Raw genomic sequence first — 568,084 nt, 5'->3', positions numbered from 1 at the left:
AAGCCTCATGCCCATCCATCCGTTAAACGCTCTAGAAGCGCGGGGCAGAGGACATCAGCCCTCTAGGGTTACGTCTACACTGGCATGATTTTCCGGAAATGCTTTTAACGGAAAACTTTTCCGTTAAAAGCATTTTCGGAAAAGCGCGTCTAGATTGGCAGGACGCTTTTCCGGAAAAGCACTTTTGACGGAAAAGCGTGCATGGCCGATCTAGACGCACTTTTCCCCAAAAAGCCCCGATCGTCATTTTCGCGATCGGGGCTTTTTTGTGGAAAACAGTACCGTGCTGTCTACACTGGCCCTTTTCCGGAACAGTTTTCCAGAAAAAGACTTTTGCCCGAACGGGAGCAGCATAGTATTTCTGGAAAAGCACTGATGATTTTACATGAGAGCGTCAGTGCTTTTCCGGAAATTCAAGTGGCCAGTGTAGACAGCTGGCAAGTTTTTCCAGAAAAGCGGCTGATTTTCTGGAATAACTTGCCAGTGTAAACACAGCCTAGGGGTGCACGATGGGGCCTGATCCATGATTCAGCAGCACTCACAGCAGCGAGATCAGGTGTTTTCATCCATCCTAGGAAGCCTGATGAAAGGCCTAATTATTCCCATATTCAGCACGGCCGCTGTCCCTAGTACTGCCAAGGGGAAAACACCCACAGCTTATCTGCACAATCACAGGCAAAGTCGCCCTGACCGGGGCTGGCTGCCTCCTCCCTCGGTTTTCAGTGAGAGTGGAGCCAGGCTGCAGTTCAGGGGCCTGGCCAGGACACGGGGCGTGTGAGCAGCAGCAGAGATGCTGTGGAAGAGGGATGAGGGGGAGCAGGAGGCAGATTTCGAGGCTGCAGGGGGCCGTGGCGGGAGGAGGAAAGAGGCTGGAGGCTGCGAGATGAAGGAGGCTGACAGGTGCCGCAGGAGGAGGCAGAGGGGGTGCCGGGGACAGTGGTGGGGTGGGAGAGGAGGGGACGGCTTGGCAGCTTCTCCAGCCTGGGAGATGTGGTGGGGAAGGGCAGACCCGTCCGAGCAGCCGGGACAGGCAGCAGCAACAATTCTCCTGAACTAACGGCCGGTCACGGCATTTCGGCACCTACAGGAGGAGCTGGCGGGATGACACCAGAGGGGCTGGACCCATGGGCAGAGACCTGCAAGGCAGCTCGGGGCTGGGACCCTGCCCTGCCACTGAGCCCTGCTTTCAGCTGTGTCCCTAGAGCCCAGGAAGAGCTCTGGGGCAGGGGGCTAGGGGGGAGCTGGGGGATTGGTGCTACGGGACAAGCGAGAGGTGCTGAGGGGAGGGCTAGGAGCAAGTGCAGGAAGAGGCGGGGGTGGATGGGGACTTGGGGAATGGGGTGAAGGGGGGGGTGGAGCAAGGGGAATGGGACAGTTAGTGCCTGTGGATGGTACTTTCAGTCCCACTTACAATTAAATCTGTGGGCGTCATGTTAGACTTTCCTGCTTTCCCACATCTTGCGTTGAACCCTTTAAGTTTCACCTGCCCGTGCTTCCTGGCTTTCCAATGTTTCTAATTCCCTCCCCCACCCAATTTAGTTATTGATACGTATCGATAGCCCCTCACTCTTCGCTTAATGTTTTGTCGCCACGGTGTAACAATAATCCGCCCCCCTTTTATAGCACCTTCCCCAGACAAAACTCTCTGAGGGCCTTGAGAATATTAAACGTATGAGCCAGTCCAACCTGGCAGCACCTCAGTGAGACAGACGTCATCCTCTGCGGGGTAAGCCAAGGCATGGAGACATGCCCAAGGCTACCAAGGCAATCAGTGGCAGAGTGGCCATTTCTGACGCCTGCTGTAGCCTGCAGACCAAGCGCTTCCCATTGTTCATTGGGAGGAAATGTTCTGCTGTCAGTCGGTGCCAGACACAAAGCTGACCTCTGCCACGAGCAAAGGGACCGGATTTCACACAGACAAGCCACCTGCACTGTAACGGCCAGGGCTCACCTGGCGCTGTGTGACAGCCTAGGAGAGAACAGGCTATGGAGAATCACACCTCTCTTTTCCCGTGGACCTAATCCCTGAAAGTCAGGTCTTAGGGGCAGTAAGAGCCCGATCCAAAGCCTGCTGCAGTCAGTGAAAATCTTTGCATTGGCCTCAGTGGGTTTTGGATCAAGATGTAACTAGGCAGAAAGCAGACATAAGAGCGGCCAGACTGGGTCAGACCAAAGATCCATCCAGCCCAGTATCCTGTCTGCCCACAGTGCCCAATGCCAGATGCCACGGAGGGAGTGAACAGAAGAGGGAATCATCAAGGCATCCCTCCCTTGTCACCCATTCCCAACCTCTGACATTCCCAGCTTCTGACAAAGACTAGGGACATTCACAGCCATTGATGGCTCTAACCTCCATGAATTTATCTAGCTCTTTTTTGAACCGTTAAATTCCTGGCCTTCATAACATCCTCTGGCAAGGAGTTCCACAGGTTGACTGTGTTGTAAAACAACATTTCCTTTGGTTTTAAACCTGCTATTTACCAGCATGGCACCTTAGCCTCTCAGGATAGGCCAAGAAGCAATGGGCTTAAGCTGCAGCAAGGGAGCTTTAGGTTGGACATTAGGGAAAATCTTTCTATCAGGATGGTTGAACACTGGAATAAGTTGCCTGGGGAGGTTGTGGAATCTCCATCTCTGGAGCTATTTAAGGGCAGGTTAGACAGACATCTGTCAGGGATAGTCTAGACAGTTCTTGGTCCTGCCATGAGACCAGGGAACTGGACAACCGCTCAAGGTCCCTTCTAGTTCTAGTGTTTGATGATTTATTAGAAACGATTCATCCGAGGGCTTTGGACCTACAAGCAGGGACTAAATCCCGGCTCTCCTAAGCAACAGGCTAGTACACGATCCACTGAGCCACACTGCTTATCTTTGGGCTTTTCTTGCTACTGCCCCCCTGGTACCTGATCTCTGGCTACCTCATGGATGGTTCTTCCCGGGCCCGTAAATGGAGAACGTCTCACCTGCAGGAAAATCACAGGGAGACTGTAAAAGACGTGGGTTGTTTTAAGATCCTCATGCAGGAGGAGCTGCATGAAAACCGATTTCAGGGCCAGACGTGAAGAAGGGACGGTTTGCCAAGCTGTTGTCTAGGGGGCCGAGCAATCCCCGGACGAGCGCCCCCAACTGGGCAGCACGGCCCGTCAGAATCTGCCATCCCCATCTCGGTTTGGGCTCAGGCATTGTTTTAACCAGCCACCCCTCCGGCTGCCTGGGCTCCTAGGGGAGAAGCAGCCAGAAATGGCCCACGTGAGCCGGTTTCCTTCCTGAGCGCAGAACTCTTCTGATGTTTCGTCGGCTCCCGGGGCCGGCGTGGGGGCTCCGGAGCACAAAAGCAAAGTCCAACATGCCAGGGCGGTGCTGGGCCCAGAGGCGGTGGCTTGGCACGCTGGAGTCTTCTTAATCCCGGAGTCTTCACCGTCGCACTGCAGCTCGCCGGCCGTTCCGCGGCACCTGGCCCCACAAGCTGCCCACATCCTGGCCCCACGGATCCCCACATGCATCCCTGGGACGGTGGTGGAGATAGGCCCTAAAAGAGGCTGGAGACTGCTGTGGGGCTGCCCTCTATTCCCTGCCCCTTATTTCAAGGCTGTGTCATGGCTCCTCTCTGTGCCCCACTGGGAGGGGGGTGGGCCTCTGGCCCCCCAAGGTCAAGCTGTGTTGAAATGTTCCACCTCTCCACCGGAGATGGGCTGTTTGGATCAGCTCCCTGGCACAACACTCAGCCCTGGTCTACACTAGGGGGCTTCGTCTAGACTGGCAGGATTTTCCGGAAATGCTTTTATCGGAAAATTTTTCCGTTAAAAGCATTTGCGGAAAAGAGCGTCTAGATTGGCACGGACGCTTTTCCGCAAAAGCACATTTTGCAGAAAAGCGTCCGTGGCCAATCTAGACGCGCTTTTCCGCAAAAAAGCCCCAATCGCCATTTTCATGATCGGGGCTTTTTTGCGCAAAACTAATCCGAGCTGTCTACACTGGCCTTTTTGCGCAAAAGCTTTGCGCAAAAGGACTTTTGCCCGAACGGGAGCAGCATAGTATTTCCGCAAGAAGCACTGATTTCAGACAGTAGGAAGCCAGAGTTCTTGCAGAAATTCAAGCGGCCAGTGTAGACAGCTGGCAAGTTTTTCTGCAAAAGCAGCTGCTTTTGCAGAAAAACTTGCCAGTCTAGACACAGCCGTTGAGATTGGGTGGAATTGATAAAGGGGATGTCCTTGCGACCAAGCCCATTACATTGAAATATGGGGCAGGTTAGTTCGAAATTGGTGCTCCCGCTTTCCTTGGGGTCTAACGCTGGTTTCAAAATCGTTATTTCGAACTTGCAGCAGGGCGGACACGCCAGGGCCGCGAGTTCGAAATAACGACTCCCCAGAGTCATTCAAATGAATTGCTCCTCAATGCTTCCTGGGGCTCTGAATTTGAGGGAGCGGGTCTGCGTAAGCGGAGCCTGCCTCGGACTCATTTCGAGGCTTCCCTTTAGTGGGGACCCGCTAGGTCGATTTTGTTATTTCAGGAGTTCTGAAATCGATGTTAGTTATTTCGAAATCGTTTCCTAGTGTCGACGTGGCCTCAGGGTGAAATCCAGGCCCCGCCGAATGCCATGGCAACAGCCTCACTCACCCAGTGGGACCACAATTTCCCCCTTGCTGTGCAGGCCACCTGGGCCACTCGGGCGGCTGCACGCTGCGAGCCAGATTAGACGCCCCAAAGGACCCTCCTCCGAAGGGCTTGGCCACGCGGGCTGCTGTCTCCAGGCCCTGGCGGGTGTGCTGAGGAAGAAAGTCATTTCACACCCCTCTGGGAAGGAGAGACGCTCGGTTCTGCGTCTCACAGCTCTGTCTCGCTGTGGAGCCCAGCCCAGGTGTAACAGAGACACACACAAGGCGAGATGGCAAATAAAAACGAGATCTCAGCCTGAGCTGGCGTTGACCGATTTCTAGAGGAAACTATGGCACTGGTGACTGAGTTGGGTACAAGTTTGAGCCATTTTCTCTCCACCCCCCTGCTGAAGCTTAACACCCCCCTGAAAAGCGTTCCCCACTCCCCATTCCTCCCCAGTGTTTCCGCCACCTGCCCGCCTCTGGCTCAGTCATTCCCGATGTTCTTTGTCTCAGAGACAGCCGGGAGCCCTGGGTCGGGAGCTGCATTCGCAGCCGAAACCTCACTCTGCCACAGGATCTTGAATTCCCAGGCTGAACCCTCCGATAGCCGACATGGTCTCACCTCCTTGTGTTCCGGAGTGATCAGACTGGGGTGTTTGTTCCATCCCGTTAGAACATGAGAGCAGCCACACTGGGTCAAAACAAAGGTCCGTCTAGCCCAGCATCCGTCTGTCCACAGTGGCCAATGCCAGGTGCCCCAGAGGGAATGAACAGAACAGGGAATCCATCACATGATTCCTCTCCTGTCACTCATCCCCAACCTCTGACAAACAGAGACTAGGAACATCCTTCCTACTCCTCTTCGCTAATAGCCATTGATGGACCTAACCTCTATGAATGTATCCAGTTCTTTTTGAACCCTGTTAAAGTCTTGGTCTTCACCACATCCTCTGGCAAGGAGTTCCACAGGTTGACTGTGCGCTGGGTGAAGAAAAATTTCCTTTTGTTTGTTTTAAACCTGCTACCTGTTCGTTTCATCCGGTGACCCATCGTTCTTAGGGACAAGTCAATAACGTTTCCTTATTCGCTTTCTCTGAAAGGGGGGAGGGCAGATCATGTTCCCCGTTACCCCGGGGGTCAAACCAGAGTCACTCAAGGGATGTCAGTGACATTACTCCCCTTTTATACAGCACGGAGTCTGGCCCATTGCATTGAGATCCAGGCTCCTGCTTTGCCCCCTCTCTGCTTCATAGCAAGCGCCTTTAGCCGGTCTCCACCCCCAGACACGAGGGAGGGGACCCGCCATCTGCTTGTGTCCAGGCCTGCGTCTCTCCTGGGCCTTTTCCCTGGGGAACGTGGGGGGTGGTCTTTGGGCCTGTTTTCATGTTCCCAGCCTCTCACACAGCCCGGCGGGGAGAGGGGGGCGAGAGGGAAGGAGAGAGGGGGAGCCTGGGAGCTGCAGAAGGGGATGGAGGGAGAAGTTATTTTTTTCTTGCCATAAACAGCCAGGTTTTTCCCCGGCCCTGGGCTTGAATCGTGAAGGTAGGACCCGGACTCATAACATCCGGCAGGAGGGGCCGGTGTTATCAGGCAGGAAACACTCAGCTTTGGAGACATCCTGCCAGCGCTCCCTGCAGCAAAGGCAGCTCCTATTGGCAGCACTTGGCAGGAAAAGACTCAGCAGCTTGTCTCATTCTCTCCTCTTAATCAAGGGAGGGCCGGGGCCTGCTGGTTTACCTCGGGGGAAAGCTCTCCCCAGCCTGAACACAAGAGCTCCTGCTGGGCTGTCTGGGACAGGTAGCCGTGGGCCCGCAAACAGGAGCCTCATACAAGTTTTCTTCCACCGCCAAGACTGCTGCAGCATTCCCCCAGTCCAGGAAAGCAGGGCTGTTGGCTGGGAATCAGAAGATCGGTGGATCTCTGCTACTGATTCACAGGACAGCCTTGGGCAAATCCCTTCATCTCTCTATCAACCTGGCCGTGTCGCCACAGAGGGGTTGTTAGTACAGTTGTGTCAGCCAACCCCGGTCCACACCAGGGCATTATTTCAAAATAACCCCCCTTATTTCAAAATAACAAGAGGTGTCCACACGACCGCGCCTGTTCTTTCGCAACAACGGGCTGGTTATTTTGAAATCTGTACTCCTGCGTTCCTGGCGGAATAACACTTCTTTCAAAATAGTTTTTTCGGGAGTTATTTCAAATGAAGTTATTTCGAAATAATTGCCTAGTGTAGACATGCCCTCGGCAAGTGGGGGTTTTCACTCCCCTGAGCAAGGTAGCCATGGCAATGTACTTTTTCAGTGTTGACCAGGCGTCCATAGACTACACAAAGGTATCATTCTTATTCCCATTGTATAGATGGGGAAACTGAGGCACTGAGAGGTTAAGTAACTTGCCCAGGGTCAGCCAGGGAGTCGGTGGCAGCACTGGGAAATGAAGCCAGTTTTCCTGCCCACCTTCCCTTTCCGAATGGTCTGACTGCCAGCTGGCTCCAATGAGAGAGCATCTTCCACCCCTGGGGACATTGTCTGTGCTAGCCATGCTGCAGACGCCTCTTGGGAATCTCTCACTGCCACCCTGCTCCAGTCAAGCCAGCTGGGGTTCCACTGAAAATATCCACACCCCGTTTTGGGATTCGGCTAGCAACAGGCAACCCCGCATAGGGCTCTTCCAAGCTGTGGTCCCCGAGACGCCTTGGGAAGGGACTGGGCCACTTCCAGCAGCAACCACACGGGATGCAAGCGAGCTCGGCCATTTGCACCAGCTGGGCCTAGGGACGGTTCTCAACACCCGCCACGAACATGGCGAGGTTAAATCTCCCGCCAGTCTCCCCCAACGAGTGGGGCAGAACACGTTTGGGACAGACGCCCGGCCCAGAGGCACAGACCTGGCCTGGCCAGGCCCCCTTGTCAGAACCGCTGACTGGGGACGGATCCCGCTTCCTCCACGCCGGCCTGCAGGACCGAGAAGACTCACCACCTGTTCTCTGGACAGAAAGGAAATCGGTCCTCCGGGGGCCGGGGCATGACACACAGCAGCTCCCAGACCGGCTGAATTCCAGGGCTCTCCGGGAAGGGCGAGGTCCCGCTGGCTCACTGTTGAGACTGGCACAGCACAGATATTGGCTGTGGGCTGACGGGAGCGTGGGGAGCTGGTTCCGACGTCCGGCGTTGAGCCCCAAGGCCTCAGACTAAGGCTCTAGGTGACGTTTTCAATTCTCCCTCTTCCTCCCATCCCTGCCCAGGATCTGGGCAGAAAACAACTGCAGAGACGGGGTTGGAATTACCCTGGGCTCATTTCCAGTTCCGCTGCCCGCCCCGTACAACCTGGAGGAGACCCCGACGCTTCTTAGGAGCAGGAGTTAAGAACATCAGAACGGCCAGAGGGGTCAGACCAAAGGTCCATCTAGCCCAGTGTCCTGTCTGCCCATGGGGGCCAACGCCAGGTGCCCCAGAGGGAGTGAACAGACCAGGGAATCCGCACATGATCCCTCCCCTGTCATCTACTTCCAGCCCCTGAAAAACAGCAGCCAGAGACACCATCCCTACCCAGCCTGGCTACTAGCCAATGATGGACCTACCCTCCATTGAAGAGCGGGAGAGCCGTCGCCAGTGATCTTTGTAAGCTGTGTGCTTGGCAGCCACCCAGGAGAGACCCGGATGCTGCCCAGCTGATTAGCAGCGCGCCCACCGCTGGTTCTCCCGGTGGTGCACATCCGCACAGGCCTGGGTGCACATAACAAAATGTATTGCGCACATGGATGGAAGAAACGGGAGGGAACACCGGTCATCGCCAGCCTGGTGCAAAGACGAGGTGGGGTCATTCTGGGGAGAGTGGCCAGCTGCCGCAGGGGACGAAAGGGAATACCCACTTTGGAGATCGATGCGGAACAAGCTGCTTATGCCACAAAAGCTCTCACCCCAAGCAGCTGACGCTAGGCCCTCAGTGGTATCTGCAGCAGAACCCCCAGGGGCCGAACAGACCTAGCGACAGCAGTTCTGTGCTTTACTCTTTGCCGTGGCTAGATCTGCATTTTACAGTAGCTCCCATCAGCAGCTGAAGCCCTCCTCTGCTAGGGGCTGTACAGGCACCTCGCGAGCGGCCGAGACCGTCCCTGCCCGAAGAGGCTCCTTGCAGTGCTGATTTAAGGAACGGTGTTGGAGGACTGAGGGGGAGGCTGCCACTCGCTCGCACCCTGCGTGGTGAGGAAGTAAGGCCCTGAGTCCTCCGCGTGGCCGTTCTAGCGCTGGATCGCAAAACAGACGCCCAAGAGAGCTGATTCTGCAGGGTCAGGGTGAAAACAGAGAGCTCAGTTTCCCTGTGGTTATTAAGACTTGATCCCAGTGGCGGGCAGGCCAGATCCGGTTCCCCAGGGTTAGCCCATAGCGGGCCGCTGCCACTGCGTTCACCTGTGCTTCCACCAGTACGGGTGATTGACGCTCCCATTGGCCAATAGGAGCCGTGGGAAGTGGTGTCCCAGTCTGCGTCGGTTCCCGCAGCTCCCATTGGCCAGCAACGGCGATCTGTGGCCAATGGGAGCTGCAAGCACCTGTACTTGTGGAAGTGTAGGTAAACCTAGCAATGGTGGCCCACCAAGGGCTAACCCCGATGAACTGCCACCATTGCCCCCTACTCACTCAGGGAATAGGTGAATGGCACGGGTCACAAATGTCTCCGCTATTGAAACCACCCCTGTGACCAGAAGCAAACATCCCCCACGTATGGCTGGGCCTAACGTGCTTCTTTTCTCTGTTAAAGAGCCAGCCCCATTGCTTGGCTCCAGATCCAAATCCCCCCCCCCCCCAGGTTTTCGATTTAGGCCCAGCTCTGCTACTGCCGGGTAGAGGTTGTGGGTGACCCACCCTGGTTTTGCTCAGGTGAGTCTGTGTTAAACACGGGGGACAAAGCCCTCCCAGAACCACCCCCAGAGCTCAGCGGAGTTAAATCAGGCCTTAAGCTAGCCCCTGCCCTAGAAAGTGGCTTGAAAAACGCTCGTCCCCACGTAAGAGCAATAGGTCGGATGCAGGGCGGGGGTAGTTTTTTAGAGTGATTGTGGAGCGCCGGGTGAGTTCTCAGGAGCTTCTAAGAATTAGCCCCAACATCTGTATTAAATACGAACATTTGGCATCAGGCAATAAACAGTGATGAGTTACCCGGCTGTGCTGCTTAGCCAGAGCCATCAGAGTCTTTGGCTTATTACAAGCCCCGAGCTTTTATTTCCTTGCCAGGCTTCGGTGCCAGTTTGTCTAGTTACTGGGCTGTGACAGACCGATTTGGTTTGATAAACGCGCCGTTTGCCTCCCCCACTACGGGTCTGGGTGGCGCTGAGAGCCGGACCTCCTTAGACGAAACCTATTCCTACGGCAACATGCTCCTGGATGCTCATGACCCCAGCTCTGTTCAGCGACCAAGGCTCTGTCTATGGCTGTGTCCAGACTCAGGGGTTTTTTCGAAAAAAGTAGCCTTTTTTCGAAAAAACATCACCTGCGTCTAGACTGCAGCTGCGTTCTTTCGAAATTAAATCGAAAGAATGCGGCTTTTCTTTCGACGGCGGTAAACCTCATTTCACGAGGAAGAACGCCTTTTTGCGAAAGTGCTCTTTCGAAAAAAGGCGTTCTTGAATGCCAACAGGGCTTTTTAGAAAGAGAGCATCCAGACTCACTCGCTGCTTTCTTTCGAAAAAGCGGCTTGCTTTTTCGAAAGTACTGCTTGCAGTCTAGACGCTCTTTTTCGAAAGAGGCTTTTTCGAAAGAGGCTTGCAGTCTAGACATAGCCTATGAGACAGGAGGAGAAATCAGGCGGCTGCTTTGCTCTTTAACCAGATGGCAAGCTGTTCGGGGGCTGGTATCAGGACCGAACAACTAGCTGCATGTGGCCCAATAGGATGAGGGTACGGGCCCGGGTGCTACCGTAACCAGCCCTGCTAGATCGGAAAGCAAAGATGAAACCCTCAATCTTCAGTCCCAAATGCATGACTCCTTCTACTGGAGGACCTCAGGGAAACTTTCCAAAAGCAGTGAGGCCACCCTGCTGCCTTTCACTGGGACTCAGCCCATGAGTTTTGCAGCTGCACCCATCTGAGGAACAGACGTCACTTTGCAAATCAGTGGAACTTGCGCATTTGAAAGTCCCACCTACATTTTGAATGTCTCCTCTCATCTGTTCAGGAAGCGGAATAGAACGCCGGGATCAAACTGGGGGATTTAAAAGCCAACGCCAGATTGGACTGTGCTGTTTGAGTTCATTTCCCAGCTACTCTATGAATTTGGAATCGATCCACATTTATTAAATAGAAACTTCCTTTTATGGCTCGGGCGCTCTCGTGCTTTGAAGTCATCCCCTATCAGCCTGGTAGGGAGGGTGGGGCATGGAAATAGGAGTCCGAAGACATGGGACTGAGTCAGAGACATGGGACTCTGCTCCTGACTCACCATGTGACCTTGGGCCAGTCACTTAACTCCTCCGTGCCTCAGTTTCCTGACTTGTAAAATGGGATGAGTACGTTCAGCTCTGCGGGTGTGTTGTGAGGGTTAATTCACACGTGGTTGCAAACCCCCTTGCATGCACAAAATGTGGCCCAGGCCAGAGTTTCCTTGAGTCCTTGAAAGACTCTGAGTGAAGAATCTTAATTCCCGAATGCCCATCAAAACTCATGCGAGCAACCCACATGCATCAGAGACATAGACGTGTGTGTGTGCCGAGGTACAGAAACAAAAGAGGAGGCTAAGCCAGTGAGCGATGTATTTCTGTGTGTTAAAAAGGCTCACAAGGCTGACCCTGTTTGTTCATCTGTAACTGGAAAAAAACAAACTAAGTCTTGCAGCACTTCAGAGGCTAACAAAAAATGCAGATGGCATCATGAGCTTTTGTGGACTCACGAAGTGGGTTGTGGCCATGAAAGCTCATGATACCATCTTCATTTTTTGTTAGCCTCTAAGGTGCTGCAAGACTATTAGTTTTTTTAAGTATTTCTATGTCGTTTTACATAGTGCTGGTCCTCCTTCTGGCCTGAGGGTCTAGATAGTACAGCATCACAAAAAAAGAATGCATGGTTGAGAGCAGTGTTTCTCAACCAGTGGTACAAGTAGCCTTAGGGGGGTAATTGAGGGAAGTCCGGGGGGGGGGGGGGGAGGAGGGGAGATACATCAACACCACTGAAACTTGGAGAAAACTGAATTTGTGTTAAATTTTACAGCACTTTATTATTTTTGTACCTTTTACACCCAAAAATGTCATTGCCCGCCCGGCTACGATTAAGTTGTTTAAACAAATGTGTTGCAATGGTAGAAAAAAACATTGTGTGTCTGAAAACTGAAGGTACTGGGGGTACTTTTTTTTTTTAAAGGGGTACTTTATCAAAAAACAGTTTGACACACACTGGTCCAGAGCACGTAGAGCTGGTGAGAAATTGACACGTTTGGGTCCCCCCCAAGACTTGCTCCTCCCTAAATACAGACTCACCCTTCACAAGATATGGCAGGGAAGGGGCTTGCCATAGATCAGTGGGGAACAAAAAGAGGCCGTTCAGGTGTGTATGAGGCCTCGGATCCAAACTTAAAATCTTTCCAAGGGCACCAGTTACACAGTGGAATCCGTCTCTCTCTGTATAACTCTGCACCCTAAATGTGTCGGGGTGATACTTTGAAACCCATCCACCAGGCAGCACTGGGGTATTTAAAGCCCCCTCTTTCACACCTGGTTAACAGACCACTTTAAGGATTTTTGTCCCAATTCCCATTTACACCCTTGCCCCTCTACATCACTCTGGCAATGTAAAGAGGGTTGATAAGGAGTGTAAATATTTAGTGTAAAGGGTCCTTAGTGTAGGTAAGAATCATGCCCTATTAACTCATTATACTCAGCAAAACAGTCCACATTTTGAGGACAACACCGAGTCCCAAGTCAATAGTAAACCCACAATTCACATCAGTGGGCCCTAAAATCATGCCTAGATTGGATCCTGCAATCCTTGCCTATACAAAACTCTTCCTGCTATTGAAGGGTACGTTGGATAAGCAAGAAATGCACATTCAGGTGTCTCAGGCTACACCTACACTACAGTGTTACTTCTTTTGAGCACCCCCGTTATCTCGAAATATGAGGAGCTCGCTATTCCGACATCCCTGTAAACTTCATTGCACGAGGAGTCAGGGACGTTTCAGAACAGCGCTTTATTTCAAAATAAGTGCTGCATAGACGGTGCCAAATTTCGAAATAAGCTATTTTGAAATAAGATCGAAGTAAGATCTGCAACTTGCGTAGCTCATACTGCGTATCTTATTTCGACCTACGATGCGGTGTAGGCACACCCTAAAAGAGACTTCTATACATCGGGAAGAGTAAAGATATTTTAAACTGTGACTTTAATTAATCTCAGATAAAGTATTCCACAATTTTTAAAGATAGCCATAGGCTTTTTTATTTAAAAAAAAAAAACCACTCCTGTAGAAAAGTTTGGCTGGAAATTAAAACAAACAAAACAAAACGTAACATCGAGCACAATAAATGTTTCCCCTTTGAACAGAACTACAGCCATCTAAATGATAAAAACAGTCATTGTATAAAAACATATTTATTTAAATTAAATATTTTATGCAAACGCATATCTACACGCATTCAAAATGCAGAAGAGCCGCACATGGGAAAAAAAGGATGGAAAGTATTAGCTTAAAACCTGGTCGTTTTAAAAATGATTTGCAATTATATTATTATTTGCAATTAATTAGGTGCTCAGGGTTGAAACCAGAAAATCATAACCGCTCTACTAACTAATCATAACCAAGTGTCATACAGTAATGCTAAGATTAATCGTGTTATATAACGGATGTAAAATAAAATGTCATCTTTATGAAAAAAAGAGCAAAAACTCTAGCAATACAAAATAGGAAGGGGAAATAATGGAACATACAAATTGATGCACAGATTTAGTACAAGCAATAATATATTGAAGTAACGAGGAACGGGCATTTCATTTCTAAACGTTAAGTATTTGCCTTCAAATGGTGCTTGATACAAACGGGTCTGCTACATATCACCTCTCTTCCAAAGTGCTCATCAGAATAAATTCTTTCCAGCTGTGGGGGCAGGTAGAGGGACCAAGAAGGGATATTAAGTTCACCAGCATGATCACCCAGGGTCTTGGCCTTCAGAGTAGATGCTCCAAAGGCCACCAGCCTGTCTCCGTACATGGGAAGTTACTTGTAGTGACTCAGGAAGGGATTTATCCTGCTCCTATTGTAAGCAGGGTCAGAGCCCAGTGAAACTCTGTAGAGGAGTCAAACTAAATGGTACAGACTGTGCAAAATTCAGTGTCAGACAGAAACTCGGCTGACACCTGAATGATGGAGCAGCCAGTCAGTCCATTATCACAAGACCACGTCACCGCCCCACAGTTCAAACCTCCCCTCTTGATCAAGTTGTCTGGGGCAGGAAGGATACCAGGGTGGCACCCTCGACCAGATCTTTCCCTCTGAAATCCTTCCGTACACTCTCAGAATTCCCACAAAAAGTTCCGGGAGCCAAAGGAATGCAGAGCAGGGCCGGACATTCAACCGGCCCGATCCAAGACCTGTGTGTACACAGGATGGAACACGCTGCCGGCGTTAGGGACTGCAAGTCGAGTGACTTCACCGGCCTCGCATTCCCTATGCTAGCGCACTCAAAATCTCCCAGCCACGTCAGTGAAACTTTTGAGCACATAGGGAATGCAAGACCCGGCCAACAGAAAACACACGGCGATGACGAAGGCCACACAGCTGTCTTTGGTTAAAGCTGTAGGGTAATTATGTGAGAACAGGACACGTCTGATCACCTGAGCTTACTCGCTCTGTACAGCTGTAGCTGCTGGTGACAGCCACCCTCAATTTCCGGGAACGAGGCTGGACACTTGAACTACTAAACACGCGTTACGAGCAGCCAAGCCCTGTTCTGCCAGCAAGCGCAGGTGACGGCGCACACTGACCAGAGAGTTACATACGTATTTGCCACATCTATGCTTTTCCCCTTCCCTACCACAACAGGTCAGTGCCACACAGAACCAGGCATGGAGACTGATTTTTCAGAGGGGCTGCGAATCAGTCCCCACAGGTTACAGCTGGAGTTGAGGAAGCTCTAGCCCCATCCAAGAAGTTGGCTGGGCCTCAGCATCACTGAAAAATCAGACCCATCTTTCAAAGAACTTGCCGTGCTTATACAATAACTTGGTTGTAAGCCGTGACCAGCTGGCTTGGAAGAGGGACACGGTCACAGACCTTTACGGACGCGGGATATCAAATACCTTTCGAAGCAGGATACTCAATAGTTAGGCCAGTGGATGGCTGATAAGCAAAAATCCACAGAAAGGAGGCTCCAAAAGTCGTTTCAGTTCTGACCGAGCAACCCCAAGGAGCGTGGGGTCCCTCGGTTGGCGTGGACACGGAATCATGCCACTAATACTGTCAGGTCTGTCCCCAGCCTCCGGCTGGCCTAGGAGACACTGTAGTTGTTGTAGTAGGTAGCAGTGGCATCTGCTAGGACGGAGATGAGGCTAGTTTCTGCAGAGGGCGAACCCCCCGCGACCGGAGGCACCTGCCCGTGTCTGTTCAGTATGGCCCCACCGTGGTCTGCGTGGCTGGGCGCATTGAGATACTGGTCAAACTCATTGCGATCCATCTCCCCCAGAAGTTCCGCTTGGCTCAGCTGGTCCAGGCTGTCAAAGCTGGGGTGCTCGGGGGGTGGGGAGAGCGGGCCGAGGTGGGCATGGAGGCTGGGCGGGTGGACGGGGTGGAAGGCTGGTGGGTAGTAGGTGGGAGGCGGAGGCGGGCAGCTGGAGGCAGGGGAGATCATGGGGGTGCCGGGCTGAGGGATAGACATGGGGCCCAGGGGGTGGTGGTTACACAGGAGGGGACTGGTTGAGTACTCTGATGAGAAAGGGGCCCCCGTCATACGGGGGTGGTGATGCTCCTCCGGGCAGGGGGAGGCGAAGAAGCTCTGCTCCGGGTCGATCACATCCAGAGGGGACATCTCAGGCGGGGTGGGCAGCCCGTAGGGGTAGGTGTCCATGCTGGCATTGCTGCTGGTCCGGGCCTCCCTGTAGCTGCCGACGCTCTGCACTACCGGGCCGGGCGAGTACTCACCCTGCCCCTCCTTCTCCCCCACGGTCCGGCTGCAGGGCCGCTTCTCCGGCAGCGAGCTCCGATCCCGCGAGAGGCTCCCCAGCAGAAAGCCGGGATCCACCCGCTTGCAGATTCGCTTGACCTGCTTCTTCCTCCGTGGCCGGTATTTGTAGTTGGGGTAATCTTGCATGTGCTGCACCCGCAGCCTTTCCGCTTCTTCCACATACGGCCTCTTCTGGGAAGGAGTGAGGGATTTCCAGGACTTGCCTGCCACAAGGGAAGAACAAAAATCCCCTTAGCACCATCCAGGCCGGGCGTGGAAGGCCTGTTTCCCTGCACACCCAGCAACCAAGGGCAGCCCTGCATCTGGTGGAGAACAGGGGCCAGATACCCACTGAATCCTGACTAGAGAGAGATGACCCTATACAAAATATTGTGTCGCAGGCCGGGGATGCGTCCTACAGCCCTACAGAGCGGGACAGCCCCTGCAGAGCAGAAGTTCACGAGAAACAACAAGGAGTCCAGGGGCGCCTGAAAGACTAACCCACTTTATTGTGGCAGAAGCTGCCGTGAATTGCAGCTCACCAAAGCACGCGCCAGAATAAAAGTGTTCAGCGGTCAGACCCCCCTCCTCCCCCGCCTCCTGGGGGTTTCAGTCTCAGTGGGGGAGCCTGTAACTTTCACAACAAGATGAGCATCCCCGTGGCACCTTAGCGCCTAACAAAACGAGATAGGATCTGGCGCTTTCGTGGGGAAAACCCACTTCCTTCGGTGAGCTGGAGGGACCCGAGAGATCGGCTCGCCCGAAGAGGTGGGTTTTGCCCACAAAAGCTCGTCCTGCTAGAGATGTGTTTGTGAGGCTCTAAGGTGCCCTGGGACGGCTGGTGTTGAAACAGACGAGCCTGGCCACTTTTGAAACCTGACAAAAAGTGAAGTGGCCGGATTAGGAGGGCTACAGGCTCGTGGTGGCTTGTCTCCTGCCTCTTTACACAAACCCTTTAAACCAGACGCCCGCTCCCTGGGCATCTGCAGAAAGCCCCTAGCTTTTGTGAAACCACGCCGCCTTTGGAGGTTTCTCTCTGCCACCGCACACTGCTAGGAAGTCTGAGCCCAGTGGAGAGAGGAGGTTAAGAGACTTTCCTGGAGCCCAGCAAATACACACAGTGCCAGGCCCCGATCCTGCAGACTCCCAGCGACCGAGGAGCCCTGCGGACAGGGCGGATCGCTCGGCGGCTTCTCAACTCACATGGTGACACGGGGGTGCGTCTACCCAGCACCCTCCACGCGAAATAAGAGGCGCAATGCCCACTGCGGTTCTTATTTCAAATCCACTGCAAAACGATGCGCGATTTCGAGCTTATCCCTCATGCAACGAGATTTACCAGGACGGCAGAATCGTGCACCCGTTATTTCGAAAAATAGTTCGGAATAACGGGCGGCTTGTGTAGAGGTGGGGTAACTATTTCAGGATGCCAGAGCCCTGCAGTGTAGCCCCCCGCTTCCTCTCTAGGGCGCCCCCGGCTCCCTGCCACCTGCCCCCCCTACCCCGCTTCCCCCTAGGGCTGCCCCCTGGCCTGCCAGCCCCCCCCCCCGACTTCCACCGTAGGGCACCCTAGGACAATATTTCAGGCTAACTACACCTGAAATAATTCCCGACATAAAATCAGCGTTTTTCCCCGAGGGAAGCAGGGGCACCGATCTGGACAGAAGCAGCCGCTTCCCAGGCGTGGTGGCTGGACACTCCACTTCTTCCCATGCAAGAGGGGGTTTTGAAATAACTCTCTGGTGTAGACCAGGGCAGAGCCCGAAGGGGAATCAAGTCAGAGCCCCCGACGTGGCGGGGATCGCTCGCCAGGGGAAGAGTCCCACGAAGCGAGCTGCGGGCCGGTCCCAATTAGAGACGCGACCCTTGGGAAGCCAAACGCACCCGGGAGAAAGGAGTCGTCGGGGAGAACAGGGGACGAGGAAGCCCCCTCGCCCCCAGGCTGCCCTTCCCGGGGTCTCTGGCCGGCCCCGGGCGTCGAACCCCGCGGGACGCGCCCAGGCGCTGCCGTGTGAACCCGAACGCTCCCGACTCCGGAGCGAGCCCGGGCGGACAACGCGCCGCGCCCGGCTGGGGCTGGCCCGGGCGGACCCCTGGGGGCCGGGGGTGCCCCGCTTACCCAGCATCTTGCTGAGCTCCGCGTTGTGCAGGTCCGGGTTCTGCACCGCCAGCCGCTTCCTCTCGTCCTTGGCCCACACCATGAAGGCGTTCATGGGCCGGCGGATGCGGGGCTCCGCGCCCTTCTCCCCCGGGGGGCGCTCCGCGGCCAGCCCCGGCGCCTCGGGCCAGGCGTAGGAGCCCAGCAGCGAGGCCATGGCCCGCGGCTCCCGGCGTCCCCCCTCCCCGCCTCGCCCCGGCATCCGGGGGCCTGGCCCGCCGGCCGCCCGGGCCGCCTATTTATCGGCCCCTCCGAGCCGCCTCCTCCAATGACACCCCCGGGGCCGGCCGGCGGCTCCTCCTTGCTGGCGAACTCCAGCGCCGCTTCGCCTGCCACCTGCCCCCCGCCCCCTTCCCCCGAGGGCTGCCCCCCGGCCTGACAGCCCCCCGCCCCCCTTCCCCCCGAGGGCTGCCCCCCGGCCTGACAGCCCCCCCGCCCGCTTCCCTCTAGGGCTGCCCCCCGGCCTGACAGCCCCCCGCCCGCTTCCCTCTAGGGCTGCCCCCCGGCCTGACAGCCCCCCGCCCCCTTCCCCCCGAGGGCTGCCCCCCGGCCTGACAGCCCCCCGCCCCCCTTCGTCCCGAGGGCTGCCCCACGGCCTGACAGCCCCCCCGCCCCCCCTCTCCCCCCCTGCCCCCCCCTTCCCCCCGAGGGCTGCCCCCCGGCCTGACAGCCCCCGCCCCCCCCCCCGCCCGGCTTCCCTCTAGGGCTGCCCCCCGGCCTGACAGCCCCCCCCCCCCCTTCCCCCCGAGGGCTGCCCCCCGGCCTGACAGCCCCCCGCCCCTCTTCCCCCCGAGGGCTGCCCCCCGGCCTGACAGCCCCCCGCCCCCCTTCCCCCCGAGGGCTGCCCCACGGCCTGACAGCCCCCCCGCCCTCTCCTGCCCCCCCCCGCCCCCCGCTCCCCTCCCCTAGGGCTGCCCCCCGGCCTGACAGCCCCCTTCCCCCCCCCTAGGGCTGCCCCCCGGCCTGACAGCCCCCCGCCCCCCTTCCCCCCTAGGGCTGCCCCCCGGCCTGACAGCCCCCCCCCCCTTCCTCTCTAGGGCTGCCCCCCGGCCTGACAGCCCCCCGTCCCCCTTCCCTCCGAGGGCTGCCCCCCGGCCTGACAGCCCCCCCCCCCGCTTCCTCTCTAGGGCTGCACCCCGCCCCGCTTCCCCCTAGGGCTGCACCCCCTGGCCTGCCAGCCCCCCCGCCCCGCTTCCTCTCCAGGGCTGCGGGGCGCCCCCGGCTCCCTCCTGCCCCCAGGACTGGTGGGGGACGCAAGGAAGTAACGGGGGGGGGGGCTGATCAAGGATATTTGTGCCCCGCGGGGCCTCTGGAGTTCTCCGAGGGAGGCGGGAGGGCTCTGAGGCATCTCACAAAGCTGGAGTCTCTCCCCCTCCCCCAGTCTGATTGCAAATTCAAAAAGCTAAAGGGCCTGGTTTTATTTTTACTTGGTTTTTGCACCCTCGCCCCGCACACTCACCCCCCCCCTCGCATTCCAGCAGCTCTCGGCCCCCTCTGCCAAGCGGAGAACTCCCAGGACTCTCGACTTTCCGGAGAGGGAAACTGAGGCAGGAAGCACAACCACTCCCCGAGCCACTCGCCCCTGCGGCGGCTTGGCTGCTCAGAGGAAGGCAGGGAACCCCACCAAGCCTAGAAGAAACGAAGCCCCCCCCCAAACCGATCGATCCCCCTTCCCTCCCCTGGGCTTGAATTTACCCTTGTCTGGTTCTGTCTGTAGCTACAGTCCCGCCCCTAGGACAGGGGTGGGGTCCGGACATCGGAGCCACAGAAACATCAGTCGGGGCTGCAGGGACGGGGACGGGGAGGGGGAGAGCCTGGGGGCTGGAACGCCAGCCCGGGCTCCCTAATGCTGGGGCAAGCCCTAAGCCTCGGGCCGGATCCAGGCAACCCGGGGGCCGCATCTGGCCCGCGGGCCGCACATTCCCCACCTCTGCCCTGAGAGAAGCTGCGAGTGGCGGAGTTTTGTCTCTAGGAAGGAGCCTCTGCTATCGGCCCTTCTGCGCCCCCCTGCCCCCCGCCCACGCTGGAAAATCGCCCCCACGGGGTAGAAAGACAAACGGCCGCTCAGAAGATGCTGCTGAGGAACAACCCGGCGCCAACAGCAGGTGCTGCGGGTCAGAGAGACCGAGGGGGGAAGTTTGAAAAAAGTTTGGAAAGTTTCAGCCAGAATCAGGGGGGGCCTAACCCCCCCCCCCCCATGCGCTAGAGAGAGCGAGGTGCAAACGCCACGGGCCGGCCAGCCTCAGCCTGCCCAGGGCCCCGACATCGTCGGTGTCACCCGAAATCCTCTGACCCCCCCCCCATAGGAGCGCAGCGGCTCCCGGGCGCTGGGCGGGGGGTCCGATCGGTGCTGCCCAGCAGACCCAGCGGGAGGCATCTCCTGGGGGTGGGGGGTGAGAGTCGTTTCCCAGGGCCCGGAACCTAGCGGGGGAAGGGGGGGGCGCTGCCCGGCCCGGCCGCACCGGGAGCCCCAGCGGGGCGGCAGGACAGGGGCCAGCCCCGGCTCTCTGGGAACGCACCTTGGAGTTCCAGCTGGAGTCGGTTCGCGTCCTGAGGACGCCTTGGGGGGGGGGGGGACGCCGGAGAAACCTCGCCCGAGGATGCTCCCCGGCCTCAGCCGGAGCGGCCCCTCCGCATTCAGCCTCCCTCCCCGCGGAAGCGTTCACACGGGCCAGGGAAGCGGATTCCACCTGGGGGTGTCCAAGGGGTCGCTCTAGAGGGTGACCGGACCACGCAGCAGGCGGGCAGCGCGAAGGCGCAAGGCGCTTTCCTGAGGGCCAGGCCGCTGTTTAAATCCCCGTAACTAACCCCCTGGAGGAAAGGGATAGTCCCAGCACCCGCGGGTGGGCCAAGCGGAGCAGCGGGGACCTCCGGGAGGATCCCAGGTGTGCAACTCCGGGTCCCAGTCGGATGCCAGGTCCACTGTGCCCCGGTCTCATTTACCCCAACAGGGCAAGCGTGTCGCTTCTCAGGCGGCAGCAAACAGGGCACCACGGCGGCCGTTTGCACACTGCAGCTGCTACAGAGGTCGATACATGCACGGAGGTTAGCTCCAGCAATACTTCCCAGCCAGGCTGGGCACGGTGTCCCTGTCTGTGAGGGTTCCCTTGTTCTGTTCACTCCCTCTGGGGCACCTGGCCCCGGCCACTGTGGGCAGACCCGACCCTGGGCTAGAGGGACCTTTGGTCTGACCCAGTCTGGCCGTTTTTACATCTTGATACAAGACGCTTCACTTTGAATAGGCAGTGATCAGGGAGCCTTAGGAAAGGGATGGGATGAGACAAAATATCTGGATGCTGCTATGTCAAACCACTGGTTCATAGAACACTAGAACTGGGAGGGACCTCGAGGGGTCATCGAGTCCAGTCCCCTGCCCTCATGGTGGGACCAAGCACCGTCTGACCATCCCTGACAGGTGTCTGTCCCACCTGCTCTGAAATATCTCCGGAGATGGAGATTCCACAAACCCCCTAGACAACTTATTCCAGTTTTTAACCACCCTGACACGTAGGAAGTTTTTCCTAATGTCCAACCTAAACCTCCCTTGCTGCAGTTTAAGCCCATTGCTTCCTGTCCTGTCCTCAGGCCAAGATGAACCATTTTTCTCCGTCCTCCTATAACACTCTTTTAGATACTTGAAAAACTGTTTACACAGCTTGAGTACCACTCCTGGCCACCTCACCTTAACAAGAGATGTTAGAACTGCTACCAGTCATGATGGGCATCAACCATAGTTCGGGGGATGCCATTGCCACGAGGGGAGATTTAGAAGACTGGGACTAGTCAGTTTAGAAAAGTGAGCACTGGGAGGGATAGGACAGGGATGCAGGCAATCAGAGATAGTGCAGAGAAAAGCTTATTTGTCCTGTCAGGTAACACGAGAACCAGGGAGGTCACTCAAAAAGTTATTTATTAGTTCCCTAAATAGAAGAACTAGAGGACACCAAATGAAATTAATGGGGAGCAGGTTTAAAACGAATAAAAGAAAGTTCTTCTTCACACAGCATGTAGTCAACCTGTGGAACTCCTTGCCAGAGGAGGCTGTGAAGGCTAGGACTATAATAGAGTTTAAAGAGAAGCTAGATAATTTCATGGAGGTTAGGTCCATAAAAGGCTTAGCCAGGGGATAAAATGGTGTCCTTGGCCTCTGTCTGTCAGAGGCTGGAGAGGGATGGCAGGAGAAAAATTGTTTGATCATTGTCTTCGGTCCACCCTCTCTGGGGCACCTGGTGCTGGCCACTGTCGGCAGACAGGATACTGGGCTAGATGGACCTTTGGTCTGACCCAGTACGGCCGTTCTTATGTAATTCAATGTGTGGGGTTGAAAGTGAACATAAGGACATTCTCCATCACGCTATGTGGTCAGCCTGCAGGGCTCCTGGCACTAGCGGATGGGGCGAAGGCCAAAATTATAACAGGATTCAAAACAGAGCCGGATAAGTTCCTGGGGGATAGGTCCATCATAGGTTATTAGCTGAGATGGCCAGGGATGCAAACTCTTCTCTGCTAACGTCCCACTGCCAGATGCAGGGACAGGCCAACGGAGGATGGGCCCAGGTGATACATTTCCCTGTTGTGCATTCCCTCTGAAGCCGCCTGCATTGGCCACTCCCACAAGACAGGACAGGGGGCTAGATGGAGCATCGATGGGATACAATATTCGATGCTGACGTTCTACCGTTAAGCCCGCAGCTTCCAGGAGAGGAAAGCGAATTGTAGCAAAAGGGATCCAAGTCAAGTCAACCCGGCTGGATAAAGCCCTGGCTGGGATGAGTGAGTTGGGCTGGTCCTGCTTCGGGCAGGGGGCTGGACTCGATGACTCCTGAGGTCTCTTCTAGCCCTGGGATTCTGTGATTCTAATGTCGAAGACAACTCAGTACTTGCCTTTCAAACCGACAACCCTCCGGCCCTGCAGTCTAGAGCTGGGCGTGTTACAGAGGTGGGGTGCGGCTGGCCAGGGTTCTTTTGAGATGCCATCTCACTCCTCCATGCACAAGAAGGTAGGAGGGTGCAGCCAAAATACGTCTGTTTTTATCTGCAGGGACTCACCTCTCAGGAGTGGCTTGCTCGACGGATCCCTCTCTGGCTGAAATCAAGTGCAGGGCCTGGGACACGTGCCTGCTTTCTGCACCCCAACACTGCAAAAAAGGCAGGAGCGTTCTCGCTAAGTCCAAAGATAAGCCAGAGAAACCACCACAAACATATTTTTATTATTAGAGCCCTACCAAAGCCACAGCCATTCTGGTCAATTTCACGTCCACAGGATTTGAAAATTAGTCAGTTTCACCTAGCCACCTGTAATTTCAGGGGGTTGTAACTATGGGGCCCAACCCACAAGGGGCTGGTGGGACTGCCACCTAACTTCTGTGCTGCCTTCCTGAGGCTGCAGGCTGCTGGAGGTGGGTCCGATCTCCCCCTTGCTGCTGGGAGCCCCCCCTTTGCCCCAGCCAGCGGACTCCTTGCTGCTAGCCCTGCTTAGTGACAGGTTAACTGTGACCAGGAACCTCAGCCAATTTGGGCACCTCAGAAAAATGGGCACCCTGGGACCAGGCAGGAACTATGGGGGGGCAGAAGCCCCAAACCTTGGCAGCAGCCACGGGAAGTGTTAGCTCTGAGCCCCTCAGAGGAGCCACAGGGGTTGAAGCCCTGAGCTAAGGAGCCCTAAGTCCTGACAGCAGCTGCAAGGAGCAGGCGCCCAGAGCTCCAGCAGAAGCCACCGGGGGCTGAAGCTGCAAGGCCAGCTCTGAGCAGTTGTGGGGGGAGAGGGCACAGCCCAGCTCTGGGGCTGCTGCAAAGCAGAAGGGATGGTCTAATCCCCCTCACTTCTGTGCTGTGTAGGGTGGTGGGGCTGATATCCCCGCACAGCCCGAGAGTGGCTGTGCAGGGGAAGGTCAGCACAGACTAGTAGCTAGGAGCCCCCGCCTGGGAATAACAGATTTCACAGGCTAGGGCTTATTTCATGGCCAGTGACACCACCTACACAGCCATGCAACTGGTAGGGCCGTAGTCATATAAGCAGATAGATCTAGGTTTGCACAGTGGGGTTCTGGCCTACAACAGCAACTCCTAAGGGCTACGCTAATGCACAAGAATAAATACCGCCAAGCCTGGGAATTTCTTCCACAAACAGGGACTGGAAGTTCCTCTGTGTGTCTACCACCATTCAGAGGCCTCTCCAGTGTACATAATAAAGGAAAACACGAGATCTCTGATTGTTGTGGGACATGGATCACCTTTGTAAGATCAATTCCATCCCGCACTCTGATTAAACAGCAGTTAAGCCGGCCCTGCACTGATTAGGACTCAGTTGGAGTATTCTGTCCAGTTCTGGGCACTACATTTCAAGAAAGAGGTGGAGAAATTGGGAGAGGGTCCAAAAAGGAGCAACAAAAATGATTAAAGGTCTAGAGAACGAGCTATGAGGGAAGATTGAAAAAATCGGGCTTGTTTAGTTTGGAAAGGAGAAGACTGAGAGGGGACATGATAGAGGTTTTCAAGAATCTAAAAGGATGTTATGAGGAGGGAGAAAAATTGTTCTCCTTGGCCTCTGACAGGACAAGAAGCAATGGGCTTAAACTGCAGCAAGGGAGGTTTAGGTTGGACCTCCCTTGCCTGTCAGGGTGGTCAAACACTGGAATAAATTGCCGAGGGAGGTTGTGGAATCTCCATTACTGGAGATATTTAAGAGCAGGTTGGACAAATATCTATCAGGGATGTTCTAGACCAATGTTTATTAAACTACGTTCCGCAGTACACTGGTGTTTGGTGAACAACTCGCAGGTGTGCCACGACCTCCTGTTTGTTTTTGTCTTTTTGTGTGAGAATTTTTTTTGTGAAGAAAATTTTCATAGGTGTTCTGTATAAAAAAATATGATTGTTTGGTGTTCTGTGGTCTGAAAAAGTTTAACACTGATCTAGACAGTGCTTGGTTCTGCCGTGTGGGCAGGGGGCTGGACTTGATGACCTCTCGAGGTCCCTTCCACTTCTAGTGTTCTCTGATTCTATGACATAATTTTCTGAACACACATGAAAAGGACAAATCAAATTTCCGCATCCCCCTTCTGTTCTGAAATTTGATTTGTCCTTTTCATGTGTTCATTTTTTAAAATTGTATCCTTTGGTATATATGGTTGTGACTATTTTCTTCTACTATTTGATCTGAGGAAGTGGGTCTGGCCCACGAAAGCTCATCATCTAATAAACCATCTTGTTAGTCTTTAAAGTGCTACATAGTCCTGTATTTTGTTTCAGCTACACCGGACTATCACTCCTTTTCTTAGATTTTCTATGTTTCTTTTGGACCCCCCCCCCCAAACACACACACAATTTTGGGCAAAATCAGCCCCAGCTGTGTCCCTTTAAATACAAAATGTGAACATAAGCTTGTCCTTGTTTGTTCAAGCATCCCTTTCTCTAGACAATATACGCTAGGACGGGATTTTTGAAAAAGCTCAAAAAGTTGAGTGCCTGAAATACAAAGAGAACCATGACAAAAGGAACGGCTTTCTCCAGTTTCTTCATTTGGAAATAAATAGTCCCCTTTATGACAACCCAGTATTGAAGGACTTTCGACAGGTTCAACCTCTCTAGTCCAGCAGTCTCGGAACCTGATCAATTCCGAACGTGAGAATTTTCCAGATCACGAAGGTCAATATTGTCTAACAGCATTGCCAAGACTTCCACTGCTTACTAGGCTGTTAGAAGACAGTTAGGGATGAATTAGAGCTAAATAACAGCACAGAACACTGAGAGTCAGGACTGGTGGTTGTAAAACTTCATGGGATGGCAGGTAACTTGGCCACACCCATAAAAAGTGGACATCGGGCTAACAAATCATTCCAGATGACGGTTTTCAGATGAGAGTTCTGGATTAGAGAGGTTCAATTTGTAGAATGTAAAATTGCACACTCTTCCTGGGTTAGTGTGAAATTTACACTTCTTCCTGCTCAAGTAAAGAATCTTTTGGCCAGATTTTAATCTCAGTTACATTATATTTAACTGCAATAAATCCATTGCCTTAAAAGAAATTACTCCTGATTTTACAGTTGTTTTGACGAAGATTGGAAACTGGCCTTTTGGGTCTCCCTAAGAGTTAGCATTTAGAAACTCAGTGACGTCCAATAAAGAGGACAAACAAAAGATCAAAGTTTTACTGGGGGGAACGTCTAATCATTTACAGACAGTCTCCGATTTACGAACGCGTTACGTACCAAGTACTCAGTCGTAACTCGATCTGTTCGTAAGTCAGACCTTTCATTTAAATGGGACCGCGCTGTTCATAAGCGTGGATTGCTGTTCATAAATTGGGGACCGGCTGTATGGGAGGTTGGTCGTAAGCGCGGATGATCGTACGTCAATGCGTTCGTAAGTCGATGCGTTCGTAAGTCGGGGACTACCTATACTAGCATCTTTGAGTTCTAATTCATCCCTGATGAAGGCCGGAACTAACACTCAGCCAATGCAGAGTGAACCATTAAGGCCAAAGTTCAGATTTTGGCCCTCAATAAACAGCGCTTCACCACCTCGCTGTGAGCAGTACGCTGCCTGCACCACTCTGCTTGGCGACTCAAAAGCAGCTCACACCACTTAGAACACCCACGCGGCAAATCACAGCCTGTTTAGCTCGGACCTTCCATTGGGAAAATGACAGTTTTTGACTTCAGGCTGCAGGTTACTTGGAGTTCTCTGGCAGTCACACGGTGTGAGTGACACGCTGCTTAAGAACGCCACGTAGCAGCACCGGCCACAGCAGCATCCCTGTGGCCCCTTTCGGCGTGGCCATGGGGTGGACACGTGACAGGGATGAAAAGCCAAACCGTACAGTGTGGCATACAGAGAAGGCCCAAATCTGCTCTTGCACTGGTGTCGATCTGGAGCAGTAGTTCCCAACCTTTTGGGGCTGCTGGCGCCTGGGGGCGGGGCCACTCACACGCTGGGCGCCTGGGGGCGGGGCTGTGCCCAGGCCAGGGGGCAAGGCCACCCATATGCTGCACTCCCGGGGCTGGCGCTGGCACCGCTCCTGTGCCACACGCCCAGGGGTGGGGCTGCCCATACGCCACGCGCCCGGAACAGCCCATGCGCTGCATGCCTGGCACTGGCGCCGCTCCTGTGCCGCACGCCCAGGAGCTGGCAGCGCCCACGCGCTGCACGCCCAGGGGCCGGCGCCACTCCTGTGCCACGTGCCCAGGGGCAGGGATGCCCATATGCCGCATGCCGGGGGCTGGCAAAGCCCATGCACACCGCGCACCTGGCCCCAATCACTCGGCGAGCGCACAGAAATGGCCCGGTGGGCACCATGGGGACCACTGATCTGGAGTAATTCCACCGTAGGAAATAGCTATGTCCCGATGGGCAAAGAGGATGCAGTTGTGTTCGCTTGACAACTGCACAGACCAGGGGTCTCAAACAATGCTCTTAGCAGGCCAGCAGGCACCCGTTCTTGGAGGGCTCCAGACGAGGGGCTCCACGTGTCCCCTCCCTTCTTCCCCCTGCGCATCTCCTGGCCCTGGGGAATTTAAAACACCCCGCCACCACCAATGGAGTGGAACTAGAGTGGTTTCGGGCTGCTAGCTCTGTGCCACTGCCGGCACATCCCTGTGGCCTGGGATCGGTGCGTAGAGGTGTCCTGTACAGGGTGGGCCTGGCAGCAGGGGTCAGGACCCCCCACTGACCACAGCAGCAGGAGCTGCGGGGAGGGGGGAAGTGGAACGTTGCAGCAGCCTGCTCCGCCCTGCCACTGCGGAGAAGGCAGGGAAGGTGGGGGGCTGACCCTTGCTACCACCCTGTGTTAGGCCCACCAGCAATCCATGAGGTCACGCCCCTCGGTGGAGGGAGATGAGGGGAAGGGAGGGCGTTGAGCTGGGGTCGGCTTGGGGGAAGGGTATGGACACTCCCTGCCCCCGCTGCAGGGACTCAGTGCTGGCAGCTGTGAGAGCTGTTTGGGCCATAGATGGCCTGCGGGCTGGAGTTGGAGACTCTGAGATGAAGGCTAGCTGGTCTGAAGCGACGCTCGTGGGCCAGGCTGCAGCACAGCCAGAGCCTGCAGGTTCCTACCCGTTAGCCTGCATCTTCGTGGGGCTTTCAATCACATTCCACTAGCACAGGAAGCCCCCCACGGCCTCCCCAGTTTTTATCCGTCAGACCCAGCAGATTTAGAGGGGTGAAACAAAGAGATCTGGGCCCAGTGTCAAACTCTGTAATACACCAGAGTTAAAAGCCAAGCTCCGCTCGGCTACCCTGGCTCAAATCCAGAGCAACTTCCCTGACTTCAGTGCAGTTCCTCCCCCTTTGCCCTGAGATAAATGAAACCAGAACCAGGTGCTGTGTAAAAGGGTCCAAGGGAAAATGCTTCTTAGGGCCCCGCTAGTGCTCAGCCTTACTCAGAGAATCCCTTGCGACCCCTCCGAGTAAGCGTGCTACGATCCGCTCCTCGGCATCTACGCCTGTGTACGCAACTGCCCCTCAGAGGAGTCATGTGTCCCACATTCGCTGTCTCCCATTTTGGAGGTACAGCTGATTATTTAAAATACATTTCAACAGCTAACCCAGACTATTCAATTAGGTTTCCCTTGTACAAATGGCAACGCCTCCCCACAGCGCATGCCAGGAGCTACGCTTGTGTAACCTTTTCGTCTATCACGTGTGCCTCTTACAAGGCTCACTCGGTGGGACATTTTGAACATGGACCGGGTCACTAGAAATACCCAAACTGTGGCCTGAAAGTCAAAGTTAAGCGACCCAGACAAGGCCACTGAAAAGAATTCTCGTGTCGCGCTGTAACAACATAATGCCAACCTGGCAACAGTTAGCGACTGGCTAGGGAACAAAAGGAATGATTGTGTTCCATTCTCCGGCACTGACACATGGGCACAATCCTTTAATAAGAGCAGGGATTTTAAGAGGAAGCAACATTCGTTTTAGCTACAGAAGGAAATCAATGAAAAGGTGAGGCACAGCGATGTGGCACATGCTCAGACTCACAGAAGGCAACTGGGCTGGCCGAAAAACTATGGAGGACACAAAACGCAACTGCATTACATTTCTTTGAGGCCGGAGAGTGGGGCGTCGGGAACGATCTATAGGTATTTTCTATTATAACGCACAGTCCTGCTACACCACAGCTTAGGCCAGGTTCTTTCCTCACATTAGCAAGTGGTGACAGACTCCAGGGAAAGGATACCAGTGTGAGTGAGCCTGGAATCACATATCCCTTTGGATCTTGCTGGCAGGGGACTGACCACTGACTATCCAAGCACAGATGTATGCACGGCTGTCACAGAGCCCATGCTGTGTGGTCTTGGGATAAACCTCGCCCACCGCACTGGTTTGTAGAACAGTCAATACGTGCTTCAGGCCCACCTACGATGGACAAGGACGATGTACTCCCACCCTACCAACTAGAACTGTGTTTAAAGAACCTGAGGTTTCGGTATTAGAGACAGCGTACCACTTGCAGGATGAACTGTGATGTCTGGCTAGTGCAGGGATGGACATTTTTGAGCATTTCAAAAATTTGGACAAAAGAGGCGGAGCCTGGCATAGAAGGCGCAAGCCCTTTAAATAGAAGCCGTTGAAAGGGCTCACATGTCCCTGGCTCCCAGGCAACGGGCTAGTGTGGGGACGGAGCTGCGAGCTCTCTCAGTTGCTTCGATTTAAAGGGCTTGTGGCTGCCAGACAACACAGCCACCCGGGAGGCACTAGCTCTTTGTATAGAAATAGTTAAAAGGGCTCGCTAGCGTTGCCTGGGAGCTGGAGACATGCAAGCCCGTCTATTTAACTGCTTCTATTTAAAGGGCTCGCGCCTTCCCCACATCTGCCAGGCAATAGAGAAGGAATGAGCCCTTTAAATAGCAGTTGAAAGGGCTCATGAGGCTCCACCTCCCAGGCAACGCGCTAGGGGGTGGGGCCTAGAACAGTTGCACAGGCTGGATCTGGCCCATTGAGTGGCTTCTGCCTGCCCCTGGGCTAGTATTTCCATAAGGTTTCATAGTCAACATCTCACTCATCCCAAAGTCCAAGACACTGCTGAGTTAAGGCGAATGTTTCTTCTTTTTTCTCTGCACTCCATGCACAGACTCCGCGGCCTCTTTTTTCTGCTTTTTGTGTTTTTTCTTATATGGTTTCTTTTGCTTTGCCTCAGAGTTTTCTTCAAGATTTTCCCTGTCGGAAGTTGTGGGGAAAACCTTTCCATTCCTTCCGAAAACACAAGCGTTTCCATCACAACTGTTGTCTTCCCCTCTGCGTCGATCTTTGGCTTTCTTTTTCTTTTTCCCTGGTTGGTACTCCGTGTCTGGCGTCTCCAGTTCTCCCCTCGAGCCATCTGTTATGGAGGGTTTCACCTTGGGTTTTTCAGAGCCCTCCATGGTCTCTGCCTCAACATTTTTGTGGCTTTTCTTTTTCTTTTTGGATTTGCTTTTTGGGCCTTGCGAAGACTCCGAGTCTTGAGCTGTGGCCACGTGAGGATCTGCTAACTCACTCTCTGGTTCATTTGGGAATTTCTTCCGTTTTGCCATGCGCTTGGCAAAATACTCTTGCACAGTCATGGTGCTGGTCACGGTATTGCTCTGGTCCACTGGTGTGGGCATGTCGTGGGGGTCATTTCTGTCCTCTTCTGGAGAATCCGCACGGGTGTTGTCCTCCTGAGGGAAATAATTTAAAGGTGATCAGGGAAAGGATTTTCAACACATGGAATTTAAAGATTTTTTTTCTTTTCAACATCTAAAGAGAGAAAACAAGGAACCAACCAACCAACCCACCCTCTTAAATTGGGAAGCAGAAAGGAGAGCGCATACAACAATTTCTGTGAACATTCCTGATATTGTGGCATGATATAACCAGCATTCCCTCTAAGCTGGGAGCCTGTGCGGCTGCTTGGGAGAAATTCAAATGCCGCCAAGTTGATTAGCAGAGCGCCCACGGTTAAGACTTTTTTATTTCTACTGGTGGTGCACATTCGCACATGCCTCATGGCGCATGCAATTATTCTGCACATGGGTGGAAAAAATCCGCACATGGAAAGAAAAGAGTAGAGGGAACATTGCATAAAAGGTATACTGAGGACTAAGGAGATAAAAGTAAGGCAAAGAACATTTAGATTTAAAGGGATGTGATTCTTTATTGGTTTGTACCATCTGCAGTCAACCACACCTGTCCGATGCAAGTGCAAAGGATGTTTAAAATGTTCCCAAATCATAAGAGTGTATTATACCCATTTTGTTTGCACAGATGTAAGTGTCTCCGCAAGATGCAAAGATGCAAGATGCTCTATCAATCTGTGGCAAAGTCTGCCCCAGGAAGTGGTGGAAACCTCATCTCTGGAAGATACTTAAAGCACTGTAGCACATATGTTCTGGGGAACACACCAGCACTGGCAGGAGGAAATGGGGGTAACAAATTTCTTCCAACGATCACAGGTGTTAGTTATTTCATAGCTGTTTCATATAATTTCACCCTACATGATCCCATTTGATAACAGTACGATACTACTTTTAAAAATATATTTAAGTTGCCTAACACGTCTCATTATAAGCCCATCTCCTGTTTTTTTCTAACTGTGCCAGGATAACTATTTGGGTCGACATTTTCCCATGTCATGTGTCCCCTCTTTTTGGAAGATTTCAGCAAAAATGGCTCAACTGTTTCTGAGAACGAGGCTGGGGGGCGGAAAATAATACATGTTTCAATGATGTACAAGCAACCTCAACGCTGGCATTTCCTGACTTTTGAGTGCTTCTTGCAACCTTAATGTTCTCTTAATCTAACATATTTTACACACACACAAACTATCAGAAAGATCAAACTCCATTACAGGCCAGAGTTAGCAAATCTATCACACCAAGAACCACTGCTGAACTCAACAGCAGTTCTGCATGTGCATGGGTTGAGAACAAATCCTGCATCTAGACAACAAATATAAAACAAGAAGTAAGGGGTCACTGGGTTGTGTAATGGACATACGGTATTAAGAAAAAGATTAACTTTTTAATAAAGCGACAGAAATAAACTGGACTGCAAATGTAAAGCTTGTTAATTTGTCCATTATTTACACATAAAGCTCTGTGCAAACTATGAAGTGTTGTTACAGATATGTAGTTCTCAAAATTAAACCTGTTCATTTTGGGCTGTCTTTTAGACACAAATACTTATATTTCACAATGATAAACTACCCAGAAATGCTTAATATTTACACAGATCTTTTCAAATCAAACGATGTATTTTTAAATAACTGCTAGATCTAAGAGCCTGAATCCCACTCTAATAGCAACTCACAACTCAGAGAAGGAAGAGATCAGAAAAAAAAATTCTATACCAATACTCATGGATCCAAGTCCATTACCATCAATTACATTGAAAGATGGTATGCATGGTGGTGTTGGGAACTGGTGGCCTCTTTTCAGAAATACTTGTATATAAATGGAGCAGTGGATACAGTTCACCTGGATTTTTCAAAAGCCTCTGACAAGGTCCCTCTGACAAAGGCTCTTAACCAAAGTAAGCCGGGATCAGAGGGAAAGTCCTTCCATGGTTTGATAGGAAACAAAGGGGTAGGAATAAATGGTCAGTTTTCAAAATGCAGAGAGGTAACTAGTGGTGCTCCCCAGAGATCTGTACGGGAACCAATCCTATCAACATATTCATAAATGCTCTTAAGAAAGAGGTAATCTGTAAAGTGCCAACATTTGCAGATGATACAAAACTACTCAAAAAAAGTTAAGTTCAAAGCAGATGGTGAATAGCTTCAAAAGCATCTCACAAAACTAGGTGACTGAGCAACAAAATGAATTGGACAACATGATCTCAACTATACCTATAAAATTATGAGGACTATTAAAAAAGGGATAGAGAGTAAGACCGAGAATATATTCTTGCCTCTACAGAAAACCAGGGTACACCCACATCTTGAATACTGTATACAGATGTGGTTGCATCTCAAAAAATAATTGGAAAAGTTACAGAAAAGGGCAACGAAAATGATTTGAGGTATGGAATAGCTTTCATTTGAGGAGAGATTACAAAGATAGGGAATTTGCAGCTTCAAAGATAGGCAACACAGGGGAAATCGGATAGAGATCTGTAAAATCATGAACTGTGTGGCAAAAGCAAATAAGGAAGTGTTACTTACTCCCTCACAACACAAGAACCAGGGGTCACCCAAAGAAATTAATAGGCAGCAGGTTTAAAAACAAACAAAAGGAAATATTTCTTCACACATGACACAATCAAACTGTGGAACTCACTGCCAGGGGATATTGTGAAGGCCAAAATGGTAACAGGCTTAAAAAAAGAATTTGATCATTTCATGGATGATGGTGTATCAATGGCTATTAGCCAAGATGGTCAGGGATGCAACCCCATTTTCTGGGTGTCCATAATCTCTGACTGACAGAAGCTGCGAGTGGACAACAGGGGATGTTGATTGTCTGTTCTTTTCATTCCTTTTGAAGCACTTGGCTTTGGACAGGATACTAGGCTAGCTGGACCTTTGGTCTGACCCAGTTTTGTAATTCTTATGTTGCACCAGCGCAAAGTGGGTATAAAATGCAACCAAATCAGAATGGCAGCATTTTATACTCACATCGATTTAAACTGCTACACAGGATGAAGGATAGCAATGAATGAGAATATCACATTATAGCTCTCAAATACTGTAATTATTGTTCGGTGGCATACATAAAAGATCTCAGTTCTCTTTAGGTTCCGATATTTAACTGGCTAGCTGAGTGGGCTTTATAAGTGAATTCCAGGTACAGGGCTTTACACATATCAGTCATCTTTACTCGTGAGAACAAGAATTTGCAGGTTTGTCATTAGCAATGTATCAGGAGTGGCTAGTTCCTCAAATCTGCTCTCAAGAGAGCTATTCTAGTGGAACAAAAATAACGTTACACTTGAGATTCCAGTAATGTTTGTGTGGGCACTTAAGGAAATTAGGTTCTTTTCCCTCTAGGAATACACCTTGTTTAAAAGGGGGAGTTTAAACACAGTTAATACAACAGAAGAACTCTGTTGTTCAGGAATTTCCCCTTCCCCCAAATCTTTCTATATCTGATGGGGGAAGATGCAGGAAAAGTCTGACAAGACAGAACCCGCAGAATAAATAGTTGGATATCTGAAGCACAGTTCAGTCTTTTGAACAAGGCACCTTCCAATTTGAGTACTACCAAACAACGTTGGTGCAGATCAAAAATAGCTGCCCCGCTAAGGCAAATTTAAACGGGTCACTTTTTTTTTCTGTTCCATCTACCTGCTAGATGATGTTGACACCTTGCTTTACAAAATGACAAATGCTTTCCCACTTTTCTCAGCAATGGCCACTCGCCAAAACTGCCCTTTGCTGATTTACAAAACGTCCTCAAGGACGCCGCGCCAAAACCCCCGGGGGCAAACCAGGAAAGGGTTTGTTCATTCCCTTGGCCAGTTCTAATTCTGACAATGTAATTACTGTAATTTAATGTGACTATTAATTGAATCCTATACGTTTATTTTTTTAAATATGGCTAAGTACAGAAACTGGTTCTTTGGCTAAGCCGCTCACTTCAGGAGGCATTTGTGATTCCAGAAAACAAGCTCACACCACAGAAATTCCGGTATTGATAAGAATTTTAATAACCATGGGCCACTGAACACAGAACTAGCAGGGCATGGAGACAGGGAAGGAGGTGCCAACCCTAAAATCCCCTTCAGTTAGGGAAAGCTTGTGTGCAATCATAAATCATCTAGAAGGGCTATTTAGTGCCAGAAATGTTCCACCTCCCCTTCCATGTTGTAACTGATGAAGCAGCCATGGAAACATCCTAGAACTAAACACACGTCTCACTCTCCAACTCTAGAAAGGTGAGATGCAGAATTACTTCAGTTTTTGCACCTTAAAAAACATGTTTCGAAGCGCTAAGCATTTACCAATATTGGAATTTTTACTTAAAAACAAACACAAAACTGATGTCTGTAATAGCCTTCTAGTATGAAATTCTGGATCCATGGAAGACAACAGCAAATTCTTCTGTACTCTGTCCTAACCAGTGTTCCTTGTTAGCTGTGCACTTGTGTGGCTACTCAGGAGAGATTCAAATGCTGCTGAGCTGATTAGTAGAGTGCCCGCAGCTAAGATTTTTGTTTCTATTGGTGGTGCACATCCGCACATACCTGGGTGGACATTAATTTTTCCATCCATGTGCAGGATAATTTTGAGGGAACACTGGTCCTAATACCTTTCAATCCAAAGTGAGTTACACCGATTATGTACAGGCAATATTACTCCCCCCACTGAAATGCAGCCTCCTTTGGTAAGGAAAGTGGCAGTTGCTAGAAGATACATAGAAACTTGATAACAGAAGAGGACAGTACATAAGAACATAAGAACGGCCGTACTGGGTCAGACCAACGGTCCTTCTAGCCCAGTATCCTGTCTACCGACAGTGGCCAGCACCAGGTGCCCCAGAGAGGGTGGACCGAAGACAGTGATCAAGCGATTTGTCTCCTGCCATCTCTCTCCGGCCTCTGACAAACAGAGGCCAAGGACACCATTTTATCCCCTGGCTAATAGCCTTTTATGGACCTAATCTCCATGAAATTATCTAGCTTCTCTTTAAAAGCTTAGTTAGTAGCACGGAAGTCCAGACAGAAAAACTGGGTTTCACCTGTTTCTAGGAGGGAAAGGAAGGCAGCAACAAATCAATCAGCAACAAAATAACTGGTGGTTGCTATGTACGCAAGAGTGGCTCTTGTGTTAGTTCAGTCAGGTTCGTGAACTCTGAAGAGGAGAAAAACCGGTTTTAATGCTTCAGGTACAAGATTGAGAGTCAGACAATCTGGATTTGAGTCCAGGCATGGCCACTGGCTCACTATGACACTTTGGTCAAGTCACTTCATCTCTTCACATCTCAGCTTCCCTGTCATGTGACTTAACAGTTGTCGTCACAGGACTATTACAATGGCATGGAATAAAAAGTACAGTGGGGCTGAGAACGGCACAGTCTGAGAAGGGTGAACATATTTTTAATAGATGTGCTCCTAAATAACAGAAATTGGGAACGATGTTGAAATTACTGAGTATATCTCTGGTACATGTTACAGGACATGACCATAATGATCCTGGCTGACCATAAAAACCTGTGAATCCTGCACCTTTGCTTTGTTAGGGTATGTCTAGACTACAGGCTTACGTCGACATAAGTTATGTCGGCAAAACTTATGTCGACGGAGAGCGTCTAGACTACATCCAGTTCTGTCAACAAAGCAAGCCGTTTTGTTGACATAACAGTGTGGACGCAAAGGACAGTGTAGATGCAATAATGCCTTGTATCGACAGAACTCTGTCGACAAAAGGCGTTATTCCTTGTAGAATGAGGTTTACATACGTTGACAAAACTGCTGAGTTTTGTCAACGTTATGTCGACATAACTCAAAGGCAGTGTGGACGCAGGTATAGTTTTGTCGACAAAAGTCCACTTTTGTCGACAAAACCCTGTAGTCTAGACACACCCTCAGAGTGGAGGAATCGTACCGATGAGATTTAGAAACGATCTGGTTTCAAGACTCCTACTCTAAGTCCTCAATGCAGAGTTGAGCTTGTACCTCTCCCCTAGAAGGAGTAAAACTTGGCAGGCCAACCCTCCCCTCTCAAAAACCATAGCTGCCCAGTGTCTTTTGACCGTAGAGCCAATGTTAATGTAAAGAAGCAGAGCAAAGAAAATGACGTGCATGGCACTTTATAGCCATTAAAGATGACAAGAGCTCTTCTCTGAGGAGCTTCTCAGATCAGGGGCATAGGCTGTAAACGCTTGAGTTAAGCATGTGCGCAGTTGTTTCCAGGACTGGGACCAACCAGCCAGCCGAGTGAGTAATGGATGTAATGGTGTTTTTAGTGGAAGCATAATCATTTTAAAAATAGGTTCACATAATTCTTCATTCAATTTTCCCACGTCAGAACATGAGCCAGCATCTAGCAGGCAGATAAAATGGAATATTAGTAACATGGTGCATAACAAGGATTTTTGCTCTGGCAATTTCAAAACTTACATCCATCCATGACCAAGGATGGGTTTTGCAAATGCTTTGGAGATAGCATCTATGAAAAAGATAACAGATCAACTTAGCCACAAGACAAAGCTGCAGGAGATACAAGGCAACTTCCTGGAAATTAAGGATAGATTTGGAGAAGGAAAATATTAAGATAGTGGGCTGCTATGGACTACATGTTTACAGTAATTGTAAGTTCAACTAAAAGTTCATAAAACACCACAATAATTTATAACAACGGATGCTAAGAGGGAAGAACGAAAAGGGGGCAGATTAGGCCAAACAAAAAGGGCTGCTAATGGAACGTGTGGTTAGCAAACAAAACAAGTGTAAGACCAACAATAAACCAAAATTGGTATGTCAAAAACTAAGCCCTATCAGTGGACAAAATAATGAGGGGACGGGGTATTCTGCCCACGGCTCCTTTTTGCTGACCTTGAAGAAACACAATTTAGGAATTAAAATTGGCTCTGGGAGTGAAGTTAACCAGCATGGTTGTCACCCCGAACGTCACCTGGACCTGCTTCATCCTAATCCTTAGAGATGTCCCAATGAAATGGCTGAGGAAGAGTGGACCGAAAATGGTATTGCCATCTTGTCAGCTGCAGCTGACTCCCAAACACCACCTGTGAACTGTGATTGGACTCGGCAGAAGCGCCTCTCAAGTAACTTTTCTTTTCCCTAAAGGAACACTTATTAATACCTCTGACAGCATCTAAAAGACTGTTAAACAAAAGGTTGGTTTTTTCTCCCTTCTGAAAGCTCTCTCCAACTAAAAGGGGAAAAAAGTTGTTTCAATGAAAGCCTCATTTACTACTTTAGTTTCAAATGCTTTCACTGTTCTTTAATAAAAGGTTAACAATTAATCATATTTGTCCTATTGCTAAGCAGGCTAGGATCTCGGTATACTAACTCCAAGCCTTGCTTAACGCTATTTAATGTTTATGCCAATGTCTCTGGCCCATATATTCTATACACATTATTCCAACAGGCCCTCTCATCCAGAAGGAAGAGATCTCAAACATTCAGTGCTTTCTCTCCCTCATCTCTCTTGTTCCTTTTCTGTTATTCACTGTTCTCCTTCATTTCCTCTTGGACACTCGTGTTACATGACAAGGATGTGATGGCATATGTACATTCATCCTACACTAGGACCCACGAATAAGTAAACTTCAAGAGAGAAAACGCCATTCAACGGGAAGCAGAATTAGAGTTCTGAATGGTGACCGCATGTTTCATAAGGACAAAAGGGAAAAGGAGGACTCTGTGGCTTACAGCCTTGATGCAGCTGTTTCCTGAGAGGAGTGAAGAGGAACCCGTTTTGCTACAAATGCTTCCCTCTGTAAATATCGAGGATGAAAGAGAGGTGCTGATACTACTGTTACAGTATAGAAGGTGAGGGATCCTTCTCCAGATAGAGCTTTGCCTATTATACGGCTTCCCTGCTTAAAATGAAGTTTTTGGACCAAAAAACCAAAAGAACACTCCACTATAGAAGTCCAACTGCAGACATCTAACATTACTTTAAGTATCAGTGGGAAAATGTGGATTCCAAGACATTATTTTGACATGCTCCTGCATATTTACTGTATATATGCTGGTGTGTTTATTAAGTCCTTTTTGAATTAAAAAATGAAGGACTTCAGGTTCAAAGGGTGCTAAACATCACAGGTTGTTTTGTAAACTTTCTGCCAAGAGCTTGTGCCAAAGATCTCGGCACGTGGTCAATTTCAGTTCTTATTTCTTTTCAAATTCAAATGTGGTTTCAGTTAAAATTCCACAGATGTGAACCCTTATGTATCCAGAATTCTACTTTCCTTATTTTAGAAACAACACATTTTTATTGCTAATCACGCAGGTAAGTCCTACAGAGGTGTGTGCTCTGGGAGACGGAGCTGGAATCTAATCTGGCTCATGCATCATAACAGATGTATACATAAACTCCCAAGTGCAGAGCCAGATTTTGCCTTCAGATTTTGCCTTCAACGCCACTGAAGATGGATGTAACTCATGGCAGAAGTTGAAGATTACAGAGTTGCACAGGTGCACCAGATAAAAATTTGGCCCCCTCCCAAAAATTAATTACCAGTGACCTCACACCTACAAAGGACACAACGGACTTTCACATCCCAGGCTGAGCAGTTGGAACAAACTTTTTTTTTCCTATTATTTTCTTCGCAAATGTGATATGACGTCACAGAACAGACATACAGACCCTGCCCCTCCAGAGCCACTTTTCCAAGTAGAATGGCAAGTATTTTAGGGTAAGCAAACAACTGCGGCAGGAAAATCCACACAGCGCGAGATAGCATGCAAGATGTGACGGGGAAGACATGTGGGGGATAAGGAAAGAGGCGAACGTGGGTAAACTGATGCACCACATACACTAATAAGCTGTGCAAAGGAAAGAGAGACACCTACATACTCTGGCGACATCCAAACCACTCTACCTACGCAGCTGAGGTCACAAAGCGCCTCTTCCTAGTCATTTCCTTGTAAATTACAGCTGTGTGTTAGATTTAATAAACAAGGCTAAGGAAGGTATTTCCCTTTGGATTCCTCTACTCACACAATACAGAGATCCAAACAGTGACCTCATCTTCCCTCTTCCAAGGGACTTATTTAGAAGTCCTAATCAGTGTGTTCTCACTTGGTTTAATAATAGAGGAAATATGGTCTAGTAATCAGAGCACCGGACTGGGAGAACCATACCCTACTCCCAGCTCTGTTCTCGACTCTCAATTCAGTCCTCAATGAGAAGTCACTTACTCTCCGTGCTTCTTGCTTCCCACCTTATGTAAAACTGGTCTCACTATCCTTAAACTGACTCTCAAGGGAGCTGCAAGTTTTCCATTAATTAAATGTTTGCCAAGTGCTTTGAGATCCTCCAAGGGAAGAAGCAGAAGGTACTATGTAAATACAAGCCCTAGGTGGCAAGGTGGACTGTTCCAAAGATACAATTAAGAATGAGCATGCGGAGTTAGCTCAGTCAAGTCCCTTTGTGTAATAACATGACCACGTGCCCTTTTCAAATACAATTACAGCCCGAGATATACACAGACCGTCTCAGAGTAGCCTTTGCATCCGACACTTGCACTCCAGGTACAGCCTTCCAGACAGGGCTAGACAGCCCTGTAGAGGAGGTTACTCACCCTTGCGCAGCAACTGAGGTTCTTCAAGATGGTTGTTACTGGGGATGCCCGACCGGAGGTCTCTTGCGTTTCTCGCCAGAGACTTTAGGTAGCCCTGCCTTGGTTGGCTGCACCTGTGCAGGAGGCCACCTTGTGGGACTTCGAGGGGCTCTCCCCGTGTGCATAAGCAATCATCGCTCGGCGCTAGACAGAAAAAGATGAGGGGGAGGGAACTTTGACTGTTTTTGTTCTGTCCAGGCAGAAGGAGAGAGCTCTATGGAGAGAGGATTCCCTGGCGTCTGTGTGCAGTTTGGGAAACAACACAGGTAAGTGTAAGGGTTACGGTGAAACAGGCAGGCCGCTTTTGGTATGAATTTGGGGCTAGGGCAGAGGATGACTTTGTCCTTCTGAAATATGATATAAGGGGGGTGGGCCATTAGGGCTCCTAATTCCCCCACCCTCCAGGCTGATGTGGTAGCTATGAGAAAGGCAACCTTCATGGACAGGTACAGGAAAGAGCATGTGGCAAGGGGTTCAAATGGTTTGCCCAAAAGGGTATGAAGCACAAGGCTGAGGTTCCATATTGGGGCAGAGTCCTTGAGGGGCGGGATGGCATTGGTTAAGCCTTTGAAAAAGCGCTCTGTAGTGGGGTGGGTGCAATTGCAGGCGTCATCTACCTTGTGGTGCAGTAAGGTAATTGCAGATAAGTGCACCTGCATGGAGCTGTTGGAAAGGCCCAGTTTGTTGAGGCATAAGAGATAGGCCAGGGCCTTTGGCAAGGGAATGGAGTGAGGAGACATGCTGTGAGACTCGCACCTAGAGAAGAATCGGAGCCATTTCTGGGTGTACGTTCTGCATGGTTAATGGTTACTCACAAGGATGTCTTTCACCTCCTGAGAGTAGCCAGCATCTCCATGCAGCAGCTAGGCCGTGAGGTGGAGAACTCATAGGCTGGGATGAACGATACGACCCGCGTCCTGAATGAGGAAGTGGGGTAGGAGCAGCAGTGTTTCCGCCATCTTTGCCGGAGAAGGGAAACCATGTTTTTCGTGGCCAAGTGGACACGGTTAGAATAGTTCTGACCCTGTTCTGCAGGAGGATGGAGGGAAATGTGACATTGGTGGCACCTTCCATTTTATGAGTAGCGCATCGCCCAGTGACGGGTGACCGCGTCCTGCCCGGGAACAGAGCATGGGCATTTGGCATTGTGCGCTGTCGCGAAGAGGTCTATCGCATTTTCCAAACGTGGGTATGTGAGCAGTGCCTGCTCAGCTGGTGTTGTGAAGGATAGCTAGGTAGGTAGGAAGCAAGAACTGTCCACATTGTTGGAAATGCACCAGATCCAGAGAGCCAAGGCCTTGGCACACAGCGGACATGATCGGGTTCCACTCTGGTGGCTTACGTAGGACATGCAGGGTGTGTCGTCCACAAGGACTCTGACGGTGGTGTCGTGGAGGTGTGGCAGAAAGTGCTGGCTAGTCTTTCCGACTGTCCTGGCGTTTGAAAATGTTCACGTGTGAAGTGCTCTCTGGTAGCAACCAAAGTCCCTGGACAGTGTTGTTGCCCAGATGAGGAGGCAGCCGTGATAACAGTGATGGCGGGTACTCATCTTTGGAATGGGACGTTGGAACGTGCGTCGTGGGACTGTAGCCACCATGAGAGGGAGGCCTCGACAGTGGGGCATTTGAGAAGGGAGTGCTGGGGGGGGGGTGCGTAGCTGGTGTGGAGCCAGGACTGTAGGTACCTCCTATGGCCCGGCACGTTTGACCACATACAGCCATGCGGCCTAGGACCTGCTGACATTTTTTTTTTTTTTTTTTTTAATAGAACTGGAAGGGACCTTGAGAGGTCATCTAGTCCAGTCCCCTGCCCTTGTGGCAGGACCAAGCACCATCCCTAACAGATTTGCACCAGATCCCTAAATTGCCCCCTCAAGGACTGAACTCACAACCCTGGGTTTAGCTGCCAATATGCTCAAGCCACTGAGCTATCCCTCCCCCATGTCTTGGTGGACATGCGGGAGCTCTCCAGGATGGTAGGGATTAACGTGGTGAGTCTGAGGAATGGTTGTTGGGGCAGACTGGCCTCACCGGAAGGCAGTTGAGATACACCGCTGTGAACCCCAGCTGCTAGCCCGGGACTATCTGGGACTTTTTGGAAGTTTATTTAGAACCCCAAGCAGATAAAGAGGTTCAGTGTGTGCCACACGGCCTGAAATGCTGCTGGCTGGGTTGGTGCACACGAGGCAGTCGTACAGTTAAAGTGGGGGTGGGGGGAAAAAACGCCAAGCCTGTGAAGATGAGCTGCGGCGACAGATAGTACCTTGAAAAAATAGTACCTTGGGGCAGCCGATAGCACTACCAGTACAGAGTCCTCCCGTTTGGCCTAATGCCACAGTGTAAAACACAGAAATCTTCTGTGTAAGGGATGGATCGTTATACTGTAGGAAAATCAGCATCCCGCAGGTAAACACACAAGAGCCAAACTCCTTTCTCCAGTGGCTGCAATGTTGAAATTTGCCATTTTGAAACATTGGGATTGTACAAACGTGTTCCGCTTGCATGGATTCAGAATAAGTCCCCCGCCCCATTCTTTTTCTGCACAGAAAGTAATGGGAATAGAGCCCTTTTCCTATGTGTTGAGGTGCTACTGGTTCTGTGGCTCCTTGTTCCAGAAGAAGGTTTATTTCCGGTTGTAGGAGGAGCTTGTGAGAGGGGTCTCTGAAAAGGGAAGGGGGAGAGAGAGAAATAAAAGGGCGAGACTAACGCTGCTTGATGATGACCGGCATTGCACTAGAAAGCAGCGACCCCAACCAGGATGAAAGACCTCATGGTTATACGTGTTGTACAAAGGCACAGAAAGACATGGCTCCTGCCTTGGGGAGTCTACAGTCTTTTTCTTACACATCCAAAGCAGACATTTTCACTATGCTGTAATATTTCACCTGTAGAATTTTCTTCAAGGCTGCATCCTTATCACGTAAATGACTTCCAGGAACAGTTTAACTGGTATAGTGCTGCAGGTTGTATAAATGTATGTGGCAAATCAACTGGAGGGTATAATTCATTGGAAAATATGTGACCATGCAATTAAAAATTACCATACTACAGCCTCAGAATTACAAGGTAGCTTCAACTTTTTATTTCCTGCTGTTTAAGTTTGCAGTACTGTCGCTTGATTCTGCCCTGGAATTACAGATGATTAAGATGCACTCATAACAGACCTTCTTGTCGGGGTGTCTGTGTTGCTGGCATGTGATTCGGCAGGTATGTTTCAACGAACGTGTTTTAGCGATAACTGTTACTTCTTTTTGTGAGTCTCTAAATCAGGTGGTTTCAAACGATGGGGCATGACCCAGGACTGGTGGTGGAATGTCAGGCACTAGGTCTCATTGCTGCAGGGGGATCAGATGAGCAGTGGGGGGGGGGACGGGGGGACTAAGGCAGCTCCCTGCCTGTCCTGGCACCGCAGACTGCGCCACGCCCCAGAAGCAGCTGGTGGCAGGGTCGGCTCCTAGGTGGGGGGAGGGAAGAAGAGCACACAGGGCTCTGCCCACTGCCTCTAGCACTTGCTCCGCACTCCCATTGGCTAGGAGCTTGCTGCTTTTGGGCGCAGCATGGTCTGTGGTGCCAGGAGGCAGAAAGCTGCCTTAGCCCCCCACTGCACCGCTGACCGGGAGCCGCTCAAAATGAGCCGCTCCTGCCTCAGCTCTGACCCCCCCACAAGCCAGAGCCCTCTCCTATCCCCCAAAGGATATCTCCTGATCAGCCCAGACTCTAGTCACACGATGTTGGGTCATGGGCCTCAATTTTCTTCAAGTGCGCCCTGAGAAAAATAAGTTTGAAAACCGCCGCTCTAGAATGCCAAACGAGTGAAGGATTTCGGTCTTCTCCCGGCCATCAGATACAGCACCAGCTGTGTGGACTGCTTGGGACACACAAAGCATACTCGGCTAGCCACAGCACAAGTATAAGCAAGGATATTCGCGGGAGGGGCGGAGGGAGATTCTATTGAGATAAGCAGTTGGAGGAACGGTGCCGTAATGCACTTGAAAATACCCAAAAGGCGGAAAGGATTTCTGGCCAAGATTATCAGAGGAAGCCGTGTCAGCAGCAGGGCTTGGTTTCTGAAGGATGAGGAAAACACATGTATTTTGAAATCTGAAAATAATATGGACCTCTGGGAACTTTTACTCGTACCTCTCTGGTCACGTAAAATCAGGAATTAAGGTTCCTCGGAGGATTAGAAAAACAGTATTGCCCAATCCTGGAGGGGGTTTTCCTTAAAAAAAAGTTTTTCTGTGAAGGAAAATACATAATTGAAATTATTCCATAAGGGGGCAATTAGCTTCAGAGCTGATCTATTTAACCAGAATCAAGTCAGGGCCCTTGCACTGGGGATACAGGTATTTCCTGTTTTTCAGTGAGTGGTAGCAGAGGAGCCGTTAAGAAAGTTTTTTTTTGTCATCTTTTAGTCACATATCTGCTTAACAAGCCATCATCACTAACTAGTTCCTTTTCTTAGCATGGTGCCAAGAAAGCTCTCCTCATGTTTACAGCACAGGACTGTGAATCAGACCAACACAATTCTCAGACAGGGCAAGCAGCAGAAACTCAAAGTATTCGCCACCCAGGAGAGCTTGCAGTCTGGGAGGTAGATACAGAAAGACAAGATGCACTGGGAGTGGGGAGAACCGAGTGCATGTACACAGTAAAACCACACACTTTTTGTGGGTGCAGCTGGGGGCCGGATGGAACAAGTGGGCCCTCATAAAGGGTAGAGGGTTCCGGGCCCAACTCGGACCCAGGCATGCTGTGTGGCTTGGGAAATTCACTTATGAGGTGTGGTTCATTTTGTGTATGAGCTTGTTCAAGGACTTAGATCACATACCCCCTGCCTACGTTCCTGACCAGATCTCCTAGTGACCATCCCAACCACGGTGTCAGAGATCAGCTGGGACACTTCTTGACTTCTTTCCATATGTTTCTATGTCTTCTGCAAGCTTCCCCGAGCTATTCTTCCAAAAGAGTCCTTCCTTCCACAAGACGCACGTCCATCTCAGCCCCTACTAAACCCGACCGCTTCACTTTTTTAAAATGTCTTATAGGTGCCCATCGGAACAGCCACTTAACCAGCGTTCTTCCCTACCTTCTGTATGACACACCTGTGCGTCGTCATGTCCACACTTTGGACTGTAAATTCTCTGGGAGATGGACGTGTTTTCACCGGTGCAATCAGCACACATGTGGGCACTGTACATTAACAAATAACACACCCCACCGGATGGGCAGAAACATACGGGATTCTCTCACCATCTTTTCTGTAGACACCGCATATTACTTAGGGTGGAATAACTCTCCTTGGCCAGATGTAAAATCCTGCTGAATTGGTTAACCAGTTCAACATAGTTTTTAACCAGTTAAAGGGGAGGTGTGAAGGACGGGAGGCGTCCCTCCTGCTGCAGGCAAGGATGGCTCCGGCCCCGCAGTGGGATGTGTGTGTTCTGCCGGCCCCGTGCAGGGCTGATGGCTCCTAGCATGGTGTGACCCGGCAGGGCTGGAACAGCCCTCTGCCCACAGCTGGCCGTGGGCAAGGGGCTGCTCTGGGGTACCAATTAATCATTCACCTCCCTAGCCAGAAGCTCTGTACAAAAGGATCTAGATCCTGCTTCTGCTGAACACCCGGCATTAGCGAACGGCAGCCCAATTTACTGCTGCTGGCCCTGAAAGAAAGGCCTCCAAGGCTCCATCTCTGGGGGAGGGGAAAAGCTCTCCCCAGCCCTCTTGCTGTTGGACATCTGCTCCTACTTCTTCTACCTGCCAGTGATGAAGTGATGCCTCCTCACTGGCTCTGCCCAATCTCTCTGTGCTGCCTCCCTCCGTGGTACTGAGAAGGAGCGAAGTTGGGAGTCCTGCTCCGAATCAGCTGTGCGGGGAGTTCCGCTTACTCCCAGATAGGCTGAGAAAGTTGAGTCTAGAACGGCCCTGGGGGGAAGTGAGGTGTGAAGCTGGGAAAAGGGAGAAGAGTACAGAGAGTGGAGGATGGGAGGGGAAGCCCGTGCCTAGGGCAAGCAGTGGGAGGAAGTGGCAGGGATTACGCTAGGAGGAAGGATGTTTCAGGAGATGGGGTGTTTCAGAGAAAGCGGGACAGGGCACGGAATGGAATCATAGAATCATAGAATAATAGGACTGGAAGGGACCTCAAGAGTCATCGAGTCCAGCCCCCGCCCTCAAGGCAGGACCAAGCTCCGTCTACACCATCCCTGACAGATGTCTATCAACCTGTTCTTAAATATCTCCAGAGACGGAGATTCCACCACCTCCCTTGGCAATTTATTCCAATATTTGACCACCCTGACAGTTAGGAATTTTTTCCTAATGTCCAATCTAAACTGCACTTTAAGCCCATTACTCCTTGTCCTGTCCTCAGAAACCAAGAGGAACAAATTTTCTCCTTCCTCCTTGTGACACCCTTTTAGATATTTGAAAACCGCTATCATGTCCCCCCTTAATCTTCTTTTTTCCAAACTAAACAAGCCCAGTTCATGAAGCCTGGCTTCATAGGTCATGTTCTCTAGACCTTTAATCATTCTTGTCGCTCTTCTCTGTACCCTTTCCAATTTCTCCACATCTTTCTTGAAATGTGGCGCCCAGAACTGGACACAGTACTCCAGCTGAGGCCTAACTAGTGCAGAGTAGAGCGGCAGAATGACTTCACGAGTTTTGCTTACAACACACCTGTTGATACAACCTAGAATCATATTTGCTTTTTTTGCAACAGCGTCACACTGTTGACTCATATTCAACTTGTGGTCCACTATGACCCCTAGATCCCTTTCCGCCATGCTCCTTCCTAGACAGTCGCTTCCCATCTTGTATGTATGGAACGGATTGTTCCTTCCTAAGTGGAGCACTTTGCATTTCTCTTTATTAAACCTCATCCTGTTTACCTCTGACCATTTCTCTAACTTGCTAAGGTCATTTTGAATTATGTCCCTATCCTCCAAAGAAGTCGCAACCCCACCCAGTTTGGTATCATCTGCAAACTTAATAAGCGTACTCTCTATCCCAATATCTACATCATTGATGAAGATATGGCTAACCTTGTGAGGAGGGCTTTAAACTGGCTAACCTTGTGAGGAGGGCTTTAAACTAGGTTTGTCGGGGGCAGGTGAGCAAAGCCCACAGGTAAGTGCTGAATGTGCGGGACTGGGAGATGGGTTGGAAATGGGGGGGGACTACGGCCTATAATGGCAAGGAGAAAGGAGGGTCAGGGCACAACAGGGAGGCAAGATCAAATCAGTATCTTAGATGCCTATATACAAATGCGAGAAGTATGGGTAATAAGCAGGAAGAACTGGAATTGCTAACCAATAAATACAACTATGATATCATTGGTATTACAGAAACCTGGTGGGATGGGACGCATGATTGGAATGTTGGTATGGAAGGGTATGGCTTGCTCAGGAAGGACAGACAGGGAAAAAAGGGAGGAGGGGTTGCCTTGTATATTAAAAATGTACACACTTGGACTGAAGTGGAGATGAATGTAGGAGATAGCTGTGTAGAGAGTCTCTGGATTAAGCTAAAAGGGGTAAAAAACGAGGGTGATATCATGCTAGGAGTCTACTACAGGCCACCTAGCCAGGTGGAAGAGGTGGATGAGGCCTTTTTTAAACAATTAACAAAACTATCCAAAGCCCAAGATTTGGTGGTGATGGGGGACTTCAACTATCCAGACATATGTTGGGAAACTAACACAGCGAGGCACAGGCTATCCAATAAGTTTCTGGACTGCATTGGAGACAACTTTCTGTTTCAGAAGGTTGAAAAAGCTACCAGAGGAGAAGCTGTTCTGGATTTGGTTTTAACAAATAGGGAGGAACTAGTTGAGAACTTGAAAGTGGAAGACAGTATAGGGGACAGTGATCACGAAATAATAGAGTTCATGATCTTAAGGAAAGGTAGAAGGGAGACCAGCACAATTGAGGTAATGGATTTCAGGAAGGCAGATTTTGATAAGCTCAGAGAACTTGTAGGTAAGGTCCCATGGGAAGCAAGACTGAAGGGAAAAACAACTGAGGAGAGTTGGAAGTATTTCAAAGGGACGTTGTTAAGGGCCCAAAAGCAAACAATTCCGCTGTGTAGGAAAGATAGAAAATATGGCAAAAGACCAGCTTGACTTAACAAGGAGATCTTGCACAATCTCAAAATAAAAAAGGAGTCTCATAAAAAATGGAAACTAGGACAAATAACAAAGGATGAATATAGGCAAGCAACACGGGAATGCAGGGGCAAGATTAGAAAGGCAAAGGCACAAAATGAGATCAAATTAGCTACAGGCATAAAGGGAAACAAGAAGACCTTTTATAAATACATTAAAAGCAAGAGGAAGACCAAGGACAGGGTAGGCCCACTGCTTAGTGAGGAGGGAGAAGCAGTAACAGGAAACTTGGAAATGGCGGAGATGCTCAATGACTTCTTTGTTTCGGTCTTCACCGAGAAGTCTGGAGGTGTGCCTAACGTAGTGAATACAAGCAGAGAGAGGGTAAGTTTAGAAGATAGGATACACAAAGAACAAGTTAAAAATCACTTAGGAAAGTTAGATGTCAGCAAGTCACCAGGTCCTGATGAAATGCATCCCAGGATACTCAAGGAGCTGATAGAGGAGGTATCTGAGCCTTTAGCTATGATCTTTGAAAAATCATGGCAGACAGGGGAGATTCCAGAAGACTGGAAAAGGGCAAATATTGTGCCCATCTATAAAAAGGGGAATAAGAACAACCCAGGAAACTATAGACCGGTCAGTTTAACGTCTGTCCCAGGGAAGATAATGGAGCAGGTAATTAAGGAAATCATATGCAAACACTTGGAAGGTAATAAAGTGATAGGAAATAGCCAGCATGGGTTTGTGAAGAACAAGTCATGCCAAACTAATCTGATAGCTTTCTTTGATAAGATAACGAGCCTTGTGGATAAGGGAGAAGCGGTGGATGTCATATACCTAGACTTTAGTAAGGCATTTGATACGGTCTCGCATGATATTCTTATTGATAAACTAGACAAATATAACTTAGATAGGGCCACGATAAGGTGGGTGCACAATTGGCTGGATAACCGTAGTCAGAGAGTGGTTGTTAACGGTTCTAAATCCTGCTGGAAAGGGATAACAAGTGGAGTTCCTCAAGGGTCTGTTTTGGGACCCATACTGTTCAATATCTTCATCAATGATGTAGATATTGGGATAGAGAGTACGCTTATTAAGTTTGCAGATGATACCAAACTGGGTGGGGTTGCGACTTCTTTGGAGGATAGGGACATAATTCAGAATGACCTTAGCAAGTTAGAGAAATGGTCGGAGGTAAACAGGATGAGGTTTAATAAAGAGAAATGCAAAGTGCTCCACTTAGGAAGGAACAATCAGTTCCATACATACAAGATGGGAAGCGACTGTCTAGGAAGGAGCGTGGCAGAAAGGGATCTAGGGGTCATAGTGGACCACAAGTTGAATATGAGTCAACAGTGTGATGCTGTTGCAAAAAAAGCAAATATGATTCTAGGTTGTATTAACAGGTGTGTTGTAAGCAAAACTCGTGAAGTCATTCTGCCGCTCTACTCTGCACTAGTTAGGCCTCAGCTGGAGTACTGTGTCCAGTTCTGGGCGCCACATTTCAAGAAAGATGTGGAGAAATTGGAAAGGGTACAGAGAAGAGCGACAAGAATGATTAAAGGTTTAGAGAACATGACCTATGAAGCCAGGCTTCATGAACTGGGCTTGTTTAGTTTGGAAAAAAGAAGATTAAGGGGGGACATGATAGCGGCTTTCAAATATCTAAAAGGGTGTCACAAGGAGGAAGGAGAAAATTTGTTCCTCTTGGTTTCTGAGGACAGGACAAGGAGTAATGGGCTTAAAGTGCAGCAGGGGAGGTTTAGATTGGACATTAGGAAAAAATTCCTAACTGTCAGGGTGGTCAAATATTGGAATAAATTGCCAAGGGAGGTGGTGGAATCTCCCTCTCTGGAGATATTTAAGAACAGGTTAGATAGACATCTGTCAGGGATGGTGTAGATGGAGCTTGATCCTGCCTTGAGGGCGGGGGGCTGGACTCGATGACCTCTCGAGGTCCCTTCCAGTCCTATGATTCTATGATATTGAACAATACGGGTCCCAAAACAGACCCTTGAGGAACTCCACTTGTTATCCCTTTCCAGCAGGATTTAGAACCGTTAACAACAACTCTCTGACTACGGTTATCCAGCCAATTATGCACCCACCTTATCGTGGCCCTATCTAAGTTATATTTGCCTAGTTTATCAATAAGAATATCATGCGAGACCGTATCAAATGCCTTACTAAAGTCTAGGTATAGGACATCCACCGCTTCTCCCTTATCCACAAGGCTCGTTATCTTATCAAAGAAAGCTATCAGATTAGTTTGGCATGACTTGTTCTTCACAAACCCATGCTGGCTATTCCCTATCACTTTATTACCTTCCAAGTGTTTGCATATGATTTCCTTAATTACCTGCTCCATTATCTTCCCTGGGACAGACGTTAAACTGACCGGTCTGTAGTTTCCTGGATTGTTTTTATTCCCCTTTTTATAGATGGGCACAACATTTGCCCTTTTCCAGTCTTCTGGAATCTCTCCTGTCTGCCATGATTTTTCAAAGATCATAGCTAAAGGCTCAGATACCTCCTCTATCAGCTCCTTGAGTATCCTGGGATGCATTTCATCAGGACCTGGTGACTTGCTGACATCTAACTTTCCTAAGTGGTTTTTAACTTGTTCTTTGTGTATCCTATCTTCTAAACTTACCCTCTCTCTGCTTGTATTCACTACGTTAGGCACACCTCCAGACTTCTCGGTGAAGACCGAAACAAAGAAGTCATTGAGCATCTCCGCCATTTCCAAGTTCCCTGTTACTGCTTCTCCCTCCTCGCTAAGCAGTGGGCCTACCCTGTCCTTGGTCTTCCTCTTGCTTTTAATGTATTTATAAAAGGTCTTCTTGTTTCCCTTTATGCCTGTAGCTAATTTGATCTCATTTTGTGCCTTTGCCTTTCTAATCTTGCCCCTGCATTCCCGTGTTGCTTGCCTATATTCATCCTTTGTTAGTTGTCCTAGTTTCCATTTTTTATAGGACTCCTTTTTTATTTTGAGATCGTGCAAGATCTCACTTTCGTGGAAGACACACTTTAGTACTGATCACAGATCTGGTGCCCAGCTCTTGCCTGGAAATAACTTTCTAGTGCTCTCTAGTGACAGCCTGAACCGAGGTCGGTGGTCAGACTTCTCCCAGCCCCAAACGGCATGGACAACCTGCCCAGGGAAGGCTGCAGCTACCTTTAGCGAAGGTGGGGATGAGTCCCCTGAGATCACAGCTCCAGTTTGATCTGAGCAGCCCACCCTCCAGTTTGATCTGAGCAAGATGGAACTGGGCATTCTCGGACCTACAATGTCCATGGGTCATTCCCCTGCCGTTAAGATGATGGATAAGTGTTAACAGGGATGCTGACAACTGCACACACTTCAGCCCTACATGGATAAGGGCTGTTCCGTCTGCCTGTACATTAGGGCTGTGTCTACACTGGCACCCTTTTCCGTAAAAGGGATGCTAATGAGCCCTTCCGGAAAAGGGCTTATTTTCCGCAAGATCACGTCTAGACTGGCGCTTATCTCCAGCAAAACCCCGAGCCGGAAAAAAAGCGTCAGCCATGTTCATGCAAATGCCGCGGGGGATATTTAAATCCCCCGCGGAATTTGCAATTCCGAAGTGTCTCATTAGGATCCCTTTTACGGAAAAGGGTGCCAGTGTAGACACAGTCATGGGATGTTGAATATTGGTTAATTGAATAGTCCAGTAACCTCATGAATTCTTAACGGTTAGTCGACTATTCTATAGTCACCGGGGTAGGTCTGGCAGCCAGCGTGCTCTGGCTTCACTCCCAAGGAACCCCCTGCCACTCCACAAAGCTGGATGGGGGAAAGGGGAGGGAAGGGGGAAAGGTGGGAGCTGGCCCGCGAGGGGAGCCAGTTTAAAAACCAGCTCCTCTCATGGACCGGCTGCCTATCACCCTGTGCTGCTGCCTCTGATAAAGAGGCAGCAGCATGGGGTGGCAGCAGCCCCTGACTAGAGTGGGGTCTGAGCACCTGGACCTGGCGTGAGCCTGCCTGCCTGACTCCTAATACACTTTAAATGCAGAGCCGGAGCAGGGGTAGGTCCCGGACCCATCACAAACCAGGACTGAGCCAGGCTCCTGACCAGCCTGCTAAAAAAATTCACTGGCACGGGGTGGGGAGGGAAATGCATGTAGTCTATAGCAGTGTTTCCCAACCAGTGGTATGAGTACCCTTAGGAGTACTTGAGAAGTCAACAACTGAAACCTGGAGAAAACTGACTTTTTGTTTTATGTTTTACGGCGCTTTATTATTTTTGTACTTTTTACACCCAAAAATGGCATCTCCTGCCTGGCTATGATTAAGTTGTTTAAACAAATGTGTTGCAACAGTAGAAAAAAATATTGTGTGTCTGAAAACTGTAGGTACTGGGGGTACTTACAATTTTTTTTTGGAAAAGGGGTATTTTATAAAAAAAAAGAAGATTGAGAAACATTGGTCTCTAGCATTAACCTATAAGCTTTTGCTTATCGGTTAATCAACTACACTATTACATCCCTGTATGTATCCGCTCCCTTGGTCTGTTTCATTACTTGTCAAAAAAACCTCATAGCATCTATAGACTGTACGAGGCTTGGCTTCTTCATTTTGGCTAGTAAGGCTTCACATAGCGATGTACTGCTAAGCTGGGGTGGGAAGAGTCTGGCCAAAACAGAGGACACACCAGGTTCAGTTAGTATCTTCTGTGCAGTCTCCAGGCTCTCACTTTCCTTTGGTACTATCATTCCCACGGTTCACCTAATTCAAAATGATAAACTCTTTGCCTTTTTAAACAATTCTGTAAAGAGGCCAAAGGTGCAGCACTGCATACGTATTTCGTAACAGAGACCAGAAGAGGCTGAGGAAATGCCCATGCCTGTAAATCCAACTAAAATCCAACTAAATCAATTCATCTATGACTATCATTTACATAGTGCAATAAGAGTGTAATCACAAGCTACAGCCATGAGTGGAGCCAGTACAACATAAGTTATGTGGATACACACCAGTGTCCTGTAAGCACCACAGGGCGTGAGATCCAATGTCATGGTAAGGTGCTTCTTCAAAGTAGTGGGAATCGGGGCTCATCCCATGTTGGTTGCAAGGTGTTTCAGGGACAAGCGGCAGTAAGAAGGAAGATGGGAAGATCTGAAGGGAGATGTCAGGAGCGAGGACATGGTGAAACAAGAGGAAGAACCAATCTTACCTGTCACTAGTGCTTCATCACCTGTGGTTAAGAAATGGAGATGCAGCCAAGAACGGATAGAACTTTGTTTTCAAGTTAGAGCAAAAACTCAGGAGCTAGGATCGGCCATAGTGCTAACTCTCCAAAGAGGGACCTTGGGAAATTCCCCTGACTACTTGTAGTTCCCGCTAGTCAGCTAGTGCCGTGAGAAACAGGCTCTTAGGCTATGTCTAAACTATATCCCTCTGTCGAAAGAGGGAGGTAAATTAGGCAAATCAAAAGTGCAAATGAAGCAGGGATTTAAATATCCCGTGCTTCATTTGAATAATCTCATCATTGCGGTCTTTCGAAAAAGGGTATTTTGAAAGTGAAACCGTCGTCTAGACGCGGTTCTTTCGGAACCCCACCGACCCAAGGAGTACAGATTCTTTCGAAAAAGGTGTTTTTTTTTATTGAAAGAACCACGTCTAGACGGTGATTTCACTTTCAAAATATCCTTTTACGAAAGACCGCTGTGACACGATTGCAAATGGAAGCGTGGGATATTTAACTCCCCGCTTCATTTGCACTTTCGATTTGCCTAATTTACATCCCTCTTTCAACAGAGGGATGTAGTTGAGACATACCCTAACTGAAGAGCAGATATTAGTTAGACACAGCTGCTATTTTTATTATACGTTGAGCACTGGCAGCATGTTTAGCGATGCAGTGTTGCCAGCTCTCATGGTCTGGTCATGAGTCTCTATCATTGTTTCTAGCCTTCACGGTTGTGGCGAAGGCTTCAAAATGTGGCCCCAAAGACTCAAAAAGCAAAAGACCAAGAAAAATCTATGATTATTTTTGCATCATCTCATGATTTTTGAACCTTTGGAGTTGGCAATACTGCAAAAGGAAACAGCTCCTGCCCTGAAGAACCTACTAGTTTAAACATTAAAAGATTTTTTTACCATAGATTCAGAGGCCAGAAGGGAACAGTGCCATCAAATAATCTGATCTCCTGGGCTGTGTCCAGACTCAGGGGTTTTTTCGAAAAAAGTAGCCTTTTTTCGAAAAAACCTCACCTGCGTCTAGACTGCAGCTGCGTTCTTTTGAAATTAAATCGAAAGAACGCGGCTTTTCTTTCGATGGCGGTAAACCTCATTTCACGAGGAAGAACGCCTTCTTTCGAAAGAAGGCGTTCTTCAATGTAAATAGGGTTTCTTCGAAAGAGAGCATCCAGACTCACTGGATGCTTTCTTTCGAAAAAGCAAGCCGCTTTTTCGAAAGTTCAACGTGCAGTCTAGACGCTTTCTTTCGAAAGAGGCTTGCAGTCTAGACATAGCCCTGGCTACCACCAGGCCAAAATAACTCCTAGAGCAGATCTTTCAAAAAAACACCCAACCCTGATTTTAAAAATGGTCAGGGACAGAAAATCCACCAAAACCCTTGGTAAATTGTTCTAATGGTTACTTACTTTCACCATGAAATGTATACCTTCTTTCCAGGCTGAATTTGACTAGCTTCACCTTCCAGTCATTGGATACCTTTCTTAGCTAGACTGAAGAGTCCATTATGAAATTGTTCCCTGTGTTGATTCTGTAATTAAATCACTTCTTAGCCTTCCCTTGTTCAACTCAATAGACATGTTTTCTAATCTTTCAATCATTCTTGAGACTCTTCCCTCTCCAATATATCAACATCCTTCCCTGTCAAGATTCAGCCGCCAGACCACCACTAAAAAAAAGTATTTTTACTTTCACTTTACTGTCCTTTCAGTTAACTTTCCTACCATCCCTCCTCCTTTATAGTTGAAGATCTCTCAGACCATCTCTGCCCCAGTCAGCTATAACCGTGTACATCTCCTGACCTGTGCTTTGCCCACATGCCTGACAATTCATTTAGATTTACATCTCTGCAGTGATTCAGTAGCGCTAGCTCATTTTTGTTTCCTCACTCCATTTCCCTATACTTAATGCCACAAGAAAAGCTGTAGGGCAGGGCTCCCGACCTTTCAAAGAAATCATTTTGCATGGACTTTAAGGTCCTGGATATTTGCAAGCCCAGCTGTGACCAAGAAAAGAAAAAGATGCCCTGCTTCATGCAACAGAAGCGCTCCGCCAGGAAACATAAGCTCCCACAAGCTGCGTGACCTTGGCCAAGTCATATCGCTTTTCTGCATCTCAGACTGTCTTATCTGCAAAATGAGAATGGGGACAGTAACCCACTTTTCTTAAAGCGCTTTTGGAGACGTACAGAAAACACAATATTACAATTAGAACGGTAAGGTCTCGGAAGATAATCAGGCATTGTATGGCCTGGAGCAGGGGTGGTCACGCCTAATAGTTAGAGTCCTGAACCAGGGTCCAGTGCCAAGTCAGAGCTGGAGAAAGTCAAGAGTCAAGCCAGAAGTTGAAGCCGGAGTCAAGTGTCTGGAGTAGGGCATAGGAGCAGCGACATGAAGTGAGGCAGGAAAACCAGGAACAAAGAGGGGCCTGGGATAAGGAGGAACAGGCTAGGAGGAAGGAACCAAGAACAGGTGGAAAAATAGGGCTCATGAGTCAAATAGGCAGGGTCTGTAGCAGCAGTCACCCAGAGATTTACCTAGATGCTTAGACAACTTCCTGAGTTTCAGTCTGCCTTAAGTAGTGTGCCTCTGCCAATCAGGGAAGCTGAACTCCTCCTCCAATCAGGAGCTTTGTGGGTGGGGCCCTCTGTGAGCTATAATTTGGCTAAGTCCCCTTCTCCACAGTCTGAGCTCTGCCAGGTGAGGTGAGGGTCTGGGTTTAAGGCCATCACCCCTCACAGCTAAGTTCACCCGGCTCTGAAATGACAGAGCTGTCTTTGCATCTAAAAAGGGATACAGAGTATTAACAGGACTATTAACAGTATTAGGGTCCCTTACCCACATGGACACAGATACAAAATAAACTTATTTGTGTAGCTTAGCTAAAAGGAGTCTGAATTTAACAGCTGCTAAAATTAGTCACACCGTCCGTGCTTACTAGCAATGAAGATTTGTATTACACTGCACTGGCTTCCCAGCGAACACGGTCTTTGCTGAAAGGCAGGTATGGGTTTGGTGTTAAAGTGAAGTTTACAGCACTGAACTGCAAGCAAAAGATTTACAAATACCATAAATGTGTAATATTAGCCAGTGCAAGGTGAATGATTCACCGTAAGTCAAGGCAATTGTTTGGTTTTATTCTGAATACAAACGCTGTTATCAGAGATGCTTCTATCACTATTACAAATGCAGCAAATATGGTCACATTCACCCTGAAGTTACTGCTAAAATACATTCTCAAAATGTCTTTCCAAAACAAAGTCTTTCCATTTCACAGCATCTCCCATACAGCGATGCTGCTACTGCAACACCAAAGCAACCTTCGATATTTCCAGCATGAGAAGGAATTCAATCCCTTTCAAAAGATTACACTAATACATTCTAGGCAGAATACATATTTGCTCTGGAATTTAACACTGTGGGATAAGGGGCAAAAACGTAAGGCATAAGAAGATGGGAGCTAATGGGGAAGCCGTAAGTAAAGGACTGACTAGATAGTAGAGACCATTACAGGTTAAATCTCTCTAACCCCACACTCTGGTCCGACAAAATCTGTGGTCCTAGATGAGTGTTTCTCACCCAGTGGTCCAAGTACCCTTAGGGACACTAGAGAGAAGTTGGGGGAAGGGGGGGGAGGTTACATCAACAACTGAAATTAGGAGAAAACTGAATTTTTGCTTTAAGTTTTACAGCGTTTTATTATTTTTGTACTTTTTACACCCAAAAGTGTCATCGCCCACCCAGCTACAATTAAATTGTTTAAACAAATGTGTTGCAAGAGGAGAAAAAAATTGTGTGTGTCTGAAAACTGTAGGTATTGGGGGTACTTATAATTTTTTTAAAGGGGTACTTTATATATAAAAAAAAAAAAGGTTGAGAAACACTGTCCTAGACAATATTGAGCTCCCATGATTCGGCAAATTCTCTGATTCGGCAGTGGTCACATCCCGAGAGTGCCGGACTGGAGAGGTTCAAAGTGTATTTAAAAACACTTTTATCGTTTCAATTTCAGTTAGTAGGAACTCAGTACCATGATGCCCATCAATAGCTCTGGGAGTCCCTGACACATTTAGAACCACAGTCATGTGGAGGAGAGCTAAGTACCCAAAGCAGCAGGATTCCTCTTCCCACCCAAACGCATCACTTAATCATCAATTATGGAACCAAGACAGCTTAAACCCCTCATCATGCTCCCCTAACAGCCAGAAATCCGGCTCTCATGTGCCTCCGCCCTTTATTACTCTGGGCTTTGCAGCATGCCCAGTTTTTAAAACACTATTTTAGGTGTTGAGCTACCCCAGCGTTAAAAGCTACACTAACTGACTGAAGACATGAACCCATGTAATGGTGCTTTTAAATAACCGTTCTATGCCACCTGGCAGCTTTTTACTCCGATGCCGTGGTGAGTGGCATCTTGGAAATGGAGAGGAAGGATTTCAAAATCCAATCCAAGGGTAAAATAGTCCCAGTTGGTATGCCTGCACTTTTGCAGAACTCCTCCAACAGAGCTAATTTTACTGCAATAGTGACAAGAAAAAGCTGCCAATGTTAACATCAGATGGTAGATACTGTTTGTTTTGATTTGGGGGATTTTTGGTTTTTTTTTTTTTTTTGCCTAGTCAGATGCTTGTATTGCGACCCAATTAGAAAAGCCAATACAAACACCTTCAAACGCCACTTACTTCAGGGGTTGTTGCTACAGAAACTAAGGAATTTCCTGAAAACAGCCTCTAGGAGAGGGGTGGGAGACAGAGGGGTTGACTTCCCGCCTTTCTACAACATCCCAAGGTATGGAAAAGCTACTGTGACTCACCTAACAACGGTTCTTAATACACTGCTGAGACCCAAGTTGTTTGAAAGAGAAAGGACAGCCTCCCCAGGCTGCTCATACCTCAGAAATGATCGATACTGAGGCACTATGTCCTTTGGGATGGCCGCCAAATCAAACGGTCTATAAATTATAATTCTGGGTCAAGCAGTCTCCTCGTGCGGGGACAGATGTACTTTGGATTGCTGAATAATGGCCACGGGATTCTGAGCTAAGACTAGAAAGGGAACGCCAAGTTTCCTTTAACAGCTTATGCACAAACAAATTATGAACATTTACATACAACTCAGAAGCAAGGAACTAATTTGCTTCTTATGTATCATCTTTTCTAGGAGGCTCACAAAACACCTTACAAGCAGTAATAAGGCTCGCACAACCCACCTTGTACAGTAGGAAAACGTGATCGCCTTTTACAGGCAAAGAAACTGAGGAATGCACCCCAGATCGGCCACACCAGGTATGCCCATGCTGCAAATAAAAACGCATGGCTGGCTGTGCTAGCTATCTCGGACTCTGGGGGCTCGGCCGAAAGGGTTGTTTAACTGCAGTGTAGATATTCAAGCTCAGGTTGAAACCTGGCTCCAACACCCCATAAGATGGGAGGGTCCATAGCTCAGGTTGTAGTCTGAATGTTGACACAGCAAATAAACAGCCCCTTAGTCCCAGCAAACAGGCATGGATCAGCCACAGGTATCTAACTGCAGTGTCGACATAGCCTCAATGACAGGAACGGAGTCTAGAACCCACAATTTCTGATTCCCACTCTTGTGCGCTAATCACGCATTGTACGTCATGGCTGCCTCTGTGTCTACATCAAATTGAGTGATGTTAAAACTATCCTCCCTTAAACAACCCATTTTGGCCTGAATCCAATCTTCACCTGCCCATCATCAACAAACCCATTTGTGCCCCCGCTCCAAGACATCTCATTTCACCTGTTTTGATGGGCGTTGTTCCTAGAGTTGCCAGATGGTTGAAACAAAAATACGGAACACCTGCCCCCCCCCCAAAAAAAACCAACACCCCTCCCCCCCACACACCAGGAAAACATTCTGTTAGAAGGAAAAAAAAAAAGGGGGGGGGGGGAGAACCAAAGTTGTTGAGGAAACAAAACAAAAGGACTCCAAGACTTATTTAAGCAAATAAAAATGAAATAAAACAAACAGCATATCCCCTTTAAGAGTGAGTGCAGGGATAGAAACACGGGAAAGGTTGAGCACTAAGACCCAGGGGAGTCATTGCTTCCCCTTGGTCTTTTTTGCTGGCAGCCATTTTGTGGAACCAGGAAAGCATGAGGTCTGGGATCAGGAGCCTGGGGGTGGAGAGAGGGGGAGAGCGGGAAGTCTGGGTGCCAAGTGTTTGTTGGCTTGCCAGGTGCCTGGTATTTTCGCCTCCTGGCTGGGGGAGGGCGGAAAAATCAGAAAATACTGGACATCTTAAGTGTCCAGTATTTTCTGAATTTTTTTACCGGACAGGAGGTGAAAATACTGGACTGTCCGGATGAATACTGGACACCTGGCAACCCTAGTAGTACCTCATGGAGACACCAGTCACATTTCACAGACTGTAAGAAATGGAGCAGTATTTGGCTGATAAAGCCTCCTCTGTACAACACTCTGCAACTTGTATCACTCACACATTCATAGAAACCAGCGCCCTTTATATAAGGGGCTTTGTATTCCTCAGCGTAATTTTAATACATGTGAAAACTAGAGACCAAATGTAAGTAGAGATGGGTCAGAACTAACATACCGGATCCAGATCTGAGTCTGGATCTGAATTTACGACTCAAAGCTCTCGATGGGGATGAATATGAACATTGTTACGTCTGGATGTGTTGACACTCAGACCACAATTATGAACTTTTGCCTTTGGAATTTTCAGATGCTGGGTTTTGATGTGGGCCCAACTCGTGGGGTACGTCTAGACTACATGCCTCTGTCGCCAGAGGCATGTAGATTAGGCTACCAGACATAGGAAAATGAAGCGGCGATTTAAATAATCGCCGCTTCATTTAAATTTACATGGCTACCGCGCTGAGCCGACAAACAGCTGATCAGCTGTTTGTCGGCTCAGCGCGATAGTCTGGACGCGCGGGTGTCGACATCAAAGGTATTTGTCGACCACCCAGGTAAACCTCATCCCAGGAGGCATATCTGGGTGGTCGACAAATACCTTTGATGTCGACACCCGCGTGTCCAGACTATCGCGCTGAGCCGACAAACAGCTGATCAGCTGTTTGTCGGCTCAGCGCGGCAGCCATGTAAATTTAAATGAAGCGGCGATTATTTAAATCGCCGCTTCATTTTCCTATGTCTGGTCGCCTAATCTACATGCCTCTGGCGACAGAGGCATGTAGTCTAGACATACACTAAGTTGGACAGAGAAGCGAGAGAAGATGGGAGGAAGACAGAAGGAAAGGGGGGTCTTCGCAGGAAGTTTAGTCTAGCCTCAGGTCCACCACCTCTTTAGTAGCAGCCAACGCTTTATTTTCAGCTGCTATCAGTCCTGCGTCTTAAATCAGAGCTACCGCGGATTCAGCGATATTTGGAATCCCTGAGCTTCAACAGAATAGTGGGAAAGGAAAGCGTTCCATAAGACGATTGTTTCAACTCAAGAATGAAAGGCTCTGCATTGCTAATGACCTTGAATAAGTGGATGACACAATTTGCTATTCTCCAGAAGCAGGAGCAGCAGGAATTAGAAGAGTCAAACTACAATTTGATTTAAATTCAAAGGGGTGCTCATCTCTACTCATTATTTAAAGGCAGTGGTCTCCAAGCAGTAGATCGGGATCGACTGGTAGATCTTAGAGCCTTTGACAGGTGATCCTGACTGGTTTGGCCAAGAGGCTATCAAGTGCTGGCACCTCAGCTGCCCTACCTCCCACGGCTGTGCATTTCCTGCCCTTTGTCTTGGAGCTGCTCCTCCCCCTGGGGAGCCTCCTGCTGTCTGTGCAGGGCAGAGGGTGCTAATGTCAGGGTTGCCTCCTCCCACTCTGTATCCTAGCTCCACAAAGCAGAAAGGGGGCCCAACAGAACTTGGGATGGAGTTTGCCGGCTGCTTTTGAGAGTGGTGCAGGGCCAGGGCAGAGGTGAGCCTGCCTTAGCCCCATGTACCACCACCCAGGAGCCACCTGAGGTGAGCACGGCCCAGCTGAAGCCCACATCCCTAACTCCTACCCCAGTCATGAACCCCCTCCTGCACCCCAAGCCCTGAGCATCCAAACGCCATCCCCAAGCCTGCTCCTAGAACCCCTCCTACATCCCAACAGCCTGCCCCAAGAGCAGCTCAGAGCCCCTCTCACACTCCAGATCCCTTAAATCCAAGACCAGATCCTGAACCCCAACCCTCTGCCCCAGCCTGGTGAAAATGGGTGAGGATAGGCAAGAGAGGGAGGATGGAGTGAGCAGGGGCGGGGCCTCGGAGAAGGGGCGTGAAGGAAGCAGGGCCAGGGTATTTATATTTGAGGCAGATCTTGGATTGCACTTAAATTCAGAAAGCAATCCATTGATTAAAAAGGTTGGAGACCCCTAACTTAAAGGCCTTGGGAATGCTCTTTAACTTAGATACACTGAGGAGAGCATTTCAGGGTTTCCTGGGAACAAGGGGGTAGCTGACAAAGTGGGGAACAACCTTGACTGGCTTTCCCATCAAAGCCAGCGTCCGGAAAACTTTTTAAGCCTGGGCGATTCAGGAATGCAGCAAACTGCAAACGCCAGACTGAGTCTGAGTGGCTTAGAGATTCTGCTAATAATTCATACAGCTCTCACACACATGATTAGGAGTCACAGTTTTATATTAAAAAAAAGAAGGAAATCAGAGGGAACCGTTCTGCATCGGGTCCCGAAACAAAGGGGCAGGACGAGAGCACATGCTGCTACTTCGGCGCTGATGAGAGCTCACAGCCAGTGTGCGAAACACAATATGCGTCTCACTTTCCTGCAAGGTGTGCCAACCAACAACATAGCAATAAATTAAAGTTCAAATAATACTATAAATAAGGCTGCACCCATGGCTGAGGGGGCAACACGCTGCACAGCTGTCAGACACGGGTAGCCTGCACAGCAACCATTAGACTCGAGATCCTTGGGTAATTGGAAACCAGGTGCCATGCTCACCTGACATGCTTGATCTACTTGGTAGACTTCAGACTGCAGCCACTGTATGGGTGCCCACCTGCCAGCCAGTTAATTAGAACAGAAATTCTTTGATCTCATGCATTAAAAGCCCCAGGCTACTATGCAGAAGCTGATATTAAGGCTACTTTACAGACGGGAAAATTGGGGCACAAAGCAAAGAAGGATTTGCTCCAAATCCCTTGGAATCAGTGGTAGAGTTGGGAGCAGAACTCAGACGTTCTGATTTCCAGTCCAGGGCTTCGAGCATTCGGCTGCCCTCTCTCCAGGAAAGCTGTGTCCCAGGATGCATGTGTTGCAGTGATGGTTTGTGGGGTGGGGAGGATGAGAAAGGGGAATAAAAGTATACCTAAAATGTACAGGAAATACCCAGGGTGAGCTTTGCTCATAGCATTACGGGTTCTCTACTCTTCATAACCACATACGCATCAATCCATGAGTCAACCGGTGTGCAACCACCTAAAAGATCTTGGTGACAGCCTGGCTAACAGTTAAGTCCCATCTGCTTCGTATCCAAGTCCCTGTAACCCGGTTAAAACCTGGGACAGTTCTGGTTTCACGGTCAGTGTCCTATCTAGGGATGTAAAGCGTTAACCAGTTAACTGGGGACCTAGCAAGCATTCAACTTACTGGCATGCTTACTGGGGTAACCAGTTAATTGGCACCCAATCCTCCGCTGGTGGCATGGTAGGCCCTCCTGCCCGCAGTGTGGGGAAGAGGACTTGGGCAGCTGGAGCAGCCCACAGGACGGGCGGAGGGAGGGGGAGTTGCTCCAGAGGTGACCCACCTGTGGGGCAGTGTACCTGTTAACTGGTTAAACATATAATCCTTTATCTATTCATCCATCCACCCTCACTATCTATCTATCTATAAGTGTGTCCATCTGTCCGGGCGCCTGTTTGTCCATCTGTTCAAGAACTCCTCGTAACCATAAGAGCTAAGTCCCCCAAATTTGGTATGTAGCTTCCTCTTACCCTAACTTAAACCAAGGTCCGGGTTTGGTTGTGCCTGGAAAATGGGAAGTGCCGGGAAGGGAGCTGTTTCCCATAACATGAAAAGGGAGGGGGACAGAGAGAGGGAGGGGGACAGAGAATGGAGGGATGTGATACTGAGAGTGGCCACTGTGGGCAGCTGCAGCACAAAAGCAAGTGGCCAGCCAGGCTGGGGCTCTGCCACCTTGCCTGTCTCCAGACTGGGTAAGGAGACCCCCTGCTCCAAACTCAGAGCCTGACACCTCATTTGAACATGGGGGAGGGAGCTGCTGGAGGAGGAGGAAGCTCCCAGCGCCTGGCCCCTCCTCAGACAGCCTGCAGGCTGGGAGGGCGGGGAGGTTGCTTGAGGAGGGTTGCTCCCGGAGCCTGGTCCTCCCAGACAGCCTGCAAGACATGTGGGTGGGGGAACCCACTGGAGCAGTGGGCAGCCCCCCGCACCTTGCCCCCCATGCAGCCTGCAGGCCACAGAAGGGCCATTGGAGGCTGGGGGCAGCACCCCCTCCCATGCTACAGGCAGGGGCAGCTGGAGGCCAGGGATGGCCCGCAGAGCCCAACCCCCACCCGCCAAGAGCCCAACCCCAGAACCCGCCCCTCCCGGGAGGAGCTGCCCTCCAGGACGTGCAGACTGCTGGCCGGAGAGCACTGCCATGGCCCCGTGTGGGACCACTGCTGGAGCAGCACCACCCTCCCTGCCACGGGTGGCTTTGCTAAGCCCCCCTACCTCCCAGCCTCCTGTTCCAAGCCTCGAGTCCTGCACCTCCCACCCCCCCACCCCCCCCCCCCCACACCCCTCCCAACCCTCTACCCATAGCCTCTCCTTACTCCCAAACCCTCACTCCAGCCTTTGTTTTCAAAAAAAGACAATCCCTGAAATAAAGCATGCACAGTTTTCATTTATTTTCCAACAAAACAAAAACAAAAATCCTTCAGTTCAAGACCCGAGCAACGCCGGGTACATCGGCTAGTTAAAGGCCTAGTTTAACACGTTAACATTTTAAACAGGATTCTCCATTACAACTTTTAACTGGACTCTTCACTTCATTTGTAGTTCTAGCAAGAACAGTAGTTAAATCAGCCAGATGGTCTTTAATTCACGCATGGGGACAAACTAAAACTCCCTGTCCCAATAGTCCTCCTAGCTCGGGGAAAGTTCTCCTCTGAACCTGCATCCGAACTGTTTAGCTCTATTGTAATTTTAGTAGAATTGTCTGACTGAAAAAAAAACTCCTTTCTATTTAATCCATCTCCCGGTAAAAAGCTAAACAAACAATCAAGAGTTGTGCTGGATTTGTGTGTTTCAGAAAATATCTACAAAGTCGTTTATTGACCCAGTGGTTATCAGAACTTTTCGCTGGCACGAAAACCGCTTTCTAAACAAGCGGCAACCCACTTTCACCTCGTTGGCCTGTGAAGCTGAGAGAAGATTCATACCCTGTAGTCGTTACAGAACCCGTTTGAAGTCGCTGCTGTCAGGAGATGGTCAGTTTACGTCTCCTGTCCTAGGACAGGAAAAGGATGCACTCTCAGCTCCATGTGCTGCAGCAAGATAAGCGCAAAGATTTCTGTCCTATGGCCTTATCAGCTTTTCCTGCTACTCTCCAGCACAGACACCACCAAAAACTGAACTAGCTCAAGACAGACAAGAAAAGAAAAATAAAGAGACTTGAACCTTTCTCATAACAGTTTGTACAAAGCCAGGCTGAACCTAGTGCAGGTCGAAGTTTTGAGAATGTCTCAAAATATGTTTTGAGGTTCGTAAAAACTAGCTGGAGTGTGAACTTTCCCTTCCCCAATTTAAACCTCTCTCGAGCTCTCCCACTATAAGGATGAGTGAGCATTTGAAACAACAGTTCTTAATAGGTATAAGGCTGCCTGCACTTTATTAAGAAAGAAGCGCCCACACAGCTCGCTCGGCACACGAGTATGCCCTTTATATGGTATTGATGGTTTTCTCTTGAACTTCTGATTCCTTCTCCTTATTGTTTGCTGCTACATCTCTCACAATATTTTACTGCCTCTCCTTCTCTGTGTTTCCTGAGTGTTTCACAGTGTGGTCCACAGACTAGGGCAGTGGACTGTGATTCAGGGATTCTACTCCAATTCTCCCACTGATGTGTTGGGTGAAGGGGGAGGGGGAGCAAATCATTTAGTCTCATGTACCTCAGGTCCTCCATCTGGAAAACTGAGCTCCACTTGAAGAGCCTGAGATCTACAGATGAAACATGAAAGACCACCACCACACATGGCTCTTATGAAGTAGAATGAGACCACGGTAATATCTGAGTTTTGAGCTCCTGCTTAAAATGGGTTCAAAGTCTGGCAAAACGAGTTCACCCCATACCGAATGGGTAAAAAAAGAAACTAAATCTAAAATGAAATCTCTGCTGAAGAACACCACACTTGCTGTCTACCCCCGTGCTGACCCAATGTGCCATGTTTAACCAGAGTACCAGCCCCGAAGGATGGATTATGGCTCTCATCCTTCGGAGGTAACTTTTAGCTATGAGAAAATTTAGATTGTCAATGCCTCAAGCAAACATTACGTGCAAAAGCTATATACAAAAAACACTTCCCTACTAATAATTAACACTAGCCTGGCTCCCCTCCCTGTGTGGTATCTATGCAGGTATTCCTCATCACCACATAACGTATTTTGGAAAGGCATCCATTGCGCCTGCATCACACCCTCAGATACATCGCTATGACAGCTGCCAACAGTTTAGAAAGCACATCTGGCGAACACCCAACGCCAGCCCTATTTAGTCAAAAGGGAGGATTACAAGTTCATAACAATTTGGTGGGTATATAGTGCTTTACGTGTTTAAAGTGCTGTACAAACATTAGACAGTTCATCATAACAGCTGTCAAATGGAAACAATACAACCCAAGGGATATCACTAGAAGCTGTGGATGATCTCAATTCTGTAAGGGTTGCCAAACCATGCAAGTGACCACAACAACAAAGTAAGTTTGAACCTGAGGAGGAGGATGGATGGATTTATGATACAGGAGACTTGGATTTGAGCTCAGCTCTGCCACAGACTTTCTGTGTGACCATGGCCAAGTCACGTCGCTACTTTTGCCTCTTTTATCCAAAGTACCTGTGAGTTTGTCTACATGGTGACACTTGGGAAAATTAATCCAAACTAACTAAAGGTGTGAAATAAAAGAGGATTAGTTAAAATGCATGAAAGTACTATACAGACACTCTCATTCAGAATTAAAGTTGCCATACTTGAGTTTAGTTGTCACAATAAACAGATATGAGACCACTTTAATTCAGAATGACTGTCCACACAAGAATTTAAATGAGTTTCAACTAACCCACTTTCAAATCACACCTTTAGTTAATTCAGATTAACTTTCCTGAGCATCCACATGTAGACATGCCCTTATTTATTTCTAAAAATGGGATTTAGGAAACTAAGGGCTTACTGACATGTGGACAGCCAGTATAGTTAACCTGAATTAATGTAAGGGGTAAATATGAAGTGGATTAAATCAATCTCATAAATCTTTATATGGACATGAGAATTAAAGAGCTTTAATTCAGTTTAGTTTAATTTGTTTTGGAACTTAATTGAGCTAAACAAAATTAAGGCCACTTTAACTCTGAATGAAGATGCCCACACAAGGGTTTAATGCAGTTTAATAATCCGCTTTTATTTCACACTTTTGTTTCAAGGGTGTGAAAAATCCACATTCCTGACGGATGCCCCTAAAATGACCTCAGTGTAGACTGATTTTCATTGACCTAGCTACTGCCTCGCTGAATTAATTAGGACAACAGAAGAATTCTTCTCATCACTGCAGTGAGAGTTTACACTGAAGTGTTACAGCAATATAGCTGCAGCTGTGTCACAACAGCATTTTGAGTGTAGATAAGCCCGTGCTGATACTAAGGAGACAAACTTGTTTCAGCACAAGTGTCTTGTTTTGGCTGTGTTTATGTGGCTTTGGAAGGAGATTACTTCTATAATTATAAATGGCAAAACTTCTACGTAAATTAGCCTGTAGCCTCCTAAATCACTTTAGAAAAGTGGATTTAGGCATTTTTGAGAATGTTACCCTTACTCTTGGTTTCCTCATTTAGAACATGGGGAAAAAAAACAACCCGTTCCCTAGCTCCATGGATGTGGAGGCTTAATGCACAGCTATTCGTAAGCAATATTATGATTTTAGAAAAATGATAATTTACTATTAAAACATTCTGCCATGTCCAACAGGTAAATTTTCGGTGTTGTCAAATTTTAACACAACAAATCCAGACCCTTCCAACAGTTGGAAAATTTCAGAAGGCTTGTTTAGAAAAGTACTGAAGGGTAAAAAAGTGTCACAAAAATCAGTCCTATTGGCAGATTTTCACCAGTGTTTCATACATTTTTTTTTAATTCACTTCAGGAAGAAGGCATTCAGATTCTTTAGAGGCAGAAACACATGTCTAAGAAATCACACTTTCCAAGCAGCACATGGTCTAAAGATAAGCTGCCTGAGGCAAGATAAACATCCTTCTCCATCTCACGATCTTGTCAATTATTAAGATTTAAGGTGTCTTTCTGCATAATGCTCAGCTACTAAGGTGAAGGGCACCAATATCAGAACACGGAAGACAAAGTCTTCACTGTTCTCCACCAAACAAAAATCTGAATTAACTAAAATTGGATTTTTTTTTAAAGTTACTGATTTTACAGAACAGAGGATGGAATTGCATGCAATACACGGGAGAAAAGACTGCATGTGTCTCTGTGTGTTTATCCCTAGATATCAGACAGAACAGGAAAGAAAGGAAGATTTGACTAGCTCAGGAAGTCCTCAGAAAATACAGCCAGGCCAAATTTAGTACCTCCACATAGCTGCAATATCAAAGGCAGGATTGGTTGTAAAAGCATTTGCCTCTCAAGAGCAGCAAAATAAACTCATGAAATCTCAGGAGGCAAAAAATTCATCAGAGACTGGATATTGTTACAGAGGCTGTTTTGGTTAAGCAAGCTCTCATTTGACAACTGAGAGATAGTCTTGTCAAAGAACAACAACAATGAAAAATGAAAAGAAGTACCATTTCAGGGGGGTTCTGTTTGGCAAAGCCCCATTTTCTGTGGTGGTTTTCTGAAGAAACAAGACTCAAACTTCCCAAAAGATTTTGCCTACTTCAGATAAGGACTATCGGTTCTCTGGAAAACTACCTAGTCTGAGTGGCAATGTGATTTCTTAATTATGGTGAAAGCTTTAGAAAAAAAAAAAAAAAAAAAAAAAACCCAGCTCTCATTGGTTCTATGACCAGAAAAATGTCCATATAAAGAGATATGCAAAATCAATAGTCTAAATATCTAAAAGAAGTTTTAACTAGGATTATCAAAGTGAGGTTAAGGCCAGGTCCACACGACAGCCAAAGGTTGGCTTAAAATACACAATTCCATCTATGTAAAAAACATACCTGGAGACAACGAACCTTAAGCTGAGCTTCGGTGCTGTCCTCACAGCAGGAGGTTGATGGGAAAAAAGCTCCCATCAACTTCACTTATACCTTGCAAGGAGTAGGCATTTTGGTATTGCTGGGAGCGCCCTCAGCATTCGATTTAGTGGGTCTTTACTAGACCCACTAAATTGAACTCTGGAAGATCAACCACCACAGCATCCATCTTCCAGGATGTGAAGATATGGCCTAAGTCTCTCAGGAAACAATGAACACTTAGTGGAGGTAAAATATACTTGCCACCAAAATGAAATCAGAGACTGTATTTTCTACTAAGCTCTCGAAAGCTACGACAACCATAAACAAGCTTTCTCGACTTACTGACCATTGCAGGCTACACAGGCAGCTGGGTGTTATGTGGGCCACACCCACACAATACATAATACCTCTAAAGCTGTGAAGATGTCACATTGTCGCAGCTATTTGCTGATTGGGCCGCCAGCAACCTCCCCCCCATCCCCCAGCTGAGAACCACTCCCGTAAAGCACACTTTGAAAGAAGTGTGCCTTACACAAAGCATGTGGATTTATCTGGACACCAATGTGCAAAAGCCTCCACTTAAAAAGGTATGACCATCTGTAATTCTCTTCTGTGGCAAGGATTTAAGCAACAAAATAACGGCCTCTAAACCCCAAGATCTCTTTTCTCACAGAAGCCATACCAGAAGTGACTGGCCTTTATAACCAGATATAGCATTCTCTGCCTTCAGATAGGACTGGCAGCTGCCAATTTCTACTGGAAAAGAACAGGTGTTTAACTTGGTCAGTAACATTTAGGGATGTAAAATTCCAATTAATCAGTAACTGGTCAAACATTAGGTAAATTGAACATTTAACCGGTTAGCCAAATGAGCAGGATCTCGGATGGGGGACCGCTTCAGCCCAGCTGGAGCAGCCCCCAGCCCATGGGACTACCACCAGCTTCCAGCCCTGCACTGGGACTGTCGCTGGCTGGTAGCCATGCTGCCACCAGCTGCTAGCCCCAGTACGGGGGCAGGCTGCAGGTGGGGGGGAGGGGGGGCTGCTCCATTATGAAGAGAGATTAAAAGACTTGGACTTTTCAGTTTAGAAAAGAGGAGATTAAGGGGGGGATATGATCGAGAGCTATAAAATCATGTCTGGGGTGGAAAAAATGAATAAGGAAAAGTTATTAACCTATTCCCACAATATAAGAACTAGGGGTCATCAAATGAAATGAAGAGGCAGCAGGTTTAAAACAAACAAAAGGAAGTTTTTCTTCACTCAGCGTACAGTCAACTTGTGGAACTCCTTGCCGGAAGATATGGTGAAGGCTAGGACTTTATCAGGGTTCAAAAAAGAGCTGGATAGTTTAATGGAGGTTAGGTTCATCAATGGCTATTTGCTAGGATGGCTAGGAATGACGTCCCTAGCCTCTGTTTCTCTAGCGGTGGGTAACAGGGGACGGATCACATGAAGATTACCTGTTGTGTTCCCTCCCTCTGGGTCATCTGGTATTGGCCACTGTTGGCAGACAGGATACTGGGCTGGATGGATCATTGGTCTGACCCAGTCTGGCCGTTCTTATGACCAGTAAGCATCACCTGGTTACCCATTCACATTCCTAATAGCATTTTAGAATGCTCTTTGCTTCATCTGTAGAAATACATTTCAGGGATGTACTAAATCATGTTAGCATCCATCATGTTTGTTACAGCAGGACCTAGGAATCAACTAGGCATGAAGCTCCACTGTGCGAGATGCTGGTCTGTGTGTGAACAATCTATATGCATTTCCTAATGACAGGACAAAACAAAATTGCGCATGGAAGTAGTTACAGGTGTAAAGCAGTGTACGTCTACATAGAGGCCAGACTGAGGCCTTGCTGAAAATGTAGCCCCTAGCCCTGTCATTTTACAGGAAATGAAGTCTTTATTGGAAGCTTTATTCTCAGCTCTCTCACCGGTAGCGTTCACGAGGCGATATGTACAAGAAGCTTCCCTGATGGCAGGGATTAATAGGGTGGCTTCCCAGGATGAAATTGTGCCTAGGTATTGATATCATCTGTCACTGTGACAGAGCCTCCTACTGAGCTGACCGTGCTCGCTGAGGAAACTGTAACCCAAGAAAGGCAAGAATGTGATGGCATCACAGAGTGAGTCAAACAGGGATAGAAAAATTCCTGTGATGCTGCACTTCCTCCGCAAGGCTGCACGCTAATTACCTTAGTAAACATTAGGAGAAATGACAAATACTTCCCTGCAGGAATCACAATTCCCCTCGGAGGGGGCAAGGGCTATACACACACGGCCCACCAGGAATAATATGTACAACATGGACAATCCTTTCACCTAATAGCTAAGGCCGACACTTTCAAACCCGAGGGCCTAAATCCAAATTTAGGCATTTGATTAGAAGTATTTTGGTTTTCAGAAGAGCTGAGCATTAAAGTCAAGGGGAGCTACAGGGGCTCAGAGTCTCTGCAAAATCAGGACACTTAATTCGGTACCTACCGAGTGATGAGTTTGGCTTTAATTCTCTGCAGTTATAATATTGCTCTTTATAGAGAGACTTACATGTTACAAAGTAGATATTGGTACTAATGTAACACTTGGCCCGTGTGCTTTACCTTCGTATAGTTATTACTTGCATGACGAACACTTTGGTCAGAACTGGAAATAGGGAAGAGCTGGGTCAGTCCTCTGTCCTATGCACTGGACTCAATAAGAATTCAGGAATTTCGAATGCCTAGCCCATAGCTCAAAGCTCTAGAAAATGGTGCCTCTCATAAAAGCAGAGCTGGTAGCATGACCTGTTATTCAATTTGCCTGACACTTCCCATTATAAAAACCCTGTTTTCAGTTGCTTATAATGTTGCCAAACTTTAACCATTTAAAGTTTCCCGTGCTTGGTATGTGCCTGAGGCTGAATACTTTTGGAAAACGTCAGCCACAATGAATGGTTCAACCATTTTCAAGAAGCGGGCTAGGAGAAAATACATGGTTTTATCAAGTCAATGAATACTCATGACCCCTTTCTTTAAGCAGCTCCAGGGTTTGCATGAGTTGGACTGGGGACCTGAAATTTGGCAAGGAGTAGCCTTTGTGGCAGTATGTGATTTCTCTCATCTCTGTGGAAGTCTGTCCAAATTTGGCCAAGTGGTAAACCTCTGGGAAAAAAACCTGCCATCTGCACATGCTCAGTAGAGACTTGCTAGAGCCTCCCAGCTAAATTCCCTGAAGGTTCAATATGCACTGGTCATGCTCTGTACTAGGCCTGAGTAGAACCTTCTGTGCAACTGGAGCACTCAGCTGCCGCAGGGGCCAGGCAGTGGAACGGAGAGCCAGGTAGGTCCCCTCTCCTCTCTTCTCAGTAGCCCTCTGAGCTGCCTGAGTTAGATACGGGAAGGGACTGGAGCCGGACTGGAGAAGTGGACGGAGAAGGGAGACTTAGATGGGAGGCTAGCAGGTTAGATGGAAAGGGACAGAAGGAATTTGACAGTGTAGGGGAACTGGGATAAAAGATCCGCGAGGAGTCCTGTGGCACCTTAGAGACTAACTGAAGTGTAGGAGCATAAGCTTTCGTGGGCAAAGACCCACTTCGTCAGATGCATGTCATAAAAGATATTTCTCAGTATATAAACAGCACCAAACTAACTAAAAGTGTCCCCAGGAGTGTGCTATAAAGACATCTAATGCCCCATCAAATCACAACAGCCTCAGAAAGACAAGTTCTCCTCTATGCTACACGCTCTTTGACAGTGTCTGGAGAATGGACATCCTCAATAGACGCTGCTCCGCTTAAGCCCGCATGGTTTAAGTACATAGCACACACGGTTGGGATCACGTACTCCAGCAAGTAAAGACTGGGATTTCTATTTTAAAATGTCCATGTACAATGAGATTACACGCAACCCCTCTCCCAGGAGAGTTGTGAGGCTTAGTGAGGTCTTGTCTACACACACATTGTACCATTTAACTAGAGAGGTAAAAGTGTAACTGTTTGAAGTTCACCAACGAGCCTCAGCTTATCAGTTTCCATAACGGTCAGATGCCGGCTCCCAGCAGTCACCACACACTGCGGGCTGTGCAATATAAAGTTATACTGCAAAACTTTAAAGTTTTGTAAGCAAAACTCGTGAAGTCATTCTGCCGCTCTACTCTGCACTAGTTAGGCCTCAGTTGGAGTACTGTGTCCAGTTCTGGGCGCCACATTTCAAGAAAGATGTGGAGAAATTGGAAAGGGTACAGAGAAGAGCGACAAGAATGATTAAAGGTCTAGAGAACATGACCTATGAAGCCAGGCTTCATGAACTGGGCTTGTTTAGTTTGGAAAAAAGAAGATTAAGGGGGGACATGATAGCGGTTTTCAAATATCTAAAAGGGTGTCACAAGGAGGAAGGAGAAAATTTGTTCCTCTTGGTTTCTGAGGACAGGACAAGGAGTAATGGGCTTAAAGTGCAGCAAGGGAGGTATAGATTGGACATTAGGAAAAAATTCCTAACTGTCAGGGTGGTCAAATATTGGAATAAATTGCCAAGGGAGGTGGTGGAATCTCCCTCTCTGGAGATATTTAAGAACAGGTTAGATAGACATCTGTCAGGGATGGTGTAGACGGAGCTTGGTCCTGCCTTGAGGGCGGGGGGCTGGACTCGATGACCTCTCGAGGTCCCTTCCAGTCCTATTATTCTATGATTCTATGATAACCCACAGTGAAGCCGGCTCCCTGAAAGCGGAGCCAGCAGCCGGGAGCCAGCTTATAAACCAGCTCCAGGCACGAGCCTGCTCCCGGCCCCATGCATGAGGAGCCAGCTTATATATAAAGCTTTATACTGCAGAGCCCGCAGCGCATGTGGCCACTAGGATTTTCAACAATGACATGGTTGGTGTTTAACCGATTTTTTAAATCCCTGCATTTAACTACACTGGTTCACTCATGTCAGGGGTGGGCAAAAGGACCTCCGTGGGCTGGATTCCGCCCGTGAGGGCCCTGCCGCTCCCCCGCCCCAAAGCCAACTGGGGGCAGGGGAGCACACAAAACTTCTTCCTGCCCTGCGAGGAGCCTGCGGCACTTCAAAGTGCTACGTGCGCCTCGCAGGGCGGGAGGAGCACATGAAGTTTCCTCGGCCCCCTTCCCACCTCCCCACAAGGAGCACATGGCAGGGGTCCAGCATGGGTGCCTAGTGGGATGGGGGGCCCAATCAAGGTCTGTGGGTGGGGTAGCCCAGAAGTGTACTGGCCCAGCCCCTTCTGATTTAGGTCCCACTCCTTCTAGGCAGCCCAGGGGCACTTCAAAACTTTTTGAAGTGGCCCTCAGCCAAAAATTATTGCCCACCCCTGACTTATGTGGTACAATGGCCAACTACAGATGCAGCTGAACCAGTATAAAGGTGGGTTTATACCATAAAGTGTACTGCCATATGGGAAAGGAATAAACCAGAAGTGGGCAAGACAGCCTCTGTGGGCTGGATCCAGCCTGCCAAGCTGGTTGATCTGGCCCGAGGCCAATCCAGACCTAAGGATGGGGGAATGCAGAGTCTCCCCCCGCTGCCCGCCACAGACACGTGGCACCAGCAGGAACTGCCACTTGTTCAAAACAGCTGGTGGTTCCCTCTAGGCGCTGCTCACCCGGCAAGGCGGGGGCAGAGGGTGAGAGATTTCACGTGCTCCCACGCCTCCAGGCCCCGATTGGCTTGGGAGTAGGAGGACTGTGTGAAGTCTCCTCCGGCCACCAGCTGGCAGTTCTCTTTAGCCACCTGGGGAAGTGGGAGCAAAGACTTCACGTGCTCCCTACCCCAGGCTAATCAGGGTCCGTGAGAGAATAGGCTGTCTCCTGGCCTCCCCCCTTCCACCTGAAGCCCCGCCCCTTCCACCTGAAGCCCCGCCCCTTCATAAATTTGTGAAGAGGCCCCCCCTTCAAAAATTATTGCCCATCCCTGAAATAAATTATGTTGATTTAAAGCACTTGTGTCAGTATAACTGTCCACAGAAGGGGAAAGGGTTGTACCAGGACAATTATTTTGGTTTAAAATCTCCCCAACCCTTCAACTGAAATGGCTAGCCCAGTACAGAAAATGGGGGGAAACCAGGCCTGAGAATCTGAACGCGTCTGGAATGTGATGAATGTACCACATATAGGTCAAGCGTTATTGTAGGCCCAGATATTTTACGCAAGACTAAATATCTCCTTTTCATTAACAATGAGTTCCTAAGTATCGAACGACTGAATTATTGCTTTGCCGTCCTATTTTCAGAATGCCTCACGCTATCGGTACTGCACCCGTGTGCCCGTGCACAATCTGCTGCCCTCTGCTGGATGGAGCCAGAACTGCTCCACTGCCTATCAGAAGCAAAATGCAGGACAATGTAGCACTTTAAAGACTAACAAGATGGTTTATTAGATGAAGAGCTTTCGTGGGCCAGACCCACTTCCTATCAGAGGCACTGTCCTCGAGAGACTCCTTTAATTTATATGGCAGGGCTTCGAGCTCCTGGAACATGAGGATCGATACCCTGCTGTCTTGTGACTTCGGAGTACCATCGTGTGCAGCACAGGGCCTGCTGTGAAGACTTAGGTAACCACAGATTGTTTAAACACCACAAACAAGTACACCATGCACTTTTGGCCCGTGAGTTTTAAGTCTCTTAAAAAAAATGCTTCAAACATTTACTGACTAATCTGTGGCGCTTAGGGCACCAAGCAAGCAGCAGCAAACTACATCAAAGCCTCCCTATTATCGCTCCCTACTGAACTGTGAAAATATAAATTCAAAGCTGACAAGGCAGTTAGACTTAACTAAAAAGTTAGTGCAATTAACTTTAGGTATGCCACTCTGCTACTGTACTCCTGGCACCAGCTTTGAGAAGTGGCCCAGTTCTTCTGAGGAACAGAAAGACCATTTATCTACTGTATTTATTCAGGGCAAGCCTCCTCCTTCATGTCAAACCAGGGAATGTAGTGCTCCTGAAGATGACTGGCAGTGATAAAGGAGCTGGTACAATTCTCAAATGAGCGAGTCACACTTTCCCAAGTCTTTAGACAAAAGTGAATAATATGCCCTCCTCCACAGCAACTGGGCACCAATTCTGAGATGCACACCAGGATACAATGCTCAATTTACTGGACGTTATAAAACCACCATCCTAAGCAAGGCTACTACCTGGATCTCCTATACACAGGCAATTTTAATAGATACAAGCGTGGAAACAATCAGCATTAAAATTGGATGGGAAAGGGTCATCTTGCGCCCGTCCAAAAGTGAAGCAGTTACAGAACAATTTCTTTCCAGAGGGACCTTTTCAAAAAGAGTCACGTTGGTCTATGTCCATTCTCAACACCTGTCCATTTTAAGTTGGGTGAACATTTATGGATTTCCCATTATGCAACAAACCTCTCATCATAATGGAACATTCCTAAGCATCAGTATAGAAAGGGAAATGATCACAAGGCAAAACTAGGCCACACCCACCAATAATCCTCATTCAATTAACAAAGCAACCAGCTTCACTCAACCATCAGCATCAGAGCAAGGAATTCTCCTGGAAGGATAAAACGGGAAGTTGAATGGATGGTGCTAGCACAACGCACACCCTGAGGGTGGCCAAGTTCTGGCATGAGTGGATTTTTAACAGGGATCGAAATCCAAAGGGGAAGGCTGCTGTAGAAGAACACCTCAATGCCTTCCCTCAGTGACTTCAACCCTAGGGGAGACAGAAGTAGCATTCTTCCACTCTTCCGGCTACTAGCAAATTTCACTAGAACGGATATGAATTGGCAACAAGTGTTTTTCTAGCTCACAAAGTCTAAGCATTAAGAGAGCTCCAATTGTATGACTTTTGGGACGCCAGATGAAGCACACACTAGGGATGTAAGATGTCGATTATTTCACTAATCAAATAGCCGATGCAATTTGCATCAACTATTCGATTAGTCGATAAGGTCGCTTCCGCCTTTGCAGTGTAGCTACAGCCCCAGGGCTGTTGCTACATATCAAAGGTGAAAGCGTTGTGGAGAGCACAGAGTCAGTGGGGGACTCAAGCAGTCCCCCGCTGCCCCTATGCTCCTGCAGTGTTTCAAAGTGGCAGCGCTGCATGGAGCCTAGGCTCTCCAGCTGACTCGGGCTCCATGCAGCGCTGCCGCTTTGAAATGCCACGGGGAGCCTAGTGTCAGGTTCCACGTGGCATTTCAAAGAAGCAGTGCCACGTGGAGCCAGGGGTCAGTGGGGGAGTCCCCAGCAAGGCTACTACCTGGATCCACTTGAGCATGCAACCCAGGCTCCCTGGTGGCACCAGATGGTATGTGGGGTTTCAAAGTGGCAGTGCCACGTGGAACCCAGGCTCTGGCCCCAGGCTCCACGCAGAGCTGCTGCTTTGAAGCACCCTCTCCTCTTTCCCCACCCTTGTTGCATCTTTCTGATAGAGGCAGTAGGGGGGGGGGGGAAGAGAGAGAGAAGTGACTAGTCGACTAACTAATAAGTATTTGCTTATCAGATAGTCGACTAGTCATTCCCATCTCTAGCACCCACCATTTAAAAGGTTGTTTTTCTTAACTGCCAGCCCAGCAAATCCATCCTGGGATCTGACAGTCAGTCTGGGTTCTTTCCCCCCCAAGAGACCTACCTGGGGAGGGAAAGAAAAAATGCATCCTTCAGATGTAGTGAAGCGAACCTACTGTCCAGGCCAGACAGAGCTAGGATGATAAGAGAATTCTAGCACTACCTGCGCAGGGCCACCCTCTCCAAGCCAGCAGTCTGACTCAAACCAACACCCAAGATACTAGTGGATCCCACTTTATCGTACTGTGTTACCAGCGCCTACTCACTCTCATGGAAGAGGGTGTTCACAGAGATTCAAGGGAAACAGGTTTTTAGATAGATGAGCTAGCGAGAGGGGAGATATAAGACCGTAGTTCTATTCAGTGGCTTGAGCAATGTCTGTCAAAACTCGGCAGCGCGTCTATAGTAGGTTTGGGGCTTTATAGCCTACTAGAAGATTTCCCCAGCATTGCTCAGGTCCTCAACTCAATTAATTTTTGTTTTTTGGAAAATAAAATGGAAATGTCCCTGCTTCATTTCAATCATTGCTCTGTGGTGGAGTGGGGGTGGGGGTGAGGGATGAGTACAGGCAGCCTTGGTGAGAGAGGATAGCCCCAGCAGCTTGGGGCCAGATGAGAAGCGCCTCTCCATGGCCGCCGCAGCGCCAGTGGGCACAGCCGGAGGAAGGGTGCATGCCCCCCTGCCGGGGCAGGACCAGGTCCATCTGCCTCCTGCACTTCCCAGCCAGAGTGAGGAATGCAGCAAACTGCGCGCTTTCCCCTTGCCCCGACAAAGGGGAACTGCCAACAATGTTTCTGTGAGACTCGGGGGGAGGGGCTTCACTTTCCATCTCCCCCTCCCACTCGGCATCCCTAAAGGGCATGTTACAGGGGTGACAGGCTCAGGTCAGGGGTGGTCCCAGCCCCTTTCACCTGCCTGATGATTCTGTCTCTTTTCTGCATAGTTTTATGAAAAAAAATCGAATTCCAGGCACATCCCATTTTCCTGGCACAACCAAAACCTGACCTTGCATTAGGTTAGGGTAAGAGGAAGTTGTACACCAAATTTGGTGGTCCAAACTCTTACCGTTTAGAAAACAAGACAGACAAGCTCTCTCAAACATACAGCCAATTAAAAGCCAGAGCCCAGATAACGGGACGGCGCACTGCTGGAGACGTAATGGGAAGCAACGTACCTGAAACCGGCGTCCTGCATCTGAGTACAGAGGGGGACCACTCCTGCAGGGTCACCTTTTCACAGAACGTCTCAAGAGCTCCCCACCTTCAAGGGCCAGCTCTGTAAGTTACTGGAAAAGGGGAGCAGGGCCATCCACAGAACGGGAGTATCACCACCGTCCTGGAGCAATCCCAGACAGCAAGCACAGGCCAAGGTTCGGCTAAAACCCTTTACCGTATGAATGTTTTTGCAAGGCAAGTTGCCAAGTGCAAGAAACCTGCATGTTTCTTAGTAGCAAACGTGAAAGTCAGAACCACTTGGTTTTTGGGGGAAAAATAAGCTAAACCAAACAGATGGACCATATTCTAATTCTTTGGATTAGGAATGTAATAGCATAGTCAATCATCAATAAGCAAAAGCTTATAGATTAATGCTATAGACTACATGCATTCTCTCTCCCCCCCCCCCCCACCGCAATCACCTTGCCAGTAATTTTTTTAGGAGGCTGGCCATCAGCCCAGCTCGCGCTGGTCCAGGATCTACCCCCACTGTGGCTTTCCATTTAAAGTGTATTAGGAGCTAGGTGGGCAGGCAACCTGGCTCAGTTCCAGTTCACACCAGGTCTGGGAACTCAGACACCCACCCCCCAAACAAGGGCTGCTGTCAACCCCTTGCTGCTGCCTCTGTATCCGAGGCAACAGTGTGGAGCAACAGGCAGCTAATCCGCAAGGGGAGCTGGTTTTTAAAACAGGATGAAGTTTAATAAAGACAAATGCAAAGTGCTCTACTTAGGGAGGAACAATCAGTTTCACGCATACAGAATGGGAAGCGACTGCCTAGGAAGGAGTACGGCAGAAAGGGATCTAGGGGTCATAGTGGACCAACAAGCTAAATGAGTCAATAGTGTGATGCTGTTGCAAAAAAAAGCAAAAATGATTCTGGGATGCATTAACAGGTGTGTTGTGAGCAAGACAGGAGAAGTCATTCTTCCGCTCTACTCTGCGCTGGTTAGGCCTCAATTGGAGTATTGTGTCCAGTTCTGGGCACCACATTTCGAGAAAGATGTAGAAAAATTGGAGAGGGTCCAGAGAAGAGCAACAAGAATGATTAAAGGTCTAGAGAACATGAGCTATGAAGGAAGGCTGAAAGAATTGGGTTTGTTTAGTTTAGAAAAGAGAAGATTGAGGGCGGACATGATAGCCGTTTTCAGGTATCTCAAAGGGTGTCATAAGGAGGAGGGAGAAAACTTGTTCATCTTGGCCTCTGAGGACAGGACAAGAAGCAAGGGGCTTAAACTGCAGCAAGGGAGGTTTAGGTTGGACATTAGGAAAAAATTCCTGTCAGGGTAGTCAAACACTGGAATAAATTGCCTAGGGAGGTTGTGGAATCTCCATCTCTGGAGATATTTAAGAGTAGGTTAGATAAATGTCTATCAGGGATGGTCTAGACAGTACTTGGTCCTGCCATGAGGGCAGGGGACTGGACTTGATGACCTCTCGAGGTCCCTTCCAGTCCTAGTATTCTATGATTCTATGGACCATCTCCCACCTGGCAGCCAGCCGGACAGCAGAGAAGAAAACACCAGATCACGTACCTGATCCACCAGGCGAAGGAGCGAGAACTGGAACTGAAAAACACATGGTCTGAAAACAAACTCAGCCTGAGTCAGACCCAAGTCAAATACGGACTTTAGCGCCTTTCCTGTTCTGTGGGCATTAGCCCAGGTGACCTATTACAATCAGCTATCTCCTGGTCTACCAGAAATTGAGGAGGCCCCTGGGTCTAACTGGTACAGAGACAGCAGAGCAGAGGGCTCCTCAGGAGCGGGGCCAGAGCGCACCAGCTGCCAGCCTCACCCCTGGGGACTACAGAATAGTTGACAAAGAATTCATGAAGTTAATCAACTTTTCAATTAACTGATATTTAACATCCCTACTTTGGAGAAGATCCACTACAATGATCACATCTAACATTCTTTCACCATCTGGTCACTCAGAAACACTAGGCTTATTAGAGGAGAAAAAAAAAGAGAGGTGCTCCAAGGCCTGTTTAGAGGAGGTCTGCTGTAACGAATAGATGTCAGGGAATCAGCTGCCCAAAGGATGCATGAAGAAAAACTTCTTTTTTTTTTGTTTTAAACCTGCTGCCTATTAATTTCATTTGATGACCCTTAGTTCTTATGTTATGGGAACATGTAAAAAAACGTTTCCTTATTCACTTTCTCCAAACCAGCCATGATTTTATAGATCCCTATCATATCTCACTTAGTCTCCTCTGTTCTAAGCTGAAAAGCCCCATTCTTTTTAATCTTTTTTTATATATCATCTCATTCATTATCAAGCTAGCTGTGCTCTCCAATCAACCCATTATGTCAGCCTCCATTGCCCGCTCGTTAAATTACTAACTGTCAAAACAAGGGCTACTACCCACTTAGCCAGAAGCAACTGGTTATACAAACCCTCTAGCAGGGAGATACCCCTTCATTCATTATGAAGTCATTCTGCCGCTCTATTCTGCACTAGTTAGGCCTCAGCTGGAGTACTGTGTCCAGTTCTGGGCGCCACATTTCAAGAAAGATGTGGAGAAATTGGAAAGGGTACAGAGAAGAGCGACAAGAATGATTAAAGGTTTAGAGAACATGACCTATGAAGCCAGGCTTCATGAACTGGGCTTGTTTAGTTTGGAAAAAAGAAGATTAAGGGGGGACATGATAGCGGTTTTCAAATATCTAAAAGGGTGTCACAAGGAGGAAGGCGAAAATTTGTTCCTCTTGGTTTCTGAGGACAGGACAAGGAGTAATGGGCTTAAAGTGCAGCAGGGGAGGTTTAGATTGGACATTAGGAAAAAATTCCTAACTGTCAGGGTGGTCAAATATTGGAATAAATTGCCAAGGGAGGTGGTGGAATCTCCCTCTCTGGAGATATTTAAGAACAGGTTAGATAGACATCTGTCAGGGATGGTGTAGACGGAGCTTGATCCTGCCTTGAGGGCGGGGGGCTGGACTCGATGACCTCTCGAGGTCCCTTCCAGTCCTATTATTCTATGATTCTATGATTATCTGACAGCTTTCTGAGACTCACAGATCCAATGAGAGTAACAGCCCTTTCCCTGCCCGACCCCCGTATGTGTGTAATTCAGTGCTGTGGGGCGCATTCCCTCCTCCTGTCCCTCCCTATCCAAATATTGTGCAAACCGCTTTGCTTCTGCAAGTATTTCAGGCAAGCTGGAGACGGTCATGCATCAGGAATTTCAGAAAGTCTAATTAAGTCAGGCTAGCCTAAGCCTGCTGCATAGAATTGACATGCACCCTGGCTGTGGGGTTCAAAAGATAAATATGCACATACATAAAGCACATTTCAGACAGCTTTTTAGTTCTCCTGTAGCAATCATTATTAGTAAATAAACACACAGACTTGGAGACCTAATCTTGGCCCACAATTCCGTTGTGCTAGGCGCTGTACAAACAGAGAAAGACAACGGTCCTTGCTCCACGGAGCTTACAAACTAAGTATAAGACTTGAAACAACAGGTGGTTGCAGATGGGAGAGGACAAGGGGATGGCTTGGTCTGCATTGGTCTCAGCAGCCCGGTAGACTGACATAGGCATCATGGCAAAAAGTTGTAGAGAGGCCTCTGAACCTGGAAAATAAGGTAGGTTGCAGATGTCTGCAGGAAGTGTCTTGGGAAGCTGGAGAGGTACAACATGAAGGTGCAAGGATGCGCTTGCGAAAATTTAACGAGCGGGCAATGGAGGCTGACATAATGGGTTGATTGGAGAGCACAGCTAGCTTGATAATGAATGAGATGATATATAAAAAAAGATTAAAAAGAATGGGACTTTTCAGCTTAGAACAGAGGAGACTAAGTGAGATATGATAGGGATCTATAAAATCATGGCTGGTTTGGAGAAAGTGAATAAGGAAACGTTTTTTTACATGTTCCCATAACATAAGAACTAAGGGTCATCAAATGAAATTAATAGGCAGCAGGTTTAAAACAAAAAAAAAAAAAGGAAGTTTTTCTTCATGCAGTGCACAGTCAACCTGTGCAACTCCTCGCCAGAGGATGTTGTGCAGACCAGGACTTTATCAGGGCTCACTCTGGAAACAGTCCCACTGGGAAATCAATGAGATGGTTTGTGAAAGAAGATCCCATTTAGCGTATGAGTGGCAAAGTCAAGTCTTAATTCTACTGGGCACTTTACTTCATGGGATCTTCCACTGTAGTAAAGCACTGTTCATTCAAGGACAACATGGCTTATTAAACGCTTGAAACGAACATACAACAAGAAAGCCACAGACCTTTCCAATCTGATACGCTACCCAACTTCGCCAGGAACCCATGGCAAGGACTTATATTCTTGAGGTCGCTTTGACAGAAGGGGACCTTTTGCACTTTGAAAAGCAGATATGAGTGATAAATGCAGCAGGTGTAAAATGTTTCACCCCCTCAACCTAAAAACCACTCTTCAAAAAGCAGCAGCAGCAGCAGCAAAAAACTTACCTCCCAAAAATGCAGTGTAGTTTTCACACACTGTAGTTAAAAAATGACTAAGTTTTCTTGATATATGAATTTGTGGGCGAACCATTTATCAACGGGCCTGTTTACCTCCGCAGCAGAGTCCCTCAAGCCAAGAGCCATGTCATTCCCCTTTGACTGATTAATTAGCCAATCAGAGGACATTTTTCACTGTGAGGCATGATGGTTTATTCCTGCTAATGCTTGGTCTCTAACAGCGACACATTAAAGCCAACTCGGCTCTTTTAGCCTATCGAAGTGACCAAAAGGGAAGGCGAGAAGATAAATCAAAAGAGCTCCCCCCAGTTTCATTTCAGTCCCTAACTAAACCCCCAAGGAATGAACAGATAGAAACAGGACTCTTCACCAATGAAGAAAAAGAGGAAAAAAACCCACTGGTTTCTTGAGACTGGGAGATGTCTCTCGATCTGCTCCTTTCTGAACAACAATAATTTATCCTCAGCTGATTAGCAGGGTGCTTATAGAATAGGCAACAAAACGTCAATACTGAGCAGTTCTCTTGATAAAAGCAAAGAAGAGCCAAGAACCCATGCCATATAAAGGAGCTGTGACTATTGCTGTTGGAATGAAGGCCCCAGTATCGAGAAGCACGAAACAAAACCCCGATTAATACCACAGGCCTGATTCACTGCTGCTCTGCAGTCGGACACACCAGCACAAAAGGGGTACGAAAAGCTATCCGTCGTGCGTGGCACGGGTGTAACAGGAGCACATGGCGCTAGGCTGTGATGAAGGGGGCACCTCTATTTATATTTTACTAGAAGATTTTCCTGGCATTGCTCGGGTCCTTAATCCAAATAAGTTTTGGGTTTTTTTTTTCCATTTCAATCGTTGCTCTGCGGTGGGGTTGGGTAGGAAGGGTTCAGCAGGCAGGCGGCCCAGGGAGGGAGGCCTACCCCAGCCCTCTCTCACTAGAACAGCTTGGGGCCAGATGTGAAGCACTTCTCCATGGCCACAGCTGGGGGTGGGGTGCATGTCCCCTGGCTGGAGCAGGTCCAATTTCATCTGCCCCCGTGTATCCCCCAGCCAGAGTGAGGAATGCAGCAAACCGTGCACTTTCCCTTTGCTCCCTGATGAAGGGGAACAGCCAGCAATGTCCCTGTACGAATTGGGGGAGAGAGGGAGGAGCTTCAGCCCCATATCCTTTTAGGGGTGCCTGGGGGGGTGGGAGGCTCGGGATTGGGGTACCCCAGCCAGCCCCTTCCATCTGCCCAGTGATTCTGTCTCTTTTCTGTACGGTTCTATGAGAAGCAAATCCATTCCAGGCACATGGCATTGTCCTGGCACAACCAAACCCCCACCGTGCTTTAAGTTATAAGAGGAAGCTGTCTACTGAATTTGATGCTCCTATCTCTTACTGTTTAGGAGGAGTTCTTGAACAGACAGACGGACAAGCTCTTTCAAATATATAGTCGATGAGTCAGCTAGTATTTGTATGTACCACTGCCCCCTGCTGGGTAGAAACAGAGTTGCTCAAGTAGCAAAGTTTTCAATTGTGGGTCAAAAGCTCTACCCGGCTAACAGCTGACGAAGGGGCTTTTGTCTCTGAAGTTTCACAGGTTGTGGTTTGCAGCGTAGCTGCAACTGAGAGGCCACCGATTTAATACAACACATTCACAGAGACTTCTCTCTCTGAGGAGTAACAAATTCATTCAAACGGTCAAAAGGCAGGAAATGCAGAACCGAAGACTGAACGCGCAATATTAACTCTTTCCCTTTTGTGCACATGCCTCAGGATGCGTGGCCAGCTCCCACCGAAGCCAAAAAGAGTTCTCATGGAGAGTTCTCAACGAGTGTTATCAGAGCTGCCCTTTGGGCTAATGACACAACATTCGATTTCTCAAATTATATAGACAGGCTGTCATACCAATCCTCTGTAGTGAGCAAACCGTGGCAGTAAAAGCAGACAAATCAAGAGCGCCCAGGAAGGATTCCTACAAATCGCAGTTTTCAAAGTTTGGATCTCCAATATAACAGCCTACAACAATCTCCCACAACTACTGATGGAGTGCATTTAAATCACTTACCAAGGTTTACTGTAAGTGATCAAGCATCTTCTCCCCCTCTCTCGCACAAACTATTGATTTTTGAAGATACAAAGGAAAAAAACCATCACAGATGCACAAACTGCAAGAAGCCATCACAAAGAAACAGAAGCAGTGAGCGGAGGCTGAGTGGTGACTAGGTTGTTACTGGAGTGTTTGGTCAGGGTTTAGAAGAGAAACAGTTCAGTACTGAACCATCCATTCCAATATCTGACACTTCACTGTAGGATTATTTATTCTCATTTACTTCCCTTACTGATAAGGCTCATTACATTTAATGCCATGTTTACTCATATTTATCCCTCGACAACGTAGAATGCATTAAACACTCTTTAGCTGCAAACGGGAACTGCGGACTGAAATATACGAGATAGAAATAAACGGAACACAGGACCGAGAGCCATCAAGTCTGAAATTTCAATCCCATCTCTGACAAACTCCCTCAGAGAGCCAAGTCACAACTGCCTCACCATTTAAAATGGGGATACGATGCATTTAATATCCAATACATACAGCAGGGGGGAATAAATGCCATACATATTAAAGATCACTCAAGAGTTAAGGAGGGAGGAAGACAATGCTATGGGAGCCACCAGATTTTTGTGACATCCACTGTGGACATGTTAAACCCAATTTTTCTTCACTTGATTTCCCTCAAGAGATTGTTCTACTGACTGACTGACATTGCCACTAGGAAGCTTATAGAGAAGCTAGCTTGTATTTCCTTTTCCTAACTTTAAATTCCTGCTCCCTGTCCTATTCCCAGCTTTTGACCCTCTCCGCTCCCATAGAAGGAACTCTTTCCTTTTCCTTTATTACCCCCCAAGCCCAGATATATATAGACATGGTGGTCGTCTTTCAGCTTCTTTTCTAGGATGAGCATATCCAATTCCTCCACTCCCTCTTTCGAGGACATGGCCTCTAACCCTGTCGCCATTTTACTCAGCTCATTTTGGACTCGCTCCAGTTTTTCAATGTCCTTTTTGTATTGTGTGTTCCCATTCTGAACACCGAGTGCAAGCTGTGATCTTGCCAAGCTCTCCTCGCATTCTCTGTAATTCTTAGTGGATAAGTAACTTTGCTCTTACGCAGCACTTAATTCTGTCCACAGCCTCAGCTTTGAAAAGCAGAGCCAAGGACTCCTCACACACACACATATTAGTTCCATTTTGCAGAAGGGGAAACTGATGCAGAGAAGCTGTGACTAACCTAGGAACACATCAGGGTTCGTGAGGCTTAACTCTGTCAGGTAAGTATTATTAGCATTCACATTTCGCAAAAGGGAAAACCAAGGTATGGAGGGATTAAGTGATTTGCTTACAGCAGGTGTGGCCAACCTGAGCCTGAGAAGGAGCCACAGTTGACCACTGTACATTGCCAAAGAGCGACAGTAATTTGTCAGCAGTCCCCATCAGGTGCCTCCTCTCCAGCATCTTTCGCCCACCAGCAGCCCCACCGATCAGCACCTCCCTCTTCCTTCCCCGTGCCTCCTGCCCGCTGCAATCAGCTGTTTCATAGCACTCAGGAAGCTCTGTGGGGGAGGGAAGGAAAAAGGACGCAATACGCTTAGAAGAGGAGGTGGAGCCAGGAGCTGAGCACTGGAAAGTTGGCACCTGTAGCTGCAGCCCTGGAGTCGGTGCCTGAGCAAAGAGCCGCATATTAATGTCAGAAGACGTTGGCCACCCCTGGCCTATAGCCTCACAATGAGCCAATGGTCTAGCCAAGATTAGGCAAGTGTTCAAGTTTTGGATTCGAATCACTAGCCGACAAGGTCTGTGATAACTGCTGGGAAATGCAAATCGTTGAGGAAACTCTGGAAAATGTGTCAGAAACCAATTTCCTGATAAAAAGTAAAACAGCAACAGGGAGGAAGGCTAAAATTCCAGATGATTAACAGGAAAGCGATCACACCAAACCTGGAGATAAATGGGCAACTGGGCTTTGGTCATTTAGGGGAACTCATGCATGACAGCATGCACATTACTGTAACTCGAGGATGCTATTTACTGATCTGATGGCCTGAGATGCGGAAGTGAGAGGTGTTTATAATGCTTAAGTTTTCTGTGCAGGAATCCATATTCTTAGAACTGTCCCAGCAAATCAGGGCTTCTCTCCCAAACCCCAAAAACTAGTTAGTGCCAAAACATGTTGTTCCTCTTGTGAACTGGGACCGTCTAGCTTATTCCCAAATCCTCAGTCTCACTCAGGAGTATTTTCTCCTGTGATAAGGCTCCATCAGGAAACACAGCTGGATGGAGGAAGGAAATTCTGAGAAAAAAAAAAAAACAGTGGGGGTTCCAGGAAGTTCAACCAGATAGGAACTAATGGAATTTGTTTTTCTGTCTCCCCAGCTCCAAAGCGAGTGAGAAAACTAAAAGGTTGTGGGGGCAAAGCCTGGCAGGCCCTGCCCTGCAAGCAGGTCCCCACCACGGGTCTCGGGAGAGCACCATAATTACAATTCAATATTTTCGATCACTCATTGTCTCCCTGAGAAAACTGCAGACGTTTCCAATTTAGGTGAACTCCAAAGCTGAGCCATTGTTTTCACTTTACGGGGGACGGATCCAGAGGTCCCTCTGTAGTTTATTAAAAAGGCTTTGTTTGGCCACACGATTTATCTTGAAGGAAACATTTATTTTAGATTTAAAATAATTTTAAAGAGACGCCTATGAAAGGCTCTAGGTGCCCTCACATCATCAGTACGAAATCCTAGCAGCATTAACATAATCACTTCAACAAGATCTCAGCCAGCCCGACACCTCCCCAAACCCCTTCACAGTTATGGGGAGCAAACCCAAACCCCACAACCCCTCCTAAAAATCCTATCATGTGATTTGTTTTTCAGCCTGCCTGAAAGGTGTCTAAATTCAGGTAGGTAGCTGCGGACCATTCAGCGCTTTAAAGAGCATAACGCAGTGCTTCTTTTGTGACAGTACGCCCCGGGACAGCGTACTGGCACCTATTTTCCCTGCATAACTTAAATGAATTGCATTCCCCTTGGGCGTACTGGCACCTCTTTTCCCGGGGCAGCTGGGCTCCCGACGGAAGCCTGCTCGGGACACGTGGCTCTTAAAGGGGCCACGATGGCATTTTGGCCCCCGGCATGGCTTTTTTTTTTTTCCTCCTTTGCTCAACAACTTTCCCCTGGCACCTTTTTTCTTACAAAAAAAAGCACTGGCATAACCAATACCCTAAACTCCACTCTCAGCCTAATGGGCAGCCAATACAGATCCCAGAGCTTTGCTGTCACGTTTCCCGTTCTATGAACCACTCAGGAAGCGAGCCAGGGCAGTGTGTGTCACTTTGGTCTCCCAAAGGCTTTAAGATGCAGCCCTAAGCAGAATGTGCTACAGCAGTCCAATCTTGAGATAACAAAAGCTGGGGTAACAGGGACATGGTCGACATCTGAAAGGAAAGGATGCAGGTGGGAAAAAGCTGACTGGTTTAGTGCTGTAAGATGGTCATCCAACTGCAGCCAGGAACCTAGAACCTCTCCGAAATTGCAAACACCAGTGACTAACGGTGGAGGTTCTCCCTCAGAGGGACGGCTATTAACTCCTCCGGGTTCTCCAGCTGCTTGCCTCAGCCCGCTATCTCGTCTACGCGGAGCTGCAGCCAGGTCACTCTCTCCCATTACTCAGTCGCACTGCCTGAAGGACGGAACTGCATCATGGGAATGGGACGAGAAAGATACAGTCGGGTGTCATCAACGCTGCCTTAGTCACCTAATCCTCCTAACGGCCCAGACGCAGGCAGAGTCCAAGAGGGGCCGGACCGGTACCCCGTAGCATCCACAGCTGAGAACTTTTCAGGAAAAAGAACCATTTGCCCACAGCTATCCAGAGAGAGAAAGACTGAAATTGTATCTCGAGCACAGGTACATAACAGGTAGCTGCAATGTACGCTTCTCGGAGCTTCCTCATGCTGAGCGGGTGGGATGATTTCTAGCAATAAAAGAGGGAATTTATTCTCTACATTAACTCAGTCGTAGTTCTTTCTTTATAAGGTTTCAGCACAGAGGCTAATAGTGAGGACGGTTTCCTGATGTGAAGACTCATCCAGACTGAAATCACCTCACACGGACCACCAAACAGCTACTACATGTAAAAAAGGCGTTTTGGTTACTATGGACCTGAGTTGGATTCTATCGAAATAGTAAACATTCCATTACCGGTTCCTTGAAGAGGGGCTGTCTCAAAAAACATGGTGAGAATGCAGGAGCAATGCAAGATCTGTTACCATTATACAGAGTGTGGTTACAATAAGGCTTCAGAAACCAGTAAGATTCCTTGGTTGCCCTAGCCCCTAAATCCATCTCTCGTAACTTGTCTCACGCAGGCACAACAGCGTGCCACAGCTGACGGCTCTAATGGGACCACAGCAAAAAGCGAGGGACCAGAGACTACTAGAGAATGAAAGCACATCCCAGGGTTCTGATGGACATCAAGATTCTTCCTACATTGTCTGAATAGGAACGGATATAAACTAGTATCCAGGAGAACTGCAAGAGAATTCCAGCATATGCAGCATTCTCTCTCTGCCGCACCAGGGAAGCATCCAGGAATTTCCCCAGAGATCACAAATAAACCTGATAAATACCATTTAAAGTGATCAACTGATCACTTCATTTAGAACCACGCTGGATTCCCCCCGCCTATGGCATGTCCGGCAAAGGAGACAAAGAGGAGTATGAAAGAGCTGAAGTTCCATGTCACAAATCCCCCTTCCTGTGAGGAGTCGAGCAGTGAAGTTTTTATGTTGTCCTCCCACTAACGTCACAGGTCTTCGGGATCCCGAGAGAAGGAAAAGGTGACGGCTCTGTGGCTAGAATGACGTAAGAAGGAGCGATGCTGCCCCTGTCTGGCTCTTCCAGCAGCTTCACAGAGGATACAGGGGGCGGTAATACCATTCCAAGTTGCCCTACCTCCTCTGCCAATACGTCAGCATGGAAATCTAGCCAGGACACAGGGAACAGTGCCAGGCCTCTCTTGCGCCCCCAAAGTTCAGTGCCGCATCAAAGCCATTAGCCATCACATTTTTGTGAGAATTAATAAAAACATGCCAATATATGGACACATTTCTAGAGTGCTTCCCCTCCTAGGGTTGCCGCCTTCCTAGGTGGTGGTAACAAGACCTCTGACGCGTTGCACAGACGCCATCTCTTCCCCTAATGCCTGGCCCCCAGTGCTTGCTCCTCTCTCCCTGTATTCCCATCACTCAACTGGCTCATCTTGAGGGGCCATCCTGGAGGTAGGAGGCAGCTCCAGGTTAATGACCCAGGCCCTCTCCGCCCTCCATAATAACCAGGCTTTTGATTTGGGTGCCATTTAAGGCTGCCAGGTCATTGGTAGTTTATCAAGGAGACAACATTAAAGGCTTCACTGCAAACTACTGTGACGTGAAGGAAAGAGAAATATTGAAAAAAGCCAATACAGCCTCTTCCCGACTTACGAACCGGTTATGGACCAAGCAATTGGTCGCAACTCAGTTTGTGCGTATGTTGGACCCCATAGAGTTACCTGCGACTGCGCTGTTCGTAAGCGCAGATAGCGTTTGTAACCCCGGGTCCGCCATTTATGACAGCTTCGGTCGTAAATGCGAATGGTCGTAAGTCGACCGTTCGCAACTCGGGGACCGGCTGCATGGCGTCGCCTGGAGTGCTATGACGACCTGAAAGAAGGCAAAAAAAGTGGAAATATGGATGAAGTGCTAAGGAGGAGTCCAAAAGAATAGCACAAGCATGTAGGGACAAAATCAGAAAGGCTAAGGCACAAAAGGAGTTACATTTAGCAAAGTGGATACAGGCAATAAGAGGAGGTTTTAAAAATACATTAGAAGAAAGAGAAACATGGAAAGGAAAGTGTAGTCTTCTACTTAATGGCAGCTAATAAGTGGTGACATCAAGAAAGCTGAGGTATTCAATAGTGCCTATTTTGCTTCAGTTTTCACTCAAAAAGGTTAACGGCGACCAAATACTCAACAAAATATTAACAAGGAGGAAAGAATACAAGCTAAAACATGGAAAGAATAGGTTAAAGAATATTTAGATAAGCTAGAGGTATTCAAGTTGGCAAGGCCTGACAAAATTCATCCTAGGCTAACAAAGGACTAGCTGAAGGAGTCTCAGAACCATTAGCAATTAGCGCTGAGAACTCCTGGAGCATTGGTGATGTCCCAGAAGACTGGAAAAGGGCAAGCACAGTACCTACCTTTAAAAAGGAGAACAAAGAGGACCCAGGGAATTGTAGACCTCTCAGCCTAACTTCAATACTTGGAAAGATACTGGAACAAATTACGAAATCAATCCGTAGGCACGTAGCGGACAATAGCGTTATAAGGAATAGCCAGCATGGGTTTGTCAAGAACAAATCATGCCAAAGCAACCTAATTTCCTTCTTTGACAGGGTTACTCGCCTAATGGAGATGGGGGGAGCAACAGATGTGATATCTTGATGTTAGTAGGGCTTTTGACACAGTCTCACATGATAGACTCATAAGTAAACTAGGGAAATGAAATTACTATAAGGTGGCTATGCAATTGGTTGAAAGACCATACTCAAAGAATAGTTATCAATGGTTCATTGTCAAACAGGGAGGGTGTATCTAGCGGGTCCCGCAAGTTCTGTCTTAGATTTGGCACTACAATATTTTAATTAATGACCTGGGTAATGGAAGCGGAAAATATGCTTATAAAATGTGCAGATAACACAAAGCTGGAACGGGCTGCAAATATTTTGGAGGACAGGATTAGAATTCAAAACAACTTTGATAAAGTGGAGAGGTGGTCTAAATGCAACAAGATGAAATTCAGACAAATGCAAAATATTTCATTGAGGCAAGAAAAAAAAAAATCAAATGTCTAACTACAAAATGGGGAATAACTGGCTAGAGGGTAGAATAGATTAAAAGGAATTGGAGGTTGTAGCAGACCACAAACTGAATATGAGTGAATCTGAGGCAACTGTGAAAAAGACTAATATAATTGTGGGATGCAGGAACAGGAGTGCTGTGTATAGGACATGGGAGGTAATTGTACCATTCTTATCAGCTCTGGAGAGGCCTCAGATGGAGTACTCCAATTCTGGGCATTGCACTGTAAGAAAGATGTGGAGAAACTGGAGAGAGCCCAGAGAAGAGTAACAAAAATAATAAAAGGTTTAGAAAACCTGATCAATGAGGAAAGGTTAAAAAACTAGGCGCGTGAAGACTTGAGAAAAGGGGGCGGGACCTGATAAAAGTCTTCAAATGTGTTACAAAAAGGACTGTGATCAATAGTTTTCCACATCTCCTGAATGTAGAACAAGTAGTACAGGCAGTCCCCGACTTACGCGGATCCGACTTATGTCAGATCCGCACTTATGAATGGGGCTTTTCTCACCCCGGAGCTCACGGGCGGCAGGTCGCCACCCGTGTCCTCCGGGGCGAGAAAAGCTTCTCCCGGTCTCCCTAGTCTGCTGGGGGGGTCCAGCAAAGCCGCTGGACCCCCCCAGCAGACCAGGGATACCCGAGCAAAGCGCCGCCTGGGCGGCTTTGCTCCTGTCCCCCTGGTCTGCTGGGGGTTCAATCTAGAGGGTCTAGTAAAGACCTGCTAAATCAAATGCTAAGAGTGCCCATCAGCACCGGTACCTTTTGCTGTCACGAGGAGTAAGGGAAGTCAACAGGAGTGTTTCTCCTGTTGACCTCCCACTTTGGAGACTGCACCAAACTCGGCTTAAGGTACATTGATTCCGACTGTTATTTACATAGCTGGAGTTGCGTGCCTTAAACTGACCTTCTGCGTGTAGTATAGATCTGGCCTTGATCCAGCCACGGCACAAGAGGCTCAACATGATGCCTTCCCAAAATCCCTTCCATCCAAACGATTTAAAATGACATCACATTTGGATACCTTTGGGCTAGCTGTGATCCATGACTTCCTTACATTGACTGTGGAGATGAAGACTAGAACGGGAGACTACAAGTCCCATCAGATTTTGCCATATCTTGGGCTACCACATGGCAGCACTTCAGCCAGAGAGATGAAAAGTAGGCCCTTGGCTATACAGCTAATAGGCGAAGTTAATCTACGGGGCTCCACTACTGAAAGCATACACTAGTTTAGGCCGCTAGTCCAAAAGCTAATTTCAAAACTGCACTAAATTAAGATTAGCGGTCTTGTGACTGATGGAGTCTCCCCAAACTGTTATCCATCAAGTCCGAACTGAGTGGCTTGCAAAATAAAGGTTTGGATTATTACTCATAGTTGCTGACAAGACAGGGTGGTTCTAGCTTCGGTTATTTCAATTATTTGTTGCTCTGTTCTTGCAGCTTGGGGAGTTTTTATCATGGGAAACAGATCTGATGCCCCCTTTCTCTCCCCACCAAGATCACCAAGATTTTATTTAAAGGGGGGGGGGGGGAGTTGTATTTGTTTAAAATTGTAAAGCTACCGAACAGAACACCAAGGCTGTGTACTGTAGCTTGGGTTAGGGATATTAAAATGTGTTAAGTAATTGTGTAACCATTGAACATTGCCACGATTATATGGTTACATGCAGGGGGCAGGCAGCTCCCGCCTGCTGCTCCATGCTGCTGCCTATGTAACAGAGGCTTCTCACGTGTACCGGCTCCTGCATGCCCTCCCCCACTGCTGCTGCCTCTGATACAGAGGCAGTAGAGGGGGTTGGGGGATAGCTATATATAACTGTGTACCTAGGGACACTTTCACATCCCTAGCTTGGGGTACACGCTGCAATCTCATGGAAGTGCTCTAGGTTTGGACAGCTGACAGATCTTTGCCGTTATAACACGCAGAGACTGGCTCTCCGGACACACGATTCCCAAGCTCCATGATCTTGTGAAGCTGTAGAACAGCTTTTAAACGTTTTTGATTGGAGCGGACACAAGGCTCTGCAGTGTCTTGCTCCCATTCCTATGGTACCCACGAAATGAAACACAGGCTGCACCCCTCCCTCTAACCACCACAGACTTCACAGCGCCCACAGGGTTAGCACTAGAATACCTGTGGCACATTCTTTTGCACCTTCTCTGGGCGCACACCAGTGAATCTCAGTACTGCCAAAACACTTGCCCGCACTAGTCACATTCCCGCATAAGGGAATCTCTCTGCAGAGTCACAAGACAGACATTCGCCTCATAGCACAAACTGCTACCAAAGTGTTAAGTGCAAACCTGTCTGTGAACCCCCCAGAACTTGCACCAGTGAGTCTATAAGTGTCAATTTGGACCTGACATTTTACCCACCTCAAGTACTGAAGAGTCCCTGGTGATATTTAATAACAGGACTGAGGGTACTGCATGCCGAACAGTGAATGTGAAAAATCAAGCCACCATATTTAAGGTGACATTAAAACAGCTCCTAGGGTTTAGAATTTATAAATGTACAGTGATCTTATGGAAATTAAAGAACAATTTGCTGTTTTGCTGATCTTGGTCACTTTTTGCTAAGTACTGTACTTTATATTTCCAACGTAATCTACAACTCCAACAACAAAAGACAGCTACCGTGTTTTCTATACTGCCAATCAGAGTGTAAAAGAAAAATAAAATTCTTAGGTAGACTTAATATTGACTGATGATTTCACTTGTCATAACAATCTCGCTTTCCCATCTTTAAAGGGAAAAACATAGAAGGAAGAATAAATTGTTTACACTATTGAACCCAGGATCAAGAAAGATGAATTCCAGTCGGAACAAGCATCGAGAAAGGCAACTCGACAGATCAGGGAATGGAGAGCTGGTCTTAGGAGAAAAGACTAAAGCACTTGGTTTGTTTAACCGAGTGAAACGAAGGCTCAGTGGGGACAGGTCCCTGGAAACACTTCAAGAGTTAAAACACTGAGGAGAAAGAAGAGCTATTTAAGCTAACAGACATTGTTGGCACAAGCACAAATGCGTATAACCTGGCCAGGAGTAAATGTAGGCTGGAAATTAGAAGAAGGCTTCTAACCATCAAAGAGGTGAAGTTCCAGCGCAGCCTTTTTGTAGGAGCAGCGGGAGGGAAACACCTAAACTAGTTTTCAAGTGGAGCGCGATAAGTTTATTGACGGTACTGCACAGCAGGGGTGTCTGAGAGCGCAGGGCACTGGACTAGTTGACCCTTCCAGTCCTAAATTCATAAGATTTACCTCAGTTTTCGCAGTCTGTCGTTTCCCAAAAATGCAGGACAGGTCATCTTCGCTGCGGGAAGAGAGATCCTTTCCTGGGAGGAAGCAAAGGAGTGCAACTATTATTCATTTGGGCAACATCCAAATGTTTTCAAGGGCAGGGCAGTGATGCTGTAGGCCTTACAAGAAGCTTTTTCCCCCTGTGAATATGACACTGTCCGAAAACAGGAATGGGGCACACAGAGCAGAGGAAAGGAGTGATGTGACAACTTGAGATGCCACCAAAAGTTCGCTGCAGCCTTTGGTGGAACCCCAGGACAAGAATTTGGCTCCCATTCAGAAGTCATCTGCCACTGTTTTATGTGATCTATTCATAACTTTGGCCTGGGGGAGACGGGGAGGGGGAGGGGGAGTGTGTGTTATATTTTAACAAAGTAACCATTAGTGGAAAATCACACGTATGGCAAAAATCAGTTCCAATGACATTTTACACACACAAAAAAAGAAACAGAATTACTATTAAAGAAAAGCCGGAAACAGAGGGCATCCGGATGGCTGGCATTTAGTTACTCCTCTGAAAGAAGAGGGAAAATCTCAATACTTCAGGAGTTAAGTTTAATTATTTGGGTGACTTAGGCCAATGGTCAAGGATAGAGAGAAGACCTGATAACAGGGCTTTCCTCTTACTGCAGTCAAGTTTAAGCTTATCCCTGATCTTATCCACATGACCATTAAGTGGGCCTATCAAGACTGTACAGGATATAGCTGTACAGATGTCCAAGCAACCACTGTTTAGTAAGTTGTTTCATCACATGGACCATTGTGTTTTTTCTTTTATACCATTCAAAACAGTCACCCTTCCTTATGAAATAGCAGCTTCCTACAGACAATGACTGAATGATTCCAGAATACCAGCCTGAAGCCAACAAAAACTGCCAACTAAAGCAGGAAGGCTGTATTATAATTTAAAGCCGGTTGCCACATGGCTGTTTTAGTGCCAAATGTAAGTCAGATGTAGATATTTATAGCCCTGAAGTTTGTGAAAGAAAAACAAAGTGCCCCTTACCTTTGGCAAACTTCATGTAATGAACTCGTTTCCTGGAGGATCTGGATTTCTCTTCCAGACTGAATGTCGTCTTCTGTTCGCCAGCAGGCTCTAACACACAAAGATTACATGTCCATTGGATAAATGCTAACTGCTAACCTCAGACATCAATACACTGGGAAACAGGGTATGTGGGATTCAAGAATTTTCTGGGTGCTGAAAGGTCTGGGCGTGAAGTGCTTACCTGGCACCTTGCTCCTGGGGGTACACATGGCTCTATGCTCCCACTGTTCCCAGATGCTGCCTCCCCACCGCGATAGGAGCAGCAAGAAAAAGCCTGAGGGGAAGCCCGCTGCTGCTCTGTCGTTCCCCCAGCTCAAGAGAGGGAGAAACAGCAGTGTGCAGAGCTGCTTTCTCCTCCTCCTGCTAGGATCCATACTATGGGTATGCCCAGATTAGGGACACCCAGAGTACAGAGGATCATGTGTATACTTAACGCCTCGATTTAAGTCCCAGCAAGTAACATCACATCAAAGGAGCAGAGAAAGGGCTGTTCAGGAAGCGTTATTGTACCGTCTTGCTATCTATAATGTTACACCTCCTTGGTATAAATGTAATTTGAAAAAAGAGGCAAGTTCTTCGAGCAGAGACAGTGCCTTGTTAGTAGGTATCTATACTGTGACAGTGCCTCGAAGCAATCGGGTTGGCGGGCCACCCTTCTACATGCCGCGCTGCATCTTTCTATAGAACCCCTGGGTAGGGTCTGTTACTACCGTCTGCTGCCCACCACCGCAATTAACCTAGGAGTTCTTGAAGACACACACACAAGATACAGGAGCGACTCCGTCAGGGCGCTACCCTGACGACTGGAAAGGGCAACGTGAGGTTCTGTGGGCATCTCTCAGGGACTTTCACTTCCCCACAGTAGCTACACACAGGCGGCTTCTCTTCCCTTCCAAGGCTCTTTCTTCACAGACAGTTCCCATCCTACTATCATCACACATTCAGCATTGTCATCTGAGGCTCACCTATGACCAGCCCATGGTGCCAGCCTGCATCGTCCACCTACTTGCTTTTTAAACAAGCACCTTGCCTTTTCCCATGCTGCCCCACACTCCCCGCCAACATCCACAAAGCTGCCGCATTGTCCACCTCCAATTCCTTTGCTGTGATGCTTAAACTCCCCCGGGAACAGTTTGGCTGCAGATGTGGTGAGACCACTGCCTACCATGCTGGTTAATATCACCTCCTTACTTCCTTGTGCTAACCCATCTGTCTGTACACAACTGCTGTCTCATCTTGTGCTTCAATTGGAAACGCTACACAGGGCTTTGTTTTGGGCTTGCGTGGCATCTAACAGTTTGGTCCTGGTCCTCAATTAGGGCTTCTAACTGCTACCACAATAAAAAATAATATAATCAATTTACAAGTTAAGATGTGTTTTCTAACTGCCAGCCTTGCAGGCTCAGCCTGGGCACCAAAAGTCAAGCTGGCTTCCCTCATCCTCACCTGCAATCAAGGGCTTACAGACTAAGTTTCTTGGTGAACCAGTGAAAACCCATTTCCCTCCCTGAACTTGAACAGATGGCGGCACTGTTTGGAACTCAGAATGACTGAGCTGGAGTTTAACTGGAAGCCTGGAGGAGAAAAGTGAAGAGCCCATGATCGGGCTCTGATCCATCCAGTCCCTCCTGAATTTAGACTGAAAATCTATTACAGGGGGAACTAGCAAATCTGGGATTAGAAGGCATTTGCTGCAGAAAGAGTTTGCTTTCAGCCCTCAATGGACAGGTTCTGAGAGACAATTGAGCATCACCATAGTAAGAATTCTCAGTGGAGCATCAATCGCAAACTCATAGGTCCAGCGAGAGTGACGCCAGCCCCCTCTTGTGGCGGCAAAGTGGAATTTCAGTATCCAACATCAGGAATTTTATCTACGGAGAGACGCATTATCACCTGTCTGCTGAGAACTGAGACTCAGTATTAGGCCTGGCTGAACGCTGCATAAATATCCACCCACATTTTAAAAACACTTTGCTTTGGTTGTATTTTTGTCCACAGCCTAGTCCCTGCTTATAATTACCCAGCAATGAAATGGGTGCTCAGAAACCATGGACAACAATAACTACCTGTCTAGACCATATAATTTATGCCATCATGTGCCAACAGTGTCCGTTTGCTATGTATATTAGACAAACTTCTCAGACACTTCGCCAAAGAATTAATGCCCACAAATCAGACGACAGAAAGTTTCACAAATAAAAAACAGTTTCTTGTCATTTCAACCAGACTGGGCATTGTCCCAACGACCTCACTACATATATATTACTTCAAAGAGACTAACACCAGACTACAAAGGGAAACCTCAGAACTGTCATTCATGCTTAAATTTGACACTTTACGAATGGGCCTTAACTAAGATGCTAATTACCTTACCCATTACAAAGATAGTTTCCCCAATTATTACCCCCTAATATCATTATCTCATAGACACTAACCTCCCCCTCCCCACCCACCTTCCCTCTGATCTAAAAATCTGATTTGTCAATTTTATATGCATTCACTTTTTAAAAAAAAATTGTATCCCTTTGGTATATATGATCGTGTCAATTTTCTTCCACAATTTGATCTGAGGAAGTGGGTCTGGCCCACGAAAGCTCATCACTTAATAAACCATCTTGTTAGTCTTTAAAGTGCTGCATAGTCCTGTCTTTTGTCTAGACCAAAGGTCTTCAAAACTTAGCAACAGGACTTTGGAGAAGTGACAATGATCTACGTAGGCGACACAGCATAGGACTGGGAACCAAAACAGCTTCCTTCAATGAACCTGGCTATTCCAGTCATGCTCTGTGCATCCATAGAGAAGTCATTTAAGACTCTCTGTTTCCATATTTGTACAAATGGAGTTCATAACACTCGCCCACCTTTCAAAGCACTTAGTGGATGCCATCCACTTACAAACACCAGCAGGGTCTTCCCACGGGTTACAGCTAACTGATCTTCGTTTAGCTCAGTAGGATATTAGGATCAAATTTGTAAATGTATTTAGATTCTTAAAGATGTACACAAGTGCCCAGTGGGATCTTCAAAGGCACCTAAATCCAAGGGGAGTTAGGAACTAGGTACAGTAAAACTCCATTAGTCCAGCATCCAATCAGGAACCCGGAAGTGCTCGGGCAGCCGGACAAATGGAGCTGCTCTGTGCCTGGCTTCCCCGATTCAGCCGCTGCTGAAACTGACCAGCAGCTGAATCGGAGAAGTCAGGGGAAGAGCAGCTGGGGTGCTGCCAGGTTGGTCCCGTAGCGCTGCCCCTCGGGGCTGGAGGGCCAATCAGGCAGCACCCCAGCTGCTCTGCTCCAGGCGTCCCTATTCAGCCGCTGCTGAAACTGACCAGCGGCTGATTCCAGGAAGCCTGGGGCAGAGCAGCCGGGGTGCTGCCCGGTTGGTCTCGCAGTGCCGAGGGGCAGTGCTACTGGACCAACCTGGCAGCACCCCAGCTGCTCTGCCGCAGGCGTCCCCGATTCAGCTGCTGCTGAAACTGACCAGCAGCTGTTGAATCGGGGACGCCTTGGGCAGAGCCAGACTATCGGAAGGGGGGGCTATGAGGGGTCTTTCTGATAGTCCGGCATATCTGATAATCCGGCACCCCCTGGGTCCTAAAGGTGCCAGATTATCAGAAGTTTACTGTACTTAGAAAATGACCAGAGCAGTTCTCTATATCTTTAGACACCTACATACCTTTACAAATCTGGCCCATAGCACTTGAGGACCAGGATCGGAGACCCAGCCCTGCAGGTGTGTGGCTTGTTTCTCCATCATAAAAACGGATTTTGATTTCTCTCCGAACTTTCAATAAAGCCCCACACTCTTGGTGTCATTTTTAGGATTAATACATTGGCAACTACACTTTGCTCTGAATAGTTTGAATAAACTCCCTCATGCCAACGTGCTGCAATTGATTATACGTGGACAGACACTGCACCCAGGCAGAAAACCGCTGACTTTAACAGGGCTCCACCAGGGAACTACCCGTTGCAGACCTTGAGCCCAAGGGCTTGTCGGCACATAAAAAACGCCCGAGTCTAAGCAAAGGCAAGACGTTAGAATGAGTTAGTTAAACCTACGCGGTGCTATGTGGATGCCTGTCCTGTTTTAAACCTCACATCAGTGTAGTTTGTCCGTTATTTAAACCAGCATGCGCCTAGATCAGGCCCAAGTACTTTTTTTGCTCTTTTTGGAAATTTTTGACAAGTCTCCTGCTTCTGCCCAACTAAATCCCATTACCCTGCCTTATGTAATGAGTCGGTAGGTTTTGACTCCAGCTCATGCAAAAGAAACTGCCAACAGGTAAAAGCCAGCCATAATTCTTCAACACTAACAATGGTAAATGTGGCAATCGAGAATGTGTGTCACGTGCCTTGGAGCGGCCTCAGGTTGCTTTTTAAGGGCTGCTGTTTCTGCATATCCCACCGCAAGGCTCTCCTCTTGGCTACAGGGAACACACCTGTCTGCCTTTTCTCCTGAAGAGCTCTACCAAGGGCCTGATCCAAAGCCCGTTAAAGACTATGGAGTTTAAATGCAATTCATACACATCCTCATCAAAATTAAGAGCCTGGTTCTGTGCGAAACCGAGCTCTCTCCTCCCATTTATTTTAACGAGAGCTGAAGGAGGATCAACATCATGCAAGAAGTGTTACCAGCCCACAGGACCAGGCCTGAATTTGCCTTTTCAGAAATGAAAACCAAAGGAAATGCTCCGTGAAGCTTCCAGCACCCAAAATAGCGACACGTTAACGTACCTGATTCAGCTTGTCCATGGCAGTTATTCAGTTCAGCCAGAAGTTGGTTGAAGTCATCTTGGTGGGCAAGCCAGCTGTCCTGAAAAGAGCACTCAAGTGATTAAGAGGCAAACCACCCTACCAAAAGGTCTACAAGAGTCTCATTGTACGTCCTCTGGGTCTAAATACCAAAGAGTAACTAGAAATCCCCTAAAGTTTCCTGGGTAGAAGCACTCGCTACAACTCGTTACGTTCGCTTCAAAGTGCCTACGAGACGTGCTTGAAAGTCTTCAAACAATACTGAGTTGTTGTTGGCTCTATTATGGCCCAGCCTGGGCAAGTTGTTTTCAGCTACAGGCAGGAAATGCTAACAGAATTTTCCCGGCAGCACAAAAGATGAGAACACACAAAGTCAGTTCTGATGTTGACTCAGACAGCGCCTTTAGGGCTCGATCCCAGGTTCTGTGCACACCCAGGGCTGCCAACGGGAAGCGGGGACTGTTCCAGGCACAGGGAGCAGAATGACAGGAAGGCACAAAACCAGGTCTAGTAAAAGGAGACAAAGGGCTATCTACCAGCAAGAAAACATTTCAGTGGCCTGTGGGAAGTGGCATCTCTGAGCATTCACCACCCCCAACATCCTCCCCAAAAAACCTGGCAGGACACAACTGTCCCAATCCGGCATTTGAGCGGATCTCTCTCTTCTGCGAGATGTTCATCATTACCCATGACGTTCCATTGCACCCACTGCCCATTACATAAAGGGGCGGTGAACAATCCACACAGTCTTACCTGGGTTGGCAAGAATGCTAACGAGTGCTCACCTCATAATTTACGGCTGCTCCTAAACCAAGGGTGTTGTTTTTCACTCGAACCTTGATGTGCTCTGTGTTCCCTTGTTCCTGAACCCCAAGACCCTAATGAGAAGTGAAGGCAACTGGTAAGCATTTTTCAGGAGCGATATTAAAGGTAAGTATAAGTATCCTACAGAAACCCATTTGGTTTGGAATTACAGACGAGACACAACTTAAATAACTATTGATTCAGTCAAATGCTTTAAGCCAGGGTGGGGAACCTTAGGCCCGGGGGCCGTATGCAGCCATCTTGCCTGGATCTGGCCCCCGAGGCTTGGGGCTCCCCCTAGGCCTGGGGAGCCCACACTGGTGCTCCAGTCCCTTGCTGCTTCCCCAGGGGGCTGGAGCACAGAATCTACTAGCCTGGGGCTCCAAAGGCTCTGGACCGCGACTGGAACACGGGGAGCGTCTTCCTCCTCCTCAATCAAGGGCCATGTCAGTGGGATTTGGTTTGGGGTTTTTTTGCTTCTCCTTTGTGTGTGGCCCCCAACTGACTCTTCTGTGGGGCAGCTGCCCCGACCCAAAAAAGATTCCCCCCGCCCCTGAAAGCACTGCATCAAGAATTTTTAACCCACTGCTTTTGTGTCACTCAGAAAATTACACACACCAAAGGAGTAATATCACTGAGTGGTTAATGACCAATCAGGTCACCCCCTTGCATTTTGAGGTCAGTCTCAAGTGCTTTGCAACCTGAAACACGGAGAGAGAGAGCAGGCACTGGGAATGCTTCTCTCACCACTGAAATGCACCCACCTCTGGGGTGGAGAATGGCTGTTTAACAAAGTACATTAACAAACAATAACACACTCAACTGCAATTGCACAGGGAGGTTAGAGCGAGGCAAATAATGGAATTGACCCAAACTGGAACTCCGCAGGACACACTTCCTTAATTTCTCCTTCCTCCACTGCATTCTCACGCATAATCATGTTACTGTTTGCTTCATGAAGAGTGTTGGGGCAAATCGGGACTTCAGGTCTTGCCTTGTAGTCCGAACAAAGCTAACGGCTTTTCAGTCCACAAAGGAAATATGTTTGGAGCTCATGATGTATTTTTCTTGCCCAGCTGGCAGGAAATTTGAAATACTGAGAGAGAGCTAGATACAGAAACGATAAGTAGCTCTTGGGCGTACAATGTACAGGCCTATTCCTTTGTAGTATAGGTTGGACCTCACTGCTCCGGCATCCTGAGGACTTAACATGCTGGAGCATGGAAGATCCCTCCCGTCGAGGCTGGGCTATAGAGAACTTTCTGGGTGTCTGGCTGGTGAGTCTTGCCCACATGCTCAGGGTTCAGCTGATCGCCGTATTTGGAGTTGGGAAGGAATTTTCCTCCAGGGTAGATTGGAAGAGGCTCTGGAGGTTTTTCGCCTTCCTCTGTAGCATGGGGCACAGATCACAGCTGGAGGAGACTCTGCAACTTGGGGCCTTCAAAGTATTTGAAGGCTTCAATATCTGAGATATAGGTGAGAGGATTATTCTAAGAGGCGTGGGTGAGATTCTATGGCCTGCACAGTGCAGGGGGTCAGACTAGATGATCATAATGGTCCCTTCTGACCTTAAAGTCTATGAGTCTAGGGCTCCGAGCTCCAGCATCCTCCTTCCGCCCCGCCCCGCTGTTGCTGCCTCAACCCCCCCAGGGCTCTTGCCGGCCCTGCTACTAGTGACGCCAGAGAGCCATGGCCAGAGCTGCGCTGGCTACTGCTGGGGCTGGAGTTCCCCGGCTGCTGGAGCCAGAATGTGACCGGAGCGCCGCAGGTCGGGAACGGGGCCACAGTTCCATGGCTGCAGCCAGGCTAGAGTTCCACACACACACATACCAGTGTCCCTTATGGTCCTGTCCTGCTGCCAGACCTCCCTCCTCCTGGGCTGTGGTCCATGCCAGCCTAGGGAGTCCCGCTTAAGGGAGGTACAACCTGTAGGTATTTTCCTCCCTACTTGCTGACTTCTGGATCTCTCCTGCTGTCTTATTTCCTCTTTTCCTTCTCTGCTCTCCCTGGGAGAAGGAGCTGCCCCCCCCCCCCAATTCAGAAATGCAGGCAGGGTCGCTGTGCGTCCCCAATTCTGACAGCTGTAAGAGCAGCCCCCAGGGCGGCTTAAATTTTTGGCAACTTTTAATGGCCCCTTATGATCTGTTCCCGAGTAGCCAGAGCATGGCATCAAGCCACATCTCCTCCCGCCGCAGCACGCTCCTATGTGGGAGAGCCGCGAGCAGAGATCAGTTCTCTCACAATGCCAGAAATATTCCCCGCTGGCCTGTAAAGACGTCGCTGCCAAGAACTGCCCGTAGTTTGTGTATCCAGGTGTCTCTGCATTTCAAAGTCTGTAAGGCCCGAGAGCTTGCTTTTCTGCAAGACCACGCCCCTAGTCCATACCTTTCCTTTGGACCAGCCCATTCTTTCCAACATCTTCTGGCCAAACTTGGATTCATCTTTACTCCAGGCGCTGTTTCTAGGATCCATAGACCACTTCTGCTTTTTACGGGCTACAGCAGAAAAAGAATGATATGCGCCATTTAATGCGACAGAAGCCGACAATGCAATTAAGAAAGAGTCAAGACATTATTCCCCTCCAAGCAGAATCTCAAACCGACTTTTTATGGTACTTCTCTAGTCCCTGTGACCACAGCATCTGAGCATCTCAGCCTTCAATGGACAGGTTGGACCTCCTTGGTCCAGCATAGGGATGTTAAATTTCGATTAATCGACTAGTCCCAAATGTCAGACTGTAGTGGCTCTAAGCACTGCTTTAATAAAACGTTAACCAAACCAAGTTACACGGGTCTGCGTATTCAGCGAGTATAGAAAAAGCACCGATGTGAGGAAAGCTTCCCACAGCTTCCTGCTGTTCTACCTGAGAACTCAGACGACATTATTTGTATTACCGCTGCATCCGTCTAGAGCAGGGGTTCTCAAACGTTTTGGCCTGTGGACCATCTGGGTCAACGCAAAACTTTCTGCAGACCACCAATTGCTAATGGAAACTCATAGTTAATTACGTAATGACACCCGAGCCATTTTGCTAGTGCTGCAGCTAGGGAGAACGGTTTCCTTTAAATTATTGAACACATTAAGCGTTAACTCTCTCATGTTAGTTTATCAAACTTCATTTTAAATAAAGTAAAATATGAATTTATGTCCAACACAAAAGGTTTCAGTGTTCTTTTTATTTATGGCAGGGGTTGGGAACTTTTTTGGGTCTGGTGCCACTGAGCACAGAAAAATCAGTTGGGGACCACACAAGTGAGAAGCACACAAAAAACCCTCCTCTAAACTCCCCTCCCCCTAACCCTCACTGATGTGGCCCCCAACTGAGACATTTCACTCCTCTGGTGCTCCAGTCTCATGGGATGAGGGGAAGGGACAGGGAGGACTGAGGTTCAGGGCTTCCCATAGGCCAGATTTATTTTTCTGGGGTTCGGAGGTGGGGACAAAAGTGAGGGGTTCAGTGTGCGGGACATGGCTGCCAACGAGTGGGATAGGGATGAGGGTGCAGGATGTGGGAAGGAGATGGAGCGCGGGGGAGGAGGGTGAAGGTGCGAGGTCTGGGTGGGTGGTAGGGTGCAGAAGCAGGATGGGAGTAGGATGTCTGGCAAGGGGGCAGGCACAGAAGCAAGGGAGGGTGCAGGAGCAACGGCGGATGCAGGCGCAGGATCGGGGTAGGTGTTTGGCCGGGGGGAGGGTGCAGAAGCAGGCTGGGGGCAAGGTGTCTGGCCAGAAGAGAGGGTGCAGGAGCAAGGGAGGGTACAGGAGGGGCTTGGGTAGAGAGTGTCTGGCTGGGGGAAGGGTGCAGGAGCAGGCTGGGGGCAAGGTGTCTGGCCAGGGGGCAGGGTGTTGGGCCAGGAGGGAGGGTGTCGGAGCAAGCTGGGATGTGGGGGTCTCGGTGGGGGGAGAGGAGTGAGTGAGAGGGGTTGGGGTGTCGGGGATTGGGCATAAGGGAAGATGCTTTCCTGGCTTCACGCCCCTCCAGCCCCTGCCCTGCAGCAGGGAAAACCTCCGGAGAGTGCATCACTGCACTGCCATTTCCCCAGTGGGGTGAGAAGGGGAGGGAGCTCAGCCACCCTCTCCCCCACGCAGCAGGGAGCTGGCACAGCTGCGAGGCTGCAGCACTATTTTCAGCTTCCAGCTCAGAGGCTGCACGGGGCGGGGGGAGATGAAGAAATCCCCGACCCGGCTCCGCCTCTCTCCAAGAGCCAGGTCTGGAGGGGAAGGTCGGAGCTTTCTTCACCCCTGCCCCCTCGCATACTCCCCCGAGCCAGAAGCTGGATCTAGTGCTGCAGCCTCACAGCTGAGTGGCAACTGCAACGCTCAAGCGGCAGCACGGGCGCCCCGCTGCGTGGGGGAAAAGGGGCGGCTGAGTTCAAGCTGTGGACCACCTGGGAGGCGGTCGTGGCCCACACGTTGAGGATAACTGAGCTAGTCTCCAAATAAGGATCAAGGCCACATCGTGCTCAGACACAGGAGGAGAGATCCTCTGCTTTGAAGAGCTTAAAATCTGACAAACACTTATGCACACGTTTAACTTTACTACCATGAGTCGTTCCATGGAAATCAATCAAGGAAAGTTAGCAGAGCAAAGTTAGGCATGCACAGAAAAAGGGCTGTTACCCCCATTTTACAAAGGGAGGCACAGGAAGATAAATGACTTGCTCAAAAGCATAAAACTCAGCAGTCAAGCCAACTCTTGGACCCAGTTCCCCGAGTCACAATTCCATGCTCTAACCACTAGACAATCTTTCCTCTAAAACAGTGGTGGGGAAGCTAAGGCCCAGGGTCTGGATGAGGCCCCTGTCTTGCCTGAATCCGGTCCCTGATGCTCAGGGCTCTCCTTCAGCATTGGGGAGCTTGCGCTGGCATTGCATCCCCTCCCCCGCCCCCTTTATGGTCCTCCCGTGGGGCTGAAGCGCACACAATCTACTAGACTGGACCCGCCCCAAGCTCTGGTGTGCAAGGGGAATATGGAGAGTGTCTTTCTCCTTCTCAGTGGGTGGGCCACATCAGCGAGGGTTTCTTTTGTGTTTTGTTTCTCACTTGCGTGCAGCCCCTTTTCTGTGGGTCACTGGCCCCCAGCCCAAAAAAGGTTCCCCACTTCTTCTCGAAAAGCACCTTTGGGAACTAAGAACAAGATACAGGAACACAGTTGGGTTTTGGCCCCAATTCTGGTTCTTCTAAAAAGCATTCCCACTTAAAAAAAATAATAATCACAAAGCATAATGCTAAGTAGGGACGTTAAATCTCGGTTTAGTGAGTAGTTGAGTAACCTCATGAATTTTTCTCAGTTAGTCGACTACTATATCGTCCCTGGGGGCAGGGCCAGCAGCCAGTGCACACTGGCCTCACTCCTGAGGAGCCCCCTGCCATGCTGGATACATTTATAAAGCGGCTCTTAATACACTTAAAAAGCACAAGTGCAGAGGGGGACTGAGTGTGAGCTGGCTCACGCCCCGTCCCCAATTACGCCTCTGCCTCCCCTGTGAAGATGGTGCTGAGGGGGAACCGGCTTTTAAGATAGAGGCAACAAGGGGGAAAAGCAGCTAGTTGAGTTCCTCTACTCCTTTATCTTGAAACAAAATACAGGACAATGTAGCACTTTAAAGACTAACAAGATGGTTTATTAGGGGATGAGCTTTCGTGGGCCAGACCCACTTCCTCAGATCAAATAGTGGAAGAAAATTGTCACAACCATATATACCAAAGGATACAATTAAAAAAATGCACACACATGAAAAGGACAAATCACATTTCAGAACAGGAGGGGGATGCGGGGGGTGGGAGGGAAGGTAAATGTTTGTGAGCTAATGGTATTAGAGGTATTTCTATCACTATCCTTTATCTTGAACTCTCTTATTGCTCTTCCTTCACCTTCCTCAGAGCGCTGCTATCCCACCTGTTCAGCTCTTCCTACCAGTGACAACATCTGCAGTACCTGCATCTTCCATTATGTCTGTTGTAACTATTACCAAGGACAGTGGCAAGGAATTCAATCTGGTACATCTTACACAGCTGAAAAGCTGCCACATACATCTAAGACGCTTTACACTTAAAACTCCCAGAGAACCCTGCTTGCAAGACCTAGAAGAGTAGCTTCAAGCTGAAACGTGCAATGCTTTCCCCTTTCTGGCACCTTCAATCCCAGGATTTCCAATCACCTTACAAACAGTGGTATTCATCAGCACACTTCCCTGAGGCAGACGTGTGTTAGTCCTATTGTACAGATAAAGAAATTCAAGCAATGAGAAGTGACAATTAACATTCAGAAGAAATCTCTGGGAGAGCCAGAACTCCAGCCCCTGTGCTGCAGCCATCCCTCCTTCTCCAAATGAGTTTTGGAAAGAATTAGTTCACTCTTGTCAGTTGCTCATGCAATGTAATCTTTCCAAAATGAGTAAACTATCTATCGCCCTGCAAGCTAAAAGTGATTCAGTGCCAATGCTAGCACTCTGTTGTATGAAACTGCTGCTGGGGAATTATACCATGGAGGCGCTACTGATATCCTGGACAAGCAGCACCATCCAGTGGAGAAAAACGTCCTTCACTCTGACACCTTCCTTTGCTATTGCCGTAACTCCAGCTCTGTGCTGTTTGCAACGGGCCAGTCCCTGCACACTTCTTGCCCAAATGCAGCCCTGGAGATGATATTCAACTAGCAGGTCTGAAATTGGTCCATGGAGCACTCCATAATTATGGGCAGAGAGCTGGTTGGTGATGTGCTACTGGCTCTCTTCATTTCCAGCTGCCCAACTGCACCAAGAGATGGCTCAACACGTTCCTGTTCTACGTCTCCTTTCCTTGCCCATCTAGTGTCTCTTGTTTTAAATTAGTCATTTTGTATTGCCACAACACGTAGGAGCTCGTCACGGACCAGACCATTGCGCTAGGTGTTGTACAAACAGAACCTGACAAAGCTTACTATCTAAGTACAAGACAGGAGACAGCAGATGGATACAGACTGACGAGAGTACTGGGAAACGATAGGACAGTATTAGTCAGCGTGATAGCAACAGACTGCACACAAGCACCCTGATCATTGTCAATTTTGTCGGCAACGTAGGACAGGCGAGTTTTGAGAGGGGTTTTGAAATAGGACAATGAGGTTGCTTTACAACGATTACGGGAAGCTAGGGATGTTAGATACCGTGTAATTGAATTATCGTATAGCCACATCAAATTTTAGTGGTTACATGACTATTTGATAGTCTCCAGGGGCAGGGCTGGCAGCCAGTGTGCTCCCGTCCCCACTTCCAGGGAGCCCCCTGCCACCCTGCAAGAGCAGCCGGTTTAAAAATTGGCTGTCTGTACAGACTGGCTCCCACCCTGCACTGTTGCCTCTGATAAAGAGGCAGCAGCCCGAGACAGCCACAGCCCCCGTCCATGGGGGAATCCGAGCTCCCTGCGGACAGAGGCTGCACTGGTATCCCATGGAGCAGCCTCTGTCCATGGTGAGCCTGGGCCTGCTACAGACAGAGGCTGCAGCAACCTCCTCCAACCCCCTGCCCTGCGCTGCTGCCTCTGATAGAGGCAACAGCACAGAGGGCAGGAAGGCAGAGCTGACTTTTGAGCTGACTCTCTCTAGCTGTGGGAGACAGAAAGGGGGGGGCGACAGCTCCATGGGAACCAATACGCATGGGAAGTCGGTTTCAGCTCTCGCCTGCCCCCCACCCTCTACACTGCTGTCTCTCTATCAGGATGGGTGGGAAGGCAGTTCTTCTGCCTTGCAGAGGCAGTTCCCGCCTCTCCCCCCTTGCTGCCTCTGCAAAGGGGACGGGGGAAGAATGCGTGTAGTCAACAGGATTGATAGATAAGCCCAGGTTTATCGGTTAATGGTGTAGTTGTCTACATGTGATTGTTGACATCCCTATGAGAAGCATCTCCCAAGTGTGAGGGGCAGCACGGGAGAAAGCAGAAGATCTTAGTTTGAAAAGTTAGTAAGTGGGTGATGGAGACTGGCATCATGAGCTGACCGTATGCAAGAGCTGAGATCTTCATATAAAAGATGACAGATAGGGCTGGGGGATAGGTCACGAAGGGCCTTGAAAGTAACAACTAGCTTCTTATAGTTGATACTTTAGAGAAGTTGGAGCCAGCGGAACAATGCAAAGAAAGGAGCAACACGCTTAAAACAATAGGTTAGGAAAATTATCTTTATAGCAGCATTTTGAATGGATAAAAACAGGGCAAAATTGCTTTTGTCAAGACCGGAGAGAAGGATGTTGCCATAATCGAGAACCAAGAAAATGAGAGCTGGGACGAGTGCTTTAGCTGTGGGAGTGGATAAGAAATAAATAGTTCTTCCTCTCTCTTTTGGGATCAATATTGAGAATACAGTAATTGAATTTAGTCCAGAACTGCACACACAAAAATGCCCATGTATAATCTGCCTTTACAATTACCACAAGCTAATCATACAGACAGAGTGCTGGCAAGCCCTTTGTAATTAGATTTATTCTTTAAAAAGCTATTTCGGTGCTTCTCTGAATAGGCAAGGATAAACTGGATACTGCACAACTCTGAAAAATCCTGCTGATGGGAACTTGTATGCAATTGTGTTCTCTACGTACAGCTTTAGTAAAGTAAATTTGGATGCGTCAAATTTAAAAAAAAAACTTTTAAGATGAATTTCATATTCTGGTCCCAATCCTGCAGACACCCATTATTTAGATTTGACATCAAAAGAGGACACGAATGCACATTCAGAAGCTCCAAATGCCCCAATAGATAGACATTGACAATTTAATTTAAGAGCATTAAACACGTGTGTTTTTTCTCTCTCTCTCTCCTCTCATATTCATATTCATATTCATATATATATATATATATATATCTTCACCACATATACATTAGCATGCATTAGGCACATTTTGTAACATTTATACAGCCTAAATTGGCCTAGCTCTTCACTATAATCCTGTTCACCTATGCTAAGTATCCCATAATACCTTGTTTTTATGGAAGTAAATGTTGGCTTAAGTAGAAAGGAAACATTTCAGGATCAGACCATGAATGTTTCACCATAGTAAAAGATAGAGAGTTACCCTTACAAGCCAGTAGTGGAATGTCCCAAAGGAAAAGGACAAAATATAGGGGTTTTTTTGTGTGTGTTCTACCCTGGTATAAACCTCAGATTTGTTCACATTCCTGGGTACATGCACGTGTTTAGAACAAAGAGATATGGGTACACCACGGTACCAGAAAAAATAAGGTAAACATTTTTTTGGTAAAAAGTGTGGCAGCCAGTGCCATGATTTACTTATAAATAGGTGGGATCTAAAGACAGCTCCAGGAGCGTAACTTTGGGAGCACACCCTATGCAAAAGGTGACTGCGACAAGATGGCTCCCAAGACTGGTACCTTATAGAACCTTTTTCCTGCTAGGGATGTCAAATCCTGTTTTAAAAGTTAACCGGTTAAACGTTAAGTTTCTTGCTGCTCCAGCCAGGCTGGGCCAACCCACCACACCATGCGTTCGTGGGGCCAAGTCCGCCGCACTGTGGGCAGGGGGCTGTGTGGGCCAGGCCCACAGCATTGCACACGGGAGGGGGCGGGCCTGCTGCAGCTGGCAGGGCTGGCCGCGTCGCTCTATAATAGCAATGCTTCACGTTAAGCACACATACTCTTGTTGAGTTCGGTGGGGCTATGTCAAGTGTGTTCTCAACTTCAATCACGCGTATAAGTCTTTACAGAGTCTCAGCACCCTCGCGCTCAGCTACTGCTCCACCTACAAGCCTTGCGGGCGGAGATAAAGTGGCATTCACTTCTCATCCTGAATTCCTGCGTGCCGTTTAACGATGGCCACCCTGCCTGGCTGCATTTCACCAGGGCACTGCTGGGCAGGCTCACAGCACACGGCCACGTCAGGGCAGGCCCCAAAGAGAAGCCTTTTACCCTCCCACGGTGGGGGGGGGGGGCGGGGGGAGGAAGTGTCATGTTAGCTGGGGACACTGGTGTGGGTAACATCCCCAAGGGGGGCTCAGCAACAGCTTCACTCCCCCCAGAGCTCTGCCCCCACCCAGAGAGGTGGGGCCCCAAAGCTCCTCCCCCGGGCCCCACAGAGACAGGAGGGCCAGCTAGCAGGACCCCCCCCACCAGGCCCAGGCCCCTCCCCACTTGCTCCTCCAACACCTAGGCTCCTGCCTCCCCACTGCTTTGGTAGCACCCACAGGCCCCGCCCCTCCCAGCCCCCTCCCTTGCTTTGGTAGCACCCACAGGCCCCGCCCCTCCCAGCCCCCTCCCTTGCTTTGGTAGCACCCACAGGCCCCGCCCCTCCCAGCCCCCTCCCTTGCTTTGGTAGCACCCACAGGCCCTGCCCCTCCCTTGCTTTGGTAGCACCCACAGGCCCCGCCCCTCCCAGCCCCCTCCCTTGCTTTGGTAGCACCCACAGGCCCCTCCCCTCCCAGCCCCCTCCCTTGCTTTGGTAGCACCCACAGGCCCCTCCCCTCCCAGCCCCCTCCCTTGCTTTGGTAGCACCCACAGGCCCCTCCCCTCGCTTTGGTAGCGCCCACAGGCCCCTTCCCTCCAAGCCCCCTCCCCTGTTTTGGTAGCGCCCACAGGCCCCTCCCCTTGCTTTAGTAGCACCCACAGGCCCCGCCCCTCCAAGTCCCCCCTTGCTTTGGTAGCGCCCACAGGCCCCTCCCCTCCAAGCCCCCTCCCTTGCTTTGGTAGTGCCCACAGGCCCCTCCCCTCCAAGCCCCCTCCCTTGCTTTGGTAGCGCCCACAGGCCCCTCCCCTTCAAGCCCCCTCCCTTGCTTTGGTAGTGCCCACAGGCCCCTCCCCTCCAAGCCCTCCCCCAATGCTTTGGGAGCGTCCCAGGGCGGGGCAGGAGCCAGGGTTCCAGAGGAGACATCACTCAGCGACCCCCCCCCCCCCCCGAGGAAAAGTGGTATCTCCCTAGTCCCCCCCCCCCCCGACAGCATAGTTTCTCCCATCCAGTCCCACACATCCCTCTGTCCTGCCGCATCCCCACTAGTATCTTCCTCCTGCCTCCTCCCCGCTCCCCTCCTGCGGAGACAGCGCCAGCTCCCTCCCCCGCACACGTAATGGTTTTGTCCCTTCACGCGGCTTGCCGGTGCTGACCCCCTCAGCCTCGCGCTACTCACGCTCTGCCAGCATCGCCATCTTGGGGGCCTTCTCAGCTGGCGGCGCGCGGAGCCCCCACGGCGCCCGTCTTCGGCGTGGGCGCGGGAGAGGGCGGCCACAGCTGTGCCTGACTGAAAAAGACAGGCGGAAATTAAAAAAAAACCCCACCAGGGAGCTTTTCCACGCGGGGAGCGAGGGCGCGCTAGGGACGCAGAAGAAACCCAGTGCTCGTAACACGCCCCGTCACCCGCAGCTCGGCGCGGAAGCCCGCCGGGCAACGCCCGGGCAGCCCTGGTGCGGCGCACGCGGCTGGGATTGCCTGGGCCGGGTGATGCCCGCCCACGTGACACGGTGCCCGCCTCAGATCACGTGCCAAGCAGAGGCCCCGCCCCCGGGGGTTTGCACGCGCTGTGTGCTGGGGCACTTCTGTAGCCATGACAACGCCGAAACACCCCCCCCAGCCCAGCTGGTTCATCAGATCCCCCCCCCATGCTTACTGGGGGGCCGTCCATGGGGCGCCACAAGGTGCCTGCAGGCTGAGGGGTGCAGGGACAGCCACCCAGAGGATGGTGCCCTCGTGGGTTCCCAAATTAGGGGGCGTGACGCAACCCAGCCCCCCCCCCCAATCAAGTTTTATTTCCCTGGTCAGTTCCCCCCCCCTTTTTTTTTGCTCAACAAGTTTTGCTGTTGGGGGTGGGAGGGGCCCTGAGGGTTTTTCAAAAATCAAAAAGGAGGCAAGATGCCGAAAAGTTTGGGAACCGCTGACCTACCCAGTGTCCTTGCACCACTGGGAAGTGTCCAGCAGGCAGCCTCACCACCAGTGCTTTTTTGGTGACGGTATGGCCCAGGGCGTCACCTATTTCCCCTGCATAACTTAAAGGAATCGTATTCCCCTCCGTTGTACCGGCAACTCTTTTCCTGGGGCGGCTGGGCTCCCACCGGAAGCCCGTTCGGCACATGCGGCTCTTAAAGGGGCCATGATGGCATTTTAGCACACTTTCTCCCCCCCCCCCCCCCACAACTTTCCCCCGGAGTACCAAAACCCTTTTTCTTACAAAAAAAAAAGCAATGCTCATAACGCTCCATTAAAATGTTGCACCGTGGGGCATGGCCACACTGTGTTGTGGTTCTCAGACTAGGAATGTTAAATGGCGGATCATCAGCTAATCGAGTAGTTGATGGAATTTCCATCGACTACCCAATTAGTCGAGAAGGGGAGGGCGCTCTCTAATCCTGCTGCAGCTCTGCAGTTTAAATGTAGGAGCTGGGAGGCAGCACACCACCCATTACATTTAAACTGCAGAGCCGCAGCAAGGTTAGCTCCCATGGGCAGTGCAAGCTTGGACTAAGCAGTCCTGTCTTGTGCCGCCCCTGGAAATTAACTCCAATGCAACCCTGCCTTTTAAATGCTCTTACTACATTTAAAAGGCTGAGCCACAGCGCAGGATCCGGCTGACTGGTCTGTAGTTTCCTGGGTTGTTCTTATTTCCCTTTTTATAGATGCACTATGTTTGTCCTTTTCCTGGTCTTCAGGGGTCTCTCCCATCTTCCATGACTTTTCAAAGATGAAAAAGTGTACAGAGACCCTCTAGACTAGAGCCTGTCATCAAGGCTGCCCTAAGAGAGAGGTAAGGGCTTTCTTTAAAGTCAGAATCTAGTCCTTTGTTATTTTATCTTACCTTTCTGTCTCTTAGGGCCAGATTATGGCGCCTTTCCTTGAACTTCTAAACAAAAATCACCACAGAGCTGAGACCTCTGAAAAGTTTCAGCTCTGGAGAAGAATGTGTCAAAAAGTTTGATTCCCTCAAATAAGGCAGTATAATGAAAGCCCCACTTTAACATCTTGGCTGTGCCAGGTAACTGCTATACTATATAGCATTTTTCAGTCTCAAAACTCTTTATCGTATTAGTTACTCCTTACAAAAGCCCTCTAAATAATTTTTATCCTCTGCATTTTATAGGTGGAGAAAATAGGTCAAAGATGTTGAAGAGTCACCGAAGTAATACAAACTAGGGGCATGTCTACAGTAGGGAGAAGAAGATCGACCATCCGGAGGTCAATCTAGCGTTCAATTCAGCAGATCTAATGTAGACCCCCAAATCAAACACTGAGGGCAGCCCCCACTGGTGTCTGGTACTCCTCATTCTGTGAATAGTAAGGAAAGCCAAAGAGAGTGTGTTGTCCCGTCGGCCTCCCGCTGTATGGATGCCACCAAGGCTTGGTTTAAGGTGAGCCGACTCCCGCTACACCTTTTGCATGGCTGGAGTTGCAAACCTTAAATCGACCTTCCTGGGCTAGTGTAGACCAGGCCTAGGAGCTCAAATTCCTGGCTTCCAGGCCTATGCTCAGACCTCTTTCTCATACCACTTTCTCTCCCTCTGCAGGCTACAATGTGTGAACACCCCTCCCACAGACCTGTAACCCCCCTTAAACACAGGAAGAGAGGCCTTCTGGATTGTGTGTCTTGGAAATTCAAAAATGAAAAGGCCAAACTGGAGAGAACCAGAGAGGAAATACAATCGGAATCCTGGCTAAGTAACGGCAGTTGTGAGCCAAATCAGTTTGTGCTGTGGGATGGCCTCGAGCCAATCTGAAAGTGCTTATCGAGTGAAAACCGGGAGAGGTGTGATGGAAGCACTGAGGACACAAGTTGCCTCCAGACTGTAAAAGGAGAAGACAGGTTTGATTTAGGACAGTGATTAGACAGAACAAGATTAAAGGTGAGCTCTGGTATATAAAGGAGTGTTAATACGGCAGCCACGTCACAGGCATGGAGCAAGGAGCAAGATTAACAATAGCCGAGCCGTAGGGCACAAATGTCAAACTGAGCTACCCACAGTGAGGAGACACAAGGCTCCAACGAACAGCGATGGGGGCAGATGAGGTAAAGTGACACATTCGATCGATGGAGATTTGGTGCACGTACTGCCAACGGAGGACTTAGGAAATGCAATAGGTGACTGAGAACACTAGAGGGAGTTTTGACCAAAAAAAAGTCAGCAGAGACAGCAGGAGAAAACGGGATTGTCTTATGTGCATTACGTTATGTTCCCTTTAGTTTATTTCCCTTTCTCATAATACAAAAACCAGGGATCACCCAATGAACTGAACAGGCAGCTGGTATAATACAAACGTGACGAAATTCTTTTCCATGTAACATACAAGTAACCTCTAGAACTCACTGCCTTGGGGTGTTGTGAAGGCCAAAAGTAAGCTGGATTCAAAAAAGTAGGTAAGTTTATGGAGGACAGGGCCATCAGCGGCTATTGACCAAACTCATCAGGGATGTAAGCCCATGCTGGGGATGACCTTAAAACTCCGACTGCTAGAAGCCGTGAGGGAATGAGAGGTGGCTCTCTTCCAAATGGCTCTTTTCTGTATAATCCTGGAGCTGTGGTATTGGCCACTCCCAGAGACAGGATACTGAGCTAAATGGACTTGTGGGCTAGCCCATTATGGCATCTTCTGTTCTTATTAGCACAACTGGCTTAATTCATTAGGTAGCAGAGTGGTTCAGAGAAAGGGTGCCTGGTCCATAACTCAGAGATTGATGGATCAAAACCATTCATTATAGGTCCATCAATGGCTATTAGCCAGGATAGGTGGGAATACTGTCCTAGCCTCTGGTAGTTAGAAGCTGGGAATGGGAAACAGGGGAGGATCACTTGAGGATTCCCTGTTCTGTTCACTCGCTCTGGGGCACATTGGCCACATTCAGAAGACAGGACACTGGGTTGGATGGACCTATGGTCTGACCCCGTCTGGCCGCTCTTATGTAATTGGTGCTAGGCTCTATACCAAGAATGGTAAATATCGGTTAATTGAGGAGTGGATTAACCTTCTGAATTCTTCATTACTTGACTATTCTATAGTGCGCAGGCATGGGGCAAGCACCCAGTGTGCTCCAGCCCCACTCCCGAGGAGCCCCCTGCCACCTCTCTATCAGAGGCGGCAGCAGCACAGGGTGCCAGGTGGCAGCTGGTCATGAGGGGAGCTCGTTTAAAACCCAGCTCCCCTCGTAAACTGGCTGCCTGTCGCCCCGCCCCTGCCCTGATACAGAGGCAACAGCATGGGGTGGCAGCAGCCCCTGTGCAGGGGGGTGGGGCTGAGCTCCTGATACACTTTAAATGCAGAGCCGCAGCAGGGGTAGGTCCCGGACACAGCGCGAGCCAGGCTGCTGGCCAGCCTGCTAAAACACTCACTGGTGATAAGTGTTTGCTTATCTGTTAATGGGTTAATCGACTACACTATTACATCCCTATTCTATACATTGCAAGAAGAGTCCCTGCTCTGAAGGGATTATAATGCACATAGGACAAAACAGATGAAGAATATGGAAGAAGCAAGCATTGTTTTATAGATGGAGAACCCAGGCATGGAGTTGTAGTGATTTACCCAAAGCCAGGCAGGAAGCTTCTGGCAGAACTCGAGCTGAACCTAGGTCCTTAGGCCCAATCCAGTGTCTTATCCATAGGCCATCTTTGTACCATTTTCTGTTTGGGGGCTCCTACGTAACCCTCTTCAACACTCCTTCACTTTGACCAACTTAGAAGTGAGAGGATTAAGGTGTGATCCAAAGTCATTTACACAAGCATTCACCAAATCCACACGTTGCATTTGCACATGCCAGAGTTTTCACAATTGCACATGTCAGAGTTTTCACAAGAAGTGCTGGCCTGCTCAGTCAGGGAACGGAGACAATACCAGGTGACCAATACCTCACCACTACCCTACTATCAAAGAAAGAAAGAACTGTTCATGATCAATCCACACAGACAGACAAGTTCACCCCAAAACAATTAAATCATGTTGAATCCCAAAGTCTTTGGAAATCATGCTCTATTCCCAGATAGTCAATGAGGAGAAAAAGGTGCTAAGTCGGGATGTAAAATCCTGTTTAATCACTTAACCAGTCAAATGTTATGTTTAACAAGTTAGCTGCTTAAACGGGCAGGCAACAGCGGGGCTGCTAGTTAACCATAATGGGAAAGCATCAGTAAGGGTGAGGCTTACCAGTTAACCGGTTAATCATGCACATCCCTAGTGCTAAATATGTTGGATTAATCACTCATTACAAATTACTTGTACAGCCCTAATCAAAAGCCAATGGCAATAAACAAGAGATTGTGTATGAAAAAGGAAATGGGTCTGTGCATTTGAATGTATTTGACTGCACTTTTTGTTTTATTCACTCGTCATGAATGTCTGCTAAGTTCGCTTCACAGAATCTCTGTTCTGTTCACAGAAAGGCAAGGCTGGATTTTCACATTCTAGGCAGAACTTGACTTTAGATTTAGAGGTCTTTGAAAGGGCAGAAATAGGGAAACCCACTTTTCAGCATGTAGCTGCCCTTTAAGCTGTAAAAAATGACGGATCCAATAGTGTCATCTTGGGAATGTTTGAGCTAATAAAAGAGCGCTAAAAATAATCAGCACAGACTCATTGGCTCTTTAATTGCTAACTTCTCTTTCTTTGTCTCCTAGCCAAGTGTCACCTTGCCCCATGTACCTTGCTAGCTAGATTGGTTAGTGAGTGCTGGGGGGTTGGCTGAGCCCAGTGTGTGTCAATACAAACTTTCTAACACAATTGTGTTGGTGTCAACCCATCTTCAACTCCCCCACTCCTCAGTAGAGCCAAGTAACAACCTGACATTTTTGCACCCTCCAAAGCACACTCCAAGTGAAGCAGCGGGGAAAAGAGCAGTCCAGAGAGATCAGGGATGGAAATGATATTAACAGGCTTTGAAGCGCTCAGTACCTGTCTGTCCTGAGATCTGGAATCCTAGTTCTCAAACAAGAGACATTTAGTGAAGAAACAGCTACTACTACAGATAAACAGATTCTGTACAACTCAGGTTCCAGCTTGGTCTCTGATGTTCACCAGGGACCACACCCTGTTTTGAACTGTATATCCTATTGCCAGTCAGATGGCCATTACAGGGGCCTTGTCTACATCGGTGTAATTTCAGTGGATGAGTCCCACTTTTAGGAGATATACTTGCACTAGCTCTCATCAAGCTTTTGCACTAAAATAAAAAATATTGTGTAGCCGTGGCAGCACAAGTGGTGGGAGGGGCTGCCTGCCTCGAGTCCAAGACCATAAATACTTACTTGTGCAACTAGCCCCTCCCATGACTCACGCTGCCCTGGCTTTTACTCTTTATTTTTAGTGTGCAAGCTCTATGAAAGTTCACTCAAGCGTGTCTCCCTGAGCTGGGAAACACTTTCCCAGTTCAACTGGTAGCGTACCCTCTGCTGCCCATGGAGCACACCTCCGGACCAGAGCGCATAATATGGCCAGCCCAATCTTTGTTATAGGTCAGCGGTTCTCAAACTGTGGCTCCCTCCAGGTGGTCTGTGACTTGAGCTCAGCCCCCCTCCTTCCCGCAGTGGGAAGCCTGCGCTGGTGCTCCAGCCTCGGCTCAGCTGCAAGCCTGGAGCAGCAGCTCCAACTTCCTGCTCGGAGGGTGCGAGGGCCGGTGGTGAAGAAAGCCCCGACCGTCCTCGCCAGAGGGGCTCACAGAGAGAAGCAGAACAAGCAGCTCCATGCCCTGGTGCTCCTGCCCTGGGAGGCAGCATAAGGAACACCACGCCCTACCTGGAGGCTTTTCCCACTGCTCCCATTGGCCAGAGTTGCAGCCAATGGGAGCATCAGGAGGCTGTGCCTAGGAGTGGCAGGGGCACGAAGCCAGGCAGGAGTCCACATGCCCAGAGCCTGCATCCTAATCCCCCTTGCTGACTCCCCTGGCCAAGATCCCCCCACACCTCTGCTCCTGCACCCCCCTTTGCACGCTCTCTCCCGGCCAGACTAGGGATGTTAAATTTCAATTAATCAGTTCCTTGAGTAGTCCATTGAATTTCCATCGAAAAGTTGAAAGGAGGAGGTGGGGAGCTCGCTATCCTAGCTACGCAGAAAGAGCCACCCACATATGCTTATCGGGTAGTCGACTAGTCGCTTACATCCCTTGCTCCTGCACCCTCCCTCCTGGCCACACACTGCACCTTCTCTTGCTCGTCCCCTCCCCCCAGCCATGCACCCTTCTCCCAGCCTGCTCCTGCTCTCTACGTCTCACCCAGACCTCACACCCTGACACCCTCCTGCACCCCACTTCCCGCCCTCATTCTGCAGACCCAACCCCATCTCACTCACTGTCAGCCCTGTCCCGCACACTGAAATCCTCATTTTTGTTCCCACCCCAGAGCCTGGGGGGTTCACAAAATCCACTAACCCTGGAACCCCAGAAGAGTAAATCCAGCCCATGGGAACCCTGAACCTCAGTTCTCTGTCCCTCCCTCTTGCTCTGGAGCACCAGAGGAGTGAGGTGTCTAGGACTGGATCCAAGGCAGCCATTTCAGCACGTAGAGCAGGGGTGGGGAACTTTTTCCCCCCCCAACTCGGGGGCCACTGACTCTCAGAAGAAGTCAGTCGGGGGCTGCACTCAAGTGAGAAGCAAGAGAGAGGAAAAAAAAAGTAAAACCTCATTGGCCGGGCTAAGGTTGCTAAGTGTCCGATATGGGCCCGGACAGTCTGGTATTTGCGGCCTGTATCTGGTAAAAAAAAACAACAAACAGAAAATACCGGACATGTAAAATGTCCGGTGTTTTCTTCTTTTCTCGGATGGAAGGCTGTTTGGGACATTCTTCCCCTACTGTGTGTGGTGAGGGCAGGGGGAGCGTGGGGATTTAAAGGCACAGTGACTGATTTTTTTTTCCTCCTCAACAAGTTTGGTCCCCCGTTTTTTTGTTTCCCCACCTCCAGCCAAGTTTTTCCCTGCCATGTTCAGTATTTTTTGTGACAGTATCTGGCAACCCTAGGCCTGGCGCTTGACTGAGAAGCAACGCCCACCCAAAACCAAACAAAAACTCCTCACTGACCTGGCCACCACTCACACAACTTGGGATGCTGGGGTTCCCCTCGTGCTCCAGCCCTGCGGCGGAGAGAGGAGGGGGCGGGGGAAGTGTACTGAGACTCAGGCTTCCTCCCACAGCATGCTCCAGTAGGGTTGCCAGATAGGTATTTTTTGTGAAACCAATATGGCGGGAAAAAAATTGGAGAAAAAACCCACAAGACGTTAAGCTGTTGGGGGGGAGGGGGGGAAACGCACCAAAAAAAAAAAATCACAACCCCTTTAAGTCCCCACACTCCCAGGGAAAGAACGTCCCAAGCGGCCTTCTATCCCAGAAAAACAGAAAATACGTACCGGACATTCCCCACCCCAGATATAGGGCAATATGCTGTAATATATTAGCCACCCCAAGTAGGAGTTGAAGCAACAAAAGAGTGAATTCACAAACTATCAGCACTTTCTCTTCTTCCAGGATAACTTTCCAACCATCGCAAGGCCACATTTCGATTGATAACACCATTCACTTTTAATTTAACGAGCTTCTTGTAACACAGGAGCAGGGACGCGTCTTTCATTTGCTGGCTCGTTGTAGAGTTAACGAACCAGGGAAAGTATTCGAATCCACATCTAATGCAAATGGGCTACTAATCTTGCTTGTAAACACCAGTGTTTACTTAGCATGGCCTGAAGCATTTAGAAAAGCTTTCTGCTTGGAAATAGGATGTTAGTTTGCCTCCAAACTCCCTTCCTTCCTGGGTTTTTATATTTCTAGCAAGTATTTTATTATGTTTCAGGCATGGAGCAGAAAAAGAGGCTTCAAAAGTTATATAACTACAGGGGACCATATTCCCAAATTAATGTCTAGATCCAGCTTCTTCAGGGAGGGAAAGACTTGCCTAGGTATTTTACAAATGCCCTAGGCATCTGCTTTTGCCAGAGCTGTGCCATTTGCACCCTGCTAGGTAAACTTACCTATGAAGTCATTCAGCTGATTTTCAGAATCATAATTCCATCTTTGTGAAACATGTCAGTATCAGTTATCAGCCATTTAGGCTTTGTCTACACTGCAGGGTTTTTGCACAAGAAGTCTTTTGTGGAAGAGTTTTTGCACAAAAACTTCTTGTGCAAAAGCAAGTCCAGATCTGAAAGCACGTGGCAAAAGCTTTTGCGCAAGAGAATGTCCACACTGCATGGACACTCTTGTGCAAGAAAGCCCTGATGGCCAAGAGGTGTAGTGCAAAAAGGAGTTATTCTTTGTGGGGAGAGGAATAACTCGACCGGCAAAAGCCCTGTGTCCTGCCGATTTTCTTGCGCAAAAATGCACTTGAGGTGTGGATGCTCCACTGGTTTTTGCACAAAAACGGCTGGTTTCGTGCAAACGCCTTGTGGTGTGGACATAGCCTTATATAGGACAAGGCCTGCTTGCTGTATATGCCAGGTCGTTTCCAAGCAGTTGGGAAGGGAGGGTCCCTGATTCATAGGTTCTGAGGCCAGAAGGGACGGTTAAGTGACAGAGTCAGGGAATCCCAGGGTAGGAAGAGACCTCAGGGGTCATGGAGTCCAGCCCCCTGCCCAAAGCAGGACCAGCCCAACTCAATCATCCCAGCCAGGGCTTGGTCCAGCCAGAACTTAAACACCTCTAGGGATGGAGATTCCACCCCCTCCCTAGGGAACCCGGCCCAGTGCTTCCCTACCGGACTAGTGAAATAGATTTTCCTAATGTCCAATCTAGACCTCCCCCACTGCAACTTGAGACTGTTGCCCCTTGTTCTGCCACCTGCCCCCACTGAGATCAGCCTCTCTCCATCCTCTTTGGAACCCCCTTCAGGAAGCAGAAGGCTGCATCAAATCCCCCCTCACTCTTCTCTTCTGCAGACTAAATAAGCCCAAATCCCCCAGTCTCTCCTCATAAGTCATGTGCTCCAGCCCCTGAATCATTTTGGTTGCCCTCTGCTGGTCCCTCTCCAATGCGTCCACATCCTTTCTGTAGTGGGGGGCCCAGAATTGGATGCAGTACTCCAGATGTGGCCTCACCAGAGCCGAATAAAGGGGAATAATCCCTTACCTAGATCTGCTGGAAATGTTCCTCCTAATGCCCCCTAATATGCCATTAGCCTTCTTGGCTACAAGGGCGCCCTGTTGACTTATATCCAGCTTCTCATCCACTGCAATCTCCAGGTCCTTTTCTGCTCAACTGCTACTTAGCCAGTCGGTCCCCAGCCTGTAACAATATTTGGGATTCTTCCATCCCAAGTACAGGACTCTGCACTTGTCCTTGTTGAACCTCATCAGATTTCTTTTGGCCCAGTCCTCCAATTTGTCTACGTCATTCTGGACCCTATCCCTGCCCTCCAGCAGATCTACCGCTCCCCCTAGCTTAGTGTCACCCACAAACTTGCTGAGGGTGCAATCTATCCCCTCATCCAGGTCATTAATAAAGATGGGGAACAAAACCAACCCTAGAGCCAATCCTTGGGGCACCCTGCTTGAAACCGACCCCTAACGTGACATCAAGCAATTGATCGCTACCGATTGGGCCCGACAATCTAGCCAGCTTTCTATCTGCCTTACAATCCATTTGTCCAATCCATACTCCCTTAACTTGCTGGCAAGAATATTGTGGGAGACCGTATCAAAAGCTTTGCTAAAGTCAAGGTATAGCACATCCACTGACTTCCCCATGTCCACAGAGCCAGTTACCTCATCACAACCTAATCAGACTGGTTAGGTATGACTTGCCCTTGGTGAATCCACGTTGACTATTCCTGATCACTTTCCCCTCTTCCAAGTGCTTCAAAATGGATTCCTTGAGGATTCTCTCCATTATTTTTCTGGGGACTGAGGTACGGCTGACTGGTCTGTAATTCCCTGGCTTGTCCTTCTTCCCTTTTTTAAAGATGGGCACTACATTTGCCTTTTTCCAGTCATCCAGGATCTCTCCTGATCTCCATGGCTACGCCTACACTGGCACCCTTTTCTGGAACTGCTTAAAATGGAACAGTTTTCTGTTCTAAGCATTTCCGGAAAAAGCACGTCTACATTGGCAGGATGCTTTTCCGGAAAAGCACTTTTTACGGAAAAGCGTCTGTGGCCAATGTAGACGCGCTTTTCCGCAAAAATGCCCCGATCGTCATTTTCACAATCGGGGCTTTTTTGTGGAAAAGACTATTGTGCTGTCTACACTGGCCCTTTTCTGGAACAATTTTTCCAGAAAAGGACTTTTGCCCGAACGGGAGCAGCATAGTTTTTCCGGAAAAACACTGACAATTTTACAGTAGATCGTCAGTGCTTTTCCGGACATTCAAGGGGCCAGTGTAGACAGCTGGCAAGTTATTCCGGAAAAGCGGCTGGTTTTCTGAATAAGAGGCCCAGTGTAGACACAGCCCATGAGTTTTCAAAGATAATGGCTAAAGGCTCCGCAAATGACATTTTCCAACTCCCTCAGTACCCTCGGCTGCATTAAATCTGGATGGATTTGTGTATGTCTGGCTTTTCTAAAGAGTTCCTAACTTGTTCTTTCTCCACCGAGAGCTGCCCACCTTCTTCCTATACTGCGTTGCCTAGTGCAGCAGTCTGGGAGCTGACCTTGTCTGTGAAGACAGAGGCAAAGAAAGCATTGAGTACTTCAGCTTTTCCCACATCATCTGTCCCTAGGTTACCTCCTTCATCCAGTAAGGGCCCCACAGCCTCCTGGTCACCCTCTTATTGCTAACATGTCTGTAAAAACCTCTCGTTTCTCTTCACATCCCTTGCCAGCTGCAATTCCAATTGCGCGTTCACCTTCCTGATTACTCTCCTGTATTCTCGAGCAATATATTTATACTCCTCCCTCGTCATCTATCCAAGTTTCCACTTCTTGTAAGCTCCCTTTTTGTGTTTAAGCTCCCCAAGGAAATCCCCGGTAAGCCACTCTGGTCGCCTGACACATTTGCTTTTCTTACTGCACATCAGGATGGTTTCTTCCTGTGCCTTTTATAAGGCTTTTTTAAAAATACGGCCAGCTCTCCTGGACTCCTTTCCTCTTCATGTTACATCCCAGGGGATCCTGCCCATCAGGTCTCTGAGGGAGTCAAAGTCTGCTCTTCTGAAATCCAGGGTGTGTATTTTGCTGCTCTCCTTTCTTCCTTTGGTCAGGATCCTGAATTCGACCATCTCATGATCCCTGCTGCCCAGGTTGTCACCCACCTCTACTTCCCCTCCTAGTTCCTCCATTTGTGAGCAGCAGATCAAGCTGCGCACGGCCCCTGGTTGTTTCCTTCACCACTTATCAAGTCTGAAGTCCTGTATGTGATAGGCCATGAAATGTCACCGAGTTACTGCTCCAAAAAACTCATTGTCCAAGTCCAAGACATACACAGGTGAGGGGAGGGAACAACAGAAAGCAACTTACGTCAGCTTAGTTCTCTTTAGGCAGCCAGACTAAAGGGGGACTGAATTGTGGACAGGGTAGGGGCCTGCGGATGGGCTCGGGTAGGCAGCCCCATGCCTGGGGTCTGCACGGAAGAAAGGTCAGAGGTAAACAGGAAAGATGACAATAAACAGGAGGACAAGGTTGGAAATGCTGGGGGGAGGGGGGAGGGAATGGGAGCCTGTCAAGGGGAGTCTCATCTGCCCACGAGGAAAGGTGGCAAAAGTCCGCTGTGGCCCCTCAGACCCTCATTCTGGGTAGGGTGGCCTATGCACCACAAAGTCTATGTACTGCAGCCGGTGCTCAGGACAGTATGGCCCAGTAGCCAGAGTCCAAACATTTCCCCTTCGTTCAGGGTAACACAGCCCAGCGCCCCCCCCACAGAGTCTGTGCACCAGGGGGCCCAGCGGCCCCCCCCCAGAGTCTGTGCACCAGGGGGCCCAGCGGCCCCCCCCCCAGAGTCTGTGCACCATCCCTCTGGGATCAGGGTAGTACGGCCCAACAGCCACAGGGCCCATATGTAATGAACAAACCTCCCCCACATGAGGGCATCTGCAGAGGGGGTAGAGGGACCTGGGCCCTCCCTCTCCACCAGTCCCAGCCCAGGGCCCTGTTAGCAGTGGCTCAGCAGGGAATCCCCCCACAACACACTACACTCTCAGGGAGCAATTCCCCACCCTGGGCTACCGCCTACCGGGTCTTGTCAAAAGTCCTCCCCAGCCTCACGCTCAGGTCCTGCAGTTTCTGCTGCAGCCCCTCTGGGCCTGACTGCCACTGTTTGGTCCAGATGTGCTTCCTCCCCAGGCGCTCCTGCAGCACCTCCTGCCCTTGCAGCAGTCAGCCCTGACGGAGCAGCTCCAGAAGCTTTTATAGTCAGCTCCAGTTGGAGCATGCTCAGCAGGGCTCTGGGGGCGGGGCCTTTTCAAGCCGCTGGGCCAGGTTAACCCCTTCGGGCCCAGTGCGGGGTTGATGCGTCCCATCCCAATGGGAGACCCTTTCCCCTTTCCTGTGCCTTTCCCTGGATCCTCTGAGGCCCTGCGCCTCGCAAGTCCGCAAGTCTGGAATTAGCTGAAAATGAAGGACCGCAGGCGTGACCCAGAAAATCACCTCGGCGACCCTTTCTTCTCTCTGGAGGCCACGTTTCGCTTCCACGGAGAGCAGGGTGGGGAATCCCAGCCCCCAACACACAGCACTCCCCCAGGGCGTGGGTTATGATCACTGCCTGGGGGGCTCGCCGCTCCCATGGCAGGTGAGCGGTTGATCTGCTGCCTGCTTCTGTCCAGAATGTTTTAGGATGTGGGTGACCAGGTGTAACCCACACAGTGTCCCATGCAGTGGCACTTAGACCAGTGTTTCTCAATCAAGGGTATGAGTACCCTTCAGGGCAGGGCTGGATTAAGGCATGGGCTAGCCGGGCAGCTGCCCGGGGTGCCAACCTATCGGGGGGGGGCCTGATGGCAGCTATAAGGGACCATCAGTCACTGCACGCCCGGCACCCGGATTGCGGGCTGCAGCAGCTCCCAGCGGCCCAGGGTGGGGGCCGCGTTAACCCCCGCAGCGCTGGCCAGCAGCGCCCTTCCCCCCGCGGCCCGCCCCGGGCGCCCCCAGGCTGCGCAGCAGCAGTGGTAGCCGGGCTGGGCCAGGCCGGGCATGTGCATCCTGCCACCGCCAGCTCCATGCGCCCTCCCCCATGCGCTGGGCAGGGGCGGAGCCACACATGCACCCTCCCCCAACCTGGGGTGCAATTAACCTGTCTGCCCGGGGCGCCGGAATGGCTCGATCCAGCCCTGCTTCAGGCTACTTGAGAGAAGTCTGGGGGATACGTCAACACAACTGAAATTTGGAGAAAACTGAATTTTTGTTGTAAGTTTTACAGCGCTTTTGTAGTTTTGTACTTTTTACACCCAAAAATTTCATCGCCCACCTGTCTATGATTAAGTGGTTTAAACAAATGTGTCACAAGGGTAGGAAAAAAAAATTGTGCGTCTGAAAACTGTAGGGTCTTTATAATTTTTTTAAAGAGGTAGTTTATAAAAAAAAGGTTGAGAAAAACTGACTTAGACCTCATACAGCGGAGAGAGAAGAATGAGAGAGCTCTCCAACCTAAACTGAGATCGAGCTGGCTTTATAGTTCAAGTGGCTTCTATACTAAACTCCAGGGGCCCCAGGTTTGAATCTGTCTGATGGTGGTTGTTCCACAGACTCTGTTCTGCCAGGTGCAAGGCAGAGGTCATGGTGGGAGCTTGGGTGGTCTAAATTGTCATCAGGTGTATTTACAAAAAGGCAGCAGGAGTAGCCGGCCGGCAGCCAGCAAAAGGAGGCCAGGAGAAGTAGCTCTGTTCTATTCAGGTTCCCTCGGGGATGGATCCTGGCTGGGTAACAGCCTCTGACCATGCACATTATTCTAAATGTCAAGAGGAATAAATTGCAGGGGAGGGACGGGTACTGTGTTTGGGGCTGGTCCTGGTCAGAAAACAGGCCCAATGGGTTTCAAATATTCTATATCAGGGGTGAGCAATAGTTTTTAATGGTGGGGGGGCACTCTAAGATTTTGGTAAGTGGTCAAGGGCCGCAACTTTGGGACAGAAGTTGGGTGCAGGAGGGAGCTCTGGGTAGTGGGTTCGGGTCAGGAGCTGGGAGGGAGCTGTGACCTGGGAGAAGGGGGAAAATAGGGTGCAGAAGGTGTGGGTGGTGACCTGAGGCAGGGGAATGGGGGTGCAGGGTCCAGGAGGGGGTATGGGTGCAGGAGAGGATTCTGGCCTGGGGGAGGGACATAGGGAAGGTGCAAGATCTGGGAAGTTGCTGTGACCTGGAGAAGGTAGGGAGAGGGGGCACAAAGGGGCTGGGTGATGACCCGGGGCTGGAAGGGGTGGTGGCCTGCTGCAGGTAGTTGGGCGGAGAGAGAGGGTGGGGTGCCAGAGAAAGGCTCTGGCCGAGAGGCACTTACCTAGGCAGCTCCCAGCCAGCAGCCCTGCAGGAACCTGAGGCAGGCTCCATGCTTGTCTTCTACAGTCCCAAACTGCTTGGCTGGCTGCTCCATGTGACTCTGCTCCTGGCAAGGGGAAGGGAGGCGGCTTCACACACTGCCCTGCCCCCAGCAAAATTCCTCAGCTCCTAGTGGCTGGAAACAGGCCAATGAAAGTTGAGAGGCGGGGCAAGTGCACACAGCCTCCCCCCTCTCTCCCCATTATCCAAAGCCAGGAGCAACCAGCTGTTTAAAGAGACGTGAGCTGCTCTGTGCCTAAGGATCCTTGCAAGGCGGCTGGATCTGTCCCATTTGCTGCATTTTGCCCTCTACATACATGTAGTGAGTGACCATAAAGAGCGCCATCTACTGGCATATGAAGCTCCATGACACCAGTCAACCTGTGGAACTCCTTGCCAGAGGAGGCTGTGAAGGCTAGGACTATAACAGTGTTTAAAGAGAAGCTAGATAATTTTATGGAGGTTAGGTCCATAAAAGGCTATTAGCCAGGGGATAGAAACGGTGTCCCTGGCCTCTGTTTGTCAGAGGCTGGAGAGGGATGGCAGGAGACAAATCACTTGATCATTGTCTTCGGTCCACCCTCTCTGGGGCACCTGGTGCTGGCCACTGTCGGCAGACAGGCTACTGGGCTAGATGGGCCTTTGGTCTGACCCAGTGCAGCCGTTCTTATGTTCTTAGTCATCCTTTTGTAGCCTGAATAAAGTTGTTGTTCCTAGAACCCGCACATGCTAAGTCCAGCTCTACACACATTAATGCTGCTCTTGCAGAATCCATGCGAGCCCCTTTCTGGGGAGCAGGTCCCGTCTCCCTGCAAATCTTCACCAGCATTTGCCATAGAGCTTGGGAGTCTGCATCATTGTGGAGAAATTCACAGCTCAGGGAGATTAATCCAGACTTGCCAACATCAAGAAATAAAAAATCCTGAGTGAGATTTCCCTCCAAAATCATGAAATTGGCCCCACAAATCATGGCATTGTAAAAGCATCATCACACCATGTTCCGCAGTTAGATTTCTGATGATTTAACTCAGCTCCGCCCCCAGCCACAGCTCCACCCCCCTGCGTCACCCCCAGCCACAGCTCCACCCCCTCTGCTCCGCCCCCAGCCACAGCTCCACCCCCTCTGCTCCGCCCCCAGCCACAGCTCCACCCCTCTGCTCCGCCCCCAGCCACAGCTCCACCCCCTCTGCTCCGCCCCCAGTCACAGCTCCCCCCTTACTCCACCCCCAGCCACAACTCCACTCTGCTCCCTGGTCCACCTCAAGCCACAGCTCCAACCTCCCCCCCCCCGTTTCACCCCAGCCACAGCTCCCACACTTTCACTCTGCCCCCTGCTCCACCCCAGCAACAGCTCCACAGCTCCGGCATGGGCCTCTCTCTCCCCCCAGCCCTTCCCCAGCTCCCAGGGGCGTTTTCTCTTCCCCTAAACTGCTACAGCTGCCAGGGGCATTTTTTCTGTCCCTAGTCACCTTCCACTTTCCAGGGGCCATTTTTCTCGTCATCTCAGGTGCTGTGGCCAAGGGCAGGGAGTGGGGGAAAAGGTTTGGGATGTGGGGCGGGGTACTTACCTGGTGTGCTGACAGGCAAGATAGTGGAGCGCCCGCCTCGGTGGAACCAGTGGCCACGCTGCAGCATAGCTCTCCCCTAAGGGCTCCCTGCCCCCAGTGGCCACTCTCAGTATCTCATCCCTCCTAACAGCTCAGCCCCAGCCGCCTCCTTTTCCATGTTATGGAAACCAGTCCCTGGCCCAGGGCGTCTGGTTGTCCTGGCACACCCCAGCCCTGCCCGTACTTTACGTTAGGCCCAGAGGAAGCTGCATGTCAAATGTGGTGAGCCTAGCCCTTAGAAGTTCTTGAACCAAGGGACGCTCAGACAGACACACACCTCTAGGGAGGAGGTCTTCACGCTTTTTTTTCTTATGACCCAGGTGAAAAAAAGTGTTGATGCCACAACCCCACATGATTTGACTGGAGCGGAGGCTCTTGGGGGGGGGGGGGCCTGAGGAGAGCTTTGGGGTAGGTAGGAGGGGGCTCCAGCTTTGAGGGCATCAGGGGGGCTTCCCCTTTGGAGGTGAGTCAGGGCCGGGGCTGACCTCGAGTGGCTCCCAGACAGCGGTGCAGCGGGGGGGCTACGGCAGCTTCCTGCCTCTCCCGGCCTCGCAGACTATGCTGCGCCCGGAAGTAGCCGGCAGCAGGTTCCCAGCCAAAGTGCATGTGGAGCTTGTGCTCAGGGCAGGGGCAGTGCATGGAGTTTTGTTTGCTCCCCCCACACCTAGGAGCCGGGCCTGCTGTCGGCTGCTTCTGGGGTGCAGCACAGTCTGCGGTACAGGACAGTCAGGGAGCTGCCTTAGTCCTGCCCCCCACTGCTCACCCTGCAGCAACGAGACCCAGGGCCCGACCTTCCCCCCCTCCGGACTGGGTCGCGACCCGTCATTTGAAAACCGCTGATCTCTATAGATATATAAAGATAGGAGCCAGACAAGGTGGGTGAGGTAATAGCTTTTATTAGACCCACTGCTCTTGAGGAAAGAGACCAGCTTTCCAGCTCTCCTGTGCCGGTCAGAGCTCCAAAGCTTGTCTTGTTCACCAGCAGATGTTGGTCCAATCAAAATTACCTCACGCACCTCGTTCCTCTCCCATCAAAATGGCCACACGGGGCTACGCCGAAGGCCCATCTCCCCTGTTTCCTGACAGTGGCCAATGCCGGGTACCCCATTAATGGAGATTGCCTATCTCCTAGAACTGGAAGGGACCTTGAAAGGTCATTGAGTCCAGTCCCCTGCCTTCACAGCAGGACCAAGTACCATCCCTGACAAATTTTTGCCCCAAATCCCTAAATGGCCTCCACAAGGATTGAACTCACCACCCTGGGTTTTATAGGTTCCATAAGGAACGAACAGAAACAGGTGAATCAAGATGTGAGAGGAGGGGCAAATGGCTGAGGAGAGGAAGTGGGTTTAGTGTAGCTGAAGTGTTGAGTGGAGAAACTGGTTATGGTTGCGGTGGGTGGGGCTGGTTCTGTGGGGCGAGGAGGGCCTGCTGTGGGGAAGGGCGTGCCAGAGGGGGCCCTATGGCTGCAGGACAGGGGGTGAAGGGCTCTTAGGAGAAGGGCTGGTGTTGCTATGGAACGGGCGCTGGTGGGGGTCCGTCCTATGCTCCTCGCAACTTTGTGGGGCTAAGAGGAGGGAGGTTTTGCTGCGGTTCGTTGAGCTGGTCGAACCGTTTCCACAGAAGCGGGCGTTCGACCGAGAGCTGGGTTTGGGGATCCCCTGAGGTTTCTGCAAACAGATGTCTGCTTTGCAGAAAACGGGAAGCAAAACAAGCCCCTGAACACTGAAGGTTTTCAGCTGAGCTGAAGAACTTTGTGCCAAGCCCAACGCCCAGGAAGAACTGTGCTCAGAGTGACTGTGATGGTCCCTTGGCCGTGGTGTTCCCAGGCCTGCCCACGGGGGCCGGAAGGAGGGAAGGGCCCAGCTGACTTAGGGACTGGGGATTCAAAGGGACTCAGAACCCCCGGCCCTTTAAATTGTCGCTGGAGCCCTGCGCTCCGTGTGGCTCTACGGGCTGGGGAGCGGTGTGGCATGCTCCAGGCACCACAGGGGGCTGGCTGTCCCCAGGCCCAACCCTTCCACCCGAGGCCCCACCTCTTCTGGGAGCTCAGAGCTGCCCTCCCTCACCTTGTCCAGGGGCCTGCTGGGCCAGGGAGTCTGATCCATAAAGGAGAACACAGGCATGAGACACTGGAACTACACCTCCCAGCAGGCATTGCAGCAAATCCAAATGTTCATATTTGAGCTGGAAATGTTCAGCTTTTGATTGCTTTGCCACAACGTTGACATTTTCTGTGGAAACCATTGGCAAAAATAATTTTACGTTTAAAATTTCATCAACATTTTCTAGGAGGGGAATCAATTAATTAATGAATTCAGCTAAAACGGTCAGGAAACAATGCCCATAGGATGTACAAAAATGGGGCAGACGTATTTAGAAATACTTTTCTCTTCTCCTGTTTTCTCACCATTACATCCCTGTGCACTCAGAGAAACAGCGAGAGAATAAAGAACAAATTTCATTCCTGGCTCCAAAAGTTTCTTTACAAAATCTTTTAACTCTCCAAAGCCTACAGAGAGATTGTGGTATTCAAAACAAACATCAAATATGCAAGAGCAATTAACACGTTTCAGAACAGCAGAGAGACAGGACTTGGGAGAAATGTGAAGCCCATTTCTTTAGTTTGTTGTAGGTTTTCTAGAACGTTAACAGCATGACATACAGTTCCTGAAGCTAGCAAGACAGTCAGTGAGATAACAACAGGTGTGCAGGACCGGGCTAAATGCATCCTCCCCATCAAATTCTCTGGGAGCTGCTGTAGTACTTACTGTTTCTCCTACAATAACCTGCTGAAACACAGTCCAGATATGTGAACACACAGGTCACTTTCTGGCTCACTTGTCACCTGCAACCAGCCATTGGCAAGACCACTCCAAGCCAGTTTCGAGATGATCTCTTTCCAAGGACTTGCAGGCACCTGGATGCAGCTCTTCTTGAAAATCCACTTAGGGATTTGCAGGCCCCTGCAAGTGAAAATTGTTCCCTGAGGTTCTATATTTGTCCTTCCCCAGGAATTAAAACTCGGAAGGAGTGTTCGCACTCTCTGCTGCAGACTTTGTTAGCTATAAAACAGCTCAGGTGAAAACACTGGCCTGACATCCTTTCCTGACTCGGGCCATGCAATTGATTTTCCGGTGTTTGATTTAGTGAGTCTAGTTAAGACTCACTAAATCGAACTCAGAGAGTGCCCTGCTGGTGTCCCGTATTCCTGCTTGTGTGAGGAGTAAGGAGAGCCGATGGGAGCATTTGCTGCTGTTGGTGTCCACTGTGGGGACAACAGGGAAACTTGAAACAAGGTACATCAACTTCAGCTATGTAATTACTGTAACTGGAGTTGCGTATCTTGATTCGACATTCTCTGGCCTCAGGCACTATCAGCTCTTGAGATTAACTTCTAACAGGTGCACACAAGCCAGATCATCGAATCAAAATATGCTACTCCAGCTATGTTCATTATGTAGCTGGAGTCAACATACCTTGTTCTGAGTTTCCTTGCTCTCCCTACAGTGGGAAGCCAATGGGAGCAAACCTTCCTATCAGCTTCCCTTACTCCTTGCACAAGTAGAAGTACTGGACATTGATGGGGGTGCTCTCTGAGTTCGATTTAGCGAGTCTTAACTAGACACACTACATTGAGCTCCAGAAGATCAATCACGGCAGCATCAATCATCCATTTAGTGAAGATATGGCCACAGAGGCCTGATGTTAGATGGAGTTGTTAGCTTGATTTGAGTAAGACCTTAGCTTTACTGCAAAGTTAACTCAGGTGTTGTTCTAGCCTGAGTCCTGAGCACACAAAAAACCCCAGTGATGTTTTTAAGTGGAGCTGGCTGGTCTGTCAGGAATATAAACTGCACCTCCGCTGAATGGGAGCTTGACCCTGTTAAAATAGGGGGTGCAGATTAGCTCCTGTCCGGTGCAGATGTGTTCCCATACGTCCCCCCATGTGCCCAGAAATCACAAATAAATTCTCCCAGAATTCCCTGGGAAAGAAGTCCTAGAGCTGCTCCGCCCACTGCAGTGCTAAGAAGCATGGGACGTACCCTGCAGAAGTCCAAGCAATGTCCATAAGGGAGTGCAGTGCCGTGCAGACACCACAACGCCATTGTTACTTCAGTGGGGCTGCTCTCAGTGGTGGCTGTGGCTCACTCTGAGCATTTCTCAGGGTCATTCCCATCTCTCCATCAATAGCTAGGAGGGAACCACATCCCTCTTGACCGAACGGGCCTCATCAATATTGGTCCTACGCTTCATAAGTAACTTCCTTCTTTTCCCTCCCTCTGTGATTTCTACTCCCTACATCTGACGAAGTGGTTTTTACCATCAAAGCTGATGCCCGCATAAATCCGTTAGTCTTTAAGGGTACATCTACACAGCAACAGTATTTCGAAATAATGAGCGGTATCTCAAAATAACGTAGTCTGCGTCTATACAGCAGGCAAAACGTCAAAATATTGCCAAACGGGAAGATTTCTTACTCTGGGTACATCCAGACTACAGAGCTTTTCCGGGATACCGGAGATATTTGGGACAAGCTCTGCTGCTTTTCTGAAAAAGAAATTCGGAAAAGCAGACGGGTTTTTTCAGCATCCCCATCAACCCCATTTTACGAGGAAGAAGGGAAGTTCTGAAAGAGGGTTTTTTTCCGACACTTGGCCCAGTGTCGATGGGCCAATTGTCGGAAAAGCCTCTTTTGGAAGAAAAGCGGAAAAAGATACGCAAATTGCGGTTCGCAATTTACGTATCTTTGTCCGATAGAACTTTGTAGTCTAGACACAGCCTCTGACTCCTGGAACCCTCGTTGTACAAGGAGTAAGGGAAGTCAGGGGAAGAGTGCTTTGTTTTGAAATAAGGGCTGTGTCATTGCTCCCAATTTCAAAATAAGCTACGCAATTGACATAGCTCCATGTGTGTAGCTTATTTTGAGTTAAACCCTGCAGTGTAGACACACCCTAATGTGCCACAGGACTCCTCCTTGTTTCAAGAGAAGTCACTGGTCTGTATTCTATAAGTTAATGCCGCTCTGAGGAAATACGCAGAAACTGTTGTCAAGCCAAAGCAGTTATATTTTAGTATGTGCTCAACTGGTTAAACTAAATGACCCTCTAGACTTTAACGCATGTACAATTGCCTGGACGTCTTGACGAACATTTTAGGCTGCATCTAGCCTGAGTTTTAAAACCTTTAGAACATAAGAACGGCCATACTGGGTCAGAGCAAAGGTCTATAGAATCATAGAACACTAGGACTGGAAGGAACCTCGAGAGGTCATCGAGTCCAGTCCCCTGCCCCCATGCCAGGACAATCTAGTCCATCTAGCCCAGTATCCTATCAGCCGACAGTGGCTAATACCAGATACCCCCGAGGGAGGGATAACAACAGGTAATCCTCACGTGATCTCCCACTTCAAGACAAACAGAGGCTAGGGACATCATTCCTACCCATCCTGGCTAATAGCCTAACCTCCATGAATCTATCTAGCTCTTTTTGGAACCTGTTAAAGTTCTAGCCTTCACCACATCCTCTGGCAAGGAGTTCCACAGGTTGACTGTGCGCTGAGTGAAGAAAAACTTCCTTTTGTTTGTTTTAAACCTGCTGCCTAAACCTTTAAACCTTTGACCCCGATGCTCAGAACCTGGAGCCACAGACCTGGCCTCGTGGGGCTTTAGCTCTGTAACACAAACCAGCTGTATACAGCTGTTCTAACGCTGGCTGGAGCTCGGACTCTGATGCCCAGGGAGTGGGTTGAATTCCAGCTCATGCCGGAAGGTCTACCACAGGGCTATTTTTAGCACCATAGCACAAGCCTCGCAAGCCCAGGGCTGTAGCCCCGACTCTGAGACTTGCTGCGGTGGGTTTTTCTTTCTATGGTGACAGACCCTCAGAGATTGTAATAGATCACCCCTCGATATCCTAGTCTAGCAAGGCCTTTGTGGGGTTTGGGATATTTGTATGAAGACTAGAATATAGCGACATGTCTACATAGCATCTGCTCAAGCTACCGGTTGAACCTCTCTAATCCGGCATCCTAGGGACCTGACCGGTACTGAACGAGAGAATTTTCCGAACCAAGGGAGGTCAATATTGTTTAGCAGCATGACCAACACTTCCACAGCTGACTAGGCTCTTAGGAGACATTTAGGGGTAATTATATCTAAATAACAGCCCAGGACACTGAGCGCCAGAGCTAGTGGCTGTAAACAAACTTTATGGGACCATAGGAAACTTGGCCACACCCATGATAAGTGGACATCCGTTTCACTAAAATCATGGCGGATCATGGGTGTTGCTGGGCCAGAGAGTTCTGGACTAGAGAGGTTCAACCGGCGGTGCAATAACTGCAGTGTGCTACAGGCGGCAGCAGGGGCTAACCCCCAAATCCATACCCATGGGATAGAACACATTTGTACGAGGGTGCCCACACCAAGCAGAGAAGTGTGGCATTCTGTCTACACTACTATTCTTAGCTCTCTGGTTCAAGCTGAGCTAGCGCATCTGTCAAAGAACCATAGAATCATAGAACTTGAGGGGACCTCAAAAGGTCATTGAGTCCAGTCCCCTGCCCTCACCGTAGGGGACTGTCTACCTGGGCTAGGAACCACCGTCCCGGCGGCTATGTAGACATCCTTGTAGTACGTACTTTTTATCTCAGCTAACACAGGGCAGGGTATTTGCCCTCATTCCTGCTAGAATCCCCTTTGATATGCAGCTCTGCTCTGAATTTGTATCTATAAGACTTGGCAGCGTTGTTAAACGATAAGAATAAAGGGGGGGGAAATAACGAGCCACACATGACCATCTTATTAAAATGAACTGTTTATATTATCTCATTTGAGTCAATACATTATAATGTATTAAAATGGAAAGGTACAAAATTGAAATAAATACTTTCTGATTCATGTATAAATCTTTTGTCAAGATGACTTTTTTTTTTGTTTTTCATCAGTACATGTTTCAAGAAAACATTTAAAATGACATTGAAAGTATTGTTTAAAATATGGTTCATGGAAGAAAAAGTGGAAATCAAACAACTTTTGGCTTGTTTTGGCATGAGATCTGGACACAATTTGGGTTCCCCAAAACCACGTAAATGGTGGTAAAATAGAAATGCTCAAACTCATTTAAAAAAATAAACAGGCTTTACAAAACCCTCGTATCCTTGACTCAGTCACTTTTTCTGTATAGTCTGCACTGACGATATATACATTCATTATTGTCCAAGGGAAGACAGCCACTGACTTTCATATAAAGAGCTTGGTGGAGAGGCCTAGCATACGGGATGCAGCTGACGACAATTAACACAGATGAAAAAAAAAAGTCTCGACGGAGCAAAAAACAGCACGGAAAGCAAAACTGACAGAGGGAACCAGGAAGAGGCTAGCGAGCACATGGTCCAGATGTGAAGCAAAGCTGGGAGCACCTTGGACAGACCTACACTAGGAGAACTTTGCAGGTGTAGCCCTATCATATCCCCAAAGCTCTCCTGTTAGAGATGCAGTTTATACCGGCAAAAGCTGGGCTTTTACCCGCATAGCTTATTCCTTCCCAAGTAAAATAGGCTCTCCTGGGAGTCTACCTGTGTTTACACTATGAACTTCCGCTAGCAGAGCTGTGTTGGTCAGGAGAGGAGTTGAGGTGCAATCTATCACCGACATGGCTCCTCTGGCGAAAGTGTCCTGCATATTCCAGCAAAATGGGTCTTGTGGCGGAGGTTGTAATAAGCGATGCTGGTGGGTGTTTTGCTGGTAAAAGCTACGTCCACACTAATAGCACGTTAGACCTGGACTGTGTGAGGAAAGGACCATATTCCATGCACCTTAGAAGTTCAGGGTGGATTTTACTTCAGGAGCTTTGGCTGGAGGGCATTTTAGTCTCAGTCAGCGTCTTTATCAGGATCTTGGCCTAGGCTTTCCGGTGTGTGTTAGCCTAACCATGTGCCGATGCGTTTGTAACCCTCCGGCAAAGTGTGCTCTTGTTCTTTTCTCTCCCCAGAGGGGGATGGGCCACTCTCTGTGGACCCAAGTGGTAGGATGAAAGGTATGGATGCTGAGGGGCAGAGCTGGTTTTAAGGGTGGGTGTACTGGGCGGTCATCCAGGGCTGCCATTTTCAAGGGGCCACCGGCAGAGCCCGACGGAAGCCCGCTCGGGACATGCAGCAATTAAAGGGGCCATGACTGCATTTCGGCCCCCCCTTTTTTTGGCTCAACAAATTTTCCCCGGCGGTCACCCGGGGCTGCCAATTGGTTAGGACTGGTCCTGCTGAGGGGGCCTGATGGAAACGCTTCAGAATTCAGTATTTCAACCAAAAAAAAATATCAAAATTTCAAATTTGACCAAAAGGGGGAAAAAAATCAGCTCAGTTTTCCCACTTTCCTTTCTCACTATCCAAAGCGTGCAAGCCCCAAAGTGTGGCAAGGCCCCTGCAACACCACTGACGGCAGCTTACACTCAATACACCAAAAGCCGTTTTTAAGGCAGTAAAGATTTTATGGACCCAGAGAGGGATACAGCCAATCCCTCCCCGATTTGCGGCAAACAGGACGGGGGATGGTGTTTTCTCTGTGATTCCTCCGGCAAGGACGTTCATCTTACCGAGGACAATTAACCTTCTTGCAAAACAAGCTGCTACACAGTTTAAAAAGCTCTACCTGTACTACATAGCTGCATGGCAGCCAAGGGACCCATCTTTGGGAGGGAATGTGCTATATACCAAGCCCTTTGTCTCTGCCGCAGGACTACCGCCTCCCAACCATGTCCAATACAGTTATCAGAATCAGACTCTTTGTTGTTCATCCTGCCAAGCTTTGTAACAACAGAGCACTTCGGTTTCTAACATCTGGGCCAGAGGCTTAGTGGGAGCAAACTGATGTAGCTCTATTGTAGCCCATACAACGAGGCTGGCAGTCACCAGCCCTGTGTATTTTGGAGACCCGGAATCAGAGTTGTAATATTCCACACACAGACTGGAAACAGAGAGCCTTTGAATGCTGCATCTTTCAGAACGTGGAGACTTTTTGTGCTATATTGTAACCATTCTTGTAACTGGGCAGCTTTTCCTTTGGACATGTCAAACAGATGAATCAGTCGCACCGGGAGAGTCTTCCATTAATTGTCTTTCCTTCTTCGGCAGGATAAGCTGCCCAGCTTTAGAGAGAACCAGAAGCGTTGTCTATAGGGTTGCCAGGTGTCCAGTTTTCACCCAGAGAGTCTGGTAATTGCGTCTTCTGTCCAGTAAAAAACCCAGAAAATACCGGACATGTTTTTCTCTGATGGAAGGCTGCATTTTTCCCCTGCCATGTCTGGTGGGGGTGGGAGGAGCAGGGGAATTTAAAGGTGCAGCGACCCTTTTTTTTTTTTGCTCCACCATGTTTGGGATTTTTTGTGAAAGTATCTGGCAACCCTAGTTGTCTAGTGGTGAGGCTTGACTAGACTCAGGAATACTCTCCCAATAGGAGAGGTCCATGTGCCTGAACTTAAGAAAAAAAAATAGATTAGACAGATCTCGAGAGAACACAGAGAAGGGAACAATCCTGCTTTGATGGTGGGATGGGTGAGGTAACGTTAAAAATACACCATTCTTTTCCAACCCTGATTTCTATGAGTCAAGCTGCCTGTGACAGTCTGAGCCAACAGAACAGTGATGTATGATCTAGAGACGGCTGCTGGTACATCGATGGATCACCTTCTGAATAAAGCACAAAGCTGGTTTGGTTGTTTCTTTGCTTCCTTCAGAAATGCATTTATTCTGCACAATATCCTGATTTTCCTGACTCTTGCCTCAGGGTTATAGGCCAGTCGGAAAATGGGTTATATGAAAGCAGTAGCTTTTCACAGCCGTCTAAAGGGAGGTTGAGGTTGGACGTTAGGAAAAACTTCCTAACTGTCAGGGTGGTTAAGCACGGGAATAAGTTGCCTAAAGAGGTTGTGGAATGTCCATCATTGGAGATTTTAAGAGCAGGTAGGACAGACATCAGGGATGATCTAGACGGTGCTTGATCCTGCTGTGAGGGCAAGGGACTTGACTTAATGACCTCGCGAGGTCCCTTTCAGTTCTAGTGTTCTATGATTCCATGAAAAGATGGATGGGATACCCAAGGCTCACACATACTTTTGCAATTCGGTGAATTATTGGTCACGGTGGTGATGCAATTGTGCATTTGATAGTTATATTGACTGGGAGGCTAACAGGCGCTGTGTCTCCTTCGGCTTGGCACCCATACATGCCATAAATCCAGGAATGTTGATTTTTTTTAAAGGTGAGCTGGGGTTTGCTATTGTACACTGCTTGACTGTGTAATCAAAACCGAACAATCCGGAGCGGGTGCAGTTCTCATGTTTAGCAGACAGCGGGTGCTCTTGCAGATAATTAAAACTACCACTGATAAATGAAACCTTCTTGCCATGATGTATTCTCCTCATTCAGCTGTGCAAAGAAAAGTTAACACACGTACGTACGATAGGTAATCTAAACATGACGATAATAATATTGTGCACTTCTATGGCACCTTTCATCCAAGGCTCTGGAAGTGCTTTACGGACATTAATTAATTAAGCCTCACAATACCCCGGTGAGGTAGATATTATGATACCCAAACGGGTAAACTGAGGCACAGAGAGGCAAAGTGGCTTGTTTCAAGGTCACCCAGCAAGTCAGTGGAAGAGCTGGGACCGGACTCCAGGCATCCTGGTTGCCAGTTTCCCCTGATCTCACCTTTAGACAACACTTCCTCTCTAGAAAAGATGACACATGGCTGGCTGCGGGGGGAGGTGAGCGCTGATGAAGTGCACATGAGGTGATACATCCATCGGAAGGTAACGATTCTGATCCAGCTCTTCTGGAAGAGTGTATTTATAAAAGAGGGGGCAATCAAGAAAAACCATGGGCAATAGCAAACCAAAGAAACAGCTCACCTTGAACAAACCTGGGGGTTTTCTGACTCCAGCCTGAGATTGCTAAACACCAAGGCTACGTCTACATTGGCAAGATTTTGCGCAAATATTTTTAACGCAAGAGTTTTTGCGTAAAAGTATTTGCACAAGAGAGCGTCTACACTGGCACGTGCTTTTGCGCAAAAACATCCGTGCCAGTGCAGATGCTCTCTTGCTCAAGAAAGCTCTGATGGCCATTTTAGCCATCGGGCTTTCTTGCGCAAGAAATTCAGGTTGCCTGTCTACACTGGCCTCTTGCGCAAGAACAATTGCACAAAAGGGCTTATTCCTGAGCGGGAGCATCATGGTTCTTGCACAAGAAGCACTGATTTCACACATTAGAACATCAGTGTTCTTGTGCAAGAACTCCCCGCCAGTGTAGACGGGCAGCATGTTTTTGCGCAAAATCATGCCAATGTAGTCACAGCCGAAGAGTTTACTGAACTCCAAAGCTTGGTCGCTCAACCCTCTGCCATCAGCTTCACATAATCCTATGGACAATACCAGCCATACTAGCTGTCCCCTCTCTCAACAACCCTTCAATCCCCCCCACCTCTCTGAAATGTATTAAAAAAAAAAGAGCAGGAAAAGCCATGTGGAATGGGGCTGGGGAGAGAGTCTCCCCGCCCTGCTGCAAATGGTTTGCCGGAGACATTTCCCACTGCAAACATTTTGCAAAGTGCAACCAATCAGAGGAGTCGCAGGAGAGCTGGTTCCACTGGGAACGTTGTAGAGGTAGCACCGGATGCAGGGTTTGCTATAATAAGGTCTTCAGTTTTTATTGCGTAGGAAATGAAACAGTCGCATAAAAATCCTGCATAACTCCACAACTCCCGCCTGCTTGATCTTGGCTTCCTCTGGGTCTTTGCAGAATATCCGCGGGGCTTTCCATGAAAGGAAGAAAAGAAAAGGCCTTGGTACGTGCTTTACCCTTGGTGCGTACTTGGGCGAAGAGAGCCATCCCAGTGGCACACTGTACGTGCTGAAGTGCCCAACAGCTGGAGAATGTACCGACAGTCGCTTTTTAACGTGGACTTCGAATGGAGCCGAGACCTTGCGTAGGCTGGGCTGTCGGGAAGGGACTAGGGAATTGACTTATTTCTGCAGGAGCGGGCTGGCCCTGCTCAGCAGCCCGAGTAAATCGATGCCGTCCAAGGAATGTGCACACGGTGTGGCTGGACCGAGCAGTGGCAGGACGGACTAACCAGTCCCACACCAGAGACTACGTTGGGAGATCTCCTGAGAGATTATACCACGTTGTGAGAGGACTAAATACTTGGGATGCTGCACCTCGACTATTGGCCAGATGTTCCATGGCGTTCAGGTGCCTACCAATGCCACGGCACCTTGTGAGATTTCCAAAGGCACCCAGTTGCCCAACGCCTGTTGGTTTAAGCTGACTCAGCCCCTATGTGCATCTTTCGGTATCTAAATCTCTTTGAAAAATCTTACCCTCAGCCTTCGAATGTTGAGATCCTGTCCAGTTCTCCTCCCGATGGAGTCCATGGCAAACCTACCCCCTACAGCAAGACCAGGAGCCCCAAAAAGCATAACAGCTAAACTGTATTTGCACAGAAGGGGGCGGTTCGCCCCTGTCCTGGGGTCCATGGCATGGCTTCTTCTACTCGTTAAAAGAGATCACTGCTGTGTCCAGGACATGCACTGGGCCTCTGGCATGAGCATCCCTCAAAAGGGTACATCCCAAGCTGCAGCATGAGCAGAATAAACTCTTTCTGACTGAACAGGGCTATTCATTGGGAGGTTGGACCCTCAGCTGAAACAATCCCCAGTAGAACAAAGAACAACAAAGAACATAGAAGCCTCAGAGGAGATCAGAGTCTATCCGGAGCAGCAAGTTCTAAAATGCTTCCGGCCTTCTCCTGAAGTTCTTGCAGGCGTCTCTTGTCTTCAGTAGCAGTGTTGCTACCGGGAGTCACCCATCAGTCTGACAGCAGACTTGGAAGGGGATCCCTGATTTGCCTCTCACTCTAGTATTACACCTGCCTTGGCTTACATGGAGCAGAAACTCCGGATCTACATCCCCATTGGAGGCGACTCACGTCCCCCTGGGACAATGATGTGGAGAAACAAATGTTGTCCTCAGCTTCTCAGCCATCCCACGTGCCACAAAGCAAATCCCAAGGTGAAGGACATTGACAAATGGACATCCACGCCAGATTGGTTCCCATCTGAGTATTGACCACAGGACTGGCAGTGTTGTGACCCTTCCAAGAGGCGTTCCCTCTAGGCCTTTCATGTCAGGGGTCAGGATTACTTTTTCCAATCAATTCAATTAATCCATGGGGCCCCATAGAGGAGCAAGGGATGGGAGGAGAGCTAGACTGCAGCTATCCTGACTGGGCAGCATGTCGTTCTGCTGCCGAAGCAAAGCAGGGATGGAGTGGGGACAGAGTCAAAATTTGCCTTCCCCACTTGCTCCAGAGGGGGAAGAAATCTGTGCCAGGCCTATATCTACAAGGCTGTCCATGCAGGGGAGTAAAGAGTGGCCTTCCATACCCTTTCCCCCCTCTGCAGACGTGGTGGTTGAGACACAAACTTGCCCTCATAGGAATAAGAATATTTTTAGACTGAAAAAGAAATTGAACACAGAGGAGGTTGTTTAATGGTTTCCTAGTTTTAGATTTCTGACATTCCGCTGTAGATTTCCGACATTCCACTGTGGATTTCCAACATTCCATTGTGGATTTCCGACATTCCATTGTGGATTTCCGACATTCCGCTGTAGAAACCCAAACACTCCAACCCTGTGCCAGCACTGGAGAGCCAGGAAGTGCAAGTGACTAAAAGCAGAAAATGAGTTGGGCCCTTTTTTAATTTCCTTGTCCAAAACGAGTGAAAAATAAAGAGTAAACTGACTACATCTGTGATGATTAGAGAATTAGATACTTTTAATCCTTTCTGTACATTTCCCCCTGCAGGCTTAACTAAAGTAGTCTGTGCTTCCTGCTCTAAACTTGGTGCTGTGTGCGGAGCGACAGCGGCTGAGTTCCAACCCAGAGGTGGCTGCATTTCAGGATGATGGCATACAGCAAGTTTGTAAAGCCCTTTGAGATTCTCTGGGATGAAAGGTGTTATCCATGGAGCCCTTGCTATGCTTCATTTATGGGTAAGAGAACCAGTGGCTTTTCAAGCATGAGGCGGCAAATAGGAAAAAGGCCGCTTGTTTAGCCGCTGTTGTAAGCCCCGATCCAGACGCTCTTGAGTAGGCAAAACCTCCCGAAGCCAAGATCTGTGCTTTGGTTCTGGAACTGCTGATGGAAGGAGCTGGTGGAGTTCTGGCTTACAGTTTGAAAACTCACCAGTGGTTCAACTGCTATGAAGGAGAACTGGAACCTGATTGGGGCTTTGCTACAGAGGTCTGGGTGGTGAATATTAACAATCGTCATTGCTCGTTAGCATTGTGATTCCCCTGAATGGGGAACACGCAGCATTTGGGTCTATTGCCCATTAATTCCATAAGGCCAAATTCTGCTCTCTGTGGCATAGTCCTATTGAACTCATTGAATCTGTGTGTCTGCTCACCAGGGGCAGAATTTAGTCCAACTGTTTTGGAGGGGGTTAGTTTAGGCTATCAATTGCCCCATTGATTTCTGTGACGTTAGACGGCTGCACCTAAAGGCCAACAGTGGGCCTTTATCCCTCAGCCAAGCCTGGCATGAGCCTGATAAAACACACGCTGCTGAAAGTAAAATCCTGTTTCCTTGGCTGTGTCTACACGACTAGGGGTATGTCTACACTACCCCCCTAGTTTGAACTAGGGGGGGTAATGTAGTCATACGGAGTTGCAAATGAAGCCCGGGATTTGAATTTCCCGGGCTTCATTTGCATAAAGCTGGCCGGTGCCATTTTTAAATGCCGGCTAGTTCGGACCCCCGTGCTGTGGAACGAGGTGTACAGATAGTTCGGATTAGGAAGCCTAATCCGAACTAGCTAGTCCGTGCTTCCTAATCCGAACTAGCTGTACACCTCGTTCCACGGCACGGGGTCCGAACTAGCCGGCATTTAAAAATGGCGCCGGCCGGCTTTATGCAAATGAAGCCCGGGAAATTCAAATCCCGGGCTTCATTTGCAACTCCATATGACTACATTACCCCCCCAGTTCGAACTAGGGGGGTAGTGTAGATATACCCTAGGTTATTTCGAAATACGTTATTTCGAAATAAGCTTATTCCTCTTCACAAGCAGAAGTGATTATTGCAGAATAACGGGCTTGGTCGTGTGGAGGCTCGCCTTGTTATTTCGAAATAAAGGGAGTTATTTTGAAATAACTCCCCAGTGTAGACATGCTCCTAGAGAGCATTGCTCATCTCGGGACCAAATCTCTCCCATCTAGGAACTCATGGGCCAGATGCTAATCTCAATGACGCCCAAATAACTCCACTCCTACTGGTTCTACTTGGGACCTGGAGCGTTTCACACATCGGGGTTTACGATTTGAAAGGGTAAGGAGGTGCTTCAAACCTGGACTTTCCAGCAAATTAAATGAAAAGCAATGGAATTCGAACGGTGATGCAAAACAGCATTTTGCCAGACGAAACGCAGTTTCCACAACTTGGTTTTAAGGAACAGTATTACATATAGAGAGATACACTATGCTAGATCTTGAGAAAAATAAATAAATATGCTAAAGAAACTAAACCATACAGTATAGGGGATATTCTGATCAACAAACCAATCACCATTAGAATCAAAAAGTAAACCAACCTTTCACTTAGGACCTCAACAACATTTCTCAATGCACTAGGTACATTTTAAACCATGCAAGTTTACACAAACATCTTAACTAGGTTTTTTTTTTTTTACTTTTTAAAACACCAACATTATGCATTTCTTTGTTAATTATATTGGTTAAAGTCACAGCCAGTGGCTGCCAAATATCAGATACATCATATACATATTTTTATACAGAATCTGGACAACACAACATTACACATCCTAGAGAGAGAAAAAAAGATTATTTGTTCCTTTGCTTGTTTTTTTTCTTTTTTTTTCTTTTTGTTTTTTTTTCTTTTGTAGAAAATATGAAATGATGATTGGAAGGAGGGAGAGGGGGAACCTACTGTCAAATTAAAATGGTAATAATTCCCCGATCACGGAACAACAAGGAAAAAATGGCTCAAACTCAGATTCACATTTAAAATTCTTTTAGCTACGAAACGAGACATTACACACAAAGTGTATTGGTATTTAAAAGTAGAAAGAATTGTTACCAACATGCGGTCTGATTCCAAACACAATTTATTGAAAGAGAAAAGAAAATCAAAAAGTTTCATGGTAGCAAAGGTATCTTCAGTGGTTCAGACTTCCTACCAACCCCTCGTGCATTGCTGGGTGATGTGGTTGGCTAGGCTAAGCAGACAGAGCACTGCTGGAAAAAGAGAACGGCCAAGACTCGTTTGTTTTGTTGGAGTTATACTCGGTGAGTGGAATTTTTAAGCAGGCTCTGAAATAGGACCAACGGCTCCATGCCTTTGCTTTTCATGTAGTTTGATTATTTTAGCAGCGTTGTGCTCATGACAAGTGGATGATGGACTTATATTTTCCTTGGCCTTCTCCTGCCTTTCAACATCATAGAGCAATGCACATGTGGGATTAGACAGAGCGAAAACAGAACCTGAAAACTAACCACATCGAATTCTCTCATTGTCATGGTGAGTATACAAAAATGTTAAAATTTCAGATATAATCAAAGATACAAAATTAGTTCTGACAAGAGGTTCGTTTTGTTTGCTTGTTTGTTTGTTTTTAAACAGTAACCATTACAGTGCAAGGTTTTCTATTACAGTAAAAGGTGTGTATCTGGTTTTACAGTAGCGGAAGCTTGTAGCTGATTTTTATTATGTATAGTAGGTCCCTGATATGAAGCGTATGCACCAATTTGAGGCAAAAACCCAGCACAATAATGGTGGTTTTGTTTTAAATACATTTTCCCCCTTAGTTAAACATTTACAAAAGAACACATCAAGGTCACAATTTCACAAGCACACATTTTGCCTTATAAAAAGCAATGGAATTAGGTCGCCATCCCGTTCATGAGAGAAACGTGAAGGTTGGTAGTTGAGGACAGGAGCTCGGGTTGCATTGGGTTCGAGTGTGTTTGTCACCCCACGGAGCTTGTGTGGATTTTAGGGCACTGCTTTTGCAGCGTTCAACTGTGCTTCTTGTCACGCCTTGGCCAACTTTTGTGCGCAGCCAAGAACCTAGAACTGTGCTTACAGAAAGGCATTCTTGAGTTCAGTTCACCAGGATTGGGGGGAGCATCGAATGAAAAGGATTGAAAAATATTTACAAAATTCGGCACAATACTAAAGGCAAGAACCTCATGCCACCATAAAATAACCAAGTATTTTTTTAAATACTTTTAAATTGTTTTTAAATAACAACAATTTTTTTTTAAAAAGCAAAAGAGAAACAAATTAACGTGCAAGTCTGGGCATATCCCAGCATGCAGAATAATGCCAGGCAGATATGATGGTTTAACGCCCCTCCTCCCCCCCGTAAAGTGAGGCATAAGTGACAAATCATGGGGAGCATGTCCCAGAGATGGAAACATAGAACTTATGGGCCAGCTGACTGACATAAAGATGAATTAGTGCTACCGACTACAATGGAGTTACTCCAGAGTTATAGTGCTGCAGTGGAGAGCCCCCTTTCGGAAGATACGGTAAGATTTAGGAGATCCGTTGGGCTGACGTCTGTTCTTAAGTGATAGGCAATTGCCCCAAACACCATTCACATATTTGTCTGCCCACGGTGGTACACAAAGGTAAGTCTCAAGGAGTCTGTATGCTCCCCCCACAGCCTGCAAACATTCACTCTCTCTCTCTCTGTGCCCAAGAGAAGATTTCTGGCCTCCGACATTCCATATGAGGTCTCAGAGGCATGAGCAACTTGGTGAACCAGCTTTGGTTGGCGGGTGCACTCTTCAGGTTGCCCTTGCCAGGGATGGGCAAAGAATCAGAGAGCGGTGAGCAACGTCTGGATTATTGCCTCTTTGAGGTGCCCACTCATTGGCCCCTGCACTGGTGATTCCAGAGCTGCTCCCCATGCAGACTGTCCCCGTGGAGAGATATCCCCATGGCGGGTGCACAGGGTCATCTCTGCTCCCCTCTCTGAGCAGTGGGAAGGTGGGAGTGGGAAGGGGGGAAGAGCATCGGACCATTTGCGTTTCCTCTTCCACCCTGATCTTCTTGTGAATCAATTCCTGTGGCTTGGACCGGCAATTGTTAGTACGTTCTATGCCGTGAACCCAAACGGGGCCCTTGCTGTTTCACATTGCCTGCTCCATGAAAAAAAAACAAAAACCAAACCCAAAGCAAAACCCAAACCAGCTGCTTGGCACATGCCGGCGTTGACGGCTCTTCAATGCACAGAATGAAATGCCATTAAGCAACATGAAAAGTGAAATAAGAAAATACTCCCGGTATGGCAATGGAAGTGGTGTTTAAAGTTTAATTTGTGGACAATTCATAATATTTTATTTAAGACGTATAAAATCCATTGGAGGGCTAATGGCCGATTGCTGGTGGCTTTGAAAACTCCTGGCCTTTCTGAGATAAACAAACCATTCAAAAGTAGCCACAACTGCTAATATTTTTAAACACAATATTATTTAATAACTAAATTGGGCTATGTTTACACTGCAGGCTTCTTGCGCAAGAACTTTTTGCACAAGAGTTCTTGCGCAAAAGTTCTTGCACAAGAGCACGTCCACACTGCCATGTGCGTTTGCGCAAGAGATGTTCTTTTGTGCTAGAGCGTCCATGGCAGTGCGGATGCTCTCTTGCGCAAGAAAGCTCTGATGGCCATTTTAGCCATAGGGGATTCTTGCGCAAGAAACCCCTGTTCCCATCTACACATGCCTTTTTGCACAACAGCTCTTGCACAAAAAGGCTTATTCCTCACGGGGAGAGGAATAACTCTTGCGCAAAAAGCCCTCTCTTCTGACGATCTATTGTAAACTTTCTTGCGCAAGAATGAGCTTGTAGTGTGGATGCTCTGCAAGTTTTTGCACAAGAACGGCACAAGAAGCCTGTAGACATAGCCTTGATGTTTAACTAATGAAAAAAAACCAGAAAACGGCAAAAACGCAAAGATCCTTGGCTGAAATCCTGGAGATCAAGTTGCAGCCCAAAGCAAAGTACTCCAGAGGAGTAATACCCACCTAAAACACAGGCTTGAAGAAGAACTCCAGGTGACAGGAATGTAATACTTTGATGACCTCATCTTCCAGCCTTCGCTTACCCATCTTCTGTTTACTCGTGCAGATAAACCTGCTGAGGTGAAGGGCACCCAGCACTATGAACAAGGGCATAAAGGCCGCTCAGGTAGGGAAGGGCTGCAGAATCAGAGCCTTTCTGGAAAATTCATTCTCTATTGAAAACGGCATGAGAGTTTGGGAATCACATCGGCATTTCTGTTCCAAGTGAGATCCCCGTTGGAGGCTAAATGACATTGAATGTTTCTGGACTACACATCAGTGTTTCAAGAAAGAAAGGTCTCAGAGGCACTTGGTTCAAATTTCTAATCTCTTCCTTTCTTCTTTTCCTCTCTTTGATTTTAGTCTGGAAGCAAATGTATCCCTCGTGAAGATGAGAGGGGGACAGTTTTCTGGCTAGAGTCAAACACAAGAGGGAAGAGTTGGTCTAAAGATTGTACGCTCACGTAACTCAGCTGGCAAAACCCTTGTACTGATCTCCTACCTGATCTGCATCAACTCTGAGTCCTGGGTCCCATCTTGGGTCCCTGCCTTGCTTCTCCCAAAAGCTTGTAATTCTAAATAAATGGTCAAGTGACAGGCTCCAGAGGGGTCGCCATGTTAGTCTGTTTCAGCAAGAACAACAAGGAGTCCGGTGGCACTTTATAGACTAACACGTGTATTAGGATATTAAGGCATAAGCTTTCATGAGCCACAACTCACTTCTTCAGGCTATGTCTACACCAGGAAGGTTTGGCCACAAAAGTTCTGCCGACATGCAAAAGTTGCCAAAAGTGAAAACCCAGTCAAAACACTGTCGACATTTCATGACCACATTATTAGCACTCTGTCGACAGATAGAGCAGAGCAATGTGGGTAAGCATCCCGCAGTGCAGAGTTGTGGGAAGGCAGAGCTGATCCCTGCACTTCTTGGGATTCCTTCATAGCTTTGTGAGCTCTCCGTGCTGAGGAATGTCAAAGCAGCACAGCCGTCTCTCCCGCCCTCCCCCTGCAGCAGCTCACTGACTGTCAGTTACTTCCTGGAGCTTTGAAAGGGGAGGGGCACCAGCCTGCAGGGCAGCAGAGATCACAGAACACTGAGCAGAGCCATCAGGGCAGGCATTGTGGAGTCTACGCTGGCTCTTTGTCCACAGTAAAGGGAGGGCAAAAGGTAAAAGTCTTTCTCAGGGATGGAAGTTTTTTGTCGCCAAAACTGTGTGTTTTTCCTGACAAAAGTCACATTGCAGTGTAAACGCTCTCACTGTTTTGTCACCAAAGGTAGGTTTTGGAAACAAAATATGTCAGTATTGAAAAGGCCTTTGATGCTGAAGAGAAAAAGAAAGAAAGAAGAGAAAGAAAGGGGGAAAAAAGGGTACAGAGATGGGACGGTGACGTCAGTGCTAATTAAATCAAGGTAGATGTGGCTCATCTCCAAATGTGATGAGAAGTTGAGAGTACTTCAATGGGAAATTACCTAGAGTAATGCGAGAACCACTCCAAGTGTTTGTTTAGACCCTGGTTCATGGCATCAAATTTGCATAGGAATTCCAGCACAGCAATTTCTCTCTTCAGTCTGGTTTTGAAGTTTTTCAGTCTGAGAATGGCAGCTTGCAAGTCCGAAACTGTGTGCTCAGGGGATTAAAGGACTCCACACTGGCTTTCGGATGTTGCCATTCTTAATGTCTGATTTGGGTCCATGTATTCTTTTGCATAGAGGCAGTCTGGTTTGTCTGATGTACATGACAGAGGGGCATTGCTGGCACATGATGGCGTATATCACAGTAGTAGATGTACACATGAATGAGTGGAGGTGGTTAGGTTCAAGTGAAATGCAGCAACGTCTTCTCATTATCTGTAATTGCCAGCTACCATCCTGGCCCATGGAAAGGGTTGTTCTTTACCCTGGTACTGAAAGGAATAATGCAAACGGCATGGGCTTGGTTGCACTGGCTAGTAAGATAGTGGCAACCAACACACATTGGCGTCTACGCTTGGTGTGTAACAGAGATGTCCATTTGATGGCTTTGGTAGCCTCAAGATCCGTAAGATCTGCATGGTAAATTGCTAGCTGGATAGGAATGATACTCCTGATTTTATTTGAATTATGTGTCCAACGTGCTGTCCATCCATGATAAGTATACAGTATGAGCCTGCTGCTCATAGTCTATACCATTGATGATGACAGAGAGCTTTAGTCATCGTTTGGTGACCATCATTTGGTCATTGTTTGATGCTTTAAGTCTCGTCCTAGTGTCCAGGTATATAATCCACTTGTTTCATGGTTTCCATTTGTTCCTGTCCTTATCTAGATGCAGTATCCAGCAAGCATAAGCTAATCAAGTGGAACAACTAGAGCCTCCATGAAGTCCACTAAGGACTTCTTTATTGCCAATCTATTATATATGGGAGACACCCCTCTACTAAGAGATGGTCAGCGATACAAATTGGTAAGATTCAGAGAAGGGAAGTGGTGAAAGTCCTACACCTGGAAGTTGAAGGAAGAGTGTTCTTCCTTCGACTTCCTGCTGTGTAGACAGCACCAAAAGCCAAATTTTGATGTCAGCCACGCCATTGACGTAGCTGAAGTTGCGGAGCTTAATTCGACTTTTGCCCTGTTGTGTAGATGTGCCCTGGACGTCCAATAAGCTATGCCAGTAAATAGCTATCCCGACCACCCTGTTAAAAATCTGGGTCCATATCACTTTTCAAACAAACTGCTCCATCTCATGAGCGTGTTACTTTACCTCTTTTTGAAATGGTTCAGTATGAGCCAAGGAGCAATACTATCTCCGCCTCCAAGGGCGTGTGCTCTCCCTCCTTTCAGCCAGAAAGGACTTGTCACAACTCCCTTTCCGTAGCACACTCCACTGCGACTTCTCCGTTCTCTGGAGGGGTCCCTGCTATGCAACACCACCGGGTGGCATCCCACATGTGCCGTTGGCGACAGCAGTCTGAGCCCTCAGCTGAGTACCGCCTGCTTTGTGGTGATTCCGGAATCTTGATCATCGACATAGCCTGGCGTGACCAGAATTCAGAGGCAGAGACACACCAAGGGTACGTTTAAACTACATGCCTCCGTCGACGGAGGCATGTAGATTAGACAGATCGGCAGAGGGAAATGAAGCCGCGATTAAAATAATCGCGGCTTAATTTAAATTTAAATGGCTGCCCCGCTCTGCCGATCAGCTGTTTGTCGGCAGATCGGGGCAGTCTGGACGCGCCGCGTCGACAAAGAAGCCTTTCTTGATCGGCACAGGTATGCCTCGTGAAACCAGGTTTACCTGTGCCGATCAAGAAAGGCTTCTTTGTCAACGTGGCGCGTCCAGACTGCCCCGATCTGCCGACAAACAGCTGATCGGCAGAGCGGGGCAGCCATTTAAATTGAAATGAAGCCGCGATTATTTTAATCGCGGCTTCATTTCCCTCTGCCGATCTGTCTAATCTACATGCCTCCGTCGACGGAGGCATGTAGTCTAGACACACCCCAAGACATCTGAAAGAGCTGTGCAATGGGAGACATAGGGACATGGGAGTAGGACCCGTGGCCATACAGCTTATCCTACAACTGCTGGTGATGCAGGTTTCCTTGACACTATCCTCAAAAGTCTCATCTTCCACACTCCAGAAGGAATGACTTGTTGGCCAGGTGGATCAGTGTCCCAGTAAGGACACAGGCCGATTGAATGCCTCCACTGATACCACCAGGCTATCGGATATCATGCTTCAAGTCTATCTCCACTTTTGAACTGTTCCATGACAGAGCTGGTTCCGGACATGCTCAGGTTTCACCTTTAGAGACATTTGCCCTGTCAGTCTTTGCTTTGTAGGGTTGTGCTGCCTTGGGACGTGAACGTCCCAGAATTCACAAGTCTAGTAGAACTGGACATGGTCAAGACCTGGCAAGAGTCAGAGTACATGGCAAGCGGTGGTAGTGATTCATTGAGTGGTACTTCCCCTTTTGAGTTGATATTGAAACAAAATCCCAGAGTGGTGATTTTGGGGGATCTTTACTTCTTGAAGGTGCCATTTTTTTCACATGATATTTTCACCTGAGATCCGTCCTTAAAAATCCCATGAGACACATTTTGCAAAATGGTTGACCTAGTATCACTTTGATGACCCTTGAACTTTTGCATGTCTTTATTATAACTAATATTTTTGTCCATGGCTAATGAAATGCCCTGGCTTAATTCCAACTTGGGGTCCAATGTTCTATCTACCTAAAAGTTTCCCCCTATCATGTCAGCCCACAAAGTTATTTTTTACTCTATACATCAATAGAAGATGGGGTTTAGTTTCGGGTGTGTAAGCAATAGAGGATCAATGGAGACTATCAACAAGCCTACCTATTCGAACGCCAGTCTTGTAAAGTGACATGCCCAGTACTTGGTCAAAACAGAAGCATGTTTATCTAGCTAGCATGAGAGGGGGGGGAGAGAGCAGCCAAATGGTTAAAGGAGGAAGGAGTAGATGTGCGCTGGACGTGACATTTTTTTGGTCTGTTTTCTAACTGTGATCAAGGTAGAAACTGAACTCCACTCAAGCCCTGAACAGGGAAGAAAGAGGCAAAATTAGGTTGTGTGCATGCATGCTTCCCAAAAAAGGAAGAAAAGCAGGAAAATATAAAGAAAATAAAGTACACTCTGTCTACAGCCAGTGCTGTCAAACACCCCTGTGATTATCTCATCTGAGGAAGTGGGGTTTGCCCACGGAAGCTCATGATACTCTCTTGCTATACAGGCAGTCCCCGGGTTACATGGATCCGACTTACATCGGATCCCTACTTACAAACGGGGTGAGGCAACCCCGCACTAGCTGCTTCCCCCCAGCAGACCAGGGAGACGCGAAGCTAGTGCCCCCCCCCCCAGCAGACCAGGGAGACGCGGAGCGGCTTTTCTCAGCAGACACCTCAGCTTGAGAATAAAGGACTGAGGGAAGTGAGGTGCGGGAGAATAAAACTGAGCTCTGGAGAAATGTTTGGCTAGAGTTTCCCCTACAATATGTACCAGTTCCGACTTACATACAAATTCAACTTAAGAACAAACCTACAGTCCCTATCTTGTACGTAACCCGGGGACTGCCTGTATTTTGTTAGTCTTTAAAGTGCCACCGGACTACTTATTGCCTATATAAACAGCAGTGTATGAACTTGCCTCAAGTTTATCATTTAGTGCTTGGCTACAGTGTAGTGTGGCACCTAGCTACCATGATGATCAGGGATGTAGAAATGCTAAGGAAGATATTTTACTTACTAAAAGAGCAGGTTATGCTTACATTGCTTTCTTAGCACATGCTCTGCCAGATCATCTAATTAGCTGTCAAAAATTAGTTACTCCAGTTCAAAGTGAGAGAAGACTCCATTACTTTCCTTTGTTTTGCACTAAGGGGGAGGGGAAATCAAGAGGGAACTGGATGACTTTGGGGGCTGTTCCCATAGGATCTTTCATCTCCCAGTCACCAAGTCAGTGGTGACTTCACGTTGCTGTCACCGTTGGTTTTGTGAAATTATATATTGGCCTTTCTCCAGCTTCCAGAGGACAGACAGCCACATCACAAGGATCAAAGCCATAGCTAGCTTTAAGTCAAACCCTTGTCGGGAATTTCAGCCAAGAACTGAATAGGCCATGACAGTGAGGATCTCTCCAGGTCAAAGTTCAGATACGTCAGCAGTGTCATGTGGGAGAAGCTTGCAGTGATGTTGTCCTGGCTTTTGGGGGTTGGCTACTTCAGTGTCCTCTTCCATCAATCAACCTTCACTATATTCGTAGGAACATTCTCCACCCCTATTAAGGATGGTTGACCTAGTATCACTTTGATGACCCTTGAACTTTTGCGTGTCTTTATTTTAACTAATATTTTTGCCCATTGCTCAAAAAGACGGAGATGTCTTATGTTGGTTTAAGACCTTTTGTAATTTTGGTTACCCCTCACTAATTTGTAGAAATGGTTTTGATGTGGGCAAATTAAGGCTGATCATGAGACATGGGAAAAGTTATGGCTTTTATTCCAATGATGAAGCGACAGATTCATAGGAAAAAAACGCACAAGATCACTGGCAGTAGTGGCGTGACATTCTTCAGATCTATCCATACTGCATGTCTCTGGTAGACACAAGAGTCCATGTGATACGGAGAGAAGATCAAACCTTTCCTCTATCAAATTCACAAGCCTTTATCCAAATCCAAAATTGCCAAATTGTTACCAAATCAGAATTTGGTATCACAATTCCATTCTGTTCAAGGTGCCCGACACAGCCGGAATTGGGCAGAACAATTCCAGCGTTAATTAGGTCATGGTGAGGGGACAGATGATAAAGAACACCTTCTGAGAAGATCCTATTGTACTGCTGATTTTCAGCTGGTGACAAAGTCTAGAGAAATCATCCTGACAACACCTTGACCCAAGTTGGCTGGTCTGGGTGAAATAAGTGGGAAGTCTTAATCCCAATGGCCGGCTCGCTCATCTAAAAAATTACTACTTGTGATCAGCATCTTGTTGAAGTTGTCGGAGGAACTGAATCGCCATGGAAATGGATCTATTTAATGACCCCAATACATGACTCCACTGGATAAGGGACCGAGTATATTGGAAGAAATCTTACATTGCCCATACAATGTCTGATTAGTAGGTCAAGACAGTTCTTCAGTTTCCAGTCTTGACAAATCAGTATCATCTACAGACATTAAATTCACCTAATTCAAAACACTACAGTCCTTGATTCGCACCCCTCTTCCCCCCGTCCCCGTCCCCTTTCTCTGCAGAATATTTCCTGCTCTGGAGGATGTGTTCCATTGAATAACACTGGAAAAAGGAAAAATACATTTCCCACCTGTAGGCCAGGTAGACTTTAAGAGCTCCAGGATTGTCCCTTGCAACAAGTGACTATGTAGTGATGCCTCCAACAGACCTCTGATGTTGGTTTAATAAGATGTTAAGCTCCGACTGACACCCTCAGGGATTTTCTGTGCTGACAGGGAAGAGCCACGGGGTGCCGTTCATCCAAAAAGGAGAGAGAAAATAGAGGCTGGGTGGGTTTTAGCTATGCAGTCCCCCTTAAAGCGAACAATAACTGCACGGTAATGGCTCCTCTTGCTGCGTTAACAACTCACCCCTGCAGCTTTGAGCCACGGAAATCGGTTCTAAAACTCCCACTGACTTCCCACACCTGGGCCTGCAGTGTGCTAATAGTATAGTCTCTCATCATGCCCAGGTGGTTTAGGAACCCAAGAGGTCTCGCAGGACATGTGGCGCTGCATAGCCCCTCTTTATCACCAAAATCTGCCACCAGCCAATATTCTCTTCTTTTTTGATTGGAAGCCCAAAGCTTGGACGAGGTCACGCACGAGGTTAGAGTCTCCATCCCTGGAGGGTTTTTAGTTCCAGCTGGACAAAGCCCTGGCTGGGATGATTGAGTTGGGTTGGTCCTGCTTTGGGTCGGGGGCTGGACTTGATGGCTCCCTACGTGTCTTCCAGCCCTAGGATTCTATGATGGGCAGGCATTACCACACAGCTGGGGCTGGAGGATCGAGAGAGCTGCAGGCTGGCTTTCCAGTGCTCCCCAGTGCTAAGGAGGGATCTCAGAGAGGATTAAATACTTTTGCATGGATGGCAGAGATCAGCAGTTTTGTCTCAGCTACACTTGAAATGCAGCGGTGTCATCTGAACGTGAAACTCCAAGTGAATCTCAGACAGGTAGGGAAAGGAAACCTACCCCCAACTGAAACATAAGAACACAAGAATGGCCAGACTGGGTCAGACCAAAGGTCCATGTAGCCCAGTATCCTGTCTGCCGACAGTGGCCAATGCCAGATGCTCCAGAGGATGGGAACACAACAGGTAATCCTCACATGATCCCTCTCCTGTCACCCATTTAAAAAGAGGCTAGAGACACCATTCCTACCCATCCTGGCTAATAGCCATTGATAGATCTAACCTCCATGAATCTATCTAGCTCTTTTTTGAACCCTGTGAAAGTCCCAGCCTTCACCACATCCACTGGCAAGGAGTTCCACAGGTTGACTACTCTGTGTGAAGAAGAACTTCCTTTTATTTGTTTTAAACCTGCCATCTATTAATTTCAAAGAACTGATACAGGAAAACCCTGCTCGCTGAAACGAACAGGCTCTGCCCTGTCCTGTGGGTGATTGAAGGAACACTGCACGTTTTACAGGACTACAAGCCACCCAGGACTTTGAAGTTGTCACAGGGCTGAAGTTTCCCTCTGTTAAAACCCTGCCGCTCTCTGGGATTCTCAGCTGTAAGCAGGGAAAGGGATATGGCCCAAAAAGTCTGGGTCTGATCCAGGAAGGTGCTGAACACCTTCAGCTCCCGGACACCTCAATAGGCTATGAAGTCATTCTGGACTTTATAGGGGCACTTGTCACCCAGGGTTGGATTAATGGGGGGGCTAGCCGGGCAGCTGCTTGGGGCGCCAACCCATGGGGGGCGCCTGATTGAAGTGGTAAGGGGCACCGCATCAGGCACCCCTCATAGGTTGCCGCCCTGGGGCAGGGCCCCCCATGCGCTGTGTGCCCAGGGGGCGGGGCTGCACATGCGCCGCACGCCCGCTGCCCAGGGTGCAAGAATGGCTGGGGCCGGCCCTGTTGTCACCTGGCAGACTGGCCTTGGCAGGAGCTGTGCATTAGAAGGGGCTGCAGGATCTGCCCCTGTGTGTGTCGGGAGGAATCGCTGAAAAGGGATCACAGATTAGAAACGGAAGAATGTGTCAACACCTCATATTGCAAGAAAATACTCGGCTTGTTCACGTCAGTGGTGAATCTCAGTGTCCTTCCTGCAGGCAAAGCACTGAGGGACTTCAGGGGGACCGGGCCCTAAGGATTTTAAATAGACCCCGTGTCTATACATTCGAGATTGAATGGTCAAGAATGTGTGTTGCAACTGGAGCCATGTCATCAAGGGAAGATGCTATTGAAAAAGCAATTTCTTCGTGTGTTAAATGGTTCGATTCCGATTCACCTAACGCAGCCTGGCATGTCACTGACCATCGGGCCATTGCTTACGAAGCGACACAGATCGGCATCTGGCCAAACTTTCACTGATGCCAACAGCAGTAGGGTCAGCCCCAGTGATCCCGAGCACGGCCAGAGTCCTCCACCTCCTCAAAGCATCCTTCAAACATTATCTCATCCTGACAGCATCCTTGCCAGGCATGGACACAGCCCGCGAGAGGAGTAGAACAAACCATCCTGAACGTTCATTTCTTTCCCTCCACATCAGCGCTTCGTTAATTCGGTTTGGCCAGGGACATTGGACTTGTCAGTATCACGGTAGTGCCCGACCAGTTTGACTTCCTAATGCGCATGCATCATCTTAGTGCTGATGGGAGTGAGCAGAATCCACTGTTATGGAAAGTTGCCGAAGCTAAGAAACTAGGACTGGATAGTTATATCCGGAATAGCTTGAGTTCATTGAAACTAATGCTTGCAAAAGTTCTGGAAGGAACATGGAACCTCACCCTACAGGGGTCAAGCGAGCCTCTAACAGTTAAGACAAGGAAACAACAAGTAATCCTGTGGCACTTTAATGACTAACAATACACACACACACACACACACACACACACACACTTCTTCAGCTGGGATAAGCACTCCACTCAAGATCATCTCATCTGAAGAAGTGGGTTTTGCCCACGAAAGCTCACGATACTAACTATATATTTTTGTTAGTTTCTAAGGTGCTACAAGACTACATGTTTTTAAAGATCTGGATTAACACAGCTACCCCTCTGAGACAATTCAGACAAGGGTGAGACCTCCCTTGTGTTCCACATCTGTCAATCGTGGGCTTCTTACATCTTTCTTGAAAGCATCTGGTCAAAGACCGGAGACTGGATCAGCTGGAGGGGGCTCTCACCCGGTATGTCAATGCCCTGCCTCCGTTGACAGATTGTCCACTTCCCTGATGGGTATTTTCCTGCTTTTTCCCCAAGCCACCTTTCTCAAATGGCAGCAGCTATGAGTCACAGTCTGTAAAGCCATCACCTTACCCTACTTCATGTTCCTCTTCCAGGCTCACCCTTGGCATAATGCAGGCAGAAAACTGCTGCCTAATAATGGCGAGGCAGGTAGCAAGCTGTGATCACTGCTCCCTGCTGGCTACGAATCGTGCACATCCTGTTTGTTGTGCTGCCACTGTCTTCCCTCCCCCAGCCTCCTTGTTTAGCTATCACTGTATGCCTTGTCCTTTAGCGTGTAAGCTACTGCGACAGGGACTGACAGTAAGTTTATATGTACAGCACCTACCGCCCGCCGAGTTGGCCAATAGGAAGTACCACAAGATGAATGTCAGATAAGCGCATGTTCACAAAGGGTTTTGCTGAAATAAACCGGTGGCGATGTGGCTATTCCTGTTAGGCTGTGTAACCCCTGCCGCACCCCTTGCTGGTATTGTGGGTGTCCCTTCCTTCAGCTAGATGTGGGGCAGGCCTAAATGGAGCCAGCTCCTTACCCCATTAGCAGGGCGATCAGCCCAGATGTTCCTGTGAGTGCAGGTGGCTGGCACAGAACCTGCCATATAAAGGAGCTCAGGCTACATCAAGCAGTGTCTGTAGCAATGCCTCAGATTCTGGGAGCCTGCTGGGATAGTGCTAGCCACCGTCCTAGACGCACAATCCACCCATGCGTTCCTCTGCCACTCAGCAAGCTCTGGATTTCATGCCACATCACACTCCGGGAACGGAGAACAACATAAGGACGGCCATCCTGGGTCAGTCCATAGGTCCAACTAGCCCAGTGTCCTGTCTTCTGACAATGGCCAATGTCAGGTGCCCCAGAGGGAATGAATAGAGCAAGGAATCATCAAGTGATCCCTCTCCTGTCATCCAATTCCAGTTTCTGACAAACAGAGGCGGCGCGCACCATCCCTGCCCAGCTTGGCTAAGAGCCATTGATGGACCTGCCTTCTATGAATGTATCTAGCTCTTTGTTGAACCCTGTTAAAGTCCTGGCCTTCACAACATCCTCTGGCGAGGAGTTCCACAGGTTGACTTCCACAGGTTGGAAGGGACAATAATTTTGTATGTGGCCCCATTCACCTGCCCTCCTGACACTCTCCCCTGGCCCTTGCCAATAGGAGACTCCCACCTAGAAACCAGGTGAATATTCATTTTGGATCAGTCCTGCTGCAGTCCCACAAGTTTTAGCTATTTCCTCAGTGGCCCCTCCTTTGGTGGCCAGGGTGGTTTCTTCTGGAGCTTTTGCTCCATAAAGTCATCTCTGTGTTGGACCATAGAAGCTCTTTCGAAATAAAGTCCATCCTGTCCGCCCTGCCAGCTTCAGCCACTGAGTCACCTCTGTTCGGTCATTCTCTAGGTGAAGGTCCAAGGCTGTTCAACCCTGAAGGAAAATGTTCCTGGTTCTTCTCTATGGTCCCCAGCCAGGTCAGGAAGGCAGCGCGGAAAGCTTTGTAATCCGTGGGCGCAGCCTCACCAGGATTCAACCTGTGGCCTGTGCCTCTCCTGTGAAAAAAGGAGCTAAATGAACAACCCGACTCCTCCCCTGAGCAGCAGCGGTTCTCCATTCACACACTCGGCTCTGGGACATCCTCCCAACTGATAATTTTAGGGCCCGGCTGGCGCTCGCCAGTTACATCTGATCTCAGAATTGCAGCCGAAATGCCACTTTGTTTTGAACTGCATCTCGAGGGTGCGCAGCTGCAGTATCTCCACCCCCTTCAGGGGCTCTCCCATTTTTCAATTGTTTTGTCTTGCTTTTACAGAGGTTCCATGAGGCCGGCTACCCTTTTGCTCTAGCGGTGTACGTCGTAGCTGGTCAAAACGGAACGCCCTTGCTGAGAGGTTGGTTTTAGTCTCAAAATGCAACAACACGGAAGTCAGTCCAAGCCTTCTCCCGAGCCGTGGCTGCTCCCAGGGGTCCTCCCCAAAGATGGCTCATTCTGTGAGCTAGTTTTTCTCTCTTTGCGGAGGGAGACACTCCCTTATCTCCAGATGGGGCATTGAGCCACCTGCAACTGGGACATCAATACAGCATACTTATTTCCCAGCAGGGCTGCCACCCGCTAAAAATATAATGTTTACAGACAAGCACTGCCAGCCAATTACTTTGCATCTCTCTTGGGAATGTCATTAAATCAGGGAGTAGATTCTGTTCTCCTTTACAGCACTGACAGGGAGTGAATTCCACGGACGTGAGTGGCATAATTCCGCAAGTACACCCCCGTGAATGAAAATGGTACACCCCCTGACAGCTTTCTACCCCGCGATCAGTCATCCAACTTGGACTAAACCTGGAAAATGCACTGGTATAAATGCCTAGAGAGACAGATCCTCAGTGAGCGTGGCGGAAACCCAGGACCAAAGGGACAGCCAAGGTTCCCAACTAAAGAAAAGGGTCTGGAGGATGTTGCAACAGGAGATCAAGACCTGGCATTATTGCCGGAAGCTAGAACTGACCATTAGCCAAGTGACACAATTGGATCACAGCAACTAACCTGGAAGGAAAATGAGGGAAGATAATGCTTCTGTCCCATAAAACAGACCACGTACCTCCCTGCCTTATACACAAGGAATCTCATTCATTTCAGTAGCGTGAGCAAAGGGACCAGGGTTTGGCTGTAGGTGGACAGTGTTAATAAGATGAAGTAGGAGACAACATTCTGAATTTCTTAGTTCATCATACCCTCTACCGACCTTTTTGACCATCTTGCGGGCGCATTTTACCAACTATCGCCCTTCAGTTACACAAGGGATGAATCTGGCCCCATGCTACATTTATCTTTGGGATGGAATTGGTCACACAAGGACTCCAGAGGGGCGAGTTCTCCACTTACAACAATACTGTTCAGTTGCACTGCAGAGTGGATACAAACCAATACAGATTATTCCCTTCCAGAGCCCAAGCAATTTTAATCATTCAGTTAAAAGCAAATCCTGCCTCAAGCCCTTGTGTGACGGGACCGCACCAGCATAACGAGGAGCAAAAATTGACTCTGGGTGCTATTTTTACAGGAGGCAAAGAAAAAATGTCATGGGAGATCTAGCCATTTACTAATGCGTACAGATAAGTCAAGCCCCACCTCTTCGGTCTGCCGACTGTACTGTGACAAATACATAATAGATCGGCACGGTGCTTGCCAAAAATCTGGGACTATAACATATAGCTAAGTGAAAACTGAAATCAAATAATGGAACAGCAATACAACACTCGCAATTTAAGAGTCATTGTGCTTTTTGGTATCTCAAAAAAACCCAAACCCCAATCATCCTTCAAATTTCATTATTTCAACGTAAATCCTTCCAAAAGCTCCGCGGAGTGACAAAGTTCTCAGGTTCAAAGACAAACTTTGGAAGCGTCTGTCTGTTATTTCTTTTCATTGTTCCATCTGTGCCGTCACAGCAACTCCAACCTGTAATTCTGGCAGCTTTACAATGTCAAGAACACATTTGTACTTCATTCCATAGATACAAAAAAACAACCCCATAACAGAGTAGAAATAGCTGGGAACAGGCAAACAACAACCAAGCCAGAATGGTACAGACACCAGAACAGAAAGAAGCGAAGCATCTCTGTCTATCAAGCACTTGTACAATTTGTAGAGCGTTAAAGGGAGGAAGAGGCAGAAGAGGCCTCGTGAAATTGCCTCTCAGTGATGAGTTTTGCAACCCCGTCGTGTGCTTTAGGTGAGCCAGAGGGCTTGTCAAAGTGTGGTTTAGGGTGCATCAGTAAAGGGGTAAATTCTACTGCATCGCAGCATGCTGGGTACTAAAAGTAGACTCCTGCTAGTCTTCACTACAGGTTCCCTCGTGCGAATGAATGGAGCCCTGTTTCAAACATGAAACACGCTGTTGCACGATAGAATTTGCACCCCTCCTGCTACACATAAAGGCAACGTGTAGACAAGTCCCTGCTAAAAACCTTCTCATTCTTATAGTCAAATTCACTCACGTCTAGCTTTCATATACTAGCATGGATGTTCCCTCCCCCACCCATAAACATATTGGAACTTAAGCCCAGTCAAATACTTGCATCTTCTCCAGACATGCAACATTATATCCAAGCCAATAACTATTTTGTTCGTTTACCAGTCCCTTCAGTTTGGCAAAGCGGTGGAGATAAATAGCACCTTGTGAATGGACTGCTCTAAAGGCATTGGAATTAAGGGTAGTAGTCTAATTCTCCTCCCAGGGAAGTCAATGGGTTTGATACAGAAAGCACTCTCATGTGAGTATTCCTCGTTGGTTCACGTAGTCCCACTGGTTAGAATTATGTAGCTGTCTATGCTCGTAGTATTAATTTCACTGGGACTACTTAAGTGAGCTGAACGGATGACAGAGCAGTGGTTGGACACAAAGAGAGCTTTGCCACAGACAGCAGGATCAGTTTAATATTTCATGTTTGGCCAGGTTATGTTAGGAACACACAAACGAGAGTTGCCATCTATCCAGCAAGCCCAATGACATCAACAGGTATGGTACTCAGTCAGCATGTTGAGTGAGATCTTGCTCGTTTTAGCCTTGCTGGCTACTCCTCTCTGAATCTGTGCATTAATGGGAGGGGAAAAGCTTTTGTAAAACAATGCAAAAGAAATTCACGTACAGTTTTCAGGGAGAGGACGAGGTTTTCCCTTCCGCGATAGACTCTGAAGGGCAAAAATGTCATTTGCAGTATGACCCGATAAACAAGAAGGCTACTCTAGACTGGCATGATTTAGCGCAAATACTCTTTAACGCAAGAGTTTTTGCGTTACAGTATTCAAGTAAGAGAGCGTTTACACTGGCATGTGCCTTTGCGCAAAAGATGTGCTTTTGCGCAAGAGCATCCGTGCCAGTGTAGACGCTCTTTTGTGCAAGAAAGCTCTGATGGGCATTTTAACCATCGGGCTTTCTTGTGCAAGAAATTGATGTTGCTGTCTACACTGGCCTCTTGCGCAAGAACAGTTGCGCAAAAGGGCTTATCCCTGAGTGGGAGCGTCAGAGTATTTGCGCAAGAAGCACTGATTTCATACATTAGAACGTCAGTGTTCTGGTGCAAGTACTCGCAGCCAGTGTAGACAGGTGGCAAGATTTTGCGCAAAAGCATCTGCTTTTGCACAAAATCTTGCCAATGTAGACGTAGCTGAAGGCTTTCCAGGTTCAAACGTTCAAACTGATGTTGCTACCTGGGATGCTACAGTATATTTGAATACTGACTGTGGTCTGCAAATTCATTAATACACCCTACTTCATTTGGGTGAATTAGTGAAAAGGGAAGAAAACAGAAGGTAAAAATATATAACCACATGTATTAACAATTATTTCCTCTCTTGCTTCAACTATCCCCCATCTTCCCCCGCCCACTTAGCCCCCAGAAAACCAGTGTCCTAAGAACAGACCATTTAACTGGAAGATCAGGATTGCAAAATCATTTCCTTTCAATTTCACGGCTGCAAAGAAAGCACCTTTGAAAAACCAAGAACAATCTGAGAATTCTGGTGTCTGTTTGACATGTCTAAAATTATCCTTAAATAAAAAAGTAATAACCCGCTGAGTAATGAACACGCCCATATAACTCTAGTGTATAGGAAAATAGGATCCAGACAGGATTTTACAACTAAGAAAGGAGAGCACAATACATATTATGACATTTTATGAATATTCTGTGTTATAGCTTTAAGCTTTATTGCAAAGCAAAAAATATATATTTGTATATATATATATATTTTTATCTACATATCACCTCTGACATTTTACACCACACTAAAGCACAGGAAATCAAAGAAATCATAGTGAGGTAGATACAAAACATAGGGATGTAGAAGACTCCGGTTTCTAAATTTGGCTTAACACAATTGTCGTGAACAGATGTATTTTCAATAAAGCAGTGAGCTTTGATTCGCCACCTGTTCAGAAAGTCCTGATAAAAATCAATGTGAGGATTAGCGCCCCTCTAGGGACACCCTCATATGGAAAAGAAAAGTGAATTCAAAGGCATTTTCAGCACACAAGCCATATTCAGAGGAACACTTTGCTGACAGTTTCCCATGATTTCCCAACAGTGATACAATTAAAGAAATAGCCTGTGTCCTAGGGTTATTAGTAGTGGACTATCAAAAATGGGAAAAGGGAGAAATCAGTAAAACAGGGCTATTCTGGTGATGTAGAACACTAGGCTGCCTGAGAAAAATGAACCATCCCATCAGAAGAAGTGCAGCTTGGGAGATCTTCACTAAAAAAGTGCTCTTGCTCGTTATGGGATTACAAACACAAGCGTAGCCTTGGAATCCAGCAACCAGAGCAGCTGACAGTACTAGAATTAGATTTTGGTGGGAGCTGACGGTACTCAGATCCTTGCAGGATGAGATCCCAAGGTAGCGCCTTTCAAGGAACCACCCCCTTTACAAATAGCGTGCTAGAAAGGTGATAAGAGACCTGAATCTGAGCAGGGGGGGTAATTGATTTTTCGCTCACAAGGGGTGATGCTTAAATGAAGATTAAATCGAAGGGCAGGTGTATACTGTGGGGCAACGTCGACCCAAGGTGTGCAACTCCAGCTACGTGAATAGCACAGCTGGAGTAAACATAACTTAGGACAAGTTGCTGTGAGGGCTTCACTGAGGGCGAGGTCAACAGGAGAAACTCTCCCATCAACGTCCCTTATACTTCTCATTCCGGTGGAGTACAGGAATCAATGAGAATGTGATCGGTGGTTGATTTAGCAGGTCTTTACTAGACCTACTAAATCAACCACCTGAGGGATCACCGCAGCACTGATCTCCAGATACGGGTCAACCTGCCCTAACAAGCTGAACTCTATGTACAGCTCCATCCATGTGGCAGAGCTGCTTCCAATCTCACTCCTGGATGCACCATTTCCCAGCTGTCCCAGTAATAGTCCTTCCAAGGAACATGGGCCTTTTGGCTCCAGTTTCACCAACCATGGCTCATGTAGAACAGTGTCTTGCAGTATCAGGGCCATTGTTTGCATGGCCGCTGTTGATAGGCTCTCAGATTGAACGCCCACCAGGAGAGGTAGTAAGGCCCCCGGGCTATTGGAGATTCATCCATTGATCCTGAATTCTCATCACTGTTAGTACTGAAGCACTTTGAACAGCTGGGGGCTTTTTAAATGAATTGTGATGATTATTGTTTATACAGCATGATAGGTGTGCATGGTGCTTTACAGAAATAAAGAGAAGTAAAGGATATGGGGGATGTGGGGGACGGTCCCTTCCTCTAAAATGCAATACTCAGTGTAGCATGACCTCCTTGTGCGTGTGCTACTGGAGATCTTTCTTAACTACTGCAGCTGAGCCCTGGCATAATTTCTGACAGTGCATAGGCCCCATTAAAGGACATCAGAATATCGTGTGCAAGGAAAGTTTCCCACATCCGGCTTTATTTCCGTAGAACCTCAGAGTCGCAAACACCTCGAGAATGGAAGTTGTTCGCCACACTGAAATGTTCGTAACTCTGAACAAAGAGCTCAGGAGGGTCTTTCAAAAGTTTGCCACTGAACATTGACTTAATACGGCTTTCTATCACATTGTACAGTTTGAAAAATGCTGCTTTTAATTATCTTAATTTAATTGACACGAGCAGAAAAAGTTTCCTAACCTTGTCAATTTATTTTTTAAATTTTCCATTCAGTTTACATTTCACACAGTACTGATTGGCCTTCCTTCCTTCCACCTGATTGCATACATTCTGCTCCAGATGAGACATGTGTGTTGACTCTGGTGTTTGGAACTCTGAGATCCTACTGTCTGCTATCACTGTAACAAATATGTGCATCTCTCATGCCCTTACATGGAAGTTAAAAGTGAAAGCTGGTAACTTGGAAAGCGAGTCTCATTAGTGGCAGATATTCTGGAATTTTTGTCTGTTTATTGGACTAACTGTCTGAGCACACTTCTCCTCCCCAGCCCCACAATCCTTGCCATTTCAAGGTTATTTTAGAATCTACTCAAAGTATATATATAAAAAACCCCATAAGGTGGGAGGAGGATGTCTGAGTAATCAATTAGCCAAGGCATAGCTGCCGATGTTCAGACTCTCCCAGCTGGATTTTAAAAGTATGTAGGTGCCTAAGACACAGGTAGGTGTCGAGAGAGATTTTCAAAAGGAGCTTGGCACCTAAGTCCTGTTGAAATCAATGGGAGTGAAGCACCGAGGCACTTCTGAAAGCCCGACTGGGCAGCTATCAGTGCCTAAATACCTTCCAAATCTGGCATTGCTGTCATCGTGGCAAAACGTGGGATCTTCAGCCCCAGAGCAGAAGCTCCTATCACTGGCGCTCAAGCAGCAATGTTCTGCGCTGATGAGACACGCCACTTACTGTTCGGGGTCCCGGTCACTAAGCCAGTGTACCGTTTCGTGGCCTTTGTTATCAAATTTTTTTGCATCCTTTCCTTCTAACCAAGGAGCCGCCAAGGCAAGTGGCCAGATCAAAGAGAGATGTCAGTTTTTTCCTTAGCCTACAAAGAGGTTCTGTGGTAGGGAGGAGGGAGGGGATCTGTGGCTACTGAGGGGATCTGAGATCCTTGCCCACAGCAAAGCCCAGAGGTGAGCCATTCCACTGCCCTGCCAGAGACCTTTTCCTAACTGCCAGGAGAACCAGCTGGGGGCATGGTTGGGGGTGGGTGGATCACATAAGCTCAGCAGGCAGGATCCCTGAGAAAATATTCTCCCCCACAGCACCTCAGGGCCGAAAAGCTGTGTGTGATCACATTCTTGCCTTAGGGTTTACCAGGGTTAACTAGCTCCATTTCGTTCCAGACACATTTTACCAGTACAGATGTGACAAGGCAGAAAGGGCCCGAGCCCAGAAAGAGCCATAGATAAGTCCTCCAGGAAACTAGAGAGGCTTTGGAGGAACCGGCCAATCAAAGGCCAAGAAGGCCTACAAAAGGAGCTGCAAAGCTCCGAAGCAGCCAGTGCAGGGCACAGCTCAAAGAAAGCAGACTGGCTGAGAAAGTTGCCTTCAGGAGGGGCCATTCTTACCAAGTGGGGCAAGAGTCTGAGGGGAAACAGAGAGACAGACTTGGAGATGTCAGTGGAGGGCTCTGGGATGGGCCCCTGTTAGGGTATGTCTACACTACCCTCCTAGTTTGAACTAGTGGGGTAATGTATGCATACCGCACTTGCAAATGAAGCCCGGGATTTGAATTTCCCGGGCTTCATTTGCATAAGCGGGGAGCGCCATTTTTAAATCCCCGCTGGTTTGAACCCTGTGCTGTGCGGCTACACGGGGCTCGAACTAGGTAGTTCGAACTAGGCTTCCTAGTTCGAACTAAACTACCATTACTCCTCATTTCACGAGTATGTAGACATACCCTCCGAGATATACCCCGGAAGGGGTTCGTGATACACAGGATGTGACTTGGTCGGAGGCCTGGGTTGCCAAAGAGGCAGAGAGACAGAGTGCAGGCTATAAATGGCCATTGTGACATGAGGTATGTAAGTCGTTGGGAGAACAGTGAGGCTACGTCTACCCTGCACGATTATTTCGGAATAAGCGACTCCGGAAGAAATACTCTGAAATAGCTTATTTCGAAATAGCATGTCTACATTACAGGGAAGCCTGGAAATTAGTCTGAGGTAGGCTCCCTTCATGTGGACATGCTACCTTGATTTAGAGCCCCAAGAAGCACTGGGATGTAATTACTTTGAATGGCCTGGAGGAGGAGCTATTTCAGAGTAGCAGCAGTGGCGCGTCTATACTACTGTAATTCCGCAAGAGCTATTTCGGAAGAGGCATTATTCCTCATGGAATGAGGTTTACAAACGCCAAAATAAGCCACCCATTATTTCAAAATAACGGGCTAGCAATGTAGATGCTCACATAGTTATTTCGGAATAACGGATGTTATTCCAAAATAACGCTGCTGTGTAGACATGCTCTGAATGAGCATCCTATTGGTGGTGCACTGTGTGCATGAGATGTACTTGTGCTCCACTGTGTGTGTTTTGAAAACTGAGTAAATATACGGTTATATAAAGCTTGGTCGCAGGTATTTATTTCTCTCAAGACAACTTTGTTGGTGAAGCCCAGAGATTAGAGTTTTGCCGTTTTCCCCTTCTGAGAAATTAGAACAAACTAAATTAAAATAGCTCAAATTATGGGGTTAAGAGTTTGCATCACACTCGCCCTCTAGCTTTCTTTTTGCCAAATTTGGTGATTCACGGTGTCCTCAATTTTCCTTACAGCGTAAGTGAAAATTGCTAACTGGAGCACAGTTGCCTCTTGGCCTCCTTTTCAGCTGGGCTCCTCTCAGCTGTGCAGTTTAAAGGAGTGGCAACAGGTGTTGTGTTTATAGGCGTGAAAGTGAATGGAAAAAATAACAACAGCATTGATTTGTGCATAGGCTTAACAACTCCTGTATCCCCTAAGCCCAAGGAGCAAATAAAAACGAAGGCTCTTGCTGCAAGATCCAGGCATGATCTGACCCCCAAATGTGCAAATGCCAGAATTTAGCCCTTAAGCGATTAGTAGCATAATAGTAAAAGCTTGATATGAAACTTACGGCATCTAAATAACAAGGTGACAAATGTAGAAGTAAGAGTTAATACATATATGATATAATTCAAGGAAAAAAGTGGTTCTCAGCTAGTGATACTGGAAATACATTGGGGTCTGCCGGGGATACATCAACACATCTAGATATTTGTTTAGTTTTACAACAAGCTCCATAAAAAGTACTGTCAAATTCAGCACAAATTAAATGTTCAGGCAGACAATGACTTATTTATCCTGCTCTCTACGCTATACACTGAAATGTAAGTACTATATTTCTATTCCAATTGATTTATTTTATAATTATATGGTAAAAATGAGAAAGTCAAGCAATTTTTCAGTGATAGTGCGATTTGGTATTTTTATATCTGATGTTGTCAGCCAGCAGTTTGTTAGGTGAAAATTGGGTGCACGCAAGAAAAATCATATTCCTGAAAGGGGTACAGGGGTAATCTGAAAAGGCTGAGAGCCACTCACCTTACATAGTCTGATACTTTCTGTGACCCTGCACTCTCAGGGTACGTCTACACTACATGGCTCCGTCGACGGAGCCATGTAGATTTGTTTATTGGGCAAAGGGAAATGAAGCGGTAAACCTCATCCCACGAGGAATAACGGGGCTGCCGACAAAGGGCTTTGATGTTGGCAGGGGAGCGTCCAGACTAGCGCGCTGAGCCGACAAACAGCTCATCAGCTGTTTGTCGGCTCAGCGCGGCAGCCATGTAAATTTAAATGAAGCGGCGATTATTTAAATCGCCACTTAATTTCCCTTTGCCTATAACCCTCATCTACATGGCTCCGTTGATGGAGCCATGTAGTCTAGACACAGCCTAACAGTGCAATATACAAATAGAGTCATATTTAGGACTTCCATTTGCTAAAGGGCAGGTCAGACAAACATCTATCAGGGATGATGTGGATGGCTCTTGGTCCTGCCGTGAGGGCAGGGAACAGGACTTGGTGACCTCTTGAGGCTCCTCCCAATTCTATATTTCTATTAAAGAAATGTTTTTCAGAGCACTCAGTGCGTGAGCCCGAGCAGCTGACTGGTGAGGAGCAATTTTAACGTTGTATAAAGAGATAACATTTGAAGACTTGGGCCAAAATTGTCAAACTCGGTTGGCTCAATGTAGCCCCCTAAATATAATCGGCTTCATTTGCAGAGGTATGGAGAGCAGGCAGTTCCCATTAGCTTCAGTCAAGATCACACAACGCTATTCCCATCCAAGCAGGATTCCAGTGCTTCTGCAAACAGGGACGTGTCTTGTATTGTCACCAAGTTTTCTCAAAGATCCCCTAAGAAAGACATTTCTCCCCTTGCTCCCAGTTTCCACACCCCCAAACAAGCAGCATCATAAAAAAGCAGGGCCAGATTCTGCCACTCTCTGCTGTTGAGTGGAAATAAACGAGACTGCTTGAGGACACAAGTACTTCCCAGTGTGGTGGGGGTCTATGCTGATTCACACTCCTTGGTTTATGTTCACCTGTCTCCTAGATGCTAGGTGACATTCTGTTCAATTCTCCATCAGTCCCTTTGCAAAGCTTCATTCATATCCCGCACCTAGCTAGACTATGATGAAGCAGGGGAAGGATTTTCAATTGCATTTCATGGGTGGAATCTTGATCCCACTGATCCCAGTGGGAGTTTTGCCACTGACTTCAGTGCAACCCAGATTTCACCGTCGAGCAATGATATGGCCAGATTCACCTCCCGCTGAAATCAATTGGAATCATGCAGGATTTATAGGCGGAAGGCCTTATGGGAGTGCAAATTGCTTAGAGGCTGGGTGGGTATTATTACAGGTTGAACCTCTCTATCCAGCTCTCTCGGGATCTGACTATTGCCGAACCAGAGAACTTGCTGGACTACGAGAGGTCAATATTGTCTAGCAGCATGACCAATACTTCCACTGCTTACTGGGCTCTTAGAAGATGTTTACAGGTAAATTAGAGCTAAATAACAGCACAGAACACCGAGAGCCAGAACTGGTGGCTGTAAACGAACTTAACGGCACGGCAGGAAACTTGGACACACCCCATGAGAAGCGGGCATCCAGCTAATTCGAATCATGCCGGACCACAGAGGTTGCCAGACCAGATTGCTGGACTAGAGAGGTTCAACCTGTATTTCCATTTGACAGGCACCGAGAGGTAAAGTGAGTTGCCCCAGATCACACAGCAAGTCTGTGGCAGACTGAAGAACGACAGCCAGATCTCCAGACTAGACAATGCTGCTTCCTCAGAAATGTTCCCCTGACTTTCACTGTTGTCCTCCCATGTAAACTTAAAAAACCCAAAGGTGCATGAGTATATGGCTACATTTTTTGTAATATGCTTACCCTATAGAAACAGGCTATTTAAAATGGCTTGGTAAACTTAAAGAACAAGAAAATTATATTTTATATGCACATGTGTGATTATATACTCTCCCTCTGTGTATACACATATGTATTATATATATTATATACTACATCCTATATAATATATACACACACACTTAATTCTAATTAATCTGATCTCTTCTTAATCAAAACTCTCTTATCTAAAAGTAAGATAATATCCACTACATTTTCCATTTAGACAACTTTATACAAGTCGTAAAGTGCGTTATAAAGTGTGTCAAATATTTGTACGTAGAAAACTATATACATATAACACACACGTGTATTAAAACATTTGAAGTTAAGCCAAATTTTGCCTTTGTCTTCACCCCCTCAATACTTACAATACAAAACCAGATTGTTGTTTAAAGTTCTGAAAGCAAAGGGAGAGAAAAGGAATAAAAGAAACCCCCCCAAACAATTAACCAAAAACCTGGCACGTGTAGAAAACATCAGTTCACTTACTGAACATAAAGAGGATTATGTTGGAATCTCCTTTACACAAAACTAAACAAAACAAAACAAAAAAACACCCCATTTGTTTGTCTGTTTGTTAGCTCTTATAATTTGAGAAAAGTCACTGTAGCACTCTCACCTTGAACCAGAGTTTGAAACTTTTTGTGTTTCTTTGTACAAAAGAAAAAAACGGTTTGTGATATGGAACATAGTTTGGAAATTTGAGGTTGAAGAGAGAACAGAGAAAGAGAAACTGGAAGATTGCATAGTTGTGAACAGTGGCTTCTCATCAAGGTGAAAAAGTGCATCATCTGATAAAATAGCATCTGATTATTTTTTTTTTTTTTAGTTCGGTTCCATATGTTTTTTTCCTCAGTCAACTGTACACATCACACATGAAAAGATATTTACAGCACACACACACACACACACACACACACACACATGCTAACATCAAACACCTGACATTAAAACAGCCATTCTTTAAATGTTCCATCATAGTTTTTTTTTCCATGCACATTTGTATTCTTCTTAAATACATTTGTTTTTGCTACATCCTAAAACCATAAACATGTCTAAACCCATCTCGTGTAATTTTGATCTTTAGCAACATAAAAAGGGAGAAAGCACCAGGAGTGGTTTGGTTTGACCACCAAACCTGTAATTTAACGTCTTTCTTTTCTTTTTTCTCTTTCTTTCATTCAGTCACTACCTTGTCTGTTTGTTGGTGTTGATTTTGTTTTTGTTAATTTTCCAGAGATGGGAAAAAACAATTGACTTTTTTAAACGGTCTTGAGGTAAGAGTTATATGCTAAACACCAATGGCAGACAACAAGGCTTTCAAAAGCATTTGAGAAATTAAGAGTGTCCAACTGGTAATAATCGTCAAATAAAAAACATCTGTTGACAAAAATATTTCTAGGATCACTTGTTGCTAATTAGTTGTACCTCTGCGTCCCCTTCATTTTTCAACATTAACAATGAAATTATGCAGAAAAGCAGCAAGCTTGGTCTTTCACCCTCCCATCAAGTCAAATTAAATGACAGTGATGTATTTTTTTAAAAAAATACTTCAAAAGCTTTTCATGCTTGCTGTCTGCCTCAAGTGCGTTTTAATATGTCTGATCATTTACATTTATATAGGAAAGTCTCTTTTTTGTTACACTTTATACAGCATCTCTGCGCTTTTGTCTTTTTCTCTTCGTTTTTTTAAAATTTTTGTTTTTTGGATAAACGGTTATAACAATCTACAGTAAGGCTGCACAGGAAGAATTCTGTGTATTATTTTTTTCTCTAAGAACCAAAGTATATAAAATGAGGTTTGATTCTAGCACCTTTTACAGTATTATTGGTGTTGTTCCCTTTAGTAGAAAATAGCATCGCTCAACATCCTTTCATTTGAAATGGTACCATGGGTGTTGTCGGCAAGACTTTAAGGTATCAACAGAGACGGGAAAACAAGGTGGCCTGCTACCCAATCCTGCAGTCCTTGCTCTGACAAAACTCCCACTGAGAGCTGGCAGAAATACGCATGTGAGTAAAAACATGTTGCATTTACCTCCATGGGAGGGCTGCAGGACTGGATTGGCCCCAACAGAAAAGGGAACATTTAAACAGAAACGTAGATTAAGTTGCTGTCTCTGAAATGTGATTCAACTGGCCATCAGCTGAAACTGTCTGTGGTTCTCTCAATATGCAAACCCTCATGGAACAATAATATGTGACATTCTAGTGACTGAGTAGATGCTCAGACAGAATAAGATCTTGGGATATAGCCCTCTCTGCCTAACCAAGCCCCTTTTGATGTTACCAAAAAAAAAACCAACCAAAGAACTACCTTTGACAACAGTGTGAACAGAGCTGGGTCCTTTCAATTCATCTTTCTTGAGGGTCTTCGGAGAACGTGGGTCTCCGTTGATCGGGAGGTCCCTCTGTAAAGGCTGATGACAAATATTTTGCAAGAAACAGCAACTTTCACAGAGCATGTTTGGGAGGTGAGAGGAGAGAGAAAACAAGTACACAGTTCACGCAAAGAAAAGCAAGTCCTTCCATGGATTTTACGCTACAGGATGTTGAGTCTCATCAGACAGCTGTTAATCTCACTGGAGTAGTAAGTATTTCTGCAGAGGAATGGCCGATTCCCCATGCAGCTTCATCAGAACCTCAATTATATATATAGAATTATAACTATAGTGCTATATCTATCTATTTATATTTATATATGTATACATTAAAGTCTGTTACTGCACTGGCACGCAATACAGAGGAAAAGTACTGGCATTGTAGTTTCCTGCTAGTGGTTGCCTTGACTGGAGTTCTGTGAACGGTAAGCACCACAAGAAAAGGCACCACAAGGTTTTGAGAAGTTAATTGTCTGTCTTCACTGCCCTAACCTTGCCATGGTGAACCCGCACTAAGGGCTTTCCGAGTTAATGAGGACACATAGGGCCAGGCCGAATTCTGATCTCAATAAAAGTTGGTGCAAGGTTCAGGGTCACACCAATGACTTTGGTGGAATTAATTCATCTTTAGCAGTACCACGATGCATCTGAGAACAGAATTTGGCCTTTAAAGAGAACATTAACTGAATCTGAGAACACTTATCTAGCACTTTGGATTTCAACGTCCTTCCTAGAGAGAGAGCCAATTTTTTTTTTTATTTTTTTTTAAAGCAATGATGTTCGAAGTATCTGTTGGTCTTAGGGGCTTGATCTTACTAGTTGCCTGCGAATAGGTGCTGAGCTCCCTCAGTCAGTAAATGTACATTGAAGGTGCTCAACAAACCTAAGGAGATTCTCTTCCCTGTGCAGCATCATATCTGAAACGTACAACCCTCTCGTGCACCAGAGTGCTACAAAGGAAGGTCTTGAAGTCACTCCGAATTTCCACTCAGGTCAGAAATCTGCACCTTAGTTTTACTGCGGTCCTTATGCACTCCTCATTCAGTCAAAACCTCTACCACAGCAGACTTTTTATCTGGCCCTCGCTGTATTTCTTTTGCCGATCAAGTCACACACGCATCGGCATAGGCACGCCTGACCCCAAATATCTTTAAATAAAGGGGCGAGCCAAAGGAATAAGACAGAGAACATACTCAGAACCATCCAGGGAAAAAAGTAATTGACTAACTCATGCCAAATGTAACTTGCATAAATAAGTGACCTCCTACAAGGAAGGAAATTGCTTGGTGATTTAAAAATAAAACAAAAGATTCACAGGCACCGTGAGTCGGGGAATAGCACCAGTTTTGCATTTGTGTTGCTGTAACTTAGCCCACCCTTTCTGACCTATTGAAACCGTAGCAGGTTGGTTCAGATTAAAGGCTAATGGGCCAGGTTCTATCCTCAGCTAAATGACAGCAGATCAAGAGCAAATCCACGGAAGTCAGCGAAGTTGCTCACATGTAAGCGAGAGCAGAATTAAGCCCATGTCACATGATCGCTTGGTCAGTTCAAACAATAGGGGAGCTGCCAGGAATAATCAATGATCACCAAGAGCTACGCATGGAACTTGGTGGCACACATGTGGAAATGGGTTGAAATGCCAACACAGGGTGCCAAGGACAGGGCTTGAAATATGCTTTTCTGGACCCCTCCTGGTATTTGCCACTTGGATCATTTTGTGCTGGAGGAGCAAGTTCTGCACTGGAAGCCACTGTGGACCAATACTTGGCCCTGGTTGGGAATCCTGAAGGAGGTGTGTTCTCTTGTGATGGAGATCTTTGCCAGCCAATTGTAATGCGTAAGGATTTGAAGGGCAACATGAGCTCGGAAATTGGATTCTCATTTAGTGCATTGAATTGGCATCAGAACGGAGGATGGTCCATTATGATCAGTCACCAAGACCTACAGAGTCGCTAAGGCAAGATTCCAGATGCCAACACAACTGGATGTCGTACGATTCGCAACAATACAATTAATTGTATGGAAAACGTGGACCGAGCGCCAGGGAGGGACAACGAGGGCTGCTTACAATAGAACCCCATTCTCTCGATCATTTAAAACCATCCGGGACTGAGTTTTGGAGAACAGAGGGTGAGGAACAATCCTGAACTGGATCCAGGGGGTGCACTTGATGACCTGCTATGTCTTCTCCATCTCTAACCTCCCTAATTTCATTGTAAAAAGATGTCCTGCTAAAAATCCACCCTGCTTGCCCACCTTTTGCACCAACCCACTGCTTTACCAATGGAAGCAAGACACAAAGGGTGGGGAAGTGCACCCGTTTCCGGTCTGGTATGACATCTGGCATGGGCAGCCATGTCCCTACTCGAATTCCAAGCTCACCTGAATCCAGACCAACTGGACCCTATCCTGATCCGCCAAGGCGACAGCAATGGGAGGCGATGTGCTACTCTGACCTGTTAGCGCTGGCCTGGACAACATTGGGCAATTCTATTGTCCCCTTCCTTTTAAAGCCTCAAAGCACTTTACTATCCTGGATTAAATACTTATCCAGTGTGTAAAGGACACAGCATCTTCATGTGCTTTTCTATAGCTCCGGCAGAGAGCCCATCCGTGACTGTCCAAGGTCAGACAATGAGTAAAATTACACTGTCTGCTCTGGGAGGACAGAGACCATATTTTTCTTGTGTTTCGACATAGCCTAACACAATGGGGAAGCACTGGGATGGGCTCCCTAGGGAAGGGTGGAATCTCCATCCCTAGAGGAGTTAAAGTCCTGGCTCGACAAAGCCCTGGCTGGGATGTTTGAGTTGGGGTTGATCCTGCTCTGGCAGGAGGTTGGACTCAATGGCCTTTGAGGTCTCTTCCAGCCCTATGGTTCCAGGATTCTATGATGATGAATGGGGTCCTAGCCTTGACTGAGGCCCTCAACCGTTCCCACCCTACAAATGATAAGTAACAATTCTAATAACGATGCGGTAAAAGCAGGAAAAGGGACCCAGGAGTCCTGATTCTGTCAGCTACTCTGACTCAGTTTACCTACCGTCTAGTGTTTATGGTGTTTGTGCTTTTGGAACCAGACCTGTCTGAGGGCTAACGCGGAGGAACATTGTCCCGGTTTTGAATGTTCAGAATAAAAATGGCATTTTTCAAATAGAAATATCAACTTGTGCTATTCTCTAGACATGTGCCAGCTTTCTAGTGGTACAAAAATTCAGGGCTGTTCTTGGGGTTAAAATTGAAAAGATTGTGCGAGTGTATGCAGCCGAGGACCTTGACAGCGTGCCAAACATTAATTCACTTCAATCAGTGAATTATTATAACACCCTTGTGTTGTAGGCAGCTATCCCTAACCCTGTTTTGCACCTGGGGAAATGGGTGGAGATTTCAGGGACTTGCCCCAAATCACACAGCAAGTCTGTGGTACAGAGGGGAATAACTCTAGATCTTCTTGCACCCTGCTTTCAGATTGCTTTCAAACCTAGAAATAGGATTACTGTGGATTTTAGCAACATTTTAAAAGCCACCAACTCTTTGCTCAGGCTGTACAATTGACGGCTCAGTCCTCTTTATGGCACTCAGTGTTGGAGAGTTAGTGCAGGATGTGCTAGACAGTGATGCAACTCAGTCAGGATAGTATGTGAGTGCATCGTTCGATGAGGATTTATTTCTGGAATTCTTAAATGTGTGTGTGTGTGTGTGTGTGTGTGTGTGTGTGTGTGTGTGTGTGTGTGTGTGTAGAGGTCCTGTAATCTCATCTGATTCTGATTTCACACTGGTTTTACGGCAGTGTGAGTCCATCTGTTTGAACAGAATCATTCGACTTTACCGCGCTACCTGGCGACTGCTTGGACTAGAATCATAGAGTCATAGAATCATAGCACACTAGAACTGGAAGGGACCTTGTGAGATCATCAAGTCCAGTGCCCTGCCCTCACAGCAAGACCGACCACTGTCTAGGTCATCCCTGATAGATGTCTGTCTAAGCTGTAATTAAATATCTGCAGTGATGTATGTATGAAATCTTTCTTTCACGCACATTTTTGACGTTTGCAAAATTACTTTCCAGCCTCAGTCCTATTAAAAATCCAAAATACCAAGACGTTTTATGGCAAAATATTGCAAAAAGCTTTGAATCAGAAACACTGAAACCGCAATTGTCAACTAGGTGGATGTCAACTTACAGCCGAGACGGTGCTTGGTCCTGCTATGATTGCATGGGACTGGTCTTGATGACCTCTTCAGGGTCCTTCCAGATCTGGGATTCTAGGAAATGAAATGAGTCAGCATTGCCAAATGAAAATGCTGCTTTGCAAAGATACTTCAAAAGAAAAAGGGGGAAGGGGGAAGACACTTGATTGAGAACTGCGGTTGAAAAGAAGATGCTCTTCCTTGCCAAACTTGCAACACGCTGTTGAAACTGCATGTTCTGCACATGGGAAATTTTGGGGGTGCACAAAATTTCTATCAGCGTCGAGAGTTGTGTGGTTCCCTGAACTTGGCTTCCATGCTTATTTAACAAAAGACATTTCCAAATTGGAGTTTGGACCATGGACGTGCCTTCCTCCCCTTTTGCCCAGGAGATTTTTTTTTTTTTAAAAAGAACAATTCAAAAAAATGTTTATTTCAAGCCCTGTTGAAGCCCCCACATTGCTGATGCTCCAACCCTGAAACATTCCTCTCCATCATCTCCAAAAGCCCTTCTGAATTCAAAATGTATACATACATATTAAAACATATATATGTGTGCTCCTACACACACATATATATGGATACATGCGCACACACACACACACACACACACACCAAAGAGACCCTCAAACTTCATTCTACCAATCTCCATTCACTAATGGAGTTGAAAAGTTGGAACTTACAGTAGGTTCTCTTTCTTTTTCCTTTGCTCTTAAAATAGCCAAAGTTACTTCAACTCAATTAAATGCAAAACAGCCAATATTGAACATGGCCTGCTAAGTTTATTGTTAAACAATGTACTTGCCAAGAACTTAACTCTAGAAGGTAAACTTTGTTCATCTCCTCAGTTATAGAATACCCTTGACACTCCCTGTGCTGTAGACAACTTGCTTCTTTTACTAGGGGGCTGACAAGGAGAGGTATACGCAACAGACATTTAAATGTATTTTCTCGATGAGATCCACGTAACCCTTCACCCACTTTGGTGCCATGTCACGCCCCCTGAAGCCCGTCGGAGGCCACCCCTTTTAAAGGCACGGATGTTTAAGCAAAGTATCAGGCCACCAGAGAGGAAATGCCCGTTTTCCTGCCAGCGTTTGGAAGATGCGGGCGTCGTGGCCCAAGGGGTTACATTACCGTCCTCTCCAGCCTCGGCTCAGCAGCACCACGTTGAGCGAGTGCCCCAGAGAAAATAAATGGCCGGGGACATGAGCGGTGAGAGGCCCATCTGCACTAACGAGGCTTCTGGGTTTGTTAATGGGTGTCTGTTTCCATGGGAGTCAGACCTCTCCACTGTTGGGAGACTGGCCCCAAAGTCACGGAGCAGGGAATTCCTAGCTGCATACTCTCTTCCTCCAAGTTCCCGGTACGACAAAGCTGGTAGCACACCCATGATGGGACAGAGTTTACAGTCCTGACTCAGGGGCGAGACAATGGGAATTTTGCCTGAGTAAGGAGTGCTGGATCAGAGGGGATCCCCTTGCCCCCCAGATCAATTTATAATAAACCAACGGCTAACTCTCCTTGCTCCTCCATACTTACACAACAGTGGCCTGACAGAATGATGCTTAGAGTTGGCCAGAAATTTAGAATTCACAAAATCTAGATACGAGACAAACAAATTGTTTTGTAAAAATTGCCTCTCTCTCTCTGTACTAATAAGGATATTCAGAATAATTAACGGAGTTCCTTCTGGGGTTTGAAAGCAATTGATCCCCGGTGTAGCTCCACTGACTTCAATGGAGTTGCAGCAAGGGTGAATCTGGTTTGGGTCCAAAGACTCAGTCAAAACTCCTCATCATGTCAATGGGAGTTTCGCCGGACAAAGGCCCTGTTCTAGTTTCAGTGGGCATTACATCGCTTTTACTCCTTGAAAGCAAGCACCTGGAGAAGAAATGGACGTGAGCCATTTGCAGCGTGCAGTGTTTTTGATGTGTCTATTTTATTCTTTCCGCTCTTTAGTCTTTCCGCTCTTTGTGTAAGGAAATATAGTTCTCCAAAAGCTATTGTAGAACAGAGTAAACTGTGATTAGTATTGTGCTAGGCAGTCAAGAAACTTAAAGGCAAAAAAAAAAAAAAAAAAAAAAACCTCAAAAAAAACCAAATAACCCTCTGCTGTCCCCCATATGCTGAGTAAAGCGTACCAGCCTCCCAAATAAAGTCAAGGCTATTCCAAAGCAGCGTGAGCAAGTATTTCACTGTATTCAGATGGAAGCTGAGTACAGCTTCCAAAAATTCAAGTATCGGTTAAGGAATCTGTCCAGTTTCTAAATGATTTCATCGACTTTGAGTTTCAAGTTTCCAGAAAGAGAGATGAAATAATCACCAGTTGTGTACAAAAATAATATTGCAAACAGTGCTAGGAAGGCATTATTACACATGATCGAGAAAGCAAGGCTTTTCTATTTAGATTACACACAACAGCCTCCGCTCCTGGCTGTTGGGGAGAGAAAAGACTTCAGACAGCTTTCTGGACCCATACATGTACTGCATAATTCGGTTTCCTTTTGCCACATTGTAAAACAACCTTTGCCCTTCCGTTCCCAATAACACAAACCCAGTAATAATAATACTTTGCACTTCACAGCACCTGTCCCCAAAGTGCTTCACAAAGAATTACTTAAGCCTCACAACACCCCTGTGAGGTAGGTAAGTATTATTACACCCATTTACAGATGGGTAAACTGTAGGCACAGAAAGGTTAAGTGACTTGCCTAAGGTCACACAGCAAGTCTGTGGCAGAGCTGGAAATAACACCCAAGAGTCCTGTCACCCCATCATCTGCTACAATTTTTTTGACCATGTTCCCTCTCCACCCTGGCCTTACAATACCATCTGACAAACAAACCAATACATAACACCAAAGAACTCAGCATGGTATAACATCTCAGGTTGGCCAGGACAGCAACCTGGCTGCATGTGTCCCAAAGGGATGGGAAAATACTGCTTATTCTCCATTCAGTTTTGACAGCTTGCAAATGTTTTTAATATGCAACAGGAAACAACCCTCTGCATTATTTCATCAACATGATTATTTGTTTTTATTGCGGCTTCCAATTGGGCTATGTGTTTTGAGGGCCCGATCCCTTACAACGATTTTTATAGTGCATACATTGTCAACCTCCGCATCAGTGAAAATCCTGTGGGAACAAATGCAGCGATCTGCTGTTTTATTTAACACGATACCAACGGCCCTAGCGCTCCAGCTTTAAGTAACGGACACGGGCTGAATGCAGACGGGCATTCGGTTCGGTGCAATCCCCCCTTCCCAACCCACTGCATAACAGAAAAGCGTTGCCGTAGTGGTATCTCCACGTTTAAACACAGAAGAACAACAAAACAATTTGCAGTGCGCTCATGGAAAAAAGTGCAAGAGCCTGTACCTGATGGTGTGGAAATGCATTCTGCACACAGTGAAAGGTTGCCCACGTTTATTTGGGATAGCTTCAGAACCTCCAAATTCACCCTTGGCTGAGAGTCTCTGCACCAGAATACACCTGAGCACCAAGGGGAAAAATCCCTCACAGAACAATCGCACCCTGGGGCTATTCCCCACCCCCAGAAACGCCAGGGCTGTGGACAATTGTTGGAAGGACAGCATGCACTCAGCAGCAACAGAAAAGTTTGCAGGTAAGCATACATCGCCTCGACTGCCTACCAGTATGGAAAACAAAAAAATCCACCGCCTTGGTTTTCACACGCGCATCCTTCAGCTGATGCGTTTTTGTTGTGACCAAACTGGAGTAGAACCGAGCCCAGCAGACAACTCACCAAAGACTAGGTACCCCAGGGAAAAGCCTGCCTCCACAATTTCCCACAGACCCTGGCAGCTTCCAAATAGCCTCCTGCAATAAGCGGCACAGCAAGCAGGCACTAGAAGGCTTCACAGATGTACAGTCGTGAGTTTTCCTTTTCAAAGCACATCCCGGCTTTCATTCAAACCCGGTGGGAGCCACATTCGGCCACATTTTCTGAAGGGGGGTGATCCTGCTACAAGAACGTTCATGACGGTTGGTTTTGTGCATGTTCCGAGTAAGGAATGGAAACAGAGATAAATTGTGAAGCGAATCTCATGCTTTAAAGACACTGTCATCAAAGGTAACATTTTCCTTTTCATTGTGACAAGGACCAAGCTCACAGTCTCTCCAAGATGCAAGATTAAGCCTGAGGGTGGACTGTTTTGTGAGATTGCAGCTACCTTGCTTTTTAAAATCCAAAAAACGTTCACCGGTTTTGGCAGCAGGAGAAATGAATGAGTCGACCTGGCTAAATAGCCCTAAATAAGCTATTAAAATATTGACCTTTAAATCGGTGTTCTGCCAACGTTTTCTCTTGGCAATCATGTAAGACAGCTGCACATCGGCAACTTGGTTTGGGTACATTTAGAAAAGATGCAAATCTTGCATGTGCAGCGAAGTATGACAGGGTCATGGGCAGATGCGTCTTCAGGGTAGATGCATGCAGATACTGGGCACATTAGAAACTGACAGACATAAACACCCGATGGGTGTCAGCATCATTAATGGAGCGGATGGCCCTCAGCACTAAAGAACACAGCCTCGGAGCTAAAAGATGTTCCGTGAATGGAAGCTGTAGAGGGAACCGACCAGAGCCACCCTATATGATCTAGTAGAAGGAGATGGAGCATATACACGTGTAACTTCCCATGAGCATGCCAGATCAATACATAAATCACTAATTCATTGCTTGGACTGCATGCGTCTGAAGCCTTCTGAACTTTGACAGATTTCTGAACTACAGTGGATTCAATGTTGCTCTTTCCAGCCTTTTAAAACCAATTCTGGAGGGACTGGGGGAGGTGGGAAGATGCTAACTAATCTACCATGCAGAGCACAGAGATGCAGGGGGATCAAAAAGGGAAACAATTCAACCATCAATGGAGGGGACACCATAAGCAAAGGGCACTCGGAAGAAGAGAAGCACTTTAAAGCTGAAGGAGGCATGGGGTTCGATACTGACAAAGGTCAGACAAAGGGTTCCTGTTCTGTACAGTGCCTCCGGCTTGGGAAAAGGAGAGGCAGGGTGAAGAGACTTACAATAACAGCATCAGACAGAACACAGAGGAGTAAGGCCCTTGGCCCACAAGGATCTGAAGCAAACGCCTAATCTCAGGAATGTCGGATAAGAGTATTCCCAAGAGCATGGGCAGCAAGTCAAGGCCCAGATGGGGAAGGCGAGCCCAAGCCCCGCCCCTTCTGCCCAAAGCCACACCCCTACCCTGAGAGACCACACCTCTTTAACAACCTTTCCCCCATACCCCCCGAGCCAAGCCCCACCCAAACTCTCAAGCTTACCACTGCTCCTGTCTCTTCCTGCCGCAGGGAGTCCAAGCGCATGCTCTGGGGCGTGGGGGGAGGCATGCAGGGGTCTCGCACTCCGGAGGCGTAAGGAGGGTCAATGCAGTCAGACGTATGGAGGGAGAACTGCACCCCTTTCAGCCACACCTCTGCAAGGAGCCAGTCTTGTTTGTGCAGTCCTGGGGAGCCAAAGCGACGTACGGAGGAAGGAATGCAAGTCGCAAAGGTCTCAGTCATTTGGACTTGGACAGGCTCACCGACAGGGGAGCAAAAGGGGCTGTCGGCCCCGCGGTCAAGGCGCCATCACCGAACATTCTCAGGAACTGGTTAAATCATTAGGGCTTCGGCTTTTGTTCCTGCCTGGCGTGGGGAGTCGCCAGCGCTGACACCCAAGTTGAGTGGGAGCCACCCTCTGAACCCGCCCATGTGACCCGCACAGTCTTTTCTGAACCTATGCTAAAGCCCGCCAATAGGGGGCAAGGGCCCATGGCTCCTGGCTGCCATCACCACTACTGGAGAGTCGTGGCTGGAGCCGAGGGCCCTTTAAATCTCCGCCAGAGTGCTGCGCAGCACACTGGTAGGATGGGCAGCACAGTGCTGACGGCTGGCTGCCCCAGCCCCGCCCCTTCCATGCGAGGCTCCACCCCTTCTGGGAATATGGAGCCAGCTGTCCCACCTTGCACAGGGGCCCAACAGTTCTGTTGGCTCTCTTGCCTATGACAGAGCTATCTATCTTTCTGTCCGCCTATCTAACAGGAAGGAGGACAGGACCCCTTGGAACATTTACAGTGAGTGACTTTACTGATGTCTAGGGACGGGAGAGAGGCCATCAGATGACTTGAAGCAGTACCAGATACCGAGTGTTCCATAACTTGAGACTTAGTTGCAATAGAAATGGGGGAAGCCCCCGCATCGGAGCCATTCAAATAGGCTGAGACAGAGCAATTCTTGCAATTCTCCCCACACGCCCCTCCTTTGGAATGATGGACTAGTTGACAGAGAAGATTTTTCCCACCTTTAATGACTATGCCTGTGAAATCGGCTCAAGTGTAGAGAAGAGCAGCATTGGAAAGGGCTTTAAGGAGTAACTTCTGTACAAAGGAGATGATGCACAGAGCAAAGAGTCAGTGTCTATTAGAGTAAACCTCTAATAATGATGTTTATGGTAAATATTTGGAGTAAAAAATGAAATGCCTGGTCTTGTCCAGAGAAGAGAAACAAGAATGATTAAAAGTATAGAAAACATGAACTCTGAGGGAAGATTGAAAGAACTGGATGGCTGTGTCTACACTGGGCCACTTATTCCGGAAAAGCAGCCGCTTTTCCGGAATAAGCTGCGAGCTGTCTACACTGGCTCCTTGAATTTCCGGAAATGCAGTGACGATTTACTGTAAGAAATCAGCTGCTTTTCCGGAAAAACTATGCTGTTCCCGCTCGGGCAAAAGTCCTTTTTCCGGAAAACTGTTCCGGAAAAGGGCCAGTGTAGACAGCACAGTAGTCTTTTCCAGAAAAAAGCCCCGATCGCGAAAATGATGATCGGGGATTTTTTCCGGAAAAGCGTCTGTGGCCAATGTAGACGCGCTTTTCCGGAAAAAGGGCTTTTCCGGAAAAGCAGCCTGCCAATGTAGACGCTCTTTTTCCGGAAATACTTATAACGGAAAACTGTTCCGTTTTAAGCATTTCCGGAAATTTATGCCAGTGTAGACACAGCCGATGTGTTTAGTCTGGAAAAGAGAAGAATGAAAGGGGACATGATAGCAGCTTGTAAGTACCTTAAAATGTTGTTACAAGAAGGAGGGATAAAAATTGTTTGTCTTAACTTCTGAGGATAGGACAAGAAGCAAGGGGCTTAAATTGCAGCAAGGGAGGTTTAGGTTGGACATTAGGAAAAACTTCCTGTCAGGGTGGTTACGCATGGGAATAAATTGCCTAGGGAGGTTGTGGATATTTCAGAGCAGGTTGGATAGACATCTATCAGGGATGTTCTCGTGAGAGTAGGGAGCTGGACTAGGTGACCCCTCGAGGTCCCTTCCAGTTCTATGATTTGTGATTCTATTTGGCAGGCTTAGCACAGATAATGGGCAGTCCATATGCCTCTCTAATGTGGCCAGTCCTTACAATAAGAGTGGGAACTTGCAGCTAGCAACCTGAAGGCAGATATCAATCATTAAGTTCACTTCACAAAATTACCTCATTTGTCAGGAGATGTCACATGGACTGGAGAAGAAATGCAATGAAAATGACTGACCGGTGACATGGTTCTGTGCCGCAAATAATGAAGACGGTAAATGAAATCTCTTCTGACAAAAGAACGGACCATTAATTAGGGAGGGGAAAAACAGTACGAATCCAACCCTTCGTGTGAAAATGTGGCCATCGGCCAGGTTGTAATCAGAGCCTGGAAACATTTAACAGAAATAGAGCGACCGGGAATTACAGTACCTGTGACAATTTGGCTTTTTATAAACTTTGCTGTGAGTCTGTAGTTTGGCGTAATAAGCCCTCCCCTCCACAGAGAGGCCTGTGAAATATTTGATCGGCACTCAGAACCCAGCACATAGCATCGCCGACTGAAAAAAATGGTTTCCATTCAGGTATATTCAGGTGAAGAAAGCATTCAGCTTTTTAAAACTGTTATATAAAACGTGTACTAGTTTCTTTAAATACCTACTGTAATTAATAAAAAGGGTTCATCAAATAAAAAATCATAATCGTAATTAAAAAAAATCTTTTCCCCATGTTGATATTCTCTTCAGAATAGATCAGCATGGGAATTTTGCACCCTAGACAGTTACAGTATTTCTGGAATAAAAAATTGCAATCACACACAGAAAGTACTACAGTATTCACTTAAAAATATCTTTTGTTGTTGTTGTTGTTTCCCTCCCTCCCCCGAAGTACAGGGGTTGAAAAAATGCCCCAGAATGGGACTATTCTTTTTAAGGAGCAATACTCTTGAAACCAAAAATGGAATTACATATACACCACCCATGATGTAACTGGAAACAAAGAAACTTCAACACAGAAATAAATAAATGGATACCTTCGCGCACCAAAAAGATTATCTGGAAATGTCTCAGACCTCTAGCAGATATCCTTCTAAAGATTTGCCATCAAGGAAGGTCGAAGCATCTCCTTGCAGCGAGACTTCTTAAGCTAAACGGTGATGATCTTGCTACGCTCTCGATTTCCTATGGTGTTATTTCTTGCCATGTACTTACAGCAGAGGGTGACATAAAACATTTATCAGTGGTTCCCCGAATGCACCGAGTTAAACAATTCTCAGCTAAATCACAACAACAACATCAACAAAAATACAAAGCACCAAATCATCTTTAGAAAAGCGTCAGTTACAAGTTATTACTGTTTGAAGATTTTATCCTAATTTTTTCCCTTTTAAAAAACAAAAAACAAAAAAACAAAACAGAATGCTTTACTATCACTTTAAGGCTCACGCTGAATGAGACATAACAGGCCTTACACAATATTACAAATAATACATGTATGCCTTTTCACAGCCTTAAAATGATACAGTAGGCCAAATTATTTTGCCAGTCACCGATCAAGTATTGTGCCTTTAAATTGACTTTCTTTTTGCTACTATGCTGAGTTTTATTATTACTGAAATATTTTATTAGATATATGAAAATCTACTTTCGAATTATATTTTGGTGTATAATTTAGAAGAATTATTTTCCAGAAATCCAGATGGAAGGCCTTTTTCTGGGCCCACTCCCATCAGTGTGAATCAGGTGTAAGTCCACTGAAATTAATGGAGTTACGCTGAATAAAACTGTGTTGAGTGGGATCAGGTACGGTATTACTATGAGACTTTGATGCAAACAGAGTCCAGCGGACTGTCACATATGGCCCTTTGACACTAGGGAAACAATTTTATCAGGGGGCTGCATTTATAACATGGTTTGATCTGGCTGGCATACGTGGTCACCAAACTATATTATAAACACATTGCCAAATTCTGTTACAGCCCTGATCGTCTCTGTCAACCATCTAAGATTCAAGGTCTTTTGGGGCTTCCTTGCTTTGCTTTCTCATCTTTAGATATTTTTCTTGTTCACCTATATCCAATAAGAGCAGCAATATCTTTTGTATGTTTCTCTTTTGTTGTTGTTTTCTTGTTTTTTTTTATTTCTTTTTTTAAGTTTTGTATTTAGGTTTTTAAATTTTTCCTGGCATAAAATCTCCCAAGAGTTTTGCATGAGAAAGGTGACAGTACTTAATGAAACTCAGCACCTCTAAGGGCATAAGGCAGTTGTAGGTTTGTTTGTTTGTTTGTTTGTTTTTATTTTTCAATCAGCACCAATCCCATATAGAATGTTCTACACTTGGTGTAAGATATAAAACTCTGACGTGGTTCCACCTGTGGATCATAGGTGTGGAAGTTGAAATACTGTTTCTTGTGTGTAAAAAACAAAAGAAAAGTTTTTCTTTTTGTTTTTACTTACAAAACATAGAGATTATCTTTTTTTTTTATACATACAGCAGCCAGAAAGAAAGCTTATCTGAAGGTTTGTGTTTGTTTCATGATCTGTGTTTACCGTAAACAAAAATAAGATCCCCTCTTTTACTTTTTTTTTTTAAAGGAGCTTTAAAGTGAAGACTCATATTGTAGCAATTCATACAAGAGAGGTCCGTCTCTATACCTAATACCTACAGCGGTGGGGGTAACATACTGGAGAATGTTGATAGTTCTTCTTAACCGCCTGTCTACAAAATGAGCATCCCAGGCAGGATATTTCTTTCTTGGGATGTCAATTTTAATGAGGGGGCCTTCGGGGTAATAGGCTCGCCCAGATGGAGTAGATGGCACCATTGCTCTCACCTGGAAAACGGGCAAGCAAGTATCAGCCGTGAGTTCCTCTTGTTGCTCCGTGACCGCTCTGGTGGGCGTGGCCTGGCCCCCCTGGTACCCAGGCGTTTCGGATGCCATGGGCTCCGCCTCCGGAGGCAAAGGGATGCCCCAGAGCAGCTCGGCGCAACAGGAGCTGGCAAAAATCTTAGCTCTCGGCCCCATGGGATGCAGCACCCCGTAATAGAAGAGCATCAGAGCTATCCCAGCAGCAAAGCTAAGAAAGACACAACACAGTGCTGGCACGGCATAGGAGTCAGTAGTTGTAGGATCTCTGTAAAAATACCAAAGGAGCGTCAAGGCAGCATTCTCTGTCAACACTATGGTGTAATACGCAAACATTCGGTATCGAGTCCTCCCCTCCTTGACATTAAACCAGCAGAAAATGTACACAATCCCTACCACCATGTTGAAGAGGATCTCCTCCCACTTAGACATGCAGAAGTCAGTCCCGCCATGGATGATCCAGAAGGCCATGGCGCACCAGTGGACCACTACAAAGATCCCAAAGTAGAGCTGGAAGATGGAAGCAAAGAGGGCAAAAGAGATAACTCTGGATGAGATGGTGAAGAGGCGCCAGAAGAGATGGATGAGGGCCCCTCTGTAGCTCATACTCTTCTTGTCGTCCCTAGAGTCCCGAAGCAGCTTGTGATAGGACGCTAGCACCCAAGCCAGGGACATGAGGGACGCCACAGAGGACACACCTGCCAGAAGACACAAATCCACAGAGTCAAACAATAGCACAGATGTAGAAGATTGCTCACTCTCTGCTCTACCGTCACGGTAGATGGTAGCAAGGAACGTACCACACATGGCAAACATGTCGAGGAGCAGAGAAATGCAGAAATATCAACATCGGAACCATTAACACCCAGCCTTTACCTGACACCTGCATGGCTGTATTTTATATTGGTGATCCAACTGATCAAAAACCTCCCGCCACACTGAATCGCCCCCAAACCTTCAGAGCTAACGAGGAGGGTTTGGAATTAGACCCTGGATCTGCATTTCGCAAACTGTCTACGTTCTTACAACGATCTACTCCACACTTGCAGATCCAACACCTTTTGGATGTTTGAAATCCAGATCTCCTGGATCCAAAGTTCGTAGCTGGAGTTTAAGTTCCTCTGTTCCAGATTGTGTTTTAAAAGGTGTCTGCTGTATTGAAGAGTCATATAGGTACAGCTAAATGTGTAATACAAGGCCGGGCTGTTATGCCTTACTTAAACACAGAGTGGGGGGGCGGGTACATTTTGGGACACAGAATGGCCAGTTTCCAAGTAACTGTGGGTATGTCTGCGCTGGGGTCGGGAGGCAGAATTGTTAGCTTGTGCTAGCTTTGATTGAGCTGGTGCGCTAGAACAGAAGCGTGGCCATGATGGAGCGAGATTCGGGATGGGCTAGCCACTCCATGTATGAGCCCATCTGAGCCTCTACATCACGGGTGGTGCGTGAACACAACCCTCAGCCCCGCCCCTTCCACCTGAGGCCCCGCCCCTTCTGCAACCTTCCCGCCTCTGGAGCCAAACCTGGCCCTCGACCCAGGTTACCTCCCCCCAAACCTCTGAACATCCCGAGACCCCTTAGTCTCACTGTCCCAGTGGGCAGCAGAGCAGGAACCAGCAGAAAATGGAAGAGTATCTCCTCCCACTTAGGCATGCAGAAGTCAGTCCCGCCATAGAGGGGCCAGTAGGCCATGATGCATCAGTGGACCACTACAAAGATCCCAAAGTGGAGCTGGAAGATGTAAGCAAAGAGGGCATCTTGGCAGTGGGAGGGTGGGCAGTTTTGGGAAGGCATTGCCGTCCCTTCCCTATATTACCCGCCGCCCATGCTCTAGGTCAATGGTTCCCAAACTTTTTGGCATCATGCCCCTTTTTTGATTTTTGAGAATTGCTCACCCCCCCACCAAAAAAACAGCAAAACTTGTTGAGAATTTTTTTTTTTTTGCCTTTTAAGAGCAGAGAAGGCATTGCCCTTTTAAGGTGGCCATTTTGAAATCTGCCCCAGCCAGCCCGAGCGGACAAACAGACCAGGCTCTTTCTTGGGGGCGGGCTGGGTTGCCTCGTGCCCCCCCCCCAGAATTTCTTCACCCCCCCCGGGGGGCAGGCCCCCCTGTTTGGGGACCCATGCTCTAGGTTCATACATGTGTGACTAGCCCCGGTCTGGTGCTCAAGCCACCGTGTCTCCCCTAGGGATGTGAATGACTAGTTGACTATTCGATGAGCAAATGCTTATTGGATAGTCGACAGACTAGTCGACTAGTCGCTTCCCGCCCCCCTCGGTGCTTCTGTCAGAAAGAGGCAGCAAGGGGGGAGATGGGCGGTGCTTCAAAGCGGCAGCACCACATGGAGCCTGGGGCCAGACCACGTGCAGTCCAGGGCCAGCTGGAGACTGCTTGAGAGCCCCGCTGGTCCCGTGTTCCCCTAGGGGCTGTTGCTACACTTCAAAGGCAGAAGTGCCCTTATCGACTAGTTGAAAAGTCGATTGACTATTCGATTAGTGAAATAATCCAAATTGTACATCCCTAGTCTCCACCGCTGTTCTCGGTGCATCGGCGCTAGCGTGGGTATGTCTGTTGGAGATTAAATGGACGCCTTCCGGCGCTGGCATCCATGGACATACCCAGCGTGCCTATGATTGAAAATCCCAAGTCAATGGCACTCAAAGCCATCCCGGTATTGTGAGATGTCACCCGTGGCTTTCTCCTTCCCGCGGAGCGAGTGAACACGAGGAGGGCGGCGGGGTTCAGAGCCTCAGTCCGGGCCTGTTCTCTGAAGGGGCCGTGTGCGCCCAACGCCGAGTGAGCCCAGCGGGAGGCAAGAACGTGCCACACCTCAGAGGGGATGCGGTTCACCGGCCCTTTGGGCAGCGCTGGCCTGACACCGGCGTGCTGCGTGCTGCTGTGGGCTTCCTGGGAGGCACCGGTGGCCCTCCTCACCCAGTGGCTTCATTGGCGGGAGGGGGTGGGCCATCCGCACATTGCAGGATTTTGGGTGAAGACACACCCTGAATTGGGCGTGACAGAGATTTGCCCTCACCGCCCCAGTCTTATTACAGGCATCAACCTGTGTCCCCAGTCAGCTCTTAGTAGCATGTTCTGCTGCCGCAGTTCAGTCCCCCTCAGACAGCACCTCCTTCCTTTGATCCAGGGGTGGGCAATAATTTTTGCCCAGGGGCCACTTCACAAATTTTTGAAGTAGCCCCAGGTCACCGTGGAAGGGGCGGGGCTTAAACAGGAAGGAGCGGGGCTACCCCACCCCCTAGACCATGATTGGCCTGGGGGTGGGGGAGCCCCTTTGTCCCCCCTTCCCACTAGGCACCCATGGCCTGGAAGATGCTTGGCACGCTCCCCCGCCCTCATGTCAATCAGGGCCTGGGGGCAGGGGAGTGTGCGAAGCCTTCTCCAGCCCGGCAAGCAGTGCGTGGTGCTTCACAGCGCCATGTGCTCCTGGCACGGTGGGAGGCGGCTTCGCATGCTCCCCCGCCCCCAAGCCAATTGAGGCCTGGCGGTGGGGGAGCAGCAGGCGGGCCGGATCCTGCCCCCGGAAACCCTTTTGCCCACCGCTGCTTTAACCCCGGGCTTCTCCTGAGCACGGCGTCCCCTGTCCTGTGCCTCTTCCAAGCCGACAGGCTCCTAGTGAATTCAGCACACTGCCTTCTGCTGACCTAGGCCCACTCAGCAGTTCCCTCACAGATTCAAGATCCTGCTTGTCCTCCTCCCCCGCCACGTCTTCAATAACATCTCCGCAGAACAGGGCATCCTCAGCTTTTGCTCCCAGGCTGTGGAATTCTCGTCCTCGGGATATTCGCATGGCGCCAACGCTAGCGTTGTTTCGGCGTCAGGCTAACACCACCCTTTTTACCCGTGCTTTTATTAACATTTGAGTCCGTGTGTGTGTGTGTTCCTCCTCTCTATGGCTGTGTCTAGACTGGCAAGTTTTTCCTCAAAATCATCTGATTTTGCGGAAAAACTTGCCAGCTGTCTACACTGGCCGCTTGAATTTCTGCAAGAACACTGACGAGCTCATGTAAGATTGTCAGTGTTCTTGCGGAAATACTGTGCTGCTACCATTCGGGCAAAAGCCCCCTTGTGCAAATCATTTGCGCAAGAGGGCCAGTGTAGACAGCACAGATTTGTTTTCCGCAAAAAAGCCCCGATGGCTAAAATGGTGATCGGGGCTTTTTTGCGGAAAACCGCGTCTAGATTGGCCACGGACGCTTTTCCGCAAAAAGTGCTTTTGCGGAAAAGCATCCTGCCAATCTAGACGTGCTTTTCCGAAAATGCTTTTAATGGAAAACTTTTCCGTTAAAAGCATTTTTGGAAAATCATGCCAGTGTAGACGTCGCCTATATGTTTTTAGCTGGTTATGTCCCTCTGGGGTCTCCTATTTTAAATTCTCATATTTTAAATATATATATATATCTATATCTGTATTTTGTTTGTTAGTTTTTGTAAGCCGCCTTGAATATTTTAAATAGAAAGGTGGGGTAAACATATTTAAATAAATAAATGAATGAATGAATACAAAATAAATATCTCCCACGCCCAGGTGTATGGCACTCCACAAAGAATCCTCCAGAAAGAAAAGAGAGGAGAGGGGGCCATTAAAGTCAATATTTACTGTGTTTATTTGGATTGATAAAATAGCCCCCACTCAGTGCCCTGGATGGTCTTTTAATAATAATAAACAGACCCCCCCCCCCGGCCCGGTTACCAAACTGAATCACGCAGCGACAACACAAAAAAAAAAACAAAGATCAAGCGATCCGATCCAGCCACAAAATGGCCACCAAAGTCTCATGTCACCACAGCTTAGCCCTTCCCGTCCCCATCCCTTTATGGGCAAGGGGCAGCGAGGTGGGTCAAGAATGCGTGGTGAAGACTAACAGACTCAGATTGCAAGGGGCTGTCAGTGGTATCAAGGGGGGAAAGGAGCAAGTCTCTCTTGCCCAACATAAAACACAAGCTAAATAACTCAAAACACCACACAGCAAAATGTCCAGGGTTCGGTGTAGATCCCTCCTACCTCCTCCCCCGCCCTGTCCCCCGACTGACAGGCGACCAAAAATGCACCATCCTATTTCCTCCTGTCCCTTAAAAAAGCAGGCGAAATGACGCAATAACTCCTCCAGGATCAATTCTAATATTTGTAAAGTTGAAGTGTTTTGTTTTTTTCCTCGTGGTCTATGTGAAAGTTGATTGTTTTATATAGAGCATGCCCAGGACAAACTAACCTCCAGAAAAGCACATTTTGGCAGAGAACAGGCTGAGAACAAACTGAGGCGATGCCAATAAAAGTCTGCGTAATTCACATTGCGGCGCCAGGCTGAAGGGCTATTATGCACATGGGGTACACCGGTGAAAACCGCTGGGTAACTGTTAGCAGAGCTGAAGGGGCTGTGTGTGGAAAATGAGTCTGAATTAAAAGAGGGTGGCAAATCCTTGTGCACATTGCGGAAGAGAAAAGCAAAATTACTGGTATGCAGAGGATGGTCAATGAACTTGTGAGCGAGAGGGAATGCCTAACAAAGACAATTAAATGTGACATTACAGAGCCGGCTGAACCTCTGAGAAATGCACTTGCCCTCGCGTTTGCAGACTCCATCGTCTGGCTGGGTGTGGCTGTGCCCAGGGGCAGGAAAGGGGAAGTAGTCGGACCAGAACTCACTAGCTGCATCACACCTCCACTCCCCTTCAGTGGCTATTCCTATTCATGGGGCTGGACCAGGACTTTAGGGAGCCAATCTGCATTTTCTGACTCCCCTTAGGGTGGCCAGCGGCCTGCTTTTCGACTGGAAAATCCAGTCAAAAAGGGGGCCCCACATGTCGAGTCAACTCTCCTGACTGGACATCCAACATCCAGTTATTGTGGGTGGGGGAGGTTCTGAGTCATCATCCACACCAGTCCCTCCTCAGCCAGGGTCACCTCCTAGAGTTGCCAGATGGTTTAACCAAAAATACCAAACACCCCTTTTCCCCACAAAAATACCCACTGGGGAAAAAGAATTCTGTTGAGGAAAAAAAAAGGGGGGAGACCAAAGTTGTTGAGAAAAAAAAAGGATCCCATAAGAACATAAGAACGGCCGTACTGGGTCAGACCAAAGGTCCTTCTAGCCCAGTATCCTGTCTGCTGACAGTGGCCAGCACCAGGTGCCCCAGAGAGGGTGGACCGAAGACAATGATCAAGCGATTTGTCTCCTGCCATCTCTCTCCAGCCTCTGACAAACAGAGGCCAAGGACACCATTTTATCCCCTGGCTAATAGCCTTTTATGGACCTAACCTCCATGAAATTATCTAGCTTCTCTTTAAACTCTATTATAGTCCTAGCCTTCACAGCCTCCTCTGGCAAGGAGTTCCACAGGTTGACTACCCCGAGAGCTATTCAACAACAACAACAACAACAACAAAAAATGAGAAAAGAACCAGCGTGGTCTGTTTAAGAAAGGCTTTTGAGGCTCTCTTGTCTTCCTGCTACAGGCCAGACAGCTCCCTGTGGAACCAGGTAAGCACCTGGCATTTTTGCCTCCTGGCTGGGAAAATATCAGTAAATACCGGACATGTAGGTATCTGATATCTTCTGAATTTTTTACCAGATAGGAGGTGAAAATACCGGACTGTCCAGGTCAATACCGGACACCTGGCAACCCTACCTCCTACTTGCATTGGGCAGCTTCAACTCCCACCTTTGAGGGTGGGTCCCTCCCGACCCACACAGGAAAGGGGAGGAGAGATAGAGGGGAAAAGCAGCGAGTGACAGAGGAAGGGGAAAAGAGGAGCCAATGGGGGTTTCATACGGGATCAATCGGCAAAGGCTTCCCCAGCCGACAGATCCGTGTCTAGACTGCCACACTGTGCCGGATCAGCTGATCATTGGCACAGCACGGCGGCCATGTTTATTTTAATGAAGCGGGGATTATTTAAATCCCTGCTTCATTGACTATGTCGGGTAAACTAGTTTACATGGCTCCATCGACAGAGCCACATAGTTTAGACATGTAGTTTAGTGAAGGGCGGGAAGAAAAAACGCTGCCAATTAGTTGTCCTCTCTCTGATTTCTTGCCTCCTGTGGGATGCTCCTGGAGAAAGGACACCTGCCTACTTGGATTCCGGAGCTACATCTAGACTGCAAGCCTCTTTCGAAAGAGACTACAACCAGTTCAGGCAGTCTGGATGCTTTCTTTCGAAAAAGAACAGTTTGCATTATATAGCGCCTTTTTTCAAAAGAGCACTTTCGAAAAAAGGTGTTCTTTCTCATAAAACGAGGTTTTCCCCGGTCGAAAAAACTGCCACCTTCTTTTGATTTACTTTCGAAAGAACGCGGCAGCAGTCTAGACGCAGGGGAAGTTTTTTCAAGAACAGGCCACTGGTTTTCAAAAAAAACCCTGTACTCTAGACACACCCTGCCTGTGGTCCGATATTGCAATTCCCATATCCCTTGTAAGATGAAATTTGAAGATTCAGTTCCACTTTGTGATAAAGCATTGAGTGTTACGTGAGACCATAGTTTGATTGCTACACTGCTATCCTAGAATCGTCTCCTCAGTCCATTCACTCAGTCTGAAACCATGTGGCATATCTCAAAAGTCTTCCTTTGCATGGATATTCACGTTGCTTCTCAGCCGATCTTTAGTTGACTAGTCACATCTTCCTTCTTTTTTCCTCCCCTCTTGGCCTTTCTATCTACTTTTCCCAACAATTTATAACTGGTCCTTCCTACATTCCTTCTCTTACCACTCTCAGACTCTGCTTTCACTTACCTAGCACAGATTTCTCCCATTGTAACTAGAGAGAAATGCCTGGGGTAACTCGCTGGTTACTGCTGACAAACACTGATTGATTTTAGGTAATTGCACGAGTTAATTGTGATTAACCAACAGTCCTAAAAATAATTGCAGATTTAAGCACATTGTTAAACAATAGAATATCAAGTGAAATTGAATAGACTATCAAGTGAATATCAAATGAAATCTTCATATATATTGCATTCAGTGTTGTAACTGAAATCAAAGTGTCTATTATTTTTATTATATAAGAACATAAGTATGCCATATTGGGTCAGACCAAAGGTCCATCTAGCCCAGTATCCTGTCTTCTGACAGTGGCCAATGCTAGGTGCTCCCAGAGGGAATAAACAGAACATGGAATCATCAAATGACCCAGGCCGTCATCCATTCCCAGCGCTGGTAAACAGATATTACAAATATTTGCACTATAAAAATAATAAACAAAAATAGTATTTTAATTCACCTTATCTAAATACTGTAATGCAATCTTTTTCTTCTTAAAGCACAACTACGTAGAATGTTTTTGTGACATACCTGCACTCAAAACCAAAATATTGTAAAATTTCAGAGCCTGCAAGTCCACTCAGTTCTACTTCTTGTTCAGCTAATCACCAAGACAAACAAGTTTGTTTACATTTAGAGGGGAACACTGCTGCTTCTTATTTACAACATCATCTGAAAGTGAGAATATGCATTAGCATGACACTTTTGGAACTGGCATTTCAAGGTATTTATTTGCTATACATTTGTATGCCCCTTCAACCACCATTCCAGAGGCCGTGTTTCATAGAATCCTAGGGCTGGAAGAGATGTGAGGAGTCATCGAGTCCAGCCCCCTGCTCAAAGCAGGACCATCTCAAATAAATCATTCCAGCCAGGGCTTTGTCAAGCTGAGACTTAAAAACCTCTAGGGATGGAGATTCCACCCCCTCCCTAGGGAATCCATCCCAGTGCTTCACCACCCTCCTAGTGAAATAGTTTTTCCTAATCTCCAACCTAGACCTCTCCCACTGTAACTTGTTATGCCATCCATCACTACCATGAGCAGCCTTTCTCCATCCTCTTTGGAACCTCCCTTCAGGAAGTTGAAGGCTGCTATCAAATCCCCCCTCACTCTTCTCTTCTGCAGACTAAAAAAAATCCAAATCCCACAGTCTCTCCTCATAGGTCATGCGCTCCAGCCCCCTAATCATTTTGGTCGCCCTCTGCTAGACCTTCTCCAATGCGTCCACATCCTTTCTATAGTGGGGGGCCCAGAACTGGACACAATACTCCAGATGTGGCCTCACCAGAGCTGAATAAAGGGGAGTAATCACTTCTCTGGATCAGCTGGCAATGCTCCTCCTAATGCACCCTAATATGCCATTAGCCTTCTTCGCTCTAAGGGCGCCCTGTTGACTCATATCCAGCTTCTCATCCACTGTAATCCCCAGGTCCTTTTCTGCAGAACTGCTACATAGCCAGTCGGTCCCCAGCCTGTAACAATGCTTGGGATTCTTCCATCCCAAGTGCAGGTCTCCCCCTAGCTTAGGGTGCAATCCATTCCCTCATCTAGGTACTTAATAAAGATGTTGAACAAAACTAGCCCTAGAACCGATCCTTAGGGCACTCCGCTTGAAACCGACCCCCACCCACACATCGAGCTATTGATCACTACCCATTGGGCCCGACAATCTAGCCAGCTTTCTATCCACATCACAGTCCATTTATCCAATCCAGACTTCCTTAACTTGCTGGCAAGAGTATTGTGGGAGACCGTGTCAAAAGCTTTGCTAATATCAAGGTTTATCACATCCACTGACGTCCCCATGTCCACAGAGTCAGTTACCTCATCATAGAAGCTAATCAGGTTGGTCAGGCACGACTTTCCCTTTGTGAATCCATGTTGACTGTTCCTGATCACTTTCCCCTCTTCCAAGTGCTTCAGAATGGATTCCTTGAGGATCTCCTCCATGATTTTTCTGGGGACTGAAGTAACGCTAACTGGTCTGTAGTTCCCTGGATTGTCCTTCTTCCCTTTTTAAAGACGAGCACTAGATTCGCCTTTTTCCAGTCATCCAGGACCTCTCCCAATCTCCACAAGTTTTCAAAGATAATGGCCAAAGGCTCCGCAATGACATTTGCCCACTCCCTCAGTACCCTCGGATGCATTAAGTCCGGACCCATGGATTTGTGTTTGTTTAGCTTTTCTACATAGTTCTGAACTTGTTCTTTCCCCACCAAGGGCTGCCCACCTCCTTCCCACACCGTGTTGCCTAGTGCATTTGTCTGGGAGCTGACCTTGTCTGTGAAGACAGAGGCAAAGAAAGCATTGAGTACTTCAGCTTTTCCCACATCATCTGTCCCTAGGTTACCTCCCTCATCCAGTAAGGACCCCATAGCCTCCCTCATCACCCTCTTATTACTAAGATGGCTGCAGAAACCTCTCTTGTTATCCTTCACATCCCTTGCTAGCTGCAATTTCAATTGTGCTTTCGACTTCTTGATAGCTCCCCTGCATTCTCGAGCAATGTATTTATACTCCTCCCTAGTCATCTGTCCAAATTTCCACTTCTTGTAAGCTCCCTTTTTGTGTTTAAGCTTGCCACGGATTTTCCTGGTAAGCCAATCTGGTTGCCTGACACATTTGCGTTTCTTACTGCACATCGGGATGGTTCGTTCCTGTGCCTTCTGTAAGGCTTCTTTAAAATGCAGCCAGCTCTCCTGGACTCCTTTCCCCTTCATGTTAGCATCTCAGGGAATCCTGCCCATCAGTTCTCTGAGGGAGTCAAAGTCTGCTTTTCTGAAATCCAGGGTGTGTATTTTGCTGCTCTCCTTTCTTCCTTTGGTCAGGAATCTGAACTCGACCATCTCATGATTACTGCTGCCCAGGTTGTCACCCACCTCTACTTCCCCTACTAGTTCCTCCCTGTTTGTGAGCAGCAGGTCAAGCTGCGCATGGCTCCTGGTTGGTTCCTTCAGCACTGGTACCAAGAAGTTATCCCCAACATTCTCCAAAAACTTCCTGGATTGTCTGTGTCCTGCCCTATTGGTTTCCCAACAGATGTCAGGGTGATTAAAGTTCCCCATGAGAACCAGGGCCTGTGATCTGGAGGCTTCTCTTAGTTGTCTGAAGAAAACCTTGTCTACCTCATCTACCTGATCTGGTGGTCTATAGCAGACACCAACCACAACATCACCCCTGTTGCTCCTGCCTCTAAACTTAACGCAAAGATTCTCAACAGGCTTTTCTCTCTCCACACACTGGAGCTCTGAGCAATCATACTGCTCTCTTACATACAGAATAGTGATAGAAATGTAGCCGTGTTAGTCTGGGGTAGCTGAAGCAAAATGCAGGACAATGTAGCACTTTAAAGACTAACAAGATGGTTTATTAGATGATGAGCTTTCGTGGGCCAGACCCACTTCCTCAGATCAAATAGTGGAAGAAAGTAGTCACAACCATATATAGTGGTATAATTGTATCCTTTGGTATATATGGTTTTGACTACTTTCTTCCACTATTTGATCTGAGGAAGTGGGTCTGGCCCACGAAAGCTCATCACCTATTAAACCATCTTGTTAGTCTTTAAAGTGCTACATTGTCCTGCATTTTGCTCTTACATACAGTGCAACTCCTTCTCCTTTTCTCCCTTGCCTGTTCTTCCTGGACAGCTTATACCCTTCCATGACAGCACTCCAGTCATGTGAGTCATCCCACCAAGTCTCCGTTATTCAAATCAAATCATAGTTCTTTGACTGTACCAGGGCTTCTAGTTCTTCCTGTTTGTTTCCCAGGCTTCTTGCATTCATGTACAAACACCTTAGATAACTAGCAGATTGCCCTACCTTCTCCATTCGAATCAGGGGTCCTCCTTTGTTGCTCCTTCTTCCCTGTGTTTCTTCCTGGTATCCCACTTCTTCACTTACCTCAGGGCTTAGGCCCCCCGACGAACCTAGTTTAAAGCCCTCCTCACTAGGTTTGCAAGCCTGCCCGCGAAGATGCTCTTTCCTCTCTTTGTTAGTTGGATCCCATCTCTTCCTAGCAATCCTTGTGCCCGGAACAGAGTCCCATGATCGAAGAATCCAAAGCCCTTTCTCCGCGACACCACCTGTGCAACCACGCATTTACTTCCACGACTTGGCAATCCCTATCTGGACCTTTTCCTTCAACAGGGAGGATGGACGAGAACACCATTTGCGCTTCAAATTCCTCGATCCTTCTTCCCAGCGCTACATAATCTGCAATGATCCACTCAAGGTCATTCTTGGCCGTATCAATGCTGATGATGGTTATTAAAAATAATACATCAATTTAACTGGTGACTGAACTCCTTGGGGGAGAATTGTATGTCCCCTGCTCTGTTTTACCCATATTTTGTCATATATTTCATGTTCTAGCAGTCTCGGATGATGACCTACCACATGTTGTTCATTTTAAGAACACTTTCACTGCAGATCAGACAAAACACAAAGAAGGTACTGATGCAAGATTTCTTAAGATAGCTACAGTGCTCAGGCCAAGGTTTAAGAATCTGCAATGCTTCCCAAAATCTGTGAGGGACAGGGCATGGATCATTCGTTCAGAAGTTTTAAAAGAGCAACACTTTGACTATGTCTACATTGAGGGGGGGTTTGCTCTTCCACTTTTTTTTGCAGAAGAGCAAACGCGTTCTTTCGGGAGCCCCGTATTCCTCGTTCAATGAGGAATAAGAGCTCCTCCAAAAGAGGAGGCTTTTCTGAAATTTGGCCCAGTGTACATGGGCCAAATTTCAGAAAAATCTCTTCCAAAAAACGAAGTGAACATAAGAACATAAGAACGGCCGTACTGGGTCAGACCAAAGGTCCATCTAGCCCAGTATCCTGTCTACCGACAGTGGCCAGCACCAGATGCCCCAGAGAGAGTGGACCAAAGACAATGATCAGCGATTTGTCTCCTGCAATTTGCGTAGCTTTTTCCGATAGAACCCTGCCATGTAGACATAGTCTCTGATGTGGAAACTCCAGAACCTGAACCACCAAAAAAGAAAATCAATTTTCTGCTGGTGGCATCTGACTCAGCTAATGGAAATGAACATGCATCGGTCCAGTCTGCTTTGGATTGTTATCAAGCAGAGTCTGTCATCGGCATGGATGCACGTTCCTAGGAATGGTGGCGGAAGCATCAAGGGACATATGATTCTTTAGCACCTCTGGCTCAGAAATATCTTGCAACAACAGCCAGGTGAATGCCTGTTCTCACTTTCAGGTGATATTGTAAACAAAGATGCGAGCAGCATTAGGTCCTGCAAATGTAAACAAACTTATTTGTCTGAGCAACTGACTGAACAAGAAATAGAACTGAGGGGCTTAAAGGCTCTAAAATGTTTACGTTGTTATGAACGCGGGTTTTTTGGACATAATCTTACATTTGTAAGTTCAATGTTCATGATAAAGTGATTGCACCACAGTAGTTGGTATGAGATGAACTGAAAAAATGTTTTTGTTGGGTTTATTTTACAGTGAAAAATACCGGTCCTCAAAAATATAAAGTGAGCATTGGTGCACTTTTTATTCAGTGTTGTAACTGAAATGAATATATCTGAAAATTTAGAAAAGATCCAAAATATTTAAATGAATGGTATTCTATTGTGGTTTCACAGTGCGATGAATCGCACAATTAATTATGATTATTTTTTTAATCACATGATTAAATCACAATTAATTTGACACCCCTAATTATGTTACATGGTAATATGCGTTCATAGTGAATATACATCAGACATTAGGCACTGTAGAACATTGGTAAGGGAAGCCAATGGATAGAAGGAAAAATCTATTGGCGGCAGAGATAAGGGCAATAAGGAGCCCTTTCAAAATATCCGGAACAGAAAGAATTCTGGCATTGGTACTGGCCCATGACTAGCTAGATATGGTAGAACTATAATTAATCATGCAGAATGGCAGAAGTGTTTACTACATATTTCTACATAGCGCGGGAAGTAGGGTGTGAAGCATCCCCAGGTTTTGCACCCAGTTTCCCTTAGCCCGGGTGCCGTCTCTGCTGCTGACCCACCTGCGGCTTCACCAACTCATGGTCCCAGCCTTCAGGTGGCCCCCCACAGGGTCCCTCTGGGATCCTTTGCTACCACCTGCTGGCCTCTGCTGGCCCTTGAGGTCCCTTCGCCAGTCAGCCCTGCACCTGTGGGATCCTCAGCCCACCAGTGCTACCGGATACAGTATCCAGGCCACTGACTGGAGGTTCTGCTGCAGCCCAGGGTCCCACTGCCAGCTGAGGGTTCAGCAGTTGACCCCAGCTGTGGTACCTCTGTGAGCGGCGAGGGTCTAGGTTGCCAACTCTCCTGAACTGGATACCATTGTCATGAACAGCATCCCATTGGGAAGAGCCGTCAACTGTCGGAGGGGCACGAACATGTGTAAATCAACAAGCCCACCCTAAACATTGTTCTAGCACCATTGTATTTCTATTCTGTAGCTGGGGGGAAGACACCGAGGAAGTAGTCTCATCACATGGTGCTAACAGTCTTTCTAGTCCACTAGTATCTCTGGAAGATGTTCCACAAAAGCCACTAGAGTTATACATTCTTAAATCAGGGAATCCAGACAACTTGCATCCAGAAGTTTCAGAAGAGCTGCTGGGGGAGTTTTCTGGATTGTCAGAGTTGCTTTTCAGTAAAATTGGGAGCATTACAAAAGTTCCAGAAGCCTGGAAGGAAGCTAATTTCGTGACAATTTTTACAAAAAGTAAATGGGATGACCCTGGTAATTATAGACCTGCCAACCTGATAACCATCCCGAGTAAGACAATAGAATGGCTGATATGGGACTCACTTAAAGAATTACAAGCGGACACCATAACAAATGCACATCAACATGAGTTTATGGAAACTAAATCCTGTCAAACTAACTCGATATCTTTTTTGGATGAAATTCCAAGTTTGGTCAGTAAAGGTAACACAGCTAACTTAATAGATTTTGAGGTCTGTAAGGAGGTTGCCTTGGTGCGGCATGACATTTTGATTAAAACATTGGTGCAATATACAATTAATTCTGCACACATTAAATAGACTAAAAACTGGCTACTTCGTAAGTCTCAAATTACAACGATGGAATCTCAAATCGGAGAAGAGAGGTTATTTTACCTCTATCGTTGGCACTGGTGGAATCGGTGTGCTGCTGGAATCCTGTGTCCAGTTCTGGGGCCCACAGTGCAAGAAGGACGTTGATAGAGTGACGAAGGTTCAGAGCAGAGCCATGTGGCAGCTTAAAGGATTAGAAAGCCTGCCAACTAGGGTCATAAACTCATGGCGCTCCTGTGTTAAGCTTAACAATGGAAAGGTTAAAGGAATGACTTGATCCCAGGCTATGGATATCTACATAGGGAACAAATGTGTAAGAATTGGCTCCTCAAGGGTACGTCTACACAGCAGGGCTGTGAATTAAGCTACGCAACTTGAGCTACGTCAATGGCATAGCTGAAGGCAAAATAGCTTAATTCGGCTTTTGGCGCTGTCTACACAGCAGGAAGTTGAAGGAAGAACATTCTTCCTCTGACTTCCCTTACTCCTCGTGAGATGAGGGTTACAAGGAGTCGGAGTAAGAAGTCCTCCTACTTGATTGCTCGACATTATTTCGAAATAAAGACGTGTAGTGTAGACGTGGACTATGTTATTTCAGAATAACATCCATTATTCCAAAATAACGCTGCTGTGCAGACGTACCCCAAGAGAGCAGAGAAAGCTACAACACAGTCCAATGCCTGGAAGTGGAAGCGAGACAAATTCAGACTGGAAATAATTTGTCATAGTGAAGAGGATTAGCCATTGGATCAATTTCATAGAATCATAGGGTATGTTTACATTTGCCCCTTAGTTCGAACTAGGGAGGCAAATGAAGCATACCGAAGTTGCTAATGAAGCACGGGATTTAAATATCCCGCGCTTGATTAGCATATTCGTGTCCGGTTGCCATTTTAAAATGCCAGTAGCCCGAATTAACTCGCCGTGTGTAGATGCGGTAGTCTGATCCACAACCCTTCCCTCGAATTAACGGTTACTCCTCATGCAACTTCTATATGCTTCATTTGCCTCCCTAGTTTGAACTAGCGGGCAAGTGTAGACATACCCATAGAGTCCTAGGGTTGGAAGAGACCTCAGAAAGTCATTGAGTCCAACCCCATGCTACAAGAAGGACCAAACCCAACTAAATCATCCCAGCCAGGGCTTTGTCAAGCCAGGACTTAAAAACGTCTGCTAATGGAGAATCCACCACCTCCCTAGGGAACCCATCCCAGGGCTTCCTCACCCTCCGAGAGAAATAGTTTTTCCTAATATCCAATCTAGACCTCCCTCACTGCAACTTGAGACCATTGCTCCTTGTTCTGCCATCTGCCACCACTGAGAACAGCCTCTCTCCATCCTCTTTGGAACCCCCTCTTTAGGGATTTGAAGGCTGCTCTCAAATTTCATCTCACTTGCCTCTTCTCTAGACTAAATAAGCCCAAATCCCTCAGCCCCCCTCATACATTATGCACTCCAGCCCCCTAATCATTTTTGTTGCCCTCTGCTGGACTGTCTCCAATGTGACCACATCCTTTCTGTAATGGGGGCCCCCAGAACTGGAGTCAATATTCCAAATACGGCCTCATCAATGCCAAATAAAGGAGGATAATCACTTCCCCAAATCTCTGCCCGAGGGCTGGGGTAGATTCTCTATCACTTGCAACTTTTAAACCAAGACTGGATGTTATTCTAAAAAATAAAATCTATTTTGGGCCATGAGTTCTTTGGCCCATGATATAGAGGAAGGCAGGCTAGATGATCACTAGATGAACCTACATGGTGGTCACTGGAACTTCATACAGTAGCACAAGTTTTAAAATCTTCTTCTGGTTAGTTAAGCCAACTTTCCTGGGTGAGATTCTCAAAACTCCCAGGCTACGTCTATATTGGCAAGATTTTGCGCAAATACACTTCAACACAAGAGTTTTTGCATTAGAGTATTTGAGTAAGAGAGCGTCTACACTGGCATGTGCCTTTGCGCAAGAGATGTGCTTTTGCACAAGAGCATCCATGTCAGTGTAGATGCTCTCTTGCGCAAGAAAGCTCCGATGGCCATTTTAAACATCGGGCTTTCTTGCACAAGAAATTGATGTTGCCTGTCTACACTGGCCTCTTGTGCAAGAACAGTTGCGCAAGAGGGCTTATCCCTGAGCAGGAGCGTCAGAGTATTTGCGCAAGAAGCACTGATTTTATACATTAGAACATCAGTGTTCTTGCGCAAGTAGTCGCGGCCAGTGTAGACGGGTGGCAAGATTTTGCACAAAAGCAGATGCTTTTGTGCAAAATCTTGCCAATGTAGACGTAGCCTCAGTGTGGCCCTAACGCTGTTCCCTCTACTTAACTAAATGACATCAGTAGGAGCAGTTAGTCCATGAGTGAGCACTTTTGAAAACGCCACCCCGCAAGCCACACAGGTCGGCCTGGTGAGTTGATGAGTATCCCTGTGAGATACCGCGCACCTTCAACTTCCACTCTGTATCTCATGAGCTGCACAGAGTAACTCACAAGAAGGGCTCAGCATCTCTCAGCATGAAGCTCCTATCTGTATATATCTGGTAACTTACATTGCCCCGTTCACTGTAGTCTCTGAGCACTACTGCCATTTTCACAGCCAGGGGGAAGAGATGAGGGGATTTGCCCAAGTCACTCAGGAAGTCTGTTGCAGAGGAGGGAACAGCTATTGTGCTAGAAAGATCTCATGCCTGCATTACACCTACCCTCTTGGATTAGCGCGTGCCGACTTTTTAACTGTAATTCTGGATTTTTAGAGCCGATTGATTTACCAGTCTGAAATGGGTGCTCTCACAAGCGAATGCAGTCATCACCGGTATCAATAGACAACAAGGGTAAACAATCAAGAAAGGAAAATACAGTCTACCAGAAACAGCATCCTGACAGGGAGACCTGTCACACTGTGGAAAGGACCTCCCGAGCAAGAAGTAGAAGCACATTCCAACCTGAATGGACAATAATTCCCTAGCATATAATAGGGAACAGCCCTGTATTAGGTACGGGAGGGACAGTGTGTGAAATTTACCTCAGGGCAGCAGAGTTGCACAAAGCCTTCCTGCCACCTAAGGTCCCTTTTAGTCCCTAGGGGACCTCTGCACCCTGAACAACCTCTCTAAATGACCTCATTGGTTTCCATTCTCCAATTTCAATGAACGACCAAAGTCGGGGTGAGACATAATAGGAATCTAGCTAAGCCTCAGGGACTAGTGGAATTAACTCTTGAAAGATCAACATTTCCTGGAGAGACCCAAACCAATTTACTTTTTCTTAAACAAAAAAGAGAAAGGCCCAAAGCACAATGCAAAGGAAAAACCACATGTCTGGAAAAGTGTTTTGTCTACATCTGCTCTGCTTTGCATGCATTAAGCAATTCCATGTAAGGTTATCGCTGCTCTAACACAAGTGAGTTATCAAAGGACAGATCAAAAGCTAACAATATTTGTAGTCAAGTATCAGAGGGGGAGCCGTGTTAGTCTGAATCTGCAAAAGCGGCGAGGAGTCCTGTGGCACCTTATAGACTAACTGAAGTGTTGGTGAATATTTGTAGTGGGTCCCCGTGCCTAGTGTTGGCCTGTTGAGGAAACGTGGACAAGGTTTTTTGAAAAGGATACGCACACAGTTCCGTCAATAATCTAACAACTTGGTTATTTTCTGTAAATAATTGTAATGTACTCACCGTATCATATTCCCTAAATACTTACTGTGGTGTCTGTCCCTTTAAAACTGAAAAAGATGCCTATCAAGTTGATGCTCTATTTCCTTTTTTCACATTAATTCTCTTGAAGACTGTTCTAAAGAAATGGGAAGATACAAAACATTCTCTCAGGTGAACTGGACACCACAGTAAGTATTTAGAATGTGACATGAGCCGCTCCATCAAGTACCACATGATGGAGCTGCCCGCTTTACTGTGACGTGCTGCTTTTTGGTTACAAGACATCAGCTCTCCAAAACTTCAGCCTGAACCCCGTCCCCATTTTTTCCCCACGTGACATTCACCCATGGAAAGTCCTAAAGTCCTTCTATGAAATCTGTAAGGCCAGTCCGAACCAGGCCTGGTGTCTGTTTTTCATTTGATCCTGGAAGCTTTCTCTTTCATTGATACGTTTTCCTTTTCTCTGCTACGGAGCCTGCCTTCCTTCTCCGTCTTCGAGTTCTATTCGCGTCTGGCGTGAAAGAATACAATTCGCAAACAGTAAGGAAGTTATGGGACACAGTTTTGTGCAGGGGCGTCAACCTTTTCACCTGACAATATACCGACAATAATGAAACATTTTACTGACAATAATTAATAGTGCATCACAACAGCCCTCTGAGGTAGCTGGATACCTGTGATACTGATGTCTCTGAGGGCTAATTTCTGAGGTGACCTCACCTTCCATAGGCACTCAACACCTTAGAGCTGTGGTATCCAACCAGTTCTGAAGCAAACTAGCCACATTCAACTGGCCAAATACTCACATGGTTCAAGCCAACTAGCCACATTCAGCCGGCTAAATAGCCACATGTGGCTAGTGGCTAGCGTGTTGGACAGCATGGCCTTGGAGGAAAACTCATCTCCTTGTGAGATTTGGCCCTAAGTGACTTACTCATGACCACATGGTGAGGCACAGAAAGGAGTCCTGGATTTTGTGTGGTATTTCAATTACTTATGTTAAGTTATACGTCTGCAAGCACTGAATATTGACCTCTCTCTGCTCTCTCTCAGTGGGGGTTTTATGCTCTTGTGACACTGAAATCTGTAACAGTACAGTCATATCTTCAGAGCAAAAAGGGGATCAAACTGAAACCCTGAAATCCATCCTCCTCCTTGAACCTGCTCATAAATATGGTTTGGTTCTGAGTTGGACCCAAAAAAGAGGCCTATTTTCCTCATCTGAGTCCACATAGGCGTTGTGAGAAAAGCTGACGTGGTGAGTTTTCCACTATTCAAGGCAGGAAATCTTGTGAGATCAGTTGACCTCATGGACATTTTGCCACTTAGGGAACAATAGCTCATCAGAACAAGTCACCAGTGTGTGGCATTTGTCCAGCCTGATTCTAGCATTAGTCTAGACCCATGGGCTACATCTACACTGGCATGATTTTCCAGAAATGCTTTTAACGGAAGTGTTCCGTTAAAAGCATTTTCGGAAAAGCGCGTCTATATTAGCAGGACACTTTTCCGCAAAAGCACTTTTTGTGGAAAAGCGTCTGTGGCCAATCTAGACGCGGTTTTCCGCAAAAAAGCCCGGATCGTCATTTTCGTGATTGGGGCTTTTTTGCGGAAAACACTACTGTGCTGTCTACACTGGCCCTTTTCCGGAACAGTTTTCCGGAAAAAGACTTTTGCCCGAACGGGAGCAGCATAGTTTTTCTGGAAAAGCACTGATGATTTTACATTAGATCGTCAGTGCTTTTCCGGAAATTCAAGCGGCCAGTTGTAGCCAGACACGAACCCCATCTTGTTTCCCCCTCCCCCACCCCCAGAGAGCAAGAGAAAGGCAGTTAGCCTTTGATGCCCTGGGAATGCAGGTGTGCTGCCTGTCCCTGACTCTACCATAAACAGAAACCAGACAGTAAATGGGCTAGCTGATGACCCGGGGCCTCCCGTCGCCCTGATGGCTAGTACCAGTAATTGACACGCCTGCACTGTCCCAGGAGAGGAATCTTCGCCCATCACATACCAGAGGTGCCCATTGTCTGCATTTTCCCAGGTGTGAATTATGCTTTGCACCCTTCATGGGAAACTTGGCATTCAAAGTCATTTTTCCTAATTGGCCACTTGAGACCAGGAAGAAGCCTACGTGACCCAAGGGGTATAAAGAGGGGTTTAGTAGCCCACCCCATTGGAGCTCCAATCATCTATACCTGCTGGCAGGTATTGATTGTCTCCCGAGGTCTGTGGGATGCCCAACCTCATCCTACTTCTTCCCGAGGGATTGAGAGAAAGACGCTGGCCATGCCAAGTCTGGAACGCAGGGATGAGAATATATACCTGCTATGTGTCTATTTGCATGCATTTAATAAGAGCTCAGAGAACCAAAGGGGTTTCATGGTACCTATAAGTGACTTATAAGTGTAATTTATGTCCTGTCCTTTGTAGTGACTCTGTTATCTGTAACACAGTAGTAGCATTTAACAACTCAGTTTACCCTGTAACAATAAAATAGTAACTGTTTAAGCTTTAACCTGACTCCTTCAGTTGCTGTAACAGAACCAAGCACAATTTTAAAAGAACTTCAGCCGGTCATAACGGACAGATATAGGGAGAGCTTGGGCGTTTTGGATCGTGTCGCTTCCAGGGAACAGATCCGTTGGGGCACCTCTCAGCCTCCCCAGGCTGCCCGCTGCAAAGGGATTTCTGTATCCTAGCAGCTAAAATCTGAGGTGTTATAAGCTCTCCCTGTAAACTTATTGGGGCGCTCGTCAACCTCCTCCAGGTTGCCCGCTGCAAGGGACCCCGGTCTCAGCAGTTGAAGTCTCGGGTGTATAACACACACACCACTCACTGCCCTGACCGTCGGTTGGCAGAACTGGGGCACCCGTCAACCTCCTCCAGGTTGCCCGCTGCAAGGGACCCTGGTCTCAGCAGTTGAAGTCTCGGGTGTATAACACACACGCACACACTGCCCTGACCGTCGGCTGACACCAGTGTAGACAGCTGGCAAGTTTTTCCGGAAAAGCGGCTGATTTTCCAGAATAACTTGCCAGTGTAGTCCCAGCCATGGTGTCCAATCAGTTCTGAAGCAGTACACACAATAGTGGCGAACTAGCCACATTACTCTGAAAATGTAAATAATATAGTGGCTACTGCCATAGCCAACTAGTCACAATCAACCAGCCAAATAGCCATATATAGCTAGGGGCTAGCATGTTGGACACCATGCATCTAGACCTGAATCTGAACCTGGTCTCTTGGGTTATGTCTAAACTACATGCCTCTGCCGACAGAGGCATGTAAATTAGACATACCGACATAGTCAATGAAGCGAGGATTTAAATATCCCCTGCATCATTAAAATAAAAATGGCCACCGTGTTGTGCCGGCTCTGCTGATTGTCGGCACAACGTGGCAGTCAAGACACAGATCGGTGGACAATGTCGACCGATCCCGTATGCCTCATGAAATGACGTTTACAGGATCGATTGACAACAGCTTTCCCTGTCGACCGATCCGCGTCTTGACTGCCACGTTGTGCCGCCAACCAGCTGAGCCGGTACAACACGGTGGCCATTTTTATTTTAATGAAGTGGGGGATATTTAAATCCCTGCTTCATTGACTATGTCGGTATATCTAATTTACATGCCTCTGTCAGCAGAGACATGTAGTCTAGACATACCCTTGGACCACAACTACTAAAGAATACGAGATTCCTAGCTGTGACTTCCGTATGACTCTCTCTCCTTGTCGGTTCTAACTTGTGTGCAAAAGTTGCAGCATGGTCAGCACAATCCCAAGCCTGCAAAAGGTGTGTGGGGGGGTGTCTGTGACGTGCTCATTCTAAGCCCATTGCTAGGGGTGGTTCTCTAGATAGACGGGTGGAATTTGTGGCATCAAAAAAAGATGGCGCTAGAGAGAGCCATTGAAGTCCTGGCTGCTCTGAAGTCAATGGCAAAACTCGCATTGACTTTAATAAGGACGTTACCCAGCAGATGTAGCAGCTCCCTAGGGATTCACCCCTGAGAAGGTGCCAAAGCCACCGGCAAGCAGAGGCCAAAGGGAGGTCCTACCCCAAAGAGTGAGATCTAGGGCGCATTCGAGAAGCCAGATCCTGTCTTTGGGTCAGGCACCGATACATTCAGCGTCAGCCTGTAACACCAAAAATATCAGCCAGAGCTGCAGAAGTCCGCTCTGGTTCTGAACTTTTCCAAAATCAGATGGGACATAGGGCAGGATTCCCCCTTCCCCCCCCCCACACCCCATCAGGCCAAAGACCCATCACATCCCATGGCCTGAAGTCCCGGTGCCACCTCTCAATTTGTAAGTGGAATCAGGAACCAGGAGCAGAGGGAAGTGGGTCGCATTGGAAAACTGAAGTGTGCGCAAGCTGGCAGGAGTGTAAACGGAGTGACTCTGGTGCAACCCTAACATTCTAGCATAACTCTTAGATCTCTCAGCAGCCAGAAACCCTCTCCCTTCCCTGGGACTATGGCCATCAACCTGCCCCTGACAAGTTCATCATCCCGACGTAATATAGGCCAGGGAATCACTTCTAGTCTCCTAAAGACTCGAGTGTTAGCACCATGCCAACAGTCCGGGTGTGATACCAGCAAACCAGATAAGAACCGTCTGCTAAATACACAACCGAGACCTGCAATGGCAGCGAGAAAAAACCTGTTATACAGGAAGCCTCCAATTTTTTTCAGAAAACTCCACATTTAAATTTGAGATGAGCTGCAGAGGCGAAGTGCACATCACTCCTCCAGATCAGGCTTCGGCGAGGATTTGGATTCGGGATCGAAGCAGATGAGGGTTCCCTCTCTACTTTAAATAGATCATTAATCAAACCCGACTTTATAAGCAACTGAGCCGGGAGTCTCCACCAAGCTCCCTGAAAGCATCAGAGAGGAAGCCAAAGATACTTATTGAAGCCGCTTGTCATTGGGAGCAGGGTGGACAGCAGGGACAGACTCCCCCATTCCCGTTTTTTTTCCACTCCTGCCTGAGGGGTAACTGGCCAGACCTTTTCGAAGGAACCAGTCCAGGCTGCTGTGAGCATCTGCTCTGGGATGGGGATATACAATACGAGGCCATTTCCACCCTGCACCCATGGATCTAGCATGCTGCTTCGTAGAGCTTCCAGCCACTCAGCTTGGGGATGTTTGAATTCGCCCTCCGGGCCCCAGCACGGCGGTACCTCTGCATAGTAAGTTAATCTTTTCTCCCTCACAAGAACTCACTCTCAGCATGGAATGCAGCTCCTGGTATTCAGTTCCCGGCTGCATTCATTTCACAGCACCCTGTACAGAAGGAACGCATGGGACCCATAGGGGGGTATGGCTGAACTGGCAGGGGAATGGCCGTGCAGCTGAGGATCCATATCTGCAGCAGGTGTGAGTCAGAGTAGCTCCATTGTGTTCAGCGGAGCTACCCCAATCTTCATCAGTTGAGGGTCCGGCCTTCCGTCTTTTGCTGAGTCGGAAACCGCGTGACAGAAGCAACCCTGGCACCTTTCTTTCCCCCGGTGTGAAACCTGCTGAGTTGGGTCTGTCTAACCTCTTGGCGGGGAAGTAGGCAAACACGTCAGGGCCAGTGGCTGATTGCTCAAGGGTGATGGGGAGGAGGAACTCGTTCCTGCACCGTGGGCTCTCTGCATCATTTCCTGACACTACTGGCCACCATTTTGGTTTCTTTATGAGATCAAAAAACAACCAACCAACCTGCGTCTCAGGTAGAGTTGTGTGTGTAAGGAGGCAAGAGATGCCACACCAGATTAAACCAGTGTAGTCCACATAGCCCCCAAACCAGGGCATGTGACAGAGGCCTGAACAGACATTTCAGAGGAAGCCCCTAGTGGATAATTATGGAATAACCTACCCTTAGGGGGAGCTCTTTTCTATACCCAATCAGGGGGTGGTTGGTTTATGTCCTAAACTAGGAAGGTCGATATCCTTCCTAAAACATTTTTTTAACAGTCCAATGCACTTTGGATGCTCTCACTGCCCATACAAATGCCTATCCTTTTTTAGAATCCGAGCAAGCTCTTGGTCTCAACAAAATCCTGAGGCAATGAGTTCCACAGGTTAGATATGTATTGTGTAAAAAAGAAATTTCTTTTATTACTTTTCATCATCTTGCCCTTCAGTTTCCTTTAACATAGAGAGAACTTTTCCTGGGTGTCTGGCTGGTGAGTCTTGCCCACATGCTCAGGGTTCAGCTGATCGCTGTATTTGGGGTCAGGAAGGAATTTTCCTCCAGGGTAGATTGGCAGAGGCCTTGGAGGTTTTTCACCTTCCTCTGTAGCATGGGGCACAGATCACTTGCTGGAGGATTCTCTGTATCTTGGGGTCTTTAAACCTTTTGAGGACTTCAATATCTGAGATATAGGTGAGAGGATTATTCTAGGAAGAGGTGGGTGAGATTCTGTGGCCTGCATTGTGCAAGGGGTCAGACTAGATGATCATAACGGTCCCTTCTGACCTTAAAGTCCATGAGTCTAGACAGAGGTTTCACTTTTGAAATACCCATTTTCGAAAGAACGCAGTGACACGATTATACAAATGAAGCACGGGATATTTAAATCCCCGCTTCATTTGCACTTTCGATGTGTCTAATTTACATCCCTCTTTCGAAAGTGGGATGTAGTCTAGACATGCCCTTAGAGAGTGACTTACGCCCTGAAGAGTCCCTTCCAAAATATTGGTTATCATCAATTGTGAGAACTCTGGAGAGCTTCCTCAAACCACCCTACCCTTTTCAATCTTGCCTCCTAGGAAGCTGGTCCACAGCTCTGTGTCTTTGGGTGATTAACTTTGAACAGGTGGGTTTGAAAATGCTGGCCAAAGTGCTGTGCCCAAAGTCACCCAGCAAGGCTTCAGCAGAGCTAGAAAAAACCACCAGCCCCGCTATCAACTTTCGACCTGTCAGGGTGGTAATAAACTCCCTAGGGAGATTGTGGAATCTCCATCCCTGGAGATATTTAAGAGCAGGTCCCACAGGCATCTATCAGGGATCTCTATGATGAGTGGTCCTGCTGTGAGGGCAGGGGACTGGACTTGATGACCTCTCAAGGTCTCCTCCAGTTCTATCATTCTGTGATTCTATATGTAGTTTGGGGAGGCGGTGGGGGGTAGCTGGGGCTTGGGAAAGGAAGTTCCTGTACTCCTGCTGTCTGTTATAACATCTTGGCCTGGAGAGATGTACAGTTTGTCTGTCTACAAAAGCAACGTAGAAGCTCTTATCGGGCTCGGCTCGGTGTGACAGGAGCTCCGCATCCATGTGTGTGCAGCCTTGTTAGACTCTGAAAAATGGGATAGTAACTTGTACACTTAAAACAATACTAGTGCAGGTTATTTCTAGAAGTAACTAATGACCACTCCCACACCAAGGTCACCTGCAGGGGTTGAAACTGCAACTTTCCGCAAAGCTCGGCACTAGCTGAGCTAAGGGAGTAGCTCCATTAGTTGGGCACAGTAGGAGGCTGTTATCCTCTAGTGGGCTCACCAGTAGCAGGGGAAAGCAACGCACAGTCGGTGAATGCACTGTACAGGCATGTAAGTGAGCTAGTTCTCATCTTGTTGCAAAACACCGCAGCCTGGATGCTTGTGTTTTGTTTTTGAAAGGCAAGGCCAAGATTTCCAACAGCCCATCAACACAGGTGGGCCTTGCCTGCACTGCAGGTAAGAAGGCCAAAAGAAGCCGGCTTACCGGACTCTAGGGCCTATTCCCACCGATGTAAGTGTCCTGCTACACGGACACAACAACTCACCTCCATGAGAGGCTTATGTCCGTGTAGGGAGGGTGACGCAGTGTCAGTGTAAACGCCGGGTGACGTACAGCGGCTGTTGGCTGTCTTGTCGATTTCACCGCTCCCTGGTGGAGCCATGAAATTGACGATCAGGCTGGGCAGCTTGAGCCCAGGTGCCCACAGCTGCCCATTCCCACCCGAGCTGCTGCCCAGAGGCTCTCTGTGCCCTGGCTCTCAGCTCCCCATGCTGCCCCTCTTCCGTCAGCAGAAGCACTCTTGGGGAGCCACCAACAGAAGGAGGGTGGTGTGGACTGCAGAGGCAATAAGTCGACCTATGTCAGGGCTGCCATGTAGGCTCATAGGACGCAGCCAGACCTCCGGGGGAGACCTCTGTTTGGAGGTTGAGCAGGGGCACAGGAAGGATTCATGCCAATTACAGAAATTGCTTCAGTCCCGTGGTCCCGGCACTTTTCTAGCTAATGCATCAGAAATCTGAGAAACACGCAACGTGATTTACACTCATTGGCTCCTGGAAGGGCTCTTCCCTCAGTAGGTTCAGAGGATACACGTCAGCAACGCTCACCTGGATCACCTTACCCTTTACAAATCTTTTTTATTTTGTGAGCTGGTGCAATGTCTCAGTGTAATTGCAGGTAAGGGGAGTTGTTTCCTGCAAAGAAGAAGGAAGGAGTATCTCAACACCTGTGCAATGCATTGTATAAGACTAGCAAAGTACCGCTGTGAGGACGGTGACACGGTGACTAAGCCTTACGTTGTGCACCAGGTGTGGTCTTGCAATCTAGTAGCAGCAGGCACTACAGAAATCAAGTACAAAAGATACATTATGAGCCTCTTTTTCTCAGTGCACCAGACACGCTGCAGTGATGTAAGTGACTTCTATCAGACCAAAACTCAACTCCACTACATCCTCTAGAGTCACGTCCTACTTGAGTTTTCTCCCGGCACTTTTGCCTTCCCAGAAATTCACATATGTACAGGGCTGAGTTTGAGACTGGATCTTCCATATGTGAACAAACGGCGCCTTCCCCAAGTGACAGGCAAGCTTGTCCTACAGAGATCAAAACATGCATTAGTTTCCCTATTGCAAATATCCAAAGATCAGCTGGCTTCTGCAATAGGGAAATGGCCGTGTCAGAGGAGTGTTCCCACCTGTGAGTGCCCGTATGAAAACATGAATGTAGAGAAGGCCCTGAGAAGGAAACTACCAGCTGACACTTGGGACAAACGTCAGCTCAGCAACAGGCTTAACGAGCTCAGAACAGATGCTGCACGTTAGAGATCAGGATCCTTTGCGAAACTTGCCACCCGCACAACCAAGCCATCGTGTCTCAGACGATGCTTTTTCAAATATCCTGTCAATTTCAGCTGGATCATTTTCTAGCCATCTTGCTGCAGTTTGACTTCTTTGCCGAACAGCCCATCAACACATTTTTTTTGTGCAGTGCACTCTTTGTTGGCACATCTCAGTAAAGATGCGTTCTCTATACTTTACCAACTGAGGAGAGGCAGCAAGCATGGTAGATGGCCAGGCACTTCTGAATTCTAATCCTGAATCTGCCATCACAGAACCTCGAGCAAATCTCTCCAAGCCACCTCTTTCTACCTCGGTTTCCCCATTTGCATGTCACTCACAGGGCTCCAGTGAAGATCACCTTGTTCATGTCTGCCCCGTGCTCTGAAGATATAAAGTGCTAATATAATTATGGCCACCAAAAGCCAACTTTGCTATAGATTTCACTCACTTCATCACCTCTTGCGGCTGTTTGTCTGCTGAAAAGGAGGTGTCACTTGTACCTGTGGTCACATCGGTAAGCTGAGCACTTGGGCAGCTGCCCAGAACAGATTCAGGTGCCACCCAGCTGATTGACAGCCCACATCTGCCCACCTGTGTTTTACTTGTTCCCATAATATAGAACTAGGAGCCACCAAATGAAACTAATGGGTAGCAGGTTTAAAATAAATAAAAGGAAGTTCTTCACACAGTGCATTGTCAATCTGTGGAACTCCTTGCCTGAGGAGGTTGTGAAGGCTAGGACTATAACAGGGTTTTAAAAGAGAACTAGATAAATTCATGGAGGTTAAGTCCATAAATGGCTAGTATCCAGGATGGGTAAGGAATGGTGTCCCTAGCCTCTGTTTGTAAAAGGGTGGAGATGGATGGCAGGAGAGAGATGGCTTGATCATTACCTGTTCGATTCACTCCCTCTGGGACACCTGGCATTGGCCACTGTTGGCAGACAGGGTACTGGGTTGGATGGACCTTTGGTCTGACCCAGTATGGCTGTTCTTATATTCTTATGGTGCACGTCTACACTTGTCTCAGTGCACGTGACAAAATTTATTCGGCACATGGCTGGAAAAAGAGGGAACACTGGTCACATGGAATATTCTTGAACTCAAGAGGTGAGACCTCAGCCAAAGGGTCCTCCCTGGAGCTGTAAGGAAAGCGAACTGGGGTTGGAGAAAGCTGCTGGACTGACAGCCCTTGGGGGTGGACGTGTCTTTCAGGCCTGATCCAAATTCATTGAAATTGACAGAAACATTCTCTCCAGAAGCCTTTTATCCAAAGAATTGGCACAGCACCTGAACGTCAACTTCCCTTTCACTCCTCCACCACCGACACCCCTCAGGCCTGACGAGTGCCTGATTTCGGCGTGTGGGGAGAAGGGGATGTATTTAGGCCGGCTTTGGCAAACCTGGATTGGAAGGCAGAGGTCTTAAGTCAAGAGCCGAAGGGGCAATTCATGGGGTCTTCTCTAAGCGGCTTGCCTTAGGTATGGGCCTGCCTGCACGAGGTAGGAATAAGAGATCCTCCGGAAAAGGGCTTTATTCCGGAGGATCGGGCCAGTCTAGACACTCTTTTCCGGCTTTTCTACAAGCCGGAAAAAAGCGGTGGACATCTTTATTTAAATCCCGCGGGGGATATTTAAATCCCCCGCGGATTTCCCTATTACGATGTTGAAAATTACCATGCCCCTTTCGGAAAAGGGGCCAGTGTAGACACAGCCATACAGAACTGTGGTCCCAATAAGTGTGTTTAAACTCATGGCAAAAGTTGACTTTTTAAGGGTGACCACCTTAGCCGTACCTATGAAACATAGCACTTTACATAGTCGGAGCACGGCACAAACATTTACCAGTTAATCCGCACAACACTGAGGCAGACATGTTTTATTGTCCCCACTAGCAGACAAAGGTTAGGTGAATTGCCCAAGGCTACACAGCAAGTCAGTAGCCGTGCTAGGAGTAGCACTGAGGAATGCCCAGTCTTGTGATCATTCCTCTCGACCACGTGGGTCTTTAAAAAATAGAAGGAGCGGAGTATTTTGCCCAGCAGAAATTCACTGAGCAAATGCAGCACAGAGCTGAACCGAGTTTTGTCCAAAGTGCCAGCGTCTGACGCGATAGGTTACGTAGTGGGGACGGGCCACAAAAGGGCCACGAGAGGCCGAGAAAATGGATGTGGGGCCGAGGGCCACTTACATGGTAATGTTTCTGCACGATTCTTTTGGATCATTATGCAGAGCTGTAGCACCAGTTGGGGCGCGCTCTCCAGGAAAGTCTCCAAGAGGCGCAGCATGTTGACGTCTGCATACTCGTACATCATAGCCCAGTAGAAGCGCCGCTGGTGTTCCTTGCGCCGCTGGCTCTGGATCCCCAGGTACATGGTTCGGATATACCTGTAGCACAGGGAAGGAACAGAGCCGGCCGTGAGTCATTGGCAATGGCCATGCAGAAGGTCAAACAGCAAGCAACGGCTCAGAGCAGGAGGGAGAGCTCGCTGTGCTTCTATGCCAGGGGTGGGGAAAATCAGGCCGGAGGGCTGGATCCAGCCCTCCCAGCATTTCTCTCTGCCTCGCCCTGCTGAGCAGCAGAGGTGCAGACTTACAGCTGGCAGCCTGTGTTCAGCTGCTCCTCCCTCCACCCGGCTCTGCCCTGCAGCCCAGCTGCTCCCAGGATTCTCCTGCGGAGCGGGAGGATGGTGGAGAAGGGGAGGGCTGACGTCAGGGTGTCGCCCTGTGCCCCATCTCTGCAGAGCAGGGGTCGGGGAGAGGCAGACACACAGTGGAGCTGCTCCAGTCTGAAGCACGGATGGCGAGTGACTCAGAGAAGTGCTGTCGGAGGAGGCAGTGCCCTGTGTCTAAGATTTCATCACACACACACACACACACACACACACCCATCTCTGCAAAGGTGGGAAGACACACACACACACACACACACACACACACACCCATCTCTGCAAAGGTGGGAAGAGGAGAGAGCAGGACAGCTTTCCCTGTCTTAGCCCTGGTCTACACCAGGGAGTTATTTCGAAATAACCCCCCTTATTTCGAAATAAGAAGTGGACCAAGCCCGTTATTTTGAGATAACAGGCTACTTATTTCAAAATCCACAACCTCCCTGGGCAACTTATTCCAGTGTTTCACCACCCTGACAGTTAGGAACTTTCTCCTAATGTCCAACCTAAACCTCCCTTGCTGCAGTTTAAGCCCATCGCTTCTTGTTCTATCCTCAGAGGCCAAGGAGAACAATTTTTCTCCCTCCTCCTTGTGACACCTTTTTAGATACCTGAAAACCGCTATCATGTCCCCCCTCAGTCTTCTCCTTTCCAAACTAAACAAGCCCAATTCCTTCAGTCTTCCCTCATAGCTCATGTTCTCTAGACCTTTCCTCATTCTTGTTGCTCTTCTCTGGACCCTCTCCAATTTCTCCACATCTTTCTTGAAATGCGGTGCCCAGAACTGGACACAATACTCCAGCTGAGGCCTAATCAGTGCAGAGTAGAGCGGAAGAACAATGTCTCGTGTCTTGCTCACAACACACCTGTTAATGTATCCCAGAATCACGTTTGCTTTTTGTGCAACAGCATCACACTGCTGACTCATATTCAGCTTGTGGTCCACTAGAACCCCTAGATCCCTTGTGGTCCACTATGTCCTCAAAGTCCCCATCTGTCTACATACAGATCAGTTTGGTTCTGCTCAGCAAGCACCCAAGGGGTCAGAAGGGGTCAGAGCCTGAGTCCGGCTGTGACTTGGCCGCGAACACAGTCATTCTGCAGCGGCAACTCCAGCCACAGCCCAAAATCATAAGGTCTGTGTCGCATGCTATGGCGGAGACACCCTGGTCCAGGAACTGTAAGCCCAGGGTTCCAGTGCAGTGCGGCCGCTCATGCGCAGGGCTGGAAATGCGGAGACCACAAGACCTAGGATTACCACGCAGTGCAGGCATTCCCCCAAGAGACCAGGACGGGCACAGAGGGGCAGCGAGTCCTGTAACTCTGAGATGTCTGCCTTTTGCGACCCCATCTTTGACAGTTAACCACCATGGAAAGCAGGGGTGCAGAACCTGCGGCCCCTGGCTTGTCTAGATCCAGCTCCTGAGCCTCAGGGCTCTCCCCCCCAACATTGGGAAGTATGACAGCCCCGCACCACTGTTCTCTTGCAGGACTGGAGCACACAAAATGTACTTGTCTGGGTCCCCAAAGGGCTTTTTTTTGCTTCTCGCTTGTGTGGGCCCCCGACTAATTTTTCTGTGGGTCAGCGGCCCCCGACCCAAAAGAGGTTCCCCGCACCTGGTATAAAGCCCACAAAACAGATATTAGACAGGATCACAAAGAAAAAACAGTTTCTTGCCAGTTCAACCAGAAAGGACATTGTCTCAACGACTTAATTACCTGCATCCTGCTTCAAAAGTCTTTTAAGACTTCACTTGAAAGAGAATCCTCTGAACTGTTATTCATGCTAAAATTCTTTACGCGGGGGTCTTAACAAAGACTCCAGTTATCTTACCTATTACAAAGATAGCTTCCCCAATTATCACCTCTAATATCATTAGCTCACAGACATTTACCTTCCCCCCGCCCCCCGCATCTGCCTTCTGTTCTGAAATTTGATTTGTCCTTTTCATATGTGTTCATTTTTTTTAATTGTATCCTTTGGTATATCTGGTTGTGACTATTTTCTTCCACTATTTGATCGGAGGAAGTGGGTCTGGCCCACGAAAGCTCATCACCTAATAAACCATCTTGTTAGTCTTTAAAGTGCTCCATAGTCCTGTATTTTGATTCAACCCAACCAGTCATTGCATGAAGACGCCAGGAAACAGCAAATGACCCAGAACTGCCAACAGAGGGGGCTCTGCCTTTACAGAACAGGCCTCAGGCTGACGGCATCTGTGGATCGCAGCTGCTTCTGTGCTCAGAGGACAGCCTTCATCCCGCTGCCACCGCTGGCTTCTCAGCCCTTTCCAAACGCCACCCGCCATGCGCCCAGCCCTCTCGGTTTTATCACGAGTGGTGTCATCGCTGGTGCGGTTCCTAGCGATCTCAGCTCCTGGAGTCAGGGGATTCGGGGAGCCTCTCAGCTTACGGTGGTGGTTTTTTAACATTTGTAGCTCTCAAGGGGGCAAGGAAAAGTGTGTAAGCCCCAGCCCCAGCGCCGCAGCGAGCAGAAGGCAAACAAAAAGGACTCCAAATGGATTGTTGTGTCAAACATCGTGATTTTTTGGCAAGGTTCGGAGTTTTCAACACTTCAGAGGTTTCCACAGACCCTTCCCTATAAGCACCACACTGGATCCCACAAGAATCCACAGGGGCAACGAAATCCCAAAGGTGAGGTCAATATTTCTCTTTGATTTCTAGTTACATTCAGTTTAAAAGAGCCCTCTTATAAATACCCATTGCCATAAAGGTACAACCCACTCAAAAAGCCCATGGAATAATATAATACCACCCTGCTCTTTTCACTCACAGATCTCAAAGCGCGTTACAAAGGATGTCAGGGTCATCCCCCCCATTTCACAGGTGGGGAAACTGAGGCACCAAGGAATGACGGGACTTGGACAAAGTCACGTGTTTCCTCCTCCTTCGCCGTCCCTCCCTCCCCAAACTCATCGTGTGCCTCTGTGGGTGGAATGGGGAAAAGCAGAGCTCCATCCAGCTGCCATTACTGAGAGGAGAGGAGGGACGGAGGTGCCTCCTGCTTCGTCTCCTGCCTGCCTCCGCCTCAGCCCCAGCACCGCCACTGGATAACGCATTGGCAATGCCCCTTCACACTCCCTCCCTCCCTAAGCGCATCTCCCCAAGCATGGAGGAGGAAAAGGGGGACGATGGAGGCACTTCCTGCTCCGTCTCCTCCTGCCCCCACCGGGGCTGCCGGAGCTAAGCTGCCACGAACAGCCGACTTGAGCTCTGGCAACTGCCACGGCCTGGCAGCCAGCAGTTCGCAGACCGGTATCGGTCCACAGATCAGCGGTTGGGAACTGCTGGTCTAGACCATCCCCGACAGGTGTCTGTCTAACCTGCTCTTAAATATCTCCAGTGATGGAGATTCCACAACGTCCCTAGGTAATTTATTCCAGTGTTTCATCACCCTGACAGGCAGAAAGTTTTTCCTAATGTAACATAACATAAACATAACATAAGAACGGCCGTACTGGGTCAGACCAAAGGTCCATCTAGCCCAGTATCCTGTCTGCCGACAGTGGCCAGCACCAGGGGCCCCAGAGAGGGTGGACCGAAGACAATGATCAAGCGATTTGTCTCCTGCCATCCATCTCCAGCCTCTGACAAACAGAGGCCAAGGACACCATTTTACCCCCTGGCTAATAGCCTTTTATGGACCCAACCTCCATGAAATTATCTAGCTTCTCTTTAAACTCTATTATAGAATCATAGAATAATAGGACTGGAAGGGACCTCGAGAGGTCATCGAGTCCAGCCCCCCGCCCTCAAGGCAGGATCAAGCTCCGTCTACACCATCCCTGACAGATGTCTATCTAACCTGTTCTTAAATATCTCCAGAGAGGGAGATTCCACCACCTCCCTTGGCAATTTATTCCAGTATTTGACCACCCTGACAGTTAGGAATTTTTTCCTAATGTCCAATCTAAACCTCCCCTGCTGCACTTTAAGCCCATTACTCCTTGTCCTGTCCTCAGAACCAAGAGGAACTAGCCTTCACAGTCCTAGCCTTCACAGCCTCCTCTGGCAAGGAGTTCCACAGGTTGACTACACGCTGTCAACCTTGTTGCAATTTCAGCCCATTGCAATTTCAGCCCATTGAAATTGCAATTTCAGCCCATTGCATCTTGTCCTGTCCTCAGAGGTGAGGGTGAATAATTTTTCTCGAACCTCCTTGTGACACCCTTTTAGGAACTTGAAAGCTGCTCTCATGTCCCCTCTCAGTCTTCTCTTTCCCAAACTAAACAAGCCCAGTTCTTTCAGTCTTCCCTCATAGGTCATGCTCTCTAAATCCTTCACTATTTGTATTGCTCTTTTCTGGACTTTCTCCAATTTGTTTACATCTTCCCTGAAATGTGGTGTCCAGAACTGGACACAGTACTCCAACCGAGGCCTAATCCGTGCAGAGTAGAGCAGAAGAATGACTTTGTGTGTCTTGGCTGAAAACACTTCTCCTAATACATCCCAGAAGGATGTTCACTTTTTTTGCAGCAGTGTTACACTGTTGACTCACATTTCGCGTGTGGTCCACTATGACCCCCAGATACCTTTCTGCAGGGTTCCTTCCTAGGCAAGTACGTCCCATTTTGTATGTGCATAACTGATGGCTTTTTCCTAAGCAGAGTACTTGTCCTTGTTGCATTTCATCCTGTTTACTGCAGGCTGTTTCTCCACTTTGTCCAGATCATTTGGAATTCTGACCCTAACCTCCAAAGCACCCGCAGCCCCTCCCAGCTTGATAGAATTGGCAAATTTTATAAATGTTCTCTCCTCACAGTATCAAAATCACTGATGAAGACACTGAACAGAACTAGACCCAGAACTTCCTGCCTATCCACAAGGCTTGCTACCCTGTCAAAGAAAGCTATCAGAGTGATTTGACAGGATTTGTTCTTGACAAATCCATGATGACTGTTACTTATCACCTTATTATCTTCTAGATGTTTGCAAATTGATTGCTTAATTATTTGCTGCATTATCTTTCCATAGTATTAGAGCTGGCTGCAAAACAGAGTAGATTTAGTGAAAAATACACAAACCAGCAACAAAAAAATCGTTTATGAAAAAAACTGAATTTTTCAGGGGTTTTTTTTGGATGGGGAAGAAAAAAGGTGATTTCCCCCTTTTTTCACATCTCCCTTTCAGTGGTAAGATAGAAGGAGGGAGTAAGGAAAGCAGGGAGAAGAATAGAGAGAAAAAAAGAAAACTCATAACCCCAAACATTTTGGATTTTCCAGTTTTACTAGTAGAAAAATCAGATTCCATTTTTAAGTTTTTCTTAAAAAAAACCCCACTATTTTGCATCAAAAATAAGTTTGAGTAGCTCTAAATAATACTCCTCACTTTGGGGGCTTTTTTTTCTTGAAAGTACTTTGCAAGCATTGAGCAATTCAGCTGAGCGAATATGAGCTAGCGAAACAGTCTTCCCATTTCACAGCAGGAGAAATAAGGTCCCAGAGAGGAAGTGAATCACTTTGGCTTCCGTGTTACCTGTTTGGGCATCTCATGCTGCTCGTTCCCACATACTTCCGGGAATGTTTCTGATCAATTATTTTAAAACTGCTTTCCGGGACTTTGGTTTTACTTCCATAAATACATTTCTGTCCCTGCCTCTGATTGTCTGAAGCAAGGAATGAGCGACAGGGGATGAGGATTCCCTGTTATGTTCACTTCCTCTGGGCACCTGGCATTGGCCACTGTCAGCAGACAGGACACTGGGCCAGATGGACCTTTGGTCTGGCCTGGCCGTTCTTATGTTATATTTGACCAACCGGTTCTTTGTACCCCAAACCTCTACCTTTTGCACCGACACTGGCTGATTATTGTATTGCTCAAAATCATGGTGCCTAATGATACACCGGGCGGCTGACAGACTTCACCAGGCCCCGTGCAATTTGTGGGACAGTGCGGGGCTTGGTTCTGGGCCCCCTCAGCCAGCTCTTCAGTGCTGCTTGGTGTGTACCATCCACGACTCTGGCTAAAGGGCTCTGGGCTCCAACTGCTGCTATTTCCGGACTCCGGCCTGGGAAAGTCTGCCTTCTTTTCCCACCCTACCCAGCCCCCATCAACAGGCCTGTAACTATATCAGTTAGGGATATAAAATACAGGACTATGTAGCACTTTAAAGACTAACAAGATGGTTTATTAGGTGATGAGCTTTCGTGGGCCAGACCCACTTCCTCAGATGAAATAGTGGAAGAAAATAGTCACAACCATATATACCAAAGGATACAATTAAAAAAAATGAACACATATGAAAAGGACAAATCAAATTTCAGAATTTTTTACCAGCATGGCTATACCGGTAAACAGATGCAGTTATACTGGTATAAAAGTACTCTTTACAAGTACAGCTAATTCTCTGTCTTGAGTGGGAACTGAACACTATCAATGTGCTTATCCTAATATAGCCACATCTACGTATGTTTTTGGGAGGGGGCGTTTCCGGCTTTAACTTGGCCCATATAGTTAAATAAGCCCAAGGAAAAGAAATAAATATTTTCACCCCCGGTGTGTTATTGGCCTAGATTTTCCAAACCAGGACCCTAAAGTTAGACTCCTCGATCTATATTTAAGCACCAAAGAAAATGTCCTAATTTTCAAAAGCGCAGAACAGCACGAAGCTACAGTTGACTTCAGCGGGAGCTGAGGCGTGTGCTGCACATTTGAATGCCACGCTGTTTAGTTCAGAGCCTAATTATGCATTCAGGCACCTAACTGGAGTCTCCTATTTTTGAAAATCTTGGCAAAAATTTTAAATATAGGTCCTGCCAGGATATTGTGCCATGTAACTAATTTGGGGCAGGGCTTAGAGACAACTTTCTTGAAACACAAACGGGGCTGATGGTTCGCTTTGCTCTGGCAGACGTCCCAGAGTTCCTCTTGGCACAATTACCATCATCATCATTTACTACTTAAACGGCAGTCGCACCCAAAATGAGCTGGGCAAATTCACTACATTCCTGCTTCCAAAAAGCAAAAGAGTCAGAGGCCTGAAAACAAGTTAGGCAAACAGCATTAGACTGGTATTTCCAGCCAGCTCCATAGAGTAGAGCGGGCTTTCATTTCTCAACCTGCCTGCTACATACTCTCCTAACTAGACAGGGTCAGGTGTCAGATGGGAGACCAAGCAGGTCCAAATTCTGGTCTCCCTACTTGTGTGACCTACACAGCATACATTTTATTCTGTTTATACCAGTGTCAATCCGGAGTGACTCCCGTTGGCCACAGAGGAGTTATTCTGATTTATTCCAGTGTAATTTACAGAGAAGATCGGGCCTCACGGATCTACTTGTGTGGGAAATGTGAGCAGTATTTGGCTCCCACTGAAAAGGAAAACCAGGTGTGGTAGAAAATGATGCATGAGGCATCGCCTGCAAGTGAGAAGGTGACTTAGGTCTCCACTACCGATGGATCAATACCATAATGATTGATACACTGGGTCAATTCAGAGGCCAAGGAGAACAATTTTTCTCCCTCCTCCTTGTAAATACCCTTTTAGATACCTGAAAGCTGCTATCCTGTGCCCTCTCAGTCTTCTTTTTTTCCAAACTAAACAAAACCAATTCTTTCAGTCTTTCCTCATAGTTCATGTCTTCTAAACCTTTCGTCACTCTTCTCTGGACCCTCTCCATTATCTCCACATCTTCCTTGAAAGGTGTGTCTGTCTTTATCCATCTGTTGGATCTTGTCTTATGCAACCACCACCAGATGAATTTGAACCTGTGACCTCTGGAGCAAAGAATAGGAACCTCTACCCTCTGAGCTAAAAGCCAGCTGGCTCCTAGCCCGTGCTGTAGAGGTCTCTTGATCTTAACTGTTGCTGTGGTCTAGGTGCCACTGCATGGTAGCCACACTAGGTCTGTGGGTTACACTTAGGCTGTGTCTACACTGGCACCCTTTTCCGTAAAAGGGATGCTAATGAGACACTTCGGAATTGCAAATCCGTGTGGGATTTAAATATCCCCCGCGGCATTTGCATGAACATGGCTGCTGCTTTTTTCCGGCTCAGGGTTTTGCCGGAGAAAAGCGCCAGTCTAGGCGTGATCTTGCGAAAAATAAGCCCTTTTCTGGAAGATCCCTTATTCCTACTTTCAAGTAGGAATAAGGGATCTTCCGGAAAAGGGTTTATTTTCCGGAAAATCGCATCTAGACTGGTGCTTTTCTCTGGCATAACCCCGAGCCGGAAAAAAGCAGCAGCCATGTAAATGCAAATGCCGCGGGGGATATAGAAATCCCCCGCGGATTTGCAATTCCGAAGTGTCTCATTAGCATCCCTTTTACGGAAAAGGGTGCCAGTGTAGACACAGCCTTAGACTCTGAGCTCTCTGGGGTAGGGACTGTCTTTTTGGTCTAACCTTTGGTCTGAGAGCGTTGTCATTGGTGGGCAGGTTTGAGACTGGGTGCCCGGAGCTTACTGCATGAGCCTCTGCTGCCCAAATTAAAAGCCACCAGTCTGTTAGCGAAGGCAGCAGCAAATTCATTCACCTCTACGTAGGGAACAGAGCACCACGCCCAGCAGCTGGGGTCCTAGTCTACGGCTGGGGACTTCTAGGCGCTACAGGCCTGCAATTGCCCTGCCGCCTGGTGATTCAAAAGGCCCAGGGCTCCTAGCTGCTACCACTGTGTGGCTACCGTGGCAGGCGGACCCCCAGGGCCTTTAAATGGCTGCCATAGCACCGCATTGAGGGCTGGGGCAGGCGGCACTGAAGGCTGGCTGCCCCTAGCCCGGCCCCTTTCCACCCAAGGCTCCGCCCTTTCCAGGACGCAGATCTGGCCCTCCCCACTTGCTCAGGGACCTGCAATGGCCGGCAGCCCCCGGCAATACAAACAAACAAACAACAACAATTCTCATAAAAGCAAGCCATATTTGGAATGCATGTGAAAACAGCAAAGGGGCAGAAGTCTCGCAAGAATGACGTTGAGATCACTGCCGACAACAGGTACCAGGACTTCCTGGAGAGAGCCCTTGCCTTCGAACGCCATGCTCTTCCGTAGCAGCTGTAACTGCACATCCGCCGCATAGGGACCCTGTTTACTGATCTGTGGGCGAGGCAGGCAATCAGGGGCCTGATTGTTAGCATTCATATTATTATTTGTTAAATAAATGAATCACCAATGTCTATTTCTGGGTTTGATCGCAGGAGGGGGTGTGGGGTGGAGGATGTATTATTTCACTGCTCGTTAATTTCCATGACATCTCCTCAGCAGATCCCGCTGCTTATGCTCGGGAAGTTTGATTATCCCTGGCTGCAAATAGAAGGCTGAGGTACTTTGTCTTTCTCTTGAGCGCTGCAGATGGAAAGACTTTTCCTCGGCATCGTACAGACGGGATCAAAACAGAGGTGCCCAAATCCAGCGTTTCCCTTCTACTGGCCTCTAATAAGTTATTGGGCGAAATGCTCAACTGGTAAGAGCTACAACTATTTACATCCACTTAGAATGTGGTGCACAGTTTTCATTGTAATAAATAATAAATAATAATAATAATAATAATAAAAAGGCTAGAGACATGGCATCAGGGAAGCGAGATGGCAAATTAAACAATTACGCTAATTAAAAACAGAATCAACGCGGCAATTAATATCACTTGCCACGTGAACCTTGTGTACATGCTGACAGAGTTGTGAGCAATCCGTCATTAGGCTCAGAAAATGATTGTTGATTATTTTTATTACTGGCTTCTCATCCACTATAATCCCCAGGTCCTTTTCTGCTGAACTGCTGCTTAGCCACAGTAACTATGCTTGGGATTTTTCCATCCCAAGTGCAGAACTCTGCACTTGTCCTTGTTGAACCTCATCAGATTTCTTTTGGCCCAATCTTCCAATTTGTCTAGGTCACTCTGGACCCTATCCCTGCCCTCCAATGTATCTACACCTCCCCTCTGGCTAAGTGTCATCCGCAAACTTGCTGAGGGTGCAATCCATCCCCTCATCCAGATCATTAATAAAGATGTTGAACAAAACCGGCCTTAGAACCGATCCTTGGGGCACTCTGCTTGAAACCGACTGCCAACCAGACATTGAGCCATTGATCACTACCCGTTGGGCCCAACAATCTAGCCAGTTTTCTATCCACCTTACAGTCCATTTATCCAATCTATACTTTCTTAAGTTGCTGGCAAGAATATTGTGGGAGACCGTATCAAAAGCCTTGCTAAAGTCAAGGTATATCACATCCACCACCTTCCCCACGTCCACAGAGCCAGTTACCTCCTCATAGAAGCTAATCAGGTTGGTTAGGCACGACTTGTCCAGGGGCCCGTGGTGGTTGTCAGCCCCGCTGGAGGTCTATACTATCCTCTATACATTTACGCTTCTATGGACCTCTTGTATTGCTGCCATGTCCAAACTAAAGGAGGACAACACAAGAATGTTAGGGGGAAAGCAACTGCCGTGGAGAACTTTCTCTTTTATTTGGATCCAGCTTCCATTACCGTCATCACTGCGGCCACAATTTTCAAAAACAACATGAGAACGTAAGAACAGTCAGACTGAGTCAGAGCAAAAGTCCACCCAGCCGTTGCCAAAGCCAGGTGCCCCAAAGGGAGTGAAGAGACCAGGGAATCATCAAGAGATCCCTCCCTTGTCATATATGAAGAGAGGTTAAAGCGACTGGGACTTTTCAGTTTAGAAAAGAGGAGACTGAGGGGGGATATGATAGAGGTCTATGAAATCATGAGTGGTGTGGAGAGGGCGAATAAAGAAAAGTTATTTATTAGTTCCCATAATAGAAGAACTAGAGGACACCAAATGAAGTGAATGGGTAGCAGGTTTAAAACTAATAAAAGGAAGTTCTTCACACAGCATATAGTCAATCTGTGGAACTCCTTGCCTGAGGCGGTTGTGAAGGCTAGGACTATTACAGGGTTTAAAAGAGAACTAGATACATTCATAGAGGTTAGGTCCAGTAATGGCTATTAGCCAGGCTGGGTAAGGAATAGTGTCCCTAGCCTCTGTTTGTCAGAGGGTGGAGATGGATGCAGGAGAGAGATCGCTTGATCATTACCTGTTCGATTCACTCCCTCTGGGACACCTGGCATTGGCCGCTGTTGGCAGACAGGGTACTGGGCTGGATGGACCTTTGGTCTGACCCAGTATGGCCATTCTTATGTTCTTATTTCTAATTGTGGTGATAATAAAATATCTTTCTTTCTCTTCTTATTAACCTGGTATTGGTTAATTTTTTGTGTCCTGGTTATACAATAGGGGCTGAGATTTCCCAAGAGGTCTCTCCCTGGTTTCCTTATCATTACTTGGGTGGCAGCAGCGGATTTTTATCCCCCATATCTAGGTTTTTAAGATTTGGGGGGAAGTTTTATACCAAAGCCTGGAAAGATAAGTTGTGTGGGCCCCCACTTCTGCATTTATCATGCCAGAGTGGGGAAAAGGCCTTGACAATGGGACTGCAGGAAATTTGGTCACACCCATGATAAGTGGACATCTGGCGAATTCAAATCATGCCAGACCATGGATGGTGCCGGACAAGAAGGGTATGTCTACACTGCATTCCTCTTTTGAGAGGGGAATGCAAATGCAGACAAACAAAATTGCAAATGAAGTGCGGATTTGAATTTCCCACGTTTCATTTGCATAATCGTGGCCAGCCACTTTTTCGAGATAAAAAACGCAGTCTAGCCGTGGTTATTTTGCGAAAAAACCCTTCTTGCGAAATAACCCTTACTCCTTATAAAATGAGGCTTAAGGGTTATTTTCAAAAGAAGGGTTTTTCTTAAAATAACTGCATTTAGACTGCATTTTCTATCTCTAAATAGGGTATTTCGAAAAAGCGGGTGGCTGCTATTATGCAATGGAGCACAGGAAATTCAAATCCGCGCTTCACTTGCAATTTCGCTCGCCTGCATTTGCATTCCTTTCTCGAAAGAGGAATGCAGTGTAGACATACCCGAAGTGTGCTGGCCTAGAGAGGATCAGCCTGTAGATAGACGTACAAGCATATCAAATGAGGGGAGTTATTTAGTAACTTAGAGGGCCACAGGATTCCTCGTTTTTCAGAGAGTTTGGAGACATTCTAGGAATTCTTCATTTTTGCTGTTTGCTATTCCGAGTCCCCAGGTATTCTTCCCATTCCCTGATTAGATAACTTAAATTTTATACATGACAAACAGCTGGGGTCAATGTGTCAAACTTCCATAAACACTGACTGTTGTTCACACATTCATGCCTCATACATAGTAGGACCTGAACAACAGTCATTTGTTGCAAGCACTTTTGGGAATCCATTATTCAACTAGGGATGTTAAAATGCATTTATTTATGGAAACACGTAACGGCTGAAATTTTCATGCAGGGATTAGGTGGGCTGCTTGTCCCCCTGCTGTCTCTGATACAGAGGCAGCAGCATTGGAGGGGGGTGCACATTCATATCCCCGTATGCAGCATACTAAGTACAGCCCCAATTTTGCCAGCTGTTCTGTCCAGGCAGTCCCCAGAGTCTACGCAGTGCCCCATTGGCTTCAGATTCTTTCCTGAAGTGTACAGTACGAACAAAAATTACTAGCAGTACACCACAGTGACCTGGGACTATATTTCTCCTAATTTTGACTATTTAAGTTATAAATTATATCATTATTCAAAAGGCACACCCGTGAGTACCAGAATACCCCATCATGCCCAGTGTACACACTGCTAGCTTCACAGGAGAACGCTTCCGTCGACCTAGATACTGTCGTGTGGGAGATGGGGTTGCTACAGCAACAGAAAACCCCCTTCTGTTGCTGTAGGCCGCATCTACACATAGCACAGTGGCATAGCTAAGCCTCTATTATAGCCCCTGTAGTGTAGACATGGCTTCAGAACTGAGGCACAGCGAGGATGTTATGCGCTTGGGGGTGGAGGCAAAATTTGTGCCCCGCCCCTGCTGCCCGGTGGGGCCCCGAACCTGGCGCACAGCTGAGCCCGACCCTGGGAGGACGGGGGGAGGAGCTTGTACCATGTCTTCCCCCGCCCCCTCCAGTTTGGGGCCAGAACCCCCGCATGCACTAATCTGCTGGCAGAGATGGAGGAGGGTCGGGCAGGGGGCAGAGAGGAGGGGAAGAGGCTCCAACTGGCGGTGGCGGGTGGAGGAGGAGCAGATGAGCCGAGGGATGACTAGCATGGCACCCAGGGGCAACTGCCCCCCCTTGCTATGCCACTGCTTCAGAAACATGTTAGTCAACAGAGAGCAGGAGATGCCATATAATCTTCTTACCACCCTGAGCTAAGAGGGAAGCTAAAACCAGCTCCAAACCTGTAATCTTCAGTGCTGCTCTTATTTTAAAGGTATTTGTTTCTTTAAAACACTGACACTCAGCCTGCCCCCATTACGGGCTGCGGCAAAACATCCCGGTTCCCACTGAAGCCATTAAAAAGGCCTAGAGAAAGGCAGCTAAAGCCATACACCGCTGGCGTTTTCGCAGCGTGTGTTTTCAGTGACACCAATTCAGGCTCAACCGCCCTCCTTTAGAAATGAAAAAAAGGGCCCAGGTGGTGACAGACCCAGGGCCTGATCCTGTGAGCTGCACGATAAAGAGGAGTGAGCCGAAGATCACTGAAGTCAGTGCAAGTTTTTTCACTGACTTCAGCGGCCTTTGAATGAAGCCCAGGAATTCTTAAGGGCCAAATCCCGAGAAGTGCTGAGCACATAGGAGATGAAGGTGCTCAAAAAGACCCTACTTAAGAGACTAGAGGGTACGTCTAGACGACAGGCTTTTGTCGACAGAAGTTGTGTCGACAGATACTGTCGACAACGCTTCTGTCGACAAAGAGGGCCTAGACTGCATCCAGTTCTGTGGACACAACAAGCCGCTTTGCCGGCAGGACAGTGTAGACGCAATAACGCCTTCTGGCGACAGAGTTCTGTTGACAAGAGGCGTTATTCCTCGTAGAATGAGATTTACAGCCGTCGACAAAACTGCTGAGTTCTGTTGATGTTATGTCGACAGAACGCAGCGGCGGGTAGATGCAGGTAGAGTTTTGTCGACAAAACCCTGTAGTATAGACATATCCCAAATGTGTACATTTGCCACCAAGGCTGGATTAACCCTTCTGGTGGTCTAGGACTACAAGATTCTCATAGACCCATAGACTTTAAGGCCAGAAGGGACCATTATGATCATCTAGTCTGACCCCCTGCACAGTGCAGGCCACAGAATCTCACCCACCCCTCTTAGAATAATCCTCTCACCTAGATCTCAGATATTGAAGCCTTCAAATACTTTGAAGGCCCCAACATGCAGAGAGTCCTCCAGCTGATCTGTGCCCCATGCTACAGAGGAAGGCAAAAAACCTCCAGGGCCTCTGCCAATCTACCCTGGAGGAAAATTCCTTCCCGACCCCAAATATGGCGATCAGCTAAACCCTGATTTTGTAGGGCCTCCTAGGCTCTGGGGTGGGACCAAAAATTAGGGGATCAGTATGCGGGAAGGGGCTAAGGGATTTGAGATGTGGGAGGGGGCTGAGGGCAGAAGGGTCAGAGAGGAAATTAGGGAATGCGTGGGAGGGCACTGGGGGTACAGGGGCTAGGAGGGAGTTAGTGTGCAGGAGGGGGCTCAGGGCAGGGTGGGGTCTGGGAAGGGATGGGAGTGCAAGAGGGCACAAGGTAGGAAGTTGGGGTGTGGGGAGGGCTGGGGGAGCAGGTGGGGTTCAGGGCAGGGTGAGGTCTGGGAAGGGGTGAGAGTGCAAGAGGGCACAGGGCAGGGGGTTGGGGTGTGGAGCACGTACCTGGGGCAGCTCCCATTTGGTGGTGGGGGAGAACAGGTGGATCCCTGCGACCCATGCTTCCCTGCAGGCACTGCCCCCCTGCAGCTCTGATTGGCCAGGAATAACGGTCAATACGATCTACTGGGGGCGGAGCCTGCAGGCGAGAGCAATACTGGGACAGAGCTTTCCGGTGTGGTGCTCATTGTGGCTGCCATACCCTATCTCTCTAGCTTTCCATACCAGAGAGATACATACACCAAAGTAAGAGACACAGACCCAGTGAACTATTACAATCGATAGGTTGCATGGGGCATTTCATCCCAAGTGTCTTCGCATTCTGCATATTCGTATCCAAAAGACAATTTCATAAAGCATGCGGGGTGGGAGGAACATTCACAACGCCCTTAACGCAATGTGCTCCCCTCCCACCCACACATGGCGGTGCTAGCTCTCCCCCCTGAATCACTGGCCAATTTCATCTCGGACCGAATTCTCCGTCTAGGGCTGTGTCCGGACTCAGGGGTTTTTTCGAAAAAAGTAGCCTTTTTTCGAAAAAACTTCACCTGCATCTAGACTGCAGCCGCGTTCTTTCGAAATTAAATCGAAAGAACGCGGCTTTTCTTTCGACGGCGGCAAACCTCATTTCACGAGGAAGAACGCCTTTTTTCGAAAGTGCTCTTTCGAAAAAAGGCATTCTTGAATGCCAACAGGGCTTTTTAGAAAGAGAGAATCCAGACTCACTGGCTGCTTTCTTTCGAAAAAGCGGCTTGCTTTTTCGAAAGTCCCGCGTGCAGTCTAGACGCTCTTTTTTGAAAGAGGCTCTTTCAAAAGTATCTTTTGAAAAAGCCTCTTTCGAAAGAGGCTTGCAGTCTAGACATAGCCTAGGCGTACAGCTCCCTTTGGAGTTCCACCCAAGCAGGCAGAGCGCTTGATCAGTGTCCTGCGAAGAGCAACAAAAATGAAGAAAGGTCTAGAAAACATGAGCCGTGAGGCAAGGCTGCAGGAATTCGGCTTGTTTCCTTTAGAAAAGAGAAGACTGAGAGAGGTTTTCAAGTACCTAAGAGGGTGTCACAAGGAGGAAGGAGAAAAATAGTTCTCCTTGGCCTCTGAGGACAGGACAAGAAGCAATGGGCTTAAACTGCAGCAAGGGAGGTTTAGGTTGGACCTTAGGAAAAACTTCCCACCTGTCCGGGTGGTGAAACACTGGAATAAATTGCCCAGGGACGTTGTGGAATCTCCATCCCTGGAGATATTTCAGAGCAGGTTGGACAGACACCTGTCAGGGATGAGCTAGATGGTGCTTGGTCCTGCCGTGGGGGCAGGGGACTGGACTCAATGACCTTTCAAGGTCCCTTCCAGTTCTAGGGTTCTGTGATTCTGTGCTGTATGGTGGAGTCCTTTGGGGAGACGTGGCTCCTATAGGACCTGCAGGATTTCTCCCACTCCAGAAGAAAGCGGTTGACCACACGTGCGTTTACTAATCACGGCCCTTCCCGGTCCTTGCACAAGTGACCACAGTGCTTGTGTCCAAGACAGGGTCACCTAGGATCCAGCCAAAACTGGCGGGTACCGTGCTGTAACGATCCACGTCTGCGCACGGACACGGCACCCCCCCCCCCCCGCCGTAGCATGGCGGCACTAGATCTCGCCCCTAAATCACTGGTCAACAACCGGTCGATCGTGGAGCTTCTGACAGGTGAACCTGACTGGTCTGGCCAAGAGGCTATTATCAAGGGCAGCACTTCAGCTGCCCCTCGTCCCATTAATGGGCACTTCCTGCTCTTTGCTTTGGAGCATCCCCCACTGGGAGCCTCCTGCTTGCTGTGCCGGGCAGGGGAGGGAGAGGAGGGACATAGAATACAGGGGGGGGGCTCCCTGACGTCAATCTCCACAGAACGGAGAGGGAGGGGGCACAACAGGGCTTGGGATGGAGGGAGTTTGCAGGTTGCTTTTGAGAGCGGTGCAGGGCCAAGGCAGGAGCGAGCCTGCCTTAGCCTCACTGCACCACCACCCAGGAGCCACCTGTGGTCAGCTGTGTCTAGCTGGAGCCAGCTCCGAACGCCTGCCCCAGTCACGTACTGCCCCTGCATCCCAACTCCCTGCCCCAGGCTCAGCTCAGAGCCCCTCTCACACTTCAAATCCCTTAGCCCAAGACGAGAGCCTGCGCCCCAACCTGCTGCCCCAGCCTGGTGAAAGGGAAGGAGGACAGAGTGAGCAGGGACGGGGCCTCGGAGAAAGGGCACATAGTGGCTACGTCTAGACTGGCATGATTTTCCGGAAATGCTTTTAACGGAAAAGTTTTCCGTTAAAAGCATTTGCGGAAAAGAGCATCTAGATTGGCACGGACGCTTTTCCGCAAAAGCACTTTTTGTGGAAAAGCGTCTGTGGCCAATCTAGACGCGCTTTTCCTCAAAAAAGCCCCGATCGCCATTTTCGCAATCGGGGCTTTTTTGCGCAAAACACATCTGAGCTGTCTACACTGGCCCTTTTGCCAGAACGGGAGCAGCATAGTATTTCCGCAAGAAGCACTGATTTCAGACAGTAGGAAGTCACTGTTCTTGCAGAAATTCAAGTGGCCAGTGTAGACAGCTGGCAAGTTTTTCTGCTTTTGCGGAAAAACTTGCCAGTCTAGACACAGCCAGTGTGTTTGGGTTGGAGGCAGATCTTGGATTGCACTGGAATTCACAAAGTGATCTCCTGCTTAAAAAGGTTGGCGAGCCCTGCCCTAAAGCACACACTCGCCCATGCTTGTGTCTAGCAGCGACCTGCCAAATTCAACCCAGGGACAAGGCCACGGAAGTCGGGCAGTTCCACCCGGGTTGAAGGTGTCCTGGTGTTTTGCCACGTCTGTAGTGCACACAAAGCAAACGGTGTGACTGGCTGTGAAGTCCTGCAAGGACGGGCTGGGCGCCCGGCTATTTTTAACATTGCAGAAGCGGGATGTATACTAACCGAGGCTTGGCTCACACTCCGGAGTCTACACAGCGGAGGGACGAGCATCCTTCCCAGGGCACCAAAAAGAATCGCGACACATTTAACCCTGGAAGAGTTTGGGCAGCAGAAAGCACCAGCCAGACTGGCTGGATTTATACAGTGCTTAACCCAAGGCACGCCAGGAGGCACCTTCGAGTGCAAACGGGAGGAGAATTTGTCTCCCTGTATTTTTGTTTGTATTTGCACAGTCACAGGTGAGCACTGCATTAGACAGCACAGGGCCGCTCTTAGGATATATAGGGCCTTACGCAAGGCTATTAAACCAGAGCCCCTGTGCCTGACAGCAGCCGAGGGACGACTGTTTTAGAGTTGTGATAGTCTTCCGCAAGACACGAATGAAATCTTTTTAAAGCAAATTCTAAACTCAGGTCCTCTGCGAAAACACAGGACATTTAGAAACGGACTGGACGTACCTGGGGCAATGCCTGTTCATTGGCTTCATTACTGCTTGATGGCTCTTTCACAGATTCAATGTGCTGCTAATCAGTCCAGCAGGCTTGTTCAGAATTAGATCCTCTCCGGAGGAAGCAGAGCCATGGAACAGGGATCAGAAGAGGCGGGTGGGTAGATATTAAGACCCAACGGTGCCCCACATTTTCGGGGGCCCTCCTCAGCTGCATATTCTGCCTAGGTGTATAGATGGCTTTAAAGCAGCTCTGAGATCTCCTATTCTGACTGGAGACTTTGCCCTGGACATGGAAAGTGCTACCCTGTTTGGCCTAGCCGCAGAGGAAGCCGTTCTTTGGGCTATGAGGGCTGGATACTGGTGACTGAGCGTAGACATCTTTTGCTATGGTTAAGCTCCAATTGTAGGATCTGCCTACACAGCAAAAGCGGGGCACGGGTTTGCCTTCTCGAGCAACCTTGAGCCCAGCGGACATGGGTCACAATAACAGCAAGACAGGCATGTGACTGGGTGGACTAGGCCAGAAGCCCATCCCAGAGACTGGTGGCCTTACCACACCCCACCCCAGGGAGAAGAGCAGAAGATAGGACCTCCAGGCAGACCAGAGTGGCTGCTTCTGCGGCAGCCAATCAGGGCCCAGCAAGCTGATATAAAAGAAGCTGCGGGGCCAGGCTCCGGCAGTTCCTCACTAGAGCTTGACCCCGTCAGATCTAGAGACTCGCTGGGAGGACAGGGACACCTCAGACAGCCATGAGCGTGAGCTGGTCTTCAGATCTGGCTGAAACCCAGGTCCAGCGGCTGAAGACCGGCTGTGATAGCTTACAATTAACGGCAGAACCCTGGACAGAATGCGCTGAGAACTTGACCTCAAAGCTCTGAGAGAAAGGGCTGGACGGAGCAGTTTCTTGGGGAAGTGGCCCAGGGAGGGAGGTAGCAGGGGACAGCAAAGACGCTTAGCAGGCAATTGCTACTTACAGGGTCCCTGGGCTGGGACTCAGAGGAGGGGATGGGTCTGGGCTCCCCAACCCCCAACAGCTACCCCAGGCGACGAACCAGAAAAACCAGCTGGGACACCTCCTTGCCCAGAGCCAGTCGGAGCGGAGAGGTTATGGACACCCCCTTGGCTACAAAGGGGCACCCATGAGAGGGCGAGCCCTTTCACAAGGAGCTACCCTGCTCCTGCTCGAGAAGCGATCACTGCAACGCCGAGCCTCTAAGCTCACTGGAGAAACCTGCAGGGCAGCAAGGAACAACATCGGCCAATCAGTGGGCCGCATGAGTGGCCCTCCATCACCGTGGGCAGCAAAATGTGTGAATGAGATTGTTTCCCCCGGTTACTCTTACAGCTACACTGAGAGACACGCAAACAAACAACCCCTCTCCCCAAAACCCTTGATACCCATAGCTCGTTTTATCCAGTAACAAATAAAAAAGTAAATGTGTGGGGAAAAGGGTCAAAACACCATGCTAAGCAATCCCCAAAAATGTTACCCTCCCTCCAAGAGGCCAAACATCTCAGACACTTCGCCAAAGGATCAATGCCCACAAAACAGATATCGGACAGGATCACAAAGAAAAAACAGTTTCTTGCCATTTCAACCAGAAAGGACACTGTCTCAACGACTTAATTACCTGCATCCTGCTTCAAAGGCCTTTTAAGACTTCACTTCAAAGAGAATCCTCTGAACTGTCATTCATGCTTAAATTCGACACTTTACACGCAAATTTGAATAAAGACGCTAATTATCTTACCCATTACAAAGATAGCTTCCCCAATTATCACCTCTAATATCATTAGCTCACAGACATTTACCTCCCTCCCTCCTCCCCCTCCATCCCCCTTCTGTTCTGAAATTTGATTTGTCCTTTTCATATGTGTTCATTTTTTTTAATTGTATCCTTTGGTATATGTGGTTGTGACAATTTTCTTCCACTATTTGATCTGAGGAAGTGGGTCTGGCCCACGAAAGCTCATCCCCTAATAAACCATCTTGTTAGTCTTTAAAGTGCTATACAGTCCTGTTTTTTGTTTCAGCTGCACCAGACTAACACAGCTACATTTCTACCACAAGCCAGAACAGTTATCGAATTAATAAAAAAATATGTGCCTGTTTGCAGCATCATTCCAAAAAAGCCAAATGACAGCACAGGGTTAAACAAAAAAACAAAAAAACAAGCTACCAATATGGCCAGAGCAATATGAGTGGTGTGGGGAGGGCGGATAAAGAAAAGTTATTTATTAGTTCCCATAATAGAAGAACTAGAGGACACCAAATGAAGTTAATGGGTAGCAGGTTTAAAACTAATAAAAGAAAGTTCTTCTTCACACAGCGTGTAGTCAACCTGTGGAACTCCTTGCCAGAGGAGGCTGTGAAGGCTAGGACTATAACAGAGTTTAAAGAGAAGCTAGATAATTTCATGGAGGTTAGGTCCATAAAAGGCTATTAGCCAGGGGATAAAATGGTGTCCCTGGACTCTGTTTGTCAGAGGCTGGAGAAGGATGGCAGGAGACAAATCGCTCGATCATTGTCTTCGGTCCACCATCTCTGGGGCACCTGGTGCTGGCCACTGTCAGCAGATAGGCTACTGGGCTAGATGGACCTTTGGTCTGACCCACTACGGCCGTTCTTATGTTCATAATTCTAAAAATAATCAAATGCTTATTAATGTTTTAATAGCAAATGTTTGTACTTATAGCTTGTAAAAGTGTGTCCTATAAATGTGTTTAAGGTACAAACATCTATGTTTGCAAACCAACTATAAGAATTACCATATATGATTCTAAATCACAGGTTATATAGGAAATATATCTAGTATTTAATTTTTTAAGGAAATGATTGTGTAATTCCTCATATATATTACAGGTTGAAGCCCTCTAGTCCAGCACATTAACAGTTAAACCTCATTCCATTGCTCGGCCAGTGAGTGGACCAGTGAGGGAGGTAGCAGTGGACACAGCAAGGATGCTAATTCCATGAGGTTTAACTGTTAATTCGAAGTAAGGGGTTTATTTCGGAATCGCCCTTCTCTGCCACATGTAGACGTGGGCAGTTCTTCCGGGCTAGTCAATTTCCAAAAATGGCGACTGCCCAGGAACATGCTAATGAAGCGCGGGATATTTAAATCCCGCGCTTCATTTGCAATTTCGGTCGCCCTCATTAGCCTCCCTAGTTCGAACTAGGGGGCTAGTGTAGACGTACCCAGAGATATAAGCACAGTACACTTTTTTAGCTAGGCATGTCAGGGGAGAGTAACTATGTCAAAGGAGAAATTTGTCACCTGTTTGTATTGGGATATAAACGTATCTCAGAGGGATTGTCTTTGTCTAGCATAGGGAACTGGTCCATTGACAAGGGCATCACTGGTGTCTGGAAGGGTCTGTGGGATACAGCAGGATGCTTCATTCACAACAAACCTGACAATGCCTTCAGACCTTGAGGGATGTTGTGGTCCTTGGGCGGGTCTCTCGAGGTGTGCTGTGCCGGCTGTCAGCTCCCAACTGGAGCAGCGCACAGGGAGAACACAGAGAGAGCATACATATGCAGCCAAACATCTAACCACAGACAGGACACTGGGCTAGATGGACCTTTGGTCCGACCATTCTCATGCACAGTTAACTGTGGAAATGGAGGCAGAAAGGTTAAGTGACTTGCCAGATGTCACTTAGGGAGTCAGGCTCAGAGCTGGGATGAGACCTCAGATCCCAGCTCTGCGTCCCATGCTTAGATCAGTCCCCTTCCTGTCTGACGTGCCTAATGTAAAGGAGCCTTTACAATTTTGCACTGGCCTACTTGTCTTCCTGTTACCTGAACGGCCTTTCCGGCTCAGTCACATGCTCCTTGCAGGTAAACCCCAGGACTAATGGGAGAATCCAGGGCAGCTGACCACAGGATTTTTGCATCCTCCTTGACAACAGTAAATGCTTAGACCAAGTCCATCCCTGAAACATTAATAACTGCTGCAGACATTGATCTGAAGTCCCCACTAAATCATTTTTGCTTTCTCATATCCTTTATGCACCTTCCACTGGCTTTGCCCAGGCTGTTTCTGCTTGGGTAAGCAGAGGAAAGGAATTCTCTTACATCTTGCTCTTCTCTGAAGTGAGGCCCAGCTAAATGACGTGCGTGGACTATTGATTTCCTGAATGAATGGATCTCCCTCCTCTGAAGAATGATAAAACACACCCTTGCGATTTACTCTCTAAACACAGCTGCAGAATGCAAACTCACGTCCTCTTTCAAGTGAGAGCATCTGACTCGCCTCTGGTTAATGCTTCCTCCGGTCCTGCTGTCTGTGATGTGCCAGTCTGACCACATAGGGTCCGGGCTCTGGTTTAGAATTGCCATGGCAACGGGGAAAGCAGGGCATCCCCAAACCGAAATCCACTTTGCCACATTGTCAGTTAGTGTAAGGCTGGGAGCCACTGGAAAGTACCCATTTCGCTTACCTCAGGCCTAAAGACGCCTCACCCCAGCTTTGCCACAAGCAGAGATTTGAAAGGCATCCCTTTGCATTAGACCGATGACAGAAATCTGCTTGTCCCTAGAAGCCATGATGAATGGGATCCTCTGTCCTTTTAACCTAGAAGGCTGCCAACCCTACTTGTTGCCAGTCATGTCATTTGTCAAAGATTTCATTGTTCTGTGCTTAGCTGAGAGTAGCAGAATGCAAAGCAGCTTTGGAGCAGCTACGGTCCTGGTAGGTTTGTAGATCCGGAGCACTGAGAGGGTTATAAATCCCTCGAACGGATTACAGCTCTCCAAGGAGCTTTGTGTATTAAAAGTGCAAAGAGACAGGTAAGCGAGAATTACTAGCAGATCTGATTGAATTATAGTAATGCATGTATTCCAGGAGATCCCCTCATCAAATATATTATTCATGATATTTGACCAGTTCTTTCAGAGGTCAAATAATATTCAAATGAATAATGCACAGTCATTTCCTCCCAATCAATCGTAGAATAAGTTATTCACCAATAGATTCTTTCCATTCAACCAGTTCTAAAGATCAATATTTTGCAGACGGGCAAGTCTTGATAGAGATGAAAGCCCAGGTCCTCAAGGCTATTTAGGCACCTGACTCCCATCAAAATCAATGGGAATTAGGTACCCAGGCGCCACCAGAAGTGTTTGCTCGTGGCTACAAAGCAAAGTTGGGAATGTCTCGGATAGAATCCAGAATGAGAGCTGAGTGTCCATTTTCAAACAAAATTTCAGTTTTGGGCCAAAAATGCAGACTCAGCAATGCCGAAACTTTTCAGGCGTTTGTGTCGATGTGGTATTGATAGGCTAGTCTAGATGCTTCCCTAGGATTCCTTGTCTCGTCCATCAAAATGGGGGCGTGTAATGAAAACAGATGACACTTTTCAAAAGTTCATTGAAACTTTGTTTAACTTGCTTCCCAAATGGCCAATAGCCTGTACTATCATTCACATAAACACAACAAAACTCAGCTCCTGTAAACCGGCCCCCTTCTTCTTTCACAGGCTAGGAAGGAAGAAACCGAGACGTTGTCATTGCTACTTTTCCTTACAGATATTGGAAGACATTCAGATACTACATGGTTTGAGGGGGCGGTGGGGTGTGATAGAAAGAGATAGATGGTAAACAGATCCTAACTGAGCTGTCGACATTCGCTGGGACATGAACTCAGACTCCAACTCATTTTACAAAGCCAACGAAGAGCCTTGAGTCTTCCTCAAGCAGGCTAGGTTGGCTCCGAACGGGTACCATGCTCGTTACTCCTACCAGTTGCTCAGTCTACCCAGCCCACACGGTTCTTTAGAACATTAAACTCTGATGCTGACAACTTGAATAGACCAGCCAGACAAATGGTGGGAGGGAAGACGAAGGAGCAAAAAGTCCTTAACCACAGGCACACAGCAGGTCAGTGGTAGAGCTGGAAATAGAAGATGCGCCTCTTGAAATCCAGACCAGCGTCAGATCCCCTAGACAACATGGCCTCCATTGGATCACGGCTTTGTCTTCTCCATACGCTGTTCTCTTATGTAAACACCATGGCTGCATCTACCCAGCACCTAAACTTGAAATAAGATACGCAATTTGCACTATGTAAATTGCGTATCTTATTTCAAAACTATTTTGAAATGGCTTATTTTGAAATTTGGCACGTCTACATGGGACCGAATTTCAAACTAATGCACTATTTCGAGCCGTCCCTTATCCCTTGTTCAACGAGTTTTACTGGGATGCCGAAATAGCACGCCCGTGATTTTGAAAAATATTTTGAAATAACAAGTGGCTTGTGTAGATGCACCAAATTTCAAAATAAGCTATTTCGAAATAAGATATGCAGAGGTATCCCGAAATAGCCATACAGTGTAGACGTACTGCATGGGAAAAAACACTAAACTATTTTTTCATTTAAAAATACAAACGACTATCGTAATCAATCGCTTACTCTTGTGTTACCCACAATGCCAATTGGTATCTAATGATACATCTATGCTTCAGTAAAAAAATCTAGGGCACTAAGCAGCACTCCCTGACAGCTGAGTACTTGGGCAGCCACCCAAGAGAGATTCAAATGCTGCCCAGCTGATGAGCAGAGCACCACAGCCCTCAGCATGTGTTTCTATGGGTGGTGCACATCTGCACATGCCTGGGTACAGATGACAACAAGTATTCTGCACATGGATGGAAACACATCAGAGGGAATGCTGGCACCAGGTCTAAAAGCCTGGGTCAGCTGAATTGATTTGTGGGGCTAAAAATAGCAGGGTAAACATTCAGGAGTGGGAGGGAACCTGGGCTTTGAGACCCTCCAACACAAGCCTGAATGTCTAACCCAAGCCCCGTGAGCCCAAGTCAGCTGTTCCAGGCTAATCACAGCTATGTGTGCATCTTTTCTTGCAGGGCAAACATACCCTAAACTTTAGTATGTAGCCAAACCAAGAGTGAATTCAAGGGATTTGTCTCGCTTCATCTTCTCTACACCGTGTGCTGCGGCAGAAGCAAGTATTCCCTTGAGTTATCTGTGTCCCATCATAGTATCCACACAGGCATGACATGGAATGCAAAACAACAGCACGAGTGACATCGTATGTATCCTGGAGAGCGGGGGACAATAGACTTGCTGGGCCCCTGGTCAAGGTGGGAGATGGGGGGGGGCTCTGGAAGGGGTGGAGTAGGTGGCAGCCAGTCTCAGAGCTACCCAGCTCCACTAGCAATTTAAAGGGTCCAGAGTTCTGGCGGCCGCAGATCAGTGGCCAGGAAATCCTGACCTTTTTGAATCACCACGCCTCACAGCAGTCCCCCGCTTTGCTCCCTACCCCTTTCCTCAATTGGCCGGCCTGGTGGAGTTACTGTCAGTTATGTTACTATGTTCATGACTAATCAACCACAAGTGCTACTGTTGTTTTCTGACTGATCAAACACAAGTGCTACTGTTGTTTTCTGACCATGGGAAAGGAACAGGGTTAGAAACACCAACTCTGATCTTGCAGTGATTTTCTGCCAGTTACACATCACTGATTCAATCCCCATTTACACTGGCCCTGAATATACTATTCACACCTGCATCGGGCCTGATTCGGATCTTACTCTGGCCTTACGCAAACGTGACTCTACTGACTCCAGTGGCGGGCACTGCTGATTTACACCAGCGTAAGCAACATCAGAACCAGAGCCTGTAGAAGTGTTGAACACCCACACACGTACAGTCTGCATTTCAAATGTCAGCAAGGCCTGAATGCCACGGCGTTCCCTCTGTGACGGCTCGCAGTGAGTCAATACGATCGGCCTTTTCTGAATCGGAAAGCGGCATGAGGAAGCTCAAGCTGGTCTGATTTGGAGTCCTGCAGTCCCAGCTCAAAATCCCAGGATTTCGCCAGGATTTCGCCACGTAGCCTCTCGGGCTAACATGCTAGCTATCAATATATCGATTTTCTTACAGTTTAATCACTTGTTTCATGATAGTAGGCGTACAGGTTCATAGCAAAGTAATTCGGTTGTAACGCAAGAGTCCTACAGGTCACATCCTGTATGTTAAGTGAAGGCAAAGCACCTTCACTCCAGCTAGTCTAGTTGACTTACATACATTTGGGACCTTTCACCCAGATAGCAAAGACAACTTGCATATAGAATCATAGGACTGGAAGGGACCTCGAGAGGTCATCGAGTCCAGCCCCCCGCCCTCAAGGCAGGACCAAGCACCATCCCTGACAGATGTCTATCTAACCTGTTCTTAAATATCTCCAGAGAGGGAGATTCCACCACCTCCCTTGGCAATTTATTCCAATATTTGACCATCCTGACAGTTAGGAATTTTTTCCTAATGTCCAATCTAAACCTCCCTTGCTGCACTTTAAGCCCATTACTCCTTGTCCTGTCCTCAGAAACCAAGAGGAACAAATTTTCTCCTTCCTCCTTGTGACACCTGGTTTATATTTCATCTGGTTAGATGGTGGTAAGATACAGAAACTTTTAATGGCATAGGGGGCTTCCATGAATACCCTGAAACATAACAAGTACACCACAAGAACAGAAATAACAAAAGTGAAAAATGATCTCACATCACTAATATATATGTATATGTCATCACTATGTACAAACATGCCATAAGTATCCAGCCCATGGAGTAAATGTACCCTCATGGTTTGCGGGTGAGGAAGTTAAGTTTGGGCATATGGAAGGAGGACCCAGGCACCTAAGCATATAAAACAGGGTCTCTGGAGCTTTTTAGTTGGGGGAAGGAAGAAGAAGAAGAAGTTAGGAAGAAAAAGAAGCAAGAGCTCGGAGTTAAGATTAGTCTCTAAACTTTGTCTTTAAAAACTGAGTCTAATAGTCTCTCAACTTAATCTAGGTTAAAGTTGGTCAGTTAAGTAGACTATAGGGTTGCCAGATGGTTTCAACAAAAATATCAGACACACTTGACATTACATCACAATCTACATTATATCTTAGGGTATGTCTACACTACCCCACTAGTTCGAACTAGCGGGGTAATGTAGGCATACTGCACTTGCAAATGAAGCCCGGGATTTGAATTTCCCGGGCTTCATTTGCATAAGCGGGGAGCCACCATTTTTAAAACCCCGCTCGTTCGAACCCCGTGCAGTGCGGCTACACGGGGCACGAACTAGGTAGTTCGAACTAGGCTTCCTAGTTTGAACTACCGTTACTCCTCGTGAAATGAGGAGTAACGGTAGTTCGAACTAGGAAGCCTAGTTCGAACTACCTAGTTCGTGCCCCATGTAGCCGTGCTGCACGGGGTTCGAACCAGCGGGGTTTTAAAAATGGCGGCTCCCCGCTTATGCAAATGAAGCCCGGGAAATTCAAATCCCGGGCTTCATTTGCAAGTGCGGTATGCCTACGTTACCCTCCTAGTTCGAACTAGGAGGGTAGTGTAGACATACCCTTATTTAGAAAATACTGGACATTTATATTTTCTCAATCTGTTTCCCAAACAGAAAGCTCAAATACTGGACTGTCCAGTTCAAAACTGGACACCTGGCAACCCTAGTAGACTAAGGCAGCTTTAATAGTTTACTAGCTTGTAATCAGTTCAGTAGGCGAGCCTACAACCCAGCCCATCCAAATTAATAAGATTAAACTTCCTAAATCAGGCCACCATTAGACAGGGCTTCATAGAATCATAGAGCTGGAAGAGACCTCAGAAAGTCATCAAGTCCAGCCCCCTGCCCAAGCTAGGACCAATCCCAACTCAATCAACCCAGCCAGGGCTTTGTCAAGCCAAGACTTGAAAACCTCTAGGGATGGAGACTTCCTTTCAAAGAACATGCAACTCCTCACATAGAAATCCCAACTGCTAAGTGCATCTGAACAACCTGTCTTAGACGAATCAGTGAACACGCATGTGTGTGTGTGTGTGTGTAGCATTTATTTGGCCTGGAAATGAGTTTCGCTTTTAATTACTCATGCGGTTATTTGACACAGTGCTCAGATACACAAGGAGATAGACAATCTTATCGCTACCGAGGCAGATTGAAAAAGTAACTACATGGAAAGAGTGAGAAACACGTGCAATTAAACTCATGAGTCCATTCAGTGTCGATCTGTGTGTCCCAAGCATGGGTTTGGACTGGGTGCTTTAACTAGCTGCATGAGCCTGGGGTGAGAATGCCCAGGACAAGAAGGACAAGAAATTTGTCAAAGTCTCCTCCATCCGCCTCTCTGTCTCCTCTGCTTTCAGCCCGCGCTGTCAGCATTCTCGCCCCACCATCAGCTGTATCAAAGATGAAACCATCAACAATAAAAGCATTGAGTTTCCTTACTCCTGAGCGGTGAGTCATTAGAAACTTCCTGCTGCTCTTCCAGTTCCACTGTAATGAGCAGAGGGAGAGTGGGGGATGATATTGCAGTGTGCGAGAGATGAAACCCTGACATTTAATGGCTTCCATTGAAACCTCACCCCCCCCTTCCAACTTCCCATCATCTTAATGAAAACTTTTTGCGAGGGCAGCTTACCCTGAATCAAAGAAACACGGCACTGGAAGGTCCTGCTCCTAGTTAGCTCACGCAGAGCCAGACTAACGAGCTCGTGGAGCAAAACGAACAAGAGCTGGCTGGCTTCAGAAATGAACAGGGGAGCTGACAGGATTGTCAGGCCCTGGGACAATGTGTGCATGTGGCGGGGGGAGGGGGGAAAAGCGGGGCTGAGGTAGCCAGCGCCTGCCAGGGCCGGATTAAGACATGTTGAGTCCCTAAACCGGGTCAAGTTTAAGAGTCTCCATAGCATTACCAAAAAAAGCTGTCGTCTTCTAGCAGAAAGGACGATGAAAATAGAAATAGTAACGCTTTCGATTTGCCTGCATATAGGCGAGGAGGCCACTAAAAACTAGTCTTTTTTTTTTGCATGTAGAGGCCCCCTCAGAAACCGAGGCCCTATGCTGTAGCTCATTTAGCTTGTGCATAAATTCAGCACAGGCCCCAGCACTGTCCTGATGGCCTTGACCCCTCAGAGCTGGTCGGAGCCCGCGACGTGGGGCTCTGAAGTGTTCTAAAGGACCCGGGCCTCCAGGCGCCGATCTTGCTGCTATGGCAACGGTGGTGCCTGGGTACCGTGGGCCCTTCAGAATCACCAGGCCCTGGTGCAATTGCCTCCCGTCGGCAGGCCTGGCAATGAACCACCGCACTGAAGACTCGGGGTTCCTAAAACGCGGGTGGATTTGATTGGCAGGCCCTACCCTACCCTTGTTTGCCCCCCACGGCCTTCAGCCAGGGATTTGACGGGTCATATCAGGGTGTGCGCAGAGCGTACTTAGCTCTGGTGTACGCAGGCATGCAGAGCTGCCATGAGCACAGTCTGTAACCCAAGGGGAACCCAGAATCCTGCGGGTGCAAGGAGAGCATGAAGCCCATTTCTCCACCGCTCCTTCCTCACCGTGGAGACCCAACGTTGGGCGGGCAAAATAGCTATGGGGCGGGGAAGTGGCTGGAAGGCGGGGCCACAATGGGCGCTAGGAGCCTGTGATTGCGCAGAAGTCTGGCAGGGGCGGGGGAAGTGGCTGGCCACGCCCCCCCGCCCTTGCCAGGCTTCTGTGCAATCACAGGCTTCCAGTGCTGATCGTGGCCCCGTCTCCCAGCCTGGGAGTCCGAGGTGGCAGGCAGGGTCGCGATTGCCGATCTGGGCGCGTCAGAAGCCCAGCGGGGGCGGGGAGAGTGGCCGGGAGGCGGGGCACGCTGGGCGCTGGGAGTTCTCTACAATCATTTCAGCTGCAGGATAAAAAGGAGTTCTTCTAAATTCTTCTCTAGCCTTAGTTTTAGAGGAATAGAAAGCAATGAAAATAGCATGCACATTTGCACCATTGCTTCTAAAGCCCCTTTACATAGAGATGGTGTAGGATGAAGACTGTTTATAATAAAGTTGAGTATTAAACATAGCATGGGTGTTCGTGGCAGTGGTTTTGTTGTTGCTTGTTTTTTTTTGCTCGACAAATTTTTAGCCCGCGTGTTCGGTATTTTTGGGGAGACCATCTGGCAACCCTACGAAAAACATGGCTCCTTATTGCTTGAGCGAAAAGCCAGCTACATCCAGAGGAAAATAAAGAGCACGTTTTTAACAGTCAGGGTCATTAGCCACTGGAAGGACATACCAGGGCTTCAGGTGGCTTCTCCATCCCATGCAAGTCAAAACTGGATGTGTTTCAAGATGTGTTCTCGCTCAAACAGGAAGATAACATTGGCCATTTGCCACTTCCTTTTTTCAGGCAAAAAAAATACTTTCTTAGACTGCCTCTAGAAAATACTGAGCTGGAGTTCATATGCAAATTTGACATGGCAGAAGAGGTTTAAATAGACGCATGAACACAAAAACATAAAAACGGTTGCACCGGGTCAGACACTGCCCTGCAATGGGTCAGGAGAGGCCAGTGCCCTTTCTTCAACAGTGGCCAATTCCAGATGCCCCAGAGGGAGTGAACAGAACAGGGAATCATCAAGCGATGCCTCTCCTGTCATCTTTTCCCAGCCTCTGACAGAGGCTAGGGACATCATTCCTACCCATCCTGGCTAATAAGCATTGATGGATGGAATGACTCTCTCATTACAGGTAATTTCCCCTTGAGGTACTCTAACCTTTGCATGAGCCACATCCACTCTGATTTCATGAGCACTGATGTCACGCTCCCATCTCTATGTCCCTGACTTTTTTCTTTTCTCTTCAAGTATCTGAGGACGTGAATTGTATCTCAGGAAAGCTTAGGTCCTAATAAATGTGTGTGTCTTTAACGTGCCACCCGACTGCTTGTTGTTTTTGCTGAAACCGACTAACCTGGCTATCCCTCTCAAACCTCCCTGGGCTGTGTTAAACAGGAAGTCAGGGTAGTGATCACGGTGGACCCTTTTAGCTTTATCATTTATGACCACCTCCACTTGTTTGAAGGAGTTAACAGACTCGTAAACCTCCGTCACCAGTGGGGGGAAAAATACTCTGGACGGTGTCTGTGTGGGAGAAGCACTAAAGACTCTAGAATGTTCTTCGACATTACCAATGAGATGTCAGAAATTGCCGTACACAAGGGAGTTGTCTAGTGGTGTCAAGACAGGGTTGGACGCCAGGAGCTACTGGATTCGAATCCCATATCTACCAGTGCTCTGTGGTAGAGGTCAAATTACTTCCCTTCACAGCTTCCATTTCTCCTCGGAGAAGGGTACTTTACAACCAGCACTGGCTAGAAATTTTTCAAACACAACGTTTGGAAAATGTCAGTTTGTCAAACCAGAAACCTCCGGCAGGAACGTGGCAGGTGTTGCACATTTTTCCTTTTGAAAAAAACCCATAGCCCTGGAAAAATAAATATTAAAAATGGCAGAAGACTATGATTGGGCATATTCCTCATGCTAAGCTTTGATTTTCAGTTCCAAGGGATTTTTCCCTTTTGAAAATGTAGTTTGTTTTCACTTCTTAAAAGTTATCAATAATTAAAAGCTGGAAATCAAAGATTATCAGCTCCTGAATTTTTGGAGATGTTTTTAATTGGTGATCCCCATTTGACAAGGGATGGTATTTTGAACCCTTGAAAATTCTTCTCTCTCTCTCTCTCTATATATATATATAGAAAAAAAAGGTCCTGTGAGACGACAGAGTGATGCCATCACATCACTCTGTGTCCCACCACCTGCCTCCACCCTCAGCCACTGGTCTCCTCCCTCCCTCCTCCTTCCCCGGTGCTCTGGGGGGAGGAAGCCCCACGTCCTCCCCCTCTCCAGTGCTCCGGGGAGGCGGGAGCTGTATGCCCTCCCCTGTTTGCACCCCCAGTCTCCTCACACACAGCCTCCACCGAGACCCTGCAACTCCAGCCCTCTCCTGCCCCTCTCCCCCCGGCCAGACACTGACCCCCAGCCCGCTCCTGCCCCTCTCCCCCCGGCCAGACACTGACCCCCAGCCCGCATCTGCCCCTCTCCCCCCGGCCAGACACTGACCCCCAGCCCGCATCTGCCCCTCTCCCCCCGGCCAGACACTGACCCCCAGCCCGCATCTGCCCCTCTCCCCCCGGCCAGACACTGACCCCCAGCCCGCTCCTGCCCCTCTCCCCCAGGCCAGACACTGACCCCCAGCCCGCTCCTGCCCCTCTCCCCCCGGCCAGACACTGACCCCCAGCCCGCTCCTGCCCCTCTCCCCCTGGCCAGACACTGACCCCCAGCCCGCTCCTGCCCCCTCCTCCTGGTCAGACCCCTACTCACAAACAGAGTGGAGTTGGTGAGTGTAGCTAGCAGGGGACGCACCCCCTAGCGGTATTGGAAAAAACATTTCCTGGCCTGCTCTATTCACAGCACTCCTGAAAGGCAGATAAGTTTGCAACATTCCTCGGGAATACATAGTGCCATGCAAGTAATAACAGTTATTCAGGTTCTGGTCTATCTCCTGGGAGGTTTTCCTTGAACGTGAGAGCACAGTCAGTCCTGGGGAATTACTTGTGTTATGCGAAGACACAGCGAGGTGTGGAGAGCAAAGTACAATACAAATAAAAATTACGCGGCATATTCTCCACCATCGCTCGTCAGTGAAACATTACCATTCCCTGCAGCACAATGTCCAAACCACTCACAAATCGCTGTGCCCTGAAGGGACACTGTCAAGTCAAGTTAGGCTTATAAATCCAGGCAATACAAATTTTATGCAACTTTATATCATCAGATACACTTTTTGGGATTGTTCTGAAATGCAGAATAAATGAACAAGCCATGGTTTAACTCTGTTCTCTCACACCGGGAGTACACAGGGGTCTTTCCCCTTTCCCTATGAACCCAACTCCACCTAAGGGCATGGAATAACAATCTGTCACACACTCCACCGCAGCCTCGGTGCTGCGCTCAACTCAGCCAACAGGAACGCAACACAAAAATGCTTTGGACACAGCATCTGAGTGATTGCTGAGCCATGCCCTGCCCCACTGAGGAAAGACCTAGCGCAACTGAGAAAGCTTCTTTGCTCCGCTACTGACTCAGTGTGTGATCTTGGTCAAGTCACTTAAACACGTTGTGATTCAATTCCCTTCTCTGTAAAATGAGGCTAATGACACTTAGCACTTTAGGACCTACGGATACAAGTGCTAGATATGGACTTAGGCTATACTACTATTTTACATTAGATTAGTTCTCTCAGGGGTCAACCCAGCTACCTCTTCTTGGGGAGGTGGATAACCAATGTCAATGGAAGAACCCCGGGGTCTACAATGAAGCACTGTGGTGGCATTGCTGTCGTGTTAGAAGCATAAACATTCCCTCAAATAGCGTTATCACATCAAAATGAAAATGTGAATATGAGAAATCAAATGTAAAGCCTTACTCGCTCTCTTTGGACTTGGGGATGTTGCCCTGAGTTAATCTGTCCCCACAGGGAATTATGTTTCCGGAATAAAACCATTTTTTGTTTGAGTTACAAGCTCTGGTGTGGCATTGTGAACCCAAATGCAAAGATCTACGGCTTGTGCCTATAAATCAGAGAGGCAAAGCGACTAGCCTGGCCTCACTGTCCAGGAGAAGTGAAATGCTGAAAATAAACACCGGTGATGAGAGTAAAGGTGACCTACAGGGTCAAGAATATAAAAGTCACTGAAAGGCAAATTCAGCGAGGAATCCTGTGGCATCCTAAAGACCAAAAGATTTAGATAGGCATAAGCTTTTGTGGGTAAAATCTGCTTCATAAGATGCACCCATGAAAACTTATGCCCAAAGAGAGATTAAAAAGACTGGGACTTTTCAGTTTAGAAAAGAGGAGACTAAGGGGGGATAGGATAGAGGTCTATAAAATCATGACAGGCATCAAGAAAGTGAATAAGGAAAAGTTATTTACGGGATCCCATAACATAAGAACTAGGGGTCACCAAATGAAATTAATAGGTAGCAGGTTTAAAACAAACAAAACAAAAGTTTTTCTTCAATCAGGGCACAGTCCACCTGTGGAACTCCTTGCCAGAGGAGGTTGGGAAGACCAGGACTTTAACAAGGTTCAAAAAAGAGCTAGATAGATTCATGGAGGATGGGACCATCAATACTTGTTAACCAGGCTGGGCAGGGATGCTGTCCCTAGCTTCTGTTTGTCAGAGGTTGGAAATGTATGACGGGAGAGGGATCACTTCAGGATTCCCTGTTCTGTTCACTCCCTCTGGGGCATCTGGCATTGGCCACTGTCGGCAGACAGAAGACTGGGCTAGATGGACCATTGGTCTGACCCAGTATGGCCATTCCTATGACTGTGATATCGATTTAACACAGCTACCCCTCTGAGACTTAAAAAGCAAATGCCATCCACGCTGCATTTTGGCCTTGTATGGGCTCAGTATATTTTGACGGATGCATCTATTTTAAGGCCAGAAGAAACCAGTGTGATCTTCTCGCCTGACCTCCTCCGGAACACAGGCTGTGAATTCATTCTTGCTCGGGCCCAGTGGCCTGTGACGATCTTTTACAAACTCATGCAGTCTCGAGCGAGGGATGTCCAGCGATGGAGACAGGGGCATGTGGCGAGGCTCAGCAATCTAAGCCATAGCAAACCCAGCTGCCTGTCCCAAAGGCTAAGAAATAATTGCAAAGATAAAAGGTCTGGACACCCACTGCTGAAGCTGGCGTAGGATTGGGATGTAGGTGTGTGTGACTACATCTCCACCGGATCAGCAACTTCCCTATGCTAATTCTGCCCCCCCTCCCCACACGCCTTTTGGGCTTCCCAACTTTTTTGTGCAGGGGGAAGGGAAGGTGAACTGCTAAATGCCCAGGAGTGGAAAACACAGCAGTTCCCCCCTGCTGGGGAATAACTAAAGCAGGCAGTAAATTGGCAGGCTACTTTTGTAAGCCGAGTCCTCCTTCTCCAGCTTGAAGCTTGCCTGTCACATCAGAGAAGCTGTGTTTGCGGGGAGAGGGGAAATCTACTCTGAGAGACCCCTTAGAAGCTGGGAAGCGGATTGCAGCGGAAAGAGGGTAAAATTCCCAAATTGAGACAATTTGCGGCATCTATTCAAACCCACTCACCTGTGATAAAATCACGGCCGCTCCCTAGGCGCAGAGGGGGAAGGAAGGCAGCCACCATGCGGCATGCGAGCAGGTTGGCATCACCCACACGGCTGCTGCAGGCCGCCGCGGAAGGCTGCAGGCTCTGCTTTTTCCTCCCTGCGTTCGGCTTTTGAGACAAGAAATCTCGCTGCGGCTGGGTGAAGAGGGCCGGTGTCATGTCAAAAGCTGGAGTTTCTTACTGTAGCAATTTCTTATTTCTGGAAATCAGAAACTGCCCTCACGAGCACACTCCAACAGGGAGCTGTTTTCAACCCAGAAACGTGGGGAACTGCCGCATGTAGGATTGTGCTGCTGCAAGCAGCTGTTTCCTACAGTCACACTTCCTTACAATCGTACCAATACGGAAGAGCTACCTGTAGCACATTCCTATAAGGTAGGAGCTTTCGACATTACACCGGCACTGCAGCTGTGCAGGGAGAACGGGGAAAGGTTCTGTGAGGACACGAGCCACCCGCGGGCCCAGAGAGCCCCGAAACCCGATGCATTGCTGCGCTCGGAGAGTCAGGGCTATGCGGTAGCTTGGGACGGCAAAGCTGGGCTCCCCCAGGGGTGTGAAAAGGTGTGAGGTGTGACCAAGAGCCATGGGCGGCAGAGCTGTGCAGACCCTGTTATACCTTGCGGGGAATAAGCAAGACAGGCCATCGCTGGGCCCTACACTTGGTCAGGGTAGTACAAGGAGACTTACCCCAGAAAGCTGCTCCTTAGTTTAATAAGGGTGTGATGTAGTGGACAGGCCAGACCCTCTGGGCACCCACTGGTGGCTGAGTGTGGGCTGGGGGTGACCCCTACTGGCCGGTACCTGTAACACTGCCCAGCAGGACGGTTGCCGTAAGTCACTTAGGCAAAAAGACCCCACCTGTCCGACCGGGCAGGCAGGGGACAAAGGAAGGGAGGTTTCGGGGGAAGGGACAGTTGCTGGCTGGGAACATGAAGGAAGCAGCCTTAGCTGAGGGTCTAGTGATGACAACGGACCCCCTAATCTAAGGGGTCTGAGGCATCCTGGCCCTGACTCCTGAAACCACGTCACGTCTATGCTGGGCTGTATCCTGGAGGAGCAATAAACCCTTTCTATGCACTGGTTGGCGGAGTCTCATCTTGCTGCAGACGGGGTGCAGGATGGGGAGGAGGGGGTACCCGACATGCCACCACAAAGGGATGCTTCCAGCTCCTAGCAACACCTGCCTTTTCCAGCTCTGCTGGAGATGCTCCGGGCTCCACATTGCACCTTCTGGGGACAGTCACACTTTGTGAAGTGACTGCCGAGACCTGTCTGTGCGGGGGAGCTGAGGGGGAGGGACGAGGCAACGAAATCCTAAGCCCTCGGAGGAAGGAGAGCCCAAACCCCACTGCTTAGGGTAGGGAGGGGTCCAACACCCGTCGCCACCACAACTGACCGCTTCAAAGTCCCTGCTGCATGCAGTGACTCCAATGCCGAGTCCTCAGCCACCTGGAGCAGCTCCAAAGCCCTCCACCAGCCCCAGAGGTTCAGAGCTCCAAGACCTCGCCACCCATGTAGGCTCTGAGGCCCCCGCTGACTGACAGCTCCAGCCCCCCGAAGTAAGGGGGGGAGTGTTCCCTGTAAGCTCTGTGCCAATGCCACCCAGCTGCTTAGCAGAGCACGCACAGCTAGGTTTTGTGTTTGTTGGTGGTGCACATTCACACGTGCCTGGGAGCGCATACAAATTATTCTGCACAGGGATGGAAAAAAAATGTGCATGTGCGTGGGAAAGGTTTGAGGGAGCATTATGGGAGGCCTTCCATTTTCTCCGGTGGCTGTTTTCTGACTGGCGCCAAAGCTCCCCTGTGACTCTCCCCCTCCTCCCGCCGAATATTTTCGGCTGAAACCATTTGCCACGTGAGCGCCACATTCGGAACTAGTTTTGGCTTGATTGAAACCACGTTTTCTGGCGAATAAACCATTGGAAACGTTCGCCCATCTCTCACAACGCAGATCATTGCAAGCCTGGCCTAAAACACACCGACGTCAAATCCGGCTTTACAGCAGAAGTGGGGAACCTAAGGGCCCCGCGGCTTGCCTGGATCCAGCCCCCAAGGCTCTCCCCCCAGCTTTGGGGAGACTGCACTGGTACACAAAATCTACTTGCCTGGACCCCCCTAGTCTCTGGTGTGAGAGGGGAATGTGCAGTGTCTTTCTCCTTCTCAGTTAGGGCCCTCGACTAATTTTTCTGTGGGTCAGCAACCCCCAACCCTAAAAAGGTTCCCCACCCTTACTTTACATTGTCCCCCACACACAACTAATGCCCCCTCTTCCGCCCTGGCCTGCCATAAGCTGTCCACCTGCTATGGGGTGCAACCAGTCTCCATTGCAGCGGAGCGTTTGCCCGAGACACAGACAATGCCGCGAACATCGCCTGTCCTGGTGCGGAAGATGGACTCTGATAGGCCTGGTGCTGATAGAGCTGTCTGAGCCCCTGACAGCCCAGCTGCGGGCTGGTAAACAGTCAAGCAAGGGATGACACACTGGCTAACACTTATTTTATAATCTCCCGGGGCCTATTGATCTTGGCAGCCGCGGAGGAAAGGCAGGAGAGAGAGAGTCACGGGAGTAGCAAGAAGCCACAAGGATGAAACACATTCTCCCTCTCCCAGATGATATTCCAGGCTTGGGTGAGAAAGGAAGTTGTGGGTAGATGTCACAGATGGTGCAGGGTGCAGGCCTTAGATCCCGCATGACATCCCGATTAAAAAAAAAATTGGCACCGTGCAATAGCAAGAAACCACATGCTGGACCAGACTAGTGCAATGCTGCCCCTTCTCCAGCGGAGGCAGTATTGCCTACTGGATAGAGCACTGGTCTGAGTCTCCCCAGACAACGCAGCTGTTCAGTGAGGCAATGAAAGAGAAGTCTGTCCCTAGGGGAGCTAATTGCTGAAGTCGGAATTAAACTAGGACAACAGGGTTAATGCCCCTCCTCAGGGTACACCTAGACTACAGGCCTTTGTCAAAAAAGGGCGTCTAGACTATAACCAGTTCTGTCGACAAAGCAAGCCGCTTTCCCGAATGAGAGTGTAGGCGCTCTCTTTGAAAAAGCACCATGTGGATGCAATAGCGCCTTTTTTCAACAGAACTCTGTCGCCAAAAGGCGTTATTCCTTGTAGAATGAGGTTTACCGCTGTCGACAAAACGGCTGCGTTCTGCCGACTTATTGTTGACAGAACTCGTCAACAGTGTAGACACAGGTATAGTTTTGTCGACAAAAGTCCACTTTGTCGACAAAACTCCGTAGTCTAGACACACCCAGAGTAGTGAGCAAAGAAAAAGAGTGCCATGAGTTAGCACATAACCTGCACCCCCAGCTGTTGGCCACGTGATGGTTAAAGCGGCTTCTCTCTTTGTGGGAAGAAAACAGATGTCAAGCCAAAGATGAGGGCACCCGTCCACCACCGCTGAGCGGGACAAAGGGTTTGGATCAGTAACGGCGGCTTTCGCCACGTTCCGAGTGCTGGAGATTTCTTGTAACCCCGCTTTTCTCCTCTTCCCTGCAGCGGCCAGGCTCCTGCCAGCAAGGAGAACTCAACGGGTTATGCCTCGCCGTGTCCGCGGAGGCCACATCATTTACGTACATCACAGAGCTCACGGCCAAGGCCCCTCAGATTCTCTGCCACTCGCTCCAGAACCACAATAGTCGATAGAATTCCCCCCCGCTGCCAGGATCAAATGAATGACCACGAGGGTCAGGAAAGGCACCGAATCGACCTCATTCCCACGCCCCCATGCCCAGCCCCGTATCTGGGTTAGCACCTCCCTGCACGGAAGAAACACGCAAAACCCAAGCCTGTTGTGGTCAGAAGTTACCAGTGTGAAATCCTGACAGGTATCTTGCTTTATCCAATCATGCTAACCGTTCGGCTGTGTACATGCTCCCCAGTGTGTTACGCTGGCTCTGCACAGGTAGACGGCACAATAGATACGCAGCCCTGGTCTACACTAGGGAGTTATTTCAAAACTAGCCAATTAGCCCATCATAAGACAGGATTTTCAGGTCTCTCCTCCACTTCGGTCTTCTCTCCTGAGCCTCCGGTCTCTCGCTCCATCTCTCTCTCTCTCTCTCTTCCTCCTACTGCCTCCCCCTCTCTCAGCTCTCCTCTGCCTCCTGCCTCTCACTCGGGGGACCAAGGAGCCCAAATGGTCGTTTGGGTGCTGCACTCCCCGTGCTGCATGGGGGGGTGTGGAGCCCAAACCGTCCCTTGTGCCGCTTGCTCCCACGCGGTGGCCTGGTTGAGCAGCGCAGAAGTCAGCCGAGCGCCACGGTGGCAGGCGAAAGGGGGGGGGGCGGTGACATTCATGGCCAGGGGGGCGGGGCCTGGAGCCACTGTCACGCCGCACATCACCACCCCGCCCCCTTCTCCTCCCGCTGTGGCACTCGGCTGACTTCTGCGCTGCTCAGCATTGCCACCGCAGGGGAGCAAATGGCGCAAGCGGCCGTGTGGGCCCCGCACTCTCCATACAGCAAGGGCTGCCCAGAGGGAACAGCCAGCATTTCAGCGTTACAGACTCTCAGACACTGGGCTACTATATATATGATAACCCCCCGTAGGTCGAATTAAGAAGTGGAGCATCCACACGGCCAAGCCTGTTATTTCGAAATCTGCACTCCTGCTTTCCTTAGGGAATAACGCTTCTTTCCAAAGAGCTATTTCGAACTAGTGGGAGCGCGGATGCTCCAGGGCTGCTAGTTCGAAATAACGACTCCAAGTCCTTCCAAGTAATTACTCCCCGATGCTTCCTGGGGCGCTAAGTCGAGGTAGCGCGTCCACATTCACGGAGCCCGCCTCGGACACATTCTGACGCTTTCCCATAGTGAGGGCCTGCTATTTCAATGGTGTTATTTTGGGAGCGATTACACTGATTTTCGTTATTTTAAAGTAGTTTCCTAGTGACGTGCCCTGGGGGAGCCCCCAAAGACCACAAAATCAGATAAGAATCAAAGGCACCCGGCCAGGCTGACAGACGCAGCCATTACCAGGTATCACAGGGTGTGGGGGAGTCACCTACGCCCCCATCCACAGCCTGTTGGGACTCTGAGCCAGCAAGTAGAACGGGTTTATTCATTGGCAGGGACACAGCGTAGCATGGACGTGTTGTTACAGGAACTAGGCGCAGTCAGTACAATCCAACTTGGGGAGAAGGGGATCCGGAGCCAGGGCTCTGCCCCCCAAGCCAGCTAGACTCCCTTCTCCCTAAGTCAGCGGAAAAGCTAAACGAACACACCCAGCAACTGGTCCCAGCCCTCTATGCAGCCTTGCCCCAGGGCCAAGGAGTTATCTGACTATCACTGGTTGCATCTTCCCCCAAGGGTCAGGTGACAGGATGGCTTGGGCCATTCCCTCAGGAGTTCTTCCCCAAAGATCCCATCCCCCACCGGCACATTCCCCCCCCCCCCCCCGGAGTTACTACAGAGCAGCATGGGACAGCAGGAATCACATACCACATAAAGCAAACAGTGAATACAATCCCCACTACCTCACACTATGTAAGAATCTCCTCCCAGGGTTGCGCTCACTGGGCAGCACCCTAGGCCATGAGTCACAAGGTTCCGGGTTCAAGCCCCAGCTGGGGAAACCAGCAGGCTGACCACACACACAGCTCATGGGGGTGTGTAGAGAGCTCTTGTGTATTAGATATACAGGGCTTTTAGTGAGCCTGGTAGCTCGTAGCACCTTATATGGTGACAGAGACTGGTGATGAGCTATCCCAGGGAAATGTAAGTTTGAGGCCTTATCAGTACCTCTGAGGTGAACAGACTGTAGCCTGAGCATCCTCAGTCACCTCCTGGGAGGTCTCTTCCAGCCCTCTGATTCCTCCAAGTGAAGCAGCTTGCAGCAGAATAGAGACGGGCCGAGCACAAAATCCCAGCATGGCCGTGGAATGGAAACACGCCTCTATTCAGAGTAGTCATAGAGATGCAGCCGTGTGAGTCTGGTCTTGCTGAAACAAGAGACAGGACTAGGCAGCACTTTAAAGACTAACAAGATGGTTTATGAGGGGATGAGCTTTCGTGGGCCAGACCCACTTCCTCCAATCAAATTGTGGAAGATAGTTGGCATGACCATAGATACCAAAGGGATACAGTCAAAAAAAAAGTGAACACAAAATTGACAAATCAGATTTTAGAACGGGGGGTGAGGGGGATCACCCCTAATATCATTATCTATGAGAATGATATTAGGGGTGATAATTGGGGAAGCTATCTTTGTAATGGGGGTGCTGGCATTGGGGGTGAGGTGGAGGCAGGGGGGGAATTTGGGGTGAGGTGGGGATAATTTGTGCTTTAGCTGGGAGTTCAGACAGGACAGACGTCTGCTGCCGGCTACTTTGAGAAGCAAGATTGTACCCCAGCCCCTACCTTAGCTGGGGGGAGCAGATTGCACAGGGGTGGGTGGGGGAAAGAGCGGATGGGTGAGTGCTGGCACGTGTGGTGAGGTGGAAGCAGGGGACAGTTTATTTGGGGCATCTGACTGAACACTCAGAGGCTTGTGTGCAGCTTCAAGTATCAAACTCCGAGCCCGAGATGGGAGAACGCAGCAAAGCAAGGTCAAGGTTCACACTAAACGGGAAGATCGGCATCTTCGTTGAATTTATGAATGAAGCTGCTGTGATTAGGCCTGTTATTGACTTTAAAAAGTCTCACCGGCACTCGGACCCGCACATCCAGGGGAACACGTTACATCTCGGCACACCACTTCTGAGAGGTTGCTGGCCCCTGGTTGTTCATCTAGCCTGCTGCATAGGAAGGCAAAATCTCCTGCAATCACACATGATATTGTGACAGACCGGGCCGGGTCTGGGCACAGCTGAGGGCGTCCACTCAGGGCGCATTGCTCAAATTCAGGGCTCCTTACAGCCCCCAGACTGGAGACCTTCCCAAACAGGCCACAATCAGTCCCACAGAGCGCTTCAGCAGCCTGCCTGAAGCCTCACGAGCAAAACCCCTCCGACACCCCAGCAATATCCATGCCCAGACAGCCACAGGCCTGCCCACAGGTGAAGGGGTCTTAGACCCCAATCTCACCTACCCCGAACAAGTTCTGTCCGGTTCCACAGATCCCAGGTCAATTTACACTCTAGATCTTACCCACAAGATCATGCTGAGCCAATCCTTTAGAATCTAACATCTAAAGGTTTATTACGACCAGAAAGAAAAGCCTGCGAGTAAGGTTGCTAAAGTATCATACATTACATTCATTGAATCTCCCAGTTCTCAATGCAGGCTTGCAGCAGAGATGTTATAACTGCTGGCTTAAAAGTCTTTGGTGTACATCCTGCGTCAGGATGGGACCACAGTTCTTTCTGGCTCCTTGATCCCTGCACTCTTGCCTCTGGGATGAAGAGCTGAGCTGAGCACAAAATGGAGGATGCCACATGGCCCTTATATACCTCCTTCCTCATCTCTTCTTGGCTGCAGCAGGTCACCTGGCCAGCGGCCTATCCCTGTGTTCCCTGCTGGTAGCCCTTACGTAGCAGGGCTACGATGTGTCCTTGGCCTACAGAGGGCTAGTGTTCCATGGAGACTTGCTCATTATCATGTTCATAGGCAGAGCATTCTTCGTCTATTGCTCAGCCACAAACAGAAGTTTCCAATATTGACACAGGGTACATATTTATAACGTCACACCCAGACATTATAAAGGTATATGAAGAGCATATATAGAATCAGAAGAAAGTAAGCTTTCATTTGATACCTCACATGACCCCCTTTGTACTACTTTTGAGGCAATCACTCCCCCTCACGGCTGCAGCAATGATCTGGCTGCTTCCCTAAAATCCAGTAACGTGACAAATGTCTAACCGTGACTGCCCTCGATCATGGCCCTCGTGGCACGAGAAAACGTTTGAACGCCCGCACTTCCTGCGGGAAAGAACCGCCCCATCTCAAGCACCTCGCACAGAATCCAAGCGTCTGAACTGAAAGCGAGTTGGAAGGGTTTTCCCCCTTTCTACGGAGGCGGCGCTCCCCCTGCTATCATGCCAAAGTTGATTATGGTCATTAGGAACAATCTGCGCTTTGGGAACGAACGGTGCTGAAATGGCGCTGAAAGCAGGAGCGGCGAGGAAGGAGGAACGGCGGCCTGACACCAAACCGTGCGTGCAGCATGATTGACAGGCATAGCAATTCTGATGCGCACATGATTAGGTACGCGGGCGAACTCGAGTCAAGGCTCAGAAGGGAGCCAATATGTGATGTGTCTAAGGAGAGCGCTGGAGGTGTATTCCTAAAGGGTCAATAAGGGAACAGCATTGCCTCGCTGGCTTGGCTGAGAAAAGAAACAAGCTACGGGAACGATTCTGAGTGGTGCAGAGCCTTTGACGTCCTCACGGAGACCAGCCAGGAAGGCGGGGAGGAGGGAGGGAGTTCCTCTTAAAATCAAGCCCTTTGTGGCTGTAGGGCAGAGACGCAAAGTCGATGCGAACATTTACCTGCTTGGCCGTCCCTTCCCTTACACAGCAGAGCGCATGGAAACCGTGCTCTAGCTCTTTGGGGCCAGAAAGTGCTACCTTGGGGGTAAGAGCCTACTTTCTATCCTACGAAAGGGGATTATTAATACGCACAGGTCCTCGTTCACGTTCTAGGAGTTTGGTTTATAAGGAAGTAGTTTGCTTCCATCACATCAGTTTCTAATGGAACAGCTGCTTTCGTAACTCCATTTCCATTACTCTAATTGCACTCAGGTGCTGTGTGGGATACGGGAGTAGTGGGCTACAGTAAAAGTGGGCTTCACTGTTCCTTTGGGAAGACAGAATTGGGGATTTCAGTAGGTAGCCGGGGATTTATTCCAGTTGGTGGATAAACACTGGAATAAATTGCTGGGGGAAATTGTTGAATCTCCATCTCTAGAGATATTTCAGAGCAGGTTAGACAGACACCTGTCAGGGATGGTTTAGAGGGTGCTTGGTCCTGCCGTGAGGGCAGGGGACTGGATTTGACCTCTTGAGGTCACTTCCAGTTTTATGACTCTATAAATCAGACCTAGAGGAAGTCTCCACTGAGGGAGACGTTAGAGGGACTCGGACTGGCATGCATCTATTTTCAAGCTGGGCAGGACAAAGGCAAGGCTGGTGTAGCCCAGATGGGTACATCTAGACTACAGGCTTTTTTTGTTGACAGATACTGTCAACAAAGCTTCTGTCGACAAAGAGCATCTAGACTACATCCAGTTCTGTCGACAAAGCAAGCCGCTTTGTCATCATGAGAGTGTAGACGCAAAGGACAGTGTAGATGCAATAACGCCTTCTGTTGACAGAACTCTGTTGACAAAAGGCGTCATTCCTCACAGAATGAGGTTTACTGCCGCCGAGAAAACTGCCGAGTTCTGTCAACGTTATGGCGGTAGTGTAGACGCAGGTATAGTTTTGTCGACAAAAGTCCACTTTTGTCGACAAAACCCTATAGTTTAGACACACCCGATGAGACAGCTTGAGTACCTCCCTAACAGGTTGTGTTAAGAGCTGACACCCAGCTAGCACAGGCAAGAGTCCCTCATGTGGGAGGTAGGTGGCAATGAAGAAACCCATAGTCCTGGGTGATGTTCTCTAATTTTTCATCCATGTGCAGAATAAACATTATTACATGCACCAAGGTATGTGTGGATGTGCACCACCAGGAGAAACACATGCTGCCAGGTACAGATGCTTTGCTCAATGGACTCTCTCTCTCTCTCCTCTCCTCTCCTCATTACAGGAAAAGTTGGCAGAGACAAGCTGTTTGGAGAAGAAGCCATCAAAACATGGAGGTTCCCCAGGAGCACATACAAATTCACATCCTTTAGGAGGCTCGCTCGTGGGTCCATTTGGGTGGTGTTATCACTGTCGTGAGGGCCAGGAAACCTCCTGTGTAGGGAGAAATCCCCCCCCCCCCCCGACCTGCACAGCAGTTTGTTTCTTTCTTCACTTTTCTCTGAGTCAGGAGCAACTTGCATCCCGTTCTGCAATGTGCCATGACTTCCCCGGCAGAGTCACCCATCCCAGTATGCGAGGTAGCAGCTGGAGATGTTCCCGAGTGCTAAGTGCTTGCTTCATTAATGATGAGACCTCCTGTTTCTCCATTAGTGGATTCACACTTGGCTTGCAATCTCCAGACCCGCCCTTTCGGCACTGGCTTGACAATTTGCATAATTGAGACCACAAAGGCCTGGTTCCTAACAAATGGCACCATGATCCTGACAAGCTGAGGCGAGGAAGAGCAGACTAACATGCCCCTCAACTTTACACAGCAAGGCACTATGATCGCAGCACTAGGCGGCTATGCCTCTCGGGTTGTTACTGCCTAATTATGGTCTCATTCAGGGACAAGAGGACTCAGCTGTACGAGGGGTCAAACTAGGTGAACATTCTGGTCCCTTCTGGCCTCGAAATCTCCATAGACTTCCAAGGAGTTGCACCAGGGAGAAGCGGTGGATGTGGTACACCTAGACTTTAGTAAGGCGATTAATAGGGTCTCGCATGATATTCTTATCAATAAACTAGGTAAATACAACTTAGATGGGACTACTATAAGGTGGGTGCATAACTGGCTGGATAACCGTACTCAGAGAGTAGTTATTAATGGTTCACAATCCTGCTGGAAAGGCATAACAAGTGGGGTTCCGCAGGGGTCTGTTTTGGGACCGGCTCTGTTCAATATCTTCATCAACGATTTAGATATTGGTATAGAAAGTACACTTAAGTTTGCAGATGATACCAAGCTGGGAGGGATTGCGACTAATCTGCAGGACAGGGTCATAATTCAAAATGACCTGGACAAATTGGAGAAATGGTCTGAGATAAATAGGATGAAGTTTAATAAAGACAAATGCAAAGTGCTCCACTTCGGAAGGAACAATCAGTTTCACACATACAGAATGGGAAGCGACGGTCTGGGAAGGAGTACGGCAGAAAGGGATCTAGGGGTTATAGTAGACCACAGGTTAAATATGAGTCAACAGTGTGATGCTGTTGCAAAGAAAGCAAACATGATTCTGGGATGTATTAACAGGTGTGTTGTGAGCCAGACACGAGAAGTCATTCTTCCTCTCTACTCTGCGCTGGTTAGGCCTCAATTGGAGTATTGTGTCCAGTTCTGGGCACCACATTTCAAGATAGATGTGGAGAAATTGGAGAGGGTCCAGAGAAGAGCAACAAGAATGATTAAAGATCTAGAGAACGACCTATGAGGGAAGGTTGAAGGAATTGGGTTTGTTTAGTTTAGAAAAGAGAAGATTGAGGGAGGACATGATAGCCGTTTTCAGGTATCTAGAAGGGTGTCATAAGGAGGAGGGAGAAAACATGTTCATCTTGGCGTCTGAGGATAGAACAAGAAGCAATGGGCTTAAACTGCAGCAAGGGAGGTTTAGGTTGGACATTAGGAAAAAGTTCTTAACTGTCAGGGTGGTGAAACACTGGAATAAATTGCCCAGGGAGGTTGTGGAATCCCCATCTCTGGGGATATTTAAGAGCAGGTTAGATAAATGTCTGTCAGGGATGGTCTAGACAGTATTTGGTCCTGCCATGAGGGCAGGGGACTGGACTCGACCTCTTGAGGTCTCTTCCAGTCCTAGTATTCTATGATTCTATAAGGTTGAGTTTGGCCACAAATACACCAGGCTGGATGGGACGAACCTTCCCATTCCTAGACTATTCTACCCACACACTGCCCCCTCCAGCAGAGCCTTGGACAGGTGCATTTCTGACAGGGGAAGGTCGTCATGGCGATGTTCCATGCTTCTGAATAACTCACCCACCCGACTTCCATTTACCGCGGGCCAGGGAGAGGGGACGAAGCGCTAGGAATCAAATGGAACAATCTGCGGCAGCATGGTGCAGTGGTGAGAACACTGAGCTGGCACTCCGGGGTCAGCAGTCTGGTCTCAGCTCTCCTGCTGACTCACTGTGTGACCTGGGGCAAGTGATGTCACCTCTCTGGGCCTCAGTTTCCCCTCCTAAACTTGGTCTCTTTAGACTGTGAGGCTACATCTACACAGCAACTCTATTCTGGGATGCCCAAATATCCCAAAATAGCTATCCCGCGTCTTCACAGCAAGCCCATTATTTCAGGCTCGCTAGTCTGACGTCCTTGTAAATCCCATTCCACGAGCAGTAAGGGACGTTTTGGAATAGCAGGTTATTTCGAAATTATTCGGTCTTATTTTGCGTAGCTCAAATTGCATATCTAATGTCGAACTACAGCGCAGTGTAGACGCAGCCCCATGATTCAGTGGCCGATTCAACGTCAGAAGCCATGTCTCTTGACTCCCATCCTTGTGCTCTGTCCATTAGACCAGTGTTTCTCAACTTTTTTTATATAAAGTACCCCTTAAAAAAAAAGTACCCCCAGTACCTACAGTTTTCAGATACACAATTTTTTTTTCTACCATTGCAACACATTTGTTTAAACAACGTAATCATAGCCAGGCCAGCGATGAAATTTGTGTGTATAAAGTACAAAAATAATAAAGCACTGTAAAACTTAACACAAAAATTCAGTTTTCTCCAAATTTCGGTTGTGTTGACGTGCCTCCCGGACTTCTCTCAAGTACCCCTTAGGGCCGTGGTCTCCAACCTTTTTAAGCACGTGATCACTTTTTGAATTTAAGTGCAATCCAAGAATCTACCTCAGACCAAAATACCGTTGCCCCGCCTCCTTCCCGCCCCTTTGCCCCGCCTCCTTCCCGCCCCTTCTCCGAGGCCCTGCCCCTGCTCACTCGCTCCTCCCTCCCTCTACCCACCCTTTTACCAGGCTGGGGCAGGCGGTTGGGGGGTTCTAGGTGCAGGATTTGGGAGGGTGTTTGGATGCAGAGGTGCTCAGGGCTAGGTCAGGGGCTTGTGGGGCAGGTTCCTGACTGGGGTAAGGCTTTGGGATGTGGGCTCCAGCTGGGCCCTGCTCACCTCACGTGGCTCCTGGGTGGTGGTACATGGGGCTAATGCAGGCTCACCCCTGCCCTGGCCCAGCACCACTCCCAAAAGCAGCCAGCAAACTCCCTCCATCCCAAGCCCTGTTGTGCCCCCTCTCTGCTCTGTGGAGATAGGATACAGAGTAGGAGAAGGGGCACCCTGACATCAGCACCCTGCTCTCCCTCCCCTGATCTGCACAGAAAGCAGAAGCTCCTCAGGGAACAGCTCCAAGGCAAAGGAAAAGAGATGTGCAGCAGGCTAGGAGAGCGGGGAGAGCAGGGCTCGACAGCCTCTTGGCCAAACCAGTCAGGATCACCCGTCAGAGGCTCCAAGATCTACCAGTCGATCCCGATCGACTGGCTGGTGACCACAGCCGTTGGGATACTTGTACCACGGGTAGAGAAGCACTGCATTACACCACCATTACACTGCCATCAAACCTGTACCGCATTCCTCCTTCCTACTGCCTTGCAGAAAAAAAACCCAGCACTTGCATTTTTTGGGTCTGTAAATGGGGCTCCTGGATGTTCTATCCATATAAGCAATAAATAAGTATTACCCCTGTACAGGAAGGGGGATACAGGCCTGGCCTAGACCACAGCATTAGGTCAATGTAAGGCAGCTTACGTCCACCTCCTTCTATACGTGTCTCTACCAGTGGTGGGCAACCTACAGCCGAGGGCTGCAGGTCCTGTGTGTGACCTGCAAGCCATTTTGTTTACTGTTGCCAGATTTTGCTGGTTTCTGTCTATGTAGATTTTCCCCCCTACCAGTGTTATTAAAGCGATGCGCACAGAAAACAAGGCGTGCGTGTAGCCCCAATGGGCAGAATCGAACCTGGGACCTCTGGAGCTTAGTGCACGAGCCTCTATAGCAGGGGAACCTAAGGCCCGGCTGCAGTACCCAGCTTGCCTGGATCTGGCCTTCAGGGCTCCCTCCCTTCCTCCAGCCCCCACTGCTCCCTGCCTGTGATTTTTCTGTGGGTCAGCTGCCCTCGCCCCCAAAAAGGTTCCTCGCCCCTGGTCTACCACCTGAGCGCACAACAGTGACTGCGAGAGCCAGGCGCTCCCTCTGCATCCAACCAAAGTGCTGCTACTGTTCAGTCGGTGCCCCCCACAAATTCTAGGTACAACAGCACAGTCAGCAAAACCTCCTATCCCAGGAGACCGTCTTGGTTGCCACAATTGTGGCCTCCGAGTTGAAGGAGAGCCACCCACGTGGCCCACTCACTAGCTGTGGTGGCACATCACGGGGGTAGACGACAGTGTCGCTCCCAACCGCGTAACCTGCCCTCTGCACCAGGGCTACTCAACTTTGGAAGCCCCGGGGGCCACAATGAGACTCACAGCACATGCCGAGGGCCGCAACGGAAGAGTGGCTGCATATCCATGCAAATTTATATGCAAATATATGCAGAGAGTTTTTTACACTGACAGGCATGAATACAAAGATTAAGCCACGACGCTGGACACAAACGTGGCCAGTGGGAGCCAGTCAGCACCTCTCGGGCTCCGCCCACACGGCTAAGCAGCCAGCACTTCCCACAACCACAATGCCCTGGTGCTCCCGGCACCTCCTCCCTGGGGGCTAGAAACACTGACAACCTGCACCCGTCTGTTCCACCAGCCCGTCCGCTTGCGTCTTTCAGTGCTCACCCCGCCTGGGAGAGGCCTCACTGTTGTGGGGTGTGTTCCCAGTGGAGGCCACGTTCCAAGGATGCCACCCGCGGGCCACGTGTTGAGCCCCGCGTCAACGCAAACCGCACCGTGGGCCGCGAACAATGGCCCAGTGTCGAGTAGCCCTGCTCAACGCCATCTCAAGAAGCCCGCCTTCGTGAGAGCTGGAGAGCCCACGTCCACACGGTGAGGGCGATTAGGTGGCAGTGTTGACACTGCATGACTTACACGGGTGACAGAATCGGCGTCTGAGGAGAGGACACACCGCCGACACAAGGAGTGTCACATGGACAAGCAAACGCGATGTAATGACCACGATGGCTCTCCAGCGACGTGCCTTGGGTCAACTGAATTTTGTAGGGTAGACGTGCCCACGCTCTGCTCGCATAAGAGTGGGGCTCTCACTGTTTCCAGACTCCTGTGCCCCTTTCCGGAGTCTGATTGGTATCCCCGAGTCCCACCTCCTCTGAAAACGCCTTGCTTTCACATGAGACAAACACGCCAAAGAGTCACAGCGAGCCTGACCGAACACCGGCTTCCCGGCGCGACCGTCTCGTTCTAACATCACTATCAAATAAATCAATTGGAATATAAATATTACACAGGCTGTACCGCTGTGGTCTGCGACTCTCTGGTCTGGCAACATCCGTGGTCAGTAGCACCAGAGAGACCCATCCAGGAGAGGAGCCGAGAGCCCGGGGCTGGCAGCGGAGTCAGCCTGGTGGCAGGGAGCCAGCAGCATGGAGCCTGGTGGTTGGGACCGGACCGGGCTATGCAGACTGACTGGGGACATGGAGCCCAGCTGCGAGGACCGGCGATTGGGAACCTGGCAGCCAGGCTGCTGGCCAGAAGCCTGGTCAGGTCCAACCGATTCCTACATTTTACTGTGTAAGAAGCAGAATAAACAAGTCATTGTATGATTGTAGTTTGTATGGACTTCTCTAGCGCTTACTACGCAGCGTAAGAACATAAGAATGGCTGTACTGGGCCAGACCAAAGGTCCATCTAGCCCAGTATCCTGTCTACCGACAGTGGCCAGCACCAGGTGCCCCAGAGAGGGTGGACCGAAGACAATGATCAAGAGATTTGTCTCCTGCCATCCCTCTCCAACCTCTGACAAACAGAGTCCAAGGACACCATTTTATCCCCTGGCTAATAGCCTTTTATGGACCTAACCTCCATGAAATTATCTAGCTTCTCTTTAAACTCTGTTATAGTCCTAGCCTTCACAGCCTCCTCTGGCAAGGAGTTCCACAGGTTGACTACACGCTGTGTGAAGAGGAACTTTCTTTTATTAGTTTTAAACCAGCTACCCATTAATTTCATTTGGTGCCCTCTAGTTCTTCTATTATGGGAACTAATAAATAACTTTTCTTTATCGGCCCTCTCCACACCACTCATGATTTTATAGACCTCTATCATATCCCCCCTCAGTCTCCTCTTTTCTAAACTGAAAAGTCCCAGTCGCTTTAACCTCTCCTCATATGGGACCCGTTCCAAACCCCTAATCATTTTAGTTGCCCTTTTCTGAACCCTTTCCAAGGCCAAAATCTCTTTTTTGAGGTGAGGAGACCACATCTGTACACAGTATTCCAGATGTGGGCGTACCATAGTTGTATACAGGGGCAGTAAGATATTCTGGGTCTTGTTTTCTATCCCTTTCTTAATAATTCCTAGCATCCTATTTGCCTTTTTGACCGCCGCTGCACACTGTGTGGAAGTTTTCAGAGAACTGTCCACGATAACTCCAAGATCTTTCCTGATTTGTCGTAGCCAAATTAGCCCCCATCATACTGTACGTATAGTTGGGGTTATTTTTCCTGGTGTGCATTACTTTACACTTATCCACATTAAATTTCATTTGCCATTTTGTTGCCCAATCACTCAGTTTGGCGAGTTCTTTCGGGAGTCCCTCACAGTTTGCTTCTGTCTTGACTATCCTAAACAGTTTGGTATCATCCGCAGCCTGTTGGAAAGCAAAGGAAATAGATGAGCTGATGCACCCTCTGGAAGACCTCAGCATGTCCCACTGGTTGAGAATCCAGGATTTTGTATAATCCCACCCCACTCCAGGAATCTCCTTGTGAAATTCTATGATCTGCTATAATCACCCCTCGGTAGATTTGAACCTGGGACCTCTGAAGCATAGTGTAGGAGCCTCTCTATAGCTTGAGCAATAAAGCCAGCCGGCTCTCAGCTTAGCTTGTGGAGCTCCCTTGTGCTCACCTCTGGCTGAGAGTGAGCTAAACACCACTGCACGCGACTGACGTACACTAGGGCTTTGACTACACTACAAGGTTTTTGCAGCAGAGTATGTTAATGACGGACTCATTAGCATGAGTTACAAGGTCATTAGCATATTTTCTGCCGATGCTTTTTGAGCAAGGGGTTTTTGCACAATAAGCAGCAGTGTAGCTGCTTCCGTTTTGCACAGAAAAACCTTTTGTGCAAGATCCTTCTACCTCTCCGGTACCTTGTGCAAAAGGGTTTTTCTGTGCAAGATGGAGGCGGCTACACTGCTGCTTTTTGCGCAAAAAAAAACCCCTTGTGCAAAAAGCATCGGCAGAAAATAGGTACGGGTCAAAATCCCCATTGTGCACGTGGGGAACCTCACGCAAAGGCCATTTCAGGGCTTGGCTACTCTACAAACGCATTGCTGGTATAGCCAAATGCAGTAACATGCTGCCCCAGTGACATTAGCATAGTTAGTGTTTACTTGAGAGCTTGTCAGTGTAATGCCAACAGGCAGAACCGAACCCATGCCCACCGGAGCATAGAGCATGAACCTCTACAGCCTGAGCGAAAAGCCAGCTACTTCGCCGCTAAGACTGTAGAGCAAATTCATTCTTCTCTCTCCAAGTGCCCCACCCCCAATAGGTGTGCGGGTTACACCATCATAACTCCGCAGGCAAGACAATGGATTTTTTTTTTCCCCACATTCCTAGCAGACACAGCTTTGCCGGCAAAACGCTGCAGTGTAGACAAAGCGAAAGTGACTTCCTTCCGCTTGCACAGAGTCTAGGGGCTGAACTCGGATCTCCTGGCCTCTTCGCCTGTGTCTTGCCAAAACCCAATCCTTAGCCTCTCTCCTCCGCCAAACCAGCGCGTCAAAAAAACCTCCCTGCCGTAGCCTTTCGTCTGTAGCTGGCAGGGATCCTGATGCTATCCTGACTGCTCTGCCCTCTCTGAGGTCAGATCCCAGCTGGCCAGCCCACAGAGCATTCCCAGCCAAAAAGTCAAGGAGCCACGGCATATGGAGCCTGATGTAACTGCTCAGCCCTAGAAGGGTACGTATAGATTACAGGGTTTTGTCAACAGCTACAGTCGACAAAGCTTCCGTCAACAAAGAGCGTCTAGACTGCAGCCAGTTGTCAACAAAGCAAGCCGCTTTGTCGACATAACAGTGTGGACGCAAAGGACAGTGTAGATGCAATAATGCCTTCTATCAACAGAACTCTGTCAACAAAAGGTGTTATTCCTCGTAGATTGGGCTGTGTCTAGACTACATGGCTCCATCGATGGAGCCATGTAGATTAGGGTTGTAGGCAAAGGCAAATGAAGCCGCAATTTAAATGATCGCGGCTTCATTTAAATGTACATAGCTGCCGCGCTGAGCCGACAAACAGCTGATCAGCTGTTTGTCCACTCAGCGCGCTAGTCTGGACGCTCCCCTGCCGACATCAAAGCCCTTTGTCGGCAGCCCCGTTATTCCTCGTGGGATGAGGTTTACCGGGGCTGCCGACAAAGGGCTTTGATGTCGGCAGGGGAGCGTCCAGACTAGCGTGCTGAGCGGACAAACAGCTGATCAGCTGTTTGTTGGCTCAGCATGGCAGCCATGTAAATTTAAATGAAGCTGCGATGATTTAAATCGCGGCTTCATTTGCCTTTGCCAAAAAAACAAATCTACATGGCTCCGTCGACAGAGCCATGTAGTCTAGACATACCCTTGAGGTTTACATACGTCGACAAAACTGCTGAGTTCTTTCGACGTTATGTCGACATAACTCAAAGTCAGTGTGGACGCAGGTATAGTTTTGTCGACAAAAGTCCACTTTTGTCGACAAAACCCTGTAGTCTAGACACACCCGAAGTGTCCCTGGGGGGAGGCACATTGCCAGTGGCACATTAGGAGCGAAAACCTCTCCTGCCACTGCATGTGGATGGAGAGAGGACGCCAGTCGCCCGGGTTGGCAATACGGCCCCTTAACAAGCGCTCCATTTACATTCCAGACTGCCCCAGATTGGAGCCATGGGGGGAGGCGGAGCCCTCGTGAATCCAAGTGGCATTTTCAGCATCTGCAGTCGGGATGTAGCTAACGGCAGGGATAGAAAAACCAGAGAAGGAGAAAGCTCAGAGGGGCAGCCATGTTAGTCTGGAAGTTTAAAAACAGCGAGCAGTCCTGTGGCACCGTAGAGACCAACCAAAATGTATCGAACCATGAGTAAAACCCACTGCCTCAGATGAATCGGAGTGGAATGAACAGACAGAAACCAAGAGATATGCATACAACACCAGAAGTGCCTGCCAATACACAAGTTACACAACCCTAGCAAACCAGGGCTCTGATTTTGATCGGGGCGTCCGAGAGCTAGTGCAGTAAGTACAGCAGCTCTCTGCCTCCTGCTCCCGATAGCAGGGTGTTTAGGCCCCGATTTTTAAGCTGGGGGTCCCGACCCCAGAGCCGTTTGTGTGTGGGGGGGTGGCGTATAAGAGCAATGGCTGCAGGCCAGGAGCACAGCTCTGACGGCAGCACCACCATGTGCAGCAGCACAGATGTAAGGGCAGCAATACCATAGCATGCCACCCTTCGGCCCTGCTGTTGGCAGCAGCACTGCCTGGCGAGCAGGGCAGCTGGAGAGATATACCACCCCCCCCCCCCCCCCCCCGGCTCCCTCTTCTCCCTGCAGTGTCTTCTATTTGGGAACTTGAAATACGGTAACTCTGGGGAGAGGAGGCGGGCGTCACAGCCTCAAATATTTGCAAAAGTGTGCCCAGCAAAAACAAGATATGTAGACACCTAACTTCCACAGATGTCATCTTCTTCCTCTCCAGCTTTGCATCCCTCCAAGGAGGTGGCTTCTTAGCTTGCCCAGGAGGCTCTAATCCACTCCCAGGGTGGGTAGGACTTGAACCCACCACCGTGTGTTTTCCAGTTGAAGGCCCTATCACCTAAGCCACCCCAGCCACCTACTGCCAGGGGCTCCCTTATCCTGTGTTATCTGTCGGGTCCCTCCCAGGGCGGTGTGACTTGAGCTGCTGAGAGGAGGCTGAAATGCCAACCCACAACTCTGCCCTTCTCAAGCAAGGGCTGAACTCTCTACTCCACTAAAGAACCCAACCTACTCCCTACCTTGACTTGTCCTGTGTCTGGTGGCTCCCAGGGCGGGTTGAGCTGGCTAGGGGGGGGTCTGGGTACACCCTACTCAATTTCACCATGCCCCACAGCCCCTCTGCTCCCCCACGGGCAAGGGGCTCCGTGTGAGCCGATGCAGGGTCGGGTGAGGGAGCAGGGTCACTGCGGTGACATCTGACTTTTCCTCTATCCCCTGCGGCACAGGCCCGGGGCCAGGTCTCTGAGGGGTGGGAGAAGGAAGAATCTCTCCATGGTATCGCCCCTCCCTCTCCATCGTGTGGGACGGCGAAGGGTTAAGGCAGAGCTGTGCACTAGGCTAAGACATTCTGTAACGGGGCAGCACTCACCTCTCCCGAGCACCCCTGTCTGGCCGCGTGCGGGCTTCCTCACTGCCTCCATTTTCAGCCCTCTCAGCTACTTAGCCCTGTGGCCAAGTCTCACAGCCTCGTGTGCACCCACAACCCCGCTCGGCACCATCCTGGTGCCCTCTGCAAACTGTCTCGGAGTCCATCTTTTCTGTTCATTCGCCACACTCCAATCAAGAGCGGTGCCTCCGGAGCGCCTCCTCCAGGAGATAACTCCCTCTGCCCTTAGCTCAGGGCCTTTAGCATCCAGTTCATAGCCTCTAAGTAACACCCCTCATGGAGCCACTCCCTCAGGCCAGCCAGTTATCCCTGGCCCTCACTCCCTCAGGTCTGGGCTGCAATTGCACTGACTCTGCAGCTGCAGCTTCTTATATAGTCCTTCCTGGCCCCTGATTGGCTGGTTTCTTCCCAGTCCCTCTAGCCAGCCTGGAGGACTTCTCAGTGGCCCTTTCTAGCCAGCAGGTCTGCCCTGCTACAGGTATTGAAGCTGCTGGAAGGGAGCGAGGGCTATTCACCAGGGAGCTGGCTGACAGGGGAAGAGGAAATGGCCATTATCAGCCTGCCTGGGGTCTATGACAGGGTTGGGCTTATGGGCAGTGCTGCCTAGTGGCTTGGTCACTAGGTCCCTGCTCTGCCCATCCCTTGTGAGGAAGCACTGCAACACTATGACAAGCCCCTTGCTCGTGGACAGCAACTTGGCCTTCCCCAGCCCAATTATGTTCTCCCCCTTGCAGAGTGGCAAATTCCATTAGCCTGACACAGGAAGGATGCTCATCCCATCCTTGGGCCCCCTTATGGGTGGTGTGCCCTGACGCGGGGCTTATAATGTCTCTACCTTCACCTTGTCTCTAAGGCTATGTCTACACTCGCGGCTTCTTGCGCCAGTATGGCCGTTCTTGCACAAGAATCCGCAGAGCATCCACACAGCCCGCCCGCTTTTGCACAAGGAAATTTACAGTACGGCGTGGTAAGAGAGGGCTTCTTGTGCAAGCGCTATGCTCTTTTTTAACAGGTGTAAGCCCTCTTGCACAGGAGCTCTTGCACAAGAGGGCAGTGTGGACGCTGGGCAGGGATTTCTTGCGCAAGAAAGTCCTATGGCTAAAATGGCCATCGGAGCTTTCTTGTGCAAGAGAGCGTCCACACTGCCATGGGCGCTCTTGAGCAAAAGCACATCTCTTGTGCAAAAGCACAGCTCGCACATGGCAGTGTGGACGTGTTCTTGCACAAGCCTTCTTGCACAAGAACCCTTGCACAAGATGTTCTTGCGCAAGAAGCCGCCAGTGTAGACATAGCCTAAGGGGGGGACGGGCTGAGCCCTCTTCAGGAGAGGGTGGTTGGTAGGGAATCATAGACTCCCAGAGCTGGAAGAAACCTCAGGAGTCATCAAGTACAGCCCCCTGCCCAAAGCAGGACCAATCCCAACTCCATCATCCTAGCCAGGGCTTGGTCCAGCCAGGACTTAAAAACCTCTAGGGAAACCTCCACCCCCTCCCTAGGGAACCCATCCCAGGGCTTCCCCACCCTCCTAGTGAAATAGTTTTTCCTAATATCCAACTTAGACCTCCCCCCCTGCAACTTGAGACCATTGCTCCTTGTTTTGCCATCCGTCCTACTGAGAACAGCCTCTCTCCATCCTCTTTGGTACCCCCCTGCACGCTGGACCCTTTCCAATACATCCACATACTTTCCATACGGAGGGGAGAGGGAGGAGGCAGAACCGGATGCAGTACTCCAGAGGTGGCCTCCCCAGAGCCGAATAAAGGGGAATAATCACTTCTCTGGATCTGCTGGCGATGCTCCTCCTAATGCAGCCTAATATGCCATTAGCTTTCTTGGCTACAAAGGGTGCTAACAAAGATCATCAGCTTTCTGTTCTTCAGACTCCTATCCAGCTTCTCATCCACTGGAATCCACAAAAAGACATGCCCCCTCTTTCCACTGGGCTCCTACCTAGGCCCTACAAAAGTCAGCAACAGCAAATGCCCTGGAGCGCTTTAGGGCTGGCTCCAGAGGCTACTTCCTACCCCTTCCCCTTCCAGTCCAGGGCATGGGCCAAACCTCCACCAATGCTCCATTAGAGCCAAGGGTTCTCTTGTCCTAGGGAAAGGCTGGTCCCTTCTCTAGGGCCTGGAGTAGCTGCTGCTGGCTGATTTCTCCCCACCAGCCACAACTTCTGCTGGGCCCTGGCTCAGGACTTCCGGAGACAGATCTGTGCTCCTCTCCTCTCTGCCCGCCCCCCTTTGAGCTGTCTGGCATTTTTTAGCTCCTCCACCTGCCGTACAGAGTCCCCTGGGCCCAGAACTGCTCCTTAACTTAGCCTGTCCCACTGGGAGGTTTAAACTCTCCACCACGCGGTCCAACAGAGCCAGTAACGTTTCCACACAGGACAATCCCCTAGGTCCGTAGTGAAGAGTGGACTTGCTGGGCATCCCTGGATCCTGGAATAGCCAGACCCAACGGTGGGGGCTCAGCGCATCTGATTTAGGTGTCTACCGCTAGGCACCCACATCGGAAGCTTTCAGTGCCTTTTAGCGCTTTTAATCCCATCACCCAAACCAGACTCTCCTGCCTGCTCAGACTGGTGTTGCTCCTCCTTGAGCTTCCCTGTGCGTTGAGATGGTTCTAGTGAGCAGGTGGCCAGAGCAGAGCCGAAGGCAGATTTGCAGCGCGAGAAGTTTTTGCGCCGTTCCTGTTATAACAGGTCGCACTCCCAGGACGTCTGAAGAACAGAAAGCTGATGATCTTTATTAGACCCTTGTTAGTCTGCGAGGTGCCTTAGGCCTACTCCTTGTTTTTAAAGTTACAGACTAACACGGTGACGCTTCTGTGGCCTCTTGGGAGGCAGCTCGGGTTGTGCATCAGCAAACAGGAAGGAAAGCACCTGAACTCCACTAGGACTTGCCTTTCGCTAGATTTTCCTGCCTGCTGTGAAGGTTGGCGATGCGATTAAAGCAAGAGCTGAGGAAACTTAGCCGAGCAAGGTTCCACTTCTGGCTCTGCCACACATTGCGGGCGGAACCTTGGGCAAGTCACTTCATCTCGCCGGGTCTCATTTCCCCATCTTTAACACAGAGACAACAACCCCTTGGGGTGTGTCTAGACTACATGCCTCCGTCAACGGAGGCATGTAGATTAGACAGATCGGCAGAGGGAAATGAAGCCGCGATTAAAATAATCGCGGCTTCATTTAAATTTAAATGGCTGCCCCGCTCTGCCGATCAGCTGTTTGTCGGCAGATCGGGGCAATCTGGACGCGCCGCGTCGACAAAGAAGCCTTTCTTGATCGGCACAGGTAAACCTGGTTTCACGAGGCATACCTGTGCCGATCAAGAAAGGCTTCTTTGTCGACGCGGCGCGTCCAGACTGCCCCGATCTGCCGACAAACAGCTGATCGGCAGAGCGGGGCAGCCATTTAAATTTAAATGAAGCCGCGATTATTTTAATCGCGGCTTCATTTCCCTCTGCCGATCTGTCTAATCTACATGCCTCCGTCGACGGAGGCATGTAGTTTAGACATACCCTTGTTGGTCTGTTTCGACCCTGGGATGCAATTACAATTCAGAGCAATCAAGATACAGTCACACCCTTTAAGCAACACAGTAAGGACGATCTACCTTCTTCACCCCACCCCGGTGTAGACACAGCTGCGTCCACAGAAGCCTTCTTTTATCCATGTAGCTGCTGCTGTTCTGGGAGGGGGCTTCGCAAGGACAACAACAACAACAACAAAAGACAATGCAATCTGTGATGAGGGAAGGGCATGCTGGGAAAAACCCATTTTTTCATCTCAGGGTCAAATTTGGCTAAACCCACCTGCTATGGGACCACGCATCGCAAACCGAGATGGTTTATTCCATCCTGACGTTCTGTCACATTACATGTACGTCAAAAGATATATCTGTGCTTTACACACAATGACCTCACAGGGGAAACAGAACCATAGTTACCTCTTCCCTAGAGCTGAGCCGGGAACGGTTCTCCTGTATGTTCCATCGTTCGCTGTCCTGGTTTAGCTGCTGCAGCCGAGACCTCAGCTGTGGTGTGGAAGGTCCCTGCTTGACAGTTTTGGGTCAGACGGTGGTACTGGACTCCTCCACGACAGGTTTCCACATGCCTCTGCAGAGCCTACAGTCCCTCCCACATAGCTGGAACTTTCCATCCAGAGCTGTGGTTCTCAGCTGGTGGTCCATGGTGACTTTTTCGGTGGTCCACAGGAACATTGTCCAAAGTCACCCGGTTTGAGCAGGCGCCGCCGTTAGGCTGTTTTACGCCATGTTCACAAGCACGCAGTGCGTCATCCATAGCGTCACCTAGGACGCCACCACGTTGTGCTGCCAGTAACTTCCGTCTGAGGCCTTGAGCATCAGAGTAGCTGCCACCGTCGTGCTGAGCGGTTGCCGTGGCGTTCGTCCCGTGCTACATGCGCTGGAGGTGGTCCACAACAATTCTTTGATTGGCCTGGTGGTCCATGGACTGAAATGAGTTGAGAACCACGGATCCAGAGACGAGGCGTGCGGCTCGCTGCAGGTCCCATCACCGAAATGGGATGGGCTGCCCTCTTGGGGATGGAGCCAGGCACTGCAGAGCTAGAAGCATGCCCTCTTGCAGTCTGAGCTAGCAGGGGGACACATCGGCACAGGGGGGATGTACAAGTCATATCATTTGTGGCTACGACCCTGGTCAACGTAGCTATGCCAACAAACCCCCAGCGCACACAGAGCTATGTTGATGGAGGAGGAGGAGAATTTTCCTACTGACATTTGTCAGGGCTGATGACAGATTTCGCCAGGCCCTGGGTGAGGTGAGGGGGGCTCAGCTCCAGGCTTCCTGGAAGGGGCGGGGCCTTGGACAGAAGGGGCGAGGCTATGGGTTAGCCTTCCCCACCCAGCCCTCAGCATCCAGGGGAGCTTTTGCAGCAGTAGCAGTGGTGGTGACCCAGAATCGTGGCCCTTTTAAATCGCCAGGCCTTGGAGCAGCTGCCCTCTCAGCCTGCCTCCAAGTCCCGTTGATGCCAGAGAACACATCCACACGCATAAGAGCCTTGCCATCGTATTTAGCAGCCCTGGTGAGACCTAGTGGATAAGCCACTATGCTGGAAGCATGCCTCAGTTTCCCCTCTCACTGTGAATGTGTACAGCACCCAGCCCAGATTTTCAGCCGTTACACGGTTTCCTAATTAACTGCTTTTTAATCTCCCTACAGAGAACTCTCCCATCCGAAGAGCTGTGGAAAGTTTGGTTTGCTTCCTCCGCACCTCTCTTTTTAAAAAAGACCAATACAGCTTTGAAGATTTATTCCCCAACGTGCATATTTAGTGAAGTGCGAAGATAGTTCATAAGTACAACGTGGGCCTTACCCGTATTTAATGTCACGTGTTAATTAACAATTCTTTAGTAACGTCCAACAGTTGTAGATGTGAAAACTTTATAGCCTTCGATAAATTGCACCCCCTCCCCGGCTTCATAAACTCCTTTAGATTTACACATCTTCGTAAGCCCGCTCTCTTGCAAACAAATTAAATAATGCATAAAGATTTCAACAAAAAGACAATTTATTGTGTCTTGATTTAATGGGAACTAGGTACATTAAGTCACTTCAGGATTTTATGAAGTTCCTTGATTGATGATTTCCCTATGGGTCTTGCTTCCAGAATGAAAGCTTGATACAAAGAGGTACAGGAAGCTAAAGGCCTTGGTGAAGGGCAGTGTTGTACAGCTCAGATCAATGTGGTGTTAGACTCTATTCTTCCACGTCCTGCATACGATATTTTCTTTCTCTGAACATTATCCAGAACTCTTCGCTCAGCCTGCTTATGCAGAGGAATTAACTGGCATAGCTGAGCAGAATAAGAGAATCTATCCGAGCTACTCTGGAACACGTTTCCAAGTGGAGCCGCTATTCCAGAATAAAGTCCCTTTTCTGCTGAAATGGAGTGTCATGGAGTCATGGGGAGTTATCCTGACATAGCGATCATGGAATTGCTTGTTCTGCTGTGGTTATGCTGATCAGTTTCTCCCTGGAGACAAGCTCTCGGTCAAAACTCCCTTGTAGGCCCCGGAAGACCAAGATTTGCCTAACTCAAGCAAACACTCATCAACTCATGAACGGACCAGAAAAAAATGGCCACATTTAGGCCAAAAGACGGAAATATTGTGATTCAGGAATTTGAAAAGGTTTTGTTTTGATCCAAAATGGAGAACAGAACATTTTGGCTTTCCTGAACTGAAATTCATCAAGACAGCCACCTCTCCAAAAAAATTCAGTCTTTTGACTTTTCATCGTGATTTGAGATGAAAAATTTTGGAAGATCAGAGTTTCCAGAGGGACAGAAGTTCCATTTTTCTACCCACTCCAGAGATTTCATTTATTAATGGACAGCATTTTCATGGCCGTCACTTCCAAAGCAATTCCAGTACCTCACAAACATCACTGATTATTTGTATCACAGTAGCTTACAGATTCCCCCTAGTAAGTTCAGGGCCCTATTGTACTAGGCATTATGCACACACACATAGTAAAAACAGTCCCTGTCTCAAAGAATGCATGATCTAAATAGACCAACATGCAAGAATGGAAGAATTATTGATCCCATTTTACAGAAGAGACAACTGAGGCAAAGAAAGATTAAATGGCTTGCTCAAGGTCAAACAAGAAGTCAGTAGCAGAGCCAAGAACTAATTCTGTTTTTCTTAAGTCCAGCAGTGTAGTGGAGCCAAATTGGCATTTTGGCACTTTTACCCTGTGAGAGGACACCATTTTACTCTTTTTACTAATACATTTTTATATAGTATGTTTAATATTTTATATTCTATATCAAGTTTTGACATTGTCAAAGTGTGTCAACATTATTAAAACAAAACATTTTTACATGGTCAGTCTGATGTTTCCCAACCCACATTTTAGGGGGGAATGACCTTTTGGTCCCAAACTGGCATGAAAAAGAAATGTCAGAACTTACAGAAATATCAGAATTCTCTGGGCGTTTGTGAACAACAATTGGTAGACGCAAATCCCAGGAAGCAGTGTGCATGGATGCACCAACATGCATGACCAGGGGTGGTGGTGGGGACGGAGGTAGAAGAAAGAACGCAAAACCTCCATGAGTTTGGATCGATGATCTGTATGTGGTTAAAGGGAGAGCTGGGTCTTAACACTCCTTCTGTTGCAAGAAAGGAAAGAGACTGTGAAAACAACAAATGTAGAGGACGAAAGAGCCTTTGCATTAATTTGTTAGGTGAGATAGGGTACGTCTAGACTACATGCCTCTGTTGCCAGAGGCATGTAGATTAGGCTACCAGACATAGGAAAATGAAGCGGTGATTTAAATAATCGCCGCTTCATTTAAATTTACATGGTTGCTGCGCTGAGCCGACAAACAGCTGATCAGCTGTTTGTCGGCTCAGCGCGATAGTCTGGACGCGTGGGTGTTGACATCAAAGGTATTTGTCGACCACCCAGGTATGGCGACAGAGGCATGTAGTCTAGACGTACCCGTACTGATTTTCCAATGCCTCGTACTGCTTTCCTAGTCAAGATCACTCATCCTGCTCCTAAAACATATTGGCTACGTCTACACTGGCATGATTTTCCGGAAATGCTTTTAATGGAAAAGTTTTCCGTTAAAAGCATTTTCGGAAAAGCGCGTCTAGATTGGCAGGACGCTTTTCCGCAAAAGCACTTTTTGCAGAAAAGCATCTGTGGCCAATCTAGATGCGCTTTTCCGCAAAAAAAAGCCCCGATCGCCATTTTCGTGATCAGGGCTTTTTTGCGGAAAACAAATCTGAGCTGTCTACACTGGCCCTTTTGCGCAAAAGTTTTTCGGAAAAAGACTTTTGCCCGAACGGGAGCAGCATAGTATTTCCATAAACGCACTGACAATCTTACATGAGATCGTCAGTGCTTTTGCGGAAATTCAAGCGGCCAGTGTCGACAGCTGGCAAGTTTTTCCACAAATGCAGATGATTTTGCGGAAAAACTTGCCAGTCTAGACACAACCATTGGTCATATAGATCTCCTTTTTTGGTCCTGCTTTGGGCAAGGAGCTGGACTTGATGACTCCTGAGGTCTCTTCCATAGAATCATAGGATTCCATGATGTCCTGGGACCATCACTGAAGTGTCATCACTAAATTCGCAAAAGCTGTTCTCGGAGGTGGGAAACTGCCCAAGCCTTTGTTCTTAGAAGCTATGGCAGAGGTGTGGGGAAGAACAACACACACATCCTTGGCTGCATTATCTGCTCTGATAGCCGCATGGCACAAACAAAATGGCAAGCAAAATGGCAAGGCGGAGAAGTCAAGCAAGTAGCGGGATACTGCAAAAGTTAGGCCAGGAATTCCAAAGATCCACCAGACAGAACATCTCCTCTTTTCAGCTGCAACGTGGCTGGTCTTCACGGACTGCACTGAGGCTTTTGCGAAGATGCTATTATGCGGACGGGAGAGCCTCTCCCAGCATCTTAGTTAAGCCACCTCCCCAAAAGGCAGGAGCTGTGTCAACAGGAGAAACCTTCCAATCAACACTGCACTGTCTACCTGGAGAGGTAGGCCAGTATACTATGTTTACTAGGGGTCACCAAATGAAGTTAATAGGGAGCAGGTTTAAAACAAACCAAAGGAAGTTTTTCTTCATGCAGCGCACAGTCAACTTGTGGAACTCCTCGCCAGAGCGGAGGGCTGGACTTGACGACCTTCTGAGGTCTCTTCCAGTTCTATGATTCTATGATAAGGGGATGGTTGGATGAAATAACATGATCTTGGTAACTAATTGACCATTCATTATCAGTTGGAAATAGGTCAATGGAGGGATGATAGGAGTTGCTATAGGGAACTTCTGGGTGTCTGGCTGGTGAGTCTTGCCCACATGCTCAGGGTTTAGCTGATCGCCATATTTGGGGTCGGGAAGGAATTTTCCTCCAGGGTAGATTGGCAGAGGTCCTGGAGGTTTTTCGCCTTCCTCTGTAGCATGGGGCGCTGATCACAGCTGGAGGATTCTCTGCATGTTGGGGCCTTCAAAGTATTTGAAGGCTTCAATATCTGAGATATAGGTGAGAGGATTATTCTAAGAGGGGTGGGTGAGATTCTGTGGCCTGCACTGTGCAGGAGGTCAGACTAGATGATCATAATGGTCCCTTCTGACCTTAAAGTCTATGAGTCTATGTGGTAAAGACCAGGACTTTAACCGGGTTAAAAAAAGAATTGGATAAATTTATGGAAGAAAGGTCCAGCAATGGCCATTAGCCAGGATTGGCAGGGAGGGTGTCCCTAGCCTCTGTTTGTCAGAGGCTGGAAATGGGTGACAGGGGAGGGATCAACATGATGATTCCCTGTTCTGTTCAGTCCCTCTGGGGCTTCCTGAATTGGCCACTGCTGGCAGACAGGACACTGGGCTAGATGGACCTTTGGCCTGACCCAGTCTGGCCGTTCCTATGTTCTTATGTACGTTGTTCAGGGTTGAGGGTTTTTCACACCCTTGAGAGATGTTGTTATACCGATCATAGAATCCTAGACCACTAGAACTGGAAGGGACCTTGAGAAGTCACCGAGCCCAGTCCCCTGCCCTCGCAGCAGGACCAAGCACCGTGTAGATCATCCCTGACAGGTGTCTGTCCAACTTGCTGTTAAATATCTCCAGAGATAGAGATTCCATAACTTCCCCAGGCAACTAATTCCAGTGTTTAACCACCCGGACAGTTATAAGTGTGTCGTGTAGAACTAGCCTGAAAATCATCCTGAAATGATGGTTTCATTGTTTGGGAAGGTGCAAAGTAGAGATGGCTGCAGGCCAGGATGATATTCCGGCCGTTAGATCTTACTACTAAGGATTTTATGAACGGTTAACTAACTGAGCATCTTGTAAGCCGGGGCTACTCAATTCTTTTTTTGTCGGAGCCTCTTGCTTACAGTGTTATCCCATTACATGAAAAATAAAATCAAAGCACCTAAAAATAACCTCCACGAGAGATGGCATAAATTACATCTAGGACTTTGAGACCGTACTTAGATAAAATGTCAAAGAGATGCAAATATTAGCGTTCTGTCCCTTGCAGGCAACTGGCTGAAGTTCTGAACGAGTTTTGTCAAGTACAGTTATTGTAGGTATATCTGTATATAGATCGGGGTGGGCAATAAACAGCCGCGGGCGATAGGTGGCTCTCCTGGCGGCTGCCGTTGCTTTATTTACCGGTGTTTCTTGTAGCTCTTGTTGACCATGGATCGCCGTTCCAGGCCAAGGGGAGGTGCTGGAAGTGGTATTCCGGTCCACAAGAGACATCGGTTACGTACAGCCCAAGGCAGAGCGGACAAGATTGATTAGCATAAGTAGCTAATATTTCACGGGATTGTTCAAGGCGATGCGGCCAGTGAAAGGAGAAGAGGAAAGAGGGGCCCCATGGCGGCTGCCCCAACAATCCTATGGATGGGATAGTCTCCCAGATTAATCCATGGGGACTTCCCAGGGCAGCCTGGCGGGTTACCTGAGGGGGAGGGGTTACCCTCCCCCACACTCGCCACATCTCCCAGCCGGGCCGCTCTGCTCCCCTGTGGTGGTGGGAAGTTGAGCACCTGGCCCGCTCCCTGAGTGATTCAGGGCTTAGGGGGGGGGGGGCAAGCTGGGGCGGGGGGCAGGCCGGAGCCAACGTCTGGGGTCACTCTGCTTCCTGTGGTTGGGGGGAGGGGCATGTCGCTCGACACTAAGCATCAGGGACGACAGAGAGACGGGATTATGGCTTGTTTTAATCAGCCTCGGCCCTAGGGGGGGACAGGGCCTGGGGGGGGACAGGGCCTCTTCCACCCTGCCCCTCACCTGCTCTGCCCCCACCCTGCCTCCTCACCCCTTCCCTCAGACCCCATCCCTCCTCCACCCCACCCCTCCCCTGCTCTGCCCCCACCCCGCACCCTCACCCCTTCCCTCAGACCCTGCCCCTCCTCCACCCCGCCCCTCACCTGCTCTGCCCCCACCCTGCCCCCTCACCCCTTCCCTCAGACCCCGCCCCTCCTCCACCCCCCAACTCCACCCACCCTGCCTCCTCCTGCCCCAGCTCCGCTCCCACCCTGCCCCCTCACCCCTTCCCTCAGACCCCGCCCCTCCTCCACCCCCCAACTCCACCCCAACCTGCCTCCTCCTGCCCCAGCTCCGCTCCCACCCTGCCCCCCTTCCCTTCCCCCAAGTGCCCCTGCTCTACCCCTGCTGCTGCCCTGAACAGGCCGCCCTGGTAATCCCCAGGGTTGCATAGCTTGGGGGACTGGGGAGGGGGTTCAATGGGGCAAAGCAGGGGCAGGAAGAGGCAGGGCAGGGTGGAGCAGGGGTGGGGTCTGAGGGAAGAGGTGAGGGGGCAGGGTGGGGGCAGAGCAGGGGAGGGGTGGGGTGGAGGAGGGGCAGGGTCTGAGGGAAGGGGTGAGGGGGCAGGGTGGGGGCAGAGCAGGGGAGGTGTGGGGTGGAGGAGGGGCAGGGTCTGAGGGAAGGGGTGAGGGGGCAGAGCAGGGAGGGGTGGGGTGGAGGAGGGGCAGGGTCTGAAGGAAGGGATGGGGGCAGGGTGGGGGCAGAGCAGGGGAGGGGTGGGGTGGAGGAGGGGCGGGGTCTGAGGGAAGGGGTGAGGGGGCGGGGTGGGGGCAGAGCAGGGGAGGGGTGGGGTGGAGGAGGGGCAGGGTCTGAGGGAAGGGGTGAGGGGGTGGGTTGGGGGCAGAGCAGGGGAGGGGTGGGGTGGAGGAGGGGCAGGGTCTGAGGGAAGGGGTGAGGGGGTGGGTTGGGGGCAGAGCAGGGGAGGGGTGGGGTGGAGGAGGGGCAGGGTCTGAGGGAAGGGGTGAGGGGGCAGGGTGGGGGCAGAGCAGGTGAGGGGCGGGGTGGAGGAGGGATGGAGTCTGAGGGAAGGGGTGAGGGTGCGGGGTGGGGGCAAAGCAGGTGAGGGGCGGGGTAGAGGAGGGATGGGGTCTGAGGGAAGGGGTGAGGGGGAAGGGTGGGGGCAGAGCAGGGGAGGGGTGGGGTGGAGGAGGGGCAGGGACTGAGGGAAGGGGTGAGGGGGCAGGGTGGGGACAGAGCAGGTGAGGGGCGGGGTGGAGGAGGGATGGGGTCTGAGGGTAGGGGTGAGGGTGCGGGGTGGGGGCAGAGCAGGTGAGGGGCGGGGTAGAGGAGGGATGGGGTCTGAGGGAGGGGGTGAGCGGGCAGGGTGGGGGCAGAGCAGGGGCAGGAAGAGGCAGGGCAGGGTGGAGCAGGGGGGTGGAGGAGGGATGGGGTCTGAGCAAAGGGGTGGAGTGGGGGGTAGGGCAGGAACAGAGTGGGGGTGGGAGAAGGCAGGGTAGAGCGGGGCCTGGGGTAGGATAGGGGTTGCCCCAGGCCCTGTACCCCCCTAGGGCCGAGGCTGGTAATAACAAGCCATAATCCCGTCTCTCCTCAACGGGTGATGCTCAGTGTCGAGCGCTGTGACGAAGGGCAGCGCCCAGCCCCGTCTGTGGAAGGCCTTGGGTGGGTTTCCTTCGAGGCTGAGGGCCGAGAGGCCAGAGCGCGGTGGCTTTGGGAAGCACCTTCACCTGCCGTGGTGCTTGGGACTTTTCTCGTTGTTCCGTGCAGGTTCCCCCAGGAGCACGCGCGATGCGCTGGCACAAGGCACCTACCGAAGCTGCTGTCCTTGGTGCTGATGGGATGCATGTGCAGATCGGACAGGAAACCACCCCCATTCAAGCTCTTTCGCGTCTCAGGCCCTCTCGTGGCCAGGAGCGCTGCTTCTCTGATTGTTTCCTTTGGCCTCAGTGCAGCTCAGAGCCTCTGAGAAGTGCCCCTTCTGTCCCCACCCACCCTGACTCTCAGGGTGTGTCTAAACTACATGGCTCCATCGATGGAGTCATGTAGATTAGGCTAATCGGCAAAGGGAAATGAAGCTGCGATTTAAATAATCAGGGCTTCATTTAAATTTAAATGGCTGCCACGCTGAGCCGACAAACAGCTGATCAGCTGTTTGTTGGCTCAGCGCGCTAGTCTGGACACTCCCGCGCTGACCTGAAAGCCTTTTATCGACATCCCCGTTATGCCTCGTAGGATTAGGTTTACTGGGGAGGTCGATAAAGGGCTTTCATGTCGGCAGGGGAGCATCCAGACTAGCACGCAGAGCCGACAAACCGCTGATCGGCAGAGCGGGGCAGCCATTTAAATTTAAATGAAGCCGCGATTATTTAAATTGCGGCTTCATTTCCCTTTGCCGAACAAACAAATCTACATGGTAGTTTAGACGAACCCTCACTGCTATGTCTGATAAGAACATAGGAACGGCCAGACGGGGTCAGACCAAAGGCCCATCCAGCCCAGTGTCCGGTCTGCCCACAGCGGCCAATGCCAGGTGCCCCAGAGAGAATGAACAGAACAGGGAATAATCCAGTGATCCTACCCCCTGTCGCCCATTTCCAGTCTCTGACAAACAGAGGCTAGAGACACCATTCCTACCCAGCCTGGCTAATAAGGATTGATGGACCTACCCTCCATGAATTCATCTTGTTCTTTCTCGAACCCTGTTAAAGTCCTGGCCTTCACAACCTCCTCTGGCAAGGAGTTCCACAGGTTGACTGTGCTCTGCATGAAGAAAAACTTCCTTTGGCTTGTTTTAAACCTGCTACCTATTCATTTCATTTGGTGATCCCTAATTCTTATGTGATGGGAACCAGTAAATAACTTTTCCTTGCTCACTTTCTGCAGACCTGTCATGATGTCATAGCCCTCTATACTATCCCCCTTTAATCTCCTCTTTCCTTAGCTGAAGTCTCACTAGATCTAGTATTGAAAGTCTCACAGGGGGAACTGTGTTAGACTGTAACTTTAAATAAACAAGTAATCCTGCTCCCCCCCTTTTTTTTCCTCCACTCTGTTAATCTGAGGAAGTGGGTTTTACCCACGACAGCTCATGATACTATATATATTTGTTAGTCTCTAAGGCTATGTCTAGACTGCAGGCTTCTTTCGAAAGACGCTCTTTCGAAAGCATCACGTCTAGACTGCAGGCGGATCTTTCGAAAGAGCAATCCGCTTTTTCGAAAGAGAGCACCCAGCAGGTCTGGATGCTCTCTTTCGAGGAAGCCCTATTTACATTGAAGAACACCTTCTTTCGAAAGAGGAACTTTCGAAAGAAGGCGTTCTTCCTCGTGAAACGAGGTTTACCGCCATCGAAAGAAAAGCCGCATTCTTTCGAAATAAGTCTGGACGCAGGAGAAGTTTTTTCGGGAAAAGGCTACTTTTCCCGAAAAAAACCCTGAGTCTGGACACAGCCTAAGGTGCTACAGGACTGCTTGTTATTTCTTTAGCTCTAGTACAGTGATTCTCAACTTGTTTCAGTCCACAGACCACCAGGGCAATCAAAACATTTTCATGGACCACCTCCTTTTTGAGACATCATACAGAAAAGCAGACACCAAACATTTTGGTTTGAAATTTATTTCTGACTCACAGATGTTTGGTGCCTGCCCACGCCGTGTGACTTTGGACAATGTTCCTGTGGACCACCGAAAAAGTCACCGTGGGCCACCAGTTGAGACCCACAGCTCTAGTATAATTCCGGGGGGAGGTTTTTGCCTGCACCAGATCAGAGCTGAGATCACGGTGGTCCCTTCTGACCTTGGAGTCTACGGATCTCTCGTCTGAGGCCAGATGCAGCTCGTACCTTGCTGTTCCCTTTCTGGGTGGCCGGGATCTGGCCTCAGACTGGCCCCTGCGGTTTGCTTTCATGTGAGCTGCTGCCTTTTGTTCTCCACTGCCCAGTTCAGACAAAGCCCCGGCGGCTCTTCTTTCAGACACTCCTCCGCATGGGGCCCGCCTGAGGGATTTGGACAGGACGCGTGTGCCTTTTGATCCCTGCAGCCCTTTCGCTGCAGCTCCTCAGGGGAGCCAACATGAAGGCTTCTCACAGACACAGAAGGGTTGGACAGTTAATACTCAGAGGAGTGCACCGGGGGTGGGGGGCGGACACCTTCTTCCTGCTCCATCGAGGAAGAAGGCCCGGGCGCTGGATGCAGTCCCTGGCTTGCCTGGATCCGGCCCCTGAGGCTCACTCCCCCGCAGCACTGGTGATCCAGCCCTTCTTCCCCCACCGTCCCACGCTCTGGGGTACGAGGGGAATGTGGGGAGGGTCTTTCTCCTTCTCAGTCCGAGCCACATCAATGAGGGTGGGTTGGTTGGTTTTGCTTCTGACGTGTGTGCAGCCCCCGACTGATTTTTCTGTGGGCCAGTGGCCCCCGGCCCACACAAGGCTCCCCACCCGTGGCCTAGAGCCGTGGGGGAATATGGCCACTGAGTACTCAGCACCCGTTAGGATGGGGGGCCGTGCCCCAGTCCAGCCCCTGGTGATGCTGGCATCCAGCTTTGGAAAGGTCTCATGAGGCTCCGTGCTGCCTCTTGCGGCTGCCTCTTTCCCTCGTGGCAGGCACGCTACCTGCATCGTCACTGGGCTGAGAGGATACCCCTCCAGCCACCTCTTTGCTCGACACGACGGTGCCTAACCCGCCCTGGCGTGCTAGCCGTTGGCCACTCTGGCCAGAGGAGATCCAAGGAGGGCTGTAGCCCAGCCAGCAGTGCTGCCCTTCCTCCCTCCCCCCCCCGTGGCATACCCCCCCGTTCAGGCTCTGCTAGCTGAGCTAGGCCGCACATCAGCCGGGCGGTGGCGCCGGATGCGCCGGGGACCTCTCTCATCCCTGTCGTGGGGCTTCACGACCATCCTCTTCTGAGCACACCAGGATTCGGTTTGTCAGAAGACGGCGTGGGGGGAGGGGCGGGGCCACCCGAAATCGCGGCGCGAAGGCCGGCCGTAGGCAGACGTGACGAGGCAGAGGAGGGCGAGGAAGAAGAGCGAGGTTGCTATTTTAAGGAGGCGCGCCGGTAGTAAAGCAATCATCTCCCGCACACGGCTCTTGCTTGGCTCTGTGCCTTCACACCGTAAGAAGCGGCTGTGTTTTCTATTCCCCACCTCTAATATCATTAACTCACAGGCATTCACCTTCCTTCCCCCCCCCTCGCATCCCCCTTCTGTTCTGAAATATGATTTGTCCTTTTCATATGTGTTCTTTTTTTTTAATTGTATCCTTTGGTATATATGGTTGTGACTATTTTCTTCCACTATTTGATCTGAGGAAGTGGGTCTGGCCCACGAAAGCTCATCATCTAATAAACCATCTTGTTAGTCTTTAAAGTGCTCCATAGTCCCGTCTTTTGTTTTCTATTCCAGTCACACTGAACGCTCCTTACCAATCTATCCATCTTAATCAGCGCCTACCGATGCTTGCAGTCCCACCACGGCGGAGGCTGGTCACGGGAGGGGGGAGCTGCTATTAAATACGGAGAATTCAGTGTGAACCCAAAACACCCGCAAGTAGCTCCACCTTTTTGCTTCCCCCCCCCCTCCAGTTCTACAGGGAGGGTCCCTGGGATGGGGGTAAAGGGAGGTGAAAGGGAGGGCAGGAACGGACGCCAACGGCAGGGACCCACTCGAGGGGCAGCGGCCTGTGAGCTGGCGTGCCGGCGAGCCCTTTGTGAAAGCCGAGGGCCCCCCCAGGGAGGGGTGTGTCCGCTGCTCAGTGTTAAAGACCTTTTGCTCATCATCTGCATTCTGACGTTGCTGCAGTGGCCGGACAAAACACCTCTTACGTCATCCATTTCCCAGAATCCCTCTCCCCGTTCTCTCCTTTCCACGGCATCTCTCCCCTCCCGCCCACGCCACATCCCCGGCACACAGCAGCCGTACGCTACTGCAGAGAGGATGCTGTTTCTGCAAGGATTGCAGTTCGGTGCCTGAAATGACCCCCTCCTTCCCCCCGCCACCACGGCTTCCTCCTCAGGCTCTGAACTGCAAGGTTTAATGAGCTTCAGTCTGCACCAGAAAGGGGACGGATGCGTTCCCACAAGGCTCCATGCCACAGGGTGTGTAATCCTCTACGCCGCACACTGACACCTACAGTAATGCACACACACACGCATGTGTGTGCACGGAACACGACGTTCGCACACACGAACCACCTGCATGCACGTGACACGACAGGTTCACACCCCCGTCCCCTGCAACGCGAAACAGGCACTCGCAGCATTCCTCCATCACTCATCACACCCCCCACGCCTGCATGTGCCGTTCCTATGCCAGATGACATGCGCACACGCCGGCCAGGTGAAACATAAGCACGCGGAAGGCACTCGGCACACCAGACATGCACACCACCTGTGTGAGATGAAACACCACATCCCACCACACACCTCAAGCCACACATAGGCTGGCCCCACACTTCCGCCACACAACACAACACACTCCCCTTACAAGCATCCTGGCTCTCCTCATACATCCAGGCCCTTGGAATTCAGAACCAAGGCATTTCAAATGACTTATGTTAACAACATCTTTGTAATCCACCAGTACGTGTACAGCAAAGATTTCTCCTCAAACTTCACCTTCAAAAATCAAGTGTCCCTGAAGCCCAGAAACACAAGGGCTGCGTCTAGACAGGCAAGTTGTTCCACAAAAGCAGGTGCTTTTGCGGAAAAACTTGCCAGCTGTCTACACTGGCCGCTTGAATTTCCGCAAGAACACTCATGATCTCATGTAAGATTGTCAGTGTTCTTGCAGAAATACTATGCTGCTCCCGTTCGGGCAAAAGCCCTCTTGCGCAAATCCTTTTGCGCAAGAGGGCCAGTGTAGACAACGCGGCATTGTTTTGCGCAAAAAAGCCCCGATTGCAAAAATGGCGATCGGGGCTTTCTTGCGCGAAACCGCAGCTAGATTGGCACGGACACTTTTCCACAGAAAGTACTTTTGCGGAAAAGCGTCCGTACCAATCTAGATGTGCTTTTCCGCAAATGCTTTTAATGGAAAAACTTTTCCGTTAAAAGCATTTGCGGAAAATCATGCCAGTCGAGATGTAGTCGGGCGTTTTTTTTTTTCTTCTGTAAGTCCGGAAGTGGCCAAGAGGTTGGTTTTCATTTCTTCCTGTGCTGCCCATGAGGGCTTAGCAGGATTCTGAAAGGGTGTTGATAGCTATTTAGATGGGGTACAAAAAGCTCTAAACTTAGAACAGTATCTATTAAAAAAATATATAAACAGGAATTCTGGAAGGGGTCCGACCCATCCCGGTGCAGGGCATAATCCAAGTGTGGGAGGCTGAGAGCACATGTTCCCTGAGGGCCAATTCTTTACAACACCGTCCTCTGAAGCCTCTGATCCGGTAACTGCTCTACATCTCAGGGCCCCACACCATGGCCTGAGTCACCGCTAAACAATCCCCAGCTCGCCCATCCATGTGCCCACTCAACCACAGCAAGACAGGTTACCACTCTGTGACACAGCCTGGGAACCCAATGGGAACCACATCAGCTGTCCCTGACGTTTGTCAGCAAAAAACTAAGCTCTCAATGAAAAAAAAAACACCTACAAACTTTGAAAAGGTGGGGGGTTGACCCCCATTAAAATAATAACAATTTCTCTCCAATCAACAATTTTGGTCAACATATTACCTTATTTGGAACGTTAGACACCAATTACTTAGGTTTTTTTTTTTTTCAAAAAATGTCTGTTATTTTTAACACAAGTTCATTGACCAGCTCTGACCCTCTCACAGCAGCACTATAAAACTAGTAATTAAATGGAGGTCACTGGTGAAAGGTGCAATGTTATTAACGTCTTATTATTTTATTTCAATCTTTGCACTTCTTTTCCCCACTAAGAGGTTTCCCTTTGATTCACTGTGGCCCCAGTTCACCAAGGCACTTAAATGTGCATCTGACTTTAGGTACATCTCTCATGCACATTCTTTTCAGCAGCCGCATAGGCCATGAGGTACTGCTTGTGTGTGAGAGGAGATATGACACTAAGGAAGGATACGAGAAATGCTATGGCAGGAGCGAGGGATATAGAATCATAGAATCAAAGGACTGGAAGGGACCTCGAGAGGTCATCGAGTCCAGCCCCCCGCCCTCAAGGCAGGACCAAGCTCCGTCTACACCATCCCTGACAGATGTCTATCTAACCTGTTCTTAAATATCTCCAGAGAGGGAGATTCCACCAACTCCCTTGGCAATTTATTCCAATATTTGACCACCCTGACAGTTAGGAATTTTTTCCTAATGTCCAATCTAAACCTCCCCTGCTGCACTTTAAGCCCATTACTCCTTGTCCTGTCCTCAGTAACCAAGAGGAACAAATTTTCTCCTTCCTCCTTGTGACACCCTTTTAGATATTTGAAAACCGCTATCATGTCCCCCCTTAATCTTCTTTTTTCCAAACTAAACAAGCCCAGTTCATGAAGCCTGGCTTCATAGGTCATGTTCTCTAGACCTTTAATCATTCTTGTCGCTCTTTTCTGTACCCTTTCCAATTTCTCCACATCTTTCTTGAAATGTGGCGCCCAGAACTGGACACAGTACTCCAGCTGAGGCCTAACTAGTGCAGAGTAGAGCGGCAGAATGACTTCACGAGTTTTGCTTACAACACACCTGTTGATACAATCTAGAATCATATTTGCTTTTTTTGCAACAGCATCACACTGTTGGCTCATATTCAACTTGTGGTCCACTATGACCCCTAGATCCCTTTCCGCCATGCTCCTTCCTAGACAGTCGCTTCCCATCTTGTATGTATGGAACTGATTGTTCCTTCCTAAGTGGAGCACTTTGCATTTTTCTTTATTAAACCTCATCCTGTTTACCTCTGACCATTTCTCTAACTTGCTAAGGTCATTTTGAATTATGTCCCTGTCCTCCAAAGAAGTTGCAACCCCACCCAGTTTGGTATCATCTGCAAACTTAATAAGCGTACTCTCTATCCCAATATCTACATCATTGATGAAGATATTGAACAGTACGGGTCCCAAAACAGACCCGGCAATGGTCTTCTAGAATATCATGAATGGTTCAGAGAAAGGAATGTAATCTACCCCTTCACACAACATAAGAACAAGGTGTCACGCAAGGAAATTAGTAAGCAACTGGTTTCAAACAAACATAAGGCCGTACCTCTTCACATAGGGTACGTCTAGACTACAGGCTTTTGTTGACAGAGGCTTTGTTGACAGATTTCAGTTCTGTCGACAAAGCAAGCCACTTTGTCGACATGAAAGTGTGGATGCAAAGGACAGTGTAGATGCAATAACGCCTTCTGATGACAGAACTCTGTCGACAAAAGGCGTTATTGCTCGTAGAATGAAGTTTACCGCCGTCGACAAAACTGCCAAGTTCTGTCAACGTTATGTCGACAGAACTCGGCAGTAGTGTAGACGCAGGTATAGTTTTGTCGACAAAAGGCCACTTTTGTCGACAAAACCTTGAAGTCTAGACACACCCTCAACACATAGAACACATCTATACTTACCACGCTGGCAAGGATGGCCCTAGACTAGCTGACAGCAACTGGCGCCCTAGGCGAACCATGCAATCAGCACCCCCACCTCCAAACCCCTCAATGATATTGCACCACCATTTGGCGCCCCATTTAACTTGGCGCCCTAGGCAACCGCCTAGTTTGCCTCTATGGACGGGCTGCCCCTGCACGCTGGAGATCAATATTCTGGCTTTCGATTTAGCAGGTCTAGTTAAGACCCTCTAAATCAAATGCTGAGGGCAGCTCCAGCTGGCGCCAGTTCTTCTGGCAGTTCCAAGGAGTAAGGGAAGTCGGTGGAAGTGTTTGCTCCCGTCGGCCTCCCTCAGTGAAGATGGCACCAAGCTTAGCTTAAGGTAAGCAACTCCAGAAGGAGTTGCATACCGTAACCTGACCTTCCAGGTCTAGTGTAGACCTGGCCTGTACAGTCAATCTGTGGAACAGATTGTGCCACCGTAGTTTAACAACCAAGTAAAAGAAGCAGTGAGAGATAAAAAGGCATCATTTAAAAAGTGGAAGTTAAATCCGAATGACAAAAATAAAAAGGAGCATAAACTATGTCAAATTATGTGTAAAACTATAATAAGGAGCGACAAAAAGGAGTTTGAAGAGCAGCTAGCCAAAAACTCAAAAAGTAATAGCAACATGTTTTTTAAGTACATCAGAAGCAGGAAACCTGGGGCCACTGGACGATCGAGATGCTAAAGGAGCACTCAGAAATGATAAGGTCATTGCAGAGAAACAAAATGAATTCTTTGCTTCGGTCTTGGCGGCGGAGGATGTGAGGGAGATTCCCAAAGCTGAGCCATTCCTTTCAAGGTGACAAATCTGAGGAATTGTCCCAGATTGAGGTGTCATTAGAGGAGGTTTTGAAACAAACTAATAAACTAAACAGTAACGAGTCACCGGGACCAGAAGGCATTCACCCAAGAGTTCTGAAGGAACTCAAATGTGAAATTGCGGAGCCATAGGTTGAAGCATAGGTCGCTCTACTCTGCGCTGGTTAGACCTCAGTTGGAGTATTGTGTCCAGTTCTGGGCGCCACATTTCAAGAAAGATGTGGAGAAATTGGAAAGGGTCCAGAGAAGAGCAACTAGAATGGTTAAAGGTCTAAAGAACATGAGCTATGAGGGAAGGCTGAAGGAATTAGGTTTGTTTAGTTTAGAAAAGAGATTGAGAGGGGACATGAGAGCAGTTTTCAGGTATCTAGAAGGGTGTCATAAGGAGGAGGGAGAAAACTTGTTCATCTTGGCGTCTGGGGATAGAACAAGAAGCAATGGGCTTAAACTGCAGCAAGGGAGGTTTAGGTTGGACATTAGGAAAAAGTTCCTAACTGTCAGGGTGGTTAAACACTGGAATAAATTACCCAGGGAGGTTGTGGAATCCCCATCTCTGGAGATATTTAAGGGTAGGTTAGAGAAATGTCTGTCAGGGATGGTCTAGACAGTATTTGGTCCTGCCATGAGGGCAGGGGTCTGGACTCGATGACCTCTCGAGGTCCCTTCCAGGCCTAGTATTCTATGATTCAATAACCACCCTCAGGACCTGACCAGTTCCAAACCAGATAATTTTCCAGACCACAGAAAGTCAATACTGTCTAGCAGCTTTACCAACACTTCCACTGCTCACTGAGTTGTGAGAGGACCTGTAGGGTTAAATTAGAGCTAAATAACAGCACAGAACACTGAGAGCAAGGACTGGTGACTGTAAATAAACATTATGGGATCCCAGGACACTTGGCCACACCCATGAAAAGTGGACACCCAGCTAACTAATGTCATTCTGGATGGCAGATGTTTCCGGAGCTGAGAGTTCTGGGCTAGAGAGGTTCAACCTGTACTAAGGGTGGTTTGTAACCTATCCTTTAAATCATCTTCTGTACCTAATGACTGGAAGATAGCTAATGTGAAGCCAATCTTTAAGAAGGGCTCTAGAGGTGATCCTGGCAATTACAGATCAGTAAATCTAACCTCAGTACCGGGCAAATTAGTTGAAACTATAGTAAAGAAGAGAATTATCAGACACATAGATGAACATAATTTGTTGGGGAAAAGTCAACATGGTTTCTGTAAAGGGAAATCATGCGTTACGAATCTACTAGAGTTCTTTGAGGGGGCCAACAAGCATGTAGAGGAGGGGGATCCAGTGGATATAATGTACTTAGATTTCTAGAAAGCCTTTGAAAGCCTCCCTCATGGAGTCTTGAAGGACAGACAAGTTCTCTCAACTCTCAGACTTGAGAGCCAATCACAAGGACAACAACTCACATTTTTTGGGGGGGGGAGCAACCTATGCATGCCACCATGATGGGGGGAAGACTGAGGAGAACCCCTTCATTGTTACTGAGCATGCTCAGTACAAGCCAAACAGCAAACAGGGGGTGGGGAAATCAACCTCATCCATCATCCTACATAATCTCTTCCCATGAGCTACTAAGGCACTTGAAAACTCTACGGCTATGTCTAGACTCGCAGCATCTTGCGCAAGGGTTCTTGTGCAAGAAATCTTGCGCAAGAAAACGTCCACACTGCCATGTGCGAGCTGTGTTTTTGTGCAAGAGCGCCCATGGCAGTGCGGATGCTCTCTTATGCAAGAAAGCTCCGACGGCCATTTTAGCCATAGGGCTTTCTTGCGCAAGAAATCCCTGCCGAGCGTCCACACTGCCCTCTTGTGCAAGAGCTCCTGCGCAAGAGGTCTTACGCCTGTTAAAAAAGAGAGTAGCTCTTGTGCAAGAAGCCCTCTCTTACCACGCTGTACTGTAAATTTCCTTGCGCAAGAGCGGGTGGGCAGTGTGGACACTCTGCGGATTCTTGCGCAATAACGGCCATACTTGCGCGAGAAGCCGCGAGTGTAGACGTAGACTAGGGTTTTTTTCCTTTTGGCAGACAACAATTCTGTATCTAATTCCTATATCAAGGTGTAACGGGTCCCTCTGCGGGTGAGCGCCCTAATGCAGCCAAGCGGCGCTGTGCAGGGTCCTCGCTTGGTTGTCCACTCGCCCTCAAAGTTTTGGAACCAGGGCCTGACTAGCCCTGTCTATAGTGCTAGTGAGTCTTTGTGGCTGGTCTTTGGCCACTGGGCCTGGGCTTTACCCAGATGTAGGTGCAGCTCACACTGAGCACTAGCCATAATGCTGATCTCCCAGGCAGGGTATAGACCTGGCTGGGTCGAGTTCCTGAAGGGAACTGCCAGGTCCCAGCCCTGCAGCTTCTTTTATACCCCTCTCCTGGGTCCTGATTGGCTGCTGCAGAGACAGCCACTCTACAGTGCCTGGAGGACCTCTTCTCCGCTCCTCCTGCTGGGATGGGGCCGCTGGCCTCCTGTAGGGGGCGTTGGGGCCTAGTCCAGCCCATCACGCAAGGAAAGAAAGGGCTGTGTTCTCACTCAGCTCTCGTTGCCAAGGCGGGCCAGCGTGGCAATGAGATGGAACACCCAGGGCTTCAGTTCAAGAGTGTTTCATGACTCCCCCCAGGAAAGAGGGAAAACATTTACTGGAGCTCCAGTCTGGACAGCTCCAGCGGAATTTAAACTTGGAGAACACATACGCCGTTTTGGAGGGCTCGTCTACACTTACAACGCTCCCGTGTAGACACAGAGGCTGTGTCTACACTGGGCCACTTATTCTGGAAAATCAGCCGCTTTTCCGGAATAAGCTGCGAGCTGTCTACACTGGCCCTTGAATTTCTGGAAAAGCAACGATGCTCTACTGTACAAAATCAGCCGCTATTCCGGAAAAACTATTCTGCTCCTGCTTGGGCATAAGTCCTTATTCCGGAACACTGTTCTGGAAAAGGGCCAGTGTAGACAGCCCAGTAGTCTTTTCTGGAAAAAAGCCCTGATCGCGAAAATGACGATCGGGGCTCTTTTCCGGAAAAGCGCGTCTACATTGGCCACAGATGCTTTTCCGGAAAAAGGACTTTTCCGGAAAAGAAGCCTGCCAATGTAGACGCTCCTTTTCCGGAAAAGCTGAAAATGGAATAGTATTCCGTTTTAAGCTTCCGGAAATTCCTGCCAGTGTAGACACAGCCAGATAATGCAGATAGCAGAGGTTCTCCTGTTGGCACAGTTAACCCTCCTCTGGCTACGCAGGGGTTTAAGTGAGCTTACCAATGCCCTTGGGGGTGTGGATTTCCTCTGGAGTTAAACCAACCTAATTTCCTAATATAGACCAGTCCGTACTGAATCCGCACCCTGGAATATTGGGCTATGGGGCACTGTGCCGCTGGGGGCCAGGCTGCCCCTCGGATTCTGATCCCTGGTGGCCATAACTCTTGCAGGAGTAAGGGGGTTAAAGCCGCTGGCCTGGAAAAACGCCAGCCGGAGCAACGATCTTGCGGCTACATTCCTGCTAATTTGCCAGCTGAATAGAATAGTGGTTGTGACGAGGCGGGTCGCCTCCACCCCGCGGAGGCGGACCCACCCTGCATTGAACCCGCGGTCGCCCTCACAGTCCTGGGGGCGGCCCGGGGCGCACGAGCGGCGTGCGGCTCCTGCACCACCGCCGCCACTCAGCTGAGAGGCGGGGGCAGGGCCGGAGCGGGACACCAGCTGGCATGTTGGAGCCGGGCGGGGGAAACGAGCGAGGCAACGTGCGCCACGGCTGACATCATGCCACTAGGATACCAGCGCGGGACACTTAAACCTGGAGCAGGTCCTGGAAGGGGGAGGCAGTGGAGGAGCACGCTCGGGAAGACTGAGCCGGGGGCAGGGTGCACGGGGCGACCGGGGTCTGGTGAGAAAGTAGGGGGATAGAAAGCCCAGGGCGAGACGTGGAGCCGGTGAGTTTTGGGCGTTGGCCCCACCGGCTGGGCAGGTCCCAGCGAACCTGTCCTTACGGCCATGGGCTGTGGTCCGGGAGAGAGGTTGGGCCGGGACCCCCCTATCCCCGCAAACTGGGATCTCAGGTGAATCACGCGCCTGACAGCGGGATAGTGGTAGAGAAGACTGTTAAGGACTTACTCCGAACGAGGAGAATACGAGGGGGTAGTCCCCACTCGTACAGTCGTCATTTCTTGTCCTGAAATAATTGTACGGCGTTTAACAAATGTAGATAAGGGGACCTAAGGAGACGTTTCTGGGATACATCTTACCCTACCTGAGATCTGTCCCTATTGTTCTTATTACCCTTGAAGAACAAAGGGCAAGACACGAAAGGAAGACAGGTTAAGACAGGTTAGTGTAGCTGAGCACCACTGCCCTTTACTGGAGAGACTCAGAATTGGTAGAGTCCTTTCCTTTATCCCTGTGTAGGAGGAGCAGCTGCCCTGCTCTGGCTGGAAGACGTTCAAGCAGGCTGGAGGGAGCCTACACGGAGCCTTAGCCAATCAGAAAGGGGCTGAGAGGGAGCCAATGAGAGAGTGGCTTGCTGGGGCAGACCTGGTTATAAGGAGCTGCTCAGCAGAGTAGGGGCCAGTTGTGGCCTGACGAGGGAGAGGACAGGGCCAGTTCCCAGAGAAGCACTTTAGAGAGAGCAGGGCTGAGGAGGCTCAGGGGGACTGGAGAAGGGGACTCGAGCCTGACACCTGTGGCCTTGACCAAGGCGGTGCAGAGATCACGGGGAAGTGGCCGAGGGAGCGAGAGGCAATCCAGAGAAGGAGAGCAGTACAAGGCTGTCACAAAGGGTGTCCCTAGGACGGGAACCAGAGTAGTGGGTAGGTCTGCTCTCCCCGCACTTCCCACACCTTGCTACCAAAGAGAGTGGCCTGTCTAGACTGTGGCCTGCTCCTGACATGAGGGGGCTAGACTGAGGCTGCAGTTGGCCACTGTGGCAGGTGCCAGACTAAGGACTGCTGACCCGCCCCCCCCCCCAGAAGGGGGCGAGAAACCGAGGAAAGGGCACAGCTGGGAGAAGTGCCCCAAAGAGGCCACCGCGGCTCTGATAGCAACATGGATCCAGCGTCTGAGCACGGAGAGAGCGCAGGCCGACACCAACCAAAGGGCGACCTGCTGAGAGTAAGAGCTAATTCCCAAGGAGACCAGTAGGAGGCACCGCGGTGGTGAGTCTCGACCCCATTACACTCTGTTATAGCTATGAAGCACCAAGTAGCCACCTTATGATGTGTAGTGACAACCACAAAGCCCAGACAGAATCGTTTTTGGGGATCAGAATGCCAAGTAATCTTCTTAACCCACTAAACAGGATTTCCCTATCAATTCTGTACCTCCCAATTTAAATTTTTCTTGTAAAAGAATCTTAATTCTTGACATTCATAGGACACGGGGCAAGTTCATACTCTCTGAACAGGCTGAACACTAAAAACGGTGCTACAAAATTCTTTGACACTCATCTCCGATAGACAGCCACCAGCCTAACCCCATGCAAGATTGTGGCAAAAAAATAAGGGCAAGATGGAGGATTCCAGTCCTGTCTTGATACATTATTGAAGAAATCAGGCTTCCACACAGCTTGAGTTCCAGCTTTGTTTCCTTTTTTTACCAGGGACAATACCCTGTTTGGAACTTTGTACACTTCACGGAGCCATCCAGTGGCTAAATATTATGCTACCAGTAAAGACACCTTTACAGGTTCCAGTTTGCTAAAGCCTACGAGATCTAGTGTGTGGACTAGCTGTGTCCCAAGCTGAGATGTTTTTCTAAACCACAGCCTATTGCTACAATTCAATCTGAATACAGTAATGCTATTTCAAGGTCCGATCTCCCATAAACTGCGGGATCAGGAAACAGCTCCTCCGTATCGGTGTCTACGGCTAATGGTTCATTAGCTAGACCTTGTCACGGACACGAGTCTCTCGGGAGGACAGGCCCCCGTCGGGACAATGTCTGAGTCTGATCAAAGAAGCCTTGACTGTGACAGGGCTGTTGCATGGCTTCCTCGCGTCACGCTGAGCCAGTGAACGGAGGCAGCTTTGTCCCCAGCCAGGCTGTTCTCCTGCAAGCTGACACAGGTGGTCCCTGCTGCTTTATCTTGCCTTGAGTCGACAGAGCCTGCCCCACCGATTTAGACATCGGCTGCAGCCCGGAGGCCCGGCTGGGCTTTCCAAATGGGCTGTCACTATGAAAAGCAAAGGTGACCCAAGGCCGGGGACGGAAGCAAAGAAGCGTTGTACGTTTGGGAGAACAGATGTGTGTGTGTGGGTGGGGGGGTTGCTGGAGCAGGGGGAACGACACAGCAAATATTATTAGCTTCTTGGAAAGCAATGGGCCAAATCCCACCCCTCTCCTGGTGTAACTGCATGGAAGGCCGGGAGTGGAGGGGGGGGATTTTGACTGTGCAGTTTGGAGGAGCTTACGGGGCCTACATGCCAGGATATGTCTTCTCTGCAACAACACACAAGCTCAGGGGTGCCCGTCGGCCACAGCCTCCTGTGTGATACGGCCTCCTGGAGGAGCGCCATTCCGGTGGGCTGGCAGTACACACAATACACTGTGCTTTTGGATAGCCCAGCCAGGACACACGTACACACACACACGCCGCTTCCTCCAGCCGGGGTCGGAGTGACTGCCCCTGTCGCTCGCAAGGAGCACGCCTGGCGGCAGGGGCGAGCCGATGGGCATGAAAGGATCGGTGCCCCTGCCTCCAGGCAAGGACAAGACCCCGTCAGTCCCTGCCAGACCAAACCTTGGAGCTGTTCCTCCCAGGTGCGCAGCGTGTTTTTACAACCATCGTGCCAATCCTTTTCAACTTATTCATAAATGATCTGGAGAAAGGGGTAAGCAGTGAGGTAGTAACGTTTGCAGATGATACAAAACTGTTCAGGATAGTCAAGACAGAAGCAGACTGTGAGGGACTCCAAGAAGATCTCACCAAACTCAGTGATTGGGCAGCAAAATGGCAAATGAAATTTAATGTGGATAAGTGTAAAGTAATGCACATCGGGAAAAATAACCCCAACTATACGTACAGTATGATGGGGGCTAATTTGGCTACAACAAATCAGGAAAGAGATCTTGGAGTTATCGTGGACAGTTCTCTGAAAACTTCCACACAGTGTGCAGCGGCAGTCAAAAAGGCAAATAGGATGCTAGGAATTATTAAGAAAGGGATAGAAAATAAGACACAGAATATCTTACTGCCCCTGTATAAAACTATGGTACGCCCACATCTTGAATACTGTGTACAGACGTGGTCTCCTCACCTCAAAAAAGAGATTTTGGCCTTGGAAAGGGTTCAGAAAAGGGCAACTAAAATGATTAGGGGTTTGGAACGGGTCCCATATGAGGAGAGGTTAAAGCGACTGGGACTTTTCAGTTTAGAAAAAAGGAGACTGAGGGGGGATATGATAGAGGTCTATAAAATCATGAGTGGTGTGGAGAGGGCCGATAAAGAAAAGTTATTTATTAGTTCCCTAAATAGAAGAACTAGAGGACACCAAATGAAATTAATGGGTAGCAGGTTTAAAACGAATAAAAGAAAGTTCTTCTTCACACAGCGTGTTGTCAACCTGTGGAACTCCTTGCCAGAGGAGGCTGTGAAGGCTAGGACTATAATAGAGTTTAAAGAGAAGCTAGATAATTTCATGGAGGTTAGGTCCATAAAAGGCTATTAGCCAGGGGATAAAAGGGTGTCCTCTGTTTGTCAGAGGCTGGAGATGGATGGCAGGAGACAAATCGCTTGATCATTGTCTTCGGTCCACCCTCTCTGGGGCACCTGGTGCGGGCTAGGATACTGGGCTAGAAGGACCTTTGGTCTGACCCAGTACGGCCATTCTTATGTTCTTATGAGGCCTCCCCCTCTGACTCCGGCATTCACAGCTACCTTCTAGCTTAGCATTCAGGTTAGTTCTAATACCAGGTCCCCAGCGGCCGGCGCCCGCAAGGCACTAGATGAAGCGATTAACATTCAGGCTTTGAGACCTGTGAACTTTAGCAAAGGTAAGTTCCCCCCGCCGTGATCCTGAGTTTGGGGGAATGGGGAGCACTATGCTGGGAGAATGGGGGAGGGTTCGACCCAAAGTGATAACCACTGAACAGATCCTAGGCTTGGAGATTTTAGGACAGGGTACGTCTAGACTGCGGGGTTTTCCGGGATACTGGAGGTATCCCAGAAAAACTCCACTGCCTCCAGGGAACACATCTGCTCTCCCGCTTATTTTTTTGCGGAAGAGCAGATGCGCTCTTGGGGAAGCCCTGTCTACTCGTTCTACAAGGCATCAGGGCTCCTCCGAAAGAGGAAGCTTTTCCGCCGTTTGGCCCCGTCTACAGGGAGCCAAATGTCGGGAAAGCCTCTTCCGGAAAAGCAATCGGAAAAAGCTATAAAGTAGACCTAGCCACAGAAACGTTGGCAGGTGCTTAACCGTGAACTTCCCATGGCAACACATGGACATAAGAGAACAGATTAAGATCATCCATATCGTAAGGAATCAGATAAGGACGCAACAAAATGATTCACTTCGAGAGCTAGGCTGCGTCTAGACTACCGGGTTTTGCCGACAAAAGTGGACTTTTGTCGACAAAACTATACCTGCGTCTACACTACCTCCGCGTTCTGTCGACAGTAAGTCGACAGAATGCGGCAGTTTTGTCGATGGCGGTAAACCTCATTCTACGAGGATTAACTACGAGAGTCTCTGTCGAAAAAAGGCGCCATTGCATCCACACGGTGCTTTTTCAAAAGAGAGCGTCTACACTCCCTTTCGAAAAAGCGGCCTGCTTTGTCGACAGAACTGGTTGTAGTCTAGATGCTCTTTTTCAACAGAGGCTTCGTCGATGGTATCTATCGACAAAAGCCTGTAGTCTAGACGTATCCTATGTGAAGAGGTACGGCCGTATGTTTGTTTGAAACCAGTTGCTTACTAATTTCCTTGAAAAAAGCCTGTAGTCTAGACGTATCCCTAGATAGGGACAAAGGAAAGTGCGTAATTACATGGCTACAGCACCCAGGCTGTATAATAGGCCAGACCCCGTTGCAAAGAGGAGAGCTGGACCATCACGCTTGGTCAGCATAGCAGGGACAGTATGGGGCCTCTCTCTCTTACTCCCTAAGAAAGGGTGTGAGTAAGTGCTCCCTGACAGCTTGGCGCTTGTACGGCCCCTCCGGAAAGATTCCAGTGCTGCCCAGCTGATTAGCAGAACATCCACAGTGAGGTTTTTTTTTCTAGTGGTGGTGCACATTGGCACATGCCTCGGTGCACAAAATTTTTTTTATTCTGCACACTGATGGGAAAGATTAGAGGGACGGTTGGTGTATTTGTCTGAGGGATGATACAAGATATTCGCTTAACTTTGGATTGCTGCTGTTTGTTTCTGGGGTTTGGAGCACTGGTGTCTTTACTGATTGTGCTAGTAAAATAGCAGAGCGTTTTGCTTACCCCTGCATGCACCCTGGGGTTCCCGACCAGATACAGAACTTGATCATTTTGATTGTGTTGTTCCTAAGTGTAGGACTAGAACTCTACCACCCCCAGCTCTTTAATTAGTAATTAATTGGAACTCAATAATTAATAACCAGTAACCACTAACCAGTGTTCCCTGTAATATGAACATCCAGGAGAGACTCAAATGCCTCCCAGATGATTGGCAGGGCATCCACAGCCGGCAGCTTGTGTTGCTATGGGTGGTGCACATCTGCACATGCCTTGGTGCGCATAACAAAATTTATTCCACTCGTGGGTAGAAAAAGTTAGAGAAAACCTTGCCACTCAGAACTCGGGCAACCCCTCTTCCACTGGCGAGATCTGAATTGCAGCGCACTCCAAACATCCATGAGCCATGGTGACTTGCCATTCTGATACCTGGGGGCGCATCGGCAGCTCCTGGAAACTGCCGGTGCCGGGCCCCTTTTCTGTTCATGCTTCCAGTCAGCAGCACTCTGGGAATGCAAAAGGCAGCTACCCTGGCAGCCCTCCCCAGTGGGGAAAGGGTTAAAAAAAAAAAAAAAAGGCCGTGCCGCCTGCTGAAGCATGACAGGCGCGATGATGACCAGGAGGCCTTCTCCCTGACAGGGCACGGCATTTAGAGCCGCCCAGGGACTCGGAGCAGCGTTTGGGGCCTACATGCTCGACTGCCTCCTTGAAATCGCCGGCTGGGGAGGACCACGGCAGGCTGAGCGCGCTGTGGACCGGCACCGGCGCTAAGGCGGTGTGTGCGGGCCTGCGTGAGCCTGTGTGGGGGTCTTTCTCGGCGCAGTCCGGCAGGAGGGTCGAATGCAGCGGTTGTACACCAGCAGGAAGTTCCACAGTGCAGTCCCTCACCCTGTATCAGGTGGCCTTTTCGCCACGGCAGGCTTGCCGCTTCAGAAAGAGGAGGATGACGCGCCGTCCTCTCTCCCTCAGCCTCTCCAGAGAGGGAGATTCCACCACCTCCCTTGGCAATTTATTCCAGTATTTGACCACCCTGACAGGAACTTTTTCCTAATGTCCAACCTAAACCTCCCTTGCTGCAGTTTAAGCCCATTGCTCCTTGTCCTGTCCTCAGTGGCCAAGATGAACAAGTTTTCTCCCTCCTCCTTATGACACCCTTTTAGATACCTGAAAACAGCTCTCACATCCCCCCTCAATCTTCTCCTTTCTAAACTAAACAAACCCAATTTTTTCAGCCTTCCTTCATAAGTCATGTTCTCTAGACCTTTCATCATTCTTGTTGCTCTTCTCTGGACCCTCTCCAATTTCTCCACATCTTTCTTGAAACGTGGTGCCCAGAACTGGACACAATCCTCCAACTGAGGCCTAACCAGCGCAGAGCAGAGCGGAAGAATGACTCCTCGTGTCTTGCTCACAACACACCTGTTAATGCCTCCCAGAATCATGTTTGCTTTCTTTGCAACAGCATCACACTGCTGACTCATATTCAACTTGTGGTCCACTATGACCCCTAGATCCCTTTCTGCCGTACTCCTTCCTAGACAGTCGCTTCCCAGTGTATATTTGCTGCGATGTGCCCAGGGAAAGGGCACTTCAGCAATCAAAGCTCCAAGACACTGCCTCAAGGAACGTAACAAAGATTTATCCATCAGGTCTGCATGGCTTGGGGACCACAAGAGACCCTGGGCTCAGTGTACAACCTGGGATGGGTTTCCCAGAGGGTGGAGGGCTCTTTGGTTGTGCCAAAGTCCTGGCCTGGATTCTGGAGGGAGAGGTCCCCAGAGCATGAAATGGAGGTGCACTGAAATAACTCATTCTTTGCTGCCCCCTTCCTGGAACGGTCCATCCGAAATGCTGCAGCTGAGCTCACCCTGCTCCCACCTCTTCTTCCCTGAGCTGCCTCCCTCCTTCCACCTCAAGGTTGAGCCCTGCGTCTCAGCACCCAAAGGCTGCACCGCTCCGCTCCGTGGTACGCCCCTGCTCTCCTTACACCCTCCTCGCTGCTCCATTGGTCTCCGCCCACTCGCAGCTTCTTGCTGCCTCCTGCACCACTTCCCCTTCTCACGCGGTGAGTGACTGGAAAGCACGCAGGAGCTGGCTTGTCGGAACTGCACCAGCGCACAACTCAGCCGGAGACTACCCAGCCTCCTGGACAAAAAAAAAAATCTAGTTCACACTGCTCACACTCCAAATACTTCCTCTGCCATTCTCATTTGCACAGTCACCTCGATGCCCATGTTATAGCATCTCATTTGCATAGCCCCGCCCCATGCTCACATCACGGCACCATTGACAGAGCCAAACCCCCTACTTGAACTGGGATAATCCTCATCAAAGAACGTCCCATCCCTCATTCAAATCCCTGTTCAGAACCCACCCATTTGGTTGATCCTTCTTACAATGCCCCCTCCCCCTTCTCTGAACGGTTTGAGATGATGTCCTTCTACCTCGGGTACATGGCTCCTACCACCAGAGCATCCAAGCACCCCAGAGTCTTCAGTGTATTTCTCCTCCCAATACCCACTTCCCCTGAGGTAAGGCAGCGCAACTATCCTCATACAAGCTGAGACCAGAGCCATGCTTTTGGATACTCCACTGAGGTCATCCCAACCATCTCATGGACAGGATAGACCGGGGGATTATGGAGCCCTGGCACAGTGGTGGCCTCAGGGGTCACCTCGAGGGCGGTGGGAGCTTCATCAGTGGTGGGAAGCAGAGCACTGCCCCCATGGAGAAGTGAGGCACAGTGGGCCAGAAGGACTGGGAACCAGTAACTGCTGAGCTGCTCCGGGTCCCACTGCCCACTTGGTGAGTGGGTGAGGGGAGGAGCTTGTGGTGGAGGTGAGGAGGTATTGCCTCAGGCCCCACACCTGGGACACTGGAGGGGAGTTGCCTCAGTCCCCACTCCCCTCTTGGGGCATCACTGGCTGAGAGACACCCAGGGAGCAGGGCATGGAGTATCCAGCGACATCCACGACTAGGGGAGAACTAAATCTTGAAACTACAGCTACATGAGTAGAACAGGGAATGTTTAGTCAGACACAATCAGGTTATTTTCTCTATTTGGGGGTTTGTTGGGTTTTTCTGTGCTAAGCAGAGAGCAGAAGGAAGACTTGGCATTGGACGCTGTCGGCAGACAGGATACTGGGCTAGATGGACCTTTGGTCTGACCCGGTACGGCCGTTCTTACGTAACAGGCACTAATCCCGCGTGAGCTAAAAAGAAGTGTGGCCGTGCTGGCTCGGACTGGCTGCCCGACCTGCAGGTACGCAGAAGAGTAGCTGGCCCATGCTGCGCTGTCTAGGTCTGTGTATTCGTGCCCCCGCCCAGCTGCAGTGTGGGGCTGTCAGCCAGTACGCGCCTCTGAGCTGGGCCCTTTGTGTCTGTAAAGTGAATATTTGTGCTCTGACGGCCTGGGGCCGGTGCACCCTACCATGCTGGTCTCCTCAATCCCTGGCGAGGCCCAAAGCCAGACCAGGAAACATGGAGTCCCTGTGGCTATGTGGATGGGGAGCGGGGAGGAATCTGTCCCGGGAGGAGGCAAGAATTCAGGACTTCCCTCTGCCTCCTGCTTTTCCCAGGGAACACACAGGCTGCCAGGGTCCAGGGCAGAGAAGTTGGCTCAGCTCCCCAGACTTCCCCCCAAAACTCCCGGCGAAAGGCAGCGTCTTTCAAGGTCACAGCAGGCTCCTAGAGGCCTGACAGGACAGCCCCGTCGGAGCCAGAGAAGAAACTCAAGGGCCCCGGAGCTGGTGCAGAGGGACACGGATCAGTCTGGCTCTCGGGGAGCTGTGGGGCACAGCACCCGCTTCCCCCAGGAGCGGCAAGCTGCCCTCACCATAGTTCCCACCCTATCAGTGGGGCAGCAAGCTTAGCGGGTGATAGGAGGCACAGATGCTGCCCAAAACGGGTGTGAGGAGAGTTTTGTGCTGGGGGAAAGGGAGGGAGAAGCGTGGAGGGAGAGGGGTGTAACTCGTTACAATCCTGCACCCCATCAGACGCGGGGGGCTCGTTAAGACCCTTCAGCCCCCAATGCAAATGCCCGGCTGGTGCTCCGGGCTGCGATTATCGTTCAGGGCCATCTCTGCTGGTGTGTGGGGACGCCGAGGGGAAACCGAGGCGCAGGGCCTAGTCTGAAGCATCGACAGCGGAACTCGGTGGGAAGGGACTTGCCCATCTGCAGGGAAGGAGCGACAGGAAAACCGCACTGACCTCCTACCACTGCCCTGCTCCCGGCCCGCAACAGGCTGCTCCTTGTCTGCACTGCCCCAGAGGCAGCGATTCGCCCGGGGAAGGGGAAGGAGCGGTGCACAGAGATACCTACGCCACAGCCTGCACCCGGAGAAAAGACACACAGAATCCGCCTAAGCTATCGAGCCAGCAGGAAGAGGCAGCTGGCGGGGGGTGTCTCCACAGGGAATTACATCTAGCGCAACAATTAACAATAATGAGAGGAGAATAGACTCCCCCAGAATTCACCTGCGTTCCACACCTCCTTTCAGCCCCCGCCTCAACGCTGCGCCGTTACCTTGGCAACTAATGCGGCTCCGGCACAGAGAACTTCTTCACATCCCGCGCCAAGGCCTGTCAGGGGGGCTTTGCAGAAGTTTTCAGGGAATAATTTGAACCTGTGGAGCGAACGCCTTGGCTCCCAGGGCCTCAAAGCGATTTGCCAGCATTAATTGAATCCGAACGTCTCTGACAAGCTGGCATTGGGAATCATGCGGAGTGGGGATCTTCCCTGTATTTGGGGTTGCACCGCTCCCAGCATACTAGCGTCTCAATCCTGCTTAGACCTTTTGAGGGCTACTGTGGTAGACATGTCTATTAATAAACTATCCCTTCTGTTTCCTGGTCGGAAGCTGAGACCCAGAGAAGTGAAGGGATATGCTCAAGGTCAGACAGTAAGTCGGTGGCAGAGCTAGGAACAGCCCATCTTACTTCAAAAGAACGAGCCTCATTTCGAAATCCCTTAGCGTATGTCTCCACAGCAGGCAGTTCTTTTGAAATAATATCGAAAAACCGTCACACTGCAGGACTTCTTACTCCGACTCCTGGACCCCTTATTGACATAGATCAATTTGCGTAGCGTATTTCGAGTGAAGCCCTGTTGTGTAGACACACCCTGCATCCACACGCCGTAGCCTGCAGGCCTCTCCAATCTCTTTTCTTCTAGTGTGGCGTTGGGCCTAGTCTGTGTGTGAGTACTGCCCGTGGAACCAAGGCAACAACGGAAGCAACTGCTTCCAGTAACCCGACAAAGCCATTCAGCGCACGCCAAGAGGCCTCCCCCAATGTGGAGAATGCTAAGTGTGCAGACTGTATCATCCTGAGGGGAGCTTGTGCATTTTTACGCGCTCGCTGGCTCTGAGACCAAGTCGCTTGGCAGGATCCTACATTCCCTGGTGCGGCTGGTTTGCATCCAGCAGGGCATTCAAGGGCAGCGTTCGAGTTCCTCGCGAGTGAATGAACGATGCCTGCGAGTCGCACAAGGCTGGCTCCGCAGCTCGGGCTCCGACTGGCATGAATTTAGGAATGTCAGTGCTGGCTCTGTAGGTTGGCTGGCCGGTAGCGAGGGGATGGGAGAGACAGGATCGCTGACGACAGCGCCGTGAAAGGCGTGTGCCCCGAGGACCGGAAGGAGTGTCTGAAGAGGGTACCAAGGCAGGGGCACTGGCATGGGGCAGGAGGAGGAACATCTCTAAAGGTGATCAGCAGGCACCGTTCCCTCCATCCCCGAGCGGAGCGAGTTTTGTCTTGTGCACCAACACTGAGGTCATGGGTGCTTGTTCGGGTGGGGCTGCTCCCCAAGGGACTCTCGCAGTGCAGAGACCCCAGCCCCCGTCCCCCCTTGCTGGGACCCCAGACCCTGCTCCCAGGCAGCCCCCCTTCGTGGGGAGAAGGTGAGATCTGCCCCCTCCAGGAAGTGCTGCTCCTGGGGGCAGCCTCTGTGCAGGGCAGGCTGCTCCATGGGGGGCTGGCTGCAAGTCCCTGCCTGGGGCAGAGGGCAGCTGCTAGCGCCCGGGGTTTGCAGGGAGCTGGGGGTGGGTCACATGTAGGGAGCCTGAAGGAGGAGCCAGCAGGGGGCTGATGTGGGCAGGAGGCTCTGAGAGCCTGAAGGCAGTGGGGAGGGGACACAGGGGGGTGGGAAGGGGGAACAGGGCTACAGAGGGCACCAGCCCCAAAAGCAGCCACATTGTAGCCCCGGCTCCAGCTCCAGCAGCCACCCACCACACGGCCCGCACTGGGAGCAGCTGGGCAAACCCCACATGGCTCTGGTCCCAGCTTCAGCCCTGGAGAGTTGGAGATAGCAGAGAGCTGCCCAGCTGAGCCCCCCAGTCTCCCCCCCGCAAACCTTGCACTGGTCAGGCTGCTGCGCGGTTCTGCTGAGGAGGTGGGTGGGACTCGCCTTCTCTCAGTGCGCCCGCGTCAACGCGCACCCGAAAGGGAACTGAGGCAGAGAGGAGCAAGCAGGGGCAGGGCCTCAAGGGAAGGGGTGGCTGAGGCGGAGCTTGGGCAGTTTGTGGGCGGAGCCATGGGGGGAAAATGCAGATTGGGGGTGGGGCCATGATGCAGGTGCTGGTGCCCCTCCCCCAGCACCTTCACTCATCCCGTGCAAAAAAGGTGTAACTAGGGACTTGACCAAACCTGGGACTAGTGAACTGTGCCAGTCGCCCCCTCAGTCTCTAATCCCTGTTCCCTACCTGCCTTCTGTGTCCGGGTTTCAGACTGCAAGCTCCCCTGGAGGAAAGACCCACCTTTCGTGTTTGTACAGCTCCCAGCACAACTGCCGTACTCCCAAGGGAGACCTGTCTGTGCCACTGCAATAGAAGTGTTTTATCCCAACTGCCAGATACCAGGGTGATGGACACAGCCCCTGTCGGTCTTACATTAGCACTCAGGAGAGCAGCGTCTCTGTGCTCAGTGTCGTGTAAGACACACAGCGCAAGCCGGTCCCTTTTCCAAAAAGAGTTTGCTGTCTGAACAGACAAAAGGTAGAACGGGAAACAGCTATTCAGGCAGATTAAGTAGCATGCCACGGTCACCCAGTTGCTCAGTGGCAGAGAATGAATCCTAGTGTAATCCCCTACCGGCTGTACTAGACTGGAGCTACACAACACATAGGAAAGCTGAATGTCAGGAAAAACTCCATCTAGCTGCAGCAGTCATAGAATCACAGAATACTAGAACTGGAAGGAACCTTGAGAGATCATCAAGTCCAGGCCCGTGCCCTCACGGCAGGACCAAGCACCGTCTAGATCATCCCTGACAGGTGTCTGTCCAGCCTGCTCTTAAATATCTCCAGTGATGGAGATTCTACAACCTCCTTAGGCAACTTATTCCGGTGTTGAACCACCCTGACAGTTAGGAAGTTTTTGCTCATGTCCAACGTAAACCTCCCTTGCTGCAATTTTGGTCTCCCAAGGCAATCATTTCAGATATTTAAAACCAGACTATACGCAGCAGAGGAAAATGTACTGTAGGAAGGGTTCCTACACTGGATCCTACGGAAAAGGCAGGATGATCTCCTGGGTTTGCTCTCTAAAAGCCACGAATCATCCTTCAGCGCAACGTCTCTCTCCAGGCGCCGGTGAAAGGCTGGACCAGAGAAAGGACAAACACACGGACAAGTCGGAAGAGGGCCAGGCCGGCGCACGGTTGATCAGTTTCATCTCCGAGACCGCCAAAGAGGAGACCTCATCCGCTTCATTCCCTGAGTCATTTTAACCTGGAAAAATCCACTGTACACGTGAGAGCATTTCGCCTCCCAGCTGGGCTCTGGAGGTGGACAGCGGCAAAGGGCGGGTTATAAATAGTATTGCCTGTGCCAGCATTTGGAAATAAATCAATGGATGGAAAAGACAACCCGGGTGTGTGCTGCAGCTGATTGTGTGCATCAGACCACTGACGCCGGAGGAGGAGGAGGAGGGAGAGAGACAGCTGGATAGAAGACCTCCTCGCCGTTAATTGCTGCCGTTCAATCAAGCATTTCTCACATCTTCAGGAGACGCTGACACTTTAGTGAAGACACAAGGGATTGAGCAGCTGGAATCTGTCCGTATGGCCATGTCAGGAGAGAGAGACAGGGATCTTGGAGTCATTGTGAATAGTTCTCTGAAAACATCCACTCAGTGAGCCGTGGCAGTCAAAAAAGCCAACAATGTTAGGAATCATTAAAAAAGGGATAGAGAATAAGACAGAGAATATCTTATTGCCTCTGTATAAATCCATGGCACGCTCACATCTTGAATACTGCATGCAGATGTGGTCACCTCATCTCAAAAAAGATCTCTTGGCATTGGAAAAGGTTCAGAAAAAGGACAAAAAAAAATGATTAGGGGGTTTGGAATGGGTCCCATACGAAGAGAGATTTAAAAGACTTGGACTTTTTAGCTCAGAAAAGAGGAGACTAAGGGGGATATAATAGAGGTCTATACAATCATGACCGGTGTGGAAAAAGTGAATAAGGAAAACTTATTGACTTGTTCCCGTAACCTAAGAACTAGGGGTCACCAAATGAAATTAATAGGCAGCAGGTTTAAAACAAACAAGAGGAAGTTTTTCTTCATGCAGTGCAGTGTCAACCTGTGGAACTCCTTGCCAGAGGATGTTGCGAAGACCTGGACTTTAACAGGATTCCAAAAAGAGCTAGATATGGTCATGAAGTTAGGTCCATCAATGGCTATTAGCCAGAATGGGTAGGAATGGTGTCCCTAGCCTCTGTTTGTCACAGGCTAGAAATGGATGACAGGAGAGGGATCGCTTGATGATTACCTGTTCTGTTCATGCCCTCTGGGACCTCTGCATTGGCCACTGTCAGCAGACAGGATACTGGGCTAGATGGAACTCGGTTTGACCCAGTCTGGCCGTTCTTATGGGTCTGAATTGGTCGGCTTGTTCACGGATCCGATTCAGAAGTTCACTCCCTCCTTCGCTAACTCGCTGGCAAAGGATGCATTGCATCGGCCTCACAGAGGATTAAAATCCTAGCAGTACTGCCGGCTAACCAGCTTACTCCTTGAGTGCAGGGGATGGAGCGGCTTTCAGATTGAAAACCAGCTGGGGGTTGTTCAGCAAGCAAAACTCCCCCTGAAAAGCTGGAGCTACTGGTGCTTCTGACCCATTGGATTCCACCCATTCACAGCTTGGCCAGAGCAAGGACAGTGAATAAAAAGTCTGACAATTCAGTCAGACCTGGCAGGACGAACAGGAGCAGGATTTGGCCCTAGGCAAAGAGGGATTGGCTGTCCTCGATCAGCGATGAGAGAAGGCCGCATGTGTATTTAGGAGGATCTAGACAGGTACCAACAAAACTCCCTCCCGCTCCCCACTCCTTGCATTCAAATTTCATCAGCAAGCAGCGTAGCAGGAATAACCATTATCAATTATATATTACATAGAGTGGCTGCTGGGCTCTGCTATAGTAGATTCTCTCTCTGAAACTTAGTGTGAAGTAGAGTTCTGATTCACAAAGCAGTGAGCCGTTACAAGCAATGTTTCCTCTAACCTTTTCCGCCAAGGTGTGGAATCATTTTTTTGTATGTGCACCAAGGCAGATGTGGATGGGCACCACCCACAGAAACACAAACCTAGCTCTGCTAATCAGCTGGGTGGCATGTGAATTTCTCCTGAGTGGCCGCACAAGCACCCAGCTCACAGGGAACCTCTGTGGACAAGGTCTAAAGCCTGAAGGTGAAATTCACCCCGGAGGAGGTGATGCGATGCAAGTCCTGAACTCCAGCACCACCCCAGCTCCCCGGCTGGAATTCGGGTCCTTCAGTAGGATACAATGGCCAGGGTAGAGGACAGAAACTGCCCCAAAGTCTTTCAGTCGAGCCTGTGGCTAAAAGATGCTCTTGTGCAATCGCACACTGGGCTCCAAGCAGGATCTTGTGGCTGGAATTCTCGGGCCTGTGCTATGTAAGTCAGACTAGGTGATCAGTAAGTTTAACATAAGAACATAAGAACGGCCGTACTGGGTCAGACCAAAGGTCCATCTAGCCCAGTATCCTGTCTACCGACAGTGGCCAGCACCAGGTGCCCCAGAGAGGGTGGACCGAAGACAATGATCAAGCGATTTGTCTCCTGCCATCCTTCTCCAGCCTCCAAACAGAGGCCAGGGACACCATTTTATCCCCTGGCTAATAGCCTTTTATGGACCTAACCTCCATGAATTTATCCAGCTTCTCTTTAAACTCTATTATAGTCCTAGCCTTCACCGCCTCCTCTGGCAAGGAGTTCCACAGATTGACAACACGCTGTGTGAAGAAGAACTTCCTTTTATTCGTTTTAAACCTGCTACCCATTAATTTCATTTGGTGTCCTCTAGTTCTTCTATTATGGGAACTAATAAATAACTTTTCTTTATCGGCCCTCTCCACACCACTCATGATTTTATAGACCTCTATCATATCCCCCCTCAGTCTCCTCTTTTCTAAACTGAAAAGTCCCAGTCGCTTTAGCCTCTCCTCATATGGGACCCGTTCCAAACCCCTAATCATTTTAGTTGCCCTTTTCTGAACCCTTTCCAAGGCCAAAATATCTTTTTTGAGGTGAGGAGACCACATCTGTACACAGTATTCAAGATGTGGGCGTACCATAGTTTTATACAGGGGCAGTAAGATATTCTGGGTCCTATTTTCTATCCCTTTCCTAATAATTCCTAGCATCCTATTTGCCTTTTTGACCGCCGCTGCACACTGTGTGGAAGTTTTCAGAGAACTGTCCACGATTACTCCAAGATCTCTTTCCTGATTTGTCGTAGCCAAATTAGCCCCCATCCTACTGTACGTATAGTTGGGGTTATTTTTCCCGATGTGCATTACTTTACACTTATCCACATTAAATTTCATTTGCCATTTTGTTGCCCAATCACTCAGTTTGGTGAGATCTTCTTGGAGTCCCTCACAGTCTGCTTCTGTTTCCGCCCCTCCCAAGCCTTTTAGGGTTCACCAGCCCACTCAGGCACATGGGCTCAGGCAAGCCCGCCCACAAGGGGCAAAGGAGGCACTTTTGCTGGGGCCTGGTGATTCCCAGGGGACCGGGGCTCCTAGCCACGGCTGCTGCTACAGTGGCAGGAACCCTGGTCCTTTACATCGCTGCTGGAGTGGCGCACGGCGCGCTCTGCTTGGCTCTGAAGGCTGGGAGGTGGGGCACGCTGCAGTGCTGAGGGCTGGCTGCCCCCGGCTGGGCCCTTTTCACTCGAGGTCACACCCCTTCCAGAGTGGCCCCTCCTTCCCCCGCGCCCCATGGAGGCAGTCGGCTCCCCTGGGCTCAGGCTGCGGGGCTGTTTTGTAGCTGGGTAGGTTTCTGGGCTCACATCGGAGTCTGGTGGGGGAGCTCCCTGAACCCATAAATCTTCTGAGCCATGAAACCGCCCCACCACCTAAGCTGCGCCAGCCGAACTCCGCATCCTGCACACGCAGGGCTCCGCGGGGCCCGGCTGCTCCTGGCACGGGCGGCGAGGGAAGGCATAGCCTCGGCGTTGGGAGGGCAGCCAGTGGTTCTGGTAACAGGCTGGTGGCCACACGGGGATCGCTGGGCTTCCTGGGGGGCAGCCGCATGCAGGGCCCTGTGCCAGGATGCCGGAGCCGCTGCTGGCAGGGGCGGAGCAGGGCCCGGGGGCTCGGCAAGGCCTGCGAGGCGGTGGGTTGCTCAGGAGCTCAGGCCAGGATGCGGGTTCTGCAGGGGCTCACTGTGCGGCCCGTGCCGACTACGGGCAGCACAGCCCCATCCAATCCGCTGGCCAGGCGGAGGAGCGGAGCGCCGCCGGAGAGAGGGAAGTGCGGCGATTCTTCCCCCGGGCTGCCTGCATCCAGCTTCAGCGCGAGGAGGCGGGGCGCGAGCCAGAGGGCGGGATGCCGGCAGATGCCAGGATGTTGGCGTGACGTGATGTTGTGTTATGATGTCACGGCCGACAACCACCGGATTCAAAAAGTTTCTAGCAGCCCCACAACCTGGAAGGCAGAAGCCAGGTAGGGGACGGGGGCAGGTGAGGAGAAAGGGGAAGGCACCAAGGGGCAGGGTGCAGGATGCAGGAGAGACAGATGCCAGGGGCCCAAGTGGAGACACGCGTGTGTGGTTTTTTTTTTTTTTTTTGCTCAACAAAAATTTTTAGCCTGCGTGTTTGGTATTTTTTGGGAAAACATCCCTACTGGCGGCCCGCAGCTGTTTTCTTTGGAGCCCTTGCCGCTTTCTGAGTTGTGCAGGCCTGGTGTACACACACTGCTGGTCTCTGGCTCAGCCCCAGGCTGTAACAGCACGTGCAATGCTCATGTGTCGTGGTGAAGGGGTTTCAGTAAAAGGTCTCAGCAAATGCATGAATATCTTAGCAATGTAAATACTCGCAGGGTCAGCGAGTGGAGCGAAGATAATGGTTGAAATAGCTGGGTTAGAAACAGGGCAAAACAGAGTTTTGCAAAGGAAAAGAAATGAATCAAGGCAGGTCAAACACCTTTAACCACTGGCACGGACCACATTTTTAAACAGGCTCTTCAACCTATTCTTACAGGATGAAATTCCCCCTGGCACGTACTGGAGCCCAGAGACACACCCCACATGGAGGAATCCCCACAGAAGGCATCTGTCTAGAAACGGGTTGAAAGATTGAGCAGAAAGTGAGGATACACCCGGCCACTCTGTTTAGAAATACTTGGCCAGATGGTCAGGGAGGGTATGTCTATACCCTTCGACGGAGCCATGTAGATGAGCTTTGTAGATATAGCAAAATGAAGCAGCGGTTTAAATTATCACCGCTTCATTTACATCAACATGGCTGCCACGCTGTGCCGATCAACTGTTTGTCGGCTCAGCGCGGTAGTCTGGACGCTCGGAGGTCGACATCAAAAGCCTTTGTCGACTGCCCCGGTAAACCTCATCCCACAAGGCATAACAAGGCAGTCGACAAAGGCTTTTGATGTCGACCGCTGAGCGTCCAGACTACCGCGCTGTGCCGACAAACAACTGATTGGCACAGCGCGGCAGCCGTTTTGATGTAAATGAAGCGGCGGTTATTTAAATCGCCGCTTCATTTTGCGATGTCTACAAAGCTCATCTACATGGCTCCGTCGATGGAGCCATGTAGTGTAGACATACCCTGAGTGTCCATTGTCTTTGAAATCCATGGAGCAATCCTGCAGGAGTACCGCTCACCTGCTGCCGTCAGAGCGTGGCCATGACTCAGTTTCCCTCCCGGATGTGTGGTCTCACATATGACGGTAGCCCAAATACCAGCTCTCCCTGCCTAGGGGCTGGCTTCTTATCACACGGCATGGAAAGTCCCTCGCGTCAAATCATGGAAACAGAGCTGGAAGAGACCTCCGGAAGTCCTCAAGTCCAGCCCCTGGCACTGAGGCAGGTACCGAGTAACACTAGGCCATCCCCGACGGGTGTTTGTCCAAGCTGTTCTTAAACCGCTTCCGTGACGGGGGCCCCCAGCCTCGCTCAGGAGTCTGTTCCAGAGCGTCACTGCGCTTGCCAGCTTTTTCCAATATCGCACCTGAATCTCCCTTTCTTATCCTGCCCTCAGTGGGCGACCGAGCCCATCCCTCTCTGCAACAGCCCTTACCCAAAACAGCTCAGATTTAGGGGCGCCTCTTTCTTTGGTCTCCTCCCTTCTCTCGGGGGATGGCACCTCGTCCCTCTCCCCTTGTATCAGAGGCTAGGAAGTCCTACCTCCAAGAGGTAGGCGCTCCAGGGAGCTGTTTACCTCCCCCCCACGCCCTTCCCTGCGGCTTCCTTCAGGTCCTCCAGCCGAAAGAGTCTCTCCTCGCCTTCCATCTCACACCTCCTGGAGAAAGTGGCTTGGCTTTTATTCTACCTCCTCCCATCCCAGCAGGCTTTGCTCTCGGCCTACAATTCTAATGGCCCCGCCTCCAAAACATGGGCGTCCCGTAAAAGAGGCGGGGGAAGGCGGTGCCGTCCTGAACTGCCAGCCCAGCCCCGTCCGCACTCTGCCCCCAGACTTTGCCCCCTTTCCGTGCGTCTCCCTGGGGCTGTCTGGGCTTCAGTCCCACCAAGGTTGGGGACAGGCACTGCCCGCACTCTGGGGCTGAGGGCTGCCCGCCACGCACCCTCCAGGGCTGGGGGGCCACTCTCCCCATGCTCTCTGGGGAAGCCTGGGGCTGCATGCTGCCTGTCCTTCCTCTCCCCCATGCTCCAGCTGGGACTGTGTGCTGCCCAATGTAGGAGGACCATGGGCCCTTGGGTGGCAAAGGAGGAAGGGGCGGGGCTGGGGGCTTGCCTCCCCATAGCTTCCCCCACCACCCATGCTCCAAAAGGTCTGGAATTCCCTCCCTCTGAGAGGAATCCAGTCTAGGTCACGCTGGACGGATCACTTCTGAAGGGTCCAGATCTCTCCCCACGCCCCTGCTGAGGCCCTGGGTGACGGCTCCTCTGCGTTCACGGATTTCAGTGCCGAGTCTCTTCGGATCTGGCCCGTCACCCACTGGGAACCTGGCTTTTATCCCGTCCCCAGCCAGGCGGTCAGCTGGGAAGGCGTAACCCTTCCTGATACCGACTACCCCATCCCCCTGCTCAGCCGCACTGGGGCTGACGGTTCTGTCTCATGCGAAAGACACAGCCGCCGGCAGCACCGTGCCCCAGAGCACGGGCTAGAACCGACTCAGAGGGGAAATAGCCCAACCCCACTGCCTACAGCACCAGCGTCTGCCCCCAAAGTACCCAGTAAGCAATGTAAATTATCTAGCTTTAAAGAGAAGCTAGATAATTTCATGGAGGTTAGGTCCATAAAAGGCTATTAGCCAGGGGATAAAATGGTGTCCTTGGCCTCTGTTTGTCAGAGGCTGGAGAGAGATGGCAGGAGACAAATCGCTTGATCATTGTCTTCGGTCCACCCTCTCTGGGGCACCTGGTGTTGGCCACTGTCGGCAGACAGGATACTGGGCTAGATGGACCTTTGGTCTGACCCAGTACGGCCGTTCTTATGACCCGCACCAAAGCACCGACAGGTTCCCAGCCCTGCTTAGCCGAAGGAGCCCAAGCTGGTGGCTTTAACATCTGCTCCACCCAGGGCAGGTTTCTGAGGTGGACAACGAGGACGGTTGCTCTTGGTGCCAATTTCTGGGGCCACGCTGGTGCTGGGATTTTTTTGGCTCAGCCTCTGGTGTGTTTGGCATGGGGTAAGGCTCATTTGTAACGAGCAGCTTCCCTGCATCAGAGCCCTCTACACGTTATCAGTCACTGAGCTAACGTCCTCGGAGGGCAACCGAAAGACCCCAGCTGCCTTGGCCGGGCATGGGCCCACCTCCTGCTGTGTTCGCTCATCCGCCCCGGGGTCCCCCATTGCTCCGTCCCGGCTCCGAGCAAGCCCCTTTGATCGGCGGCGTGAAGGTTTAACAGCCCCCCGTGTGCCGCTCAGGTTTGGAAACCGGCTCCCGAGGGGCAGGGGAAAATCCGTTTCCGTGGCAACCTGCCGCCGCGCTGGTCTTGGGAGAAAGCGCCTTGGTGGAAGCTGGAGCATGACCGGCGGCTGCTCCCTGCATCGCGTGGGCTACTCCCTCCCCCCCCGTGGCGTTCAGCCTGGCGTGGAATCTTTCCCACGGCGGCGCCTGGACCGTGCGTCGTTTCGATCACCGTCACGCCACACCCCAGCTGCCGGGAGGGGGAATGAGCCGGGGCGACCGGGGCGCTGCTCGGGCCACAAGGAGCCGGCGGGGGCGCTCGGCTGCCGGAGGAGGCCGGCGCACAATAGCCAGGCTCTCGGGCCTACGCCGCAGGCAGCCAGCTTGGTGAAAGGGGCTGGCTGGGGGCGCTCTCCCCACCCCCCCACTGGTCCAGGACTGCTCCAGCCTCTCCCCCCGGCTCCATTCAGGGAGGGGGAGAGGAAGGGAGCTGCCCCGCTTCCCAGAGATTTGTACCAGGGCTGCTGGGGGTTTCTTTTCCCATCACTGCCAGGCTCCGGCTGGGCTGGGGGAGCAGGGGGCAGCCGAGCTGTGCGCTTTCCTCCAGCTGTCTGATGGGAACGGGAAGGGGAAGAGCGAGCAACCCTAGTAGGAATCTCAGTGCGCTCTCCCCTCCCCCTCTTATACACCCACCCCAACCCTCCGCTCTGACTCCTGCACCCCCCCTTTCCCCAAGCCCCTGCTCTGAGCTCCTCCTCACCCCCCCAACCCTGACTGATGCTCCCATCACATCCTCACCCTATCCGGAGACCTCCACGCCCCGGCCCCCTAGTCCTACACGCGCCACATCCCCACCCCAGCCCTGACTCCTTCACCCCCTCCACCCCAACCCACTGAGCCCTTCCTCACACCCCCCCACACCACCAACCCCCTGCCCTGAATGACTGTACCTCCCAACACTCCCCAACCCTCCTGTGAATCAGCCACACAGGAGAGATTCAGGTGCTGCCCAGCTGATTTGCAGAGCATCCTCAGCGGGCACAATGTGTTTGGTGGTGCACATGTCTTGGTGCACAGAACAAAATTTATTCTGCACATGGATGGGGGGGAAGAGGGACCGTTGGTGAGCTCCACTTTAGGTTTTAAGAGCAAAAGATAAACTAAACTAAGGGATGGGGGCGAAACGCTTGTAAGGTTGAGAAGAATGGTCCTTTCCTTCCCTGAAAATGTCTCGGGAGTGAATTATTTTCAGTAAGTCCATTGCCATATAGAAGCACCCTGGGCATTGGGAGGCGGAAGGACAATTGGATAGCCACCCAGGAAGAATATTTATAAAGGATTTCAGCCCTTATGTTTCAGGACACACTCTACATAATAGCTGCCTGGGGACAGAAAAACATTCCCTCCCGTCCTCTCCCCCTGCACATTGAATTTCACACTTGTCCACAAAGGAGACATGATGCTTTCCTTTGAAACATCCGTGACTGGCCCCGTGGGGGGCTGGAGGCCGGCTGGCCAGGGGAACAGGACTGACGTAACATGGGAAGAAGCACTACACTGAATCACAGCCTGCCTCCGCATGGCTGCGAATGAACCAGTGTTAAATATCGTTGGCTGCTTGAAACTCCTTTCCCCTCCTTTTCCACTCAGTGGTGCAGCGGAAAATGCTCCGGAAAGAGACTCTCGCGTGTGGCAAAAAGAGAAATAAAGCAAAAAGCCAAAGAGACAACCCCCGGCGCTTTGACTGAGGCACATTTCAGACAAGGAAATACGGAAAAAGTCACTTGTCTGCGGGGAAAGCCCGTTGCAGAGATGAAAGTTAGGAGCGCTCAGAACTCCGCAACACGGCAGGAAAGGCAGAGGGCTGGGTGCTGACGCGGGCTGTCGAAAAGTTCCCATTGTTCTGCCAGAGAGAGAGAGGACACGGTTTTTACGTCGTTAAGTCGTGAATCAGCCACGGTTTTTTATTCCTGCACAGTTCTTGCTGTCTCCCCCAGCAGCATGGGGCATTGAAAGAGGGACCCTAGCCACTTATGTCAGGGATCATAGAACAGAACTGGGAGGGATTCGAGAGATCATCAGATCCAGTCCTCTACCCTCACAGCAGGACCAAGCTCCAGCTAGACCATCCCTGAGAGAGGCCTGTCTAACCTGCTCTTAAATATCTCCAGGGATGGGACTAACCCCATTAGCTGGCAGAAGTAGTAGGTAGCTATTTTCTGCAGACCAGCCACATACAGAACATAAGATTGGCTGTACTAGGTCAGACCAAAGGTCCACCCAGCCCAGTACCCTGTCTGCCCACAGTGGCCAATGCCAGGTGTCCCAAAGGGAGTGAATTGAACAGGTAACGATCAAGCGATCTCTCTCCTGCCATCCATCTCTACCCTCTGACAAACAGAGGCCAGGGACACTACTCCTTACCCATCCTGGCTAATAGCCATTTATGGACCTAACCTGTGTGAATGTATCTAGTTCTCTTTTAAACCCTGGTATAGTCCTAGACTTCACAACCTCCTCAGGCAAGGAGTTCCACAGGTTGACAATGCACCGTGTGAAGAAAAACTTCCTTTTCTTTGTTTTAAACCTGATGCCCATTAGTTTCATTTGGTGGCCACTAGTTCTTACATTATGGGAACAAGTGAATAACTTTTCCTTATTCACTTTCTCCGCACCGCTCACAATTTTATAGACCTCTATCCTATCCCCCCTTAGTTTCCTCTTTTCCAAGCTGAAAAGTCCCAGTCTCTTTAATCTCTTCTCATATGGGACCCGTTCCAAACCCCTAATCATTTTAGTTGCCCTTCTCTGAACCTTTTCTAATGCCAGTATATCTTTTTGAGATGAGGAGACCCCATCTGTCGGCAGGGACACATACAGCGCTTTACCACATATCACCAGGCATATTTTCACTTCTCACAGCTAGTTCTTCAGGTTGGTTTGTTTATGTTCACTGAAAGCTACATTTAAACTCCCTGTAACTAATCTGCATATCGTCCCACGCATGGGGGACAGCAATATAGACATCGGGTTATTCAGTACCACAGGCACACAGCTTGAGGATCAGTAACAGATATATCTAGATCGATTTTAAGGAAGTGGTAGTAGAATAACTGCAGTGCCTAGATGTGCCAACCAAAATCAGGATCTCCATTGTGCTTGGAGCTGTACAGACACGTGGCAAGAGACAGTCCCGGCCCGTAGGCACTTTACAGGCATGGGAAAAGAAAGTCTCTACCCCAAAAGGCTTGTTTTATTAAAACAAGCCTGCAACAGGACAGGGTGGAGACCTTCCCGGAGAAGGTTAGAGATGCTCGTCCCCTGGCTGTGGTGTTTTAGAATCAGGGATCCCATGGTGGTCCTGCATGGTGGTCTACGCGGCAGGTAGACAGACTCATGCTTGCTCAGCTTGTGCCAGGGTGCTCAGGGAGCCGTGCGGATGTGGTGGAGGCTCTAGGTAGGGGGCTGGGTGGGCTTGCAAGGGTGAGCTGCTGCCCGAGCCCCAACTGCCACACAGCTATTTTTTCACGCTGGCTCGAGGCGAGCTGTGCGAGTCGGCCTACCCGGGCTGGGAGGCTGGCTGCCAGCTGCAGTGCAGAGGTACCAGCAGAAACGCCAGCATGCCATGGCTCACTGGGCGCTTAGGGCAGACCAGGAAAGATGGACTTGTCATTAAGGAACTGGGCAAGAGCCTAGCAAATCTTTCGTTCATTTCCAGCTCTGCCACAGATTTTCTGTGCGGCCTTGGGCAAGTCCCCTATCCTCTATTCCCCACCTGTAATATCACCATGAATTTAGGCTCCGAGTGCTCTGGGGTAGGGGCTGTCTCTTACCAGGAGCGGCAGAAACTCCCTAAAAGGGGAGGAGCAGCCAGGCGTCCCAAGCCATGGCCATGTCCCCATGTCACTCCTTCCTGAGGCTCTTCCCATATGCTGTCCCTTTCTCCCCCCATCTCTGCCTTCACACTGTGTTTTCCCTTAGGTCCTGCCCCAGTACTGCCTCTTTCATCTCAGACCCTGTTCCCCACTCCCTCCTATCTGCCTCTTTGAAAAGCCATGGCTCTCTGCCCCCTCCCCCCTGTTCTGTCTCTTACTAGATGTATGAACATCACCTTGCTCTATGCACAGAATCCCAGGGCTGGCAGAGACCTCAGGAGTCATCAAGTCCAGCCTCCTGCCCAAAGCAGGACCAATCCAACTCAATCATCCCAGCCAGGGCTTGGTCCAGCCGGACTTCAGCACCTCTAGGGATGGAGATTCCACCCCCACCCTAGGGAACCCTCCCAGGGCTTCCCCACCCTCCTAGCGAAATAGTTTGTCCTAATCTCCAACCTAGACTCCCCCTCTGCAACTTGAGACCATTGCTCCTCATTCTGCCATCTGCCGCCGCCTCTAATAAAAGAACTAATAAAAGAAAGTTCTTCACACCGCGCGTAGTCAACCTGTGGAACTCCTTGCCAGAGGAGGCTGTGAAGACTAGGACTATAACAGAGTTTAAAGAGAAGCTAGATAATTTCATGGAGGTTAGGTCCATAAAAGGCTATTAGCCAGAGGATAGAAATGGTATCCCTGGCCTCTGTCAGAGGCTGGAGAGGGATGGCAGGAGACAAATCACTTGATCAATGTCTTTGGTCCACCCTCTCTGGGGCACCTGGTGCTGGCTACTGTCGGCAGACAGGCTACTGGGCTAGATGGACCTTTGGTCTGACCCAGTACGGCCGTTCTTATTCTTATGTTCTCTCTCCATCCTCTTTGGAACCTCCTTTCAGGGAGTTGCAGGCTGTTTTCAAATCCCCCCTCACTCTTTGCTTCTGCAGACTAAACAAACCCAAATCCCTCAGCCTCTCCTCGTAAGTCATGTGCTCCAGCCCCCAAATCATTTGCGTTGCCCTAATATTAGTCAGGGCTTCTAGGCTTCCCTGGCACGCTTTCAGTCCCAATAATGTACAACGGCTGGACTCTTAGACAAGCCTATTGTGCTACGGAACTGGATTCCTAGGAAAGATGGGCAGTTGCTCGGGGAGATTAGAGAGGTTGTAAAAATTCTTTAAAAAAAAAAACTCAGTGGGGGGATCTCAACTAGCCCCACACTGACTGGGTACAGGTACCCCAGGGTGGGATGCGGAGATAAAGTTTCACACCCTAAATTGCTGCTTCATGGAGCAGCTCGTCTCAGAACCCAGAAAAGCGCAGGCAATCCAAGTGGAGCACTGGATCTGGGCCGTGAGAGAGCTAGAACTGGACCGCTTGAAAATAGTGACCTTCATCTAATATATAAAGGAGAATGTTTGTAAGTTTGTGCGCGAATAACTTGGACACTAGAAGAGCTACCGCAACCAAACGTTGCATGGGAGAACCTTTCCTCCAGGAGAAAGTTTTAAGGTACTTTTGGACCCGATCGGGCCTGAGCTCAAGCTGTAAAAATTAAAAAGTAATGTGCCGTGCTGTGCTGCAGGGGTCGCCCTGCCCACCCTAGGTCCTGTGCCTGCTACACCACCCACCCTCAGTCCCGTGCCCGCTGCCTGAGGCCCCCAGGGCCATCTGGGACTCACCTCCTCCCGCCCATGAGGTTACATAAGCGACCCTGTCTCCTCCCCACACACCAGCACGCAATGCCCCCACCCCACATGCACAACAGCTCGGGCACCCGCCCTGCCCCCCCAGGGCACCTGCAGCCCTGGGCACCCCTCCCGCATGTAATCTCCCTTCCACCTGGGGTTGCAATCCCCCTCCCCCCCCAGGCATGTCAGGGACCTATATTTTAATCCCTATAGAAATCAGTGCAACTTTTCTACCATTCAAAAAAAGAAAATGGATTACAGTTTTTCTACATTTTGTTCCTCCAGTTTCCCAAGCAACGCCAGGTAACTCCAGCTAGTGTCATTAAATTTAACATCCTGTGGTGGGGAAAACACCACCGCAGCCTTCATTTCAGAAAGGGGAATGACACAAAAACGAGGACGTTCGTGAAACAGAAAGTAAAAGGCACAGGGCCAAAAGTGAAATTCCCGCAAACTGCAGGGAAACTTTTTAAAGACGCTATAATAGAGGCTCCAAATTACATAACATGGTACGAGAACCACAAGAGTGCTACCGTGGCTAGACAACGAAGTAAAAGAAGCAATGGAGACAATAAGACATTGTTTAAAAGTGGACGTGAAATCCTAGTGGGGAAAATAGAAAGGAACATAAAACTCTGGCAAATTAAGTGTAAAAATATATTAGGAAGTCTACAAAAGAACTTAAACGACCAGCCAAAAACTCAAAGGCTACGTCTACACTGGCATGATTTTCTGAAAATGCTTTTAACGGAAAACTTTTCCGTTAAAAGCATTTTCGGAAAAGCACGTCTAGATTGGCAGGGTGCTTTTCCGCAAAAGCACTTTTTGCGGAAAAGCGTGCGTGGCCAATCTAGATGCGGTTTTTCGGGGCTTTTTTGCGGAAAACAATACTATGCTGTCTACACTGGCCCTTTTGTGCAAAAGTCTTTTGGAAAAAGACTTTTGCCCAAACGGGAGCAGCATAGTATTTCCGGAAAAGCACTGACGATTTTACAGGAGATTGTCAGTGCTTTTGCAGAAATTCAAGCGGCCAGTGTAGACAGCTGGCAAGTTTTTCCGCAAAATCATTAGATTTTGCGGAAAAACTTGCCAGTCTAGACACAGCCAAAAAGTAATAACAAAATCTTCAAGTACATCAGAAGCAGGAAGCCAGCAGTGGGGCTGCTGGAAAATCGAGATGCTAAAGGAGCACACATAAACGATAAGGTCATTGCGGCGAAACTAAATAAGTTCTTTGCTTTGGTCTTCACAGCTGAGGCTGTGAGGGAGATTCCCAAACCTGAGCCATTCTTTTTAGGTGACAAATCTGAGGAATTATCCCAGTTTGAGCTGTCATTAGAGGAGGTTTTGGAACAAATAAATAAACTAAACAGTAACAAGTCACCGGGACCAGATGGCATTCACCCAAGAGTTCTGAAAGAACTTAACGTGAAATTGCAGGACTGCTAACTGTGGTTTGTAACCTATCCTTTAAGTCAGCTTCTGTAGCAAATGATGGGAGGATAGCTAATGTGATGCCAGTTTTTAAAAAGGGCTCCAGAAGTGATCCTGGCAGTTACAGGCTAGTAGGTCCAACCCGCATACCAGGCAAACTGAACAGAATTGTCAGACACCCATCTATCTAAGATCTGTGTGCCTCCGAGTCTGTTTGTGTGTCTGTCTGCCAGTCCATGTGTTCAAGAACTCGTCCTAAATGGTAAGAGCCAGGACTACCAAATGTAATAGACAACTTCCTCTGATCCTAACTTAAACCAAGGTCCAGGTTTGGTTGTGCCAAGAAAATAGGAAGTGCCAGGAACGGGACTGTTTTCCATAACATGGAAAGGGAGGGGGGACAGAGTGGAGGAATGTGAAAGGGAGGGGCCCAGAGAAGAGGGATGTGACATTTAGAGTGGCCACTGGGGGCAGCCCCACCAAGAGAGCAGGGGCTCTGCCATCTTTCCTGCCACCAGACTGGGTAAGTAGCTCCCCTACCCCAAACCCTTCCCCTCCTATCCTTAGCCACAGCGCTGGAGGGAGGGGAGAGAAAAGGCCCATGCCAGCTGGGAGGGAAAGGTTCAGAAAGAGACAACAAAAAACTCGTGAAGTCATTCTGCCGCTCTACTCTGCACTAGTTGGCCTCAGCTGGAGTACTGTGTCCAGTTCTGGGCGCCACATTTCAAGAAAGATGTGGAGAAATTGGAAAGGGTACAGAGAAGAGCGGCAAGAATGATTAAAGGTTTAGAGAACATGACCTATGAAGCCAGGCTTCATGAACTGGGCTTGTTTAGTTTGGAAAAAAGAAGATTAAGGGGGGACATGATAGCGGTTTTCAAATATCTAAAAGGGTTCACAAGGAGGAAGGAGAAAATTTGTTCCTCTTGGTTTCTGAGGACAGGACAATGGGCTTAAAGTGCAGCAGGGGAGGTTTAGATTGGACATTAGGAAAAAATTCCTAACTGTCAGGGTGGTCAAATATTGGAATAAATTGCCAAGGGAGGTGGTGGAATCTCCCTCTCTGGAGATATTTAAGAACAGGTTAGATAGACATCTGTCAGGGATGGTGTAGACGGAGCTTGGTCCTGCCTTGAGGGCGGGGGGCTGGACTCGATGACCTCTCGAGGTCCCTTCCAGTCCTATGATTCTATGATTAGGGATATGGAACGGCTGCCATATGAGGAGAGATTAATAAGACTGGGATTTTTCAGATGGATATGACAAATCTATAGAATCATAACTGCTGCAGAGAAAGTAAATAAAAAAACATTATTTAATCCCTCATAACATAAAAACTAGGGATTACCAAATTAAATTAATAAGCAGAAGGTTTAAAACAAACCAAAGGAAGCTTTTCTTCATATAACACAGTCAACCTGTGGAACTCCTTGCCAGAGGATGTTGAAGGCCAAGACTATTACAGAGTTAAAAAAAGAGCTAGATACATTCATGGAGGTTAGGTCCATCAATGGCTATTAGCCAGGATGGGTAGGAGTGGTGTCCCTAGCCTCTATATGTCAGAAGCTGGGAATTGGTGAAAGGGGAGGCAACACTTGATTATTCCCTGTTCTTTTCATTCTTTCTGGGGCACCTGGCATTGGCCATTGTTGGCAGACAGGATACTGGACTAGATGGACTTTTGTTCTGATCCAGTCTAGCCGTTTTTCTTTTCTTATTGCCTGGGAGGAGATTCTTAGTATGACCCTCCCTGAGTAGATTTCACGATCGGTATTGTCAGGCCTGCCTCAAAGATGGCAGATGAGGCCCTGGTTTGGGTGATCCATTGGGAACATTTTCCGGGTACCTCCCAAAAACCTGGGGGGACACTCTGCCTTCCTGCCTCACAGATGTGAACAGGGAGATCTAAACACAAGAAACAAGAATGAAATGAAAAGATGTGTAGATTATGAACACGAGCCAAATGAAAACATAACGAGGGGGAAATAGAAATGGTTTGATTTTGCCTTACCACTGAAAGGGCAAAACAGAGATCATGCTTTACTAGAGCATGCCCAGAAAAGGGCAGCAGATGCTCAGAGAGTGCAGTGTGGACTCTGCAACACTCTTCCTTGCACAGCTGCTGCCTCTGTGTGGCAAACACTACCCAGAACATTCACGTATGTGGGTGCAGTTCAGTGTTTCACTGTGGTTCAAGTGGCCTGTGGGTCAAGTTCAAGTGCCTCTTTGAAAAATATTTTTTTTCTTCACTCTGCACAGAGTCAACCTGTGGAACTCCTTGCCAGAGGATGTTGTGAAGGCCAAGACTATAACAGGGTTTAAAAAAGAGCTAGATAGGTTCATGGAGATTAGGTCCATCAATACTTATCCAGGATGGGTAGGAATGGTGTCCCTAAGCTCTGTTTGTCAGAAGCTGGGAATGGGTGAAAGGGGAGGCTTCACTGGATAATTCCCTGTTCTGTTCACTCCCTCTGGGGCATCTGGCATTGGCCACTGTGGGCAGCCAGGATACTGGGCTAGATGGACCTTTGGTCTGACCCAATACAGCCGTTCTTATGTCCTGTGGTCTGACAATCACGTCCGCACGCCCAGCCAAAGCCATATTGTGCTGTTGTCCGAAAGCAGGACGTGGGTAGGAGATCCACCAAAAAAGCACTCGTGCAAAGGAAGGCTGTCAATACCATCGGACTGTTGTCTCTCCAATGAGCTGTACAAAAGGAATGAATGTTCCCCAGAGACTAGAATATTCTCAGGGACACCTGTTCTCTCTGAAACTCAGGTGGGAGAGAGAGTCTTTCATTCAGCAGCTGGGGGGTGGGTTTATTGGCATGTATCTGATTGGGGGGCTGAGGTTACAATCACTTTGGGGCAGAGACCATCTCTTCATAAGACTCTTGTGAGATTCCCACAGCCCCTTTAGAGCAACCGAAGCTATTGGTAACACATGAGAATTGTTCCTCTCCGTAGCATCTGTGTAGAGTAGTGGCGGCCACACACACACACACACACACACACACACACACACCGGCTTTTCCTGGTCCACAGAGTCACTTCCCACCTCTCAGAGCTTTCTCCGGTTTGCCCTTTTTGGTTGAGATTTTACTCTTGGGCTGTGTCTACACTGCACCCCTTTTCCAGAAAAGGGATGCAGATTAGACACTTCGGCTTATTTTCCGGAGAATCGCGTCTAGACTGGCGCTTTTCTCTGGCTTATCCCCAAGCCGGAAAAAAGCGGCAGCCATGTAAATGCAAATGCCGCGGGGGATATTTAAATCCCCCGCGGATTTGCAATTCCGACTGGTCACATTAGCATCCCTTTTCCGGAAAGGGGTGCCAATGTAGACACAGCTTTGGGGAGCAAAGCGTTTCTGAACTAGATACACGTTAAAGCCGAGATTCAGGGCACAGGTGAAAGTCAGGTATCTTTACAATGTCTCGAAGTTGGGAAACCCAAAACGACTAATCCTTTCCGGACATCACCTAATCAATACCCTGTCAGTGGAGAGGCCTAGTGGTTTCTTGGTCTCTCTCATGTTCTCTGTGGCGTACAGTCTTGTCTCCGGAGGCGTAACTGTTTTGGATTAATTAAAGTCTTTGGGATTAACGCACGGGTATCGGGCAAAAACGGGTGGTCACATTGGATGATTTGATGGCCCCCCTCATCTGCCTGAAAACGATGTTATAAAAAGCTTGCTTGCATGCTCCAACTGTTTCTCTCGCTCTCTCTCTCTCGGCTCTGAGCTATACTAGAGTTTTATTTCAAAATAACATCCCTCCCTCAGCTCCAATTAATAAATGGAGCGTCCACACTACCACGGCCGTTCTTTCGGAGTAAGGGGCCACTTATTTCAAAATCTGTACTCCTGCTTTCCTCGAAGAACAACACTAATTTTGAAATAGTTATTTCGAAATAGCAGTAATGTGGACGCTCCGGGGCTGCTATTTCAAACTAATTACTCCCTAGTGCTTCCTGAAGCTGTTCGCTGAGGTAGCGTATCTGCATTAATGGAGCCTGCCTCGGACTAATTTCGAGGCCTCCCCGTAGCAGGGATGTGCTATTTCGATTTATTTCGGGAGTTATTAAATCGATGTTCGTTATTTCGAAAACGTTTCCTAGTATAGACATGCCCTCCCATATACAAAGAGTTACCTATATGATAAGTCAGAAAGCACCATTATCTCTTCACCATGCAGAGACGGTTCAAAACAAAACAAGCCCCTTCCACAAAACAAAAAAACCTGTGGAAAATTTGGCAACTTCAACGTTGTTTCCATTTCTCAGGCTTTGAAACAGTTTCACGTTTCATTTCTCCTCAGGATTTCACACATTATTTTTAATTGCAGTCATTATCAGTATGTGTTGTGTACCAAAGCTGGATTTCCAATAAACAAAACTCTGTGATAACATTCTGATAATGATTTTTTTTTTAATCACAACAAAAATGGTGCAAAGGAAATTTAAAAAAAAAATACTAACAGTTTTTCACCAAAACAAACCACCCCTCACACAAAAAAATACCTGCTCTGGCAAAAATATGTTCTGTTTGAAAAGTTTCCACGGTGTATCCATATATTTCCTCTGCGGCACATGTGTGGAAGTACAGTCACGTGATAAACCGCTTTGACCTACCACCGGATATGTTCAGCTCCCTAACCTGTATTAGTTATGTAGTTACAAAACTAAACATCGATCCCAACGCGGCACACGTGCATGAATACGAAACATCTATGTAAACGCTGGGTGACTTGAGGAGAATTGCTATTATTTGTAGTACCATAGCGCTGTCGTGATAATTGGGCCTACAAATTTACTCTCATTGTGAGCTCACCGGTTAAAAGTGTATGTGAAAGGTCGTGAGACGTCAAAATAACCGATCACAACAAATGCTGAGGGGAAAAGGCACGAAAGGGAGAGAGAAAGGCTGAATTAGCCCTAAAGAAAGAGGCCGACAGATAAAACCCAAGGACTGTGTTAAGATCATGCTTGTTAAATGAGACAACGTGGATGATATTAGGCCTAATTGGTGAATGAAATAAGGCGACAGACTATTCCACCCATTAGAGACGCCAGAACAGGGGAGGCTAGGGTGTGAGAGTCACTTTTACTGGCCATGAGGGCAAGCGAGTGGTGAGGGAGGGGGTGGAGAGGAGAGAGCGGGGCCAGGGTCTTAGGTGGGGGGGATGGGTCGTGTGAGGGTGGATGTTGGGAAGAAATGGCACCGGGTGGGTCTTGGGGGATGGGCAAGGCAGGGGCATAGTTTGGGCCCCAGGGGTCCCCCCCCCACACACACACTTTTAGGGAGTTTCTGCAGCCCCTGCTAATCAATCCCTACCCTTTCTGGGTCCCCACATGGAGATTCTGGAGGGAAAATGAGGGAGGCCACGCAGAAGTCATCGGACCCAGCTTTGTCACCCTGATGCCAAGAGAAATCCTGACCAGTCCAGTGAGAGATACATCTAGATGGGATAGGTTGGGACACCCTGCTCTGGCACCTTTGGGACCTGGCCAGCTCCAAAGGAGGGAAGTTGCCAGCCCAGAGGAGGTCAGATCTGGTCTCCAGGCTCTGCATCTACAGGCCTCCTAGCTGCCAGCCTCAGCAACGCTCCCCGGGCCATATGGAGACATGCCCGTAGGTGGTGCCCCTGGCCAGACTCGGGCCCCTCCAGTTGTGGCAGGCCTTGGTTTATGCTCCGGCAAGACACTCTCTGGAATGGGTGGTGACGGTGCTGCCCTGGATCCTGTCTGCCCTGGCCTGGTGGACGGATGGACGGACCAACCCAGGTCATTTCAGGCCTCCCATACCATCCTCAACTGCACTCCAGGGAACTGGTAGCCGACGCTTGGGACTGCGTTTGGGGAGCCCACATGGGGACCCTGCGCACCCCACACCCCTCGAAAGAGGTCGCTCCACAAACGTCGAAGAGCTAAGGACGATCAGGAACGCGTGTGAGGGGTAGAGGGATGCACATCCTCACAGACAACATGGCCACCATGTACTACATAAACAGACAAGGAGGGGTACGGTCTCTGGAGCTTCCACCCCAGCTGCCATCCCCGGCTGTGTTCCCAGCCTCGACTCTCCCGATACAGCCCGCTCCTCTCCCAGATGCTGGGAGACTCCTGCCAACCTCCGGGGCTCTGCCACAGAGGCTGCCGGACCAGAGAGACCCGGACCAGAGAAATCCTACCTGCATCACCATCCAAGCAGGCTGAATCCCAAACACCATGACACTGGACTCTAACGCCAATAGCTCTACCCCAACTAACTTCCTTTCTTTCCCCCCACAGGACAGGTTTTACCATCTGTGACGCCACCTACGAGCCTGGCAAACAAGGGGATTTTCCATCTAAAAACTCTTTCCGGCTAACGGGCCAGAGAACAAAGACTCGTTAACACGGATGCTTCATTTCATACTTTCCATTTCAAAGGGCCTTCCCTTCTGCTTTCATAAAAGGATGTTTAACTGTGTGCTTGCCATGAGATTAAGCAATTTGAGCTCCTGTCTACACCAACTCCCAGACTTTACTCTGTGCTGTTTAATGTTGGACCATGACTGGATTGTGTTAACATCTTTGGGCCCGTTTATTCATGTAGATCCGTGTTTCTTAAACTGTGCGCCGTGGAGAACAACAATTCAAAATGGCCACCCTTAAAGGGGCAGCTTTTGTGCTCAATAAATTTCTGACTTTTTTTTTTGCTCAACAAAAAATCCTTGGTATTCTGCATAAAGAAAATATTGTTTGGTGTTCCTTGGTCTTACAAAGGTTAAGACACACTGATGTAGATCTATACAATGGTGCCTATCAGCTCTAATCAGAGACCAGCAGCCCATCGGGCCAGCTGCTGTACAAGCCCAGAGCAAAAAGATTGTTGCTGCCACAAGTATCCAGTCATTCGACTGTAAGTTCCATGACGCTGCCCCCTTTGTAAAATGCTTTGCGATGTAGGGCTGAAAAGCCAGGTCCAGCACAGTCCAAATCAGTGGTCCCCAAACTGGGGGGCACGCCCCAGTGGGAAGCACAGAGCATGTTAGGGGTGTGTAGTGAGGTCAGGACCTGGCTCCAAAGTAGCAGTGATGGAGCACTATGCAGCCCCATGCTGGCCCAGGCCTCAGCGCCTGACTCCTGGCTCACCCGCGGATCCGAACCCAGCCACGTCCATGGTTGCCAGCTCTGACCGCGGCCTGGCTGCTGCTCTGCTTCTGGCCCCAGCCTTGTCTGCATCTGTGACTCCAGCCAGGGTCCCTCCTGGCTCCCCTGCCCCCAAGAACCCTGGATCCTATCCCCCTGTTCCTGACTGCAGCTTCTGGGATTGGGGCATGGACACATATGGGGGGGGGCAGTGTGAAAAGTCTGGGGACCACTACCCCAAATCTTTCCATTCTTACAGCCCAGACACTACAACCACTGCGGAAGAGCTCTGTCGGTTTTGAAAGGCAAAGGAACCCCCTGAGTATAATGGATAGCGGAGAGCGGTCACTTTCTGACCGGCGTGCTCATTTGGTTTGAAAAAGCAATGTCAAATTGCCCCACACAAAAATAGTGGGTGGAGTACACTGAGCCAATAGACAAACAGGGCTTATGGATCATAGAACACTAAACCGGGAAGGGACCTCGAGAGGTCATCGAGTCCAGTCCCCTGCCCTCACGGCAGGACCAAGCACCTACATCATCCCTGACAGGTGTCTGTCCAACCTGCTCTTAAATATCTCCAGGGATGGAGATTCCACAACCCCCCTAGGCAACTTATTCCAGTGTTTCACCACCCTGACAAGAAGTTTTTCCTAATGTCCAACCTAAACCTCCCTTGCTGCAGTTTAAGCCCATTGCTTCTTGTCCTGTCCTCAGAGACCAAGGAGAACTATTTTTCTTCCTCCTCCTTATAACACCCTTTTAGGTATTTGAAAACAGCTATCGGGTCCCCTCTCAGTTCTCTCTTTTCTAAACTAAACAGGCCCAATTTTTTCAGCCTTGGCTTATTGCTCGTGGTTTCTAGACCTTTCATCGTTTTTATTGCTCTTCTCTGGACCTTCTCCAAATCTTTCCTGAAATGCGGTGCCCAGAACTGGACACAATCCTCCAACTGAGGCCTAATCAGCGCAGAGTAGAGCGGAAGAATGACTTCTCGTGTCTGGCTCACAACACACCTGTTAATACATCCCACAATCATGTTTGCTTTCTTTGCAACAGCATCACACTGCTGACTCATATTTAACTTGTGGTCCACTATAACCCCTAGATCCCTTTCTGCCGTACTCCTTCCCAGACCGTCGCTTCCCATTCTGTATGTGTGAAACTGATTGTTCCTTCCTAACTGGAGCACTTTGCATTTGTCTTTATTAAACTTAATCTTGTTTACCTCTGACCATTTCTCCAATTTGTCCAGGTCATTTTGAATTATGACCCTGTCCTGCAGATTAGTCGCAATCCCTCCCAGCTAGGTATCATCTGCACACTTAATAAGCGTACTTTCTATACCAATTTCTAAATCGTTGATGAAGATATTGAACAAAGCCAGTCCCAGAACAGACCCCTGTGGAGCCCCACTTGTTATGCCTTTCCAGCAGGATTGTGAACCATTAATGCAGCCCAGAATCAGGTTTGCTTTTTGCAAGTGTCCCACTGTTCACTCATTTAGATTGTGGTCCCTTATGACCCCTAGATCTTTCTGGCTAATGCATCTATTCCAAACACTGTGTTAAAAAAAAAAGCAGCGCCCCAGCCAGCGGAAAAGACAATGGGTTAGCAAAACAAGCCATTGATTCACTCCCGAAGAGCACACTGAGTTAGGTGGTAGTGATGCCAAGTCCCCACCCTGACTGCCAAACAAAAGGGGTGCATTTCCACTCAGTACTTCCTCCGTGGCTGCTCCTTCCCAGCCAGGTGACAGACTGAAAACATGCTCTTCCGAGTTAGAGAAAGGTCTCTGTTAAAAACAGGGCTCCTCATTTGTCCAGAGCATGTTTGTTTGGGACGCGCTCGCTCTTCTTCTGACCTAGTTGCCTGCTTTAAAGGTCTCCTCCCGCATTTGGATTGCCCCGTGTGACGGCGCGTTGGGGGTTCCCCGTCTCCTGCACCCCGAAATGGCACAAACAGACTGCACCAGCCAGTGGAATTGAGGGTGGTTTATTGCTCCTCCAGCACAGCGCAGCACAGATGTAATCTGGTTACAGGAACTGGGCTAGGATGCCTCAGGCCCCCTTGAGATGGGGGAGACTGGGCCCCTAAACTCCAGCCCCTTCCCCTAGGCTCTCCTCCATGCCCTCCGACAGCCAGCAACCAACTCACCAACTTCCAACCCTGCCCCCCAGCCAGGGCAGCATTCCACCTTCCTTTGTTCCTCTCCATGGGGGGTGTCTGGCCCCTGGCTCAACAAGTTTGGCATTACCTCTGCCTAGCGAGGTTTTCCCTGCTGGGTCTTGCTCCAGACAGCAGGGGTCACCACAGCCCAGCAAGTACCCCCACTACGTCACAGTTCTCCCCCCTCCGAGAGCGAACTGAGCAGGGTCACTCCGCTCGTGACCTAGGGAAGTTCGGGTCCTCTGCGTGGGAACCCGCCCTGGGGCCATGGGTGCTCCCCTTGACTCGGGCCGACCGTGGTGAGGCCCCACATGAGCTGGCTTTCCTCCGTCCACTCGCCACCCCACTCCAGGGCGACTGGCCCAAGCCTGTCCTCGGGGGTCACACCCACCCTTCCGCTGGCCTTGATCTCTGGCCAGGGTCTCTCGGGCCGGGGCCATGAGCCCAGTGAGCCTTCTCTGGACAGCCAGGGTGGCTTCCACCCCCGAAGCTCCATCCAGGGGGGGTCTTCCCCTCCCATAACTCTCTCAGCAAGCCCAGAGGGTCCATCTGGGGTAGAGACCCCCAAGCCGCTTTCCTCCTGTCTTGGGCCTTCCCACCCCTCTGGCAGGAGTCACAGGACCGGCAGTACCGCTGCACGGCTGTAAAGATTCCCGGCCAATAGAAGTGCTGGAGCAGCCTCAGCCGGGTGCTCCGGATCCCCCGGTGGCCCCCAACGGGGACATCGTGGGCCAAATACAGCAGCTTGAGGCGATACTTTAGGGGGACGACCAGCTGCCGCTGGACCCCCCATGCCCTCACCTTCCTGGGGGGAAGCCATTCATGGAACAGGAGTCCACGCCCCCGCAGGAATCTCTCCTGGCCACCTCTCCCCCAGGGCTGAGCTGCACGGAGGCCAGCCTGGTCCCTCAGCCTCTGCAAGGAGGGGTCTGCCTGCACCTCAGCCTGGAATTCAGCTGCTGAGGCAGGGATCGGGACCTGTTCCCCACCTTTGCCTAGGTCCGGAGTCCCAGCCTGGCTGGACCCCGTGTCCACTGGGATGGGACCCTGAGGACGCTGCCCGGAGTCCTTCCCTGGACCCAGGTTGTCAGCCCCCCGCTGGCTCTGGCTCCGGGTAGTGACTAGAGCCCGCTGGGATTCATGGGGCCACTCCTCTAGGTCATTCCCCATCAGCACCTCGGTGGGCAAGTGCGGGTGCACCCCCACTTCCTTGAGGCCCTCCTTGGCCCCCCATTTCAGATGCACCCTGGCTACAGGCACCTTAAACGGGGACCCGTCTATGCCCTTCAGGGTCAGCTGCGCGTGGGGTAGTATCCGCTCCGGGGCCACTATGTCGGATCGGGCCAGAGTCACCTCCGCCCCCATGTCCCAGAAGCCCGTCACCTTCCTACCATCCACCTCCAGGGGTATGAGGCACTCGCTCCGCAGGGGCCGTCCTGCCCCCACCCGGTACACGGAGAAATCCGCCTCCTGAGAATCAGACCTCCCAGGGGAGGTGCACTGAGCATCCTTCCCCTCTCTCTGAGCTGAGGTTTGCCTGCCAGCCCCTGCCTCTGGGGCAGCCTGCCCTTCCTCCCGCCCCAGCCAGTTAACCCTGGAAAGTCCCCGGTCCTGGGACCTGGTGCACTGAGCCCTCTTGTGGCCTTTTTGCCCACAGCGATGGCAAGTTAGGCTTTGGGCTGTCTCTGTCCAGGCCTTGGCTGGTTCTCTGGGGCGCAGACGACCTGTTCCTTGGTCTCGCCCCGTAGTTGGACCCCCTCCGTCGCTCAGCCGAGATCCGGTCTCTGCGCGATTCCCTTTCTCTCCGGGACTCCCGTTCACACCCGGACCGGCTCTCCGTGAACTCATCCGCCAGTCTCCCGGCCTCCTGGGGGTTCTCTGGTCTCCGGTCCTTGAGCCACAGCCTCACTTTGGGTGGGCACACTTCATAGAACTGCTCCATCATGACCAGCTTGAGCAGCTCCTCTGCGGTCTGGGCTCCGACTCCAGACACCCACTTGCGGCAGTATTGCGCCAGGCGGGAGACCAGATCCACATAGGTCTCCCGTGGCCCTTTCTGTACCCCCCGGAACTTCTTCCTGTACATCTCGGGGGTCAGCCCGAACTTGTGCAGCAGGGCCTCCTTGACTCGGTTGTAATCCCCTGGCTGTAGGTCCTCCAGCTGACTGAGCACTCCGGCCGCCTCCTGGTTCAGTGCGGGGACGAGCTCCTGTAGCCAGTCAGCTGGGGGGACCTGTTGCAGCCCACAGGCCCTCTCAAAGGAGCTGAGGAACCCGTCTATGTCGCCCACGTCCTTCAATTGGGCCACCGTGAGCCTCTCCAAGCACCTGGCAGTCCTGGGACCTTGGGGCCCATCCGCACTTGGCGCAGCTGGTGCCCCGCCGGTTCTCCGCTCTGCCATGGCCAGCTCATGCTGTCGCTGCCTCTCTCGATCTTGGCACTCCTTCTCTCGGTCCTCTACTTCCAATTCCTTGATCCCCAGCTGGATCTCCAGCCGCCGTAGCTCCGCTGGGCTGGCCTCTGCCCTAGATGGGCCGCAGCTTGCAGGCCTCCTGGGGGAAGCTGTCTCATCTCTCTGGTGTGTTCCAGCACTCCTCCCCCTCTCTGAGCCTGACACACTCTCGGGGGGGGGGGGGTCTGGCTGCTTCCCCTGGGGACAAGATCCTGGCCCTGTGGCTGGTAATTCTCTTCTAGCTGAGCAATCAGCTGGGCCTTGGTTGCTTTCTGCACAGGCAAGCCCCTCTCTCTGCACAGCCCCACCAGCTCTGCCTTCAAGAGTTGGGCGTAGGCCATCTGCCCGCTGGGCCCCTCGGTGCAGACTCACCAGTCTAGTGCTGCAGCGCCCCACGATTCCCAGGAACCGCTTCGCTCTGTCTCCAGCATGCCTGGCTCCAGGGCTCTTGCTTCTACTGCGCCTTGTCGCTCGCCGCTGGAAGCTCCATCCACGGGGTGCAGTGCATCCCACTTCTGACACCAATGTGACGGCGCGTTGGGGGTTCCCCGTCTCCTGCACCCCGAAATGGCACAAACAGACTGCACCAGCCAGTGGAATTGAGGGTGGTTTATTGCTCCTCCAGCACAGCGCAGCACAGATGTAATCTGGTTACAGGAACTGGGCTAGGATGCCTCAGGCCCCCTTGAGATGGGGGAGACTGGGCCCCTAAACTCCAGCCCCTTCCCTAGGCTCTCCTCCATGCCCTCCGACAGCCAGCAACCAACTCACCAACTTCCAGCCCTGCCCCCCAGCCAGGGCAGCATTCCACCTTCCTTTGTTCCTCTCCATGGGGGGTGTCTGGCCCCTGGCTCAACAAGTTTGCCATTACCTCTGCCTAGCGAGGTTTTCCCTGCTGGGTCTTGCTCCAGACAGCAGGGGTCACCACAGCCCAGCAAGTACCCCCACTACGTCACACCCCGTGATGGGCAGAACGCGGCGGTCTCTTTCCCGGACACCCTTGTGGCCGGCAAGTCACTTGTGACCTGCTGCTCAAACAGGGAGGAACTAGTAGGGGAAGTAGAGGTGGGTAGCAATGTGGGCAGCAGTGATCATGAGATGGTAAATTTCAAGATCCTGACCAAAGGAAGAAAGAAGAGCAGCAAGATACACACCCTGGACTTCAGGTCTCTGAGGGAGTCAAAGTCTGCTTTTCTGATAGGCAGGATTCCCTGGGATGCTTACAGGAAGGGGAAAGGAGTCCAGGAGAGCTGGCAGTATTTTAAAGAAGCCTTATTAAAGGCACAGGAAGAAACCATCCCTATGTGAAGCAAGAAAAGCAAATATGGTAGACGAGCAGATTGGCTTACCGGGGATTTCCTTGGGGAGCTTAAACACAAAAAGGGAGCTTACAAGAAGTGGAAACTTGGACAGATGATGAGGGAGGAGTATAAATATATTGCTCGAGAATGCAGGGGACTTATCAGGAAGGTGAAAGCGCAATTGGAATTACAGCTAGCAAGGGATGTGAAGGATAACAAAAAAAATTTCTACAGGCATGTTAGCAGTAAGAGGGTGATCGGAGAGGGTGTGAGGGGATCCTGCCTGGTTTGACTGGGAGACTATCAAGCGCTGGCTCTTCAGCTGCCCTTCCTACTGCTGCCTGGCTGCTCCTGCCCAGAGCTCAGAACTGCCCTTGGGAGTTTCCTGCTTGTTGTGCAGGGTGGGGGAGACAGAGGCAGGGGGGCGCTGATGTCTGTCCCCCTCCCCCGTACCCCATATTCACAGAGTGAAGAGGGCAGGGCCTCCGCCAAGGGGTGTTTGGGTCTGAGGTGGACCCTGATCTGACAAATTCAAAAAGTGATCTCAAGCTTAAAAACGTTGGGGACCACTGGTGTAGAGCATGGGTTCCCAAACTAGTGGGCATGAAGAAATTCGGGCAGGGGGGGAAGGCGTGAGGCAACCCAGCTTCCCCCCTCACGTTTTGCTGCTATTTTTGGTTTTTGGCCCCAGTCAGTTCCTTTTTTTTTGCTCAACAAGTTTTGCTGCTATTGGGGGGAGGGGACGGGTTTAATCAAAAATCAAAAAGGGGGGCGTGCTGCCGAAGTTTGGGAACCGCTGGTGTAGCGCATGAGGGGGGCAGCTGCCCATTGGCCAACCCACGGGGTTGGACCCGGGGCCACGGACCCCTGAGCAGAGCGGGGGCAAGATGCTACCGAGCAGAAACCCCCCCCCCACCCCAGCCTACCTCCCCACTCTGCACAGCCAGGAGCGAGGGGCTGTCCATGGACAGGGTGAGGGAAGAGAGAGAGCACAGCTAAGGTGACCACGGCCTTCTGCAGAGAGAGATGCAAGGGAAAAGCACTCCCATGAATTCATGTGTGTGCGTGTGCGCTTGTGTAGGAGTGTGTGCCCTTGTGTGTGCGCACATGAGCACGTGTGCATGCTTGCAGGAGTGTGTGCATGCGTGTACGCACCCACCCGCCCCCACTCCACCCCCTGCTCTCCAGCAAAAGTGGGTTAACTCCCTGGCGAGGCATCGCCCCGGTGACCTCACAAGGCGAGACGGGCGCACACAGCAACAGGATCACACTGTGACTCACTCTCGGATCTGACACACTGTTGATTCCATTGATAAAAGCCGGGAGCGTTCAGGCAGCCAGCCAAATTCCTGGGTTTCATTCACAGAAAGGGGGGCTGGGCCGGGAGAGAAATCAACTGGGCAGTGATCCAGGGAATAGACACCCTGACGGCTCTGGATATCAGATAGGGCTCTCCAGGAGCCGCAGAGCGCTGCCCGAGACAGGGCCAGGAAGAAAAAGGGGGGACTGCTACTCAGTGAGATTGCAAAGGGAAGGAGGGGGATTACTGAAACGGGGGGCATAGCCTAGTCTCTGGGGCAAGAGAGGGGCAGGATGGTGGCTGCCCTGGAAGGAACAACCGTACACAAAGGAACAAGTAGCAATTTTCTATGCAAAACACCCCGGAGACAGACGAGTAGCCCTGTAGAACCTTTGAGAGACCAACCAAAATAGAGGGGTAGCCGTGTGAGCCTGTAATTTAAAAAAAGGCTTTGTTCTGTTGTACCGTAGCCCCCGTCTACACTAGGGAATTATTTCAAAATAACCCCCCTTATTTCAAACCAACAAGTGGTGCGTCCACACGGCTACGCCTGCTATTTCGAAATCTGTACTGCCACTGGGGGGATAACGCTCCTTCAGAAAGGGCTATTTCCAAAGAGCAGGAGCGTGGACGCGCCAGGCCCGCCGTTTCGAAATAACGGCACCCCACAGTCATTCGAAGGGATTACGCCCCAGAGCTTCCTGGGGCGCTCAGTCGAGGGAGCGCGTTCACAATAACGGAGCCTGCCACGGACTCATTTCGAGGCTTCCCCATAGTGGGGAAACCCGATTTCGATTTTGTTATTTGGGGAGTTGTTATTTCCCGTTTCGTTATTTCAAAATCGTTTCCTAGTGAAGACATGCCCTTAGCGCAGGGATGGGCAATGATTTTTGGTGGTGGGGGCGGCACGCCAAGATTTTGGAAAGTGGTTAAGGGCCGCACTTGTTTGTGGCGTAGGTGCAGGATCGGGTGCAGAAGGGTGCATGGGGTAAGGGACTAGGGTTCAGGAGACGGCGTGGGGTCTGAGCGGGTGTGTGGGTGGAGGAGGGGGTTGTGGCCTGGGTCAGGAGGATGGGGTGTAGGGTCAGGGAGGGAGTGTGGGGGCAGGAGAGGATTCTGGCCTGGGGGAGGGTTGTAGGAGGGGGTACAGGGTCTGGGAGGGAGCGGTCAGCTGGTGCAGGTGGTGCAGAGGGTCTGGGTGCAGGAGGGGTTGGGGTGCCAGAGGCAGATTCTGGCTGGGAGGCGCTTACCTAAATGTCCCCACCACAAGGCAGGCCGGGCTCCCTTGAAAATACAGCCTGCTCCCTCCACGTGGCGCTCAACTCCAGGAGTGGGGAAGAGGCTTGTGCTGCCCCGCCCACCAGTCTCTCAGCTCCGATTGGCTGGCTGTGTCTGGCCAATAGGAGCAGCGGATTGGGCTGGAGGCGGGGAGATCGCACAACGCAGAGCAGAGAGCTGCCGGGACGGTTTTAAACCGTGGCAGCTGCGTGGGCTGAGGTCCCGGCAGAGGGGTCCGTGGGCAGGATCCAGTGGCTTGGTGGGCCAGATCCAGCCCCCGGGGCCAGATTTTGCCCAGCCCTACCTTAGAGACGAACATTATTATATAACAGGTTTTATAATAGGCCATCCAATTCAGGTCTTTGTTCAAACCACGAGACACAGTGTCAGATTTCACCCATTATAAAACCAGCTTTCCTTACATCCAACACCCAATTAACAGTAAAAGCTAAGTATGGGACACTTCCAGCCCACTTAATTAGCCTCGTTAGCACCGGCACTACAGTTGACAGGTACTTCCCCTCCTTTTTCCGTTTAAATTGTAAGGATTCCCCACTCTTCTCTTCACTCTGTTCATCTGAGGAAGTGGGCTTGGCCCACGAAAGCTCATGATACTATCTCGCTCTATTTGTTAGTCTCTAAAGTGCACAGGACAACTTGTGGTTTCAAAATATGTAGACTCACACGCTTTTCGGGGATAAGACCCACACAAAAGCGCCGGACGCGATATATTTTGGTGAATCTCGAAGGTGCCACAGGACTCCGCTGTTTTTAACATGGCAGACTCGCATGGCTGCACCTCGGAGATTTCAGAGACAGACCAAGCTTCACGCATCCGTTTGTCCACCCTGGAATTCCTTGGGCAGCAAAAACGAAAAAAAACCTCGCCAGGGGCCTTTGCTGCTGCTGTTGTGTCTACGGGCAAGAGTCTGAACTCTTGGGCCGTGTCCAGACTCAGGGTTTTTTTCGGGAAAAGTAGCCTTTTCCTGAAAAAACTTCCCCTGCGTCCAGACTCAAGCCGCGTTCTTTCGAAATTATTTCGAAAGAACGCGGCTTTTCTTTCGATGGCGGTAAACCTCGTTTCACGAGGAAGAACGCCTTCCTTCGAAAGTTCCTCTTTCGAAAGAAGGCGTTCTTCAATGTAAAGAGGCCGTCTTCGAAAGAGAGCATCCAGACTCGCTGGGTGCTCTCTTTTGAAAAAGCGGATTTCTCTTTCGAAAGAAGCCTGCAGTCTAGACATAGCCTTGGGCTGTGGGGCAAGATTTGAAAAGCCTCGCCCAGGGAAAAGCACATTTCGAAATGGCTCTCTCCAATGCGGTGTCAGCAAGGCAGTGGGGGAGGTGGGTAGGAAAATGTGTGGCGACAGGGAGATAAGAGCATGATGCGAATCGGAGCTGAAACAGGAGCTCTTTCCTGTGTGAAGAGGCACCGGATGTGGGCAAAGGAGACCACAGAGGAGCTAGGGTGGATTGCATCCCAAATTCAGCTCAGGGTAATTAGGAGATCATTTAGGTGGGAGGCCGTGACCTTAGCCCCTCTTGATCTTGGACTTTGCTCTGGGACTAGAGCGAATAGCAGGATTTATGCAAAAAAAAAAAAAACATCGATCGTTTCAAGCAGAGCTGCAGCCATTGTCCGCGGTAGCACAGAGATTGTAGCAGCTGCTCACCGAATCGGGGTTTTTATTATTCATTCGTCAATATCAAACTGCAAGGTGCAGCGTGTGAACGTCAGCCAGAGCCAGAGACGAACCGGCGCCTTGGCATTCACCGGCGCAGGCTGGATCTCACAAAGAAACAAGCGAAGGAAAAAGGAGATTTATTGCTGGAGGGAGTCACCTTTCCGAGCCGGGGAAAGAGATGCCAAAGCCACTGTGGGGTGGGGACAGGATGCATGAAAGCCAGCACCACCTGTGCTGGGAAGCAGATGGAAAAGGGAATGGAGAACTGGAGTTCATTGCTAAGAATCAGAGACAGGCCCATCCCTAACGCCAGATTCAGGTCGCTTGAACCCGGAAAGAGCTGATGCCCATCTCTATAAATGGCCAAATCAACACCCAAGAGCTGCCTCGGATTTCAAAGCATCTGAAAGGCAGGTAACGACCTGAACCCTGTGTTGGTCTTAGACCATAGAATCCTCGCATTGGAAGAGACCTCAGGAGCCATCGAGTCCGGCCCCTGCCCAAAGCAGGACCAACCCAACTCAATCATCCCAGCCAGGGCTTTGTCAAGCCGAGACTTAAACACCTCTAGGGATGGAGATTCCACCCCCGCCCTCAGGAACCCAGCCCAGGGCTTCCCCACCCGCCTAGGGAAATCGTTTGTCCCAATCTCCAACCTAGACCTCTCCCACTGCAACTTGAGCCCATCGCTCCTTGTTCTGCCACCTGCCCCCACTGAGACCAGCCTCTCTCCAGCCTCTTTGGAGGCAGGAAGTTGCAGGCTGCTCTCAAATCCCCCCTCACTCTTCTCTCCTGCAGACTCAACAAGCCCAAATCCCTCAGCCTCTCCTCGTAGCTCATGTGCTCCAGACCCCGAATCATTTTGGTCACCCTCCGCTGGACTCTCGCCAATGCATCCACCTCCTTTCTATAGTGGGAACTGGACACAATACTCCAGATGTGGCCTCCCCAGAGCCGAATAAAGGGGAATAATCACTTCTCTGGATCTGCTGGCCATGCACCTCCTAATGCCCCCTAATATTCCATTCGCCTTCTTGGCTACAAGGGCGCCCTGTTGACTCCTATCCAGCCTCTCATCCACTCTAATCCCAGGTCCTTTTCTGCAGAACTGCTGCTTAGCCAGTCGGTCCCCAGGCTGCAACAATGCTTGGGATTCTTCCGTCCCAAGGGCAGGACGCTGCACTTATCCTTGTTGAAGCTCAGATTTCTTCTGGCCCCCATCCTCCGATTGTGTAGGTCACTCTGGACCCTCCCCCAACCCTCCAATGTAGCTACCTCTCATAACAAAATGTATTCTGCACATGGATTTTTTAAAAAAGGGACATTGATCTTCAACAGTCCTATTTCTAGTGAATTTCTTCCTGCATCTCAGTTTGCTACAGCAACTCACTATTTGGCAACTGCTAAAGCCTCCCCCGGCTCCCGCCATCATGGAAAACCCCAGCAGAATTTAAAGCACAAAGCAAAACAAAAGTCCTGGGTGGAATTTAAGCAGCCAAAGGTTCTGCAGCTACTTGGAGTTATAGACAAGGTTTTCCTTTTCCATCCACGGCATTCCAGGCCTGCTCTGGAATCCAAGGGGTGGGTTGAAAAACCCAGTAGGGGGAAACTGCCGTTCTCTATTCAATCCCATAAGACTGTCTGCATGAAGGCGAAATCAGTTTCCTTCCTTCCTGACCCTGGAGGTTTTTCGCCTTCCTCTGTAGCATGGGGCGCAGATCACAGCTGGAGGATTCTCTGCATCTTGGGGTCTTCGAAGTATTTGAAGGCTTCAATATCTGAGATCTAGGTGAGAGGATTATTCTAGGAGGGGTGGGTGGGATTCTATGGCCTGCACTGTGCAGGGGGTCAGACTAGATGATCATAATGGTCCCTTCTGACCTTAAAGTCTATGAGACCCCACACCTCCTCCTTCACCCTAACCCCCTACCCCAAGTTCCCTTTGGCATCCAACCCCATCCCAGACCCCGTACCTCCTCCAGGACCTCGACCACTTACCAAATTCTTTGGCATGCCCCCCCAATCCAAAACAATTGCTCGCCCATGATGTGGGGGGAAGGAGAGCTATTGGTTGATTTAGTTGGGATTGGTCCTGCTTAGAGCAGGGGGCTGGACTTGATGACCTTCTGAGGTCTCTTCCAGCTCTATGATTCTATTGCTTCGGGGAGCCCAAAGAGGGATAACGAGGCAGAACAGCTTGACAGAGAGCAAAGGAAAAGCTAAGCTGCAGATCAGGACCAACGTCCCGTGGGTGAGATCCATTACACTGCACAAGGGCCCCATGTCTTGGGGCTATTGAAGAATGCGCAACAGCCCTCAAACCAGTGAAGCATGCCACCCCAGGAGCAAACTCCTCCCCAGCTCTGCCTAGCTCAGGGCAGTCCAACTCAGCAGCTGATCTGCACGAATGTGATGGCAGTTTGGGGGGCTCCAATCTGCTCCGATGATACTCCTCCCCCCGAGTGCCCAAACCACGTCGCTACACATACCACGGACAACGAGTAACCAAACAAAGCAGGGGGTGGGGTCTCCCAGGCCACGCCCACCGGGGTTAGACCGAGAAGGGGATTGACGGGCTAGGTCCGGCTCTAACCCTGTAAAACACTTACCCAGCGTCATGCCCGTGAGTACGTACGTGTAGCTGCACCCCCATGAGTAGCCCTTTGAGACCCAGGAGTGACTTGTGTGAGCAGAGATAAGCAAGTGTGCGTGTATGAATAGGACTGGAGCCCTCGTTTTCATTTGTTTTTAAGAGAACATTTTATCTTGGCATCGGTTCTCCCCCTCCTTGCAATTCACAGAACACTCTTTAAAAATCCACACACTATAGCGAAAAATGGCAAGAAGATATAATTGTAGAGGAGAGGACTGAATGGAGGGGGGAAAGGCAGCTGTATTAACCATCTGCTGCACAGCTGAACACCACCCACTTAAGAGGCTGTTTACAAATCAAGTTGCCCGTGTTAGTGGAAACATAACCACTTGCTTCAGAAGCATCAGAGGATGGACTGCCAACATGCAGTGTTTTAGAGAAGCAGACTGGCTCTGGCAGGAAGAAGAAAACAGCTTTTTTAAACAAGTAAATATGAACTTAGAGGCACATGTGAGAAAATACAACCCAGACAGACAACACTTCCAAGAACCTTGTAACCACAAAGAGCAGCGTGCCTGTCTCATGCCATAGCCTGGGATTAGAACATCATGACATTTCTTAACAGGAGAAAACAATTGCACCTACAAACAAACCACACAGCTTGAGTTCCAGCTTTCTCATTTGTTCACCAAGGACCACACCCTGGAAAACTATATCGCCACAGTGCTATCTAGTGGCCAGATAATATACGACAAGTGACGAGGAGTGCTGTGGCACCTATGGGTATGTCTACACCGGGGAGTTATTTTGCAATAAAACTCCCCTTATTTCAAAACAACAAAGTGAGTACCTACACTACCAACCCTGTTATTTTGAAATAATGGGCTTGTTATTGCAAAACAACAACTCCTGCTTGTGAAGAAGAATAAGCTTATTTGGAAATAGTTATTTTGGGAGTTATTATTTTCATAGAATCATAGAATACTAGGACTGGAAGGGACCTCGAGAGGTAATCGAGTCCAGTCCCCTGCCCTCATGGCAGGACCAAATAACTTATTTCAAAATAACCTGGTCATATAGGGTACGTCTAGACTACATGCCTCTGGTGACAGAGGCATGTAGATTAGACTACCCCGGCATAGGAAAATGAAGTGGCGATTTAAATAATCGCCGCTTCATTTAAATTTACATGGCTGCCGCGCTGAGCCGATCAGCTGTTTGTCGGCTCTGCGCGGTAGTCTGGACGGGCGGCTGTCGACAACAAAGGCATTTGTCGACCACCCAGGTATGCCTCCTGGGATGAGGTTTAACGGGTAGTTCAATTTAGGGCTTTATTTTGAACTACCGGGTCCCTGCCGCATGTAAACGGGGGCAGTTAGTCCTCACTTGTAAATTTCAAAAATGGCAACCGGCCGGGAAGATGCAAATCAAGCGCGGGATATTTAAATCCCGGGCTTGATTTGCAATTGCGAATGCCTACATTAGCCACCCTAGTTCAAACTAGGGGGCTAGTGTAGACATTCCCTAATAAATTTCTTAGGGTATCAGTTTTCATGAGTTGGAAGCTACTTCATCAGATGCAGGACGCCGAAACTTCAGTTTGTTAGGTGGATGTATGCATGCAAAGATGGGGGTGTATATTACTATGCGGAGGACTACTGCTAAGGAGGTCAATTCAATCAGGGCAGATGTGGTCCACTCCCAACAGCGGATGAGGTGGTGTGAATATCAAGAGAGGGGAAATTACTATTCGTAGTGAGCTAACCTCTCCCAGGCTCTCTTCACACCCAGTCGGCTAGCGTTAAGTTTGCATCTGAATTCCAGCATTGCAGTTTCACCCTGCAATCTGGATTTGACGTTTTTTGCTGAAGTCTGGCAACTTTCCAGGCTGTTGCTGAGTGACCAGGGATATCAAAGTACTCTCCTGCTGGTTTTTGGAATGTTACCGATCTTGATGTTGGATTTGTGTTCCTTTATTCTTTTGCGTAAAAACTGTCCGGTGTGGCCGAGGTACATGGCAGAGGGGCATGGCTGGCACTTGAGGGCACCTATTACGTTAGGTGTGGGTGATGTGGTTAGGGTCTATGATGGTGTCACTTGAGCGGCTATGTCGACAGAGTTGGCAATGGGGTTTGTTGCAGGAATCAATCCCTGCGTGAGTGTGTCTGTTGTGTGGTGTGCAGTTGATGCTGAAAATTTGCTATAGGTGGGGGCTGTCTATAAGCAAGGCCTGGCCTGGCTTCCAAAGTCTATATAAGTGAGACGCCATCTTTTAGGATAGGGTGTAGATCCTTGATGATGTGCTGGAGGGCTGTCGGTGATGGCCACTGGCGTTCTGTTACTTTCCTTCTTGGGACTGTCCTGTAGCAGGTGGCTTCTGGATACTCACCTAGCTCTGTCAAGGTGTTTCTTCTCTTCCCTGAGTAGGTAATGTAGTCATAGAATCATAGAATACTAGGACTGGAAGGGACCTCGAGAGGTCATCGAGTCCAGTCCCCTGCCCTCATGGCAGGACCAAATACTGTCTAGACCATCCCTGATAGACATTTATCTAACCTGCTCTTAAATATCTCCAGAGATGGGGATTCCACAACCTCCCTGGACAATTTATTCCAGTGTTTCACCACCCTGACAGTTAGGAACTTTTTCCTAATGTCCAACCGAAACCTCCCTTGCTGCAGTTTAAGCCCATTGCTTCTTGTTCTATCCTCAGAGGCCAAGATGAACAAGTTTTCTCCCTCCTCCTCATGACACCCTTTTAGATACCTGAAAACTGCTATCAGGTCCCCCCTCAATCTTCTCTTTTCTAAACTAAGAAAACCCAGTTCTTTCAGCCTTCCTTCATAGCTCATGTTCTCTAGACCTTTCATCATTCTTGTTGCTCTTCTCTGGACCCTCTCCAATTTGTGAGTCCCAAGAATGCTTGATAGAGATCCTTGTAGCTGTTGTCTGAGGGACTGGAGTAAATGTGGTTGTGTCTTAGGGCTTTGCTGCAGATAATGGATCATGTGATGTTTTCTGGATGAAAGTGGGAAGCATGTAGGTAAGTATAGTGGCAAGTAGATTTCTGGCAGAAGCTGGTGTTTGTGACCATCACTTATTTGCACTGTAGCAAATCATCTGCAGCAAATTGTGATAGATAGGAGGCATGCTGCCAGCACCAGGTGACTAAGGGGTTAAACTCAGGTAGCTAGCAAGAGTTTTGCCAGGGAGCCAGAAGAACCAATGGGAATATGGTGCTGAAATCTGAATTGTACGAGATACCTTGCCTGCTTTCTTTGTGCGGGGAAGTTAAGCCAGGAGTCGAGAGATTCAGAATGATTTAAACCCAAGCAGGACTACCATGCCTCCAAGGAATTCAGGGCATGGAAGTGGACTGAACCAGGAAGTATTGTAAGTAAATAAAGGGGAAAGTGTATCTAGTCACGATTAGGGTATTTTTCTTTATTTTTGTGGTTTGGTTTGAACTGCTTTGTGAAAAATCTCTGCTTCCCCTCCTCCATTCACCATCTAAGAGTTGTTCCCAGAGATTTTCTCTGTGTTTAAATTTGTTTTACTTAGTTGCTGTGTTACACCTAGCAATCAAGTATAGCTTTGGTTTGGTTAATAAAAATCACCTTTTTAAGGCGATGATTTGATTCTTGTGTCCTGGGAAGGAACAGAGGTCTGGGTGTGAGTGTCTGCCTGCCTAGACTGAGCGGTCAGCTACCAGACACTGCAGTGTGTTTCTCTGCCCCTATTTTTCCAAGCTCTCTTGAGGTAAAAGAGTTTGGGGTGTCCCTGGGGGAATTCAAGTGCTCCCCCCCCTTTTTTCTTTTTAAAGTAAATCACTTGATGGTGGAGGCTACCACCCCAAAGTCCGCAAATCTGTGACTGAGGGATTTTTGGTAAGCAAAGCCTGTGGAGGCAAGGTATATTTAAAGTCTGTGGGCTCCCACCATCTGCACTCTGAGGTTACGTCTAGACTGGCATGATTTTCCAGAAATGCTTTTAATGGAAAAGTTTTTCTGTTAAAAGCATTTTCGGAAAAGCTTGTCTAGATTGGCATAGATGCTTTTCCGCAAAAGCAATTTTGTGGAAAAGCATCTGTAGCCAATCTAGACGCGCTTTTGCGCAAAAAAGCCCCGACCGCCATTTTCGCGATCGGGGCTTTTTTGCGCAAAACAAATCTCAGCTGTCTACACTGGCCCTTTTGCGCAAAACTTTTGCGCAAAAGGAACTTTTGCCCGAATGGGAGCAGCATAGTATTTCCGTAAAAAGCACTGATTTCTTACAGTAGGAAGTCAGTGCTTTTGCGGAAATTCAAGCGGCCAGTGTAGACAGCTGGCAAGTTTTTCCAGAAAAGTGGCTGATTTTCCAGAAAAACTGGCCAGTCTAAATACAGCCTGAGTGCCAGAGTGGGGAACAGCCCTGAAACATACTCACCAGCAACTACACACCACACAACTCAGGAATCAATCCCTGCAACAAACCCCGTTGCCAACTCTATCCACATAGCTACTCAAATGCCACCATCATAGACCCTAACCACATCACCCACACTATCAGGGGCTTGGTCACCCGCACATTTACTAACGTGATACATGCCCTCAAGTGCCAGCCATGCCCTCTGCCATCTACCGTGGCCACACCAGACAGTCTTTACACAAAAGAATAAATGAACACAAATCCGACATCAAGATCGCTAACATTCAAAAACCAATAGGAACACTTCTGTCTCCTTGGACACTCAGCAATAGCCAGGAAAGTTGCCAGACTTCAGCAAACAAACTTCAAAACCAGACTGAAGGGTGAAATTGCAACGCTGGAGTTCATATGCAAACCTACCACTATTCGCTGGGGCTGAAGAAAGGCAGGGAGAGGCTAGCTCACTCCAAAAAGTAATTTCTCCTCTTTTGGTATTTGCACCTTCTCATCCGCTGTCAGGAGTGGACCACATCTGTCCTGATTGAATTGATGTTGTTAGCAGTAATCCTCTGCATAGTACTATACACCCCCATCTTTGCATGCGTACATCCACCTGCCAAACTGAAGTTTCCATGTCCTGCGTCTGATGAAGTGGCTTCCAGCCCATGAAAGCTGATGCCCAAATAAATTTCTTAATCTTTAAGGCACCACAGGACTCCTCGCTTTTGCTGAAACAGACTAACACGGCAACCCCTTGAACGCCTCGCTGCAGCATCCAGTTTGGACAACCCTTTGCCACGCCGGACGACGTGCTGGGGTTTTCCACGCCACTCTGGTTTTAAGGACTCCCTTTCCGCAGAATGGGCTCTGCCCCGCACACTCAGCACCTCGCAGAATCGCTCATGCAGGGGCTTACTCGTAACAGCCTGTATTCCACAGGGCTGGAATTAAGCCCAGGTTGGTAGTAACCTAAACCGCTTCCCATCGGATGGCTGTTCAGTGCCTTCTGTGAAACAGGTTGGTGGTCTCATTTCAGCTCCAAAAGGGCATAAAGTGACCAGCTGGAGCTCCCATGGTGAGTCGTTAGCCTGAGAACTCCTCTCGTTTGCAAAATAATTAGTCCCACTAATTGCCTCAGCCCCCAACTAGCTGACCCAGGTCGGACGGAAGCATAGAAACAAGCTCCCTTTTTGGGCAATGTTGCAGCATATGCACTCCCTTCCCCCCCCCGCCCCACCCCAGGGGTGCGGGTACCTAGGGGTGTGGGAACCACCTTGCCAGCTGCCGAGTTGTCGGCAATCCCTTTCAGTCCATAAAAACCAACCACAGTCTAGGGTAGTATAGCCTAATGGCTAGAGCCAATAGCCTCAGCTCAAATGGCTAGAGTCAATGAGGGGGTAGCCCTTAGTTTAGGTCAGTACAGCCTAATGGTTAGAGCCAATGAGGGGTTAGCGGCCCCAGTAGGAGAAGCCAGGCCCATCCTCCTCCACAGGGTCCCAACCCAGAGCCCTGTGAAAGGCAGAGGTCTCTACCACTCACTCATCAGGGAATCCAACCAAAACACACTGAACTCACCCAGGTGGGAGATACCACTCCAGCACCCCTCCGGTCACTTCCTACCAGCATTGGTGTGGGGCAATTCCATGTAGTCTCTGGGTCCTCAGGTTGCCCTGCATCTCCTCTGGCGCTGGTAGCTTGAGGTGGTCTCTTGAGTCTCTGGCTACCGTGTCTCTGGACCTCCTGCTAGAGGTCCCTCTCCTGTGGTGGCCAGCTCAAAATGAGCTGAGCTACTCCCTTTTATACTGCTCCAGTTTTTGGAGCATGCCCAGTCTGAGTGGAGGGGTGGGACTTCCTCTGCCCACAGGGTTTTAACCCCTCCTGGATCACTCGGGGCTGTGAAAAATTCAGACCTTCAGCGATGCTCTTAAGCCAGCCTCAAGCCAGGTGTAGATGCTGCCGGATTCTTCTGTTGGACCTCCCTGGTCTGGCACCCTCGGGAGGTCATTTCTGGCCCCTCCTGCCACTAGCCCCCAGCCCTGCTCCACTCCTTGCTGACTTCCCAGACGGCTCCTCACCATCCCCCCTGCCCTGCCACAGCAGCCCTCGGTCCTGTCTCTGGAGCGCCCAGCCCCACCACTTCAGACCACTGCCCCACCTCTGGTGCTTCTGTCCCCGAAAGCCCTGCCTCCGTCCTGCCACCGGGGGCCCTGGCCCTACTACAGCAACCCACTGCCCTGTCACGGCAGACCCAGCCTGCTGGTGTTCCGGCCGACCTGCCGCCGGCTCAACTGGACTCCCTCAGCAGGGCTCCCGGCCGCTGGGGTCCCTGCAGCCAGCCTGGCTGGATTCCCAGCCCCCTCACAGACCAGCGTCCTGGTTGAGAGAGGTCCAACCCGTACTGCCTTTTGAGGCGTCCATACTACAGCGACACATACACCCCTGCCGTCACTTAAGTGTGGCCGGATTGTCATCAAAAGTGAAGTCGACCCAGCTACGTCACTCAGGGTATGTCTACACTACAAGGCTGTGTCTACATTGGCACCCTTTTCCGGAAAGGGGATGCTAACGAGACCAGTCAGAATTGCAAATACCCCGGGGATTTAAATTTTCCCCATAGCATTTGCATGAACATGGCTGCCGCTTTTTTCCGGCTCAGAGCTTTGCCAGAAAAAAGCGCCAGTCTAGACAGGGATCTTGCGGAAAATAAACCCTTTTCTGGAAGATCCCTTATTCCTGATTTTAAGTAAAATAATTTTAAGGAAAATAAACCCTGTCTAGACTGGCGCTTTTTTCCGGCAAAGCCCCGAGCCGGAAAAAAGTGGCAGCCATGTTCGTGCAAGTGCCGCGGGGAAAATTTAAATCCCTGGGGCATTTGCAATTCCGACTGGTCTCATTAGCATCCCTTTTCCGGAAAGGAGTGCCAATGTAGACACAGCTCAAGGGTATTTCGAAATAAGTTATTTCGGAATAATAACTCTCGAAATAACTATTTTGAAATAGCACGTCCACACTACAGAGAAGCCTTGAAATCAGTCCAAAGCAGGCCCCCATAATGTGGGTGCGTTACCTCGATGTAGAGCCCCAAGAAGCACTGGGGAGTAATTAATTTGAATGGCCCCGGGGAAGAGCTATTTCGAAATAGCAGCCGTGGAGCGGTCACACCCACCCTATTTTGAAATAGCTATTTCAGAAGCGGCGTTATTCCTCATGGCATGAGGCTTAGTATTCCGGAATAAGAAGCCTGTTATTTCAAAATTATTTTGAAATAACGGGCTTGCTGTGTGGACATGTAACCCACACACCTAGGGCGTGTCTAGACTACAGGGTTTTTTCGAAAAAAGTGGCCTTTTTTTGAGAAAACTTTCCCTGCGTCTAGACTGCTGCCGTGTTCCTTCAAAAGTAAACCGAAAGAACGCGGCAGTTTTTTCGACTGTGGAAAACCTCATTTTATGAGAAAGAACGCTTTTTTTCGAAAGTGCTCTTTCAAAAAAAGGCGCTATGTAATGCAAACTGTGCTTTTTCGAAAGAGAGCATCTGGACTGCCTGGGTGCTCTCTTTCGAAAAAGTGGCTTGCTTTTTTGAAAGTACTGATTGTAGTCTAGATGCTCTTTTTCAAAAGAGGCTTTTTCGAAAGTATCTTTTGAAAAAGCCTCTTTCGAAAGAGGCTTGCAGTCTAGACACAGCCCTAGTGTGGTTCACTGTGCCATGCAGTGGCACTTAGACCACATACAGCGAGAGGTAAGAAGCGGGGAGGTCTACAACCTAAGCTGAAAAGCAGCAGGCTTTATAGCTCAAGCTGAAAAGGCTCCAACTCTAGAGATCCCAAGTTCAAATCTGCCCAGTTACAGATACTCCCCTTACTTTAATGCTGCAGTGTAGACATGCCCTTGAGGAGATGAAAAATCCACTCCTACAAGTGACACGGTGAAGCTGACCTTCGCCTCTGTGTAGCCAGAACTAGGCTGACAAAGGAATTCTTCTATTAGCCAGACTGCTATGTCTACGCTCCAGACTTCTTGTGCAGGAAGCTTTTGGCAGAAGAGATCTTCCGCAAAATCTTGTTGCACAGGAGCACGTCCACACTGCAAAAGCGCATGGAAAAAGCGATGTGCTTTTGCTCAAGAGAGCATCCAGACTGCAAAAGCGCATGGAAAAAGCGATGTGCTTTTGCTCAAGAGAGCGTCCAGATTGCATGGATGCTCTCTCGAAAGGATACTCTGATCGCTATTGACAGAATGGCTACCAGGGCACCTCTGCTTTTTTCGATTGCCTCTTTTTGCACAAAAAACCCATGTTCCCTGTCCGCACACATCTCTTGCACTAAAAGGAGTTATTCCTCATAGAAGGAGGAATACCTACCCCGGAAAAACCTCTCTGTTCTTTCATTTTACTTGCACAAAAATGCACTTGAGATGTGGACGCTCCGCGAGTTTTGTGCAAAAACGTCTGGTTTTGTGCAAAATCTCTGTAGTGTAGACCGTGGCTCAGTGGCAAATCTGCCCCCTCACTGTGGTCAGTGTCCACGCTGAGATGCTACCGTGGCTGCAGCATTTCAAATGTAGACAAGTCTTCTGTGTCTATACGACCACAGCTTATGGTGCAGACGTCACATGACTGACTAGTCGGCTTGGATGCAAGTGTGAACACATTTATTTTGGGTCAGCCTGACACAGAAACATTCTGGATTGTTCCACAAACATTTTTCAAAAAGCTTCATTTCACGTCGATCAAAACATTTGGGCCCACCCACAATTAAACGTGCGGTTTCCATTTTGAGGTCACTGGATCTAGGCTGGTTTACACAAGGGGCCAATATCACTGTTGGGTGGCAACTTCAGTGCAACATGTGGCCATTAAGGCTTTCCACCTGCTGAGGATCTGCCCTCTTCCAAGCCTGTCATGCATCTCGGAGCCTCCTTTCATTCAGAAAAGCCCTGTCTGCTTTTCTGTCCTGTCACTCCCCTCTTATTAGCTTTCTTCTCTTGTAGCTCTCTGTGCCCGCGGACTCCAGAGGGAGCAAAAGAAATACAGCAGCATCGATTTTTAAACGACACTGACTAATGATCGTGACTCACACCCGGCCACCACACCCGGCTGGATATTTCAGTCCCCCTCCTCTTTAGACAGACGGGCACCAGGAGCTTACTTTCGTGTCCAGGGCAATTCCGCTCTGCCTCGAACATGCTTGATGTCTGCATGCCGCCAGGAGGAAGGGAAAAGCCTCTTTCCGTGCGGATCATGTGACTGCACCACGAGCCGGGGAAGAACACTCGTCCTTTCCTCCGGGCCCTCATTACAGGGCTGAATTGTAGCAAGGTTCTCTATTCATCCCGCTCCGCGCAGGGGATCCCTGGTCTCTTTGAAAGACAGCTGCTTGGCAAAGCGACGAAGAGAGCGGGGGCTGCAGATCGGCTGTTAATGCTCACGCCAAAGATGAAAACGCTTAACGTAAAATCAGATCTCAGGGGAAAGAACCTGAACACACTTTTTTCTCCCTTCCCCTTTAATTCAGTCCTTTGTATCCCAAGCCTTGATGGCATCAGGAACTGACGGAGTCCTGTTGTGTGGCATTGCCTCTGACTAATCTCAAGGCTGTTTCAGGCAAAGAGTGATGAGCCATTTAGGGGTGAGAGAATCATAGACTTTTAGAACGGGAGCGGTCATCAAATCCAGCCCCCTGCCCTCACGGCAGGACCAAGCACCATCTCGACCATCCCTGACAGGTGTGTGTCCCACCTGCTCTTAAATATCTCCAGGGATGGAGATCCCACAACCTCCCCTGGTAACTTATTCCAGTCTTTCACCACCCTGACAGGCAGGAAGTTTTTCTTAATGTCCAGCCTAAACCTCCCTGTGGTCCACTTGGCCCCAACACAACTGGGCAGAGCATCTAGTGCAGAAGCCTGGTGCTACAACAGCAGAGAGCGAGGGGAGCTCTTTACTCTGCAGGGCCCTCTCGGTTGTCCATGGAGGTCAATGGCTGGACTTCCACCCAGTGAGCATAGACCAGGCCCCAGGAGAGACCGAGAGGTTTGAGGGCCGGTGAACAAGAGGAGGAGGGAGCAGGGGCGGCCCTAAACTAGCTGCCAGCAACTGGCGCCCTAGGCGAACCAGGCAATCGGCGCCCCCCCCCCAACCCCAAGGGCAGATATCGACTGAAGGTTTTAGTTCTGGGGCTGAGGGCCAGGGGGCTGGGGATGTTCTGTGGTTGGGGGCCGAGAGGGTTGGGGGCTGGGGGCCAGGGGGGCTGGGGGCCAGGGGGTTGGGGTTGCCGCCCCCACGGCACAGGGGAAACCCCTCCCCCCACGTTCCTCCTCCCCCAGGGCCGACCCCCCTCCCCTGCAGCACAGAGGAAACCCCCCGCGCGCTGCCTCTCCCAGGACTTACCCCCCTCCTGGCCGCAGGGAAGCCGTGCTCCAGGTAAGGCACGGGAAATGGAAGGGGCAGGGTTTGGAATTTGGTGCCCTGTGCAACTTGGCGCCATAGGCGGCTGCCTCGTTTGCCTGTAGGCATGGGCTGCCCCTGGGAGGGAGAGGCGGAGCAGGGGAGGAGAAGTGCGAGTGCCTGGTGCACCCCCCTCACGCCCTCTTCCGCTGCTCTTGAGGTAATTACAGCAGCATTAAAGGAGACGTCACACGAAGCCGCGAGGCCAGGTGCCTGCTGGTGACCATTGAGGGGGGTCTGCCCAGGAGCGGTATGGGCTAGTCTACACTTACAATGCTGCTCATAATGTAGTACAGCTTGAACCTCTCTAGTCCAGCACCCTCGGGACCTGACTCCAGCACCACGGGAGGTCGATATTGTCCAGCAGCATTCCCAACACTTCCACTGCTGGCTGGGCTCTTAGAAGGCACTGAAGGGTAAATTCGAGCTAGATGACAGCACTGAACACTGAGAGCCAGGACTGGGGGCTGTAAACAAACTTTACGGGACTGCGGGAAAGTTGGCCACCCCCATGAAAAATGGACATCTGCCTCGCTAAAATCATGCCAGACCCTGGATGTTGCTGGACCAGAGAGGTTCAACCTGTACTTCAGTGAATGTTACCGACGCTGACGGGAGAGGGTTTCCTGTTGGCATAGATTATCCACCTCCACAAGAGGCGGTAGCTACGTCAACAAGAGAATATTCCTGCCAACCTAGCGCTGTCAGGTCCGTGTAACTGACCCCTGGCAGGGGTCAGGTCAGTGTAAGTGTGTCATGCAAGGGTGTGGGATCAAGTTTGCATCCTTTTCATGCCCATGACTGACTCATACCTACCTCATTCCCTAGTGTAGACCAGGACTGCCACCCCAGGGGACTTACCAACCTACAGCGGCACTCTTGCGCCGAAAAGGAAAGTATTTCCTAACTTCCCGCCGAGTTAAGAATATCTTTGCCCTATTGAAATGGAGCCGCAATGTTTCCTGAGATGCGCATGGGACGACAAGATGCCTGCTACCTCCAAGCCGCCGAGAGAGAGCACTAATTAACCGCCCTCATTAGCAGCGCGCTAATAAAAACAGTGGCTCCCCCTCCCCTCGAGAGACTTACAGAATTAATCACCTCCGAAGCGATGCCACAAAGCAGCAATAGTAAATCCAAATGACAAACACCCTGCCCTGCCCACGTAATTGTCTTTCTATGCACTCCCCCGCCATCAGCTTCCCACCGGTTCTCCCTCAGCCGTCAGATGTCTCACAAGTACAGCTGGGTCCCTTCCCCCTCCCTTGGACGGTACATTCTCTGGCAAATGCATTGGGGGGACACGGAAGTTTTGTGAATTCAGGTGGGGACCCCTTTTGAATTGCAAGGCCGCAGGGCTTTGTCCAGCCGGGGTTTAAACACCTCTAGGGATGGATATTCCACCCCCTCCCTAGGGAACCCAGCCCAGGGCTTCCACACCCGCCTAGGGAAATCGTTTGTCCTAATCTCCAACCTAGACCTCCCCCACTGCAACTTGAGACCATCGCTCCTTGTTCTGCCACCTGCCCCCACTGAGACCAGCCTCTCTCCAGCCTCTCTGGAACCCCCCTTCAGGGAGTGGAAGGCTGCTCTCAAATCCCCCCTCACTCTTCTCTTCTGCAGACTAAACAAACCCAAATCCCTCAGCCTCTCCTCATAGATCATGTGCTCCAGATCCATCATTATATTTATTGCCCTTTGCTGGACCCTCTCCAATGCGTCCACATCCTTTGTGTAAGGGGGCCCCAGAATAGGATGCGACACTCCAGATTCTATTCCTGCCCCTCCGCCTATACTTCCGAAACAAGAGTACGGTTCTGGTATGGAGAACCAGGGACCTGCCTGTACAGCCGTTGCTAATACAGTACCTCATGTAGCCTTTTCAATGCAGCATGGGAGTGCAGGATATTCCCAGCCCGGGGTAACTGCTTCCCCCAAATCTCTCAGTTTGGGAATCTTTGTTTTTTTCCCTCTACATATTTGTTGGCATTGCAATAACTCCCATCTGAGATCTAGAGTTGGTGCTGTACGTCTGTACCCCACACACCTTCTGGGTGTGTTCGCTGTCCCGTGGAATGGCACGGAGACCTTTTACAGAGCACGAATGAGTTTGCTCTGCAGCCTTAGCAAAGAGCCAGCTGGCTTTTCGCTCAGGCTGTAGAGGCTCCTGCACTAAGATTGTTACGGTATTGTTCTGGGAGTTGGGTTCAAATGGTCCTTAATTCTTGGGGGTTTGTTCTATTGCCTGGGACCAGCCCCTCGGATTGGCCTGTTTCTTGCATGGACAAGCTTTGCCCCCGTAGAAGGAAATCCCATGACGACCTCGCAAGCCCTCTTCCAGTTCTAGTGTTCTATGGGTCTATGATTCTCCACTTACAAGCTCCTCCTATGAACCCTAAGCCAGTCTGGCCCCTAGACTCCTCTAATTCACACTAGGGCCAGCCCAGAGGAGCTGCCAGTATCAGGGAGCTCTCACCAGCTCCTTCCTGGCCTCATCTCCAGCTCCCCTGGGCTGAGCAGATGAAAAATCTCTAGTGCTGAGAGTCATGGGGAAGAGAAGTCTCTCTCGGGCAGAAGTCTAGCCCACCGCTCTGAAACTGATGCCCCTCTCCTCTCACCAAACACTGGCAAGGTTCAAACTCCAGTCCTGCCTCAGAACTCCATGGCTGAGGCCTAGCCCTTTAAAATTGGCCCGATGAGGGAGCTGGATCCAAAAGCCAAGAATTTGGGCCTGGTTGTGATCTAGCCTCCTCCAGTTGTTTGGTTTCCTTACCCACTGAGATGTGGGCTTGGTTTTTTTACAAGTCCTGAATGATTTTCCCCTCAGGCGACCGTGCAAAAACAAACAAACAAAAGGACTGAATTCACCTCAGATCCGTCACCCGCCGTTCTCATGGTTTGCCAGTGACGCTGCGGGGTGGTTGGGAGGAGAGAAGCACGTGACAAGCGTTAAAAAAGTTAATTGCGACCGTGGTTTTTACGGCTCACGGTTGTTATTGGCTCCCGCTGGCCTAATTTCCTCTCCGCTTCATGCCATCCAGCAGGGTTTCTTTTAGCTCTCCCTCTGCGCTTCCATCTACGTGTTGAATGGCCCTTTCTCCCGTTCCCATGGTTCGAAGCATGGGTCACCCGCTTCGGAGGACGGCAGAAGGGGCCTGCCTCATGCAGCAGTTCTGAATTTTAGGGGGGGGGCTTTAAGTCTGACCTTACAAGGAAAAATCGTCACCTCGCCGTACTCTGAAAATGGGTCTCTTCCCATTCTCCTGAATCAACTTGAAACTAAACGGTTGCGATTTTCTACCAACGTCCTCAGGGTTTTAAAGCAGAAGTTACCGTCTGAATTCTCCCGTCGCTGGATTCTTACAGCACATTAAATCAAGTCTGAGGTGTTAGGAGAGTGAGGGTGCTGCAGCCTGAGTCCAAAGTTCCCATGCCCTGGACTCTGCACCAGGCCCTGGGCCCAGCCCCATGCACGGGGCTCCACACTCTGCCCCAGCCTTGTGCCCGGAGCTGGGGTCCAGGACCTAGGACCCCTGCACTTTTGGGTTCTAATAACCCAGACCTAGGACCCCTGCAACAACCACCTGCCAATAACGAAACTCCAAAGCGCTGGAAAATACAAGGCCGCGTTTCCTGCTTACCCAAACGGGTGCAGCGTGGGCAGGGTCTCCCCCAGCTGTTCTCCTGCTGCTGCAACCTCACCCAGGTCCGGGACTGGACTTTTCATTTCCATTGGCACATGCGTGTGAGGTTGAACTGGGTCCCATCCATGTGGGAATAAGGCAGCCAACCATTTCTGGGAGGAACCAGGGGAGAGCCCCCCTCTGCAGAGACGGAAATGTCAGTCCTGCAATTCCCCAGCAACCCCTCCTTCCAGGACATCAATGAATGCCTTAATGACAGCCTGGTATTTGACTGCACTCGACCTTCAGGCTAAGTCTACACAGCAGCGTTATTTTGGAATAGCTGAGGTTATTCCGAAATAACAGAGCACGTCTACACGGCAAGCTGTTATTTCAAAAGAACGTCGATCTGACACCTTGAACAGATCCAACTCGGCGCCTTGATTTGCCTCTTCCTTTTATGCCACAGTTCTAGACCCACATATTCAATCACCCCCCATGTTCTGAGAGCTTCTCACCTTTCTACAGCTCAGCGTTCGATTGAGAGGAGAAACGGGCTTCTGTTCCTTCAGCTTCCTACGCACCCCAAGAGACGCAGCTGTTTAGCAGAGTGAGGACACTGGGTCCATGGGGAAGCCGACGTGTGGTCCCGTCGTTGGGATTAAATGACAACAAGAGACGAGCTGTCAGACCCGGTACAGCGTGAACAAGCCCTGGGAGACTCCACTTTTCGGCGTGTACGTGAGACGCTCTCACGCTCCGGTTGAATAAGGGGCTTTTCCTTTGTACCGGGTGCACCAGGGAAGTCTGACTGGACACCAGCCATGTGAGCAGAGAACGTGGCACAGCACGGAAATCAAAGACACTTCGCGGCGGCTTTGCTTCACACCTCTGGCTCAGAGCCAATGGGATGAGCAAGGGTAATAGCCCATCGTATCCCAGTAAGGACCACTCAATCCATATCGCCTCTGAAGCTAGCCACTTGCAACATGGTTTCCCAGGGTCAGGGAGAAGCCTCCTCAGAGCCATTCACGTCGCCCCATAAGCACCCCCACAACGCAGGGCGTAGCATTGGCCATCAGTGAAAGGACAAGGGAGACGATGCCTCAGGGAAGCAGTCTATGTGCTGTCGGATGTGTCTACATGAGGCTCCGTTGGGCCAGAGAATCACTCAGCTCAGCAGATGCTGGGATCTAGGTGGCAGCCAATGAGCTAGGTCAGAGGTCCCCAAACTCGGGAGTGCGCCCCTCAGGGAGCATGGAGGAAACAGTGGGGCCCATGGAGAGCGGAGAAGGAGCACCACCCAGTCCCTTCCCCCCCCCCCCCTCCCGCCCCCCGGTTGCATCCCTGTTCCAGGATCCGCACCGGCTTCCAGCCTCGCCTGTTGGCCACGGCTCCGTTTCTTGCCCAGGCTGGGGTCGAAGCTGGGAGCGGAGTCACAGCTGGTTGTGGGCCTGGCTGCTGGCCCCCCCTGCAGCCTGACTGAAGCTGTGCTCCTGTCTCTGCCCCCCGTTTCAGCCCCCGGCCACTATCCTGCTCCTGGCCCCAGGCCCACCCCTAGCCGTGTCAGTCATGGCACCGCTCCCAGACCCAGCAGGGCACACCTAGGGGTCAGGGGAATACAACCCTCAAATATTTGATGGTTGCTGAGCTAGAGAATAGGCCCAGGGCGTCTGACAAAGCAAGGCCAGGCCAGCCATCTGCGGGAGGGGCTCTGTGTGGCGAAGCAGCCCCGCCGGGAATGAGAGCAGCCGGGTAGCGTTTTGCCAAAGGCCCAGGAGCTGCTGCCCTTTGGTGCCAGCTGACGTGAGGCCCGGACTCAAGGCCCTGATAGGAGGAATATTGAAAAGCATGGCAATTAGAACTGGCTGAAGTTCGTTCTAACCCAGTACACTGGGCTGGGTAGTAAAACGACGACAGTTCCCCATGGTGGGCCGCTGCAGCTATATCTACCGGTGCCTCTGCAGGTACCAGCGATCGCAGCTCCCATTGGCCCATTTCCAGCCAATGGGAGCAGCAGGATGTAGCAGAGACCGGCACACTGCTTCCCACAGCTCCTATTGGCCAGGAATGGCGATCCGCAGCCAATGGGAGCCACAATCACATGTACCTGCCGAGACACACGTATGGATAGCGGTGGCGGCCTGCCAGGAACTGACCCTGGGAGACCAGATCCGGCCCGCAGGCCCAGTAGTACACCCTGTGCATCTGACAGGCCTACCTCACAGATCCTATTGCCTGTGCACCGCCACTGGCCCCTCCCGCACACTCGCATGGTTTTAAGGTTCCACTTGATCAAAAGCCAACATAACTGCAGCCATATTGGGTCAGACCAAAGGTCCATCTAGCCCAGTGTCCTGTCTGCTAACAGTGCCCAATGCCAAATGCCCCAGAGGGAGGGAACAGAGCAGGGAATCATCAAGTGATTCCTCCCCGTCACCCATTCCCAGTCTCTGACAAACAGACGCTAGGGACACCATCCCTACCCATCCAACTCCATGACCCATCCCCCCCCCTTTCCCTCAAGAAATGTGCTCGTTATTGTCATGTCCACAAACAAGCTGCAGTGGAAGCAGAGAGGTGCCATGCATCTCCTGTGAATAGCTGCGCAACCCCCGATTTACAGTGACACTTTTTGTGCATTTGTGGCACACACAGGCATGGTCCTACAAGAGGCAGCCCAACCCAACCCAGCCTGCAAGGAGTCCCGCAGGTGTTACAGACAATGCAGAGAACACGGGGGCAGCTAGACTGGTGAGACCCAAGGTCCATCTCATCCAGTAGCCTGCCTCTGACAATGGCCAGTGCCAATGCTTGAGGGGAAGGTGTCAGGACCCCACCGTTGCCGATGTGAGATACGTTGCTCCATCTACTGGATTGTACCTATCCTGACCCCTATCGCTAGAGCCTGGTCTAAACCCTGAAGCAGGAAGCATAGTATCCTTTCCAGAAGGCTTGTTAGAAAGGACAGTTATAATTCTGGAGGTGCTTGTTGTCCATTAAGCACCCAGTCCCTTTCTGAAACTTGTCCTCAGCGCTTTCCTGTGGCAATGAGTTCCACAGGAAGAAACTGAGGAAGACACTCACCTAAAGCCAAAGGTAGCGTCAGAACTCGAATTCAGGACCTCCTGATTCCTGATCTTACATTCAAACTAGGGATGTGAACAGGTAATCGATGTGAACACCCTAACCAGGTGATGCTTACGTGGTACTGGTTAACCAGTACCCAGGAGCAGCCCCACCATGGCTGCTCCACCTGGTGAGGCTGGCAGCAGCAGACCAGCGAGCTGTAGGGAGCTGGGTGGGGGCAAGTTAATCAGTTAACTAGAAAAGATTAAGGTTTAATGGATTAACCAAGATTTTACATTCCTAATTCAGACTATCACCATTGACAACATGTCTCTTTACCATTTTATAAACCAGAGGGATTCCTTTCCTTTGCCTCTATGGCAGGAAGACTGTACTGCCGCCACTGTTCTAGAAACAGCCCATCCCAGTTTGTTGCAACTGAAGCTATTTCAAAAAAATGCAGAGTTCCAACACAAGCTCTATCTACAGACAACGGGTTTGGGGTTAAACCACTGGCCTGGGATGTGTGTATGCCAGGCCTGACACAACGGGGCCAGGACTGTCTCCTAGGCCACATCTATACTTACCATGCCGGAGATCAATTTTCTGGCATTTGATTTAGCAGGTCTAGCTAAGACCTGCTAAATTGAATGCTGAGGGCTGCTCCGGTCGGCGCCGGTACTCCTGGCAGTCGTGAGGAGTAAGGGAAGTTGATGGGAGTGTTTGCTCCTATCGACCTCCCTCTGTGAGGATGGCGCCAAGCCGACTCCAGAGACATGTGTCACATAGCAGTAGTTGTATACCTTAACCCGACTTTCCAGGTCTAGTGTAGACCTGGCTTTACCACATATCTGTGCAGCACCTAGCCGTATGGGGATGGGAGGGAGCTACCACAGTGCAAACAACAGCAACTGTGTGATCTCTCCCTCTGGGGCCCCTGGCGTTGGCCACTGTCGGCAGACAGGACCCTGGGCTAGATGGACTTTTGGTCTGACCCCGTCTGGCCGTTCTGATGTTCTCATGAGGATTATGTTCTTAACGTTGGGTCTACAGAGAGAGGACAGGGTGGTAGAAATAGCTGTGGGGCTGACAGGCAGGCAGGGGAGAGGTATGGCCAGGAGAGGCCTGACCCACCAGGGTGAAGTGCCCATTGAATTTGGGCCAAGGAGAACAGTTCAGGAGCTGATGAGCAGAAGGCACGGAGAACCTGTGGGAGTCGGGGAGAAGGGGATGGGATGGGGGAGGGGAAGAGGATATTCAGAAGCCCTGATTCCTCGCCAGGAAATCATAAAACAGTGGAAAGAAATCCAACCGCCTCTTTGAAATCAGAAACTTCACAATGAACACGCGCCGCATACAACGGGCCTCGCTCTGTTTCCATGGTGATGGCTACAAATCTGTGTCAGTCACAATACACTCTGGAATTCCTAAAATTGAAAAAATTCCCCCAAAAAACAACAACGAAAAGATAGATAGAGGAGGGGGAAGGAGCGAGGGAACCCTGGGTACCGTTTGCCTTGGCTGCTCATCTCGTGTTAGGGCCTGAGGGCTTTTAAGAGCCTGTGCCAGTTAAGGTAGCAGCTCTACAGAGTGGAATGCACCACGTCCGCAGCACCCCCCCTCTGCCGCGGGTATTTATAAGCCCAGTCCCTGCAAACTCAATGAACTGCCCAAAGCCAAACAGGAAAACTCTGGGAAACCAGGGGAATGACCCTCCGTCGCTTGAGTCGTAGGCTGGTGCCGTCCCTCCAGTGAGGTAGAACGCAGGTTCTGTGGCACAAGGAACACCAGAAATCCATGTCAGAGCATTTTGCTCCTCCTCCAAAAACAGCCTTTTGAATCTTTCACCCCTTCCTATTTCCCCCTGCCCCCTCCCTCCAGTGTTTTGGCCCAGTGACGCCACTGTAAAAAAATACACAACTAGTTCGCTTGCCACCGTTCGCTGGAGAGCGACCGTATGGCTCAAAAAGCAAGGGACTGCCGCAAATGCATCGGCAGAGAGATTACCGCGTAAGAGGACGTGAAACTCTAGGGAAGGAAGCAGCTGGGATGTGAGGGAAACATGCTATCAAAAAGCAGCAGACAGACTCCACCTATTGGACTCCAAACCATACCTTGGTGGGGAGAGCACAGAAGAAATCATAGAGCACTAGAACTGATGGGACCTCGAAAGGTCGTCAAGTCCCCTGCCCTCACGAACTGGACGTAGAATCATAGAGCTGGAAGAGACCTCAGGAGTCATCAAGTCCAGACCCCTGCCCAAAGTAGGACCAATCCCAACTCAATCATCCCAGCCAGGGCTTTGTCAAGCTGAGACTTAAACACCTCTAGGGATGGAGACTCCACCACTTCCCTAAGGGGCCCAACCCAGTACTTCACCACTCTCCTAGTGAAATAGTTTTTCCTAATCTCCAACCTGCTCCCGCTGTCACTTGAGACCATTGCTCCTTGTTCTGCATCTGTCACTACTGAGAACAGCCTCTCTCCATCCTCTTTGGAGCCTCCCTTCAGGAAGTTGAAGACTTGGAGGTTATTTGTAGGAAAAACTGGACGTTATTTGTAGCAAAGCCTCCCAAAAGATTTTTTTGGTTAGGCACCACCTCGTCAGCAAGGTGTTTTTCCACCGTGACACCTACCACCTCCGGGGGGGGGGGGAGGGGGGAGGGTGTCAAGTGAGTTAAGAAACGGGGCAGAGTGGACCCTAAATCTAAAACCATGCTGGATCGGTCCCCGAATGCACAGCTATGAAAAGTCCAGCAGCCTCCTCCAGCACTAAGGTTTTGATGTCTGAAGGCTCCAGGGAGGTCAGTCACATGCGTCAATCCCCATTGAAAGCTTTCACTCCTGGAAGGACGCGCTACGGGAAGTCCTCGCAGGGCACAAGCAGACAACCCCCCAAGTCAAGATAGTGAGGACTGCAAGTAATCAGCGTGTCTGAAAATCAGGCCAGCGTCTGTGGTGCTCACTGGGTCAGCCAAAGAAAGCCAGTGGAGTCAGGTTCTAAGTGAGTTGCTCTGTTAGGTGCTGGAACTAGAGGTGCGGGGGCAGGGTGCTGCTGCACCCCCTGCCATGGGGTGTCCATCATAGACAGGGTTTCGATGGCTCTCAGTGCCCCCACCGTACAAATTGTCCCAGCCCCCTGAATTGCTCTGGTGGTGGGTAGCAAACAAGGCTCTGTCCACATGGGGGCTAGTCCTCACGTTTTCCTGCAAACCCAGTTGGTTGGCTGCTCGTGTCCACACCCAGCATGGTTAGACTCTGCTCAGGAAGTACGGGACAGATCTCCTCAGGGATTGGGATGTGGCAGGGTGGGGTGGCCACAGTGGCTTACATAAATAAGAACATAAGAACGGCCGTACTGGGTCAGACCAAAGGTCCATCCAGCCCAGTATCCTGTCTGCCGACAGTGGCCAGCACCAGGTGCCCCAGAGAGGGTGGACCGAAGACAATGATCAAGCGATTTGTCTCCTGCCATCTCTCTCCAGCCTCTGACAAACAGAGGTCAAGGACACCATTTTATCCCCTGGCTAATAGCCTTTTATGGACCTAACCTCCATGAAATTATCTAGCTTCTCTTTAAACTCTATTATAGTCCTAGCCTTCACAGCCTCCTCTGGCAAGGAGTTCCACAGGTTGACTACATGCTGTGTGAAGAAGAAATATATACATTCCTAAGCTGAGATCCCTACCTAGGCACGACACGGACACGCTCCAGTTGTTCTTCCAGCACAACAGCTGCCATGGTGCGGCTGCCGGTGCAGATCATCCTCGCATGCACAGAGCAAGAGAAGAGCATCAATCCGTGCAGGAATGATGAAGAAACAAAGGCTCCGCCAGATGCATGCCTCAGCCATTCTCTAGCTACCACCAGACCACAAAAGGATCAGGCTGAATGGGCGGCTGCTCCCTCCACAACTGGAAGGCCTTCACAAAGATTCCTTACTATGTCCCAGCCTTACTTCCCCTAGCTACGCTTCTCCCCTCTGCATTTCTCCTTGCCTCCTGTTTATGGTCCTTCCACCATTTGCCTCCCCTAAGCAGCTTTGTGACTACAGACAGATGCCACTCCCAAAACTGAAATGAGCTGTAATGAGAGGAGAGCCTTTCTTCATGCTTTCTTGCCCTCCTATAGAAAACCCCAGTAACTGGGAATTTGGGTGAATTGCTGCCGTTTAGGGCTTCCGGGCCATTTGATAGAGCAGAAAAGAAATGGGAGACCCTTAAGCTAGTGCCTCATGCTACTGCACCGTGGTTTTGATATTCACCCATTTATCTACGTTTCTGCCCCCGTCTGGAGGTTGGTCCCACGCACAGAAGTAATTCCCTTGATGCAACATGGAAAATACACCATCCCACCCCACCCTGTCAAAATGCCTTTTGAGCATCTAATGAATTGTCCGCCACAAGCATTTTGTCCTTAGACCTGATGGAATCTTATCTACTTGCAAGAGCAACATCTATGTGTCAGAACATCTAGGTTCCAGTTTGTATAACAGGAACAATCGGAGGATGCAGCTGAGATCAGGTCCGTTTGCAAGGCACTCAGTGCTGCCAACTTTCATGGTCTGATAATTTTTTGTATAGACTGGCTCCTGGAATTGTGTCATTCCACAAGAATCTCAACTTTCATTTAACATAAACGAAAGATTCTAGCTTGTATAGCTGTGGAGAAAAAGCTTGAAAATTTAATCCATGTGCATCCTAAATACTCAAAAATCAGAAGGATAATAAAGAGGAGCCAATATTAACTAGGGGGCTGGAGCATATGACCTATGAGGAGAGGCTGAGGGACTTGGGTCTGTTTAGTCTGCAGAAGAGAAGAGTGAGGAGGGATTTGATAGCAGCCTTCAACTTCCTGAAGGGAGGTTCCAAAGAGGATGGAGAGAGGCTGGTCTCAGTAGTGACAGATGGCAGAACAAGGAGCAATGGTCTCAAGTTGTGGTGGGAGAGGTCCAGGTTGGATATTAGGAAAAACTATTTCACTAGGAGGGTGGTGAAGCATTGGAATGGGTTACCTAGGGAAGTAGTGGAGTCTCCATCCCTAGAGGTGTTTAAGACTCGGCTTGACAAAGCCCTGGCTGGGTTGATTTAGTTGGAATTGGTCCTGCCTAGAGCAGGGGGCTGGACTTGACGACCTTCTGAGGTCTCTTCCAGCTCTATGATTCTATGAACTATTTATTAAAAACCTCAATTTTTCAAGCCAATCTGATGGGGTTAGCAAAACTGGCTATTGTGAGTATATACAATATGACTCTGTCCTCAGAAGCATACTATCTAAATAGACACATCAGACAAAGAGGTCATTATTAGTAGATCTGGTTGAATATTATACATGAAAACTAGATTTTGGATTAAACAAAAATCATCATGAAAAGCATCTTCTTTCCATGAAACAAATGTAAGATACTCAGCAAAAAAACAAACATCACAGAACAAAATATTTTGGTTTGATATACTGCTGCAGTGCTTCATGGGAGTGGTCGTTTGGTTCTGTCATATCCCTATTTTCTATGGATCGGGGTTCCATGTGGACTACACTTCCCATGATACCCCATCTCCACTGTCCAAAAGGGCAGACAGTGCTGCACCATGAAAGAAGAAGTCTTGACGGCACTAGCCACAAGAGGATTTCAATTAACCTGCTATCCAGAACCAAATGTCAATATTTGACAATTTCCATTTATTAAATCATTTATTACACATAAACCTGTAGGGGAACATTTTAATCTGCCTTGTCACTTAATCATGGATTTACAAGTAGCCGTTCTTCTACAAAGGAGTTTTTTCGCAGCCAATTACAAAGTGTGGAATTGGTATTCATCTACAGATCTGACACTGGGCTTGAACAGACATTAACTGGATGCTGCATTATAAAGCCAGCCTCCTCTGCCTTGAAAAACTGCATTTTTACATCAAAAGCTAAGAATGGGATATTTCCAGCCCACTTAATAAGCCTCGTTAGTACCCATCTTACAACTGACAGGTCTTTTTTTCCCCGTTATAAATAATTGGCGCTCTGTTATTTCCAGTCCAGCTCATCTGAGGAAGTGGGTTTTACCCACGAAATCTCATGATACTCTATGGGTATGTCTACACTGCAAAGTTAATTTGAAATAACAGCTGTTATTTCGAATTAACTTTAATAGCGTCTGTACATGCAAACTGCTATTTCAAAATTAATTTGAAATAGCGGAGCGCTTAATTCGAATTTGGTAAACCTCATTCTACGAGGAGTAACGCCAAATTCAAAATAGCTATTTCGAATGCAGTGCTGTGTAGACACTGAATCCGAAATAGGGGGCCTCCAGCCCTTCCCAGGGAGCCCTGGTGGCCACTCTGGGCACAACCAGGAAAACTTACTCTCCTCTCTCCCAGCCCTGGAGCCATTAAAGGGGTAGACCCTGGCCACAGTGCCTGTGCCAGCTCCAAGCCTGCCAGCCCAGAGCCAGCAGTGGTCCAGCGAGACCCAGTGGCCCCAAAACAGGAGCCAGCAAGCCACTGGCAGCCAGCCCTCCACTGCCCCCCAGGAGCAGTCTGCCAGCTCCCAGGAACCTGATGGGCCAGAGAAGGCGGGCGCCTTCCTGGTCCAGGGTGGAGATCATGGACCTTATTTAGGTTTGGGGGGGATGCCCCCAACGTCCATGATCTCTGCACTAGATGGAAGAATGTGGCCGTCTAGGGCAGGATAGATGCCAGCCTGGCCACCAAAGGCCACATGCGAACCCAGGAGCAGGTTTGCATGAAAATCAAGTTGGTCCAGCGAGACCCCCAACCCTGAGCTTCCCCTCCTCCTCCTTTCTTTTGCTTCCCCCTTCCAGCTCCCTACTCCCAGGTGTCCCCCTCCCCTCTCCCACCCTCTCTCTTCCCCTTTCCCACCTCCTTTTCCTAGTCTCCCCAGAGGTCCATCCCCCCAGTTTTGTTCAATAAACCCAGTTTCTATTTTCGAACATACGTGTCTTTTGTTTGACATGAGGAAGGGGGGCTAGGGAGAGGTAAGTGGAAAGACGTGAGGGAGGAATGGGGCACGAGCCCCCGGTGGGGAGGACTGGGGTGGCTCTGAGGGCTCCTCGGGGTGGACACTCTCCTGCAGGGCCTCCTGGATCCTGACAGCCCCCCTGATAGACCCCCTGGATGGCAGCCTGAAGCAAGTGCAGCCGGGCTGAGGGCAACGACCCCACGAGACTCACCGGTGTGCCCAGGGGCAGCTCTGGTTCCATGTGGCCGAGTGCTGTGGTGTCTCGAGTGCGGGCACTCAGGGCACTCCAAGACAGGCCTGCTTTGCTGTCCCTCATGGAGGTAGACAAGCAAGCGGGGAACCCTGAGAACTGTCTGTCCGGGGTGGGGGTAGGGTCCCTTTAAGCACGGAGCTCAGTTACCCTCAGGCAGCAGCCCCACACACTACGTCCTAACCTGATGCCCTGCCAGCACTGGTTCCGGCCAGCCTTAACTTTGGTTCAGGGTCCACTCAGTGTGGACGCGCTATTTCGAAATAGTTTTTGTGTGTAGATGCGTTCATTCGAATTAGCTTAATTCAAATTAACTATTTCAAATTAAGATAAATCAAATTAACGCTCTAGGGTAGACGTACCCTTTATGTATTAGTCTCTAAAGCACCACAGGACTGCTCAGTGGTTTTAAAGTTACAGACTAACACGGAGATCCCTTTGCGTTCATTTATTAATGTACTAGGTTTATAATTTATGCAGTTAACCCATGCACTCCCTGGCTTTAGGATTACATCAATTATCCTTATTTTTAGGCTTGGAGGTAAAGTACTACAACCCAAGGTTCATTCATACATTTTCCTACACAAAGGCATTAACATTTCTTTATACGCTTTTCTCTCAAGTTCTTTCAGGAATCCATTCACGCCCAGAATCCTGCTGTTTTTCAAGGGCTGGATTGCGTCCAGCATTCCCTCTGCATGTATGCTCCTATCCGGCTAGGTTGCTGCTGCTGTTGTTCTTCAGTTACCTGTAGGAGTTCAGTTGCCTCGAAAGAACCCTGTTGTACTCCACCAGCTTCATTACCTGCCCACGGTAGAAATTCTGGAATAGAAGGTTTGCAAGGCATCATTTGTAACTGCATCCCTGTTGTTACTAGCAGCCAGGGCAGCTAACTTCTTATTATAATTTTCCCTGTGAGTAAGTCCACCAGCTAATGCATTTCCCTGTTCTCCCCGCTCCTCCGGAGTTGCCAAAGCTTTGGTGTAGCCACGGCAGCTTCTTCACCCGGTTTATGCCACGTTTCATTCCCATTCGTTTTGCAGCATGTTAAAGGCTCTTTGGAAGAAATCATGCATTGGAAGCTACTTGCGTCCACTAAGTTGGGAGGAGATTTCACAACCGCCCCTGGAAGCCTATTCCAGAGTTTAACAAACCTAATGGTCATAAAGTCTTTCCTACTATCTCACCTAAATCTCCCCCACGGCACATAAAGCCCGTGACGTCTTGTTCTCTCTACAGTGGACATGGAAAAGAACGGGTGCCTGTCCTCTTTATAAACAGCCCTTACCACAAGGGTGGGCAAAGGGGCCTCCGTGGGCTGGATTCGGCCCACCAAGTGGGTGGATCTGGCCAGCAGATGTCCTGTCACTCCCCCACCCCCAATCAGGGCCTCAAGGCTTTTGCTCCCTGCCCCCGCCCTGCAAGCGCCACATGCCCCTTACAGGGCGGGAGCAGGGAGAGACTTTGCATGCTCCTCCCGCATCCAGACTCTGATGGACCTGGGGGGTACAGGGAGCGTGCGAAGTCTTCTCCTGCCCTGCAAGGTGGCAAGTGCCTAGAGGGAACCGCCAGCTGTTCAGAACACCTGGCAGTTCTCTCTAGGCAGGGGGGGGGGGGGGGGGGCAGGGCAAAGACTTAACATGCTTCCCTACCCCCAGGCCAATCAGGGGCTGTGGGAGGGGGAGCATGGAAGTGTCCTGACCCCGCCCCTTTTGCCAGAGGCCCCACCCCTTCTGGGTCAGCCTGGGGCCACTTCAAAAATTAGTGAAGTAGCTCCCTGTCTAAAATTATTGCCCACTTCTGCCTTCACACATCAGAAGACTTATCAGGTTCCCCATGGTCTTCTTCTCAAGATTGAACATGCCCAATTTTTTCAAACCTTTCCGCGAAGTCAGGTTTTCTAAACCTTTTCTCCTTTTTCTATTCTCTCCTCGGCTCTCTCCAATTCGTCCACATCTTTCCTAACATGAAGTCCCCAGAACTGGACACGATATTCCAGCTAAGATCCTCACCAGTGTGGGACCACTACTTCCTGAGTCTTACTCATGGCATCACATTGTTGACACGTATTCAGTTAGGGCTTGTCTACACTAGCCCCCTAGTTCGAACTAAGGAGGTTAATGTAGGCATTTGAAATTGCAAAGCAAGCCTGGGATTGAAATATCTCGTGATTGATTTGCATCTTCCCGGCCGGTCGCCATTTTTGAAATGTACAAGTCCAGACTAACTGCCCACGTCTACACGCGGCAGGGACCCGGTAGTTCAAAATAAAGCCCTAAATTGAACCACCTGTTAAACCTCATTCTAGAGGCTTACAAATGGTTCTTCCAATAATTTATCTTTCCAGCTACTGAAGTTAGGTAGACTGGTTTATTGTTCCTCTGGTCCTCTGTTCCCCCCTCCCCGTCGCACGCACTGCCTCTTTTGATAGGCGATATCCTGGCCTTCTGCAGTCCTCTGGAATCTCACCCATTTTGTGTGAAAGCCCAGAGACAATCAGAATCCTAGGGCTGGCAATGCTCCTCCTAATGCACCCCAAAATGCCTTCTTGGTTACAAAGGTGCCCTGTTGACTCCTATCCAGCCATCACCAACATTTCCTGAATTGCTGAGATAGTTCCTTCAGCACCCCGGGTGAATTTCATCAGGTTTTGCTGACTTGAATACATCTAACTTCTCTAAATATTCTTTAACGGCTGATCTCGCTCCCTATTTTGGCTTCTGCCCCTTCCCCCTTGTTAATGAGGATTATGTTGAGTACATGGTCCCCATTTACCTTTTTAGTGAAGACTGGACCAAGCCTGGAACATCTGAGCCTTCTTGGGCTCCTCTGTTAGCTCTCCATCCCCACCAAGCGGAGGGTCTACTCCAGGGGAACCTCAGGCCCCCAAGGCTCATGGCCCCCCCTGCATTGGGGAGCCTGTGCTGGTGCTCCAGGCCCTCCATTGCCCCACCATGGGGCTGGAGCACACAAAATCTACTAGGCCGGGCCCCCCTAGGCTCTGGTGTGCAAGGGAAATGTGAGGAGTCTTTCTGCTTCTCAGTCGGGAGCCACGTCGGTGAGGGTTTTGTGTGTGGGGCCCCAGACTGATTATGTGGGTCAGTGGCCCCGGACCCAATACAGGTTCCCTGGCCCGGTCTACTCCAATGCTCTTCAACTGGAGGCCTGCAAGGCAGATCCGGCCCCAGGGCCTTCCATTTGGCCTGCTGAGCGTCGGCTGCTCCTTCCTGCTCTCTGCTGGGGGCCCTGTTGGAAGGGCGGGCTTGGGTACAGGCTAGCTGCCCCAGCAGTGACCCAAGGTGCCGGGCGGGCTTATTCAACCCACACGGATGCTCATGCTGAGACTTCACTGCTCTGGTACCCGAGGTAGGGGACTGAAAGCCAGCTGAGGAGAGGTCGACCCAAGCTGCGATCACTCCCCGTGATTGTACTACAGACCTATCCTTTGTCCTAAAACTCACTCTCCCACCTCTATGGCAGGCGTTGGAGGGAACCTTTTTTGGGTCGGGGGACGCTGACCCACAGAAAAATCAGTTGGCGGCCGCACAAGTGAGAAGTGAAAAAAACAAAGAAACAAAACCCCTCACCGCCGTGGCCCCCGCCTGAGGAGAAAGACCCTCCTCCCATTCCCGAGCCTAGAGGAGCCCAGGCGAGTAAGTTTTGTGTGCGCCAGCCCTGTGGTGGGGGTGGGTGGGAGGGCCAACACAGGCTCCCCCATGCTGGCATTAAAGCCCAGCCTTTGAAATCGCCTCCCCTCCACGTGTCATCTTCCATCCCAGGCCCCCAACCGCAGCGCCTGGGGACACGACACTTTGTGGCCCAGGCAGGCAGCAGTGTGTGTGTGGCGGGGGGGGGGGGGCAGCTTTCCGCATGATGCCAGCCATCCTGGCCCACGAAAGCACTCGTGCGGCGGTGCACTCAACGTCTCCACGCAGCGACCGTGACTGGGCGCACACGCCGGGCAGGCTTGCGTGCAACCCCCCAGGGAAAACACCCCCCAGGCCATTTGTAAAGGCAGCTACTGCCGTGTGCACACACAGTGACAGGCATTGTCCTTTGAGGGGGGGACACCGGCCACAGACGCTGAGGCGGAGAAGGGGTGGACACTTCTTCAGGGCGTTTCCAATGAGCCCGGCCCGAAGAAGAACCAACTTGATTCACAGGCCTGCTGCGTGGTTCTCTGGCACCAGGGAGATTCCCAGATGCAGTGATTGGCACCAGGTGGAGAAGAGCGACAGCAATGACTCCTCCACCACCCAACCGCCTGGCACTGGGGCTAGGGGTAGGGACGTTAGCGGTTACATGTTTACACACAGGAGGTGGAGGCAGACGAGAGCTGGTGCTCACGGGGAGCTGGCTCCCACCTCCCCCCCCGCCATTGATAACGAGGCAGCAGCACGGGGTGCAGGAGGTTCCACTATAGGGATGTTAGAGAGCAGTCAAGCGGAGTATCAACTTGCTTCCCCCCCCCCACTTGCTGCCTCTCATAGTCCAAACAGGTAACAGCCACATCCACAGCAGGTCAGGGGCAAACCCACATCTGAGTCCCAGCCCAGAGCCTTTTCATCCCCTGGGCCACGCTGCCTGTCAGCCACGGGCAACACTCGGCTACCAGCCGTAAATAAACTAGCACGGAACTCTAGCCACAGAAAACACAACACACAGCCGAGTAGCGCTGCCTAGTAACACCATCACCCCGTGAGTCCCCCAGCAGCAGGAACAATTTAACTGGCAGCTAAATCCCCACCCCCACCTTTCAGCAGGAACAATTCCTAGTGCACAGTGCAAGTGCAGGCTCTGGCACGGTGTTACTTCCTCTGCCTACACACATTTGCCAAGCAGGAGTTCCTGGGAACCAAACCCCCACTCGGCTATTTAATTTGATTCTTCACACTTGCTGCGATACCGACTCGCAGCTTCTCAGGCTCATTTAGAGCGTCAATTACGGCTATTTCCTACACAAAGCTAATGAGACGCGTGTATTTCTGAAAATGGGTTTCCTTACCTTACAAAGAAACCCACATGGAAGCAGATAAGGCCGTTGCAGCAGCCGGCTCAAGTGTAAAGCTGGCAGGGGAAATTATTCCCATCTGCGATTCCTTACACAAAGCAAGAGGGTGGTGGTGAAGTGGGAGAAATGAGTACTAGGGGGCAAACCCCTGGTCCCGCTGATGACAATGGGGCTATGTCTACACTGGCATGTGCTTTTGCGCAAAAACATCCATGCCAGTGTAGACGCTCTCTTACGCAAGAAAGCTCCGATGGCCATTTTAGCCATCGGACTTTCTTGCGCAAGGAATTAACATTGCCTGTCTACACCGGCCTCTTGTGCAAGAGGGCTTATTCCTGAGCGGGAGCACCAGAGTATTTGCGCAAGCAGCACTGATTTCAAACATTAGAACATCAGTGATCTTGCGCAAGTACTCGCGGCCAGTGTAGACAGGTGGCAAGATTTTGCGCAAAACCTTGCCAATGTAGAGACAGCCTGGGAGTTTTGCAGTATTTCTCTCCCAGGGATACTGAGAAGGCTACATAAAGTTTGTGAAGTCTTTGGAGGGTCTTTGAAAAAAAGACACCATGAATTTGATCCAAATCCCACAGAAGTCATTGGGATCCTTCCTTCCAGAAGTGAATTGTAGCTCACAAAAGCTTATGCCCTAATAAATGCGTTAGTCTTTGAAGTGCCACTGGGCTCCTTGTTGTCTTTTAAAGAAGGCAAAGTTAACCTGCAACAAAATAGCCTCTTGAGGCAAAGAATGTGGTTTTTGGTCAATTTTCTTTCACAGAAATAAAAAATTTGGGGGCAGGGTCTCCTCCCAAAGTTTTTCTAGAGGAAAAATATCAGAGCAAATGTTTTGTTTTTTTCCATTGTGTAGCTCTATTGTCACAATGCCTAGGGTTTTTTGTGGGGGGTATTTTTATGTTGCTCTTTTCAAAAGACACAACTATCAGTATTTAAAGACCAACAGGATGGTTTATTAGGTGATGAGCTTTCGTGGGCCAGACCCACTCCCACGAAAGCTCATCACCTAACAAACCATCCCTGTTAGTCTTTCAAGTGCTGCATAGTCCTGTTTTTTGTTTCAGCAAGACCAGACTCACACGGCTGCATCTCTATTACTATTCTTTTGAAAAGGTATTTAGTTGCCACACACACACACACACACACACACACACACACACACACACACACACACACACACACACACACACACACCGACCGAGAGCGAACTACATTGTGGAAAGAAATTTGTGTTGGGGAAAAGGATGCAATCTTTCCATTCTTCAATGGGCAGAATAAAAGTGACTCTGAATTTTCTCAGCATCTCTGATTCCGATTCTCAGGTCTCAGGCACTACAAGGAAAGAACATTTGATGCTGCGATGCAGGTTAATTCATAGGTTCAAAGGCCAGAAAGGGGAGCATCTGGCACTAGGCTGGCTCAGTCCCGGCTACGTCTACACTACGGGACAAAGTCGAATTAAGATGCGCAACTAAGTCACTTAACTAGGCTTTTGGCACTGTCCACGCTGCAAGAAGCTGAAGGAAACGCCCTCTCCCTTCACCTTCCCTCACTCCTCGTAGAAGCAGGGTTACCAGCATCGATCAGAGGCCTCCCTCCAGTCGAATTCGCTGTCTTCACGAGACCCGCCCATTCGAACCCTGGAAATCGAAAGCGGCAGCTTCGAGCTTCCTCTGTGGTGTAGATGTACCCTCAGAGTTTACATGACAGACTTTAGCCACCCAAGCCCCAGAGCTCCTTAGCCCCATAAGAGCGGCCAGACGGGGTCAGACCAAAGGTCCATCCAGTCCAGTACCCGGTCTGCCTACAGTGGCCAATGCCAGGTGTCCCAGATCATTATCGCACAGGTAATAATCAAGCGATTTCTCTCCATCCTCTGACAAACAGAGGCTAAATACACAAACCATTCCTTACCCATCCTGGCTAATAGCCACTGATAGATCAAACCTCCATGAATCTATCTAGCTCTTTGTTGAACCTTGTCCTAGATTTCACAACCTCCTCAGGCAAGGAGTTCCACAGATTGACTATGCGCTGTCACCCCACGTCACCGTAGGAAGCGAGAAAAGCTGCCAGACTCACCACTCACTGCTCGGCTCACCAGAGTCATTAGCTGCTGGCGCAGCTGTACCGGGACCGTCCTAGTGCAGACTTGGTGGGCGGGAGGCAGCTGTCATTTGCACTGGTGCAGCTGGCTCACCCTGGGCGGAGGCTGTGGTGAGCTACCCCTGTGCAAGTCAGACCCGTACAAGGGCAGCACTTCTCCGCTAGGCGTTTGGAGCCGGGGCAGGAGCGCTGGGGATGCTACTGGAGACAAGGCCAAGAGCCAGGCAGCAACTGACGAGGTGTCTGAGGACTGTGATAGACACACCCCCTCAGTTCCAGACTCCACAAGCCCTTTAAGGGTTATGTCTACACGACAGGACGATTGAAGCTGCTTCTGTTGCTCTTCCAGGGCTTGAATGAGCAGGTCTAGTGAAGACAGTTTGGAGGTAGAGGGGTGCTCTGGTTGGTGCCGGTAACCCTGCTCTCACGAGGAGTAAGGGAAGGCGAAGAAGCGTGTTCCCCCTTGGACTTCCCGCAGCGTGGACAGCGCCAAAAGTGGACTTAAGCGACTTCGGCTTCAGCTACACCATTAACGAGGCTGAAGTTGCGCAGTTTATTCCTTCTTGTCCCATGGTGTAGACGCACCCTCAGAGGTAGGGCGGCCTAGTGGGTATGGTGCTAGGTTGAGAGGGAGGGGAATCCCCACCTCCAATCCATCCCTTGTCTGGCCAGGAGTCCCACGGGCCCGAATGCCGTTGGGGGTTGGGATGCTCGGTAAAATTCATAAAAGCCAACACACTGGGCCAGCAGTGGCTTAAACGAGACGGGGGAGGGGCTGACCAAAGGGCCGGGTACTAAGCTCCGCCCTGGCTCAGACATCTCTCCTTCAGTCCAGAAGGCAGCTAACTCTGCTGGAGATGCTCAGCTGCAACTTCCCCCCCCACCCGGGCAGGAAGCACCGATACGGTTTTAGGAAGGAGGAGGGGCACAGGTGCTGACTGGATTTTACCCATAGAAAAAAACCCACAGTGGGTACTCAGTGCCCACCAGCCACCTGCTGATTGGTGGCAGGGGCTGGCAGGAGGGGGTGGAGCAGGAAGAAGTAGGGCACGGATAGGGCCTCGGGAAAGGGGGCGGAGCATGGGCGGGGCTTTGGGGGGGAGAGGCAGAACAGGGTCTCAAAGCCGAGTGAGGGGCGGAGCAGCCACCCAGAAAGAAGCACGTTGGCCCTTCCCTCGTGACTTTTAGCCCCCGGGGTGAGGGGATTCACCTGGGATACATGACACCCCCCCTCCAGTTCAAGTCCTCCACCTGCCTGAGGGGGAGAAGGGATGTGAATGGGGCAATGCCTCCTGCCGGGTCTGTGCTCTCAGACTCAGGCACGGGGCTCGCTCAGGCCTGGTCAACACTATGCAAAATGCGTAGCTGGAGTCGACTCACCTTCAGCTGAGCCTTGGTGGCATCCACACTGCAGGAGAGTGACAGGAGCAAACACTCCCCTCAGCTTCCCTTACTCGCAAAAGGAGCGCTGGACCCCGGCGGGGGCTGCCCTCAGCGTTCGATTTAGAGGTCTGCACTAGACCTGCTAAATCAAATGCCAGAAGATTGAGCTCTGGAGCATTGATCCTCCAGATATGCCCTCGGTGTCTTCTGGTGAAGGTGTTGCACCCTGGATAAACAATTACGAGTCACAGAGCAAGGGGAGTGGTCTCCCCATCAGATGCTCGAGCCACTGAGGCCTGGAGTCACTCTCATGCTCTTGCACTCTCAGGTAGTAGGGCCAAAGAGCCAGGCCGACCGCACACGCAAGTGGGGGAGATGCAGGAGTCACTCGCCGCTGCTCCAATGACTCATTTACCCAGAGTGCAACGGCTTCCACAGGAGAGACCGAAGAACCTTCCCTCCCCACCCCTTTTGGAATAAAAACAGACAGAAAATAGCCCATTGCCTCTACATAATACCATGGAACCCCCCACACCTCGAACACTGACGACAGAGGCGGTTACCCCATCTCTGGAAAGATCTATTGGAAATGGGAAACGTTCAGAAAAGGGCAAAAAATATGATTGGGGTATGGGATGGCTTCTGTACAAGGCAAGATGAAAAAGACCGGGACTTTTCAGCTTGGAACAGAGATGACTAAGGAGGGGGAATATGATTGAGGGCTATAAAATCACGAGTGGTGTGGAGAAAGTAAATAAGGAAGTGTTATTTGCTCCTTCTTATAAAACAAGAACTGGGGGGAGGGGTGTCACCAAATTAAATTAATAGGCAGCAGGTTTAAAACAAACACAAGGAAGTACTTCTTCCCACAATGCACAACCTGTGGAACTCCTTGCTGGAGGATATTGTAAAGGCCAAGACTATTACAGGATTCAAAAAAAGAACTAGATAAATTCAGGGAGCTTAGGTCCATCAATGGCAATTAGCAAGGATGGGTAAGGGTGGTGTCCCTAGTCTGTTTGCCAGAAGTTGGAATCACGTGATAATTCCCTGTTCTGTTCCCTCCCTCTGGGGCATCTGGCATTGGCCACTCTCAGAAGACCAGATACAGGGCGTGGTGAACCTTTGGTCTGACCCAAAGGTGAGTGGTCTGTTCCTAGATTCTAAGCACTATACCCAAATGAACACTTTCATAATACCTGAGGATTATTTAATTTTAGTATTCGCTTTAGTGAGAAATTTTAACTGTGTAGCTTCTCCACCTTGATGGGTTTTTTTTTTTTTAAATACACTGGCTGCTAAATAGTAATAGAAATGTAGCCATGTTAGTCTGGTGTAGCTGAAGCAAAATACAGGACTATGTAGCACTTTAAAGACTAACAAGATGGTTTATTAGATGATGAGCTTTTATGGGCCAGACCCACTTCCTCAGATCAAATAGTGGAAGAAAATAGTCACAGCCATATATACCAAAGGATACAATTTAAAAAAAATGAACACATGAAAAGGACAAATCAAATTTCAGAACTGCTAAGGCATCCTTGGAAAATCCCTGAGTGCACGGATCACTCGAATGATGACAAACGTCTCTCTCTAGAACACTGCCACTACCCTCGCTGAATAAGGAAACCAGCTCCTGGCTTATTGCTCGTTCACCGGGTGGCAAAACTGGGATTGCTGAACCTAAAAAGGTGTTGAGCATAAACAAAGCTGCTCAATTGCATGGTGGCAGCTACCCTGCATAACCCAACTTGGGGGAAGGGACATCTACCATGCTCTGGCCCTGCTGGAGTCTAGCTCATGACGTGATCCTGTGCGATTGGGAATGTCCGTGTCCAAATGCACACACAAGGAATTCGCTGGGTTTTAAAGTGACATTCTTTGACTTCCTAGGGTCAAGGGCTGTGAATCTGAGCTGCAGCTCCGATCGACTGTTGTTGAGAGCTCGTTTTTCTGCTTTGGTACTTTAACGGCCACCATCGCCCTGGGATTTGAGAACAGCGTGAGGTTTGATGTAGGACGTGAGCAACACCTGGGAATTCAGGATATTATCTGTGTAGAGAGATGCACCAAATGGTAAGGCTAGAGGGGAGCTCACAAGGTCATTAAGTCCAGCCCTCTGCGCTTAGACAGAACCAAGTAAAACCGGGCCAACCTGGACAGGTGTTTTTCCAACCTGTTTTTAAACAGTGATGTGGATTTCATAACCTATTCCCGAGCTAACCTGCCCTGCTGGACAGAAAGGGTTTCCTAATCATAGAACACTAGAACCAGAAGGGCCCTTGAGAGGTCATCAAATCCAGTCCCCAGCCCTCACGGCAGGACCAATCACCATCTATATCATCCCTGACAGGTGTCTGTCCAACCGGCTCTTAAATATCTCCAGGGATGGAGATTCCACAACCTCCCTAAGCAATTTATTCCAGTGTTTATCCACCCGGACAGGAAACTTTTCCTAATGCCCAACCGAAATCTCCCTTGTGGCAGTTTAAGCCCATTGCTTCTTGTCCTGTCCTCAGAGGCCAGGGAGACCAATTTTTTCCCCTCCTCCTTACGATACCCTTTTAGATACCTGAAAACCGCTCTCATGTCCCCTCGGTCTTCTCCTTTCCAAACTAAACAAGCCCAGTTCTTTCAGTCTTCCTTCATAGCTCATGTTTTCTAGACCTTTAATCATTCTTGTTGCTCTTCTGGGCTGTCTCCAGTTTCTCCACTTTTCTGGAAAGGTGGTGCCCAGAACTGGACACAATGCTCCAACTCAGTGCAGAGGAGAGAGGAAGAATGACTTCTCATGCCTGGCTCACAACACTCCTGCTAATGCAGCCTGTTAATGTCTAACTTAAATCTCCCTTACTGTAGAGTATGGGGAACTGAGGCACAAAGGCGGAGTATGCTGTATTCTGGGACCGATGTGGCTATTGCAATACTGCATGTGCATCACAGGCAGCCCAGATTACCTGTCGGTCAGCTGTGCTTAGGACTAGATAGCTCTGTGCTCTCCCTCCGCTGTTCAGTGGAACTTGAATCCTCTGGTTCATTGATGGATTGTACTCTGCTACCTGCAAGTTCATTGCTCTCACCACCGGACAGTTTCTAGCAAACAGGACAGTGTGGCCAACTGGATGGAGTTGGGAAAGGTGGATCCTGTTCTGAGCTTGCTCATTGGACAAACCATTTCTGCTCCTTGTGACTCTACTTGCCCATCTGTAAAATGGGGTAATGATAGTTACCTCCTTTGGAACATAGGAGATCTCCTGCTGAAAAGTTCTGGGTAACAGCTATTCTAACCCTGCTGGACATGGTGTGGCCTGTCAGCTTTCCAAGGTCCAAACCCCTGAAAGCATTTTGGAGTCAGTCTGTTGTAGGCACCACTTTTGCAGCACTGAGAGAACACTCCTTGTTCCAGGGGTCAGTCTGAAACGAGACAGATGGCTCACTACTTACCAAATCTGCTACTGGAAAATGAGAACATCAGGCTGGACTTGATTTCTCCACCAGCCTTTCTTGTGGACAGGAACTACCCATTGCAATGTGTGTCTCAGCTAAGGCCTCTGGGCACTTGCACAATATAAGAGCTGTAACTGTAATGAACAGTATTCTCCAAAAATGCTCAGCCCCCCTCAGTATCCCTATTTTATCAAACTCTGCAGCCAAACAGAGAACTCACTGCCAAGTATCATTGCATTCTTTGGCAAGGTGGCGTAGGCTATGTCCACACTAGGAAACCATTTCGAAATTACTACATACCACTCAACTCCCGATGTAACAGATCCAAAGTTCCATGTCCTTACTATGGGGAAGCCTTGAAATTAGTCTGAGGCAGGCTCCGTTCATGCGGATGCGCTACCTCAGACTCAAGAGTCCCAGGAAGCACCGGGGACCTGCGGGCAGTTTCCCGGAGGCCAATTAATTCCAATTAGTGGCACTGGGGCATCCACACTAATGTTATTTCGGATGGACACGTTCGGAGTTAGCGTTATCCCTGATGAAAAGCAGGAGCGCAGAGTTCCAATTCCATGGACCATTATTTTGGAATATCAGGCTTGGTAGCGTGCATGCACTGTTTACTAATTCAGATTTAGGGGGCTTAATCTGGACTAAGGGCCTAATGTTTCGGTTTCTCAGAGGCAGCAGTATATGTTTTGACACAGCATCTAGAAGGTGGTTCTAGGGCTGTTCTTTTGGAAAAAAATCAGCCAGGTAGTTTTTTCACCAGTTACAAACCCAAACAGCCTGCTGGCTTAATCCACTCAAATAGAGCAATGGGACTTAGAATCAAAGCAGATGCCCGGAATTAAGTTTGGAAGCTTTCCCCCTCCGTTTAGGCTGCGACTTTTTGCCAGTCCGTAGGTTCCTAAGGAGGTGGGATCACGCCCGTACCAATCCCTCAGCACACTGGCAGTATCCATGACAACTCACGTACTGTGAGCATCTTACATTTGCCATTCTCTCTGTACCAAAGATTCAATGTCTAAAGAGTCCATGGTATTGGACACCCACAGGCACTAAGGGGCCTGGGTGCTAGAGAACCTCTGTGCTAGTGGTGCTGAGGAGATGGAGTGAGATGGAGACTTTATTTGGCTGCCCTAGGGCTTCCTGAGGGAACTTCCCATATTTTTCAACTGGAGACAGGAGTCCCTGGACAATTTTTTCAGCCCACCGTCCTTCAAAGGCGGAGGGGAAGGCTCACGTGGGCCAGAAGGCTTTGCTCAGAAATTTTGGCCTTGGAAAGGGTTCAGAAAAGGGCAACTAAAATGATTAGGGGTTTGGAATGGGTCCCATATGAGGAGAGGTTAAAGAGACTGGGACTTTTCAGTTTAGAAAAGAGGAGACTGAGGGGGGATATGATAGAGGTCTATAAAATCATGAGTGGTGTGGAGAGGGCAGATAAAGAAAAGTTATTTATTAGTTCCCTAAATAGAAGAACTAGAGGACACCAAATGAAAGAGTAGCAGATTTAAAACTAATAAAAGAAAGTTCTTCACACAGCATGTAGTCAACCTGTGGAACTCCTTGCCAGAGGAGGCTGTGAAGGCTAGAACTATAAGAGTTTAAAGAGAAGCTAGATAATTTAATGGAGGTTAGGTCCATAAAAGGCTATTAGCCAGGGGATAGAAATGGTGTCCTTGGCCTCTGTTTGTCAGAGGCTGGAGAGGGATGGCAGGAGACAAATCGCTTGATCATTGTCTTCGGTCCACCCTCTCTGGGGCACCTGGTGCTGGCCACTGTCGGCAGACAGGATACCGGGCTAGATGGACCTTTGGTCTGACCCAGTACGGCAGTTATGTATGGTCTTATGTTCTGTTCTTTGTAAAGATGGTTTTCTGCAGGAGCTGCGTGTCCTTGTGGGATCTCAGCTGGAGCTGCTGACGGAGAAACACTGGGTTGGATGGGGCCCGTGCTGAGCAAACAAATGCAGTGGGGGTGCTTGACAATGCCTGGGCGTGCGGCGTGTGTGTTCGTTCCTGTCCCATCCACACAAGAACTAAGCCTTGTCTTTCTTTTTTGTTTCTATGTTGCTGTTTTCTTTTTAAATGGCCAAAAATGTTTAAAGGCGGCTAAAAGGTTTCCCACAGCTAAACTCAACAATTAATAGGCAAACATGGGATGGTTTTGTCTCTAGCCGGGGGCGGTTGAGACAGGACTGCGGCCACGGAGCACACTGGCTAACAAGGAGCGACAGCGCACGTGTGGGCCCAACAGAGATGGGTACCAAAGCCCCTCGCTCAGCAGCACAGGGAGGCAGACGCACCAGCGGTGGGGGACCTGCAGGGCGACTTCGGAGAAGGAGAGGATCTTTGCCACCGCGGAGAGAAGGGAATAACTCCATTATTCACCAACGGCAGTAGGTTGGGAGGGATTTGGGCCTCTAGCTGCCTTGTGCCCTTCCAACATCATCCCCTGGCATTCGGAACTCAGTGCTGCCTGTGAAGTTTCCCTTTGGCATCATGCAAAGATCAAGCCCGACAGGCCAATGTTCACAGAAGAGGTAGGTGATCGTTACAGGTGCTAGTTGCTGCCATCTGGCAGGCCAGCTCAGGAGACAAGAGAACAAAGAACCAGGGAACTGGGCACGTGCCCCAGCCACCAGAAACTCCTCCAGCTAGCTTCACGGTTTACTCCTCCTCTGGAAGCTAGTACCTCTTCTCTCCTTGCCTGCCCTGAGTACAAGGGATGGGGCAGGTTTGAGGGCTACAGCCTTCCTGGTGTAAAAGGGCAACAAGCCAGGAGTAAGGGGAGCTGTGCAGTTACACTATTAGAGCAGCAGGCCTTTCAGCCCTTATGGACACCTATTCCTTAGCATGGATTTTTGGTCCTAGCCGCAAGGTTGCTATAGCAACGCCGTAACCCAGAGCGTGTGTGTTCTTGGAGTTTAGGAAGGCCTGGATGTAAGTTGTTTGTACCGGTCTATAAAAGGACACTGCAAGGGTGCTCTCCGCCCGACCATGGGGTGGAGGTGAAGGGGGCGCACTAGGTGCCTGAACGGCAGTGTCATTGGCTAAACTTACAGAATGCACAGTAGCTTAACTCTGACTGACTGACTGCTGTTATATGGCAATAGGCCTGCCCGCTGTTGGTACCTTGTCAACGCGAGCCATAATGCACAGTGGTGGAACATTGTAGGATCTCGGTTACCAAGTGTTAGAGCTTCTCTCGATTGATTTCAAACCTTGCCCACATCTGTCGTTTCTGGGGGCTTTCAGCGATCTGTATTGACCAGAGTGCACGGGCTCTAACGCTTCAGGTAAAGAGAGCACCGATTGAAGACACATACAGCCGAAAGTTTATCAATGAGGGAGTAGAGTTCCTGAGTGGAGCCCGCCAGGACGACCTGGGCCAGACAACGCTGACACTGACAGTATGAAGGTACTGAAGTACAATACCGAAATACAACATCCTCTTGTCTATTTAGACCGTAGGCTCTTTTGGGTAGGGCTCGTTCTTTAGGATAGGTGGTGCCTTTCACTGTGTATGTACAGCACCTAGCATAAAGGGGTTTTGAGCTCCAGCTGTGCCTCTGGCCTACTATGACTAACACAAACAGCATACAAAGAAGTGCATCTTTGACCACACTCAACTCCTTGCTGGTCAGCCCTGATGGAACCAAATCTACACCGCAGGCGACCAGTTTCCAGGCCCAATGACACTTAAAATAGCGAGGGTGATTAGCCGTGGGAAAAGCTACCCAGGGAGCAGCTCGAGCTCTTGACATCTTCAGTCATGTCTGGCCGCCATTGAGGGACATCGGCTTTCACCAAACACTAATTATTCGTAGCCCAACAAGTTCCTGGGCTCAACACGGGTGAAATTCCCCCATCTGTGTTGTACAGGAGGTCAGACGAGATGGTTGTCAACAATAGGAATTTCCACAGACAAAGATGGGTTCATCCTTCCCCCTCAGGATTTCAGTGAAAGGCTGCGTGACAGGACCTGAGACTAGAAGAAGGTGAAATAAAACCACAGGGAAGCTGTGAATTCTGCTAGGCAGCTGCTCACGCCGACTAGCAGAACCATCCATGAGCTGGAGCGTCACAGCTACAAAGTCCGCCTGGGGAAGAGAGGCCCATCTGCCCATGATGTCCCCCGTCTGTGGACAGATCTCACACACTCAGGGAGGGAAGGCAAGTGGAGACACATGGAGTACTCTCTCTCTCTGCAGGGCAGGGCAGACAAGGAGGGAGCTCACGAGGAGTGTGTGTGTGGGGGGGGGAGGGGGGGAAGACAGTTTCCCATGCAAATACAAAGCAGAAGACACGGCCCAGGTATTTCACTGAGGAGAGGCCGTATCCCCAGCCATCTCACTCCCGCTCAGCTATCAAACCTTCCATGGTGCTAATCAAGCCCCTTCCTGAAGCTGCAAGCCGGATTTACGTTCTGTAGCAAGTCCGGCCACTGTCCACAAGCAGCCTCCTCTGCAGCCCCAGAAGAGCAAAGAGTTTTTCTAAAAGGGAAAGAAGCCAACCTCCTCCTCCAACACCTCAAAGCTTGCTGCTGCTTCCTCGGACTCGTCCACAGTGACTCATGCTGGGTCCCCCCCACCCCCACACTTCTACTTTTTAAATGTATTAAGAGCTGGCAAGCACTTAATACATTTAAAAGCAGAGGCACGGCATCTGGGACTGGGCATGAGCTGGGAATCAGCTGATTCCCACCTTGTGCCTGGCTCCCGCTACCCCTCTGCCTCCCCACACAGAGCCAACTTTTAAGCCCCCCTCATGGGGGCAGCAAGTAGGGAAGAGCAACTAGTCAAGGGACTAGTTGACTATCCAATAAGCTTCTGCTTATCAGACAGTCGAATAGACGCTTACATCCCTCACCAGTTTAGCCCCTCAGTTGCTTCCCTCGAGCTGGGCCCTTTTTACTCACGCCTGTCAGCCTGGAGAGACCGATTCGTCATCCTGCCACTGGAACTCCTCAGAGCACATCCCTCCAACCGAGCTCTGGCAGGTTTCCTCCGGCCCTGGGGTTTGCTGGTCAATGAACTTCCCAGGTGGCTGGCTGACCCATAGCTGCTTGTAGGTGGGCTAAGACGGGCTTGTTCCCCCTCAAGGAGCCCAGCTCAAGGAAATCGGGTCCTGATTCTACGTTCCTAGATTCTTAAGGCCGGAGGAAAACACTGGGATTCAAGGGGCCATCCTCAGACGCCTGAAGCTGTGCTTGTCCCACACGTGTCTGCTGCAATCTAGAATTCTCATTCATCTTTTTTGCTCCCCCTCCGGGGTATCCACTCACGAGGGGCAACAGTTACAATCGCTTCATGGGAAGGAGCTTCAAAAATGAACACGGCTCTCAGAAGAGGCTGGGAACGACTCGATTTTTATCGACAAATGTCCATAAACATTGATTTCACCATAGAAACGCAAGCCAGGGAAAACAAATTTCCATTGAGAATGTTAAAAATATACAAAGAAAAATGCTGCCTGAAAACATTTAGAGTTTGATTTAAGGGTATTTACTTTGTCAATGTTGTGTGTCAAAATACACAATTTTTTATATCAAGCTTAACTTTGAGTCTGAACGTCTGACATCCTCATCATCTGCCACCATCCTCAGCTTCCTGCCCCTATGAATATATAAACGCTACAACTACAACTCATAATTTTGCATAACTGAAATACATAAAAATTGAAAGCAATCAATATTATCCACCCCAATGATAAAACACTGAAATTAAATTCTGCCAAGCCTTTTAATAAAGAAAGGAAAGTTTGCTACATAGGAAGGAAAAAAATGACAAGCATAATTTGGTACCTCAGATTAATCTGGTTTGAGAGCGTGGATAATTACAGCCAAAAGGAATGAAGACAACATACAAATGTAGGTTAACACATAAAGGGATTCAGTCTGTAAGGTTTTACACATCAGCATCTCAAAAGCATATTTGTAAATGTAATTATGGAAAGATTATAATGCATGTAATACCCCACGGGTCAAAATATAACTATTTAAAATAGGACAAGTGTAAAAAATAACCCAAACATTTAAAATAAACTGAGACCATGTATCTGAATTTGTTTTAAAAATATCTACAGTTAGATTGATTATTTACTAGGTATACATACACCGTGTCCTGCTATGCAGCATCTACCATGCTATTCCAAGAGACCATTTCCAAAGGGGATGAGATAAGCCAGTCAGCCAGCCCTGCAATCTTCACCGAAGTGGAATTCACTTCAAATGCCTGGGTTCTTTAAAGAGGATGCTCCTAGATGAGCAAAACGAAACAGGAAGGCCTGGCCAATCACATGCTAAGATGGAGAAGAATGTTCCCTGAAGTGCCTCTCCTTCATGGGAGAGGACAACATGGGTGGCGTTGCCATGAGCAGCCAATTTTCTGATTACACTGATTCCCTTTGATCCAGTGCAGGACCATTTGTATTTAAGGAACACAGCTCTGAAAAGGAAGATAATATATTAGGATGTCTTCTACTTCTCAAAAAATGCCAGAAATTCGTCAGCCCTTTCTAATAGAATGGGTAATAACATGGCGATTTACTGTACTACAGTAAACGCTCCTGGGAAGAACTGCATCGAGTCTTTGTTTCCTGTAGGAAAAGAGGATTGCCTTGTGGTTAAGGCACTGACCGGGGATTTAGGAGACCTGGATTGGAGTCTTGGCTCTGTCACAGACTTCCTGTGTGCTCTTGGACAAGTCACTTAGTCTCTCTGTGCCTCGAGTCTCCATCTGTAAAATGGGGATAATAGTACTTCTCTACCATCCAGGGCTACGCAAGGATAAGTTCATTAATAGTTGTGGTGTCCTCGGCTATTACAGTGATTGGGGTCATAAGAATCCCTCGCAGCGATGGCCCGTCCATATAGGCGAACTAGGCAGTCGCTTAGGACGCCAAATGGTGGCACAATATCATTGAGGGGTTTGGAGGTGGGGGCACAGATTGCATGGTTCGCCTAGGGCACCAGTTGCTGGCAGCTAGTCTAGGGCCGCCCGATTCCCTCGACAGACCAGGGTTCTACAGGGTACTATGCACAGTGGCTGCCAACCAAGCTAGCCACCTGCTTAATTTCCACTCAGGAGCAGAACTCAGATGCTTACAACACTGTGCATATAGAATCATAGAATAATAGGACTGGAAGGGACCTCGAGAGGTCATCGAGTCCAGCCCCCCGCCCTCAAGGCAGGACCAAGCTCCGTCTACACCATCCCTGACAGATGTCTATCTAACCTGTTCTTAAATATCTCCAGAGAGGGAGATTCCACCACCTCCCTTGGCAATTTATTCCAATATTTGACCACCCTGACAGTTAGGAATTTTTTCCTAATGTCCAATCTAAACCTCCCCTGCTGCACTTTAAGCCCATTACTCCTTGTCCTGTCCTCAGTAACCAAGAGGAACAAATTTTCTCCTTCCTCCTTGTGACACCCTTTTAGATATTTGAAAACCGCTATCATGTCCCCCCTTAATATGCTTAAGGGCTGTGCCGAATTGTGGTCCTTATCAGACTGAGCCCTTAGCACATACAGCTCTGAGCTCGTTAGCACTTAACTCCCATCAAAACCACGTCAGGGGATCACAGACAAGTACTTTAAGCCCTCAAATGTAGGTTTAGTAACAAAAGATGGCTTTGCCAACTCCGCTGGAGTAGAAAAACAATTGTGTTTGAAAAGGCTGAAGGCTGACAATTCAAACATTCCGGTGTTGCGCTGGAAACTCAAACGTCACTTTCCTTTTCCCTTGATCCTGGCTCTGTCTGGACTCACTAGCTGACAGTCACTCACGTGCATAAGTGTGCGAGGTAAGTGCACAGTTAGGCCCTTTCAACGGCTCAGTGGGGCAACACATGCGTAGAAAATAACACCCAAACATATCTGCAAGACAGCTGCTTAATGACATAAGCTTGGCTGAAGGGCGTGAGTAGCCCTCACATCTTCGAAAGCCATAAACACTAAGACACACTTTATATTGATACCAGAAGGGTGGCTCAGAGCTGAAAGCAGAGTCTGAACATGGCATACAATTCCCATCTGGGAGCTAGATGACAGACTCGTCTCCTCAGGGAAGCTGCAGAAGCCCAGTGAAGCAGGGGTGGGGGAAACTTACTTTCAACCAGGGACCAATGACCCACAGGAAAATTAGTTGAGGCTGCACACAAGCAAAATCGGCTCCCAAGATGGGAAGCAATACAAAACAGACACCTCTGTCACTCACAGCGACCTGGGCGTGCTCTACACTCCAGCCATGTGGCGGGATGGGGGGGAGTATCCAGGCTTGCAGTCTCCCGGCCCATTGCCATGAGCTGGATCACATTAAGCTGGGGGCTAGATCCAGCCCGTGCGCTGAAGATTTCCCAGACAAGCCAACATTTTCTCCTTCAGTCTGATGAAGCTTCTGGTGAGATTTCTGATTTTAGAAACCCACCACAAATCTGCCTTCTGCTTTTAATTGAGCAGTGGTCTCTTTTCTAAGGCTCAGCAGTGACAGCCTGTCCCTTTGGGAATCTCACAGCAGTTTCTAGCCGGCTGAGCTATGTGGCAGGAGACCATAAGCATTCCTTCAAGACAGCTGCACAAAACTCCCAAATATTAAAGCAGGCTTTACAGGCTCTTTAAAAAGAAAGCTGCTTTAAAAAAATAGTTCTATGGAGAGGGAGAGGTTACCAAGGCTGAGAGGATCACACCACTACAAATAAACGCACACTGGGCTTATCTGTTTTTCCCCTAATTTTTACCACCCAGGCCTCTCTCTCTTGTGCACAGTGCACAGGCAGGAGCCCTAAAATAAACCTTCCTGAAGTTCGTTTTCTCACCTAGTTCGCATAACTTCCACTTGCAACTACGTTCGTATTCAGCGTTACACCAGGAATACTCTGTACGTGGCAGTCACCCTGCGGCTGCGGCTATGGGTTTGTCTGCACTACCGTTACCAGTGTCGCAGGGCGTGCGGAGTGGGCTAGGAGAATTAAAGCATGGTGTGGGCTGCTGCTAGTGGCCAGAGTAGATAGCCAGAGGTCCAGGCAGGTTTTTGCTAATGTGGGTTCACCAATCGGGTACCGAAATTAGAGCTAGCCTGGGGAAGTCTACACAAACGGCCATCGTGACCCATGAGCGCAGTGCAGAGATACCCTCCTGCCCCACAAAGTCAGCAGCAAAAGTCCCACAGGTCTGCCATCCGAAGTGTTTAATGACTCACTTTGCTATGGTGAGTGATTATGAAGCCCCCACACCCCTAACCTGGTCTGGGCTTGGACCCATAAGGACGGGAGCACGAGCTTCTTTTGTGTTTCATCCACGCGCCTCATACTGGAGCTCTCGCTGAACCCGGAGTTCACACTAAACCGGAGCAGGCCAGAGCGGACGCAACTTTCGGTTTCTGAGATGGGTAAGCCATGATCTGAGCCATTTAGGCATCTCTGGTTGGGGGTGGAACGTTAGCTGGAGGGGGCGGGAAGGAGGTTCCGTCTGGTCTGTATGGTGGTTGCACATCTCCTGGCAAACCTGATAGGACTCAAGTTTGCTCCTGGGTCCCTGACCATAAGAGTCCCCCTCTCCGTTATAAGTCAACATGGAAGCTCCCAGGTTCCCTCCCACCCCAGAGGTGGCTGCATTTGCGGTGCCTCTATATACACACTTCGAACACACATTGGGATCCTTGACATTGAAAGTCACTTTTATAAATATGAAAAAAAACTGAACATTTTCTGTCGCCTAACATTCAATACAATGTATTGATCCAAGTCCTTGACCATGCCATCACCAAATAAAAACCTTTCAGACCTAAAAAAAAGAAAAGAAAAGGATTAAATAAATAATGATACTTGACAAGCATTAACGAATGAATTCACCATCAATAAGTAAAAAATTAAATGTGTAAAATGATCAACATAAAGTGTCAAACCTACAGAAAAACAAAACCCTTCTCGCGATGAAGTTGGAAACAACCAAAATGCACCCTTTTGTCCCTGCTCCAGGACACACATACATGCCTCTACTGCAGCTGTGTACAATATGTCCTCTCCAAAACAGAACTTGTGAACTCCTGGCTTTCAAGAGATGCACTTGGGTTTTGGCATTACAGGTTGCACCTTTCTTATCTGAGACACTGTCGTCTGGCAACCGCTGTGGCCTGGCAGGATGCTGCTAGACCAGAGAACCCCAGCCGCAGAGGTTGAGAGCAGAGCCGGTCTGGTCAGCAGCAGCCTGCAGGGCCAGTGACCAGGGGACGGGGAACTCCGGGCGAAGCTGCTGCCCCACAAGTGGGCTGTGGGCAGCAAAGGCCTGCAGGTGGGTCAGAGGAGGTCAGGCCTCTGGATTCTCCAGGAGCTGCAGCCAGGAGGGAGCTCCAGGAGAGCCCGGATGCCTGAACTCCCTTGCTCCGGCAAATTCCCTTGTTCGGCACCACTCTGGTCCCAGGGGTGCCAGACCAGCGAAGTTCAACCTGTACATTTAGATTCATTTTTAAATGATTTTCTATAGAAAGTAAAAAAAAAAGACCATTATATGTATGTGTATGCTGCTGCAGACATGACATTTAGATATTTCAGCTGAGAGCTCAAGTTGTCAGCGCCACTAATAGCCAGATCCTCAGTTGGTGCAAATCAGCAGAGACTTTTCTTTGCTATTTGACTAGACCAACTCCAGTAGTAGAGGCCTGGTCCTGCTGGGATCCACTAAAATGAGGATCCTGGTGCCCACAGGACTCTGCACAGGTGCAAGGGCACAGACTAGCGATTCCCACAGCAGGATCAAGTGCCAAAGTCAAGTCACTTTTACTGCAGTTTTTCCACTGACTTCAGTGGGGGCCAGGACTTTGTTCCACCTGAAAGAGGAGGTAAGGAGTTATTTTGTAATGCTGCTGGACTTTACTGCTAAAGAAAAACCTCACTACCACAAAGGAAGTTCCTTGGCAGTATTTCCTTCAATTTTTCCCCACCTGCATGTGGAATAAATTTTATTGTATGCACCAACACACATGGGTGCAATGCTAATCAGCTGGGTGGCATTTGAATCTCTCCTGGGAGGCCACCAAAACATAAGCTTGCAGGGAACACTTTTCCTGGGGGGTTGGGATTATTGAAAACAGCAATTTGAAAGCAGTTGCTGGTTACAACTATGTATAACTTATGGTTGCTTCACTAGCCAGCAATAAAATCATATGGTCAGCAGTGTCCCTGAGCTCTTGTTACATTCATGATGACTTTGTAGTCAGGATGTAGTCCTTTCCATATGGAACCCAGGCCCCCAAAGATCCAACCTGTTGAGGGGTGTCTTTTCATTAAGGCTTTTAGGAAGAATAGCTTTGTTAAAATCCACCATGATAGCCATAGTGCTTTGTCAGCGATTCCGCGATGCTGGTAGATGGTTTTGATTAAAATAAATATTGATACATTTCTAACTGCTAAGCTTTTACAACGTAAGTGCAGGTATACAAGCTGCACTGATATTGGTAGATGAAGTTACAGGTGGCTTTACTAAGGATGCGTCGGACAGGGTTACAACCATTGGCTTGGCTATACATTTTGAAGCAGGAGGTTATACAGGGTTCTGAGACTTGTAGCCATCAGTGAATTGTACTTTTCCTGTATGGCCTGTGGGGGAGATCTTCACAGGTACAAAGGAGAGTCGGGCGCCCAGCTCTCAAGGGCTGGGCATATGAACAGAGTGGCTAATTGCCCTATGTACATTTGAAAATCCACTCTCACGCAAGGCCTTGTCAACACTAGCTAGTTGTATCACTAACTACACCTGCATAGTAAAAGCAGTACAACTCCTAGTGTGGCGTTATACAGGAGGGAAAACGTTTTAAACCAGGCCAGGTTTACACTCAAGTTAGGTTGACCGCGCTACGTTACGTGAGTGTGAAAAATTCACCCTCTTGAATGTAGCAGTAGAAGAATTTTTCCATCAACCTAGCTACCAACACTTGGAGAGCTAGATTACCTATGGCAACTGGAGAACTCACTGCTGGTACTGAGTGCATAGAGTACTGCTGTGGTACTACTATGGTGTGTTAAGCACACCCCCCCAGTGGAGCTATTTCTGTATGAGCCTGAGAATAGCTACACTTGGGAAAGGCACCTTTATATCATGTAACCTTGTCCATGTTAGGTGTGGTACCAAACAGCTCTATTGGTACGAGATTTCTCCCGTCCCCAACCCAAACCGACAGTTGCGCTCATACTACTTTTGAATGCAGATGCCTTATTCCAAAAACATGGTTAGCCGTAGCAAAGTCACAAAACATTTTAGAACATAAATTCCTTGTAAAATAGTCAGATAAAAGCTTAGCATGTCATCATGCATGAATTCTTATTTTTACAGGAATTTTTATCAACTCTGAATTATAATCATTCACTACTATATATTGCGGTCTTCTAGACTTGTAAAACCATTTGACTTCGGAGGATAGCATATCAAATGCTATGAAATAATGCAGGATGTACGCTCACTGATCTGTTTAAAAGAATGTTTCGTTTAATTATTAAGCTTGTCCTAACTTTGTACCTAGGTATATTTGTGTTTAAGTGTTTCCCTAAATATAGGTTTAAATCTGCTAGTATTTACAAGCCAAACTGAGTCTACTGGATGAAATGTGTGTCTAAAACAGAGTAATCTTAAGTGAGTTGTTCTGTCTGGTAAAATGCTGCATTACCTTCCCACCTGTTCCAACAACAATTGCTACTGGGGAAAATACAGAATGAAGAATTATGGGAATGTAAAATGCTGTATTCACAAAACTACAAACTATATGGTAATAAGGAACAGTCCTCTAATGAAGAAGGAATTGGGGTGTGAAGATATAGCAATGAAAAAAAAAAAAGAAAAAGCCCTATTTATTTTTTCCATTACCATTTTGTTTGAAGTTGTTCAGGGCGATGATCTCAGAAACTTCTAGCAGGAAATCAGATGATCTCAAAATAACCTCAATTCAGTCTTAATGCTTCGTGTCTTTCACTTAAGCTAAAATAAAAGGTACACATGAATGATTATGAAATGATAAAACAAACATGAAATTGAAAATAATGGGTTACTGTACCTCGCAGCTGTACTAATGCACTTTGTACATGAAGCGTTGAAACCATTTCTACCCAGGAGGAGGGACAAAAATGTATATACATTTACAGTACATACATTTGAACAATCTGTGCAAGTTTATCAAAAAATACTATTACAAAATGGAAATAATGTAGGTTTTGGCCCAATATTTCCATTACATGTACTAACGTCTGAGGACAACAATGAAATTTGGCATAAAGGGAAAAATGTTTGACATGGATATATGAACGTTTTAGGTTATGAGGCATTTTACCGGTTATGTTGTACCACACTGACTGCAAACAACATCTGATGGGAAACAATGAGCTATTTAACAGACTTAATTCATCATGTGTGTGCATGCGCACACGCCCTTATGCCACCTTAAAATATTCAAACAGACGGTCTCAAAGCAGAGTCATCTTTACGGTCATTCTCCTTGATTTCATACAAAGACCCAGCTAATAATATATGTTTTCCTATCAGCATGAAGTCTGCATTTCAAATTTTCTGCATTGACACTACAAGAACTAATCCTATTATTTTCTTAACAGAGTTTGAATAGACATCTCCCACATACTCCTTCCTATTGTAAATTTAACCTACATGTTAATTCACTTATCCAGCTCTCAAAGCTGCTTTTCCTTCCAACTGGGATTTAATGGAACAAAATCCTCTCTTTTCTAGTTTGATATCAGAGAGAAACAAGTCTTTCAAAATTAATGGAAGTTTGTAGACCTTTCAGTTCGTGAACAATCATCATTCCAACATGTTACGCAAAAATTCCAGCACCAACTTCAGGGCAGGGAATACAAACACATTATCTCCCCAGTTTATAACTGTCAGAAATTGAAGAGATTTACAGGACAATGATGAGGATGATATTTTGACCAAGCGAGTCATGTTTGACCAAAAGAAATAGCAATCACTTCTTGAGACCTTGGCTTCCTCTTCGATGAGCTATACAATTCAGAGGTTACTACCAGAAAAATGAAGTAGGCAAAAAACCAAAAAACAAAACAGAATTCTGTTAATTGTGACGGACTTTGAAACAATTTTTGGCCACGAAGTGTTCAGCAATGCTCTCATTTCTATAGGCTTAAAAAAAAACTCGAGAATATTAAAATGTGCAATTCATTTTCTCCCTCTCTCTCTCAGCCTCTCAAAGGTGCAATAGCTGAGTGGACGGTCATCTGAAGAAGTAGGTTGTGCCCATGAAAACTCATGATACCAACTACATGTTTTGTTAGTCTTTAAGGTGTTACTAGACTATTTGTTGCTTTTTAAGTTTTTTCTGATAGTACTGTTACACGATCTACTACATATTGGATATTTACTAGCAAACAAAAGAATAGTAGGATTAAATTACAATTATGAAAATAAATCAACATTTCTTTTTGTGATACCTCACGCATAAGGTTGGGAGGGGGATTGTGGTTGTGGGTTTTTTTGGGGGGGCTGCAGGGATTGTGATTATTTAACTACTTACTAATTCACAACATTCAGAGACATTCAGCAGGTCTGCCAGTCACTTGTGTGAAGTACACTTCTATTTGAAAATACAGATCAACCCTGCTGTAGGCACACAGCAGACGTTGAGAGTGATAAGAGGTAGATATCTGAAAAAAGGCCAGAAGTGGGCTTGCTCACACACTACACTGTACATTGATGTGCAATAATGAATACCTCCCACGAATGGCACACTCAAAGCATTAAGTGTGTGCTCAAAGCTCTCCGTGCAGAAGGAAAAGGAAAACAGTGTCAACAACTTATACTAACGGAGGATATAGTCTATCAAAACCTCATTGACTTCTAGAGCTATGACAATGTATAGCAGCTGAGGATCTAATCCATTATATCTGCGAGACATGCTACAGACACATGCCAAATCATCGTTTACTCATTTTTCCAGCTTTTTTATGAATGCTGAGCAGCAACAGTCCCAGAGTAGGTCCTTAGAAGACACTACTATTTACTTCTCTCCATAGTGAAATCTATGAACAGGAAACAATAGACAGGAAGACCCAGCCAGATTTCACTGTGGGGTATGTTAAATAGGAGGCTCCCCCAAGGATCTGTACTGGGGTCATTGCTGTTCAACATTTATAAAATCTCTGGAAAAAAAATGGGTAAGAGGTGAGTTGGCAAAGTCTGCAGATGACAAAATTACTCAAGGTTTGACTTAACTAGGAAAAGTTGCAAAGGAATTTCATAAAAGTGGATAAGTGTGCAACAAAACGGCAGAAGACATTCGATGTTGGTAAATGCAAAATCACGCCCATTGGAAAAAACCCACAGTGCAACTATGTCTATAAAATGTTAAGTGGTAACAGCAAAGTTAGAAACAAAGAAAGAGCCTTTAGGCAGAATCATTGTGGATAGTGCTCTGAAATCATCGGCTCCACCTCCAGCGGCAGGCCAAAAAGCTAGCAATTTTAATAACCACTAGGAAAACGATAGGTAAGACGACACAGTGTCCTAATGCCAACAGGGAAATCCATGGTATGCCCACACCTTGAATACTAAATGCTGCTCTAGGCTTCCACATCTCAAATATGATCCACTGGAATTAGAAAAAGTACAGAAAAGGGCACAAAAGTGATTAGGGGCATGGAACAGCTTCCACAAGAAAAAAAAGGATTGGGCTTATTTGGATTAGAAGAAAAGATGATTAACGGGGGAAATATAGAATCACAGAACACTAGAACTGGAAGGGACCTCGAGAGGTCATCGAGTCCAGTCCCCTGCCCTCATGGCAGGACCAAGCACCATCTGACCCTCCCTGACAGGTGTCTGTCTAACCTGCTCTTAAATATCTCCAGTGATGGAGATTCCACAACCTCCGCAGGCAACTTATTCCAGTGTTTCACCACCCTGACAGGTAGGAAGTTTTTCCTAATGTCCAACGTAAACCTCCCTTGCTGCAGTTTAAGCCCATTGCTATGAGACGAATGTCTATAAAATCATGAACAATAAGTTCTATTTATCCCTTCACATAACACCAGAATAAGACCCAATACAACTTACAGGCAACAAGTTTAAAATAAACACAAGGAAGTGCAATGCACAAATAACCTATGGAACTCATTGCCAAGGGATGCTGTGAAGTATAAATGGATTCAGACAGGAACTCAATACATTCATGTAGGATAGGCTATCAATGGCTATTGGCCAAGATTGTCAGGGATGCAACCACACTCAGAGAAGCTGAGACTAGATGACAGGATGGGGCACCCAATAAATTGCCCTGTTCACAGATCCTCTCTGAAATATTTGGCACCAGTCACTGTTGGAAGACAGGATACTGGGCTAGATGGACCATTAGTCTGACCCTGTATGGCCATTCTTGCATTGTGACTTTCAGTGGGACTTTCCCTTTGATGTCTTTGAAAATCCCCCTATCTAAGCAAATATTTTCTCCACTGACTGAGTGTGCATTCAGGAGTATATCACGTCCGTTATAACCTCTCCGGGTTGTTCTGACACGTTCTTGCAAGCCTCCGACTCCTTTCCCATTAAATACCTTTGGGAAATTCTACTATTTCAGATTTTTGTACCCATTGCACCTGCTTACAAAAACATTTATCCAGTGATTAGAAATTTTTTTCCAAGCAGTTCATTGACAACTTTTACTTTGCTCCCTCTTGTTCACAGACCTATCATCACACAGCTTCCCCACCCCTTTGCATGTCTCCACCATATTCCTTCCTACACCAATCTCTAGCTGATAAAAATTACAGCACTAGGAGTACTAGACAGTCTGTAGCTATGCAGTGGAGATGCAGCCCTGCTCCACATTTTTAATGTACCATTCCCACCATCTAAACCCCAAACATTCTTTTAACCCCAGATCTTACATGTATCTTAACCTATCATTTAACCCTAACAGCTGATTAATTTCTCACATCTGATGTCATTTTCAGCTAGATGCACAAGACACTTTAGGTCTTCCTTTCGTTGGCTCCAGCTGAGTCGTCTCATGTTTATCTTCAAATCTCAGATCTCTATTCCCTTAAGTCATTTTCATCCTTACATGTTGTACATTTGAGGCTGGCTTTTCTCTTTCCTTACTTTCAATCTTAATAAATGCTAGCGCACACACCTGCTTATTTATTTCTCTTCAGTCCTCAAGCTGAGTACATATATCTGTCTTTATTTCCACTTCATTTCTGAAGCTATCTATAACAAACCATACAACTCTGAATCTGTAGCAATCAGTCCCATCATTCCCTTATCTACACAATTTTCTAGGTCCTGTGCCAATAGAAAAATTAGTGTTTTTCTGTTAAGGTTTTTTCCTGTTTGTTTTCAAAATCTGAGAACTTGGAACTGCCCTCTGGTCAAATACTGGCCTCTTAGGTTGATTTTTTGGCTACTGAGTTAACTCCCATATTGAACAAAGCTTGATGTCTTTAAGAACTATCTTAAAACCCCTCATTTTGTGTTCTATTATTTCAGCATCAACAACTGCAACCATTCAAAAGTCATTATTAATCGGGGGCCCCAACCTTGAAAGAACCCATGATATTAGGGATATTAAATTTAGATTAGTTAATTGAATAGTCGATGTAATTTACATCGACTATTCGATTAGTTGATAAGGGCAGCTCCGCCTTTGAAGTGTAACAGACCTAGGGCTGTTGCTACACTTCAAAAGCAAAAACTCTGTGGGAAGCATGGGGGGGTCTGCTGGGGACTCAGTCCCCAGCAGACCCCGGGTTCCACACGGTGCTGCTGCTTTGAAATGCCACAGGAAGCCCAGTGTCAGGCTCCCTGTGGTGTTCCAAAGCAGCAGTGTCGCATGGAGCCCAGGGTACTCCCCAGTTGACCTCAGGCTCCATGCGGTGCTGCCACTTTGAAATGCCCTGGGCCACACGTGGTGTTTCAAAGCAGCAGCGTCGTGTGGAGCTCAGGGTCTGGTCCCGGGCTCCATGTGGCATTGCCTCTTTGAACCACCTCCTCCCCTCCCACTGCCTCTTTCTGATAGAGGCAGCATGGCGAGGAAGTGATTAGTCGACTACTGCGTCGACTATCCAATAAGCATTTGCTTATCGGCTAGTCAACTAGTCGTGACTGTCTTAAAAACCGAACTATTTTAAAAAATTATACATTTGGGGTTCTTTTAATTCAACTTCTTCCACAGAGGCAGCAGCGCAGGGCAGCATCAGCAGCACGGGGGGCAGGCAGAAGCCGGTTTTTAAACTGGCTCCCCTCGTGGACTGACTCCCACCTGCCACCCTGCAGGTGGGCCCAGTGGCAGGGGGAGGACAGGGGCCCCTGACAGCTCCCCATGGGCCTGGAGGGTGCCAAGGACAAGCTCCACTCATCTCCGGCTGCTGCCTGCCTCGTCCATAGCCGTCCAGCGCTGGGAGTTTCTCCCGCCTCGTCTGCCTGCGGGCTGGGGGCAAGGAAGGGTCCGGGGGGAAGGGGAGAGCGGCAGCGCCAGGTCCACGCATGGCTCCCCAGCAGCCTCTTCCCCATCAGCCCGGCTCCTGGACACAAGAGCGCCCCGGCCCGGATGCCTGGTGAGTCTGGCAGGGCAGGGCAGGGCAGGGGCAGGTCCCCTGGTTTCCTGCTCCCACAGTGGGGCTTCCAGAGAGGGGGCTGGATTCTGCCCTGTCCAGCGGGGATGGCCCCAAGTAATGGCTCCTCCCTTTGCTGTGAGTCCGGGGCTGGGTTCCCCGCTCCTTGTGCGGCTCCCGCCCTGTAGTCCTGCTTCCCCAGAGCAGCTGCTGCCCCCCTTGGCTGGGGCTGGCCTTGCTCTAGTGGGAGGTGCAGGGGGAGGAAGAGAGACTCTCATGCCCATTGCATTACCTGGTGCCCAGGAGGCTGGGCAGAGCCTGAGACCTGCGCCCTTCGGCCTGGGCCAGACGTCAGGGCAACGGCCGGGGCTGTGCTGCTTCGGCCAGCTCTGAAAAGGTTCCCTACCAAGTGGTCTCTGGCTGCCTGGGGCTGGGAACTGGGTTTTGGGCCTGCAGCCTGAGAAACACTGCCGGGGGAAGGAGGAGGGGGGGGAAGGAGCCAGCCTCTCCCCCCAGCCAGGCCAAAAGACTCCCCCAGGTGCCTCTGCTTCCCCAAGACCTAGGAGTTCGCCCCTTGACTCCTGTGAGGCCAGGCGGGCCGCAGTGTGTGTGTGATCTTCTCCATTTGCACCGAACTGTAATGTCACCAATTTCTGTCCTGTGAGCCAGTGACCTCAAATTCTCAAACGGAGAGTATGGCCAGAGAAGGCAGCTCGTCTAACCACCAAAGTGCATGCAAAACAGAACAACCCCCCACCAAAACATTGCAGTCCTTTCCCCACACTTGCTTCCCTCCCAGTATTGCTGCTCCTTACTTTAGCATGCAGATCTCCAATTACTAGAACATCACCTCTGTTTGGAACTTTGTCCTTCCTATTCTGTAGCTAGCGGCTTTTGGACGTTTTTTCTTCTCTACTATGATTTGTTGGCGCGTAACGCTGAGGTAAATCACAGTTACACTCCTTTTTGAAAGCGGTGCCCATTCTGCCAGGCTGCTGGCTGCTCTCCTTAATGGTACCAGGCTAGAAGCCAGGGCTCTTGAATTGCAGTCCAGTTCTTTATCCACCAGGCCACACTGCCCCCCAAAAGGCTGTACAAAATTCCTCTCGTTTCAGAGCCTTCCTTGGTCCCCCAGAAGAGCAACCCTCTTGCAGTCTGATAGCTCCTCACAGTGAGTTCTCGGGGGTGCACATCTCCTACAGCCTTTGGAACTTGGAGTCCAGAGAAATCAAGGCTGCGGCCCCAACCTACAACAGCTCACAGAATGGGGGGCAGCGTATGTTACACACAAAGCAACTCTCCGTGGCTGAACACTCCTAAGGCAGGTCAGTGCCTAATGAACACAACTCCATGCCCACTGAAGACAAGTGCCTTCTACTCCTACTCTGAGTTTAACAGTGAGGCACACCTACAGGCCACAACTTCAGCCTCCGGACAAAGCAGAGAGGAGGGCTCTCCTTAAGAGGAGACTTGCCTCCCTTAAGCTGCTGTTGCCGTTTAAACAGATGAGGTAAGATCACAGGAGAAAATAAGCACCTAGAAGATTCTGTGCCAGACACATTAGGAATTCCTAGACAGACTGGAAGTGGTGCCCTGTTGGGATACCACACTTACCCAATCTTAGCACCATTTGTGAGAGCTATGCAAGAACATCTATTTCAATCCAAGACCTCCAACTCTTCCATGTTACATTTTATATCGACTTCTTATGCTCCCTTAGAAAAAAAACACTGTCCATCCACCACAGACATTCCCTGCCCATCCCGGATATTCACTAGTCACCCCAAATTTCCTCCTTAAGAGGACCTTGTCTTAACAGAACAAAACTCTATATTCCTCCAAAGAGCAATGGCTTACGTTACAATGTTGGGTCCTATTTCTGCAGAATATTGACAACTCCAGCAAAGCAGATAGACTGTGTATGTAGGCCTAGGTGGCTTGCATTCTTAAAGGTAAGCATGGGCTTAAGTGGTTTTTTTGAGCAGGATCGGAATGCTCAGTACTTTACAAGTCTGAGTTCTTAGTTAGCACCCTCGGCCTCAAGACATAATTAGTGGATGCTGGGAATAGTAATTCCTTACCCACAACATCCCATTTCTTCTTCAAATACCAATAGCAAATCTTGCTACACAAATTCCACCCCATTAAGGCCAATATGAGGTCACAGATTAGTTTGATTGCAGTTTAAAGGATATGAAATAGTTTAAAATGAGTTCCAGGATCAACATTTTCCTGAGCTAGTTTTAGTGTCCTAGACATTTCATTATTTACTGACTGCATAGGATTAGCCACTGAATTCTGTTAGCTACTTAAAGATTCATAGGCTCTCCTTAGTAAATTTACCTAGTAAATATTCCAAAATCCCGTACTTTGTTTCCCAACAGCGCTCAACAGCCCCAATGGTCAGATTATTTTCTGCGTTTTATCCTCACGTATTTTCTCCCCCCCTCCATCACAACATACTGACAGGCCCCTTCCTCACAGCAGCCCCCCTTTCCAGTTGAAGAAACTTGGGCATTGCGGCCTCTAAAATATTTCAACACTTTGCAATAATCAGACGAGGTTCCATCTCTAATAGCTGATGCCATCTTCCCCGATTCGGTCTTTAAAAGGCTCAGGTTGACACCCTCCCTGGAGTCCAAGCAGGCATGTCCATGCTAGAGATGGCAGCATTCCATTAGGAGCTGGCCCTGCAGGTATTAGCCTAATACGACAAGATCAGGCCATTGGAAATGGGAGTGCCCAAACACTGAAAAGTTAATTGGCTCTCAAACAATTGCTGTAATAAGAAATCTCAGATTGTTCTGCATTCTGTAGTGACAAGCTTACGCTCAGGGGAGCTGGGAACAGAGTTGAAGTCACTCAGTCGCTTGCATTAAACATGACAACCCGTGAAAATAAGTCAACGTTGACATCTGCTGGTTGTTCACTAGCTACTTACGAGCCGGCACTGCTCACTTCCCTCCCCTCCTCCAACTCCCTCTTTAAGATCCCACTTCTGCCACCACATCTCCAAGAAATCAGCCGACAAAGGCTAGGTTGAAGGGCAACTGGAAAACTCAACAGCATTTATGGAACTCACAAACTAACGCATCTCAAATGCATACAGGCATTCTAAATATTTGATTGTTTTCCCTTCCCAATGTTTCCCATCCCTTGTCATCCAGGTGCACATCCTTTAATCCAGGGAGTGTGTACTTTTGTGCAGCATCCTAAGCCCCAACCTTGACCAAAGCTTCTGAGTGCTGTAGTAATATAATTAAAGGTGGAGCGGTCAGCAAGACCTATGGTTAATGTTACCCAACACTTGCCACGAGAAGCCCCTTATCTGACTGCTTATAACTGTGCCAAACTAGCCATTTCCATACATGCTCTCTGCTTCAAGGAGAACTTGTTTTTGAAATTTCAGCAAAAATGGTTTAGTCGCTTCCAGGAATTAGACTACGGAAAAACAGGTTGATTTGCTGATGCCAATACCCTCCCCTTAGAGACCTTTTCTTTGAACAACTCTAGCACCTCCAGAATTTGGAGCTGGAACTTCAAATTTGGCAGGGCCTTAGTCTAAGGGGTATAGATATACCATATGCTGCCACCTATGGAAATCCACTACATTTGACGAGTTACAAGCCTCTGAAAATGGCCATTTGCACATGCTCAGTAGAGTGTTACACACAGAGCTAAAATCTCCAGCAATTCCATCTGCACCAAGCACCACAGAACTCACTGACGTATCCACTATGTGGATGATGTTCCCAGGCTCAGAGCTAGGTACACTGATGCAGCAGCAGCTGTCAACACCCAACTTTGGCCTAGGGAAGAGGTTACACTTTCCCACGAACATACATTATATGCGGCATATGTATATGTATATGATTTCATTCCCATATACTAGTTACATATGCAGAGATATGCATTCCCATACACTAGTTAATGTCCAAACCAGGGCACCTATAGGACAGTTCTGCAATTCTTTACTAGAACCACAATGTAATTAAAAATCTCAATGTTATGTCCTTTTTAGGACAGATAATGTTACTCTATGCTCATACAGCACCTAGTACAATGGAGCCCAGATATCAGTGGGTGTTTCTGTAAGTCAAAGACTATAATACAGCTTTCTGTGTGGCATCAAAAGGCGGAGGCAAGAAAACAGGGCCTCACCTTAGATTTACGTTTGTTAGGTATAAACTGTAGAAGAACACGAGAAAGCAGCAGGAAGAGGGAATTCTTGAAGCAGCAGCAGACTGGAGAACAAGAGGAGATCTGCAAACGAGGCTGATTTTTCTCTTAAACAGCAACCACGTCTAACACTGGACTGCTCGCTGGGGCTGAAGCAAAGCAGACAGATACAGCAAGAGAAAGCTGACTAGCAAGGAATCCCTTCAAAGAGTGGAAATGGCACAGTTCTTCAATGTGCTGATACTTTCCAACAGAGGCGAGCTACAGGGATTCTTAGCATGTCCATTATCAGGAAACCGCAAAGAAAGCAGGAAAAGCATCCTGCCGTCTGCAAACAAGCCTTGGCTCATGAATGACAACACACTGCTTTAGTGTGGCAAATGAGTCCAAGAAGTGATACATATTTAAACAATATTTCATTGAATATTTTGAGGGTTCTCCCCCCCCCCCATTTAAGCTAAAATAAAGAAATACGAATTTGCTGTATAGCCAGATCAGATCTTACTGTTGTAAGCATCTGGTTTAAATTGCTTTGTCTACCTGGGACCGCATCGTTGAATCCTAATGATATAATCAGGCCATAGGTGTGGGTAAAATACAAAAGTTTCAATTTTACTCCGTGTCTGAGCCCGGTGCACCCTCAATGCGCTGATCCTTCACTGGCATGCTTCCAGCATCAGCCAGATCAGATTTGAGGTTGCTCTAACTCATTCCACCAACATAAGGCTACATCTACACTGGCATGATCTTGCACAAGAACTCTTTTGCGGAAGAGTTCTTGTGCAAAAACTCTTCCAGAAGAGTGTCTACACTGGCATGTGCCTTTGTGCAAGAGATGTGCTTTTGCACAAGAGCATCCATGTCAGTGTAGATGCTCTCTTGCGCAAGAAAGCTCTGATGGCCATTTTAACCATAGGGATTTCTTGCGCAAGAAATTCATGTTGCCTGTCTACACTGGCCTCTTGTGCAAGAACAGTTGCACAAGAGGGCTTAATCCTGAGCAGGAGCATCATAGTTCTTGCGCAAGAAGCACTGATTTCATACATTAGAACGTCAGTGTTCTTGCGCAAGAACTCGTGGCCTGTGTAGACAGACGGCAAGTTTTTGCGCAAAACCAGTAGCTTTTGCGCAAGATCGCACCAATGTAGACATAGCCCAAGGGTTTACTCTTTTGCATCTGTGTCCAGCCTTCTCACTCCCCTGGTACATCCCCTACACAGCGTGAAGCAAAAGCAATTGGTACTAAGGATTTGAATAGGTAACCAGTTACTCAGTAAGCATTACCCTTAATGGCTGACAATTGACCTATGGCACAGAGGCTGCTGTAGCCCACCCACCCCGTTTAATCAGTTAAACATTTGGTAGTCTCTGCTCTAGCACAGTGAAGGTATGCCCTTGTTCCTTTAGATAAAATTTTCTCTCCGGGTACTGCTCAGTGTGCTGTATGCCAGATCTCAACCCAAAGGTGCTGCACTTGTATAGCAGTATCATATTTGCAAGATGCTCTAGATTCCAAAATTCCACATGTGCTAATATAGTCACACCATGCTTCAACCCACAAATTGTACCAGGAAAAAAAAAATAAAAAAATCTTGGCTGAAACTTTGTGCTGCCTAAGGAAAGTAGGCGGTAGTACAGGCAGTCCCCGGGTTATGTACAAGATAGGGACTGTAGGTTTGTTCTTAAGTTGAATCTGTATGTAAGTCGGAACTGGCGTCAGCTGCTGCTGAAACTGATCAGTTTCAACCGTGGCTGAATCTGGACGCCAGTTCTGACTTACATACTGTGGAAGAAAACATTGTCTTTACTCTGAGTTTGTAAGCAACAAGTAGCTAGAGGCAGTTTTATTACGAGCTGCAGCAAGGGAAAAACTGGTTCGGACGGGGGGGGGGGGGGGGAGTCTCCCCCCTCACCGAGGCAGATCTTCGAATACAAGCAATTATGAAGCAGTTTATATACTGTCTATTAAATATAATAACAACAACAATTAGTCTCCTTCCCATTACAAACACCAATGGCTAACAGTTATTTAGTTCCACCTAGATGTTCCTTATCTCAAGGTTCCTACCAGAGTCAGCGTTCTATCCTTATCTCCGTATGGAGGCGAGAGGCGAAGGCAGCGTCTAATTACAGATCTCGCGTTGTCAGGCCACAGACTTAGCCTGACTCTTGCTCTCTTGTTAACAAGACCAAGATGGCTGCACACAAATTCCCTTATTCCTTTTTCCTGCCTCCACAATACAGATTCAACTTAAGAAACCCAGGCGTCCCCAAGTCAGCTGCTGCTGAAACTGACCAGCGGCTGATTCCAGGATGCCTGGGGCAGAGCAGCTGAGGTGCTGCCGGCTTGGTCTGGAGCGGCGCTGCGGGACCAACCCGACAGCCCCCAGCTGCTCTACCCCAGGGGTAGGCAAGAAAAGCCTGGTCTGCTGGGGGGGCACTAGCTGCACCCCCCCCAGCAGACTAGGGAGACGGGGGTGGCGGGACCGCCCAAGTCCTCCACGGCTTTGCTCCGTCTCCCTGGTCTGCTGACCTGGGAGACACGGAGCAAAGCCGCGGAGCACGCCCGCAGCGGGACAGTCCAGGCGCGCTGCGGCTGTCCCACTGCTGGCGTGCTCCGGGCTTTGCTCCCCATCTCCCTGGTCTGCTGGTCAGACCAGGGAGACAGGAGCAAAGCCGCGGAGCACGCCCGCAGCGGGACAGCCCGGGCGCGCTTGGGCTGTCCCGCTGCGGGCGTGCTCCGCGGCTTTGCTCCTGTTCTCCTGGTCTGCTGGGGGGGGGTCCAGCGGCTTTGCTGGACCCCCCCAGCAGACCAGGGAGACCAGGAGAAGCTTTTCTCGCCCCGGAGGACATGGGTGGTGACCCGCCACCCGTGAGCTCCGGGGCGAGAAAAGCCCTGTTCGTAAGTGCGGATCCGCTGTAAGTCGGATCCGCGTAAGTCAGGGACTGCCTGTATAATCCATTTCAACAGATCTCAGGATTTAATACCTCATACACTGCGATGTACAGGCAGTAGGCACACGAGATAGGACAGTCTCTCTCACACCCCCACTCTTTCTGATGTGTGGGCAGACACCTGAGCTATGTCTACACTCATGGCTTCTTGTGCCAGAAATATGCAAATGAGGCTAAGCGTGGAATATTGCCGAGCCTCATTTGCATACCTAATGAGCTGCCATTTTTGCAGAAGAGGCTCTTGCACCAGAAGGAGCTATCTACACGGCCCCTTCTTGCGCAAGAAAAACCCTCTTGCGCAATGCCGTTATGCCAATTATTTTCAGGAATAACGGCATTGCGCAAAAGGGGCTTTCTTGCGCAGGAAGGGGCAGTGTAGACAGCTCCTTCTGGTGCAAGAACCTCTTCTGCAAAAATGGCAGCTCATTAGGTATGCAAATGAGGCTCAGCAATATTCCACGCTTAGAAATATGCAATTGAGGCTGGCGCAAGTAGCCACGAGTATAGACATAGCCCTCAAGTTTTAGCATTTGTATTGCGAAATACAAAAATGTAAGTGTTCAAGACTAATACCGTGCATATTCTTGGTCACTTCATGCTTCTGCTTCATGAGCAGCAGGAAGGCAAATAAAGAAGAGAGGGTTACTCACTTCGTGCAGTAACGGAGATTCTTCGAGAGGGCTGTCCCTGTGGGTGTTCCATCTTGCAGCGTGCAATGGTGCCGCTAGACCTAAGGTGGAGCACCCACAGGGACACGCCTCGAAGAAGAATCCCAGTGTTACTTTGACCCAGAACCTATGGGAAGCTGTCCCCCGTTCAGATCTTTGCAAAACCATTTATAAAGGCTGTTGTATTATTTAGCCTGCAGCAACTTTGAGAGCAACATGGTGCATCAGCGGGCTTGAATTTCTAAACTCCCTTTTAATAAGCCTTCTCCATTAATTGCAGGTTGTTCCAGATAATGCAGCACTTTTGCTCACTGCCATAAGCAAGTTATGAGCATAGTACATCTTTGAGCATATTATGTTAGCTACCTATAAAGCTTTAAGTAACACATTAGATATCGCTTAGATCTGCTGGTTTTTCAAGTGTGATAATTGTAGACACAACGTTACATAGATCTCAGCTTACTGTATCACCACCCACCTTTCAGGTATCAGCTATTAACACTTCAGATGGGGTAGGCAAACCTGCCATTGCTGCAGCAGGCCATAGGGTGCGGGACTCTTCCCATAAAACTTCTCAAGTTCCTCTGCTCACTCAAAAAATCCCTAATTTGGTTTCTGCCCCAGAATTCTTGTTTAGGAATTACTATTAGGGTCTCATTTTTGAACCCCTGCTATTCTCCTTCCCCGTCAAACTGCCACCGATTTGTTCTAGTGTTGGCGAACGTGGGTTTTGCTAATATTTGAGCATGTCTTTGTAAGTGCTGTTGTGCTGCCTTCTCAGAGCCTTTGCAGGAGGGGCAGACAGCACTTTAGAAATAAAAGCAGGATTTTTTTTTCCAGTGAAGAGCCCTTTTCCCCTGCCTTCCAGCAACAGCAAGCCTCTCATTCATTTGGTTTTTAACATCATCCTCTTCCCTCTGTAGAGCTACAAAAGGCACCACCTGAAACCAGCTCTTAAACTGTCAGCACTTTTAAAGACTAAAACAGCAGCACACTGGCAGGAGTCAGATGAGGCATCTGCTCAGAGGCAAAGTCCTGGTACGACGCATTTATCTAAAATGGACCAAGTTTAGGAAGCCAGACAATGGGCATCTTACTGTGTGGCAAAAGGGTAGAATTGCATGAACTCGGGAAAGAGCGCACCCTGCCTTACTGAACAGCTAACTGCAGGGGAGGCAGGGGGGTACTCCTGTGGCGAACAGTCGGGAGCAGGAAAAGAGCTGATTTTACATGCCACAAACTTGTGCGGGTCCCTGCCAGATTTAGGGCAAACCTCTGGCCCAACAGCAGCAGGCAGGCCTGCCAGCCCTGCAATCCAGTGCCAGCTGAAGCAATGAGAAACCCTTCTTGCAGCAGAATTCTAGCCCCTAAGGAAATCCTGACAGGACCTTAACTGTAAGAGAGCTAGCAGGTGCTATAACAACTGGTTCCAAGTGTTAAAACGGTTTGAGGGTAGCGTGCTGGGATAGAGGATGTCAGAACAGCACAGGGTAATGATGCATAACTACAACAGAGCTGTAACATGTCAGGATGGTAAGCTAGCATGCAAAAGCATATGCTGCATTCATTTTGTTTGAGCTGGCAGGCCTGTGTGTTTACCATTTATATGTTACAGCAAAAGATTTTTTTTTAAACAGTTACTGGAAAGTGGTGATAAGTTCTGCAACCTTTACATTTCTAACTGCTCTCATGTATTTTACAGCCCTCCATATTAGCATCTGATAAAACACTAAACCTTACTTGGCTGCAGGGATGGTCTCATACGCATAATCCGCACTCAGGAAAAGCCAAAATATGTTAACCTATAAGAGGGCTACTAACTATCTTCGGTCTCTGCCTACAGCAGCATGCATATTAGTTGGTAAAATACTGAAGTCGGGGGGCCAGGCAGCTCTAAAACACTTAGCATTCTTTTCGCAAAAAAAAAAAAAATGGAAAAATGTTTTAACACCTTTCACGGCTTTAAAGTCATCTGAAAATCACTCTGCAAAAATGACTTATGTCAATGTCAGTTTGGTTTTCATTTTAAAAAAAAGAGTCCGTGCCTGAGATGGTGTTTCCTGACCATAGTCCTCTGCATTGTCTTGAGTACAAGGATACTCATTAAGGATGTGAATGGTTAACCAGTTCACCGGTAAGCCATCACCCTTAATGGGCAATGCTTCTTGGTTCTGGTGAACTGGTGGGAGCCGGAGAAGCTCCCTTCCTGCCATGGACAGGGCTGCTCTGGCCAGGCTGGAGCAGCGCCTGTCTGCTATGGGGGGCCGCTCCAGTCCACCCGCCCCTCCTTTAATCAGTTAACTGGTTAAAGGAAATGTTTAACCGATTAAATGGGATTTTACATCCCTAGCAGCCAGCCATCTACTTTGTGTAGCCTTAGAATTCCTTTACCACTTTCATGAGTCTGAATTTACCCACAGTGTTGAGCTCAAGGACTGTATTAAATAATATGTATTAGGAAAAGAGAGAAAGCCACATTAACATAAAATAAATGGCCTGAAATCAGAATTAGTCTTAAGTGGGGAGGGAAATGAGGGGGGGCTTGAACTATTAGACTGACACTACATTGTACAAGAAACCTCCTCTGTCAGAAAGCTGAACCAGTGGAGCAGTGCTGGCATGCATACCAATGGTGTGATGGGTCTACATGAGCCATTCTGTTTCGGGGATGGGTCATCCGCAATTTTGCCAAGCATCCAAGTGAGTACTGAGTGACATGTCAGCTGAACTGATCTCTAAACACATGCCACAGTTCCTGAAAGCAGGGGGATATTTCCACAGCAAAACAAGTAACTCAAGCCCTGTCTACACACTGAGCAAATAGGCACCAGTGAACTACACCAGTGTAGATCCAGTGAAACCAATTCCCACTGTAGACACACCGCACTGGCACTAAGCAAGGTTTACACCAGTCTATCTTCATTTGGTAATACACCAAGATAAACTGTGCCAATGCAGAATCTGCATTAGAGGGGTGCAAAGTCCTGCCCCAAGTTAAAAAAAATCATTTCAGACACAGTAAGTGAATAGCAGACAATAGGAAGCACGCATAGGGAAGACAGGTAGAGTAGGAGTACTACAAATATATAGTTGCACTGCCCTGTTCCGTGCATGACTTGCTGGTTCTAAATCAGTGAAAAGGGGTTGTTAGCTTGTTTTTAAAATATAAGTAATGAAGCCACAGCAATCCCCAGTGTTTTCTCGGTAGCTGTTATCACTTTCTACATTTTTTATAAGCATCATAGTTGTTGAGGAGATAAGAGTGGCTTTATGGACGACTTACCTCTGCAACTTCTGAAGAATTTTGGCCACTGCCAAAGAGACAGGACCCACCTGGATGGACCGCTGGTCTATTTTAATATAACAGGTTGGTCTCTGCCATAATATTGCTGCATGTTGTGACATCTGGTAGGGTGAGATGTAAAAAAAAGACCAATGGAGAGGGCTATTTCTGGGTCAGAGGAGGTTTGAATCCTTTAACTATCCGCTCCCCCATCTGATTAAAGTCTTTGCTATGGCTATTCACCATTTAAGAGCAACAGATCATTACAATAAAACCACCCCGATGCTAAATAAGATCAGAGATCAAGCATAGTTTTAGTATTTGCATTTACTCATGTAAGTGACATATTAATGTGACAGGAAAATACATCAATTACATTAAAAAGCCTTCCCGTATATCCAAGTCCCCCATCTCTGAGTGTAGCAGTAATTTAAGGCAATTATAACCAAAAAGTCCTGCTAAACATCATTTGTTTATGGTGCAACAAAATAAGCAAGCAATTTATGAAAAATCAGAATGAGTGCAACTTTCAAGTGTTTCTCCTTGGTACAGTTCCCTGTTCTCTTCCAAAGTTCCCTAGCTAGTCACTACTGCTCTGCTTGTTGCCTAGTGTTTGTTCTTCCACCCTGGGGCAGCTTGTTCTGAAATGATTTAAAGCAACACTTCTCCCTTACAGAAGGCGACATCCAGGGAAGAGCCGATTAAGTTCATGGCAGTGCGTTTTGGAGTGCATGTGTTAGTAAACAGACTTTGGTTCCCGTGTGAACTGTGCCTGCATCACTTCAAAACAGACACCAGACTAATTCGGTTTGGAAACCTTTACAGGAAACAAGAGGCTTGGCCGATGTGGCTAGGAGCTTGGAGTAATCACCTAGATTAGTGATTTCTTTTTTCTGGTTTTTCTACTCTTGAATCTTTAGAGGCTTGAAGTAACACAGGATTTACTTTCCCTTAGAATGTCATTGGAACAGAGAAAACTTCAAATCTACCTCTCCACTGCAGCCACTCTTACTGTTGAAAAGTTCGGGAAAAGAGCAATATTCTGAAAGCAAAGAACTAAGAGGAGTTTGTTTGTTGTCATCTAAGCACATAAAACCCTGAAAATCAGAATTCAATGGTCAACACTACCGATCACTTCTACTGAAACCCTCTTCATCAGGCCTATATCATTGAAGGCTGCATTTTCAGAAACTCTCAGTCTTGCCATTTATCTAGTAATAGTGGTAATACTGCTCTAAAGGGAATCTAGGCGGCTTGTTTGTAAAGGCATCCTTCCTCTTTCTGGGTACTTGCATGGTTCTCATTGGTCCAGTACAGGTGAACCCCAACCAATGTGCAAGAATTACTGTAGACAAGGCCTAAATGAACTATATTTTGACAGATAAAACATGACTGGTCTAGCAACACTAGATCCAACGTGCCCTAACCCTGCTATTCTGTTCTTCCAAGACAGACAACACAAATTCAGAAAATTGAGAGAAACTCTCTCTGCAGCAGGTTCATTTAAAAGGAACAATGGACTACTACAATGGACAGTAACAACCTACTGTCTTCTTGGGATGAGGTCAAGTTCTCAAACCTTGCAAGGAACAGGAGCCATACAAGCTGTACTACTGTTTTTCACTGTATATCCGCTAAATAACTAAAAATCAATAGCCCCAATAATTAGGTTTCTGAAGGCAGACATTGTCCTAATCTGGATGGAAATGATCATTGTCAGGGAGCAGAAGGTGGCATATTATTGTACCCCAGCTAGTTGACCTGAATAGTAATAAGGCTGTGTGTCTCCGTAGCAAATCAAGGGAAGCCACAATAAGAATGCAATCTACAGACTCCCAATGCAGCTCTGGCCAGGACTTAATGCCGTGTAAATTACACATGCCTCCGCAATTGAGTCTCCTTTTCATTACCTCACTTAACAGATTTTTGAAATAATTGACACCATCACTTGTAACGGTTAGAGTTTGGTTTTAAAACAGCCCATCCTGCCCCCTCTCTGAGAACTTAAGTTAGTCTCATACATAGCACAGGTTGGACCTCTCTGGTCCAGCATCCTCAGGACGTGAACGGTGCTGAACAAGGGAATTTGCTGGACCTGTGGAGGACCCCTGCTACCAGTCTCCCAGCCCACTGCCCTTCTCTGCTGCTGGCCTGAGCCGGGCTGCTACGACTTACCTCTCTTGCCAGACAGCTGTGCTGCTGCAGTCCCCACATCCTTGGCTGCCACATTCCCAGCTCTGACAGGCTTCTGCACCTCCCGCCCTGCTACTGAGGCTCATACCCAGGTCCCGGCCCCATTGCTGCCAGCATCCAGCCCTCCTGCCACTAGGCTCCCAGCCCGGACTCCCTAGTCCAGGAACGTCTCTGGTCCTGCTGGACCACGGATGTTGCCAGACCAGAGAGTCCCAGTTTTCAGAGGTCCAAACTGTAATCTCAAAGTCTTTCTATTTGAAATGGGGTGATGAAATCTTTATTACAAATTTAAAAAAAAATCAATTTAAAATTCCCAATTATTGAACCAGTGGAGCAGCAAGTCTGAAATGTACAAAACAAGGGGAAAAAAATCAGTTTCCTGCTTACTCACCAGCCAAGATCAGAGTTCAGGATTATATTTCTCCTGTGACAAAGATTAAGCCAACAGTCATGGTTACAGGGCTAGTTGCTTCTTTGTCTCCTCCCCATCTCTCTGCACTCCCCCTAAGGTGTTAGACTGAAAGCCTTTCTGGGTTGACAGTCTGCAATTCACACACACTAAGCATTAACGGTTCTCGCCCAGCAGGGCAAACTGAGTTCTGGCCCCTGCAGCTCTTCCCTTCAGGAGTCTGACCAGCGGCAACACTGGGGATGTTAATGAGTACATGGTTAACCGATAAGCCTGGGCTCACTGGTTCACCAGCATGGTTACATGCCCCCCCCCCCCCCACACACACACACACAGCCTCTATCAGACGCAGGGGAAGAAAGAGGCGGGATCGATGCGTGCGGGGAGCCGGCAATTAAGCTGGCACCCACGCATGCCAGCTCCTGCAGAGCTGCCTGTGCATCCTGCTGCCTCCCACAGAAGTAGAGGAGGGGGAGTGGCGGGAGCCAGTGATTGCAGAGCGCCGGCTTTTAAGCCCCCTTCCCACTAGGGACATAATAGTGTAGTCAACTAACCAATTAACCAAGAAGCAAATGCATACAGGTTAATGCTATAGATTACACACATTTCCCTCTCCCACCCCTGCGGTTAATTTTTTAGCAGGCTGGCCAGCAGCCCGGCTCATGCTGGGTTTGGGACCTACCTCCGCTGCGGCTCTGCATTTAGGAGCCAGGTGGGCAGGTAGCCCGGCTCAGTTCCAGCTCGTGTTGGGTCCGGGAGCTCAGACCCAGCCTAGACAGGAGCTGCTGCAACCCTGCGCTGCTGCCTCTATCAGAGGCAGCAGCACTGGTCACAGGCAGCCGGTCCACGAGGGAGCTGGTTTTTAAACTGGTTCCCCTGGCGGACCAGCTTCTGCCTGGCAGCCCACACTGCTGCCTCATACAGTGGCTGCTGGCCCCACTACTGGGGACTATAGAATAGTCGACTAACTGATAAGAATTAGGTTACTCGACTATTCAATTAACTGATATTTAACATCCCTACTTCCTGTGAGCACCAGCTCCCACCTGTTCCCCTGCTTGTAAACATGTAACCACTAAGAATGTCAGTGGACAGGGATACACACACCCCCCCAGCTAACACAGGGATCCACCCAGGCTTCTTAAACTTTAGTAGTGTTTAACAGCTGGAAAAAAGCTCGCAGCAAAAAAGGATGTTCAAATTAACCGTCTGCACACATTGTGAAAAAGCTGCCACGAAAAAAAATAAATCTGTGAGTCCTATTGCTTCCTGGCGGATTTGCTTGCCTCAGAGCCTGACAGCAGACCACAATTTTAGGCACCATGCCCGGGATTTTAGTTTGTTGAGCTCTATTCATCCTCAGCCAGCGGATGGTGAAACAGAATAAACTCAGCAGTCCTTTTCCCCAAGCGGAAATGGGGAGGTGGGTGTTGGGGGGGCACCTTGTAATAGTCACTGCCTGTGAGTCCCCAATACATGCTGTAACACAGCTCCAAGACTCCTGAGCTCCTTCTCCTCACCGTCCTCAGCACCTTGCTTCTCTGGTTCGTCCTCCTAGTGGTCACTTGCCTTCTTTCCTCCTACTCCCAGCAGCGCCTCCTCTGTCCTCTCAGATGTCCTAACTGGCCTTGGCTGGCCTGACTGCCAGCCGGGAGTATTAGCCCTGATTGCCGCTGGTGGTTCTAAACCTACCCCTCCCTGTTAGTCTGGGAACAGAGATCTCCCCAGTCTGAGGCTCAGATCTTCTCTCCACTACTTTATCCAGTAGAGAATGGGAGTCCCAGTGGATCAGTCTTTATTCTACCTTGGTTCTACAGGCCACTGGAGAAATCAGCTGGAGAATCCTCCACAGCGCTGAGACCACGGGAGTGTACATAGCACGGTTCACCCATTCCCAACACTGCTCTTAAATATCTCCAGTGAGAGATTCCACAACCTCCCTGGGCAATTTATTCCAGTGTTTAACCACCCTGACAATTAGGAAGTTTCTCCTAATGTCCAACCTAAACCTCCCTTGCTGCAGTTTAAGCCCATTGCTTCTTGTTCTATCCTCAGAGGCCAAGGAGAACAATTTTTCCTCCCTCCTTCTTGTAACACCCTTTTAGATACTTGAACTCTCTTACGTCCCCTTTCAGTCTTCCCTTTTCTAAACTAAAGAAGCCCAATTCCTTCAGCCTTCCCTCATAGCTCATGTTTTCTAGACCTTTCTTCATTTTTGTTCGTCTTCTCTGGACCTTCTCCAGATTCCACATCTTTCTTGAAATGTGGTGCCCAGAACTGGACACAATACTCCAACTGAGGTCTAACCAGCGCAGAGTAGAGCGGAAGAATGACTTCTCGTGTCTTGCTCACAATACTCCTGATAATACCACCCAGAAAGAACCAGGTTTGCTTTTTTTGCAACAGTGTCACACTGTTGACTCATGTTTAACATGTCATCCACTAGGACCTCTAAATTGCTTTCTGCAGTGCTCCTTCCTAGACAATCGCTTCCCATTCTGTGAGAGAGAGAAACTGATTTTTACTTCATATGTGAAATACTTCACATTTGGCCTTATTAAATTTCATCCTATTTACCTCAGACTATTTCTCTAGTTTGTCCAGCTCATTTTGACCCTATCCTTCAAGGCACTGTCAACCCCTCCTGAAAAATTACCCTAACCACCAAGCACCCTAACCCCTCATGAACAACTGCTTCAAACTTTATGCCACCATGTTAGGCTTTCACGTATGACTTGGTTTTTCTTTCCTTGAAACAAAGTTATTAATATTTTATAGAAATGCCAAGCAAGTTCCGTCTAAGCACTATAAGGGTTAATAAAAAGAAATGGCAAGTAGATTTGTATCCTAACAGACTCTTTCCATGACCTCTGCAACTTAAAATACAATTGACAAGGACTAACCACATTTCTATCTCCATACTAGTGGAAAAACCATGGCACACTGTAGTTTTTAATGACAAGTATAAGACACGTGACATTCTGAACTTCATTTCACAAAATGTCAACAGATGAGACCATTTTCTTCCCATTGATCAAAACTGTACCTTCAGGAATAGATGCTGAAATTCCAGAGAAGGTTCCAAGGCTGAATTTCCAGAGTGCAACGACTTTCCCACTTTTTCTTGCCCGCATTCTCCATGAAAAATGTACATATGAAAAGAAAAATGCGAGCTAATCCAATTACAATAAGAAATTCTATCCAAAAATCTCACTCAACTGGCAATAAGCATTTTGTGTTCTGGCCGCAAGGTATGCAAGACTGTGGCTTTACAACTGTGCCAAGGGAACACATGGCTATCCTGATGACCCTACCCATGGCTGACAGCAGATGCTTTCGCTCTAGTCTCTGCCAGCTGTGAGTGCCAGAATACTCAATCTGCCAGCCCTGCTCTCTCCAACATCCTGCCTACGTACCCCCCCCCCACCCCCCAGCACTGCTTTATCCTAATCGATGGGCAAATCAATTCACAGAACATGGGTCTACAGAAACGTGCCAGCCAGGAATACCTCCACCAGCTCAGGTGCTTATTATTTTCTGGATTTAAATTATCTGGAGTCTTATCTAATGTCTACTAAACAAAACCTGCCAAGTCTGGCATTAATAGCTGCCTTCTTGGGAAGTTAGCCCTTACTGGGATTCACACGGACTCAAGCATCATGGAAACATCTTTATGAAGCAATATCAGAGAATGCAGGAAACTGCTTGTGTGGAACAATTGGCCAGAGCAATGCTATTCAGTCCTGCAAAATGAATACATCACGTTTGAAGAGTTACATAAAATAGGTCAGCATTTTTATGGCAATAATAATAATAATAATAATAATACAGTTGTTTCTGAAAAAACCCAACATGCTCAAAAGAAAATATTGGTGATTTCTTTGGAACAATGGTCACTATAGTTAGTGATTTGTACACATTTTGCTACATACTGATGTGTCTGAACAGTGCCTTTCCCCCTGCTTTCAGGAGTGCTGGATAAGCCACACTTTAAGATGTGGCAGTGGAGCATGGAATTGCCAAGGTCTACCCTCAGGAAAATTCAGCATCAATTTTAATTAGCCCTATCTAGGCTAGACACATGCACAGGAGTACTTGTCCTGAAAGGACCGAGGGGAGATGAAAAACAAGCAAGGAGAGCAAAAAGAAAGGGGAAGCAAAGGAGTGACCCTAATTCTTTGTGTGTGACAACCTGCACTAGTAGCCATGCTGAGAGAGATACTAGAACAATGAAGACAAGGCTGGACATTGTGTGATGCTGGGAGGGAGGCGAGGGGGGATCATACCATTGAGCTTTACACATGTTGGGAAGTAGAAAACAGATAAAAGTATGGAGAGAAAAGATGTGATTTCACAGGAGCTGCAGCCTTGCCCAGGGATCAGACCAGGATCAGGAGCTCACCCCCTTTCAGTTCATTAAGCATGTACTTTCTGGCTGGGCAACTGTTGATTCAGAACTCTGCAGCACGATCTTTTTAAAAGGCGTCCAATCTATGCAGCTGACTGTCCTGGTCACCTATTTGACAGCCTCAGAATCCAACTCTAGAAGTGAAGTTTTTATTTACACCAAACATGTTTTTCAGCCATAGGTGCGGACTCTGTCAGTGCGCCAGCCCCACCAGCTGCAGCTGCGGGACAGTGCCCCGCTAGCACTTAACCAAGGCCATCACCCAACAGCTGATTGAAGGTGCAACTGAACAACTCTTTTAGGGCTGGGGAAGAGGCCTGGGGAGGGCAGGCAGCAGCGAGCAGAGCTGTTGGGGAGGGAGAGCAAGGGCAGGGCCTTAGGAAAGGCGGCAGAAAGAGGCAAAGCAAGGGCAGGCACCAGGGGAGAGGGTGGAGTGGCAATAGAGCCTTATAGCAAAGCAGGGATAGAGCAGCCCAGGAGGAGGAGGGGGGGGGGAAGGGGGGTAAAACTTAGGGCTTATGTTTTCAACACTTACAGCTGTGAAGAAAGCCTCAAACATGAAGTCTGTGTATACCGATACATGAGGTCTTCCCGAGATGGAATACGGCTCAAACTAGTAGGTACAATTCTAGCACTACTGGAAACACCTGCTGACTTCAATGGGGCCAAGATCTCCTGCATGATCTGAACAGGATGTGAACTTTCCTTCTCACTTCTGAACTGATGGTGACACCTGAAATGGCTATTAGCCAGGATGGAGCAGGAGCGTAACCCTTAGCCTTTCTTTGCCTGACACTGGGATTGGGTGACGGGAGGGATCACTCCATGGATTGCCTGTTCTGTTTACTCCTTCAGGGGCATCTGGCATTGGCCACTGTTGGAAGACAGGACGCTGGACTGGATGGCGCTTTGGTCTGACTTTTGTTTTTAACCTTGTTAGCTGGTGATCCTCGTACCTAGCTAATGTGCTTTCCCCAAATTATGTCGTATTCCTCCGCCAGTGTCACAGCCTTCATTGTCTGTTCCCAGGAAGCCAATCTTCTAGCTTCTCTCTACCCACTCCTATGATGCAATTCTGGGTGGTTGATGCAAACATCTTTGGCATGTCGAAAACAGAAAGTGAGGAGACATCATAAAATAAAGATTCAGTTTCATGTCAACCAAGGAGCTACGGGTTAACAGAATCCCTTGTTTTCATATTTAATACACTAGTTATGTATGCAAAGCTGCCATAATTTTCAGGCTGCCACACCAGAGTGCCACAAAACCAGGAGCACGTGGGTGCCTCAAGGTCATAGCATGCTCAGAAGTTACTGTAGTCACTGAATAAGCAACCTCGTAAAGCTCGTCATGCAGTGGCAGCAGCAACCAGCGCTGGGCACCCAGAGCACGTCACCTAAGTTTTTGAAGAACTGGACATAAGCAAGAAAAACATCAGTGTGACAGCAAGGCTCCTGAAACTCCTGTTATGGAAGATTTAACAAGCCTGGTGCTCAGACAGGAAACTGGAAAGCCTGCTCCTGATCCACAGGCATATGGCAAATCATTTCCACCCCCAAATCATGTTTTGTTCCTACCAGGAAAAAGGCTTTTGCTGCAATAAAAACAAACCACAGAAAAAATGAGGAAGAACTAAGAACTGGTAAAGTGGCCTAATTTGAACCTCTATCTTGCTTTAAGTTTTAGTTCTTTGCTCATGTGTAAGACCCATGGTAACTGCTGCAGTTGCAGGAGAAATCAGAACTCCGGTCAAGTGAGTGACTATAAAAACGATATGATGGCGTTCGAGTTCACACTTGATGTGTTCACAACTATAGCTTTTCCAACTGCTGGTCCCTTAGGGCCTCTCTCCACTACGCCAGGGATCAACACTGCAATGGTCGATCAACCGTCTGGCAATTTATCGCATCTGCTGAGACTTGATAAATCGATCTCCGAGCGCTCTCCCATCGCCAATAGTGCTCCACCAGGATCAGAAGAATAGCTGACATCCACAGGAGAGCAGCCCCCACCAACCTTACTGCGCACAATACACCACGGTGAGCATGCCGATTTCAGCTATGCTATTTGTGTAACTGAAGCAGCTCAACGGCAGGGATTAGCATAGACAAGGCCAAGTACCAGCATCACAGTTGTTTCTTGCTCTAATCAACTCCCTACTTGCATGAGAACTCATCTTTAGTCCAAATGGATCCTTCTGACTTGTTGTAACAGCATCCCATGCAACTTGCACGTCTCATTCAACTCCTTAGTCTCACCTCCTGTAAAACTCCAATGGGCCCCAACTAACTGGAGACACTAATGGTCCCCACCCCATCTGTTTGGATGTGCTTGTTTACTAATTGAAACTGTGTATCCCCCTGGCAGCTAAACATTTTAATCACAGTGATTAAACATCGGCACAAGAAGAAAACAAAAACAGTCAATCAAAGGCCATTAGCACTGCTTGAATGTCTGGACACACCACTCTTTACACATGAAAGCTGGTTAAGGATAATTTCCCCCCATAACTAGCATATGATCTCTGATTTAGCTATTCCTCTGCCAACCCCGCTATCTGCCATAACCACATAAGCTGTGGGCCATTTGGCACGAGAAAAGAGGAACATACTTCATTAAGAAACAGGTATTGGACTCCCTCTTTCACTTCTAAACTTAACAATGAAAGAATGTTTAACTAGTTTTAACATAAATTACCTAGTGCTAAGGATTTATTGTTGCCATTTGACTTCATTTGTCTCTCTGGTTTTTTGCAAAGTAGAGATAAATCCTTCCCTATCTCTCAGGGTCATTCTGCTGATTAATTCATCTGAGCTGCTCGGATATTACAGCAAAAAGCACCACAAAATGTCTATAATGAATATTTAGGACCAGTCACAGGGCAGAAATCAGCACCTCCTGAGTCCTAATTTTGGTTTTTACAGATTCCCTCATTTGTCCTTGGCCAAGTCCACCTCTGTGCCTCTGTTTCCTGTCTTTCAAGTGAGGATGCTGACCTTGAAGATTTTTTCCCTTTCCTTTCCAAATCTATGGGTCAAATTCTTAGCCAGCACTACCTCACTGAAATTAACAGCGCAACAATGCCCTGTGGAAATTTGGCCCTCAATGCCTAGGTTATCTGGATTTGGGAACAAGGCTAAATTTAATACTCTGTTACACTCAACTAACTTTTAAGCATGTATCTTCCCACATTATGTGGGAAAAGTAAAGCATCTCCTGTAGGCTTCAATTCCCTCAGTGATGGCGGAACAGTATAATGTGTCCAAAGTTTAACTGCCTCAAAAAACTTCCCACTTCACTTTGAATTTATAAGACCAGTGAATGGCAGCACCAGCAAATGTGTCTCAATGTCTGCCCATGCAAGCAGTTCTGAATTTCGAGCCTTAAAACTTATACACCTAGTCACACTGGAACGAGGGGAAAAGTTCAAGGAGCATGGGTAAAATTTTGCCCAATTCTGAAAAATCCTTGGAGGACTAAAATTCCCTTTTTCAAGTTCTGACTTTGGAGATTCCCCCCCCCCCCCCACTATTCTCATCAGAAAAAAAATCATTTTCATATATCTGGGAGTATAGTGCATCAAAAATACTATACGGGGCACCAAAGAATACAATATTACAAATAAAATATTTGCATTCTATTAGTGCACTAGAGATTTAATGCAACATACCTGTGATCAGCATCCAGAAGGAAGGGAACCAGGACAATCTGAATCTAAACAGATTAGAGGAAAGGGAAACCAAAAAAATCCCAAACCATACCAGTTCCCAGAGTGGTGATGCATCAACTATTTCTGCCTGAACTCCATGAGAAACTGGAAAAATATAATATTAATCAGATGCAAAAGACACGAATGATCATCAACATTTACTGGCACAAATAAAAGTCTCCCTGTTCCCTTGGCCATGATGTTGGGTCCTTCAAAGTATTTGAATGCTTCAATATCTTTGATATAGGCGAGAGGATTATTCTAGGAGGGGTGGGTGAGATTCTGTGGCCTGCACTGTGCAGGGGGTCAGACTAGATGATCATAATGGTCCCTTCTGACCTTAAAGTCTATGAGTCTATGAGTTTGTGATTTAAAAAAGCTGAAATTACCTTATTAACCCATTAAGAAATAAAAACTAAAATATCTCTTCCTGAACAGGTAGAATTATGGAAAGCTGCTTTAAATCTAAGGTGTTTATCCAGTGTTGTAGAGTCGATATTTCCTTTTATATGCTACATATCCACCCTGTGGACCATTTGAAGAGTACTGACATGCATCAGTTGGCAAAGACAGTCATTGTCAGCTTCTGATCTGATCCTGCGGTTTCTTCAAGAGTTCTGTCATCTGATAAGATGAAATCATCATGGGTCAAGTTGGAATAGTATCTTAACGCGCCTGCTTGCTGTCTTCTCCTCTGGATTCTATTGCTCATCATTCAGTGGTGTTGCTGCTTTCATGGAGGCTGCCGGTGTCTGTGCTCCTGTAATCCGCTCATCAGTCAGTGAATTAGAGAAGTGACTCTTGCAGCAAATGAAGCGTTTGAGAACTGGACAATTAATGTAACTTGCTATTGCACAAACTGTTGTCTGCTCTTTAATGTCTTACAAGTGTTAAAGAAGCTCAAAGCAAAGAAACGCAAGTTGTAGGCTACAACTACACTTGCAGAGCTTTTGTGCTGTCCATGTCACTGCTAAGAAACTTGTAAAAGAAAAGCACTGGTTTGTGCGCTTTCAAACGAGTATGCTTTCCAGGGTTTTATGGAGGGAGAGGCGGATGTCTGTTTACCCAGTATCAAAGCAATGGTGCTACTGGCCAGAGTGGTCACCTAGGTCATGTGCAACACCCTCCAGAGGTTAAGCTGTGTGAAGAGGAAGAATGTGTTTTCACTTGCACATCACCACAAAGATATCACCAGTAAGAACTGTGCCTCTCGTGGAGGTGGTCTTCTGTTTGCAGTGACGTTTCTGAGGCTGTCTCCACAGACTTGCTCAGTCAGCTTTTGTTGTTCACAAGTGCTTAACCCCCTTTCTTCTCCCTTACCCCCATGACCAACAATGTTTTGCAATGGCAAGTGCGCGTCTGAATGCAGCAGGAGCGCTCGTTGGGAGAGGGGGAGTATTCACAGGCGCCAACTTTTAGCAGAGCCTTGTCCCTAAAGCTAGGTAGTGTAGACACTCTGCGTTTCTCTGCAAAACTCATTAGCGGATATAGATGCTCCTGTGGTTTTTGCGCAAAAAAAGGACTCTTTGTGCTTTAAATGGCAAGTGTAGCCATACCCTGTGTTACAGAGGTTTGGTTGCCTAGGATTTAAGAAGCGTGGGAAAACATTTCTTTTTGGTTGTTACAGCTCTTGGTAATACATGAGGATGCAGCTTACTGCTTTCTCTCACACAGGGATTTTTTCCTATTTTACCTTCAGATTCTTCATTTAGCAGTTGAGATTAGGAGGTTATCTGACAGCAACCTCAAACAAATTCTTTCCAGTAACCACGCAGCACACGATTATACTCATCCAGCAATCCACCCCCGTAATCACCTCCAGTGCCAACTCTGTCCACACGTCTATACAAGCGACATCACAGGACATTAGCATGTCAGCTACTGCATCGCTGGCTCATAAGTGCACATCCACTAATGTAATCTACACCAGTGTTTCTCAACTAGTGGTATGAGTACCCTTGGGGTACTGGAGAAAAGTTTGGGGGGTACATCAAATTCAGTTCTCTAAATTTCAGTTGTTTTAAGTTTTACAGCGCTTTATTATTTTTGTACTTTTTACACCCAAAAATGTCATTGCCCGCCCGGCTACGATTAAGTTGTGTAAACAAATGTGTTGCAATAGTAGAAACAAATGTTGTGTCTGAAAACTGTAGGAATTGAGGGTATTCTAATTTTTTTTTTTTAAAAAAAACAGGGGTACTTTATAAAAAAGATTGAGAAACACTGATTCTACGCCATCAAGTGCCACCAATGCCCCTCTGCCATATGCATTGGCCAATCTGAACAGTCTACAACAAACGATTAATGGACACAAATCAGATATTCCAAATGGTAACACAGAAAGTTCTGAAGTGGGCCGTGCCCACAAAAGCTCATGATACCATCTACATGTTTTAATAAAAGGAAGAATTATGTAGCACTTGAAAGATGAACAAGATGGTTTAATAGGTGATGAAAGACGAACAAAACATCAAGTGCTACGAGACTGTTTTTTAAGTTTATCCTGTACAGACTAACTCAGCTACCCCTTGAAGACAGAGAAACCTGCTGGGGAACATGCTAACTTGCCTGGGTACTCGCTAATGGATCTAAAGGTGACAATATTATTACAAGGCAATTTCAAAAACCAGTTGGAGAGAGAAGCTGCAGAACTTGATTTTATTTACAAATTTGACACCTGCAATTAACTGGATGGCCTGCTACATTCCACACCCTAATGACATAAAAAGCCAAGCACTGGGTACTTAGAGTACTTAGAATCCACTATATCAGCCTCATTTACCATGCATACTCTAATTGACAACATATTTTCCTTCTCTTTCCCTCCTCATACTCCCTCCCTTTGTGAAATGAGCTGATAAATGTTGTTACCTTAGAGAGCCTCTTCCAGAGTTCAACTCTTTCTCTTCACACATGGATTAGTGAAATGGCCTTGCAACACCCCTGTAGTCATAGGACAAAGAGGAAGGCTAACGGGTTACAAATTGCAGTAATAAGGCATAAATCTAGTGTTTATTTTAAGGCCATGATTTCTAGTGTCTAGCAAACTTATGAATCACAAAGGCGTAGCATCCATCCAGAGAGCTAAACAGACCTGGCTGGGAGAAGGAAGATGAATCAGTTGGTAAATTTTTCCTACAAAACCAATACTGAATCTATTTAGTACAAGCAAAAAGCTCTTAGGCAAAACAGGGCAACTTTACCATTGGCCTGTTTTACACAAGCTAATTCTATGAACACTATAAACATAAGCTGCCCCAAAATAGGAGAAATTCTACCTGATAGTAAATAACGAATATGGCAATTCACTGTACTAGTCATTTGAAAATCCCAGGTTTGCAGACAGATGAGAGTTCAAACAAATACCACTTAGGACTGATCCCAACACCACTTCTGAAAAAAAGCCAAAAATACTTCCTATCCAAAACCAAAGAATAAACGGGAGACTTCCACAGGAGGCAACGATGTAAGAACAAAACAAAAAAAAGACTGGTGATGCTAAAAAAAAAGAGACAATCTTTGGATTTATGCAGGATGCTGCAGACCACTACCTGCTGCGCAAACAAGAATACAGACTTATAGTTACAGTTAACACAAATTTAAAATTTTGTTGAATTGTTGCATCTTTAAAATAAAAGTGACGGAGAAGAAAATAAATGTATGTCAAGGTGTCTTCTGTTTAAATTTAATTTGGATAATCCACTGTTTTACGCCAATAAAATTGATCCTCAGAATGCACAGTTCTATTTTGAGTGACTAACAGATGTTTTCATTAAGGACTTAGGACAGAAAATATAAATGCAATCACAATGGCAGACTAATGAAGTTTAGTCTTCAATTAATTCACATATCCAATTAATGCTATTCCCAAAGGAGAGTATTATCAAGAGGAAAAAAAAAAAAAAAACTTTTGTTGATCAGAAGGGTCAGTTCCAGGCAAAATATGCAACTCAGACACGTGCATTTTAATTCCTTATTTAGTAGTAATAAGTACCCCAAATAGAGGATTACACTTCTTCTGTAAATAATGACATAGTATGCAGAAACTTAGCACTGTGATCTGAATAAGAATGATCATCGCTAGTTACTGTCTAACTCCTAAAATAAAATATCCTAGCAAGAAAAAAAAGAACACTGCTCCTCGGCGCACATGTGCCCAATTTTACTTGGATGTGCATCCCCATTCCATTGGTGAATATGAAATTTTAACAAACCAGAAGAAGCTTGAGGTAGAAGATCCTGGAGAACCTACATTTATATACTCTCAGGATTGCAAAGAAAGCTTCCTGAATGTGAACCAGCTGAATAAGATTCCCTGAATCTGCAGTCAACTCTGGTATGTCTGCTGCAGCCTCTCTCTTTCCCAAGCAGAGGCTAGCTGAAATGTACAAGACAGAGGAGTTTCACAAATGAGATCTAGAACCCATAGGGTCATAGTGCTTGAGAGAGTTCTCAAGGAGCCAGGCAATCCCAAATGGAATCCAGCCGCCAAAGACTGGAACTTTAAGCATAGTTCTCACACAATACCCCTGAGGAAGAGCTTAAGGGAAGAGGAGCAAAAAGGACTAGACTTGCTTTTAAAGAAGTGCTAATCTCTTAAAAGAACCTGATATCCCTCTTTTTGTCCTTCTACTTTAACATCAGCTGTTAGAGGTGTCCAAAAGGGATCCATTAGATATCGTTTAATGTAATCATCATGTAACCACACAAAATCTTAGCAGTTACACAATTATTCGATGGTCCCCAGGTGCGGGGCTAGCAGCCAATGTGCTCCTGGCCCCACTCCCAGAGAGCCCCCTGCCACCCTGCTCTGCTGCCTCTGATACAGAGGCAGCGGAGTGGGGTGGAAGCAACCTCTGTCCACAGGGGGCCTGAGCTCCCTGTGGATAGGGGCTGTTCCAGCATCCTGCCTCCCCCGGCCTGTGCTGCAGCCTCTGAGACAGGCAGCAGAGCAGGGGTAGGGGCAGGCGGCTCTGTGGGATCCAGTGTTTGGGGGGAGCCAGCTTAACCAACTCCCCATGGGCACTGGCTCCTGCCTCCCCCCTTGCTGCCTCTCATACTGAGGAAGCAAGGGGGAGGGAATGCGTGTAGTCGTTTGGATAACCAATAAGCCCAGGCTTATCACTTAATCATTTACACAACTATACACTAATATTGCTAGTATCTAATGTTTCTACTCCTGGACTTACAAATCAGTGGAAGTGTCAGAAACGGAAGGTAGACCACATCTAGACTTGTGGGAAGACTGACATTGATGAGGTAAGGACTCTGAGGGCACCCTTGGCAACATCAGTACTCCTCACTGTCATGAGTAAGGGGAGTCAAATGCTGCATTTCTCCCGACCTCCTGCCATGGGAATGGTAAAATTTAGCTTAAAGTACATCAACTCAACTATGTTATTTATGTAGCTGGAATTGCATACCTTAAGCCAACCACCCCCTGTAGTACAGAACTGGCCCTAGAATTCCTGACTCCCTGCTCTAAGCACTAGTTAATGTTCAGGGTAAAACTAGCCAAGTGTCCAATCCTCAGACTACATTTATAGATCCATTAAAATGGTCACATTAATCCACCCACACGCAACATTCCCACTAATATTTTCTATCCATGTGCAGAATAAACTTCATGTGCACACAGGGCCAGCTCTACTGAATGCAGGGCCGCACATGCGCAGGGCCCCGGGCGGCATGGCACATGCAGCCCAGACGTCACAACGCGTTCACTGTGTGCCCGGAGGCCTACGCATGCGCCGTGCCCCTCCCCCCGGGCGCACGGCGCATGCGCCCAGGACGTCAACGCATGCATTGTGCACCTGGGGGGGGCTGCACAAGCATAGTGCTCCCAGCGCACAGCACATGCATTGCTTCTCTGGGCGCAGGGCCCCATGCCAGGGAATTGGGGGAATTGGCCTAAGGCCAGCCCTGTGCGCACAGAGATGCGCACCACCAGGAGACATGCTGCTGGCTGTGGGCAGGCTAACCAACCTCCTGGGTGGCCACGCAGGCAATCAGCTGACAGGGAACACTGCCCACACTGAGGGGTGCTGACAGCCTCCACCCTTGTTGGCGGGCCTGACCACACCACTCAAGAATTTAATACGCTGCCTGGAAACCCTAGCCCATTACTGTGGAATGTGAGTGAACAAGCCTTGCGTAATTAAAAAAAGGAATTTCAACCAATTTCAGGCAAAGCATAAGCCAAAGATGTTAAACTGCATTTAATCAGCTAATTGAGTAGTGGATGGAATTTACATCTACTACTCCATTAGCTAATAAGGGGGGAAACCAGCAGAGCCGCAAACTGCAGAGCCACAGTGGGATTAGCTCCCAACGCTGAGTGCCAACCCTGCTGTGGCCCTGCCTTTTAAATGTAGTAAGCCTGGCAGCTCCTACTACATTTAAAAAGCAGAAGTGCAGTGTCTGGGACCAGACGTGAGCCAGCCACATCTGCTCTCCCCCCCCACCCACCCCGCAGAGATGACGCTGGGGGGTGAACTGGCTTTTAAGCTGACTCTCTCCAGCACTGGCTCCTGCTCCCCAGCCTTGCTGCTTCTGATAAGAGGCAGCAAGGGGGCGGGGTGAAGAAGCAACTAGTCAAGTAGTGACTCGACTACCCAATAAGCCTAGGCTTACCGGGTAGTCCGCTACTCGCTTGCATCCCTAGTGTAAACAAGAGGGGAAAAAACCCCAAGAGCCATTAACGAAGCCCCAAATTTGCAACAAGACAAACCCCATAAGATCTATTTTTGTAAACAGATTTATTAAACTCCCAACACAGTAAAAAGAATCTGTGCATAAACAGTTAAAGACCAGGGTTCAAGAAAGAACTAGATAAATTAATGGAGGTTAAGTCCATCAATGGCTATTAGCCAGGATGGGTAGGGAGGGTGTCCCTCGCCTCTGTCAGAAGCTGGGAACAGGCAACAGGGGATGGATCATTTGATTCCCTGTTCTGTTCACTCCCTCTGGGGCACCTGGCATTGGCCGCAGTTGGGAGACAGGACACTGGGCTAGGTGACCTTTGCTCTGATCCTGTATGGCCGTTCTTAGCAATGTGGGTGGTGTTTTGAGGCATATCAATTGAGGGACTAGTTGAGTAAGTAGCAGGTTATCAGGGTAGAGCACCAATATAAGAAGAAAATCTTTAATCCTATTTTTGGAACTGTTAAAGCCTTTGCAGATCTTCCTGCAAGGTCCCAAGATATGAACTATTATCATCAAGAACTGAGTGACAAGCTAATTCCCCAGGGGTTCACTTGTGAGCATAGTACCATTGAAGTCAAAGTTCCAATATGGCCCAAAGTATATGAACTTACTATCAAGATTTTCATGCGTCCATTACAGTTTCAGCAAAACTACAAACATCTTAAATGCTGGATAGATGCACCTGCTAGATAACTGAATTGCAAACCAATGATTACTTTTAATCTGAAACAGCTGATAGTATTTAAATTCCAGACATACAAAATATGATTGCTATTACGTGGATGGGATCAACAACCGTTAAAAGGAGGATCATATCAGCTACCACCGGATATCAGTTGTTTTAATATTTCAAACACTAACTTATTCTTATTTACTGTTCAGGTAGTAAAATGAAGTGGTCTCATGCCAACACTGTGATAAAAGATTAAATACAGAATTTATTACTTTGCCTAATTTCCCTGAAGTTCCACTCAGCATCCTGAATTTTGTGTTTCTGTAGTACAGATTTTACTTTTAAGTTTTATTATTCAAGACCTCAACAGCATGATTTAAAAGTAAAGAGACAATGGGTTCAAAGGCCTAATCTAATTAGGCTAAAACCAGCTGACACTGCATAGTACCTACAAATCAACAGGATCATCTTTTGGCAACTGTGGCACCCTGCTGCAAGCGTAACACAGTTGATTTATCACATGCAGTATTATCACTCATCACTGCATCAGAGCACCAGCAAGTGTTCTACCTCCTAAGTGTGTTCAGTGAGGTGGATGTGCTTGGGGATTCTCGTTTACCTTGATAACATAGCTAGAAACAAAAATTCAACTAAGTCTTAATTAGGGATGTTCCGGTTAACCGGTAAGCAGTGGGGGTTGGAACAGCTCCCTGCCTGCTGTGGCCAGGAGGCTGCTCCAGTCCCGCAAGGGACCCGCTCTCATCTGGATCCCACTTTAAACTAAACGAATGTTTAGCCGGTTAGCTGATTAACTAGGATTTTACATCCCTAGTCTTAATTATGAGGATTGGTCCAGAAAAAAAGCCATCCTCAATTCCCTTCCGGACATCAGGAACGCTCAAATCCGGATCTCAACTTTGTTTCTCAAGTCCATCTCTAACACAACTAAAAGAAAATTCATAAATAGCTGAGGTTAAAAAAATAATTTCCTCACAGATCTAGTAGTGTTGCCATCTAGAATTTTATGACAAAACAGTGTAGTAGTGAAAAGTATATTTCCTAATAGCCTTGTCAGTTTCTCTCCTCACCAAGCCCTCCCTGCCAGCGTTCCAGCCTCTTTCCACTGTTATTCTTTCCCTTCCTTCAGTCCTCCTCAGTTGTACTTTATAAAGGAAGAAAACATCTAGTGTTATGACAGCTACATTTCTGAACAGTAGCAATTTTCCACCGGCATGAGGAGAAAAGAGGCACCGTGCAGAAGCTGAGGCACATTTGAGCTGATGGGAGGGAATTAGGGTTGAGGGGAAGAAATCTAAAGACGAATTTTTCTTGCAATCACATGCTGAACTTAAACTCACACACAAAGTTTATGTAATTCAGCCAACAAAGACACTAGTGGTTGATACTGGTGTCATTTTGACACTCACGCTAGCAGTAAGATAAATTTGGATCCGAAGATCTTATAAAAAGGATCAACTACGGAGTAGAATGCAAGACTATCCATCTGTTTTATCAAAGCTGAGCAATGACAACAGATTGCAATAAGCCACATTAAAAAGCATATGTCAACAGACAACACATACCCTGTCCTTAAAACTAAAGAAGATTAAACCAAAACTGGAGTAAAAATAATTTCCTCGCCAGAGTTTCCAAATGTTCTGCCGCTATCTTGAGGTACAAAACGAGCTGTTGTAAATAAAGTTAAGTTACAACAGTTGAGTATCTGGCACTAGGAGTTTTCTGTAGGGTGTTTTAATAGGTAGGGATTAAGAAATTCCTATTGTTCAAGGGAATATCTTGAATGGAAGGGGTCTGATGAGCTTAGATTATGAATTAAAGATTTCAGTTTCATTTGTGAGAAGAATACTAGGGATGTTAGAGGTCATGTAACCTACTAGTCATGTAATCACATGAATTCTTAGTGGTTACACAACTATTCGATAGTCCCTGGGGAAGGGGGCGGCAGTCAGTGCACTCCCAGCCCCACTGCCAGAGGCCCCGCTACACTGCGCTGCTGCCACTGATAGAGGCAGCAGAGTGGGGTGGCAGGCAGGAACCTGTCCGCAAGGGGAGCCAGTTTAAAAACCAGCTCCCAGCGCAAACTGGCTGCCTGCCGCCCCCACCTCAGGGTGGCAGCAGCCCCTTGTCTGCAGATGGGATCTGAGCTCCCTGCAGACAGAGGCTGCTCTGCATCCCTTGGAGCAGCCTCTATCTGTGGCAAGCCTTGGCCTGCAGCAGACCGAGGCTACAATCCTTTTCTTAGCATCAAAAACACAGGCCCATTACCCTGAGTGTCAAGAACAGACTGAAATAAAGATTGATTAAATAGCTATTGTCTCCGAATGTCCCTACTCTGTGACTCCTCACCTTTACCAAGAAAAAAAAACCATGTCCTCCTCAGAAAATAATGGTATATGTAATCCATTATGTCCTTTCAATAAAAGACATTTGTAGATGTGACAAAGAATGAAAGAAAAAACCCCAAAACACCCTGATCCTAACATCTACTGATCCAATACAGTACATACACGTGATCAGTAAATACTCTTGCAGAGCAATAAGTATACTACTGCTTCCCTCTCCCTGCTCACTCTTGGTTGTTTTCTAAACAATGAAGGGAGGAAGAATGGTTCCCCATCATGCTGCAAACACCGGGAAAAGAAACAATGTCTTGCCTTGTAACTGAAGTTAGAAGAGCAGCACGTTGACACTTTTCCTTCCTTAGAATAGGACAACTACAAGTCAGGTTCATCCGGGAGTAAGGTGGATCCATTTTTGTTGTTAGTGCTTGCGCGGCTCCAAATTATTTCTATTTCTCATTATTAATAAATGAATTACAGTGCTGTGCTTTCAAATAGCAGCCACCCACCAGCAATACCGGATGAAAGACAACTGTAGGAAGCAGTTTCCTGGATTAGAAGTCCAACCATTTGTAGACCCCTAAAAGTTTTTAAATGGCTGTAGAGATCTCTTTAGATTTCTGAAAAGATAGGCTACACACCTGCAATGGTCTGAGGACCACAGTTTGAAAGCCAATGGACTACAAGACAGCTACAAGTGTAAAACTGACAGCATCCAATCACTGGTGTATGAAATAAATATCAGTACAAATAAGTAAAATTCTCTTTAAATAAAGAATTCAGTATAGAGAATATACAAGTATGTCCATTAGCCTGAATTTTTCTATTTGATGCTTGAACAGAAAGTATGAATTTACAAGTTTTTATTTATGTTATTAAAAATGGTTTTCCAAAACCCAATAATCAATATCCAATACTACAATTATTAATCGCAACCCTCTCCTCCCACTCCCTACCCTTCTCCTTTCACTACTCTAAGATTAAATTCCACATCTACAGACACATTCGAGCCAAATCCTTAGTGGGTGCGTTTCTGTTGACTGCAACTGATCTATGTCGATTTACATCAGCGGAGGATCGGCCTTTTAACTTTTCACAGGTGCCTGATTGCTAATTAACGCAAAACACAATACTGAATAAATTAAGAGCTTCTCACTGAATTTGTGAATTAAATACATTTAAAACAGACCATGGGAGACTATAGTGCAGGGGTGGGGAACCTAGGGCCCGGTGGCCAGATGCAGCCCCTGGCTAGCTTGGATCTGGTCTCAGGGCTCTCCCCACAGCACCCCAGCCCTCCCACCCTCTGCAAGGCTGGAGCACACAAAATCTACTAGCTTGGGCCCCCTAGGCTCTGGTGTGAGAGGAACGTGGGGAGTGTCTTTCTTTTTCAATCCAGGGCCACATCAGAGAGAGGTTTTGATTGTTTCTCACTCATGTGCGGTCCCAGACTGATTTTTTTTCTGTCCCTGACCCAAAAAGTGTTCCCCACCTCTGCTGTAGTTCCTACTCTAACTCTTCACCTTTACCAAAGCTTTGTTCAAGCAAGACCGAGAATGTCCTTTGGATATCTGCATCCCCAAACACAGTCTGTGTGGCAGTGATCTTGTCTGCCTGCATGGAACATGGCCTGTGGATAAATAAATGGCTGAAGCTGTCAAGGACTAGCCCTGCATGGACAATCAATTAATTAAAAAGGTACCTGACAAATCTCCTCATGCCCACACACAAGGACTCAAAGCATTTAATCCACAGCCCAGCACTCCCCTCCACACCAGATGGCAAACTAATATTGCCTACTGATAATGGCAGCACAGTGAAATGAGCAGAGAAAGCTTATTGTCCACCACTTTCTAAAGTAGTTGTCCTAGGGCAGCACTTCCAGCAAATAAAGAAGTGAAATGCATGTCCATCCAACGAGAAGTATATTTATATGGATCACCCAAAAGAGGAAACACATATTCCTGCAGCTTTATGAACGTTAGCAGTTACACAGGTGTGTTTTAAAAAGAGAAAGTAAAATCAAAATATTCAATTAGAAAGAATTACTGTAATTGCAGGCTCCATTTTATCACTCCATTCAAACCATAAAGGGCCTCAAAATATTGTAGAGCTAGGATACAAAGCTGTGTGTGGCTTAATGCTTTAATACAAATCCAGATGGTTCATTTAATTTTGTTTTAAGTGAGGGTCTCTCTTCCTTCCTATCCCCTGCTGACTTCACAAATGCTCTTTAAAATAGCACTGATTATAAAACTATTAATTTTCTCTCCTCCGGGAATGAGGTATGCAGAGGATGGATACCAAATTTAGCCACACACATGTGCACTTTTCTTATGCATGAAAATCAGGTGTATGGGGGGCAGGGTGTGAGTAGGTGCATACAAATAATAGGGTATATCCCTAAATTTGAGAGCTTGACCTTTGATCTCTGGAATTTATTTAGGTTAGTCAGCAACACAAAGGGAAGAGGTGTAGGTCCAATTTCTGCTCCCTGAACACCAGATAAAATTCTCTTGAGAAGGAACATACAAAGTTGTCATTTTATTCAAATTATAGATCAGAAAAGGATTCGTTTACCCAAGACCACATAGCAAGTCAACGTGAGAGCCGGGACAGACGGAACAGAATGCCTTACTCCCTGCCCTGTGCTCTAACAGGCTACACTCCCTTCTTTTAATTATTCTCGGAGTACAACCAAATTCCTCCCTGGCACAAAGGGAAATGTGATACAGTACTTATTTATGGTATCCTGCCAATTACTTTAGTCTCTGGATTCCATCTGAGACTTCGTCCACAAGAATACGTTCACAATTCCATTGTAAATATTGACAAAACTAACTGAAATATTCTCTGGCATTCAAGATTCAGGGTTTTTTTTTTAAGTTACATTTTTAAACTACTTTCTCCTTTTCTGGAACACCTCCCACTACTCACTTTATGCCAGATTGTTCATATTTTCAAATGCCTTCTGCTTACAACACGTTTTACTTCAACACTATCAGCCTCTGTTGCTCTTTTTCTTGGCTTTGACATAACTGGGATAAATTCCAATGCCAACCTCGCGCCGTTCCTGAGATGTCTGACTACTGCTGCGTATGAGTCTGGAATGGCAGGCAAAATCCCACACATTTGTTCATAGATGCAGTGGGGAACCCAGCTGAAAAAGGGTAACATTCCCCCATTTCCTACCAGCATGGAAGAAGTGGAGAGAGCTACACAGTACAAGTCTTTCCACAAAACATAATTCTATCAGAAGAGATAGACATTAGTGAATCCTGTGTGTATCAGTTAGGAATAGAGACCCACAATGCCATGCATACACACATGCTCTCAAGTTCCCTGCCCTCAAGAACATGCCTACAATTTTATCAATCATGCCCACAGTCTGAGCACTTTGTTTTAAAAAGTACACAATCTCTCCATCTTTCAGCTTCCCACCGCTAGCTAGCCCAAGAACTCTCCCTCCTTTAACTCCAGAGAGACTGTTCAATTATTTGGTTTTAGACAAGTGCAAACTCCAGCTTTCATCATCCTGGTGGGAAGGCAAATAGGCCGACTTTTCTGAAGTTGACCCCACTATTGCCCTAGAGGAGAAAATTTGCCACTAGTTCTTGTGCCAGTTCAGCTGAACTGGTAGAAGTAGCAGCCTAGACAAGATGCTGGCAGGCAGCACTGTTTTCACCAGGATTTTGATTCGACTTGCTTTTCTTCCATGCTTCTTGTCTATCCTGCAGCTCCTCATGGGTACATGCTGCTGGTTCTGATGAATTTTTATGGCAAATTTCACCAGTGTAGAAATGGTCTGAGGGGAGGTACTTACAGAGTGGCAGGAAGAAGGTTTTTAGTGGCTGAGGCAGTACACTGGGATTCAGAAGATGCAGCTTTAAACTCCTGACAGCCACGTATTTCCTGTGTGACACTGGAGCAACAGATTCAATCTACCCAATGTCTCAATTCCCCCACCGTAACAGGAGATGCCTTCCTAGTCCGAGGGGCAGGAGTGTAAAATCCATTAATGATCATGAAGCATTTAGATACCACTGCACTGAGATATACGAATACCTAGAGAAAGAGTGGAGCAAGAAAGAAGCCACCCTCCATCACAGAATGCACATGTGCTCCATCTAACTGTAGAAAAATCTTAGGTATTCAGTCAACCCTGTCCCAGGAGAACAACCAAACCAACCTCCATCCAACCCCTACAAAAGCTAATGTTCAAACAGACCATGAGAAGACACTGATGGGAAATGCAAGTCAAAGGGGCAAATTTGCATGGGACATGTGAAAATCAGTGTCAATCAGTTCAGCATCAGGTATGTAATAGTGTCGTCGATTCACCAATAAGCAAAAGCTTATAGGTTAATGCTATAGACTACACGCATCCCACCCTCAGACACATGCACCCCTCCAGTAAATTTTTTAGCAGCCCAGCAAAGTCCTACCTTGCGACAGTCCTACCTACCCCTGCTGCGGCTTTGTATTGAAAGTGTTATTAGGAGCCAAGCGAGCAGGCAGCCCAGCTTAGTCCTAGCTCACGTCGGGTCCAGGAGCTCAGGCCACCCCACAAAGAAGGGCTGCTGCCACCACACGCTGCCGCCTCTGTCAGGCAGCCTGTCCACGAGGCAACTGTGCAGTGTGGCAGGGGGCTCCTCAGGAGTGAGGCCAGAGCACACTGGCTGTCAGCCCCACCCACAGGGACTACAGAATAGACGACGAACCAATAAGAATTCATGCGGTTACTCAACTATTAAATTAACCGATATTTAACATCCCTAATCAGCATCTTACCTGTCCACCCTGGAATCTCGTCATACATGACTGGTAGAACTGCATAGAACAGGGATACAAGGTGGGTAAAGACAGACTTTTTACTGCACCAACTTATGGTGGTGACAAACCAACTTTTGAGTTTACACAAAGCTCTTCTTTAGGTCTGGAAACATACTCTGAGAACAGAGATGACAACCTAACACATGAACACATGCTGAGGAAAGATAGTCTTATGGTTCAAATAAGAATTTCCCATCCCACTGCCATACCTTCCGTCTTGAACATTTACTTCCACTAGTGAGCACTAAATCCCAGACGTCAGTGGGAATAAGGGGCTCTCAATATGTCCCTCAATCTTTGTGCCTCATTTCCTGCTCTGTTAAAAGGGAGGGAGAAGCATTAACACTTCCTTCCTGCCTTCTCTGTCTATTATGCAAATTGCTTGAGCAGAATCCGTCTTATGTACAGATTTTGGTACTCTCACCTCAGTTAGGTTCCACAGCTCTATGCAATACCAGCAATCATACATCTATCGCCACTGAAACAATGAACACAGTATCAGTGTACATATACACACACTCGATCAGGTCAAATATATGCATATTAAAAATGTAATGGTCAGTGCACAGGTGGTAGCTACACTAATTTTATTAAGAAGCTGTATCCTGGATTCCTGTGTAGGTCTTCCTACTCAACGGCACCCTTTTCCTTCTAAAACTTTCTGAAACTCTGCTCGTTTGTACATATTCGTGCCTCGTTCTTATTTGTGTACATTTTATTTGAAAAAAACAAGCTTTTTTTTTTTAAACTGCTTCTGGAACGGTTTGTTCTAGGGTTTTCCCAAACTGCCTTCACCTCAGAAAATTTTGTAAAATGCTGCTTGTTATTCAGAGTAACCACCTGTCTTCCAAGCCTCCTACCACAATCGCCTTCTAGCAACCTTGTCAGATGGCTATTGATCTGAATTTGAGTGGATCCATCCAACAATATGCAATAAAGGGGAATCTTTGATTTATTGATTCCACTTTCACATGGAACCAAAGTCAGTACATTTTAATGGGCTAGGCAGTTCTGGAAAATTCTTGTTGGTCTTGGGGAAAAAATAAATCAGTGCTAGGCTTGAAAACGGTTTCTAATCATGGAAGATCACTAGACAGTGGATCATTAGACAGTTACTATTCTAGACCTGCTCCTTTGTCACCTTCCCCTTTAATTCAAGCACGATCTATCCTTTTCTATATCATGAACTGCTAATTAGATTAATACTTGACACCAGCGAAATGCTTTCCAGTGAGATAAAGCTTTAGTTTCTACCTCTATTTCTCAAGACGATAGCCGCTAAAAATCAAGTCAGGATTCGAGGAAAATAAGGTAATTGAGGTATTAGGATTTCTTCACACTATACCTTCACCATCTTGCCCAGTACAATTTGTCTTTTCTTTAGGATAGGTTCAAAACAACAAATTGCTTCTTTTGAATGAGGTCTCTTGCCTCCAATGAGATATTTATTAGAGTCAGTTCTATCAAAAATCACTTCACTTAAGTAGAGCTCTCTCGAGTGGCAGTCTATGTGCTGATACATCGACAGTGCAGGAAGACCAAAGCAAAAATGTAAAGGAACGCAATACGTTCAATGCAACCAAGAACCAATTTAAAGGTGATCTGAAAAGAGGAAAAATATAGACTTATTCCCTTTTATTTGTGCTTCTCTATGATGTGCAAGGAAACTCGTAAAGTATCCTCTCCCCTTCCCCCCCCCCCCCTCCAAGAAAAACTATTTTCTATTTATACAACAAACTGGTCTTGTCTACCCTAAAAAACTGTGTATGGCAGATTCCAGTGAAACTTGAGCAACTAAAAGAGGGATTTTAGTAAGCATTTAAAGTCCTTTGCATTGTTAACAGGTATTTGACATAAATGACGTGTAGTGCAGAAGGAGCTTCACCTGCAGGAGCCAGAGTGTAAGACTTCCAAACAATTCTTACAAATACTTGGGGGGGGGGGGGGATTAGAGGTACCCAGAGCACCGGTCTAATTCTGCTCCCACTGAAATCCACAGCGTCCCTGTTGACTTAACAGGAACAGAGTTAGGCCACTGCTGAAGACTTTTACAAACTCCAAAGTATCTAGTGCACAGGTTCCTAAAAGGTGGTCCCTGAAACACCAGCACACCAAGGTCACTCACTTGGTGATAAGGCACTGGTCCTATTTATTCACCAGCTGCTAAACTGCATTAATAGAAAGTATGAAACACCAGACTAACCCAGCTACATTTCTATCACTAATAGAAAGTATAGCTGCAATGAATGAGTACTTCCTCCATACACACCCCATCCACCCACCCGTGTTTTTTTTCCCCCACATGTGTAAGTTACAGTACTGCCAAAGAGATGTTATAGGATTGTGTGGGAGGGGAGGTAGTCCAGAACACACTGCAAAGGTGCAGTCTATCCTTTGAAAAGGTTAGGGAAAACTCTTACCAGCATCTTCAGATCTGCTTCAACATCTGTGATTTGACCCCCCTCTAGTGGGTAACCCACAACAAGGCAGTAAGCCTCACTACCAGCTAATGGCTAATGGAGAGTCTCCTTTTGCTCAGGTGATTAGTTCACTTTTTAAGCCTAGGTGCCCTCTATACCAACACTAATATCTTTTGTGCTGTTCAATGTGAATGATGTCTACAGCCAGAGATTCCTTAGGGTGAGAGACTCTATACTATCCTGTATTGGAAGCAGGTGTTCAGAATTTTCTTCTGTAGAGCACTCACACAGGGGTCCTTTGCAATTTTGAGTAAATGGAAGCAGAGAGAAATTCTCTGCAATATTTGGTTTTATGTGCATCTCTGCTTGTCATAGCATTGTCATTGACTTGGTGCTTCTTCCCTTTGTCAGGCATTTTCAGAGCCTGACAGAACTCTATGCTACAGCCAAGTTTTCACAGCTTATTCCTAAAGAGGAAGAACTCAGCTGCCAGACAAACTAACCAGAAAAGTAGAAAAGTATGTAAGTCTGCCAGAAGAGACAGCAAATGTGCAGAAAGTGTCTAGAAATCTCAGTACCCGAGACAGAAGAGTCTGACAAGATTCATGGATGGATACTTCCAGCTACCCAGTTGTTTGACAGATAAATATCTTCCAATCTTAAATTACCTAGACATGGTCTAGGAGTTGCCAACATACACTGAATGAGAAGTGTTTTTAAATTATCTTGACTACAGTGAATGTTTAAATCACACTATTAACTCTAGCACAAAATTCTCTGATGTAACTAAATGTGTGTACAATAAATGATTGTTTAACAGCAAATATTCCATTCAAGCAAACTGTTGCAGCAGAAACTTAGCTCCTTGATAGATTGGTTTGACAATTATGCAAATATTTATCTTTCCATATCCCACACAACCTTCTTTAAAATACGGGCATTTCCCACATTTGGTACATCAACTAGTGAAAAAAACAGTCGAGTCTTTACCTTGCTTGTAGGGATTACAGAACACATGTAGAGTCTAAATGCTTTAATATCAAGGGAAACGGGACTACAAGGTTTTCTTACACTCTGCTTTCTTCAGGACACGTACATTTACAGTTCTTGTTTTTAAAACAGATTGGGATGCATTACATGTATGGAAATATTCCTGAGAACTTCTGAGATACAAAAGAATAGGATTTTCAACTGATCATCACCTTTCATTGTAGACCCATCAGGCTCAGGTTACTATTATTCCACTGGTTTTTAGTGGTACATTCCTAGATATAACCTACTAGTATGATGCTACACAAGGTAACAATTCACACTCCAAACTTTGTATATTTTAAGGAAAGCAATCACAACCCACTAACCTACTTGCAACAGTGATTAGAAAGAATAAATCAACAATATCATTTTTGTAATACAGCTAGTTAGCCCAGACACTACATCTTTTAAGTCAAAATGTCCATCCCTTAATTTACACAGATAAATTACTTCAGTGGAAGCAACAGTCCTGGCATGCTTAAAAGGCAGCCCTGCCTCCAGTCTAGTTCAAGCAACACCACCAGTACTGCAACATTCTCCCTTAGTGAATATCCCTTCTGCAGTTTTGTAGTACTGAAGCACAAAAGAGGAGAATATGCATGTCTGATATCCTTTACTTTGACAGTTTGGACGAAACGTAAATTAAAATAAAATTAAAAACTAGAGACTGTTAAAATGAGGTAGAAATAGGTACGCGAGTACATGTACTTTAAACCATCTTGCATGTGCAATGACTGGGAAAATAAAAATAATAGCAAAAGCAAACTGATTGAATCTGGAAATACAAATTAACCCATCTCTCAGCAACACTTGAATCTGTCTCACACTCTCGGCAAAGCCTAAATTCTGTATGTGATTGGTATTTTTGTACTTGCACAAACATAAGGGGCAAAACCCAAAACCCCCTCACTTAACTCATTTGCACTGAAACTGCTAGATATTGCTTACACAATTCCAATAAATGATGGAGATATTAACGCTCTGATGCCTGCCCCAAAAACCGATGTATTACTTCTAGTAGAAGCTTGTATTCCTGCTGTAGAAATGCAAGCTATGAATCTTTATTTGCAAGTCTCACCAACGTTTAGAAAAGGAAGCCCCTACAGGATCACAAACCATATTTGATCCCCAAACATTAAATACAAACGTGACATTCACCAAGAAAGAGCTATGCAATTCAGTCCTGCTGTATCTATCCTCCACAATTTTGCCTCCAGTTGTAGGGTAAAAGATCGTTTCTGCACAATATATAATGTTGGTCTTACTACACATTTGCACAGTTCATATCCATTTTTATGACAGAACCTAAGCCCGGTGCATCACATGCTGATCGTACATCATTCAAAGTTGTCTCCCTCCATCACTTAAACTTCTTACCAGCATGAAATGATTTAGCTGCAGGCAAGTACTGTTAAAACAGTGCTTTCCAGAATTAGTCCGATCACTGCATTCAAGATTAATTTTCATGACAGTCACAACAGCCATGGCAGAAACAGAAGAACACCTTTGAAATAGTCACAATGGTTAGTCCACAAATTCCTTCAATCATAACCATCTCAGCTTTCTTAAACCAGACCCAGAGATCCAGCTGCACTCCCACTGCCCGGTTTAGCAAGATCTGAATGCAATTCAGGTCACAGTCAGGATCACAGCGAGATCTTATTTCAGTTAACGTGACTTGCTCTGGAGAGCCCCTTTTCATTCCCTGTGTCAGCAATGCCAGATCTGCACATTCCCAGCGCTGAAATCCTCCTCTGCAGTGAAGAGTCAGCGCTTACTCCAGGCAACTTAAGCCTCTTTTCTTCATAAAAGACACACGTCTCTCCCATGCACACACACCAGAGCACGTAAGCAGCATAGGTTTTCCCCCACCCCCGAGCTGTCCATTCAAATGCGTTGTGGGTTTGGTTTTGCCAGTGCAGATTTGCACAGTGGTTAATAGGTAATCACTTATTTTGTGTGGCTGCATGATGACACCTCCCCCCCCTCCTCCCAGTTTGCCAAAGGAGTATCTGCATCAAGCTGCTTTGGCTTTTGTGATCAGCATTTGGGGATAACAGCTGACAGGAGGAGGCTGAAAGGTTTGTGAGCTGATTCTTTATCCTCCAACACATCCCCAACCACACATCCCAGCGTTGGCTTCAAAAATACCCATGGCCATCAGTAAGTTGAGAGGGAATTGGTTTTAAATAAGTGCAAATGACATTGAGAAGACAAACAAATAGGCTTTCTGCTGCACTGCATGATTTTACCAGCTTCTTTCCTAGGTAGCAATTCCACACAACCTTCCCACACATTTCCTCTCTGCACCCCTCCTCAAAAAAAACACCCAATCTTTGCTGTGCAATCTCCATTTTACCTCAAGAGCCCTGCGCTAAGAACATCAAGCTCTCCCCCCACCCCGAAACGTGCTGTCTCCATCTTAACTTCAGCCACTTTTTCAGAAATTTCATTTAGCAGCAAAGTTAACCCTTCAGTTACCCATACACCATCCTCAATACCCTTTCCTTCTGCCTCGCCAGCCCGGCTGCTTCCTCCTCCCCCTACCCGTCCCAGCAAAACTACAATCCTCTAAAATCCATCTGATGTCTTATCTCCAGGATTTATTCTGGAGCTTTCAAGTGCAGGGAGAAAATTAACCCCGTAAAATGCTAGCGGCGCCCTTTGATTTCCATGCCCCATCATATAAAATGTCTCATTGTTGCTTTCTCCCATATGTCTAGCTTATTCTCCCGGAAGATATTTGAAAATGGACCAAATTAATCCACTTGTTTGTCCTATCTACCACCCCTTTTCCTCCAAATCTCCTTCCCAAATATTGTTTGTGGGATGCCTATCTCGTCCCCTCTCACTTCTGAGGTCTCTTCTTTCTGCACATAGAATTGTCCTAGAGAACATTGGAGCTCAATGAGCTCTATGTACAGTTATCCTTAGATCACCTCTTTCCCCAGAATCTCAACTCTGTGGGGTTCATACTTACAGGCTTAGTCTATGGAATGCCTTCATGCTCCCTCCCAAATCTGTTTGGGGTATGTTTGTCTCCAAAGTCATCCTGGAGATTTCATCCCCAAACCAGATCCCTCCACCCCATCCCTAGAAATTATTTCCTTTCCCTGTCTCCTCTTGACATGCAAATCCTTTCCTACCTTCCCAAAGAAGACCTTCCCTTATGGTTTTTCCTCAAGGGAATAAATCTCATTTCTGACCTCCAATCCCTTACCTCAAAGATCCCCAATCCCCCCCATGTCTACTGAAGGGGTGTTTCTTTCCTATTACCAAAGATTTATGCAGGACATCTCACTACATTTTCCCCTCTTCCTGGGGCAGGGGATGGGTGTATCTTCCCCTCCTCTTCCCTGCAGACCCATGGCCCAACAGCTCACCCTGAATGCAGGTAAGGATGTAAACATCCCCCCGCCCTCCATCCCAAATCCATATTCAGAAGTTTTTCTAGGGGTAGAGATGAGCTAACCCCTAAGTACACAGTCACCCATTCAAACTTCATGTCCACCACTTCTCTCTATACCCTGAATTAACCTTGGTATAGATTGACCAGTTTCACTTCCTAATCCCAGCCACATGCCATGGAACATTCCCCCTTGAGCACAGGAGCAATTCTTCCTCCCCTAGACCTGTGGACCCAGCCAACAGAGTTCTCCCTGTGTGGGAATGACCTCCACTCCACATGACCATCCTCTCCTCTCTGCCTCCCCTGTACAGAGACCTCCACTCTAAAGCTCTTCCCACGGATGGGATTCCCCCGTACCCCCATCATTCCCACGAGATTAGGGGCCAACACCTTCCCCATTTCTTCCCTGGCTCCTTCCCTGCTGCTAGCCTTGTGTGCATGTCTAGGCGTGACTCCTCTTCCCAAGGCCCATCCCCATAGTGTATCTGGGGGGGTTGATCCCCTCTCCTCCAGCTCTCCCTTCCCCTGTGTCAGCGAGTGACCCCCCCTCTCCTTAACTCCTCCCCCCCAGTGTACGTGGGGGAACTAACCTCTCCTCAAGCCCTCTCAGAGAGAGACATCAACCCTTTTCTCCCCAGTGTGTGTGGGGGTAACCCCCCTCCTCAAGGCCTTCTCCCGCAGAGTGTGTGGTGTTGAGGGTGACCTGCATCTGCTCATGGCCTCCAATGTTTGTGTGAGGGGGTGACCCCCCCCAAGCCCTTTCTCCACCAGTGTGTAGGGGTGACCCCCCTTCTCCTCAAGCCCTTCCCCCCAGTGTGTGAGGGTGACCCCCAAAGCTCTTTCTCCATAAGTGTCAGAGAGTGACCCCCCTTCTCCTCAAGCTCTTTCTGCCCAATATCTGGGGGGTGACCCCCCTTCTCCTCAAGCCCTTTCTGCCCAATATCTGGGGGGGTGACCCCCCTTCTCCTCAAGCCCTTTCTGCCCAATATCTGGGGGGGTGACCCCCCTTCTCCTCAAGCCCTTTCTGCCCAATATCTGGGGGTGACCCCCCCTTCTCCTCAAGCCCTTTCTGCCAATATCTGGGGGGGTGACCCCCTTCTCCTCAAGCCCTTTCTGCCCAATATCTGGGGGGGTGACCTCCCTTCTCCTCAAGCCCTTTCTGCCCAATATCTGGGGGGGTGACCCCCCTTCTCCACAAGCCCTTTCTGCCCAATATTTGGGGGGTGACCCCCCTTCTCCTCAAGCCCTTTCTGCCAATATCTGGGGGGGGTGACCCCCTTCTCCTCAAGCCCTTTCTGCCCAATATCTGGGGGGGTGACCCCCCTTCTCCTCAAGCCCTTTCTGCCCAATATCTGGGGGGTGACCCCCCTTCTCCTCAAGCCCTTTCTGCCCAATATCTGGGGGGGTGACCCCCCCTTCTCCTCAAGCCCTTTCTGCCCAATATCTGGGGGGGTGACCCTCCTTCTCCTCAAGCCCTTTCTGCCCAATATCTGGGGGGGTGACCTCCTTCTCCTCAAGCCCTTTCTGCCCAATATCTGGGTGGGTGACTCCCCCTTCTCCTCAAGCCCTTTCTGCCCAATATCTGGGTAGGTGACCCCCCCTTCTCCTCAAGCCCTTTGAGCCCAATATCTGGGGGGGTGACCCCCTTCTCCTCAAGCCCTTGCTGCCCAACATCTGGGGGGTGACCCCCCCTTCTCCTCAAGCCCTTTCTGCCCAATATCTGGGGGGGTGACCCCCTTCTCCTCAAGCCCTTGCTGCCCAATATCTGGGGGGGTGACCCCCCTTCTCCTCAAGCCCTTTCTGATCAATATCTGGGGGGTGACCCCCCTTCTCCTCAAGCCCTTTCTGCCCAATATCTGGGGGATGATCCCCCCTTCTCCTCAAGCCCTTTCTGCCCAATATCTGGGGGGTGACCCCCCCTTCTCCTCAAGCCCTTTCTGCCCAATATCTGGAGGGGTGACCCCCCTTCTCCTCAAGCCCTTTCTGACCAATATCTGGGGGTGACCACCCCTTCTCCTCAAGCCCTTTCTGCCCAATATCTGGGGGGGTGACCCCCTTCTCCTCAAGCCCTTTCTGCCCAATATCTGGAGGGGTGACCCCCCTTCTCCTCAAGACCTTTCTGCCCAATATCTGGGGGGGTGACCCCCTTCTCCTCAAGCCCTTTCTGCCCAATATCTGGAGGGGTGACCCCCCCTTCTCCTCAAGCCCTTTCTGCCCAATATCTGGGGGGGTGACCCCCCCTTCTCCTCAAGCCCTTTCTGCCCAATATCTGGGGGATGATCCCCCCTTCTCCTCAAGCCCTTTCTGCCCAATATCTGGAGGGGTGACCCCCTTCTCCTCAAGCCCTTTCTGCCCAATATCTGGGGGGGTGACCCCCCCCTTCTCCTCAAGCCCTTTCTGCCCAATATCGGGGGGGTGACCCCCCTTCTTCTCAAGCCCTTTCTGCCCAATATCTGGAGGGGTGACCCCCCCCTTCTCCTCAAGCCCTTTCTGCCCAATATCTGGAGGGGTGACCCCCCCTTCTCCTCAAGCCCTTTCTGCCCAATATCTGGGGGATGATCCCCCCTTCTCCTCAAGCCCTTTCTGCCCAATATCGGGGGGGTGACCCCCCTTCTTCTCAAGCCCTTTCTGCCCGATATCTGGGGGGGTGACCCCCCTTCTTCTCAAGCCCTTTCTGCCCAATATCTGGGGGGGTGACCCCCCCTCTCCTCAAGCCCTTTCTGCCCAATATCTGGGGGGTGACCCCCTTCTCCTCAAGCCCTTTCTGCCCAATATCTGGAGGGGTGACCCCCCTTCTCCTCAAGACCTTTCTGCCCAATATCTGGAGGGGTGACCCCCCCTTCTCCTCAAGCCCTTTCTGCCCAATATCTGGGGGGGTGACCCCCCTTCTCCTCAAGCCCTTTCTGCCCAATATCTGGGGGATGATCCCCCCTTCTCCTCAAGCCCTTTCTGCCCAATATCTGGAGGGGTGACCCCCTTCTCCTCAAGCCCTTTCTGCCCAATATATGGGGGGGTGACCCCCCCTTCTCCTCAAGCCCTTTCTGCCCAATATTTGGGGGATGATCCCCCCTTCTCCTCAAGCCCTTTCTGCCCAATATCTGGGGGGGTGACACCCCTTCTTCTCAAGCCCTTTCTGCCCAATATCTGGGGGGTGACCCCCTTCTCCTCAAGCCCTTTCTGCCCAATATCTGGGGGATGATCCCCCCTTCTCCTCAAGCCCTTTCTGCCCAATATCTGGGGGGTGACCCCCTTCTCCTCAAGCCCTTTCTGCCCAATATCTGGGGGAGTGACCCCCCTTCTCCTCAAGCCCTTTCTGCCCAATATCTGGGGGGGTGACCCCCCTTCTCCTCAAGCCCTTTCTGCCCAATATCTGGGGGAGTGACCCCCCCTTCTCCTCAAGCCCTTTCTGCCCAATATCTGGGGGGGTGACCCCCTTCTCCTCAAGCCCTTTCTGCCCAATATCTGGGGGGGTGACCCCCCTTCTCCTCAAGTCCTTTCTGCCCAATATCTGGGGGGGTGACCCCCTTCTCCTCAAGCCCTTTCTGCCCAATATCTGGGGGGGTGACCCCCTTCTCCTCAAGCCCTTTCTGCCCAATATCTGGGGGGGTGACCCCCTTCTCCTCAAGCCCTTTCTGCCCAATATCTGGGGGGGTGACCCCCTTCTCCTCAAGCCCTTACTGCCCAATATCTGGAGGGGTGACCCCCCTTCTCCTCAAGCCCTTTGAGCCCAATATCTGGGGGGGTGACCCCCTTCTCCTCAAGCCCTTTCTGCCCAATATCTGGGGGGGTGACCCCCCTTCTCCTCAAGTCCTTTCTGCCCAATATCTGGGGGGGTGACCCCCTTCTCCTCAAGCCCTTTCTGCCCAATATCTGGGGGGGTGACCCCCTTCTCCTCAAGCCCTTTCTGCCCAATATCTGGGGGGTGACCCCCTTCTCCTCAAGCCCTTTCTGCCCAATATCTGGGGGGGTGACCCCCTTCTCCTCAAGCCCTTTCTGCCCAATATCTGGCGGGGTGACCCCCTTCTCCTCAAGCCCTTACTGCCCAATATCTGGAGGGGTGACCCCCCTTCTCCTCAAGCCCTTTGAGCCCAATATCTGGGGGAGTGACCCCCCTTCTCCTCAAGCCCTTTCTGCCCAATATCTGGGGGGGTGACCCCCTTCTCCTCAAGCCCTTTCTGCCCAATATCTGGGGGGGTGACCCCCTTCTCCTCAAGCCCTTTCTGCCAATATCTGGAGGGGTGACCCCCCCTTCTCCTCAAGCCCTTTCTGCCCAATATCTGGGGGGGTGACCCCCTTCTCCTCAAGCCCTTTCTGCCCAATATCTGGAGGGGTGACCCCCCTTCTCCTCAAGCCCTTTCTGCCCAATATCTGGGGGGGTGACCCAGGGGGCAGACGGCGGAGGGGCGACCCGCATGTGCCCAGCCCCCCTTACCTCCAGACCTGCCCCATCTGCAGCAGGTGGATGACGGCCTGCCAGACCCACACGGAGACGCGGCAGAGGCGCTGGGCGCTGCCGGCGGGGCGCCCGACGGCGCCCATCATGGGCGGCCCGCGGCTGCTGAGGCCCTGCACGGCGCCCAGCCCGCCGCCCGTGTAGTCCTGCACGAACCAGCGGAAGCTGAGGGCCTGCACCAGCACGGAGGGCAGCAGCACGAAGGCCAGCGTGAGGCCGCACCACACGTAGTCCCGCCGCCCGTAGTGGTGCAGCGCCAGCCACAGGTCCGTGCCCACGTCGCCCAGCAGCACCAGCAGCGCCAGCACGATCCACAGGCAGTCCAGCCACGGCCGCTCGCCGCCCGCCGCCGGGGCCGGGGCCCCCCCGCCGCCCGCCGGCCGGCCCAGCAGGCTCCGCAGGCAGGCGCTCCGGCAGCCCCAGTAGCACGACGAGGTGTTGCAGCAGTGGCAGATGTGCAGCGAGCTGCTGCCGCCCGCCTCGCCCGCCCCCTCGCCGCCCCCGCCGCCGCCGCCTCGTCCAGGTCGTGCAGCTGGGCGAAGCCGACCCCCGCGCCCCCGCCGCCGCCGCCGCCGTCCGACTTGGCCGCCATCTTGCCGCCGCCGCCGCCCGCCCGCCCGCCCGCTCGCCCGCCCGCCCGCTCAGCCCCGCTCCTCCGGCCCCTCGCCGGGCGGGCCCCCGCCCCCCCCCACGCCCCCGCGCCCCGCCGCTTCCGGGGGAGGCGCCAAGCCGGGCCCCCGAGCGGGATGGACGGGGGACCCCTAGCGCCCGCCAGGCGCAGCGCGGCTCCCGGCGGCCGCTGCGGGACCCCCCCCCCACACACACAGCGCGGGACCCCCCCCCCCCCACACACACACAGCGCGGGACCCCCCCCCCCCCCCCACACACAGCGCCCCCAGCCCCCCCCCGGGACCCCCCCCACACACACAGCGCGGGACCCCCCCCCCACACACACACACACAGCGCCCCCAGCCCCCGGGATACCCCCCCACACACAGCGCCCCGAGCACGAGACCCCACACACACAGAGCACCCCGAGCGCGAGACCCCCCACACACACAGCGCGCCCCCCCCACGCCCCCCCCACCACACAGCACCCCGAGCGCGGGGAGACCGGGACCCCCCCACAGCGGCCCCAGCCCCCAGGACACCCCCCCACATACAGCGCCCTGAGCACAGGGAGCCCACTGCCCCGGGACACCCCCCACAGCACCCCCACCCCTATTGTACACCCCCCACAGCACCCCAAGCACAGAGATCCCACTGACCTGGGACACCCCCCGGAACACCCCCCCCCCCACAGCACCTCAAGCCCTCGGGACACCCCCCCCCACAGCACCCCCGAGCACAGAGAGTCCACTACCCTGGGACACCCCCCACAGCGCCCTGAGCGCAGAGACCCCGCTGCCCTGGGACACCCCTCCCCACACACACACGCACTCCGAGGGCTCCTCCCCCCACCACACACAACTCCGAGTGCAGAGCCCTGCTGCCCCGGGACACCCCTCCCCCCCCAGCGCCCTGGAATCCCCACACACACACAGCGCCCTGATCGCAGAGACCTGCTGCCCTGGGACACCTCCCCGCCCCACAGCACCCCCAGACCTTGGGACACCCCCCCCCCCACAGTACCACGGGATATCCCCACACACTGCCACGGGATACCCCCACTCCTGCCCCCCCCCCACATACACAGCACCCTAGTCCAGAGCCCCCACTGCCCTAGGACCACCTCAGCGTTCCCTGCATCAAGTCCTCATACCCCCCCCACCCCTATCTGCCCCCACAACCTCCCCCAGCACTCCCTGCAGCGAGCCCCCTCTTCCCCTAGGACTCTCCACTCTCCTCCCCCCACACACACACTGCCCTCAGCCCTGCTTCAAGGACCCTCCCACCCACAGTATCCCCTGTACAGAGCTTCCACTGACCCAGCACCCCCACCACGCTGGGGCCCCCCCACATACAGCTCCCCAACCCATAGTACCCTGCTGCCCTTGTGACTCCCCTACCTCCAGAACCCCCACCCCTGGCACCCCCTGCTTCCTCTAGGACCTCCCCTCATGTCACCCCCTGCAGTGAGCCCTTGCTGCCTCTGGGACTGCCCCCACCCACAGTGCCCCCTGCACTAAGTTCTCTTAGCCCCATTGCCCGTGGAACCCTCCCCTCCCCCTACGTCCACGGGCCCAAAGATCCCCTCTCACCCAGCCTTGCTGCCCATTGCACTAGCAACACCCTTCCCCCACTCACTTCTTCCTGCAGTAGAGACCCCCATGGCACCCAGCTCCACTGCCTCCCCTGTACCAGAGACCCCGCCGGGCTACCTTCTGGTCCAGTAAGGTCAGCCCTGGGAGGGACCTAGCAATTTCCCTCCCACGGTCTGCTGCTGCCCCAGCCCTGCCTTGGCTTCAGCAGACCTGCCCCCCTCCAACACAGCCATGGGACTCACTCCCTGCTCTTCCCCACCAGCCACCACCTCCAAGACCTTGCCCCTCCCTCGAGTCCCATTTCTACCACTGACTCCCACACCCTATCTCTGCTGCCCTCTGCCCCAGTGCAATCCCAGGGCTTTCTGCACCACCTGCCCACCCCACAGCATCTAACCAGGATACTGCAGCCACTAGCTCCATGAAACCCAGCTCCCCTGCCTCCTAGGCACCATCGCCCTAGTGCCCACTTACCCCCCAAGTCCCTGACCAGCCTTCCTCATGTGGTAGGGAGGAGGAATTCCAACCAGCTCAACCGCTTGATGGGGCATCCTGAGCCAGCAACGCCACCTCTCAAAGGGAAAAACCACCCCCTTAGGATCAAACAGGAGAACTGCCACCTTGCTCAGCCTTTATAGGAAGAACCTGGGGGAAGCTCCACCCCCAGAGTGGGCGGGGTTTTCTTGCCCTTAGCCCTGACCTTGACCATGAAAGGCAGGCTGTACCCAAAGACCCCTTTCTAATAAAACATGAGGCACAGCTCCCTAGTGGGTGGGATGTATGGTTGAGGGCACCTCTCTTTACACCTATTTTGGGGGAAAGTTTAGCCATTGGTTCCTTCTCCTCTGTTTGCTTGCACTTGTTTTTATTCCATGATTGATCTTTCCTCCCTATGTTGGCTCTTTTGTGTGTTCAGATGCTTTTTCCTCTTCTTGGAAGTCCACTGTCTCTCTGGTCTCTCCTCCCTTCCCTCTCTTGCTCTTTCTGTATGCTCCCTTTGGATATACTCTCTCCATCTATTTTCTGCATCTTTTTCCAAAGAAAAGCCCTCCCTTTCTAGTTCTCCGTGTCTCTCTTGCTCTCTCTCTGGGCAAATGTTTCTCTCTCTCTCTGAACACCTGTGTTGGCACATTCTCTTCTTTCTCTTCATAAAAACACATGGGTGACATATACAATACCAGGAATAATTTGCCAAAGGGGATTAGGTAATGTATAATTTTGCACCCTGCAAAGCTCATCTCAGGACAAAGTAGTAGTACATCCAAACAGTTACCAATGCTAATTTGCCTTGTTGTAGCTAGCTGCTCCCATGATATGGGGATATACCTAGCTCAGAACTGGAAGGGACCTTGAGAGGTCATTGAGTCCAGTCCCAATGACCCTGACAGCTTTGCCCTAGATCCCTAAGTGGCCCCCTCAAAGATTGAGCTTATACCCCTCAGTTTAGCAGGCCAATGCTCAAATCTCTGAGTTCTCTCTCCCTGCCTCCCTCGACAAGAAAGACAAAGTGTGTGAGATAATATCTTTTACTGGACCAACCTCTGTTGGTGAGAGAGACAAACTTTTGAGCTATGCTGAGCTGAAGAAGCACTCTGCAAGCTCAAATGCTTGTCTCTTTCATCAAGAGAAATTGGTCCAATAAAGGATAGTACGTCCCCACAGCTTGGCTTACAAACGGTAATGGAAGAGAGGGGAGAAAGCACTCGAACCTGAGAATAGTGAGAGAACTATAGTAAATATTACACAAAAGTGTAGTAGGAAAGCGGTCTGTGAAACCAGTCTGTGGCCTTTTTCAAATGATTCCTGGGATGTTCAAAAGTTCCATGAAGTTCTAAAGCATGCTGCTGCTTTTGAAACAGTCCGATGAGCTGGCACTAGAGAATGTGAGGATAAGGCAGTAAAAAGAAAAGCCTTATGTATTGGCTAGGCAGACACTCACTCTGTATGTGGTCAGGTCAGAGGTCATTAGCACTGTACATGAGACTCTAATGAAAGTTTCTTTAGGTGGAGAGCAATATTAAACATTCTTGGAACGCAGAGAACATGATAGCATACGTCTGGGTCCCGGGATTTAGAATTCAAAGGCCACAAGATTTGTCCTGTTTTCTGCTGACGTAAGCCAGGGTATCAGACCAGGCAGAAATATGAATATGGAAATAAACAACAATAAGACTCTAGTCCTCTGTCATGTCTGACAAAAATTAACTGACGCTCAGAGGACAAATACTTACATTTGCAGATCACTTTTCTGCTTGACAACTGAAAAGCAAACTAGGGAATGAGCATGCTGATTGTGAGGAGAAAGGACTCTGAGACGTGATATTGCTAAGAGAAGGATCTTATGGTGGATTAAACTGTTTCACAATCTTAAAGGTGGATGGAAGTGCATCTATTTTACACCCCATTGCCACTGGCTACAATTAGTTTTAAAAAGGATGCACAGAAAGTGCACTGTTGTGTTCATTAATTATAAAGCACTATAGGTGCATGCTGCATGTGATAGACACAAAGCGTGCATTTACACGGCACCCAGAGCTCGAAATAAGGTATGCAATTTGAGCTACTCAAATTGTGTACCTTATTTTGAACCAATTTTGAAATTTGGCACTGTTTACACAGTGCTTATTTTGAAATAAAGTGTTCTTCCGAAACATCCCTAACTCCTCATGGAATGAGGTTTACAGAGACATCGGAGTAGTAAACCTGTTGTATTTCGAAATAACAGGTGCACTCAAAAGATGTGGAATAGCTATTTTGGGATACCTCCGGTATCCCGAAATAGCGCTGCAGTGTAGACATAGCCAAAAGGAAGCCAAGACTCTTAACATTCACTGACTCAAAAACAGTCTATTGGGTTAAGATCATGCATGAAAACCAAAGCAGACAGCGGTGAAAGGTACCAGCAGTGGAAAGCTAAAGAAGAGAAGAGGTGTTTCAGAAGAGATTTTCAGGAAGATTAGGAAGTGGCTTTGCATGTAGAAGGAGAGAAAATCTGGTCTAGAGCAGAGAAGTGGTATAAAGGCTAAACCAACCATTCCATCTTGTATTGAGATTCTGATGTTCACAGTAACTTTCCCAGACCTGAACAAGAGCGCTGTGTACTTGAAAGCTTGTCACACTCATCAACAGAAGTTGGTCCAATAAAAGATATTACTCACCCACCTTGTCTCTTGTATATCCTGGGATCCATTCAGCTACAAGAACACTACGAAGAAGGGAGAGAAAAGCATTTCATAAAAGAGAAAAATGTGATTACGAAACTACAGATGCTGGAAGAAGAATCTCAGGTAGATAGAGTGGTTACAGCAGGCCCATGGACAGGGGAAGTGTGATGGGGGGAGCGTATCCCGCACTGGGCCGGAAGGGGTTAACACCACACTTTTGATGGAGGAAGTCTCACCCCTCTGGCTGCCCTGAGAACTGGAAGGGATGCTGGAGAAGGAGGGATGTGTGGTGGAAATGCCTGTTGAGAATCAGCTACAGATCCTCCCTGCAGGAGCTGAGGAGCAGTTTTTCCCCATCCCTGTGTGGAATAAATTTTGTTACCTGCACCAATGTATGTGTGGATGTGCACCACCAATAGAAATCTAATATGCTGGGTGTAGGTGCTCTGCTCATCAGCCGGGCGGCACCTGACTGTCTCTGGGTGGCTGCCCAAGTGCTCCGCTTACAGCGCTGAGGACTCGGGGGCTCAGTGCTTCCACAGCTGACCAGGCGCCAGGGAGCAGCCTGTCCTCATGCACCTGGAAATCCAGAGACGGATGCAATGTCAGCAGCAGTGGGCAACACCCCAGCTAGTGGTCCCTCCCACCCCGGAGGAGCTCCGTGTGCTTTGGTGGGACTCCCTGCTGAGCCAGTGAGAAGTCTGCTTGTCAGCCCTCGTTCTTATTGACTCTGGCTGTTAGGCCATGCTGCCCCAGGGATGCCGAGGCCACTGTCCTTGCCCTGGACTTTGGACTGCAGGCGCTGTGAGGCCTGGAGGCCACCCTGTAGCATTTACCACAGTGTCCACGCAACCCCTAGCTATGCCTGAGCATGACTGGGGGGGAAGGGGCGCATCGCAACAGGGAGGCAAAGGGGAAAGTTGCCCCTGGGTCCTTTAACTTGCCCTCCGGGTGTCTCTGAGGGCTGGCTGATGGTGGGGGAAGGGCCTGCAGCGTGCCCCTTCTGGGTGTGTGGAGCTGTCCTCCCCACCACCACCATGCCCAGGGGCCCGGCAATTCTGTCAGGCCCCCCTGCGTCCCCGTGGGACGGAAGAAAAGATGGGTGCAGGAGAAGCCCTGGAAGAAGTCTGGTTTCCTCAGACAGAATTCCCCCCGGGCGTCCCAAGGCAGGCTGAACCACCAGCCTGGCCACCTACCGGGTGCGGCGTGCTTTCTCCTCCTCTGCCCGGATTGTGGGTGGGAGTGGGGGTGCACGGGGCCACGCGGCTAGCTGTGCAGGACCAATGCACGCTGCAGCCATGCAGTGAGTGGTCCCTACAACCCGGTGCTAACAGATTCTAGGAGAGCGGCCGGGGGCTAGCCACAATCGATCCCCGGTGCATGTTTAAAGCTACAAAGCAAGGCCATGCAACCTGTCAATGGAGGTGTCTAGACTCACACATTTGCCACCTATGGGCCTGATCTTGAGCTTGGCTATGCCATTTACACCCACTAAGGATCTGGCCCAGAGTTCAACTAATGTGGATAATGACGTTTATTTTAAGCATTACAGCAGCAAAATGACACCTTTGGGCAGCGTATCATTTCCCCCTCGCTTATTTCCAAGGATGCTAAGTTGGCAAGTCCACCAGAGTGGTGGAGAGAGCCCTGCTCCGTTCACACATCAAAGGAGAGCGTGCTAACAGGCGGCCCTGCAAGCCCATCGGGGCTCGATTTTCAGGCATCGTACCATGATTTCTACCTCCTGCGTCCTCACCAACAGTACAGCGCCTGCAGCGGCAACATAGCCGCGGGCTCCGGTTTTCGGACATGAGGAGGAGGGCAATCCAGCTCTCTTCCATGCTGAGCAAGAAGCTCTGCTGAAACCAAACCGGTGCAGTTTGCGTGTGACCGACACACACAGCGGCTAGTACACCAGTGCTATGTCTACACTACGAGTTTTCTCGGCAAAAAATATGCTAATGAGGGACTCGTTTGCATGAGTCGTGATCACATTTGCATATTTTCTCCTGATCCGTTTTTGCACAAAAACAAACAGTGTGGAAGTTTTCTTTTTGGGCCCTTTTTACACAAGGTCCTTAGGCCCCAAAAAAGGAGATATACTGATCTTGCAGGAAAAGGGGTTTTGCGCAAAAAGAAAATGCCCATGCTGCTTGTTTTTGCGAAAAAATCCCTAGCCATCGTCTTAATTGTTTGCCATAAATTAATAGGCAGCAGGTTTAAAACACACAAAAGGAAGTTTTTCTTCACTCAGCGCACAACCTGTGGAACTCCTTGCCTGAGGATGTGGTGAAGGCTAGGACTTTAACAGGGTTCAAAAAAGAGCTAGATAGATTCATGGAGGTTAGGTCCATCAATGGCTATTAGCCAGGATGGAGAGGATTGGTGTCCCTAGCCTCTGTTTCTCTGGAAGTGGGTGACAGGGGAGGGATCACGTGAGGATTACCTATTGTGATCCCTCTCTCTGGGGTATTTGGCATTGGCCGTTGTGGGCAGACAGGACAGTGAGCTGGATGGACCTTTGGTCTGACCCAGTATGGCCGTTCTTATGTTCTTACTATGTTAAACATTAGTGGTCGGAGACAGGTTGGTAACGAATGGGATTTGTTAACTAGTTTCTTGAGCAAGGGCTTATCGACCATGTGACAGGTTGAGTCACGGAGATTCCCTCGAGACTGTCACCCCATGTGCTAATCCTACCACTGAGCCTGCCTACCTGCCCTCTGGCGCACCCCACTTCCCTGTCCTGTCCTACTGGGCCAGAAGCTTTGATCTCCCCCAGCCAAGGCACAGAGCAGGCATCACAACCCCGCAGCAGAGCAACACAGACACGGAGCCAGCTCTAGGAAGGCTCAGCTGTAAGACCCTTGACAGCACCCAGGAACACAGCCCGAAAGGGGCCAAACCCCCAACTCAATCCGTGTTACTCTGTCTAAACATTTTACACAGAGCAAGCTCATAAAGATGTTCACCCCCTTTATCAATGAGAGAGATGCACAGCTGTTGCTCCCCCAGGGAAGAATTATTTACACCGGGCTTGAAAATAAACAAAATGTTGGGGTTTTTTACGTACAAAAACAGGGTTTAAGTGATTGCAAGTGAAAACCAACAGATCAAAGTTACTCAGCAAAAATAAACAAAACGTGCCAGCTAATCCTAATACACTAAGGCTATGTCTAAACTCCCAGGTTATTTTGAAACAGGCTTGGTCACGTGGAGGCTCGCCTTGCTATTTTGAAATACTGGGAGTAGACATGCTCTCTGAGAAATTGTTACAAATGCATTTCCCATCCTAGTCCTTATTCCCAGTAAAATCCTTCAACTCACAGCTGATGTTTTCTCAGGCCTGAGTCTCACCGCTTCTTGTGCATTCTCTTAGCCATGGTTTACACTAGGGAGTTATTTCGAAATAACTCCCTTTATTTCGAAATAACAAGCAGCGCGTCCACACGACCAAGCCTGTTATTTCAAAATAATCACTCCTGCTTTCCACGAGGAAAACCGCTCATTTTGAAATAGCGGTAGTGTGGGCGCTCCGGTACTCCTATTTTGAAATAACGACTTCCCTTAGTAATTCGAGCTAATTGCTCCCCAGGGCTTCCTAAGTCGAAGTAGCCAAAAAACTCAAAAAGAAATAACAAAATGTTTTTTAAGTACATTAGAAGCAAGAAGCCCGCTAAAAAACCTATGGGTCCCCTAGATGATCGAGCTATAAAAGGAGCAATCAAGGACGATAAAGCCATTGAGGAGAAACTAAATGATTTCTTTGATTCAGTCTTCACAGCTAGCGACTACACGAGCCAACTGCTATTTCGAAATTAATTCAAAATAGGGCTTATTTCGAAATTGGCAAACCTCATTCCACGAGGAATTGCTATTTCAAAATAAGCGCTGTGTAGATGCTTATTTCGAAATAGGGAGCCTCCAGCTCTTCCCAGGGTGCCCTGCTGGCTGCCCTGGCCACAAGGTAACTTTTGCCCTGATGCCCTGCCGGAACCAGCCTTAAATGCGATTCAGCATCCAATCAGTGTGGATGCGCTATTTCTAAATGCATTTTGTGTCTAGATGCGTTATTCGAAATAAGATATTTCAAAAGAACTATTTCAAAATTAGATATTTCAAAATAACACTATAGTGTAGACATACACATTGGCATTAAGTACAATCTATGGATTAGGAACCAGGAAAGGTTCTTTTCTAACCCTATATCTTATTCCATTGTAAATACATACACACATGTGCACCCTCCATTTTTTTCTATCCTTTATGATTTTAACCTTGGGCAAATCACTTAACCCCTGTGTCTCCATGCTATGTAAGGTGCTGTCTATGCTCTTCCAGTCAATTTCTGTGTAGACAGGCCCTAAGAATTAAGTATTATATAATACAGGTTGAACCCCTCTAGTCCGACAATCTCTGGTCTAGGAGCATCCATAGTCTGGCATGATTTGAATGAGCCGGACGTCCACTTTTCATGGGTTTGGCCAAGTCTCCCGTGGTCCCATAAAGTTTGTTTAGTGCCCCCAGTCCTGGCTCTCACTATTCTGTGCTATTATTTACCTCTAATTCACCCCTAAATGTCCTCTAAGAGCCCAGTCAGCAGTAGACGTGTTGGTAAGGCTGCTAGACAATATTGACCTCTCGTGGTCCAGCAAATTCTCTGATTCGCACCGATCAGGTCCCGAGGGTGCCAGATTAGAGAGGTTCAACTTGCATTACGCCTCCGTTCATTCCTGCGGTCTGTCATCATCTCATTTCTTCCTTTCATCTGTAGTGTCTGTCTGTCTGTCTGATCAAAGTATTTAATACCATCTCCAACCCTACAATATCTGACCCTCAATTCCAGCTTCCGTCATCGCCAGCTGCGTACGATACTTCTGAACTCACGTGCTGAAATTTCTCCCCAAGTTATCAGAGTAGCTGGTTCTGTCTGCCGCAGCAAAGCCAATGTGTGATTGGTCCATAGTTAACCCAAATTGCTCAGGAACTGTCTTCTGATGCTGTGTTGATTCACAGTGAGAGCAGCACTGCACCCTTTAAATTGTATCTCACACCCGCTGCAGCCATTTGAAGACAATATTTACTAACAAAGATCCTATGAGATAAAAGTCTGAAAGGTGACAACTACTGACATAATTCATTCACACCTTTGACAACAACTCCCTACTTGCCATTATGTGAAAATAAACATTGACTCGCCTACCGCACATACTGCATGTAGAACATTGACAGAAAAGGCAGAAAGAAAGGGAACAGCCAGCACAGTTCCACTGTGGAATGCACATTCAACCTGTGGAACTCCTTGCTAGAGGATGTTGTGAAGGCCAGCAATTGAAAGTTTCAAAGAAACCCAAACTAGATAGATTCATGGAGGTTAGGTCCATCAATGGTTATTAGCCAGGATGGGTGGGAATGGTGTCCTTAACCTCTGTTTGTCTGGGAATGGGCAACAGGGGAGGGATCACTTGATGTTTCCTTGTTCTGTTCACTCCCTCTGGGGCACCTGGCACTGGCCACTCTCAGAAGACAGGATGCTGGGTGAAACAGACCTTTGGTATGGCCCAGGGTAGCCGTTCTTATGGATTAACTCCACTTACTTGTTCAGTGTAGATACTCAAGGCCTGGGGAAACAACATTTATGCAAATGGAAACAGAATCCAGCCCCAAATGTTTAACATGCAAATGCAAATCCTTCATCGTTTGCTTATATCTGGGGTTACGGAGAAGATTCCCTTTGTCCTAGGTAGATAACCGAAGCCATTTACATTTCAGAAACGTTCCTGCCTTTGATATTTCTCTGGTTCAGAGTGTGCCCTGCTTGTCAAGCAATAGACAGTTACTCCCACCCCCCGCCCTCCCAAAATTAGCCTCCTGAGCCAGGGCCGACTTATCCCCTAGGCACAGTGCCTAGGGCCCACGATACTTTTAGGGGCCCATGAAAATGTTTTAATTTCTTTTAAAATCAGAAGAAAAAAAATGAACTTTTAGGGCCCACGAAAATCTATTCAATTTTGCCTAAAACAAACAAACAAAAAATGTTGAAGTATTTAAAGTTATATCAAAAATAATGTTTAATATTTATTTTTTTTTAGGGAGGAAGGGGCCCACCAAAGTCATAATGCGGCCCTGTCCTGAGCCTGCAAGAAGCCCTGTGTCGCAGGGGTAGGCACCCATGCTTGCAAAGTGGGCGGGGCTACGGAGTTCCATTTACATTAAAAACGGCTTCGCACACATGCAACCACAGAAGAAGTCATTGGAACCTGACAAGCAGATTCAGCCCCGGACCCTGCAAAGAATTATTCCCATCGTGCATTTGAGCAGTCGCGCTGAAGTTACTTGCTTTGCTGGGCGAGGGTCATATTACATGCCGCGGGCTGAAAATATGCCCACATGGTTCCTGACAAATACCTGTGCATTTAAACCACGGAGTATAGTGGGCAATTTACATCCTTTGACATGGGGCTTTGAAGGGCATGAGCAGTGGCTATAATAGGCCGGGGCCTGGGCATATTCCTGCCCTGGAAAAAAATATGGGAATCTGGACTGCCAACAAGGAACAGCCAATGGGACAGTCGCCCCAGGGTGCAGTGAGTTATAATTGGCATGTTCCTGGCAGCTGCTGAGAAAAGGCTGGGGGAGACATGGCACAGTCCAACCATTTGAGGGTTGGTTGCCCCCTAGCCCCGCCCCTTCCACCTGAGGCCCCTCCCTTTCTACCTGAGGCCCCGCCCGTTCCAGGGACCCGGAGCCAAGCCCCCTCCCCCTACATTGCCGGCGCTTGTGAAGCCTGTCGCCAGCCATGGTGAAAATTACTTGACTGACATTTGATGTATGTTATATTCCAAAGGCAAAGGGCAAATTGCTCTTCAAAAGGGTTTCTGTAATGTAGAAGCCTGGTATAGCAAAGGAGATTTAACACTATCCGATGGGGGGGTGACTATGCCAGAGTCCAGCAAAACCACCTGGAAGTCCATTTTGGTTTGGTAGCAAAACTATAACAAGGAGCTCCCGAAGCCTCTACAGCCCGCTGCGGCGCTGAACTAACATGCACTGTAGTTTCCGCATCAGACTGTTGGTCTTTTAAGATTTCTGAACCCATGTGCCACACCTGGTCCCTCTCCGGTTTTGGAAGACACTTCAGATTCTTAAACCTTGGCTGTAGCACTGGAACTACCTTTAGAAATCTCACGTTGATACCTTAAGAACATAAGAACGGCCGTACTGGGTCAGACCAATGGTCCATCTAGCCCAGTATCCTGTCTGCTGACAGTGGCCAATACCAGATGCCCTAGAGGGAAGGAATACAACAGGTAATCCTCATGTGATCCCTCCCCTCTCACCCACCTCCAGAGAAACATAGGCTAGGGACACCATTCCTACCCATCCTGGCTAATAGCCATTGATAGACGTAACCTTCATGAATCTATCTAGCTCTTTTTTGAACCCTGTTAAAGTCCTAGCCTTCACCACATCCTCTGGCAAGGAGTTCCACAGGTTACCTTCCTTGTGTTTTGTCAAATCTGCAGTGGAAGTGTTCTTAAAATGAACAACATGTGCTAGGTCATCATCTGAGAATGCTGTAACATGAAATATGTGACAAAATGCTGGTAAAACACAGAGCAGGAGACATGCAATTCTCCCACAAGAAGTTCAGTCACCAGTTTCATTAATGCATTATTTCTGTAATGAGTTTCATCGGCATGGAAGCATGTCCTCTGGAATGATGGGTGAAGCATGAAGGGGCATATGTATGTTTAGGATATCTGGCACATAGCTACTTTGCAGCGTTGGCTACAAAAGTGCCATGTAAATGCCTGTTCTTACTTTCAGGTGACATTGTAAATGAGAAGCAGGCAGCATGATCTCCTGTAAATGTAAACAAACTTGTTTCTCTTAGCGACTGGCTGAACAAGACGTAGGCCTGAGAGGACTTGTCGGCTGTAAACTTTTACGTTGCTTTGGTTTTTAGTGCAATTATGTAATGAAAAACCCCCTACATTTATACATTGCATTTGCACAATAAAGAGATTGCACTAGAGTACTTGTAAGAAGTGGACAGAAAAATAGCATTTTGTTTATCATTTTATACTGCAAATATTTATAATATAAAGTGAACACTACCCATTTTGTATTATATGTTGTAATGGAAATCAATACATTTGAAAACAGAGAAAAACATCCAAAAATAGCTACTATAGTTCAATGGATTTTCTGTTGAACAGGGTGATTCAAATGGTGATTAACTCCCCCCAAACGAATCACGATTAAAATATTAACTGTGGTTAATCATGTGGGTTAACTGTGGTTCATTGACAGCCCTCCAAATTATTGATTTCATATATATTCTTTTATCACCATGTATGATTTTGGTTTCACACATGGTCCCATTGAAGCCAGAGGGGCTACACAGGTGAGCTCAGGTGCAACCAGAATTTTGCTAAGGAGGGGGCTCAGGTTAGCAGCCCCACCACCTCTGCAGGTGAGTGAAGGTTCCTCACTGTCTGTAAGTGTTTTTCAGGATCAGGTTTTTTGAGCGGAGAAGTGCTTTGGAATATCCAGACCCTCCCAGGTGGCAAGGTGTTCTGTGTAATTGCAATAGAATTGATTATTGTTCTGTTTTTTTCCCTGGATTATTGTTCTGTTTTTTTCCCTTGTGTGTGGGAATCACGTGAAACAATATGCCTAGTAAAATCACACCGGTCCAGATTCCACCGCTCTGCCTTACTCGGAGAGTCCTTCACGCTGCAAAGATTTCCACTGAAGCAGAGAAGGGGTGAAATCCTGCGGAAGACATCGGCAAAACTCCCATTGACTTCAGGTTTCACTGACCAGTATACTCAGTATGAGCAAGGGAAGCAGAATTTGTCTCAGAATAACCCTGGTATGCCGATGAGAAATTTCTGGGGAGGAGGACTCAGGGTAAAAAAACCCACATGTGTTGCTCTGTTCTGCTGCTTGCTGTTTTTTGCAGGACTAGGGAAAACTGTGACACTCGGTGCTATCATTTTCTAAGCGGAACTCCATGATAGAATATCTTCAGACTTTTATGGCCCCATGAAGCGGAATCCAAGTTCTAAGGACAGACAGCCCGGGTCTACACTAGGGCTACATCTACACTGGCATGATTTTCCGGAAATGCTTTTAACGAAAAAGTTTTCCGTTAAAAGCATTTTCGAAAAAGAGCGTCTAGATTGGCAGGACGCTTTTCCGCCAAAGCACTTTTTGCGGAAAAGCGTCCGTGCCAATCTAGACGCGCTTTTCTGCAAAAAAGCCCCGATCGCCATTTTCGCGATCGGGGCTTTTTTGCGGAAAACTATACTGTGCTGTTTACACTGGCCCTCTTGCGCAAATGATTTGCGCAAGAGGGCTTTTTCCCAAACGGGAGCAGCACAGTATTTCCACAAGAACACTGACGATCTTACATGAGATCGTCAGTGTTCTTGCGGAAATTCAAGCGGCCAGTGTAGACAGCTGGCAAGTTTTTCCGCAAAATCATCTGCTTTTGCGGAAAAACTTGCCAGTCTAGACTCAGCCTAGGGCATCATATCAAAATAACCCCCCTTATTTTGAAATTAAGCGGGGCGTCCACACGACTAAGCCCTTTATTTCGAAATAGCGGGCTGGTTATTTTGCGATCTGCGCTCCTGCTTTCCTCGGGGAATAATGCGGATTTTGAAATTGCGATTTCGAAAGAGCAGGAGTGTGGACGCTCTTCTGCTGCTGTTTCAAAATAGCGACTCCCCACAGTCATTCGAAGGAATTACTCCCCAGGGCTTCCTGGGGCGCTAAGTCGAGGTAGCGTGTCCACAATAACGAAGCCAGCCTCGGACTCATTTTGAGACTCCCCCGTAGTGTGGGCACGCTAGTTCGATGTTGTTATTGCAGGAGTTATTATTTTGAATTGAGTTATAATTTCCTAGTGTAGACATAGAATCACAGAATCATAGAACCATAGAGCTGGAAGAGACCTCAGAAGGTCATCACGTCCAGCCCCCTGCCTAAGGCAGGACCAATCCCAACTAAATCAACCCAGCCAGGGCTTTGTCAAAGCCGAGACATGGTCAGCAGCTTTAAAGATACCCTTTCCCCGAACTTTCCCTGTCCCGCTCCAAGCTCTGCCAATGTCTGATTTGCTCACGTGTCTCAATTCCCCTTTTTGTTTTGGGCCATTCTTCCACCCTTGTGAGAGATGTGTATTTAGACGACTCCATTCTAATTAGTCACAATTACAGCCTTTTCCAGCATCTTCTGTTGCCATAGTGATTAAGGGGGAGGGGAGGGAGAAATGAAACTAATGTTTATAAAGACATATGTGTTTAGTGTTGTTGGCAGATCTGTAAACTTATTAGTGCCTCCGCACACCATATAATTAAGATTCACTGGTAATTAGTCAATAGTTAAAAATAGGGCTGACTTGTATTGTGCTGCTGAAACCGCTAAGCTAATAATTTGTGTTCCATGCCCAAGATGCAGTTAGTGTCGTGAGAATTTTATGATACGTTTTACTTGAAAAAGTTCGGTTCCAAAAGCATATTTTAACAGTCACTTTATATTTGTGAATCTCAAGTATGGGGTCCAGTGATGTCCAAACGGACTGCATGTTTTTCTCAGATAGAAACGTTAAGCTAGGAAACGGCAGGCTTGACAGACTCAGGCGGGAATGCCAGCTCTTTTCATTTGTTGACTTGCGTGGAAGTCAAGCGGCTCCTCCAAAGAAGCTGTTGAAAAATCCGCAGGAATGGCAGATGTGCCGCACAATGGGGCAGATGTCGGGCATTTGGAGAGTCGGGCCTGTATTTTCTGAGTATGCCGGGATTACGACGGTCTGTAGCTATAATCCTTTGCTAACCTGAAATGTCAAAGACAATGCAAACGCTGTAATGCGCTTACAGAAGTTATTTTGCCAAACTGCCCTATAAACACATTTTTTTTTTTTACATTTTCAATAAACCGCCTGTAATCTCCAAAATAAGTCCCACAAATGGCATGATTTTTTTTTCAGGTAACGTCGTCGCTGTTTTATATTATGCTCTGATTGGGGGCTTGGGGGGCATCTGAACGGGCTGTTCCATGGGGTGGCCATGCCCAAGATACAACGATTTAGCACACAGACAGGCATTTGTCTTAAGTAAGCCAAGTCTTGGATCAGGGCACAGGGCTTAATTTGATTCCTTGGTGGATCTGAGGAACGCATCATCTTCTCAATGGGGGCTTGTCTCTAAAGCTTCCAAATCATTCCTCAATCTTTCCTTATTCCCTGGCTACAGATGTGTCTGGTTGTGCTCACACAACATTTAAAGCCCTGGTTGGTGCTTCGAAGTGGGGGGCGATAGCTTCAGAGGGGGTAAGCTCCGGTCCATATGGTGCAAGAGAGCCTTGGCTTTATGCTCTTGGGAGAGGGGCTTTTGTTGAGGTAAGGCAGGGTGGGGGACCTTTTTTGGGTTGGGGGCCGCTGACCCATAATAAAAGTCAGTCAGGGGCTGCACACAAGTGAGAAGCAAAAACAAACAAACAAAACCAAGCACACACGCACCAAACCCTCACTGATGCGGCTGACTGAGAAGGAGAAAGATACTCCTCACATTCCCCTCACACCCCAGAGAGGCCCCAAGGAGTAGATTTTGTATGCCCCGGCCCCAAAGGAAGGTGTGCAGTGGGGCTGGAGCACCAGCACAGGCTCCCCTGTTGGGGATGGGGACAGGGGCGGCCTGTGAGCCTAGACAAACTAGGCAGTTGCCTAGCGCACCGCCGGCCCAGGTGCCCAATGATGACATCACGTGATTACGTCGTGGCCATTGATGGCTGTGCAGGCAGGGGCGCCGATTGGGCCTTTCTTGCCAGCTGCTGCAGCTGACCTCGGGCCGCTCCTGGGTGGGGAAGCCCTGAGTCTCAGGGGCACGATCCAGGCAAGCCGAGGGCTGTATCTGGCCCCTGGGCCTTAGGTTCCCCACCCTTGAGATAAGGGATGGGAGTTCCTTCCATTTCTACTTTGATCTCCCTGCAAAGAGGGTTGATTCTACTGAATGTCCTGTCCCAAGCCACCAAAGCAAGGAAGGACACGCTAATTCTAAGGATGAGAATAGTCTTATTGACTCCAGTGGCCCATGGCATGGATCAGACATGAGGTGAGAAGGAACGAGCCAGGAGCTCCTAAATTTGGCAGAAACACGACTTCCTTGGGGAGACGTGGCTAACCATCACTTCCCCTCTGTGCCTCTGTTTCCTTATCTGCAGGACTCTCCCTTACTTCACGGGTGCAAAGCACATTTATTGGTTGCTCCCTGTGTAACGGCAACAGGCGGAACCGAACCTGGGTCCTCTGGAGCTTAGGGCAGGAGGCGCTCCCGCTTGAGCAAAAGAGACTCATTATTAGCTCTGTAGGTGGACTCGGTACACCCCATGGGACAGTGAACCACACCCAGTAGATGTGTGGGTTACACACATTCATTCAGTGTAGTGAGGGTATGTGTGACGGGGTGTACACCGAGGCAGGTGGGGGTGAGACCCTGTGGGCAGAAGAAGCCCCGCCTCTTCACCCAGACTGAGCATGCTCCAAATGCTGGGGCAGCATAAAAGGCAGGAGAGCAGATCAGACTAGGCTGGCTGGCGAAGGATTAGGTCCTCCAGCCAGAGCTCCCGAGCTGCAGCAACCAGTGGCAGAGACAGCAGGAACTGGAGTCCCAGGAAACGGCCGCAATGCAATCCCCACAGAGTCCCAGGGAGTAGCCGCTGCCAGGGAACCGAGAGACCCAGCTGCTATATGGGACGCAGCCCCACCAGAGCTGGTAGGAAGTGACCCTGGGAGGGCACTGGAGCAGCCTCTCGTGCCCAGGCACACTTGGTGTGTTTCGGCTGGATTCCCCGCCAAGGGAGTGGTAGACCATTCTGCCGCTCACAGGGCCCTGGGTTGGGACCCAGTGGAGCGCAGTGGGCCCAGGTCCCCCTACCAGAGCGCTTGCCCCAACCCTACTGACTCTGGCCATTAGGCCATATTGCCCTGAGACAAGGGTTATTTACTGACTCTGGCCATTGGGCCAGACTGCCCTGAGACAAGGGTTATTTACTGACTCTGGCCATTGGGCCAGACTGCCCTGTGACTAGGGCTATTTACTGACTCCCCGTGTCATCCTGAGCTAAGAGCTACTTACTAACTCTGGCCATTAGGCCATACTGCCCTAGATGAGGGCTACTTACTGACCCTCTGAGCTGCCCTGAGATAAGGGCTATTTACTGACTCCCTGTGTCGTCCTGAGCTAAGAGCTACTTACTGACTCTGGCCATTGGGCCATACTGCCCTAGAGTAAGGGCTAGTTACTGACTCTCTATACTGCCCTGAAATGAGGGCTTCCTACTGACCCTGGCCTTTAGGCCACACCTCCCTGAGATAAGGACTGCTTACTGACTCTGGCCACTAGGCTGTACTACCCTGGAGCGAGGGCTGACCACTACAAAACCTGACCTGTAGACTGTACTGCCCAGAAAGAAGGGACAGCCTTATTGACCTTAGACACTAAGCTCTACTACCCTAGACTGCAGCTAGATATTTATGGACTATAGAGACTGTCACCGACCCTGCAGCCAACCATGTGGCATCTTTACCCCTGAGTACCCTGATCCCTGTGATGGGGTGTGCATCCAAAACGACGTATGTACAGGACCAATGCTGCCTATTGACTTGAGCGAACTGTTGAGTTTCTACTAATTCACTTGACATTGGCAGAGAATTCTGACTTGACGGTGTTCAATGTTCTGTGACCTTGTGAATTTTCAGAGCAAATGTTTAGCTCCGATACTTGATTATTCAGCGAAAGCAAGCATCAAATTATGCGTTCAGTAGTAACACTTGCTTTTTGCACTCTTTCCGTATCTTGTACAGCCTCGTAACGTTTTTTCACTGCTCTGACTGAGTGACTATGTTAACTAACCAATGCAGCGCAAAAGAATTGTAAATGTCAACATTTAAAATGCACCCTCCAGTAGTCACACAAGCCACCCAATCAGGAAACAGAGGAAATACCATGTGATTGTCACTGAACACCACAGCCTCACTGTATATTTGCACCTCAGACAAACGAAACCATTTGCTTTCCAGTACAACAATTTGCATGAAGAATTTTGAATCAGGAATAGTTTTAAGAATGTCGCCATGTGTTCAGACAGTTGTGGAGAAAAATGGGGGGGTGGGTATTACTGAATTCATTCTATGAATTAATTACTCACTCGGCTCTAATAATTATTGTATCTCCTCCCAACTGCACACAAATTCTGTCTCTCAGGGTTGTGTTTGTTTTTTGGTTGTTAATGTCAGTAGCTTTGGTGCAATGTCTCGATGTCCGTTGCAAAGTGAGATGTCTGACACAGAGGAAGAAGATGGAGCATTTTGGAGGGGAAATCTGGTGCAACGGTTTGTACTTGAGGGTATGTCTAGACTACATCCCTCTGGCGACAGAGAGATGTAAATTAGACATACCACAATTGCTAATAAAGCGGGGATTTCAATATCCCGCGCTTCATTCGAATAAAAATGGCCGCCGCTTTTTGCCGATGCAGCACTTTGCTGGCAAAAAGCGGCGGTCTAGACGGGGATCGGTCGACAAGGAAAACCTTTTCCGACCGATCCCTTATGCCTTTAGGCAGGGGCGGCCCTAAACTAGCTGCCAGCAACTGGCACCCTCGGTGCACCATGCAATCGGTGCCCCCATCTCCAACCCCTCAATGATATTGCGCCACCATTCGGCGCCCCATTTAACTTGGCACCTTAGGCGACCGCCTAGTTCTCCTGTATGGATAGACCGCCCCTGCCTCGGGGCCATTTTTATTCTAATGAAATGCGGGATATTTAAATCCCCACTTCATTAGCAATTTCGGTATGTCTAATTTACATCCTTCTGGCGACAGAGGATGTAGTCTAGACATACCCTGAATGTGCACATTTCTGCCCCATTTCCATTTTAGTACGGGAAGGATACTCGAGCAGGGACACACACATAAACCCAATCTTGCTCCCATTGACATTACCGGAGGCTTTGCCACTGGCTGCAGCCGGAACAGAAATGCAAGTAGCAAGGTGTTCCGTGGTGCATTATGGGTAGGATTGCATTAGGATGCCCAAACTCCCATTGACTTCAATGGGAGCAGAATTAGGTCTTTGTTGATCTAGGTATCTGCCCCGGGAGTATCATGCTGGTGTGAAGTCAACATTGCTGGTGCATTGGCTTCTTTAAATTAAAGCGTGAAAAACAACTGAGAGTCCTACAACAGCCAGAGACATTTTTCTGTGGTTAGAGGTCCATGAAAATGTCAGAAGATGGAATCCGCATATAAGGGTACGTCTACACCAGTGTTTCTCAACCTTTTTTTATAAAGTACCCCTTTAAAAAACAACAACCCCTATAAATGCCCCCAGTACCTACAGTTTTCAAACACGCAAACATTTTTTCGGCCATTGCAACACATTTGTTTAAACAACTTAATCGTAGCCCAGCGGGCGATGACATTTTGGGGTGTGAAAAATACAAGAATAATAAAACACTGTAAAACTTACAACAAAAATTCAGTTTTCTCCACATTTCTGTTGTGTTGACGTACCCTCCCTCCCCCCCTCCCCAGACTTCTATCAAGTACCCCTAAGGATACTCATACCCCTGGTTGAGAGACTGGTCTACATGACAGAGGAAAATCGAAGCTGCTGCTGTCGATCTTCCAGGGTTCAAATGGGCGGGTCTAGTGAAGACAGCTAATTCGAATGGACAGGGGTGCTCCAGTTGATGCCGGTAACCCTGCTCTCACGAGGAGTAGGGGAAGTTGAAGTAAGAGTTCACTTCCTTCGACTTCCTACAGTGTAGACAGCACCACAAGACGAGTTAAGGGATTTCGACTTCAGCTACGAAATTAATGTAGTGGAAGTTGCGTATCTTGGAACCATAGAACGTTAGAACTGGAAGGGAGCTCGAGAAGTCATCGAGTCCAGTCCCCTGCCCTCACGGCAGGAACCAGTACTGTCTAGAGAAAGGGTGGCCAACCCGAGGCTCTTCCCCCCCCTTAAAGTGCAGCTCACGAAGCTTCCCCACGACTCATGAAACCGCCCCTGCACCCTAGAAATGGTCTTGGGCCCCTGGCTCCCTGTGCTCTCTTGGGCTATGTCTAGACTGCAAGCCTCTTTCGAAAGAGAGCATCTAGACTGCACGTTGAACTTTCGAAAAAGCGGCTTGCAGAAGAGCTTTCATTCCCTTCTGGTGGATCATGCAAGTAGTCTCAGGGTCATCTATACATCTGCTTTACTGGGCCTTTTCTTGCAGTTCATGCTGTCTGCCAACCAGAACTAGGGGTAGTTTAGAACCTTGTTTTACTGCCTTCTTCCAGCTAGTTCTTAATGGCCTTCCCTACCGTGTTCTCCAGTAATCCCACTCCCTGGTAGGTCATGCCAGGATCTCTGCTGGAATGTTAGCCCATGTTGTATGTGGCACACGAAGCAACGTGGGTATGTTAGAACATACCTAGCCCATGCTCTAGCTCCACACACCTGGAGGAGTTTGCAGGGAGTCACGGCAAAGGGATTCATTCTGCCATGCATCCCTGCCTCTTCCCGGTCAGCCTGCCCGGGGTCCATTTGGAACAGGTGTGACCGGTATCGCTTCCCTTCTTTGCTAGAAACGTGGCTTGGCGTGGGGAGAGGAACTCTAATGCCCCTGATTTAGGGCGACGGGCACATGGGTGGCATTTCAGGGGGCTGGACGACGAGGTCAAATAATCCAGAAGATTCCCCGGGACACGGCAGGAAGAGAAGCAAATGAGCGGGAGCAAATTGCTGCCTGGATTTGTAAAACTCTTTTACAAAGAGGGGGAAGGAGCAGGGTTCTCACTACACAGTGACTGGCTGATCTAGCGAGACAGGCTGACTTGATGCCATATCGGAGTGGAAGGAGTGGGGCTAGCCGGACACAAGTGGCCGAGAAACACCCTGCAGCTAGCCCCGAGCTCTGAGTGCAGGGCTCAGCCTGGAGAGGGGAAAATTGTTCTCTAGTCACTTGATTCTTGCCGCTAACTTAGGCTGGCTCCATAGGGAGCAGCGTGCAGCTCTCTGATGCCGGGTGAAACACGAGGATGCTCCCATTGGGTACATCTAGACTACGTTCTTCTTTTGAAAGGAGATATGCAAATGTGGCACAAATTTGCATATCTTCTTCCGATCACTTTTCTGAACGTGTTTCTTTTCGAACGTGAAAGCAGGATAGACGGGGAGGGGGGAGGTTCAAAAGAACCCCCCCCTTATTGAAAGAACTCTTCTTCCTTAAAAAATGAGGTGTACGGGGTTCTTTCGAAAAAGGGGGGTTCTTTCGAAACCCCCCCTCCCCCGTCTAAACAGCTTTCGCGTTCAAAAAGAAACGCTTTCGAAAAAGCGATCGGAAGAACATATGCAAATGAGTGCTGAATTTGCATATCTCCTTTTGAAAAAAGAACATCGTCTAGATGCACCCACAGGGTGGCAGGGCATCCTTTAGGGCAGGGGTGAGGAATACATCAGGGGCTGCACACAAGTGAAAAGCAGAAAAAAAGCCCTTCTCTGTGGCCCCGGACTGACATCCCAACATCCCCCTCACACACCAGAGCCAAGGCGGGGCCCAGCCTAATAGATTTTGTGTGCTCCAGCCCTCAGCGGGCTAGCAGGGGAGCTGGAGCACCAGCATGGGCTCCCCAATGCTGGGGGGAGGCTCTGAGCCTTGGGGGCCGGATCCAGGCAAGCCAAGGGCCGCATTCGACCCCCGGGCCTGAAGTTCTTCACCCCTGCTCTAGGAGAAGGAGGCGCTCAGTTATCGGCGAGCGAGGCTGCAAGGGGGGAGGGGTGTGGCTGCAGCACAGCGCTCAGGTTAAAGCTGCGAGAGGATAATCAATGTTGGCATTTTTAGGCTAGAATTTAAAAAAAAAAGGAAAGAAAAGAAAAGCTGCTGCACTACCAGGAAAATGGATCCCACGACAAACAGGCCTGTTCTGTTCCCTCCCTCTGGCCCTGGCCAGAGTCAGAAGGCAGGATACCGGGCCAGGTGGACCATCGGTCTGACCCGGCGTGGACTGTCTAGTGCACGTCTCCAAACCCTGCAGCTGCCTTGACTCAGCAACACGCACCATGGCCTCCAGGGGGTGTTTTCACCAGGTGGAGCCAGGCCTGGCCTGGCCACAGGACTCCACGCCACGACATCCTGAGTTCTAATCTTACCTCCGACAACATCCCTCTGCGTGTGCTTGGCAATTCACTCTCCTGGGCCTCCACTAGAAGGAAGGGCTACCTGCAGTCACACATCCCTCAGGGACACTGTCAGGCTCCATTCATTGGCCAGAAGGGGCCATTAGGACCCCCAAGTCTGAACTCCTGTGTCGCCCAGGCCAGCAATTCCTACCACGGAGGGAATTATTCTCCCCTATAACGTAAGCGAGCCCAGAGACTGTGGGCTGCTGCTGGTTGTGAGGTGTTTGGAAGAGGGGCTGTAGCCATAGGCCTTTAGCCCTGCTCTACACTCAGGAGTTATTTTGAAATAACCCCCCTTGTTTCGAATGAGTAAGCGGAGCGTCCACACGACCAAGCGCCTTATTTATAACGGGCTGGTTGTTTCGAAATCCGTACACCTGCTTTCCTCGGGGAATAATGCTTATTTCGAAATAGAAGTCGTGTGGACGTTCCAGAGCTGCTATTTCGAAATAACGACCCCTCAGAGTTATTTGAAGTAATGACTCCCCAGGGCTTCCTGGGGCGCTACGTCGAGGCAGTGCTTCCCCATGAACAGCGCCCACCTGGGACTCATTTTGAGCCTCCCCCCTAGGGCCGTGTCCAGACTCAGGGTTTTTTTCGGGAAAAGTAGCCTTTTCCCGAAAAAACTTCCCCTGCGTCCAGACTCAAGCCGTGTTCTTTCGAAATTATTTCAAAAGAACGCGGCTTTTCTTTCGATGGCGGTAAACCTCATTTCACGAGGAAGAACGCCTTCTTTCGAAAGTTCCTCTTTCGAAAGAAGGCGTTCTTCAATGTAAAGAGGCTGTCTTCGAAAGAGAGCATCCAGACTCACTGGGTGCTCTCTTTCGAAAAAGCGGATTTCTCTTTCGAAAGATCCGCCTGCAGTCTAGACGCGATCTTTCGAAAGAGGCTCTTTCGAAAGATGCTTTCGAAAGAGCCTCTTTCAAAAGAAGCCTGCAGTCTAGACATAGCCCTAGTGAGGACCCGCTATTTCGAGTTTGTTATTTCGGGAGTTCTTATTTTGAATGTCGTTATTTTGAAATGGTTTCCTAGCGCAGACCTGCCCTTAGTGACAAACACCTCTGAGAGATGTCGCAATTGCCACTCACACTGGCTAAAACTTACGTCAGGCCGCTGGCTTTGTCTCCTGGCTGTGGGGTGGTGTTCAGTGTTCTGTGGCCGCTGAGTTGTGCACACGGGTTAGAAAGGCGCATGTTGTTACTGGTAAGTACACCATGTGCTAGGCAGTAGCACACGTAGGCAGACACAATTCCTGCCCCAAATGACTTATGCTGGGTAAGAAGGGTGCAATCTTGTATGCAATGTAATACACAGTGGTTTAATTGAATAAGTGCATTCAATGCTTCCATGAGGAGGCCCTGATTCCCCAGAGGGAGAGAACACAACAGGGAATCATCACGTGATCCCTCCCCTGTCGCCCACCACCAGAGAAACAGAGGCTAGTTAGCCATTGATGGACCTAACCTCCATGAACCTATCTAGCTCTGTTTTGAAATCTGTTAAAGTCCTAGCCTTCAGCAAATCCTCTGGCAAGGAGTTCCACAGGTTGACTGTGCGTTTAAGGGCTTCTTTAGATCTAAGCATGTGCTTAAGGGCCATTTATTTCCAGGGGACATACACAGGCTTAAAATCAACCTTGTGCTTACCTGCTTTGCTGAATGGGGGCCTCAGCTGGCTGATTTCTTGGCAGCAGGTAGGGACAGGGGCTGGAAAATGAAACTTGGACAGGGGAGTAGCTGCCGTATGGCATGGAGCAGCCTGGACAAAGACCTCAACGGAGCTGGGAAGAAGTAGGCAAATGGAGTAGTCAGGCTGGTATCTTTGGGGAAGCAAAGATGGAAGGGTGAACAGTGTAAAGTGGACCATAAAGATGCCCTGCGAACCAAAATGGTGAAGGACAGGAAGTAAATTCAGATGGGTAGGTCACTGGCCAAGAATTCAGGTGAGCGAAGTTCTGTTCCCTGCTATGCCGCGTGCCTCCTTAGGCACCTGCCCTTCAGCCTCCCAGCGCCTCGGTTCCCCATCTGTACAATGGGCATAACTTTCTGTTCCTCCCTTTACAGAAGACTTGTGAGGATAATTCTTTTGAAAGATGGTGATGCGCTCCAATATGGCCAAAACAGTGAGGAGTCCTGTGGCCCCTTAGAGACTAACAAATATCTAGTATCGTGAGCTTTCCTGGGCAAAACCCACTTCCTCAGATGAGGTGATACCCCCAGGATTATTGACTCTGCTGCGCGGCTGTGCTGCCTTGAGAAGAAGGGTTGCTTTATGGACTCGCTGGCTGCTAGGCCTTGCCACCCAAAAGGTGAGGCGCTTCAGCCACTGAAAAGGTCTGAATTTCCCTCCCCCGCCCACGTTTTTCCTCTGTGGTCTGGCACCCTGGGCCACAACGCATTAATAACTTGAACACTGGCTGACACGCGCTCGGGAGGAAGATGAGGGGCGGGACAGGAAGACCGACATCTGTTTAGACACAGCAGCTATGGCAGGATTCCTGCCGTGTTCAAGACAGCTTGTTGTTTTAGAGCCACCTACAATTTCAGCTCACTCTCTGTGGCTGTGTCTAGACTGGCAAGTTTTTCGGGAAAATCAGCCGCTTTTCCAGAAAAACTCGCCAGCTGTCTACACTGGCCGCTTGAATTTCCGGAAAAGCACTGACGATCTCATGTAAAATCATCAGTGCTTTTCCGGAAAAACTATGCTGCTCCCATTCGGGCAAAAGTCTTTTTCCGAAAGACTTTTGCGCAAAAGGGCCAGTGTAGACAGCTCAGATTTGTTTTCCGCAAAAAAGCCCCGATCGTGAAAAAGGTGATTGGGGCTTTTTTGCGGAAAAGCGCGTCTAGATTGGCCACGGACGCTTTTCCGCAAAAAATGCTTTTGCGGAAAAGCATCCTGCCAATCTAGACGCGCTTTTCCAAAAATGCTTTAATGGAAAACTTTTCCATTAAAAGCATTTCCGGAAATTCATGCCAGTGTAGACGTAGCCTGTGAGTAGAGACTCCAAGGACACTTGAGAGTGGGACCACGGCGGGTCCACGAGTGAACCGGTGTCGCCCACAGGCACGCTGGCCTGCTAACCACAAATTCAAGAACAGCCTGGGAGGAACCTGCCGTTTTGTGGTGCAACTATGAATTCAGGTCGGTGCCTTTCTGCACCACTGGTTTCATAGATGGGTGTGAAAGTCTCCAACCCTGTGGGAAATTCCTCCGTGCCTTATGGGAACAGTTTCGGAGTGGTAGTTTTCAAAAGTATCCAGGGGTGCAGACAGCCTGTATGGGCCCTTTGCGGGCGGGGAGGGGGGGAAGGAAGGGGTCTAGGGGCCGGCCTGAGGGCAGCCAGCCTCAACACCAAGATTTAAAGGGCCCATGTCTGGGAGACCCTTTAAATTGCCAGCCCCTCGGGCAGCTGCCTCCTTTCCCTGCTTCCCCCCATCTCTGTTGACTTGCCCTGAGACTCCGCCCCTTTCAGGAGCACGGCGCAGGCCCCTCCCCTGCCCGGGGGCTCAGCATGGCTGTTGGCTCTCTGACCTGCAATGAAAGTGCCTAAGTACTAGGGCAGACGACTGTTCTTTTAGGGAAGAAGCCACGTCCCTAGCGTAATGTCACTGAAAATCAACAGGGCTGCCTACCCCTCAGGAAGTGGTGCTTTTAGCATATGCAGTAGAGGCTCGTGGCTTTAGCCCCTAAGGTCCCCGGTTCAGTCCCGCCTGCCGCCAAGCCAGGCCATCAGCTGCACTAAGGAAGAATTTGACTTGAGGACTTTACCTTGAGGCTGAGCAGGCCACAAAGCGGCACGTTTTCATTGCACGGCACAAACTCCCTCCTGCTACCCCTGTGTCGGAAGAGGGGGTGGATTTCTGCTGCCTGGATTTCTGAACGCAGCAGCAAAATGGTTCGCTGCTGCCCATTAATTGCACACTTTCCCTTTTGTCATTTCCCCAGTTCTTACGCAGGACTTGCCAGAGCCCATTAGACCATTGGTTCATCAAATTCCATCTTCCGCCTCTAGCACCGGCCACGACCCGAGGCTGCAGAGGAAGTCAAATGTTACCTCCGCAATCCACCTAGCTAACTGTACAGTTCTGTACATCAGCGGGGAGGGGTGGAAAAACTCTTCCCGGACTGCCTCAGGAGCTTAGGTTATGCACTGAAGCATGAGATTTGATTACCTCTATTTCGGGATCTTAGCTTGTAGAGCTACAACTGTTTGTGGTTCTGAAATTATCCAGCCTCTGTAGTTGACTGGATGACCTCCTTTGGCTCTGAATTCCCTAAATTAGCTGCTCTAGATAAAGTCGTATTTCCTCTTCTTTGTTCTACATGTTCTGCATTTCAAATTCATCACATAATTCCTCGCACTTACATTACAGGCAGGGTAAAAAAAAAAGGGGGGTCAGTTTTCACATTCCAATATTCTTCTGCAGACTTTCTTCTAACTCTGCTCCTTTCTAAGCGAAACCAACCTCATTTTTACACTTTCAGTTATGCAGCCCACTTACAATCTTCATTTCCCTTTCCTGGACCTTTCCAGCCCACATTGGCTTCTTCCTCAGTTTCCCTGGAATAAAAGCAAGCATCATCCATGTAACTTCTTCTTCACACAGCGTGTAGTCAACCTGTGGAACTCCTTGCCAGAAGAGGCTGTGAAGGCTAGGACTATAACAGAGTTTAAAGAGAAGCTACATCATTTCATGGAGGTTAGGTCCATAAAAGGCTATTAGCCAGGGGGTAGGAATGGTGTCCCTGGCCTCTGTTTGTCAGAGGCTGGAGATGGATGGCAGGAGACAAATTGCTTGATCATTGTCTTCAGTCCACCCCGTCTGGGGCACCTGGTGCTGGCCACTGTTGGCAGACAGGCTACTGGGCTAGATGGACCTTTGGTCTGACCCAGTACGGCCGTTCTTATGTTCTAACTTCCAGGATCTCCTTTGGGAGAATAGGCTTTCTAGAATCACAGAACCCCAGGGCTGGCAGAGACCTCAGGAGTCACCAAGTCTAGCCCCTGCCCAAAGCAGGACCAACCCAACTCAATCATCCCAGCTAGGGCTTTGTCAAGTCAGGACTTCAAAACCTGATGAACAACTAAGGATTATCCACAAAAGCACCCCCATTAATCTCAGCCAGAGCTACTCCACTCTGTAAGCTCTGGGGGCCACAATGATACTCACAGCGCATGCCGAGGGCCGCAACTTAAGTGTGGTTGCAGATACATGCAAATATACATGCAAATTTATTTACAAATAGCTTCTTTCACACTGACGGGCATGAATACAAAGATGAAGGCAAGACTATGCAACACACAGGCCCCATTTAAGTCAGTGTTGCTGATATGAATAAAATGCAATATTTACCTGATTTCCACCCATATGACAGCACTTTTAATGAGCAACGACAGTCCAGGAATTTAACGACTAAAATGCATATCAGCAGAAGACCATTGTACAGGCAGTCCCCGACTTACGCGGATCTGACTTACGTCGGATCCGCAGTTATGAACGGGGCTTTTCTCGCCCCGGAGGACACGGACTGCGGGACCTCGCGGTCCCGCCGCCCGTGTACTCCGGGGCGAGAAAAGCTGCTCCGCGTCTCCCTGGTCTGCAGACCAGGAAGACGCGGAGCAAAGCCGCAGTGGAGCTCGGGCAGCCGGGCAGCCCAGGCGCGCCTAGGCTGTCCTGCTGCGGGCGTGCTCCAAGGCTTTGCTCCCCGTCTCCCCGTCTCCCTGCAGCCCGCTGCGGGCGTGCTCCAAGACTTTGCTCCCCGTCTCCCTGCAGCCCGCTGCGGGCGTGCTCCAAGGCTTTGCTCCCCGTCTCCCTGGTCTGACCAGCAGACCAGGGAGATGGGGAGCAAAGCCTCGGAGCATGCCAGCAGTGGGACAGCGCGGCGCGCCTGGACTGTCCCGCTGCCCCCGTGCTCTGTGGCTTTGCTCCGCGTCTCCCAGGTCAGCAGACCAGGGAGACGGAGCAAAGCCGTGGAGGACTTGGGCGTCTGGCCACCCCCGTCTCCCTGGTCTGCTCAGGGGGGGGGGGGGGTGCAGCTAGTGCCCACCCCAGCAGACCAGGCTTTTCTTGCCTACCCCTGGGGTAGAGCAGCTGGGGGCTGCCAGGTTGGTCCCGCAGCGCTGCTCCGGACCAACCCGGCAGCACCCCAGCTGCTCTGCCCCAGGAGTCCTGATTCAGCCGCTGCTGGTCAGTTTCAGCAGCGGCTGAATCAGGACCTGAGGCAGAGCAGCTGGGGTGCTGCTGGGTTGCTCCAGTAGCGCCGAGGAGCCACGCTACTGGAGCAACCCAGCAGCACCCCAGCTGCTCTGCCCCAGGCGTCCCAAGTCAGCCGCTGCTGAAACTGACCAGTGGCTGACTACAGGAAGCCCGAGGCAGAGTTGCTCTGCCCCAGGCTTCCTGGAATCAGCTGCTGATCAGTTTCAGCAGCAGCTGACTTGGGGACGCCTGGGTTTCTTAAGTTGAATCTGTATGTAAGTCAGAACTGGCGTCCAGATTCAGCCGTGGTTGAAACTGATCAGTTTCAGCAGTGGCTGACGCCAGTTCCGACTTACATACAGATTCAACTTAAGAACAAACCTACAGTCCCTATCTTGTACCTAACCCGGGGACTGCTTGTAGTGACTACTTTTTTGTTTTGGCTCCCACCCATGGGCTGTGTGTTAAGCCCCACGTAAACCCAAACCGCATCGCAGGCTGCAAACAAAAGGGCCGTGGGCTGCATGCAACCCGTAGCCCTGATCTCAGCCATCATAGCACTAGCGAAGAGAAGAGGTGTTCCCTGTGGTAGGGAGGTAGGTCCGACCCCCACAGAGAGGAAGTTAAGGAAACTTTCACACCCACTTGAATCTACTGGAGGGATTTTTGTAGCCCTGGAAAATGCCATTTCTCAGGCTATGTCTACACTGCAGGCTTCTTGCGCAAGAACTTTTTTGCGCTACGCAATTTGCGTCGCTTCTTTCGAGTTAATTTCAAAATAGCTTCTTTCGAAATTTGGCGCTGTCCACGCAGCACGTATTTTGACATGAATGGCCATTCCGAAACGTCCCTTACTCCTCGTGGAAGGAGGTTTACAGAGGCATCAGAATAATGCCTGTTCTATTTCAAAATAATGGGCACGCTCAAAAGACGTGAAATAGCTATTTGGGGATACCTCCAGGATCCCGAAATAGCGCTGCAGTGGAGACACAGCCCTGGCATAACAGACCCAGGGAGAAAAGCCAGTTCATGTGCCGAGAGGGGGATGTGCATCTGTGTCGGCCTTTGATAAGGTTGCCCATCATCAGTGTATCGGAGCACCCAACTCCTCCCGGTCGAGACTCCAACCATCCTATTTACCATGTCTGGCAGTCAGCCTCTTGATTATGATGGTTATGATGGTACTGGGTCCATGAGGGCAGGGGACTGGACTCGATGACCTCTCAAGGTGCCTTCCAGGTCTAATGTTGCTATGGCATCCACTGAACCTTCCTCCAAAACATTTCACTCTCCACCACTGCTGGCTTCCTCTCTATCCCTCAGGCCAGAAGAACATAGGAAAGGCCCTACTGGGTCAGACCAAAGGTCCATCTAGCCCAGTGTCCTGTCTTCAACAGTGGCCAATGCCAGATGTCCCAAAGGATGGGAACACAACAGGTAATCCTCATGGGATCCCTCCCATCACCCACTTCCAGAGAAACAAAGGCTAGGGATGCCATTCCTACCCATCCTAGCTAATAGCTATTGATGGACTTGTCCTCCATGAATCTATCTAGTTCTTTTTTTGAACCCTGTGAAAAGTTCTAGCCTTCACCACATCCTCTGGCAAGGAGTTCCACAGGTTGACTGTGCACTGAGTGAAGAAAAACTTCCTTTTGTTTGTGTTAAGTCTGCTGCCTATTCATTTCACTTGGTGACCTCTAGTTCTTGTGTTGTGGGAATAAGTAAACAACTTTTCCTTATTCACTTTTCCCACACCAGTCATGATTTTATAGACCTCTATCCTATCCCCCCCCCTTGTCTCCTCTTTTCTAAGCTGAAAAGTCTCCATCTTTTTAATCTCTCTTCCCATGGGACCCGCTCCAAACCCCTCATCATTTTTGTTGCCCTTCTCTGAACCTTTTCCAATGCCAAGAGATCTTTTCTGAGATGAGGAGACCACATCTGTACGCACTGCAACGTACAACTGGGTAGCGTTCCTTTCCATGCCTGTGAGCTCTCTAGTAGCGCTCACCATGTTCTCTGTTTCCAGCCAGAGCAGCAGTGACTCTGTTTAGTCCACATGGTGAATTGAGTCCCACCACCCCGTGAAGTTCGTTCACCTCCTGTTGGTGGGGGAGCTAGCCAGGGAGCGATGTTGCCATCTGAGTTCTGCACTAGCCGAAGGAGGAGTTAGGATCGGCTCGCTCCCTCTGGTTGCCGGGGGACCAGCTCTGGTTGCCGGGGGACCAGCTCTGGTTGCCGGGGGACCAGCTCTGGTTGCCAGGGGACCAGTTCTGGTTGCCGGGGGACCAGCTTGCCTTTCATTCAGATCCAGGACAATCCTTGTACCCAGAGAGGTTCAAAACCATGTTGTTTCCAGCTCTTACAGTGAAAGTTTCTTCTAAGAAAACCACTGGAACTCCCTGATGCAGCAAACAAGTTTTCTAAGCAGACCCAGTTATAAAAGAAGCCCAAAGGTGGCAGCAGCCTGTCTTTTACTTTTAGTTACGCTGGGCTGCAAAGTCTGGACGAGCTTTTGGTCTTGGCCCAAACTAGCAGAGGAAAGTGCCTGCCGGAGACAGGGCCTAAAAACTGCCGGAGAGAGTCGCTAAGGAGCAAACCTGCTAGGATTCCGTAAAGAGATGCATTATTTTAGGGACTTCCTGGAAAGGCGACGTCGCTTGCATATGATTGCCTGGCTCTCTCCTCCCGCAATCAATCTGTGGAACTCCTTGCTGGAGGAGGTTGTGAAGGCTAGGACTATAACAGGGTTTAAAAGAGAACTAGATAAATTCATGGGAGTTAAGTCCATAAATGGCTATTAGCCAGTACGGGTAAGGAACGGTGTCCCCGGTCTTTGTCAGAGGGTGGAGATAGCTTGATCATTACTTGTTCAATTCGCTCCTTCTGGGGCGCCTGGCATTGGCCACTGTCGGCAGACAGGGTGCTGGATTGGATGGACCTTTGGTCTGACCCAGTACGGCCGTTCTTATGTTCTTATGCTCTAGAATGAAATTCATCGTCAGCAATTAATAGCAGAACGGCCCATGCTATGTTCTCCTCCGGCCTTAGAGACTCATGGACTGGTATTACCCACGTCGGATTCCCACACAGGCTGGACTTACAAGGCCACCTGGTCAGGTCATGAAATGGGGGGAAGGGGCTTTTTTGCACAAAACTGTACTGTGCTGTTTACACTGGCCGTCTTGCGCAAATGATTTGCGCAAGAGGGCTTTTGCCCAAACGGGAGCAGCACAGTATTTCCGCAAGAACACTGATGATCTTCCATGAGATCGTCAGTGTTCTTGTGGAAATTCAAGCGGCCAGTGTAGACAGCTGGCAAGTTTTTCCGCAAAAGCAGATGATTTTGCAGAAAAACTTGCCAGTCTAGACACAGCCTTGGAGTATTGTGTCCAGTTCTGGGCCCCACATTTCAAGAAAGATGTGGAGAAACTGGAGAAGGTCCAGAAAAGAGCAACACAAATGATGAAATGACAAGGAGTCCTGTGGCACCTTATAGACTAACAGATTTATTGGAGCATAAGCTTCCGTGGGCAAAGACCCACTTCGTCAGATGCATGGAGTGGAAATTTCCAGAAGCAGGTATAAATATGCAGGCCACAATAAGGCTAGAGATAACGAAGTTAATTCAGTCAGGGTATGTCTACACTACAAAGTTAGTTCGAACTAACGTCCGTTAGTTCGAACTAACTTTCCTAGGCGCTACACTAGCGCTCCGTTAGTTCGAATTTAATTCGAACTAACGGAGCGCTTAGTTCGAACTAGGTAAACCTCATTCCACGAGGATTAAGCCTAGTTCGAACTTACTAGTTCGAATTAAGGGGTGTGTAGCCCCTTAATTCGAACTAGTGGGAGGCTAGACCTCCCCAGGTTTCCCTGGTGGCCACTCTGGCCAACACCAGGGAAACTCTATTGCCCCCCTCCCGGCCCCGGCCCCCTTAAAGGGGCACGGGCTGGCTACGGTGCCCGTGCCAGGTGCAAGCCTGCCAGCACCCAGCCAGCAGACCCTGCACCTGGCATGGATCGAGCCAGCCACCCGATGCCCCCCAGCCCACCCCCTCTTCCCGGGACCAGGCTGGCGGCTCCCGGGAGCTTGCCTGGGACCGCAAGAGGCGGGCACCCGCCTGGGCTAGTGCAGACATCGTGGACCTTGTCCACGATCTCCGCACTAGGCACAGGAAACTGGCCGTCTAGGGCAGGAGAGCTGCCAGCCTGGCCACCCACGAGCAGGTGTGCATGAAAATCAAGGTGGTCCACTGAGACCCCCGACCCTGAGCCCTGAGCTTACAATGGCCGTCCTGGGTCAGACCAAAGGTCCATCTAGCCCAGTAGCCTGTCTGCCGACAGCGGCCAACCCTAGGGACCCTGGAGGGGATGGACCAAAGACAGTGACCAAGCCATTTGTCTCATGCCATCCCTCTCCAGCCTTCCACAAACCTTGGGCAGGGATACCACTCCTACCCCCTGGCTAATAGCACTCCATGGACCCAACCTCCATGACTTGATCTCACTTCCCTTTAAACTCTGTTCTAGTTCTAGCCTTCACAGCCTCCTGCAGCAAGGAGTTCCACAGGTTGACTCTTTGCTTTGTGAAGAACAACTTTCTGTTACTAGTTTGAAGCCTGTTACCCATTCCTTTCCTTTGGTGTCCTCTAGTCCTTCTTTATGGGAACTAATGAAGAACTTTTCTGTATGCACCCTCTCCACCCAACTCCTACTTTTAGAGACCTCTATACTGTCCCCCCTCCGTCTCCTCTTTTCTAAGCTGAAAAGTCCCAGTCTCTTTAGCCTCTCTTTATATGGGACCTGTTCCCAACCCCTGATCATTTTAGTTGCCCACCCCTCTCCCAGCCTCTCTCTTCCCCTCTCCCATCTCTTTTTCCCAGTCTCCCCCAGTTTTGTTCAATAAAGACAGATTCCATTTTTGAACACAATTGTCCTTTATTTTATACATCAAGAAAAGAGGCTAGGGAAGGGTAAGTGGAAGGAGGTGAGGGAGGAATGGGGCACTAGCCCCCGATGGGGAGGACTGGGCTGGCTCTGCGGGCTTCTGGGTGTGGAAGCTCTCCTGCAGCCCCCCAGTTACCCCCTCTCCTCAGATGGCAGCCTGCGGCAAGTGCAGCCGGGCTGATGGCCGCGTGCTGTGATGTGCCCAGTGTGGGCACTCAGGGCACTCCAAGCCAGGACTGCTTTGCAAGCGGGGAGCCCTGAGAACTGTCTGTCCGGGGTGGGGGTCGGGACCCTTTAAGCACAGCCCTCGGCTAGCCTGAGACAGCATCTCCATGCTCTAAGTCCTCCTCTGATGCCCTGCCGGCACTGCTTCCGGCCAGCCTTAAGCCCTGTTCAGGGTCCACTCAATGTGGACATGCTAGTTCGAATTAGCAAAATGCTAATTCGAACTAGTTTTTTAGTCTGGATCCATTAGTTGGAATTAACGTTGTAGTGTAGACTTAGCCAGGGTGGTGAAACACTGGAATAAATTGCCTGGGGAGGTTGTGGAATCTCCATCCCTGGAGATATTTACAAGCAGGTTGGACAGACACCTGTCAGGGATGGTTTAGACAGTGCTTGGTCCTGCCGTGAGGGCAGGGGACTGGACTATTCTAGTGTTCTTAAAAACCAAAGTCACTCCCTGTGTCTGCAGAGACGGCTTGTCATTCTCTGCATGTTCCCAGCTAGCACCAGAAGGCTCTGACCTGGGGAGTGTGATGGAAATGATTCGATAACCACACCTTGTCCTGGGCACAGATCTCGCGTCACCGGCTGGGAAGGGTTCTCCTCAGCCGTCAGCAGATGTCACTATAGGCCTTGTCTATCCTGGCAGCAGCGTGTGGGGTCCAGGGAGCTGTATCTCACCCTGACCAGCAGTCTGTGCTCTCAGTGTGTAGCCATGTAGCTTGGTGCAGCACCTAACGCCCAGGTGTCCTGTCACCCAAGGGAATTTATAGTCCCCAGTTCGGTGCCCAGGCTCCCACGCATTGGGCAGGGGCCTAAGAAAGGGAGTCGCCAAAGCCGGCAAGGTGAGTCAGCGAAGTCAGCCAGACAGCAACGCCGAGGAGAGAGGCAGCTTTGGGCCCTGCTCCTCAAAAGCTAGTTAGGTACCTGCGATCCCTCTCCCTCTGCTCAAGAGCCACCATCCCTCCCATGGAGCCAGGTGCACAGAGGTCAGCCCTTCCACCTGTCTGTCCTCACAGGCACCTCCATCTCCACGAGGGCCAACAGCCCCACGTTTAGGGCACTCGCTCCCCTGGGGGAGACCTGGTCGGCCCGACTCGGAGCCTGGTCTCCCACGACCCTGCTGAGGGCCCAGACCACTAGGCACTGGTCTCTCCCCCTCTTTCTGACCCAGGGATACTTAAAACCTGACGGGGATTAGACACCAACAGGGGAGCTGACCTGTTCAGCGGCATCAGGACTTGGGCAGGTTGGCCTGTGCCCACCAGTGGAAACTGGGCAGCGGTTCTTGGTCTCCTCCTCAGGCACCACTGGAGGCAAGATCTGACCTCCATTTCTCCCTCCGCACTCAGGCACTAACCCCATCTCAGCCAAAGAAAGGAGGTTGCCCGAGACGCACAGGTGAGAATGGCAACCGGGCCTCCTCTGAGGAAGAAGCCATCGCCCACAGTGTGTCTGGGTCATGCAAAAGGTGGGCTCCGTCAGGGTCCTCGTGGCAAACATGCCGCCCCACACGTCTTTCAGGGCTTGGCTCCTGCTGGCCAGCGCCCCAGGCCAGAGGGTCGTGAGCGTTCCCTGGCAGTGCGGGGAGGAAGGAGCCGGCCAGCCGGGGTGTTGCTGAGTTGAATGAGCCGCCCGGAGACTGGTTCTCTGAACAGCCCCGGGAGCAGGGCTCTGGAAGAGAAGCAGAGTGTGTGTGGGGTGGGGATCGAAGGGGATTAGCAGGGAGAGGACAGTGAGAGGGAAACCGTGTAAGGGGCCCATGGGTGGGCAGTACAGATGACAGGTAACCGCACCCACCAGCCTCATCGCAAGCAGCCAGGGCTGGCTGGAAATGGGACTGGGGATGAAGGGGGCGGCTGGCCCCACACGCTGCAGCTGTGCCCAAATACCAGCCTTGCACACTCCCCCCCTCTCCCATCATCAGCCAGTGGACTCTCCCCCCGACACACACACACACTCACTGCTGGGGGGTGGGCCGCTGGCGAGCAAGGATCCGGCCCGCACCAGGACCCACTGATGGGAGGGGAGAGACAGAAAATATGGGACAACTGGCCCGTTGATTACAGAAAAAGTCGGGGCAGGGTGGGCTGAAATGCAGGACTGGCCTTGTAAAAATGGGACATGGCCTCGCCCTATTTACAGAGATCGGTGCACAGGGAGCGGCGTGTCAACGTTCCGGCTGTTTCGTGTCGCTCTGACCCAGCGGATCGGCTCGCAGTGCGGCACCTCGGTCACTCGGTGGATAACAATCGCTTGTCGGCTCCCCAGCTGGCTTTTCACGGGCAATTTGCACAATTCCCTCCGCCCCAGCAGCCGGACACAGGGTGTGTGTGGGGGGGGGATTCCCCCTCCTTCACATCCGGCTGCGGGGCTCCGGGGGAAGGCGATAAATTGCAAATGGGTTCCCAGCTAGTAAATGTAATCCATACACATAGGCCACGTCTACACCGCAGGCTTCTGGCACGAGAACTTTTTGTGGAAGCGATCTTCTGCAAAAAGTTCTTGTGCACGAGCGCAGCCACACTGCCATGGATGCTTTTGTGCAAGAAAGCTCTGATAGCCGTGCCCAGAAGGGCCGTCAGAGCACCCTGCTTTTTCCCATAGGAGTTTCTTGTGCAAAACCCCCGTCCTGCCCGTCCACACACACCTTTTTGCACAAGAGCGCTTGGCAAAACGGCTTATTCCTTGTAGGAAGAGGAATAACTCCTGCGCAAAAAGCCCTGTCTTCTGACGCTCTACTGCACTTTTTCTCGTGCAAAGACGCACTTGTAGTGTGGCCGCTCCACGAGTTTTTGCGTAAAACCGGCCGTGTTTGCGGAAGAACTCTGCAGTGTAGACATACCCTGGTGTGGTTCACTGGCCCAGGTAGTGACACGTAGACCACTTACAGCAGAGAGCTAAGAATAAGGGAGCTGTACAGCCAAAGTCGAGCACCATCTGACTTCGTAGCTTAAGCTGTAGCAGCTACTACACTAAACTCCAGGGCTGTGTCTACACTGGGCCACTTATTCCGGAAAATCAGCCGCTTTTCCGGAATAAGCTGCGAGCTGTCTACACTGGCCCTTGAATTTCCGGAAAAGCAACGACGCTCTACTGTACAAAATCAGCCGCTATTCCGGAAAAGCTACGCTGCTCCCGCTCGGGCATAAGTCCTTATTCCGGAACACTGTTCCGGAAAAGGGCCAGTGTAGACAGCCCAGTAGTCTTTTCCGGAAAAAAGCCCCGATCGCGAAAATGATGCTCGGGGCTCTTTTCCTGAAAAGCGCGTCTACATTGGCCACAGATGCTTTTCCGGAAAAAGGGCTTTTCCAGAAAAGCATCTGTGGCCAATGTAGACGCTCTTTCTGGAAATACTTATAACGAAAACTATTCTGTTTTAAGCATTTCCAGAAATTCATGCCAGTGTAGACACAGCCCAGGTGTCTCCGGTTCAAATCTACCCAATGGCAGTTACATTCTAAGGAGCAACTTTTAAGAGAATGGGGAGTGGAAAAGAAACCTCTGGCTTCTTCTTCACCACCAGCTGCTTTCCTGGTGTCCCTGACAGATCTCTGCAATGAGGTGGTTTTCCTATGTGGCTAAGGGCCAGGGCAGTAGCTAACATGGGGCAGAATTCGTGAGTCTTCTTCTCTCGGGGCCTGGCACCCGGATGTGAAAGTGGGAGAAATTCCCCCCTGTGTCCGGCTGCCGGGGAATGGTGCAAATTGCCCCTGAAAAGCCAGCTGGTGGCCTGCGGGGAGCTGACAAGCGATTGTTATTGACCAAGTGACAGAGGGGCAGCATTGTGAGTCGATCCACTGGGTCAGCGTGACACTCTATTGTTTCCAGCAGCAAACAACCTGTCTTGGGAGAGCGTTTAATTTATGCGCCTCTCCCGCTGCCCCGCTCTCTATAAATGGACGGACTTTCCGGCCTCCCTGAGGATCAGTCTCACTTAGCTCAAACTCTCTCTGCTTCTCTCCAGAGTCCCTGAGACCCCTGCTGCCCTCCAGCCATGATGAGTTTTCACCTGTCGCTTGCTGTTCTTCTCTTGCTCTCCCTGGCTGCTTCAGGTAACATGGAAACCAATATTTAGTGGTAAACTAGGGGACTGGGAGATCCTAGGAAGCAAAGATCAGATGGGCAGAATTCTAGTTCTCAGGAGCGTTAACAAGGGGTGGTACATGCCCATGAGCAATTTAGGACCTGTCAGACTGGACCCGATTGTGAGAGGGGCTCCGATCTTGAGAATTAAAAAGGCTGCATTGTGCCGCGTACTGCAACTACACCTGAATTATTGCTTTGTGACACCCCTGCAAATATAGCACAGCTCTAATAAACAACACACGGGGAGCTGCTGGGTTGTACTGTTTGCCCGGGAAGTGTTGTACATTAGTACCCTAGGCTATGTCTAGACTGCAGGCTTCTTTCGAAAGAGGCTCTTTCGAAAGCATCTTTCGAAAGAGCCTCTTTCGAAAGATCGCGTCTAGACAGCAGGCGGATCTTTCGATAGAGGAAATCCGCTTTTTCGAAAGAGAGCACCCAGCGAGTCTGGATGCTCTCTTTCGAAGACGGCCTCTTTACATTGAAGAACGCCTTCCTTCGAAAGAGGAACTTTCGAAAGAAGGCGTTCTTCCTCGTGAAACGAGGTTTACCGCCATCGAAAGAAAAGCCGCGTTCTTTCGAAATAATTTAGAAAGAACGCGGCTTGAGTCTGGATGCAGGGGAAGTTTTTTCGGGAAAAGGCTACTTTTCCCGAAAAAACCCCTGAGTCTGGACACGGCCCTAGTGAAAATGACCTGGTCGGCTTTTTGTGTTGAAAAAAATGACTTTGTCTGATTGTTCAGGTTTCTATTGCTTTTATTCATATATTTTGCAACCCCCAAGTTTCCAAACTTTGAAATCTGAACATTTTCAAATGTGAGGAGATTTGGGATGGAATCAGAAGAGCCCTGCAAATCCAGGGATATCTGCTTTATACCCGCGGGTGTCAGCATCCACAGAAGTGACTGCGGGTATCTGCGGCTCATTTTTGCAGCTACAGAGGCACATGTGGATACAAATGTTGTATCTAGAACCCTGCAATGTGTACAAACATTGAGTAGTCCTCTGGCACCTCAGCTCTGGTCTACACTAGGGGCTCGTCTACATTGGCCCCTTTTCCGAAAGGGGCATGTTAATTTCAGAGATCATAATAGGGAAATCCGCGGGGGATTTAAATATCCCCCGCGGCATTTAAATAAAAATGTCCGCTGCTTATTCCTACTTTGAAGTAGGAATAAGATCCTCCGGAAAAGGGCACTTTTTCCGGAGGATCGGGGCCAGTGTAGACGCTCTTTTCCAGCTTTTCTAAAAGCCGGAAAAAAGTGGCGGACATTTTTATTTAAATGCCGCGGGGGATATTTAAATCCCCCGCGGATTTCCCTATTATGATCTCTGAAATTAACATGCCCCTTTCGGAAAAGGGGCCAGTGTAGACGTAGCCTAGGGCTTTATTTCAAAATAATCCCCTTAGGTCGAATTAATAAGCAAAGTGTCCACACTACCAAGACCGTTTTTTCAAAATAATGGGCTGATTATTTCAAAATCTGTACTCCTGCTTCCCTCAGGGAATAATGCTAATTTCAAAATAGTTATTTCGAAATAGCGGTTTTGTGGACGTTCTAGTGCCACTATATCGAAATAACGACTCCCTAGAGTCATTCAAAGTAATTACTCCCCAGCGCTTCCTGGGGCTCTAAGTCGAAGTGGCGTGTCCACATTGACAGAGTCTGCATCAGACTAATTTGCGGCTTTTCTGTAGTGGGGACATGCTATTTCGATTTTGTTAAATCAGGAGCTATTAAATCAATTGTAGTTATTTCAGAATAGTTTCAGTGTAGACATAACCCTCGAGACTAAGAAATATATAGGATCATGAGCTTTCATGGGCAAAACCCACTTCATCAGATGCAGTGGAGTGGAAAGAACAGAACCCAAGGTATATATAACAGCAAAAGCAGTTTCCTGTCAATTGTAGGACCCATGTAAATCAAGCTAATTAAGTAGGCTGGATGTGTCCCATTCATAGCTTTTGATGTGAAAATGTGAATGTCAAAGGCAGGGGAAATTGCCTTTGTAGTGTATTAACCAGTACATATCTTTATTCAAGCCCAAGGAGACAGTGTCAAATCTGAAAATGAATTTTAGTTCAGCACTCTCTCTTTGTAATTGGCTGGTAAAATTCCTTTGTAGAAGACTGGCTACTTTTAAATCCATGCCTGAATGTCTAGGGAGGTCTGCTTTATATCGGTGGGTATCTGCACCTGTGGATGTGGAGGTGGATAGCCGTGAGTTCATTTTTGCTGATACGGATGCGGATATACATTTTGTATCCGTGCAGGGCTCTAGGAACACGAGTCCCTTTTCTCTACCCATCTCCCCCTTTTCACCACTGAATGCAGCAGAATGGGGCATGACTAGGGTTGTCCACACACATTTTTACTTTTTTTTTATTTTTTGAACTTTCCAAACTCCCCGAGCTTTGGGGAAACAGAGAGACATTCCCAAGGGGCAAAGTTTCCTTTGTTCCTTAGACCACTTGGTAATGTTTCCAAAGAGAAGTTGCCGAGAAGGAAGTGACTGTGTGTGAAGATCTCAAGCATTAGACTTCATGCAATTCTTCTGGGTGTCACATTTTAGGGAGGATGTGGACAAACTGGAGAAAGTCCAAGGACCGCAACAAAATTGATTAAAGGTCTAGAAACAGGAGTGGCCCAAGGCCGACTGTGGCAGCTGGTGCCCCAGGCAAAAGATGCGATCGGCGTCCCCACCTGCACAACCGTCAATGGCCATGACGTAATCACGGGGCGCCCCATGATGTCATCATCAGGTGCCCAGGCCGGCGGCGCCCTAGGCAACTGTCTAGTTTGCCTAGCCTCACGGGCCACCCCTGTCTAGGAAACATGCCTTCTGAGGATAAGACAAGAAGCAATGGGATTAAATTGCAGCAAGGGAGGTTTAGGTTGGACATTAGGAAAAACTTCCTGTCGGGGGTATGTCTAAACTACACCCCTCTGCCGACAGAGAGATGTGGATTAGGTACATTGCTATTGCAAATGAAGCGGAGATTTAAATATCATTTGAATAGAAATGGCCGCCGCTTTTTGCCGATGCAGCACTTTGCCGGTGAAAAGCGGCAGTCTAGATGGGGATTGGTCGACAAGGAAAGCCTTTTCCGACTGATCCCTTATGCCTCGTGCAACGAGGTTTCCAGAATTGGTCGGAAAAGGCTTTCCTTGTCGACCGATCCCCGTCTAGACTGCTGCTTTTTGCCGGCAAAGTGCCGCGTCGATAAAAAGTGGCGGCCATTTCTATTCAAATGAAGCGCGGGATATTTAAATCCCCGCTTCATTTGCAATAGTGATGTGCCTACTCTACATCCCTCTGTCGGCAGTGGGGTGTAGTTTAGACACATCCAGGGTGGTTAAACACTGGAATAAATTAACTAGGGAGGCTGTGGCATCTCCTTTATTGGAGGGTTTGGGGAACAGATTAGACGAACACCTATCAGGGATGGTCTAGATAATACCTATTCTGGCTGTGAGTGCAGGGGGCTGGACTAGATAGCCTCTCCAGGATCACGTGATGATTCCCTGTTGTGTTCCCTCCCTCTGGGGCATCTGGCATTGGCCACTGTGGGCAGACAGGACACTGGACTAGCTGGACCTTTGGTCTGACCCGCAGTGGTCTTTCTTATGTCCTGAGAAAAGGGGAAAAAGCGAAAATCCAGAATTTTCAAAAGTCAAAATGTTGAAAATTGTTTCATGGAAAAATTTGATTAAAAACATTGGGTATGTCTACACTACCACCCGAGTTCGAACTAGGGTGGTTAATGTAGTCATTTGAAGTTGCAAATGAAGCCCGGGATTTAAATATCCCGGGCTTCATTTGCATCTTGCCGGGCGCCGCCATTTTAAAATCCCCGTTAGTGCGGACTCCGTGCCCGCGGCTACACGCGGCACGGAGTAGGTAGTTCGGATTAGGCTTTGTAATTCGAACTACCGTTACTCCTCGTGTCAGCAGATCCAGAAAAGTGATCATTCCCCTTTATTCGGTTCTGGTGAGGCCACATCTGGAGTATTGTGTCCAGTTCTGGGCCCCCCACTACAGAAAGGATGTGGATGCATTGGAGAGGGTCCAGCAGAGGGCAACCAAAATGATTAGGGGGCTGGAGCATATGACTTATGAGGAGAGACTGAGGGATTTGGGTTTGTTTAGTCTGCGGAAGAGATGAGTGAGGGGGGATTTGAGAGCAGCCTGCAACTCCCTGCAGGGGTGTCCAAAGAGGGCTGTTCTCCGTAGTGTCGGATGGCAGAACAAGGAGCAATGGTCTCAAGTTACAGTGGGGGAGCTCTAGATTGGAGATTAGGAAAAACTATTTCCCTAGGCGGGTGGGAAGCGCTGGGCTGGGTTCCTTAGGGAGGGGGTGGAATCTCCGTCCCTAGAGGTTTTTAAGTCTTGGCTTGACAAAGCCCTGGCTGGGATGATTGAGTTGGGGTTGGCCCTGCCTAGGGCAGGGGGCTGGACTCGATGACTCCTGAGGTCTCTTCCAGCCCTATGATTCTATGGCTAGTGTGGAGACATAGTGGGGAGTGATTCTCCTTAGAAGATTCTTCACAAGAAGCCGGTAAAGAACCTCCGTGTTCACCTATCCCCCTATGAAAGGCCATATTCCTGCTTGTTAGCAATGTAGACACAGGCGCTGTATGACTTAAATGGTACCATAAAGTATGCAGTACCTGGGGTTTAATCAAGATTAGGTGGCATGAGGATGACCATGGCAGAGTTCTCTGTAAGCTGTTCACTTGGGAGGCCATCCAGGAGAGATTCAGCTGCTGCCCAGCTGATTAACAGGCCACCCACAGCTGCCCACAGCCAGTCGCATGTGTTTCTACTGGTGGTGCACATGCGCCTGGGTGCACATGACAAAATTTATTCCACACATGGATGGAAAAAATGAGAGGGAACACTGACCATGCATGGTCCTTATCTACGCTGGCTGCCAAAGCTCGTTATCATCACATTAGTTAACTGAATTCCTCACAGCCATCGGGACACAGCAATCCTGTGTCATGTCAACAGGCCCTCAGAAGTTATTCAGTGACACTTCATTTGAGGAAAAGTGTAGTGTAGTAACACAGGTGCAGACTTGGGAAACCCAGGTACAGTCCTTAGCGCTGTTATAGACTTTGCATGGTCTTGTGCCTCAGTTTCTCACCTACAATGGAGGTGCCCCCACTCCCAGGGGTACAGGGAGGAGAAATGTATTTCAGATTGTGAGTTGCACGCATACCGTGGCAACAGGGTCTGGCCAAGTCCTTAGCTGAGAGAGACACCACTTCCGGGAAAATCCAAGGGGTGCCAGAAAATCTTTTGGATACTGTCCAGGCGTGACACGTTCACAGCACCGGGCGCCAGATGTATTCACACTCAGGATGTGTCTACACTGCAGGAGGGTGAGTGCCACATGGGTAGACGCAGCCATGCTAGTACCAATACCAAGAGCAGGCACGGTCCAGCAGCAGCGGCGAGGGGCTGGAATAGATACCCAGGTATCTCTACGCGGCAATGAAACACCTGCAACTGGCTGGTTCTGCAGCCAGCGCAGGGGTCTCTAACTTGCATGTTTGTAGCTAAGCTGCCCCAGGCCAGAAAGCCCTAGTCAGCTAACCTGGGCCAGTCAAGGTGGATTATTTGAGACTCGAGGATGAGATCTACCAGCAGGCAGTGCTTACAAGCCACCATGCAAACAATGAGTTGCTTTTATACCAAGGGTGGGCAAATACTGGCCCGCAGGCCGGATCCAGCCCTCCAGGGTTAGCCCTGCTGGGCCCCCATCGCTATATTTACCTGCTCGGTTGCAGGGATGGGCAGTCGCAACTCCTGTTGGCCCATGGGAGCTGCAGAAAGCGGTGTCGCAGTCCACGATGCTTCCCGCTGCTCCTATTGGCTGGGAACGGCGAGCCGCGGCCAATGGGAGCTGCAGAAAGCGGTGTCCCGGTCCACGATGCTTCCCACTGCTCCTATTGGCTGGGAACGGCGATCCATGGCCAATGGGAGCTGCAGAAAGCGGTGTTCTGGTCCACGATGCTTCCCGCTGCTCCTATTGGCTGGGAACGGCGATCCACGGCCAATGGGAGCTGCAGAAAGCGGTGTTCTGGTCAACCATGCTTCCCGCTGCTCCTATTGGCTGGGAATGGCGATCCACGGCCAATGGGAGCTGCAGAAAGCGGTGTCCCGGTCCACCATGCTTCCCGCTGCTCCTATTGGCTGGGAACGGCGATCCGTGGCCAATGGGAGCTGCAGAAAGCGGTGTCCCGGTCCACGATGCTTCTCGCTGCTCCTATTGGCTGGGAACGGCGATCCGCGGCCAATGGGAGCTGCAGAAAGCGGTGTTCTGGTCCACGATGCTTCCCGCTGCTCCTATTGGCTGGGAACGGCGATCCGTGGCCAATGGGAGCTGCAGAAAGCGGTTTTCCCGGTCCACGATGCTTCCCGCTGCTCCTATTGGCTGGGAACGGCGATCCGCGGCCAATGGGAGCTGCGATTGCTGGTGCCTGCAGTTGTGCAGCTAAACATGGCAGCGGCGGCCCACCGGGGACTCCCCCTGGTGAACCGTTGCCTTGTTAGCGCCCAGCCCTGTTTTATAAGGACCTGTATTCCCACTACCCGTTTTTTCCCCTTGGTGCGTATACACAGATAACCTGTCCCTCTTTCCCTTCCACAGGCATGACAGCCATGCCCTTAGATCTCTGTTCGCTGCTTGACTTTCTGTGTTGATTTACTGGCCAGCTCCTTGGAATGTGCAAGATTGGGAAGAAGCTGACGGCTGCGGAGAAAAGCTAAAGACATTCCGGAGGGCATGGGAGATATATGGACATAGGCATGCTGCTTGGGTCCCGCTCTTGTTGCAAATAAAACCTCTGGCTGTTAAATTGCTGCTTTTTCTTTTCCTCCTGCAAAGCAGAATCTCTTCACACCTCGCAGGTGGCTTGTTGGGGTGGGGGGAGTTCTCACACAGCTCCCGCCCCCAGTTGCTCTCCAGCCAATAGCAGCTGCCTGTTTGCAGGACTGGCAGCATGGGATGTGCCCCCCCCCCCCCCAGTGTCTGTAGTAGCAAACACGGCCGCTGTCTCTGCTGTGAGCAGTAAAGGGGTGTGGAAGGCAGGGATCCTGGTTACAGACCCTGCTGGCTAGGAGCCAGCCTCTGGCACTCTAGCCCGTCCCTCCCCACCCCTCTGCCCCCCTCCTGCACCAGTACCCCATGTAACCCAAACCCTCTGCACCCCCACACATCTTCCCAGACACTACCCCCCTTCTCAGGTCACACCCCCCTCCCAGACCTTGCACCCCAATCCGCCATCCCCGGTCACAGTCCAAACCCCTGCACCCCCTCCTGCCCCAGGCGACGAACCCCTCCCAGACCCTGAACCCCCTCCTCCTACACCCCTCCCCCAGGCCAAAATACTCCTGCACCCCTATCCCTCCCAGACCCTGCACCCCAATCCCCTGTCCCAGGTCACAACCCACACCCTGCACCCCTACCCCAGGTCACATTCCCCTTCCAGACCCTGCACCCCCTTCCCGTACCCCGGTTTGCAATCCCTTCCTTCACCCAAACTCCCTCCCAGATCCCACACCCCAGTTCCTTACACCAAGCACCCTTCTGCACCCAGCCTCCATCCCAGATCCTGCACCTCCGTCATTAATAGTGGCCCTCGACCACTTACCAAATACTTGGGGTGCCCCCCCCCATCAAAAATGATCTCCCACCTCTGATCTAGATAATACTGAGGGTACGTCTACACTGCAACACTATTCCGAAATAACTTAGTCTGTGTCTACACAGCAGGCAGTTGTTTCGAAATACTGTCAAGCTGGGGGACTTCTTACTCCAACTCCTGTAACCCTCTTTGTCCGAGGAGTAAGGGAAGTGGGGGGAAGAGGGCTCTATTTTGAAACAAGTGCTGTGTAGACACTCCCAATTTCGAAATAAGCTATTTGGAAATAAGCGACGCAGTGGACGTAGCGCAATGGACGTCGCTTATTTCGAGCTAAGCCCTGCTGTGTAGACAGTGGCAGCCTGTCCATGGAGGCGAACGAGGCAGTCGCCTAGGGCACCAACGTTAAACGGCATTGAGGGGTTTGGAGGAGGGGACGCCGATGGCGCGTCAGTCGCGCGTTTCGCCTAGGGCGCCAGTTGCCGGCAGCTGGTCTAGGGCTGCTCCTGTGTGTAGACGCACCCTTTAGTCCTACCAGGAGCACAGAGGACTGGACTACGTGATCTCTTGAGGTCCCTTCCAGTCCTAGGACTGCGATTCTACAATTAAAACATCAGCCCAAACTTTTTCCGTTGGTGCAGGATTCATTTTTTAGAGACCGGAGCTGCCTCAGGGCGCCTTGTTTCCAGGTATCAGAACCAGACTTTGTATCCCACATCAGAGTGGTCCTTTGACCCACCTCCACTGGGAAATTTGCGTTCCGGAGGCACAGCTGGTTTATTACTTTGGGGGGGGGGGTGAGGCGAGCGCCTCCCTCCCCTGCAGATTGCAGCATGGCCCAGCCGGGTCTCATCTGTGCTCCCAGCTCCCTGACAGCATCGCCAGAAGGAATTTTAACTCCTGGCAGGACCCACACCATGGCAGGGACGGTTTTTTTTGCGGTGGGGGCTGCTGATGAAAGTCACGCTCCTGCCCCTCCTCCCCCCAAAAAACTTTTGTCTTACCCTCCCCCGACTCCTGTGTGATGCCCCACAGGCCCTCAATCGCTGGGGCCAGGAGCAGAGCCATAGGGGGTGGGGGGAGACGGGTAAATAGGGCTGTGACGTAGTGGGGGGGCTGTCTGCTCTGTAATCCGGGGTCCCCCTGCGCTGTGACATGTGATCCCCACTGACTCACTCACATGTGGATTAGCCCAGACACCTAGTCCCAGCCTGAGCAGATAACAAGGCTCTTTCCACAGGGGAGACACAAAGGGAGGGAGGCGGAGACGAACACCTGGTTTGGGGGCAGGGTCTGGGAGCGAGGCAGGTTTCTGGCTGGAATCATGAAGGAGACAGAATAAGGAAGGGGTGGGAGTCTACAGGCCGAGGCACCCCATCTCAAGGGGTCTGAGGCAGACCGTTCCCCACAACTTCCCCACAACTTCCACCGCCTCGGTCATAGATCAGGCCCTGCCAAATTCACCTGCATCCTCGTCTATTCCACAGTCAGAAGTTTTCAGAAGTTTACACAGAACGGCCGTGTCTAGACTGGCAAGTTTTTCCGGAAAATCAGCCGCTTTTCCAGAAAAACTTGCCAGCTGTCTACACTGGCCGCTTGAATTTCCAGAAAAGCACTGACGATCTCATGTAAAATCATCAGTGTTTTTCCGGAAATACTATGCTGCTCCCGTTCGGGCAAAAGTCTTTTTCTGAAAGACTTTTGCGCAAAAGGGCCATTGTAAACAGCACAGTGCTGTTTTCCGCAAAAAAGCCCCGATTGCGAAAATGGCGTTTGGGGCTTTTTTGCGCAAAAGCGCGTCTAGATTGGCCACGGACGCTTTTCCACAAAAAGTGCTTTTGCGGAAAAGCATCCTGCCAATCTAGACGCGCTTTTCCGAAAATGCTTTTAACGGCAAAGTTTTCCGTTAAAAGCATTTTCGGAAAATCATGCCAGTCAAGACGTAGCCAACATGTCACGGTGTTCTAACCGTGTGGGTCCTGACCGAAAATGGGATCATGCTGGGGGCAGCCGTGGGGGAGGGCGTCCCAAGAATGCCACCTTCACTTCTGGGCTGCCTTCCGGGCAGAGGTGCGGTGGCTTCCTCCCTCAAGGTGGCTCTGATCTCCCCACCAAGAGTGGTTGAGTAGGGGAAGGGCAACTCCTGTGCCTGGCCAGACTAGCAGCTGGGAGCCCTGATGTCACAGATGTCACAGGCCGTGACACGTTTTTCACGGCTGTGAATTTGGAGGGCCCTAGTCCTAGATTCTCAGGGACCTTTCTCCCCGCCGTGGTCTGCACTGGAGGGAGTCTCTGTCATAACGGTCTGGCCCTTTTCACACCAGCGTCATAGATCTAGGGCGCTGGCAGCCCCAGCTCAGGGTCTGGCGGAAAAGGCAGGATGGGGAGGTCCTTTCGGTCTTCTCAAGCCTTCAGTCAGTCCGTGTGGTTCAGCCTCTGTCTCGTGTCTCTTCCCTGCACGGCAGATTCATCGTCCACGGCCCTTGCCCTGTTTGTCACTTTGAAGGACACTGGCCTCTTGGCCAGCAGATTGGACTTCAAGGTTGGCAGCAGAAACAGACCCTCTGGCTGGGTTTGAGTTTTCACATGCTGGCCCTTTGGGGTTGGTCCCTTCCTGGCTCTGAGATCAAAGCAGCTTCTCCCGCAGCCAGGCCTGTAGGGCTCCAAGTTCCCCTCCGACAGAACTCGTCTTGCTCCACGTCGGCCGCTCCTGGGCCTGGCTCCTCCCAGGTGGAGGAGAGCTAGGATCCTGCAGGGCTACCTGCCTTAGAGCAGTGCCTAAGAGGGTAAGAGGAGGTGCGGGATCAACCCGGCTCAGTGACGGGATCGGAGGCCTTGGCCCTCCGGCTGGTTCACCATTTGAAGTCCAGATTCCCAGAGCGCAAGGCACTGTGCAGTCCAACACAATGTACACAATGTATGATCCAGCACAATCATAGAATCATAGAATAATAGGACTGGAAGGGACCTCGAGAGGTCATCGAGTCCAGCCCCCCGCCCTCAAGGCAGGACCAAGCTCCGTCTACACCATCCCTGACAGATGTCTATCTAACCTGTTCTTAAATATCTCCAGAGAGGGAGATTCCACCTCCTCCCTTGGCAATTTATTCCAATATTTGACCACCCTGACAGTTAGGAATTTTTTCCTAATGTCCAATCTAAACCTCCCCTGCTGCACTTTAAGCCCATTACTCCTTGTCCTGTCCTCAGAAACCAAGAGGAACAAATTTTCTCCTTCCTCCTTGTGACACCCTTTTAGATATTTGAAAACCGCTATCATGTCCCCCCTTAATCTTCTTTTTTCCAAACTAAACAAGCCCAGTTCATGAAGCCTGGCTTCATAGGTCATGTTCTCTAGACCTTTAATCATTCTTGTCGCTCTTCTCTGTACCCTTTCCAATTTCTCCACCTCTTTCTTGAAATGTGGCGCCCAGAACTGGACACAGTACTCCAGCTGAGGCCTAACTAGTGCAGAGTAGAGCGGCAGAATGACTTCACGAGTTTTGCTTACAACACACCTGTTGATACAACCTAGAATCATATTTGCTTTTTTTGCAACAGCATCACACTGTTGACTCATATTCAACTTGTGGTCCACTATGACCCCTAGATCCCTTTCCATGTACACTGTGAGGCCTTGGCCCTCCGGCTGGTTCACCAATTGACTCCCAGATTCACAGAGAACGATGTTAGAGAAAAGAAACTGCCCCCCCCAGTAAAAAATGTTGGCCAGGCCGCTCTTGCTACAGTGGGCTGCAGCACTCCTGGGGAGAAACCGGCCGCACCCGTCCTGCATTCCATTGCCTTGAGAAAAAGGGAAGGTGTGAAAAGGGGAAAATAGCCTCACACTCTCCCACCCGTCACCTTGGCGTGAGAACTGCAGGGCTTACCTGGTCGCATGAAACCTGCTCAGTTTCGGCCCAACCCCTTGGTGACTTTTGGGCCATATATGGTAATATGCAAGCGCGGGAAAGCGATGTGCAGATTTGGGGATAAATACCCATGGCACAGTTCGCTCTAGGAGGTCTTCGCAACACAAGTTCCACCGTGCGTGTGCCTTCTCGTATACTTCAAAGCGCTGCCGGCCTGATCCACGGACCAGCCACCTCTCCCGACTCTCGGGTATAACCTCGGCCTTCGCAACCGAACCGATATCTGTGAAATGTTCCGTGTGCCGTGTACGTTGGTATGTAGGATTTGATTTTTTCTTGTAGTATAAGCTTAGTGTTGTAGTTGTTTTGGGTAGTACATAGAGTTTGTAGTTATCACTGTTATTTAATTAGTGTAGCTGGATATTTTAAGATTAGAGACTATTCCCCTTGCCGTTCCCATCCTTATATCTCTGACACGTTTAACTAGAAATCGTAGAATAAATATAATAAATACTGTACATTCATTATTAACACGGTCTATTAAAATCTTAGAATAAATACTATAAATTCACCACTGTCATAAATAAATATTTTTTTACTTGATAAAACTGTCCACCTGGTTCTGTCCTTCCCCCCTTGGGTATGCATCATCGGACCTGTGATTCTCGTGACAAACGACACAATGTACAGCCCAACACAATGCACACACTGTATACAATGTACAGTCCAACACAATGAGTGCTTGGACCTCGGGGTGGTGCAATCCAGGATCCCCACAAAAGGAAGGGTCTGCAGCCCCCGTTTCGTTCCTGGGAAGGGCTCAGGGTGTAGCATGGGTCCTCTCCGCTCCCCAGCGGAGGGAAAACCCCTGCCCCATGAAGTGGGTGGTCAGTGTGGGGGCTGGGGCCCTCCCTCCCCTGGGCACAGGGCCACAGGCCTCACCCAGGATGCTCCAGCTGGTGGAGCAAAGGGCTGTGGCCAAAAGCAAAGGCAAAGGCCGGCAGAATCTCTCCTGCAGCCAGGACTCCTGTTTCACCTTCCTCAGCATCTCCCCAGGCCCGGCCTCGCTCTCTGGGGTCCTTCCGCTGGCTGGCTCGGGGCGGCGGGTGCGTCAGGGCGAAGGTGCAGCCCCTGGGTACACCGGGGGAGGACGTGGCTCCGGCTCGCTCGGCTCAGTGGCCAGGGATCCGCCTGCTCCTCCTGCCCGGGGATCTGGAAATCCGCTCCGTGCTCCGGCCAGCCAGAGGCTTGGTCTGTTGGCCTCTTCGCCCCTTGTGAGGGGTGTCCCGGGATGACTCCTCGCAGGCTGCTGACCGGACATCTTTCCCCCTTCCCCCTCAATCCTCTTTAGCCGCCCTGAAAGGTGGCTTCCCAGCCCTTTGAGCCTCCCTTTGCTGTCACCCGCCAATCAGCTGTGGCCAGCAATGCCTGGATTCACCCTTTGGGTTCTGAGCTGGCCTGTGGGAACATACCCCCCATAGCAGGCTCCCTTTGAAACACTTCTTCCCGCTGGAGCAGGTTCTGGGGCAGGATTCCAGTGGCGGCCCAGCCCGCATGGCCCAGGGTCTGGAAAGCAGGGGCTTTCTACTTTCTACACCCCATCCGAGGTGTGTGGGGGATGGCTCTACACCCCATCAGAGGCACCCTAAAAGGCACAGCCCCTGCAGAGCCTCGGGCACCTGGTGACAGGATGGGATGGAGTAGAGCTGGCCCATCACCTTGGCCGTGACGTCCTCTTCAGAACAGGGACCTGTCAGACACTCGGATGCCCCCCGGCATCAGGGAGGATTAATGGCAACGGGCACCGTGGGGTGAACTCGGCTTCCTCTCTCACGACCTGCAGCGCAGGACACCTCCCACCCCATTGGAGGAGGAGCTCCTGCCTCCTTTCCTCCCTCTCCTTATGACAGCTGTTCCTTAGCAGCTTCTCTTGGGCAGATTTCTCGCTCTGGGTTTCGTGGCTGTGTTCTTCTGTTCCTAGTGGGCTGCATCCCTGACCCCATAGCCTAGCAGGGATCCTCCCTACAGAGGGACCCCAGCCGTGCCGGGGCGTGGCGGGCGTGGCAGTGACATCACAAAGGCCTGTTGCAGGACCTCAGCCGATTGGGGGCAAGCGGTGGGTCGGTGGTGACCTCACAGAGAGATCCTGCCACCAGCCAATCAGGACAGAGGCGCAACGCAGAGGCCACCTCCGAGGTTCCCGCGGTTCTTCAGCAGGGCGGCTCCTTCTCAAGGTCTCCCCCTGAGGACTGATAACGAATCAGGATTAATCTGCGGGAGCAGGAGGAGGAACCTGCCGGAGTTTGCTCCTTCCCGACCACCCAGTGCAGAAGCTAAGAGCTTGAGAGAGGTTTGGAGCCTGGTCGGTCTGTCTGACCCACCTGCTAAGTTCTGGGCTTGGGTGATTTGATTTCCTGCCTAGGATTTTGTCCTGTAGAATTGCTGGGGACATTGGCGGTTTGTCTTTTTCGGGCTCCTTTCTCCGCTTTGGGGCTAGGACCTTTTTGTCACGGCCATGTGGTACCAGCAGGGAGTTTATACCGGCTTCCATTTCACCGAGAACAACGATTGAAACAATGAGTTCTCTTCAGCTCCCTAGTACCAAGTGCCTGTGTAACCACCACAAGGCGGATTTGAACCCAGGATCTCTGGAGGGGAGCATAGGAGCCTTGACCCTCTGAGCGAAAAGCCAGCTGGCTCCCAGCTCGTGCTGTAGAGGCGTCTTGAGCGTAACTTTTGCTGTGGTCTAGGTGCCTCTTGCGTGGCGATCGGGGCTTTCTTGCGCAAAACCACGTCTAGATTGGCACAGATGCTTTTCCGCAAAAAGTACTTTTGTGCAAAAGCGTCCGTGCCAATCTAGACGCTCTTTTCCGCAAATGCTTTTAACGGAAAAACTTTTCCGTTAAAAGCATGTGCGGAAAATCCTGCCAGTCTAGACGTAGCCAGGGTGTGTGGGGTACACCTGCCCTTCTCGGAAGCTCCTCCGATCCCACGGTCTGCTTCTTGAGCCGCGTCCTCCAGAAGCGGGCAGTGCTCAGGGTGCAACCGCACTGTGGATTGATCTAGCGGCACGATGGGATTTTTCTCTTCTTTTCTATCCCTTTCCTAATCGTCCCCACTGACCGATCGCCATGGAGACGGCGGCTGCACAAGGAGTGGAAGCCAAGGTCTGTCTGCCCCCCCACTGTCCGTGGACAGCTGGGTTTATCGTCCACAGCAAGCAGCACGTTGCACGTCTCCACCTCAAATTTCATTGGCCAGTTGGTTGCCCAGCCCCCTTGCTTCTTCCCAGAGTGAGAGCAGGGGTAGGCAATCATTTTTTGCAGTGGCCCCAGGCCACACTGGATGGGGCGGGGCCTCAAGCAGAAGGGGGCGGAGCCTCAAGTGCAAGGGGCAGGACTAGGCTGCTTCCCCACTTCCAGACCATGATTGGTCCAGAGGTGGGGGAGCGCCTTTGCCCCGCCCCCAGAGGTTCATCCCAGGTGCCCATGCCCCTGGTGATGGGAGGAGACTTCACGCACTCCCTCTGTGCCCCCCAGGCCAATCATGAAGGAGGGGAGGCCAGTCTGGCTGGGGGGCAGGGCTGGAAGGGACTTTTTAGTTTCTGGCTGGAATCATGGAGGAAGCAGCCTAAGCAAGGGGCTGGGATTTAGGGGCCCAGGCTCCCCCATCTCAAGGGGGGCTGAGGCATCCTAGGCCTGCCCTGTGACCGGATTCCATCTGTGCTGTGTATCCTGAGAAGCAATAAACTCCCTCTATTCTACTGGCTGGTGGAGTCTGTTTGTGCCACTACGGGGGTGCAGGAGGGAGAACGGAGGGGCCGACGATTCTAATGGCCTGGCTCTCTCTGAGCTAGTTTGCTCAGGCAATGCAGCATCAGGGGGCAGGGAGCAGTGAGGGGGGGGATAGGCGGTGCCCTCTCACAGAGGGGTTATGAAATCCACCCTGACCATCTGTGGCCATGGAGGATCCCAGGACTTCTCCTCCCACCGCAGGGAGGCCCTGGTCAGATTCCAAATGACGCAACGCAAATCCACTGTGGGATACAAAAAGCGGCTTCACTTCCTGTCCGAAAGCGCTGGGCAGCATTAACAGGAGATGTGAGCCAGCCTTCCACACCCCTAGTGCCTGCCCATCATCGGGCCTCCTGACCTAGGGAACTCCCTGTCCGGACTGCCAGACACGGCAGGGGTTCAGTCTCACAAGGGCCCTGCAAGGCAGGGCAGTGCCACTGGCCCTGCAGGGCAGAGGGGGAAACCGAGGCAGGGAAAGAGTAAGGAGCTGGTTCTAAAAGGCCAAAGATACATGGGGTCGTAAACTGTCAATGTTCCCAGTCAATATTCATTGAGAAAGCCTCATTTCTAGGCCCAGGCCATTTGATAGGCCCATGCGAGTCAGGCACCTGTGCACCACGAAGGACATGGGGTTAAGGGATTTGCCCAAGGCTGTGCAGGGCGTCAGTGGCAAAGTGAAGGGCTCAGACGGTGGTGTCCCAAGTCTTAGACTAGCACCCGGGCCATCCATCCTCCCCGTGGCTGGGGTGAGTGCGCTGATGGGCAGGGCGCCTTGCTTAGGCACAGGGCGGCCACAGCTCAGACTGGGGGCCTCTGTGGTAAGGTGCTAAGCCGACAAGCCCCAGGCCTTGTGCCTGCTCTGCTCCTTCACGCCCCTGCCCTGCCCAATCCACCAAGGCCCTGCCCTCCTCTTCCCACCCAGTTCTGCTCTGTCCCCTCTTCCCCTCCCCGCCCCCCCACTTCCATGGAACCGCTGATCGTGGTGGGTGGGAGGCGATGCTTGGTGGGTTGCAGGCCCGAAGGAGGAGCCGGAGTGGGGAGCCGGCTGCCAGTGGTTGCTAAGTGTAACCCACCCAACTGCTGGGTGTGGCCCCCTGTCCCATCTAGGGGTGCTGTGGCTGCGTCCAGGAAGAATATCGAGTCTGCCAAGCTATAGTGGCTCAAGCACTAAGCTCCAGAGGCCCCAGGTTCGGTTCCCCCTGTAGGTGTTACAGCAGCGCCTGCCAATTTTGTCCCATGGGTGCCCCGGGAGGGAGCCCAAGGGGACTGTGTGATTTTTTCCCCTCCAGGGGAGCTCCCGACAAGGGAAGGGGCATTTCCTCCTCCTGGCCTGCCCCTGCTCCGCACAGGGGCCGAGGCGCTGTGACTTCGACACCTTCCTCTCCTGCCAGCGTCCGTCCCTCGCGCCAACGGGTGGGACATCCCTGCGGCTCCCTGGCCCGGCACCCGTTTTGCGCCCCCACGAGGGAGGAGCCGCGCCTACCCGGGCCGCCTGCTACACTCGCTGGGCCGAGCGCCGGGCGCTTTCCTGGCCCTCTGCACCAGACCTCGCGAGACGGGAGACACGCCGCACACGCCAAGGCCGGGCCTGCTCGTGTTTAATGAAGCGCGAACGACAGGCCTGCTCCAGGGCCGGGCCGCGGCCACTGCCGCTCTTCCTGCGCGGGTGGCGGGTGTCCTCGCCGGCCCTTAGCCTTTCTTGGGGTGGGTGCAGCACTTCTTCTTGCAGTCGTGGGTTCGAGACGCCACCTCGTACTTCCGACACGTATGGTCGCAGCGGCCCGTGCAGCCGCCCTTGTGGTACCCGTACTGCCCAGAGCCTGCGCCAGAGAGAGAGCGCGGGTTAGGCGGGAGGGCGGCGCGGCGCTCGGTGCCCACCAGAATGCCCCCCCCCCAACGCCGCGGTGCGTGTGGGACAGCGACATGGGGGGAGCTGGGCTTTGGGCTTCCCAGCAGCGTCACACGGGTTCCCAGATAGTCCCCTTCATGCTCAGTCCCAAGCGAGGGGCAGCTGAGGGGCCGTTTCTTGCCCTAGAAGGGAAGGGCGGCTCTGTGCGGCCCGGGCTCCCTTCCCCTTCCTGGGGCATCAGCTGCTGCCCAATTAGCGTCTCCCTTGACAGCCCCTGTCCCAGCCCCATTCCTTCCAGGGTGAGATCTGCCCCTTCCGGGACCTCCTGCGAGACCCCAGAGCCGGGTCTGGGGATGGAGAATTGGGGGAGCCCCTTAGAAAGGAAAATGGGGGTCACGTCATTCCCTATAGTTCAGAGAGTCACTGGCTGCTGTGTGTGAGTCTCAGAGCAAGGGAGCTCTGGCTGCGTGTGTATGTGTGTGTGTGTGTGTGCACACATGTGTGTGAACATGTGTGCGTGCATGTGTGTGAACATGTGTGCGTGCATGTGCGAGTGTGTGCACGTGCCTGCATGTGTGCATGTATGTGCATGTGTATGTGTGCATGTGCATGTGCATGTGCGTGTGTGTGTGCGTGCGCATGTGGGTGCGTGTGTGTGCATGTGTGTATGTGTCCATGCGCATGTGCGTGCGTGTGTGCATGTGTTTGTGCGTGCGTGTGCATGTTCGTGTGTGTTCACGCACGAGGAATAATGGAAGGGGCTGGTGGCCAGAGAGAAAAGAGGCAGTGATGGGGAAGGGCAGTGCTGGGAGGGAGACGGGAGCATGGGGCGTGAGAGGCAGAGGGAGATGGGGGAAGGGAGGGGCTGGCTTCCATGGCACCCTGGCAGAGCCTGGCACTGCTTGTCATGAAAGGGGGAGCAGAAGGCCGCCGCCGCCCATCTGCACACAGCAGCCTGGGACTCCTGTGCGCCGGCTGGACACACGGGGTCGTAGCTGAGGCCCCAAATCAAGCAGCACTCCCGGTTCTGCGAGCTCTTGCCCCCGGCCGACTCAGGAGGGCAGCATTGCACCGCGTAACACCCAGTGCACGGTTCAGAGACTGGCCCTGGCATCCAGTTACCTCTCTAGCCCTCCCCACGGACACCACGGCAACGGGGCCTGGACCCCGGGCACCCCCTGAACTGCAGTGTCCACGCGGGCGGTGGGGCACGTGGGCTGGTACCGCACTGAGGGAGGGTTTCCGAGTGTGGGGGGCTGGACAGTTTTCTCTGAGGCAGAGACACCCCTCGAGCCGGCGCCCACGCCCTGCTCGGCCTTCTCTCCCTGGATCTGAGGCCGGGCTCTCTCCCTCGGGCGCCCACTGTCTGGATTTAGGAGCCCTCTCCAGGCACTTCCGTGAACGTGGCCTGGTTTTTAGGAGGGACCCAAAGGAGCTGGGGTGCTCAGGGCCTCTGGGAATCAGGCCGGTTTGATCGTTATGTCCAATGTGGACCCAGGTGTGTAACATGAGGGTCACAGCCGGGGGGAGCGCTGGCCCCAGGGTCTGAGCTCGGGGGGCTGGCGAGAGGGTGGAATTCTCTGCCCGTCCTGACGGGAAATCTCCCGACTCGGAATCCCCGAGTGACTCGCTAGACGGGAACCCAGAGAGCCAGATGCTCAGGACTGTCTCAGCTGCGGCTCATCTAAACACGCCCAGACAAGGGGACACCCACGTGGTGCTCACAGTGGTCCTGGCTCAGACTGTCCACAGACCCTCCACTAAACACTCCCGGGGAGCCTGTGTCCTTCCTGTTACCCGCCGATCCCCCTCCTCCGTCCCTATTCCCGCCCCTCCCAGAGCGACCGCTCACCTGGAGCAGCCAAGGAGACCAGCAGGAGAACAGCAAACACCAGGTAGAGGACCCTCATGACTGGTTTCTCAGCAGGGCTGGAGAGCAGAGAAGCAGAGAGAGGTTAGAAAATGAAGCAGCGAAGTGGAGATGCTAAGCGTCCTGGGTTTTTATAGAGCGTTGGCTGGCAGAGAGCAGGATGTAGGGGTGGGAGGGCCCTGAATTCGCTGCCGTCCAGGGACGTACTGTTTGCGACCAGACAGGCTGTAATGTCGCTTTGGCCCAGTGGGCCCACGCCGAATAATACACACCTGTCACACGCTCAGGGCTCATTGTGCACTGCCCCTGCCTCGGCCCCTCATGTGGAACGTGCCTGGCTCCCGCCTCCCAGCCCCCGGGCCTGCAAGAGGAGTTCGCCCTTCCTCACATCTGGCTCCCTAAAGTGAGCTCTCCAAGGAAGCCAAAGCTACGAGCCAGAGTTTCTCAGTGTGCTGGGGGTGGGCTTCTGGGCCCGAGGGAGTTTCTTAATTTGGATCTGACGGGGAGGGAATCGGCATCACTAACGCAGGTCTCCCTCCGGAAGGGGCCACGGAGGAATTCTCTCGTTTCACGTCTGGGCGGCTGTTCTCTCTCCCAGGGAACAGCCCAGGGTACCAGCAGTTCTGGTGGCCTCTCCTGGTCCCAAATAAGCATCGACAAGGCTGGGGACACGAAGTCTCCGTGCGGTTAGCCCGTATCTCGTCCCCGGTATGTTAGCTCTGGAAGCCAGAGGGTAGATCAGCTCCGTTCCTAGATTGCCTAAGTGGTGGGACCAAAAGAGAGTACTCGTCCTCCACTCCAGCCTTCAGGGCTCTAAAATCCCAGCGTGCGATTCCTCCCTCCAGCCCACGAACGGCTGGCTGAATGCCAGCGTGGCTCAGGCTTTGTCTACATGGCGTATTGAGTAGGGTTGCCAGACGGTTTCAGAAAAAATACCGAAAAAAAAAAAGGAGCGCAAGCAGGACCGGCTTTAGGAAGTGCCGGGCCCAATTCGCACTGTTTTGACGGGGTCCTGGCAGCCAGAATTTTTTGTTGACCAAAGAAAAATGTAAAAAAAAACCACACGCACAAATTTTGGTTGAGCAAAAAAAAAAAAAAAACCAGCACACAAAGTAACAACTCACAGCCCCTTCAAATCCCCAGCTACAGGGCAGAGTCCCGCTTTTCAGCCAAACCCAGGGGCTGACTCCCCATCCCACGGTCCACAGAAGCCACCGCGCTCCTCCTCCAAGGCCGGCGCCCCCTTCTGCAGCGCGCCTGGCACGCCAGCTCACTCCTGGCTTTAGGGCACGGGGCCCTTTTAGGCGTGAGGCCAGATTCGAGCATAGCCCTAACAGGCTGCCGGCGGCCGCCCATCATCTTGCTTTCCTGCGCCGAGCCGGACAGCTTCCCGGTAAGCACTAGGGTTGCCAGGCTGCCTCCGAACTGAGCCGGACAGCCCGGGACTTTCCCCTCCTGCCTTGGAAAAAATCAGAAAGCCCTGGACATTTGAGGAGTCTGATATTTTCTGAATGTTCTTACCTGACAGGAGGCGAAAATACCAACCTGTCCGGGTCAATACGACACCTGGCAACCCTATAATGAGCGACAAAGCTCATGTAGGCAACCCCTTCGCAAGAGAGGCAAGGCTGAGGTAAAGGCTGAGCATGTCCCCCTGGGTTCTGGCCCCGCACAAAAGACAGGTGGAGGTGAGGAGGTCAGGAGAGAGCAGTTATGCCTAGTGGTTAGGGCAGGCTGTGACGTGTAATGGAAGAAGTGGCCCAGGCAGTCCTTACCACAGATCCTCACCTGGTGAGGGAGATCCAGGCACCTTCTCCACTGGCTGTTGTTTATAGGTAAGTAAACCTATAGGTTTAGCTCCCCTAAAGCTCCTAGTAAGAACATAACATCAGAGCGGCCACACAGGGTCAGACCAAAGGTCCATCTAGCCCAGGGTCCTGTCTGCCGACAGTGGCCAATGCCAGGTACCCCAGAGGGAGGGAACACAACAGGGAATCAACACATGATCCCTCTCCTGTCACCCACCTCCAGACAGACAGAGGCTAGGGACTCCATTCCTCCTCATCCTGGCTAATGGCCATTGATGATCCTAACCTCCATGAATCTATCTGGCTCTTTTTTGAGCCCTGTTGAAGTCTTGGCCTTCACCACATCCTCTGGTAGCTGAGGCGTTCGCGCAATCCCCAGGGTCGAAAGGCCAGGCTCTACCTGCTTTGGTGTAAGTGTAACCTGCACACCTGCTGGGGTGGGGCACTGTCCCATGGCATGGCACTGAGAAAGAAAGAGCGAGTTTGCTCTACAGCCTTAGCTGAGAGCTAGCTGGCTCCTGCACTGAGCTCCAGAGGTCCCAGGTTCGATTCCCCCGTCAGCGTTACACAGGCACTTGGAGCCCAGACCTTGTCCTAAGCAGCGGGTAATGAGCTCCCCTCTCTTCCATGAATGAGTTCTGGTTTTCGGCTGCAAGGGCACAGGGCAACTTGCCTCCATCATGGAATGCCAGGGGTGGGTTTCTGCTTGGAAAAAAAAATGGAGTAAGGGCAAAACTTCCCTCTGGCCTGTGAGCCTAGAGGCCAAGATCAATGAGTGATAAGCACCTAAGAGAAAGTCTCAACTACACAGTACAGTTGACTTAAGCCACCTCCACTCACAGCCCCAGTAGGAATTTAAAGTGGTTTGGCTTGTGCACACCAGCTCCTTCTGTCAGCAGTGCCTGGCCTGACCCCGGAGCACTGAGTTACTGTCTGCTTGAGCATTGTGGGGCTCTGACAGCCGGAACCCCACCCCCCTGGGGGTGACAACCGGAGCAGTCAACGCAACGGCTACGCTGATGCAGTGTTGACTGAACTACATCGACCCAAACTCTGTACCTCTCACCAGTGCTCCCTCTAATTTTTAACATCCATGTGCGGAATAAATTTTTTCTTTGTGCACCAAGGCATGTGTAGATGTGCACCACCACTAGAAACACGGGCTGCCTGCTGGGGGCACTGTGGGCACCCTGTTAATCAGCTGGGTGACCTCTGGCTCTCTTCTGGGTGTCTGCCCAAGTGCTCAGCTTACAGGGAGCACCGCTTCTCACAGAGGCGGAGTTGTTGGGTGGGCGTAGTGGGTGACTGACAGCAGACGGAGAAACATGGTGGTGTAGACCAGAGCTACACCCCTTTCAGGGGCGGAGTTTAGATCCCTTTCCTTTGCATGGCATCGATGGCTATCTTAGGCAGCTCAGCTTGCTGGCTTCTGAAAATCCCAGCCTTAGGCATCTAACTCACTTCTTGCCTTAGACAGGGAGCCCGGGCACCTCGTGTGGGGCGGGGGATTCTATGGGGCGGGGAGGGAGCCCAACACTCAGTGCTGCTCTCCTTCGTAGTGTGCCGCCAGAGACTCCCTTCTTGATTGTAATGGCAGCCTGGAGTTTCCACTCTGCAGGGCGGGAGCTCGCGAGGGCCCAGCCAGGACTGGGGAATGGCCAGAACCCCGCGGTTCTGCCCTTGGGGGGCAGGACCCAAATGTGGCTGAACAGAGTGAAACTGGCCCATGACAGACGGAGCAAGAGCCAACCTCTGTGAGGTGCACGCTGGGCCCCCTCCGGTGTTGGCCCCTGTTGCTCGCTCCAATCAGCCAGGGACGCCCCCGCTTGGGGCAACACCAGAGCTCTTTATTTACAGCTGTTTTCCTATCACCTAGGTACGGGTCTCACAGCCAGCTGTGCCAAGGGCAGGCCTGGTCAGCCACAGACTCGGAGGATTCCAGCTCCCTCTGCGCTGGGTCGGGCCGGGCCAGGCCTGGTCTAGTCTGGCCTGTCCTGGCCTTCCCCTCCCCTCCCGTTCCTCCTCTCTTTGGCTTCCTCCAAGCCTTCATAGCCCTGGCTTATGGGGCTAGCAGGTGCTGCCGGTTCCTAGGCAACAGCTCCACCGACAGAGGGGGTAGGGGGGTAACTACCCCCGGACCTAGTGATTCAAAAGGGCCCGTAGCTCTCAGCTGCTCCCTTTGCTACTGGCCCTTTAAATCACCGCCGGAGCCCCCGTTGCATGCTCCAAGCAACACTAAGGACTGGGGGAAGTCCGCACAGCCCGACCCCTTCCGCCTCAGGCTCTGCCCCTTCCAGGAGCCTAGGGGCCCAGCAATTCTGTCGGCTCCCCTGCCAGGCAGGCACTGGGATATTCAGCCAGCCCCCATCCATTTCCCTGGATTGGGGCTGGAGTGGCGAAGTGCCTCTCACTCCACGCCCTGCCACACCCCTACATCCTCCCCAGGGAAACAAGATTCTCAGTCCTGTCCTCCCAACAAGGCGAGTTCCTCTGCGCTCCAGCCCCGTTTGCAACGGGCGCTTAGGGAATGGCTTGCCAGAGAGGTGAACTATGGCAGAGATCAGTGGCGAGCCACTAATTAGGTGGACACAGCCCTTCGTTCTCTCATGTGCACCCCCTCCCTCCTCTGTGCATAGCTCTGCACATCTAGAGGGAAGTCCCTTAGTTCCTTTCTGGGAACTGTTCACGGACAAACTGAATGGAGCTCACGGACCACAGAAGGGCCGAGGACCATAGTTTGAGAGCCTCTCGCTATAGGGCAGCCTTTCCAAGCTCGCCTGACCCTTCGGCGTTCTTCTCTGAACACTCTGGCTACGTCTACACTACAAGTTTTCTCGGCAAAAAATATGCTAATGAGAGACTCATTGGCATGAGTCGCAATCTCATTTGCATATTTTCTGCCAATCCCTTTTTTTCACTAGGGTTTTTGCACAAAAACTATCGGTATGGATGTTTTCTTTTTTCACAAAAACACTAGCAAAAAAATGGATCGGCAGCAAATATGCAAATGAGACACATGCAAATGAATCCCTCATTAGCATATTTTTGCCGAGAAAACTCATAGTGTAAATGTAGCCTCCCTGGTTGCTCCTCATCCTTTGCAAAAGCATAGACATCAGAAACGGGTTTTGGGGTTAGCTCTCTTAGGCACAGCGTCACGCTGAAAATTCATGTCTTGTGGCTCATTCATGATCTTTAAATCCTTCCCGGGTCACAGCTTTCCAGGGCATCGTCCCCAGTCCTGTAGCTGGGGCCTACAGTCTTTGTTCCGAGATTTATGACCTTACGATTTATGGTGAAGGTTATGGCATTTGGCTGGACAAAAACACAATTTGTTCTGACTGTGCCCAGTTTACCAAATTTATACAGCTGGTTCTGTAACAGTCACCTGCCGTCAGCATGATTTACACTCCCCCGTCTCCCCCTCAGTAAGTTCACCTTTCCTTCAAAATATGAGAAAATTCCATGGACATTTTCAATAAACATTTTTCTTTACAGTTTTCCACAAAAGCTTTTTAGTAGCTTTTGACCCACTCTTCTACAGAAGGACGGGAGCGCCTGGCTTTGATCTTTTGCTCTACTCTATTTAACACTCAGCAGTGCTAGAACACCTTATGGCATGTCTACACTGGGGATTTATTTCAAAATAACTCCCATTGTTTCAAAATAACAAGGTGAGTGTCCACACCAGAAGCCCGTTATTTTGAAATTATTTCAAAATAACGGGCTTGTTATTTCAAAATAATAACTCCTGCATGTGAGGAAGAATCAGATTGGCACGGACGCTTTTCCGCAAAAGCACTTTCTGCGGAAAAGCGTCCGTGCCAATCTAGACGCGGTTTTGTTCAAAAAAGCCCCAATCGCCATTTTCGCCATCGGGGCTTTTTTGCGCAAAACAATTTTCAGCTGTTTACATTGGCCCTTTTACGCCAAAGCATTTCCGGAAAAGGGCTTTTGCCCGAACGGGAGCAGCATAGTATTTGTGGAAGAACACTGACAATCTTACATGAGATCGTCAGTGTTCTTGCGCAAATTCAAGTGGCTAGTGTAGACAGCTGGCAAGTTTTTCCGCAAAAGCAGTTGCTTTTGTGGAAAAACTTGCCAGTCTAGATGCAGCCGTAATGTAGACAGAGCCTTAGAGACTAACAAATATATTATCTCATGAGCTTTCATTGGTAAAACCTGCATTATCAGATGTGTTGCAGTGAAAATGATAGAATCCAGAGTATAGATAACAGCCGAAGCTGTTTTCTGTCAATTGTAGGAAAAAAACATAACATCATCTCTCAGCGTTTGCTGATGGCACAAGGCTGGGGAGGGGGTGGAAAGCAATGAAGAGGACAGAGCGTGGCTACGGTATGATTTGGATCACTTGCTAACAGCGTGTGTCTCAATAAGGCCAAATTGAAAGTCTTTTACCTCAGAAAGTTGGTCCTATTTACAGGATGGGTGATTCTCTCCTGGGAAGCAGTGACTCTACCCACAATGACCAGGGCTGCTCCTAGGTGGGTGCAGGGCCCAAGGTAAGCCCCCCGGTGCTCCAGGTGTGGGGCCCAGGGCAAACACCCCATTCTAGGCCATGCTCCTGCCCCACCTCTTCCTGCCTCTGCCCAACTCCTGCTCTGCCTCTTCCTCAAACCCTGCCCCTGTCCCACCCCACCCCGCCCCACCTCATTCTGCCCCCACTCTGCCTGCATTGCACACCCTCCTCAAAGCCCCCTCCCCGAGAGACGTGACCCAGGGGACTGCAAGGGGTCCCGGCAGGGGACTGCAAGGGGTCCTGGCATGGGGCAGCAGCAGGGCTCGGGATCCCCCCCACCATGGGGAGTGTCAGGGGGTCCAGCCCCACTGCTGCCCTGTGCCAAGACCCCCGGTAACCCCCCCGGCTGCCCTGGGCCCCGCGGCTAGCATGGCACAACATCCCATTTATAGGACAGCTGAGACAGCTGTGGCAGGCCCCCACCCCACAATGCAGGGCTTAGGGTGGCTGGCCCGAACAGTCCTATAGAAGTGAGGGCTCTGACCACGACTGACACGTTCTTTTCAATCAGCTGAATGTCAGGGTGATGATGTGGCTGTGACCTGGCAGATCACATACCAGCTCATGCCAAGACCCCAAGCCCTCCCCACCCCCCGACACACGTGTGGCTGATTCACCGGGGTTAGTACTGTTAGCGGTGTCATCATCTCGCCAGCAAAAGAAAGCCCAGGGACAACAGACGAGCCCCGGTAGAACATCCGTGCACCAGATTTTGATTGCTCCTCCCACACCTGAGAAGAGATGGGCCCTCATCCCGCCAGCTTGAACTCTGCAGGGGCAGGGGGAAGGAATAAAAACACTTTTCAAGATGAAATTCTCTCTGTGCTGCTGGAACTCTGCGGGGTGAGGACTTCTAAGCATAAGCAAGCGTTCCCCAGCCTTTCTAGCTAGGTAAGGTGCCCAACACCAGCACAGGCATTTCAAGTACAAACCCTCGAGAAAGATTGTTCATAGCAATGGACAGATCTTAATCAGGGTAGCTCCATTGACTGACCTGTGAGGGCAGGGGACCAGACCTGATGACCTCTCAAAGTCCCTTCCAGTTCAAGTGTTCTACGGTTCTATGACTGTAATAGAATTGAGTCAGTTTACACCAGCTAAGGCCCCGGACCGAGAGTATACTTGGGAAGAAGATTCTCCGACAGCTGCAGACGTTTACCCTCCGTCAGCACTAATTCCACAGCCATGGTGACATTGGAAAAGGCAACAGTTTTGAGTGACGTGAAGTGATGCGAGGGAGCTAATGGCCCACGGGGATTATCCAGTCTGCTCCCCTGAAGCATGCAGATGAGAGAATTTCACCGAGGCTGTGTCCAGACTCAGGGGTTTTTTCGAAAAAAGTAGCCTTTTTTCGAAAAAACTTCCCCTGCGTCCAGACTCAAGCCGCGTTCTTTCGAAATTAATTCGAAAGAACACGGCTTTTCTTTCGATGGCGGTAAACCTCAATTTACGAGGACGAACGCCTTCTTTCGAAAGTTCCTCTTTCGAAAGAAGGCGTTCTTCAATGTAAATAGGGCTTCTTCGAAAGAGAGCATCCAGACTCACTGGATGCTTTCTTTCGAAAAAGCAAGCCGCTTTTTCGAAATTTCTCCGTGCAGTCTAGACGCTCTCTTTCGAAAGAGGCTTGCAGTCTAGACATAGCCCTAGTGATCTGGAGTCACCTGGAACATATACAAGGAAGACACCTCTGAAGATAGAAGCCTGGGTGCTGATATTATGGAAGTTTGGGGCACACTACAGCCGGCACCTCGGCAGGATCCCAACGGGGGCGAAGTACTGGGAAGTTTACACATGGCTCTTAGTATATACTTTAAATATCGGCTTTTCTAGCCCACTCTGCATTATGATCTAGGACGAGTTAATAGGCTATCTAGCTATGCTTGCTGTCCACCTGGATCCAGCTATTCGGCAGTGTCATAATGATCGGTGGAGCCAGGACATCAGCCAAGACCTACAGCATGTGGAATGGTGACGTTTCTCAGGTGGAGGAGAAGAAATACAAGGCCCTGGCATTTGTGACGCTGACCCCTTCCCCACTCATGCCTCCAAATCTCCCTCAGGTCCTCCTATCCAGCCGCCTGCCCCAGACAGCTCCCTGTTCATGGAATCATAGACAATTGGGGTCGGAAGGGGTGTTAGGAAGTCTTCTAGGGCAGGGGACTGGACCTGATGACGTCTTGGGGTTCCTTCTAATTCAAATGTTCTGTGATCTAGTCCAATCCCCTGCTCAAAACAGAACCCACCTCAACAAAATCGCCCCTTAGAGAACCAGTGCGGGCTTTTTGCTCATTTAGAGGGCAATGTGAAGTGTGTTCAAGTCCCTCTAACCCCAGAAAGCGGATGTGAAGGAGAGTCAACGCCAGCCACGCGTCCGGGAGCTGTGGGGAAGGAACTGTGCATGTTCCATGTGAGGGGCAGTGAACAATGGGCCTTGAGAACGTGGCAGGTTGGCATTATTGTGAGCGGGCCCACTGGGCCGGAGTGACATTACAGCGTGTCCGGCAGCGAACAGCATGTATGCGGAGTTCAGCGAGTCCATGTCCCTCCTCCAGCCCTGCTCTCTGCCAACAAACTCTCTATAAATACCGGGATCCCCAGCCCAGCACCTCACCGGCCTCCAGCCTCCCTCTCTGCTTCCCTGCTCTTCAGACCTGCTGAGACCCCAGCCCCCTCCAGCCATGAGGATCCTCTACCTGGTGTTTGCTGTTCTCCTGCTGGTCTCCTTGGCTGCTCCAGGTGAGCGGTCGCTCTGGGAGGGGTGGGAATAGGGACGGAGGAGGGGGATCGGCGGGTAACAGGAAGGACTCAGGCTCCCCAGCAGTGTCTGGTGGGGGGGGGGGCATGTTCTGGGGACAGTCTGAGCCAGGACCACTGTGAGCACCACGTGGGTGTCCACTTGTCTGGGCATGTTTAGATGAGCCGCTGCTGAGACAGTCCTGAGCATCTGGCTCTCTGGGTTCCCGTCTAGCGAGTCGCTCGGGGATTCCGAGTCGGGAGATTTCCCGTCAGGACGGGCAGAGAATTCCACCCTCTCACCAGCCCCCCGAGTGCAGACCCTGCGGCCAGCGCTCCCCCCGGCTGTGACCCTCACGTTACACACCTGGGTCCACACTGGGCACAGAGATACAACAGGCCTGATTCCCAGAGGCCCTGAGCACCCCAGCTCCTTTGGGTCCCTCCTGAAAACCAGGCCATTGGTTGCGAATGCCTTGCTGTAGATGGGGCTGCCTGACAGTGGAGAGCTGCACATGAAAATTCTGGCTCCAAATTCTCAGGAGAAGGACCGAGTAAGGATGCTCTTTGCTGCACTCCAGGGTGTCCTGTGAGCCCTGGTTTTAGGGATGTTTCTGTCCTGCAGAAAACAGAGTAAACCCAGCAGCCCCCTGAGATCCTGCTTCCCTAGAGAGCTGGAGAGGAAACGTTTCCCTTTATTATTGGAAAGGTGATTTCTGAGCCAGGAACTGTGTGTAACTCACGGCTGTGCTGCTTTCCCGAGTCTGCAGAGAGCCTGAAACAGCCACTCTAATAACCATGGAAGCTCTTCTCCCTCTGGGCTCAATGGAGTTTTAACGATGGCCACGTTTTGTGCGCCCTGAAGAGCTAGATTTTCAAGGGGATGCCACGGTGTGTCTAACCTGCACAGGTGCTGCCCAGAATCGGGTGGGCACCTTGACTGTTCATGAGCTCAGATGGTCAAGAGCAGGATTTTGCCACTCAAAGTCTCCCAGGAGTACCATGGACTTCATGGTCCCCTCCCTCACAACTGGCCTTCTCCTTCCTTCCTGCTCTTCTCCTCTCCTCCGCCCACTGCCATTTCCCTCTTCCATCTCCTTCTTCCACCGTCTCCACCTAGCTGCTCCTACCTCTCTACTCTCTCCTTCACTACCTCCTCTTCTCCCATTCTCCCCCTTCCAATGCCCCTTCCTTCCCAAATCCAGCTCCTACACCCACTCCCTTCCTCTCCCTACACCCGCTCCTTCCATCGCTCTCTCTGTCTCCATCTCTGACATCCTGCCTGCTCTCACCTGCCCTGGACCCTCACACACACCAGCACCCGGCCAGTGTGTCTTTCCCACGGAGATGCCCTCTGAACTACAGGAACCCACTTTTCTTCCTTCTCAGGGGCTCCCCCAATACTTCTCTCCCCATAACGTCTCTTAAGACATCAGGCGGGAGGCATTTAGAGCTCTGATACCCTCTCAGGTTACGTCTACACTGCATGATGAGAGATTAAAAGGGCTAGTGCTTTTCAGCTTAGAAAAGAGGAGACTGAGGAGGGATAGGATAGAGGTCTATAAAATCATGACTGGTGTGCAAAAAGTGAAAAAGGAAAAGTTACTGACGTGTTCCCATAACGTAAGAACTAGGGGTCTCCGGATGAAATGAATAGGCAACAGGTTTAAAACAAATGAAAGCAAGTTTTTCTTCACTCAGAACAATATCAACCTGTGGGCCTGTAACCACCACCAGGCAGGTTTGAACCCGGGACATCTGAAGCAGAGTATAGGAGCCTACATCCTCTGAGCTAAAATCCAGCTGCCTCCCGTCCCATGCTGTAGAGGTCTTTTGATCTTAGCTGTTGATGTGGTCTAGGTGCCACTGCATTGGTCAGTGAACCACACTAGGGCTTTGTCTACACTGGTGCGCTCTTGGGCCAGAAATATGCAAGTGAGGCTAAGCACGGAATAGCGCCGAGCCTCATTTGCATATCTAATGAGCCGCCATTTTTTGCGGAAGAGGCTCTTGCACCAGAAGTGTCTACACTGCCCCTTCTTGCACAAGAAAAACCCTCTTGCGCATTGCTGTTATTCCTGAAAATAATCAGCACAACGGCATTGCACAAGAGGGTTTTTCTTGCGCAAGAAGGGGCCGTGTAGACCGCTCCTTCATGCGCAAGAGCCTCTTCTGCAAAAAGGGCGGCTCATTAGATATGCAAATGAGGCTCGGCGCTATTCCACGCTTAGCCTCATTTGCATCTTTCTGGCGCAAGATCGCGCCGGTGTAGACATAGCCTAGGTGTGTGGGTTACAGAACTCCTTGCCAGAGGACGTTGTGAAGACCAGAAAAAAGAGCTACATAGATTCATGGAGGTTAGGTCCATCAAAGGCTATTAGCCAGGATGGGTAGGAATGGTGTCCCTAGCCCCTGTTTGGAAATGGATGACAGAAGAGGGATGATTCCCTGTTGTGTTCCTCCCTCTGGGGCACCTGGAATTGGCCGCTGTGGGCAGACAGGACACTGGGCCTCTGGTCTGACCCCGTCTGGCTGTTCTTATGTTCTTCCTATGAAGGGGAAGGCAGCTGCTGCCTGGTAAGCGGCCGTCCCTTCCAGGGCAAGAAATTCCCGTTCAGCTTCTCAGTCAGTCTCATCTCTTGGCCTGGAGCATGAATGTGAGTGTGGTTGTGATGCTATTGGGGAAGACACCAGGGTCTTGTCTCGTGGGGACCCTCAGAGCCGCACAGGAGGGACTGGAGAGAGGGGGCCGGGCTGTTTGGGTGGGCAGTAACTGTGAGCGTTGTTCTTTTCTTCTGCCTGACCCTGGACGCTCTCTGTCTCCGCAGGCTATGGGCAGAAGAAGGCCTGTCGTGGCAACTGCACCAAGTCCAAATGTGCCAAATACGAGACGCAGGTGTACGGCACCTATAACTGCAAATACAACTGCTGCGTCCCTCCCAAAAAGACAAAATGAGCCCGGAGGGATCCACCCGTCCTGGACCAGGAGCAGCCGCCGCAGCGGGTCCCCGACTCCCCACAGAAATGTTGCTCCCTCGTCCCATTAAATAAGAGCAGCTCTGGCCTTGGCGTGTGCCGTGTGGGTCCCTCGTGTCTCAGGGCTCTCGTGTGGGGAACCTGGAAAGATTCTAGAGCCCAACCCTGTTAGCAGGCCCGTTGCTCACAGCCCAGGGAAGGTGCCAATAATCCCTGAGCCATGTCTGCAAAATGGCCCCTGAGAAATCCTGGTTTTACCCTCTGCCTTGTAACTGGGGGGAGGGGCAACTTTCTACAGACCGAAAACCAGCACCCACCCCAGCCAAGGCCCAATCCCCTGCCCTGCCTCCTCCCCTGAAACCTGCCCCCTACCCCGCCTCTTCCCCTGAGACCTGCCCCCTGCCCCATCTCTTCCCCTGAGACCTGCCCCCTGCCCCATCTCTTCCCCTGAGACCTGCCCCCTGCCCCATCTCTTCCCCTGAGACCTGCCCCCTGCCCCATCTCTTCCCCTGAGACCTGCCCCCTACCCCGCCTCTTCCCCTGAGACCTGCCCCCTGCCCCATCTCTTCCCCTGAGACCTGCCCCCTACCCCGCCTCTTCCCCTGAGACCTGCCCCCTACCCCATCTCTTCCCCTGAGACCTGCCCCCTGCCCCATCTCTTCCCCTGAGACCTGCCCCCTGCCCCATCTCTTCCCCTGAGACCTGCCCCCTACCCCATCTCTTCCCCTGAGACCTGCCCCCTACCCCATCTCTTCCCCTGAGACCTGCCCCCTGCCTCATCTCTTCCCCTGAGACCTGCCCCCTGCCTCATCTCTTCCCCTGAGACCTGCCCCCTGCCCCATCTCTTCCCCTGAGACCTGCCCCCTGCCTCCTCTCTTCCCCTGAGACCTGCCCCCTGCCTCATCTCTTCCCCTGAGACCTGCCCCCTGCCCCATCTCTTCCCCTGAGACCTGCCCCCTGCCCCATCTCTTCCCCTGAGACCTGCCCCCTACCCCGCCTCTTCCCCTGAGGCCCTGCCCCCTGCCCCATCTCTTCCCCTGAGGCCTGCCCCCTGCCCCGCCTCTTCCCCTGAGACCCTGCCCCCTGCCACATCTCTTCCCCTGAGACCCTGCCCCCTGCCACATCTCTTCCCCTGAGACCTGCCCCCTGCCCCATCTCTTCCCCTGAGGCCTGCCCCCTGCCCCATCTCTTCCCCTGAGGCCCTGCCCCGCCTCTTTCTCTGAGGCCCTACCTCCTGCCCCACTACTTTTCATAGAATCATGGACCACGAGAACTGGATGGGAACTTGAGAGGTCATTGAGTCCAGTCCCCTGCCCTCACCGCAGGAGCAAATACTGTCTAGACCAGGGGTTCCCAACCTGGGGTACGTGTACCCCCAGGGGGTACGAGAAGCTTGTCAAGGGGGTACAGGAAATATTTGGCAAATAACTAGATTATCCTAATTGAAATATTTCAAAAGTAGTTGTGTTAGTGAAAAAAGTTCTGGATTCTGGAGTCTAGAATTTATTTCCTTTCCTATTGAATAGGAGGTACGGGAAGGTTTACTAAAAGCCAAGGGGGTACGGGGACCGAAAAAAGTTGGGAACCCCTGCTCTAGACCATCCCTGATAGACATTTCTCTAACCTGTTCTAAAGTATGTCCGGAAATGGAGATTCCACAACCTCCCTGGGCAATTTATTCCAGTGTTTCACCATCCGGACAGGCAGAAAGTTTTTCCTAAAGTCCAACCTAAACCTCCCTTGCTGCAGTTTAAGCCCATTGCTTCTTGTCCTGTCCTCAGAGGCCAAGGGGAACAATTTCTGTCTCTCCTCCTAGTAACACCCTTTTAGATACTGTACCGGGAAACCACTCTCATGCCCCCTCTCGGTTCTCTTTTCCAAACTAGACAAGCCCAATTCTTTCAGTCTCCCCTCATAGCTCATGTTCTCTGGGCCCTGCCTTTTCTCCTGGGGCCTGGACCCTGACCCACCTCTTCCAGTTAGCCTCCTGTTAGCTCCTCTCCCCCACTCAACTCATGCACAGCCCCGAGGGACTTGCAACCTCCAGCCGCAGCAGACTGGTGGTGGGACAAGTAAAGACGAGCACAGCGGCCAATCAAGAACAGCCAGGAAGCCCAGGGCAAGCTCGGATGCAGCCCTCCTGCATGGCAGCCCCGTGCCCCCTCTGTGCTGCCCCCCAGCCACCCCTTTCCCACCCCACAGCTGCCTGAGAGCACAGTGGCCAATGGTGGCAGAGTGAACAGCAGAAATTGGGAGCCCATTTCTAAGGGGGTTCACGTACCAGGGGTGGTGCCTGCTCCTGGCCGCCTGGGCATTAGCTTGGCCAGGGCTGGTCTTTACCCATCGTCTCTCATGTGTGTGGCCCCTCCTGCTCCTGGACCTGCAGCCTCCTCGTTGGCACTCGGCCCTCTGGCTGGGTCGCCCGACACGACCCCTTCTGGGGCCAGGCAGCAACGTGTTTCCCTGGCCCACTGACCCAGGCTGGCCACTGCCTGGCCTGGGCCACGACCTCCGTGGCTGGTAGGGACCCAGGACCAGCCTCTCCTCTGGGTTCCCGCTCAGGGCCCTGCGGTCGGCTGCCAAAGGCTGCAGAGCCCGACCGTGCTGATTTGTCCCGGAGCCTTCGCCTACCTCCCTGGCTTCCCCCACTCGTGGGGCTGACCCACTGTGGCCACAAGGGGGTAAATCATGCTGGGGGGAGCGGGGAGGCCTGTGCAGAGCCCCAGCCAATCAGGGAGAGACTCAAAGGGAGCCAATCAGAGGACGGCTTGCGGGGGCAGCCCAGTATATAAGGAGTTGCTCAGCAGAGCAGAGCTGGGTGTTGGCCTGCGTGGGGCAGGATGGTTCCCTGAGAGAAGCACTTTGGACAGAGCAGGCTCAGGGCAGCTGAGAGGGGGCTCCATACGGCTAGTTGCAGGCTGGGCCGGCCTGGATACAGGGGCTGAGAAGGGGCGGGGGCCCAGGGAGTGTGAACAGCAAAGGGGGAGCCCAGGAGGGCAGGACAAGGCTGTTGCCAGAGGGTCTGGGAGCCCCCCACACTTCCCCCAACCACTCTCAGTCAGGCTGACACGGACGGCAGCCTGGCCCTGAGTTAGGGGCTGCGGCCGGCCATGGTGGCAGAGAAGGACTGAGGGCTACAGATACCCCTGGCAGGGGGCGAGAATCGAGAGGCGGGCGTGGCTGGAGGGGGCTGGAGCCCAGGGAGCAACGTGGGCCCAGATGTGGGGATGGCAGGATGGAGAGCGACAGCGAAGGCCTGAATGGCCTGCGGAGACTGAACTCTGCTTGGCCTCCAGAGGAAAATGGTCAGAACTGAGGTGGGGCGGGCAGCATGGGGCTGTGCCTAGACTGGCACTGTTCTGGCAGAAACATTTGTCACTCAGGTGTGTGAAAAAACACCCCACTGACTAACACACGATTTAGCAATGAAAAGGACCAGTCTGGACAGCCCTCCATTGCTGGCAGCCACGCGTCTCTGGCAGAACCTCTGGCCCCTCGTCGGGCCGGTTTTATCCCGTGGCGGGAGAGCTCTCCCCCGGCGATAACGGGGCTGCACTGCTCACCCGGCAACAGCGCGGCCGCAGGGGCCCTGCCGTGTGGCTGTGAGCGGCGCGGTGCAGACGGGGCCTTCGGGGGCTTCTCCTCCCACAGCCCCTGCCCACCCAGCGCCTTCCCCCCGCACCACGTCCCTGCGCAGACGCGAGGGCAGGGAGGGGCCAGTTGCTTTTCTCTCTCCTGAGCCGTTTTGCAGCCTCGGCTCCGAGGTGACCGGCCCTTCCCTGGGCCCTCGGGGACAGGCCTGTTCACAGCCCCTTGGGCCGCTCTGCACGACGGCCCCACACACGAGTGACCCACATGGCACACGCCAAGGCCAGGCCTGCTCTCGTTTAATGGGGGGAGGGAACGACATTTCTGTGGGGAGTCGGGGACCCGCTGCCGCGGCTGCTCCTGGTCCAGGGCAGGTGGATCCCTCCGGGCTCATTTCCACTTTGTGAGGGGGAGGCAGCAGTAGGACTTGGGGCAGTCGTACGTGTAGGTCTCATACTCGTATTTGCCGCATTTCCAGTCGCAGCGACCAGCACAGCCCTTCTTCTGCCCTAGGCCTGCGCCAGACACAGAGAGTCCGGGGTTAGGTTGCTCACAGATCAAAAGAGTTGCCAACTTTCTGACTACAAAAAAGTGAACAGTCTTTGCCCTGCCTTTGCCCCGCCCTTTCCCAAAGCCCCTCCCCAGCCCTGGCTCAGCTTCAAGGCTCCGCCCTGATCGCTCCATCCCCCTTCTGTCCAGCAGGGGGAGTGACCTCTGGGGTGGGCAAGGGTGATGGGTATATGGTGGAGCTGCAGGCTGGTGGGTGGGGCCTAGGGGTACCGAGTGTGGCAGGAGGTTTGGATTGGGACAGAGGGGTGGGGTGCTGGAGGGGATGAGGAATCCGGCGGAGGTGGGGCCAGAGATGAGGGGTATGGGCACCGGAGGGGCTCTTGGCTGGGGATGAGGGGGTGTGAGGTACAGGAGGGGCTCTGAGCTCGGGATGAGATGTTTGGGGTGATGGAGGGGGCCTTGAGGCTCAAACATAGAGGTTGGGGGGTGAGAGGGAGGCTGTGGGCAGAGCTCACCTCAGGTAGCTCCCAGAAACACCTAGCATTTCTCTGCCCAATGTGGACCCAGGTGTGTAACGTGAGGGTCACAGCCGGGGGGAGCGCTGGCCCCAGGGTCTGAGCTCGGGGAGCTGGCGAGAGGGTGGAATTCTCTGCCCGTCCTTACGGGAAATCTCCCGAATTGGAATCCCTGAGCGACTCGCCAGGCGGGAACCCAGAGAGCCAGATGCTCAGGACTGTCTCAGCAGCGGCTCATCTAAACACGCCCAGACAAGTGGACACCCACGTGGTGCTCACAGTGGTCCTGGCTCAGACTGTCCCCAGAACATGCCCCCCCCCCCCACCAGACACTGCCGGGGAGCCTGAGTCCTTCCTGTTACCCACCGATCCCCCTCCTCCGTCCCTATTCCCGCCCCTCCCAGAGCGACCGCTCACCTGGAGCAGCCAAGGAGACCAGCAGGAGAACAGCAAACACCAGGTGGAGGATCCTCATGGCTGGAGGGGCTGGGGTCTCAGCAGGGCTGCAGAGCAGAGGAGCAGAGAGGGAGGCTGGAGGCCGGTGAGGTGCTGGGCTGGGGATCCCGGTATTTCTAGAGAGTTTGTTGGCAGAGAGCAGGGGCTGGGGGAGGAGCATGAACTCTCTGATCTCCACGTGTGCGTTGGTCCCTGCAATGTCGCTCTGGCCCAGTGGGCCGCTCCCAGTGATGCAAACCCCCCACGTTCTCAGGGCCCTTTGGTCCCTGCCCCTCCCTCTGCCATGAAACCTGCCTGGTCCCTTCCCCCGGCATCCCGAGGTGGGTGGAGTTTACCTGGAACACGTGCAGCTCCCCAGATTTAGAGGGAATTTGACACCTTGGCTTTACACCTGGGTTTCTAAGTAAACACAAAGCGCTGATCCAGGGAGGGAGCCCTTTGAACTGAATCTGTGAGTCAGAGGGACCTGATGGAGACTTGTAATTCTGAACATCATGGGTCGGAGCCCAGCATCACACAGGCAGGTGCCTTTTCATCTTCTCATCTCTGCGTAACAGAGACTTGAGCGACCCACTTGTCACACCTTCCAGAGGGGCAGCTGTGTGAGTCTGGTTCAGCAAAAACAATGAGGAGACCCAGCGCACCTTAGAGACTAACCGTTGTATTGAGGCATAAGCATTTATAGAAAGTATCTGATGAAAGGCCCTGGCCAGCCCCAGCTCCTCTGAGTCCCTTCTGAAAACCAGAGCAGTTCCATGGAGGTGTCTCTGTGTGGATTTAGGAGCCTGACAGCAGGCCCCTGCCTGCCAGAAATCTAGCCCCAGATTCTACCAGGAAGGACTGAACAAGGATGAACTTGTCTCGGGGCTGGTCTTTCTGGTTTTAGGGATGTCTCTGCTTCGGGGTAAATAAGATGTGCTGCCCTTTCAGCCGCTCTCTCCCCAAATCGCCCAAAGTACGCCATAAATGTTCCAGCAGCCCCATTGACGGACGTATTGGGGTGAACGTTTTCATGGGGAGCTGCTGACAAAAGGAGCTGCTGCCCACAAAAGCTTCTGCTCTAATAAATGAAGCTGAGATTGGCATCGTCTCCGCACGGGTAGGTCAGTGGCAGAAATCTTCCTGTTTACTTCCCTTCCCCCTCACTCATCCATCGAATGAGCAGAGCCAAGAACTCATGCACGAAGCTTTGTTCACTGTGTGGAAGATGCACCAGGTTCTATTTGCTTTTTGAGAAGCAGGGCACCGAGTCACTGTGTTCCACTACTACTAGCGTGCGTAGTACTTGGGGAGATACAATATGCTAAGTAAGAGCAGCCTGTAGTTCTTGGGGACCCAAGTGAAAGTGGTCTCAGGGAAACCCCAGTGACCCGAAGGGTAAGTCTACACTACATTGTTTTTTTGGAAAAAGAGCGTTTTTTTTTTCAAAAAATCTTGAATTATGGCCACACTGCAATGGCGTTTTTTTGGGGTGCGCTGTTAAGTGCTAAGGATTTACACTGTATTGATGGCTGCATTGGTGCAAGCTGGTACTTGGAGGAGATCTCTCTACAGGGCTGTGGCTAACAACAGAGAGCACAGCCCCTGGGAAGCTGGGGTCAGGCGTGGGCTGACAAAGGAACATGGGGCTACTTTTCTGACCTGCCTGGTAGCATGAATGTCCAGTTACACATGGGGTGCACAGAGCCAGCCTGCTAACCCGGGGGACAGGAGACAGGTTGCAGCAGGGTTGAGAAACTTTCTCTGCCCTACAAAGACAAGGGGATCTGAACCAGCAATCAAACCAACTGAGTGCAAAGAATCTGTAAGTCTCTAAGGTGCCCTAGGTCTCCATGCTGTTTTGCTGAACCAGACTCACACAACTGTCCCTCTGGAAGGTGTGACAAGTGGGTTGCTCAAGTCTCTGTTACACAGAGATGAGAAGATGAAAAGGCACCTGCCTGTGTGATGCTGGGCTCCGACCCATGATGTTCAGAATTACAAGTCTCCATCAGGTCCCTCTGACTCACAGACTCAGTTCAAAGGGCTCCCACCGACACCCTCCATAGATCAGCCCTTTGTGTTCAGTGAGAAAACAAGGTGTCCTTGGTCACTTTCCCACTTACTCTGGGGAGCTGCACGTGTTCCAGGTAAACTCCACCCACCTCGGGATGCCGGGGGAAGGGACCAGGCAGGTTTCATGGCTGAGGGAGGGGCAGGGACCAAAGGGCCCTGAGAACGTGGGGGGTTTGCATCACTGGGAGCGGCCCACTGGACCAGAGCGACATTGCAGGGACCAACGCACACGTGGAGATCAGAGAGTTCATGCTCCTCCCCCAGCCCCTGCTCTCTGCCAACAAACTCTCTAGAAATACCGGGATCCCTAGCCCAGCACCTCACCGGCCTCCAGCCTCCCTCTCTGCTCCTCTGCTCTGCAGCCCTGCTGAGACCCCAGCCCCCTCCAGCCATGAGGATCCTCCACCTGGTGTTTGCTGTTCTCCTGCTGGTCTCCTTGGCTGCTCCAGGTGAGCGGTCGCTCTGGGAGGGGCGGGAATAGGGATGGAGGAGGGGGATCGGCGGGTAACAGGAAGGACTCAGGCTCCCCGGGAGTGTCTGGGGGGGGGGCATGTTCTGGGGACAGTCTGAGCCAGGACCACTGTGAGCACCACGTGGGTGTCCACTTGTCTGGGCATGTTTAGATGAGCCGCGGCTGAGACAGTCCTGAGCATCTGGCTCTCTGGGTCCCTGTCTCTGGGAACCTGTCACTCCCCGCGCCATGGAAATTCTTCCCCCATTGCCCTCAGTGGAGTTCGACTGACTCTCCCCGTGAGCCTTGAGGAAGAAGGTTTTCAATTATCGCAATTACACGTCTAATCTCCCCCTGCCCAGCAGGGTCTGTGCAAACGGCAGGAGCTGGGTTTTGACGCCCCATGAGGCTGTGCAGGGCCAGGCTCTGTCAGCGCCTCCTCAGCTGCCAGCCTCTCCGCCCGCCGCAGTCTTTGTGCCTCATTTCCCCAGCGGCTCCTTTCTCTCCTCCACCAACCGCCACATCCCTTCCTCCCTCCCCTACATCCCCCTTATCCCCTTCCCTCCAGCCAGCCCCTCCCACGTTTCTCTGCGCTCTCCCCGTCCCTCTGTGCACCTCTCAGTACCTGCTCTCTCCCCTGCCCCCACCTGGCCTGGCCCTTCGCAGCCTCCCTCCTTTCCCCTCCACGGCCTGGTCCTTCCCCTAAAACCTCTCCCCTGCCTCCCTTTTACACCTTGTCTCCACCACCCAGCTCCTCTCCATCCCTCTCACTGCTCCCCTCTCAGCCGGCCCCTCTGGGCTACACCCCACCCCTCCCCTCTGCCTCTTCTCTCTTGCCAACAGCATCTTCCCTTGTCCTCCCTGCCCCATGCTGCCTACTGCCAGCCCCCACCAGCCTAGGGCTCCCACACAGCCACCTCTGGCCACTGTCAGCCTCCTAGGGAGCCACCATCTGAAATCAAGGAATGGGGGAAACCCATTTTCCTTTTCCCGGTATTCCCCTCCCTTATAAATGACTCTGGGGTCCCTCATAAACATGAGGCGGGAGCTGGTTGGAGCTCTGGGATCTGTGGGGGCAGGTGTCACTGGGGGGAGGGGGCTCTCCAGGGGACACTAACCGTGTGGAGGCCGATCCCTCAGGAAGGGGAAGGCAGCCCCCACCGCGCTGAGCCGCCCTTCCCCTCTAGGGCAAGAAACGGCCCCTCAGCTGCCCCGTCGGTCTGACCCCTTGGGACGGGCCATGGATAGGAGTGTCCGGGAACCGGGGTGACGCTGTCAGGGCCAGCCCCCCGTCCGAGCTGTGTGAGAACCGTGGGAGGAGGGCAGGGGGGCATGGTGGGCAGGGCCTGTGGGCACAGCTCCTGTCTCTAACCCGGACTCTCTGTGTCTGGCGCAGGCCTAGGGCAGAAGAAGGGCTGTGCTGGTCGCTGCGACTGGAAATGCGGCAAATACGAGTATGAGACCTACACGTACGACTGCCCCAAGTCCTACTGCTGCCTCCCCCTCAAAAAGTGGAAATGAGCCCGGAGGGATCCACCCGCCCTGGACCAGGAGCAGCCGCGGCAGCGGGTCCCCGACTCCCCACAGAAATGTCGTTCCCTCCCCCCATTAAACGAGAGCAGGCCTGGCCTTGGCGTGTGCCGTGTGGGTCACTCGTGTGTGGGGCCGTCGTGCAGAGTGGCCCAAGGGGCTGTGAACAGGCCTGTCCCCGAGGGCCCAGGGAAGGGCCCGTCACCTCGGAGCCGAGGCTGCAAAACGGCTCAGGAGAGAGAAAAGCAACTGGCCCCTCCCTGCCCTCGCGTCTGCGCAGGGACGTGGTGCGGGGGGAAGGGGCTGGGTGGGCATGGGCTGTGGGAGGAGAAGCCCCCGAAGGCCCCGTCTGCACCGCGCCGCTCACAGCCACACGGCAGGGCCCCTGCGGCCGCGCTGTTGCTGGGTGAGCAGTGCAGCCCCGTTATCGCCGGGGGAGAGCTCTCCCGCCACGGGATAAAACCGGCCCGACGAGGGGCCAGAGTTCACGCCACAGAGGGGCTGGTTCCACTGCTGTAGGGCTGAGCAGACCGGTGCTTCTCATCACCACAATGTTTCTCAGTCACGGGGTGTTTTTATCAGACCCCAGAGTGACAAATGCTTTAGCCAGGAAAGTGCCAGTGTGGACACAGCCTGACACTGCCCACCCCGGCTCAGTGCACCTCATATCTGACATGGGGGCATTTCCAATGGGGACGGGCAGAGTTCAGTGTCCGTGGCCCACTCAGGCCTTCGCTGCCCTGCTGGGACCCACAGGAAAGTTGCCAGTTGGGTTGTGGGGACACAGACCAGGACAGCTCCGGGACAGGCTTCCCCCCATCCTTCTCCCCCCACCCTCCGCAACGTGCCTCTAGTCTCCTCCCAGTCCCTGGGCTCTGCCTGAGGAGTCCCAGGCCCTGTGTGAGCCTCCCTGCCCCACTGCGGGCAGTCAGAGCGGGTGGGGTGGATGTGGGAGCTCTGGTTCTGTTCCCGGTCGCTGGGGCTGAAATCTCTGGGTGCTGAGCATCAGACGCCGTGGGGCACAGTATTGCAGTGAATAAAAACACTACGCTGGCAGCGAGGGTCCCAGCCAACTTCCTGGGGGCTGCCAAGGCCCCTTCCCGCAACGCCCTCTTACCAGGTGCCACCTGGTCACAGCGCCCTTGTGGTATGTCTAGACTACATGAGGTTTACCCGAGCGGTCGACAAAGTCTTCCGTTGTCGACTGCGGAGCGTCCAGACTGCCCCACGGTGCGGCCACACAGCTGATCGGCACAGCGCTGCAGCCATGTTGATGTAAATGAAGCGGTGATTATTTAAATCGCCGTTTCATTTCCCTCTGTCTAGTAAACTCATCTCCATGTCTAGACGGAGTCATGGAGTCTAGACATACCCTTAGTGATCACCTTGGCCACCTTAGTGATCACCTTGGCCACCTTAGCCCAGGTTTCAGGGAAACGTCTCCTTGGGCAAACTTGTATTTTGGTGGCCTACTGGCTACCTTCTCCCTTCTCCTCCCTCCAATCGGAAGCTCCCTGCTACCTTCCCCAGCCGGCTACACATCCTCCTCACTCCCTCCCCACTTTCCCAGCACCCACCCCTTCCTGAGGTTTCCCTCAGTCCCTTCGGCTCCTCTGCTGCCTCCCCCACACCCATCACCATCACCCCGGCCCCACTGACTCCCACCTCTACCCCAGCCCCCAGGCTTTGTGCCCCACCATTTGCCTCTCCTGCCCCAAGGCCTGCAGCCTCTTCGTTGGCACTTGGCCCTCTGGCTGGGCCGCCCGACATGGCCGCTTCTGGGGCCAGGCAGCAACGTCTTTCCCTGACCCACTGATCCAGGCTGGCCACTGCCTGGCCTGGGCCATGACCTCAGTGGCTGGTAGGGACCCAGGACCAGCCTCTCCTCTGGGTTCCCGCTCAAGGCCCTGCAAGTCGGCCGCCAAGGGCTCCAAAGCCCAGCCATGCTGCTTTGTCCCTGAGCCTTTGTCTACCTCCCTGGCTTCCCCCGCAGTAGTGGGGCTGCCCCACTGCGGCCACAAGGGGTTAAATCAGGCCGTGGGTGGGGGGGGGGTGCCTGTGCAGAGCCCCGGCCAATCAGGGGGAGACTCAGAGGGAGCCAATCAGAGGACGGCTTGCGGGGGCAGCCCTGTATATAAGGAGTTGCTCAGCAGAGCAGAGCTGGGTGCTGGCCTGGGTGGGGCAGGATGTTTCCCTAGGAGAAGCTCCTTGCACAGAGATGGTCTGGGCAGGCTCAGGGGAGCTGAGAGGAGGCTCCAGCCTGATACCTGCAGGCTGGACCGGCCTGGGCACAAGGGTTGAGATGGGGCCGTGGGCCAGAGAGCGTGAGCAGCAAAGGGCTAGGGAAGGGGGCAGGACAAGGCTGCTGCCAGTGTCTGGGTCCCCCAGCCACTCTGAATCGCGGACAGGGGGTGCAGCTTGCCCCTGAAACGAGGGGCTAGACCAGGGCTACTCAACATTGGAAGCCCTGGGGGCACAGTGATACTCACAGCACATGCCGAGGGCCGCAGCTTACGTGTGGTTGCATAGACATGCAACTCTATATGCAAGTACATGCAAATAGCTTCTTTCCCACTGATGGGCATGAATACAAAGATTCAGGCAAGACTACACAACACGCAGGCTCCATTTAAGTCAGTTCTGCTGAGATCTCAGGGGAGGGATAGCTCAGTGGTTTGAGCATTGGCCTGCTAAACCCAAGGCTGTGAGTTCAATCCTTGCATAGGCCATTTAGGGAGATGGGGCAAAAATTTGTCAGGGATGGTACTTGGCCCTGCTGTGAAGGCAGTAGACTGGACTCAATGACCTTGCAAGGTCTCTTCCAGTTCTAGGAGATAGGCAATCTCCACTAAATTTATAAAATGCAATAGTGACCCAATTTCCACCCATATGACAGCACTTTTAATGAGCAATGACAGTCCAGGAATTTAACGACGAAACCACATCTGAACAGAAATGACAACGCATGCCGCCTGTGATATCGACCACTTGTTTGGGCCACGTGTTGAGCTCTGCGTAAAACCAAACTGCACTGCAGGCCGCAAACAAACGGGCCGCAAACAAACAGGCCGCGGGGCTGCATTTGGCTGGCAGGCCGCATATTAAGTAGCCCTGGGTTAGACGATGGGGGCTACCGCTGGCCATGCTGGCGGGGAAGGACTGAGCCCTGCGGAGACCCCTGTCAGGGGGTGACAACAAGTTAGTTCGAATTAACTTTGCTAGGCGCTACACATACAAACCGCTAGTTCAAACTTAATTCAAACTAGCGGAATGCTTAATTCGAACTAGGTAAACGTCATTCCATGAGGACTAATGCCTAGTTCGAATTAAGTAGTTCGAATTAAGGGCTGTGTAGCCACTTAATTCGAACTAGTGGGAAGCTAGCCCTCCCCAGCTTGCCCTGGTGGCCACTCTGGGCACCACCAGGGAAACTCTACTGCCCCCCTCCCAGCCCCAGAGCCCTTAAAGGGTCTGGTTACGGTGCCCGTGCCAGGTGCAAGCCTGCCAGCACCCAGCCTCCAACGTCCATGACCTCCGCACTAGGCACAGGAAAGTGGCCATCTACGACAGGATAGCTGCCAGCCTGGCCACCCAGGAGCAGGTTTGCATGAAAATCAAGGTGGTCGAGTGTGTAGAAATGAGACCCCGACCCTGAGCCCTTAGTTTAGAACATAAAAGTATAAGAATGGCCGTACTGGGTCAAACCAAAGGTCCATCTAGCCCAGTAGCCTGTCTACCGACAGCGGCCAACACTACGTACCCTAGAGGGGATGGACCGAAGACAACGACCAAGCCATTTGTCTCGTGCCATCCATCTCCAGCCTTCCACAAACAGAGGCCAGGGACACCATTTCTACCCCCTGGCTAATAGCACTCCATGGACCCAACCTCCATGAATTTATCTAACTTCTCTTTAAACTCTGTTCTAGTTCTAGCCTTCACAGCCTCCTGCAGCAAGGAGTTCCACAGGTTGACTATTTGCTTTGTGAAGAACAACTTTCTGTTATTAGTTTGAAGCCCGCTACCCATTCATTTCATTTGGTGTCCTCTAGTCCTTCTATTATGGGAACTAATGAAGAACTTTTCTGTATGCACCCTCTCCACACCGTTCATGCTTTTGTAGACCTCTATCATATCCCCCCTCCGTCTCCTCTTTTCTAAGCTGAAAAGTCCCAGTCTCTTTAGCCTCTCTTCATATGGGACCTGTTCCCAACCCCTGATCATTTTAGTTGCCCTCCCCTCTCCCACCCTCTCTCTTTCCCTCTCCCACCTACTTTTCCCAGTCTCCCCGAGTTTTGTTCAATAAAGAGAGTTTCTATTTTTGAACACAAATGTCCTTTATTTTGTACATCAGGAAGGGGGGCTAGGGAGGGGTAAGTGGAAGGAGGTGAAGGAGGAATGGGGTACGAGCCCCCGATGGGGAGGACTGGGGTGGCTCTGCGGGCTCCTCAGGGTGGACACTCTCCTGCAGCCCCCTGATTGACACCCCCCTCGGATGGCAGCCTGCGGCAAGTGCAGCTGGGCTGATGGCCGAGTGCTGTGATGTGCCGAGTGTGGGCCTCAGGGCACTCCAAGCCAGGACTGCTTTGCAAGCGGGGAACCCTGAGAACTGTCTGTCTGGGGTGGGGGTCGGGTCCCTTTAAGCACATCCCTCGGCTAGCCTCAGACAGCAGCTCCTCGCTCTAAGTCCTAACCTGATGCCCTGCTGGCACTGCTTCCGGCCAGCCTTAACCCCAGTTCAGGGTCTACTCAATGTGGACATGCTAGTTCGAATTAGCAAAATGCTAATTCGAACTAGTTTTTAGGTCTAGATGCGTTAGTTCGAATTAGCTTAGTTCGAATTAACTAATTCGAATTAAGTTAGTTCGAATTAGTGCTGTAGTGTAGACATACCCTGTTGGAGGCAGGTGAGACCTATCCAGGAGAGAGCTTAGGCCTGTGGTTGATGTTTTTTCCTCTCTGAGCCCATTTATCAGATGTGTCATTACCGATTCATTGGCAGATCGTTATTCAGTGGCAGGCTTTCTCTCCCATCTTTGCTTGTGGATCTTTGATAAGTGATTTCTGCTGAAGAATACGCTCTGGCACTTTTTTTGAGACTGAGGCATTGTCTAGTCCAATATCCTAATCTCTCCCCTGTCACTTTGTTTGAAAAATTGGACCATGTGTGTTTCTCTGCGTGTGCAGTGAAGGAGGCGGCAAAGAGACCTGCCCCCAGGGAGGGAGGTCGGAAGTGCGAGGAGGCGCAGAGTCTGGGAGGAGGCAGGATGGCCATTGGCAGACGCCCCCTTGCTAACACAGCCCCTTGCTAACACAGCTGGACCCCCACTCCGCCATGGGGGGAGGGTCAGTGTCCCGAGCGGGGTGGCTCTTCTGCGCACAGTCCCCTCCTGCTCCTGTCTGCAACGGTCCCCAGGGAAGGCTCTGGGGATGTGACTCTGACAAATCATTTGGCTGCATGGGAAGGCGTTCGGGAGCAAGAGGGAAACTGAGGCCCGTCCCTTTGCAGTGGGTGGAGAAGGGCCCTGTCGCCCTGTCCACAGGCTGAGCAGCGCAGGTGACAGTGGGTAGCACACAGCACTGTGACTGGGGTCTGAGTTTACACAAACATGGCTCAGCTGATGCAGTGAGGACAGATCTGGGGGTCTCAGGAGAGAGGCCGGGGACTGAGTGCGACATGGGACTAAACTAACCCTCCCTACTGAAAAGTGACCTTTGGGGGAGATTTGTGGCACTTTGGGGGCAGGTTGGGAAGCCGGGCCCTGAGCTGTCCTGGTCTGTGTCCCCACAACACAAATGGCAACTTTCCTGTGGGGCAGGGAGACTGAACTCTGGCTGGGCAGCAGAGGAAATCCCGCCGGGTCAGAGCTGAGGTGCACTGGGCTTGGGATGGCAGCGTGAGGCTGTTTCTACACGGGCATTTTCATGGCTAAAATGTTTTTCATCAGGGGGTTGATAAAGCCCCCTCTCTCCTCCCCCGCCCAATGACAAATCATTTCACGATGAGAAGCATCAGTCTGGACAGCGCAGCACAGCTGGGCACTTTGCTAATATGGCGTGAACTCTGGCCCCTCGTCGGGCCGGTTTTATCCCGTGGCGGGAGAGCTCTCCCCCGGCGATAACGGGGCTGCACTGCTCACCCGGCAACAGCGCGGCCGCAGGGGCCCTGCCGTGTGGCTGTGAGCGGCGCGGTGCAGACGGGGCCTTCGGGGGCTTCTCCTCCCACAGCCCCTGCCCACCCAGCCCCTTCCCCCCGCACCACGTCCCTGCGCAGACGCGAGGGCAGGGAGGGGCCAGTTGCTTTTCTCTCTCCTGAGCCTGTTTTGCAGCCTCGGCTCTGAGGTGACCGGCCCTTCCCTGGGCCCTCGGGGACAGGCCTGTTCATAGCCCCTTGGGCCGCTCTGCACGACGGCCCCACACACGAGTGACCCACACGGCACACGCCAAGGCCAGGCCTGCTCTCGTTTAATGGGGGGAGGGAACGACATTTCTGTGGGGAGTCGGGGACCCGCTGCCGCGGCTGCTCCTGGTCCAGGGCGGGTGGATCCCTCCGGGCTCATTTCCACTTTTTGAGGGGGAGGCAGCAGTAGGACTTGGGGCAGTCGTACGTGTAGGTCTCATACTCGTATTTGCCGCATTTCCAGTCGCAGCGACCAGCACAGCCCTTCTTCTGCCCTAGTCCTGCGCCAGACACAGAGAGTCCGGGTTAGAGACAGAACATGGGACCCCACCAACCCACAGCGGTTTACACGGACACTCCTATCCATGGCCCGTCCCAAGGGGTCAGACCGACGGGGCAGCTGAGGGGCCGTTTCTTGCCCTAGAGGGGAAGGGCGGCTCAGCGCGGTGGGGGCTGCCTTCCCCTTCCTGAGGGATCGGCCTCCACACGGTTAGTGTCCCCTGGAGAGCCCCCGCAGGGTGACACCTGCCTTGACAGGCAGTAGGGCTGCATCCACCTCACACCTGATCCCCTGAGAAACCCCAGAATCAGTTCTGGGGGAAGGGAATTGGGGGAGCCCGTTGGAAAGGAAAATGGGGTTCCCGCCATTTCCTGCATTTCAGATGTTGGCTCCCATGGATGCCGTCGGAGGCCAGGGGTGGCTGTGTGAGAGTGTTAGGCTGGGGTGGGGGGGGGCGCGGCAGCTGGGGGGTGCTAGGATCAAGGTGAGATGCTGTTGGCAAGAGAGAAAAGGCAGAAGGGAGGGTTGGGGAGAAGCCCAGAGGCGGCGGAGGGGCCGGCTGAGATGGGAGCAGTGAGGAGGATGGAGAGGAGCTGGGCGGTGGAGACAAGGTGTAAAAGTGGAGGGAGGGGGGATAAGTCCTGAGGGGGCAGAGGGGCCAGTTAAGATGGCAGCAGTGAGAGAGGAACAGAGAGGCGCTGGGCCGTGGAGCCAGTGCGTGAAGTGGAAGGGGAGACATTTTATACTGAGGACCAGGCCGTGGAGGGGAAAGGAGGGAGGCTGCGAAGGGCCAGGCCAGGTGGGGGCAGGGGAGAGAGCAGGTGCTGAGAGGTGCACAGAGGGACGGGGAGAGCGCAGAGAAACGTGGGAGGGGCTGGCTGGAGGGGATAAGGGGGATGTAGGGGAGGGAGGAAGGGACGTGGCGGTTGGTGGAGGAGAGAAAGGAGCAGCTGGGGAAATGAGGCACAAAGTTGGCGGCGGGCGGAGAGGCTGGCCGCTGGGGAGGCGCTGGCAGAGCCTGGCCCTGCACAGCCTCATGGGGCATCATAACCCATCTCCTGCCGTTTGCGCAGACCCTGCTGGGCAGGGGGAGATTCGACGTGTAATTGCGATAATTGAAAACCTTCTTCCTCAAGGCTCACGGGGAGAGTCAGTCGAACTCCACTGAGGGCAATGGGGGAAGAATTTCCATGGCGCGGGGAGTGACAGGTTCCCAGAGACAGGGACCCAGAGAGCCAGATGCTCAGGACTGTCTCAGCAGCGGCTCATCTAAACACGCCCAGACAAGTGGACACCCACGTGGTGCTCACAGTGGTCCTGGCTTAGACTGTCCCCAGAACATGCCCCCCCCACCAGACACTGCCGGGGAGCCTGAGTCCTTCCTGTTACCCGCCGATCCCCCTCCTCCGTCCCTATTCCCGCCCCTCCCAGAGCGACCGCTCACCTGGAGCAGCCAAGGAGACCAGCAGGAGAACAGCAAACACCAGGTGGAGGATCCTCATGGCTGGAGGGGGCTGGGGTCTCAGCAGGGCTACAGAGCAGAGGAGCAGAGAGGGAGGCTGGAGGCCGGTGAGGTGCTGGGCTGGGGATCCCGGTATTTCTAGAGAGTTTGTTGGCAGAGAGCAGGGGCTGGGGGAGGAGCATGAACTCTCTGATCTCCACGTGTGCGTTGGTCCCTGCAATGTCGCTCTGGCCCAGTGGGCCGCTCCCAGTGATGCAAACCCCCCACGTTCTCAGGGCCCTTTGGTCCCTGCCCCTCCCTCTGCCATGAAACCTGCCTGGTCCCTTCCCCCGGCATCCCGAGGTGGGTGGAGTTTACCTGGAACACGTGCAGCTCCCCAGAGTAAGTGGGAAGGTGACAAATGACACTTGTTTTCTCACTGAACACAAAGCGCTGATCCAGGAGGGTGTCGGTGGGAGCCCTTTGAACTGAGTCTGTGAGTCAGAGGGACCTGATGGAGACTTGTAATTCTGAACATCATGGGTCGGAGCCCAGCATCACACAGGCAGGTGCCTTTTCATCTCCACACGTCCACGTAACAGAGACTTGAGCAGTCCACTTGTTACACTTTCCAGAGGGGCAGCTGTGTGAGTCTGGTTCAGAAAAAATAAGGAGGAGACCCAGCGCACCTTAGAGATTATGTGCACTCAAGTGGTTCAGACCCACTTGTCTTGATAGGGAAGGGAAAGTTTCTCTGTTTCAGCATGTTAACTTTGTTTGTACAATCATAGACTCACAGAACACTAGAAGTGGAGGGGACCTTGAGAGGTAATCAAGTCCAGTCCCCTGCCCTCACAGCAGGGCCAAGCCCTGTCTAGACCATACCTGAGAGATGTCTATCTAAGCTGCTCTTAAATATCTCTCGAGGTGGAGATTCCTCATGATCCCATCTACAAGTTTTGTTAGTCTATAAAGTTCTACCAGATAATTTGTTGCTTTTTAAAAGAGTTGGGTTTATTTAGTCTGTTAGGGATTTGAATTTCCCGGTGTCGCGGGGTGGGGGGCGTGGGCCGCCCCTCAACCCACTGATACTCAGAGTTGCTCAACGTGCCGCCCAGTTCTGAACCTCCTGGGCGGAGTTGGGGGTCCGGGCCCACCCTCTCTCCGGACCCCGACCCAGGGCCCTAACACCGAGAGTGTGCCTCTCAGTGGTAGCAGGGCGGCTAGTACCCCAAACACACCTGCTCCCGGGTTCCACGGCCCGCCCTGGGTCTTGCTCCACTCCGCCGGCACGAGACCGCGGAAATCGCCCTCTAGCCCCAGTCGGGGACTCGTCCTCCGGGGTTCCCCCTTGCCTGGGCTTCTTCCCTCTCTCCACCTCCGGCGCCGGGACCCTCTCGGCCTCCCTCCCCTGCTCTGGCCGCTGCCGCGCCTTTTAGCCATTCGCCCCCCTTCCGGGTTCCTCCCTCCCCCTCCGGCGGCGCGCCCGTGACGTCACCGTCGGCGCGCCTAGGCGCCGCCTGATGACGCGCCACTCCCCTCTCGCTCAGACGCCCGGACGCTCGCCGCCTCCCCCCCGCTGGCTGCCTCGGGTGGCGTTAGCAAGTGGCGGGGTTGCTCCACCCCGTTACACCCGGGCTTCATTTACATGAAGCCAGCCGGCGCCATTTTTAAATGCCGGCTAGTTCGGACTGCGTGCCGCGCGTCTACACGCGGCACGAACTAGCTAGTTCAGATTAGGCTTCCTATCCGAACTAGCTGTACGCCTCGTGGAACGGCGCCGGCCGGCTTCATGCAAATGAAGCCCGGGAAATTCAAATCCCAGGCTTCATTTGCAACTCCGTATGACTACATTACCCCCTCTAGTTCGAACTAGGGGGGTAGTGTAGACATACCCTTATAGAGAAGACTGCAAGGGGACGTGACAGCAGTTTTCAAGTTCCTCAAAGGGTGTTACAAGGAGGAGGGAGAAAAATTGGTCTCCGTGGCCTCTGATGATAGAACAAGAAACATCAGGTTTAAGTTGCAGAAATGGAGCTTTAGGCTGGATATTAGGAAAAACTTCTTGTCAGGGTTGTTTAGCACTGGAAAAAAATGGCTGGGGAGGCTGTGGAATTTCCTCGCTGGAGATATTTAAGAGCAAGTTGGATAGACACCTGTCAGGGATGATCTGGATGCTGCTTGGCCCTGCTGTGAGGGCCGTGGATGGGATGATTGCTGATCTCTTGTGGTCCCTTCCAGTTCTAGGATTCTGTGATTCTGTCAACCAACTGGTTGTACAGTTTTGCTGCCTGACAGCTGTTCCTCCCGGCAGGAATTGTATGGAAGTCTATTACCCGGTGGGGATTTGTATTAAGTCCAGTCCAAAAAGGACCCTACCCTAGCAGTGCCCAGTCTGATGCATGGAGCGGACTCTAGCAGTCTGGCTACTGTGGGCAGGGGGCAGTGGCAGTCTGTACCCAGATTGTTACCCGCACAAATTTCTCTACCCCTTCCACACTGTAGGGACACACCCAGTTCAAGGTGCAACCCTGTGAATTTATACACCCACCCTTACCCAATTCCTAGGGCTCAGGATGTAACAACCTGCAGGGTGGCAGGATCTTTAGCCAATGAATGAGCCTCACACAATAATGCCCTTATTCTCTATTTATTGACAATTCCCAAACAAGCAGAATGCACATGCTACGCACAGGGTCATGCTCACCAATCCTGATAAAGGCAGGCAGACTTCCCCTGTTGGCCAGGCAATACCAGTCTCTCTCTGGTCCATTACAAAGATAGCTTCCCCGATTATCATCTCTAATATCATTAGCCCACAGATATTTACCTCCGCCCCCATCCCTCTTCTGTTCTGAAATGTGATTTGTCCTTTTCATATGTGTTCTTTTTTTTTTTAATTGTATCCTTTGGTATATCTGGTTGTGACTATTTTTTTCCACTATTTGATCTGAGGAAGTGGGTCTGGCCCACGAAAGCTCATCATCTAATAAACCAACTTGTTAGTCTTTAAAGTGCTACATAGTCCTATATTTTGCTTCAGCTCCACCAGACTAACACAGCTACATTTCTATTACTATTCTGGTCTTAGGCTGTGTCTCGGAGGTGAGTTCTTCTTTTCCAGGTCTTCCCCTCTCCTCCTGGGCCTCTTCCAGCCTTTTCTTCCTTCTGATGATCTTCCTCCTTCTTCTCCTTCTTGAACCCCAGTTTATCCAATGAAACCTGAGTCTTGCTTAGCTAGACCGTAACCAATTATTTTAGTGAAATGTTACTAACCAATCATAACAAAATTAACTAACCAATCACACCCCACCACCTTAATTGATTACACCTAGCGACATTAATTATCCAGCAGACAGACACAGTTACAAACCAGACAGATATCACACCGTCAAACAATAGGAAAGTGTAGTGACAATGATCATAGGACGAGGTTTCCACAATGTTCTCCATGGATAAGCAGTTTCTCGTCAGACAGAAGGGGGTGACTTCAGTTTTCTTTACCCAGCTTGGGATCTGTTTCTTTATCTGGTGACACTGGGGAGCGATCAGGGCAAAGTCCCCTCCTCACAGCCTGGGGTGACACTTGGTAATGCAATTTAAATGGAATTGTGAGTATATGACTCCAGGCCTTACAGTGATACCTGCTACTCTTCGGTTTGGCTGCAGAAGGCGGTTTTGGTTCAGGCCTGGCACAGGCCTTCCAACACGGCTACAGAAAAGCCATAGTGTTACAAGACCCTAAAGTGGCAAGAAGCATGCACCAGCTCCGGCTGCAGGAGACCCCTTTGAGGAGCATGGCCTACAGGGCTGTGGCACAGACAGAGAGAAGAGACCCCTTATGTCACACGCAGAGAGCAGGGAGTGGGGGCAGGGGATCTCAGAGCATGTGGGGTGCTCCGGGGGAAGGAAAGAAGACGAGCTGTCCCACCAGCAAGCGCATCTCCTGGCTGGGCCCTTAGGCAACTCTGGGGTGGGGAGGGCTTGAGCGGGCTGGAATGGGGCAGCTGGAAAGGCAGCACAGGGAGGGGCACGAGGCTGCCATGCAGGAGGGCTGCTTTCTGCTCCTGTGTGGTCGCAGTACAAGTCTGAACGACACCCACTGGGAGCCCATTGGAGCTGGGGGGTGAAAGTTCCTGAGGTCTGCTCATGAGTAGAAGGGGAAGAGCAGGGAGCTCCGAGGTCAATGGGGGGAGAGGAGCAACTGAGGAGACAGGGGAAGATGTGGTGCAGGGGATCAGGGGAAAAGGTGAGGCAGGATCTGTTACGCAGACGTGTGGAGATGAAAAGGCACCTGCCTGTGTGATGCTGGGCTCCGACCCATGATGTTCAGAATTACAAGTCTCCATCAGGTCCCTCTGACTCACAGACTCAGTTCAAAGGGCTCCCACCGACACCCTCCATAGATCATTTGTCACCTTCCCACTTACTCTGGGGAGCTGCACGTGTTACAGGGAAACTCCACCCACCTCGGGATGCCGGGGGAAGGGACCAGGCAGGTTTCATGGCAGAGGGAGGGGCAGGGACCAAAGGGCCCTGAGAACGTGGGGGGTTTGCATCACTGGGAGCGGCCCACTGGGCCAGAGCGACATTGCAGGGACCAACGCACACGTGGAGATCAGAGAGTTCATGCTCCTCCCCCAGCCCCTGCTCTCTGCCAACAAACTCTCTATAAATACCGGGATCCCCAGCCCAGCACCTCACCGGCCTCCAGCCTCCCTCTCTGCTCCTCTGCTCTGCAGCCCTGCTGAGACCCCAGCCCCCTCCAGCCATGAGGATCCTCCACCTGGTGTTTGCTGTTCTCCTGCTGGTCTCCTTGGCTGCTCCAGGTGAGCTGTCGCTCTGGGAGGGGCGGGAATAGGGACGGAGGAGGGGGATCGGCGGGTAACAGGAAGGACTCAGGCTCCCCGGCAGTGTCTGGTGGGGGGGGGGCATGTTCTGGGGACAGTCTGAGCCAGGACCACTGTGAGCACCACGTGGGTGTCCACTTGTCTGGGCATGTTTAGATGAGCCGTGGCTGAGACAGTCCTGAGCATCTGGCTCTCTGGGTCCCTGTCTCTGGGAACCTGTCACTCCCCGCACCATGGACCTTCTTCCCTCATTGCCCTCAGTGGAGTTCGACTGACTCTCCCTGTGTGACGTAGTGGTGGTACCTCGCTGGTTGCTATGCTGGGCAGTGGGCTGTGGGTGACCTCCACTGGCTGCTGTCTGTAGCACGGCCCAGCCGGGCCGGGGGTGAGTCATTATGCAAAAAGGGTCTCTCAACCTGTCCTACCAGCTACTCCCCAGGGAAAGAAACAAAGGAAGGCGGAATGCCACCCCTGGCTGGGGGGAAGGGCTGGAAGAGAGTTAATTTTCTGTCTGGGATCTTGGAGGAGACAGCCTAGGAAAAGGGGCTGGAATTTAGGGGCCCAGTCTCCCCCATCTCAAGGGGTCCATGTAAACCGCTGTGGGATGGTGGAGTCTCATGTTCTGTGAGCAGAGCTCCTGTCTCTAACCCGGACTCTCTGTGTCTGGCGCAGGCCTAGGGCAGAAGAAGGGCTGTGCTGGTCGCTGCGACTGGAAATGCGGCAAATACGAGTATGAGACCTACACGTACGACTGCCCCAAGTCCTTCTGCTGCCTCCCCCTCTTCAAATGGAAATGAGCCCGGAGGGATCCACCCGCCCTGGACCAGGAGCAGCCGCGGCAGCGGGTCCCCGACTCCCCACAGAAATGTCGTTCCCTCCCCCCATTAAACGAGAGCAGGCCTGGCCTTGGCGTGTGGGTCACTCGTGTGTGGGGCCATCGTGCAGAGCGGCCCAAGGGGCTGTGAACAGGCCTGTCCCCGAGGGCCCAGGGAAGGGCCGGTCACCTCGGAGCCGAGGCTGCAAAACGGCTCAGGAGAGAGAAAAGCAACTGGCCCCTCCCTGCCCTCGCGTCTGCGCAGGGACGTGGTGCGGGGGGAAGGCGCTGGGTGGGCAGGGGCTGTGGGAGGAGAAGCCCCCGAAGGCCCCGTCTGCACCGCGCCGCTCACAGCCACACGGCAGGGCCCCTGCGGCCACGCTGTTGCCGGGTGAGCAGTGCAGCCCCGTTATCGCCGGGGGAGAGCTCTCCCGCCACGGGATAAAACCGGCCCCAGGTTCCCACTGGAGGAGTGGGGCTCCCACCGGTGGGGGGGTGCCCAGCCGGCGCTTTTCATCGCTCACCTGCCCTGAGTAAAAGTGCCAGTGTGGACACAGCCTCTTTCTGCCTGCCCCAGTCTAGTGCACCTCAGTTCTGACCTGGGGGGGATTTCCTATGGGGACGGGCAGAGTTCAGTCTCCGTGGCCCACTCAGGCCTTCACTGCCCTGCTGGGACCCACAGGAAAGTTGCCAGTTGGGTTGTGGGGACACAGACCAGGACAGCTCAGGGACAGGCTTCCCCACCCACCCCCAAAGTGCCCCAAGTCTCCTCCCAGTCCCTGGGCTCTGCCTGAGCAGTCCCAGGCCCTGTCTGAGCCTCCCCGCCCCACTGCGGGCAGATAGAGCGAGTTGGGTGGGTGGGGGAGCTCTGGTTCTGTTCCCAGTCGCTGGGGCTGAAATCTCTGGGTGCTGAGCATCAGAGGCCGGGGGGCCCAGTATTGCAATGAATAAAAACACTGCGCTGGAAGCGAGGGTCCCAGCCAACTTCCTGGGGGCTGCCAAGGCCCCTTCCCGCAACGCCTTCTTACCAGGTGCCCCCTGGTCATAGCGCCCTGCGTGCTCACCTGTGTGCCCAGCCTTGGGGAAAATGGCTCCTTGGGAAAACTTGTATTTTCATGGCCTGGCCACCACCCTCTCCCACGTCCTTTCCTCAATTGGAAACTCCCTGGTGCCGTCCCCAGATGGCTACTGTGATGGACTCGGCCGGGTCTGGACACTGCTAAGGGCGTATGCTCAGGGTAAATTGCTCAGAACCAGGGCTCCTCACAGCTCCTGTCTGGAGACCTTTCCCAAATAGGCCACACACCAGTCACCCCAAACGCTTCAGCTACCAATCCGGCCAGCAGGAAGCCTCACGAGCAGAACCCCTCTGGCACCCCAGCTCTCCCTGTGCCACTATCAGCCCTGGGCCTGCACACAGATGAAGGGTTATCGAACCCAATCTCACCTACCCCAAACGGGTCTTTCCAGTCCCAAAGAACCAGCCACCGATCCCCGGTCAATTCACACTCTGGATCTTACCCACAAGAGCACGCTGGGCCAATCCTTTGGAATCTAAAATCTAAAGGTTTATTACTAAAAGAAAGCAAAGCACGAGAGTGAGGTTGTTAAGGAGAATACGTTACATGCATCAAATCACCAAGGTCTCAATGCAGACTCTCAGCAGAGATGGGAGAAACTGGTATCTTAAAAGTCTCTGGTGTGCAACCTTTGTCAGGATTGGCCAATGATTCTTCCCAGCTCGCTGTTCCTCGCAAGGCTGCATCTGGAAGCAGCAGCAGAATTGAAGGCCAGATGGAGTTGGCCTCATGGCATTTTATATCCATCCCTAGTATCGTCTGGATACAGGTCACATGGCCAAGTGACCTATGTGGATAAATCTCTGTAACATTTCCATACTAGCCAATTAGCCCGTCATAAGACGGGATTTTCAGGTCTTCTCTCCTGAGCTCTCTCGCTCTGTCTCTCTCTCTCTCTCTCTCGCTTTCTTCCTACTGCCTCCCCCCTCTCAGCTCTCCTCCGCCTCCTGCCTCTCTCTCCGTCTCTTTCTTTCTCTTCTCCCCCTCCTGCCTCTCACTCTCCCTTTCTCTTCTCCTCCTGCCTCTCTCTCCCGTCTGTCTCTCCCCGCCCCACTTCTCCTTCTCCTTCTCCCCTGCTGTGGTGCTTGGCTGAGTGCTGCCTTCTCAGCCGGGCTGCCGCGAGGGAGGGGGGCGGGGCGGTGACGTACACGGCTGGGGCCGGGGCCGTGGACATCACCACCCTTCCTTTCCCTCCCACTCCGGGGGAGCCCAAACAGCCCCTTGCGCTGCTGGCTCCCCCAGCGGCCCGGCTGAGGGGCGCAGCACTCAGCTGAGTGCCACAGTGGGAGGGGAAGGGGGCGGCGACATACACGGCCCCGCCCCCTGGCCGTGTACGTCACCGTCCTGCCACCTTTCCCTCCCTCCGTGGCGGCTCGGCCGAGTGTTGCGCGCTCAGCCGGGCCGCCGCTGCAGAGGAGAGGAGGGGCGGGGCGGTGATGTACACAGCCAGGGGGCGGGGCTGTCTACATCACTGCCCCCCCCTCCCGCGGCGGCCTGGCTGAGGGGCGCATTACTCAGTGCCACAGTGGGAGGAGGAAGGGGGGGGCGTGACATACACGGCCCCGCCCCCTGGCTGTGTACGTCACCGCCCCGCCCCCTTTCCTGTCCCACTGGGCCCACCTGAGCAGCGTTCAGCTGGGCCCCAGTGGGGGAGCAAGCGGCGGCAGGCGGCCTGTGACTGCACCCCCCCCCCGCCAGGTCTGTTTCCTGTCCCCCTCCTCCCATCCAGCCCCACGGCCCCCGATTCCCCCCCCAGCTCTGCTTCCCACCCCCTCTTCCTGCCGGCCAGCCCCACGGCTCCCCGGACACCCTCCCCCGCCATTGCTGCTTCAGTCTCCCTTCCTCCGGGCCCCCTCATTCTCCCCTACAGCCCCCGATCCCCCCCCCAGCTCTGCTTCCCACCCCCCTTCTGGCCAGCCCCGCCCCCTTCCCCTCCCTCCCTGGCGTGCTGCGCCACTCAGCTGACCGCCGCTCCCATCTGGCCCACCTGAGCGGTGCTCCGGCTGGGCCCCGGTGGGGGAGCAAGCGGGGCAAGGGTGTGGGGAGCGAGAACACCAAAGGGCCTCTTGCCACTGCTTGCCCGGCGGGAGCGCCGCTCACCTGAGCGGCGCAGCATGCCACGGAGGGAGGGGAAGGGGGCGGGGCTGACTGGAAGCGGGGTGGGAAGCAGAGCTGGGGGGGTTTGGGGGCTGTGGAGAGGATGGGGGGGCCCGGAGGAAGGGGGAGGGAAGCAGCGCTGGCGGGTGGGGGGTGTCCGGGGAGCCGTGGGGCCCGAACCGCCAGGGAGCAAGGGGAAGGGGGGGCGGGGCGCTGATGTACACAGCCAGGGGGTGTGGCCGTGTATGTCAGCGTTACAGACGCACAGGCACTGGGCTACTATATATAGGATAACATGTATCATCCTCATGTAACCTTGTGTGACGGCATGTTGGGGTCCCCCGTCTCCTGCACCCCAAAATGGCACAAACAGACTGCACCAGCCAATGGAATAGAGGAAGTTTATTGCCTCTCCAGGATACAGCACAGCACAGATGTAATCTGGTCACAGAGCTGGGCTAGGATGCCTCAGGCCCCCTTGAGATGGGGGAGACTGGGCCCCTAAACTCCAGCCCCTTTCCCTAGGCTGTCTCCTCCATGCTTCCAGCCAGCAACTCACTAACCCTCTTCCAGCCCTGCCCCCCAGCCAGGGCAGCATCCACCTTCCTTTGTTCCTCTCCATGGGGGGTGTCTGGCCATACTGGTTTGCATAGTGACTCATCCTGTTTTGCTGGGTCGTGGTACCCACGGCAGCCAGTGGGGGTTACCCCAGAGCCAGCAGCATAGAAACCAGCCAGGTACCCCCACTACGTCACACCTTGTATTAAGAGAAATTTTGCAAGTCCTTTTATATATGTAGAGAGAGAAAGAGAGAGCGAGATCTTGTCTCTTTTTGTTATAGGTCAGTGGTTCCCAAACCTTTCAGCATCACGCCCCCTTTTGGATTTTCGAGAAACCTTCACACCTCACCCCCCAAAAGTAGCAGCAAAACTTGCTGAGCAATAAAAAGGAACCGCTGACCGGGGCCGAAACCTTGATGGGGGGAGGGGAGAACTGAGTCGCCACTCGCCCCTCTCCCCCCAGAATTTCTTCATGCCTCCCCAGGTTGGGAACCCATATTATAGGTCTTAGGAATAGTTAAGGTAAAGAAAATCCTCTTTGTCTTGAAGAAGAATAGATCTCTCCCCTTTCCTTGTGTGGCGGGGTCAGGCTTTGTCCTTTCTCGTCCCTTCCCCACCTTCAGTCTGTACCCTTTTGTCCGGGCCCCCAACTGCAGCCCCCCTTACGGTCCTGGCGGGGTGGTTTGCGCAGTCGCTCCCCCACTCCGGCTCTCGCAGCCTTAGGGCCCTGGCCCTTGCTCTGCCCGCTCGTCCGCCAGCTTCCCTCACCCAGCTCCTGGAGGTGCTCCTGCGCCAGCAGCCTCGCCAGCTTGGGTGTCCTCAAGGCCTGGCGCTCCCCGGCCCCCGGGTTGCAGTTCGCTGCCTGTGGGAGTTGACAGCACCGCCAGCTCCTGCTCTCCCCCCCTTTGCTCCACCCCGCTGCCTCCCTCTTGTATGTGCTGGTCGGCAGCGTTCCCTCGCCCGGCGTGCGTGCCAGCCGCTCCTCCTGGGGTCCCCAGGTCTGCCGCTTTCAGCCCTGGACCTATCACGCATGCGCTCTCGGCGCCCTGATCGCCGCATGCAGAAGCCGCCGTGGCGCCACTGGGACTCCCGTCTCTGACGGCAAGCGGGCGCAACTGCAGGGACCATCACACCTTGATTGCCGGGTTGAAATGAGTGAGGTGTGAATGGAGAATGAAAGGTGAGCACCTCCAGTTGCAAGAGTGGAGAAGGCCTGGGAGCCAGCTGCTAGAAGTGGGCCTCATCCTCCCTGATTGAATTTACCTCATTATCTCAGGCCTTATTCTGGCTGGCATATTTATACCTGCCTCTGGAAATTTCCACTACATGCATCTGATGAATGGATCTTTGCCCACGAAAGCTTATGCTCCTACACTTCAGTTAGTCTATTAGGTGCCACAGGATTCCTTGTCGCTTTTGCAGATCCAGACTAACACGGCTACCCCTCTGATACTCAGATCCAAGACACTCCCTGTGAAGCGAGCTCATTGAAAAGAAGACAGGACATACAGATGCCTTGGGAGTCCAGCAGCAAGAGCTTGCCCTTGAAAGAACTCTCTTTGAAGCATTAAAAAAGGAGAGGTGATGACTAACTGGCTGCATGAGAGGGATAAATAGGAGGCATCTTGCAGAGGGACCCCGGGTTTTTGTCTTGTCAACAAGGAAGCATCGATCCGGATCAGCAGAAGCCTGGCTCCACCCCTCCCACACCGAACTCACCTGGCCAGTGCAGTTAGGGGAAGCAACTATTGGTAACAATAAGACGGACTGTGTGTGTGTGTGTGTGTGTGTGTGTGTGTGTGTGTGTGTGACGGACTGTGCGTGTGTGTGTGTGTGTGTGAGAGAGAGAGAGAGAGAGAGAGAGAGAGAGAGAGAGTGAGAGAGAGACTGCATGGCTACGTCTAGTCTGGCAGGATTTTCCGCAAATGCTTTTAACGGAAAAGTTTTTCCATTAAAAGCATTTGCGGAAAAGCGCGTCTAGATTGGCGCAGACGCTTTTCCGCAAAAGCACTTTTTGCAGAAAAGCGTCCGTGCCAATCTAGACGCGGTTTTGCGCAAGAAAGCCCCGATCGCAATTTTCGCCATCAGGGCTTTTTTATGCACAACAATACCGCATTGTCTACACTGGCCCTCTTGCGCAAAAGCATTTGCGCAAGAGGGCTTTTGCCCGATCAGGAGCAGCATACTATTTGCGCAAGAAGCACTGACAATCTTACATGAGATCATCAGTGTTCTTGCGCAAATTCAAGTGGCCAGTGTAGACAGCTGGCAAAACTTGCCAGTCTAGATACAGCCCATGAGTGTAATGTATCCTATGCACATGATAAAGCATTGATTGGTCTATGTATTCTCAATAAATGTGGCATGTTGCCTCATCCCCCTGAAAAAGATCCCGGGTGCTTCTTTTAAGCACAACACCTATCCCTGTGTCCCATGTCAGCAGCCATGGCATTGGCTGGTTTGCAGTTCCAGACACATTCCTCAAGTAAGCAATTGAGAGCCAATGTCCCTGGAGCCATGCTAATTAGCACAGTCATTGACTGGACATTCCCTCCTGATAGCAGGCAGACCAGGTCCACTGCTCTGTCTCAGGGGGCCAGGGCTTCTCCCCAGGTGTCCTGCCCCTTCCAGGGGCGCGGGGCAGCAGGATGCACATGCCCAGGGGGAGGAGGACGGTGGCTCTGACAGACGCTGGCAGCCTTAGGGGGCCCCTGTAACACTCCCAGGGTGACGTGGTGCAGGGTTCTGTGCGGGTGAATATCGGCTGTTGGCTTTCGCAAGCCACCAACGCCTGTATCCGTCTGAACAGTCCACCTCTCGCCCCTCTGCCCGGCTGTTCTCAAAGGGAAACAAGGTAACTCCCCACAGACACACTGGCCCCAGCCAGCCCCCTACAGCCCAGCAGTGTGCGCGGTGCAACCCACAGAACGGGCCCTCCGGACACGGGCTGGACCCCACTCGGCCATGGGGGGAGGCGCAGTGTCCAGAGCGGGGTGGCTCTTCTGCGCACAGTCCCCTCCTGCTCCTGTCTGCAAAGGTCCTCAGGGGAAGGCTCTGGGGATGTGACTCTGACGAATCATTTGGCTGCATGGGAAGGCGTTCGGGAGCAAGAGGGAAACTGAGGCCCATCCCTTTGCAGTGGGTGGAGAAGGGCCCTGTCGCCCTGTCCACAGGCTGAGCAGCGCAGGTGACAGTGGGTAGCACACAGCACTGTGACTAGAGTCTGAGTTTACACAAACATGGCTCCGCTGACCCAGTGAGGACAGATCTGGGGGTCTCAGCAGAGAGGCCGGGGACTGAGTGAGCCGTGGGAGGGAACTGGCCTCTCTTCACTGCTGGGGATTTGGGGCACTAGGGCTGGGTGGGGGAGCCTGGACCTGAGCTCTGCTGGTCTGTGTCACCAGAACACAGCGTTCCTGTGGGTCCCAGCAGGGCAGCGGGGGCTGAGTGGACTATGGAGACTGGACTTCCTGGACCCTGGAGGAAATTCCCACCATCAGCGCTGAGACGCGATGGCCCGGAGCGGGCAGCCTGAGGCTGTGTCCACACAGGCACTTTCGTTTGTCACTCTGGGGTCTGCAAAAACAACCACCGGAATGACAAACATTGCAGCATTGAAAAGCGCCTGTCTGGACAGTCCTCCAGCAGTGGGACCAGCCCTTCTGTGGGGAACCTCTGGCAGCCTTATCAAGGCTGTTTTACTGTGTCACCGGGAGCGACCTCTCCTGACGGGAACAGGGGGCTGCACTGCTCCCTCCATGGCTGAATGAACCAGGCCCTGGGCCTCCACGAGACCTCGCCAGCTGAAACCAGAGCGACGGTTCAGCCCACAAGCTCGTTCCCTTTCCCACGAGCCATATTGCAGGTAACTGAGGTGACCGGCCCTTCCCTGGGCCCTCGGGGACAGGCCTGTTCACAGCCCCTTGGGCTGCTCTGCACGACAGCCCCACACACGAGTGACCCACACGGCACACGCCAAGGCCAGGCCTGCTCTCGTTTAATGGGGGGAGGGAACGACATTTCTGTGGGGAGTCGGGGACCCGCTGCCGCGGCTGCTCCTGGTCCAGGGCGGGTGGATCCCTCTGGGCTCATTTCCACTTTTTGAGGGGGAGGCAGCAGTAGGACTTGGGGCAGTCGTACGTGTAGGTCTCATACTCGTATTTGCCGCATTTCCAGTCGCAGCGACCAGCACAGCCCTTCTTCTGCCCTAGGCCTGCGCCAGACACAGAGAGTCCGGGTTAGAGACAGGAGCTGTGCCCACAGGCCCTGCCCACCATGCCCCCCCGCCCTCCTCCCGCGGTTCTCACACAGCACGGACGGGGGGCTGGCCCTGACAGCGTCACCCCGGTTCCCGGACACTCCTATCCATGGCCCGTCCCAAGGGGTCAGACCGACGGGGCAGCTGAGGGGCCGTTTCTTGCCCTAGAAGGGAAGGGCGGCTCAGCGCGGTGGGGGCTGCCTTCCCCTTCCTGAGGCATCGGCCTCCACACGGTTAGTGTCCCCTGGAGAACCCCCCCAGTAACACCTGCCCCCACAGAGAGCAGGGCTGCATCCACCTCCCGCCTCATGGCCTGAGAGACCCCAGAGTCAGTTCTGGGGGAGGGGAATTGGGGGAGCCCCTTGGAAAGGAAAATGGGGGTTGCGCCATTCCCTGCATTTCAGATGGGGGCTCCCTGGGAGGCCGTCGGTGACCTGGGGGGGGGGCGGTGTGAGAGCCCTAGGATGGTGGGGGGCGGCAGCAGGTAGAATGGGGAGGGGGTGAGGACAAGGGGAGATGCTGGTGGCAAGAGAGAAGAGGTAGAGGGGAGCTGTAGGGACAAGGCCAGAGGCAGAGGAGGGGCCAGCTGAGATGGGGGCAGTGAGAGGGATGGAGAGGAGCTGGGCTGTGGAGACAAGGTGTAAAAGGGAGGCAGGGGAGAGGTTTTAGGGGGAGGACCAGGCTGTGGAGGGGAAAGGAGGGAGGCTGTGAAGGGCCAGGCCAGGTGGGGGCAGGAGAGAGAGCAGGTGCTGAGAGGTGCACAGAGGGGCAGGGAGAGCGCAGAGAAACGTGGGAGGGGCTGGCTGGAGGGAAGGGGATAAGGGGGATGTAGGGGAGGGAGGAAGGGACGTGGCGGTTGGTGGAGGAGAGGAAAGAGCAGCTGGGGAAATGAAGCACAAAGATGGCGGCGGGCGGAGAGGCTGGCAGCTGAGGAGGCGCTGGCAGAGCCTGGCCCTGCACAGCCTCATGGGGACGACAAAACCCAGCTCCTGCCGTTTGCACAGACCCTGCTGGGCAGGGGGAGATTCGACGTGTAATTGCGATAATTGAAAACCTTCTTCATCAAGCCTCACGGGGAGAGTCAGTCGAACTCCACTGAGGGCAATGAGGGAAGAAGGTCCATGGCGCGGGGAGTGACAGGTTCCCAGAGACAGGGACCCAGAGAGCCAGATGCTCAGGACTGTCTCAGCAGCGGCTCATCTAAACATGCCCAGACAAGTGGACACCCACGTGGTGCTCACAGTGGTCCTGGCTCAGACTGTCCCCAGAACATGCCCCCCCCCCCCCCCCACCAGACACTGCCGGGGAGCCTGAGTCCTTCCTGTTACCCGCCGATCCCCCTCCTCCGTCCCTATTCCCGCCCCTCCCAGAGCGACCGCTCACCTGGAGCAGCCAAGGAGACCAGCAGGAGAACAGCAAACACCAGGTGGAGGATCCTCATGGCTGGAGGGGGCTGGGGTCTCAGCAGGGCTGCAGAGCAGAGGAGCAGAGAGGGAGGCTGGAGGCCGGTGAGGTGCTGGGCTGGGGATCCCGGTATTTATAGAGAGTTTGTTGGCAGAGAGCAGGGGCTGGGGGAGGAGCATGAACTCTCTGATCTCCACGTGTGCGTTGGTCCCTGCAATGTCGCTCTGGCCCAGTGGGCCGCTCCCAGTGATGCAAACCCCCCACGTTCTCAGGGCCCTTTGGTCCCTGCTCCTCCCTCTGCCATGAAACCTGCCTGGTCCCTTCCCCCGGCATCCTGAGGTGGGTGGAGTTTACCTGTAACACGTGCAGGTCTCCAGATGTATTGCGAAGGTGACAAATGACACTTGTTTTCTCACTGAACACAAAGTGCTGATCCAGGAGGGTGTCGGTAGGAGCCCTTTGAACTGAGTCTGTGAGTCAGAGGGACCTGATGGAGACTTGTAATTCTGAACATCATGGGTCGGAGCCCAGCATCACACAGGCAGGTGCCTTTTCATCTCCACACGTCCACGTAACAGAGACTTGAGCAGCCCACTTGTTACACTTTCCAGAGGGGCAGCTGTGTGAGTCTGGTTCAGCAAAACAACAAGGAGACCCAGGGCACCTCAGATATAAATAATTTCTGAACACTCAGTTGGTTGAATTGCTCATCACTTGAAGTTCAGACCCGCTTGTCTTGATAGGACAGACAAAGTTTCTCCTTTTCCGCCTGCAAGCTTTGTTTATACAGTCATAGAATCACAGAACAGCAGTACTGGAAGGGACCTGAAGAGGTCATCACGTCCAGTCCCCTGCCTTCACGGCAGGACCAAGCACCATCTAGACCATTCTTGACAGATGCCTGTCCAACCTGCTCTTAAATATCTCTGGAAATGGAGATTCCACAACCTCCGTAGGTAACTTATTCCAGTGTTTCACCACCCTGACAGGCAGGAAGTTTTTGCTAACGTCCAACCTAAACCTCGCTTGCTGCCGTTTAAGCCCGTTGCTTCTTGCCCTATTTTCTGAAGCTAAGAAGAACATTTTTTCTCCCTCCTTCTTGTGACACCCTTTTAGATATCTGAAAACTCGTATCCTGTCCCCTCTCAGTGTTCTCCTTTCCAAACTAAACCAGCCCTGTTCTTTCAGCCTTCCCCCATAGGTCATTTTCCCTAGACCTTTAATCATTCTTCTTGCTCTTCTCTGGAGCTTCTCTAATATCTCCACATCTTTCTTGAAATGTGGTGCCAAGAACTGCACCCAATACTTCAACTGAGGCCTAATCAGAGCAGAGCAGAGCAGAGCAGAGCAGAAAAATGATTTCTTGTGTCTTGCTCACAAGACTTGGGTTAATACATCGTAGAATCGTGTTTGCTTTTTTTGCACCAGTGTCACACTGATGACTCATATTTAGCTGGTGGTCCACTATGACCAATAGATGCCTCTGCAGTGCTCCTTCCTAGACAGTCGCTTCCCATTCTGTATGTGTGGAAAGATTGTTCCTTCCTAACTGGAGCACTTTGCATTTGTCCTTATTAAACTTCATCCTATTTAATTCGGACCATTTCTCCACTTTGTTCAGATCATTTTGAAGTATGACCCTTTCCTCCAAAGCGCTTGCAACCCCTCCCAGCTTCATTTCATCTGTAATCTTAATAAGTGTCCTCTCTATACCAGTATCTATATCGTTGATGAAGCTATTGAACAGAACTGGTCCCAAAACAGACCCCTGCGGAACTCTACTTGTTATGCCTTTCAAGAAGGATTGTGAACCATTTATAACTACTCTGTGTGAATCGTTATCCAGCCAGTTACACACTCACCTTGGAGTAGCCCCATCTAAATTGTTTTTGCCTAGTTTATTGATACGAATATTATGTGAGCCCATATCAAATGCCTTACTAAAGTCTGGTTATACCACAACCACCGCTTCTCCCTTAGCCACAAGACTCGTTATCAAAGAAAGTGATCAGATTGGTTTGACATGACTTGTTCTTTATAATGTATGAATGGAGATTCATTGTCTCTGCCGGATCCCTTGGCTGATCCCAGCTCAATGAACCTGCTGCTTCCCCAGACATAGGAACGGGAACATGAATGAATGACGTAGGCTGGCTCATAAGCGCTCACTTCCCCCACACCATCCTTTACAGGACCACATGAGCTAGGAGGGAAGAGTAAAAGAGTTGGGTTTGTTTAGTCTGTTAAAGAGAAGACTGAGAGAGGACGTGACAGCAGCTTTCAAGTTCCTGAAAGGGCGTTACAAGGAGGAGGGAGAAAAATTGTTCTCCTTGGCCTCTGATGATAGAACAAGAAGCATCAGGTTTAAATTGCAGCAAGGGAGGTTTAGGCTGGAGAATAGGAAACACTTCCCAACTGTCAGGGTGGTTTATCACTGGAATAAATTGGCTGGGGAGATTGTAGAATCTCCTCACTGGAGACATTTAAGAGCAAGTTGAGTAGACATCTGTCAGAGATGATCTGGATGGTGCTTGGCCCTGCCGTGAGGGCCGGGGACTGGTGATTGCTTATCTCTTGAGGTCCATCCCAGCTCTAGTATACCCTGAGGGTATGTCTACACTACCCCGCTAGTTCGAACTAGCGGGGTAATGTATGCATACCGAACTTGCTAATGAAGCCCGGGATTTGAATTTCCCGGGCTTCATTAGCATAAAGCCGGCGCCGCCATTTTTAAAAGCCGGCTAGTGCGAACCCCGTGCCGCACGGCTACATGCGGCACGGGCTAGATAGTTCGAACCAGCTAGCCATTCCGAACTATCTGTACACCTTGTTCCACGAGGCGTACAGATAGTTCAGAATGGCTAGCTAGTTAGAACTATCTAGCCCGTGCCGCGTGTAGCCGCGCGGCACGGGGTTCGTACTAGCCGGCTTTTAAAAATGGCGGCGCCGGCTTTATGCTAATGAAGCCCGGGAAATTCAAATCCCGGGCTTCATTAGCAAGTTCGATATGCATACATTACCCCGCTAGTTCGAACTAGCAGGGTAGTGTAGACATACCCTGAGTCTGTGTACACAGTATTGTTGCAGTTTCTCCAGCTTGGAATTTTATGAAAGTCCATTATCCATTGTACAGGACTACGTAGCACTTTACAGACTAACAAGATGGTTTATTAGATGATGAGCTTTCGTGAGCCAGACCCACTTCCTCAGATCAAGTCCAAAAGGGACTCTGGCAGTGCCCAGTCAGATGCATGGAGCGGACACTAGCAGTCTGTCTACTGTGGGCAGAGGCCACTGACAGTCTGTAGCCAGACCCTAAAGCGGTGACACACTTGCACCAGCTCTGGCTGCAGGAGACCCCTTTGAGGAGCATGGTCTACAGGGCTGTGGCACAGACAGAGAGGCGAGAACTCTGCAGGCACACACAGAGAGCAGGGAGTGGGGACAGGGGCTCTCAGCAGACATGGGGTGCTCCGGGGGAGGGAAGGAAGAGGAGCTGTCCCACCAGCCAGCGCTTCTCCTGCCTGTGTCTTTAGGCCGCTCGTGGGTGGGGAGGGCTTGAGCGGGCTGGAAGGGGGCAGCTGGAAAGGCAGCACAGGGAGGGGCACGAGGCTGCCATGCAGGAGGGCTGCTTTCTGCTCCTGTGTGGTCGTGAAAGTCCCTGGGGGCTACATATGATAAGAGAGGGGAAAGCGGGGAGCTGTGAGGGGAATGGTGGAGAGGAGCAACTGAGGAGACAGGGGAAGACGTGGTGCAGGGCATCAGGGGAAGAGGTGGGGCAGGGTCTCTTACATGGACGTGTGGAGATGAAAAGGCACCTGCCTGTGTGATGCTGGGCTCCGACCCATGATGTTCAGAATTACAAGTCTCCATCAGGTCCCTCTGACTCACAGACTCAGTTCAAAGGGCTCCCACCGACACCCTCCATAGATCATTTGTCACCTTCGCAATAGTCTGGGGAGCTGCACCTGTTACAGGTAAACTCCACCCACCTCGGGATGCCAGGGGAAGGGACCAGGCAGGTTTCATGGCAGAGGGAGGGGCAGGGACCAAAGGGCCCTGAGAACGTGGGGGGTTTGCATCACTGGGAGCGGCCCACTGGGCCAGAGCGACATTGCAGGGACCAACGCACACGTGGAGATCAGAGAGTTCATGCTCCTCCCCCAGCCCCTGCTCTCTGCCAACAAACTCTCTAGAAATACCGGGATCCCCAGCCCAGCACCTCACCGGCCTCCAGCCTCCCTCTCTGCTCCTCTGCTCTGCAGCCCTGCTGAGACCCCAGCCCCCTCCAGCCATGAGGATCCTCCACCTGGTGCTTGCTGTTCTCCTGCTGGTCTCCTTGGCTGCTCCAGGTGAGCGGTCGCTCTGGGAGGGGCGGGAATAGAGACGGAGGAGGGGGATCGGCGGGTAACAGGAAGGACTCGGGCTCCCCGGCAGTGTCTGGTGGGGGGGGCATGTTCTGGGGACAGTCTGAGCCAGGACCACTGTGAGCACCACGTGGGTGTCCACTTGTCTGGGCATGTTTAGATGAGCCGCGGCTGAGACAGTCCTGAGCATCTGGCTCTCTGGGTTCCCGTCTAGCGAGTCACTTGGGGATTCCGAGTCGGGAGGTTTCCCGTCAGGACGGGCAGAGAATTCCACCCTCTCGCCAGCCCCCCGAGCTCAGACCCTGGGGCCAGCGCGCTCCCCCCGGCTGTGACCCTCACGTTACACACCTGGGTCCACACTGGGCACAAAGATCAAGCAGGTTTGACTTCCAGAGGTGTGGGCAGCTCCAGCTACCTTGGCTGCCTTCTGAAACAGCAGTCACTTCCATGGGGGTGTCTCAATGTAGATTGTCAGCCCCATGAGTCTGTGCAGGGCCAGGCTCTGTCAGCGCCTCCCCAGCTGCCAGCCTCTCCGCCCGCCGCCATCTTTGTGCCTCATTTCCCCAGCTGCTCTTTTCTATCCGCCACCAACCGCCACGTCCCTTCCTCCCTCCCCTACATCCCCCTTATCCCCTTCCCTCCAGCCAGCCCCTCCCACGTTTCTCTGCGCTCTCCCCGTCCCTCTGTGCACCTCTCAGCACCTGCTCTCTCTCCTGCCCCCACCTGGCCTGGCCCTTCGCAGCCTCCCTCCTTTCCCCTCCACGGCCTGGTCCTCCCCCTAAAACCTCTCCCCTGCCTCCCTTTTACACCTTGTCTCCACAGCCCAGCTCCTCTCCCTCCCTCTCACTGCTCCCACCCACCCGCTTTGCTGCCTCTGGCCCTGTCCTCATCCCTCCTCTCTGTCTTTCCTCTCTTGCCACCAGCATCTTCCATTGGTGCCTGCTGTCCCCGGCCTAGGACTCTTAACCAACTGCCCCTGGTCACCGACAGCCACCATGTGAACTGCAGGGAATGGCAGGAGCCTGATTTCCCTTCCAAGGGCTCCCCCTTTTCCCCTCCCTCAGAAATGACTCTGGGGTCCCTCAGGACATCAGGCGGGAGCTGGTTGGAGCTCTGGGTTCTGTGGGGGCAGGTGTCACTGGGGGGGCTCTCCAGGGGACACTAACCGAGTGGAGGCCGATCCCTTAGGAGGGGGAAGGCAGCCCCCACTGCGCTGAGCCGCCCTTCCCTTCTAGGGCAAGAAACGGCCCCTCAGCTGCCCCGTCGGTCTGACCCCTTGGGACGGGCCATGAATAGGAGTGTCCGGGAACCGGGGTGACGCTGTCAGGGCCAGCCCCCCGTCCGAGCTGTGTGAGAACCGCGGGAGGAGGGCGGGGGGGCATGGTGGGCAGGGCCTGTGGGCACAGCTCCTGTCTCTAACCCGGACTCTCTGTCTGGCGCAGGCCTAGGGCAGAAGAAGGGCTGTGCTGGTCGCTGCGACTGGAAATGCGGCAAATACGAGTATGAGACCTACACGTACGACTGCCCCAAGTCCTACTGCTGCCTCCCCCTCAAAAAGTGGAAATGAGCCCGGAGGGATCCACCCGCCCTGGACCAGGAGCAGCCGCGGCAGCGGGTCCCCGACTCCCCACAGAAATGTCGTTCCCTCCCCCCATTAAACGAGAGCAGGCCTGGCCTTGGCGTGTGCCGTGTGGGTCACTCGTGTGTGGGGCCGTCGTGCAGAGTGGGCCAAGGGGCTGTGAACAGGCCTGTGCCCGAGGGCCCAGGGAAGGGCCGGTCACCTCGGAGCCGAGGCTGCAAAACGGCTCAGGAGAGAGAAAAGCAACTGGCCCCTCCCTGCCCTCGCGTCTGCGCAGGGACGTGGTGCGGGGGGAAGGAGCTGGGTGGGCAGGGGCTGTGGGAGGAGAAGCCCCCGAAGGCCCCGTCTGCACCGCGCCGCTCACAGCCACATGGCAGGGCCACTGCGGCCGCGCTGTTGCCGGGTGAGCAGTGCAGCCCCGTTATCGCCGGGGGAGAGCTCTCCCGCCACAGGATAAAACCGGCCCGACGAGGGGCCAGAGGTTCCTCCACATTAACGAAGCTCCCGCCAGAGCTGCGCTGTCATTTGGCGGGGGAGGGCTGGGCGGGGGGGCTTTACCAAATCCCTGAGCAAAAAACCTTTTAGTCACGAAAATGCCCATGTAGCAGCAGCCTCGCGCTTCCTTCCCGGGCCCAGGGCCACAGAGCCCGGATCTGGCGGGATTTCCTCTGCGGCCCAGCCAGAGTTCAGTCTCCCTGGCCAACAGGAAAGTTGCCAGTTGTCTTGTGGGGACACAGACCAGGACAGCTCAGGGCCCGACTTCCCCACCCGCCCCCAAAGTGCCACATGTCTCCCCCAAAGGTCACTTTTCAGTAGGGAGGGTTAGTTTAGTCCCATGTCACACTCAGTCCCCGGCCTCTCTGCTGAGACCCTCAGATCTGTCCTCACTGCGTCAGCGGAGCCCTGTTTGGTAAAAGCTCAGACCCCAGTCACAGTGCTGTGTGCTACCCACTGTCACCTGCGCTGCTCAGCCTGTGGACAGGGCGACAGGACCCTTCTCCACCCACTGCAAAGGGACGGGCCTCAGTTTCCCTCTTGCTCCCGAACGCCTTCCCATGCAGCCAAATGATTTGTCAGAGTCACATCCCCAGAGCCTTCCCCGGGGACCTTTGCAGACAGGAGCAGGAGGGGACTGTGCACAGAAGAGCCACCCCGCTCTGGGCACTGCCCCTCCCCCAATGGCTGAGTGGGGTCCAGCCCGTGTCCGGAGGGCCCCTTCTGTGGGTTGCACCGTGCACACTGCTGGGCTGCAGGGGGCTGGCTGGGGCCAGTGTGTCTGTGTGGGGTTACCTTGTTTCCCTTTGGGAACAGCCGGGCAGAGGGGCGAGAGGTGAATGGCGGGGGCAGGGCGAGCGGTGGACTGTTCACACGGATACAGGCGTTGGTGGCGAGTGAAAGCCAACAGCCGATATTCACCCGCACAGAACCCTGCACCACGTCACCCTGGGAGCGTTACAGGGGCCCCCAAAGGCTACCAGTGTCTGTCAGAGCCGCCGTCCTCCTCCCCCCGGGCGTGTGCATCCTGCTGCCGTGCGCCCCTGGAAGGGGCAGGACACCTGGGGAGAAGCCCTGGCCCCCTGAAATAAACGGGCACCTTTGCCACTGACTTGGGCAGGGCCCGCATGGCAGGCAGGATCTCCAGGCTCCCAGCCCCGTTCTGTGTCTAGGGGCTGTGTTAGCAAGGGGACGTCTGCCAATGGCCATCCTGCCTCCTCCCAGACTCTGCGCCTCCTCGCGCTTCCGACCTCCCTGTCTGGGGCAGGGCTCTTTGCCGCCTCCTTCACTGCACACGCAGAGAAACCCAGTTCTGCCCACAGCCCCCGCGTGTGACACAGGCACGTACAACGAGCCCAAGAGGACAGTGGCCAGCGCCTCAGAGCAACGGTCCAGAGGCAGGTGAAAGTTAGCTTGTGTGAGCCCCTGCAATGGGGAAAGATGCGACGTTCTCTAGCTCCTGTGTCCCCAGGGATGCAAGAGTCTGTCGCTGACCACGGCAGGATGGAGACGTGTAAACCCAATGGAGTCGGCGCAGGCTCTTCCCGTTTCGTCTCAGTGGTGTGTGAGTATCTGCCAGCAACTATTCCCAGGGCACGACTCACACTGGAGACGGGGCGCGGGAGGAATCGCTCCTATTGGACCAAACTGTTGGTGGCAGAGATGAAAACGGCAAAGGGACCCAGCCCTGACCTGGGAAAACACCACGGCCATGATGCGACAGCCCAGGCCCACGAGCAAACACCCCCCGTCCTCTGATCGGCTCCCTCTGAGTCTCTCCCTGATTGTCTGGGGCTCTGCACACACGCCTCCAGCCTGATTTAACCCCTTGTAGCCGAGTGGGGCAGCCCCACCGCTGCAGGGGAGGCCAGGGAGGCGGTCGAAGGCTGCGGGAAATGCAGCACGGTCGGGCTCTGCAGCCTTTGGCTGCCGACTGTAGGACCTTGAGCGGGAACCCAGAGGAGAGGCTGGTCCTGGGTCCCTACCAGCCACGGAGGTCGTGGCCCAGGCCAGGCAGTGGCCAGCCTGGGTCAGTGGGCCAGGGAAAGACGTTGCTGCCTGGCCCCAGGAGGGGTCGTGTCGGGCGACCCAGCCAGAGGGACGAGTGACCACGAGGAGGCTGCAGGCCCAGGAGCAGGAGGGCAGCAATGCCTGAGGGGCTGCGTTGGAGGTGGGGGTCAGTGGGGCCGGGGTGATGGGGGAGGGTGTGCTGGAGGCAGCAGAGGAGCTGAGGGAGTCAGCAGGAAGGGGTGGGGGCTGATAAAATGGGTTGCTTGATGCGGGAGGCAACAGGGAGCTTCCAAAGGAGGGGAGGATGGGGGAGGGGTCTCGGTCAGGCCACTAAAATACAAGTTTGCCCAAGGAGCCATTTCCCCCAAGAATGGGCCGAAGGAGGCCAAAGTGGGTGAGCACCAAGGGCACTGTGACCGGGGGCACCTGGTAAGAGGGCGTTGGGGGGGGGGCGGCTTTGCAGCCCCCAGGAAGTTGTCTGGGACCCTCGCTGCCAGCGCAGTGTTTTTATTCACTTCAATACTGTGCCGCCCGGCCTCTGATGCTCAGCACCCAGAGATTTCAGCACCAGCGACCAGGAACAGACCCAGAGTTCCCACATCCACCCCACCCGCTCTGTCTGCCCACAGTGGGGCGGGGAGGCTCACACAGGGCCTGGGACTCCTCAGGCAGAGCCCAGGGACTGGAGAGGGAAACTTGGGGCATTTTAGGGGCAGGTGGGAAAGTCTGTCCCTGAGCTGTCTGGGTCTGTGTCCCTGTAGCCACCTGCCCAAACATGTTCACACCCCCTTGGGCCGCTCTGCACGACGGCCCGACACACGAGTGACCCACACGGCACACGCCAAGGCCAGGCCTGCTCTTGTTTAATGGGGGGAGGGAACGACATTTCTGTGGGGAGTCGGGGACCCGCTGCCGCGGCTGCTCCTGGTCCAGGGCGGGTGGATCCCTCCGGGCTCATTTCCACTTTTTGAGGGGGAGGCAGCAGTAGGACTTGGGGCAGTCGTACGTGTAGGTCTCATACTCGTATTTGCCGCATTTCCAGTCGCAGCGACCAGCACAGCCCTTCTTCTGCCCTAGGCCTGCGCCAGACAGAGAGTCCGGGTTAGAGACAGAACATGGGACCCCACCAACCCACAGCGGTTTACTCGGACACTCCTGTTCATGGCCCGTCCCAAGGGGTCAGACCGACGGGGCAGCTGAGGGGCCGTTTCTTGCCCTAGAGGGGAAGGGCGGCTCAGCGCGGTGGGGGCTGCCTTCCCCTTCCTGAGGGATCGGCCTCCACACGGTTAGTGTCCCCTGGAGAGCCCCCCCCCCCCCAGTGACACCTGCCCCCACAGATCCCAGGGCTCCAACCTCCTGATGTCCTGAGGGACCCCAGAGACATTTCTGAGGGAGAGGAAAAGGGGGAGCCCTTGGAAGGGAAATCAGGCTCCTGCCATTCCCTGCAGTTCAGATGGTGGCTGTCGGTGACCAGGGGCAGTTGGTTGAGTCCTAGGCTGGGGACAGCAGGCACCAATGGAAGATGCTGGTGGCAAGAGAGGAAAGTCAGAGAGGAGGGATGGGGACAGGGCCAGAGGCAGCAAAGCGGGTGGGTGGGAGCAGTGAGAGGGAGGGAGAGGAGCTGAGCTGTGGAGACAAGGTGTAAAAGGGAGGCAGGGGAGAGGTTTTAGGGGGAGGACCAGGCCGTGGAGGGGAAAGGAGGGAGGCTGTGAAGGGCCAGGCCAGGTGGGGGCAGGGGAGAGAGCAGGTGCTGAGAGGTGCACAGAGGGACGGGGAGAGCGCAGAGAAAGGTGGGAGGGGCTGGCTGGAGGGAAGGGGATAAGGGGGATGTAGGGGAGGGAGGAAGGGACGTGGCGGTTGGTGGGGGAGAGAAAAGAGACGCTGGGGAAATGAGGCACAAAGATGGCGGCAGGAGTCGAAGCTGGCAGCTGAGGAGGCGCTGGCAGAGCCTGGCTCTGCACAGCCTCATGGGGACGACAAAACCCAGCTCCTGCCGTTTGTTCAAAGCATTCTGGGCACTGTTGGATTAGACGTGTAATTTCATTAGTTCACAACCCTGCTCCTGAAGGCTCAAAGAGAGAGAGAAAAGTGAACGCTCATGGAATTGAATGAGGGAAAATTTCCATGGGTCTTTCTGCGACTCTTTCAGTCTCTGCAGACTCATGGAGGCCATGAGCTGTATTAACCCCACTTCTGTGTCAGAAGTTACCCTCTAAATCATGTGGGGAGATATTTCCTCTCTCTCCAGCACGCTATGGCAGGGGGCTCATGGAACATTCACGGCGTATTTCCCAATTCAGAGTGAATTTGGACCGAGGCTGGATGGGCGAATGGATTGTTAACCCCAAAGCAGAGACATCGCAAATTCAGTGTCCACAGGACTCCCCTGAGAAGAGTTCGCTGTGTCTTTGTTCAGTCCCAATCTTTATAATCCAAAGCCAGGTTCCTTGCAGGCAGGGGCCTGCTGTCAGGCTCCTAAATCTACATTCGGACACCTCCATGAACGTGACCGCTATTTCAGAAGGCAGCCAAGGTAGCTGGAGCTGCCCACACCTCTGGGAATCAGGCCTGTTGTAGCTCTGTGCCCAGTGTGGACCCAGGTGTGTAACGTGAGGGTCACAGCCGGGGGGAGCGCTGGCCCCAGGGTCTGAGCTCGGGGGGCTGGCGAGAGGGTGGAATTCTCTGCCCGTCCTTACAGGAAACCTCCCGACTTGGAATCCCCAAGGACTCGCTAGACGGGAACCCAGAGAGCCAGATGCTCAGGACTGTCTCAGCAGCGGCTCATCTAAACATGCCCAGACAAGTGGACACCCACGTGCTGCTCACAGTGGTCCTGGCTCAGACTGTCCCCAGAACATGCCCCCCCACCAGACACTGCCGGGGAGCCTGAGTCCTTCCTGTTACCCGCCGATCCCCCTCCTCCGTCCCTATTCCCGCCCCTCCCAGAGCGACCGCTCACCTGGAGCAGCCAAGGAGACCAGCAGGAGAACAGCAAACACCAGGTAGAGGATCCTCATGGCTGGAGGGGGCTGGGGTCTCAGCAGGGCTGCAGAGCAGAGGAGCAGAGAGGGAGGCTGGAGGCCGGTGAGGTGCTGGGCTGGGGATCCCGGTATTTATAGAGAGTTTGTTGGCAGAGAGCAGGGGCTGAGGGAGGAGCATGAACTCTCTGATCTCCACGTGTGCGTTGGTCCCTGCAATGTCGCTCTGGCCCAGTGGGCCGCTCCCAGTGATGCAAACTCCCCACGTTCTCAGGGCCCTTTGGTCCCTGCCCCTCCCTCTGCCATGAAACCTGCCTGGTCCCTTCCCCCGGCATCCCGAGGTGGGTGGAGTTTACCTGTAACAGGTGCAGCTCCCCAGACTATTGCGAAGGTGACAAATGATCTATGGAGGGTGTCGGTGGGAGCCCTTTGAACTGAGTCTGCGAGTCAGAGGGACCTGATGGAGACTTGTAATTCTGAACATCATGGGTCGGAGCCCAGCATCACACAGGCAGGTGCCTTTTCATCTCCACACGTCCACGTAACAGACCCTGCCCCACCTCTTCCCCTGATGCCCTGCACCACATCTTCCCCTGTCTCCTCAGTTGCTCCTCTCCCCCATTCACCTCAGAGCCCCCCACTTTCCCCCCTCTTCTCATTTGTAGCCCCCAGGGACTTTCACGACCACACAGGAGCAGAAAGCAGCCCTCCTGCATGGCAGCCTCTTGCCCCTCCCTGTGCTGCCTTTCCAGCTGCCCCCTTCCAGCCCGCTCAAGCCCTCCCCACCCACGAGCAGCCTAAAGACACAGGCAGGAGAAGCGCTGGCTGGTGGGACAGCTCCTCTTCCTTCCCTCTCTCGGAGCACCCCATGTCTGCTGAGAGCCCCTGTCCCCACTCCCTGCTCTCTGTGTGTGCCTGCAGGGTTCTCTCCTCTCTGTCTGTGCCACAGCCCTGTAGACCATGCTCCTCAAAGGGGTCTCCTGCACCGGAGCTGGTGCAAGTGTGTCACCGCTTTAGGGTCTGGCTACAGACTGTCACTGGCCTCTGCCCACAGTAGCCAGACTGCTAGTGTCCGCTCCATGCATCTGACTGGGCACTGCCAGAGTCCCTTTTGGACTAGACTACAAATCACCAATGGATAATAGACTTTCATAAAATTCCTGCCTGGAGAAACTGCAACAATACTGTGTACACAGACTCCGGGAATACTAGAGCTGGGATGGACCTCAAGAGATAAGCAATCACCAGTCCCCAGCCCTCACGGCAGGGCCAAGCACCATCCAGATCATCTCTGACAGATGTCTGCTCAACTTGCTCTTAAATGTCTCCAGTGAGGAGATTCTACAACCTCCCCAGCCAATTTATTCCAGTGATAAACCCCTCTGACAGTTGGGAAGCGTTTCCTATTCTCCAGCCTAAACCTCCCTTGCTGCAATTTAAACCTGATGCTTCTTGTTCTATCATCAGAGGCCAAGGAGACCAATTTTTCTCCCTCCTCCTTGTAACGCCCTTTCAGGAACTTGAAAGCTGCTGTCACGTCCCCTCTCAGTCTTCTCGTTAACAGACTAAACAAACCCAACTCTTTTACTCTTCCCTCCTAGCTCATGTGGTCCTGTAAAGGATGGTGTGGGGGAAGTGAGTGCTTATGAGCCAGCTTCAGGTCATTCATTCATGTTCCCGTTCCTATGTCCGGGGAAGCAGCAGGTTCATTGAGCTGGGACCAGCCAAGGGATCCGACAGAGACAATGAATCTCCATTCATACATTGAAAAGAACAAGTCATGTCAAACCAATCTGATCACTTTCTTTGATAACGAGTCTTGTGGCTAAGGGAGAAGCGGTGGTTGTGGTATAACTAGACTTTAGTAAGGCATTTGATATGGGCTCACATAATATTCGTATCAATAAACTAGGCAAAAACAATTTAGATGGGACTAATCCGAGGTGAGTGTGTAACTGGCTGGATAACGATTCACACAGAGTAGTTATTAATGGTTCACAATCCTGCTTGAAAGGCATAACAAGTGGGGTACCGCAGGGGTCTGTTTTGTGACCGGTTCTGTTCAATAGCTTCATCAATGATATAGATACTGGTATAGAGAGGACGCTTATTAAGATTACAGATGATATGAAGCTGGGAGGGGTTGCAAGCGCTCTGGAGGAAAGGGTCATACTTCAAAATGATCTGGACAAAGTGGAGAAATTGTCTGAAGTAAATAGGATGAAGTTTAACAAGGACAAATGAAAAGTGCTCCAGTTAGGAAGGAACAATCTTTCCACACATAGGGTATGTCTACACTACCCCCCTACTTCGAACTAGGGGGGTAATGTATGCATACCGAACTTGCTAATGAAGCCCGGGATTTGAATTTCCCGGGCTTCATTAGCATAAAGCCGGCTCCGCCATTTTTAAAAGCCGGCTTGTTCGAACCCCGTGCCGCGCGGCTACACGCGGCACGGGCTAGATAGTTCGAATTATGTAGCCATTACGATCTATCTGTACACCTCGTTCCACAAGGCGTACAGATAGTTCGGAATAATTACGTAGTTCGAACTATCTAGCCCGTGCCGCGTGTAGCCGCGCGGCTCGGGGTTCGAACAAGCCGGCTTTTAAAAATGGCGGAGCCGGCTTTATGCTAATGAAGCCCGGGAAATTCAAATCCCGGGCTTCATTAGCAAGTTCGGTATGCATACATTACCCCCCTAGTTCGAACTAGGGGGGTAGTGTAGACATACCCATACAGAATGGGAAGTGACTGTCTAGGAAGGAGTACTGCAGAGGCATCTATTGGTCATAGTGGACCACCAGCTAAATATGAGTCATCAGTGTGACACTGGTGCAAAAAAAGCAAACAGGATTCTGCGATGTATTAACCGAAGTCTTGTGAACAAGACACAGGAAATCATTTTTCTGCTCTGCTCTGCTCTGCTCTGCTCTGATTAGGCCTCAGTTGAAGTATTGGGTGCAGTTCTTGGCACCACATTTCAAGAAAGATGTGGAGAAATTGGAGAAGGTCCAGAGAAGAGCAACAAGAATGATTAAAGGTCTAGGGAAAATGACCTATGGGGGAAGGCTGAAAGAACAGGGCTGGTTTAGTTTGGAAAGGAGAACACTGAGAGGGGACAGGATACGAGTTTTCAGATATCTAAAAGGGTGTCACAAGAAGGAGGGAGACAAATTGTTCTTCATGGCCTCAGAGGATAGGGCAAGAAGCAATGGGCTTAAACTGCAGCAAGCGAGGTTTACGTTGGACGTTAGCAAAAACTTCCTGCCTGTCAGGGTGGTGAAACACTGGAATAAGTTACCTACAGAGGCTGTGGAATCGCCATTTCCAGAGATATTTAAGAGCAGGCTGGACAGGCATCTGTCAAGAATAGTCTAGATGGTGCTTGGTCCTACCGTGAAGGCAGGGGACTGGACTTGAGCTCTCCAGGTCCCTTCCAGTACTACTGTTCTGTGATTCTATGACTGTATAAACAAAGCCTGAAGGGGGAAAAGGAGAAACTTTGTCTGTCCTATCGAGACAAGCGGGTCTGAACTTCAAGTGATGAGCAATTCAACCAACTGAGTCTCCTTGTGGTTTTGCTGAACCAGACTCACACAGCTGCCCCTCTGGAACGTGTGACAAGTGGGTTGCTCAAGAATCTGTTACGTAGACATGTGAAGCTGAAAAGGCACCTGCCTGTGTGATGCTGGGCTCCGACCCATGATGTTCAGAATTACAAGTCTCCATCAGGTCCCTCTGACTCGCAGACTCAGTTCAAAGGGCTCCCACCGACACCCTCCATAGTTCAGCGCTTTCTCTTTAATTGCGAAACAAGTGTCATTTGTCACCTTCCCAATAATCTGGGGAGCTGCACGTGTTACAGGGAAACTCCACCCTCTGGATGCCGGGGGAAGGGACCAGGCAGGTTTCATGGCAGAGGGAGGGGCAGGGACCAAAGGGCCCTGAGAACGTGGGGGGTTTGCATCACTGGGAGCGGCCCACTGGACCAGAGCGACATTGCAGGGACCAACGCACACGTGGAGATCAGAGAGTTCATGCTCCTCCCCCAGCCCCTGCTCTCTGCCAACAAACTCTCTAGAAATACCGGGATCCCCAGCCCAGCACCTCACCGGCCTCCAGCCTCCCTCTCTGCTCCTCTGCTCTGCAGCCCTGCTGAGACCCCAGCCCCCTCCAGCCATGAGGATCCTCCACCTGGTGTTTGCTGTTCTCCT

The 568,084-nt window shown here is 50.1% G+C and overlaps 3 protein-coding genes and 12 long non-coding RNA genes across 18 annotated transcripts in view; 7 read left to right on the top strand and 8 right to left on the bottom strand.

Annotated features, from left to right (window-relative positions):
- Nucleotides 1–13,157: 13,157 nt before the first annotated feature.
- Nucleotides 13,158–18,118, bottom strand: SOX7 (SRY-box transcription factor 7). Its single transcript, XM_075923247.2, has 2 exons — nt 17,857–18,118; nt 13,158–15,961 (listed from the first exon to the last, which is right to left on the bottom strand). Exons 1-2 carry the CDS (start codon nt 18,095–18,097, stop codon nt 15,066–15,068), a joined length of 1,137 nt encoding a protein of 378 aa, XP_075779362.2. The 5' UTR covers nt 18,098–18,118; the 3' UTR covers nt 13,158–15,065.
- A 10,622-nt stretch (nt 18,119–28,740) lies between these two features.
- PINX1 (PIN2 (TERF1) interacting telomerase inhibitor 1) lies at nt 28,741–126,035 on the bottom strand. Of its 2 annotated transcripts, XM_075923246.2 has the most exons (8): nt 125,915–126,035; nt 112,986–113,096; nt 104,269–104,378; nt 101,865–101,957; nt 101,062–101,140; nt 96,284–96,373; nt 95,239–95,312; nt 28,741–30,533 (listed from the first exon to the last, which is right to left on the bottom strand). In XM_075923246.2, exons 2-8 carry the CDS (start codon nt 113,002–113,004, stop codon nt 29,925–29,927), a joined length of 1,074 nt encoding a protein of 357 aa, XP_075779361.2. In that variant the 5' UTR covers nt 113,005–113,096; nt 125,915–126,035; the 3' UTR covers nt 28,741–29,924. The 2 variants fall into 2 exon arrangements, with proteins under 2 accessions (XP_075779361.2, XP_075779360.2); XM_075923245.2 differs by lacking the exon at nt 125,915–126,035 and having other exon boundaries at nt 112,986–113,291.
- On the top strand, nt 114,665–117,167 carry LOC142827546 (uncharacterized). The gene is made up of 3 exons (XR_016349030.1): nt 114,665–114,821; nt 114,927–115,194; nt 115,351–117,167. It is a non-coding gene; the product is annotated as an uncharacterized LOC142827546 (long non-coding RNA).
- Nucleotides 126,036–178,960: 52,925 nt separating the features above from the next.
- Nucleotides 178,961–450,506, bottom strand: XKR6 (XK related 6). Its single transcript, XM_025185363.3, has 3 exons — nt 449,956–450,506; nt 218,287–218,483; nt 178,961–189,254 (listed from the first exon to the last, which is right to left on the bottom strand). Exons 1-3 carry the CDS (start codon nt 450,063–450,065, stop codon nt 188,290–188,292), a joined length of 1,272 nt encoding a protein of 423 aa, XP_025041148.3. The 5' UTR covers nt 450,066–450,506; the 3' UTR covers nt 178,961–188,289.
- LOC102455392 (uncharacterized) lies at nt 379,601–446,065 on the bottom strand. 2 transcript variants are annotated; one of them, XR_003089657.3, is made up of 3 exons: nt 428,306–446,065; nt 396,580–396,690; nt 379,601–393,507 (listed from the first exon to the last, which is right to left on the bottom strand). It is a non-coding gene; the product is annotated as an uncharacterized LOC102455392 (long non-coding RNA). The 2 variants fall into 2 exon arrangements; XR_003089651.3 differs by having other exon boundaries at nt 428,344–446,065.
- Nucleotides 450,507–488,807: 38,301 nt separating the features above from the next.
- Nucleotides 488,808–495,921, top strand: LOC142827545 (uncharacterized). The gene is made up of 2 exons (XR_012902213.2): nt 488,808–489,018; nt 495,714–495,921. It is a non-coding gene; the product is annotated as an uncharacterized LOC142827545 (long non-coding RNA).
- A 10,033-nt stretch (nt 495,922–505,954) lies between these two features.
- On the bottom strand, nt 505,955–509,008 carry LOC142827544 (uncharacterized). The gene is made up of 2 exons (XR_012902212.2): nt 508,075–509,008; nt 505,955–506,193 (listed from the first exon to the last, which is right to left on the bottom strand). It is a non-coding gene; the product is annotated as an uncharacterized LOC142827544 (long non-coding RNA).
- Nucleotides 509,009–516,215: 7,207 nt separating this feature from the next.
- LOC112546034 (uncharacterized) lies at nt 516,216–520,237 on the top strand. Its single transcript, XR_003089647.3, has 2 exons — nt 516,216–517,176; nt 520,002–520,237. It is a non-coding gene; the product is annotated as an uncharacterized LOC112546034 (long non-coding RNA).
- Nucleotides 520,238–524,019: 3,782 nt separating this feature from the next.
- Nucleotides 524,020–525,532, bottom strand: LOC112546033 (uncharacterized). Its single transcript, XR_003089646.3, has 2 exons — nt 525,180–525,532; nt 524,020–524,252 (listed from the first exon to the last, which is right to left on the bottom strand). It is a non-coding gene; the product is annotated as an uncharacterized LOC112546033 (long non-coding RNA).
- Nucleotides 525,533–527,150: 1,618 nt separating this feature from the next.
- On the top strand, nt 527,151–529,353 carry LOC142827543 (uncharacterized). The gene is made up of 2 exons (XR_012902211.2): nt 527,151–527,722; nt 529,121–529,353. It is a non-coding gene; the product is annotated as an uncharacterized LOC142827543 (long non-coding RNA).
- A 6,349-nt stretch (nt 529,354–535,702) lies between these two features.
- Nucleotides 535,703–537,722, bottom strand: LOC142827542 (uncharacterized). Its single transcript, XR_012902210.2, has 2 exons — nt 537,379–537,722; nt 535,703–535,935 (listed from the first exon to the last, which is right to left on the bottom strand). It is a non-coding gene; the product is annotated as an uncharacterized LOC142827542 (long non-coding RNA).
- Nucleotides 537,723–541,862: 4,140 nt separating this feature from the next.
- LOC112544611 (uncharacterized) lies at nt 541,863–543,130 on the top strand. Its single transcript, XR_003087949.3, has 2 exons — nt 541,863–542,204; nt 542,898–543,130. It is a non-coding gene; the product is annotated as an uncharacterized LOC112544611 (long non-coding RNA).
- Nucleotides 543,131–550,755: 7,625 nt separating this feature from the next.
- On the bottom strand, nt 550,756–556,676 carry LOC112544610 (uncharacterized). 2 transcript variants are annotated; one of them, XR_016349029.1, is made up of 3 exons: nt 556,660–556,676; nt 552,417–552,493; nt 550,756–550,988 (listed from the first exon to the last, which is right to left on the bottom strand). It is a non-coding gene; the product is annotated as an uncharacterized LOC112544610 (long non-coding RNA). The 2 variants fall into 2 exon arrangements; XR_012902209.2 differs by lacking the exon at nt 556,660–556,676 and having other exon boundaries at nt 552,417–552,717.
- On the top strand, nt 556,670–558,479 carry LOC142827541 (uncharacterized). The gene is made up of 2 exons (XR_012902208.2): nt 556,670–556,789; nt 558,247–558,479. It is a non-coding gene; the product is annotated as an uncharacterized LOC142827541 (long non-coding RNA).
- A 9,344-nt stretch (nt 558,480–567,823) lies between these two features.
- The window catches only part of LOC149524602 (uncharacterized), a 4,331-nt gene continuing 4,070 nt past the window's right edge, over nt 567,824–568,084 (top strand). The window contains exon 1 of the long non-coding RNA XR_016349028.1: nt 567,824–568,084. This exon is cut by the window's right edge and continues 23 nt beyond it. This is a non-coding gene — a long non-coding RNA (uncharacterized LOC149524602).

This window comes from Pelodiscus sinensis, chromosome 3 (genome assembly GCF_052426305.1).
Source record: "Pelodiscus sinensis isolate ZL-2025 chromosome 3, ASM5242630v1, whole genome shotgun sequence".
In the NCBI taxonomy this organism is placed as follows: Eukaryota; Metazoa; Chordata; order Testudines; family Trionychidae; genus Pelodiscus; species Pelodiscus sinensis.
The sequence above is the reverse complement of the archived record's forward strand: the minus strand, read 5'-3'. Positions and strand labels throughout refer to the sequence as shown.

Excerpts from the sequence above, each read along its gene's own strand:
- SOX7 (XM_075923247.2), bottom strand. The coding sequence starts at position 18,097 with ATGCCGGGGCGAGGCGGGGAGGGGGGACGCCGGGAGCCGCGGGCCATG. Across the intron at positions 15,962-17,856 it reads GGAGCTCAGCAAGATGCTGG|GCAAGTCCTGGAAATCCCTC; the intron begins GTAAGCGGGGCA and ends CCCTTGTGGCAG.
- PINX1 (XM_075923246.2), bottom strand. Across the intron at positions 96,374-101,061 it reads CCATGGACAAGCTGAATCAG|AGCCTGCTGGCGAACAGAAG; the intron begins GTACGTTAACGT and ends TTTGTGTGTTAG. Across the intron at positions 95,313-96,283 it reads TTACATGAAGTTTGCCAAAG|GAAAGGATCTCTCTTCCCGC; the intron begins GTAAGGGGCACT and ends GCTTCCTCCCAG.
- XKR6 (XM_025185363.3), bottom strand. The coding sequence starts at position 450,065 with ATGATGGGCGCCGTCGGGCGCCCCGCCGGCAGCGCCCAGCGCCTCTGC. Across the intron at positions 218,484-449,955 it reads CAGATGGGGCAGGTCTGGAG|GTATATCCGAACCATGTACC; the intron begins GTAAGGGGGGCT and ends CCTGTGCTACAG. Across the intron at positions 189,255-218,286 it reads TCGTGCAGAAACATTACCAT|GTGTGTCCTCTGTGGCGTCC; the intron begins GTAAGTGGCCCT and ends GTCTTCTGGCAG.